Source organism: Anabrus simplex, chromosome 1, assembly GCF_040414725.1.
Source record: "Anabrus simplex isolate iqAnaSimp1 chromosome 1, ASM4041472v1, whole genome shotgun sequence".
Taxonomy (NCBI): Eukaryota; Metazoa; Arthropoda; class Insecta; order Orthoptera; family Tettigoniidae; genus Anabrus; species Anabrus simplex.
In genome coordinates, this window is record NC_090265.1 from 1,503,692,344 (window position 1) to 1,504,269,059 (window position 576,716).

General features: G+C 40.1%; 1 protein-coding gene across 1 annotated transcript; it reads left to right on the top strand.

The window, feature by feature from the left end:
• Positions 1-21,755: 21,755 nt before the first annotated feature.
• Positions 21,756-374,934, top strand: LOC136861459 (uncharacterized). The gene is made up of 4 exons (XM_068226135.1): positions 21,756-21,792; positions 44,195-44,361; positions 215,236-215,397; positions 374,824-374,934. The coding sequence occupies exons 1-4, from the start codon at positions 21,756-21,758 to the stop codon at positions 374,932-374,934; spliced, it is 477 nt and encodes a 158-aa protein (XP_068082236.1).
• Positions 374,935-576,716: the final 201,782 nt, after the last annotated feature.

Consider the following 576,716-nt stretch of genomic DNA (forward strand, 5'->3'; position numbering starts at 1 on the left):
GGATATATAAAAAAATCTCACGATTATCACAAGATTTTTTTTTACCGAGCAACAGGAAAATGTACCCTGATGAGATATCCCCTAGTTTCATGATTTGATTTTGATATGAGAAATACAGATATATTGGAATATTAAATAAATACAGTGTCAGTTTTGTGTGGACGGGAGAATTTCAACATGATCGCGACAGTCCGGCGCCACGGTAAGCTTGTCATTAAGGGGAAGAAGGTTTCCTGGTCAAAAGATAAGAGGATTAAAATCTAGAGCTCACAACAACAGAATAATTACTACAAGGAAGTGAAAGAGTATATATTTCGGACCAAGGTCGAGCAAGATGCATCGCCAATACCGAGAATATGACGTACGGGTTTCGTCCACGCCCGAGGCATTTGGTGTGGCCACGTTTAACAGGGAGAGATTTAAAACTAACCAAAGCGGTGTTGACCAATGAGAAAATTTATCGTAGGCCGCAGATGAACCAACATAAGAAAAACTCAGAGTGAACTCCAGTTAGCTTCTCCGATAACAATAATTAAATTATTCCAACCACATGAGTGAATAGAGGGGATTTTTGTGATATCATTCCCATGTTGATTAATGGTAATCGTAATAAATTAAAGTATTGAATTCGTGGAAATGACCCACGCTATCTCGCCATTGGTCGAGATGGGCACGCCATCAGGGACGCCGAGTTAGCGCGCGAAAGGTGGAGGACAGAAATTAAGTGATATTTCCATGATCACCGAACGATATGAGTTCAGAATACGACACATGAATGTGTATCACCAGTGTATTAAGTAGGATAAAGCAAGAGATCCAACTCCGCCTGCATATGCCGATTTAGGATAACCAACCCCCCTTTCCAAAAGTTGACCGCGGATGACCCCGGCGGGAAATCATATCGTCCATAAAAGTCCAGAAGCGGACCTCACATCACTCAGTTCCTACCAGTACTCAGTCGTTTGAAGTCACCAGTTGTGACCGAGCGGACCTCACATCACTCAGTTCTTACCAGTCACCAGTCGTTATCGGTCACCAGTCGTGTCAGTCGTAATGAAGTAGTTGAGACTCTGACATGTTGACTCTGTAAGTCAGTACCTCGGGACGTATTCGAAGTCAATTAGAGCTGAAAGTACGTGAATTATTAGGAGAATGAATACGAACAGTGAAATTATCCATAGTACCGAGTGTGTATAATCAGTACAATTGTATGTTGAAATTAATGAATGTCATGTGTTTAAATAATAACTAACTAACGGAACGCCGACAGTACCTTTGGAAGGCAGTGTGCGGAGCCTGAAGTAAACACCTCAAGATAGACGGTGAATAACTATCCGAGCAGGGAATTATAGGAGCTAGGCGATGATCAAGACGGCTTGAAAATAAACCAGGAAGTGCCGGTTGAAGACGCGATACGCGCCGGTTCAAATGAACGACATTTCGTCGTAATGTGTCACGACGTGTGTTTCGGGCGTATATGAAGAGTATATTGTGCGAGTGTCAGGGGTCTAGGAGCACCTATAAGTGTTTTTTTTGTTATCAGTATTCTTGTGTAAAATAGTGTAATAAGGTATTAATCATGGGTAGTCACCCAGAAGTGTTTTATTGTGTAAAATTTGTATTGTGCGACATGATGGACGTGTAAATCACCATGGGGCCGTAAGGCCTATATCTCCTCCGCTACGAGACAATGGAATTCTACATAGGAATGAGTACACAATTTTGATATTTAGGGGATGTTATCGCGACTAAACGGGGTTCAGTGTAAATTAATTATGGTTACTTAACATGGTCCGCTTCCCGAGTCCATGATTTTATTTTTTTGTTAGACGGACGAACTAATTTATATTAACGTAATAATGGGTTAGATTAATTAATTTGAGCATTTGTTTGTTGTATATAATGTAAATATGGGATATATTTCTTTCAATTAATGCATGCTGTTTGTAATACTTTGAATTAAGTTCATTTCAAGTGTTAAATTCTTTTTTTGTGCTAACCCATTTATTTGAATTTCATTCACTGCGGTGATCATTTGTATTTTAATTAGGAATAATTTCTATTAGACAGCCAGATTATGAAAGAGCCAGAGTATGGAAGATTTGTGTTGCGTACGGAAGGTCATTAAAATACTAATAATAATCATGTTTGTGAGTCGACAAAGGAAAGTAAAATAATAATAATAATAATAATAATAATATTTGGGCGTGTGCAAGTTAAAGTATAATAATAATAATGACGGTGCTTCGCGAGTTAGCCAGTGCAAATATAATAATCAATGTGGAGATGACATGTAGCGTTAAAGACTTTCATTCGCGTAGTCAGTTTGATTTTACGTAAATTTTTGATTTTACGTTTTTGGACTTTAATTTAACCATTAAAATTTTGTTTAAAAGCGATATAGGCACGTGAATTAGAATGGTCACGATATGTTAAAAGCCCAGAATGATTTGAGCCCATATTTAGAGTTGGAAGTCATGAGGGACGAATATCCGGCGTGAAATAAGTTGAGCCGTATTGTTTGTAATGATGAAATAGATGAATCTCAAGGCCTAAGATGATATAAATGCATATGCCGGTGTTCTTAGTGGTAGAATCCACGCACCGAGGATTATTTTATGAATTAAATGTTTGAAGAGTTCCGATGAAAGGAAATGGACTTCAAATTTGAAGGAATAGTTTAGCAATCGCCGGCATTGGAGGTATTTGCCCAGCCGCGATGTGCCATAGGTTGTGAGATGTGTCTTGGGAGGACAGGTGTCCCCATATAAAATTAACGGCAGTACGAAGTTGAAGGTACGGTCCCGAATACCATGTTGTCCCGACTAATATAAAGCAGATCTTAGTGGTTCATAACGGGATTTAACATATGTGACTAAATTCTAAAGAGTGGATATTAAAATATCATCTTTCCAATTTTAATAATAATAATAACAATAATCATACTCCAAGTGAATCTTGTCTTAAATCGAGTGCTTAGTGCCAAGATAAATCGGAATTGTAAAAGGGGTTATGCGTTAAACATATTAAGAGTGAACTACCGTGTAACAGGCGAATTTAAGTTTTTTTTGAAAATAATAATAATAATAATAATAAAAACTAAGCTACTTTTTTGTTGTTGTTTTTGAAGAATTTACTTTTTTTATATTTTGGACATAATAATGATGTTGGGAGATGAAATGAAAGATTTGAGATTTTTAACTAATAATAATAATAAATAAAATATTTGAAGAAGGAGAAGAAGAATAACCAATGAAGGTACTTTTTTTAATTTTATTTTTTTTTTGATGAAAATAATAAGAGCGAGAAGTTGAAGTATTATAGCAAGGATGATTACGGGTTACGATAATCACGATTTCCACTATTAATAATAATAATAATAATAATAATAATAATAATAATAATAAAAAATATAATAATAAAAATATTTATGAGGAAGCTGATCATTATATTGTGCGGATAATTTAGGAGGAAGAACTAACCTTCGTTTGAAACGTCGGCAAGGGTTGGCATATAATCATCCCGGATGACAAATGATAATAATCAAATACCGGATGATAATTGAAATTAATGATATAATAAAATTAATTGATGGTAGTCAAAGTATATGCTAATGATCAGATAGAGAATGGTAATGATATTATTTGATAATAATAGGAGGATATGCTAGGGACAATCATCCTGTGTCGAACTGCTCTGAACCAGATGTTGGGTTTTCACGGGGAGATAGCGGTAGATCCGTAAATAACCCACGGACGGCACATGTTTGCAGGGTCAGAGCAGAGTAATGAACCTTTCCGTACGTCTTGTCGTATTGACAAGTGTAAATATTAAAGTAGCTTTTGAGTTAATGAACTCTACCTGGTGTGTTTGTGAATCTGGAAATAATAGGCTAGAGTTTGTCCGTATTATAAATTCCCGTTTTTTCGAGGCGATAACATTTTCTACGGTGGGTGTCCGGCTCACCAGAATGTACATACCGGAAGTGTCTCATGTCCAAACGGAACGAGGAGACGACAGTAAAAAGTTACTGTCGTGCCTTCGTCGCCGAAAGAATATCTCCAGCGGTGAAACGTCCAATCATACGGATGTGAATTCGATCCCCAGTAACCAATTGGGACGAATTCACCAGATGTTTTACACTACCAGAGTAGTGAGGTAAAATCCAAATATTATGTCATTTATTTTTCAGGATTAAAAGTGTCCCAATGTAAATTTGTCATCATGTGTAGTATGCAAAATAAGTGAATAAATTGCTCCTCATTGCAATTTCAATAGGAAACAGCTTCCATATCTTTTCATTGTAGTTAGTCCAGTATGCCCATGGAATTTAAGTTGTCACTTCCCAGTCCTATTGTGGAGTCAGAATTTTGTATCCATGAATGAGTCGTCCCCCGTAACCTTAAATTTTCATGCCCCGTTCATCCCTGTGTTCATTTGATGCGCCGATATATATATTTTTTTTTTATATAAAATTTTTTTTATTCGTTTTCGAACTGATCACCCCTGAGATAAATGCTAGTCTGGGACTCAGGAGGTGGGCGGGTGCAGTACCATCCCGGCATTTGCCTGGAGGAGAAGTGGGAAACCACGGGAAACCACTTCCAGGATGGCTGAGGTGGAAATTGAAACCATCTCTACTCAGTTGACCTTCCGAGGTTGAGTGGACCCCGTTCCAACCTTCGTACCACTTTTCAAATTTCGTGGCATTGCCGGGAATCGAACCCCGGCCTCAGGGGGTGGCAGCTAATCGCACTAACCACTACACCACAGAGGCGGACGATTGGAAAAGTAAGGGTGAAAAGTAGCCCAGCACAAGTAGGCCTAAGTGAAATTCATACTTGCCTCACCTAGGGACTTCATGGTCACCACTCCATTCATTCCAAGTTGACAACCCCATGAAAAATAGAACGAAACATTAAAAATGAAATATAGGCCCCCTTGCATAACAAGTAAGCCCAGTATGTGCGGCCCCATGGCTAAATGGTTAGCGTGTTGGCGTTTGGTTCAACGGGGGCCGGATTCGATCCCCGACCTTAATTAGTTATTTCCACTGGCTCGGGGACTAGCCATGTGAGTCGTCCTTAAATATAAAATAAAAGGAAAGCAAGGATGGAATGAGAGAAATGAGAAAAAACACCAGTTCAAAAAGCCAAGTAAACTAGGTAAAGAAGCTAGCAAAATAGGCCTGTTGGTTAAATATGCAATCAGGTGTTGCTTTAATGAAATTATAATACCGACGCCGAAAACCTTCAATGTGTTAGTGCGACGTTAAACCATTAGAAAAAAATATAGGGGCCTAGTCCAAGAATAGTGTCAAACATTGTCAAAGAAACGACCCGGGAAGGCGTGTTAGCTGAGTGGCATAGTCACTGGTTTCACACCAAGACAGTTGCAGTAAGGTTCGAATCCCTGGCTACTGCCTACATGAAATCCGTTCGAGAATCGCTGCCGAAGAAATTCTACTCTCCTCCTTTTTTCACATGGAATTTTTGGACTGAAAAGTCATGTTCTTCTTGTCCCGTGGTCCCGTGGCTATGATCACTATTTCAACAGTCACTTAAATCAATCAATCAATACTGATCTGCATTTAGAGCAGTCGCCCAGGTGGCAGATTCCCTATCTGTTGTTCTCCTAGCCTTTTCTTAAATGATTTCAATGATATTGGAATTTTTATTGAACATCTCCCTTGGTAAGTTATTCCAATCCCTAACTCCCCTTCCTAAAAATTAATATTTGTCCCAATTTGTCCTCTTGAATTACAATATTACCTTCATATTGTGATCTTTCTTACTTTTAACGACGCAACTCAAACTTATTCGTTTACTAACGTCATTCCACGCCATTTCTCCGCTGACAGCTCGGAACATACCACTTAGTCGAGCAGCTCGTCTTCTTTATACCAGTTCTTCCCAGCCCAAACTTTGCAACATTTTTGTAACGCTACTCCTTTGTGGAAATCACCTAGAACAAATCAAGCTGCTTTTCTTTGGATTTTTTTTCCTCTTGAATCAAGTAATCCTGGTGAGGGTCCCATACCCTGGAACAATACTCTAGTTGAGGTCTTACCAGAGACTTATATGCCCTTTCATTTACATCCTTACAACAACCCCTAAATACCCGCATAACCATGTGCAGAGATCTGTATCCTTTATTTACAACCCCATTTATGTGATTACCCCAATGGAGATCTTTCCTTATATTAACACCCAGATACTTACAATGATCCCCAAAAGGAACTTTCACCCCCATCAACGCAGTAATTTAAACTGTGAGGACTTTTCCTATTTGTGAAACTCACAACCTGACTTTTAACCCCGTTTATCATCATACCATTGCCTACTGTCCATCTCACGACATTATCGGGGTCATTTTGCAGTTGCTCACAATCTTGTAACTTACTTATTACTCTATACAGAATAACATCATCCGCAAAAAGCCTTACTTCTGATTCCACTCCTTTACTCATATCATCTATATATATAAGAAACTACAACCTTGCTTGCGTGCTTGCATAAAACGGTGCTGCTTACGTCTAAGCATATTTTACACTACAACGTGACCAACTACAACGTTGAGATGAACGGCAAGTAACACTATAAGTTAAATTTGCAATATTGCTTTGCGTGATCAAGTTATCGTCCTCTGGATCGAATGTGTCAGATAAGAGAAGTGACAGTCGAAAGATCGTTCGTGAAAGAGGCCTGGGATATCATGATCCTCAGCCCCCTTGAATTTGTGTGTGTGTGGGGGGGTATTTGAAACTAAACTGATCTAAGATTGGGAACTAATGGGCCGTGATTTATTCACGTATTTTATTTATTTATTTCTCTATTTATTTATTTATTTATTTATTTATTTATTTATTTATTTATTTATTTATTTATTTATTTGATGAAGTGAATAGATTAAGTGTTTTAACGACCCACTAACACATCGAAGGTTTTTGGCGACGCAATGATGGGAAGGAGCTGGGATTGCGAAGGTAGCGACAGTGGCCTTAATTAAGGGACAGTCTCAGCATGTTCCTAGTGTGAACATGGGAAACCACGGAAAATCATCAACAGGGCTGCCGACCGTTTTCTAAATGCAACCTCACATCTCACTGTATTCACCATGCGAGAGTGCAGATGAGTATGAAGTTGACCTTCATGAAGTACTGAGTGACATCGTATTCAGGGTCAACAGCAAGGATAGGATAGTGATAATGTGTAATTCCAATGCGAGAATTGGAAATAGGACTGAAGGATATGATAAAATGATTGGTAAATGTGGGGAAGATACGGAAGCTGGTAGGAATGGGAAGCAGTTTGGACTATGCCCACTACTTGGTCTTAATAACAGACTATGCAAAAGACTTGCAATCTACTATCTTGGAACTTGGAAATATGCTATGTTTAGTGGGTATGATACGAAAATTAGCATTTCTAAAACTAAAGTCACGTCAGTAGGGAAGAAACCCAAGAGGATTGAATGTCAGGTCGTGAACACAAAGTTTCAACAGGCAGATCACTTCAGTCTAGGACTGTAAATTAAATTCCATCAACGTGCAACAAAGTCGCAGTTGCGATCAATATTAGGCTATTCTGTAAGAAAGAATTCAGCTCCCGAATGAAACTATCTGTAGGCTACACCGGTCTGTTTTCTGCTGTACTTGAATGAAAGGTGGGTGTATCAGGGTAGTAGGCTAGTAACAGATATAAAAGTAGCGAGAATGATTGCAGGTATCAGCAGGGGAACGGTACTCGGAATGAGAGATAAAGGCTAAATGAAGAATGAAATCGATGGGTGAAGCTATACGCATAAACCGGCTACGTAGGAGAATAATGGACTCGGTCGTAGAGGATAAGAGAACTAGAGGGAGACCAAGCTGACAATTGTTATGCTCAGTTTCGAATTATTTAAAGATAAGGGTATGGATATAAACGAAGCCACAGAGCTTGTTTCAAATAGACGGTTGTGGAAGCGTTTAGTTAATTCACAGAGGCTTGCAGGCTGAACGCTAAATGCCGTAGCAGCCTGTAATGATGGTGAATTTATTTATTTATTTATTTATTTATTTATTTATTTATTTATTTATTTATTTATTTATTTATTTATTTGGCATCCAGTATTTTTGTGCAGTTAATGTGCGATACCAATTCTAGGATTGTGTGGACAAGCAGGCCGATATTAGCCTAACCTACTTTCCTATTTAAGTAGCCTAGTCTATGTTACTTGAGTTTGAGCGCAACCCGTTCATTATCCTGAATCTCTCGTTATCAGCCATCTAGTCGTTGTCTTTTCATTCCCTAGAGTGTGTTCGATCTCGGCTGAAGTAAGTTAAATATGACAACTAGGGCCGATATGTAGATCCATATGTCATTTGGTTCCAACGCTTTAAAAGAAATTTCACATTCAAAGTTCTTAAACCCCGATGTGTTTTTAATGCATGGCAAGTGAAGGGTCGTAAAACAAATTACAATAATGTTTTACCCATAAACCAGACTTAAATTCGTGACAGAGCTGGAGCTCGAATCCGACCCATGGTGGTGGACAGTAGGCAAAGTACCCTTCACTTAATTCTTAGGCAAACACTCGTCTTGAGATCAGAGACGAGAGAAGTTGATCTCATGGCAATCGCTATTCAGGGCATCTTGTAGGCAAGGAATAGAGAGGATGTGTGTCTGAAGTCTCCTATTCACCATTCTTGAAATGCCATTTTAACTGGCGTAAAATCCTGGGAAGGTGTCTTTGAATCCTTGCACCAATTAGTAATACAAACACATAAAAAAAATCACAGGTTATAGGACATATCCTGCTGACATAATTATGTTCGAAGCTTTGATCGCCATGCCAGAAAGTCCTAAAGAATAACACCGCGACAAGAATGGATCTATAATCCAGGGTGCAGCCTAGTCGAGAGGTTTAAGTGAGCTAGATTGTGGATGTCAATAAGACTGACCTGGGGTAAATTTATTTAAAAAATAAGGGTGAGTAACCTTACTGTACAGTGACAGTTTTAAAGCACAACGTGGCGCAGATTTTGGGCTGTGTTGTCACCAGGGCTCCTCCCTCTACACCTGGCTGCCCCCTGCGATAGGACGCGGACAGGCGGCATGCGACACTACGACGACTGACACAGCCTGGCTTGCTATTTAGTCACCGCCCCCCACAAGAGCGAGCTTGTCGCTGGTTCGTCGGTGACATTTTGTTGGCTTTGTCCAGTAGTGGGGGTGCTGGAGGGGGAATATAGGGGAAGTGAGAGGACGAGTCGTCTCCGAGACGCTAGTCGCTAGTGTGTGTCGTCGCTGGCAAGCGGACGGCAGGACTTTCATGAGTGTGGCAACATTGCAACACTGCATTTTACGTACGCTGTCAACAGAAAAAGTGATTGATTCTCATATTCAAGTGACAGTTCTGCTGGGATTATTGTGAACTTTCTCTTTCTTTTGGTGAAATGTGTCAATAATTAAACTATCAGGGGTTCGAAGAACAGTTATCTATCGCCATTTCAAGGGATGTAAACAATGATACAGCAAGAACAACAACATTGTGAATTAAATTGTGCAGTATATGTGTGAAGAATTAGTGAGTTAAATTAACATGCTTGTGGCATACTAGGCTCTATCTCACAAATATGGATATAGCGGTGACAGTTTGGTGACAACTTACAGAATCTGTACTCTGTAAACAATATCATTTCTAGTGCTACGGACTGTGCAACAGTGCTGTCTTTATGTGTACCGTTCTAATAACACGTGATGGATCCAATGAAATTACAAGTACTTGAAAGATATTTCCCGTGTCAATTTCAGTGTCGTACATACCAAAACCCTAAGTCACTGCAGAAGAATATGACCCTTCTGTAGTGATAGCAGCAATACAAGCTTCGCATTTATGTTACAATGGGAATAGGCAAGTATACACATAACCTTACAATTTACTATTTATTTATCTTAGTCACTGTAGCCTTTTTTCACATGCGACACATGCGTCTACACATCATTCTGACATAAACATCAGAATATCATATTATTTCAATTCTAAAGAAGACTATTGATATTAATTATTCTCAGGATAACTTGGCACTGCATGTTTTAGAAGCATTTTATTATAGTTAATTTCGTTTTAAAGAGTTAATTATGTGTTACTACGGTGCTGAATTATTGAATAGTAGTGGCAATGAAATCTTGCAAGGTTTTAAAATAACATGGTGATACTGTGTACATGTGTGTATTTTGTTGTTTTGTTTCTCATATTATGTTTATCAGTACATGCCCTAAATACCGCGAAGAAACTTTTAATTCAAAATTGGTTACTGTTGTTACGTTCATATCTTTATCGTTAATTAGGCCTATCTTTAATATATGAACTCTCTTACGAGAAAGACTCGTCACATTGGGTACACTTCACCTAGCCGACACTTCCACTACACAAAATTTCACGTGTTCACTTTATGCTGCTGAAAGCAGTTGAACTGGTCAATAAGCCGTTAAGAATTCCAGCCGTGCTTACGCCTAAAAGAAACTCTCGATTAATATTGTGCGGTAATGTCGATCAAATGCATTCGGTCCAAGCTCGCTGCGTGTTTCTAGCAGCCGCAGACCAGTGCTTCCATCTAGCGAGGAATCCACCAAGCACGCTAGCCTGTTTCTGTAAAGGAGGGAGAGACGGATGAGATATTTAAATGTTTCATTGATTCATTCTCACTGATAAGTCATGGATTGGTATTTTGGAATGCGTCCAAGGAAACTATGTCTATGTTATACCGATATCCCGGATGCCAATCGAAATTGATTTAAAAAGGCAACGTTGCTTCCAATACTTAGCAGAATACTTCTTGCTGTTAATAAACCAATAAACACCAGTCCTTAGAGAAATTGCGCTCAGTAGAAGTCTCTCAACCTCATAAATGCGGATAAACAGATTTAGGGAAGCTTGTTATATACAAACCATTAATCAAAATAATGTACGCTAGGCATAATATATTAAACAGTGTCTGGGACAGGACGTAAAATTATGCTGAGTGCAAGCTGATATAGATCTACTCAAATTTTGGGCTACGTACTCAAAGAATTTACAAGACAAGAAATATCTGCAACAAAAAAATCATGTAAACTTTTATTTTTATAATGCTTGTTTCCTTACAGTGTTTACTATAAACACGTTTTGCGTATGTTTAATTTTAAACTCATCAATTGCTGAAGTGAGCTTCTAACGAATGATGACTCAGAAATCTTAATTGTTGGTTGATACCAACAAAATTGTCCCCACATTTCCTGGATCTCGGGCCAAGTAACTGTGATGTACTAAAGGATCCTAGACACACTATCCTCACTTCGGTGAATAAAAGGCAATACATATTAGATTACACTCTTACCTGTATGAGATCGATAAGTGACAGTTCCCAGGTGTCTTGTTATGGATTTAGAACTTCTACTCTTTGGATGGGATATATTAACTTACTGTGTTTTCCTTTCTTCTAATTATTACGTTCTTTAAAACTTAAACAACTGATCTTTCAGCATTTATCATAATGTTTAGTAAGTCATTCCAGAAGTAGGCTATGCTTTTACGTAGGCATAGACATTATTAGAAAAGTCGTAGTTTAATGAGGAAAAGAAACAAGGTCCTCGCGAAATGTTAAATTTTGTTTCATTTCACACAATGTAACTTAGACCCGTAAGACTATGAATGTCTAGGACTGCACAGATTCAGACCATAAATTAAATCACATTTTATGATACAGAAGTCGTAATTACGATCACTGCCATAGTCGACTTTATATCCTTTCGATCATGGGATTTATGTTCTTAAAATGTAAAGGAAGAAAGATAAATTAAACTTCCCACCATAGGCTATATAAAAACAGAACAGCAGCTAAATAACAATGTGTCACAATGTGTCTGTGTCGGTTCGATGTAAAACAAATAGCATAATAATAATAATAATAATAATAATAATAATAATAATAATAATAATAATAATAATAATAATAATAATAATAATAATAGTCTAATAATAATAATAATAATAATAATAAAAATAATAATAATAATAACACCTAAAGCCCCCGCCTAAATGACTACAGCAAAAGTGAGGACATTTTAGTAATTACAATAATAATAATGGCGTATGGCTTTTAGTGCCGGGATATCCCAGGACGGGTTCGGCTCGCCAGGGGCAGGTCTTTCTAATTGACACCCGTAGGTGACCTGCGCGTCGTGATGAGGATGAAATGATGATGAAGACAACACATACACCCAGCCCCCGTGCCATTGGAATTAACCAATTAAGGTTAAAATCCCCGACCCGGCCGGGAATCGAACCCGGGACCCTCTGAACCGAAGGCCAGTACGCTGACCGTTCAGCCAACGAGTCGGACAGTAATTACAATAATTTTCCTCGTGCTCCATTTGGCAGCACGTTTGCTTATATGCTAGCCTAATAACAAACATGTTGGCTATCATAACTCCGAGCAAAACTCATTCTCGGGATAAAGGAAACACCGAATCTTATATTTCAAATTCTGTTCCTCAAAGGTGTGTAGGGCCTACTATTTTCTCGCAAAATGTGAATGTTCAACAATAGAATTGCAGAGTAAATTAACATAATGTTTAATGGTTAGATCAAGATTTCAAAGGAACCACGTTGAACTAGAAATTGTTAGACTATACTTAGGGTGTTTCTAGTTTGACATAACTTTTCTAACGTAACATATTCACTGAGAACTTCTCACTTATATAATTTTATTTTCTAATCTAAATTATTCAGTTGCGCATTCTTAACTCCACAGTATCCCTTGCTAACAAGGTAGCCGCCGCTATCAAAGAGAAATATCGTTGAGGTTCTAACGACAGAAAAAACCTACTACCAATTAGTGAAATAGTGACTTCTTTATTTCGGAAATATACCAAAAGAAATGTACTTAAAATATCTCTTTTGGTATGCTATAATGTGACGACGTGTGATTGAAAGAGTAGTCTGTGCGCATTTCTCCATTTAACACTGAAGGAATAATAATAATAATAATAATAATAATAATAATAATAATAATAATAATAATAATAATAATAATAATAATAATGACGTGTGGCCTCCGAAGAGGCTTGGTGCAGGTCTTTCAATTTGACTCCCGTAGGCGACCTACGCGTCATGATAAGGATGAAATGATGATGAGGACGGCACATACACCTATTCCCCGTGCCAGAGGAATTAACCAATTATGGTTAAAATTCCCGACGCCATCGAGAATCGAACCTGGGACCCCTGTGAGAAAAGGCCAGCTTGCTAACCATTAAGCCATTGAGCCGGACGAAGGATTAATAACAGACTAATGACGTGTGGTCTCCGAAGAGGGCTGAAGTGGGTCTTTTGATCTGACGCCTTATGGGCGACCTGCGCGTCTATGTGGATAGAGCCCTATCTAAAATGAATTATAAAAAGAAGATACGACACAAACACCCAAGCCCCAAGCCAGATTAATTAATCAACGAATCCCCCACCCGGCCGTGAATCGAAGCCGGACCCCTTGGACAAAAGGCCAGCATGCTAACCAGTTAGCCACAGAGTCGGACACTGCGGGAGTATGCTACATTTTCTAAATTTTCATCTCTACAAAATATTAGCCTATAAAACGAATTACACGTCGAATATTGTTTAAACAAATGGCTATCAGAGGCAACTTTTAACTCGAATGAGAGTTCTAACGATAACACGAAACATTTCATTTTATTCAGCCAAGGATATGGACAACCCAGAATGAATGTTCTTGAAATAAAATTGCTAGAAAAAGTGAGCGTTGGATGTCAGTGAAACTATCGTCTTTCAAGTTTTTAATTTCTTCCCCTTTCATGAAATTCTACCCAAAATTCTTCTCGCATGTGTAGTTCTAAACTATTCGTGAAAATAAGTTTTAAACCACTGACAACTTTCCTGTCCTTTTACATGTTTTTAATTCATCACAATTAGGGGTCTATAGGTCTGACGATTGTCTTTACTCGACATGTAGGCCTATGCTACTGAGGCCTATAGAGCCTAATCATAAATTTTCCGGAACTGGGTATAGACCTAACTGAGTACGATTTAAATAAACAGTTACAGCATATGGCGCGGCGTTTGAATAAATTAATACTGGACTTTGGCTCATAACACGCTTGCTGTAAAAACAGTGTGAAAATACTAGGGGAAATAAATGTCTCTGCTTTGTCCTGGGATGGAGCCGGGCTGAGTGGCTCAGACAGTTGAGGCGCTGGCCTTCTGACTCCATCTTGGCAGATTTGATCATATCTCAGTCCGGTGGTATTTGAAGGTGATCCAAATACGTCAGCCTCGTTTCGGTAGATTTACTGGCACGTAAAAGAAAATTCCGGCACCTTGGCATCTCCGAAAAGCGTAAAAGTAGTTAGTGGGACGTAAAAAACAAATAATAGGTCTACTGGTGGTATTATTTAACTATAGACTAGGCCTATTCATGGGATGGAGATGTAGGCTATATAGGCCCTATTAAAAATGTGACTAAACATTGATAAAACTGCATTTTGAGGTTTATTTATTTATTTATTTATTTATTTACTTATTTATTTATTTATTTATTTATTTATTTATTTATTTATTTATTTATTTATTTATTTATTTATTTATTTATTTATCGTACGACGTTTAGTGCCGGGAGTGTCCGAGGATATGTTCGGCTCTCCTAGTGGAGGTCTTTCTATTTAACGACTATTGGCGACTTGCTCATATGTCGGCTATATAGTGATCAACATGATGATAGTGATGTAGGGATGGGGTAAAACCCAATGTCCGCACATAGCCTATTCTTGTCGAATAACACAAAGGGTTCTGCTCAAGGCTTAACTTCTCCATCCGACGGACGAATCACCATCAACAGCGTCATATGCCCTCACTCCATATGAACAATTGGCACGCAGTGTAGACGGCACTTACTGCATTTACCACCACCTCTCCTACCCTCCCGAACGACATTCTGATGGTGATTTCCTTTTCCATCAACGGGACTTGAGCCGGTTAACCATGGTGCCAGACTATAGAGACTCAACGCCTAAACCAGGGCCTCTCAAACGTCCAAAATCTCACGCGTGCAAATCGAGGCGCAAGAGCTCCGTGCGCTGTGCATCGGTCCCGCTCGGCTCGGCTCAGACCAACGCTTCTTCTCTGGGCTACTCGGCTAAGCTCAGCTCAACTCGGCTCAGATTTGGAGCGCTACGGAGCAAGTGAGGAAGATGGAGACAGGGGAAGCGAGCGAGACAGGCGTGGGGAAAGAGAGAGACAGCGCTATTGCTCCAAATCGAGGAGTGGGGGTCTGCACTCTGGTCAACCATGCGAAGTCGTCTTTTGCACCGTGCACAGTGCATGCACTAGGCGCATGCACCCTGCGAGGTCCTGGCCTAAACGATCATGACAACCAGATGAGCTGCCTTTTTCAGTTTTTCACTTGGGCTCTCGAAGTTGTTTTCAATTAGACTATAGATCTTAGATATGATGATTCCACGGCCTGTTAAACTGTTATTAAGTTCCTTTTCCGGGTTGAACCGTGTTATTATTTTATGTAGGTACACGTTGCCCGCGTTTCGAATGCATTGTAGTATCCTTTGTCTACGCAACCAATGTAGGCCTACCCCTACTCGATCTGAAAGGTACTCTGTCTCAGAGACTTGACAAAGAGTAGGCCTACTGTAGCCTAATATATTCGAAACGTGAGCAGCTTGTACATCAAAACAAAACACGGTTCAAGCCGGAAAAACTCAGTATACTATAGTGCATCCTATTGCGTAGGCATACTCTTCATGAACCTACGGCATTTACTGTCAAATAGGCCTATGTAAGTTAATGCACACAAGGCAAGCAAAACTAACCCAAGTACATATAGGCCGCTCAAGGCCTAGGTCTGCCAAGACGACTGCTGCGCAGTCAGATGGCCTGCAGATAATGGAGTGCTATATGGTTAGCGTATCGACATCTTCAGCTTTACTGAATGGTTTTCTTGGCCGTTACACAATAAACCGACCGTACGAAGTACGCCCACTGTAAATGTGGTCGTGAAAATTTAGTGTTCATCAGTTCCCAAAGCCAACGGCCGTAGCCGTGTTGAAACACCGGATCCCGTGAAATCTCCGAAGTTAAGCACTATTGGGCGTGGTAAAGATTTGGATGGGTTGCTACGCACTGTTGGTGGGGGGTAAGGGAATGTATGAGCGGAAAGGAACTGGCCACCCTACCGTACGTAAACTCCGGCTCAGGCACACCTCTGCGGAGGTTCGGACCTGCCTTCGGACAGCATACATCCTTACCTTAAGTTTCCAAATGTATCACCATAGATGAACATACATTGTTTCTGTTAAATGACACACAACCGGAAAAGCTGACTGGCAAATATAGTTAAGCGCTAACCATCGAACACAATGGTCCCAGGTTCGATCCTGGATCAGGTTGATGTTAGGTCTACTTGAGGTGATGGTGGTCAGAGATTTGGAGATCTTTGAATAATGTATGACAAAACACATCCGGACGACGACTCTAAAGATAATTAAAAGTTTTCCGGACAATAAATTCATATTATTAGGCTATTCATGACAGTCATGTTCTGAATATTTTGAAACCTTTTAATGTAGATATGTTGAACAGAAATCGGGAATCTCTCTTAGATGCAACTTTTGAATACGTGTTCTGTAACTGAAATTCTGAAGTGAGTTTCATATCGCAGGTCCATGATTCATTTGTCAGCCACATGCCGAGAATAATGATCTCTGAGCTGTAAGTGGCCCCAGGTTAATAATGAATTAGCCACCAAGTTGGTACAAGGGGAAAAGGAAACGTGAGAGACGGAAGGGTTGGGACAAGACACGCCTCCGTGTGTCACCAGCGCAGGACGGGGTGACATCGCCGCTCGGCGCAAGTCCCCTGATGTGCCACCGCCCTTCCTATCACCTGCAACGTTTCTACTGACTTCTCGGTGATTCATACGGAGAAAAACTGTTGAAATTAAAGCCGACAACACAGATGGATAGCGTGAATAACACTGTAATCAGTATCTTAATTAAGTAGATCTATAGATGAATATTGAATTTTCACGACCGCATTGTAATCGAAACCGACTTTCAACCTATTAGGTCGTGTTACGTACATTTAGTACGTGTTGAAGAGATGTTAAGTACAGAACAAAATTGGCCAACCAGACACCAGTGGGATCCGAACCCACAACCTCCCGATTTCGCGTCGGTTGCTCATTTTTGGCCATTTTTGTTCTGTACTTAACATCTCTTCAACACGTACTAAATGTACGTAACACGACCTAATAGGTTTCGATTACAATGCGGTCGTGAAAATTCAATATTCACTGACTTGGCCCTCAACGGGCAACTTAAACGCACTCTACAGTGTGATGGTAGTAGTACCAGACCTGTAGCTTAGATCCTTTCCAACAGAGAATAGTTGGGCTAGGCCACCATAGCTCAATTGGCAGAGCAACCGACGCGAAATCAGGAGGTTGTGGGTTCGTGATCCCACTGGTGTCTGGTTGACCATTTTTATTCTGTACTTAACATGTCTTCAACACGTACTAAATGTACGTAACACGATCTAATAGGTTGAAAGTCGGTTTCGATTAGATCTATAGACTTATGAGAGTAAGAAAGGATATCGCTTCATTCATTGTGCAACCTGGTTGCAACGATAGTACAGATTACACTCATAACAGAAATCACAAAAATCGTATGTAGCATACGTAATTTCTTCAGAATGGAAGTAGCCTACCGTAATAATAATAATAAAATAATAATATTTAAAAAAGGGGAGAATAATGTAGGCTACTTGGTCATGGAGGGGAACGGAAGCAGAGGGAGACCAAGATTACGATGGCTAGAATCGGTTTTACTTTATCGATGATGATGATGATGATGATGATGATGATGATGATGATGATGATGCTTGTTGTTTAAAGGGGCCTAACAACGAAGGTGTAAACGTGTGGAAGTACACGACGCCACACAGCTTGTTGCAAATAGAGGCTTGTGGAGGTGCATAGTTAAAATCACAGAAACCTGCAAGCTGAACAGTGAAAGATGTGTTTGTATGCATGTGTAAACATCCAGTTCACGAGCCAGATGAAGTAATCAGAAGCGATTAAAATCCCCGACTCGGCCGGGAATCGAACCCTGAATCCTCTGAACTGAAGGCCTCAACGTTGTGTATCCAGCCAAGGAGTCGGACAGTAATTGCAATAGGTGGAATAACTGGCCTACCTCATTAGGCCTAACTTATAATAATTATATTTATAATAATGATATAGGCTATATGTATAGGCCTAGGCCTATTCATTATAGTCTAATTATAATAGTAGTCATTTATTATTAGCCTATTTTTATTATTATTATATAGGCTAGTTGACATTGTTTCCACTTGCTTGTACTAGACTGCTCCTGCCATTATTCCGTCAGACTGGCTTTCTCTTTCCTTTAAGGAAAAACAGTGTGATTTGTTCAGTATTCCATAGCCTACACTCAGTGAGAATAGTTCGTCATTATGACTGCGAGACTTGGTGTTCTCAGGATACCTCTATGTAATTTTCATTGTCAAGGCGAAGGAAATAATTCTCCTTGCTTAAGAATATCAGAACTGAGAGAGAGGGAGAGCGCAACAGCGACTATGAGAAAAACAGAATCTTGTTTAATGACGATGGTTGGCATGAATATACAATAAGGCAGCGTTGCAACTCAGAATTATTACTTTCCAGCAGGCTATATAAATGATAGAAACATTGCATTGAAATATAGTTACAGACTATTCCAACACGTAGGCCCTACGAGGATGTCGGAGTGTTGAAGACACTGCATGCAGTAAATATTGAATGTTGTTGATAGTTCCTGCATCTAACTTGACATTGCGCATCTGGGAAAGAATAAGCTAACTGTGCTTCGTGCAGGCTGTCATATGCAGTGAAGAGGAAAAATGTAGGCACCCTACCACTTCTATCTTCCAACATAGTATGCCTCTTTTTCACTCTCTTGTATTTAAGGATTTTCTTCTAACCACCTGTTCTACAACGGCGCATCGTGAAGATTGAACTAGCCTTCTGAATTATGACTTAAGAAACAGTGGTAAAGCCTGATAGCTTCTTCGTCACCTGTCAACTCTGTGTTTTCTAGCTAATCGAAATAAACATACGTTACAAAATAACTTTTCCTTGACGTTTCTCATGCTTGGTACGTCATGGCAACGGCTAGTGGTAATAACTGCCTAGCTACCAGGAAGGTTTGTGTTCAAATCCAGAGTAGACGCTACATGTGTTTCTAAGAGTGTAATGGCCAATTAAGCTGGACCGGAGCACTCTATCACACTTGAAATATCGTGTTGTTGAGAGGTGAGAGGAAGTGTAGTAATTTAAATTCAAACAAGGCAGTTGATCCTCAGTTATGCGCTTTTCAGGGGAGATTATTTTTTATGTATGTCAGACTTCTCGGAAATATGAACAGCCATAATGGACAAAGCATACCTATGCCTACCACACATCCTTGAAGTGAGAAAACCATCCGTACGACACGATGTCATGTAGGCTTATTGTAACTTACATGCGGCCAGTATCCAGTATTTGGGAAATGGTAGGTTCGAACCCCACTGTCGGCAGCCCTGAAAATGGTTTTCCGTGGTTTCCCATTTTCACACCAGGCAAAATGCTGGGGGCTGTATCTTAATTAAGGCCTCGGCCGCATCCTTCCCTACTCCCAGACCTTTCCTGTCCAACGTCGCCATAAGACGTATCTGCGTCGGTGCGACGTTAAGCAACTAGCAAAAAAAAAAAAATGTAACTTACATGTAGCCTGTGCAGAATAAAAGTGTACGAACAAAGAGATTCAAGAACGAATGGGGCCCGACCGTACCAAATTCATACATATTTTACATCTATTCCCTAGTTTTACTTATTTGAAGGTTAAACTCTTTAAAACATGTTAGAATAGCCTACGGATTTCCCTAACTCTCCTTGGAGTCTTCGGCCTCTTACTAAGAGAGTTCTTCTGTCTTCTGCTGAACGATTTATCTTTAACCACGTTATTATATGTGGCGCTGGATCCCGTCTCTTAAAGACTGTCCATGTCGTTTCAAAAATGTAAGTGAAAAAATATGTTAAAACAAAAGCCGTTTTCTGGTTGTAGATACAATCAGATGCATGTGCCTGGATCCACGTTCACACTCTGTAGAACTACATGGGATAAGTTATGTGTAATTTATAAGTTCTCTGGAACCCCCTAGAAACTTGTAGGATAATGTCGATAAGCGTTCATTTTGCTTTAGATCTGTGACAAGGCTGTTCAACTTCAGTTTCTAATAAATTGCAGTGCAGGGGGCGCCGCTCTCTATTCTATGAGTAAAGCTCTAGTCTACTCTGGCTCCACTACATCAATGTATGCACACCGAAAATTAACTTCAACTGCTGCTTTCGCTGCTACGTGACAATTAAAACGGGTTATGGCAATATACATAGGTCACTAGATGGCGTCGCTACTAAACAATTATGCAGGCTAGTCAGGGTCATATAAATTATTATTATTATTATTATTATTATTATTATTATTATTATTATTATTATTATTATTATTATTATTATTATTAGGTATAGTGTCTCAACACCTTGGTTGACTTTGTCCAGATACAAATCTTATCTTCCAATTTCTACCGAATGGAAACCACTTCCCTTTGAATCACAATAGCTTTTCATTAAGGGTGAAGAAGATTTCCCAGGTGTGGGAAAGGGAAAAGGGGATGTTTCTAAATAGACTTACGCAGCATCTCCCTCCTTGCCTGAAAAGCAGTGGGGATGTCATTGATATGTCGCCGCCCATTAGCTGAAAGGTCTCCGGCAGTTTCCGGTGTTGGTCGGGGAGGAGTGTCACCGGAGTGTCGTGTCACCGCCTCTTCTCTTCACAGGCTCGGCGCAGTCTTTAGCAATCCTGTCCTTTTCTGCAGCTGGCGCATGTCCAAAAGCTCTCTTCTCTGTGCCAGGTCGGACGGACGGAGAGGGGGTCCCACTCTGTTTTTCTCTCAATTTCCTTCTCTTTTTCCTTCTCCTCTCCTTCGTTTTCTAACGTCGTTTTGCCAGTCCGCCCCTCGCGACACACCCGAGCCAGGAAGACGGGAGAAGAGACGGCACAACCCTTTCGCAATCTTCCAGCCAGTGGACGACGTGAACTCTGCCTTGCTTGGTCGTCGCAAACTCCGCTTCAGTAAAGAATAAATTTAAAAATCTTCTCTCAACGAATCATCTTATCTACTTCAGTAAATCTTGATCAATTAGGCTCAACACGTATTTCATACTAAGCAGCCATCAACATCAACTAGAACCTATTATGAAGACGGGAAGAATAAAACATGTTACTCACACATTATAAATTTGGCAAGCCTGTTATATTCTGTAGGCCTAGTGCTGCCAACAATGACTAAGGCGGGAAATTCAATTACAGGACTTTCGTTGGAGTAGCCTACCGTTCTCTCCCCGTGCCCGACTTTCAAAATAAATTACTAGTTTATTCGAATACTTCTTGTGATATTTTTATTTAGAGAAGGATCTCTTCCGTATTCCTCTCTTCTCTCAGACTCAGTGCGAGTGAAAAATGCGAAAACTCTAAGTGATGTGCTAGATAATAATGTAACAGTATTATTATAGTTCTCAATACAATGGAGTGACTTGGCATTTTATGAACCAGAAATCTTAACAAGGATGCTAATTAACTCACGGTATTAATTACTGTTCGACGGGAATGAGATCTTCAACTATTGCTCAGATCGTGATAAATGGTAAGTTGGTGCTATATTATTTCAGTGCTATATAACACGCAATAGTCCGGCCCCGCGGTGTAGGGGGCAACACGTCCGCCTGTCACCCGGTGGCATCGGGTTCGATTCCCGGCCGTGTCAGAGGTTTTTAATTTTAATGATTTTTTATCCCTGGCCTGGGGACTGGGTGTTTGTGACGTCCTTAATCATCCTTTCCTCACACACAACATTCCACACTACCGCCATTCCAATTACACGCAGGTTCATAAAATATGGTGCCAGTAGCGGCAAAAGATCCACATGCGTCAACGTCCCGAACAAATAGAATTAAAACAAACAGGCAATACCTTTCCGGCGTAGCCTACGTTAACTCAAACTCTCGATCATTAATATGTCTTATCTCCCTAGCGTAACGGTTAGCAATATCAACTGACGTCCTCGGAGGTCCGAGTTCGATTTCCGGTACTGGAGATTTAAGATTGATATGAGGGCTGGTAAGTTATATAGTTAAAATTTACGGGCTGACCAGCTCAGACGGTAGAGCTCGAGTTGATGGGTTCGATCCCGGCTCAGTCCGGTGATATTTGGAGGTGCTAAAATGCGCCAGCCTCGTGTCGATAGATTTACTGGTACGTAAAAGAACTCCAGCGGAACAAAATTCCGGCACGTCGGTGCCTACGAAAACTGTATACATAATTAGTGGGATGTAAAAACAATAGCATTATTCTGTAAAAAGGTACATGAAGCTCACCTCCATTGGGAATGTGTCTGAAAGAAATGCACCATCTCAAGGAATTCAAGAGTACGAGTTAACTTCCATGTCTTCTTTAGCAGAAGGTGTAATTTTGGGTCTAAATGTTTGAAACTGAACTAGTCTATGTCATTGCTGTCAGTTCGAGACTAGCCTCAGATATGGTTTACGCTTCATCATGAGTTACACTTGTCATCTATAATGCAACCGAGGAAATTATTTTAAAATAATCTAATACCAATAAAACCATGCGCTGTTCAACAAAATAAGAAATGTCTAACGGTAACGAAATTTAACACAGTAGGCCTACTTGAATTAGCATGGTATCCCCGCATCAAGGAACGAGACAAAGGTGTAGACATAGGCTACTTGAAGTAGAATGCAGAGTAGTTTGATAATAATAATAATAATAATAATAATAATAATAATAATAATAATAATAATAATAATAATAATAATAATAATAATAATAATAATTTTTCCGTTTCTATAGATTTTTAAGAGATGTCAGGATGTCGGAATTTTGTCTCACAGGAGTTCTTTAACGTCAAGGAATATATCTCCTTTCTCCTTTTTCTTATCCCTATCTCTAGGAAACTGTATATTTTATCATGCTTTCCTAATCGTACACTTAAAATACACAACTGCACTGATCACGAAAAGCACGTTTTGCATTTTACAGAAGTAATAATTCAACGTCTTCCACGATCTGACAGAAGGAACTAGGTAGGCTACATTTGCCTACAACACATACGGTGATAATCTGAAGACTAGTTTACTGGATGTTATTTATGCACATATTAGTGCAGTAATGATCCTTTAAGACTTTTTGTTCATTATTTCTCATGCCCGACTAATTGAATTCATACGTATTAACTTATTAAGAAGCTACCTCTAAAGCATTTTACCGATAACATGCAAGTATATGGCAAGAGCCTTTAAGTTAAAAATATGATATCTATAGATCATTTAACAGCATTTAAATTGTCTAGTCTATGGATTAAGTTTTACATAAATTAACTCTTCATTTATTTATTCCATAACTTGGTGCTTAAATCACGAAGTACGCCATACTGGGCGGGCGACGCGGGATGGTTATCCCAACTGTCACATGAAACTTTAATAACCATGTGGACCCATAAATAAAGCTTTTCAGTCTTGACCCTACACGCTTCTGTATTTATGAATAACAATTGTAGTGTATATATAAGATTCTGGCTTGTTCCTGACTAAGTCTACTCGCCACAATCCTTACCTTCACATTAATGATTTCTCACTTTGACTGTTCGTACACTGCCGTTATTATTGTGGGACACTATTTGTAATGACCGAGCGAGAAATGTTTTACTCTTTTCGAAGATGTTGAAACTCCTTCAGAATTGAGATTCCAATATGACAGGTCGTCGTTGGTCAAATAGCTGACTTCTGAACGCTTGCACAGAGAAGTGACGAACATGATGTTCATGTATACACAGAGCGTTTCAGTAAAAGCTGTTAGGCCCCATTAAAAAGCAAACATCATCATCATCAGTAAAAGCGTATGAAAATTAAACAGGTAGTAGGCCCTAGGTCTAGGGAATGTTCTACTGAACATTTTGAGATAGCGAACCTAGGGTCTGAGAAACCAACTGAAGGAGATGAGCTGAAACATATTTAATTTTTACGCACTTTTAGGTTACTCAAACACTCTGTATATCACTCCTCGTCGTCAGCCACTATCTCCCGGATGCAAGCTCACAGCCGCACGCCTCTAACGCACGGCCAACTCACCCGGTGACTGAGGTATGAACGATGCTAGTAATGCCATTCCTTATGCAGCCAGTCCGTGCTATGAATGGTGTGAAAATGTTGCTCATAGGGTCGGTTGGTGCGTGCATTTCAGTGGGCTTGGCAGACTGATGTGTAATAGCAAATTATGGCTTGGTGAAGAAAGCAACGGGAAACTACAACACTCCCCGTTTCCCTAGTAAATTATGTCTCTTCAGTGATGCCTAGGCCATCTATGACAGCTGATGTGGCGGAGCTGATGAGGATCCAACCAGCCTTAGGGCTGAGGACTGAACATAAATACATACAAATACCTCGAAGATCTGTTATCACCACATGACATATGGGTAACGTGCTTGCCTTTCACCTGGAGGCCCTGGGTTCGATATTTTAATTCTGAACTGACTGTTGGAACAGGGTTCACTCAATCTCGTGATACCAACTGATGAGCTCTAAGGCACGAGAAGCATCGGATCCGGTTAAGAAAAAGAAGTACGGCTGAGGATATCGTTACGCTGACTTACTTCCTCTTAAAACAAAAATCATCACCACCACCACCAACAACAACAACAACAACAACACTATAGGCCATCTGACTGGGCAGCAGGCCTTTAATGCCCTGTTACGCCACAGATTTCATTTACAGATTAGAAAAAATGTGGTCAGAGAGAGAAAACATTCCTTTATAGGTTTCTGTCGAATAAAAAGTAGAAAACCTGACATAAATGGAATCAGTGTGGGACTCGGCTTCGGACATCGTGCTCACCATCTAACTTTCAACAATAGTAAGTTCCTGGGTGAGAAGTAATTTGTATTACAATTAGGAATGCATTGTTTAAGCATAGGCCTGTCACTAAATAGCCAACGGCCGTAGCCGTGTTGAAACACCGGATCCCATGAGATCTCCGAAGTTAAGCAATACTGGGCGTGGTCAAGATTTGGAAGGGTTGCCACGCGCTGTTGGTGGAGGGTGAGGGAATAGAGGAGCGGAAAGGAACTGGCCATGCTATCGTACGTAAACTCCGGCTCAGGCACAGCTCTGCGGAGGTTCGAACCTGCCTTCGGGCAGAATACACCCTTACCTTTTGTCACTAAATAAATGAAGATTTCAAATACTGTTCAGACGAGACAGCGACTCAATGGCTATGGTTTTAAGGGAACTAATAAAATGCAATATTATGGAGCTATTCCCATGTTCTACCAACCCTGGTTAGGGAATTACGTACAGTAGCCTACTTCATAAGAAGGAAGGAAAGGATGAATTTTAAGAATGTGCTCGATAACCACTCTTAGCTCGAGCTGCCATATCTTAGTCGAAAGCTAAGTTGTCGCTTAGTATAAAGTCGAAGAGAGGTTGCACGTGGCTTTGGATAGATCTACTCATTTAGAGACCATCGGTCTTTGCAGGAACTCGTCAGAAAATATGCTTTATAACTTATCATTATACAAATCCGAGTTAGACATCATGTTAGACTACTAAAACATCCTTGTGATGATGCATCAGGGTGGAATGAAACATCACCGAGGCAGGTAAAACTCTTAACTTGGTGTTCGAGCGATTTCTGAAGGATCAGATGGACCAAGCGGCTTACATTCTACTATGAAAGATGGTCAAGTCTTGAAGCAATGTTAAACTCAAGTTTCAGATCTTGTTTCATCATAGACTTCATATCAGACGCAGCAGTTTATTATTATTATTATTATTATTATTATTATTATTATTATTATTATTATTATTATTATTATTATTATTATTGCATTTACATAGATTGAACTCCTGACCAACATCTAATTAACTAGTTATCCTAGTTACAGTACTTACTGGCTAAGTAGAGGCTACATTTTAATTATTGACTGTCTTTAGCGCTCAAATAGCGAACCTCTGGAATTGAGGTGAGCCTGTTCATAATCGCTGACTTGCATTTACAACTCTCACTCCCTCTTAGGTGAGTTCAAATATCATCGTGTCCTTTCTTTCCCTCTGCTTCTCTTACCCTTCGTGGCCGAGAACGTTGATATCTTGGATCATTGATTCTCTCTCATGCGTTATGATTTCACATTACTCCACTTTGAAGGCCGGTCCATACACACAGCTATATCCAACGTCTTCATTCGTAATTTAGTCTTTTTATGTCTTCGTATTGAAATACACACCTACTTTTGTTCCCACCATTTTATAACTACCAACATGTGTCTCGCAGGAGTTCTGGTAAATCTACTTTGGTTCAGAAAGCCCATCTAGCCACTCAATAACAGTCAGTAACAAAATCTAAACCTGGAGAGGCGGTAATTAATAATCCTTTTTTCCCGCGAACTCTGACATTTTCGCACTCTAGCCTAGTTCCATTTCTAATGAGGTGTACTGAAGTACATTGTGTCTGCTGGTATGGGCTAGTACAAGTGTGTTACTTTCAGCGATCTGTCTCAGTGCCATCTTTGGCTCGTAGGACAGGAAACTGGCAAAGGTATAAACAGTGTAACACCCTTTATTATGTAGCCAGTCCCTTGTGGTCAATTACTGTAGGCCTATATAAAAACAGCTTGTTTGGTCGATCTTCTTTTATTTCAGTTGGCTTCGAAAATTGATGTAATAGGATATTCCGTATCAAGTAAGAAAACAATGGTAAGCTACTTCACTCCTTATTTTTCCCAAAACACCTCCTCAGTGGTGTACGGATTTTCTACGTTTTGCTTCATTTTGAGAATATACAATATTTGAAAAAGGTAGCACCAATTTTCCAGGAGGGAAGGAGAAGAAAGATAGCAAAAATAAAGGGAGATAGAAGAAGTGGCCTCTGTGGTACAGTCGGTTAGCCGCTGCCCTTTTTGCTCTCAATAAAGAGGGTTGGATCCCGTCTGGCATCAGTGGCATTTGGAGATGTGTCACATCAACTCCATGTCGTTGACTTCCGGCATGTCAAAGAACTTAGCAGAACTAACTTCGAACACATCGGCGTCTCTCCAAAATTACAGCTATTGAAAGGGCGTTAATCTATTATTATTATTATTATTATTATTATTATTATTATTATTATTATTATTATTATCATCATCTTCATTAACATACGAAAAACGCAGAGCAATCTCGACAGTCACCATGGACTCTGATCGGAACATAGTCAGTATATTCCCATAATATCATTTTTGACCTGTTCGATTATCGTGGTAAGCTTAGGTATCTGAAATGGTAACTGTAAATCAAATATAATTTAGTATTTTAAAAGTCGTTATCAGAAGTAATTAGTCTATTTAGTGGTGTACAGTATTTTGTTCTCAGGGACTAGGATAACAAGTGGACTTAGGCGGGTCTCAGTTAGGTAGCATGGGCGTAGCGTCTTACACGTACAGTATGTTAAACGCCCTTCTAGATGGAAGAAAAGAACTTCTGTTGTCTGAGGATCACAAAGACTTCCTCTGTAATGAGATGTGGTGAATGGACCTAGGCGACGATCAGCCTCTGAGCTCTTCTTAAAGAAATTAGGCCCGTATCATTACTATACATAGCCTAGCTGTTGTCTGTCTGTTAGGTCATCAGCCCACAGGCTGGTTGGATCCTCAAATAGCACCACCAAAGGTTATGCGGTGGTAAGGAAACCGCAAAAACCAATGGCAGCACCAAAATGAGGCGTACTAGGCAAGACGAGGAGTGAGGTAGTTTGGCATTGCTTTTCTCACTGGGTCAGAAAGTGCTATTGCAGCACGACTGACCCTATGAGCAACACCTTTCATAACACTCAGATGCACTAGTCGTGCTCTGAATGTCATTACTCAGCACCACCCATACCCCAGCAGCTTCCATATTGTCACAGCCATGGATGAGACTGGGACTTCGGTGGAAGCTACACTTTACTCTGGCCTGTACCAAGAGACGGATACAAGAGTACTGTCTGTATCAATCAAAAAATGGCAGCAGGCAAACATAGCTGTTATCAATAGAAATAGGACGTCGCTGCGATTTAGACTTATAAACCTTATAAAATGTAATTACTTTTAACTTCCTCAAAGGTCGAGAAAGGTAGTGGAACTAAACCGAAGCTATATGTCAGATCTGAAGTCCTTGGGCCCATTCATTTTTCAATAGATGGCGGAACTATTAGTCTATTGAGAATAAAACAACGATTTCTTCAGATATGGACAGTAATAGCCCCTATCACCTAAACATGCTACTGTGGGAAGATTCTTCTCCTTCTTCTTTATATTATTATCATTATTATTCTCACCCAAGCATTTTATCAAATATTTGGGGTGGGGAAATGTGAATTAAGCCCAATTTTACGACCGGATGCTGACTCCAACCCTATGTAGAGAGATGTGCGATGACATTATTATTGGTCCCAATAACTACGTTTACGATTTGCGGAGACGCCGAGGTGTCGACATTTTATGCTACAAAAGGCTGGCCTATTTGCCTGAGCCGGTATCGAAGCTGCTAATATGGGCTCAGAAGACCAGCTCCTCTAACGACTGAGCCAGTCTGCATTGCAATGGATGCTGGCTATATGTTTCTGTGGTGGTTGATAGTGTGATGTGTTGCATGTGGGGCCCTATGAACAGAAGACCACTACGCTTCATGCAAGGCGGCGTACTAAGGACAGACTCTATTACTTCATAAATAACCTACATACAACATGCGTTTCTTAAACAAAAGTGTTGAAAATGTGACTGACCTGGGACTCGAATTAGAATCCTTTGTTTCCGCACATTTGCATTTACCGATTCTGCAAGAACGATCAATACACTATGTAGAGATATAATATATGCAGTTACTTGACGTTGACATAACTACCTTTGAAGATAGGGTAAGGGTTGGATTACTGTGAAATTACCCAGTGTGCTTTATTGGACTAAACAAAAAGCGACAATATTTAGGAGGATAGGTTCCCTTAATGCGACTGTAATTCTCAGAAGGAGTTTAAATAGTGCCCATTCTCGAATCTCTCGTTCTTCAGAGTTTTATGACAATATTGATTTCGAAGGACGCTTAACATAAGCTTCGAAGTCCAGCTCCTTGACTGAATGATCGGAGTAATCGCCCGGGTTATATTCCTGACCGGCTCGGGATTTTAACCACGTTTGGTTATTTTTCTTGTTGGGAGTGGGGGGTGCTTACGTTCATCTTAATAAGCCTACACATCTGCATTTACAGTGCATAGGCCTATAACACATCAACACATGACACTACCAATCACCACAACTCACATTAAGGACAACCATTAATCAATTTTGTAAGATATTTTTGTTTTTATTTAAAGTTGTCAGAACTTTGCAAGGACATTTTTTGACAGAAGACTTTAATTTAATCAGTCGTTCACAAGTTTTTTTCTGCAAAGATACTGTTTTCTTTTATGTGTATTTCAGTGTTTTTCCAGTTTTGTTATGTCTGTTATTACAGCATGTAGGCCTAATTGTAGTCTATAACATTGTGGATTACTGGCTGCCAGGGTATCCAGTCGTAAAATTTGGCTTAATTCGCATGTAGGATATACAGTGCAAACCCCAAACTAATACGGAAAAGACTAGGAAGACGAAGAAAGTCAAAATAGGTCTACTAGGAGAACACTCTGATGAAGGTGGTGGTAGTTGTAATTGTCGTGCTGATTGATAGGGGGGAAATAAAAACTACTAGGCAACCGTTCCCTAGAAACATTCAGTTCTTCAATGCTGGAATTACTACTTTCGTTGCTGTTGTTATTGCCACATTATTTGTTTTCTTGCTTTTGCTGATGTTTATTGAAACAACGCTTTGCTGTAGTTCTCCCAGGTCATTCTCACCAAGCACTTCTGTGAAAGCAGATTTCAAAAAAATCTACTCATTCCGAAGAGATTTTGCATGTTTTCTTCGATATTCCACTAGGTATGTTTAATTTTTTGACCCAGTTCACAATTTCACAGACGGGAGAAGCAAATTTGGATTTCCCTGGAAATGTAGGCCTATGCGATGAAACTTAGAAATGAGAAGCAATTGCCTCTTGATTGATGGTTGAAATTTTATCCTGTTGCAAATAAACTGATTAGTGGTTGTGATGTTTGAACAGGCTTGGTGAACACATAGCTCCAGGGGATAGTCAGGTTAGCAGCCAGCATTCGATCATTAGCCAATACAATCGATACACTTCATATTTTAACCTCCCCCCGTAAGCAAAAAAACTGGGACATTCACTGCAAATCTTGTCAACGACATCATTAAACGTCAGTGACCAGGACTGCATCAATAAAATGCAATATTGCATTTGGTGCAGTTCTCGAAAGGCAGTTGATTACAGCTCTTCACATGTTGCACTCTTCTCACTAATAGGACCAACCACAGCCAAGAAAGAGTTGTTACCACAGGTAGGCCTATGGATCAAGCCTGGCCTGATCAGTGCGGAAGGATAGATCCAGAGCTTAAATATCAAATAAAATGTTACTCCGTTACTATGCCTAAAATATATTAACTAAAATAATAATAATAATAATAATAATAATAATAATAATAATAATAATAATAATAATAATAATAATAATAATAATAATAATAATAATAACCGAACAAGACGCTGCATGGTTTGGATCACGGGAGTACTGGGTTCGATCCCGACTGTCAGCAGCCCTGAAAATGGTCTTCCATCGGTTCCCATTTTCACACCAGGACTGTAATCAAGACCACGGTCACTTCCTTCCCACTCCCAGCCCTCTCCTACCCCGTCGTCCCCATAAGACCTACATGTGCCGGGCGGCGCAAAACACTATGTAATAATAATAATAATAATAATAATAATAATAATAATAATAATAATAATAATAATAATAATAATCAACGGTATTCTGTAAGAAAGAAGTCACGAAACTGTATTTACATTGCTCTGTTTTTCAGAACGACTTTCCTGTACGGTAGTGAAAGCTAGGTGGACGTAGGCTATCTTATTCTCAAGTTAGAAATAACATACATGAAAGCAGCGTTGAAAAAATGAAATGAAATGTCGTATGGCTTTTAGTGCCGGGATATCCCGGGACGGGTTCGGCTCGCCAGGTGCAGGTCTTTCTGTTTGACTTCCGTAGGCGACCTGCGCTTCGTGATGAGGATGAAATGATGATGAAGGCAACACATACACCCAGCCCCTGTGCCATTGGAATTAACCAATTAAGGTTAAAAATCCCCGACGCCGCCGGGAATCGAACCCGGGACCCTCTGAACCGAAGGCGAGTACGCTGACCGCTCAGCAACGAGTCGCACAGCAGCGTTAATGATCACTCATACAAATAGGTGGTAGCAATGTCAAGAGGGTAGGCTACTCGGAGTGAGCACAAAGGCTAAGTTAGGAATAACTTCTATGGATGTAGTTATAGTCTACGTTTATACACTATCTTCGATTGTGTGGGGCAAATGGAAGAGGATAGGTTACCTAGAGGAATACTGGACTCAAAAACGAGACTAAAGGGAGACAAAAGCGACGATGGTTAGACTCTGTATTTAATGATTTAATGATGCGAGCTGTGGATATGAACGAGGCCACAGAGCTAATTGTAAGTCGAGGACTGTGGAAGTGCTTAGTTAATTCACAGAGGCTTGCTGAAAGACATAACAGTCTATAATGAAGATGTACGAATAGTCTAATAAGAATAAGAATAATTAAAATCCACAACCTCCAGTCATTTGACCGAGTCAGGAATGGAGTGAATTAAGCCCCTATCTAGCGGCGAGGATAGGAATTGTGCCGGCTGCCGAAGCTTGTCGCACCTCTCTGGGGCAATGATTAATGACTGACAGATGAAATGAGATGATATTGGAGTGTGTTGCTGGAATGAAAGATGACAGGGAAAATCGGAGTACCCGGAGAAAACCCTGTCCAAACTCCGCTTTGTCCAGCACAAATCTCTCATGGAGTGACCGGGACTTGAACCACGGAACCCAGCGTTGAGAGGCCGACGTGCTGCCACCTGAGCCACGGAGGCTCCAATAATAATAATAATAATAATAATAATAATAATAATAATAATAATAATAATAATAATAATAATAATAATAATAATAATATGTTGCAGACGTTTCCATTTACCGCCATTTGCGCTGCCTGTGTGACAATATTGACGTTCGGTTTTACTCTGCCAGATGGTATAATAATTAATTTCGTGTGGCAATTTCTAGCTGAGTGCAGCCCTTGAAAAGCAGACCCTCCGATGAGGGTGGGCGACATCTGCCATGTGTAGGTAACTGCGTGTTATTGTGGTGGAGGATAGTGTTATGTGTGGTGTGTGGCTTGCAGGGATTTGGAGACAGCACAAACACCCAGCTCCCGAGCCACTGAAATTAACCAATGAATGTTAAAATCCCCGACCTGGCCGGGAATCGAACCCGGAACCCTCTGAACCGACGGCCAGTACGCTGACCAATTAGCCAACGAGTCCGACTACCAGATGGTAGAGGAAATGGTTCCCCCTTGTGCGACCTATAGCTGAGTTTCTAATTGTTCTTTTCGGGTAAACACTAAATGTGTCACTAGATGGAAAGCCCTTCAGTACTGTAATCTGACTTCTTTGACAGGTTTGAAAGTGTGATCTAGGGATGCGGAAGCCGACTGTCCACACCACTGATTCACAACTGTTATTTAGTATTAATTGCAAATAATAATAACAATTTCATTGGTAATTTTTTACAAGTTGCTTTACGTCGCACCGACACAGATAGGTCTTTTGGCGACGATGTGAAAGGGCTTGGAGTGGGAAGTAGGCGGCCGTGGCCTGAATTAAGGTACAACCCCAGAATTTGCCTGGTGTACAAACGGGAAACCACGGAAAACCATCTTCAGGGCTGTCGAAAGTGGGGTTCGAATCCACTATCTCCCGATTACTGGATACTGGCCGCACTTAAGCGACTGCAGCTATCGAGCTCGCTACTTGGTTGATTAAATGGACGAATTAACTCCTGCACAACGGAAGAATTCTCGAACTATGGATGTGAGGATCCGACGTCGGATTTGACATGGATTATAGCGATAGTGACATCTCCATGTTCGTCGACACTCGTTTCTGGAAAAAACTGGCTAAACATCTGGCTCATTTCAAGTTCCAGAGGTGGATGACTTGATCCCATAAAACAGCAAACATCTACAGTCCTTCTATCTTGCCATCCATATATATGTTATTGTCTTCGTGTAATGATTATGCAGCTCGTTGGACTCTCACCTCTTGTACTGATGGTCGCAGGAGCGAATCCGCTGAACCGACTGGTATAGACGGGTTTTGGAACATACGTGCAAGCTGTGTTGATTTATAGGCCTACTAAGAGCTTGGAGGCAATACTGATCATCAATATTCTCAGTACATATGAGCACAGATATATTCTGATAGTCTCCATTAGAACGATTCTTCTTATTCTTGTGTCTTCTCATCACGTAAGGTTGGCCACTGTCATCTTTTAATATTTAAGAAACATCGAATAGGCTACAGCAGGCTACATCCGAGTTAGAGTGGTGGTGGTGATGATTATTGTTTTAAGAGGAAGTACAATATTGGGCAATTCGTTAATGAACACTTCTCTACAACCATTCCTACAACCCGGTGTCTGCTATGACTGAGTGGTGGTGGTAGTGATTATTGTTTTAAGAAGAAGTACAAGTAGGCAACCATCCTCTATATAAAAATAATCAAAGAGAAATAATGGAAGGGATCCGACACTTCGAAAAATGGAGGTAGGGCCACGAAGAACGTGAAAATTAAAGACTCCCTAGAGCTCGCAACCTAAAATACCGTCGGGGTCGGAAGAGAACAACAGTTGACCAAGGTGGGTCGGATAGGATAGATGAAAGTGAGGAGCCCAGCACAAGTAAATGGAAACAATCCCAGGACTCAGCTTAAGTTCCCCGTGGTCGCCAACCCACGCTCCAAATTTCAGAGCCTATGAGGCCCCTTTTAGTCGCCTCTTTCGACAGGCAGGGGATACCGTGGGTGTTATCCTACCGCCCCCCTCCCAAACGGGGATGCTATGACAGTCGATCTTATGCTGTAGGTGTAGCGTGCCTGACTCTTTTGCGGAGAGGATGGTTGAGGATATCGTAACACTGACCGCTGAGCAATTGTCCTCATGACAAATGAAGGCCGTTCGAATTTGTTTGCTAAACTAGCCCTTACAGTAATCATTTAGTCCTAGAATTTGTAGCCTACACGAGCCCAGTGACTTGAAATGAGGTAGGACCTAGGCATTATACCAGCTTTGTTTCAAAATTGAGTGTCGATGAGTCATGGGGATGTGGCACACAAAGACTTTTGTTGGGCTGTATGAAACACAAAATTTTTATTTATTTCTACTGTACTGAATTATGACCTTAGTTTTCTTTTGACTAGTATAATTAAGTCAGGTGCAGCGCAATTCTTAAGAAGCTGAATCTTCAATCGCAATATTCCATGCATTTTTCTCTCTCTTTAACGTGCAAAGGCATATTAAATAGAATGAAACAATGACCCTTCATTCAAACGATTTTCATTTCAATAGTTATTATATAGTTTAGTCCATTATTATTTATTATGTCTGAAGTTAAATTCTTGAGAACTGAAATACAGCATCAAACAGTTATAGGCCTAAGTGTATCTGGAGCCTCTAGAAGAGTTAAAAGTAAAGGCTTCCAAAGTATCGGCACTATATGGTGGCCGCATTTGTTCCCAAAAATGACCTCAGTATGCATTTCTGAGTAAGTAATGCTGACTGACCTGAGGTCCAGGTATCTCTCCAGAAATGAAACATTAAAAGAAAAAAATTCAACTTATTGACGGGGAAACGAAACCGCGTTCTTCCTAGGGAACACAGTTCTCGCCTTTAATCCCTCTTCTAGGCAGTCCTTGTTATAATACCAAGCCTTCCATTTATCAGAAGAGGCCATTCCGTGGTTCAGATGGATAGGTGTCGGATAGTCACTGCTGTTTGGATACGCGGTATATCGTGTATCTGTACACAATCAATCGAAAGATAGGTGGTTAGAATCCTTCCGTCGGCAGTCCTGCAGATAGTTTCTACTTTTCACAGCCAACAAATACCGGGACCGTATTTTATTAGGGCCATGGATGCTACCTTCATAGCCATAGCCCTTTTCTATGTGAGCTGGGCTGAAACCCTACCCGTATTAGTAGACGTTCAGCAGCTAGTATAAACATGAACAACAAAATCGTAACAATGGGGTTCTTTCATGCCATACACGGAGCGTATCACTGTCAAAACAGAAGTTGAGACAGGTCAGTATGTTATAGGCAGGGCAACAAATCTGAAAAGAACTGAATAAGACAAACTTCTAACTACAGTAAACAAAAAACTAACCCCATGGCACTACAGCCCTTGAAGGGCCTTGGCCTACTAAGTGACCGCTGCTCAGTCCTAAGGCCTGCAGATTACGATGTGTCGTGTGGTCAGCACGATGAATCCTCTCGGCCGTTATTCTTGGCTTTCTAGACGGGGGCCGCTATCTCACCGTCAGATAGCTCCTCAATTCTAATCACGTAGGCTGAGTGAACCTCGAAGCAGCCTTCAGATTCAGGTAAAAATTCCTGACCTGCCGGGAATTGAACCCGGGGCCTCCGGGTAAGAGGTAGGCACGCTACCCCTAGACCACGTGGCCGGCATAAGGCAAAATTCAGCTTAACAAAAGAGAATATTGCCAATCTGAGCTCCATAGTTATACGGTACTACGACATGACTTCGAGGTCTGAGATCAGCAGTGCGAATCTAGGCTACAACAAGATTTTGGAGGCTTTATTCAGAGAGGTTTACCTTCAGAGAGGTTTACCTTCCTTCCATGGATTTTGATTGAATCGTAGCCTACGTGTTCTGAACCTATCGTAATATCTTTAAGAGAACTTAAGAGCCATATTTCGGTGGTTTCGTTAATTATTGATCATCACGATCCTCACTGTGATGTCTGTTAAGTCATAGATAGGTTATAAAGAAATGTTGTAGATCTCTTCATATGGTTATAAGGATATTTAGGAGTTGAAGTAACGATGTGGTCCGCCTCTGTGGTGTAGTGGTTAGTGTGATTAGCTGCCACCCCCGGAGGCCCGGGTTCGATTTCCGGTCCTGCCACGAAATTTGAAAAGTGTTACGAGGGCTGGAACGGGGTCCACTCAGCCTCGGGAGGTCAACTGAGTAGAGGTGGGTTCGATTCCCACCTTAGCCATCCTGGAAGTGGTTTTCCGTGGTTTCCCACTTCTACAGGTAAATGCCAGAATGGTACCTAACTTAAGGCCACGGTCGCTTCCTTTCCCCTTCCATGTCTATCCCTTCCAATCTTCCCATCCCCCAGCAAGGTCCCTGTTAAGCATAGAAGGTGAGGCCACCTGGGCGATGTACTGGTCCTCCTCCCCAGTTGTATCCCCCGACCAAGAGTCTGAAGCTCAAGGATACTGCGCTTGAGGCGATAGAGGTGGGATCCCTCGCCGAGTCCGAGGGAAAACACTGGAGGGCAAACAGATTAAGAAGAAGAAGTAACGATGTGAAGGAGAGGGCGTATAAGTCACTGGTAAGACCCCTATTAGAGTATGGTTTCTGGTTACGGGATCGTCATCAGAATTTCGAGATTAGGAAACGAAGGGAAGCAGCAAGGATTTTCCTGATTAATTTTCAGAAAAAACAGTCTTACGAAAAAAATTGCAAACATTTTTGGGCTCGAGCTGCTGATCTAAGCGGTATAGTCCGAGCTGTCAGTGGAGAGACGGCGTGGAATGACCTTAGGACTAGTAGACGAACCGTAATTAAGTTTTTAAATGTATGCGAGATAATAATATGAAGTGGGAATTCTAGACGACAAAATGCATAAAATATTCGTTCATAGGAAGAGGAATAATTAGAGATTGGAATAAATGATCAATGGAGATGTTGATAAATTTTCAACTTCTTTGAAATCATTTAAGAAGAGCCTAGGTAAACAACTGATAGGAAATCTGCCACCTGGGTGACAACCCTCAATACAGCAGTGGTGATTGATTGATTGATTGATTGATTGATTGATTGTTTGATTGATTGATTGATTGATTGATTGATTGATTGATTGATTGATTGATTGATTGATTGATTGATTGATTGATTGATTGATTGATTGATTGATTGATTGATTGATTGGAGATAGTAATGATTAGGATACGATTGCACATCCACTTGTTGCTATTTATTAATTATTGCGGTCTTTTTTCATCTCTCTTTTGGCACAGACCTGAGTGGAATAGACAATCCAGTGTAGTCCCAGCCTCAATTACGACTGTGACAGAATGGAAGCTGCTGAGGTATGTTTAGTGTTGAGACTTGACATGCGAAACAGGACTAGTGCATCTGAATTACAGTCAGTTGTGCTGCAACAGTAGGTCCTACTCTATAGCCAGATGGGAGCAGTGTAAACTACCCCACTCCTTACCTTGCCTAGTATGTTACGCCTCACTTATGTTACACCATTGATTTTCGAGGTTTCCTTTTAATCACAAAATCATATAATCTATTTGAGGATCCAATCAGTCTACAGGTTGATGACCTAACGAATGCATAGGTATATCTTACTTCTGCTCGAGATATCTATTCAGTTATATCCTGGATAAGGCTGAGGGTTCCCGATTAAGATGCCAGTGTCCAAAGATTGGACATGACACAAAACCAGAACGGCTTCACTCATTAGCTTGACGATAATTGACGAATCGAATTGGTGGGAATCTCAATTTAATTAGCGTGACAGTATTGTTTCAAAGAAACTAAATGTATATTGTCAGTATCCTAAGCTTTTGATGTTTGAATTTAAGGTACCGGTGAATTGCTGAGATATCAAACTTCATCCCATTTTCATCCCACCGAATCCCGTAAGTTGCAGGTTTCTTTCAGTGGGGTCCTCTTACTGATGGCTGGACGTTACATCTGCACAAAAGGTTTTTCTTTGTAGTTAACCTTCTCACAGGATGTGTCTACTCCTCTCGGGCGACATGGGCCGCAGAGCGAACCGAGCACAATGATAATTGAATTACTTAAAGCTATTTAGAGAGGAAGACGGCTTGTATTATATAAAAAGGAATTTCAGACAAGTACGGAGAAATATTTAACCTGCCAGTTTGAGTGGTAATCAGAAATTCAGAAAATAATCTTATGTGATCAACTTGTAAGTATGTTACCTATGCATTCGAAATATCACGAATTCTACTCAAAAATGCCAAATTGCAAAACACACCTCGTGTTGAAATATTTGCTGGTGCACCTATGGTTCCCGTCCTGGGATTATGTCCCCTGGGTGGGTAGGGGGCATAAAAATGTACAAAGGGGAAACTAACAACTTACTAAAGAAAACAGAAGAAACATGTTACCCATCCCATTGATGTTCTGTGTTCTTGTGAGATTATAGTTCAAGAAGTGTTGCTAAGAATGAAAAGAGTTCTTTCGTGTATAGCCTATTAATTCATCATAAGTTAATCTTCACCATCAATATCACGTGGTCTGTTACGGTCACAGTTCATCTTTTCATGGTACTTTCAATGTGGGCAAGTATGGTAGGGTATGTTTCGATAACCACTTCCTGTCCATTATCCAAACCTGTCCCTTCCAGTTTTGTCTCCAAGTGATCATGCATCGAAGCACAGATTCATTGTTAAAGACAAATAAAATGATTCATGTAGGGCCTACAATAAATTAATGTGAGTGGAAACAATTAATTTAGTTATGTACCGGATTATGTTTATTTAATGTTATCTTCAAGTCAGCACTTAGGATTTGAAGCAGCGGCTTGAAATTGACGCTTTGTTGATGTGTCTATGATTTTATTTATATACTTACAGTATTTATTTTACTTTCTTATCATTCCTTATTTGTATTGAAAACTGTGAGTTATTATTTCGAATCACAAGAATCCCACTTCATATAGACCTACGTTGGACCTCTCTCATGTTCAAATAATTGTATTCTCCTCTGTTCTATTCTTCGAACTCAACTGTTCAGTGATATGCTTTTCTAGATGTAGTTGGAAAGAAGACGCTGGCTTTTCGTTGTGTTTGATGACCTTTAAGTTTTAATCTCAACAGTCGTATTCTCAAAATCTATGCATTCCCTTTAATCGCTTCTTAAATCTAAACATAAACTTATGACAAATTGAAGGTAAACAATCACCCCATCTAATAGATATCTACCGGGCGAGTTGGCCGTGCGCGTAGAGGCGCGCGGCTGTGAGCTTGCATCCGGGAGATAGTAGGTTCGAATCCCACTATCGGCAGCCCTGAAAATGGTTTTCCGTGGTTTCCCATTTTCACACCAGGCAAATGCTGGGGCTGTACCTTAATTAAGGCCACGGCCGCTTCCTTCCAACTCCTTGTCCTTTCCTATCCCATCGTCGCCATAAGACCTATCTGTGTCGGTGCGACGTAAAGCCCCTAGCAAAAAAAAAATAGATATCTATCGGTAGGCTACGGGCAAATGTTGTGGATTACGTCTGAGACATCTTTGATCATTCATTTCTGGCACTTTAGGGAGCACCACATACACCAAATAACAGCATTTGTTTGGCAGATTTTTTTTTCTTTAGCCTTCCAATAATTCCTTCACAATGACGCACAATTAGGCTATGTGCATTTTTACATGCGTAATTCACTGAACTCCAGCAGGCAGCTATTTTGTTCTTATTTGTACCCCAGATTAACTATTCTGACTTGGTTGAGTAGTGAAGTTTATGGATAGGCTTTATGGGCGTTCACGCAATTGGGAAGACAATCTCCGTTCGAGATGACCATTTGTTCTTCACCATATCTGAAGAGATTTACATCAAAGTCTGACCATTGGTTGCTGATTACTACCCATATTTAATTTAAATGTAAACCCGCATTTCTGAGGCAAATGGTCTGGAATTCTACGACATGGTATGATATTTTGAGTAAGCAGATACTGCTATTCCAACGGGGTTCGCTTGAAACATATCTGTCGATCATTGTTTGGGTGTGGTACTTGTGGTAGAACAATGTAACTAACACTGTTATTCAAACGAAGAGTATGAAGTCGCGGTTGATAATTTTATTCGGAACAGCTACGATCTAACCAGGAGATTTAACAAAAAAAATATGACTCAATATATTTCACAATAGAGCTAAAATTACGAACACGTTGCAAAATTACCTGTCAAACAATGACGAGGGTAACTTGCAGTAAGTTTAGATAATAATTTGAAATCATTTTTCAATCAAATTGACTCTTCCAGCAATGAAAAATTACAGCCTTCCGGAGTATATTAAATAAATGGAAATACAGCTGCAGGATGGCTTCACTACTGCGATGTATTATTTAGAATTTAATTCCATATAAGCTACTTTCATGCTGACTTGGAGGAGCATATCCTAGCATTTCGATCAAGAAATACTAGTTGACGAGGAAGGAAAATGAGTTTCTTTGAAGAATAATTTTTTTAACATTAAAATATCTTTCTTTTCTGTGATAAGGATGTAGTACTGATATCAAATGCAAGTTGCTACGCGCCGGGTGGATTTCGAAATTTTTATCCCCTTTTCTTAGTCCATACTGAAGTTCAAGTTTCGAAACTCATTTTGCGAGTTTAGAAGTCTTCCTGTTTAATAACACGATCCTATAGTTTTATTTGCACCTAACGATACTTTAGTGTTCTCGAAGGTCTGGCTACGCTCGAAATTACTGATAGGCCTACTGGGCTACAGACTGAGTTGCGCTCTTGGTTCAATATTCCCAACCTGTCCTCAAGGTTGTATAGTCGAATCCCGGCACTGTTGATTGATTTTAAACGTGCTTAAATATCATAGATCTAGACACGTTGATGAACATGTCGACACTTGACATCGTCTTAGATTACAGTTGAAATAACTTTCAGTAGCCTAAGTGACAGATGACCTCGTAGGCGCGGATAGCTGGCCGTCGTTCTTACGTGCGTTCCCAAGATGGTGGTATTGACCTCGTGGTTGAAGCTTAGGTTGTCTGTCTCTAACTCGAGGACCTCGAGTTCGATTCCCAGTCCGTTCATGGATTTTAATAACCTAGGTGAGGGTCTGAATGGATGCGTTTTTCTTCGTGAGATCAACGGTAGACGCGCTCAAAAAAAGAAAACAAGCAACACAGTTCGGGATATCGTCACACTGAACACGCGGAACTCCAGTACCTGTTGGCCGTGTGACTGGTCAGCAGTCATTCTGGCAGGACAAGGCTTATAATGAGATCTGTTAACCATTGGGTTTCTTTCTTAGAGTTAAATCTCGAGTTTGTCTTGCTTTTTAAAACACCCTCGTAGTCGTGTGCCACCATCAGCATAAGCTTCACCCGACTGAGTTCCTGTCGAAATTTCTGTGGACGTGGCGAACGTGGATGACGCCATTCATTCGATTGACGCTTTAATTCAGGCTCGTAGACTCGTGCTCACGTCTCATCAATGGCGACAATACACTGCAGAAATGCGTCTCCGTTCCGCTATCCGTCCAGGTAGATACCAGCTAGAGCATACCGGTGCCATTTCTGTACATCGGTGAGTTGATGTGGAACCCAAAGGGACGCAGTTTTCCACATTTCATCACTATGTGCCACACCTATGCAAACGAGACCACTCACGATGTCAGTCTGATCTTCAGGAATGGACGGTCGATCTCTGCGGTGCAAATCCGCAGTCTCACTTCGAACCGCGCGAAACGCCTTGACCCATCGTGCAACCGTCCTATACGGTAATACATTCTAGTCACAGGCTTTGCGGTATCCTCAATAACATTCTTATTTATTTATTTATTTATTTATTTATTTATTTATTTATTTATTTATTTATTTATTTATTTATTTATTTATTTATTTATATATTTTATATTATATTATTTTATTTATTCAGGATCAGCAACAGCATAACGCCGAATTGCAAAGATCCGAGCTATGTGCAATAGATATGAATCTGCGATTTTAATCAACGAACGCTCATCACCTTTCGAAAAACATGCTTAGGGATGTGAAATCGACACTCTTCGCATCAACGCCACACTGCAACAATACTCCCAACTGGATGCTTGTCAAATGCACACTAAACATCGACAATAGCGCCACCTGACCGCTCCCATATTAAGATACTATTTGCGCATGCCCGATCTCCTGCGAGTGTCTAGACTGCGTTGCCACTACTTTATTTTTACCTGGCGAGTTGGCCGTGCGATTAGGGGTGCACAGCTGTGAGCTTGCATTCGGGAGATAGTGGGTTCAATCCCCACTATCGGCAGCCCTGTAAATAGTTTTCCATGTTTTCCCATTTTTACATCGGGCAAATGCTGAAGCTGTACCTTAATTAAGGCCACGACAGCTTCCTTCCCACTCCTAGGCCTTTCCTATCCCATCGCCGTCATTGGACCTATCTGTATCGGTGCAACGTAAAGCAAATTGTTAAAAATGAACACAACTACTTTATTAACAGCCCTCGTATTTATGATGTAGGTCTTTGGGTAACAAGTAGGCTATTTCACACAAAAGATCATAAAGGGCTGAAATGGATGTTGAATGCTCCCATGTTCAGATGGCTCCAAACAATATCAGGATTATTATTATTGTTATTATTATTATTATTATTATTATTATTAATCGTAGTAGTAGTAGTAGTAGGCTAGTAGTAGTAGTAGTAGTAGTAGTAGTAGTGGTGGTAGTAGTTTAACATCCCATACATGGGCAAGGTTGGGAAAGGCCTATGATTAGGAAGATAGCGGCCGTGTCCTTACTTGAGGTACAGCCCCAGCATTTGCTTGGAAAAAAATGGGGTATCAGGAAAACAGATGAGAATCAATGCAAGCAATGTGTGGATATAAAACAACGCAAATTGTATTTATAACGATATGAACTTGCCTGCTGCCATTTCTTGATGGATACAGTAGTCTACTTTTGTATCCATCTCTTGGCACAGTCTCATCCATGGCTGTGACAATATGGAAGCTGCTGGGGTCTGGGTGGTGCTGAGTAATGACATTCAGAGCACGACTAGTGCATGAGTGTTATGAAAGGTGTTGCTCATAGGGTCAGTCGTGCTGCAATAGCACTTTCTGACCCAGTGAGGAAAGCAATGGCAAACTACCTCACTCCTCGTATTGCCTAGTACGCCTCATTTTGGTGCTGCCATTGGTTTTTGCGGTTTCCTTATAACCGCATAACTTTTGGTGGTGCTATTTGAGGATCCAACCAGCCTCAGGGCTGATGACCTAACAGATAGACAGAACGATATGAATGTGCTTGAAATAAATAAATAAATAAATAAATAAATAAATAAATAAATAAATAAATAAATAAATAAATAAATAAATTTTATAAATGAGTAGGCCTAGGTCTAGTATCCTTCTTCTTAGCCTTTAATTTCTTGAAATCGGAACTTGAGAGTGGATTTGGCCCAATTTTATGGCCTTATGACCTTTCTGATATTACACCTGTGCGGAAGGATGTAGGCCTATTCACTCTTGCTTGTGTACCGGTAGTGGGTAGTTAGTAGTGTGGTGTGTTAATATAGATGGCAAATTTGTGTTAACACGAACACAAATACCCAGTCTCCGAGCCAGAGGAATTAATCCCCGACGCTACTGGAAATTGAATCCGGATCCCTCTGAAGCAAAGGTGACAACGCTGACCAATCAGCCACTGGGCTGCACCGTCAACAAACACCGTATTTATAAATAAATAAATAAATAAATAAATAAATAAATAAATAAATAAATAAATAAATAAATAAATAAATAAATAAATAAATAAATAAATTCCTCTTATTCCTGGCCTTTCCCAATCGTTTAGGGTTACTACATATAAAATCATTACTTAATTTTAGTGAACCATTTCTTAAAATATTACAAATTCGATGAAGTCTGAATTACCTATACTTTTGGCTTTGTATAATGTGTCATAAGTGGATGGCGAGTGACGTTCCAAGCAGCAAATGTAACGTGAAGTGTGTGTGTGTGTGTGTACAGGAGAGGGTCGCGCAAGCAGCAGCAGCAGGACTTCTCCCGGACCTGGTGGAGATAAGAACAACAAGATGCCAACTGCCGCAGCTGTTCCACGCATGCGTACAGCGGACGACCAATCAGGAGCAAGCAAGTTGAAGTTGCCTGGGCCACCTCCAACACTCATGATGGAAGTAGTAAGTACAGACATACTAAAGTAGCATCACCGCTCCCTCCCCTCCATCTGCCTCCTACCACACCGCACTCACCCTCCTGGCCCTCCGCTTCTATCACTCCTATCCCCTCTTATCCTTAAAAACGTATCGACCTCACCTATTCTCAGATTCTCAGCTTGACCCTTCTCTCCCTCTTTCTGTTTTTCCCTCCTTGTCCTTTTCTCCCACACTACTACTGTGGCAGTTATATACTTTCCCAGAGCGGAGCTCCTCTTGGCGTACTACAATATTATAAACTATACAATGATTTTGCAAAATTTAAGAAAAAGATCGCAACGTACATAACCTCAGTCCATGCGGTATATAAAAATAAACACGTTTTTGAAACGCTAAAGATGACAGTCTGTGTGAGCTTCGTGCGTACTCGGTGGCCGTCGTGTAAATCCGTTCCGTTGGCAGGCAGCGCGGCCTGTTGTATTCCCGATCGTCTGCCCCCCTCCCCTGCTTGCTCCAGTATCATGTCCAGGGAATGCTATCTGGCCAGTATGGTTCCATCTGGCTTGCCCGTCTAGCTCCTGGGGCGACCGAGTACAAGAGTGACACATGTGACAACAATGTGCTGTGATGTTTAACGCCAGTTAGCAACCAAGGTCAATGCGACAATGAAATTAGTTCAAAAAGTTAACTGAATTGAAGGGGGGCATATTTTAAAAAGCCGGTGGTATATTTCGAAGAAAGAAGATGATTTTAACAAATGAAATTAATTTTTACTGAAGTGTAAACTATAAACAATTACTCATGGTGAACTTATTTTGAATGTTTTTGGGGGGATACTAAATAACAGTTTTATTCTTCGGGAAACATTGTCATTATCATAATGTGAAACCCAATTTTGACGAGTAGGTTATAAGCAGTGATAAGCCGCTTTTTTACGTGTGATTTGTGAAGCACTTGGAGTGACGAACCGGTGTCCATGCGATTCATTTTCGCCAGTATCAATGATCCTCATGCAGAATAACATAGCTTTGGGTGCTTCGTGCCCGGGGGCAACCACCGCTCAACAATCGCCTCATCATCAGCGCCTGTGTCACCAACAGCAGCGCATCATGTGCGAGAGATTCGCGGCGCCACCTCCACCACCACCACCACCACCGCCTCCGAGCACGGGGACGGCTCACCAAGCGTCGCGTTTGGCGCCGCTCAACGTGAGTTCAAAACAATGGAGATACACGTGACATATTTCAAAGCATGCTCTTTCTTATTAATAATGAGATTTATATCAACATATAATTGTGGGTTTCTTGCGTAGATCCCAAATAGGAAGTGTGGTTAAGATCCAATGGTAATAACAGTGTCATAGTAATCGTTGCCTGTGTTTTCAATTTCGATAACGGTCCTTTGGAATGTAACATTCTCCACGAAAGCTGATAATTTTTGAGGTGTGAGGTTATACACGAAAGCAGATGATGGAATAAAGTGACGAGAAAATTTGGGTGAATTTGAAATTAAAGAAATTACTGCATACGGTAGGTTATTTTATATAATAGGATGCTTGGCGTGGTTTTACACAACAACAAAATTAAAGTTTCGAAAAAATTCGCGATTTATTAAACAGGTGAATGGAACTGTTATAGCACTGTCACGTGTAGCGATCTTCTCACGCACATGCGTAAGTTGCCACTTGTTCATGTTCATACTGGATGTTAATTGAAACAAGTTGCTTAGATGGAACAGTCCCCCTCTATTCCCGGCATTAATAATCACGTAATGCTACTTAAGTATTGAGTGGATCAAACAGAGTAAAGCGTTAACGAATTATCGCCTTTGCTCGAAAATGACGATACTGTCGTTTGATATGTAAGTAGAGTAGCTATGAATATTTATTTAATAGCTTAGACTACCTGTATATGCTAAATCGAAAGTAGACCAAATTTATTTCTATAATTTGACCGATTTAGCTTAAACACCACACAATAAATGATGTTTGCGTATGTTGAGAGGAAAACGAAATGTGGTAGTTAAAATTACGATCGCTTCGCACGGGATTTTCAGCCCACAGCCCCCACATGTTACGCGCTGGTCTATGTTCAGTTCAGTCAGAGCTCTGAAAGCAACACAGGTAGGCCTATTATCTTTCGCGACTCGTGCTTATATCGCGCATGCCTTAAATACATGATGATTTTTTCGTGTTCGTGTTGCCTTGCAAGTGAAGATAGTATGAATGAGCGACGGAAAACATTCTTAAGTTCTTAAATTTAATTTATTGTAAGATGAGTGTCTCTATCGCTAAATAAAATCATCCACTCTCTAAATCTACAACACGTGTTCATAATCACACAGTGAAAATAATATAAAATACACAGAGGTCTTACTTGTCTATCGAGAATGTGTAGTCCAAATTTTTTAACGGTTGAGCAATTTAATTAGTATATATAACCGAAATTCAGAAATTTTAATTTGGATTGAACGTTGATGCCGTATTTTTCTCATTTTATTTCTTACGTGTATTGAGATCGTAGTATCCAGTTCAATAAATGAAATAAACACTTCATTAACTGACCCTATAATTATTTCGGCTATTTTCTATCCGGTACAGGCGGAATTGTTATACCTATTTAGTTGCATATCGTCGCTGTTCGAGCTAAACCTCGCATCTCACAATGTTCTTCCTATTCATTATTTTTCTTAAGAATGGTCACTCCTCCCAGTCACATAATTGTGGATATTCAACCCATGAGAACAATATTCGTGGTGTTCATTTTCCTATGCTGACGTGTAAAGGAAAAACTTACCTTACCGCAATGTAGGAATGTATGTTTACACGACGTACTTACGCATTCCTACACTATAATGTATTTAAGGATATACAGTACATTTGTGAGTTTTATTTTACACCTTCCATATTCACTATTTAAGTTCTATAATTATCGTGACATTATGACGTGTCCTTAGATCTACTCTGTCTAAATCATGTAGCAAATAGTCTAATCGTTTTCAGTTGTTATGGAACATGTCCAAGAGACAATTAGATGCCACTATCTAGAATTCCCTCGCATACAACTTTTGTATCTTGCAAACTGCATTTTCAAAGCATCTTAGGGGATGTCGTATGCAAGACGGCCGCAGGCATAAGTAAATTATAAACCTAATAAATAAATAAATTAATTAAATAATAAATAAATAAAGTATATAAATTACTGAATTCCATCGGAATACGTTGGAAATACAGTGAAAATTAATTAAAAGCAAGTAATCAAAATTGTGCTTGTTGCCCGTAAGTTAATGTTTGAAAGGATGCTTCAGAAATTGTCTTAAATATTCGAAAATATAGGCTATCAGTGTTTGGACGGTTGGACAACTAAATTATTTTGGAAATTCAGAAACCTCAATTGTTATTCCTTTTATGGATACTAATAATAATAATAATAATAATAATAATAATAATAATAATAATAATAATAATAATAGCTTCATTATCATGGTAATAAAATGGAAGCATTTTTTAGTGGTTCGGGATATTTTAAATTTTCTATTCTTATAATAAGCCTAGCCGAAATGCAGTAGGCCTCTAGTTCCCAGACGCAAAGAATCATTATTATAAGTTAAGACAAATATTTAGTATTCATAGGTTAATCATTCTAATAATTGAATCAGTTAGCCTAATCAGGAGGTTATTTATCTTTATCGGTAAAGGCAGTGAGTGACGATCATTTTTAATAATTGAAAATTGCGCTCCAGCGTTCTTGTAGTGGAGTGAGAGATTATACATGTAAGCTACGTCGCACTACACTGTCTGTAAACAGAACTGTGATTACACTGAGATCGTTGCCTAAAAACTCTGGGCTATAATAACTCAAATGCCATTTAACTTCCTTTTTTTATTATGACTATATTCGATAATTTAAACCCAGACTGTACTAACAGTGTTAATATATACCTATTAAAGCGTGTAAGTTGTGTTATTTTACGATAAACAAGTTCTACTCGTCTAAGAAAATAAAACGAAAGAAATCTCCATCTAAAAGATAATTCATTGTATTAAGAAGCAAGGTGAGAAAGAAAGCATGGTTTGTGGTTTATGCTTGCTTGACTTCGAGGAAGACGCTTCGGCTTTCTAATATATCTGCTATCAATGATGGTTATTACGTGATCACCCCGGGGTGAAGTTAAACTCAGCCCGCTTTCGTCGGTAAAAGCCTCTTTTGTTCAGAGGTGGCATTAAACGTACATAATAATATACGTAAGGCAATGAAAATGAAATCTCCGTGACGCCTTGACCGACAATTTTCAACGAAATTTCACACAGTTGTCGTCAGTAAGCTAATGGAAATGTAGTCTATATCTCAATTGGAATCTTCTCTGACTCAAAATGATAATAACAACAGCAAGATTAATTAAAAAAACACCAACAATAATATAATTAAGCTATTGTGTTTGTCTTGTTGCTTTAATTAAAAGTGGTAGAGGGTATTAAATTGCATCTCTTTCACATTTCAAGTTCAAAGAACACCTGTTTCTGCAAATAGACCCTACATTTTCAACAATTCAATTTCCTAAGCTACATCGGATCTTATTCAGTTCAGTACCATAGTTGTAGTTTTAGAAAACAACCATAATAATAATAATAATAATAATAATAATAATAATAATAATAATAATAATAATAATAATAATAATAATAAATAGCTGATGTGGAATTCATGAGTATCACTGTCTATAAATGAAATAAAAAATGAGTTGCTTGCAGTTTTAATATCATTTCGACATCATGTAGAAAACTAAATTAATTAGGCTATATTTTAGCTTGTAATTGTTTAGCAGTGAAGTGCTTGTTAAAAATATCGCGTACTTTCCCTTAAATAATTCGAACCATTACCGTCATCGTCATGCGCATTTTCACGGGAATGAATCATCGCTACATTTTAACTACATTCATTGATAAAACACACCGTTGCTATTAGCATTCGGTGAATCCAACTAGAACATTCGTAGGTCTCTAATTACATAGTTCAGGTTCCCAATAAATTACATGCCATTCACTCTCATTTATCTTGAAATACACAGGACATTATCAGTAAACATAGTTACGGGAATGTTGTTGAATATTTCCGAAATAATCGCTCATTATTTTTAAGAAAAGCGTTCATTACAGTTACCAGAAATATTTGCTATAGGCTTAGCTTTTAATTAATCATCAATGATCTGCATTTAGGGATGCCGCCTAAGTGACAGATTCCCTAAAGTTGTTTACCTAGCTTTCTCTTAAACGTATTCAAAGATAATTGATAATTCATTCTAATCTCTTATTCCTCGTCCTATAAAGGAATATTTTCCTTATTTTTGCCTCATGAATTTCAACATGATATTGTTGTTATAATAGAATTTGCAGAGATAATAATAATAATAATAATAATAATAATAATAATAATAATAATAATAATAATAATAATAATAATAATAATAATAGGCCCTATTGGCTCAGCGAACATGTACATGCATTTTCATTTGATACCGTCTCGGCTGCCTGTGTGTCAATTTCGAGATCATTTTGTATAGGCCTGCTACCAGAGGACAGAAAAAAACACAACTATACAGTATTGGACTATCTATCTCTGAGTTTTAAATCTAATTAGGCCTAATTTGTCATCTGAGATCTTTTACACGTCGATATCGTACGACACAGAGTGCTGTGCCGAATGATGACTACTATTACTGCGGGGTTTGAATATGCGATTTTGGGATTCGGTGGCTCCGCCATTAATCCACAGATGGAGCTTATTAGGCTACATTTCTTAAATAATCAAGATTCTTTGTTAGTAATATATTTAGAGAGGTCCTAATCTAAAAGATATTTCAAGAAGATTTAGGTTTTAACATTTTTGACATTTCAGTAGTTGCGTAGAAGGTAAACTTGCGAATAATAATAATAATAATAATAATAATAATAATAATAATAATAATAATAATAATAATAGTTTAATGTTCCAACAACTACTTTTACTGTTTTGGGAGATGCAGATGTGCTGGTATTTTGCCCGCAGGATTTCTTTTAGTATATGTGCCGGTAATTCTATTGACACGAGGTTGGCGTATTTGAGCACCTTCAAATAGCACTGGACTGAGCCGGGATAGAACCCACCAACTTGAACTATGAAGGACAACGCTCTACCATCTGAGCTACTCATTCCATCGCGAATACTGTAAATCAGAGATCGGCATTAGTAATTTTTTTCATTTTTCTTAGTTGGTGTGTCATATTTGTAGCAACTAACGAAAAATGTGCAGTACCTAGACTTACTCCACATTCATTATCCATTGGATGGAAAATAGCTATAACAAGAAATAACGTATTTGGTGCCTATTTCATTGGTATAGCTTAAACTTATGAAGATGCCAGAGTGCCATAATTCTTCTTTAACGAGCCAGTAACTCATTAACAAACGTGGCATGCACTGAAATTATAAAATTTCAATTAATTGCGCCGGGAGTCGATCCTGTAAATTTGAGCATAGAAAGTGAGCTCCTAAGCAATCAAGCTATGTAACGGTCATTTTTTCAACATTTTGGCTAAATTCGATACATAAAAATAGGTAGGGCCTACTTCTTGCATTAATCTCATATTTTGACAGGCGCTCATAACACATAAGAAATCAGAACGTTTTAAAAATAAGAGCTTTTTTCCATCCATACACTCTATGAAATATTCATTATCACTGTTTAAAACAATGCTTTAGCTAACACAACGTTCTAGACTTGATCCCGAAGGATTTGTGAATCAGGGAGGATTTAATCAAGTAGTCAATAGAATAGCATCCGATGGCTTTCTTTTAAAACCTCGTATGTCCAAATGTTCTTCCTACCCATTATATACCTTAAGACTGGTCACGCCTCCCGGTCATATATTCGTATGCAGTCCATCAGAATAATTTTCGCTGTGTTCATTTTCCTTTGCTAATGTCTAAAGGAAAATGGACCTTACCGTACCGTATTGTAGGGATTTTGATTGCATGGCAAATTTACACACTCCTACAGCATAATGTATTTAAGGTTCATTTTCCTTTACAATTTGGCAGAGGAAAATGATCATAACGAAAATTGTTCTTTTGGACTGCATATAAATATGAGACTGGGAGGCGTGACCAGTCTTAAGCAATATAATGGATAGGAAGAGTATTCGGACTTACGAGGTTTTTAAAGAAAGCCATCAATACGTCTTTACGTCCTCCAAGTTTTTGCCCCACTTTTACCTGAATTTGCTTGTAAGATGTTTTCTGATAAAATTTCTGAGAGGTGGGACTAAAATTCAAATAAAGTTAACTAATTGCCTTGGTCTTACGCGATCATTTTGTAAAGTAATAAATTTTACCTACCTCAATTGATGCAGAGTGTTAGTAGATCGTGAAATCTACACATACTGCAAACTAAATAAAATGAAGACACTCAGTCATTCAGAAGTTTCTTGATAATATCATACATAAATATGCGGATAGCGATGTGTGAGAGGAAGTATCGAGTTGACAAACAAATTGGTCAATGTTCTAAACGTGTTGTTGAAGACAACAATAATGGCATTTACAAGTAAACAGTAAAATGTATAAAAAAAGTGTATGATTGCCGTGTTTGACAAATTTTTACTGAATTTCAAATAATATTACCATAAATTGTATGCTTGAGAGCATAAAACGTACTCCCCCCCCCCCCATAGAGTTAACTATCTTGTTTTCTGTATCTGCGTTATAAGTTATTTTTTGACATAGACCTAGATGATTTTCTGTCAAAGTCAACAGGATGGGAACACTCGGACTTTATTACATACAGTTCTTTGGTGTACTTTTCAATTATTTGAAATAATTTTCTAGTAAGTTCACTGCTTATCTGAATTTAACCGCAAGTTCATAAGAAGAGAACAGAATGCAGGTTTATTTAACAAAATTATGATTGAAATTACACTGGCGGCGATGCATTTAGTTGGATGGATGAGAAACATAAATGCGGTTATTATTTACTGTCGAAATTAGCTTGCGGCAGGCATAACCGAGGAGTACTAGGCCTATATAGATAGCCCACACAGGCTGATATTTCGCTAATTAAAAATGTGGAATTTCGTGTTTTACTTTCAACAAACAAATGCCACGAGAGAGTTATTTTGACATTTTAGTATTTTCATATCAATGATGAGTAAATTAATATTCTGATTCAACATTTGAGACAAATTTATGGCCTTGTTTCTAAGAAAAATTATTCTGTTATCTATAGGGTTTTACATAAAAATAATCTCCCTTCAAAACATTTAGAATAAATCGTCTCTTTTCTTGAACCTCAATTCTCTCCTACATTTAAGATACGAAAAAAGTAATAGATTTCCCTCTTATTACTTTGGTATATACAGTATTTAAAATAGAGGTAGGATTATAAATATGATTATTTCGTCGCAGTTTGGGGAAAAGGATATACCTCACAATTCTCTTCCTATCCATTATTTTCCTTAAGACTGATCACGCCTCCTAGCTACATATGGATTTGCAGTCCATCAGAACAATATTTGTTGTGTTCATTTTCCTATGCTATCAAGTAAAGGTAAATGAACCTTACCGAACCGCACTCCAGGAATGTACGTTGAATGACTTATTTACGCACTCCTACAGTTTAATGTAATTAAGGTTCACTTTCCTTTACACGATAGCATACTAAAATGAACACATCGAAAATTCTTCTGGTGGACTGCATATCCAAATGTGGCTGGTAGACGTGACCAGTCTTAAGGAAAATCATGGACTGGAAGAGCATTGGGAGATATGACCTTTTGCCCAAATGGCGACGATTTTCTCACTTCTACAGTAGGATATTCAATTTGTTTTTCGGATAATTGTTTTATTTTAAAGAATGTAGTTATTTTCAATTCCTACCTGGGGTTTTATATACTGCAGATACAGGATATTTTATCATGTCCTTGTGTGAATAATGAAATATTATTAAACAAACCCAGTTTTCGTTTTTCACTTTTAAGGAAATACTTGACTTGATAATAACTAGGCTACATTAGTTTCTACATCGCTGATGAATGATCAAGACGAGGAATTGCATTACTTTTTTGGCTTTTGTAAGAGCGTATTGGGATATTTCTTTCTAAAATATTGTTATGAGAGAATCTTTAAAAGAACGATTTAATTTCCGAGAAATCTTACATGAACAAATAGAATACGTCACTCTGCTGATATGTTACCTCAGTAAGATCAAAATATTGATCTTAGATTTTTATGCAGGCCTATTTCCTCTTTAGACATTTATCACTACCACTACTTTCTTCACTTCGTTTCAAACCATTAGTACGCTGTGGTTGTAGAAGGCTGCTTAACCCAGACTATCCTAACGTTCTTCCAAATATCAGACTATCCTGATGTTCTTCCAAAAAGAAAAGAAACTTCGAAAGGGTAATTCACTATCTTGGGACATAAGCTAGGTCTATTTCCTAGTCTATTGTTTGCAGCATTTGATTTTTATATTTAAAATGTTCACAAATATATCAGGATAATTTGGGTTAAAATATTATATAATTGAATGTATCTTAATTCAAATTTCTCCTGTTACTATTTTGTTAAGATTACTCTCGAAGGGATGCCTTTTACTATATTTTAATTTGGAGCTTACTTGCGTGATGTGGTTAGATAGGGAGACGCCTCATTTATGTCGAAGGTCGCGGGGTTCATTGCCTGAAGGAACACAGGGTATTTAGCTATATGTTATATACAAGCTACTGAGACTGCGAAGAATCTCTTTCAGGAGAAAATCACGACAACTTACTGTCTCTGTAGGCCATTAACAGGGACGTTAAAATATTTATTTTATTATACGCTACTGTAACGTAATTCTACAACCTCACAAACATTTTGAACTATTTCGTTGTGTTAAATATCTTGGACGTAAACTGATATTTGCACACAAAATTCCTGGTTTTCTTTGTCAGCAGATACATCATTGATTAGCTGTAATTTATTGCGCGTCTAAATCGCGCGAGTTCCTATATTTGATTAAATTCTCTTTCCGTGGGATTTCAAACGTGGATACAGAATTCAACTGTCAGGGCGAGATTTAGCTTGCATTCATACCCAGGACAAGCCTTTCATGTTAGCAATTAAATTATATTATGCTTTTGTTACATTTAATTGAAAATAACCTACGTCACTTGCGTAGTATAAAATTAATTATTTTAAAACTATTTTCGACGGAATAGGATACATTCTTTGATACTAGACTGTTATCTGAATACATGAAAGGATCTGTTTCCGATAAATAAATTAGATTACTATTACTAATAGAATATTATTGATTTCTATATGTCTTGAACGTCTTTCTATGTGTCTTGGAGGCTACATATGATTATACCAGTTTGTAATAAGAATTGGTTTCAAGCCGAAGCGGTTGTTGTTGGTTATAAATAAGAAAGATTTTAACCTTATGTTCATTAATCATGGAGCCTGCACTTGAGGTATGCGAATTTAATTTCAAAATCTCGCATAAACCAACCTCGATTCGAGCGACTATCACGTTTGGGAGACTCTGGAGACGATGATACTGAAATATAACGCTCGTAAATAAGATCAGTTTACATCATTCCATTTTGTCTTGAGGTTTCTTTATTGTGACCAGCCAAAGAGCGTCCTGTAACTTCTTTTCTTGCTCTGTTTTTTGATGATAGATCTATATATTCCGAAAAATATAATATTTCCTTCAAGTCAGGGACTCTCATTTTCTGTTATGCTGTGGCTTCCTCAGCAAGAATTTTTCTGATTTTCTCATTTAAAGAAACAAATACCCCAGCTACATTATTCTGCAGCACTAAAATGGTGCATGAATGATAACAATCTACGAAGCACTTATAAATATGCACAAAAATATAGTGTTATTCAATGTAATTTGTGAACTTAGTCTTCTCTTGCACGGGTTGTAAGTTTGGCAGAATATTTTTCATAATATTCTATCACTGTAATTTTCTTTTAAGTTCCGTCTCTTTATCTTTTACATACTTATGGTAAGATGTCATGACCTTCTGTAAGAGTGTGGAAAAAGAAGGCGTAAGTTTTTCACTCAACTTCTGGCATTGCTGTTTAAATGCCGACAATGACGCTGAAATAAAATTAATTTAGTTTTCAGCCGTGCAGCATAAGTTGGACTGTACATCTGTTCTGGAGTATTTGAAGACGATTGGGGTTATTTAAAACGCCATGGTAGCGAGGAGGTAGGGATGAATAAATGTTTCACTTTTACAAACACGGGCAGTCTGTGTTCAATATTATATAACGTAGACTCTCGGATCATTTTTCCGGTTTGTTTCTTCAATTGCTACAACATTTCTAACTTTGGCGGTCGGTGCCATCCCAACGCGTCACGCCACCCTTTCTCAAAACCATGTTGTCAGCTACTGAGCGTTTTTCTGATAGCAACAATAGCTACTTGGTCATAAGGCTGAACGTTACAACTTTTATAAAACGTACAGAGAGCTCAAACAGTCAAAAAATCAGCCTGAACGACGGGAGTCATGAACATTTTTGTTCTATCAATTTCTACAACTTATAATGTTACTCTCCCTTGCTATCCATCATGAAAAGAGCCAAGTAATAACGATACAAAATCTCCGGTTTTCACACCATTCAAATGCTGGGGCTTTACCTTAATTAAGACTACTGACACTTCCTTCCCAGTCTTAGCCCTTTAGTATCCCATCGTGACCGATAATCTCTGAATTAGCCTAGTGTGACTTTAAACTACCAACAAAAGAAAATTCTCATAGTGAACTTCAGTTTTGAAACTGGAGTGCTTTAAATAATTGTCATTTGGTTTCTTTCGTAGCTGATCGGTTTTTTCGTTACATAAAATTGTTCTTGAAATAACTTTTTATTATAGTTTCATGTGATATTTATTTTGTGGAATCAAATTGTTCATTACGCTACACCTTGTAATAGCCTATTTCACCAATGAAGAACATTCAAAAATAAAAACAATTCGGTTAGATAAAAAAGCAGAACAAGATTATTTTAGAAAAGTGACACGTTTCTTCGTTCAGCTTATCCCAGTTATTTCTGGGGTCGCTGAAGCCACCCAGGTTCATATTGGTTTTGGCTGGGGGTTCGAGGCCGGATTCCCTTCCTGACGCCACGTGACTTTTGAGATGAACATCTTTAGAGTAGTGATAAGGAAGATCATTATTAACATGATGAATATAAAATACTGAAGTCGCTGCGAATCAACTTCGACCAGTCAAAGTAGCACTCTTACGACCTAAGATATGGTCGTGTGGTGGGAGGTGTAGTAATCAGTTATTTTCATCATGCTGCGTATGTATAATATCATCTCCAATTTTTACTTCGGTTTACTATGTAACTCGCATGTGCTACTTCTTGTACATCTTGTATATTGATACTTATCCTCTACTGGCTGCTTTATAGGTCCTACTACCCAGGACCGAAAGGGATTTGTCCTTATCCAATAATATGAAAGGCTAGATTGCTGTTTGTAATTCCTTTTGTCGGATTGATTATACCGCGTCACTGCTGTGCCAAAATTGAAACTGTGACAAAGCACTTCCTATCCATTATTTCCCTTAAGACTGGTCACACCTTCCAGCCACATATTGATAATATGCAGTCCATCAGAACAATTTTCGTCGAGTTCATTTTTCTGTACACTTTTGTAAAGGAAAATAACTCTTACTGTACCGTACTGTAGGAATCTATGTTTGCATGACATATGTACCCATTCCTGGAGTATGATGTATTTATGGTTCATTTTACTGTAGCTACACGCGCGCATAGGAATATTGATCTCAACGAAGATTCTTCTGATAGATTGCATATTAATATGTGGCTGGGAGGCGTGACCAGTCTTAAGGGAAATAATGGATAGGAAGAGCCGTGGTTTTGGCACAACGGCGACGATGTGTGTTTTTTTAATAACAATTGATAGCTATGAGAAGTGACTGAAATGATATGGAATAAGTGTACTAGATTACATAATTATCTATAAATACTTCAAATGTCTTTAAATTTTCCCATAATGCGAACAATGAGAAAACAGATGTGTGTAATATTGAGTGGCCAGACACTGTGAGAACACTATGTTTCAGTAGCACTAGCCAACCGACATTGTAATTGCCACATTGTACCGCAGTTAGCGATTATACTATTTGAAAGCTACTCCGATAATATAAGGTAAAATTATTAGTGAACATATAGGGCATCTCTCTAAATTTGTCCTTATTTTCAATATGCATAATCTCAAATTAGAGGGCAGAATCCATTTAGAAATGATTCCCCAAATATGAAGTTGCTTATTATCCACAGACAGTACAGGTTAATCTAGAAAATATTATCAAATACAAACCCACTATTCCTTACTACAATTCTAAATACCACCTTCAGGAAATCGAAATAATAGGGATAATGGTCGAAGCTCGCGGTACCGTACCTCGTCACTTCGTCGCCACATGGAAGCTGTTTCTTGATGTCACCGTCGTTGTTTGCCACAATTGGTGTTCTTAGCGGTTGGTTTGGAAGCTGTTTTCTTGTTTGTACCTCGAGCTTTTCTGATGGCCCAGTAGTCCTTCATTTTCCGGCTAAATTCAATCTTACATTCCTCAGACCATTTCCTGGTCTCGTCTTTTAGTCTGTGGGTAACTACTGTGAGGGATGTTACAAAGGATTTAGTTTTAAGAGTTGTATGATAGTTACTCCGATCAGCTATGTCATTTTGATTTATATGGAGTTCCAAAAGGTCCTTCTCCACTTGCTTCATCCACACGAATCCAGTAGCTTTGCCCTTGTTAACAACCTTGAAGATCCTATGGGGTAACCTATTTGAGTCCATTCTGGATAGGTGTCCGTAAAAAGCCAGTCACCTTCGTTTGATGGCATCTATGAGATTTTCTTGGTGTTTATATAGCTCACGATTTGGTTGATACCATCGGCTTCCATCTGGTAAAATTCTTGGTCCCACTATCCGTCTCAGGAACTTTCTTTCTTGTACCTCGAGGGCTCTTAGTGGGGTCTTCTTACTTAAATATAGACACTCTGCTGCATAGAGGACTGAAGGTCTGATTACTGCATTGTAGTGTCTTAGTTTGACATTCATCGACAGATAATTTTCTTCAATGAATAGATCTCTACAGAAACTTGATATGTTTTACCTTGCACTTAGTGGCAGCCTGTAAATACAGGAGGTTGTTCCTAAATAAATGGAAATATATGTATATATCAGGATTTGCATCATTGTTTTCTTAGAAAAATGTGAAAGAAATAGCTCTTCAGAATGAAATTGACTAACTAGATCACTATATAATTTGTAAACTTCCTCGCTCCCGACGTGGGACATAGGTATATCCGATGAAAACTCTGAACTAAATTACAGCGACATCCGTAACTGGTCCACGCACACATCTTGAGGACGAAGCGCTCCTTTGTATTCTAGAAGAGCGAGCAAGTCTTTAACACTAGAAGTATTGAAATATGTATTTCAACTTCTTGTGTAGTCATCGTCATTAAGTGGTTATGAGATCATTCTGTGACGTCATGATATAATGTTGTTACACCTAATTTACCAGAAACAGCGTGAAGTCACAAGTCTGGTTGGTCCAAAATGAACAATCAGCCAGTGTCTGGAGTAACGATGTGGCCCCTCTCAGTATTAATCTCAACCAAAATACGTGACTTCAGATTGTGACAATATTACTGAAAACTTTGCATCCATTAACTTATGTTGATAGACTTGGTGCATGACATATAGACCTACTCATTAAAAAATCGTAAAATGACGTAATTTAACGCTCGTAGTTTAAATGCAATAATGGGTCTGATTTTCAGAGTACCGTAATTTTTTAATATTTTAAAAGCACTCACAATATTCTATTACAGAGGGCTGCTCATGTACGGTACTATTTTTCATTGTTCTCAAATATGCGTGCATTAAAATTAAATGTAACATTATGAATTAGACCCCTAAGTTTTATGTAACACAGTAGCATTCATGGTACGAAATTTTACTAACCCATATTATCTAGACATGTTTTATTCAGATTTGTTTTAACAATTTATATTTTTCATTTCTGTACTCATTTTTATATCCATGTTCTAGCATTTTTTTGTTTTAAACTTTTTAACATTATTTGCTTCAGTCTTAAACGTCGATCGTGAATATTGTACTACTACTACTACTACTACTACTCGTTTTGCATTTCGGCTAATCACACATAGCCCAAGTTCAAATTGACTGTGCCAGAATTCGAACCTGCAACCTCATAGCACAGGATGATAACTAGAATATTAGTCTAAAGACGTTTGTTTGAGCGCAATATACATGACAAACATCTTTTTGATTTACAGTAGATTGTCTTATTGTTATAATGCTTTTGTTGTAGGCCCTTTGTATTCTAGTCTATGTAATCTTAATGGTGTATGAGTAGTGCGTTGTTGTCAGAGGCGTACGAAATGAGGAGGCTGTTACTGGGTTTAAACCGTCACTTCCTTGAACATTTGAGTTTCCTTTTTAACTAAAACATAAAGCAATATGTACAATGTATAATAAATATTATTATTTCAATATCTTTGCTAGTTTATCACATTCAAAGTAACACTACGATCAGAAATAATAACAGTAGTAGCAGTAGTAAGTCTAGTTGTAAAAACAATTAAAATACCTGGTAATTATATTTGAATAACTAGTATTAGAAATACCTCCCTATCCACCGTTGATATAAGTAGCCTAAGCCACTGGTTGTACGATATTTTCACGAATCAAGATAATTGTGCATTCTTCTGGACTTCATCTCACTCTACGATGATCTACTTTGTTCTCAAGATTGAATTATCCTTTCAATCGATTAATGTAACAAAGGAACTTGTGTGCACTGTTCTTGGACACATGCTGCGAATAATATGAGCCAAAGCGTGTAGCCTAATCGCCTGTTGATGTAACTGATCCCCCTAAGAATGACAGTCAAATTTGCAAATTTAACCTAGAACTAATTTGAAGGCTTCATAATAACGGTGTTATTGGATATAAATCCCTCTAAAAACTTTCATGGTTTTTCGAGATGTCGAGGTGCCGGATTTAGTACCCCGCAAGAATTCTTTTACGTACTAGTAAACGAACCAACGCGAAACTGTCGTATTTGAACACCATCAAGCACCATTACATCCCAACTACATAGCTACAGTGAAAATCCACAGTCTGTTTCCAGTCATTCGACCGGGTCAGGAATGAAATGAATGAAGCCCCATCTTGTGGCCTAGCCTACAGTACGTAACGAAAAGGAGAAAATTGTTCTTGTACATTTTCCGTAAAGAATATTTAAATTATAATCAAGTTTTAAGTTCATTCGAGGAAACACTGGCCTGTTAAATAATGATCATGTAAATTATTACGTTGCTACTTAGAGGCATAAGGTCGTTGTGTCCGAAGGACTGAAGATCAATCATGAGTATCCTGTAACAAGAGCCGCACCAGTGGAAACCGTTAATAACTCACTATCGGCTTATGAAGCAAATACGTTCAAAATCTAGTACAATACTCCAAACGCTCTAGTCTATAGACCTACTACTAATACTATCGATTGATTTCTGTTATAATATCATAGTATTACGTAAAATTATACGCATCATTTAAAATGAGGTGAAGCCGTTTACGGGTATGATGCTACCATAAAACGTATTTGTAGTCCGTACTGAAGTGAACAAAAATGACACATTAATTGCAAATTAATTTGATAATTAGAAATCTCGACTGAAGTACTTATGATAAAGAACAATTTACTGACGTAGTAGAACACGAGAATTCAGAAATTAGAACAACCGTGATTTATTTTTTTGAAGAAGTGTACAGTAGGCTTCTCGGAACATGAGGCTTTCCTGTTGGTTTGTCTCGTTATAGTTCTGCTCCATATAAAAGCGAAAGTGTACTGACCGATCAAAACACGAATCAAAACATTAGTATTTCTATCACGAAAGATACTCATATCTGGAGCAGAATTATGGAATTTATCATTATGTTGAGTACTGTAAAAAGCAACGTTATCTCCGTACAGGCCATGAACGCCCTTGGAGGGGTGGAAGGTAAATGCTTCCACTATCCGTAACCTCGGCATTTGATGGGGTAGAGCGGTCAGCTCTACGTCCGGCCGCCACCCCCCCCCCCCCAGGAATTAACCTAGTACTCATTTTTGGTTTGAACCTCAAGGCCATGCGCACCTCCAGAATTGGAAATCTTGTTTCTTAAATTTTACGACTTCCTGGCGGGAATTCGAACCCACGTCCTTCCGGGCGAACCGAACTCGCCTTTACTGCCTCGGTCAGGCAGCCCCTTGTTGCGTACTGCAATCCAAATATACAGAGGAAAGATAATATTAGCAATAATACTGAAAAAGCTTGTACACAAAAATAGTTAAACATAATGAATTTTTCATTACCCTACTGTGGATCAGTGGCAGATCTCAAGATATCGGGTTCGGTCCCCCACTGAGGTAGTCGAAGTTTTGAGGCAGGAAAAGTCCATTCGGCATTTCATGTTGTGCAACGACAGCATGTAAAATATATCTGGTGATACATTCAGCGTTTATCTAAAAGTACTTATTACATCTCTGTCAAAGATCATCCAACAGATGACGATATCTAGTCCATCGTTCCGGTTTCTCTGCTATCTGATAATGTAAAATTGAACAGCAAAATTGACATAGATGCAGTCTACGCAGAATCTCACATTAACTTACTTAAGTGTCTGCAACACGGTAGCTGGGACCGTATTATTATTATTATTATTATTATTACTATTATTAAGGTTCGTGATCACTGAAGGTTGGTGTCAGGTGAACATCCGGCCCTAAATCTGGGCCAAATACACGTGTACTATCCACCAAGGCATGTGAAAATTGGCGACATCTGTTGCAGAAGAAGAAGAGAAGAGGAAGAAGAAGAATTGGTAATAAACACTCAATGAAGTGAAAGAAACTAGGCGTTACAAATATTTAACTTTTTTATACCATGTTTATTTGTATAGTCCCTATTGTTTTCTCGATTTTAAATGAAAATCGAGGGCATGATAGTCGACTAACATCGTCAGTGACTTCTAACCAAAGTAGTCGTGGTTCGAAATCCGGCGAAGGCTTGTAGAAATTTTGAGCTAAAAATTCATGTCCATGTGGTTTGGATTCAGAAAAACTGGCGGTCCTATGGCTACGAACATGAGAGTCACAAGGAAATACAAGCTTGCTTAGGCCTACATTTTAATGAAAATCCCTGAATTCCATATTCTTGTTCATTGTATCTATTAAGCGTTGAGCGAAGTGTTGTATCACTGACGGGTCTGCCTGGCATGGATGTGTGATCAGCGGAACTTGCTCTTCTCCCTGTCACTCTCTCCTCATTCAAAGAAAGCCCTCATTCTTTATTTAAGGAGCGCCATTTAAAGTGCCCATTGTGTTTATATAAAAGCGCCGTCTTCAATATATCATACAAAAAATTAAGGCAATATTCTGGGAATAAACGCAAGAAAAAAGAAAAGACATACTGCGTACCTTTAGCAGCCATATGGACATTTCCTTGTTGTGAAACCATATATTTTATGAAAACGTATAGTATTTCTCTGTCACGGCTGGTGTTTTTGGGTGGGGTGAAAGGGATGCGGAGGCAGGCAGCGAGGGGAGGGCCCTTACTCGTCAACAAATATAGGTTATGTAATTGGAGTAGGTTTTCGTGTTTTAGAAACTCTCCTATCTCTGTCTGTAATGTTGGGATGCGCAGACATTTAATTTGCACGTGGTGATGTGCGTGTGGAGGTGCGTGTGTGAGTGTGTTGCGCTGGGGAGTACTCACAAATTACCGGCGAAGGCACAGGACAGTTTGACTCTCCGTAATCACAGTGCTGCATTGCCTACATTATAATTAGAGCCATTACCTTTAACATTAAGTCGGTGACCTAATATTTTGTTTCTATCCGATTTAAGAAACGAAGAATAAATTATGTTCAAACTTTAATAATGTGATAATATATTTTCTACCATTCTACTCTTCGTAATAGTAATCTATAGGCCTACGCCTACTGTATTTTGGTATTCTGTCCAGGTCGTAATGTCAGGCAGTTTTAAAATATTCTGAGAACTTGCTCCGGAACCCATGACGACAGGAATAGTTCACACAGGGAACCATACATAGGCAAGAGAACGGAAAAGGCCACGAAGTGAGTGAAAATGAAACATTCGCTAGACTTTACAAACCCAATATCATGGGGGTCGGAAGACAACAAAAATTGACCAAAGGAGGTCGGATAGGAAAGTTGAACGTGAGGAGTATGATACAAGTAAGTATATATAATTTTTTGCTAGGTGCTTTATGTCGCACCGACACAGATAGGTCTTATGGCGACGATGGGACAGGAAAGGGCTAGGAGTGGGAGGGAAGCGGCCGTGGCCTTACTTAAGGTACAGCTCCAGCATTTTCCTGGTATGAAAATGGGAAACCACGGAAAACCATCTTCAGGGTTGCCGACAGTGGGGTTCGAACCTACTATCCCCCGAATACTGGATACTGGCCGCACCTAAGCGACTGCAGCTATCGAGCTAGGTACCCCGTGATCGCCAACCGAAGCTATCAAGGTTAGATCCCTGGGATCTCCCTTTAGTCGCCTTTTACGACAGGCAATGGATACCGCTAATGTATCCTACCGTCCCTGCCCACAGGAGGTATTAACGAGAAGAGATACAAGAACATCGTCCTGTAACATTGTCTCGCAACAAAACCTATTTGAAGAGCCTCAAACTCCTAGCGCAAGAAATAGCCTATCAGGTGTATTAAGACAAGCACAAACACCAAGACCCCAATGTAAAGAAATTAACCAACCGTGGTTAAAATCCCCAGCCCGGTTGGAAATCCAACTCTCTGAACCGGAGATTATTGTACTGACTGTTCAGCCAAGGAGCTGGACGATGAATCTCATTCTGTACGCAAATTTTATCATAAAAAGTACACTCAGTACTACTGGGATTAAAATTGCAACCGCCAGAGTGCTACCAGAATTCTATGTTTATCAATCATATTTCTTCTGTTCCAGCGAAATTGATACAGGTGTGAGTCGTAAGTGTGGTTTCTTTGACTGTAAACTTTAGAAGACTGAAAAACAATGTTTTGCATCACGTCAGTATTTCTCCGGTTTTGTACCGATTACTAAAAATGATTTAAATCATTTAAATTTCCATTTGGTATTTTACATCTTTAAAGTAATAAATTGTTGTTGAATGAGCGAGGTTATTCTTAGAAAAGTCACATTGTTTTAAATATGAGAAAATCTCTATAACGAGACTGAATCGAATCTGGTTACTTAAGAAGAAAGAGAAGTAGCTAAGCTACTGACCTACCGATCCGTAAAATAAGTAAACTGGTGGGTAGGCCTCTCCCATTGTTCTCCCCTTACATCCCTTTCTTTAATCCTTCAACCCCCTGAAAGGGGGCGTGTACTAGAGTAATATGGACTGTCTGATTCATATTCTACACATACTGTAGGGACATTTTAACTGTAATATCCACGCACGTGGAGCATTAATTATTGCATAGTGGACTTCATTGCTTTGGGGAGAAGGCAGGCAGATTTTCAAGATCACTTGCTACGTAAATGAGAATGCGTGTTATTTCTGGATAGCTGGGTCAGTGACGTCTGAGCCAAAGTTAGCGGGTTCGAGCCCAACTTACTGTAGTCTGGTAGTGTTTGAAGGTTCTCGAATGTGCTAGTCACGTGTTTAGTGATAAAACTAAGGCATCTCGGCGTCTCCAAAAGCCGTAAATGTAGTTAATTAGACGTAAAGCCAATAACACTATTTACTTGCGGATATGTGATATCCTGAATGAAATTTGGTAAAGTTGCTTATAGTTTAGAAAGTCTTTCTTTCCCCGTCTAGATGTAACTAAACACCATTCAATTCGAACAACATCCCTTCCATTTTTTGAATGTCGGAATTTATCACATAGGTTAGTTAGATCACTGAAAGAAATTGAACCGACGTGTCAGATCCGATTTCTTTCATATAATTAGATAAGAGCACAGAGCTGTGACTTAGCATCTATTTTTTCACCTAGACACCTAGACTGCAAGGTGGATACTGAGGTGGAATTTCACCCGAAAATTCACATGCCATCAAGAATTTAATGCCTGCATGTAACCTATATCCTGATACGTTTGTTGTAATCATAAAATTAATATTTGGAGGTAGGAAACAGGTGGAGTAATCTTGGCTTGAATAGGTCAACATTGTAAATATTGTTGTGTCATATCATCACGTTAGACTTCTGAAATAAATTCAAAGTAATTTTCAGTGAGGCAGTCCTAATCTGCATCTTATGCTCTATAAAATGATATTTCTAATTTATTTGTAAATAATAATAATAGACCTAATAATAATAATAATAATAATAATAATAATAATAATAATAATAATAATAATAATAATAATAATAATAATAATAATCCTGCCAGATTCACAAATTGAAAGTAAGAAAACAAAAGGGGCCTGGACGAACTGAACATCGGGGAAGACATCATGAAAAATCACGAAGTTTCAGGTCCTCAGTAAATAAATACACATTTGTGGAGAAAACTAGTAGCAGGCTGGTCAAAGTGGTCAGAAGAACGGAAGAGACAACGCAGTGAGTTTATGAAGAGAATTTGGAAGAATAGGAAGGCGAAAGCCATCAAGCCAATGGACAAGTTCCATCGCTCTCTATGAAAGGGCATAACGAAACAAGAAGAAAAGAATAAAGTGATAATACAGTATTTGTCTTCTCAAATAATGTAAATGAAGAGCATATTTAAATTTATATTTCATAATGCGATGAATTAATGATATTATACAAGTTTGACTAAGAGAAGAGATACAATGATAGGTAGGACACATCTTACGGCGCTCAAGACTTGTTCAGTTGGTTTAGGGAAGTGTAGGTGGTAAGAACCGTAGGGGTAGACCGAGGTATGAATGTGACAAACAGATTAGAGTAGATGTAGGATGCAGTAGTTACGTAGAAATGAAAAGGTTAGCACAGGATAGGGTACAATGGAGAGCTGCATCAAACCAGTCTATGGACTGAGGACGCAAGGGACAACAAGTTTCTAATGATAATATTGGTCGAGTTCTGTCCTATAGAGATTAATGAGCCCATGCAATAGTTCTAGAAGGATTATTGAAAAATTGAAGCGAAACTAGTCGCTTAAAAAATGATGAAAATTGAACAGGGTTCGCACATGGAAAATGTTAACGAATTCTTGACCCGGTCGAATGACGGGAAATAGGCCGTGGATTTTCATTTTTTCAAATTGAAGATCTACTCCTCTACGGAAGAAAACGTTGCCATATCATTCTGACTGGATAAACAGAAACTATTTGAAAGCTTAACATGCTACTCCGCTATATGTTAAATGCTTATCACTTACAATTCCATTAAGTTTACGTACTCATAAACGTCTCTTCATAGACGTCAAGTTCAGTTTTCGTCCATACTGCAGCTGCTGACTAACAAAGGACACTGAAGCAGGGCGTGCGCTATTGAAAGCCCTTTATTCATTTCATATTTCGTATTTCAACTATTGAGAGTCTCTTTACTGGCCAATATTTAAAAAATCGATGTTGATCAGTTTAATAACAAATGTTTAATCTCAGATATAGTATGCAGGCATTTGATTTGATACCATTGAAACACCGGATCCCGTGAGATCTCTGAAGTTAAGCAACATTGGGCGTGGTCAAGATTTGGATGGGTTGCCACACGCTGTTGCTGGAGGTCAAGGGAATGGAGGAGCGGAAAGGAACTGGTCACCCTACCGTACGAAAAGTCCGGCTCAGGCACACCTCTGCGGAGGTTCGGACCAGCCTTTGGGCAGAATACACCCTTACCTTTACCTAAGTTACCTGTGTGTCAGTTTCGACGTTTTGCTACACACCACCAGATGACACAGAAACCATGGCTGATTGACTGCTGAGTTGTAAGCACTGAATATGTCACAAGAGATCTTCTATAAGCCGACATCCTAGGATGTGGAGTGTCGATTGGACAACGCATTGAAAGAGCACGAAGTCCACCAAGGTTGGTCTTTATGAAGTAACAAAAGCGCACCTAAACTTACGAACGAATTGGCCATGCGCGTAGAGGCGCGCGGCTGTGAGCTTGCATCCAGGAGATAGTAGGTTCGAATCCCACTATCGGCAGCCCTGAAAATGGTTTTCCGTGGTTTCCCATTTTCACACCAGGCAAATGCTGGGGCTGTACCTTAATAAATTAAGGCCACGGCCGCTTCCTTCCAACTCCTAGGCCTTTCATATCCCATCGTCGCCATAAGACCTATCTGTGTCGATGCGACGTAAAGCCCCTAGCAAAAAAAAAAAAAAAAAAAAAACCTACGAACGGGAAGTGCACAGTACTTCCGGTAATCGATCCTTCGGATGCCTGCAACGTAGTCTACACATTTCAGATCTTCCTACACGACTCTGTCAGTTGGTCGGAAATGAGTTCGTTAGCGTGAACGATAATTAGTAAAGTAATTAGCAGTATTATCGTTTACTCCAGTAACAAATATAGAAATTTCAGGATCTTAACAGAAAACAGTTCAAGTGGAGGCAGGAGAAAGAAATACATAAATATGTGAAGATGTAAGGAGTATGGCAGATAAATGTATGAGACGATTAGAATTGGCCATAAACTGAAACAACAGCAGACAGAAGTGTGCTTAACGTACATATTTGTTAATTACACTTACTGACAACGCTATACTCTCTTCAACAAGCTAACGTACATCGCCTACTTTTCCAGCTCCATGGCTAAATGGTTAGCGTGCTGGCCTATGGTCACAGGGGTCCCGGGTTCGATTCCCGGCAGGGTCGGGAATTTTAACCATCATTGGTTAATTTCTCTGGCACGGGGGCTGGGTGTAGGTGTTGTCTTCATTATTACTTCATCCTCATCACGACGCGCAGGTCGCCTATGGGTGTCAAATCGAAAGAGCTGCACTTGGCGAGCCGAACATGTCCTCGGACACTCCCGGCACTAAAAGCCATACGCCATTTCATTTCATCGCCTACTTTGAAACCACAGTTTTTCATTCTTTCGTCTGTCTTTAGCAGTAGACAGTCCAAAGTCTGAAAATGTGGGAAGAAAAATTTAGTGCACTTTTCGTTCTTTCCACGGTGCGTTTACAAAGTATTTTCATCGTTATTTTGATGCACTTTTCGTTGAAAAATACGACTGTGTGTGCACTTCCAATGAATATCGATCAATTGGACGTCCTTCTGCCCGCGATCCTGCGATCTAGAGACCGACACTCTATTTAATCAAGTATGCAGGCGTTACCGGTGGTGTGTACTCAACCTCTTGCACACACACATATCGTACACGTAGGGGACTACCTTCAAGTTCTTGAACATCGCTTCGTCCTGTAGAGCCACTTGCATACTGCAATTACGTGCTGGAATGATTGTTTTTGTATTCTCAATCTGCAAGACTTGTTAATGTGTTTTCGTAATCTCTACTCGGAAAAAATGTCATTCGAACAGGATAGAAAATATTAGCATTCGGAAAACTGACTTTGAAAAGTTGTATTTCGAAATTTGGCACACGGTAGAATGATTTCGGAAAAAATGGGCGAAATACCGAGGTTGTGGTTAATAGAGCCTCTATCTTCCACTGCTCCAAGGGCCTTCATAATTGTACGGACGTGGCTTTGTTTTCATTTTGAGTAAGTAAATTATGGAAGAGTTCGCCTCCGTCGTGTAGTGGTTTGTGTGATTAGCTACCACCCCCGGAGGCCCAGGTTCGATTCCCAGTTCTGCTACGATATTTGAAAAGTGGTACGAGGGCTGGAACGCGGTCCACTCAGCCTCGGGAGGTCAAATGAGTAGAAGTGGGTTCGATTCCCACCTCAGCCATCCTGGAAGTGGTTTTCCGTGGTTTGCCACTTATCCTCCAGGCAAATGCCGGGATGGTACCTAACTTAAGGCCACGGCCGCTTCCTTCCCTCTTCCTTGTCTATCCCTTCCAATCTTCCCATCCCTTACCAAGGCCCCTCTTCAACATAGCAGGTGAGGCCGCCTGGACGAGGTACTGGTTATCGTCCTCAGTTGTATCCCCCGACCCAATGTCTCTCGCTCCAGGACACTGCCTTTGAGGCCGTAGAGGTGGGATCCCTCGCTGAGTCCGAGGGAAAAACCAACCCTGGAGGGTAAGCAGATTAAGAAAGAAAGAAAGAAAGAAAGAAAGAAAGAAAGAAAGAAAGAAAGAAATTATGGAAGAAAACGGTTTCTACATATCGTTTTAATATTGTAGAAGACGGAAATAACCAGACTCCGTATTCCGTCGTGGAATACAGATTCAGCCCCCGCAAAACTGAACTTCTATTTAGTGGCTAACGACTGAAAGATTTAACATATCCGATCTTATCGGTTGCGTGTCATACATTGAAGTTAATGCGTAAAATAATGATGAGTAGTGTTAAAAGCTGTGATATATGGTTTGGTGCGGGCCAGATAAGACACTTAGGGCAATAATGAGTTGTTTAGCATGTTAAGCGTGTGCCAGTAATTGCTGACATACTACTGTATTCTGATCCCTACATACACAATGCACATGCTGGTCCCCGCCTTACACAATAGCTTTGTGTGGTAATAGGGTATTGATTATCGGCTGATTGTGGGAATACTATAATAGCTACATCAAGCGTTCAAAGGCAGAGCTAACCCGATACACGGTGGCGTCAAATATTTCAGGATTTCACACCTCGCCAAACGTGGGGCTAAATTTGGGAGAATGTTCTAGAAAAAGTCCCGATAGAAATACTTCAGCTTGAACCCAGTGTTTATAAATAAACGGGAGCTTATTGCTTGTACCTCAACTTACAAAGCCTGATGCATCTTGAGGCGATGGTTTGTTTTTTTACACACGGAAAATGTTAGCTGCTATTTAATAGAGATAGGTTTGTCTTTGGTGACGGGAAGTTTAATGGAATGTAATGAACATTTAACTTTCTTTTTTATTTTAAGTGCAGAAATCCATTAATTGTGTGAAGATCACTCCATTCCCTTATGTCTAGCGAAGAGTTGTGTGAAGTAAGGAGTCAACCACCTACAGGAGTATTACAAATTAAACAGAGGAAATAGAACTGGATATGACATTGTTGAATCCTGACATTCCATTCATTTCACCAACTTAGTGATGTGTGGGAAATTTGTTTGAACCGAATTAATGCGTAACTAACAGACTCAGAGATGAGAACGGCCAAGGAAGACATGGAGACGTACCACTGAAGAAGAATGGAAAGTTAGAAGATCATGTGCAGAAGTGAAAAACATAGACATGAACTGAGGTAGTTTTATGTCGTTCTCGGAGTCACTATGACCCGTATGGAGTACAGTAAATTAAGTCAAGTAAGTTAAGACTACAGTCCCAGAGGTGCCAATTATGTTGTTCCTCAATTATGACATCAATGAGTGTCTCCTTACCTTACTTCACTACACTTTGATTTTACCACAACTCACCCGACAAGCCACCAATGTTTGAATATCTATCGTTATTTTTCATCGGCAAATAAGCGCTCTCTACTTTTCTCTATCTCGGTGGGCATTTTATCACTTCCATACCTTGGAGCTTGCTGATAGACTTATTTCTCCTAGTCTGAGGAATGATTTCAAGTCCCTACAAGTAAGTGGCGCAAAGAATATTTTGGAGAATACTAATTTTGATTTTAATAGAACTTGATCATTCCAGAGGATTTTCTTCACTTACGTGCAAATAAGCTGCCTGGTACGGGTAATGTGCCTATAAGCTCGCATTTAGGAGATGAAGGAAGCGAACACCACATTCAATATCCCTGAAGATGGTTTGGCGCAGAGAGTTATTTCAAATTAACAAATTACTGATACCATGTTTCTGTTCAGTGGTACGAGGGAATAGCACATGATCTAGCAATAATGACAAGTCTGGTAACTCCTGACATAGGAGGATGCTAGTTTCTGCAGTTTATTTTTCGAGGAAAAGTTCATTTACGCTGTTGTGGAATTAACAAAACTTGAATGTTAGTGAATGTTATCTGTCTACACATATTTAACTACGTATGTTTATCGCAAGTTATATGTAAGTTTTCAATTCACCGGAAAAATAATAATAATAATAATAATAATAATAATAATAATAATAATAATAATAATAATAATAATAATAATAATCGTAGTTTTCCAACATTGCAGCAGACATCCCCAAAAGACGTCTGAAATTTTATGGGCACGTCCGCAGACTGCCGGCAAGTAGACTGACACACAATATTTTCACCTACATAGAACATCTAAAATATATTCCATGGGTACTGGAAGTGAAGAAGGACCTGAAAAAAGCCCAGATGAACTCAACTGACACCGCGGACAGAAACCTCTATAGGGAAAAAAATTAATGTTTGGAAAGTGCAACCAGAGAACGAAGTGTAAAAGAAGACTGGAGCAAAGTGGACAGAAGAACGAAAAAGGATCCACGGAGAAAGGGTGAGAGCTGTTTGGCAACTCAGAAAACAGAATCGTTCGAGCTTTGCGTGATCCGTTGGGTCCATACGCACATAATAATAATAATAATAATAATAATAATAATAATAATAATAATAATAATAATAATAATAATAATAATAATAATAATAATAATAATAATAATAATAATAATAATAATAATAATAATAGTAATAATAATAATAATAAGCAGAAGAAGACGAAGAAGAAACTTGTTTGTGAGGAGCTGTGAGCTTGCATTCGGGAGATAGTGGGTTCGAACCCCACTGTTGGCAACCTTGAAGATGGTTTACAGTGTTTTCCCATTTTCACACTAGGCAAATGCTGGGGATGTACCTTAAATAAGGTCACGACCACTCTCTTCCAACTCCTAGACTTTTCCTATCTCATCGTTGCCATAAGACCTATCTGTGTCGGTGCGACATGAAGCGAAATGTAAAATAATAATAATAATAATAATAATAATAATAATAATAATAATAATAATAATAATAATAATGACCGAGCTCGATAGCTGCAGTCGCTTAAGTGCGGCTAGTAATCCAGTAATCGGGAGATAGTGGGTTCGAGCCCCACTGTCGGCAGTCCTGAAGATGGTTTTCCGTAGTTTCCCATTTTCACACCAGGAAAATGCCGGGGATGAACCTTAATTAAGGCCATGACCGCTTCCTTCCAATTCCTAGGCCTTTCCTATCCCATCGTCGCAATAAGACCTATCTGTGTCGGCGCGACGTAAAGCAAATAGCAAAATAATAATAATGGTTTTATGTTCCACTAACCACTTTAATGGTTTTCGGAGGCCTATCTGATAAATAGTACACTAACATACGCTTATTTTTTTCTTTTTTGTGTTTAGGCCTACTGCTTTCTGTAGGAATATAAATTGAACACCTTTCTCAGTCCCTTCATCCATTATTTCTTCCCTTAGTGTTTGTGTCCTTCCAGGCTGGTTTCAAACTCGGACTAGACGATTTATGATTGCTTTTACTGTCTCCTGTCGGCAGAGGAATAACATACGAATCCGGATACAGCTACCGAAGATGATCAGTCTATCCGCCAGGTTGCTTCGTTCGGTATTACTTGTACAACAGGAAATGCATGTTGGAAAGGTGCTATACTAGCATATGACTTGAATAGGAATTATATGAAAATAACTGCATAAGATTAGAGGACAGCTCAGTGTAAGGTTAGATCCAAGTGTAATTAAGGCCACGGCCGCTTCCTTCCAACTCCTAGGCCTTTCCTATCCCATCGTCGCCTTAGGACCTGTCTGTGTCGTTGCGAGGTAAAGACACTAGCAAGGAGGGAAAAAGATCCAAGTGTTTCCCAAATAGATGGAAATCTATTACTTTGCTAGCCGAATAAAATGAGAGAAGTATTTTCTGCCTTCTTCGGGATTCGAATTCAAGTAACCTTGATATATTTAACTTCTTACTTGTTGCTTCACTTAAAACTATTGGTAACTTCTTTAGAATTAGGTCTAAATTTAATTATTGGATAATCAAGCCATATAGAGTCCGTCTACTTGGCAGAATGGTCAGCGTTGAGACCTTCGGTCCAGAGGGTCCGGGTTCGATTTTTGGCCGGGTCAAAGAATGAAAACGTGTCTGATTAATTTTCCTGGTTCGGGTACTGGGTGTTTGTGTTTGTTCCAAGAATGTCTTCTTCACATTCTCACAAAACACCATACTACCAACCACCACAGAAACAAGCAATAGTGATTACATCCACTAGCGTTAGCGTCAGGAAGGGCATCCGGCCCTAAAGCAGGTCCAAATCCACGTGTGCGACACAATTCGTACCGGCAACCCAGCAATTGCGGGAAAAGCGGTAGAAGAAAGAGAAGACTCCAGCTATAGCCTACGGTAAGGACAATGATTTTGAAGATGGCTTCCTATAGTATCCTAGATTCCCCACCAGGTCTCCGTTATTCATTGTGACTTTAAAAGGTATTCTCTTGAGGAAAAATACATCTTAAATAGATTACTATTATTTTTGTTATTTCGTTTCATTCCATTTCATCGTCTTCTTCATCTATTTACCCTCCAGGTTCGGTTTTTCCCTCGGACTCAGCGAGGGATCTCACCTCTACCGATTGAAGGACAGTGTCCTGGAGCTTCAGACTCTGGGTATGGGGATAGAACTGGGGAGGATGACCAGTACCTCGCCCAGCCTGCCTAAGCCGCTATACTGAACAGGGTACTTGCTGGGGGATGATAAGTTTGGAAGGGATAGACAAGGAAGAGGGAAGGATGCGGCCGTGGCCTTAAGTTAGGTACCATCCCGGCATTTGCCTGCAGGAGAAGTGGGAAACCAAGGAAAACCACTTCCAGGATGGCTGAGGAGGGAATTGAACCACCTCTACCCAGTTGACATCCCGAGGCTGAGTGGACCCCGTTCCAGCCCTCGTACCACTTTTCAAATTTCGTGGCAGAGCAGGGAATCGAACCCGGGCCTCCGGGGTGGCAGCTAATCACACTATTCACTACACCATAGAGGCGGACCATTTTATTTCATCCTGTGTTTAACGTCCAGGTTTGGCTTTTCCCGCTGACTCAGCGAGGGATCCCACCTTTACCGCCTCGAGGGCAGTGTCCTGGAGCGCGAGATATTTGGTTGGGGATACTACTGGAGTGGAGGAGATTTATCTCGCTCAGGCGGCCTCCCATGCCATGGGGAGAGGGGCCTTGTGGGGGATGGGATAACATAGCCAAGAAAGAGGAAAGGGAGCGACCGTGACATTAAGTTAGGCATCTGCCTGGAGAAGTGGAAAACCACGGAAAACCACTTCTAAGATGGCTGAGGAATCGAATCCCCTCTACGCAGTTGACTTAGTTGACCTCCCGAGGCTGAATGGATCCTGTTTCAGCCCTCGTATAACTTTTTCAAAAAGTTAGTGGCTGAGTAGGGAATTGAACCCAGTTCTCAGGGGATGGTAGATAATCACACTAACCACTACACAACAGAGACGCCAGGTTGAGTGGCTCAGACGGTTGAGGCACTGGCCGTCTGACCTCTACTTGACAGATTCGATGGTAATTCAGTCCGGTGGTTTTTGGAGGTGCTCAGATATGTCAGCCTTGTGTCGCTAGATTTACTGGCACGTAAGAGAACTCCTACGGGAGTAAATACGGCACTTAGGCGTCTCCGAAAACCGTAAAAATAGTTAGTAGGACGTAAAATCATCATTACTATTATATTATATTATATTATATTATATTATATTATATTATATTATATTATATTATATTATATTATATTATATTATATTATATTATTTATTAATCCATTCACCCTCAAGGGTCAGGTTATCAATCGGACTCAGCGTGGGATCCAACCTGCACCGCCTCAAGGGCAGTAAATGAAATGAAATGGCGTATGGATTTTAGTGCCGGGAGTGTCCAAGGACAAGTTCGACGCCCGTAGGAGACCTGCACGTCTTGATGAGGATGAAATGATGATGACAAATACACGCACTAAGGAAATTAACCAATTATGCTTAAAATTCCCGCCCCTGCCGGGAATAGAACCCGGGACCCCTGTGACCAAAGACCAGCACTCTAACCATTTAGCCATGGAGCCGGACTCAAGGGTAGTGTCCTGGAGCGTGAGAATTTGGGTCTTGGGAATACAATTGGGAGGAGGACCAGACTGCCTCACCTGCTATGCTGAACAGGGGCCTTTTGGGGGTATGGGAAAGATAAGGGATAGACAAGGAAGAGGGAAGGAAGTAGCCCTGGCCTTAAATTAGGTACCATCCCGGCATTTGTCTGGTGGAGAAGTGGGAAAACACGGAAAACCACCCTGAGTAGAGAATTGTGTAACACATGTCATGATTGATTGCATATTTTTCTGTGAGCTTCAGTTTTCAAACCAAACCAAACCAATTCACATTCCATGGTGCTGTAGGCCTAATGAACATTGTCTACGAAGCGACCACAGCTCAATTCGAAGACCTCTAGATTACGAGGCGAAGTGGCTTTGTAGAGCGGAGCTACAAACTCACCGTCAGATAATTCCTCAAATGTAATATCTTAAGCTTAGTGGACCCAACCAGCACTCAGATCAATAATAATAATAATAATAATAATAATAATAATAATAATAATAATAATAATAATAATAATAATAATAATAATCGCTGACCTGGCCGGGAAGTCATGCTACGTTAAGACCGCAACCAGGTAGCTTTCTTCGTTATCCAATAGGCCTACTTGGTACATCATGGTCTTAAGCCTATGCTAGCTTAATGTTTCACTGACTTTCACTAAATTCAAACCCAATTCGATGTTCGACGAATAGGTTTGTTGATGGGGGATTTAATCGAGATACATTCTTCTTATTCTTATGATTATTATTATTTATGGCCTTAATCTCAAATTATCGGAGTCGGTTAAGATGTAGATTTAGTCCAGTTTTGCGTGTGGATGCCAACCTTATGTCGAAGGATGTACTCGCTATTACGTGTTGCCGTGATGTGGTCTGTTGTATTTGAAGAGAAGCGTATTGGGACAACACAAACATCCAGTCTCCGAACCTGAGGAGTTAACCATATGCATTTAAAATTCTCGACCCGGTTGAGAATCGTACCCAGGGTCGTCTGTAGAGAGGAACGAAGACCGGTACGCTGACCATTCAGGAGTCGGATTATTATTATTATTATTATTATTATTATTATTATTATTATTATTATTATTATTATTATTATTATTATTATTATTATTATTATTATTATTATTATTGCCTCCATGGCTCAGGCTGCAGCGCGCTGGCCTCTCACCGTTGGGCTCCGTGGTTCGAATCCCGGTCGCTCCAGGTGAGATTTGTGCTGCACAAAGCGGAGACGGGACAGGTTTTTCTCCGGGCATTCTGGTTTTCCCTGTCATCTTTCATTCCAGCAACACTGCCCCGTATAATTTCATTTCATTTGTCGGTCATTAATCATTGTCCCAGAGGAGTGTAATAGGCTTCGGCAGTCGGCACATTTCCTATCCTCGCCACTGGATCGGGGATTCATTCATTCATTCCATTCCTGACCCGGACGAATGAATGGAAACAGGCTGTGGTTTTCATTATTATTATTATTATTATTATTATTATTATTACTATTATTATGATTATTAAGCTACTGTTATTATTATTACGAGTGTTACAGTAAAACCGGTATTCAAGGGAATCACAAGGGCCAGGGAAAATTTCCTCTAAAGACAGTTTCTCGTTAGCAAAGGTGTAGTGGAAAATTGTATCGGCCTAGATTATCTCTTTATTCGCACTGGACACTTGAACACATGGACACATTATCAGAAAGCATTAAACTGATAATTCCTTCGCCAGTACAATACTTTACATTCTACAACAATCAAATAGAGCTTTATGATTTCAGGTGGACTGTCTCTTGATTGCCTGACTTTAGCCTGAGAAATATCACCTAATGTATTCGAATTATTCCGCCGTAGGGCAAATTCTTGTAGCTCCTGATAAATATTCACTTCTTCTTCGAACGCACTGTCATCTTTCTCCTCCTCCTGTTCTTCTTTTCCCGTAGTGACAACTACTGAACCACAGGTGGTTAATTCCAAATACTGCACAATGTGTATGTTACACAAAGTTAGTCTGTTAGCAAAACCAACAAAGCAGAGTTATGGGATACAGTATGAAAAGTGGATTGCCCGGGCAGTCCAGTCGATTGAAGTAAATACCCAGCAATTACTGTAATTCCAAAGCAGAGAAACTGGGAAAGAACTAATATACTGTGCTATATACAGTACCTGTTAGAATAATTTTGCTAAACGGTTCATTAGGAGGATTGGAAAATTTCCGTTTATGGGCATTTTTTTGGGTTCCATTTCTACTTTTGGCAGTTTCCGCTTAATCCAAGGTGTTTTGCATTACTTTTTCCGCCCTTGTCGAAGTGCTGGGATAATTTTCTATTAAAGGTAAGATTCCGCTCAATAGATGGGCGAGTTGACACCCGGTACGAGACTTGCGTGTCCGTGTGGATGGGCCCTAACTAAAATGATTTTTAATGATGAATACGAGACAATTACCCATTGCCCGGGCCAGAGGAATTAACCAACAAAAGTTAAAAACCACGAACCGACAGGGAATCGAACCCGGGACCCCTTCGACCAAAGGCTAGCGGGCTAACCATTTCACGAAAGAGCCGGACTATAACCACGTTATTTAAATCTGCATATCTGAAGAACACCATTGAGTCTGACATCTTAACACTTGTTATTCTTCTCATTAGGCTATCTTTTTTCCTATCCGACTTGTTTTGGCCGGTTACTGTTCATTTCCTGTTGCCTATTAACTGCGTTAGGTTTGCGATTTCTACAGAGTCTTTTTATTTCATTTGTAGTTGCATTCATTCTTCGAGTGATAGGGTCCCTTCGATTTTCTTAAGAAATTAAGAAATTAAGAAATACAGTGGTCGTAGGGATGGGGAGGCATTAATTTAATTGCTATAGAATGTTATTAAATAATCCTCCAAAGATGGGTTATTTAATTTTATAAAACTTAATCTTGACTTGCGTTTGTGTTACAAGATTTTAAATGGATCTTATAATGCTTGTGATTGTTCTTTCCGTGCAGCAGTGAGTCTTTGTTTCCCGCTTGCTCCCTACTGTTTGACAACTGCACTGCCAGGACGCTCCCAGGTGGCAAGGTTGCGTGCTAGCAGCGACACGGCGACACAGAGGGGTTGCTCATTTGTTTGTTGTGGTCAAGCGAATGCGCGCTCAGACTGCGGTCTCTTTTCTGCGCGCTGTGGTCTAACCACATCTAATTTCACGAAATTAAACCTCCCTCACTTGTCCTCTCTTCACAATGGCAGTTCAGTTTCTCTGCATAGCAAGTAACCGCCATTTGGCGAGCTCATGATCCGATTACCGCGTCTCCTATGGCTTTCAACTACCCATGCTGCGTTCAACAAGCAGTCACAGCCTATTTGTTGTTAAGGAAATAGTTCAGTTATAATGAACGAACAACTTATTAACAGATTATAAACATTAGTTACTCATTGTTTCAGGAAGTACAGTAAATAAACTGATGAATTAATAACATACATCATCATTATAGGCCGTTATGCCTTTCAGCGTTTAGTCTGTAGCCTCTGCGAATTCAAGTCCGAGGCTTGCTTAAAATGTTCTGAGCTCGGTATAAATTCATGAAGCAGGATGCTACCCTACTTACACATAGTCCAAGTGAGTTTCTCTCCTCTAACGGGTTAGGGACCACTGGAGGATTGTATAGTCCTGGCCAACTGTGCACAAGGAGAGACATGACTCAGAATATGTCCGCCTCTGACCGCCAACTCACCCGGTACATCTAGGTTTACTGGTAGGAGGTTGTGACTAACAGAATTTGAGATATGAGTTTGAAAATAAACTGTTTCACTTTAACGATTAGGACTGTAATCAACAAGCATCTTCTTCTCCGACACAAAAGAACGAGGAAACGAATCCCGGTGTAGGTGATCAGAATGGAGATATTTAGTGTGAAATGTCAGTCAGCTGATATATTCTATGTATTTTGGTAGAACAAATAGCACTGTTGACTAGAAATTCACCTCCTGGATCCAAACTGCCCTATAGGACTCCAGTAAAACTGATAGGCTTCCAACTGTTCTTAAATGGGAGAGATCTTCGTCTTTTAATGTAACGGCACAATCTCTTAAGAACGTTTAATGTTACATTTATTATTATTATTTATTATTATTATTATTATTATTATTATTATTATTATTATTATTATTATTATTATTATTATTATTATTATTATTATTATTATTATTATTATTATTTGCTGGTTGGTCATTAGCAGTTTGACAGTTTGTGTTATTTTGGAGTCACTAAATGGCTCGATTCTTTAAATGAACTTTTCTCTCGTTAGAGACTGATGTAATACATTGTCTCAACATGTACCTGAGTATATATACGAAGACCACGGAGAAACTAGAGCCGGATTACGAATTCCTTCTCCAGAATCGAACATCTGATATACAAACTACGCAGCTCTAACCTTCCATATTATTACCAACCTTTAGAGATTTTCCAGTTCTTCTCAGCTCCTTGTTTGAATTCCCAACGTCGAGGCATTCGGTTAAGAGGCCCCCAGGTTCGATTTTCGACCAGGTTGGGTATTTTACCTGCGTGTGGTTAAGTGGTTAATTTGGAGCGAAAACTGATGAGGGATAACATCGACATATGTGGCATAGCTGAGACACACTGGAAGTACCAGTGGCACTTCACCACAGATAACCACATGTTATACATCTCATGAGGGCAGAACACAGGCAGCGACGGAGCGGCGGCCGTGGGGAACAGCAGAACTGACTGACGAAGTGCATTCTGGCATATGAACCCATTAACGGGAGAGTAGTAAAGCTGATGGTGGAAACCAAACCAGAAAACTTTCATTTGCTGCAGATCTACATGCCTACTTCTGACGCATCACTTGACGATGGGGAACAGGTGTATGACAGGATTGGAGAGGAGATTGAAAAACTCTCAATGAAGGAACCCGTCTACATCCTGGGAGGATTCAACGAGAAAGTAGGCTACATCAAGAATGACCCCCGTCTTCTAGATGTTGTACATCATTTTGGACTTGGTGAGAGAAATGAAAGGGTAGCACGCCTGCTGTTGTATGACACGGACAATAACCTGTTGAATGCATACGTGCTATTCCAACAGCACCCAATACAACTGTCGACTTGGACTACTCGCAACAAAAAGTATAAGAACCAGATCAGCATCCTGCTGGTGAGAAGGAGGTGGAGAACACCTGTCATGAAAAACTCCACACCATCAGGAGGACGAAGCGGGCATCAAGGGCCTGTGTCTCGAACCCAGCAGAGCTTCAAATACGTCTCCAAAGCGTGGCAGTACTTCACGCGAGTAAAGACATCAACGAGTCGTGGAGGAAGGTCAAAAGCTAAATCGAAGAGGCAGCTAAGGAATGTGAACCGATTCCAGCTCTGGATGACGAATGATACACTGACACTGGCTGAAGAGAGAAGAATTCTCAGGTCTGAATGAGATGACCATGAAGACAACGAAGCTAGGATGAGCGTGCTGAGCAGAATACTTAAGGAAGCGTCCGAGAGAGACAAGAATACCCACCTTAGAAAAAACTAGGAAGAATCGGAACACCATGCTGGCCAACATGAATCCAGCAAGGTCTGCACAAAAGTGAAGTACTTGTCTAGGACGTTCATGGTGACAACCCAAGTCATCTTTGATGAAAATGCGGAGAAGAAAACGTATCCCGAAAGCATAGCCGAAGTGTGGAGGTGTTACTACGAGAAAAGTTATAAGGATGATACTGATCAAGCTACAACAAATCAAAATACCCAAGCGGGGGAGAGGGAGGAAGCAATCATAGGATGCAAGGTGGAAAATGCAATAATGCACCAGTGTCCAAAAGTTATGCTTAAGTTGCGAGTAAGCACGGCAACATGAAATAGACAGCGAATCGCACGACATATGCACCTACCAGCCTTACGTGTTCGCTCTGTATAGGAAAGGAGTGTTCCCTGCTTTGACTAGCGGCGTAACCGCAAGGTAAACACGGCCAGTGCCTGTGCCCCATATTCTCTCAGTCGTGTTTGCCCTGTTATAGTATGCGAAGTGTAGCCTCGTAGTGAACGTGACAACATAATGGCACAGCGACGCCATTTGGACCCCGTTTTGCAGGGTAGAATACTCGGCCGCCTGGAAGCAGGCCAGACACAGACCGAAGTCGCCGTATCCTTGAATGTGCCACAAAGCGTCATTTCCAGGCTTTGGAGACGATTTCGATACACAGGAGATGTTACTATTCATGAGTTCTATTTTTTGGGCTTATGCCGTGTAAATAATTGTAAACACACTCAACGTTTCGAAAGGAACCTTGCCTTTCTTCATAGGGAGACAACAGAGAAAAGAAACGACGCATTAATGGTTGCTAGGAGAAAGCAACAAGGAAGCTTGAAATGGTGCCCAAAGATGTAAAAGGGACGCCATTTTAGCTCCATGGTAGAGAAAAGGCTACCTATTATCAGAACCATTAGAAAGTAATGCTTTGCTGTTGCCATTCACCATTTCAAGCTTCCTTGTTGCTTTCTCCTAGCAACCATTAATACGTCGTTTCTTTTCTCTGTTGTCTCCTGATTAAGAAAGGCAAGGTTCCTTTCGAAACGTTGAGTGTGTTTACAATTATTTAGACGACATAAGCCCAAAAAGATAGAAATTAATAGTTACACGGGCCGTGAAAGTCTAAACGATAATACAGGAGATGTTAGTCGTAGGGCAGGACCAGGTCGACCAGGGGTAACCACCCCACAGCAGGACCGATATCTGGCCTTAACCGCCCGACGAAATCTGAGTGCACCTGCAAGACAATTGTCGGCAGAGCTTGCAGCCGTCTCAGGTATTGCGGTTTCCTGGCAAACTGTGTACCGGAGGCTCAGAACAGCAGGGCTGTTTGTCCGGCGTCCGGCGGTGTGCGTCCCGCTCACTGCAGCACAGAGACGGGCCCGTTTACTGTGGAGCCGTCAACATTGAAACTGGACCAGGAATGAATGGAGGCGTGTGCTCTCCACAAATGAATCCCGCTTCAGTTTGCAGAACGATTCCCGTTGCACATTTATCTGGAGAGAACTGGGTACCTATACAACCACAGGAACATCGTGGAACGAGACCAATATGGTGGTGGTGGCGTCATGGTGTGGAGTGGCATAATGTTGAATGGCCGTACGGATCTGCACATCTTCATGGGTGGTCCGAGGAACAGTTAACGCTTAGAGATTCAGGGATGGGGTACTGAGATCAAATATTCGACTCTTCAGAGGTGCGGTTGGTCCAGACTTCCTCTTAATGGACGATAACGCTCCACCGCACCGCGCTGCTCTGGTGGATGAATTTCTGACTGGAGAAGACATTCATCGCACGGATCGACCAGCGAGGTCTGAGGATCTGAATCCTATAGAACATGCCTGGGGATGCGACATGAATCCCGTCAGCCTCCACCAAGGACCATCCACGACCTTCGCATTGCTTATTCAGAGGAATGGGATCAACTGCCATAAGAGCTCTTGGACCATCCGATAGAGAGGATGCCACGTCACTGCGAAGCATGTGTGGCCGTTTGTAGTGGAAGACATTGACATAGTCCTGTTCTTGGAGCTGTACAGGAAGGTCTGGAAGACGGCAAAGTGGCCAGACGAGACGCATGGTGCCATCCCCACCCACAAGAAGGGATCACTCGCCGATTGTAGCAGCTACCACACTGTGGGTTTGATCCCGCATGCCAGCAAGGTGCTCCACCACATCGTCAATGAGCAGCTCGAGAAATTTTTGCTACCAGAGATCGCAGAGGAAAACTGAGGCTTTTTCCCAGGGAAGGGCACGCGAGAACAGATCTTGAATGTACGTCAAAAACCCTTTCTTTTGCTTGTCCCAGTTATTTTTAGGGTCGCTGGTGCCTCCCAGGCTCATTTTTGTTTTGGCCGGGGATTTCAGACCGAATGTCCTTCCTGACGTCAGGTGATTCTTGAGATGAAAATCTCGCCCAGGATCTATCAGAATTCGATTTTCGGCCTTCCTTTTGGGAAGCCAGTAGCTATGCCACTGAGTTAATCAAGCCCTCATCTTGCATATACGTAATATTATCGAAAAAGGCACGGACATTTTGTTTGTTTGTTCGACTTCAAGAAAGCCTGCGATGGGACGCACTCTGGAATTTACTGCGGGACATGGGAACTCCAGAACACCTCATAAATCTGTTCAAGGCACTTTACGGTAACAACAGATCCCATGGATCCCATGTTCGCGTCTACGATAATCTCTCAGGACCATTCAAGACCGAGGCTTGCTCCAGGAAGGAGACAGAGACAGGAGACGGGAAAGAGAGACAGCAAGCATGAGAGCAGAGGTGGAAAATGCAATAAGACATATTCGGTCCAACAGGTCGCCTGGGTTGGACAGTATCATGGCAGAAACCTTCAAGGCAATAGGAGAAGCTGAAGAAGTGGTGTTGCTGGACCTGTGCAGGAAGGTCTGGGAGACGGGGAAGTGGCAGACGAGAAGAATGGTACATCCTGTCGCCTCTGCTCTACAGTAAACATCTGTTCAGAGCACAATACCATCAAGGTGCTGGACGACCGGAAAGGAGACATTCGAGTAGGGAGGAAAGACGATCAGCAACTTTAGGTATGCATATGATACCCTCGGAGCACCAGAGACTTGAAGATTACCATGAACAACGGGGAATGTGGGGAGTGTGGTATGTAGATCAACATTGGCAAGGCAAAAGTCATGATTGTGGACCAGGGAAATTTAATCGTGCCACCTGAGACAAATAGGAAGCTTTGAGCTGATGAGCAGATACGTTTATCTCGGTGCCCTGATAACGAACGATGGAGGCTACTCGGATGAGATCAGGAGACGCCTTCGCAAAGGCACGCAATGTGACGGCGAAGATGACGAAAGTCTGGAAAGACAGAGCCATCTCTAAAAACACCAAACTCAGGCTGGAAAATGCTCTGGTTTTCCCCATCGCCACATACACAATGAAACCTGGACGATTCACAAAGCCGACAGAAGGAAATTGAAGCGATGGATATGTGGGTGACCCTCCGAATTCAAAGAGGATCCTAGACCGAGCACTGGATGAATGATTTTGTCCTACGAGACCTCAAGATCAAGGACAGGCTCATGGAGAATATTAACCGGTCCTATTCGAAATACTTTGGCCACATGGAAAGGTTGATCGTAGAGGGTAAAGTGCAAGGAACAAGGACCCAAGGAAAAGCTCCAGAAAGGTGGATTGACCAGATGAAGGAGTTGGTTGGAAGGTCTCTACATCAAGTGACGCACCTAGCGCAGGATAAAAGATCATGGCAAAAACTCTGCAACCGCATATGACAGGCCACACATTCTGTGAAGTGTGCATGAACAGGAGAGAGAGAGAGAGAGAGTGGTTAAATCCTCTGGATGGGGAACTGGGTGTTTGCGTTGGTCCCAATATGCTTCTATTGATACACAACACAACACAACACAACACAACACAACACAACACAACACAACACAACACAACACAACACAACACAACACAACACAACACAACACAACACAACATAACATAACATAACACAACACAACACAACACAACACAACACAACACAGAAGCACACAGTACTGAATACATCCCTTCCACATGGGATAGGCGTCAGGTAGGCATTCGTATATAAAACATTGCCAAATCCATATGTTTAGCGTAGTTCGCATTCGCGACCCGTCCATGGCGTGGGAAAAGTGGTGGAATAGAACGAAGAAGAACAAGTTTTTCACCTCTATCCGTTATGTGGTAATAGAGTTTCCAACCAGTGCTATGCTACCCTCGAATTCCATTGTGAGTGAGTGTATAAAGGCTAAACTGAAGGACTAGCTCTGATGACTCTGTCAGACTTGTACCAAGCATCTCGTGCGCCATGACATTACCAATTTCAAGCATTTCGTGAAGCAAACAATAATGGAGCTGATTCATGCACATTGCGGCTAGGGAAGCAATTCGAATGTCATCAAGAGATTCTGTTATTCATGTTGACTTGCCTATTAGAAGCAGTACTTGTGTGTGCTTCAGCAGAACTCACAGGTTTTCTGCAATTGGCAAACTATGTCGTGCGCAATGTTTCTCAGAGTTTTGGACACATTTCAACATTTATATGATGGAAGATGAGCTGAACTGGTTCATATCATAGAATCAATTTCATACCGCACAAAATAAATAACATCTACGTATATTCGCTTAGTATCGTAATAGGAAATTACAGTTGTTATGGGACTTGCTGTTTAATATACAAAGGTTTTGTAAACTCCATGATGTCTTTTGAGACATTACGATTCTACTACGTAATGGTGGGCTTGGTAAAAACTGTACCTTTGACAGTAATCATGAATGATTCAATAATTACATGAAATAACAGAGGTAGGCCTATCTTTATAATGTAGTGACATCTGCAATACTGCAGACTAACTGGCTAGGCAGCAGTCGCCGTGGAGTACCAAGATCATCAATGCGCAGTATGTGCCAGAATAATAATAATAATAATAATAATAATAATAATAATAATAATAATAATAATAATAATAATAATAATAATAATAATAATAATATACGCCATAGTGATGACAGGATTTTTTCCCGCGCTGCTCTCGAATTGATTCATTAAACACATATCCCAGTACTGTACTTTTGTATCCATCTCTTGGCACAGGCCAGAGTAAAGTGTAGCTTCCACCGAAGTCCCAGTCTCATCCATGGCTGTGACAATATGGAAGCTGCTGGGGTATGGGTGGTACTGAGTAATGACATTTAGAGCACGACTAGTGCATCTGAGTGTTATGAAAGGTGTTACTTATAGGGTCAGTCGTGCTGCAATAGCACTTTCTGACCCAGTGAGGAAAGCAATGGCAAACTACCTCACTCCTCGTCTTGCCTAGAATGCCTCATTTTGGTGCTGCCATTGGTTTTTGCGGTTTCCTTATATCCGCATAACTTTTGGTGGTGCTATTTGAGGATCCAACCAGCCTCTGGGCTGATGACCTAACATACACAGACATGTTTTGAAAAATATGTTGTTGGACAATATCACACTTTTTTATACTAGCTTACTACTTCTACTACTACTAATAATAATAATAACCTATCGCCTTCTGTAGATTTTAAGAGACATTGTGGTGTCTTTATTTTGTCCCGCAGGTATTTCTTAACCTGTCGAAAGCCACCGACGTGGAATTGCCGAAAGTAAATGTTTCTAAATGCTACCGACCGCAACCAAGCTAAAACTCACTATCTTGGGAACAAAAGAACAACGATCATCCGATTGGGCTACTGAGAATTGCGAGGTCATAGACACAGCTTGGGTGGTGGTGGGAATTAATATCAGTTGTTTCTAGGATAGGTGAAACCACCCAGACTCATTTTGAGTTTTAACAGGATGCCTTTTCTGACGTTGCATAATTTTTTACAGATGAACATTTCAACATAGATCCATTGGGATTTGAAATGCGACCGTCAGGTTGGAGAACCATTTGAAAAGCAATTGCACTATTTTTATCATTCAGTGAGATGCTTCAGAAAGTTAGGCCACCTAACATAATTTTGATTTTGTTCTAACAAGAAGCACATTGGAGTTTAGCATTAAACCTCAAAGGGTAATACTGCTTGATATATTTTATGTTTCTCGGAATAGATAGTGTACAGTTCGTTCTTGGTAGAATTTCAACAACACTTTTATCTCTTGTTAACCAGCTCTTATCTGGACTCACATTAAAGGATACAGCGAGCAAGTCATACTATGGTCAGCACTTTCCTCTTAAACAATGTATCTAATTAATAATGCATTTTATCTGTTGCAGTTTTTAAGTATTTTAAGTATGTATTACGAGTTGCTTTACCCACTCTTTTAAAAACACCAGTTATAAATATGATACTATCCGTGTATGATAACATTCACATTTCTCCTTATAACGAGGAATCAGTATAAAAAACAAAAAACAAAAAGCTCACAAGGAGGATCTGAACCTACGCCAGCGACTAATTGCCACGTAGTTCAACCCGCACAGCTAATTATGCGGCTCTCTGACACACTTAATTTCTTTCTGACGTATTCCCATTTGTTTTTATTTGTAAAGACTGAAGTTGTGTTTCAGGGCATATTTTTACTTTCTTTCTTCCTTAGTTGTTGAGCTCAGTATCAAAACTCAAAAGGACTAAACAAGAAAGAAATTTTAAGTTGTGCCTTGAGACTTAACTTCCATAACTACACATGTATAAATAAATAAATAAATAAATAAATAAATAAATAAATAAATAAATAAATAAATAATCAAGGGTAATACTGCTTGATATATTTTATGTTTCTCGGAATAGATAGTGTACAGTTCGTTCTTGGTAGAATTTCAACAACACTTTTATCTCTTGTTAACCAGCTCTTATCTGGACTCACATTAAAGGATAAATAAATAAATAAATAAATAAATAAATAAATAAATAAATAAATATCGGGTCTGCCAACGCTCGGGCTCTAGGACCGCTCGAAGTCGACTGGGCACAGCAGCAGCTAGGGTCTGGAATAACCCTTCCTTGCAATAACATCTTCTCGAAGGTTCAGCGCCATTTTCCACAGCTCTTTCATGCGCTCGGGCAACGATGACTTTCCCGCAGTCTTCTTCATTAGACTCCCAACATTCTCAATTGGGTCAGGACTATTCGGAGGCCAAGTTATCTCTAAGCTGCCTTTCAGGTATGAAATGGGTGATTATCCATTATCCTGTTGAAAACTAACACGCTGTCCTTCGGGATTATTTCCAAAGCTGAAATCAACCAGAGTCTCAAAAAGCTATTCGAAAATCCCAGCGTTTAGAATTCCTGGAATTATCAAAAGCTTCCTGGCAGCGAGTGAGGTAAAACGCTAAAACAATAATTTCTCTAAGAATTGGCAACGTATTTGTCGTCATAGCTTGCAATGGGTTCTCAGTACACGCGGATCTGCCCCACATCTCTACAAGAAAATGTGACTTCTTTTCTGAAGACTACGTCTTCCCATGCGAAGTTTATTATTCCCGGGGAATGTGCGAGGCGATCAGTTATTTGGCCCTCGGTCAAATGGACCTTCATAGCGGCGACGTTATTTCGGAGTCTCGCATCCCTAGTTTTGTGTGCACCGCACCAGGAAAGGAAGACGAAGTCTTCAATGAAATAGATGCGTGGAGGGAGTTCTCGTCTAGTGCTGGCAGGAGGATCGCGTCTTGTCTTGTAGAAATGCGTGGGCAGCGTGTTGAATGCCACTAATCAATCAATCAATCAATCAATCAATCAATGATCAGCATTTAGGGCAGTCGCCCATGTGGCAGATTCCCTTTCTGATGTTTCCCTAGCCTTTTTTTAATGATTGCAACAAAAATTGGAAATTTACTGAACATCTCCCTTGGTAAGTTATTCCAATCCCTAACTCCCCTTGCTATAAACGAATATTTGCCCCAATGTTTCCTCTTGAATTCCAGCTTTATCTTCATATCGTGATCTTTCCTACTTTTAAAGACACCACTCAAACTTATTCGTCTACTGATGTCATTCCACGCCATCTCTCCACTGACAGCTCGGAACATACCACTTAGTCGAGCAGCTCGTCTCTTTTCTCCCAAGTCTCCCCAGCCCAAACTTTGCAACATTTTTATAACGCAACTCTTTTGTCGTAAATCACCCAGAACAAATCGAGCTTCTTTTTGGATTTTTTTCCAATTCTTAAATCAAGTAATCCTGGTGAGCGTCCCATAAACTGGAACTATACTTATATGCTCTCTCCTTTACATCCTTACTACATCCCTTAAATATCCTCATAACAATGTGCAGAGATCTGTATCCTTTATTTACAATCATGTTTATGTGATTGCCCCCATGAAGATGACTACTGTACGCAGAAAAATGTATCCGGATATTCCGTTAGAAATGGCAAGAACGGACAAGAAATTAGAAATACTACGACTTATTAATTATAAGGAATTTCACTAAACTACGACGTCTATGTGATGAATGGTGAAACTGACCTTTAACATCCGAAAATAAATATATCCTGGACGGGAATGGAATTCGCGATGTTTGGTTCTGCTGTAACCTATGTCTTACTATGCTTCAGCCGTCTACGTCAACTGGTACGAAGCAGCTTGCTGTGTTTCATATTACTGAACACTGACGAATACACCAACCGTAATTAATACCGACATGGGTATATCTCAATTTAGCGGATTAATACATAATACATACATAAAGCCACTTTAAATCAGCAATTAACACTTCACTACACTACATTTCATAGTGTGTATCACGTTGGGAAGGAAGGGTACAGAAATGATAACGTGTCCTTGGTGGTGGTGGTGGTGGTGGTGATTATTGTTTTAAGAGGAAGTACAACTAGGCAACCATCCTCTATATAACACTAATCAGAGGGAAAAGAACAAGAGTTCACCAAGGGAGATCGGATAGGGTAGATGAAAGTGAGGAGCCTGGCACAAGTAATTGGCAGCAATGTCAGGACTCAGCTGAGGGCCCCGTGGTCCAAAGTTCAGGGCCCCTGGGGCCCCTTTTAGTCTCCCCTTACGACAGGGAGGGATACCGTGGGTGTTATTCTACCGCCCCCACCCACAGGGGGTAACGTGTCTTTGGCAGGGGAGAAATGTAATCTTCCACCGTTTCCTCTCCGGGCGGAGCTGGGAAGTGCGCTGTTCGAAGAACTCACTGTAGCTCACTACATAGTTCAAGGAGTAAATGTGGATAATGTGAATGAGGGATGGGAGGGTAGTTTGTGAACGAGCAGAATATTACATTCAAGATATATATTATTATTATTATTATTATTATTATTATTATTATTATTATTATTATTATTATTATTATTATTATTATTATTATTATCATTATTAACTTCGGGTCTCGTCATGGTAACATAATGCGTGTTCATAAACACCCTAAGAAGACGGTGCAGTAAGGAGAGTCTACAACTGCTGTAGGTATTACTATCACTGCATAATAACAAAGGTAATGTGGACATGAGATCTAACGTATAAACATGAAGATCACGACGTCCCAAACGTTTACAACCAACTGAATTCAGTCTTCGAAGGACAAGGATATCCACTGTCTATATTGCCTTTCACATTACAAACCAAGACGAACATTTGTATGGAGATACATGAAAGCCGATGGCAGCGCATTTTACAACATTTTTATATTAATGAGAGAAAAATAATAAAACTCTCCATATTTATTTTCTTATAAAATGTGATATATAAAATGATAGAAAGTTGCATACTTTGTGGGTTCTGTCAATTTTTTATGGATGGATGTACTCTACACTTCCTTGTTTTCTGTTCAAATGCAATATTATGGAACTATAATGGGAGAGACTGAAGTAAGGAGGTCATGTATTATCACACTAAGGTAGCTGACACCAACTCAGGAATCCGAGCCAAGAACTTCTAGAAACTGCTGCTCATTATGTCTAATTAACGGCAGTTTGTACAATTAAAAGACAAATAAAGTGAACTGCGGTTTGCGATATGAAGGAGTACAGACTTCCAAGTATATAGTCGCTACTTCTGAAGTTGCACCTGTAAACCGTAAAATAAAAATATCAGAAAAGCCAACCAGATGTATAATTTATGACAGAATTACCAGCAACATTGTTGACACGTTTACGAGGTTGATTCTTTAACAAAAAGTAATAAAAATAAGTTCTATTGAATTTTTATCCTGGTTTTGAATGTATAGAACATAGTGGTAATTAACCCGTGCAGTACTTCCACATATAAGATTAAGAGATCAGTTTCTTATTTACTTCTGGGATAGTTTTCCTCCTCTACTTCAATCATGTTTGATATAAATTTAAATCATGCTTTGCTGCTAAATGTGAGAAAATCTAATATAATTAGATGGTCCATTCGTACAACGATGATCATCAAATATTATAAACTCATGACTAACCGTTTCGCAATCGAACACTGTGGATCTGAGATTTAGTGACTGTCGGATACCATTATCTTGTGGTATTACCGCGCAGTGGCTGTATGGTTTGGGTCACGTAGCTATCGGCTTGCATTCGGGAGATAGTGGGTTCGATCCCAACTATCGGCAGCCCAGAAGTTGGTTTTCCCTTATTTCCCATTTTCACACCAGGCAAATGCTGGGGCTGTACCTAAAATAAGGCCATGGTCGCTTCCTTCCCACTCCTAGCCCTTTCCTATCCCATCGTAAGACCTATCTGTGTCGGTGCGATGTCAAGCAGATTGTAACAAAAAAAACTATTCTTTTGAAGTTAAGTAAACCATATTTTTGGAAAGAAAACACCCTAAGGCGCAGGGAAAATATATTCTTATACAAATTGGAGAGACGAGAAGTACAACAAAATGGTAAAACATTTCAGATATCCTGAGATATCATTTATAGAAAGATTCTTTCATTCTTCTCACAAACAGTGAGGTGTCAGATAGGAGAACCGCTGTACGGTGTTCGATGTAATTAGGTTTGTTTTTAGTTTGGCTTGTTACGAAGGTCTGAAGTGCATCTGAACGTGCTTAAAATGAAGAAATTCCAGTAGTGCTAAAATTATTGCGAATATTGCGATCAAATGTTAATATCACGAACATCACTATATGCCAGGTTTATAGACAACGTGGAGAGGAAGTAAGGAAAGAATAGCTCATTTAAAGATTTTCTTACAGAGCTATTGCATGTAGCTGGGAGACCTACCTTTTTTCTCCTTTAGTATCATCGAACTTAGTTCGTCTGTAGATATTCCACGTCGAGGAAACCTCATTGTGCCATATTTCAGAATAGCTTCCATGAAAATGACTACGGATCTTAATTACACGTATTGTCACCTTTTACGTTTGAAATAATTATAGAAATTTGAGGTCATATATGGATTATGTCTACATATACAGATGATGTAGGACTTACTGAATCTGAATACAAATTATACATCTAAATTTGAAAACTGCTTGATCAATTATTTGAAATAATTGAAAATTATCACATTATTTTCAGTCCAATTTGTTCGGATATTAGATCTGTTTGATTTCTTGGTACTGGGAATAATTTTACTTTTATCCTCCTACTAAATTTCAGAAAGTCCATTTTTGATATGCCAACAACGCTACGTATTCCTTTATACCTACTGCAATATGTCAACGTGAGAAGAATGATCTAACCTACCCAACTTCTTCCAATCTTTTGAACATAAACGCGAGGATTTTATGAGCATTTTTAAAATTGTAGTTTATGTACAGATACTTGTTCATCACAGACTTCATGCGTGTCAATTCATGGGATATGTATATGTAATTTCTATAGCAACATTTATATAAATGAATTACGCAAGGACTACACTAAATCTAATTGCCTTGAGGGGATAACCAAATACGTGAAAAAATTACAATATTATTTTTCCCTGATTAAAGTATATTAAAAATGTCCCTGTAAGGAACACAGTAAACATTTCAAAATACGTTTTAAACATTAAATTGGTAAAATCAAGTAATGTGTTGTAACAATTACAGTTACCATATCAGAGCGTTTGGGCATTATGTGCTTATATATATGTATTGAAATTTGCTTTGTGTGACATGATACGTAATCTTACGGATCCTGTAGCACATTCAGCTCTTTTAGAGACTTAGTCTGCCAAGACTACTGGCTAACCGATGACCTGCAGATACAAAGCTGTCTCGTGGTCAGATTGACGACATCTTCAGTCGTATCGCTTGCGTCAATTGCCCCTCACATGAGTCAGTTCCTCAGTTGACTCACGAGACCGAATGGACCCCACTCGCTCAGGATTAAAATCCTTGGATGACCTCCGGGTAAAAGACGGACTCACCAAGTGGCTGCTACGCCAGCTTTTAACTCATAACTAATGAATTCACCTTTCTGTTATAGCACTGCGATAAATTATAATACTTGAGCATTTTCGTACATACTGTACTACTTGCATTTACCTAACAGGTTTATTTTATTTTGGCAGGTGTGTTTTATGGAATCTGAAGACGTATACTTGTACGGATGAAAATAAAAATAATGAGTATGCCATTTTCTATTTGCAGCTTTTACACATTATCTGGTATTTTAGCTGGTATTTTATAAATGGTCCGCGGATTGTCTCCTTTCGTGCCTTAACGTGAGACAAAAGTAACTAATGAAAACTATGTATCTGTCATCAATGAGATTGCGTAGAGCCAGTGGAGTCACTAATTATTTAATCAATAAATGTATAAATTAATTATTTAATTAGAAACCTAATAATAGAAGGAAGACTTTCGACTGATTCTAAAGGCTAAACCGATATGAGATATTTTAATTGCTCTGATATAATGATTCATTAAATGATTAATGGTGAGAGGGTAATTTTCTGGAATAAAAAGAAAACAAAAACGTATTGATGACCGGAAGAGTGAATATTATATAGCCTACTGTAACTACTTCCCGACTTGCATCATTGTTCGGTAATTATATGCATTCTTGTGCATAACTGAAATAGATAAGTGAGTCGCTCCATGAAATCAATTAAACCGTTTCTTTTGAATTAAGATACCGGAGGCCTACGTATTTAGTCATCAACGCCATGCTTATTTTTCAGTTATGCTTAGCATAGAACTTAAATCTTAATCTTGAAGACCAGCAGTGATGTGTGTCTCTTATAAAGCCTCTGAGAGCTCCGTGGCATTCTCATGATAACTGTCTAGGGTATGATGGTACGTGAGAAACTCAGAACACGCTCAAAAGTCCGGAAGCAAAAGTGACCATATAAGAAAAGGTGGCTTCATAGGGCATGTTCTAGAAGGATGGAACAGTCCCTTTAGTTATAGTACAAATGGTGTGTCCGACAGGAATAAAGCACCCATGATAATTTTGTAAACGGTAATGGGTATGGAATATATACCTAAAAATTACCGGTGTACCGATACTTCAATAACGGATGAACAGGATGCTGCTGATACAGCAACAAAAAGAAATATAATTAGTGTTATCTTAATTTGATGTTGAAATGACACTATCTTAATCTTTTCCTTCCTAAACAATCAAGGGTAATTCTCATAAAGTATAACAGCCAGTAATAATTATCGATTCTGTGATTGGAAACAAGTTCTATTCTGGAACTCTTGTAGAATAGTAATACGGAGCAGTTGTGCTGTGCTTGACTGAGTCCATTTTAATGGGACATTGGACAGAGAACGTTTTGTATTAACACTAACTCCAACGTGAATGCAACCGCCAGATATCTGTTGCAAGATTTGAAAATCTTTGAAAATTCTTTATATTAATAGTTACTAGGTAATTTAGCTTCTCAGATGATGAATTGTTAACGTAGTGGCTCTCGGTTCTGAGGGTCTCGGCCTCGATTCCCGGCCGATCCGAGGAATTTAGCCCCGTCTGGCAATTCCTCTGGCTCCGGGGCTGGCTATTTGTGTTCGTATTAATACACCTGCCCCTCATTCATGAAACACACTACACTAGCATCCAATATGGACACGCATAATAATGAATATATCCCTCCACATTGGGGTGAAGTCAGGATGGACATCCGGCCGTAACCTGGACTTAATCTACTGTACGTGTAATACCGAACTCAAGTAATAGGAAAAGACCAGGAAGAAGAAGGAGAATTTGATTATGTAATTTTATCTTTAGCCAGCCCCGCGGTGTAGGTGTAGCGTGCCTGCCTCTTACCCGGAGGCCCCGGTTCAATTCCCGGCCGGGGCAGGGAATTTTACCTGCATCTGAGGGGTGTTTCGAGGTCCACTCAGCCTACGTGATTACAATTAAGGGGCTATCTGGCGGTGAGATAGCTGCCCCGGTCTAGAAAGCCAAGAATAACGAATAACGACCGAGAGGACCACACGACACTTCGCAATCTGCAGGACTTGGGGCTGAGCAGCGGTCGCTTGATAGGCCATAGCCCTTCGGAGCTGTTGTGCCATGGGAGGGGGTGTAATTTTATCTTTAACATTTGAGGAAGTCGCATGCGAGTACACTACATAGAACTAACTGCCTATCGCTATATATGAGTTCATTTAAGAACAAAGTCAGCTCTGTCAGGCCTTCTTCAGACTTCTGAAATAGTTATTGCGAATGCTAGACGTACTTGGAGCTGTCCTCTCTTAAATTTAACCTTCCGAAACAGCCTCTAACCTGAGGTTGAGGGTGAGCGCTTTATCTGTGAAACCTGTCAGTGACTGGAAGTTCATGGAGCGGATAGAGTATGTTCCCGGCCACCCAGCAGCAAAAGTGTGCGGTTAAGTAATAGGGATGGTGGTGATTGTTATTATAAGTAGAAGTACAACTTGACAACATCGTTATAGGTTGTTCTGTTTTTCGGCAGGTCCAATCATGGATGTGACCTCCATATCTCCCTGTCCTATGCCCTTTTCCTTACCTATGGATATCCTTCCTTGAATTATCTAATAGCTTCCCCTTCCTCGTTTACCTTTTTATCATCCCTTCCAACACTACTCGTAATAAGGAATCATGTCGTAGATTATGTTCGATCCAATTTTGCTTTCTTTTTCGAATCACAACTAGCCTGCTTCTCACACTCTCTTCAGTATTTCCCCGTTCGTTATTTAAACTTCCCAGCTCACTCCTCTTATTCTTCTCGAAATCCACATCTCGAATGCCTCTTTCCTCCCTCTCTCCTTCCCACTTCCTCAGTGTCAATGTTTCTGCACCGTATAGAGCTATACTCCATACATATCAGCGTACCAGTCTATTTCTCAGATCTTTCTCTAGCGGGCCACAAAACAAGTTTTTATTATTTTTGAGCTTTCCTTAGATATGGCAACTCTGTATTTTATATATGTTATAGAATGAAGGTCTTCAGTTATAATACTTCTAGGGTATTTAAACTTATTCATCTGCTAAATAGTTTATCTCTCTATCTTGACCATAGCTTTTTCACCTTTGCCTCCGAGTATCATGAATATGAGTTTTGTATTCTCTTTATGTTTATGCTCATTCCCGTACTGTTTGCGCTTGTTTAGTTTTCTAAGCATTTTGTGTAGGGTCTTGACAATCATGCCCTCTTAATATTAATCACTAGGAAAGAAATGAAGAAGTTCCTATCCTTCGAAGAATTAGGTAACTGTGAAAGAAAGAGTCACAAATGGTGTGAAAATGGAAGTCTTTTTAGGCATGTCAAATCTAATGCCGTTGGGGTAGACAGGTCATATAGGAAATATGAAAGTGATGAGCCTGCTATAAAAGCAATACCAGACCTGTTTAAGGAAACGGAGTCCCCATTCCACACTCGCTAGTTAGTAGAATAATAACAATACTACTACTAATAATAATAGTAATAATAACGGTTTTGCGTCCCACTCAATACACCTAGGTGCCAGAATTTTGTCCCACAGGAATTCTTTTATGTGGTAGAAAATCTACCGACAGGAAACTGACGAACATGATCACCTTCAAATCCCATCGGAATGAGCCTGGATCGAACCTGCCACTTCGGCTCAGAAGACCAGCTCTTCTACCGTCTGAGCTCCTCTTACCAGCTGTCTCAAGTTAGGAGCTCCTTAGGGTACTCCCTTTAGATCTTTCCGACAGGCAGCATGTTCCGCGAATATATTCACTGCCTCCCACCCTCACCCCTCCTACTCCCCACTCAAGTGGTGAAACTCATAATACTAGAGTGACTGTTTAGAAAAATTCTATGCATATACAGTATTTCTTTGCACTTAGAGGGTCATCTCCTTCATGTCGCTTAAGAGGATGCTAGAACTGTTTCCCTTTGTTTTCCATAAGTTTCAAGGATGCGCGTATTATAAAACATTAAGCATTACCTCTATAAGATTCCCTTCAGAATTGAATTAAATTTCTTCAGTTTTTCAGTTCGTTTAAAATGTATGAATTTACCTGCATTTTTCATATTTCAATGATCAGTAGAGGACATGTGTTATATGACAGCTTTTCGAATTCTATGAGTGTCTTTTTAGAGCTTTTCTTATATGTTCTGACATGAATTAAAGACTATAAAGATTCTGATGGGACTATGGCCAAGCTGTTAGGACCCTTTAAACAACAAGCAGGAATTCTGTCGTTGGTAATTTCCGGTAGAGGGTATGGGTTATCAGTAGTCTATATGTAGCGGTGTCTCATCAATACAAAGCGGATAATCGATCTGCAATTAATGTAATCGGTTCCATGTTTGACAAAGATCATTGCGTTTTAAAGTTACCACTTCATTACCCTATAAATGCGTTGTTTATATGGACAACCATATATCACTCTAGTCTGGATAGTAGTCGTTCTGGTTGGACAGGGCTGTATGGATTATGGGACTAGGAGCTCCTGAGGGTACCCCCTTGAGACCTTTCCGACAGGCAGCATGTTACGTGAATATAAAATTGTTAAACCTGTGAAATAACACACGTTATTCTCTACGTATCATTGAAATATTCAGAATGTAGGTAAATTAATACATATTAAACGAACTGAAGAACTCCACCAAGACATTTAATTCAATTCTGAAGGGGATCTAAGAGAAATAATGTTTATGTGATGTAGGGTTTAGCTTTTCAACTTCCAAACCAATCGGCTGAATTGTACTTCAGGCTCTGCTATGAATTTCAGACTTGTTTGAAGGACTGAATGGGGGTGCATTCATCCTCTGTTACGACAAATGATAAAATAAGAGAAGAACATATAAAGGTTTAAAAACGCACTTCCAGTCATCCTAGGAATAGTTTCTCTTAGATTATTTACTTCAAATCCTGGCAAATGTCGTTACTGTACTTCACAGTTATGTTACAGCCGCAACCTTCCCAATCCTATTTCAAATCAATTACAAATACGAATATCAGTAGGCCTACAGCTAGCATATAGATTGGGAACAATAGTGAAAAATGAAGTTATTCTTGGCGTTTAACTCTGATTCGTCTGCTCAAGTGACGCCTTGTGAAAGCATTGTCAGAACTAAAGACAATGAGATATTCTTACGACCTGGAAGAGTGTTTGCTTACCGTTCCTGTATACAGACTGCCTCGTCAAATGATATGGAAGCTATTCTAGGTTCTCGACTTCTGCCACGCAAGAACTGTGATTTATCGAGACTGCACATTATCCTTCCGAGACGTTATTTATGTCAAAGATGAACTGAAGATAATGTAACGTGAAAATCGAATCATTGGACCAGGAAGGGATGAACTCATGGATATTATGGATCTAATTTGTCCATGCCACTCCATTGAACTACAGGGCAAATATCTTGTATAAACGGATCGAGCAAGCAAATTATAGACTCTCATTGTGTACTGCTCCAGTCTTCGTGCAGGATTCGACGACGTCTGCAATGGGCCATTGCTCCAGCTATGTTCACCTCAGACGTATACGCTGAGATCTTACATGTAGAAGTGTGAACTGCATGATATTAGTTTTAAGACGAATCCTCCTTTTGCCAACAACACTATGGTGTTGACAGCCGTACGTGGTGGTACTGGAGTGACAGACTGGCGAATCCTGCATCACGAACGATCAGACCGAGCTAACAATTTGCCTTACTGTACTGCGTGCCTTTCTGTTCACGCTCGTACGGGATTCTGATACACTGAGCAGCCGACATTACATCTCTGAGATTTAGGAGCCTTTTTCTGTTACATTTCTTGCAGATTTTTCTAATGTCATTCACCTATCTCATCTATTCCACGATGGTACAACGACCGACACGCAACAGAAAACCCGTGACTTCAGCAGATAAGCATTGAGAACGTATCGAAACCATTTGGGCAGACATATTTTAAAGATATATTCGTCGTATCTTCCTCTCCTTGTCGTGGTATTAAACGGCATGATGGCTCCCCTCGATGCTGATTTATGTATGTTCCACACTTGAACCGACCTGTCGAAGTAATCACTTCGCCCTTGTACCGTAGTGTTTCTGTATAATAAATATGATCGTAAGTGTTCTTGTCTTCTGCCGTAAGTTATTGGTATTTTAATGTCCAGATTTGTGTTTGTTTTGAGTTAAAAGATGGTATACACACAAGGAAAATATCAACAATGGCTCGCAGTGAAGCCAACTCTTCCAAACATCAATGGGAAATCAGAATGCTGGAACTTTAAAAAATACAGTGACATTTCAAACCACATATTTCAGTGAGTGAGATGGAAGAAGTTGGTCAGTAATAATTGGCTATAAGTTTCTTAAACAATTATAGTCGCGGGTCAATATCTTTTACCTGTGCAAAATGTATTTGATGCACATATATCTTTCTAAAATAGGAAATATCTCTCACTATACTGACGTACTGTAGTAACAAGAGTTCATGTGTTAAAATATTCAGGAAGGATCAGCGATTTAGACAATGTGTTAGGACCACTGTGTCTATTGGTACAATACAGAAATCTAGAACGTATCATATATACATTATAAGCTCTCTGGTTATAATATTCACAACATTTTATATAGGCTTAGTTTTACGCTGTTAATAAAAAACAGAAAACCTGTTTCTCACAAGATTTTCTGGAAGGACAAACAGTCATGCACCTGAGTATAAATAACTCTACTGTGAGACTTACGTAGTTCATACGCGACTGAAATTCGTAATTAATTAATAAAACTTGAACGTCTCTTAAATATCTCGGAGCTAGGGGAATGTCAAGAGAGTTGCAAGATTTGTCGAAGAATTCCGAGAATATTAACTTACAATTTTACTCTTCTGAGAAAATATTTTCATGCGGGCCTGTAGATAATAGTGGGCGTAATGGGACATTCTTTTTGCATTCAGTCAGAATAATTCTGTATCTTGTTTATATTTAGTAACTTTCTTAATGTAGATTGGAATTAATGGAATAATATTTTGAAGTTTGCATAATAGAGTATTCTAAATATATTTATCTGACAGCTTACGTGTATAACAAACTCCTATTTTACACCAAGAACAGACTAAATAATGTAACTGCAATGAAAAATGGATTATACTGATGCGAAAGAGTACCGCAAGCATGAAGAAGTGCCTGACAGTAAACAATTGATCAATCACGTTATTCCCGCACTGAGCGAAGCCAGGGCAGCTTCACCCATCTGGTTAGGACGGTAATATCTCTTCCCTGCTTGGACCAACCAGTTTTGTTCAAGGTTACCGATAATTAATATCCTTCTTTAAGCGGTAAACTGGAAAGTAATTTGATGTCATTTGGACGTCAAATTCTTAATTGATAACCTGTGCTTGACAAGGGAAGACTGGTTCATCACAGGACTGGAGATCCAACCCATGGGAACGAGGACTTTTTCACTTAACATGTATAGGATAACAAATTTTAATTGCGTTCTATAAACTATCTTTTTGTGTTAATTACTACCCTTAAATGAACCGTCGCCGAACATGACTTGACCAGACTATGTCGTTCGTGAAATTCTGTTTTCAGCACACTGATAGGATTTTCCTAACCATGATTAGCATTTGAATCGTTACTAAGGTAACATCGTTGAAAATTTTGTTACACATTTAGCAAAAAAAAAAAAAAAAATTACAAATGCCAGCGCTTGTGGCAAAAGTGGATTTTGGTGGTCAACATTGGTCCTGTTCGAAGTCAGTGATTTTAAAGACGGTAAAACTCCTTGCTCAATATAACATCACGTGAAAATAAGAACAATAAAAAATTAAATTCCCACCCAACACATGTCGTCTCTCGTTTTTACAGACGTCTTGTTTTCTTATATGAGTGTCGACCACAACAATGACAATAGTATTGCGATATGGTGGCGAGAAAGTCAGGTTGAATGAAGCACACTTTCATGTCACCGGCCTCAACATTTTTCAGTCAACAATCAGGCCCGCTCGATAAAAATTTACAAATTAACATAAAGGAGATGAAACAAGACAATTGAGTATTAACATCACTGAAAAATGTTGACAGATATTTTTTTTTGTTAGTTGCTTAACGTCGCACTGACACAGATAGGTCTTATGGCGACGATGGGAGAGGAAATGGCTGGGAGTGGGAAGGAAGCGGCCGTGGCCTTAATTAAGGTATAGTCCCAGCATTTACCTGATGTGAAAATGGGAAACCACGGAAAACCATATTCAGGGCTGCCGACAGTGGGGTTCAAACCTACTATCTCCCGAATACTGGATACCGGCCGCACTTAAGCGACTGCAGCTATCGAGCTCGGTGACAGATATTTTATAACTCCGAGTTAGATGTTTATTCTTCTCAAAAGTCTAACTTAAAACTTTTGATCTCCTTGTTTTGCCATTTTCCCCACGTCCTTGTTGGATTCTGAGTACGAGTGTGTCGTATTTATGGCTTGTCCCTGTCTTACGGCCAGATGGCCTTCCTTACGCCAACCCTATATCTATGACTGCTCATTATACATTATTGCGTGTTTCGGTGGTGATTGGTTGTGTATTGTGTGTGTTCAGTCAAATACAGTATTAGCACACATGCATGGAGCCAGAGGAATTAACCGGATGCTGCTAAAAACCTCAACCCAGCCAGGAACTGTACCCACTCACTCGTTCGTTGGCGCTGACTATTCAGCCAAGCAATCGAACCGCCATTGACTCTGGTGCCGATAAATAATTGGTGATATACTTGGAACATTTCAAACCTTCATTACCAAATATTTTATGATATAATTGACGTACTCAGATGGGCGGAGGCCAGGCATTTCACCAATACCTTGTAAAAGCAGGACGTATTTAATAATAGTGTATATCCCGGAAACCTAAGACTTGTGGGTGTTTGGTAAATTTTTTTTCAGACAACTTGAACGTTAGTCCTCAAATATTCATTTCGTACAGTTTCATGTAATGAATATAAAGAGAAATATTAGTATGTGTCGAAATGGTGCTGTTAAAGAGACACTTTTATAAAGTTTATCATCACACCAATGATTCCACAGACCCTCTCTTCAAATAGCATGTCTGCTCATAAAAACAGCAGAGCAAACGGCTGGTCCATTAAGTAAACACCACACTTGTTTTTTAAAAGCTTAGCCTTTACTTGTCAAGTATATCAATTGAAAACTAAGTGACTTTTTTATCCTCTTGCGTTGTTTTGTTAGACAATGGTTGCGTGCTTTCCACGGCTTCGAGAATATGTCCAAAGGCGAAGCATTGGGGAACAAATCTCTTTTTGTTTCATTGCGTGTCTGTGCATTGTGAAAATTATATTTGACAATCATTGTGTTTATATGTGAATTAAAGAAGAAAATGACAGATTATTACGTTTCATTTCGCCGCGGGGATCAAGGCAGTGGGTAGCAGAGTGATAATGGGTGAGCTCCTCAACCATTTTAATGAAATTATATTTTAAACGCTGGTATAGTTATCAACATATGTCGCTCTCTGACCCAGTTATAAGAAAAGAAAAAGGATGTTAACGATTATAGCCTTGTTCTAACTTGGCATGTGAAGACGGTGAAGCTTGCGGGACTTTTCATAATTTTTCAGTGAGGGGAATTATTATTAACAGCTCGCTGGTGTATCACTGATTCGTCGATCGCGGGATTTCTAACGTTATTCCGTGTTGCCCCTTCCTTTTCTTATTATACACCTAAACACCTATGTTTTTTAAAGTTTCGTTGTAAGCTATGCTATTATAATAGTAAAAGTTCTGGTTTTTCAACTTTCCCTGCCTATTAGCAACTTTCCCTAGACCATAGCAGCTGTCAATGTAAAACTCGACAAGCGTACGTATTACACAAAATAATTTCTTCAAATTGAATTCCACGTAATTTCGTGAATTCATTCGAAGTGATTTTAAGAATTTATTTTCGTTAGGAAGATTGATAGTAGCTTTAAGGGTCAAAGAGTGATATTATCACCCTATTTCAACATTATCGACGGGAAAAATCATTTTAAGAAGAATTTCACACACTCGTTACAAGTGTAACGTGACATTTCATATGATAATCCTAATACACATTAGAAAATTATACACTATAGTATATAGTAACTTTGTTGTGGACTGGAGGTAATCTAGGGAGAGGAGACATGTGATATGCAATCTGGAGAAATCAGCGTTGTTGTTTTTTTGCTAGTGGCTTTACGTCGCACCGACACAAATAGGTCTTATGGCGACGATGGGATAGGAAAGGGCTAGTTGGAATGAAGCGGCCGTGGTCTTAAGTAAGGTTCAGCCCCAGAATTTGCCTGGTGTGAAAAGGGAAACCACAGAAAACCATCTTCAGGGCTGCCGACAGTGAAATTCGAACCCACTATCTCCCGGATGCAAGCTAACAGCTACAGGACCCAAACCGTGCAGCCAACTTGCTTGTTACTTAACCGCCTTGTATCGTATTCTCTTCAATGAATGACAGCACGTTATCTCATTTGAGATCTTCAGTTATCTATTCGAATCGTACATCTAGAATGGGTTAACTCTGGTATTTTAAAAATTTTCATCATCATCATCATCATCATCTGTTTACCCTCCAGGTTCGGTTTTTCCCTCGGACTTAGCGAGGGATCCCACCTCTACCGCCTCAAGGGCAGTGTCCTGGAGCTTCAGACTCTTGGTCGGGGATACAACTGGGGAGTATGACCAGTACCTCGCCCAGGCGGCCTCACCTGCTATGCTGAACAGGGGCCTTGTGGAGGGATGGGGAGATTGGAAGGGATAGGCAAGGAAGAGGGAAGGAAGCGGCCGTGGCCTTAAGTTAGGTACCATCCCGGCATTCGCCTGGAGGAGAAGTGGGAAACCACGGAAAACCACTTCCAGGATGGCTGAGGTGGGAATCGAACCCACCTCTACTCAGTTGACCTCCCGAGGCTGAGTGGACCCCGTGCCGGCCCTCGTACCACTTTTCAAATTTCGTGGCAGAGCCGGGAATCGAACCCGGGCCTCCGGGGGGTGGCAGCTAATCACGCTAACCACTACACCACAGAGGCGGACTAAAATTTTCATTTAAATATTATTTGTTCGGGGCGTCGATCGATGTGGTTCTTTTTCCCCTTAACTTTGGTGTTAGTAGCTGTTTTGTACCAAGTCAGAAAAATGCCACAAAGACACCTCTTCTTCACGTTGTACATATTTACAAAAATCGTGTATCCGATGAGGTTTATGTTAAATCATTAATATACAACTCTGATCTCGTAGTCAGGTTTTATATACAGGATGAAGCGAAATTCGCTCACTCGAGCGTCGCAGAGCGATTCCTCACATGCCAGCAATAAAAAATCTCTCACAAAAGTTCGTCCTGCGAGTATATCCGGGGGGAAAAGGGCGTTGAAGAGTGGCAGTCTGGCAACACTGTAACCACATGTAGGGTTACTACCTCTGTCAGCACGTACTAGTGAGGTTTACAAGTTGGTGCAGTGGATAGAGCTTTGGGTTAGCATGCAGGAGGTCGAGTGGTCGATCCTGGGTTGAGGCGTATGTTTTTTTTATTTCGTATGTGTGGTGAAGGTGGTATGGTATCTGGCATCTTAATCGTCAACAGCGATTGCAAACAGGTCCTCTAGAAACCATTTGCACTTACATACTATGATCCTAGAAATGGAAGAACATTCGTTTCCATTGGTCAGGTTTGAAAGACGCCCTTTCCACGTCGTGGGCGTGAATTTATTCGCACTACTTCATCTACTTCATCTACTAGATGCGTTACAACTTTCAGCGTTACTAAATTTTGTAAATATGACCGACGAAACAGTGTCTTACTGTATTACAGTATGTAATGTCGGATGGAAATTAGCAAATTAAAAAAAGGAATGAAAATATCAAGTATCAGAAGAAATCAGAGATTCGTCAGGCGAGTTGGCTACACGGTACGCGTCACGTAGTAGTAAATTTTCATTCGAAAAATTACGCTATAAATACAGTACCTCAGTACAAAGTCCCACAAATTGTTAGACGTAGACAGTGCTACATCCGGGCATTTTTTATATTCTCGATTATCTTTCTTGGCACATGCCTTTAAACATATTGAGATATAGAAAGGTCAAAAAGTATCGAATATTATTAAACTATGGTATTTTATAACATTTCGTCGATTTTTGAGTTATTTTTAGCATAGGTCGGTAGTAGCCTACTAGGAAATAAGAAGTGAGGACCGTGTAAGAAAATTAGTATCAAAGATAAAGTGTTATGTATGGAAATGCCTCGTTTAACCAGTATTTTCAACACTTCACCATCAAATCCCAATATTACAGTTTCCTACGTCGGTTTTCTCAACAAAATGCAGCCTTCATTGCATGATTATTTTATTCTGTTGTTCTTCTTCTTCCACTTAATCTGCTTATCCTCCAGGTTCGGTTTTTCCCTCGAACTCAGCGAAGGATACCACCTCTACCGCCTCAAGGGCAGTGTCCTGGAGCTTCAGACTCTTGGTCGGGGATACAACTGGGGAGAATGACCAGTACCTCGCTCAGGCGGCCTCACCTGCTATGCTGAACAGGGGCCTTGTGGAGGGATGGGAAGATTGGATGGGACAGGCAAGGAAGAGGGAAGAAAGCAGCCGTGGCCTTAAGATAGGTACCATCCCGGCATTTGCCTGGAGGAGAAGTGGAAAACCGCGGAAAACCACTTCCAGGATGGCTGAGGTGGGAATCGAACCCACCTCTACTCAGTTGACCTCCCGAGGCTGAGTGGACCCCGTTCCAGCCCTCGAACCACTTTTCAAATTTCGTGGCAGAGCCGGGAATCGAACCCGGACCTCCGGGGGTAGCAGCTAATCACGCTAACCACTACACCACAGAGGCGGACATTCTGTTGTTATTGACCATTTAGATCAATGTCTGCTGTTGATTTAGGAAAAATAAGTTTTAACACACGCCCACAATGGGCATTAATACCATTTATAGTTGATAGTTAATTTATAACGTTCAAAATTTAAGAACACAAATCAGATATCGACTTTACATTTCAAGAGCATAGTATGAAAGTTAACAAGTCCTGAGCTGGTGCACCTCTTTCCAGGCACACTCCCCCAGTGGGGGTGCTCTATTCAAGTACAAAATTAACATAATCAACATAATCATCCACAGGACAAAACTAATTGAATAAATCTTAATTCTATTATTCTGTCAATTTTGAATTATCCGACTGCTTGTAACTTTCTAACCAAATACTAGCCTTTCTGTAATTCTTAAATCTCTGACGGTACAGGGATTCGAACCTGAACCTCCGAGAAAGGCAGTTGATAACATTAACCGTTACGCTGTGGACCTGATAATAGTGATGAGAGTGGTGAAAAGATAACAGTCCGTCAATAAGCCATTCCTTGTTGTTTTGGGTAGTTGGTTACACAGTTTCATGGTGGCGTATCTGTAGATTCGAGAATGAATCTAGAACTGTTGATAAACTGTTCTGCATACTGTATTTCCTTGGAACATTTTTGACTTCGTAAATAATATTCGTCCGCCTCTGTGGTGTAGTTAATGTGATTTGCTGCAACCTCCGGAGGTCCGGGGTCGATTCCCGGCTCTGCCATGAAATTTGAAAAGTGGTACGAGGGCTGGAACGGGGTCCACTCAGCCTCTGGAGGTCAACTGAGTAGAGGTGGGTTCGATTCCCACCTCAGCCATTCTGGAAGTGGTTTTCCGTGGTTTCTCACTTCTCATCCAGGCAAATGCTGGGATGGTACCTAACTTAAGGCCACGGCTGCTTCCTTCCCCCTTCCTTGCCTGCCCCATCCAATCTTCCCATCCCACCACAAGGCCCCTGTTCAGCATAGCAGGTGTGGCCGCCTGGGCGAGGTACTGGTCATTCTCCCCAGTTGTATCCCCGATCCAAAATCTGAAGCTCCAGGACACTGCCCCGAGACGGTATAGTTGGGATCCCTCGCTGATTCCGAGGGGAAAACCAACCCTGGAGAGTAAACAGATTAAGAAAGAAAGAAAGAACAAAAGAAAGAAAGAAAGAAAGAAATAAAATAATATTCACTGGCCTGTTATCCAGCACTTTTTTTTTCAAAAATTACTTATTTAAAAAAGAAATTTGGTTTCCAATATCACTTATTTCCCTTCAGGATGCTTTTAATGGTTATGTATTCTAGCTCCATGGCTAAATTGTTAGCGTGCTGACCTTTGGTCCCAGGAGTTCCGGGTTCGATTCTCGGCAGGGTCGCGAATTTTAACCATCATTGGTTAATTCCGCTGTGACGGGGGCTGGGTGTATTTATCTTCTTCATCACATTTAACCACCACCACCACCACCACGACGCGCAGGTCGCCTACGGGGGTGAAATCAAAAAGCCATGCACCTGGCGAGCCGAACATGTCCTCGGACACTCTCAGTACCAAAAGCCCTACGCCATTTCATTTAATGGTTATATATATCTTCTCACGAAGAGAAACAATAGCAAAAAAAAATGAAACATTGATTTGAAAAATTTATAAACTTACAATCCTAATAAAATCTTTTATAGAGACGGGGTATGAACTAACATTGGATGGAGAATTTTTAAAGCAAGCAATCGCGTTTGAAGATTTACGTGACTATTCATATCGTGATTGTAACATCGGGACTTACAGTTTTATGTGGAATCCAAAACACAAGGAAGTGACTTTTCGTTTCAATAATCGCACATCGAATGTGTGGGATATTTGAAAAAAGTAATCCTAAGAATAAATATGAATGGACTAATAACACCCATGCTTTAAAATTGAAGTGAAAGAAATTCATAACGTGTGAAAGTATTTAAAAACATGACTGACTTTGCTAAATATGAATAGTTCATATTTCAGTCTATAGAATTCTTTTCTGTAACATAAGTATATGACACACAATTCATACCACATACCTGCAGATCTTACTCTGAAAAATATCGTTCAAGGAGTATTATGACAGAGAAGATAGTGGAAAAGAAAAAGTATGTGTATATTACCACGGTTACCCTAGTAAGCCTTCTAATTATGTATAGAAGTTATTTAGAAACCTTCAGTTGAGTTTCATTTAATTCTACTGTTCTGTGAATGTGAGTAATGAGACACTTGGGAGTACTACCTGAAGTAAATCCAGAACTCAAGCTGAACTCCCGGGGCACGCGCACTTCCGGTGTGGGGCCAGGTGATGACGAGGGACGATTAATATACATTTGCCGACTCTGACAGTAACAACGTCTTTCCTTTCAGGATGCATTTTTCAATGTTACGGCTTTTGCATGGACTGAGGATATGAAATAAACTATACCCTTTCATAAAAACAAGGACAACATTTAGGAAGGTGTCAAAATTTTGATTTGCGAACTGTGTAAATATAAAGCGCTGAGAAGGATTTTATAATAAGTAAAAATATATTAAATTTATGCTGAGGTTTGCTTTGCAATTTTGCAATTAACTTGTGGAAGTGTTATACCATTACAACTAAATCGAAAAATTATTAACAAGTGTGATAATTTATAGAACTGCGCCATCTACATTTTCCAGTTATTTTCAAGCGTTCTTGAATCCATTTTTCAGAATGTCTTACATGACACCAGTTGATGTTTAGGTGGAATTTTCATCCCCACTCATCGGAATTTAATCGCCGGTAGGGAGGATAGAAAGCCAGGAGTTAAGCCACAGCACTCTCGATTCCCCATCCAATGTAGTCATTGAATTGTGAAAGAAATGTATGAAAATCGTCACAAAAGTACACTTCACTGAACAGAAAAGAAGAATCTTAAGAATGATACAATTAACGGTTTGCAGATTGAATCACGCACTGTTGTATATATTTGAAGTATTATTTCTTTGTATAATATTTGTAAGGCGTAATAGTTTATATAATATACATTACATAGATACTTGTCACAACTAATGTTGATATTTATAAGAAAAATCAGTACATCCATACTAAAATACTTGAAAGTGGAAAACATCTCAGGTTTATTTTATCTTGATATTCCGTGTTTACAGTTCTTCCAGTTTTCTCATAAAAGCTCAGCATATGTTACAACCCCTTATCATCGTTTTCCCCTCAATCTATGTTTATTTTCCACTGCATCTACTTTCTTATGTTATAGATGTTGATTCCCAGGGGAATCTTATATACATCATTCAAGGCCATGCCTTGTGTTCGTTACGACTGTATGATCAGAATGTGTACAGCCTGAAAACAACTTCAAAAAACTAAAACTAGACTTTGGAACTATACACATACCTTTTTGAAAAAACATTCCATACCGAGCTCGATAGCTGCAGTCGCTTAAGTGTGGCCAGTATCCAGTATTCGGGAGATAGTAGGTTCGAACCCTACTGTCGGCAGCCCTGAAGATGGTTTTCCGTGGTTTTCCATTTTCACACCAGGCAAATGCTGGGGCTGTACCTTTATTAAGTCCACGGCCGCTTCCTTCCCACCTAGCCCTTTCTTCTTCCATCGTCGCCATAAGACATATCTGTGTCGATGAGACGTTAAGCCAATAGCAACAAAAAGAAAACATTCTTTACATTCTTACATGTAAAATGGATACAATGAGAGTCTTCAGAAATTACTTGTACACATTGAGTACTGCATATTTAAATAAGTGTAATCTACTTCCTGAAATAAAGAGGACTGAGCTCGATAGCTGCAGTCGCTTAAGCGCGCCCAGTATCCAGTATTCGGGAGATAGTAGGTTCGAACCCCACTGTCAGCAGCCCTGAAGATAATTTTCCGTGGTTTCCTATCTTCACACCAGGCAAATACTTGCGTACGCTTTACTTGAAACTTATAAACGTCATAGCAGTGACAGTTTTTCATACATAGAGAGGTATGAAAATTATTAGATTCTTTGAACAGTGTATTTTCATAGCTTAACTTACATTATTAATATTCCGCAACACAGTGTACAGAGTGCCATTCATGAGTTGTCATATCTCTCTTGCTTTAGATACTCTATCTAAAATAAATCGTTAGATAGGTTGTTTTTAATATATATTTTGTCTATTGTGCAGGCTTATAAATTAAGACTATTCTACACTAGTTGTTTTCTTGTAACCGTTGCCACAAATAGTGTCTTATTTTTCTTGAACTGTGCTAAGATTGTTGTGTTTTGTTCTATTAGTGTCCTAATGATTAGGAAGTGAGTTTAAAAAGGAAGTTAGAAGACCAAGTAAGGATATATGTTTAGCCTAATGTTTCTAATACTTGGTATTTCACAAAATTTGATCAGTTGGAAGATTATTTGACTCAAAGAATGTGAATCTTACGTTACAAATCAGAAAAACAATAATGAGAGAAAATCTCAACAAAAACCCGCTTATTTCTAATTTTCCTTGTCCGGCTCCTTGGATGAATAGTCAGCGTAGTGGCCTTCGGTTCAGAGGGCCTCATGTTCGATTCCCGGCCAGTTAGATAATTTTAACCCAGTCTGCTTAATTTCTATAGCTCGGGGCTATGTATTTTGTGCTCGCCCTATTACATATCTTCATGTGCATACAGCTCATCACATTATAAACCAACTCAGAAACACTCCTCTTAGGGTTGGTGTTAGTAAAGGCATCCAGCCGTAAAACTTGCCTAATTCCATACAAATTGCCGATCCCAGGTAGGTATGAAAGGGTAGAGAAAGTGAAGAGAGGAAATCTAATACTTTTTAACAACTCGGAAAAATACCTGTGCCTTTTTAATAGACAATTAATAATAATAATAATAATAATAATAATAATAATAATAATAATAATAATAATAATAATAATATTTGTTTTGCATTCCACTAACTACTTTAATGGTTTACGGAGACGCCGAGATGCCGGAATTTATTCCCGCAGGAGTTCTTTTAACGTACCAGCAAATCTACCGACACGAGGCTGACGTATTTGAACACCTTCAAATACCACCGGACTGAGCCAGGATCGAACCTGCCAAGTTGGGGTCAGAAGGCCAGCGCCTCAACCGTCTGAGTCAGTCAGACCGGCGTAAGAGACAATTTAACACATCTAAGAAAATTGCGATTCATGGGTTTTGGATATTAATTGTATACAATAGGGGATCTAATCCTTTATTCTTTAAGTAAATATCTTACATTACCGATTATAGACACGAAAAGAAAAGGTTTTTAAAGAGATTCGTCAAATATGGAGATTAATGTTTGTCAACACTTTGAAATCGGAGTTTTGCTTTGCTGTCAACTATATCAATTTGTAATAGAGTATATTGTTATGGCGAACCAGAACAGAAATGGAATATTTAGTTATTAAATAGCACATTCCCCCTCCCGCGCAAGAGATTTGATAACTAATGTATACGTTTATCTTTACGGTGGAAATGTCTCCTTTCTAGCACATAGTATAAAAGTAAAGTGATACGGCTACTAGAAAGAAGAAGTTAAGACATCAGCTTTAAATAAACGAGCTCGCATGGTTGACGCTCTATTGTTTCTGGAGTTTATTAATATGATTACTGTTCCGTATGGGTCCCGCCCGACATTCCGAGCGGGCGGGCCAGGGAGGCGGTGGCGGCTACCGAGTGCTCGCCGCCCGCCAAGCCGACACCAGCCACTCCCGACAGCTTCGACACTTGTTCCTCTATGTGGCCGCATTACGACCAGGTACTGAACTCCAACTAATTGTAGTGTTTAATAGCAGACGGGCACATGGCACTCTCGTCTGTTTGCTTAAGTTGGCATCCCCTTTTAAGCAGCTTTATTCCGGAAGAAATTCTAGGATATTAAATGGATCCTTGATGTTTTTTCTACTTGTAGCCCTTTATTATTATAATTGTTGTTATATTAGCACAATGTCTGATGTACTGCTGGAAAGGAAATTCTACCGTTATAATCACAGATACTCGGTTTTATTTCACTTAATTGCCCCTTGTTTAGACCGAATTCTGCCTGACACCAACTATCATCACTGGTTTACTTAAACGTCAGTTTAAAACTTTGTCATTCTATCGCCTATCAGTTCTACTAATTCTGTTATACATACTGCTTGGCTTTTCGATGTACCTTCTCTGACCAACGAACAGACATCCAGATTCCAGTTCTTATCCCAGAATTTTCAAACTGATCCTTGTTCCCACCCTTACAATTTTGCCATCTTTCGTATTAATTATATGGAGTGCTCAGAAATACTTGCAAGAAACACTAACTAGAAAATAACTTAATAAAACTAGCTCTCTGTCACCGTTTATCCATAGAATTTATAAAGACAAGGAACTCCAACTAGAAAATAACTTAATAAATCTAGTTCTCTGTCACAGTTTATCCACTGAATTTGTGAAGTCAAGATGTGCTTCTGTGTTAATGGTATGAGAAACAAACCCTACAATTGCGTGGACGAACTGAACTTCAAAATAGAGAATAATGGTATATTTGTTTTGATTTGTGCTTTTAGATCCGGAATATCAGATATTTCGATATTTTATTTATAATGAGTGAATCAGGACACAATTACAAAAGAAACTTGTCGCTTCTCAAAAGTGTTTCTCGGCTTCCTCAGAAGTTAACGAGACTGCTCTGATAATTAAAAGCATTATTCGAATATGAATGTTGGTGACCTAGTCAGCTGAACATGGGATGACTAAACATGCAACCTGAGTTGTAAGGTACAGTAAAATCGGTAGGGTGCTCATTTGCTCTCTGCCACTATTCTAGGCAACAGCACGTGAGTTACCCATGCAAGTGTTGGCTGCGCCCAATGTTGCTTACCTTCGGTCATCTCGTTAGTTGCTTTACGTCGCACCGACACAGATGGATCTTATGGCGACTATGGGAGAGGAAAGGCCTAGGAATGGGAAGTAAGCGGCCGTGGGGTTAATTAAGGTACAGCACCAGCATTTGCCTGGTGTGAAAATGGGAAACCACGCAAAACCATCTTCAGGGCTGCCGACAGTGGGGTTCGAACCCACTATCTCCCGGATGCGAGCTCACAGCTGCGCGCTCCTAACCGCGCGGCCAACTCGCCCGGTTTCGATGATTTAACGTGATCAGATCTTTCAATATAGCTGTACTTTTTATGTTCCTTTTTATTTCTTTCCGTCTTCATTGGCCACTTTTCCCATGTCCCAGTGGGGTCGCGGGTTTGATTTGTGTCCCACATGCGGACCCTGCTCAATTTTGCAGCCGTATGTTCCTCCTACTGCCAACCGTTTGTTAAGGATGTATTCAACTATTACGTGCTTCTGTGGTGTTGTGTGTGGAAACAGGTCCCAAGAAGGACATTCCAGGAATTATTCGTGAAGAAAGGGTAGTGTATATTTGAGGATTTACAGAAGGCAGAAGTATTCACTCAGCCATATATACAGATTGGTGGTTAATGTTCCGGCAGAGGACGTGTCTAATGCTAACGAATATTGAAACAAAGACACTTACAATGAGATACTAACGTTGAAAACTAGAAAAATAGCTTGAATTGATAACATTTCTGGGGATATACTAAAAACAATGTCAGGTTGACATGTGTTGCATCTAAGCTTTGTGAAAGCATTCTTTCTGATTATATTCGACATGTCTGCGAAATTACTAACTGGATTCATAAAAGGCAGTTCGGGTTTAGGAAAAGTTATTCCACTGAAACTCAACTTGAAGTATTACAGCAAGATATCGTCGCTGGAACGGTAAAAGGTTGTATTCCACAATACTCTTCCTATCCATTATTCTCCTTAAGACTGGTCACGCCTCCCAGTCACATATGGATACGCAGTCCATCAGAACAATGTCCATTGTGTTCGTTTTCCTATGCCGACGATTAAACGAAAATGAACCTTACATGCATTGTACACTAGAAGTGCGTAAATACGTAATGCAAACGTGCATTCCTACAGTACGGTACTGTAAGGTTCATTTTTCTTTACACATGGGCATAGGAAAATGAACACAACAAAATTTGTTCTGATGGACTGCATATCCATACGTGGCTGGGAGGCGTGGCCAGTCTTAAGGAGAATAATTGATAGGAAGAGCTTTGTGGAATACAACCTTTTACCGTTCCAGCGACGATATATGCCTAGCAGATATTTTAGATTTTGGAGGACAAATTGACTGTATTGCGATTGACGTAAACAAGACGTTTGATAGCGTAGATCAGGGCCTCTCAGGAGGCATGCACTGTGCACGGTGCAAAAGACGACTTCGCTTGGTTGACCACAGTGCAGACCCCCACTCCTCGATTTGGAGCAATAGCGCTGTCTCTATCTTTCCCCACGCCTGTCTCCCTCTTCCTCACTTGCTCCGTAGCGCACCAAATCCGAGCCGAGTTGAGCCGAGTTGAGCCGAGTAGCCCATAGACGAAGCGCTGGTCCGAGCCGAGCCGAGTGGGACCGATGGACTGTGCACAGGAACTCTGCGCCTCAATTGCACGTGTGAGATTTTGGGCGTTTGAGAGGCCCTGGCGTAGATCATCGGAGACTACTGATAATCATGTCCGCCTCCCTTGTGTAACAGTTAGTGTCATAAGCTGTCGTCCTAGGAGGATCGGGTTCGATTACCGATACTGCCAGAGATTTAGGAATGGCAGGAGGACTGGTATGTGATTAGAATGGTACATACAGTTCACCTCCAATCCGGGTGTGCCTGAAAAGAGCTGCAGCACCTCAGGATTAGGACACGAGTTTGCTTACTGGCGAAAATGAGTGCAACTGGACTAGATAAAAGAGTGACTGAATGGGTGGTTATATTTCTAGAAAATAGAACTCAGAGAATTAGAGTATATGAAGCATTGTATGATCCTGTAAGAGGGGAATTCCTGAAGGCAGTACTATTGGGCCTTTATATTTTCTCATATACGGTATATAAATTATAGTCTATGAGTAGAGAACTGGAATCAGAGGTAAGGTTTTTGCGGATAATCTTATACCATATAGAGCAATCAATGTTACATTATTGTGAGCGACTGCAAGAAGACCTGGACAATGTTGTAAAATGGACAGCAGGCAATGGCGTGATGATAAACGTGATGCAAACTCAGGTTGCGGGTTTCGCAAAGAGGAACAATCCTCTGTTTCAATTACTGTGTTCTTCATGGGGATTACTGTAGGTACCTAGGGGTTAAAGTAAGAAAATCTCTTCACTGGATTAAGCACATAAACGGGATTGTATATAAAGGTTACAGATCGCTCCAATGGTTATGGAGGTATTTAGGGGTTGTCGTGAGGATGTACAGGAGAGGGCATATAAGTCTCTGGCAATACCACAGTTAGAGTATGCTTCCAGTGTATGGGTCCCTCATCAGGATTAGTCTACTAGATTCGAGAGCTGGAAAGAACAGGAAAGAATCCGAAAAAATAAAACAGCTCAATTTGTTCTGGGTGATTTCGGATAAAAGAGCAGCGATACGAAAATATTGCAAACTTTGGACTGGGAAGACCTGGGGGAAAGGAGACGAGCTGTTCAACAAAGCGGTATATTCCGAGTGCCAGTGGCTTGGAGTGACATTATTAGTCGAAAAAATCTGAGTGGTGTTTTTAAAAGTAGGAAAGTAGGATAGGTCACAGTATGAAGATAGAGTTGGAATTCAAGAGAACAAATTGAGGCAAATACTCGTTTATAGGATGAGGAGTTAGGAATTGGAATAATTCACCAAGAGAGATGTTCGTTAAATTTCCAAATTCTTTGAAATTATTCAAGAAAATAGTAAGTAAACAACTGATTGTGAATCTGCAACTTGGCTGACTGCCCTAAATACAGATCAGTGGTGAATGATGATGAGCTAGAGAAATAATCAGACGCTGATAAAATTGCCGGCGCGGCCGGAAATTGAACTAGGGTCTCTGAACCGAACGAACTTAACTTTCCTGAACATTCCGTCAAGGAGACGGGCTTGCGTTCAAATAATAATATTAATAAAAACTATACTAACTAATAATAATTAGACAAATTGTGGTTTACTTCTGATAAAGCAGACCAAACGTCCTCGCGATGTTCTACATTTTTCTTTCGGTTCCTATGTCATAAAGAAAGAAACTAGATATGCATTACGTTTCCCTGGGTTGGGCTCTAAATGCGAGCTCGTTTCAGAGTGATATTAGAACTGATTGTGGAATATTGATGGTGGTCTCACTGTCTGTCAACATTGGTCCAGAGCGAGCTGTAATTATGCAAAGCAGAGCGGGAGCACGGCTGTGTCCATAATGGGAGGTGTTCACTTCTCGCGACCACATCACAGCTCTCGCTGGCGGTAACATGAGTCGAGCTCACCTTTGGAACAAACAACAACAAAACATGGTTGTGGTCAAAATACTAGTATTTATTCTTTTTTCTTTGTTACAGAAAATGACGGCCACTACATGGATGTCTGAGAAGCTAGACCATTTTAAGTCCATTTTACTATTAACTGATCTCGAATAGAGGGACGGATAAGAAGGTCTAGGAGAATTTGCAAAAATATCACTTTTGTTGCCAAGTATTTCACTTTCCCACATAGGAGTAACATTGTAAGTTCCCGCCCTGGCGTTTTGATTCGCGTATCTACCATTAAATTTTGGCTCGTTTTGAGGGTCAGAAATGGAGGTGAACTCAAGCCTTAAGTAGCATAACTGAGAGGGTGGATTAAAATGCCCGTCCTAAATTCGACCTAGGTGTTATTTTCCCGCGAATCATTTCTATTATTTCCGAAAATGGGATCAATAAATATATGATCAATGGTCTCAGCTACTCTTTGATTGGACAAAGTTTAGGCTGCCTGCTTGTCAGTTTCTGATTTACTAAAACGGATGGCAGGGAAACTAATATAGTTTGGACGATATATGACCGAGTTTTTACATTAATTTTGTGGAGGACAAACAATTGGAAAACTTACATGCCGACATCGTACGATATGGAGTGCTGAAAAGTCTTTTCTTCTGCCCTACAAAAATATTGCTGCCTCTGCAGGGTTTGAAACCACGATCTTGCGAACTGGAAGCCGACATTCCACCTCTTATCTCGTTAAACGAAACAATCAGGAACGGACATGATATTAATAATAATAATAATAGTATTAATAATAATAATAATAATAATACCGAAGACGTTGGCCATGTGCTTAAGGATATAGTAGGTTCGAACCCCACTTAAGTTGTAAAATTATCATTATATAATTCTTATGCACCTAGAGGAAAATGTTAGCCATCATTTCGTTACACTAACGAACTCAATTTTTTTAAAAAGAGTCATCTCTCCGGCATTCCAGGTGACCACAAAGGCCCAGAAGAAACTGGCACAAATACATATATGTAAATACCTAAAATCCAATGACACATTATTTGACAGGGTGCCATTCGAATGGTAATGCATAATATTCGTAACGTCATCTATCTCATTTTCAGTAATGCCGAGTTCTTTCAGGATGGCTACCACATGCCTGAAAGCTGTTCCCGGAGCTCCAAAAAGAAGACCCTTTACCGTTCATGCTTTTGTGTTCAGTTTATACCTCTCACTGCGTGGGTGGAAGATAGCCTTTAGGCTGCAAGTTTGCAACAGTTATTTCAAAATACTGTTCTATTTGTGGATTAAGATACAGCGTAAGAATCTATTTCCTAGCGTGAATGAAAAATGTATTAAATCAATCTATACTTGACCTACAAATTATTCGATGTAAGAACTGAATCAAGGACTCTCTGGGCCACATCTGGCGTCAGTATGTTGTTTGGACGGTTTAATACAGAGTTGCTCCTAATGCGACTGTTGAAAAGCTTCTTTTATTTTCGACTTTTTGTCTGATATCCCCTTCCTCTCCGCTCTTCATTTTACATTACACTGAAACAAAGCCCATTCTTTATAAAGTGGGACTGACCCATGCTAGGAGGGGGAACACACTGCTGACTCCCGCTGACCAAACTGTTCCGAGAACAAGTAGCACTGTTCTGTTCTACTCACTCAACGGAAATAGTTTCTATTATGTACGCCGAAGAAGAACTGGCTTCGATTCTAGCATGTGTCATGATTTATTCTCGTCCATATTTATATAATTCAAATAATAAATGAAAAAGACTGAAAATGCAAGGATATTTAGAAATGGGTTTAGATCTAATTGTCTATGGCGAATGAGCTGGAAATATCACCACCTTCGGGACTCGAAACCGAATCTCCCGCTCTATGCATGGATGTGTTAACGATTCGTCTCAGACAGTCGACGTACAAGAAAATCATGAAGGATGATCTATTTTCAGGTTGAGTGGAATAATAATAATAATAATAATAATAATAATAATAATAATAATAATAATAATAATAATAATAATAATAATAATGTGCCGACATTTTGATTTACCGCCATTTAGGCTGTCTGCGGGACCACTGTAATGTTTTCTTTTTATTCTGATCAGCGATCTATGCCTGAAATTTAATTAATTTCGTCGGGTAAATATCAGATATGTCACCAGATATATTTTACATGCCAATATCATACGATATAGAGAGCCGAATTGACCTCTTTTCCACCCTCCAAAAATCAGAATACCAGGTGTGTTGGCCGTTCGTTTAGGGTCGCGCAGCTGTGAGCTTGCATCCGAGAGTTAGTGGGTTCGAACCCCACTGTTGGCAGCCCTGAAGATAATTTTCCCTGGTTTCCCATTTTCACACCAGGCAAATGCTAAGGCTGTACCTTAATTAAGGCCACGACCACTTTCTTCCCACTCCTAGGCCTTTCCTATCCCATCGTCGCCATAAGACCTGTCTGTGTCGGTGCGACGTAAAGCAAATAGTTTAAAATATCGGACTACCTCTATCCGGTTTGAACCCAAGATCTTCTTGAATGTTGCATCAGTTGGTATTGCTCTTTTTTTTTTTTTTTTGCAAGTTGCTTTACGTCGCACTGACATAGATAGGTCTTATGGCGACGATAGAACAGGGAAGGGATAGGAGTGGGAAGGAAGCGGCCGTGGCCTTAATTAAGGTACAGCCCCAGCATTTGCCTGGTGTGAAAATGGGAAACCACGGAAAACCATCTTCAGGGCTGCCGGCAGTGGGGTTCGAACCCACTATCTCCCGAATACTGGATACTGGCAACACTTAAGCTACTGCAGCTATCGAGCTCGGTGGTATTGCTCTTTCACGAGACACTGGGATATTAGAATTTCGTTCGGGAGTTCTTAAACATGATGGTAAACAATGATTCGTACTTTTATACATCCGCAAAACCTACCGATGTCAGCCAGAATCGAACTCAGTTCCTTATGAACAGAATGACATAAACTGACTGATTAGACTTCTGTAGTTGGCTCCGAACTTCGCATCTTCGAATGTGCTATTTATCAGCTCTGTTATGGAATAAACGTTGTTGTTGTTTGTTACATGAGGCTTCGTACATTGCTGTCATCGCTTTGTGACCCTTTGTGTCGCTACCCTACTTGTATTTGCATTTTTCGGTTACATCGGCACATCAGTGGTACAACGTACGACTCATCGTCCCAAGTTCACAGGTTCGTTCCTGGTGGCCATGAAGGTGATTTTCTGTGGTTTCTAAATTTTACACCGGCTGGAACTGTGACTTAATTATGGTAATAGTTGCTTCCTTCCCAGTCCTAGTCCAGCCCTGTCCTAATGTCGCATTAAGTGCGATGTAAAGCCAATACAAAAAACATAAATTAGAGCTCGTATATGTAGGCAATGACAGGCAACATTTAAAATGAAATACTTGTTCTAGTTTTCCGTTCCTCTTTCCGAGTTGGAGGAAAGCAACTGCTGCTATAAGGGAGATTCAAAAGTGGAAATTATCATCGTTCACTACTGATCTGCATTTATGGCAGTCGCCCCGGTGGCAGATTCCCTATCTGTTGTTTTCCTAATCTTTTCTTAAATGATTTCAAAGAAATTAGAAATGTATTGAACATCTCCCTTGGTATGTTATTCCAATCCCTAACTCCCCTTCCTATAAACGAATATTTTCCCCCAATTTGTCCTCTTGAATTCCAACTTTTTCTTCATCTTGTGATCTTTCCTACTGTTAAATACACCACTGAAACTTATTCGTCTATTAATGCCACTTCCCGCCATCTCTCCAGTTCGGAACATAGAAAATATACCAGACTTAGCTGTAGAGTTGCAGCGCCTTAATAGCTTCTCAAGTCGTGAGTCCCTAAAACTGAAGAGGTTTTTAAGTTTCCTTGATAAGACTCTGGGAACACTGAAAAGGGGGAGGATCCAGTAAGTTTTAACTTTTCCGAAACAGTTCCTCCTGGAGAACTGTGGAATGCTCGACTTATCCACGCCTACTTGTTCTCCAGAAGTCAACCTCAGCTGCTCATATATCTCGCGTACAATGTCGCCAACCACTACCGACAAACGAACTACTATTAACTAAATTAGCGAATCTGGTTAAAGAGTAACAGCATCTCAGAAATAAATTTTAAACATATCCCTAACAACAAGTTTCTGCTGTGTTTTATTACTCTATAGAGCTTGTTAATTGCTTTTTGTGTTGCGTTGCTCTGCTTCGAGATTAACTGAAGACGAGCGCAGGCAGCAACAAAAAGAATGCGCTGGTAACATCGTAAATTTCTTTCAGTCATATTCTACTGTCCTTGCTTTTACTTTATGGTCTGGAGGTAGCCTAACTTCCACATAGTAAGCCATCATCGGCGCACATTACTGTGTGAGAAACGTTAGCATATTTTTGTTGTTTGCTCACTACAGGCATTTCCACGTTGTGGTAAGGATACATGTCAGGTTATTTCTACAGCATAATTAACAATTTAGACTTCTTTTTACCACAACAACTTATCCTGCCTTTGCATGAGGGAAACATATAAAACCTGTACAAAGAGGGGTACTCGATTATCATGCAGAATAAAACCATTTTCAATAATTAAGAACTCTTAATTGCTACCTAAAACATGTTGATGTTGCTGATCTTGGTTCGATTCTGACAGATCTAACCTAAGAGTGTTCAAGTGACACCTGCTTCTTGGCTTCTTATTGTGGCTGCTTCCTTGTTCATTACCATTTATGTTAACCTTAACACAATACTATTTCATCTCACTCATCTTGTTATTTAATTACTATTACTTTTATTATTAAAATAGACTTGTCGACTAAATACAGTACATGTTCGGCTCTTGGCTATCGGTTCAGAGGGCTCCGTGTTCGATTGCCGGCCAGGTCGAGGATTTTAACTGCGTAGGCTATAGTTAATTCCTCTAGCTCAGGGATGGGTGTTTTGACATACAACACATCACACTACAAACTATCACAGAAACACTCAATGGTTAATATATCCCTTGACATTCGTTTAGCATCGGGAAAGGTATCTGGCCATAAACTGAGCTAAATCCATACAATGTGATGGCCCCAGGAAGTTAGAAAAAGGGCTGGAACAAGAGAATAGAGACCAAATATAAGCTAGTAGCCTACATGCGAAAGAAATGTTAAGTTCAGAACAAAACGCGATCCGGGCACCGGTGGCAACCGAACTCACAGACTTCGGATCGCATCCAGTGCACAACAAATTGAGCTATGGTGATTTTGTCATTTTTCTCTGTTGGCTGGGATCTGAGCTTGAGGTCAGACGCAGTGTTGCCAACTCAGCGTATTTTCCGCCAAATTTGACGGATTTTTAAATAGAACAGCGGATAAATTTTCCATTTAGCGGACAGCGGATTTTTTGACGGATTTTCAAACTTCTTTTAGCGATTTTCAGCGGTAACAATATCACCTGTCATCGCCAGGAGAGAAAAAATATAGAACATAGTACGGATAATAGTTTACTTATTCCTGTTGTATTGAACTTATGCTGCATACTACCACTCGTTTTCTAGACCAGCTCTGGCCCACAGCCTCAGTCAGTATTTGTTACAGTCGTTACTGTGCTCTTGATGAGCCGGGTAGTGTCGTGTTTGATAATGTGTTTCGTTTGACATCAGCTTCTTTTCGGTACGTCAATATGTCGAAAGAAGAGGTTAAAAAGTAGTCAGATATTTCGTAAAGAATGGTTAAATAATTAAACTTTAAGTTGGTTGAGCTTTCCAGTGATCCCAAATACCGACGGTGCGTCTATTGGCAGTACAATATAAATTCGAAATTGTTTGACATTAATTCTCTCCGCACTTATCAACAACAATGAAAACAGTAAAGAAAATGAAAATAACTTTCTAAATAGATTTGAAAATTTCCGTATGGTCTTTGCTGCTGTGAACTGCCAGCATATTCTTTGAAAAAGAACAGTACCATGTGGCTTCATATGAGTGGTGGTGATTATTGTTTTAAGAGGAAGAACAACTAGGCAACCATCCTCTATATAACACTAATCAGAAGGAAAATATGGAAGGGATCCGACACTTCGAAAAATGAAGATATCGGCCAAAGGAAGACAAGGGCCACGAAGGGCGTGAAGATGAAAGACTCCCTAGCCCTCGCAAACCTAATAGCGTCGGGGTCTAAAAAGAACAAGAGTTGACCAAGAGAGGTCGGATAGGATAGATGAAAGTGAGGAGCCTGGCACAAGTAAGTGGAAGCAATGCCAGGTCTCAGATAGGGGCCGCGTGGTCGCCAACCCACACTCCAAAGTTCAGAGCCCCTGAGGCCCTCTTTAGTCGCCTCTTACGACAGGCAGGGGATACCGTGGGTGTTATTCTACCGCCCCCACCCACAGGGGGAGCTTCATATGAATTAACACATCAATTCAGCACATCTGCTTCAGGGCATAGGCCTGTAGTGCGCGGAGGAGAACATGATGAACTCCTGTTCTGAAATATTGGTGAGTGTTGAGTTAATCTCTTTTATTAAAACAGCTGTTATACGCTATTTTTTCTTCAGTTCGAAATTTAGTGGAATTTAGCAGATTTTCAACTAAAATTTGGCGGAGAAAAGATTTATGGGTTGGCAACACTGTTTTCCAGTGATCCCAAATGCGGACGGTGCGTCTATTGGCAGTGGAATATAAATGCGAAACTTTTTGACATTAATTCTTTCCGCACTTATCAACAACAATGAAAACAGTAATGGAAGTGGAAATAACTTTCTAAATAGATTTGAAAATTTCCGTATGGTCTTTGCTGCTGTGAACTGCCAGCATATTCTTTGAAAAATAACAGTACCATGTGGCTTCATATGAATTAACACATCAATTCAGCACATCTGCTTCAGGGCATAGGCCTATAGTGCGTGGAGGAGAACATGATGAACTCCTGTTCTGAAATATTGGTGAGTGTTGAGTTAAATCTCTTTTATTAAAACAGCTGTTATACGCTATTTTTCTTCAGTTCGAAATTTAGCGGAATTTAGCGGATTTTCAACTAAAATTTAGCGGAGAAAATATTTATGGGCGGGCAACGCTGGTCAGACGCTACAGCCAGCACAAGTGTAGAGTGCGCACTTGTCGCCCACTGAGGACCATTCCATTACATGACCGTACTGTACTTGAAATAGACCAGCTACTTTAGTCGTGTCAAGTACAAACCGAAGAGATGTAAAGGACGGAAATAACAGCCACGTCAAGTCAATTGTAGTTTGGACACGAAATCCAATGACCCTGGGTTCAGTTTCATCTGCTGTCGAGCTAGCCGTTTCAGATATAGGCCTACTCTAATAATAATAATAATAATAATAATAATAATAATAATAATAATAATAATATGTTTTATTATATAAAGTAATTCGTTTTATTATTATTATTATTATTATTATTATTATTAGTATTATTATTATTATTATTATTATTATTATTATTATTATTATCTATTTTTCTCTTTCGTTGAAGAACTTTGTCAAAAGTCTGTCTTTAGACAGTCGAGTGCCCTATGAAAACATGGATGTTGACAACCTTGTCTGTGCACCCAGTTAAGTCAGCAGCTTCTGATCAGGTATTTCTTGGGGAGAAGTTTGCTTGTGGCAGAGTGGAGTATTCCTTTCCACTCATCCTCTAGCTAATAGCAGGTGAGATACACATCCACGGGGTTACCACTCCTGATGTTTCTTAACTTCCAAATGTCACTGGATCTGGGGTTTCAACTCCACTTCGAAATCGCCTTATCTTCGGCAAAGTATTATAATTGTGTTCTGATCCTTTTTTTTGTCCGTACGTAGCTATATTTATCTGTGATTTCTATTTGCTGTACTCTCTAACGAAATATTTTGACCTCATTGTTGTCCGTGAGAGCATTCAGGCAGTGTCCATGTATAAACTGGACGCTTGTCAGAATGACATAGCCTATGCATTTGTGGGAACGAAATTCGAGGTAAGAACTTTCGACAAAGAAAGAGGAAGAGTAACAATATAACCCTACCTAGTAATGTGGGATTAGAAACAAATGGAGAAATAGGCGAGGCAGATAAGGTACCAAACCGCGTCTGAAAGCCATTGGAAGTTCAGGAGATTCAGAGTTTTTTAATTTTGTTCTCCCAAGCTACTTGAGATTGGCATCTGGATATTTACGATTCTTTGCCGGCCCCGTGGTGTAGGGGTAGCTTGCCTTCCACTTACCCGGAGGCCCCGGGTTCGATTACCGGCCAGGTCAGAGATTTATACCTGGACCTGAGGGCTGGTTCGAGGTCCACTCAGCCTACGTGATTACAATTGAGGAGCTGTCTGACAGTGAGATAGCGGCCCCGGTCTAGAAAGTCAAGAATAACGGCCTCGAGGATTCGTCGTGCTGATCACATGGCACCTCGTAATCTGCAGGCCTTCGGGCTGAGCAGCGGTTGCTTGGTAGGCAAAGGCCCTTCGAGGGCTGTAGTGCCATGGGATTTGGTTTGGTTTTATACGATTCTTTGCCCGCCTGATGGCCATGGTCGTTAAGGCGTTAGGTCTATATTGTCTGGTACCGTGCTTGGCCAACTTGGTCGAAAAGAATTTCACCATAAGAATATTGTGCGGCAGGTGGTGGTAAGCAATTTCTAACCACTAGATTGTGTGCCAAAGGCCGGGATACAATCTCAAACTTCTCCGCTGTATTCTATGGAGTGAGGGCATATAGAGCTGTTGATGGTATTCATCGGTCAGATGGAGACGTTAAACCTTGAATAGATCCCTTGGTGCTATTCGACAGAAGTAGGCTATGTATGGGCTCTCGGTTTCACCCTCTCCCTTTCTGTTACCATATGTCGCGTCATTCATTTAATTTTATTAACTCTTCCGATGGAGGTTGACATCAGGAAGGGCACCTGGTCATAAAACTCGCTGCTAAGATTCATCTCACTTCATACCCGACCCTGTAGGGAAAGGGGATAAGGGTTCAACATGCATTATTATTATTATTATTATTATTATTATTATTATTATTATTATTATTATTATTATTATTATTATTATTATTATTATTAGTACGCATTCTTACAGTAGTAGGCCTAGAACGACAAAATCAAATTAAAATATAGGTTTAAATTAAAGAACAATAAAAAAACAATGATATGAAAATGAGATTTTGTCAAACAAGAATTGTCATGATAACGAAGTATAAAGTATAAAGGAAAATACATAACAATTGTAAATTACCTACGACTAGTGTAACGTAATAATTAAAATCAATCAAAATCAATCAATTAAAATCATGACAGATGATAGTTACTGAAAATATGTAGACCTACTTGGTGTAATTTTATCCCTGTTACTAGATGCCCTAAGAATCCTAGGAAACAGTATAGATAATTTTATCTAGTACTGAATACCATTAATTCCTATATATTCATTATGGACAGTTAAAGCCCCTCATCATTCAGTGTGCAGTCACCTATGAACGATTCAAAGCTGTCTGATAATGTGTATTAATTTTTCTTACATTGACCAAACCAAGTTCCAAGAATAAAGTTAATTAATGAATGAAACTTTTCGTACAAGCGAGATGTGACTTTTGTAAACTTAGGAGCAAACAATCTTGACACAGTAGAGTTAAGTTTAAAAATCGCTACTGACACTTCGTTTATGGTTGGACTGTTATTTCTTCCTTCTAACAACTCGTGTCTAGAATACATCACGCTTATGTTATAAGGTTTATGTTACTTGGGCTACAATAATATTTGTTATCAGATCTGGAACAATTAGTTTGCATAGTCCGTCCCACCACCCTCGTCCCGCGCTCCATATAATTATAACAAGCGCGTGTTTTGACTGCCCCTGGCAAGTGACACTATGTCTATAGACACAAAGTAAGAAGCGTGGACACCCGGCAGGCCTGTGGTAGAGGGCGCGTCCTTATTCTTCACTGTGTACCGACGCTTACGGAGGAGAACCCTACCTCCACCCAACGATCCACGTCCATGTATTCGAGAGACAGGTGGGCTCGACTCCCAACGTCGACCAGGTTAAAATCCCCAACTCAGCCGGGAATGGGACCCATGACCCACTGGGCCAAAGGCCAGCACGCTAACCATTCATCCATGGAGCCGATTTTTATCATTGGTGATAATGCGAAATATGCCCAAAATTCTATGATTTGCGTGCCTTCGAGTACTTTTTTTTTTTTTTGCTAGAGGCTTTACGTCGCACCGACACAGATAGGTCTTATGGCGACGATGAGATAGGAAAGACCTAGGAGTTGGAAGGAAGCGGCCGTGGCCTTAATTAAGGTACAGCCCCAGCATTTGCCTGGTGTGAAAATGGGAAACCACGGAAAACCATCTTCAGGGCTGCCGATAGTGGGATTCTAACCTACTATCTCCCGGATGCAAGCTCACAGCCGCGGAATCCACTCAGCTTGCGCATACATACATACATACTGAGAAAGTGGCTGCATGGTGTGGGTCACGTAGCTGTCAGCTTGCATTCGGGAGATAGTGGGTTCGAACCCCACTATCCGCAGCTCTGAAGATGATTTTCCGAGGCTTCCCATTTTCACACCAGGAAAATGCTGGGGCTGTGTCTTAATTAAGGCCACGATTGCTATGTTACTGCTCCTAGCCCATCGTTGCCATGAAACCTATCCGTGTCGGTGCGCGTAAAGGAAATTGTAAAAAAAAAAACATACAGACATACATAGCCTACATCTCGACTGAGTGGCTCCGATAGCAGAGCTAAAGCTTTCTGAGTTCAAATTAGTGGTTTCGAACCCGGCTCATTCCTCTGGTAATTGAAGTTTTTGAAATAAACCAGCCTCATTTCGTTAAATTTACCGGCACGTAAGCTGCCTCTGGGGATCAGTGGTAGAGTGTCGGCCTCCGGATCCCAAGATAGCGGGTTCAAACCCGGCAGAGGTAGTCGGATTTTTGAAGGGCGGAAAAAAGTCCATTCGATACTCCATGTCGTACTATGTCGGCATGTACAAGATCTCTGGTGATACATTTAGTATTTACCCGACAAAATTCATTAAATCTCAGCCATAGACGCCCAAGAGAGATCCGGTTTACTCGGTCTGCCATCTAGTGGGCCTAGAGTAAAACGGAACGTCGAAATTGACGAGCAGACAGCCAGATGGCGTCAAATCGAAATGTCTGCACACGGTAGCTGAGGCCATACGATTATTATTATTATTATTATTACCGGCACGTAAACATTTCGTGTGGGACAAAAATTCGGCACGTCGTAATTAGTAGGAAGTAAAACATTAACATGACTATTCCATGCATGAAGGTGGCCAGAAGTCCCGATTTGGCCGTGACAGTTCCAATTTTCCGAGTCATGTCTCCTTGTCCCCGTCAGGTACGGCCGTTACCCTTGGATGTTCCGATTTTCCCAAGTCAGATAAAATGGCCACTCTCATCTAAGAAAATAACGTATTATAATATCTTTACTGCTGCAGAATTCATTTAATGACTTCTTTGTATAAATACGGCAGTCAAACGTGTTTTTTTCTGTAAGAAATGCGGTACGAGCATATGAGAACATTACAGTTAAAGTGGGCTGGCTGTTCTGAAAGGACTTCTGATGGTTAAGATGTACTTGAAATACAGTTGTTTGGAATTTCATGCTTGTTTAATGTATACATATCACTTTTGATAGAGGTATGGCGAAATTTGGGATTTACTTAGGCCTGCTGCAAATCACATAGCGTACGTGCAATTTGCAACTGCAATACAAAAATACAATAAAGTACTGTACTTGAAAAATAGATGTAGGCTGTATTATGATGGTTGTACAAATCTGTATGAAATGAACTGTAGTCGCTCTGGGCTGATATATACGGGTTGTTGAAATGAAACTGAGACTTGAGCAGAAGCGTCCTTATTCGAACAAAGAAAGCATTGCGCAAGCATCGGTGGATATCTATATCGATGGCTTTCTTTAAAAACCTCGTAAGTCAGAATACTCTTCCTATCCATTATATTCCTTAAGACTGGTCACGCCCACAGTCTCATATTTATATGCAGTCCAAAAGAACAATTTTCGTTATGGTCATTTTCCTCTGCCAATTTGTAAAGGAAAATGAACCTTAAATACATTATAATGTAGGAGTGTGTAAATTTGGCATGCAATCAACATCCCTACAATACGGTACGGTAAGGTCCATTTTCCTTTAGGCATTGCCAAAGGAAAATGAACACAGCGAAAATTATTCTGATGGACTGCATACAAATATATGACCGGGAGGCGTGACCAGTCTTAAGGAATATAATGGGTAGGAAGAACATTTGGACATGCGAGGTTTTAAAAGAAAGCCATCGATATACAGTTTGTCAGGAAGAATCGTCGGGAAGTGTTAGCGCGTTGTTTGTACGTACGAAAGCAAGACGGTCATGTACCCAAGTAAAGCTAATGATAACAGGAAGAGTTCAAGGAGTTTTCCACAACTTCTCCAAGAACGTACAAACTTATGAAGTAACTTGCGTCAGTCATTCAGTTTGAGGTGGCAGATGGTATTTTCGGAGCCGGCACTTACTGTCGTATACAGAATGCGTATGGGAATGAGTTTATATCACGCTGTACAGTTTTCAGATTGTGTTGAGTATTTGAAAATGGTCGTGTAAGGACGTGCACAAATCAGGTCAGGAACAGAAGGCAGTCTGATAAAAGAATGAAAATAATCATTAATCAATCAAGGGATACCTGTTCGCAAGCATTGATGAGTCAGAGACGCCGTGGAAGAATGGTTCCAGTGTCGACCACGGACGTTGTTCTCTCCGGGTGTCCGTCATCAAGTGGGCCACTGGGACATGCCGACAATATTTAGGCAGATGTCACCCATATAGCAATCTTTACTTCCTGTGGGTTAACGTATTTCAGACAATAAACCTTTACAAAAGCCAACGAAAATTACAGTTCCATTTGGGCGACCCTTATACTATGACTGTCTACGTTCAAACACTGTTTATTAATTTAATATTCTTACTAGATATGTTGGAATGTTTTGTTCTAATTACTTAGTTTAATTCATTCTGTCATTTTCTTAACGTAAAGAGAGAGAATCTTACGGTAGTTAGACATTTCGTCCCAGCTTTGACTCTCGGCAATGTGGCGATTTTAAAGTTATTTTTGTAAGAATATAAAAGTGATCCGACTTAAACTCACTGTCAACTACATATTCGTCTTCACTAGCGTCGCGCATCGAGGGTTTGCATCTCAAAAGAACGTTCCTAATGTAGAAGAATAACTTGGCTGGAGAGATAGGGCAAGGCCTCTGTACATGATCGTGACGAAACACTGGTGAATTCAATGTTCACATGATATCATCTGTCTTCTAAGGAAGTGACAGGGTGGTCACTTGATGGCACCGACGCATGTGCCCTCCATATGTTGTGATCACGAAGTAGGTCATGTACCCAAGTAAAGCCAAATATAATACTAAAAGTTCAAGTAGTTCTCTACAACTTCTCCAAGAACGTACAAACTTACGAAATAACTTGTCATAAGTTGCGCCCCTCCCACAGCTGGATCTCCCCCGTGTGTGAGTAACACGTACCGGAGATCTCTACGCGTGGAAACGAGGGGAGCAATACCAAATACAATATTTCAAGTAAAGTGCAGAGTATATTTTTCATGTCATATCAGAGTTAATGATTTGATTGAATTAGAGAGATATGTCACTATGGGATTATGCAATAGCAAATATCCTGAGTGTGCGAATATATGTGTTCTTTGCTAATAAGTTAACTGATATCTATAATTTTAAGTAGATAAGTGAATTAATGATTAATTAAACACGTTAACTTATAGAAAAGACGAAGGCTTTTAAAAATAATTTATAAATTAAAACTTTCCCTATCAGTGATTTTTCAGTATACAAAAATATCAAGAATTACAATTTTAATAATAATAATAATAATAATAATAATTTTAATAATAATAATATCTTATAAATAAAGTGTGAAGTATATTTTCCTTGTCATATCAGAGTAATGATTTGAATTAGTTAGAGAGATTTGTCACTATGGGATAATTCAATAGCAAATACCCCAAGTATGCGAAACTGTGTGTGTGTATTGTTGATAAATAAACTGATATCTGTAATTGTAAGTACGTAAGTGAATGAATGATTAATGGAACAAATTAACTTATGGGAAAAACGTTGGCTTTCGAAAAGGAATGTATACATTTTTCGTTTGCCTTATCAGTGCTTCTACAGTATAAAAACATAATTAATGTAAGTTAAGAAGCAAATCAAGTTCTTATTACACTTTTATACTAATAATAATAATTGTTAACACGTCCCTTCATTTCATGTGTTTCAGTGACCTCAGGGATGGAATTTTGTCCCTCAGGAGTTGTTTAACATGGTCGAAATTATTGTATTTGAATTATTACTGGAGAAATTGTTCGTACTTTACTTTGTGCTACATGTCCGAAATGACAGGGCGATAATACTACTAATAGGTACTAATAATAATAATAATGATAATAATAATAATAATAATAAGAAGAAGAAGAATATTAATAATAATAACAAAAATAATAATGACGCGTGGCCTCCGGAGTGGCCTGGTGCAGGTATTTTGATTTGACTCCCGTAGGTGACCTACGCGTCGTGATGAGGATGAAATGATTATGAAGATGGCACATACACACACTCCCCGTGCCAGGGGAATTGAGCAATTATGGTTAAAATTCCCGACGCTGCCGGGAATCGAACCCGGGACCCCTGTGGCCAAAGGCTAAGACGCTAACCATTTAGCAATTGAGCCAGACGGTACTAATCATAATAATAATTTCATAATGTTCTGCTTCAATGTTCGAATAACTAAAAATTGTTTTTCAATAACACAGTTTTTGTACCGAAGGTATTCCTTTGCATTGTGGTTTATCTCTCAAGGTCTGACATCTTACGTAACATGAGATGTTTCAAGATTGAGCGGCAAGGAGGCCGGGCTGAGTAGCTGAGACGGGAGAGCGCTGGCCTTCTGAGTTCAAGTTAGAAGGTTCGATCTCGGCTCCGTCCGGTGGTATTTGATGGTGCTCAAATACGTCCATCTCGTGGGTAGATTTACTGGCACATAAATGAACTCCTGTAGGACAAAATTCCGTTAATTGGGCAGCTTCAAAAACCGTTAAATGAGTTAGCGAGACGTTCAGCCAAAAACACTGATGTTAAAAGTGAGGGTATATTTCACTATTTTATTCATACCGGTGCTATATCTGCTTTAAAGAAATTATAGCCTGTCATAAAAATACTAAATATAGTCCAGCTGTCTCCGACAGTCGCGCTTCTCAGATGACATTTCAGAGCCGCAGATAAATGTCACGTCGATAATCTCTGTTGTTGTGTTTGGTTCGTGAGACGTAAGGAAGAGGCTTGCTCGTTACTTCCTTCACTCTGTCAACCGAGAAGACTTCCGAGAATATATTCTCCTGTCGTTTTTCTGTGGTTTTGCTCAAGTAACATTGTCAGATCCATACAATTTGCTTACTTTTTATATAGCTCTTGTTTCCTGAATCGCTTATTAACAAATTTGTCCATATACAGATGTCCTAGGTGTAATGGTCAATATTAAGGTATATGACAGGAAGCAAAAACACTATTCCGAATGGTTTCAGAGACAGAACACATTTAATGTACGTTTGTTTCTGGGCTAGTGGCGCACACGTCTGTGTATTACCCACCCAACCTCTTTGATGTTTTCCACATGCTATATTCGTCATACACATGTTCGTGGGACACTGATACATGCAGAAAGTCGCCATATTGCTGATAGTAGGACTAAGCTGCAACCATTTCAACAAAGTGTTGCTGTTCCTGCACAGGTTGTTGAACTACATGTTCAGAAGGAAAGTGAGAACTTGGAGAATACCTGATTCACACAATGTGCTGAAAACTTTGATAAACACTCTACTGTCAGGAATTGGACTCTAGAAAAGCACCGACGGCATTCCTCGCTACCATCGCAGAAGCCGTAAACATTAACAATATCTGCGTGTTGTTGTCGTTTGAGTCATCAGTCCATAGACTGGTTTGATGCAGGCCTCCATGCCACCCTATCCCGTGCTAACCTTTTCACTTCTACGTAACTGTCGCATCCTACATCTCCTCTAATCTGCTGGTCATATTCATACCTTGGTCTACCCCTACCGTTCTTACCACCTACACTTCCTTCAAAAACCAAATGAACAATTCCTGGGTGTCTTAAGATGTGTCCTATCCTCTTATCTCTTTTTCTATTCCAATTTAGCCAAATCGATCTCCTCTTACCATTTCGATTCAGTATCTCTTCATTCGTGATTCCTTCTATCTATCTCACCTTCAGCATTTTTCTGTAACACCACGTTTTCCAATCTTCTATTCTCTTTCTTTCTGAGCTAGTTATCGTCGATCTTTCACTTCCATACAATAGCACGCTCCAGATGAAAGTCTTCAGAAACATATTTCTAATTCCTATATCAATGTTTGAAGTGAGCAAATTGATTTTTTTAAGAAAGCTCTTCCTTGCTTGTGCTAGTCTGCATTTTATGTCCTCCTTACTTCTGTCATCGTTAGTTATTTTACTACCCAAGTAACAATATTCATCTACTTCCTTTAATACTTCATTTCCTAATCTAATATTACCTGCACCACCTGCCTTCGTTCGACTGCACTCCATTACTTTTGTTTTGGACTTAATTTTTTTCATCTTGTACTCCTTACCCAAGACTTCATCCATACCATTCAGCAACTTCTCGGGATCTTCAGCAGTCTCAGATAAAATAACAATATCATCCGCAAATCTCAAGGTTTTGATTTCCTCTCCTTGGACTGTGATTCCCTTTCCAAATTTCTCTTTGATTTCCTTTACTGCCTGTTCTATGTAAACATTGAAAAGGAGAGGGGTCAAACTGCAGCCTTGCCTCACTCCTTTCTGGATTGCTGCTTCTTTTTCAAAGCCCTCGATTCTTATCACTGCAGACTGATTTTTATACAGATTGTAGATAATTCTTCGTTCTCGGTATCTGATCCCTGTCATCTTCAGAATCATAAATAGCTTCGTCCAATCAACATTATCGAATGCCTTTTTTAGGTCTACGAACGCCATATACGTGGGCTTGTCCTTCATAATTCGGTCCTCAAAGATCAAACATAAGTCAGGATTTCTTCACGTGTTCCTAAATTTCTTCTGAAGCCAAATTGATCTTCTCCTAACTCAGCTTCAACTTGTCTTTCCATTCTTCTGTAAATAATTCGTGTTACAATTTTGAAAGCATGAGATACTAAAGTATTGGTGCGGTAGTTTTCACACGTGTCAGCACCGGCTTTCTTGGGAATAGGTATAACGACATTCTGCAGAAAATCACACGGCACTTCTTCTGTCTCATACATCTTACACACTAGATGGAATATCATTGCCATAGTGGTTTCTGCTAAGGCAGTCAGTAATTCCTAGGGAATGTCATCGATTCCAGGTGCCTTGTTCCTAGTTAGGCCTCTCAAAGCTCTGTCAAACTTCCCCCTGTGGGTGGGGTTGGTAGAATAACACCCACGGCAATACCTGCCTGTCGTAAGAGGCGACTAAAGGGGGCCTCAGGGGCTCTGAACTTGGGAGCGTGGGTTAGCGACCACGGGGCCATTAGCAGAGTCCTGGCATTGGTTCTACTTACTTATGCCAGGCTCCTCACATTCATCTATCCTATCCGACCTCGCTTGGTCAACTCTTGTTATTTTCCGACCCCGCGCTATTAGGTTTGCGAGGGCTAGGGAGTCTTTAATATTCACGCCTTCGTGGCCCTTGCCTTCCTTCGGCCGATATCTTCATTTTTCGAAGTGTCGGGTCCCTTCCATTTTTTACCTTTGATTAGTGTTATATAGAGGATAGTTGCCAAGTTGTACTTCCTCTTAAAACAATAATTACCACCACCACCAGAAACCGAAACCCCCTGTGGATGGGGGTGGTAGAATAACACGCACGGTATCCCCTGCCTGTCGTAAGAGGCGACTGAAAGGGGATCCAAGGGCTCAGATCTTTGGAGCGTGGGTTGGCGACTACGGGGTCTTTAGCTGAGTCCTGTCATTGTTTCCACTTACATATGCCAAGCTCCTCACTTTCATCTATCCTATCCGACGTCTCTTGGTCAACTCTTGTTCTTTTCCGACCCCGACGGTTATACGTATGGAGGCCTAAGGAGTCTTTTATTTTCACGCCCTTCGTGGCCCTTGTCTTTTTTTGACCGATACCTTCATTTTTCGAAGTGTATGTTCCTTCCATTTTTCTCTCTGATTAGTGTTATGTAGAGGATGGTTGCCCAGTTGTACTTCCTCTTAAAACAATAATCATCACCATCACCTGTCAAACTCTGACCTCAAAATTTGGTCTCTCATTTCATCAGCATCAACAGCCTCTTTTTGTTCCAGAACCAAATCATTAACGTCATTACCTTGATACAACTGTTGGATATGTTCCTGAAATCTTTCTGCCTTGTCTTCCTTCCCTAGAAGTGACTTTTCATCTGAGCTCTTAATATTCATACACTTATATTTCCTTTCCACCAAGGTTTGCTTGATTTTCATGTTTGATTAGTGTTATATAGAGGATAGTTGCCAAGTTGTACTTCCTCTTAAAACAATAATCACCACCACCACCAGAAACCGAAACCCCCTGTGGATGGTGGTTCCTAGGACCATACAACCTTCAACATCCTTGCACTTTTCCTTCAGCCATTTTTCCTTAGCTACCTTGCACTTTCACTTTGGTCAACTCTTGTTCTTTTCTGACCCCGACTGTTATACGTATGGAGGCCTAAGGAGTCTTTTATTTTCACGCCCTTCGTGGCCTGTATTCGTTTCTGCCCTCTTCATTTCTAGCATTTTTGTATTTTAGTCGTTCATCAATCAGGTCTATTATCTCCTGAGTTATCCATGATTCTTACTTGATCTTTTCTTCCTTCGTAACATTTCTTCAGCAGCCATACTGACTTCATTTTTCATGAATATCCACTCTTCCGTTATTGTGTTTTTTTCATATTTTTCATTTAAACCTTGTGCAACATGTTCCTTGAAACAATCCCTCACACTGTTTTCTTTCAACTTGTCTAGATCCCATCTCCTTGCATTCCTTCCTTTCTTCAATTTCTTCAACTGCAGATGGCATTTCATGACCAACAAATTGTGGTCAGAGTCCACGTCTGCTCCTAGGTAAGTTTTGCAATCCAACACCTGGTTTCTGAATCTCTGCCAAATCATAATGAAGTCTATTTGATACCTTCCAGTGTCTCCAGGTCTCGTCCATGTATACAGCCGTCGTTTGTGGTGCTTGAACCAAGTATTATCAAGGACTAAATTACGAACAGTGCAGAATTCAACCATCCGACTTCATCTTTCGTTCCCTTGTCCCAGTCCGAATTCTCCTGCTATATTACCTTCTTTCTCTTGGCCTACTATTGCATTCCACTCTCCCATTACAATTATATTCTCGTCACCTTTTATACATTCTAATAAATCTTCTATTTCTTCACATATTCCTTCGATTTCCTCATCATCCGCTGAGCTAGTAGGCATATAGTGTACCCATAAGATAGCTCTACAAGGGTGCAATAAACCTGCACAATTGTGGTGGGCATTGGATTGGTGTCTATCTTGACGACATAATTATTTCACTATGCTGGTCGTAGTAGCTTATCCGCTGCCCTATTTTCTTGTTCATTATTAAACCAACTCCTGCATTTGCCCTTTAATTTTGTGTTGAAAATTCTGTAGTCGCCTGACCAAAAATCCTGTTCTGCCTGCCAACGTACTTCACTTACACCAACTATATCTAAGTTTTGTCTATCCATCTCCCTTTTCAGATTCTCTAACTTATCGCAACGATTCAAACTTCTAATATTCCACGCTCCGACTTGCAGAATGTCAGTATCCATCTTCCTGATGATTGCCCCCTCTCGTGTAGTCCCCACTCGGAGATCCGAATGGGGGATTATTTTATCTCCGAAATATTTTACCCGGCAGGAAGCCGTCTTCGTACATCATTCATACAGAGAGAGCTGCACGTCCTCGGGAGCTAGTTACGGCTGTAATTTCCCGTTGCTTTCAGCCGTGTTGCAGTATGAACACAGCTAAGCCATGTTGCATATTATTACAAGGCCGTATCAATCAATCATCTAGACTGCTGCTCTTGCAACTGCTGAAAGGCTCCTACTCCCCTTTCAGTGAACCATTCGTTAGTCTTATCTTTCAACAGATACCCATCTGATATGGCTGCACCTGCGGCTCGGCTATCTGCTGCATTTTGACGCGCAAGCCTCCCCAACGCGGCAAAGTCACATGGTTCGCATGGTTCCGCATATTCTTCATTAATGCAAATGTATGGCATTTTAGCCAGACCGCGTGCAAACAGAGTTAACCGATGCTTCACTGTGATACACTCTCAATCCCTCGCACTACTTCACTCGCAACACACAATGAGCAACTGAGCGTTCAACGGGCTAGTTGAAAGGCAGAAAGACATCCCAAGTTTGAAAGCAACGAGGTAGATTGGACTAGAACAAAACGTCAAAGAGGTTTACTGGGTAAGACACATGGGCCTACGTGCGCGCCCCTAGCCCAAAAACAAATATGTTCCATCTCGGAAACCATTGGGAATAGGGTATACCTATACAGGGTGTACCAAAACTCGACGGCAAAAATTTAGGAATGGATTCTTCTCATAGAGAGGAGAAAAAAGTTTATGACAACATGGGTCCGGAGACGTATACTTACATATTTATTCAAACTTTTGTACATTTACGCCGTACGTCTGTAACGGTAGCTGGAACACTTTGAGCATGTATCAGAGGAAATGTTCAAAGTGACGACCTTCAGCTTGAATACAAGCCTCCGCTCGTCGTCGCATGGAGTTATGCAAGCGATCAAAAATGCCTAGTGGTGTGCGTACTGCCTGCAAGGTTGTCACAATGCGCTCATATAAAGTTGCTGAATCAGAAACAGGAGTCGCATACACAAGAGACATAACGTGTCTCCACAGGTAAAAGTCCAGGCTATTCAAGTCATTGAATCGTGGCGGTGGTCAAGCAATCGGTCCTCCTCAACCTATCCAGCGCTCAGGAAAGTGGGTATTCAGGTACCTGCGGGTAGCAGACTGAAATGTGCGGGAGCACTATCTTGCATGAAAAACATTTGTCGACGGGATGCAAGTGGCATGTCTTCCAAGTAATCAGGCAATGCAGTACGCAAGAAATTCGTGTACTTCTGTCCAATAACCCTACTCGGAAGAACGTAGGGTCCCAATAAGGAATCGCCAACAATGCCTGCCCAGATGTTAATTGCGAACCTCTGTTGACGAGACGATTGGATGATTGCATGAGGACATGTAAATTATTACTAAAATTAATTTGTGTCACATAGGTTGAATAAATCTGTAAGTATGCGTTGCTGGACCGATGTTGTCATAACCTCTTTTTTTCTCTCTATATGAGGAATCCATTCCTAAATTATTGCCGTCGAGATTTGGTACATGCTGTATATATAAAATTACATGTCCTGACTGACTGATTCATCATCGCCAAGCCAAAGACATAAAGAAATGGAATTTTGAGGCTACATTTTTATTAGGGTACAGGTATTCACTAAGGGGATTTCTGAATATTTCGGCGCTAAGGGGGTGTAAGGGGGGTGAATTTTTTTAAAATGAGGATATCTATATCTCAAAAACTTTAAAGTTTACAGGCGTAAAATTGGTATTTGGAATCTCCCGTAAAAAGAAAGAAACACGTATTTTTTGTTTTCGGAAAATCCGATTAACGGGGGTGAAAATGGGGGAAAAGGTGGTGAACACCATTTATGAGGAGACTTATTTCTTAAAAACTGAAGATGTTACAGACATGAAAGTTGTTAGTTGGAATCTCCTTTGAAAATAAAGAAACACCTATTTTTTGGGTTTTTGGATAACCCGTTGAATAGGTGGTAAACAGGAGTAACAAACATATTACATATTCGAAAACTGGTATTTGGATTTCCTGTAAAGTAAGGAAACATAAATATTTTTTCGTAAAATCCACTTAAGGGGAACTGAAAAAGGGGGTCAATTTTTATAATTAGCATTTCTACAGTATATCTCAAAAACTTAACATGTTGCAGCCATAAAAATTAGTATTTGGAAACTCCTTTGTAAATAGGGAAAGAAGTATTCTTTTGTTTTCGGAGAAAGGCGTACGGCCTAACCTGGGGTGTGGGGGGGTAAAAAATTGAAAAATTAGTTGGATTATTTGTATGAATGTATATACCAAAATCTAAAGATGTCACAAACGTGAAAACTGGTATTTGGTATCTCCTTTAAAAATAAAGGAACACGCATTTTGGGGGGTTGGGAATCAACTTGGTAGCGGGGATGGAAACGGAGATGAATTCCTTTTACAAGGATACATATATCTCAAAAACTGAAGATGTTACAGTCGTGATAATTCGTATTTGAAAGCTCTTTTAAAGAAACGGGTACCGTACTGTTTATTTTTTGGAAAATTCACTTAGGTCGGGAGTGTGAAAGGAAGTGAAAAAATTGAATTATTTTTCTGGAGAAACTTATATCTCAAAACTGAATGTTACAGACGTGGAAATTGGTATTTGGAATGTCCTTGAAAAATAAAGAAACGCGCATTTTTTGGGTGGGGTGAAGCCAGTTTAAAAAGCGGGGTGGAGTGAAAAAGGAGTTGAATTCTTTTCATGATGATACTTATATCTCAAAAACTGAAGATGCTACAAACATGAAAATTTGTATTAGGAATTTTCTTTCAAAGTAAAGAAACACGTAATCTTGTCTTTGGAAAATCCACTTAAGGATAGTGAATTAATTGAAAAAATAGTTGAATTCTTTACATGAGGATACTCATATCTAAAAAACTAAAAATGTTACACACACGAAAATTTGTATTTTGAATCTCCTTTAAAAGTAAAGAAACACGCATTTTTTGGAGGGGAGGTATCAACTTAACGGGCTGGGGTGATAAACTATTTGAATTCTTTTTATGAGGATACTTATATCTTAAAAACTGCAAATGTTAGAGGCATGAACATTTGTATTTGGAATTTTTTTTCAACGTAAAGAAACACGTGTTCTTTTGTCTTCGGAAAATACACTCAAGGAGGGGGAATGAATTGAAAAATTAGTCGAATTCTTTGTACTTACATCTCAAAAACTAAGGATGTTAAAGACGTGAAAACTGGTATTTGGAATCTCCTTTAAAAGTAAAGAAACACACACTTTTGGGGAGGGCGAATCAGCTTAACTGGTAGGAGGGGCGGGGGTGAAAAAGAGTTGATTTACGTTTATGAGGGTACTTATATCTCAAAAAATGAGGATGTTACAGACGTGAAAATTAATATTTGGAATCTCCTTTAAAAATAAACACGCATTTGTTTTTTTCGGAAAAATCGACGTAAGGTGTGTGGAGTTGGAAATAAAAGGAGTTGAAATATGTTTATGAGGATAATTTACCTTAAACAATGAAGCTGTTACAGACGTGAAAGTTGGTATTTTGAATTTCCTTTCAAAATAAAGAAAGACGTATTTTTTGTTTTTTGGAAAGTCCACTTAAGGCGGGGGAGGGATGGAAAGAAGTGAAGAAGAAGAAGAAGAAGAATAAGTTGAATTATTTTTATGAGTATACATTTATCTCAAAAACTGAAGGTGTTACAGACGTACAGACATGAAAACTGCTATTTGGAATCTCCTTTAATAATAATGAAACACGTATTTTTTTGTTTTCGGAAAATCCAATTAAGTGGCTGAAAGGAATTGGAAAAGTGGGTCAAATTTTTAAATGAGTACCGCTATATCTACGTTATATGTCAAAAACTGAATATGTTAGAGACAAGAAACTTGGTATTTGGAAAGTCCTTTAAATGTGCAGGAACATGTACCTTTTTGTTTTCGGTGATGGCACTTAACGGGGGGGGGGGTGAAAAGAAGTGAAAAATAGTTGAATTATTTTTATGAGGATACTTATATCTTAAAAACTGAAGATGTCACAGACGTGAAAATTGGTATTTGGAATCTCCTTTAAAAATAAAGAAACATATATTTTTGTTTTTGGAAAATGCACCTAGATGGGGATGGGGGTGGGGAAAGGACTGATCAAGGGGTTGAATTCTTTTTATGGGGATACTTATGTATATATCAAAAACTGAAGATGTTCCAGATGTGGAAATAGGTATTTGGAATCCCCTTTAAAAATAAAGAAACATGCATTTAATTTTTCGACTTGAGAGAAGACTGTTTCTCACATGTACAGTTTTATGTCGCATGGTCTTCTTAGCTCCAAAAGGTGACACCACAAACATGGTTTACAAAGAGATTCTGGGCTAAATGAAACTCAATTTTTGGGTGAGTTTTTATACTTTAGGAATTTTCAGATAATTTCTTAGTGCAATGCCGAGGAACGAGAACATTGATCAAAGTACGAAATCCACGCGAGTGAAGCCGCGGGTAATTGCAAGTGCCCATATAAAGGTCTTTCCTTTTTTGCTTCAAATGATCGTTCATGACATATCCCCGAATATTGGCCATTCCTCGCGGGACAGCCTGTATAAGCATAATACAAGTGGCATCAATTTACCACGAAAAATCTGCCAAATGACTTCGATGCCTTCTTACTACTTGCTTCGTCATCAATGATTTTTTTACGTTGGTGCCCTGGTTGTGGAGCCGCTGATCAAGATTCTCCACGGTGAAAATGTTAACGTTGAAATTACTAGGAAAGCTCCATATAGAAATGAATTACATATACATACAAGCGTAATTCATAGATGGCGATTACTTACCCAGTGTTACACTCTGGTGCTGATAGGGTACAGACGTGCCTCTGTACGTCTTGTCAATATCAATATAGGATGGGACTTTTTAATGAAGTGTTCGCGTACAATGCAGCATAACAAATAACACATTTGATAACAGCCACACCACTACACATGCCATTTTCTAAGTTGCGACCAAATGTCATAACATAATGTTACCAACTGCAAATACTTAAAGTACTCGTTTGATCAATTTCGTAACGAAAAACCCTACAGCCGTTTTCAGCGACCATATTTGAGCTTTCCTATCAATGTAATGCTATTTATGGAGTTCAAACACAAATAATTCCCTCGTAAGTGGGCTTCGTGTATATAGCTTATCGTGCCTACACCGGACAAAGAGGTAATCCTCGTTCATGTTCCACATTGAGATTACTGCTTTCCACTAAGTGATGTTTATTAGACAGCAGTGTTGAGAGGCAAGTTAAAACCGCCAATGTTGCGCTAATCGCTGTGTTAGAAAATGTGTTACTTAGAGGCAAATCTGCGATTTAACTTAGGTTGCACCAGGAGATTGACCTATCATCCTCAGATTTAAAGTTGAAATTGTTCCTGTTCACTTATGGTGAGAAGCTGGTAGGCCTGCTTGATTGAACGTTTTATTACTGTAATTCATCCATACAGCATTTAGAATTTTAGAAGAAATAAAACGTTGACATGAGACATGACTGAACTGACCACATCATGTGAAGCTAAAGAAGTGAGTGATTAAAGTTTTCTATGGGATCCATTGAATTATGCAGTAACTAATCTGGTCATGTCCAAATACGATCTGTACTTTAAGTAAACCATATTCTAATCACTTAGAGTTACGCGTAAAGGTGGACGTAGACTAAAACATAACTTACAGTTAATTAGTGGTGTTCTGCTTTACCGGTTGAACGGAACTCTTATACTAATTATAAAGTCGTGTAATTCACAAGCTGGTAGGGGAGTGGCCAATGATTGATAGTACTGTATTCCACCTGTGTGCAAGGCATATATAAGATGTACGTATTGTGACCCACGTCGGCATCACTGACTTGATGTTCGATTGTGTCACTTACGTTCTCTGTAACTCAAGTAACTCCATGGTTTTAGGTCCTTTATTCCTCATAGTATTTACCCTTAGTACCTCAAAAAATGGGACAGTCAATCATTCTCGCTTCGTGTTTGGACTTGTATTTTCTATCTCTATCATTTCAGTGCTTCAAGCCTATTATGGGACGAGAATTGGATGTGGAATCAGCTAGGATGTAACTATTGGCTCATAAACTTCCAGAGTTTCTTCGCATTTAGAAAGCAATCTCATCTTCCTATCTACCATCAGACGTAAATGGCGTCGTTTTTAAAACCACCCGGTTTATATAACACTCCCTGTACTTTTCAAACAATTGCCTGGTTTTAAATTGGTAAAATCAGATAAAAATATTTTTTGGATTGCATCCATATGATTATAAGCCCTAACATTTCCATAGGTAATAACTTCCTCGAAAGAGCTTCAAAGCTCTTAGCTACTTAGATTGTGTCTTTTAACGTTAAAATGCATCAATTAATGATATAGTTAAAAGTCAAGATGATGAGTAAAGCTGTTTGTCTCTGTTGATACGCCGAAATTCCTTGATTGGAACGAAAGCTAGTCTCAAAACATAGGGGATTTTTCTAAAATACCCAAAATCTACAGTAACCAAAAGTTCATATTGCCAGCAAACTGTTCATACAGCAAATCGGAAAGTCAGTTTTCCTTCCAGGGTTTGTTGGAATATCCTATAAAAAGTCATGGTACACAAGGCTTTTTCATTCTCCTCTGAAAAGTATCTGCTTATGTAGAACCAGCAAAATCTGAATACATGAATAGTTTTGGGCAAGAATGATCCTATTTGTAGACTACTGGTAAGTTGGGAGAATATTTGTCTTGAGGTTAGTTTTAATTTGCTTTACATCGCACCGACACAGAAAAGTCTCATGGCGACGATGGGATAGGAAAGGGCTAGGAGCGACCGTGGCCTTATATAAGGTACAGCTCCAGCATTTTCCCTGTGTAGAAATGGGAAACCACGGAAAACCATCTTTAGGGCTGCCGACAGTGGGGTCCGAACCTCTATCTCCAGAATTCAGTCTTATGGCTGCAAGATCCAAACCACGTAGCCACTTGCTTTGTTCATTCTTGTTCTTCTTCTTCTTATTTTTATTATTATACAGACAAAAGGGTATCTTGTTCAGTGAGGTAGAGGAATATTTGTAAGAGGTGGGCATCACACATGATGACATCCAGGAGCGTATCCCACTTACGAAGAAACTTCATGACCACAAGCGTTTCCAAAGCTGAAAACAGGGAAGGCGTGAACCGAATGAAGAAAGGAACAACTCCGATAACAAATGTGGGAGTACTGGGTAAATAATAAATCCCGGGGAAGGAGACATTTTAAATGACGTTGTCCCTAGTTGGTCGAAACGACATGAATGGATTATAGACTAATGTGGCAACGTGTCATTTATATCAAAATGGTGAAATATACTGAATGTTGATGGTCATACAATAATGGTTGACAGGACACAGCCTTTTAAATTATCAAGTAATACGGGATGGGAGATGTTCGAGTGACCTATCTCTGAGCTGGCAGCTGAGAGGCTATTTTAAAACGAGCGTGTTGCTGACCAGACATCGCTGGACCTTATCGCGACTCAAGTAGCTTTGTTTTAGAACTACTTACTAGGCCATCATGTGTATTATTGCTATCCTGGTGTGCACTGGATCAACTTCAAGGAGACAAGTGACAGCGTGTTTCTCTTCTCTTCACGATAATTAAAACAGAACCACGACTCATCTGATGGCCATACATCTGGTGGTGACTGTGATATTTAGGGAATACCCAAAAGATTATCAGACCCTCATAGTGGTAATCACAGGAGGAATTCGGATATCTCGATAAAATCAGAATGTCTGTAAAAATAGTATTGAAAGCCATCACTGTATGAAAATCAGTAAATGCATAGGTCTTGCAAACTTAATACCGTCAGAGTCGGAAGAGAAAATGAGTTGAGGAAGAGAGAGTGGATAGCAAACATCATTTATACGCCTGGAAAAACTAAAGAGAAGCTCTACAAGACTCAACTGAAGGCCTGCACGTCTCACAAGGTATGAGACTATTGTGAGAAGGTATGATACCGATGATAAAAGGGGTTGCACTTTTTATGGTCCTCCAGTTGCCCAGTTAAGAGAACGGCTCATAGTTAGGGTTGTGTAGCAATGAGCTTGCATTCGGAAGATGGTGGTTTGAATTACACGGTCGGCTGCCTTGAAATCGTTTTTCAATGGTTTCTTAATTTTATCAATCCAAGACCTTCACCATCCCTGCGTCGCTGAAGTCCTTCTATAGCCACGGCCGCCAACCCCTCCACCTTCTCCATACATTTACTTCATCGTAACAAATTTCCAGGCCTGAGAGACGGCGTCATCGAATAAGAGGCCCGCCTCCCCCTTCAGGGCAGGAATTAAAACATTTTAGTAGTAGTAGTCCTTCTATAGATTGTTGTGACGTTTAAACGCTAACAAAAAGAAAAGGCACTAGAGCGTCCGAATTTTGTCCCACGTGACTTTTTAAACTTATCGTAAGCCAACGGGCGTGTGGCATTTGAACATTCTCAGGAACCACCGATCTCATCCGGGGTCGAGCGTAATATCTTGGGAACATAAATAATGGCTAGCTGACTGTGCAACTGAGGTCGGCAGAACTCTAACAATGGCGATGATAAAGATGATAATTACAGTGAAATGCTTTTAATTGAAATTACTAGTCCTTCAAATTTTGTCCAAAGAATCATACCTCCGAAGAGGGTGATTGTATACTGTAGAAATACCACACTAATAATAATAATGGCGCTAAAGAGGCCCACTGAGCTACTAAATATTGGTTACCACGAATTGTCAAATGTATACGGCGATATACTTCCTATGACTATCAATGTCGGCATTCAAACATTGGAACTGTCTAGTCCAGGGCCTCTCAGGGTGCATGCGCGTGGTGCATGCACTGTGCACGGTGCAAAAGACGACTTGGCTTGGTTGACCAGAGTGCAAACCCCCCACTCCTCGATTTGGAGCAATAGCGCTTACTCTCTCTTTCCTCACGCTTCTCTCGCTCGCTCCGCCTGTCTCCCTCTGCCCCGCTTGCGCCGTAGCGCTCCAAATCCGGGCTGAGTTGAGCCGAGTATAGCCGAGTAGAGCCGAGGTTAGCCGAGTAGCCAAGAGACGAAGCGTTGATCCGAGCTATACCGAGCGGCACCGATGCACAGTGCACGGAGCTCTTGCGCCTCGCTCTGCACGCGTGAGATTTTGGGCGTTTGAGAGGCCCTGGTCTAGTCTATCATTATGAACGTCGGAACAACAGTCATCCATCATGCCACTTTATCACCATATTGCATCATACACATACTATGGATGTTAAATCATAATTCACCTGGGTAGCAAAGAACGAGTAATTTCATTCGGGGGCACCACGACTAAAATCGGCTATCCGAAATTGTGATATTCCCGTAGATCTTGTTCCTTTTGGCTGTGTAATGCAGCTTGTCAGGTGTTCACATTGAGGATGGGAGGTCGTGGGGCCGAATGGTGATATACAATAATCGGTAGGTATTTTAGGATTCCAGTTATTCGTGCCAAATACATTAATGGACAATTTACCGTGTTCTTTTTGAACGAAAAAATAAACTTCTTCGACATCTCCTAATGCAACGTCCCTACTTCATACGTTTTTTAAAAGCAAGAAAGCAACCATGCATATTTTACATGTCTTGATAGGACAGTCATAGCCATGGGATTTCAAGTATTGACATACGGTATTAGCAAGAAGGACACGATTTTACATTTCAGAAATCCCAGGTCTATTGAACTGGATCAAACCACGGCCGCCTTGACGAGAAACCAGTGGCTATACCACTCGGCTATCGTGGCCTCAACACGGTGATTTATGATGATGATGATGATGATGATTATTATTATTATTATTATTATTATTATTATTATTATTACTATTATTATTATTCATGTTATTGTTTTAACGTCCCACTAACTACTTTTACGTTTTCCAGAAACCGAGGTGCCAGAATTTTGTCCCGAAGGAATTCTTTTACGTACCGTTAAATCTACCGACAGGAGGCTGTTGTAAATGAGCACCTCCAAGTTAGACCGGACTGAGACGGAACTGAAACCGTCAACTACGGCTCGGAAGGCCAGCGCTCTATCGTCTGAGACACTCTGTCAGACGTATCATTATTATTATTATTATTATTATTATTATTATTATTATTATTATTATTATTATTATATTGATCCCAGTTCCTCTATAGCAGTATTTAAAGCCCTAGCATATCCCATGCTCTAACAGTTAACGAAGACGCTCTGGTACAGACCTCTGATTAACATATATTGCTATGCAATTTCACCACACTCAAACATCGAAGTTGTTAGAAGAAGATGCCCTTAGACTTTGAAATGAAGCTTCAGACAAGACAAACAAAAGACTAAGTAAGGGACAACTGTCTTCTATCCTCTAGTCCATCTCCAAATCGTGTGAATGGCTGCTCTGAGTTTATTCCCATGTGATGTGGTTTCAACTTTTAGTTCACCTTACTTTGCCGCATAGTTATAATAAAAATATGCATGAGTATGTATGTATGCATAGCTGGAAAGTATGTGATTATTTTTTCTTTTCTCTTTATAGAGTGACGAGGAGATTTGGCAGGAAGCAGTCGCGGCCTTGTGCGAGGTACAATCCAAACTTCGTATCGTTAACTACCCTCACCTCTAACTACCTCTGCTCCCAAGGTCGCGGGGCTTCTCTTTATTACATTTCTCTGTGTAGAGCTCAGATCCTTGCTGATCCTCATTCTGCCTCCCAACCAATCTTAGACTGCTTTAACTACTCATGATTTGAGGATGCACAGTTGACGATAAAGATATGTCATTAACAGCGGAGAAATAGGAAATAAAGTCCCTTACTTAATCCACGTAACCTTACCTGATGACAAGAGAGTGGGTTTGTAAACAGCAATACAGTAGCTTTTTAACGAGTAGAAAGCTTCCTCAGGCCCGCACAATGCTCCTGCTAATAGAGTTGCATAAACATTAGGGGCATGACCGTTTAAAACGTCTTCTATTTACGCAACTCTTCCTACTGCGGGCTAGAAGAAGCCGCCTAACCGTTGAAATCTAACCTATTACTGGATAGAAATCCTCTCTATGACATCAGTGCCAAATCCGAATTTTGACTCTAATAATGGACCGTCTTGTTGTATTATACCCTTACCCCTTCTACAGGGCTGAGTGGCTCATATAGCAGAAGCGCTGACCTTCTGAATCTAAGGTGGTGGGTTCGAGGTCGGCTCACTCCGGTGGCATCTGAAGGTGCTCAAATACGCCTCGTGTCAGTAAATTTTCCGGCACGTAAAGGAAAGTCTGCGGTACAAAATACCTTCACCTGGAGTCTCCGAAAACTGTAAATGTATTTCGTGGGACGTAAAAACATTATTATTATTATTATTATTATTATTATTATTATTATTATTATTATTATTATTATTGCGCTTCATTTCCACCACTGATGCCGTAAGGCTTCAATATATCTCTCAATGTTTTAGCCTATTATAATTCATTATGAAGTCATGTGTCGTCATGGTAATTTACCTTGTGTTAGGAGATAGCTGGTGACACAGAGCTACTCAGCAAGTGAATCCTAACACTTAGTCAGTTTCAAGACGGAAAGGATCCTGAAGCAAAAGATGACACTCTTCAAACCTCTTAACTGAACTATTGACAGGAATTACTTTATGTCACGTAAGTGAAATAGCTGCAGGACATACCTTGTTTTTCTGGCTCTGCAGTTTTGTTTTTGATATTTTTAGACCTAATATTTGTCCGGTATGATCTTGTATATTTTTTAAAATCTTATTATACCTTCCTTCATCTGTGTTATTCCCTTTGCCTCCACAAGGTTTCCGTAACTATCTCATATCAATAGGGCATATCGATCAAACGATTGTAATTAAAATTCATCTTTCACGGAATTATGCGGAGTTTTAAGACATATACTGAATGTACCTTACTATAATTTCGTGTAGCTATTGGAACAACCCTTCTGTAAGAGTGGGCAGAATCCGCCATGAATGGGAAACTGCGTGTTATTGTCATGGAGGATAGTCATTTTGCGTATGTGCAGGGGTATGAGGGATAGCGTAAATATCTAGTCCCCGAGTCCCCAACCAGCTAGGACTCGAACCCGGGATCCTATGAACTGACCACTCAACCAAGGAGTTGTACAATTTATGTACTCGTCCTGAGGTGATTGAATCGAACCTGAGTCTTCGAGGAAGACAGCTAATAGCGCTAACCGTTGGCAGTACCGGAAATCGAACCTGGGTTTCTGAAGACGACTGTTAATAATGTTAACCGTTACACTACGGAGGTGTACAATATATCTTGTGAAGCCGCATGACGCCATTGAAATTTATTCGTGGGAAGGTCTGAAAATATATATATTTTTTTCAAGATAAAAGATGCACATGTTAGTATTGTCATGGAAGTGTAGCTTTTACCAGCACTCGGAATTTTGACAGGAAAATATCTCAAGATATTTTTTGTTTCATTTACACTAGAGGTCGCTACCAAGCGGTGGAGTTGTTCATCACTCTCCATTTCGATGGCTTTCTTTTAAAACCTCGTATGTCCAAATGTTCTTCCTACCCATTATATACCTTAAGACTGGTCACGCCTCCCGGTCATATATTCGTATGCAGTCCATCAGAATAATTTTCGCTGTGTTCATTTTCTTTTGCTAATGTCTAAAGGAAAATGGACCTTACCGTACCGTATTGTAGGGATGTTGATTGCATGGCAAATTTACACACTCCTACAGTATAATATATTTAATGTTCATTTTCCTTTACAATTTGGCAGAGGAAAATGACCATAACGAAAATTGTTCTTTTGGACTACATATAAATATGAGACTGGGAGGCGTGACCAGTCTTAAGGAATATAATGGATAGGAAAAGTATTCGGACTCACGAGGTTTTTAAAGAAAGCCATCGATTTGATGTTTCTTAAATGGGAAGTAACATCTCTATGGTTCGAATTCCAATTTATACTGCAAGTCTGTTGCTGCGATTAGCATCTCCATGTCTCACTCGGGGAATCGGTGTTCGACTTCCTCGTTGTAAAAATTCTGATATTTACAGGATTCACTCAGCCCTATTAGGGCAGTTAAGGAACTGGCTGATATTAAAGATTACAAATTCAGTTGAAGGAGTATTTAAAGGTTAATATTACTTAATAAATGTGAGGAAGGAAACGTTTTATTAATTTTGGATGATAATATCAGGTAATTCCGGCAACGAAACCACTCCTTATCAAGTAGGTGATAAACTGACACTGGATATTTCCTAGACCAAATAAAGTAATTCTTCTTCTTCTTTTTCTCCTTCCAACCTTTTCCCCCCACACACCTGTGGGGTCGCGGGTGCGAACAGCGTCGCACATATGGATTTGGTTCTGTTTTACTACCGGATGCCCTTACTGACGCTAATTCTATGCGGAGTTATCACTGTTGCATGTTTCTGAGGTGGTTGGTAATGTAGTGTGTTGTCTGAATATGAAGAGAGAAGTGTTAGGACACACAAACGCCCAGTCTCCGAGCCAGAAGAATTAATCACACGAGATTAAAATTCCCGACCCGGTAGGGAGTTGAACACGGGACTTGCTGAACCGAAGGCCTCCAAACTGACCATTCACCCAAGGAGGAGGAAACAAGAAAGTAGTTAAACGAAAATTAAGTTGTCTATCTGACAGTGCATTTCTTTCTTGAAACCACTGTCCTATCTCCGCTTCGTTGTTTGGTGATCCAATTTTTGATTCGGCATTTAGGAAATAGCTTTCCGAAATGTGACCACTCTGGATTATTTTCCTAGCCCTAGTCCCTAAATCACAATAATAATAATAATAATAATAATAATAATAATAATAATAATAATAATAATAATAATAATAATAATAATAAAAACAGAAGCAAACACTTAGATATTTATATGATTTGGACTTATTTATGATAAAAATTACTTTACACATTTGATGAAATTGATGAAATATGTCAGCCATGGACGAACATATTTGATTCTAGATCGAATGCTCGCTTCCCAATTGCTATCTCTCTGTCCGTATCACAAGTTAACAGTCCAGTTATGTTTTATGGACATTATATGGATAATGAAAAATCACTAATGACCATTTTTTGTTCAAGTATTGGAAACAGCAATACACTTTAGGAACGAATTCTGATGGGCAGGCATAAATGCTGCAAGTGCCTCATGGAGACCATAGCTGGAATTGATTTGGTGTTGTTTATAAAGCCTATGCCGATTATCACAATTTCATTTATTTTAACCGAAATCAATGTCTGGCGGGGCGAGGAGAACCTGGCTGTATTGGAGGCCCAGGCTAGCCGGCTTTTAGCTTTAATTGATGAATGCAGTACGCCAACCATTTCCCCTCCATTCAGCCCACATCTCCCTCCTTCCCAACGCACATGTACACTTATCGCTAATATTTTACAGTAACCTGTCCGAAATATAATTTTTCCACCAATATTTGTATCAGAGCACTCACAAAAATAGAGGATTAGTGATGAGCCTAAAATATTATATGCTCTGTATGATTGATACATTATTTTTCGACTCAGAATACAGAACTTTTATTTTACTAAAAGGTATGCTTTGGATTTCCGATTAAATACATGTATTTGAGAGATAATATTTAGATGAGTGTGCTGATGGAGAACTGAAAATTTTGGTGCACATAGCTTACAATTTAGTCTTCCTAGATCTCAGCATGTAGTGTGTTACAAGGTCAGTCATTCCATCGCAGTGATCGGTTTGATATAAACTGGCACTGGTATTGTCTTCACCAGGTTAAGATCATTTTTCTTTAGGATTCTTAATATTTACGTTCTTAAAATTGAAATTTAAGTCAGATTTCTTCTAAGATACTAATTACATGCAATATACTACTGTGGATACCTGCGGACTCTCTAAGCCGAGTAAACAGTAGCGTAGTTTGAGACCCACGCTCTTTAACTCACACTGTAGAAGCACTGGCCTTCTGAACCCCGGATGGTCTCAGTTCAGTTGTATTTCAAGGTGCACAAATATGTCAGACTCTTGACGGTAGATTTACTGATACGTAAAATAACTCCTATGGGACAACATTCCGGTACCTCGGCGTCTCCAAACCCCGGAAATGTAATAATACTACTACTACTACTACTACTACTACTAATAATAATAATAATAATTTTATATTATTATTATTATTATTATTATTATTATTATTATTTACTAAAATTTGCGTTTTTCATAAATTTATATATATTTGATTTACCACGTTGCGAATTCGAAATACATTTCACTAACCATAGTACCAATATTACTGCTGCAAATAAGAGGTATGTTACGCCAAGGATCATGGCAAATCAGTCTTGAACATTGTAAGAATCAGTGAGGCAAATAACGTATTTTGTAAAGTTGAAACTGACAGTATTATATTAAGTAAAAAAATATAATTTCTTCTTCTCCTTCTTCTTCTTCTTCTTCTTCTTATTATTATTATTATTTACTCGTTTGACACTTTCGTTATTGTATGAGGTGTGCTAGTTAGTACAAGCTAACGAAAAAATACGTGGTTATGTAGAGACAGGTTTTAAAATAATTTATCGTCACTATAAGCACCACAGGAAAATTCAAATTCTAAATAAACCATGTTTCAAGTAGGCTAAGAGTAGAAATAACATTACATACGAAATAATAATTTCATGAAATAATCGTAAAGGTATGTTCGTTTCTACGCTAATATTGATAGAAAATACCGGCATTAAGTGCGTTTGCACCATACCTACGTATTATTTTTCCGGAATTGTTACTTCCGTTATGTTCTATTCACATGGAATTATTTTTCTGTCATAGTAATCTAATAAATATGTGTTGTTATGGGTCTGAAGTAGATTGAAAAATGATATATTTTGAAATAGAATTTCAGCTTATTAGATCGTGTCAAGAACACGTAATACAGATATCTACCAACAGAACCAGAATTAACGAGGCCACCGTAGCACAAATGGGCATGAAATACGAAGGTTGTGAGCTCGGTTTCTACCGGCGTCTAGTTGGCCACATTTTTTATCTATTTAACTTTTTACGGCATGTGCTATGGACTATATACCCAACGTGATGTATTAAGCTATTCATGTCCACAATCTACAGGCCCAAAATTGAAACAACACGAAATCCAGAAGAAAAGTAGTCATTTCCGTACAGGCTATTAAGGCCCTTGGATTAGTAGAAGGCACGCTCGGCTGCCTTTGCCACCCGGAATTAATACAGTACTCATTTTAGGTATAGCTACATGTCTATTTGAAGAACAATGGAGTCGCGAAAGCTAAATATTCATTTCGATAGCCAAATTGTGTTATACTTGTTTACGTGACACTAACACGTCGTGTATGCAGGATTAGGAAGTGGCGAGAATGGCCATTACCTTAATTAATGTACAGGCACAACATCTGTCTGGTGTAAAATTGAAAACACTAAGGAACCAATCCACCATCTTTGAATCCAAGCTTACAGCCTCTCTCGCTTGTTCGATCGTTATTTCGGTCTATTACTTTGTACCCCAGTATTATAAATTACTATTCCAACAATTTAGTGGAGAATGTGTGAACGAAATTGGAGAAAATCCACTCGTAATCTGATGTTAACTACAAATTATAAGGCATGCCTTTTTAGTTACGCCATATATCTGTTAATGGTATACAAGAAGATAAAATTCATTTATACTAAGACGATGTCTGTAATCCTACCTATAATTATTTGGTCTGTGAACATAATCAGTAATGGCATGCATTAAGGCAACTGGGAGAACTAAATGAACTTATCTTGTTTGAGGTAAATCAATGGGGAACAAGTTCATTGTCACACGTATAATGGTGTTTAGACAATGCGTCTAATAGACCTCCAACCACCACGACGGCATCCCCAGAGAGAACTCACAACGTTGACGACCTCATCCCCCATAAAGCCATCCCTCGGCTCATAATATTAGTCACTGCTGCCGTGAGCACCGTATACCCGGCCAACAGCGAGCACTGCCTTAATGTCACATTCGACGGAGTTACTCGCTGTCTCGATATGGTGACAGCATATCCCCCAGGTCAGGGGAGAAGGAGTGAGTGTTGGAGCAGCTCTTCATTCATAAGATTTTAGCTAGAGAATATCACCAATAAAAAAAGAATCGCATTATGACAGAAAGAGAACATGGTCATAAATTAAAAGAAAACTCCTTACTCATGAACTGTGCGAATTTTTAGAGTGCGCGGACGGCTCTACAAAGCTACAAGGGTATTATTAGTTTCTAGTAATTTAATGAACGTAAATATTCAGCGTAGGGGCTGCCTAGCCGAGGTGATGCATGCGATCTTGGCTCAGCCGGAAGGACGTGTGTTCTGTTCCCCATCGGGAAGTCGGAAAATTTAGAAAACAATATTTTCATTTCTGGAGAGGCACATGACTTTGACGTTAACTCACCATACGCCTAAAATGAGTACCTGGTTAAAATCGGATGGGAAAGCCTTAATAGCCTGTACGGAAATGACTACTTTTATTTTAGAGTTAGTGTTGTTTCAGTTATGGGTCTGTAGATTGTGGGCATGGACGTCATAATTATACTGTTTTGTAGACATAACTCTGTTGATGCCGAGCGAATTGGGCGCGTAGTAGGGCTAGGGCTCATATAGTTGTAATCTTGAGTGAGCGAGATGGTGGGTTCGAATCCCACTGCCGGAGACCTGATTTCGCTTTTTCGTAGTTTTTATTTTAACATAATGCAAATTCAGAGACTACAACCGGTCCTATTCCATCGTTACTGAAAACCTATAAGAGTTAGTTGAACACACGGGAGATACGTCTGATATTCTGTGTTAATGAACTGATAGGTAGTGAAGGTAGTGAAGAACGTGAGTAATAATTGTCCTGATTGCCATTTATTATGAAATGTATCAAACAAAATGTATCACCGAGAAGTGTTTTTTTCTATGGATTTCGAACATCAGATTAGCGAAATTATCAATATTTCTTTCTTTAATTTCGCTTACTAGATAGGTTTCTTCAAAATATGAATTACTTGAGAGAAAAGGAATATCGAATATCTGCAAATGGTAATGTTGATAGGACATGTGTTATTTAAGGAACGTACCACGGCATTAAATAACACTTGTTCAAACGTAGAGAACTGAAGCAACACACGAATACCTTCGATTTGATTATACAATTATCGTGTGATTTTTATCTGATATTTTCAAATTAATTTAATAACCATGAATTAACAAAGAACTAATGATTAGAAGCAGAAGGATCTGGCGCAGTCAGGTAGTGAACTACCCTCCTGCCTCCGAACGCCATTGTTCGATTTTCAGCATCTTCGGCTAGGAATGCGAAAGGACATTTCCGTAAATCTCCAGATTGATCCCTAGGTTCCTGCCGACCATGTTCGAGTAAGTGGTGCTTTTGCATTATTTATTTAGGTCATAAGTAATGTTTAGCCTCTTGGTAGCCATTCTTGTTGCGACGATCATCCGTCTCCATGTAGAACAACAGTACCTTGAGTGCCAGAGCATAGCGAAATAATAAATCATGGATTCTAGAAACAAAGTCAGTTCACCTTCAGACATTATCTCCAATCCGTAGTCCACTAAAGTGTCACTATATGCTAACTGTAATCATGAAAACGCTATCGAACTAAACGGTGATTTTTAATTTTTTGCATTGGTACTACAGAATTATCGCGACTCTCAAAAAATATCGATCCTGGAACATGTTGCGTTAAAATCCTTCCACAAACCAGGAATGAAATCCGGAGTCTCCTGTTGAAAGGCAGGTTCGCTATTCAGAGGCTTTCACCAGCAATAAAATTATGTCAGTTTTAATTCCTTGAGTATCATCTTCTTCCGCCATGGAGTGATATTCAGCTGTCCAGGATGCAAGTTTAACCAGTTTGCAATTTTCTGTAAATTTTTGTCAGACTGATCAATCAAAATTACTTAATTTAGCTGTAGGATTGTACTAAAGGAGATAAATGACAATATCAGAATTACCATCGATACAAGTATCAAAGCGATATCCCTGGAACGAGTTGAAAAGGCAGGGCTGTCTGTGGCATGTGTGCGGTCGCAACGTGCCCCCCAGATATGTCATGTTGCGCTGAGGCCATGACAGCCACCAATCAACAAGCACCTGGCTGTCCACCACATCCGGGCTAGCCACAGTGCCACCAGAATCTTCAGCGATGGAATAATTGATTTGAGTCATGAAACGCGTCAGAGGTGGTCACACAGCTGTGTATGCCTGCCATTGTCCCCGACAGATGTCACGTCGAGTCCTTGGCAGTGGTTAACCGCTCGTCGTTAAATGTTAACTGCAATTACAAGTTCAGGCTTTGAAACTAATGGGGCGGTCCTCTCACCAGGTTGGCTGAAAGAGAGAAACTCAAAATTACTCAGGTGAAATTATTATTATTATTATTATTATTATTATTATTATTATTATTATTATTATTATTATTATTATTAGTATTTACTGATAAATAACTGAAATGCGAATCTTTGGTGCTTTCATTGAATAACGAACCCGTTCCAACAGAGCAAGATTGGAGTTTAAGTCGCCAGGGCGATAACAAGAATTTTTTACTCTTCTATTTAATGTTATTTCCCAGTTTTATGCGGGACTGGGTTGGTGGAGCAACCAGATCTGGATAGATATTTATAGTTGGATGGCTCTTCTTGTCTCCACACAAGGTCGCTGGGATTCTAAATCAGCAAATTCGGATTTTGAGCACGGTGACGAGCTAACTTACTCAACACATTTAATAATAATAATAATAATAATAATAATAATAATAATAATAATAATAATAATAAGTTCGCAGACTTTCTTCCACTTAACATCTGGCTTCGACGTCTACTGTATAGATTGAGATTATTAGAAAAGTTCATGTCAGCGTTTTCCTAAGCTTAGAATTATTTGGAAATTACATTAAGCCACTTGGAGGAAGACTCGGTTGTTTCATACTTACCAGTCTCCAAATATACAGAGAGTAATTTTGACCATCGTATATCTTCTTTCGAACAAAGTCAAAATTTAAAATTAAAAAAAAAGGGTCGACGATTACTGTAAATCGAGACATGGAGTAAAGGAAGAAATACTAATAAATACTAATAAATACTAATAAAGTCACATTTCCTCTACCTTCATCTCACTAGATGGACCCGCGGTGTAGGGGTAGCCTACCTGCCACCCGGAGGCCCCGGGTTTGATTTACGTCCAGGTCAGGGATTTTTACCTGCATCTGTGGGCTGGTTCGAGGTCTACTCAGCCTACGTGATTACAATTGAGGAGCTATATGACGGTGATATGGCGGCCCCGGTCTAGAGAGCCAAGAATAACGGCTGAGAGGATCCGTCGGGCTGACCACACGCCACCTCGTAATCTGTAGGCCTTCTGGCTGAGCAGCGGTTGCTTGGTAGGCCATGGCCCTTCGGGGCTATTGCGCCATGGGGTTTGGTTTGGTTTTTCTCATCTTACTCTTAGTTGCGACGTCATGTGAACGTCATTTCTTAGAAAATAACAAATCATAGAAAACGAGTGAATGGAAGAGAGAGAGAGAGAGAGAGAGAGAGAATTAGAGGAATGAAGATGGTTAGAGTGACTGATGAAGTAGTGTAAATGTTCTAAATTAGTCGAAGTAAGGTACGTAAGACGGTTTAGTAATGTTAGAATCTCTTTCCTAAGAGATTTTGGTGTCGGAAGTCAATAATTTCACTCTTGACAGAGAGCAGTGAAGAAGAGTAAAGATGAGAAGAAAAGAGGAAGAGAGGAATAACAATTACAAGAAAATTATGACGACGACGATGATGTGACAAAGATGGCCATGTAATCATCGGCATCAACAAACAGATATTGTGGCGTTGTGATAAGCATAGTTTCCTCCACAGTCAAATACTCAGTTCTGGGAAATGTTTTCATTTGATTCAGTGCCTGGATGAACGAAAGTCATCGAGTTCGACATTCCTTCGAAGAGCAGGCAGGATGCAGACGCAACTCGCGACACAGCAGGTGAACGGTACGGGATAGAGTAGTGCAGGTTGCAGCACCGTATGACTACTCAAGCCACTGTGTTCGCAACTCAATTATTGATCAAAGATGGCGTTCGTTAACCCTCTCCCTTCCCCCTCCCCCTTGCCCGACACTCGTAGCCCCTTGCCAGCGGGAGGAGTGATGTGTTAGCGACAAACTCGCCTCAGAACGAGACCAGTCTCCGAAACTAGATTTGATAATATGAACTGTTTATTTATTTATTTATTTATTTATTTATTTATTTATTTATTTATTTATTTATTTATTTATTACGTCACGTGACACCCTAAAATGAAATTAGTTGAATTATCAGATAATATCGTAAATTTTATTAATTTTGATTTAATTTAATGTTTGATCATAATTTGGTATTTCTCATTTCACTTATGATAAGTATTCCTATGTCCAAGGTGGTTAAGTGCACTAATATGACTGATGCTACAAATGGATGGGCAGATACGTGAGTCTGAATTTCGTATTTGACTATTCTTGAAATTGATTTCCTAGGTTTTATTCTTAAACTGTAGGTAAACCAGCGATTGTCTTGAAGGACACAAGTTAACATTCCGTCACAGACAACATAATAACAAATATTAGAAAAATGATTTCACATACCAGTCTGTTGACCAAATTTTCCGACCTACTAGACTGAAACAATAGTAGATTAAAGAATAAGTTTGATTTTGAAACAATATGATAGAAGCAAGTTACGCAGTTTTAAGAAGTAGAAATATGGAAATTATTTCTGCTGCTACTTTGGACAGCGCCTTAATTACAGTAAGATATAGACCCTGTATTTCCTCGATGTGAAGTACAGGCCTCCCTGTAGATGAAGCCACAGAAACCCATGTCTCGGATGGCCAGAAGTGCCATGCCATCCCCCTGTTCGTAGGCTCAATGCGAGAACTCTTTAGCCCGTCAACCGATACCGGTCTTGAGTGCTATGTCTATGATAATCTAACCCCATTGCTGTGGGAAATTCAGCTAACTTATATTCCGATGCTGAATGTATATCGTTCCCAACCTTGCGCGTATTTGTGCCCGAGCCAGGAAACGAACGTGGGACAACGGACTAGTGCAGGCTTAGTTATTGGATTTATATTCCCAAAGCTAATGGTAGAATCTGAGATACTTTTGCGCATAAATTTCATTTGCATACCTTCGTAATATTCGAAACAGATATCAGCCAAATGCCATGAGTAGAACGAAACATCCGAAGAAGTAAGAGATATCGGACACAAATCGGTAAAATAACATTTTTCTGGGAGAGCGGAATGGTAACTTCAGCCTATTTGACCTGGCTTCTTTACGCGATATTTAATTTCTCCTGCTCAGTAACGTATGGTCTCAATATGAATGTCTTTCAAAGCAACCGAAACATCATCCTGTGTCACAGATCAGGGGTTTACGAAGGAAGCATGTTATTCGCGCAGGTGACCAATGAACTCGAATACCATTGACTGAAGGAAAGCATTCACTTGGTGACGGCAACGGCTTTCAGCCTTACATCCCCAGACAAAACTCGTTGCATCAGCGACCGCAAAAACAATTGAGTAATGCTGATGGAACATAATTTATGTCAATGTCAACGTGCGATGTTGTTGTAAATGCCTGGACGGTCTGGACAGTATAAGAACAACACAATACCTATAGCACTTGTTGTTATCAAGTTATAACCTAATTAAATCCTCCATTTACTTATATTACAATATGATTGATGGCTCCTTTCTTGTACCGTCTTGAGTTTATTTGTGAGCATCACTGGGAATTGACAGTGAATGTGTCGTGACGTTATCGCCGGAGGGAATCGTTTATTGGCTTGTTTGCGCTAAGTGCGCGCTGAGGCGTGGTAGAAGCTTGTCGATGTGTGTCCACCTCGGTGACAAGAGAACTGGGTATTTTCTGACAGCTACACGTAGCATTGCCACTCCCAATGTATACAGCTTACATAAACTAACAGTCGCTGCCTCAGCAAGCCTTAGATTCTTGTCACGTGTGCTTTCTTACAATAGAAATATGCTGTCTTTTTTTCTGAATAGGCCTATACTGCTGAATGGTGTACAGCAGTAGGATGGATGTTCTTTAAATTATCAAATTACAATATGTGTTGTACCACATTGAAATAAAATTCATATTACTGGTTGTATTTATGGAAATAATCATCTCAACCCAATCTTTGACTTCTTCTGTGTCGCTCTTCTGCCGAGATGTTCCGTGGATTGGCCAGTGGCTTTTTGGGTGCATTCCTTATTCCTACAACGTTTTTCCTGCTCTGTCCTGTATCTCTCCCTCCTTCATACTTACTTCTGCTAGGTCCTTGTGGACCTGTATAAGCCGCCAAGGCTAAGTTTCCCACTCTTCCTGCAAACTGTCAGCCAACCTCTCTTCATTCATCCTTTTTATGTTTTTTTTTTAAATGCCAGTCTCCTTTTCTTCATAGTCGTCGTCATTTTTATATGGTTTCATAGAGTTACTTCTTCTGCCTCAATCAGAAAGTATGTTTGTCATTTTGCAACCTTTATGGACCCAATACTTTTTAAAGGAGTATTCTTTCCCTTCCTTCAGGGGCTGAATCTGCCACCCTTGCCAGTGTTTGTGCTACCTAAAGACACTCCGTTCCGACCACTGTGCGGTATTTTAATTTGGCTTCATTGGCGATGGACGTGGACTTGTAGCTGTCATCGAATGTTGAATGTAGCCACATTCAGAAACATTCATATTACTTGTTGTAATTATGGAAATATACATCGCAACTTATATAAAAGTTAATGGGATGTAGCCATAGTGTGTTTTACGTCTTAAGATTTTTTAGCACAGAACATTATAGTCATTAGAAGTTCGTAAATATGTAAATCAAAACTCCTAGGAATGTTAAGCAGCACACGTCCAAGTTAAAAATAGTCCATATAACGAAAAGCTGTCAGTCTAAATTTCTTAAGAAACTGAAATGAAATGACATATGGGTTTTAGTGCCGGGAGTGTCCGAGGAGAAGTTCGGCTCGCCAGAAGCAAGTATTTTGATTTGACACCCGTAGGCAACCTGCACTTCGTGATGTGGATGAAATGATGATAAAGACAGCACATACTCCCAGCCCCCGTGACAGCGAAATTAACCAATTAAGGTTAAAATTCCCAACCCTGCCGGGAATCGAACCCGGGACTCTTATGACCAAAGGCCAGCACGCTAACCATTTAGCCATGGGGCCGGACTAAAATTCTTAAAATATGTTGGTAAAGTAGTCTGAAGATTTTCATTCGAAAGGTGTAGCAGTAATAATCCTTGCATATTTAGTCTGTGCTACAAACATTTTTAATACCTGGACAATATATTCTTCTGGACTTGTGTCGTTTCTCAAACAACCAGCTCAATTACAAATGGCACCATTTTCTTTCTAAGCGTATTTTTATTATTTGAAATAAACCAGAGAAACAGGGAATTAGAGCCCTCTTTTAATCGGCTCTCTTTCCCACTAAAGCGCGATTAAATAGAATCCTCTGGTGAGACTAAAGGGGAGAGGTTTTTTCTTCTTTTTTTCAGGAAACAATACCCTGCTGAAAACACATTTTTAAATCTGATCCCAAACACTGTCCCGCCACCTGTTCGTATATTGTATTTACCAGGCAGGCTATCTACAGTTTAACATGGATGTCACCCTGACTCGTGCCCACAGGCGACAGCCAACAATGGAACAATGGCTATGGCGGCGTATCTGGCGTCGTCATGGTTACGCGTCCCCTGGAGCGAAAGATAGGCTGTCCCACAACACACGCTGTCAGACGCAGTCATGTCTAGTACAACTGCTAGCTTAGGCTTAAACAAACATACACTGAATACTTCCCCTTCCATTAAACAGTAAGTATCATATTAGACTTCCAGAACTCCCTGCCAAGAGCCTGGCAGTTTACAGCCATTCGTTCTGAGACAGTGAAAGCTTACACTGATCTTAATGTGCGAGATTTGATAAAACTATAACAACTTTTGCATCGTGCGTTTGCGGTCCCCATGGCCATTATTTGCATAGATTCCCGACCCCGTATCAGGAAGCGGGACTAAATTCATAAATAATTTGTATAACTACGGTGTTAATGCATTTTATAATACTTTTTATAAATTTTTACTTACGGTTTTTGCTTTCCAAAATTCCAGAAAGTATAGAATCACCAGTATAATGCTACCCGTAGAAGAGTATGTATACCGGGCTGAGTAGCTCTGACGGTAGAGCGCTGGCCTTCGAAGCCCAACTTAACATGTTCGATCCTGACTCAGTGCTTAGTATTTGAAGGTGCTCAAATATGACAGCTTTCCGTCAGTACATCTACTTGTACGTAAAGGAACTCCTGCGGGACAACATTCTGGCAACTTTTCGTCTCCAAAAAGCCGTAAAAATAGTTTAGTCGGACTATAACCAATAGCATTATTATTATTATTATTATTATTATTATTATTATTATTATTATTATTATTATTATTAATAATAATTAATAATAATTAATGTTACTTGTTTTACGTCCCACTAACTACTTTTTAAGGTCTTCGGAGACGCCGAGGTGCGGGAATTTAGTCCCACAGGAGTTCTTTTACGTGCCAGTAAATCTACCGACACGGGGCTGTCGTATTTGAGCACCTTCAAATACCACCGGACTGAGCCAGGATCGAACCTGCCAAGTTGGGGTTAGAAGGCCAGCGCCTTAACCGTCCGAGCCACTCAGCCCGGCATTATTATTATTATTATTATTATTATTATTATTATTATTAAAAATGTTTACAATTAATTGAGATTAGGATTCGAACGATCGTATGTTTCAGAGAGGCGCTATAACAGCATTAATGTGGATTGTCTCATGAGAGTATTTAGTTTAAAAGAACGAGAGAGCTCTATTGCATTCTCCTCAAGGAGGTTACAGTTCCAATCAGTGAGGCATTAAGCATAGAAAGTAGGTGCATGTGGAGTGAATTCCGCATAACTATCTAGATCCCATGGTTTGTGATAAAAAGATTGAAAGGCACTTAGATATACGAAACCAAATGGCTAAATAATGAAATTTACTTCCGTTGTAAATAAAGTAGCCTATATTCAGTTCTGTCATACTGAAGGTCATGATTAAATAAGTAGGTTAGTTACTGATTTTCCACACGGGTGACCGAGGTTTGCCATCCTTGTCGTAACCAGGCGTTAAGGATTATTTTTATCCCAAAAACTACGTGCTTCAGGAAGGGAAGTGCACAGGTGCGTGAACCCCTGACCAGCAGCCACAGTAGACCAGGGTGGCCCCCGTGTTCCCAAAAAGTTGGTGCTTTGTATGAAGAAGAGATTACGATTGTTTACGTCGCATTATTAGATGGGTGATATGCAGTGTATGCGCCGGTTAGGAAGTAGGCTTTTTATCAGAATATAATAAACTAATCTCCTGAAACGTTTGGAACGCAACTAACTTTTTCTGCTTGAATTATGCCATTGAATGACATAAGTAAGTAAACTACTGGATAGTTTTTAACACGCTGTAATAACTTTTCAATGTTGAATATTGTCACCTCACAGTACATCATAATCTGTATGAAAATGCAAAATATTTCCATCGGGCGACTTGTAAGAAGCAGATCAGTCACACGAAACAAAGTGTATAATAAACCTAGTGAAAAATTCCACGTTCATAAATTTGCCTACTTTTTAAAAAATGTTTATAATTCTTGGTAATATAAACTTAATGTAAATGATATCAACTTCCGAATAAAGTTCAAATATACGTGAACGTAAATTACGAGTCCTGTCGCGTGTGGTATCCTTCCCTAGCAGGTCATTGTTGTACGTGTATTTCCTTGAAGTATCATGAATATGAATTACTCAACAATTATTCAGTTAAATATGTATACATTTACTGCACGCCACAATGACATTACTGCGGAGGAATGTCTACGGTGTTCTCCCCAATTCACGTGACTGGGAAGTGTTATTATTCTATCAAGTAGTCGAAAGTTTGTCCCCAGTGATTCAGTAGCGTACCGAACGACAATAACACAGAGAGCTATCGGTTTCACTCTCAAATTGCCCCGATTTCAGGCGGAATTGAACTTATATCCTGTAAGTAGATAGACAACGGCTAACTGACTGTGACTTCCAGGTTATTATTATTATTATTATTATTATTATTATTATTATTATTATTATTATTATTATTATTATTGTTGTTGTTGTTGTTGCAGTAATTTTATTCTCATATATTGAGATTATTGAGTTATATCAGGAAATATTCCGTTTGAAGTTATTGCACATTGTAACACGTCGTTTTTCGTTGTAGCTCGCGGTACTTGTACGGATGTGAACATCGATTTGATTATGGCTGTTCAACCCTCGCCATTGGAGTTTCATTATCCTCTGTGTACAGTACGTGATCATATTCACATAGACGTTACCAATTACCTGCCTGACTCCCAATTATCATTCTGCACTCCCACTTAAAACGCTAATTGCCTTTTCTTCTAGTAGTTACAGTGTCCATCCATAGAGATTTATGATTCTATCCTTGTTATAATGATGACAAAACAATTTCAGTTCCTTTATTTACGTACACACAATGGGAAATAATGAGGATTTCCGTAGATATGGAGCAGCACCAGCTGGTGCCTACCATCACATTGCTCTTCCTATCCATTATTTTCCGTAAGAGTTGTCTCAGTCACATATGGATATGCAGTCCATCAGAACAATATTCGTTGTAAAGGAAAGTGAACCTTAAGTACAGCACACTGTAGAAGTGCTTAAATACGTCTCATATATACCTATAGTACGGTTCTGATGGATTATATATACATTTGTAGCTGGAAGGCATGATCAGTCTTAAGGTAGCATTGTGAGATACGAGTTTTTTCTTCAACGAAATATATTTTTGGGAATATTGTAAAATAAATTAGAGAATTTATACATTCCAAGAGTACAGAAACTATGTTTAATAAAAACTAGGATGTGTGGCTGAAACAAGAATGTAAATTAAAGGTATCAAAATAATCACATGTCAACAAAATGTAAATATCAAACTGCTGCTTCAAATCTAAAGTCTTGGCTTGAAGAGAAGTATACGTAAGCATGTACTCACTCACTCACTCACTCACTCACTCACTCACTTACTTACTTACTTACTTACTTACTTACTTACTTACTTCAACTCACATCATTTTATCTCAGAACTAAAACACCTGTCTGGAAACTAAAACTACTACAGAGGTAGCGTGTTACTATCCACTAAATTTATTGAACTTCTATTTACAGTTAATCACATATGCGTTTTCTATTCGACACAGTTTTTACTCACGATCGTAACATAGGCTCTTCACTAATGCGACTACAAGACACACGAACACGAGCGCGTCGAACTCCTGCTCTCCATACATCTCACAGTGCAGTGTTGTTCCAGAACAGTAAGCCTCCTTGAACTTCGTGTAGCGGTCTGACATGCTCACTCCTGATGAATGACTCTTGACGGCTCGCGACCGTTTGGTACGGCTTACACTCAAGACTCACCCTAGACTGACTGGCGTTGGACGGTATAAAGACCCGTTCACACTTCCAGATAATTCTGGACACTTCGTTCATTGATAATCAGCATCTAGGTTCGTTTAGGGTCTTCTTTGTCGCGAACCTCAGCAATTCGCCGGTGCTATTGTTTTCCTCGCTGCTAACACGCCCGCATTGTCACTGCTCTGCCCGTATTATCGCTGTCGCAGGCCACCCCGCAATTAGTTTTTGCACTACCGCGCATTGATATGTCCGCTCATTAACTGACAGTTTAGTTCAAACTCGAAGAAGACTAGATTAATTACCGCGGAATATAATTTGACAGTTATGTTTGTGAAATGCATATCTTAGCATATCTAGGTAGAGATCAATGAAAATGTATTAGGCGTGGCTTCTAACATAACTTGATTTACTCGTGCATCCATTGAAATGTAGCGAAAATTACAAGGAAGGCGACTGGTTCCTGCCTTCGATATATTTTAAATGACCTCTTCCATAATGCCTCGATATCTGAATACGAATGTGTACTTATGAGAACTGCTTTTGGAGTGGATAAAAGTAGAGAGGATATTTAATAAATCAATTAGTTCTCGTGCTGTAAATGTCTCATTTCTGAACAACCTGAGTATTTAATAACGTATCGCAACACTTTATTTTATAATATGCACAGAAAATGTGTACAGGAATCGAATGAACCTTTAACTTGAAGTGTATTGGGGGATAAAATATAGCATTCAGGTTCTGAGGGATAACAATCCTAGTCAGGTTTATGCTCCTGGCTTTTCCACATTAGGAAAAATAGCTCTCTTTTAATGTCATGAGGCACACTTAATATGACACGTACACTATAAAAGTCACGAATTAACCTCGGTTATTGGACAGGTTTAAACAAATGAATGTTCATAACCACTGACAATTTCTAGCCTATAAAATCACTTAAAATAACAACGCAATTACTGCTCTCAACTTACCTAAGTTATTTCCAGGTTCGCTCATTGAGTAGAGGGGGCGTGGTAACATTACCACCGGTTTCGCACCTCAGCGGCCGCATCGCTGTTCCTTTTGAAATAATAATAATAATAATAATAATAATAATAATAATAATAATAATAATAATAATAACGTGTGGCTATTTCCAGCAGAGTGCAGCCCTTGTAAGGCAGACCCTCCGATGAGGGTGGGCGGCATCTGCCATGTGTAGGTAACTGCGTGTTATTGTGGTGGAGGATAGTGTTATGTGTGGTGTGTGAGTTGCAGCGATGTTGAGGACAACAAAAACACCCAGCCCCCGGGCCACTGGGATTAACCAATGAAGGTTAAAATCCCCGACCCAGCCGGGAATTGAACCCGGGACCCTCTGAACCAAAGGCCAGTGCGCTGACCATTCAGCCAACGAGTCGGACCCTTATGAAATGAAAAATGAAAAGTCATATCCTAGTAGTTCGGATTCCACGTAAGACTGCAAGTTTACTTTTGTTTATTTGAGTGAATTTTCCGCGTCTTTAACCTCGGGAACTTTTCCTGACATCACGTGATATTTCACATGAAAAGTTCTCCATTCAGACAACGGAATTTGAAGCTTTATGGCCAAAGTGGAAAGTTATCTGGTAAACTACAGTGTTAATAAAGACAGCAAAACAAGTGATAACATCCTGAACATTTGAAGCAGATCTTAAATCTTCTACATGCTAATATATTCTATTAAGTCACGGGCGTTGTCATAGATCATAGTAGCTCTTACTTAAGGTAGTTGGCCAGGACATCATTCCCAACTAGAGGCGTGATAGCCGAGTGGCTATATCTCTGGTTCTTTCACATTGACGACTGTGGTTCGAATCACGGCCAGTGCATGTCAGTCTCGTCCCTGTGGTTCAAATTCCATATAAAACTGGATGTCCCGTGTCCCGTGGCTATTATCTTGAAATTAACAGTAACGTAAAACTACAAGTTTGCTTTGCTTTATTTCTGACTCTGCCCCAAATTTTGAATGTGGAAATCAAGACCAAGATTGGCATTGCAAGAGGCGTTTTTCTGAAATTAAGAACTTTTGTGTACAATATATCGGTGCTGCTTCACCTTTTCGAAGGACGGATCCTATGAGCTCCGTTAATGGACGACCATAGGCTTCTGAGATGTGGATGTATTGAAGAGTGTTCAAGATCACATGGGAAGAGTAAATCACCAACAAGGCGGTGACCGGAGGCTTAACACTTGGGAAACTAAGGAAAGCCAACTATTTCAGTCACATATTCAGAAATAATACAACTGACCATAGATGGCTAGGTTTAAATGAAACAAACTTCTGTCAACTAGGAGGATAAGGAGAAAATGGAGAAGAAGAAATCAAAAATTTATTACTGGTCTGAAGGATTGTCATATATGTATTTAGGCTATACCATTCTAGAAGGTGTTTATGTGCGATTTACCATTTCAACTACACGTGCATGTTAACAGAAATCTACTAAGGCCGATTCCAACTCAGTTCCTGCTCCATTAATAAAAAAATATACGCATCACTACAGATACCACAGTTAACACAGGTTATCAGATAGGATATACGTTTGCTTACATACACTATACTAACTACGTGTAGCTACTAGCCTCTATCTCTATGGCAACAAAGCAACAGTAAGACTAACAAATTCTCTCAATCATGTTGCATCCTCGCCATTTTCTGTTGGCAGCTTTTTAAAGCGACATTTTGCAGGTATTATACGCTGTGGTTGAGAATGTTAAATCATGCACTCTCACTCAAAGTGTGGGAACTGCTAGAGTGGACCCGTGTGAACTCAAGGAACCGCCTGTGTTCGACCCGACCGTAATAGGGCCGCATCCATCATCCAATCAATTAATATAGACGGACCCTCAATATATTAAATCAGCCTACCAAATTTGGCTCGTCGCCCTGACTGGCTCGGATTACCTTATGCTAAGTAATATAGGCTCCACAAATTTAAAACCTTACTCAGGTGACGAAATATTTGTCGTATTCTAATACGATTAGGAAGCGGTACTTAAAAGAACACGCGTTCCTCAATCTGAAGTTTGATTCAAATGTATTGATAAATTAAACGTTTTGTTAATTAATTTTCCATTCAAGCAGTAAACACTTAATAACAGTTTTACTTTCAAACTCTTCTTACGTCTTATGCAACTCTGTTTTGGGGGTTCGCGAATTTTGAATTGGAAGATACCAAAATCTTTATAATTTGAAACCATATTTCAATCAACTCAGAAAATATAGATAGGTAGGTGTCAGAGTATCATTCCAGTCCAAAACTGTGTGTAGAATGACAATCAATACATCTTACAGATTAGAAAGGTAGGTACGCCTATATAAAATTAATTATCTATGAGGGCGTAAATCGTCCTTATTTTAATCTAATTTAACTAGGATAGAACTCATGGTACTTTGAATGACATCATTTAACGCGTGAAGACTTCATTCATCAAGTACTCAGTGGTAATTGGAATCCCTGACTGAGGAAATGAGCAAGACCACTTGATAATTTACTGTACATGACCGGGTACTTCGCTGGCTGTTTCGTTATTTGCTTATCTAATTATTCGTTCGATTGATTTGTTCGATTTATAATTGATTGATGATTGATTAATTAAGCGATCGAATAGTTGATTATAAGATTGATTATAAGATTGATTGATTGATTGATTGATTGATTGATTGATTGAGGATCGGTGTTTCAGTTGATCAGTCGATCCTTTCATCGATTTACTGGTAGTTCATTGATTGATTGATTGATTGATTGATTGATTGATTGATTGATTGATTGATTGGTTGGTTGGTTGGTTGGTTGGTTGGTTGGTTGGTTGGTTGGTTGGTTGGTTGGTTGGTTGGTTGGTTGGTTGGTTGGTTGGTTGGTTGGTCAAGCATTATGGAAGAACTTGGAAATATTGGATTGATTATACCCTTAACATAACATATTAAAATTGATAAAATAAGTAATTTATTGGGCTCAACTTCTTATCATGCTAATTGAAATAATTAATGAATGTACTTAAGAGTTATCCGAGTTACTGTCAATCATGGCGAGGACTCAATGAAATAGACAAAAATAATTTTCTCATTGCTAGATGTCTGGATGGTACTTGTGATAATGGTGAGATCGCACCGCAATGTGATATGTACTCGAAATCCATTTGCTAGAAATGAGAGCAGAAATAAATAAAGCATAGATGGTTACCACGATATAATCTACCATTTTTGTATATATAAGTATAATTATAACTACATTATTTATGCAATATGTGGTATGTTTTTCCTCCGGAGCAGACGATCATGTAGGTTTATATTCACACCTGGGTCAGGAGTCAAGCAATATATTGAACACCTCTCTTCGTTTGTGTGGTTCATATTTCTTCATTTTTCTCAGGATCATGTCTCCTCCTTAATATAAGTAACATGATTACCTCTACCTGCTAATCCAAGGGATCAGTGAGTGACCTTCCTAAACAAGATATTCTTGTGGTAGGTAGTTGTCCCACTCGCCATTACGAGATCCGTGCACCAAAACAGTCCAGCTTTAGACTTAATACTCTTTATTTAGTTCTATAGCAATCACTAGAACTCCCGTGTATCTAACACGATGATCCAGGTGGCATTCGACCGATAAGCTCCATGTATCCTCTCGGCGGACGAGCTTATTGTTGCCGATGGTGAAATCACGTGTTCATCAGTACAGCTGTTCTCTTGTTCTAGTTGGACTTTTCGATGCAGTGTCATATGCAATTAGTCGTTAGCACCTTAAGAATAAGATAAATAAAAAAAAAAAAAAAATTAGCCGTGTGGAGCCCCTAAGAACTATGGCCTCCTGCAATGCAGGGACAGTGCTCAGTTTGACTCATCAGGTGAGCAGGTCCTGAAGAGCATTGTTATATTGGTTAATCTCTAGTATGTTTCATGATAACGTATTACCGCATATTGTACACTTGTGTAGTCTCATCCCCGAGTGAATGCAATTGTGTTTTTATGGATGAACAATTCGCGAAAACGCACTGTTACATTATTGACACGTGTACACTTTTTTCCCAGGGAGGGTTTAGGTTCCTTCTGGGTGAAAGCGTAAACCTGCACTCTTCGTCCTTCCATAGCTGCTTCTGCGAATGTTGTAGAATTAGATAGTTTTTACATTTTTAAACGAATATTTCATTAAGAAATTTTTCTCACATTGCGTGCATGTTCTTTCGATTAATGTTCTGCTGCAATCACTATTATTGGCCATTAGCTATGATTCGTAGTTGCTTATGTTTTGTTATTCATTGCAGCCAGGAGATCCAGTGAAAAATAACATTCAAATACAAAACTTAATATCCTATATTATGCGAAAAGTTGATCTACGTCCTTTAGATTCCAATTTAATAGGGACCTCCTATGACCTGTTCTAAAATAGACGATATATAATATACTGAAGGGGGTATTTTACGTAGCCAGCCACGTGGTGTAGGGGTAGCGTGCCTGCCTCTTACCCGGAGGTCTGGGGTTCGATTCCCGGCCAGGACAGGGATTTTTACCTAGACCTGAGGGCTGGTTTGAGGTTCACTCAGCCTACGCGATTAGATTTGAGGAACTATCTGACGGTGAGATAGTGGCCCCGGTCTAGAAAGCCAAGAATAACGGACGAGATGATTCGTCGTGCTGACCACACGACACCTCGTAATCTGCAGGCCTTCGGGCTGAGCAGCGATCGCTTGGTAGGCCAAGGCCCTTCAAGGGCTGTAGTGCCATGGGGTTTGGTTTTGGTATTTTACGTTCCCTGAAAATCTCTTTGTATTGCATTTCACTCTTTGGTTTTGTAGTTCGACAAGGGTTTGATAAATTATGAAAGGGAGATATTTTATTGTTATTAACGATGAAATGTGGTTTTCGTGGATTTATGTGATGTAAGATACATTCATTTTAAAATATATATATGATACAGGAGCCTGAAATTGTATCTTTGGTCGTATTTTGCGCACAGCATAGACGGAGTCATTTCAACAGTGTAACCATGACAATGGGCTGCACTGACCATCTGTATAAAAAGATATCTGAAGGACATGTAGAGTTTTCCGTCTGCTCAATCATTCCTTTCTTAGCGCATTTGTTTGATACTTTGAAATAAAAACAAGATATTGCTTGTCTGACATCTTAATCCCAATGATACTGAACTGTGAGTGATACTGGTATCAGAAACTAATGCGACACAGGGCGGAATGGTGCAGTCGGGCGCGAGTCAATCGTACTAAAAGCTCGCCGTACGCGCGGCTGCCGATATGACGCCCCGCGTCGAGACGCGAGAAGACGTCCTCATTCGTCTTGTCGAGTTAATGCCGCTTAGCTGTAAGCAAGTCATCTCACCCTTGTCGTAACCTTGATTGGTTTCGTTTGTGGTGTAACAAGCAGCCAGGAGATGTTCCACTTCAACTGCAGTGGGTATATATGCGGTAATTCACTTCCACTGTTGATGATTTCATTTCTTAAAGGTCTACAGAGTTATCGAACGGGGTCAATGAATCCTCTCTGCGTCCTTCTTACATTCAATGAAGCAATTTGTCCCCGGAATTAAATACTGAACACGGCTACATAACTACGATGTATAAGGACTAGGTGGTGATCCAGGTTTCAAATTCTACACTGACAGGCAAACTTGTGTTGTACAGTATTTCGTAAGTATTTGAATATAGTATAAGGAAAAACATTGATATTGCCTTAATACCATCATGATTCTGAGGTTTAAAAAATTAGGTTATATGTGTACATTATCACTGACCTCACATAACATACCCTATCAGGCAAATTTCATACTCAAATGTCTCAACCCAAACAACATTTTTCGAACAACTCTGAAGGGTGTTCAATATTAATAACCGCCCATGATTTGTAATCGGCAGCTTAAAGAGAAAAACATCAAACCCTCTAACGCATACAGTTTATTGTGTTCCTTGGCATTCCAAGAGAACGTTTGCCCTGATAGATAACCAGCAGACTTTGGAGAGGCATTGATCGGTGTGATGGCATCTTCAAGCCTATTGCTTGGCGATTGTGACAATATCTGTTTTTCTTCATATCAGATAGCTTTCCAGCTCCGTGAGACTTAAATGAACCCCGGCCCAACACTCAGTAAGTATTAAAACCGTTGAAAGGGACAGGAATCAAAAGCGGGCCGTGAGATGAGAAGTAGGTATTCTACGGTGGTGCTGGCTAATTATGTAAATCCTCAAGATTTTTAGGTTTGTTATTGTCTGTTAGTGCTATTTCATTTCAAGGATAATGCTGCCCTTTTCTTACCTCTGTCACTGCAAATCTAGTGACAGGATAAATGATACACGTATTCAGGCTCTTTTGCTGGAAGAAGTGAAAATGTTTTCTCGAAGCTATCAGTGGTAAAAATGGCAACCGTCAATCCGTGAATAAATTAACACGTTGGACGAGGGTTATCTACTTATGTGGTTGCGCTATATATAGATACAAATAAATTAATAGGTGCTGTTTAGAAATTGCTGTATTTCTCAAAAGAGGGAGGAGAAGTCAGGAGGAGGATACGTATCAGTTTTACGTCAAATTTTCGAGATTTGCAGCCTTTATGGTGACAACAAATATGCGATTATGTATGTATGTATGTATTCTAAAAGCTAATATTCACGAGAGGTTTGAGTGTGAACACTATCGGTAAATCTCTGTCTTCTGAGAAGAAGTGTCAGTTCCTTGAGGCACGTTTTAACAGGTATTGCTCGGTGTTTCTTACTGGAAGTGTTGACCTTGTGTTAGTGAGTACGTCTGCTGTTGAGTGTACCTTGCTAATTGAGGTAATTTGTACACAAAGGTTCCGTGACTGTATCTTGTTGTCAACAAAGCTCTCTCTTAGTGAGATAAGTTGTGTCCCCGTCTAATTACTGCACTTATATGCACGTCAGCCAAGGTGTAGAATCCGTCTTCATGCTTGACGACTTCTTGTCGCCAAAACACTTGCTTGTTGCGTGTGCAAGAAGGGTTAATTCGTAATGTTAACAACAGCCATTCTTCTTTCTTGTACATCCCCACCTCGTATTCACACGAGTGAAAGACAAAGAAGCCGCGGCGCTCTCCCTGTGAAATTATTTCCAATTTTAGCTGCAAAGGACGTCTTATTTTCCATACATACTCTGTTTATTCATATAAGTCCACTGTATATCGGAAATCACGGATCACTTTATAAAACGATTTTAAACCAAATGCTATAATAACAATAACAAGAAGAATGATACATGCCTCAGCATCGTTTAAAGATTATGGAAGAAAATAATTGATTTATGTGGTCCATACCTGGTGCAATCGAAGGAAAGGAGGATACAGAGAAAAATGAATAGATACTCTCTTGGAAATTTGAATGTACATTTCGACGTTTCTTTCTTCCTACCGGGCCGGACGTGAGCGACGTTCCGGCCAAGGAATATTTTACATTATTCCTTATATAGCGATTTGGTTATATGCAAGCATCATTTGTTCAAGGTTTGAAGCCCGTCGCTATCCGTTGGCCGTTAAGATTGATCAAATGCGAGAGATTCGTGTTAGTAGGTTTACTGACGCGTTAAATGACTCCTTTCTGGGGAGAAATTCCGGCACTCCGGCGACAGATCTTAAGACCTATAGTTGTTGAAAGTATTTCCGTCATTAATGGACCTTTTCTGATAATATTACTGTTGTTCCTGTACAGTAACTATTACGACCAATGCTCGTAGCAAAGAATGTGGAACTAATTTAACGATATATATGAGTTTGTATTAGAAACCACCTGTCTCCTTACTAAACAGTTTGGTGAAACAGATTGCAATATTACACAGTATAATAGATGTTCGGCTTATTTGGACTGATTATGTAGATACTATTTCTACATTAAATTCACTCCTAAATAATAAATTTAAGAGGATTTCATTGACAAAACGAAAATGATTTAATAATTCTAATATAATATAGACTTTCAATTGACAGACGAAATTATTATTATTGCGGCTTGGTCAACTACAGTAATAATAATATGGAAAGTGATGGTAATCCTAAAGACAAGCCAGATATAGATTAGCCAAGAGATGCACGTTCATGTCACACCGACACTCGAAAATGTGTTACTATACTTAGAAGAGCAACGCACCGACTGAACTCATGATGGTGGAGCATTTACAAGACCAGGCTGCACGTAACCGCCACTCAAAGCTGAAACGAAAGAAACTCACAGACTTTCATGATTAATTTATTCCCTAGTAGTTGTTGAATTTATAAAATGAGTACTGTATTTGCGTTTATTAAATTAAGGTACGTATTTTCCATTGTGCTGTTAAGAGTTAAAAATGTGTATAAATATATGCAATAAACTGTGCTACTTATGTCGTTAGAGCATTTTCCGGATTATCTGAATTTTCGGTAATCAATATCTGACCCGGTACCGTTTAAGCCGGGTAAACTGCATTTTACTGTATATTTATTTTCGGCAAACAATTCTGGAATCTCAGTGACTCTAAAGGAAACATTCTAGGCTCTGCGCTTCACGTGAAATAGCTGAATACTGAAGTATGATAGGATTCCCGTTTCATTGCAATATATCGTCGCTCGACCGGTAAAAAGTTGTATTCCACAAAGCTCTTCCTACCAATTATTCTCCTTAAGACTGGTCACACCTCCCAGCCACGTATGGATATGCAGTCCATCAGAACAAATTTTGTTGTGTTTATTTTCCTATGCCCATGTGTAAAGGAAAATGAACCTTACAGTACCGTACTGTAGGAATGTACGTTTGCATTACGTATTTACGCACTCCTAGTGTACAATGCATGTAAGGTTCATTTTCGTTTAATCGCCGACATAGGAAAACGAACACAACGGACATTGTTCTGATGGACTGCGTATCCATATGTGGCTGGGAGGCGTGACCAGTCTTAAGGAGAATAATGGATAGGAAGAGTATTGTGGGATACAACGTTTTACCGGTGAAGCGACGATATTATGACTCAACGTTCAGGGGACATCCCACGCGACATACTAAATTACTTGAGAATTCAGTATACTTGATGATTCTTAATAAATTTTATCATTTTAATGGCCTGTAATCCAGCCCGTCTCCTAACCTGACCCTAATGTTATGACCAATTCGGTCCAATACGATGAAGAAAGCATTTAGCGAGTCTAATATTGACATTCAAATTAGTACACATTTCGATGGTATAATCTCATGCCTAGTAATTCGTTTTGTGTATCATGCAGGCAATGCTAAACTCCAGACATGTTGAATGCTGTTTTGATTGGTCGAGCCTAATTTGCTCCGCAATGTAAATTGGGTAATTGCTCCGTCTACTTATATAGTGACGAATGATAACACTTGAGGGAAGGTTGGCTATTATAATTAATTCGCCAATAATAGCGTATCAGGGAGCAGGGAAAACAGAGGAGGGGGGTAGATTAATAAGGCTTTATGTCTTTGAGCCAGGTTTAGTGAGAACGTGCACGAAAGTGCAGACACGATGAAGCATGCTGCTAGCTGTTCCTAGAACAATACTTCAACAAAAGCAGGCTTTGCGCATCGGTACCAATAGCTTCCCGATTGTACATCATGAAAGCATAACATGCCCGTATTCAGTCCATGGAATTTATGATAAAAGATTAGACTTTCAAATATCAGTTGAGTCTAAGCACTGCGAAAGAAAATAACTTATTGGAAATCTTCAAACTCGTCGTATAATTTCTACATGTACAGAATATGGGTTTAATAAATCTTTCGGACTGAAATTAGACACTGACTAAAGAACTATAATATTTAGTAAATTTCTTCTTCTTCTCAACCATTGGGTTAGCTGACAACATATAGGGTGTCTGAAAATAAGTTACGGGAAATGTATGAGCATGATAAATATTTCCTGCGACGTAGTGCACTGAGTTCGATATGGAAAGTTAGTAGTGAAGAGTATTAATATTAGCATTCAAAATTCTTAAGGAAAATACATGGGGTGTGCAGAAATTATCAGAAGCTTTAGCAGTGAACGGAGCACAGAAATGAGCGTGTGACTGAGGACAGCACGGTATCAGCTATTTACATGTGCTGTGCAGTTTGCAAGCAATACAGTAGAGTGCATTGCGTGGCTCAACCCATGTAGGGGAGGGGAGTGGACAAGCGGGGCATCGGGAAGGAGACATTTAAAGCATCATTTCCTTCAAGTTTTCATGTCCGTGCCCTGCGCCGGGTGAAGCACACTACAGAAATGAAATAAATATGTTAATGTTCACAATATGTATAATACGTAATCGGTTAGCAGACATCACACTAAACATAACGTATTTCCTCAATGCCCTAAGGATTCTAAAGTCGATCTGTAAAGGTCCGTCCTGTTACATCAGAAGATCTAAATAACGTAAAGATTTATGCCATTAACAATGTATATTTCTGGTTAACACCTATGAAATCACAATAATGACGTAGGGAGCTACATTAGCCTATATTCTGGGATACTTTGTTCTAAACTCAGCCTTGTCAATACCATAGAACGTGCTTACAATGTTTACTTTTATTACATAATTTATGTTACGTGGGTATGTTATTTCAGTAATTATGTTGGACTGATAGACTGGCAAACTTTGACATGCACGAAATATTTTGTGATTACCGATATGCTTCATAAAACAAATGTATTGTGCTCACGCGAACCGGGAGGAGTTTTACTATACTAGGATTTAAGTTTCGTAAGTCGGTTCAGGATAAAGACTGCATTATCCGGGATGATGATCAGATGCTGCTGTATGTTACGCCGCCGCCGAAGGCTATCAAACAAGAGATTTGGCTGGCTACACGATGCATACGTTGACACGGAAGTTGCTCATGATTGAACACACATTTATCGTCGATTTTCTGGTGAGCATTCCCTAGGAGGAACTAAAATACGCTAGAAATCTATTTTTGTTACAGAACACTATGTCCTCTTACAGTAATTCCCGTAGTTTATTTTCATTCACGCTGTATGTATATTCCTTCTATGGCCTCGTTTTTAATTTGTTAAAATATGCTTTCTTTTAATGCTGTTCACGAATTCTGCTCATGTTTACTATTTCTTTTTCAACTTCCTAATTTACCAAGCGAGTGGCTATACCGTTTGTTTACGTAGCTGTCAACTCGCATTCGAGAGACAGTGGGTTCAAACCCCACTGTCAGTGGACCTGAAGGTGGGTTCCCAGTTTAAAACTATGCAAATTCTTGGGTTGTACCTTATATAAGTTCACAGCCGATCCTTTCCCAGTCCTGTACGTTTTCTTTAGCATCGTCGCCTAAGACCTGTCTGTGTCGGTGCGACACAAAACAAAACAAAACAAAACAAAACAAAACAAAACAAAACAAAACAAAACAAAACAAAACAAAACAAAACAAAACAAAACAAAACAAAACAAAACAAAACAAAACAAAACAAAACAAAACAAAACAAAACAAAACAAAACAAAACAAAACAAAACAAAACAAAACAAAACAAAACAAAACAAAACAAAACAAAACAAAACAAAACAAAACAAAACAAAACAAAACAAAACAAAACAAAACAAAACAAAACAAAACAAAACAAAACAAAACAAAACTAAACTAAACTAAACTAAACTAAACTAAACTAAACTAAACTAAACTAAACTAAACTAAACTAAACTAAACTAAACTAAACTAAACTAAACTAAACTAAACTAAACTAAACTAAACTAAACTAAACTAAACTAAACTAAACTAAACTAAACTAAACTAAACTAAACTAAACTAAACTAAACTAAACTAAACTAAACTAAACTAAACTAAACTAAACTAAACTAAACTAAACTAAACTAAACTAAACTAAACTAAACTAAACTAAACTAAACTAAACTAAACTAAACTAAACTAAACTAAACTAAACTAAACTAAACTAAACTAAACTAAACTAAACTAAACAAAACAAAACAAAACAAAACATGAAGTAAACTCGGTCCATTCTGACACCCCACTTCGTACGATCGGAAATAATCCTCCAAGATAAACACCATCTTCTCTAGTGTGAGAAGCAGCAGAAATCAATACAACTTCTTCTTCTTCTTCTTCTTCTTCTTCATGTCCTCGCAGAACGTTGTCGATAAGTAGCATGATCTGTTGTTTGTTCATAGGTGTTCTGAACAGAGTGAACTTTGACACCCCAAACCACTGACTCAAGTTGCCAAGCCATGCTGTCCTACTTCTCCCCGGACCACGTTTACCATTAATTTTCCCTTGGAGTATTACTTGCAGAAGGTGGTATTTACAGTTCCGCAGCATTTGACCAAAGTATTCTAGGTTCCTTCTCTTGATGGTAGTGAGAATTTCTGGTTCTTTGTTCATACAGTGGAAAACGTCTATACTGGTCATTTTAGCTGTCCAAGGTATCTTCAGCATTCTTCGGTACGTCCACATTTCAAATGCTTGCAATCTCTTGCACATGGTCTCAGTTAGTGTCCATGCCTCAATGCCGTATAACAGAATGCTGAAAACGTAGCACCGTAGTAGTCGTGTCCGTAGTGAAATGGAAAAGTCACGGCTTGTCAAAAGTTTTCTCTGAAAAGAAGTTCTGGCCTGCTCACTTCTGCATCGGGTCTAGTGAGTAAGGTCCCAGTCATCAGTGATGTGACATCCCAGGTATCCAGGTATTTAAATGTTGCCACTCTCGCGATCTGTTCCTTTGCTGTTGTGAGATTACCTCGAATGCCATCTTCTTTCCTACTTATAATCATCTACTTATAATGGCCGTGCGGTCAGGGTCGTGCAGCTGTGAGCTTGCATCCGGGAGATAGTGGGTTCGAACCCCACTCTCGGCAGCCCTGAAGATGGTTTTCCGTGGTTTCCCATTTAACACCAGGTAAATGCTGCGGCTGTACATTAATTAAGGCCACGGCCGCTTCCTTCCCACTTCTAGGCCTTTCCTGTCTCATCGTCGCCATAAGACCTATCTGTGTCGGTGCGACGTAAAGCGAATAGCTCAGCCTCAACGAATGATTTAATAAGGAGGCACTAAATAACGAATTAGTGTTAGCAATCGTTAACACGTTCCTTTATACGGGATTAGTCTTATATCAACGATTGGGGACAAAACTTCGCCCAAGAACCGTCACCACAGACGACAATCATGTACTACTTCTCCAGCAGCTGTTAGAATCCCCAAACCGTATTTTGCGACGAACATAGCTGAAATTGGGTTTGAGCCATATGTCTGTTCTGCGGATTTGCATACCGCATTCAAGTTGCTCAGCGTCTAACAGAGTGGAATAAGGATCCAGAATTCTTCTGCGTCATAATCATAATTCACTTTTATGTTTACATCAACTCGTTTTTATAGGGTTTGAAGGGCCTGTTGTCGTTATACAGAAGCCGCTACACGCGCCCTGACAGATAATGGAATATTGGGCCCTTATTTCGTCGAGGAATCTGCACGGAATCCAATAACAGTGGACCAGAGATGTCATTATTATCCCCATTCGTGTGTTTTATGTTACGTAACTTCCCAACGGCAATGGATGCAGCAAGATGGAGCTACAGCCTACACCGCGGAGGAGCCACTTACCCTTCTGCAACGACACTTTGGAGATTGACTGATTTCTCGTGGTACTCCATTCCAATACCTTTCTATTCCTAGGATCTCACGGCCTAAGATGCCTTCATATGGGACATGTTAAATAATCATTTACCAAGACAGATGACTCACCTACAAATGTTCCAGAATTACTCCAGAAAATAACGTCCAACAGCAACCTTTATTCATCAACAAGATCTGTAAACTTCAGAAATTTTATGAAATATGTATGGCACGTGATGTTGCATATTTTGAACACATACTGTACCAACACAGTTGAATATATAATTTCAGTTTCGTTCGTTTATCTGCATGCGGTATTTGTCAATTATCAATATTTATATTTCTTCCATAACACTAAGCGATATGCGAGATACAACTCACTTCTTACAACCTATAATGTATGTGAATAATGCTTGGAGTTACTACTGAATACATTCAAAATAAATTCCTTCTAACAATTCGTACGATACCAGAACATCAACATGGAGTAATGGTTCTTAACCTTTGAGGTACAGATTTTACTCATACATTCTTGAAAAGTTTCAGAAAAGGGATTGTCACAATGGCTGCTTTTGATAATGTGATTCTCAAAGCTACAATAAAAGCCAATATACGGCCACTCGTGCGTACATGTTTAACATGGCTCCACTCCCATAATTGTATGTCCAATCATTGTCCTCTTTTTACAAACCACAGTGGTCCGTCGCGGCGCGGTGAACAAGCTGAAGACACCGTGTCGCAATTGTCACTCTTTGTTCTAAACGAGCTTCACTGCCTCAGAAGAAATAACATTTTCTGTGCACATCACGGACATTGTTAAATTTGACCGTGAATACCAGAGCATTTGAATGGAACGATGTCACTTTGTGGTTATAGTTAATTCAAGCTCACCGCGAGTAGAATGCTGCAAAAAGTAGTACAGAGTACTAGTTGTCCCCAAGCATGCTTATAACTTAAAGCAGGTGAAAGATAAATGATAAGCAATAAAATAAAATAAAATAAAATAAAATAAAATAAAATAAAATAAAATAAAATGAAATAAAATAAAATAAATAATAATTTCGTGTGGCTATTTCTAGGCGAGTGCAGCCCTTGTAAGGCAGACCCTCCGATGAGGGTGGGCGGCATCTGCCATGTGTAGGTAACTGCGTGTTATTGTGGTGGAGGATAGTGTTATGTGTGGTGTGTGAGTTGCAGGGATGTTGGGGACAGCACAAACAACCAGCCCTCGGGCCATTGGATTTAACCAATGAAGGTTAAAATCCCCGACGCGGCCGGGAATCGAACCCGGGACCCTCTGAACCGAAGGCCAGTACGCTGACCATTCAGCCAACGAGTCGGACAATAAAATAAAATATAATATAAATAAAATAAAATAAAAGGATCATTCGTGATAAACACCGTTAATCAAGATATTACGATGATTTTGGTGTCTCATTGTTAGAATATGGTAGTAAGGTGTGGATTCCTAAAAAGAACGCGAAGCCATCTTCGTACAGGGCAGGGGTGAAAAGTAAAAGCTTCCGTTATCCTTAACCGCTGCTCTGTGGCTATTTGCGTCCCCAGAGATTAACCTGGTGCCCGTTTTGGTAAAGACTGAGTGAACCTCAGGGGCATGACCCGCTCCAGAAGAGGTAATACCGTTTCTTACATTCTCCGTTCTCCTTACGGCGAATCGAACTCAGTCCTTCCGCGTAAGTCGAGCACTCTCCTAATTATTGATTCCACTGCAATTTTTTTTAGTAGAGGGAAACCAGGGTTTTGGTTATCTGTTTCCATAGTTTTATCTATTTCCATAGTGTAACGGTTAGTGGGGGGTGACATCGCCACTTGCTTCTGCCTGCCGTGGCGTCTAATCAAATGTAATAAAATTCCACGTCAAGTTACATAGCCTGAAGATTTCATGACAATATGAACAGTCTCGTAAAACAGCAATATTGCTTGCTGAGAATGGTTAGCGCTACTAGCTTCCATTCGTGTAGACACAGGTTCGATTCCCAGTCCTGTCTGGGATTTAAGATTGTCAGGAGGCTATTGTGTGCTACACTGGAGATGTGATTAAAAAGTGCTGCACGAAACCGCGGTCTGCGAATGGAGACATGTACAGTATGCTACCCCAACACCACGATTCTGAGAGCTGCGCTGTCTACCGAGAAACATTGGCTGTGTGTTTGTCTGGTTACTTAGAGGTATTACGGTAATATTACTGATGACGTAAACCACAGCATTGAGTCCTGCATGGAGTGAAAATAGGGAACCACTTGCTGAAAACGGGACCTCTAAATTAATCTACAAGTCTCCAATAATGTGTTATGTCAGAATTATAACTTTATTATTATTATACAGAGTGATCAGATATACTTTACTCCGGCGTGGTGGTATGCCATCACCAGTCCCCGGCCTTTGGTGTGCGCTCGCATCCCTGCTATAGTTCTTACAATTTCCCTGTTAACGACCGGCAAGCTCTTGTAGCCTACCTGTGTTTAAATTCCTTGTCCGCGGGGTGCTAGGATTTCCTTAACTCTAGACATAGCGTTTTCAACTCTCCGTTTTAACTATAATCACTGAGAGTGAGCAGCGAGTTGGGTCAGAACTGCGTGCAGCTGTGCAACCCTGGAGACCTGACAAGCAAGTCGCCTTCAGGACAGGCACGCTTCCGACGTACTCCACGTGGACTGTCACTGACAAAGCAAGCATGCTATTGGTCAAGAACCATCTGCTATTGGTGACAACAGAGGTGACATTAGATAATCATAAATCTGGTTACTGTCGGGGTGTGGTACCGCTTAACGTCTGAGTCACCGGGCTTTATGGAGGAAATTGAGAGAACTTAACTGACCTTATACTCGAGTCTGATGTAGTCGTATTTCAGCTGTTACAAGTGTTTTCTTCTTTTCTTAATTCTGCATTTAGTCATAAGGGACATTATGGATCGTGAGTTTTCAACGGCTTAGTGTGTCTTTATATTCGATTCATATGTGTCAACTCAGCTCGTGAAGATCAAAGACGATTTGAAGAAATATTCCCGGTTGTAAACGTTCCTAGTCGAAAAACAGTCCATAATCACCTTGAAACAAATTTCAGGACACTAGAAGTACCCAGCCTAAGAAACCAAAAATTACATCGTCGCCATGCACAACAATTGGGAATTTCATATGGGTCTGTGTGAAATTCTGCTAAATTATTGCACGTCAAGACGTAAAAAATAACTGTGGCACATGCTATTCAACCAGGTGATCCTGTACGAAAGCGTTAACTTTGTGAGTGGAGTCTGGAAAATATATACGATAGACAAATAGGTCCACAGTTTAGTAGTTTTCTCGAACGAGGCCCTGTTTCACCTGAGCATAAAACGATCGTAACGAGAGTTCCCATATGAAGTGCCGCTCCATGAAAGAAGATCAGTTTTTCGTAAGAATACGGTTGAGAGTGTTCCTAATCTGAATGCAATACTAAACACCTTTTTCATAAATTTAACAACACGGAGCGTGATTTTGCATTTTTCCATGAGAGATATTCACGAAGTGTTTCAACAGAAGAGTAAGAGTTTGTAGTCCCCTCGGCCCCCTGAAATAGACGCATGCGTTTATTATCTCTGGGGTAAATTAAAAAATGCTGTGTACAAGACGAACTCGCACACCATACAGGAATTGAATCATAATATTCGCCAGAAAAGTGTCGGTATTCCTCAACGTGAACTACAATGAAATGAATGATGAATAATTTCCGAACGAGGTGGCAAGTGTGGAGAATTGAAGCGGGCATTTTCAACAACTCATGGCATAATTTTATAAGGGATGAACTTTAAGCTGTTTGTTTTACTCTCTATAGTTTATTTTCCGACTATTGACCTCGACTTGCAAACGAGCGTGCAATCGCCCACATTCAAAAACTTCACATCGGAGTAAAGCATATCTGTTCACCCTGTTTTAATAATATGTTACTTAAGTAAGGTATTATTTTACTCCTACATGAGATATTTTAGTTGATATGGAGGCGCACAGGTATAATGTAGCCGCTTTAATCCCAGTCCGAGTGCCCCTTCTTCGAATTCCATCAACCTATTAAATTTTCACTAAGACCATCCCATAACTTATTCGTAGGAAGGTCATTTGGCATTAAACTCTCGGTCAAGTACCGAATTTTGTATCATTGCTACAACGAGACTCAGTATAAACGTGGGAGGTGAAAATTCAACAATTATCATTGATCATAATTTTCAGACCTTTATGGCCATTAGATACCACAATAAGCAGCATTTACACATTTTTAGAAGCTTTCTTTGTAGCTCAGCATCGTTGAATTCTCTCTCTGGGAGCTTGTCAACTTTCTGCTCTCCACCCGCTGTTCCGCTGATCTTCTTCATGAAAGACCTTGAAGTTATTGATCAGGTGTCGGTACCTGGATCTGTTAACAATGTCTTCACGATTTAGTCCAATTTTTTTTTCAAATACTTCCTGACCTCCCAGAAGCACTTATTACATGTCTTAGGTCTAGTATCGAGTGTGGTAAAAATTTCCTTCGTCATCCGCTTGTCATCCATTTTAAATAGGTGGCCATAAAACTTGAGCCATCGCTTCTTGACGGATCTCAATCGTTCGGTTTTCTGATATCGTTCCTCTCCTCATCAAAACCTGTTTTGTCCAGGAAAGATCTTTGGTCCCATTATCTTTCGAAGGATTTTCCTCTCAAACGTCTCAGCTTCTCTTGGACCAGCTTTTCCAGTAAATCGGAGGCATTCACTTCCATAGAGACATTCCGGTTTAATCGCCGTGTTGTAATGTCTGAATTTGGCTTCCATTGACATTGCCTTTTCCTTATACAGGTCGTGCGTTCTGCGAAACGCTGCGACCTTCTTTCTCGCCTAGTGATGTTAGCTTCTATTTCATTAGATCCCATCTGCACAATCTCACCGAGATATTTGACACTGTAAACTCTTTCAATCTTACCATACCTTGTCTTTAGTTGTTGGGGAGCTGTGGGAATATTAGTCAAGTACTTTGTTTTCTCAAAGGAGATCCTAAGTCCAGGTATTATTATTATTATTATTATTATTATTATTATTATTATTATTATTATTATTATTATTATTATTATTATTATAATACCCCGTAGAATAGAATTAGTCTATTTAATTTGTGGTGTCACTGTGACTAGAGCTACATATTTAATGAAATATTATGATACTTCTTTGTCTCACTTCCTTGGTACGCTTCCCTTGTCTTAACGCTATTTAATTACGAGTGTATTCACAAATATAGGCTACACAATACTTCGGATTATCATAAAGAACTATCATACCGAACTCAGAGAACTTAGCTCATTATTATAATGACTCAAATTTACTGAGTTTGAAAATTAGTTGGTTGTTTTCTACCTCCATAAACCAGCTACAAAGTTTGTCACTACCAGATATGTTATTCACTGAAATGGAGAACTATTTTGTAAATTAGCATCAGGAATGTGTTCATTGCACTTTGATCAATTAAAGTAAAATTGTTCCCATACTCTCTTGAGGTGTTAAACGCTGCTCGGCTTGATAAGCGCATTCGGACAATAATATAATTAGAGCGCATTGAAGATGGTAGACAATGGTCCAATCAAACATCACTTCTCCCATTGAAGTGACAACACAAAGCCACAGTGTTCAAACCCAGAGCCTCGGGCTAATTCACCGCCCAACACAATACGGGCAAATGTCAGCGAGATTGCATGGCAAGCAAGTCGCTACATTAACGACAGTCTATACATGCATTACCAAACAAGGAAATTCCATCACTAGCAGAAATATAACAGGGAATAAGGACATTTCTTCAAGAAATCATCGTTTTCTTATAGTATAATTGAATACGTTTTACCCCATAATCTTGTAACAAAGCAAACAAACTCATTTAGGCAAAGCCATCTGCTTACAGGCTATACAGCCCGATGGAGGAGTGGAAGGTAAGGGCTTCCACTATCGGCCACCTCGGCACTAATTGGGATGCCCGGCCACCTTTGCGCCCAGGAGTCGACTTGGTACTCATTTTCGTGTAGGTTGAGTGAACCTCAGATTCATGCGACTCTCTAGTCGTGGAAATGTCGTTTCGAGATTTACGACTTCCTGACGGGGTGTCGAACCCTTGCCCTTCCGGGTGAACCGAGCACGCATTTACAGTACTGCCTCAACTAATGAATCCCAACTTTACGTAATCTGTTTGAACAATCTCAAACAAGAGCCGTATACGAAGTATTTTCTGGTAACCTGTGGCAATGCCCTGTCCGAATTAGCGTGTGATTGCCATTATATGAAACTAGAAATAGGAAGGGAGAAGTTGTATACTAAATGCTTGGTATCATCCTGTAGTTCGTCTGGTGTTGAAGTTAGAAACACATAAAGCTATTTGTAGGATTCCCGAGTGTAACAATGAGTCGCAATTCTTCGCTCAATCATGTTATCCAAGGCTGTCTCAAACTAAACTTAAATTCGTGGCAGAAATGAAAATTAAACTCGGATGAACTGAGTCGAAAGTTGGAATACTGGAAAGCTACCAAACCAAATTCGGAGACGTAACACTCAAGAATTCTTGCGTATGTTTACAGGGATTCGAACTTGGGTCTAAACTAAACTAACCCCGAGACCGATACAGAGGCCTGCCAAGACGACTGCTGTCCAGCCAGATGTTCTGCAAGTCGTTAGCGTGATATCATAATTATATTTATAGGGTTTCATGACCATTTACACTATCACTCTTTTCAAGCAGGTGTTTAAATGACCTAACAACGCTGAGTAAATTCCGTTCATAGTCCAGAATTAAAATTGTTGGACGATCTTGGAGTCGAACCCGAAACCTCTGGATAAGTCAAATGCTACCACTTCACTTCGATCACCTTGATGATAAACACATGAAGAAATAATTGATCCACCAGATCTACAACTCACATATCCACCGGACACTAAAACGAGCAACTCAAGAAGACACCTAATGATAGAAAGGAATTATTGATTTGTGTTTCACGGTGACAAGGATGGATATAGTTCTGTTACAACATCATAACTTAAATAACGTCACGACAAAATTTCAAAAACTTATGCGTTTTTGTTAGCAATATATCCAGAATAATTGGTAAGTTAATAATGCTAAATGTACGTGAATAGTATACAACATAACAATATGGATCGAATTAGTAGGTACGATTCTAAAGGACGTGGAAATTAAATGAAGATTATACAGAAAGGTTTCCTTTACACATATATGGAGATGAAACACAATAGCATCGATTGCACGTAACCGTTACGGTTTAAAGCGCAGAGAAAGGGAAACGGAGATAATTGAATTGAGTTGCAATGAATTGTTTTATTTATATGGCACTGAGACTATAAATATTCTTCATTTAATTTTTGTGCAAGAACAAAAAGGGCCTATTTTACGGTCTTTCAACTACTACTTGTTATAAGAGAACTTGCACTGCCGGGGTTTTGTTTCGAAAACGGATCTGTAAACTTACCAATACAGGTCTCTCGCATTTAAATATACTCATATTTCGAATGTCTGCATCGGAATGCGACTCCATAGCCTTGACTTCAGGAGGTACACTCTATGTATCCAACCAATCAAACTGTTGTGATGTACGTATTAGTGAGAGTTTTAGTGTTAGAAAATGTTATTGTATTGTATCCAGAAAGACGTCGGTTCGATTTCCCACAAGGAAGTTGAAAGATGTAGAAACAAGTTTTCCACTTCTAAAGAGGCACATAGCCCGGAGGTTCACTTGGCCTAAACCAAAAATAAGTATTATGATAATTCCTGGGAGTAAAGGCGGCTAAGGATAGAGCTAACAACTCTATTCCACTGACTAGCCGCGGTTACGGATGGTGAAAGCCTTCATCTTCTTTTTCTCAACGACCCTTCCAGACCTATACGAAGATGGTATTGCTTTGGCTTTATTATATTGTACAGTAACAACGAAAAATACCTGCAAATATCAGAATTAGTACCTTGGACATCTAACTTTCTTTCTTTCTTTCTTTCTTTCTTTCTTTCTTTCTTTCTTTCCTTCTTTCTTTATTTTTAGTGGTGGAACATCACAGCAATGGTGACGGAAGAATAGGAATGGACTGGAATTGGGGAGGTAGTAACCGTGGCTTTAGTTAAGGTACAATTCTGGCATTTGCCTGGTGTGAAAATGGGTAACCACGGTAGACTGTCTTCAGGGCAGTCGCTGTTTGAATTTAGAACCAATCACCTCCTGAATGGAACTCAAAGCTACGAGACCCGAATCGCTTTACCAACTTGCTCGGTTCTGGATATTAGATCAAATGTCTTGTTATTAATTCGTGAGTGTATGCAAGCAATTTTGTTTTAACTTTTTAATATTGCGATAAAGCTATCCAGATCTCCGATCATTTATAGAGAATCCTAATTAAATGAACGTGAATTTTCATTTCAAAAATCCATCATGCATTGTCTAGCAAGCTTATAGATTTACGTGGCTCTTAACATCGTTCTTAGCCACAGGTCATTCAGTTTTACTTGGAATCCGTACCATAGAGATATAACTTTCCATTTCAAAAATCTCACCCAGAGCGGTGGATGTACGAGTATTCAACTTGACTCGTAAACCAGTCACTATGTATTAATCATCATGTCCACGACTGTTACGTTAACCAGCGTTTTACCACCCGGCCTACACTTGAGAAAGCAATTATTCCAGCAGCTCACGAAACGAAGGAGTGTTGATGCCTTACAGTCGGTTGTTCAGCGCCGGGGGTTTAATGGAATTACAACTTCACTTGCGTACCAACGTGTACCTTGCATGTCTGTCTGTAATCTCCCCTCAAAACCACAGGAGACAAGTCTGAGACTTGTACACCCAATGACATCGATAAGCAGCTGGGCTGGTGCCAATAACTAGTCAAAATACAACTCAGTAAATTATTATCCTTGCTTTAATAACGAGGCAGAGAAGCCTGCAAACCAAATAATGTAAATGCAGTGCTGAGACATAGCAGGTTATTCATAAACACGGCAATGGCATATTGAAACCACATTAATGAGAGTCATAGTGCAATAATTGTTCTTGTTAGCAAGGCTGTGCATTCAAACTATTTGCTCAATTGCTTTCAAGTAGGAAAGAGTGGCACGGCCTCTGCAAAACTGAATCGTACCACATGCTGCGCATTATTTACCTCGGTAGGAATTTCCGTCTTCGAATTACCCACAAATTAACTGAACGTTAGCCCACATTGAAACTATTTAGTCGGGAATGTATATGGGACCTAGACTTAACATGTTTTGCGCGAATAGTAAGTTCATAATATACATAGTATGGAGTATTTGGTTAGATGCCCCAAAATATTAATATAATAATAATAATAATAATAATAATAATAATAATAATAATAATAATAATAATAATAATAATAATAATAATAATGATAATAATAATAATAATAATAATAATAATAATAATAATAATAATGGAGGAGGAGGTTCGTGTGGCTATCTCTAGCCGAGTGCAGCCCTTACAAAGCAGACCCTCCGATGAGGGTGGGCGGCATCTGCCGTGTGTAGGTAACTGCGTGTTATTGTGGTGGAGGATAGTGTTATGTGTGGTGTGTGAGTTGCAGTGATGTTGGGGACAGCACAAACATCCAGCCCCCGGGCCACTGGAATTAACCAATGAAGATTAAAATCCCCGACCCGGCCGGGAATCGAACCCGGGACCCTCTGAACCGAAGGCCAGTACGCTGACCATTCAGCCAACGAGTCGGACATAATAATAATAATAATAATAATAATAATAACAATAATAATAATAATAATAATAATAATAATAATAATAATAATAATAGTAATACATTAGGTAGTGGTTTAACGTCGCCACATTCGCTCGAGAAACTCACAGTCGCCAACGATGCTCACAAAGTGTGAGTTCTATGGAAGTTGTTGTAGGGGAAAATGTCCTGGAATAGAACGAATTTCAAAGGGACATCTCGTATGATAGAAAAGACTTAGAACGATTGTCTTGTATTCTAAATGAGTAACATTTCGAGTTCCTTTGGACCTGTTACTCCTGTTCTTGCAGTTATTAGGTGAATAACACTGTTCTACAGCGTCATACAGAACTTTGCACTCACTCCGGAAATCTTTCTCCATGATGTTCACCATCATTTTTCAATTCCCTTAAAATTCATCATTCTTGTTTGACAGAAAGAAATGATAATTATTATTTTAATTGTAGATAATATATTACATTGTATGTTTCTCGGACATGTTGTCTAATATTCAATTAACGTTCAAGAGCAGAAGCACGGCTATCTTACAAGTTTTTACCCCGCCTACTTCACTGTGTAAAGGTAAAAGAAGGACATAAGGTATTGACTTTTATTTTCTCCGTTCCAACGCTGGGGTGATAAATTATATTACATTTTACTTCATTAGTTATTTCAATAAACTCACTTGTTGCCAATCGGTAAATCGTTTGTCGATGTCCGTCCGCTGCTACGTGAGTATGGTAGAGATTCTTGTGGTAAAAATACCTCCATCGGGTGAGTGACACATTATCAATACACGCAAATACACCGAGTTGTTCTGAACTAATTTTGTCTTCGTTTAAAATATCTTGGTCTGGACTACTACGGCGCTATTATTATATGATCACTGGAGTCGCCTGGTCCTGGTTCAGACAATGAAGTATTTCAGTGTAAATTACTTATTTTTTTAGTATATGGTGCGCTATATGAATTACTAATAAAACCTTTCCCTTGCGAGGCCTTGTTAAAAACCAAATCCATCTGCGAAGACAAATGAGTCATTGACCATTAAACGCGTTGATTATCATCACCATGAAGATAAAGAAATGCATTTGGTCCCTCAAGGTTATTGTTGTTGTTGTTGTTGTTGAACCTAACCACTGTATGGCGGTGTTGCTTGTTTCAGGTACACTATTTACCATAAGAACATTGATTTTTGATTTCACTAATAACTTTAAAATGATTTTAGAGACGCCTATAAATTAGGTACTGTAAGTTTAACAAATAGGAGTTCTTTTACAATTAGGTACATTTACCGGCAAGCACCTGACTTAATTGCGTAATCTTCAAATACCACCGTATTGGTCCAGGATCGAAACCACCAATTTGGGGGCAGAAGGCTAGTACTCTACCAACAAATCATTCAGCCCAGCTTGAAGTCTGAATGGCAAGAAGTTATCCTAAGCCCGCTGAGTTCTAAGAATAAATAAAACTGACCGATTTTTTTCTTTGAGAGAGATCAAAGAATATCGCCCCTGTTTTGCCAAAAGGGCGAATGTGACAATGCTCTTCCTATCCATTATTTCCCTAAGACTGGTCACATTCTTATACGCATTTGTAAATGAAAATGAACCTTACATACATCACACTCTAGCAGTGGGCAAATGTCATGCAAACATACATTCCTTCAGTATGGTACAGTAAAGTTCATTTTCCTTTACAGACGCGCATAGGAAAATGAACTCAACGAAAACTGTTCTGATGGACCGCATATCAATATATGGCTGGAAGGCGTGAGCAGTCTTAAGGGAAATAATGGATAGGAAGGGCATTGTCACATTCGCCGTTTTGGCAAAACGGGGACGATATCATTGAAAAATAATTATTAGTTCTTGAGAGAACTTAGACCAAAAAATGATAGCTTATAGCTCATAACTTTTTTCTTCATTTTCAGTATAACATGTCCGGCTCCATGGCTAAATGGTTAGCGTGCTGGCCTTTGGTCACCGGGGTCCCGGGTTCGATTCCCGGCAGGGTCGGGAATTTTAACCATCATTGGTTAATTTCCCTGGCACGGGGGCATGGTGTATGTGTTGTCTTCATCATCATTTCATCCTCATCATGACGCGCAGGTCGCCTATGGGAGTCAAATCAAAAGACCTGCACCTGGCGAGCCGAACCCGTCCTGGGATCTCCCGGCACTAAAAGCCATACCCCATTCCATTTCATTTTCATTTTAACATCACGCCCCTGCGACACTGAGATGGGAAAGATATTAGATTAGCTGGGAAGCACATTGACCGTTGTTCGGACGGCCCTGGCATTACTTTGATGATAAAATTGGCAACAGTCTAAAACCATATTAAGAGCTATCAACGTTGTGATTTCAACTTGTTACCATCTTTAGAATGGAAATTCGTAGCTACAAGACTCATACCGTGTAGACAAATCGCTCTGACGCTATTTTTTAGAATTATTCTATTTTTTTGGCGAAGTTGCATTTTTCGTGTCACTGTATCAGTTTTCCTATTGATGCTCCACATTGCAATCACAGAAATTCTAATCTCGATCGCCAGACTGGAAAATCATCAGCTTCATCACTAAGTGCAGTTAAATCACTTGTTTGCAATTTGTAGTCTATGGATATTTACTTGTAATTATTTAGGAATAAAATTATAGGGTTTTCCTCCAGTATTGCAAACGCAAGAACATTGTAATTCTACACAGAGAGATGTACATTCCGTTCAGCAGAAACGCGACTTTCCATTTTTTTAATCCCTCACGCATTGGCCTGGATTCAAACTGCGATCACCTTGGTGTTAAACTAGTGATGGTGTCATTCAGGTATTACGCCCCTGGACACTTGAATATAAGATTTTTGATTTGAAGCCAGTGTAGATAAAAAACCATCACATGATACTGCCGTTAGTTCGAGTATGGGAACTACCAACATCCATGTCTTCAGTTCCTATAGTACGAGCCGTAATAGGAGCACAACTTCGTTAGCAAATGAGGGAGGAATTGTCAGAATGCTCTTATTTTGGAGTTGCTTTGTTGTTATATTTGAAATAATGCTGTCATAAAAGTGGGGAGAATTTAGGAAATAACCCCTCAACTGCTTTATTGTGTGTGAAGCGTGAGGGAGATTGTCTCCGAGCTCACGTAACATATTCCATTTTGTGCGGACAGTCGAAGAACGGAGGAGACATTTTTATACCTCATGCGACTGCCATGTATCATAGTCTACCCTCCCCATGTCATGCGATATGGCAGGGAAGATCACCTTTCCTCTCTTATTACATATTTATGTTCTGTAATAGAGCAGCGAGTCAATCATATGTCCCTTTTGTCAACTAACGCTACTTAGAGAGACAGTTACGAATTCATGAGGAAATATCATATCGAATACTCGACTGGTTTAATAGTCTAGGAGGTAAGGCATAAACAAATTATTTTTATGATATTGAAAATTCCAGATGAAATATCGGATGGCTTTTAGTGCCGGGATATCCCAGGACGGGTTCAGCTCGCCAGGTGCAGGTCTTTCTATTTGTCACCCGTAGGTGACCTGCGCGTCGTGATGAGGATGAAATGATGATGAAGACAACACATACACCCAGCCCCCTTGCCATTGGAATTAACCAATTAAGGTTAAAATCCCCGACCCGGCCGGGAATCGAACCCGGGACCCTCTGAACCGAAGGCCAGTACGCTGACCGTTCAGCCAACGAGTCGGACAATTCCAGATGGAACCTCTTGAATTGAGTGTATCGGAGAACGACGGGAACACCCCATTGCTAGTGGAGGACAATTCCAAGTCGTGTCTGCGGAATTTCATGAATTAGACCTAATGTCCACCCCTGAGGAAGAATTGTTGTGAATGTGGACTGTTGGTGCGGATACATTTCAAAATTAAGTCATTGAAGAAAACTGCCTTCATTTTTGTGTCTTTTCCGGTCGCTGAGTGGACTGCTTCTTTCTGATATGCTTTAAAAAATACAGGATAAGTCAGCTTAACCCTTTTGTGGCTTGCAGTTGCTTAGAGTGACAATGATATTTTTATTATATACAAATAATCTTAACTTGCGTACTTTAATGTTTGGTCAAATATTGAAATGAAATATAGCCTATAATATTTGGGGATCGGTAAAGCATAAACACCTTCAAATTTTTTAAAAGTATCTCTTAATTTATAACATCAATATTATAGTTCATTTTGGTGAAGGAATTGTTTAAATATCTTCACTAGTTTAGGAGTTACCATTTAAAAGCTAGACATGGCATAGGCTATTTAAAAAGTTTTTCGACACACGCGGCTCATTTTCTCAAAACGGTATTTTTCAAAACCGTTTTCCTAGTAACTCCAAAATTATACGGTGTATTAATTTCTCTCGTGTTCTTTGTGATAGAGCCTACAAAAGTGACGAAAATTATGAGCCTAGGATTGATAATTGTTTGAAAAACTCCAAATGCATAGATTGACAAAAATTTGCAATATTTAAATAACACAAAATTAAAAGTACCTACTAATTTTGCAAATATAATTCTGGAAGTGGTCAGTTTTGTAGCTGTGACTTTAAGCAGTACAATTAAAGAAACAGAACACTAAATAGTGTTAAATGGCCCAGGTATGAAGGAAAGAGTGAACGCCAACATGAAATTTTGAATAATTAATTAGCTAGTCTGATAATGTCAAACTCAATTTTGAGGTATGTGCTTGGATTGCAAACATTTAGTCTGCTTCATTTGAATATTTCATTGCTCCAAATACGGCAGGAGCTGAGGTATAAAATTCTAAAATTTTGAAGGTTGTTTACTCTACCAATCCCATAGCCGATCTATGATGCGCTGGAAAAATCGAAACAGTTTTAAAGCAAATCAAATCTATTTATTCTCTTTATTTCAATTTGTGTGTGTTAATTGTATTTTTATTAAATTTCTTTTTTTCCAGACAACGTTATGTGAACAGGATGTGAAGTTCCATAAAGCATACAACTGTTCCATTTTTATACGTATTTATTCAGTGTTGTTATTTGGAAGGATTAATCACGAGTCATATCTACTATAATGTAGATTGTAAGTTGAACTTAAGTTTCTTTTTAAATAACACGTTTGTCTTTCTGAGAGAATTCTGCCATTGTATTCAATTTAGCCGATGAAGACACTGCAGTTAAAATCTTAATGTGTGTCTGTACATGTACCGGTATGTAGTTCGTTGAAACTAGTGTTTGGAAAGGTCTTGAGTAAGTTAACATCTCGGCATTTGCATTCAACTGAGATAGAAGATTATTATAAGTAACACTTAAGGATCTCTGCCAATGGTATTCGAGGTCAATACTGAACTTCCCCAGACCATGAATTCTTGGCACACTGGTTAACGATGAGGTTCTTTGTCAGTGCTACCGTCCTTCATGTCTTACTGTTCACGTGTACTGGTAAACACTGGATGTTGTGGTGGTCATTTCAGAAGTATCGCTTCCTTATAATTAAATGTGTTTTCTGAAATCGTTCAGCCACCCGTGTCGAAGCTAACAAAATCACATTAGTTGAAGTGGCGACACTTTGTCCACCGCCCTACACGAGTTGGTCCCACTTAATTTCGAGATAAGAAAAAAATGTTGCGGTTACATGGTCTGTTTTCAAATCTTACTTTACATGTGACAAGTTATCGTGTCACGCAACCGTCCCTTGCGGTGAGCTGAGTTTCTTATATTATTGTACACGTCCTTTGCATTATGGATGAAATGAACGAGTAGCATGCACTTTACGTTGCCACCTGCGGCGTACACACCCTTAGATTTATTCATTGTAGTCGGGATTCATTTGTACGTGCTATGGTTTCTGAAAACTGGTTGGTAGAGAATGGAGCCACTCTTAGATGATGGTTGTCTGAACCCGAACTGAGAAGTTTATGAAATTAATAATGTCGTATGGTTTTTAGTGCCGAGATATCCCAGGACGGGTTTGGCTCGCCAGGTGCAGGTCTTTCTATTTGACACCCGTAGGCGACCTGCGCGTCGTGATGAGGATGAAATAATGATGAATACAACACGTACACCCAGCCCCCGTCTCATTGGAATTAACCAATTAAGGTTAAAATCCCCGACGCGGCCGGGAATCGAACCCTCTGAATCGAAGGCCAGTACGCTGACCGTTCAGCCAACGAGTCGGACGTGAAGTTTATTTATATTATCCGAAATTTTCCTAGTACCTGTAGAAAATTATACCCTAGTGATATCACCACTGACTTGCCGCCAGAGTGGCCACGGTTCGAATTTCGATCAATGAATGGGAGATTCTTCTGTAAGAAGTACCAGATCTCTTTTCTACGGATCTATCGTATAGCTGTTGTCGACGGTGTAGCCTTTTTCAAACATCGGATCAACGTTAAGCAACATTGGGCGTTGTCACCATTTGGATGGTAGCCCACATGCTGCTGGCTAGAGCAGAAGTGGAAAGGAACTGGCCACCCACCGCAGGTAAACATTGGTTCAGGTTGCTGATCAGTAACCTCCGGTAGCTGGAGACAATGACTATATCGCCAACGTCCAGGTTTGGATAGGGCACTCGGTTATATGATAAAGCTGCAGTTCCCGTGGTTTGTATTTACAACACTAGGAAAGCTACTATCAACTCTAAAGATCTCCACAGTATAGTGATATGCATATCGACGGTGTCAATGCAATACCTTGTATCTGACAATGCACTTTCTGTCTCATATTTTCCTTAAGACTGGTCAGGCCTCCCATCTACATATGGATATGCAGACCATCAGTACAATTTTTATTGGGTTCATTTTTCTATGCTGCTCTATAAACGAAAATGAACCTTGAATATACTGCAGGAGTGCATGAATACATCATGCAGTCATGCATTTCTATAACGCGGTACGGTAAGGATCTTTTTCCTTTACCGGTAACCATAGGAAAATGAGCCAATGGACTGCATATCCATATGTGGCTGGGAGGCGTGGACTGTCTTAAGAATAATGGATAGGAAGAGCATTGTCAGATACGAGGTATTGACCGTCAAAGTGTTAAACTCCAAGAACCTGAAGGTACTTATAGAATTTCGTTTTCTTCTTACACCAGCCCCGTGATGTAAGAGTTGCGTATTTGTCTAACCTCCGGAGGTTCCAAGTTCGGTTCCCTGCCAGTCTGAGGATTTTGATCCGGACGAAAGGCTGGAAAAAGTTTCACTCCGACTTTTGAGTTAAATAGAGGAGTTAACTGATCCGACAGGCAGCGGACTCGGTCGGTCGATATCTGCAAAGCATCTTGACAGGGAAAGAGTAGACTTGGCAGGCCAAATTACCTGTCTGTATGTGTCACGGGTTAGTTAGTTTATTTATTTGATTGACTGATTGCGTGATTCGTTTCTTTCATTGATTTATTTATTTGATTTACTTGATTTATTTATTTATTTATTTATTTATTTATTTATTTATTTATTAATTTATTTATTTATTTATTTATTTATATATTTTTCTTTTTTGCTAGTTGCTTTACGTCGCAACGACACAGATAGGTCTTATGGTGACGATGAGATAGGAAAGGTCTAGGGGTGGGAAGGAAGTGGCCGTGGCCTTAATTAAGGTACAGCCCTTGTGTGAAAATGGGAATCCAAGGAAAACCATTTTCAGGGCTGCCGATAGTGGAATTCGAACAATTTATTCTTCTTAGGTTATTTCCTTATTTTGTTGTTTCGTAATATAACTTCTGTTAGGTCTCCATTCTTAATCGATCTTATCTGCCATTACATTCAAATGGCCATATCGACACTGCGCGAGCAATATCGTGTATCCATTAGGCATTATATTCCTTAAGATGGTCACACCTCTCAGCCACATATGGATATGCAGTCCATCAGAACAACTTTCGTTGTGTTTATTTTCCTATGGTAAATTGTAAAGGAATATGAACCTTACCATACCGCACTGTTCGAATGTGTTTGCATGACGTATTTACGCACTCCTACAGTATTATGTGTAGAGGCTTCATTTTACTTCACACACAAGTATAGGAAAATCAACAAAACGAAAATATGTTCTGAAGGTCTGCATATCCATATGTGGCTGGGAGGCGTGACAAGTTTTAAGCAATATAATGCGTAGGCAGGGCATTGTCAGATACGCGGTATTGCACGCGCAGCGACGATGTCATCCTGCGTCTGATTTATTGTCGGCTTTACATTACTATAAAATAATGGCAGTTCAGGATATGGATCGAGTATGGTTTTTGGGATGTTACATACGTCGTAATGTTTGTAAACTTGTGTAGAAGTATTGCAGAAGTGCTGTTCTTAAGCAAGCGTTTCATATTTATTTGTCAATTAACTTACAATGAGTTTACATGAGATTACATTGTACAGAAGTATTTCGAAATGAAAATAATCGATACACATGCGGTTAGAAATATCAATGACATAGAATACGATAAGAGAGAGAGAGAAAACCCCAAATTATTGCTATGGGCTACATATTAACTTCTCTAAATTCCTGTTTCTCCTGTTTTGTCTTCCTTTTACCTTTATTACACTCTCCGTATACTCTCTCTCTTTCTCTCTCTCTCTCCCTGACTCACGAAGAGGTGAGTTCTTTAACATTTACTTGGGCAGTCACATTTTAAAGCGTTGTTCGTGAGAAAACCCGTTTATAAAAGGAAGAATGTAAGAATAAAACAAAGACAAACAAAAATCCTGTAATCTAGCGAGATCGATATACAACATACTTCACAGGACTACGTCATCGATATCAAGATTGCACATGCAACAAACTATTAAAGAAAACATTCGACACACGATGCTCCTCAAGTCTCGTACTTTCATATGTACGAAGGGTCCTCAAACTTGCAAATATTTTTTCTTAAGATTTTAAATGTTAAATTTCGGAGTTTCGTTGTTGTTCGATATAAGGATCTATGAACATATCGTCGTTGCCGGGACAAAACCTCCTATGTGAAGTATGTTACCTTAGAACTTTGGCCGGTAAGGTTCTGTCATCTAAGGTGCAATATTGTGTGCGTATTGTCAAGGCATTCTCGCTCTTCATAATGTATGTGCTGCGGGTCAGTATATCTCCAAAAATATTAACACATAGGAGGTTTCGTCCCGGCAGCGACGATATAACCCCCTGTTCATGTAAATATGGAAACTGTGTTATTGTGTAGTTTGTTAGCTGTTCCGCAATTCTCAATATCTAATAGCGCGATAGGTGCCAGACTTGACACCAGGAATTAACTAAATGGTTCCCATGACTGAATGTGGATAAACTAAAACTCAAGTTCTGTATAGCCATTGAAAGTGTCGGAATTCCTAGCTTGGGTATATACACTGACTGACAGAGCAAATGCAACACCAAGAAGGAGTGGTCAGAACTTTATGCCAATTGCAAGGTAGACTGACGTCACTGAGGTATGCTCATGATGTGAAATGCGCCGCTGTGCTGCGCACGTAGCGAACTATAAATGGGACACAGCGTTGGCGAATGGCCCACTTCGTACCGTGATTTCTCAGCCGACAGTAATTGTAGAACGTGTTGTCGTGTGCCACAGGACACGTGTATAGCTAAGAATGCCAGGCCGCCGTCAACGGAGGCATTTCCAGCAGACAGACGACTTTACGAGGGGTATGGTGATCGGGCTGAGAAGGGCAGGTTGGTCGCTTCGTCAAATCGCAGCCGATACCCATAGGGATGTGTCCACGGTGCAGCGCCTGTGGCGAAGATGGTTGGCGCAGGGACATGTGGCACGTGCGAGGGGTCCAGGCGCAGCCCGAGTGACGTCAGCACGCGAGGATCGGCGCATCCGCCGCCAAGCGGTAGCAGCCCCGCACGCCACGTCAACCGCCATTCTTCAGCATGTGCAAGACACCCTGGCTGTTCCAATATCGACCAGAACAATTTCCCGTCGATTGGTTGAAGGAGGCCTGCACTCCCGGCGTCCGCTCAGAAGACTACCATTGACTCCACAGCATAGACGTGCACGCCTGGCATGGTACCGGGCTAGAGCGACTTGGATGAAGGAATGGCGGAACGTCGTGTTCTCCGATGAGTCACGCTTCTGTTCTGTCAGTGATAGTCACCGCAGACGAGTGTGGCGTCGGCGTGGAGAAATGTCAAATCCGGCAGTAACTGTGGAGTGCCCTACCGCTAGACAACGCGGCATCATGGTTTGGGGCGCTATTGCGTATGATTCCACGTCACCTCTAGTGCGTATTCAAGGCACGTTAAATGCCCACCGCTACGTGCAGCATGTGCTGCGGCCGGTGGCACTCCCGCACCTTCAGGGGCTGCCCAATGCTCTGTTTCAGCAGGATAATGCCCGCCCACACACTGCTCGCATCTCCCAACAGGCTCTACGAGGTGTACAGATGCTTCCGTTGCCAGCGTACTCTCCGGATCTCTCACCAATCGAACACGTGTGGGATCTCATTGGACGCCGTTTGCAAACTCTGCCCCAGCCTCGTACGGACGACCAACTGTGGCAAATGGTTGACAGAGAATGGAGAACCATCCCTCAGGACACCATCCGCACTCTTATTGACTCTGTACCTCGACGTGTTTCTGCGTGCATCGCCGCTCGCGGTGGTCCTACATCCTACTGAGTCGATGCCGTGCGCATTGTGTAACCTGCATATCGGTTTGAAATAAACATCAATTATTCGTCCGTGCCGTCTCTGTTTTTTTCCCCAACTTTCATCCCTTTCGAACCACTCCTTCTTGGTGTTGCATTTGCTCTGTCAGTCAGTGTATATAATTCAGAGCACATAGATCTTCATGATGCGAGACAATTTTTAGGCTATGGTAGATTATTTTATTTGTGGTTCAAACTGCGCGGCAGTAAGAGGTCAATAATAATTGCGAAATGAACACGAGATATTCGGTGAAGCCTTTACGCACCTTCGGGGCACATAAATACACGAGGATTTAATCCAGAATTCAGTGGAGAAAGTCTGATGTGTAAACGCCTGAACAAATGCGTGTCAGTAATAATAATAATATTAATAATAATAATAATAATAATAATAATAATAATAATAATAATAATAATAATATTAATATTAATAACACGACTTGGGTCACATGTTGTCAGTTTAGATTCGTGAGATACTGGGTTCGAACCCCACAGTCGACAGCTCTGAAGATGGTTCCCTGTGATTTCCCATTTCCACAACAGGGACTGTACCATTCAACAATTCAGGTCGCGGTCGCTTCCTTTGCAATCCTAATCCTGTCCTATCACATCATCGCCGTTGGCCTGTATGTGTCGGTGTGATGTAAAGCAAATAATAATAATAATAATAATAATAATAATAATAATAATAATAATAATAATAATAATAATAATAATAATAATAATAATAAATTTTTTGCTAGGGACTTTACGTCGCACAGACACAGATAGGTCTTATACGCCTATGGGATAGGAAAGGCCTAGGAGTTGGAAGGAAGCGGCCGTGGCCTTCATTAAGGTACAGCCCCAGCATTTGCCTGGTGTGAAAATGGGAAACCACGGAAAACCATCTTCAGGGCTGCCGACAGTGGGATTCGAACCCCCTATCTCACGGATGCGAGCTCACAGCCGCGCGCCTCTAAGCGCACGGCCAACTCGCCCGGTAATAATAATAATAATAATAATAATAATAATAATAATAATAATAATAATAATAATAATAATAATAATCATAATAATTATAATTATAATAATATAATATATTATATATAATATATAATATATAATATATAATTATATAATAATAATAATAATAATAATAATATTATTATTATTATTATTATTATTATTATTATTATTATTATTATTATTATTATTATTATTATTATTAGGTTCAATCTTTCGTCAGTGGAATACATTAGTTTTATGCATCCATGGCATCGGAGAAACAGCAAAGGTCGCGAAACTTTCTTGAGAAGATTGAAGGAAATCACGATGAAAATCGCCATTCAGATAGCCCATATACTGACACGCTGTGCTTTTGTTTCCAGCCAAGTGCTACTGATTCATCTCAAGCGTATTATCCTCTGAATACTTAACAGAGTGCTATGTAATAGAATTGTCGTACACGCTACGCATATCGTCGATCCTATGCCAAAACCGCTAATGTGACAATGCTCTTCCTATCCATTAATTTCCCTTAAGACTGGTCACGCCTCCCAGCAATATATTGATATGCAGGCCATCAGAACAAATGTCGTTGAGTTCATTTCCTATGCTGATGTGCAAAGGAAAATAAACCTTACTGTACCATACTGCAGGACTGTATGTTTGCTCCTAGAGTATGATGTATTTAAAGTTCATTTTCCTTTAGACACGCCCTTAAGTAAATGAATACAACGAAAATTGTTGTGATGGACTGTACATTAATACGTGACCAGTCCTAAGGGGAATAATAATGTTATTTGCTTTACGTCCCAGTAACTACTCTTTTACGGTTTTCGGAGACGCCGATGTGCCGGAATTTAGTCCCGCAGGAGTTCTTTTACGTGGCAGTAAATCTACCGACATGAGGCTGACGTATTTGAGCACCTTCAAATACCACCGGACTGAGCCAGGATCGAACCTGCCAAGTTGGGTGCAGAAGGCCAGCGCCTCAACCGTCTGAGCCACTCAGCCCGGCTCTAAGAGAAATGATGTATAGGAAGGGCATTGTCACAGTCGCAGTTTTGGTATAGGAGCGAAAATATTTCCGTGCGGGTGTAATGTTTTCTAGAAGTTTTGTACGTCCTTGGCTAGCATCCGAACTAGACAAGGAATATCGGAAGTTAATATTTTATACACGGTGAACACATACACTACTGACCACTGAAAATTACGTTTTAAGGCTTGAAATAATTGCAGTTCTGTGACACAGTACAGTGTACCCGGTATTATCCGCCTATAAAAATGACGTGTTTATACGAAGGGTGCATATTTAATGTGGCTGTTCGGTGTATTTCTGTTTAGACGAGACCATGATCTCACCGCGCTGTCTCTTTCATTTGTCGCGTCATGATTGAAGATTGCTAGCAGGTTTGGAACCACATTACATCATCTTCATTGTACTCGGTACGGATTAAGTTCACTGCTGACACCAACAAGAATTAAGAAATGCTTTAAAAGGTATGCTGAAAACCAACTCGCTTAAAGAATTCTCCCATTGATCAATATCCAAGAAATACGTCTACGAGCTTAAGAACACAACCAATGATTTGACAGTATCACGATATTGAGGTTATATTTCAGTAGGTAGAGAAATACTTTTATTTATTTTATTTATTTATTTATTTATTTATTTATTTATTTATTTATTTATTTATTTATTTATTTATTTATTTATTTAATGTCACATTAAAACTTTCCGGGTTTCGGTAACGCTAGTATTGGAAGGATTCACAAGAGGCTGTGGCCTGTGGTGTAATCCCAGCATTTGCGTACTATGAAAGTGGAGAAACATAGAAAACCATCTTCAGAGCTGCCGACGTTGTGGTACCAACTCCACCATTTCCCGAATGCAAGCTTACGGTTACACGGCTATTACTGCGCAGTCAACTCGTTCAGTATTCTGATATTTAAATTCCACAGAACTGAGTCCGAAACCTCAGAAAGTGAATCTCATCACCTACTAATAAGATAGTGGGTCATTGGCGATTTTCATAGAATACAACTATTTCCATGATAGTTAACGCTTTTTGTGAACATTCCTGGTTTATTCAGAATGATTCATATAAAACGGATGGATTTTAACACTGTCTCATTCCAGTTTTGTGATAACTACAAACTTGTAATAATTATAAATATTCAGTATCTCTTTGAAAATTTCTTTCCCTCACAATTGATATAGAAAGTGACTGCCTTCTTCCTAGACACATCCGTACCCGTGCATATTTCTGGTGCCCCACTGCGCTAACTCTGGGTAAGTATTGTTGATTTAGATGACAGTATGCTTCTCCAAATCGTCGGTTGTTCTTGGTCAATTACGCTAAACTCTATCTCTAAGGTAACCCATGAAGTAAAGACCTTGTGGTGTGAGATCGGGCGATCTGGGAGGCCATCCTGTCTGTGAAGTTAGATTGCATCAAATAAATTTTCGATTAGGACAAGAGTCTGATTTGACATTTGGTACATTTGGAAACTACAAACGAATGAATGATTTAGCTGAAACTTGAACTGTTCTAATCGGGCCCGGTTATCTTCATTGCTTATTGTAGATGGGATAAGCGATGCTTGCCAGTACCTCTTACCAATTAACCTGATGTTTCCAACTGCTAACTTCGGCCAGGATTGTGCCACTCTTCGGAGGAATGAGTGTACAAGATATTTTTCGAAATGTCCTTTGTGTAGCAATGATGAAGTTCGATATCGAAATGAAGGGAAAACCATGTAACGTATGAACTATGGTGACATCCCTCTGATACTTCACAGAACTAAATTCCCATGTCGTTTAAGGGGTTTCATACACCGGAGATTGTACATTTCACAGAATATTCAATGAATCATCAACAATTCAGGGGATATCTTGACTGATGTTTAACCCGTATATATACCGGCGGAAAAAATATCCAAATACCAAGAAGGGGTTTTGCTAGATTAACGAACGTTGATAGGCGTGTTTATACATCTGAAATATGACGTTGATTCAAATGTCCGCCAAATCTCATTAGCGTGGCGTTAGAAGCAGCCCCATGATGTTGCACATCAGGTTTGCTTTAAATATTGGCTGTAGTGTGCAAGAGCGTTAGTTACTTGTGAGATTGGACGGAGTGACAGTGGAGTCAAGAATGCCTTTACGATGACGAAGGGGCCAGTATCAACAGCTCACTGCCGTTGAATGACGACGTATAATAGGATTACGTAAAGGTGGATTTTCCTTCCGCGCTATTGCAGAACAACTTGGCGGGAATGTCTCCACTGTGCATGCGTGCTGGAAGCAGTGGTCTAGAGAAGGTACACTCGTAAGAAGACCGGGCTCCGGACGTACCCGTGGCACCACTGAGAGGGAGGACCGTCGTATTCGGCGTATGGTTGTGGTGCAGCGGACTGCGTCTGCAGCAGCAATTCGAGCGGCAGTTGGCACCACTGTGACACAACGACCTGTTCGAAATCGGTTACTTGAAGAACAGCTCCGAGCCAAACGTCCTGCGGCGTGCATTCCACATACCGCAAACGACCGCCGTCTGCGACTTCAGTGGTGTCAAGCGAGATCACATTGGAGAATAGAGTGGAGGTCCGTTGCGTTTTCCGATGAAATCCGGTTCTGGCTTGATGCCGGTGATAGCCGTGTGTTGGTTAGAAGGAGGCAAGGTAAACGCCTGCATTCCACCTGTTTGCGGCGTCGACAAACTGGACCTACATCGGGAGTTCTGAGCTGGGGAGCAATTTCCTATGACAGCACGAGCACTCTCGTGGTTATCCCACGCACTGATGTGTACGCCCGTCTGGTGATTCCACCTGCTGTGCATGAACAGCATTCCTGGTGGGGAGATTATTTCGTATGATGCGATTGGTTACTGAAAGCATTTCAATACTTTATCCTACATTGTTGAAGAAACACAATGTTCCCAACGTCAAGCAAAAACGGAAATTTTTCGAATTAGATTTTATTTTGTAGAGGGTGAACCACCTGAGATTAACTTATATACTTTAGAAAATTTAGATAATGCACGTCCCCATGCCGCTGTAGCAACCCAACGTGTTCTACAGAGTGTCGACATGCTGCCTTGGCCTGCTCGAACCCCCGATCTGTCCCCAATCGAGCACGTGTGGGAAATCATTGGACGACAAATTCAGCGTCATTCACAAGCGACATTAACCGTCCTGATGGACCAAGTGCAACAGACATGGAACTACATCCCACAAGCTGACATCCGGCACCTCTAGGTCACAATGCATGAACGTCTGCATGCCTGCATTCAACAGTCAGGTAATTACACAGGTTATTAATGGACCAGCATGGCACATTTGCGATTGCTCTTCTTGCGCGGATATTAACCTGTAGTCTTCCACCTTTAATCAATTAAATATCGTCGCTGGAACGGTAAAAGGTTGTATTCCACAAAGCTCTTCCTATCAATTATTCTCCTTAAGACTGGCCACGCCTCCCAGCCACGTATGGATATGCAGTCCATCAGAACAAATTTTGTTGTGTTCATTTTCCTATGTCCATGTGTAAAGGAAAATGAACCTTACAGTACTGTACTGTAGGAATGCACGTTTTCATTACGTATTTACGCACTCCTAGTGTACAATGCATGTAAGGTTCATTTTCGTTTAATCGTCGGCATAGGAAAACGAACACAACGGACATTGTTCTGATGGACTGCGTATCCATATGTGGCTGGGAGGCGTGACCAGTCTTAAGGAGAATAATGGATAGGAAGAGTATTGTGGAATGCAACCTTTTACCGTTCCAGCGACGATATGTTACCTCGACAAATATATTGCCAAAATTTCCGTATTCTACATTCCTTATTTTATGGCGTTTGGATATTTTTTCCTTCAATGTGTATATATATATATGTATGCTTCATGTAAAGTCCGGAAATAAATTATTTCGTATGACGCGATTGGTAATTGAAAGCATTTCAATAATTTATCCTATATATTAAAATATTAATTCTTGGAAGTGCATTGTAGGCTTTTTTTATGGTTATTCACCTATAGCACTTTCGCTTATTAATGAAATGTAATCATTTTGGTTCTTCCTAGAGAATTTTGCACAATTTTACGAGGAGCATTCATTTAAATGATGAAATATGAGGTCACGATAGTTTGATTCATTGTCCAAGAGAGTAAATAACACAACAAACGCCATGCGAGGTACGAAGTAGTATTGTGTTCATACGCTAAGCCCACCGTTCTGAATGGAGTATCCAAATTTTCAATGAAATGCAAATATCTATGGAAACACTACAGGGATTTTTGCATGGCAATTGGTATAGAGACGAAAGGTATTGTGATCTATCAGATGAATCTAATAAAACGAAAAGTGAAGACCTTTTTAATGTGTAAATCCAGTTCAATACTGTCAGGATCCGTGCAGTGTGAACAAAGGTATGCTATTTTTAAAACCACTCCTTTTATATGGGACACTCTGTACCATCACTGCTTCACACTTGTATTACCGAAATTTATTGTTCAGCACAATCTACAATGAATAACATATCGTCACTCCTATGCCAAAACCACGAATGTAACAATGCTCTTACTATCTGTTATTTCCCTTAAGAGTGGTCACGCCTCCCAGCCATATATTGATCATAACAATTTTCGTTGAGTTTATTTTCCTATGCGCATGTTTAAAGGAAAATGAACCTTAAATACATCATGCTCTAGGAGCGGGTAAATATGTCATGCAAACATAGATTCCTACAGTACGGTTATGTGAGGTTCATTTTCCTCTACGAATCAGGGTAGGAAAATGAACTCAACCAAATTTGTTCTGATGATCTTCATACCAATATGTGGCTGGAGGCGTGACCAGTCTTAAGGGAAGTAACAGATAGAGAAAGCAGTGTCACATTCGCGGTTTTGACATAGGAGCGACGATATGTCATGGAGAAAATATTTGATATATTTTTGTCATTGTTGTTCGGATGTAGCTGTCCTGTGTGTAAAACTGTTAATTTACACGTAAATATAGCATACTTTATACTAATATACTTGTCACATACATATCTTGGTTGCCATGAACTCTTCGAATCTGCCGTGTTTTCCTCAAAATCCAGCTGAACAGGCTTTGGGTATTTCGAAATGTATGAAGCAGGCATACTAGCCCTATACCTTGGGACTGGGTTTCAGAAATCTTACTTTGTTAGATATTAGTTCGTTCTCCTGTAACTTGTCGTGAGTAGCCAAGGATACTTCTTTGTGTTACGGTTAGCCAAGGTGGGAGATAACGCGTAGGTGTTGCAAATAAGATGAGTGGAGAGCGCAGTTAAACCAGTTATCTTAAATCAAATGGCTGTCATCGTCTCTAAATTACGGTTAATAATGCTACCTTATCTAGTGTCCCTTTCAGGACGTCGTACGTTTAAAAATGTGTGCTTTATTTTGTCTTCTCCTGTACAAAGTGTGGAGCAACCACGATACCAGTGCCGAGTCTGTTATTTTTTCTAGGCTCGTACCATTACCTTCTTCTCAGATCTCTCTTCGTCATATGCCGTTCTTTTCTAACTAGGCTACATCGCTGTTAGGTTCATGAGATTCGAAGAGTGTTTCTTTTTCCACATATCATGTACCTCCCTCTCCTCCATCCTTTCTCATCTCATTCTTATCTTCCTTCTTCCTCTTTGATAAATGCTTAACCTAGTATAATAATAATGGTGTGTGGCCTCCGGAGAGGCCTGGTGCAGGTCTTTTGATTTGATGCCCTAAGGCGACCTGCCCGTCTTGATGAGGGTGAAATGATGATGAAAACGACACACACACACACACACACACACACACACACACACCGTGCCAGCGGAATTAACCAATGATGGTTAAAATTCTCGACCCTGCTGGGAATCGAACACGGGACCCCTGTGACTAAAGGCCAACACGCTAACCATCTAGCCATGGAGCCGGAGAAAATCCTTTAAAACACGTGTTCTTCCAATAAGTAACACTCCACGTCTAATATATTTTAAACAATTCAACAACCATTTCACGCACAGGTGTGAATAAGTTCTGGACAACAGTGGAAAAAAAAAAAAAAAAAAAAAAAAAAAAACAATTCGGCTAGATATTGCTTAAAACTTTATGCAGCAAAATAATCCACAAATGGGTATCATGGTATTTCATGGGTTAGTTTTTGCTGCTAAAAGGTGAATACACTATGTATACTATATTTCAGTGAGTAGCCTATTTTAAATGATTATTTCGCTGAAATGATGTGAAGGCTGTGTTTAGAGGAGACAGAATAAAGGCTGTTTCCACAACAAAGTCTGGAGTTTTTGAAACATTCCTTCAAAACATATTCGCTAATTATTACTTTCGATATTAACGGCTCGCCCCGTGACTAACTAGTTATCATGCTAGCCTTCCGACTAGGGAGTCTTGCGTTTCATCCCTACCCAGGTTGGGGATATTAACCTTCTTTGGTTATTTTATCCACTGGATGTCTGTGCCGTCTTCAACATCAAATTTCATCCTAGGTAGAGTCCCATCCTCATAGACGCGCAGGTCACCCATTAGTGTCAGATGGAAGAAACCTGTACCAGGTCCCTCCGGAGGACACGCGCCATTATTATTATTATTATTATTATTATTATTATTATTATTATTATTATTATTATTATTATTATATCAATTTTCTTGCAGCAGTATTTTAAAAAGTCTAATTAGTTGCATCAAAGATGAGAATCTAGACCATGATGTTCATATAAGTGATATAGGTATATGTATACCGTAAAAAATCTCACGCAAAAACGTTTTTAAAATAATTTTTGAATTACAATGAAAACTATGTGTGCAAATGAAAATTCTGGAAAACGTGAAAAAGTGGAATGCAGCAAGTGGCTTATGGTCGCTGTTCGAACAAAGCCTCGTATCTCACAATGCTCTTCCTACCCATTATTTCCCCTAAAACTGGTCACGCCTCCCAGCCACATATGGTATGCAGTCCATCAGAATTCGTTTTTTACATTTTTCTACGCTGAAGTGTAAAGGGCATGAACCTTAAATACATTACACCGTAAGAGTGCGTAAATACGCCATGCAAACACACATTCCTACAGTGCGGTACAGCAAGGTTCATTTTCCTTTACTCTCGCATAGGAAAATGAACACAACGGGCATTGTGCTGATGGACTGAATATTCATATATGGCTGGGAGAAGTGACCATTCTTAAGGAAAATAATGGATAGGAAGTTATGGCTAGAACAGCGACGAAGTATGGATATTTACAAACATATTTGAGGTGGTGAAGGAAATTTTGAAAGATCATTACAGTAAAGAGGAAGACATATAGGCTATCATAAAAGGAAAATAAGAACTGCATTTGTTTAGTCCATAAAAATACTCCTCCCCCTTAATACTTTGTGAAAGTCATATTCCATATTTGTCCATCTCTATGGCTAATCCGCTAAGCTCCTAAATATAAACAATCCATTTCACAAATTCTTATCATAAGAATGGAGTCTCTGCCTGCTGACATTTCTTGATGGATGCAGTACTTTTGCATCCATCTCTTGGCACAGGCTAGAAGAAAGTGTAGCTTCTACTGAAGTCCCAGTCTCATCCATGGCTGAGACAATATGGAAGCTGTTGGGGTACGGGTTGTGCTGAGTAATGACTTTCAGAGCACATCCAGTGCATCTGAGGGTTATGAAAGGTGTTGCTCATAGGGTTAGTCTTGCTACAATAGCACTGTCTGGCCCAGTGAGGAAAGCAATGGCAAACTACCTCACACCTCGTCTTGCCTAGTACGCCTCATTTTGGTGCTGTCATTGGTTTTTGTGGTTTTCCTATAGCTGCATAACCTTTGGTGGCGCTGTTTGAGGATCCAACCAGCCTCTGGACTGATGACTTGACAGAGAGAAGAATGGAATCCAGTGAAATAAAATTGAACCTCCTCAGGTTTTGTTTTATTTATCATATATCATTACAATCTCCATGCTTCGGGATTAGGGACAACAAGCTACTGTCCGGTACACTGCGTATTCACATTCCGCTCTTTTATGAAATTAAGGCGAATTTGAGGGAGTGATGCGCAGTGTTCTCAACGTCGCTTGCCGGGCTAAGTGGCTCACACGGTCGAGGCGCTGGCCATCTGACCCCAACTTGGCAAGTTCGATCCCGGCTTAGTCCGGTGGTATTTGAAGGAGATCAAATACGCCAGCCTGGTGTCGATAGATTTACTGGCACGGAAAAGAACTCCTGCGGGACTAAATCCGGTATCTCGGAGTCTCCGAAAACCGTCAAAGTAGTTAGTAGGACGTAAAGTCAATAACATTATTATCAACGTTGTTAGGACAACTGAGGTACCATCTGATAACGAGAGATAGCGTGATTACCTCTCTAGTAAATAAGACATTAGGGAGGAGAGATGCAACACACTGACCATGTAGCAGCTATTCCTATCATGAGAAGGGTCGCCGTTAGTTCGTGTGTTCTGTAACTCCAGAATAAATTAGCTTATGATAGCGTCGCTGCTGTATCAAAATCGCGAATGTGACAATGTGACCAATCTTAAGGATGAGCATTGTTACATTCACGATTTAGGCGCAGCAGTGACCTACTAGACAAAGTTCGTAGTTTCGGCACCGAGTGGAATAGTGTTTAGTTCTGTGGCTAGCCGTGCTTTGTCGCCGGGGATTAACGTGAAGCTCATTTTAAATGAGTGAAGCTCATGGCTGTATGCATCTCTAGTAAAGGAAGTCCCACTTCTAAATTTTTATATTTCCCAACTGAGAAACGAACCTGTGTCCTTCCAAGTGAACAGAGCTCGCCTATATTGCCTCGGTTTGTCAGCGTCTAATTAGCTTGCTTACAACTTATTCGTAGTCTGTAATAATCGCTCGTGTGAGATTCCAATGCCTCCTGTCTCTCGATATTTCCCTTCGCCATATTTCTTTTATGTATATGAATTATGACAACCCACCCATGCTCTTTATTTTATAGCCTGTTTTTTAAATAGGACTATATTTCACAGACGGTAGTCATGAATTTCTTCAAAAACAAGAAAATACTTTTCCATCCCTATAAAAAGTTTGAGCATGAGGAGGTTGTACATTACTCAGTAAAAACTTTGATTGCCTTTGTAACAGTGCTGTGGCGCTCGGGGGCGTGGAACTTCTCTTCGTATCGACGTATATTGGCTAAATCAACTGCTATAAAGGAAATTGACTTCACTACGCATCTGGGTAGAGGGAAGAAAAATCAAATATTGCTGCAGGTGCAATGTCTTGCTTTTATATAAAGAACTCAAGGTAGTTAAAATAAAATTCTTCCGTTGCATCTGGTACTTAGGCTGATCATAACGTGGTTGTTGATATAGGTTCAAATCTGATAACATCTCTTTATTGATTTCTTCTTTATTTGGCCCCACACGTCCAAAGCAATGTTTCCGCTTCCTCTCCCTACTCTGTTTGCCGTATGCCATGATCATTAACATAATGTTAGAACAATTCATATTCAAAGTTATAGTTGAGCCTAAGTGGTTCATAAACTGTCAAGCATTATGAATAATTCTCTTCGTAAACCTGTACTCGCATTACTGTCAGCATACTGGCCACCAGCGAGCTCGTTCAGCAACATTAAGCTACAACTCTTCCTGGGATAATAATAATAATAATAATAATAATAATAATAATAATAATAATAATAATAATAATAATAATAATAATAATAATAATAATATTTTCTGGTCTTTCTCCCAATTGTTTGACTTCATCACTGGGATGGAATAACCCCATTTTGTTCACAGTTGAGTGCCCTTTCTCACACCAATCCTATGTGGAAAGATGCGTTCATTATTGTTTGTTTATGCCGTGGTTAGTAGTGTGATATGTTGTTTGTAAATGAAATGAAAACCTACAACCTGTTTTCCAGTCATTGACCGGGTCAGGGATGTAATGAATGAATCATATATAGGCTGTTAGTACGATGGGGTCGCCACTCCCAAAGTGATTTTATTAATGACTGATAGATGCTATGAAATGAGAATGGAGAGTGTTGCTGGAATGAAAGATGACAGGGAAAACCGGAGTACCCGGAGAAAACCCTGTCCTGCCTCCACTTTGTCCAGCACACATCTCACATACAGTGACCGGGATTTGAACCACGGTATCCAGCGATGAGAGGCCGACGCGCTGCGGTCTGCGCCACGGAGGCTCCGTTGTTTGTAAATAAAGATTTTTTATTAAGATGAACACAAACACCCAATCCCCGACCCTGACGACTTGGCCAAACGCGGCAAAAATCTCCTGTCTGACCAAGAATTGAAACGCGTATTTGAGGCCAGATGCTCTTTCTGACATCGCGCTTCTTTTCGATATATATACAATAAGTAATACTATTCTTTTTACGATTCGATGTGTTACCAGTTTTAATTTCAAAATCAACCTACTTCACTGCCTTAGCATACGTTCTCCCTTTTATTATAAATTGCGGCGACATGTTTCCAAATGGTTAAACACTCCATAACATTAGGCGATCAATTGTTATGCTACCACTTGTATGAAACTGTCTCAGCAAAACACATTTAAATGTGGTTTAAAGGAATTCATGAGCGCTGGTACGAACGCACAGTCTGTGAAGAGAAGTGTTTTTCTTTCGTTCCTTGACTACCAATCATGGTTAAACCACGGCAATCAAGAAATACTCTTGTAAAGTACCCATTAGGGCGATATGAAGCATCACAAAATAAATTATGAAATGGCCTGCGGTTACTTCAGTCTGGATGGGTGTAACAGTGTGAAACACAGACGGTAAAAACACATTCCTAGTGTGTAAGGCCCGGAGACACGAGTTGGGTAATTTAGCAGTGCCACCCCGGCTATTAACATGTTAATATCACCTGTTCCCTGTTATTTGTCCGCGTTAAATGACCCTTCATGGCCTACCTCCATAGTGAGGATCACTAACAGCCTTCCAGATATCAACTTCTTTAGGCCTTACGATTACCTGCTCGTATGATCTAATCCACATTATTCCTAAATTTGCAAATTTGAGTTATTGTTGTCATTCAGGTATTCTTTGATTTCCCCATTGTTCAGTTACATTAATCAGGATTACTGTGCATGTCTAATGATTAACCATTGGCTTTCGGATTTTCTTTCGATTTGGGTCTTTCAAATTCCTATTCAGCACTTCTTCCCTCATAATTCTGATGACTCCCGTCCACTGTCTTCTGCAGATCAGTACAGATGTTCTTGAAGTTTACCTGGAGCAATAAATAATACAGTTGGTGAGAAATATTTCCTCTTTTCACATTTATAACAATATGATGAAACTGCTGATCTCAGGCGCAGAATTATAATATATTTGACTCAGTGAATTGGCTTATCAGTAAGGACGTGCTGCTATGAGCTTGCATTAGGAAGATTGTGAGTTCAAACTCTCACTGTCGACAACACTGATGATGGTTTTCTGTGATAACTTGAATTAAGTCCACTGTTGTTATCATCCCAGTTCTAATCCTTTCTTATCTCAGCGTTTTTCCCACCATTATTCGCATTACAGCAATTCTATCCTCATGCTAGATGCCCCATACTTCATTAGCTAGGAGCGGTTTCTTCTGGAACTTCGCACTTACTTATTATGAATGCTATCCTAAAATAGACCGTGGGTATTTTAATCTAAATTCTGGTTACAGTTACTTACCTACAAGTCCAATCTCCAACTTTAAGATGATTACCACTTTACGCAGAAGCAGGCCACAGGGTGGTTCATAACGATACCTCTACCTCCTTCACAATAAAAACAATACCCTACCACACTACAAGATTCAAAATATCATTAAATTGCGAGTTATGAAAAGCTAGATGACTAAAGAGATTGATAGAACGTCTTAAAGGACTTACGTTCTTAATTTTGGCATGTTTTGTCTAAAAGGACTTGAGTTGTTAATATACTTTGATAATCGTGAAAAAATTCTTCATCAAATTTTTCATATAACTTACCCAACATAAATCACTCAGCAAGAAGAAATCGCGAGACAAGCACGGCATTGGAAGAATTATAAATTAATTATCATAGTAGTACTTTGGACAGGACATACCTGAATGTCCTAAGATATACTCCTCAAGAGAACCTAGAAACCAGAGCGTACAAAAGGTTCTATACTACGCAACAGCAATTTTAACTACGTTCTTAACCTATCTAGGAACAGTTTGAAGCCCAAAATTACCGACATTTTACAATGTGCTTCATGGATGAATCACAATGTACTTAGCTAGATCCCGGAGGGAGCGAGCTAGTTTTTAAAATCTAATTGGAGTACGGTATGTCGGTTGATCTGAAGTGGAGCATTAGTATATCATTGACTCAGCAGCTTGACTGGGTTGTGTATGTAGGAGTATGCGTTCGGAAATTGGTAGTTTCAAACTTCACCGTTGACAGCTATTATGGTAATTTTCCATCATTTTTCATTCTCATTTCAGAAAAATACCACTACTGTACTTTTATTAAGGCTACAGCTGCAACTTTTCCATTCCTAATTCGTTTCCTTTGCCGGAAATTCATGTGTTGACTGAAGTTAAACTCCTAGTAAGCGGAAAATGCCTTGCACTCCTTCAAAAAAGTATGTAGCCTAAATATTCTGTAACTTTTAAAGTTCGTAAACCTTAGTTATTGTACTGTATTAGCAGATGAACAATACTTAAGAATGTATATACACAAGCGTCTTGTTATGGGACGTTTTAGTAATAGTGTGCTTCAGATCTATAGTAATTTGAATAACAGTGTATGTATCTACCAATGAAACATATCCCAGCAGCTGTGTGGAAGTATGTGGCCTAAGAATGGAATAGAAAGTAATTCAGTTGTGGATCACTCCGAAAGGTGGCCAGTTTTAGACTTCGACAGCTATAAATTCTGTGACAGCTTTTGAGAAATACCATCATGTCCTTTTAAAACCTTCAACGCATTTATTAAATAACCAAATTATTTTATCGTGAATGCAACGCAATTTGAAACAGATTTCTTTCACAATTCCGAAGTGAGGGATTTCATCACATTGCTACTTTGTGAGGAATAGACACTTTACATACTTCTGCGTTGACTGTTCCTTTCCTAATCATCATCCATATTAAAATTTGTGAATGCCTCTGAGATCTTCCTAGCTCTCCTGTCAGTGTTTGGACGCTCTTAACACGACCATGCACGCTTCTCTCTGCATGATCTTCTCCATTCTCTTCTTCTCACTTCTTTCTGCCTTCTTCTAGCTCTCTATCTCTTGTCTCTCTGTATTGTTGCAGTGGGCTTCGGTGGCTTCGTGGTTTTTCCGTCCTGATTCTTCACCACTCACCTGCACCAGTACCAACACCAACACTACTACAACCACCGGTAGCACCAGGACTACCAACACTAGCGGTAGCAACAGTGACCGACAGTTCAGCTTAGCGCCCACCATTTGCACGGTAATGAATGACTTATTCTTTATAATCCATCTTAACTAACCATTCCGCTGTGATGACATGCTATAGAATACCCTCTGCAACAAGTATACTGTAGTATTGTAATAGAAGACTGTCTTGGTAAAGAATTAGATTTGAAAAGACGAAGTTTACATTATTTACTGGCAGTCCAATAAAATTGCTGCTGAAAGGTCAGACAGTCAATGTCCCACTCCCATCACAAATGTTATATTAGACGGTGATTTCTTCCTACTGTCTGCATGGTTCGGTTCTCACCAGTCAACGGGGAATAAAATGAAATAGAACGAATTTTAAAACTACTCATCATCATTTACCAGTGAACTCTAATCAGTGAGTACATTAAACCAAAATATTTTTACCCTGCGTCTCTGTTTCCGAATGAGGTCAAATTATCTTTTCTCATAAACGTACAGAATTAAAATCTGGTTTGCAAATTCTCGCTCTGTATTATGTGCTGACTGTAAAGTTTTCGAAATCTATAGAACCATCTTCAAGCCAATATTTAAATTTCATCCAGATTATAATTTCTTGATAAATAGCTGCGTTACCACGTCTTCAAAGTGATAATATTGCACTTCTAAGTCTATTAATTACCGTAAGATATTAAGTCTCTTTACACTAGAGAACTACAGTATGTGATGAGTTGCACAATTCTGACTGATTGATTAACATGGGAGTAAACTAATATTGATTATCATTTATTTTTACGTCCCACCAGCTCAGGCAGGTCTTATGGCCATGATGGAATAATACAGAGCTAGGACTGAGAAGGAAGTTACCGCGGCATTAATTCATGTGAAAATAGGAAATGACAGTAAACCATCTTTAGGGCTGTTCAAAGTGGGGTTCAAACCCACTATCTCTCGAATGCAAGCTAACACCTACCGGACTCAGACGGCGAAGTTCATTCTCTCGGTAAAATAATATCGACACAATTGGCTATATAATTTCATTTGAAAATTTTCCAATTAGGAAATATGACAGGACTTGTGAGCAATTATCAACCTGAAGACTTAATGATAACTTTTTAATGTTGGTATATCAGAATAGATATTTGTGAATATAATCCTATTTCCTTGTTAAGTAATCAGACACGTGAAGTAGCAAGAGTTTCGATTTTGCCAAAGAGGCTGGGAATTGTTCATACCTGTTCCCTGATTCCTGAAGGTAGTGTAAGTCCAAAATTATTATTATTATTATTATTATTATTATTATTATTATTATTATTATTATTATCATTATTATTATTATTATTATTATTTATGTATACATCTTCTTTATAAAACTGTTATGCCTTCGGTTGTTCAGTCTTCAAGCCCCTGCGAATTTACTAACGGCCGCCACAATCCTCTATCTGAAACTAGTTATGTGATACCGTTTAGTTCTATACCTCTTATATTTAAATCGTTAGAAACTGAGTCTAATCATCGTCGTCTTGGTCTCCCTTTACTTTTCTTACTCTCCATAAGAGAGTCCGTTATATCCTCTATTCGCCTCACATGAGCCCCAAACCGAACCCGGCTTATGTGTAAAGCTTTATCCATAGAGTTCATTCCTAACTTCGCTTTTATCTCCTCGTTCCGAGTACCCTCCTGCTATTGTTCCGCCTGTTTGTACCAATAATCAGTCTCGCTACTTTCATGTCTGTTACTTGTAAGATGAATAAGATATCCTGAGCTCACCCAGCTTTCACTCCTGTAAAGCAAAGTTCACCTGAAAATAGACCTATGTAATTTTAGTTTCATTCGGGAGCTAATTTCCTTTTACGGAATACTATTGATCGCAGCTGCGAGCTCATTGCATTAGCTTTACTGCATTTTGATCCAATCTCACTTACTATATTTCCATCCTGGGAGAACACACATTCTAAATAATTGAAATTATCAACCTGTTCCAGGTTTGTATCCCCAATCCGACATTCATTTCTCTAAGATTTCTTACCTACTAACATTAATTTCGTCTTGGAAAAACTAATTTTCATACCATACCCACTGCACCTATTTTCAACTTCCAATATATTAGACTGAAGGCTTTCGGCACAATCTGCCATTAAGACCGATTCGTCAGCATAGGCCAGACTGCTTACTACATTTTCACCTAACTGAATCCCTCCTTGCCACTAAATACCTTTCAGCAGATGATCCATGTAAACTACAAACAACAAAGTTTTGTCTAACCCCTGTAAATACCTTGAACCAAGAATTCATCATACCATGGTATTATTATTATTATTATTATTATTATTATTATTATTATTATTATTATTATTATTATTAGTATTAGTATTATTACCTATCTTCTAGGACTCAAAAAGGAGATCTCACCTCATAACTGCCGCCATACAGTGCCCTAGAGCTAGACATACATACTCCTGGCTACAACTGGGGAGGAAGGTCCGCCCTTCGGTTAGTCGCGTGTCTATTAAATCGAACTGGGGTCGTCAGGAATAGGAATTAGGAGAGGATGGACTAGAATTTGGAACGAGGTTGCAGTTGGCTTAATTACGATCCAACTCTTATATTTGTCTGATATTGAAGTGGCATACCACATGATACAACTCTGACTATGCCCGAGGACTGGAATTTAAACAGACCCAATTATCCCCATGTGGCTGAGTCCACCCAGACAGAACACTAAATCGAACCCGGAAACTTCAGTCCCGAAACCTCAATAACGTTTCCCGAGACAATACATGTTATATAATAATAATTTTTCTTCTACTGTTTTTCCCACACATGTGTCGTCGCGGGTGCGAACTGCGTCACACATGTGTATTTGGCCCTGTTTTATGACCGGATGCTCTTCCTGACGCCAACCCTATGTGAAGGGATGTAGCCCCTATCGCACGTTTATGTGATGGTTGGTAGTGAGTTGTGTGAGTGAATATGAAGAGGAGAGTGTTGGGAGAGACACAAACACCCAGTCCCCGAGCCAGAAGGATTAATCAGAAGGGATTAAAATCTACGATTTGGCCGGGAATCTTTTACTGAATTATTTTCATTTCAAATAAATATGAATGGTGTGTGTGTGTGTAAACGAAATTGCATTCATTCACGGTGCACTTATATTTTCATCCCCTCATAATTGCAATCGTTCTTCATTTTTTCTACATTACTTTGCTGAGACATTTGATACCCATAGTCGTGGCGTAATTTGTACTCGTATTGATTGATAATACGAAGAGTGTTTAAAAATGATGATATTAATTGCCGCGTGCTCTTCATGGTATCATGTGCAATCCGGAACTGTGACCATTAAAACGAAAAGCCATCCTTGTGGTAATATAAAACCAACCCCCTGTTGGAAAGTTCGTAATTAAGGGTAATTTTTCCCTTATTTATTCATTTATTTACTAACAATGGCTTTACCAAATATAAAGCATATATTGTGTCTTAAAATCTTCAGTAAGGCTTGACTCAACAGAATACTACTACTACTACTACTACTACTACTACTACTACTACTACTACTACTACTACTACTACTACTAATAATAATAATAATAATAATAATAATAGGTCTAATAATAATTGTTTGATGTGTTTAATGTACCATCAATCACTAATAGATTTTAAGAGACCCTGGAGTGTCGTTATTTTGTCCTGCTGGAGTTTTTTATCATGCCGGAAGAAGACACAAAGTTGTCGTACTTTACTGTAATACAATCTCAGCAAGTCGAAACCGCTTGTCCTAAGAAGGTTACTGATTGAACTAACAAGACTTTCCCTCTCATGCCATTGATTACTATTCACAGTAGGTAAGGGTCACCAAACGTTATTTGACAAATCTGTGCGGTGGTGGTTAGGCTGTTCGGAGAGGTCATGTGGCTATTTCTTTCGCATCGTTGCTTCCTACTGTGCCTCTGGACATCACAAATTTCTAATCCTTTATTGGCAATAGCCAGTATAAGATACTGGTCATCTGCAGGAGTGGTCCAAAGAGAAGGTACGTCCGGTAGAGTTCTGAAAATCGAAAGCTGGTTGGCACCGAAGGCTGCAAACGTATAAAACGAGCGTTGATTCTCTATGACAACATTTGCCAATACACTGTCACTGCCACTCAGAAACTCTTGAATCACTTCCGGTGGGGGACTTTGAAGTATTTGGCGAATAGTACCAAGTAATTCCACCTCTTAACGGATATCTTGATGATGGCAAGTCAGAGATAAGACATTGGCTGAACTAAGAAGACTCCGAAATCTATGCGAAAGAGGTAAGGAATGGAATCTGTTGGTCGAAAATTTGAAGTGATCGAATTTAATTTTACATTTTATTAAGTTCTTTGAACTTAAGATGTGAACCATATGTATTTTATTAAGCTTCAAGTTCATATACTTAACAAACAGAGTTCTTCAGATCTCGATGAAAAACACAGTCTCTTCCATGTATATATTATAATTCATGAGTATCACGTGAAGTGTGATTATGTGAAACGTCTCTGACTAGGGAATCAGTTCCTGTGTGCGGTTGTCTTTAGTCAATCGACTGGCTCTTCTCAGCGACTTCTTTGTCGCGTGATCTGAATGTATCCTGATCGCACCTACACAAAGTACCAGAAGTGATTTATGGAGTGCTCGCATTGCCTGTTAACAAACAGTCTACTTAAAGGTAGATTCAGGCCCTTCACAAGATGTCGTGTTCATTAACATTAGCAAAGGCCCAACAAGAAAACAACACCTTCGCTTTGTCCACACAAGATGCAGGGGAAGGCTGCATTTGAATATAGATTGAAAAATGTTTATGGCTGTGGAGTTTTTCCCCCGCTGAGGAACCAATCAACTCCGGCCGGACATTTGTTTCTTGAGTGGCGAGTCACAATAATTACAGGGCCCTGGTCCCAGCGGACATATGGCGGGCGATCACCAGGATTGTTCCCCGCAGGGATGCCCAGGTAGCTCTGTTGGCGGCAAGTGTTTATGCTACTACAGAAGTAACACGTCATGGTGGTGTAAGCATTTAGAAATAGTCATAGAAACTCTATCTTCCTGTACAATTCATAGTATACCTGAACATAACACTTCAACTTCAAAGCATTGGGACGATATTTGGGATTTGGCAAACAAGTTTACTTCCATTTACGTCCCATGGAAGAAAACCACGATTAGTGCGTGAATGACTTACAGTACGGTGATGATGATGATAATAATAATAATAATAATAATAATAATAATAATAATAATAATAATAATAATAATAATAATAATAATAATAATAATTGTTGTGTCAACTGACATGTCCATCATGCTAACAAGTTGAAGATAGTGGGGAGATCGATCAAAGTCGGTCTCAGGGATACAACTAAGGTATTCAGCCTTAGAAGTTGCCTCAAGATGTTTCCTGGCTCTTATTTTACGGCTTTATGCCAACCCTCCTCCTTTATCCGGGCTTGGGACCGGCAACAGCAATCGCAATCACAGGAAATCTATCAAGTAACAGAAAAAATCACACACACCATTAGATCAGGATAGATAACAATAGGCTAAGAAAGAAAATACTAAATCTCACAATATCTCTAAAAATTCACAACTGGTTTACAGAAATAAAGATCTTCAGGAAATTGGTATAAATCATGCAAGACAGAAAAAATCAGAAATATCATAAACAAATACAAATTCGCTGATCAACCTAGAAGAGAAGCTACAGGAGGGACGAAAGAACACAGAAATAAGTACAGCGAAAGGATGAAGAGATTTTGGGAAGACAATAAGAAACGTTGTGCTAAATAAGTTCACTCGCACTCCTTAGTTGTGCATAATGGATCTAATAATAATAATAATAATAATAATAATAATAATAATAATAATAATAATAATAATGACCATCCATCTCATATCTGTGTGAGAGTCATAAAATTCGCCCAGAAAACTGGTCCGTGACGGGTTCTGCTATTCGGAAGCACAGGCAATGTACCCAAGCGTATGTGGAAAATCCTGAAAAAAGCTTGGAAACCAGCACAGGACACTGGAAAAATTATAGTGGACAAAATCTCGGCAATAGAACCAGTTTTTGGGTGGTTATGCCACGTGCGGTTGCAGAGTTTCGCCCAGACGTGCCATTTGGGCTCATCAGTTAGATTGGCATGCCCCCAGAAGACTCTGAACTTATAGTGGATATTTTAAAATATTCAGTGACTATTTAAAATCATCACTTATACTACTTCCAAACGATAATCGTTTATACTACTTCCAAACGATAATCGTTTAGTGTTTTCTTTCTGTACAGTATTTATCATATTTTCGGTTATCATCGTCTAAATTGTATAAATTCAGGAACCTTGTGGTCATTCGCGGGCTTTGAACTGATGTCTTTTGAAATACCACCTAATAATAATATACCGAACGAGTGGCTGCGTGGTTTGGAACACGTAGTCGTCAATTTACATACGGTGGATAGTGGGTTCGAGCCCCACTGTCGGCAGCCCTGAGGATGGTTTTCCGTGGTTTCCAATTTTCACATAAAACAAATTCTGAGACTATGCCTTAATTAAAGCCACGTCGCTTCCTTCCAGCTCCTAGCCCTTTCAAATCCCATCCTCGCCGTAATACTTATCTCTATCGGTGCAATGTACTACTACTACTACTACTACTACTACTACTACTACTGCTACTACTACTACTACTACTACTAATAATAATAATAATAATAATAATAATAATAATAATAATTAAAAATTATAACATTTCTTATCCTCTTTTAGGACTGATTGGACGGACTTCCACGGGAAGTATCCCAGAACATTAACGGAAAAATGAAGGCACTGAGCTTTTATGGTGGCGTTTCATGAGATTGTTGTTTTCAGGGGTCTGTCCGATCGATATCATATCGATTACTCTGGAGAATTTCTTCATGAAAATATTGTTAACAATTTCAAACGTAAACATTCTTCTTAGATGACAATTCACACTGTAATGATGCATAACCAAGAGAAAAATTAATTTGAACCCAAGGAAATCTTAATATTTTTCCTTTGACATAAAAGTCACACTGGCAGTGATACTGGATAAAGGTAATCCGGTGGTGCACTAAGTTAACAAACATTGAGTTAAGCACTAATTAATTTGTATTAGTTTGCGTTTGCTAGCTATTTTTTTCTTTTTTTCCTTTTGCTTTACGTCGCACCGACACAGATAGGTCTTATGGCGACGATGGGACGGGAAAGGGCTAGGGGTTGGAAGGAAGCGGCCGTGGCCTTAATTAAAGTACAGCCCCAGCATTTGCCTGGTGTGAAAATGGGAAACCACTGAAAACCATTTTCAGGGCTGCCGACAGTGGGGTTCGAACCTACTATCTTCCAAATACTGGAAACTGGCTGCACTTAAGCGACTGCAGCTATCGAGCTCGGTGTAGTAGTTTGCTTGTAGTCATGAACATGAATTGGAAATTTGTATTTGAGATAATGAATGGAATAATTTTCAGTTGTTAAGTATATATTCATCCCGATCTAGGGAGCCAAGAATAACGGCTGAGATGATTCGTCGTGCTTACCACACGACACCTCATAATCTGTAGGCCTTCGGGCTGAGCAGCGGTCGCTTGGTTGGCCATGACACTTCGAGGCTGTAGCCATAGTGTTTGAGATTTTTGTTTGTTTGTTTGGTAAGTATGTATTCATGCAAAGGTAGTGGGACAGGTGTTAAGTACAGTATCACCTCAAATGGACTCTTATCTCTTTATCCTCAAATTATTTATCCCTCTAGGATTATAGATACTTTGAATTTTACAAATGATTGCGCTTACAATTACATAATGTTCAGGACTCGAACCAGAAACCATCTGGTTGATAGACATGATCCTGTTTACAGGGCGATATTATATCCTAATAATACCAATATTTCTTGCAAATGGAAGTAGGGCTGGACTGTCACAAAACTATGATACCGTATGTTTCGAAGTTATGTTGGAATTCGCTGCTGGGGACGATTGTCGTAAGTGTATGACTTACTTAAAACTAATATACATTGTCGCCGAACGTTCAATTAGGAAGTCTCAATTCCCAACAGCACCCCATTACAACCAAGAAACCATGCATTAACTGATCTTCATTGCTAAACAAACGTACAGGTGGAGAGCAAAATGCATGCAACATTTAAGAATAGCATACAATATTCCCATACCCTAGTTCAGGATCGCCTGGAACTGAGGAGAGAGTAATCGCTTGTTGCAATCCAAATTATGCTCGATACGCTCATGCTTTTCTTGTTACAATTAAATTATCTACTGCTACATTAAACATTGCAATTACTCCTAATCACTATTTACATCCAATCTCTAAAATTATAGTTCTCAAAATTGTATTCACTTTTTCCTAGACATTGACAGTGGTGTACAGTCTAGGACAACATGTATCTTACCCTTATTATTATATTAGTGCAGGTACTTATTCTTGTAACGTGTCCGAACAGATTTATCCTTAGCCTGCAGTATATATCTAGTGACACTGCCCAGCCACTTATTGATATGCAGTCCATCAGGACAATTTTCGTTGGGTTCATTTTCCTATGCGCATCTGTAAAGGAAAATGAACCTTAAATACATCACTTCTCTAGCAGTAGGTAAATGTCATGCAAACATACATTCCTTCAGTATGGTACAGTAAAGTTCATTTTCCTTTACACACGCGCATAGGAAAATGAACTCAACGAAAACTGTTCTGATGGACCGCATATCAATATACTGTATGGCTGGAAGGCGTGAGCAGTCTTAAGGGAAACAATGGATAGGAAGAGCATTGTCACATTCGCCGTTTTGGCAAAACAGGGACGATATTATGAATTAACTGAATGACTGTATGAATGAATGGATAGATGGTTGTATATCTGGGTGAGTATGCAACATTTAACTCTGCCATTGCGAATGTTTCACCCAGAAAGGCTATGTTTTCAGGGCGTGGAATCTCGCCGCCGTTCGGAGGGTAATGTGCTGGTTATATAGACCTGGGTATTAGTCTAGCACGTCCCAGCTACGATGGGATTGGGGTCAAAAGGGTGCATAATGTAACCACTAACAACCCCTAGTCATGTGACATTAATGTCCCTCACATTATGGGCTGATGCATTTGGACCATTGAATGTTCGCGCCTGCCAACGCCATACTCTTTACGTATTCATAGACGGGCACAGTTCCTTCTGCAGTACGAATAAATCTTCTTTCACACTCACAGTGCGGCGACACTATAAATCAAGTCAAGATAACGCCTGTTATTGTTCATGAATAGCGTGGAGGATTTGGCACATCATACCAATAAAAATTAAATATATGGAGATGTGTCTATGTCAGCAAAACATTTCCTTTAAAACCAAAACAGAGAGATTTGCACTAATATATCGTCGATGAATAAGCAAAACCTGGCATGTCACAATTTTCTTAAAAAATGAAAAACTACACCCTGTTTCGTCATTCGACCTGGTCAGCAATAGAATGAATGAAGCCCCATCTAGCGGCTAGGATAAAAATTGTGCCGGCTGCCGAAGTCTGTCACATTCCTCCGGCGCAGTGATTAATGACTGAGAGATGAAATGATATTGGAGAGTGTTGCTGGAATGAATGATGACAGGGAAAGCCGGAGTACTCGGAGAAAAACTTTCTTTGGCCCATATCTTCATTTTTCGAAGTGTCGGATCCTTCCATTTTGTCCCTCTGATTAGTGATACAAAGAGGATTGTTGCCTAGTTGCACTTCCTCTTAAAGCAATAATCACCACCACCACCACCACCACCACCACCACCGAATGAATGTATGTTTGCGTGACATATTGACGCACTTTTATAGTATACTGTATTTACACGCATACATAGGAAAATTAACGCAATGAAAATTGTTCCAATGGACTACATAATCCACACGTGGCTGGGAGGCGTGACAAATCTTAAGGAAAATAAAGAATACGAATAGAATTTTGACATACAACGTTTCCTTCCTTCAACGACAATACAGAAACTTTGTAGTCAGCACAAACTAGATCTTAAAGGGAACATCGCAAGGTTCAGTGCCAGTCTATAAAAGTAAATCTTCAAACTTGTCTGTACATTTCAAATTTTTGCCTTCTTATACTGTATTTGAGCTATGGTAACGGGGATATTAAAGATTTTTACTGGCAAGTCAATCAGCCAGCATCCCAGGTATAGAAATATTGTTTAGTTATCGTAGTATCGAGTTAACTAGAAGCATGAGAGGAAAATGGAATCTTGGATTAGGTACTCAACAATCGAAAGTGAGTTCCCTTCCAGTTTTGTATGTCTGCGTGTCTTGCTATTTGTTTGTTTGTTTGTTTGTTGTTTATTGTTTGTTTGTTTGTTACGACATCACGGGAATATGGCTAAACAGAATTTCTCAAAATTTGGTAATCAAGTTCAGGGATAAAAAGTTTGTGTGCTAGGGCATATATAATTTCATTAATGTATATATTGAGGGGGTCCGACTCCTTGGCTGAATGATCAGCGTTGAGGCCTTTGGTTTAGAGAGCGCCGGATTCGATTTCGATCCGGGTCGGGGATTTTAATTGCGTTTGATTAATTTTCCTGGCTTGGGGACTGGCTGTTTATGTTTGCCCCAACTCTCTTCTCTTCATATACAACACTGCACGGATAAAATGTCTAATATCTCCATTAATATTGATTACATCCAAAAACTTTTCATAACTAACGTTACAGAAAATGCAATTTCTGATCTCTTGTACCCCATACATTTCTACCGCCCGAGCTATTTTTGCTAAGACCATGGCAAGCATCCCCGATATGGAAGTATTCTTCAGTCATTATAGTAACGAGTTAACTAGAAGCATGAGTGAAAATGGCATCAAAAAATAAAATGGCTTGGGAAATCATAGGCTTCCTAGGACTCGGATGCCCTAATAGTCGATCGTTAACACGTAAGGATACCGTGTGATAGCGTACGATCTCCTAACTCTGTAAAACTGAACAACAATGTCATTACACTGACGGACTATTGTTAGTTGAAGTGTACTCAGCCTCTCCCGCTGCCTTCCATTGTCACGTACTGTACTCGTCATTGGCGGTCACGACAGTTAGTATTCGATAGACTACATGTAGTAGGTCTATTACCTGTACTTAGCGGAACCAATCAAACGTTGAAAGGGAATCGCTGCCTCACAGTGCATAACGAATAATCCAGTGGAAAGTGTAACAATGTAGGCTACTAATCCTTCAACGGGAAACCTTTGCACTGTACAACACTGATTGCTTAGAGACTTTCCGCATTTGAGAACTAAACAAGGAGTAAAAGGCATGGAACTTTTACTGTCTAGCTCTCAATGGCTTTGATTTACGAGTCACCAGCTCTGAAGAAGCTAACCATACTTACTGAGGAAATATTAACGAACATATTGCGATTTCAACAAGGCCTAATAACTTGAAGACTCTCTCTAAGGATAACATGCTCACCATAACAGCCTAATTATTACGTCTCCGAAGTTAATATTATTATTAACAAATGCATTGCAATGAGGAGATAATCTGGTGGTACTATCTACTTAAAGTGGTACTTCAGTGAAATTAATGTCCGACTCGTTGGCTGAATGGTCAGCGTACTGGCCTTCGATTCAGAGGGTCCCGGGTTCGATTTCCGGCTGGCTCGGGGATTTTAACCTTAATTGGTTACTTAATTCCAATGGCCCGCGGGCTGGGTGTTTGTGCTGTCCCCCACATCCCTGCAACTCACACACCACACATAACACTATCCTCCACCACAATAACACGCAGTTACCTACATATGGCAGATGATGCCCACCCTCATCGGAGGGTCTGCCTTACAAGGGCTGCACTCGGCTAGAAATAGCCACACGAAATTATTATAATGTAATTAATATCAAACGTAAATTACACAGCAACAAAAATAAAAATATCAAGGATCACGTTCAAAAATAATTACTTTCAATATTATTTACAGGCATTGTTTGAAATCCATGCAAATTTTCCACTGAAGTAAATTCATTTGCAAGGCATTCTTTCTTGATGTTATAATAAAATATGATATGACTATGATAGTCTGGGCGCAACCCTCCGTGCGTGGAGTGTGAGTGGTATCAGCCCTGTGTTGTAGCTGTGGTGGTAAAATATATTGTGTATGAAATGAAAAAAAAAAATATGAGGACAACACAAACCATAGAAATTAACCATTTGTGGTTAATATCTCACAGCCTGGTCAGCAATCGAATCCACCGCGATTCGGATCAAAGGCCAGCGTATTACTACTTAGCTACAGACTCTGATGTCTCTTGTGTTGAAATCAACAGAGTGATGTTTTATCTTCTTGAATCATCTAACCTCCTTGCTGGATAATCTTAATATACCTACATAAGGCTATGAAAACGCACGGCCTGTTTCCAGTCATTCGACCGGGTAAGAGATGGAATGAATGAAGCCCCCATCTAGCGGCTAGGATAGGAATTGTGCCGGCTGACGAAGGCTGTCACACTTCTCTGGGGCAATGATTAATGACTGACAGATGAAATGAAATGATATTGGAGAGTGTTGCTGGAATGAATGATGAATGACAGGGAGAACCGCAGTACCCGGAGAAAGAAGTGTCCCACCTCCGCTTTGTTCAGCAGAAATCTCACATGGAGTGACCGGGATTTGAAACATAGAACCCAGTGGTGAGAAGCCGGCACGCTGCCGCCTGAGCCACGGAGGTTCTATTTAAGTATTATATACTGTTAAAATATTATTGAATCTTTTTTGTGTTGTTTGCAATCAAACTGTAGTGTGCATTCTTATGTAAATATAGTATAGCCTACTCATCCTAAACAGTGTATAAGGAAGATGTCTTTAGATTTTCGTTTGACAAATTCCAAATAGTGTTACTCGATGTAGTTCAGCACTCAGCGTTTGACAACTATGAGAGGCTGTATAAACGATATATCGGTAGATGCAGAGTGCGTCTCTGCCTATAAGTGGCCACGGCTCTACCATGGCTCTATGCCTCTGCATTCGGAAGGCGAGACAGGGCTGGACCTCATGGCTGGCCCCAACCGTCGGCTGTCCTGAGAATGGTTTTCCGTAGTTTTCCATTCTCCTGCACTAAGGCGAATGCCGGGACAGTTCCTAGAATAGGCCATGGCCGCCAACCCCCTCGCCTTCTCCGATCATCTCCTTCACCGTAACAAATCTCCCGGCCTGAGAGACGGCGTCACCGTCTAAGAAGCCCGCCTCTCCCTTCAGGGGAGGAATGAAAACATTTTAGTATTAGTAGTAGTGGTAGTAGTAGTAAAGGAAATCAATTTCACCACCGGTGGTCATTTTGTCTTTCCAGTGTTCTGTTTCTTCCTATTTCATCAGTGTAAATTCATTATATCGTTTATCAGTTGTAGTCGGACTGGCTCTCAGACTGACTAGTCAACATTGCCCTCCAAAAGTACGGGAACAATATCTAGACATCTCAAGATATGTCACGTTAGTAACCTTCTATTCACTGGTAAATTTACATAGTTTTTCTATTCTCGACAATTAAATCCTTTCATATTTTATGCGTTCTGTCTGTCTCTACTCCAATATTCTTAAGCATTATGACATGTTTTATAGGTTTTTGGTACTGTTTTCTTCTGTACAAGGCGGCCTATGACCTAGATGTTAGGCCCTTTAAACAACAAGCAACTTCTTCAGTACAAGTGGTCATTCACGTTTCTTTTTCGTAAAATGTCACGGACCGGAGAACCCTCTTCTGAAAGGATATTCTCATATGCCTTATATCTTTGTCCCAAATCAGTAAAAAAGACATTGCTATGTAAACAGAACCTGGATGGTAAAAGAATTATTTAGGTAACGTTAGTCAGCCAATCAACCTGTGGACAGCCCTGAATTACCAGAATTGAGAAAGTGGTTTCTTCCTATTCGTTGGGTTTGAACACCAGGTGTTTTCTAATCTTTATGTGGCCACAGATCTTTTTTTTTTCCCGGTCAAGGCCATCACTGACCTTTGGTCAGGCAGGATTCCCCTTCTCTCTCTGTTTTGTTTATTACATAAGAAGGTTGCACTACCATATAATTTGTTAAAAAACAAGTTATTATACTAATTTAAAGTACGTAATAACCGTAACAGAATATTCTTCCCCATAATTGAACTACTAATTCCTGTCACCTTAATTTGTTCAAGAATGGTCGAATTAGCCAGATAATCGTAATGCGCTCAGAACAGGTATTAACTGGACAGGAAATAACCACAGAATTAAGGAAGCCTAATGAGAAATGAACTTCTTCTCGTTTATTTCATACATTTATGCCACCTAATAATCGTTTCAAAGGACCACTTTTTCAGGTTAAGGTCACGTCTTGACCTACGGTGGCTACTTAAACAAATGCACAATGCGTAAAGTATAAATTTTAACTTCTAGGCGAATATAACATACCATGATTTGTAATAATAAAATACTTGGAAATTACTCTTAGGACAATAACAGTTTGAAAGACATTCATTCACAGCTTTGCTTTCTGTTGTAAAATCTCAATAAAATTTGATCCATCTATGAGACCAGTGGTAAGTCTCAGGTAGTATTTTTACTATCGCTTTAACACGCTTTTCAGCCTACGGCCTGGATTTTTGTGCGATCTGCCAGTGAAATTAAAAAGTAGGTAAAAGGTGTTTCTTTTCACACACATTTTGACTGGATACAGAATTACAATTTTGTCTAAAACTAGCGAACTACCAAACTAAAAAATATTATCATGGATTCAATATTGGAATCAATTATGGGATCCTAAGCGGCATATGCGATTGTACAAGTATGTGATGAACTATTTGTCTACACAATAAAAACAATATTCTGAACATACTACTACATTTTATTTCTGTTGTCAAAAATGACTGCACATAATTGATGCAAATTTTATTTACAAAATGTTGTCATATTAAATTATGTGGAAAGCCGCCCATTTGTCATAAACATCTTCTACTTTGTATTTTTTTAGAAAATACTGTTATAGGAATATATAGTCACTTTATGGATGCATATCTATTCTTCCTTATTATTATCTTTAAATAATTATACGATCTCCCTATAACGATTTTTGTAAAATATCCCACTATCTAGCTATAACGAATTTTGAAGTTCATTCAGTTAGTGACTGTTCAAATTTAATCGCTCTCTCTTTATAAAATAATCAATCCATCGTTTTTCTGAAATAATTTTTAAAGAAGAATGCACATAAACGCTTAGGTAATTTCCTTCACATCATACAAAAATACTTTGAGTCACAGTTACGAGTATCTACTGCTGAATTGTGTGAGGAATAGAGGAAATTGTACACCTTTAGTGTAACGTAACTATAAGGCTTCTCAGTCTGTCAAAAGCACTTATTATAACACACATAACACTATAACATACCTATAAAAAGTACACAATATTAGTTTGTAACATTTGTCCCATAACCTGTGTAGTTGTGTTGCCTGTACCTGTGAATACTTTCCCTACTGTTTACCCGAACAGGCACATGCTTGAGGAACACAAAATTGTTCACCTTGGCCTTTTAGCGATATAATTTCTTTCCAGTCCCTTTGTTCGTGTATTGATCAAGTCTGTAGGCCAGGTAACACAAGAGAGCAATGAGTGTTTGTCCCCAGTCACACCTCAGCTAGTCAACTGTGTGTTAGCTTTGCTTAGTTCGGAACAGTGTGAGAAAAACTTGCCGAAATACAGGGAACTTTCAGCGTAATATTAAATTCAAGGTAAGTACTGAATGTCAGTTCAGAGTTGTAAATTGGTGACACTAGTCGAAGTTCAAGGATATCGTAGAACTCTTTGGTCGATAACAATTAACATAGGTTTCAATAATGTTGTGCAAATTAATGTTTCGACTTTGTTGGAATTGTCGGTGAAGATTTACGTTGAATAAACTTGAGGGCACTTTGATTTTAACCGAGGCTTTAATGTCAGGTAGTTAAATTTAGCCTTACTCGGAACAAATGTGTACATAAAATAAAATGTAGTAGATCTACCTGATTTCTTACCCTCGATTTTTGCATGTAACATGAAAATAACTGTGCAAAGGATGTATCATTCGACTCTTAACTATGATATTGCTGAAAGCTCTGAGTCGCTATTCTGAGTCAAAAACATAACATCTCTGTATACTTTTGACCGATAACGGCTGTAGTTTGCAGCGCCCGGAGTTCAGTTTTTTACGTCCTTAAAATCTTTGCATTTCAGTCATTGAATTTAAAGCATTGTACTTCAGATCATGGAATATTCACTAAAAATGTTTAATTTAATTTTCTATCCCATAATTTTTAAGAAATACTTCTGATAGTTCTATGTTTTCAACAGTCTCAAATTTAATGATAGGGATCTTGTATTTCCGTATCTTATAAATATGTTTTTAATGCACTAATTCCGAATCCTTGTCATAAACCCCTTTCTGGGGATGGACAGTTTATTTTAATAAATTATTCTTTATTCAAATTTAAAAATATTTATATCAACGTTTAAGTCGCACAAAAACCGTACATCATGCACACAGTGGTGAAATTGCTATATACTGTAGATATTATTCCAAGTTACTCCGTTTTATTCAACATTCGTATGTCACTCTGGTATCCTGAGTTTAAAAAAATAAAACACTATTTGGGCATTTCAATTGAGAATGTTAGAGAAAATTTATCTGGATTTTGTGACGACATTATGTCATTATAATCCTCACATATCCATAGAAATGAAGATAATGGTTATGCTGTTTTACAGTCGTCGATTACAAAATAATAGTTATTATAAGCATTTCTATGAAATGAAATTGAAATGGCGTATGGCTTTTAGTGCCGTGAGAGACCGAGGACAATTGCGGCTCGCCTGGTGCAGGTCTTTTGATTTGACTCCTGTAGGCCGCCTGCGCGTCGTAATGAGGATGAAATGAAGATGAAGACGAAACATACACCCATCCCCAGTGCCAGCGAAATTAACCATTGATGGTTAAAATTCCTTGCCGTGAATGGAATCCGGGACCCCTGTGACCAAAGGCCAGCACGCTAACCATTTAGCCATGGAGCTGGACAGCATTTCTATATTATTCCTGGATAAGAAGGCCGCATGAAAAACAAAATGATCAATTGAATCGCTTGTAGTTCTGCACAGACTTTCACCACTTGCTCATATTCGAGTTCGTTAATTGGTTCTAGAGTTAAACATTATAGTGTTAGACCAACTTCATTACTTGGAATCGTGTGTCACAAAATCATCTGATTTGTCTTTAGTGTTATTAAGTGAGATACCAATGTATGTCATTAGTTTAGAAACCGACAGTGTACTATTATTCCAAAATGACCTGTTTTCCACTATTAGCTGCAGAATGCTGTTACAGTCTTCGCTCTTTCGTAAACCTTGCACACATTCAAACTATAAACATTATGAATTCAGTTTTCTTTTACCTTTCAATTTATAAGTTACACACGAATCATTACTAGGCCTTATTATTATTATTATTATTATTATTATTATTATTATTATTATTATTATTATTATTATTATTATTATTATTATTATTATTATTATTATTATTATTTCGAATAACCCATTTGGAGGGTACGATGAACCAACTTTGGTTACTTTTCATTGTGCTCGATTTCCTTTGCTTCCAAATTTCTTTCATCCTTCGAGAGTGTAGTTCATTCTCTTCTTGAGTCCACTTTCTTCTAGTTGTTGGTTTCTTCCGCTCCTGAAACGCTGCCTTTTGAACTGCTTCTCTAAAAAGTGTTCTGTTTTTTATTGTATCTGTTTTAATTCCAGCATTTTTCGGGTCTTTCTCTATTTCATTGTACCATATGGGTTTAGATTTGTAACTATTCAGAAGGTTGGTTAGTCTGTTGTCATCCATTCTGTAAACGTGTCCAAAAATGTAGTCTTCTGTCCCTCATTACGTCAGTTAGTTTTTCAATTTTCAAATATAGCTCTCTGTTTCGTCTTATCCTGTATTCTGCATTATTATTTCGTTTAACTCCCAGTACTTTTCTTAAAATTCTTCTTTCAACCTTCTCTAGTTTTTCGAGATCTCCAGTTATTATTATTATTATTATTATTATTATTATTATTATTATTATTATTATTATTATTATTATTATTATTTATGAAGAAGGTGTAATAAAGAGACTGTCTATTTGTGCCTATTATGGCGACATAATATCGCGACGTCATACCGAATTGGAGAATTAGTGTTCAGTCCTGGTTCCTTGCAGGACTACAAATCAAGAAAAGCACAAAATTTTGTTTGCTACGCTAAATGCTGTTTACCATCAATGCTTTCCACACATAGGCTTTCAATTCCGATAGACTGTCTTGTTCCACACCCTAGAATACTATATTCAAGACTAGGACGATGTAATTAAAACAATACAGCAGGAATCACAATCAGACTTGTTGCTGAAATCCTGTTACACCGGGTTGAGAACCAAAGGTATTCTTAGCCGCTAAATAGTATCAATAAAGAGAACATTGAGGTCCCATGCTACATGGAAGTAGAATTAAGATCACGTATCCGTACTGTCTACCCAGGACGGTAACCTGTTTTACAGTTTACTGTGCCAACAAATGGCAGTGCTGTTTGACAGCCAGGTAACTTTGATGACCAGGAGCTTTTAACAGCTTGCTTATTTACATTTTTTAATTGTTCGTGTGAGGTGTTTTCGTAACGCAGTGAGGACGATGGTCTCACCCTACGTCTATTCGTCCCGGTTTATGACGTGGTCTGTTTTAAACACATTCCTGTAATAACCTTCTGCTCCTAAAAGCTTTCCGTGAGACGCCAAGATTCTGTCATGTTAACTTGTCTGTCCAAATAGCCATTGCTGATTCTTAAAGAAAGGTTTTAATAGGTGTTAAATAACATCAGTTAAAAGATAGACATAAAAATATATTACAGGTACTTTTATTACACTGTATATTCTCTATCGTCAATGATTTCAGCATAAAGGGCAATACAATTGGGTGATCTTCAAACAATTAGTTTTTTATTTTTGTCGAATAGATTGACGTTAGAACACTAGTAAGGGCAGTGTCCTGCAGCGTGAGACATGTGGTCGGAGATAAAACTGGGGAGGAGGATCAGTACCTCGCTTAGGCGGCCTCACCTGCTACGCTGAACTGAGGCCTTTTGGGGATCGGAAGCTTCCAATTTATAGGCAAGAAAGAGGGAAGAAAGTGGTCGTGGCCTTAAGTTAGCTACTATCCTAGCATTTTCCTAAAGAATAAGTGAGAAACCACGGAAAACCACTTTAGGGATGGTTGAGGTGGGAATCGAACCTCCTCTACTCAGTTGACCTCCATAGGCTGAGTAGATCCCGTTACACTCCTCGTATCACTTTTCAGATTTCGTGACATAGACGGGAATCGAATCCAGGCCTCCGGGTGTGGCAGCTAATCACACTAACCACTACACCACAGAGGCGGACTTGGACATTTAATATAAAATTATTTTCATTTCAGGCACATTTAAAGCTACGTTACGATCTCGAGAATTTTCACTGCAATAAAATAATGATTCAAAAGATGTTACACCAAGTAGCATCGCATATTGACTTCTCACTAAGGCGCCCGTGGATGGATTCTCGGTTAATGCACGCAGGTTTTTTAAAAGGAAGAATCGCATCCTTCTACAGCTCATTGGATGAATAGCCAGCGTACTGGCCTTCGGTTAAGAACGACCCGAGTTCGAGTCCCGACCACGTCAAGGATTTTAACTGTGTACGGATAAATCCTCTGGATAGGGCTGACTGTGTCCTTTGTAATGCACCTCTCTTCATCTACACACCTACAAGACAGTACACTACTAACCACCACAGAAACACGCCTTTGTGGATACATCCCTCCACACAGGATTGGCGTCAGGAAAGGCATCAGGCAGTAAAATTGGGACAACCCCCTCCAAAAATTGGGGAAAGGCTAGAAAAAGGACAATCGCGTCACTATTTCCCGGATTGTACTTACATGTGGAGATCTTGTGTTACTGACCCCGATATCACCAGAAATGGAACATTCTCTCCTTAATTATATCGGTCACATCAAAAGAATCAGTGTAGGTTTATGCTACCTTATGTGCTGGTAAATGACAAGTGATTAGGTCTTAGGCAAGCTTCTTATCAACTGCGCTGCATACTCGGTCTAGATGTTGCCAGTCTTGTGAACGGTCTCTGCCTTCAGTCACACAAATCGTGCTGTTCTATGGAATGACTGAGTGCTCTTCGTCTATAAAGGTAGATCACTTGCCGGAAGGCTGGGTGTGTCGCACGTTTACTTGTCTCACCTCATTGTCATAATGAAATTAAATACTCCTAAACAAGAAGTCCTGTCCAGGGTGTGGAAGCATTTTCTTGACTGAAGATTTTCCGAATGCATCATTGTAAATCATGTGCCCTATTCCAGGGCGTAGTCTTTGCGTGATCTATGTACGCCCTGTCAGATCATTACGATATAGGTAGGAGGGGATAAACCGCTCCTGGAACAATAGTTCCTTCAGTTTATAGTATAATTCTGATACTTTGTTAAGTCCCTAGCCCCGTCACACGAAGGTTATTGCTTTATTTCAAGGCTTGGAAAATTCCATACATCAGTCACATATCCGACATGTAACATAGACCTAATTTAACATACCTGGTTACCGATTTTCTTGGCTAAAATATAACCTCACTGGAGTGGTTTCTGTCTGAAGTATGGTCATTCTCAAAGAAAGCAAAGCAAAGCAAAAGCAAAGTCACCTCCGTACAGGCCAAGAAGGCCCTTGGAGGGGTGGAAGGTAAAGGCTTCCACTATCCGTAACCTCGGCACTTGATGGGGTAGAGTAGTTAGCTCTACGCCCGGCCACTTTTGACCAAAGGAATTAACGTGGTACCCATTTTTGGTGTAGGGTGAGTGAACCTCAGGGCCATATGCACCTCCGGAAGTGGAAATCTCATTTCTTAAATTTTACGATTTCCTGACAGAGATTCGAACCCACGTCCTTCCGGGCGAACCGAGCACGCCCTTACTGCTTCGGCCAGCCAGTCCTCTCATTCTCAACGAAACACTTCCGAATTTATGTGAATATGAATATTTTACGGTTTCTTAAACAGCTTACAAAGAAAAATTAAAAAAACGCAATATGAAACAATATCGTAATTAACCATCACAAATTACGACCAATCGAGTACCTTCTTCGGATTCATAGAAGTGTACAAGTACCTAAAATAACAGAAGCACCTTGAAGATATGTACGGATTTCATATGGAATGGAATAAAATAGAATTTATTCAGCCATTTTACACTGACTGACAGAGCAAATGCAACACCAAGAAGGAGTGGTCAGAACTTTATGCCAATTGCAGGGTAGACTGACGTCACTGAGGTATGCTCATGATGTGAAATGCGCCGCTGTGCTGCGCACGTAGCGAACGATAAATGGGACACGGCGTTGGCGAATGGCCCACTTCGTACCGTGATTTCTCAGCCGACAGTCATTGTAGAACGTGTTGTCGTGTGCCACAGGACACGTGTATAGCTAAGAATGCCAGGCCGCCGTCAACGGAGGCATTTCCAGCAGACAGACGACTTTACGAGGGGTATGGTGATCGGGCTGAGAAGGGCAGGTTGGTCGCTTCCTCAAATCGCAGCCGATACCCATAGGGATGTGTCCACGGTGCAGCGCCTGTGTCGAAGATGGTTGGCGCAGGGACATGTGGCACGTGCGAGGGGTCCAGGCGCAGCCCGAGTGACGTCAGCACGCGAGGATCGGCGCATCCGCCGCCAAGCGGTGGCAGCCCCGCACGCCACGTCAACCGCCATTCTTCAGCATGTGCAAGACACCCTGGCTGTTCCAATATCGACCAGAACAATTTCCCGTCGATTGGTTGAAGGAGGCCTGCACTCTCGGCGTCCGCTCAGAAGACTACCATTGACTCCACAGCATAGACGTGCACGCCTGGCACGGTACCGGGCTAGAGCGACTTGGATGAGGGAATGGCGGAATGTCGTGTTCTCCGATGAGTCACGCTTCTGATCTGTCAGTGATAGTCACCGCAGACGAGTGTGGCGTCGGCGTGGAGAAAGGTCAAATCCGGCAGTAACTGTGGAGCGTCCTACCGCTAGACAACGCGGCATCATGGTTTGGGGCACTATTGCGTATGATTCCACGTCACCTCTAGTGCGTATTCAAGGCACGTTAAATGCCCACCGCTACGTGCAGCATGTGCTGCGGCCGGTGGCACTCCCGTACCTTCAGGGGCTGCCCAATGCTCTGTTTCAGCAGGATAATGCCCGCCCACACACTGCTCGCATCTCCCAACAGGCTCTACGAGGCGTACAGATGCTTCAGTGGCCAGCGTACTCTCCGGATCTCTCACCAATCGAACACGTGTGGGATCTCATTGGACGCCGTTTGCAAACTCTGCCCCAGCCTCGTACGGACGACCAACTGTGGCAAATGGTTGACAGTGAATGGAGAACCATCCCTCAGGATACCATCCGCACTCTTATTGACTCTGTACCTCGACGTGTTTCTGCGTGCATCGCCGCTCACGGTGGTCCTATATCCTACTGAGTCGATGCCGTGCGCATTGTGTAACCTGCATGTCGGTTTGAAATAAACATCAATTATTCGTCCGTGCCGTCTCTGTTTTTTCCCCAACTTTCATCCCTTTCGAACGACTCCTTGGTGTTCCATTTGCTCTGTCAGTCAGTGTATTACATACAGGTATCTATTAGCGAAAATCAAAGTCCACGTTGTCGAAAAGGATAAACTTGACTGATAGTGCCTTCAATTTATAGTTAGGTCTCCAACCCCGTTACACGATGGAGATGGCTTTAATTCAAGACTTTGAAAATACCAGACATCAGTCGGATATCCAATATGTAACATTCACCTCATTTAGCACATCTCAGTTCACATTTTCTAGAGGCTTGTAAGGTGGTTTGCGTTATTACTGGAGTTAAAATTATTAGAAAGTTGGACTCCTCTCTACATAGATGTTTTTTAAATGGGCCTCACTTACTGTCTCCTTTTTTTTTTTCATAACGTCAACTGTGTAGTATTTTTTTCAGCAGCTGAGATCATGCGATTGTTATTATTATTATTATTATTATTATTATTATTATTATTAAAACATGTTGTAAATATTAAGAAAGAGCAAAGAAAATTAAAGTAATGAGAAACACCATCAAATGTCTGTCGTGATATATCGGATGAATCAGCTGCCCCTGTTACTTCGGAGTTATGCTACTCTCAGTTTATAACCTAATCTAAAAATATCTCCCCGGTCGTCTGATTAGAGATTGTGTAAGTATATAACTGGAAATATATGTATTTGCTGCTGGTAAACCAGCAATAAGGAGGTAATAGTGACTGAATTAATGAACTCATGGAACCGTGTTACACTTAGCCTATATATAAGGAATGTTCCGTGCTGATCAGAAACAAAGTTGACACTGAAATGGTACGGTAAACGAGTAGTCGCATCAGATTTGTTTTCAGAAGTTCAAACCCGGTACTGATAGAATATTTTATGCATTTGTTTCAGTTCCGTGGGCGCCATAACTGTAAAAATCAATTGTAATTTTGATCACATACAACATTCGATGTACTCTTCTTTGTTAGCTTGTTCAAATGATGTACAATGGCTTGTAAGGGGGTATGCGGATTGCTGTTCTCTTCCAACGGACATCGCTCAACTCTGACGTCTTTTAGTCTTTCGAAACGTATCCACAGTTGGTAGCCTTCGTCCAGGAAACAATTTTTCGTATTAGTATCATACTTCCCAAGCATTGCGTATTGGTTCTACGTGGAGTCATATCATATCCACGAACTCACCACTCGAATACATAGTGATTGTCTATATAAAAATTATGACTATAATGTGCAGATAGGTTTGTCTTGCTGGAAACACCAAATTGTGCTGAAGAATCATATGTCTCTTAAGCCCAGATATTAACAACCATTCCCTACATGTTGAGTATGTACCTATTTCTGGGTTAAGTGACTCCAGAATAATGATGAGAATAGTATTCACAATGCGTTTGTAGGTAGTCATGCTTGCTCTACGTTACTTAATATGTTTACTTTATTTATTATAACTTCCTTGTGAGGATACCGTAGATTTCAGAAAAGTCAAATCTTTGTAAGGGATGCCTACCCAAGTACGAAAAAAGGCATGAGTAAAGGAGAGTGTGAATGGTCACTGCTCCGAGTAGCTAGGTACATCCAGCTACTGCAAATGTGCAAGTTTAAGCACTGAAGCTTTGTATTAAAGAAGAGAGCGAATGTTTTCACTTCTAAAATTAATGATGCGTTACAGCCATTTGACCATATTTATGTCAATATCGATGTGATGAGACTTTGTAAAACAGCGGGGTATTGCCATGTCTGTAACTGGTCATAACCTGTCACGTACAATCTTCTTTTGACAAGACCTCACGCCGCATCCAGGCTCACGTCTTTGTAGGATATTTTCTGATAATATATGCGGATAGTTATCCATACTTAGATGCGGTAAGAAGTTTTGTGATCAGTAGCTTACCTGACGTCAATCCTTCTTCTTTCTCATCCGGGCTTAAGACTGACAATAGTGAAATGATGGCGTTGGCACATTGAAATTCTAGAATTTATCGTATGGAATTTTTTTGCAACATTTTCGTGATTTATTTGCGCGTGGTTTAACTTGTGCATTATTTTTGTTTTATGTGTATAGACGGAAGCAATGCTTTTCAGTGTCGACTTAGTTAATTTTACGAAATAAAATGTTTCATTCCATAACAACAGTTGACAAGTTGACACAGCGTGAACTAAATACATTAGATGAACACAGGATATATAAAAACTAGACCCACAAACTTACAGATGTTGTATAGGGCTCAAAAACGAACAATATTTTCTAAAGCGATATTTTTGTAAAAGCTACTGTTTTGCCACTAGAGGGCTACACGTTTGTCAGTAGTTTGTTGAACCTCTCTTTCTCTTCTCTGATATTCATTCCTGCATTAAGGATCATCCCTGTCAAATGTATGTTTGAACATTTCAAGACCGTTGGATTGGGGAAGGATGTCCTGCTCCATGGCCTACCCGATCGCATGATTTATCAGCTTTAGACTTTTTCATTGGGGTCGGATGTGGGCCCTTGTGTATGGGACTCCTGTCGATAGCACAGAGGAGATTATGATGGTAGCCAGGATATATGCAGCAGCTGGGAAAATTCTGAAATCTTTATTCCTACTCGACAGTCCATTTTTCGGCGATGTGAGCTTTGTGCGCAGATCTATGGAGGTGTTATTGAACCATTTCTGTGAAGTGCTCTGAAGTATGTAACTTATGTGGCACTGTTCTTCAGAGGAATATTAAAGGTTATGTATTGTAGTGAAGTAAGTCTCGCAGGGCAAAATGGAATTAGGAAAGTTGTTTTGTGTACTATACAACGTCTGTAAGTTTGTTGATTTATTTTTACACACACTTTATAGGCTAATGCATGCGAACAAAACATTTGAAAGAATCTGAGGGTGTTCTAATAGAATGAAACATGTCATTCTATTATTTGTAAATTGTATTTTTTCAGGTATGTACTAGTGTGTGTACTTTGTTCTTTCATTAGAAGAAAGTATTTTATCTCTTTCAGTACAACGCAGTTCGTGAAGCATCTCTTCCTAGTGGTGATATAGTACTTGAGGTCATCAGAGTTTCTCTGACGGAACAATTAGACCATATCTGTGTTATGTGCTGGTCACTACAATCTTAATTACACTGAGCTCCAGTCCGTGACCAAGGGAACGTTAATTGGACCCGTCACAGTGACACAGGAAGAATACTTACAAAGTGTGAAATTTATCACAGACGAACGGCGAGGATCGAGTGTTTAATCAAGTTCCATAAGAACACCCATATGATAACCAGTAACGATCTTCTTGTACTTACCAGATCAGCCGTCCGTCATGGCCCGGGAGGTGTATGCGGCGTGGAGGGAGAGGGCTTCTATGGTCGTCACGCAGACGCTTCTGAATATCTTTTTCTCTGTGCATTACACTAAAACTTACCTAATCTCAGTGAATTTTGAATGAACTGCTCGTTAAGTCAGACAAGAAAAAGTCCGTTGCACAAACAACCTATTAAGTGTCTATGGTTGTCAAAATGACTGCTGCCTAAGTAGATGGCCTACAGGCAGTAGAGTGGCCTTTTTCAGTGGCATTTCATGGCTTTATTGACAACGATTGCTGTCTTTCATATCACTAGCTCCTCATGGGTTCATGCGAAGACTGTTCCAATTCACATACCCTTCAACGAGACAGAAATTGAACTCAGATCTTATGGTTAAGAGGAAGCGTAAGAATGCAAGATAATAATAATATTAATAACAATAAGTAATTACACAAATGCACATACATGCATAAGACAAAGAAACAGACAGACAGACAGACAGACAGACAGACAGACAGACAGACAGACAGACAGACAGACAGACAGACAGACAGACAGACAGACAGACAGACAGACAGACAGACAGACAGACAGACAGACAGAGATCTTCGCTTCCGCGTTCAATTTGCAAGCTTCCCTTAGAGAACTAAGCACCACTAGCTCTAATTAGTTCTGTGCCCCGGTTAGTTCCACACTTAACTTCAAGTCAGCAAGTCTTTCCATCGTAACCAGGGTGCCCCTCTGCTACTCTTACCCTTAATTCGAGTCACATGACCAAACCATCAAAACTTGTTTATACGCTCAGCTTTATCCAACGAATTCAATACTAATTTAGCCTTTATCTCGTGTACCTTCCTGCAACTGTTCCGACCTGTTTGTACCAGACATTATTCTCTTTACTTTCATATCCGTTAACTTCCAATTTATGAACACGATATCCTGAAATAATAATAATAATAATAATAATAATAATAATAATAATAATAATAATAATAATAATAATAATAATAATAATAATAGGATTGAGATTCATGTTACATTTGAGTGTACGAAATATTTAGCGAGATCTGAAAATAAGTATACTACCTGTAGATAACAAACTTTTGATACGGTTGGTTGCCAATAAGACCAGCTGTGTAGCAAGGTTTTGTGCTTTTGTTCTAAGATCAAGATGGGTAAATCAAATACTAGCAGAGTCAATTGGTATTAAGTATTTAACTACGAGAGACACATTTCACTAGACTGACTTACACATTAATGAATGTGTCTTTCAGGTAAAATTCGTCCACGCTCCATATTTTAAAGTTTGACGGCGGTGGTGTTTAATAGTATTAATTGTGAGCATGAGAGAAACATGATTACTCCTGCAATGTTCAGTAGGGGTGGTCCTCTAAGGCCCGACACCACAAACGAACTGTAATATTTCTGTTACTTTCTACTATGTGAACTCGTGGCTACTTGACATCTGCTCACATACGTTGTCACGAATGACGTCTTGAGCAGAAATTCGAAACATTTTTTTGTACACTCTTTGTTGAAAAATAGTTATTAGTGACGTGTTATATGAGTTATTCATTGGAGTATTATAGGCTATCAGAATTATATTAGCTTCGATCCCTTAACCTTCCCGTCCTAAGATGCAGCCACAGCGCAGCATTATTATATTTCGATGGCTTTTTTTAAAAACCTCGTAAGTCCGAATACTCTTCCTATCCATTATATTCCTTAAGACTGGTCACGCCTCCCAGTCTCATATTTATATGCAGTCCAAAAGAACAATTTTCGTTATGGTCATTTTCCTCTGCCAATTTGTAAAGGAAAGTGAACCTTAAATACATTATACTGTAGGAGTGTGTAAATTTGCCATGCATCCCTACAATACGGTACGGTAAGGTCCATTTTCCTTTAGGCATTAGCAAAGGAAAATGAACACAGCGAAAATTATTCTGATGGAATGCATACAAATATATGACCGGGAGGCGTGACCAGTCTTAAGGTATATAATGGGTAGGAAGAACATTTGGACATACGAGGTTTTAAAAGAAAGCCATCGATTTTCAATAGCAAGTGATGGTCACATCAATTAAGGTGATGCATACCGCTGAGTCTGTGTCACTGACCACAGCTGCAAATAAACCTCTATAAACAGAAACCCAATGTAAATAATAGGATAGAAGTGTCTGGTTCCAGTCGCTCATGGACTTGATGAGGCCGGCCATAGTCCAGAACACAACCAGAAGCTTACAGTCAAAATTTCAAAATAAACAGTACGGTACGTTCCAAAGTTAGCGCGCGTCATAGCTCACTTTTACACTTTTTATTCTGCTTCCTTTACTTTCTGTATATATCCTTCTCTCTCTCTGTCTTCTCGTCTCATTTCTTTTTCCTGTTGACGAGAGCTGGTGAGGATGGAGGCAACGCCTTCTGGAAGCTAACGAGGCAGTCAAACAATGTGCTACCTTGTGAACGCCGGCCGCCATCTTGGATATCGGGAGTCTCAACACTTTCAGTTGATCTTGTTCATCTTAAATCAGAAGGCTCATTGTTCAGATAACGACCGAAAGTCAGGTGGTGCTTGAGGAGAGCATCTTTAACTCCAAGTAAACAATTTTTCGAAGCTCTCTTTACCGCGAATCTTGTATGTTAAGGTGGACGACAGAATTTATAGGTCCAGGCTGAGACGGTAGAGCCTTCTGAGCTCAAGTTGGTGGGTTCGATCCCAGCTCAATGCGGTGGTATTGGAAGGTGTGCGAGTTCGCTACCATCGTTGTAAGATTTACTGGCACATTAAAGATTTCCTGCGGGATCGAATTCCGGCATATCGGCGTCTTCGAAAATCGTAATAATAATAATAATAATAATAATAATAATAATAATAATAATAATAATAATAATAATATGATGGATCCGCCTCTGTGGTGTAGGGGTTAGTGTAATTAGATGTCACCCCCGGAGGCCCGGGTTAGATTCCCGGCTTTGCCACGAAATGTGTAAATTGGTACGAGGGACGGAACGGGGTCCACTCAGCCTCGGGAAGTCAACTGAGTATAGGTGGGTTCGATTCCCACCTCAGCCATCCAGGAAGTGGTTTTCCGTGGTTTCCCACTTCTCCTCCAGGCAAATGCCTCGATAGTACCTAACTTAAGGCCACGGCCGCTTCCTTCCCTCCTCCTTGTCTATCCCTTCCAATCTTCCCATCCCCACGCAAGGCCCCTGTTCAGCATAGCAGGTGAGGCCGTCTGAGCGAGGTACTAGTCATCCTCCCCAGTCGTATCCCCCGACCCAGAGTCTGAAGCTCCAGGACACTGCCCTTCAGGCGGTAGAGGTGGGATCCCTCGCTGAGTCCGAGGGAAAAGCCAACCCTTGAGGATAATCAGATTAAGAATAAGATGCGGGTGGGACAGGTTTTTCTCCGGGTACTCCGGTTTTCCCTATCATATTTCATTTCAGCGACACTCTCCATTCTCGTTTCATAGCATCTATCAGTCATTAATAAATCACTTTGGGAGTGGTGACCCCATTGTTCTAATAGCCTATATATGATTCATTCAATACATCCCTGAGCCGTCAATGACTGGAAAACAGGTTTTAGGTTTTCAATAATATGATGAACAAGTTTGTAAGTTTGTGAAGTACCAGTAACCATCAAAATGTGATAGAGAGGAATGGCTAGATAAAGACGAAAGTGAATTAACTCTCCAAGTCCTGCCCGCCAATATTCAGACAGGGACCGTTTCATCCGGTGAGATTACTCCCCTATATCATACGTTACGCTCACAGCCCACGTTAGGACTGACAATACATGGAAACATAGGGATCGGTAACTTTTCTGCTAGGGTAAAATGTATGAGATATGAAAGATCATAACTTACTTCTCCTTCCTTCTTTGTTCCAAAGGATATTTTTGTACGATTAACATTAACAACGGTAGGACACCATAATTTTAAAACAATAAATAACAGTAATAAATGTTTCCGTTAGTATTCACCATAAAGCCTCCGTGGGTCAGGCGGCAGCGTGCCCACCTCTCAGCACTGGATTCCGTGGTTCAAATCCCGGCCACTTCATGTGAGATTTGTGCTGGACAAAGCTGAGGTGGGACAGGTTTTTCTCCTGGTAGTCCGGTTCTCCCTGTCATATTTCATTCCAGAAACACTCTCCATTAATATTTCATTCATCTGTCAGTTATTTATCATTGCCTCAGAGGAGTGCGATAGGGTTCGGCAGCTTGCACATTTTCTATCCTAGGCCGCTGGATGGGGGCTTCATTCATTCCATTCCTGACCTGGTCGAATGACTGGAAACAGACTGTAGATTTTCATTTTCATTTCATTCACCATAGGATTAATTTGTACTCCACGTAAATATCGTAGATTTGATATTTATGCAATATTTATTGATAGAACCGATATCATTGATGATGTGGAGAATTAATTTTTAGGCAATGTCCTAAATTACTGTTTCACCCACCGGGACGAAATATATATCGTAGTGCTTTCACCTTACATACTGATTTTCATTAAATGTTTTTCAGCTCTTTTCTCGTGATAAGCGCACATACAAACATGCATACTTATATACCGCACTTGCATACGAAATCCTAAGCGAAGGTCAGGCCAAAGTTTAAAGATAGATTGTACAAGCTAGTCTAGTAAGGAAGTGGAGGTGTGGTGGGGAGATTTTGAAGATTTGCTGCACATAAATAATGAATGGAATATCGTGTTCAAAAATATTGAGGAAGATGGACAATTTAATGTTGAAGTACGAGGTTCGTCCAAACGGGGGTGTTTTTAAAGGCAGTGATTACCTGTGCATTCCGGTACGCGAGGTCCTTCTCTCTCAAACTTGGCGTGTTCGCGTGGTGTCGTTCAGGTGACAGCGCGGGCTGCATGTTGCGGGAAATTGGCCCGCTTCTATATTCCGCTGCTCACGGCAATGCACGTGACAGCACGAAGACACAACTGTGGAATTACAAACGAAATGAATTGCCTGTCGTCATCACAAAATAATCAGAGTAAGACCAAGACAGAATGAAGGAGCGAAACAAAATGAATAAAAAGGAGAGAAAAAGTTTAACATTCTCTTCTTCTACAACTGCTTTGAATGTCTCTTGGGGTAAACCGTGACAAGGGAAAAGTTTGACTTACTCCAAACTTGAGAAAATACTTTGATATATCACTTTAAACTTGACATAAAACGATGGATGACGCGTTTAAATTAAAGATTTTAAACTTCTTGTTAGAAGTAATCAAAAGTACGGTGCTGAGCGTTGTTAGCCAGAAGAACAGATCTTGGGCTAAGGACGAGTTCTCGAACTTCTTGAAGGCAATATTGAAACGCCGGTAAGTAAAAATACTCAAGGTAGTTAAGAATTGTTTGTAAGAAAATATAGAATATTTGAAGGAGCTTCTGGAAAAAGAGGCTTAAAAGTTGCTCGTCTTCACTTGGCTTTCCTTGAATAGAAAACTCTAATCTTAATATTAATGGCTCCTTGTTTCTACCTGTCCTGTGACCTCATCCTGCATTCTGGGCTGATTTTCTCTCTGAAAACATATTTTAAACTCAGAAACAGTTAAGTTCATGTATCCTATGACGAACTTAATATAAGATAACTATGACTGCAATCTCTTTAAAACGTGTTCATCACTGGGCTTTTATTTCAAGTGAAAAATATACATGCGATACGCAATGATATCATCCCACATGTTTAGAATGACGCACTTACAGCGAAGAATAATACACGTGGTATTTTCACGAGCACTTTGCTCCACCTCCCAAAAATGTGAACCACGACCGACTGCAACATTTCAGCATTAACAAGAAACAGTATCTTGTCTTTTTTCATTACCTTTCACTTGCTGCCAGACTGTGGTGTAGTGTAAGCTTCTCTGCCTCTTTCCTGGAGGTCCTGGGTTCGATCACGTACTAGTTCTAGAATTTTAATCCTGCACTTACTGTAGAATTGGAACGGAATTCACTCGATATCATGCGACCACCTGAGGGATTTCCAATATGAGCAGTGGCCTCAGTCAAGAGAGCCAAGCAATACGGCTGAAGATACCGTTACGCTGACCACGACACACTCCATTATCTAGAAGACACCTTGCAGGGTATCAGTTGTCTGATAGATCAAGGCCCTTAATAGATTGTATGGGACATGGGTTTGTTTGTTGCTGAACAATCAACAAAATAAACAGACCAAAGTGTGTGTGTGTGTGTGTGTGTGTGTGTGTGTGTGTGTGTGTGTGTGTGTGTGTGTGTGTGTGTGTGTGCGTGCGACAGTTTCCATCATATTTTACAAGAACTTCCTATGTTTTAACTGTAGGAAAATTTTGAACTTCTTTGAGCAATATGAACTGGTTATTCCCATCCATTAGACAACTTAGAACTCAATTGGATTTTTTGTGAACTGAGATGGCAAATCATTTATATTTTGGATCTGGATAAGGTAGACGCATTCCTCTTTAGAGTGGACAATGTAAGGTTATTGACAACTGATAATCACTAACGATTTTAATAAATTCGAACACTCGTACTACTAATTGCCAGTCATGTTTCACGACATTTGACTACCTCAAACGTAACTTAAAACAACTTAAATCCGGTCATGGCTAGATAGGCTCGCGAAATCATATCGACTGATCCATAAAATAATGTTCAATTTTCATTTTTACAAAATACAGCCTATTGGAATTAATTGTCGTACCTAGCCTGAGTTAGAACCTTCAGATAAGTCTTAAATTCATGGCACACCCGGAGATTGAACTCCCGGGCCTCCTGCACAGCAGATGCAATAGAGGAGGTTGTGAATGACGACTGTTTCAAATGTATAATACACAGGGCTACTTAATTCTAGTACATGGTCACGTTTTAGTCTTCTTGGTCTTTAGCCCTATTACCTGGGGTCAGCACGACAGTGGGTTAAGCCCAGTTTTACGACTGTGAAACCTAAGTGGAGAGATTGATTCATTATTGTGTGCTTGTGTTGTGGTTGGCAGTGTTATGTGTCGTATATAAATGAATTTATGTATTAATACAATAAATGAACACTCTGCCTCCGAGCATAAGGAATTAGCTATCTTAGAAACGGTTGAAACTTCCGGTCCGGCTGAGAATCGAACCTGTGGTCCTATGAACCGAAGGCCGGTATGGTGATATTCAGTCAAGGTGCTAGACTTGTGCAAGATCTTATATTTAAGTACGTTATAAATGATAAACACAATTAGTGAATTATTTTTTGCAATTAGTATATTCAGGGGCTGCCTGGCCGAAGCGGTAAAGGCATGCTCGGTTCGCCCGGAAGGACGTAGGTTAGAATCCCCGTCAGGAAGCCGTAAAATTTAAGAAACGAGATTTCCACTTCCGGAGGTGCACATAGCCCTGAGGTTCATTCAGCCTACACCAAAAATGAGTACCAGGTTAATTCCTGGAGGCAAAGGCGGCCGGGCGTAGAGCTAACCACTCCACCCCATCAAATGCCGCGGTTACGGATAGTGGAAGCCTTTACCTTCCACTCCTCCAAGGGCCTTCACGGCCTGTACGGAGATGACTGCTTTGCTTTTAATTAGTGTATTCAAGATCTGTTCAACATCTTGTTTCGTGAGTAGCTCGTCTCCAAGTTGCAAACTCTTTGTCTGGTAATGGGTTACAAAAAACCCAGCCTTTCTAATTTGTGGAATTTCAATCACCCACTCAGTGCTCAGAAATAGTGATATCCCTTGTAGGAACGAAGTCTTATTTGAGTGACATACTCTTACTAAATAAATGCATAATAATACACTGTGATCCATTTAATTCCCCTCCTTTTAAAATTACCATAATAAACATAAACAATGTTCTACAATTTCACATCACTCATCTTCCCCACCCCTTGATACTTCTCTACTTCCTTATCCTCTAGACGTTTCCCTCCTTCTCTGAGATTCTCATTGACCCATTTTTATCGGGCCGCTTCTCCCTCCCCCACATCACATCCCCTATGCATCCTATTTCTAACCAGTACTTTGGTCTCTCGAGTTGGAAACACTACGAAACCTTGTATTAGCTGTTATAAGTCAAGCAGAGACGCGGTCATCAATCTATATTCCCTATCAAGACAACGGCACCCCCTTCTTCCTCCCTAGCCGCCCCGAAAATCATTAGTTGTGTCAGGCCAGGAGATGGGTTCTGTGATCAGTTATGCTGAGCCGTAAAGGGCGAGAGGGGGAGGGGGAGTTTTTTGTGAGATTGGATTGGCTCGGTACCACCTTGTGTCACCTCCTCACACAGTCCTCCTAACAACACTACCACAACCTGCTGCATACATTCTATTCTCAGACAATGAGGAATGGCGACATGCTTCTGCTAACTATGCGTTCGCAATGTTCCACTCTCTCTCTCTCTCTCTCTCTCTCTCTTCCTTTCGTCTTCTTTTGACAAAAAATATCGATACACAAGGATAGGCAACGCACACATAAAGAGGGTGAACTAGAAAATTGAATAGCTACCTACCTGTCAATAACTAGGCTTTAACATATGACCGTCATTAAAAATATACTAGAAGCTACGTGGAAGGCTTTTTTTCATTTCCTCGTTAAGCTTAAAAGAACCTTGTAGACTTTCAGATTAAACACAAAATAATATTTCCTCGAGACACCTTTTAAACAAAAGACAGTCTTCTTCTTCTTCTCCTCCTCCTTTTTCCTCTTCTTGTTATTATGTCGTACATGTTTGAATAAATTCACTGAATACTTTCAAGACTCGAACTTGAAGCTTTGTGGTATGTAGAAGTTTGTATTAGCTATTTCACTCACATGACGAACAACTAATTCAGACTGACGTTTGCAATGTAATCACTTACAGTAATTTTGTTCTTTTTTCCGTAAGGTAGTGAGTTCAGTTCGGGTGGTAATTGAAAGTCCTTATTAACAATGTGGCTGTACTGTGTGTAGTCTGTTTCGGACGCATTCCACACTTTCCTTGAAACTGCTGTGATATTACTTCATTTCAAGCCGCGGGACATCTGCCTAATTCATAGTCCTAACAATCACAGTTGTAATACACGCGCTACTACAAGCACCACAGTAGCACAAGTTATGAGATACGTTCCGACACACTCAAGTAAACAATCTTGACGTCATTCATTGTCCTGCTCCTCTAAAGTCGCAGATACACTATTGTTACTTGAGGTGTACTCTGTCTCTTCTGCTTCTATCTTTGCTGCTGCATTACTGCAGCAATTGTATAAAACCCACTAGAGAGAGGTACAACAGGTATTTAAAATTCAGGAAGCTTGAGAATGGAATTTTAATCAAAGTTTTCTTTCCGGATCCTTGCAAGTGACACTCATCCTTGAAGCAAATATTGATCAGAGTGAAACAAGTTATTGAAATGTTTTTTGTAAATTACGTGTGTATGTTAGGTTTATTGATTTCTTTTTAACCTCAATTTACGATAGCTAAGATACCAAGAGCACATATGATCCAAGAAATGCAAAACATCCTCTAAAGTTTAAACACTTCAAGGAACCGCATTTTAGTATCACATTTAGAAATGAAACGGATAGCATAACCGAATAGGCTATAAACAAACAAGACATTTGGAAGAGTTTGCACTAGTAAGGCTACTGCCAACTTCTTCCGCAAACAAGCAAATATGAAACCGAAGGATAAATTGATCCCTAACACTCCTTATCCCAGATGCTTAAAAATAAGTATTAAATGAACAATAAAATATTCAGACAGAAACATTCTCGTATGAGTCTAATAATTTATACACGCTCGCGGCTACGTAGGCCTACGTATTACCATAATCTTCAGTATATCGTCGTTGATGGGGACAAAACCTCCTCTGTGATAATATTCTTGGAGATATACAGATCCGCAGCACATGGCTTTCTTTTAAAACCTCGTATGTCCAAATGTTCTTCCTACCCATTATATACCTTAAGACTGGTCACGCCTCCCGGTCATATATTTGTATGCATTCCATCAGAATAATTTTCGCTGTGTTCATTTTCCTTTGCTAACGCCTAAAGGAAAATGGACCTTACCGTACCGTATTGTAGGGATGTTGATTGCATGGCAAATTTACACACTCCTACAGTATAATGTATTTAAGGTTCATTTTCCTTTACAAATTGGCAGAGGAAAATGACCATAACGAAAATTGTTCTTTTGGACTGCATATAAATATGAGACTGGGAGGCGTGACCAGTCTTAAGGAATATAATGGATAGGAAGAGTATTCTGACTTACGAGGTTTTTAAAGAAAGCCATCGATATATTATGACGAGCAAGAATGCCTTGACGATATTCACACAATACTGCACCTTAGATGACAGAACATTACCGACCAATGTTCTAAGCTAAAATATTTCACATAGGAGGTTTTGTCCCGGCAGCGACGATACATTAATGATAAGAGCCATCAACATTTAAAGCTGAAATCTCAAACTTAATGTGAAATCCATTTGCATAACGATAGAAGTGATCGAAAAGTTACAAAGGAAAAGAATGTTGAGCCCGTTGAGAAAAATTGATTTAACAATCTAAAGTAAGCATGTATAGTAATTGTTCTCTGTCACTCATTACCTTCCACAACCACTAATAATGAAGACGTAGATCATATACCCTGTAAAGAAACGGTAAAGAAGAGGAAACCCTCGCTCAGTTTCTCATGGTTTTTTGCTCTTTGTCTCTGCCGTTGTTAGCCGTGTAAGAACAATTTTCTTGACACCAAATGGACTTACAATTTAAGTAGACTTCCCCTCTGGTGTAAAGGGTATGAATTCAGCAGTAAACTAAGTAATTCTATAAAATGATGAGGTATCATTTGGATAGAAAGATAATAATCTACTTCATTGAAAGGCAGGATTTAGCAGGAGATCCCTCGTTTAGGTATTAATACTCAAGAAAACATTAAGCTAGACTATATTTTCTTGTTAGTTATAAACAAATATTTCAAGAACGGCTCTTCCTTTGTTCTAGTGTCATTGTTTTCGTATTATTCTTCCACATAAACCTATTTTTTTGTGTAAAACATTTTAAGAAATTCGACTTCGAAATTCCCTCTAATGATAATAATGTTATTGGCTTTACGTTCCACTAAATACTTTTTCGGTTTTCGGAGACGCCGAGGTGCCGAATTTTTTTCCGGAAGGAGTTCTTTTACGTGCCAGTAGATCTACCGACACGGAACTGACGTATTTTAGCGATTTCAAATACCACCGGACTAAGCCAGGATCGAACCTGCCAAGTTGGGGTCAGAAGGCCAGCGCCTCAACCGTCTGAGACACTCAGCCCGGCTCCTCTAATGAAAGATACTGTTGCAACAATATGGAATATAAAGTACTCCAAAATTGGAATATTGAAGAATGGTGTATCGGAATGTTAAATAATTCCTTGGCCTGCATTAAGAATTAATTTGTTAAATACGTTATTTGAATGGTCGTAATAGTAGCTGTTATGATCATGTTGACTTTCAGAAAATAGTCTAATCTGCTTTGGTAACATTCCGTACATACGGCAAAAATTAATTTATAATTAAGATAATAATCAATTATGCAGCTACAGTATATTTATTATATATTAATTAATTTATAATCAATACTGGTATTACTATGTCAAGCCACATTATTAACCTTTACAAAGATAGTTGTAAATTATAATGAAGTAAATGGCACAAATCGTCGCTCCTATGCCAAAACCACGAATGTGACAATGATCTTCCTATCCTTTTTTTTCCCTTATGACCGGTCACGCCTCCCAGCCACGGAAAATGAACCTTGCTGTACCGTACTGTAAATGAAATGAAATGTCGTATGGCTTTTAGTTCCGGGATATCCCAGGAAGGGTTCGGCTCGCCAGGTGCAGGTCTTTCTATTCGACACCCGTAGGCGACCTGCGCGTCGTGATGAGGATGAAATGATGATGAAGACAACACATACACCCAGCCCCCATGCCACTGGAATTAACCAATTAAGGTTAAAATCCCCGACCCGGCCGTGAATCGAACCCGGGACCCTCTGAACCGAAGGCCAGTATGCTGACCGTTCAGCCAACGTACTGTAGAAATGTATGTTTGCAAGACATATTTCGCCACTCCTAGAGTATGATGTACTTAAGGTTTATTTTCCTTTACACATGCGCATAGGAAAATTAACTCATCGAAAATTGTTCTGATGCACTGCATATCAATATATGACTAGGGGGCATGGCCAGACTTTAGAGAAGTAATGGATTGGAAGAGCATTGTCACATTCGTGGTTTTGACATAGGAGCGACGATATGTAGTTGTCACACCTGCAAATATTAAGCAAACCAACAAACTCCTTGGCACTACTGCCCTGATGGGCCTTGTCCTAGCAGGCGACCGCTACTCAACTCCAAGGCCGTTACATTACGAGGTGACACATGGTCAGTGCGATGACTACTCTCGGCCGTTTTTCTTGGTTTTCCTCAGCAGGCCTGTAAATATTGCTGCGTCAAATACAGTACATTGTATCGGAATGGTATATACCTGTCATAGTTTTCTTATTGTTCGGAATCCTTAATTTTCTGGTCATACAATAGGCTGAGATGTCATCACACTGTCGACTTAGCATTCCAGTATCCGCAGGCCATCTTTCTGAGTAGCAGTCGTCTTGGTAGGTCTGTGCCCGAATGGGCTTCTGCACCACGCGTGTGGGGTTTGTTAATTTTCTGAATTGCTAAGATAATTGGAGCTTTCCACCCTGTCAACACATAATGAAGTTCCAAATTAACCGTAGGGGTAATTAAATAAAAAACAGTAAAACACACGTTGTATAGACATATAAAATTAGCTAAATAAATAAATAAATAAATAAATAAATAAATAAATAAATAAAATAAAAAGAAACCGAAATGAAATGTTAATCTCCTAGGTAAGAAGGACACTTAGGTCATGTACTTCACTGGAGTTTGTAAAACACCAAGTAATCCTTTAATTGTATGATTTTATTATACTTGTAATGTTTATATGCTGGATGTTGTTTCTGGGTTAAACGAAGTAATATATTACAATCTTACATTTTATAATTCTGTTAGTCCATCGACACTTTTCCCATACTCGCTTAGGCTTACACATTTCCTATTAATTCCACACTCTTGTATTAAACAATTCAGGAATTTATTATCCGCTTCTGTTAGTTCCAAGCGTACTGGCCTTCGGTTCAGAGGATCCCGGGTTCGATACCCGGCCGGGTCGGGGATTTTTAACCTTAATTGGTTAATTCCATTGGCACGGGGGCTGGGTGTATGTGTTGTCTTCATCACTATTTCATCCTCATCACTACGCTCAGGTCGCCTACAGGCGTTAAATAGAAAGGCCTGCACCTGGCGAGCCGAACCCGTCCTGGGATATCCTGGCACTAAAAGCCATACGACATTTCAATAATAATAATAATAATAATAATAATAATAATAATAATAATAATAATAATAATAATAATAATAATAATAATAATAATAATAATAATAATACTGTGATGCGCATTCTCTGAAGTGATGTCATCTAGCAGTCTGCCTACCAACTTCTACGTTCCGATTGTGCTGCCATCTAGCAACGAAAGCGGCTGAGTTAATTTAATTTTGTCGGTTGTAACTGAGATCGCTACCAGCGATCATTAACATGCCAACAACAATGACGTGGAGTGTCAAAATGTTTGCCCATCATTCAGAAATCGACTACTGGGATCTAACCCCCAAACTTGGAATCATGAGTTGATACACCGAAGCGACTACGAAGGTAAATATCGGACAATTATGAAGGTATATCTACGTGTAATAGCGAGAACACCAGTGAGGTTTCAAAAATCATATCTGCATACCGGGATGTAAAAGTATGGGAGTAAATTGACCTTCCTTGTAAATTGATCAAAGCCAAAAAACATGGAGCCCGCCCATTACAGAGGTTAGGGCTGTGATGAATTAGGTTACAACAAGGCCCCGACCACCCTCAACCTCCTGCAGACCAATTTTGTCTTCACGCCCTCATCCTCCCTTTATCTTATACACTGACAGAATATCTCTTCTAAAATCGCTTTGAACGATAAATCTACAGGAAATAACTGGAGCCTGAAACCAAGGAGCATGCCGCAATGTGATAGAACCTACTACAGTAACCCCGGAAATTTAATCTCAGTGGGGTTATTTCTCACTCTGTAATACAGAGTCTGTCTTACCTTACATCTGAAACACAATCTCTGATTCAGGGGACTCTGGACATTCCAGATGTGAATTAAATTTACGGAACGTAGTTGCCACAGTTTAGAATAATTTTTTTGGATGACTTTTATGCAAAGTCACTTACATATGAACTAATTAATCTGTCACAAACATTGGCGATTTACATTATTATTATTCTTATTCTTATTCTTATTATTATTATTATTATTATTATTATTATTATTATTATTATTATTAAGAAGAAGAAGACCATTCTTATAACAAGTGGCCGCATGTACAAACGCGCTATCCTTGCAAATGCCGGGACAGATTCTATTCAATGGCCACAGCTGATTCATCCCATATTCTTACCCAGTTTATTTCACCATCAATCATTTCATGTTCATTAGCTCCTCAACTTAGGTTGGCGTCAGGAATGCCGTACAGCATGGCGTATAATTTCATCTCACCTCATCTTCGACCTCGTAAATGGTAGAGATACAGTACGAGTATAATTTTAACACTACAACTTTATTCAGCTTATCCAGATATTTCTCGGGTCGTTGGAGACAGACAAGCTCATTTTGGTTTCGGCCAGGGGTTTAAGGCCATATGTCCTTCCTGACACCACGTGACTTTCCAGGGGAAATTTCAACAAGGATTCAACCCTCGGCCTTCCGGGACGTAACCCGGCAGCTGGACCATTCCCCAAATCACGCCCTAAGTAATGATGATAATGATGATTATGATGATGATAAAACTCTGTGATGTTGTTTATTAAGGAATGCAATAAAGGGAATTAAATTTCAATTTATCCCCCTCTGTATAGCAGAAGTAGAGTTCAGCCTCCGGATTCCAGGATCACAGTTTCAAATCCGGCAGAAGTGGTCGTATTGTTGGAGGGCGGATATAAGCCCATTCTACACTTCATGTTGTACAAAGTTGGTACATAAACGATCTCTGGTCACATGTTAGGTGTTTACTCGACAAAATGAATTAAAACTCAGCAATAGATAGCCCAACAGAAATCAGATTTACTCTGCAATCTGGTAGAGTGAAACAGAACATAGAAATTGACGCGCAATCACCCTAACTGGCACGAAATCGAAACATGCATTTGCACGCTAGCTGAGTCCATAGAAGTATTATTAACTTGAATTCGTTGATGTTGATACAGTTTGTCATCGATTTGTGAACCAAATACTTGAATACTTTGTTTTAATGATAGCTAACCTCTCCTATTAATTACATTTATAAAATAATAGTTATAGGTATTCCGTTGAAATGAGGTATTCAAGTTCACATCTAATCCGACAACATACACAAATAATACATGTTTCTGGGGAGTGAGGAAAGCCACAAACGGGTTGGCTTGTCGAACGGTGGTATTTGCACTAAATGTAGTGGTGCACATATTGCAAATGGTTGACCACATTATTATACAAGTATGCTAACATCCTTGCGGTATATACACCACTTCATTAAGTCCCCATTATGTCGGAATGTTCGACATTGTGGTGTATGTGATTGTGGCGTTTGTTTACTCTGATTCAATCGAAGGCATTTTAGATATGCCTGTCGACATGGGATTTGATTTACGCTGGTGTCATTATGTAGTATTACTCTACCACTATCCTGCTGTTTTGTTTCTCGTCTCACTGCCGCTGCCTCTCGCCGCGACGGCTGAGTGACAGAACGTGCTTCGCCCTGCCCCTCCGGTTCTTCTCAGACATATTCGTGACGTGCCAATCTCTCTCTAGAAAGTACAGGGGTATGCAGACTAGCCTGCATGACGGGTCTAACTATTCAGGGGTCAAAACTAACAAAGAGCTGCGACTTATACATACCCGCAACGCACCACTGTATGGCATGTTTTCTCCTATACACTCGGAGAACAAACGGTGAATACTAAAGTTCGGATTCCTCGAATTGTATCGAAATATATATGGAGTACTTTATCTGTTAAAGATACTTCTGAATATAGCGGAGTATCGATAAATCAAAAATATCTGTGAGTCTGAGGCAAAATTGTACCCTTGCAGAAACAAAAGAGATCTAAATATTTTGTTTGACAAATGTAAATAAACATCTACAAACGGAATCCATAGCAGTCCTACTTCTATATTAAAAAGTTATTTAGTAAAAATGATATAGATTTCCAACAAAGTAAAATTACAGATATTTCTACATTCAGGCGAAATTGGAACACTACTGTGGTAAGGAATATTTTTCTTAAGTTACAATTTCCATTTTCCGTTTAAACAAATATTTACTATGTACGGTAATGTGTTTCTCTTAAATTTGATTTAATTTCTTCTATATACAGAAATTGTTAGAGCATTACCCTATTTTATCGTATTTTTCACTTGTTTCCAAAAGTATGTTACTCATTAAAAGATATTTCTCTAATTTTTATGTTTTTCATTTAATAACAAACAAAAACCAGCAGAGTGAATTATTTTTTCAAAAGCGGCATAAATTACAATTTAATAGATTTTTGTATTTAATCTCTGTAACTCTGAACTCTTTATAAGACGAAAATTGGAGATATCAAATAATTTGAACCTATCCTTCACCTTCAAGTTCTGGAGGCTCTTGTGTACTGATAAATAGAAAATGAATTGTCTGTTGTGAATTGTCACTATGGTGTGACGACTTTGAACATTTCATAATACGTCAGTTCTCATTGTTACTATATCCCAATTTCATAATCCAGGTAATACTATTTACCTGTAATGCAGTCTAAACGTCTTTGTTATCGTGCAGTGTAGGCCTACTTCATTTTATGCCTTTTACTGCTAAAGTATCTCCCAGCAAGTACTTACTGGTGAATAGAGATACTCAGACATAGGTGTGGAATTCTTAACTTTCACGTATCTAGGTGAAACTACACTTCTCTGAAATGTGACAATTATAAATCCTTTGGCGTTATTAACACATTGGTAGCATCTGAGGAGGATACCATGTCAAGTTGTTCTGCAGGATATTTAAGATGCACGGACTGTTTGCTATTTCTTTATACTGAATTACATGTCCACTATTTCAAATCATTTGAAACCTAAATAATTGTGATCATTGTTGGAGAACCTTGACTCTAATCTATGGGTCACATACACTACAAATGCTAGGCAACTAGTACTAAATAATAATTTCAGGTGGGCACGTGTTATTTTTTTGAAGTCAAACGAAATATTTTTAAGGTCATTGAGGTTAAATATATTTTAAAAATGTCCAGTTTACTCGAAAGAACGACGTCAAGATTGAGGTGAATATTACCATGAAAACGAATAATGTAAAAATTTAAAAGAAATCTGTAGACAAAAAGCATTCTCGATGTGATCGTTATTTCATTCATTGTCTGTATGCATCCCTGGGCGATTAACGTACTGAGAAATACGAGGAGCGCCAATGGTCCCGTCTGAAAAGAAATTGAAAATCCTTTCTGTCTTCTGGTATCGTTATTGAGAACTGTGCAAGCTACACACAAGACAGACCTCAGCTATTCATTTATGCGACCCTTCTAAACTTAACCAGTCAATCAAAGTGGAAACAACTATCTCTATAGCTGAAGAGACTGGTCCAACCGACTGACCAACACCCTTATCACAAAAAGGGATGTATGCTAAATGACCAAGCTCAATATCCTTCGTAACAGATATCCCTGCAGTTGCCTAAAGTTATTAAAGTTGCTAGAAATCAAATTATTTCACTTATAGGCTCCCTAGTTTTTAGTCTCAAGTTCTTAATCTCTGTGTATTAAACTTGGCGTTTACCGTGGCTCTTGAGAAAGGAATCATCCTAGTACCCGTCTTGTTCTGAAGACTGGAAACAAACTTCTAGTTCAGTAAACTGTGGTATTCGAACTTACCAGTTTGTGGACATCGAGACTCACTACGCTGGGCATTAATTTGGCGAGATATTACTTGGGAATCTACGTCAATAGCACTCGCTAATATATTCTTGAAATAATAGAAATACTCCCTCTTTCTTGCTCCAGAGAAACTGCCGAGAGTGCAGGAAATATATTGTTGAGGTATTCGTGTCTCCCTTTTCCAGACGAAACAAACGGCTCGGTCTATCATTATTCAGAACTATAATGACGCCGTGTACACACACGTATGTTTGGCAACGTAACCTAGCATTATACTTTTCTAAATTATACAATTATTAGTTGGGATATTTCTCTGGTAAACATCTTCGTGACGTGTCAATCGTTCGTCACGCTGAACTGCTATAGCGTAATGAAGACTATCCTGTACCATAGTCTGCATGTCGCATCATTATTTAAAAATTTTCAGAAGAGTAAACATTGAGAAATATATCGATTGATTTCTTTATAAATTACCATAAGTGCTGAAGTCAGTAGAGTTAAGGAGATGTCGTTTTGACCCCTAGAAGAGTGATGATGTCAGTGAACGAATGTGATGGACCACGAAAGAGAAAGCAGTGATCTTGTAGCTCTAGGTATTCTTAAAAGCGTTGAGTGGAAATAGTAACGGTAGAGTAAAAGAGGCCAGGCAACAAAAATACCAAACCTAGGCTCCTTGTGTGAAATGTGGGAAGAAAGAGCAGATGCAGTTTGTGATACGTGACCTCTCAAATCTCTTAGTTGTTTTATCCGTGGGAGTTTCCTACAGGGAATGAAAGGAAGAAGGAAGGAAGGGAGGAAGGACGGAAGGAAAGAAAGGAAAATGTAAAAGTAAAAGACAGGGTAGAGGAGAAACCATTGACAAGAATGAGGGCTATTGAACCAGACAAAAGAGTGATTAAACGGGTAGCTAAATTTCTAGAAAATTGAACTCAGAGAGTAAATTAGTAAGAAGAGGAATCAGGAATAGGAAAAAAATATCAAGGGAGATGTTTGATAAATGTCCAATTACCTGTAATGAGTAAGAGTAGGTCGCTCAAGGCAATATAATTAGATCTCTGTGTTTATGTATATGACATGGATAAAATGGAATCAAGTTATACATAAGCTACAGGATTATAAGCGAATGTAAAAGTTCTTAAAAGTATTGTAAGATGGACATCAGACAATGTTATAATGGAAATAGTGATGAAAAGTTTCACCAAGAGAGAACAAACCCCCAAACCCTATGGTACTACAACCCTTGAATGGCCTTGGCCTACCAAGCGACCGCTGCTCAGCCCGAAGGCCTGCAGATTACGAGGTTTCCTGTGATCAGCACGGCGAATCCTCTCGGCCGTTATTCTTAGCTTTCTAGACCGGGGCCGCTATCTCACCGTCAGATAGCTCCTCAATTCTAATCACGTAGGCTGAGTGGACCTCGAATCAGCCCTCAGGTCCAGGTAGAAAAAACCCTGATCTGGCCGGAAACGAAACCGGGGCCTCCGGGTAAGAGGCAGGCACGCTACCCCTACACCACGGGGCCAGCACCAAGAGAGAAAGTCCTCTCATATTTAATTAGTAACTCATGGGGAGCACTGTAAGTACCTTGGTGTTAATATATGGAAAGATCTCCATTGGGATTATCTCACAAACGGGATTGCAAATAAAGGTTACATATGTCTTCATTTGGTTATCAGGGTATTTACAGGTTGTGGTAAGGATGTAATGAAGAGGGCGCATACGTCATTGGTGATTCCAGTATATGGGTTCCTCACCATCTCGAATAGTTTACGGCATTCCCAAGTTTTATTATTGGAGAACCAGGAGATATAAAATATATTTTTCCTGTTTTGCTTTGTACAGGTTTCTGGCACCCTTCTCCTAAGCTCTAACAGCGTTGGACAAACCCACAGTATAAACCTTAGCTAAGGTATAAATGCACCATCGTCATTCGTGAAATCTCGAGCACTATACTGGTAGCATATCAGGATTTATTCTGAAATGTTCTTCCACTCGTTGTTTACTGAAGCCTTCTTTCCTACTCTATCATATACGCTGTGTCCTTTTTGTTCACCTAATGTCAAATATTTCGGTTGATAATCAATCTGAGAGGCATTGTATTAGCCAATCAAGTCGTGGCTGTGGTTGACAATGCGAGTTAGCAAGTATCGATTCTATCGAACATGTGCTGGATGGACGCTAACGAGGCGGGCGCGATAAAGCGGGAGGCTGATGAGCGGGCGACAGAGAAAATAAGTCCAGTAATAGAAGATGAGTGACAAGGAGGTGTGTGGGGATGTCTTTTACAAGAGCGGCCGGCGACTGGCAGATTAAAAAGCAGAGAAGACTGACTCTATTTTTCAAAAAGAGGGAACTTGTTTTATTTTCCAGACGACACACCGACAATAGATTGGTCGAGTCACCATGTTGATTGGTGTCTATGAAGATACGACCCCCCTCCCCTTTCCTTCCACGTTAATGATGCCACCACAATACAACAGCTATTTAGCCACTACACTGCTTCAACCTACCCCCTTCCTCATCATCATCGCCTTCTTCTGTTTCCCCTTCACTCTTTTCTCCTTTTCAGACAACAATCGGGGAAGAAATTTCACGCTCAATATTCTTGCCTACTTGCGGCCCCTTCCTTTAGGAGACACTCCACCAAATCTTGACTATACTAACATTATAACTTGACTACTCTTCTTTCGTCCTCTCTTTCCCTCCTATCCTCTTAGAAATCCTCCTTCTCCAGTGCCAGCCTCTCAGTGTCGCTTTGCTATTCATAAGGACAATAAGATTTGGAAGTATGAAGACCCTTATTTTTTTTGCTGTTGTTATATTAAGGACCTTTCCCTATTACCTTTGCTCATCATTGTCGAGGACAGGTGGTTGGAACACAATACCTGGGCTCCACGGTATCGTAATTATAATCTATTGAGAGGCCGCTGATGGTGACAAGACTACGCCGACCAGGGAGGTTTCACAAGTCATCTCAGGAGAGTTCCGGTGAGTGGGGGCTTACTACAATAACAGACTTCTAGTTATGATGTGCTGCTTTGAGCATAGTGATACAGCATAAGTCGGAATAGCTGCCTGCTTCACTGATGCTCACTGTTGCTGTGTAATATGGAGCAGAAAAACTTTTAAATTTTAGTTTACCCAGGACACGCTATTCTCAGAGTCATAAAAGTGAAAGATTACTAAGTGATACTTTTAAATTTGATATTTTTTTGTATTTGTTATACATCGCACCTAAAGCCGGCCCCGTGGTGTAGGGGTAGCGTGCCTTACTTTTACCCTGAGGCCCCGGGTTCGATTCACGGCCAGGTCAGGGATTTTTACCTGGACCTGAGGTCTGGTTCGAGGTCTACTCAGCCTACGTGATTAGAACTGAGGAGCTATCTGACGGTGAGATGGCGGCCCCGGTCTAGAAAGCCAAGAATAACGGCCGAGAGGATTCGTCGTCCTGACCACACGACACCTCGTAATCTGCTGGCGTTTGGGCTGAGCAGCGGTCGGTTGGTAGCCCAAGGCCCTTCAAGGGCTGTAGTGCCATGGGGGGTATACATCGCACCGACACATGCAGCCCGAGAATTCGGCTGGTATGAAAATTGGAAATCTCGGAAAAACCATCTTCAGTGCTGCCGTCAGTTGGTTCAAACCCACCATCTTCCGAATGCAAACTTACAACTACGTGACCGAAACTGCTTAGCCAACTCGCTCAGTGATATTGTCTATTCCTCTTACTGTAGTACTATAAGACAGACTGTAGCGTACTAGGTTAGATACCCAGCTGCCATCCTCAATGTGCGGGATCAAATCCAGATAAAGTTGGTAACCATTTGAATGTACTTAAATAGAAGAGATGTATGCCAATAGATTTACTGGTTGGTTAATCTACTAAAAGAACTCTGGTACTGTGATGCCTTTTAAAGCCGAAAACAGTTCAACGGAAGGCAGACATACTGTATAGCCTAATACTGATAATCGAGAGAGCAGCCCACATTCCTGCTAAGACGTTGTATTTGGTGGTATGGATAAGAACAAATCTGCTATTTCATTGACCAGTCTCAGTCTTATCCCTGGCCTTCAGAATATGAAAGTGGCGAAATATGAGCCATGCCAGTAATGTCGTATCATATGCAGCCAGTCGTTGTTATGATTGGCACGAAAATGTCCACCATAAGATCGGTGGATGTGAGAATTTCAGTGGGCTTTGCAGATTTTACATTCTGGCTCAGTGAAGAAAGCAGCGGGAAGCTATCTCACTCCTCATTTCCCTAGGATGCCACGTCAGTGACGCCTAGGCCACCTATGACAGCTAACATAGGAGCTTTTGGTGATCTAACCGGTCTTCGGACTGAAAACTTACAAAAAAAAAAAAAAAAAAAAAAAAGAACACATGACGTACATTGTTAATTCGAGGGATGAATTTTGTTATTAACTATCTGTCGGACCCATCGTTGACGGGGTAGAATTTGTATAGTACTACAGTAGTGCTACCCAGCGGAGATGAGTGGCAGCAGAGGACACAATCACATATCAGCTAAAAATAGTCAGACAGTATAATGTTATTGTTGATAAATTTCAGGCCGGGCTGAGTGGCTCAGACGGTTTGGGTGCTGGCCCTTCTGACCCCAACTTGGCAGGTTCGATGCTGGTTCAGTCTTGTGGTACTTGAAGGTGCTCAAATACATCGGTCTCGTGTCGGTGGCTTTACTGGAACGTGAAAGAACTCTTCTGGGACAAAATTGCGGCACATCGGCGTCTCCAAAAATCGTCAAAAATTAGTTATTGGAACGTAAAATCAATCATTATTATTATTATTGATAAATTTCAGGAACTTAAGACACTGTAGGCCGTCACACATTGCCTCGGTTTCCAACCACTCTTTCATGATTCTTTTTCCCCCTCATTCTTCGAGTTATCGTTCATTCGTTGTTTCCTATCATTTCAGTCGTCTTTTTTATTATCTTCCTAACCAGTAATTGATGACGGCCACTCAGTTTTTCAACTTTTAAAACACAATCACCAGCAGCTCGTTATTATGACATCTGGACAATATTTCGATGTTAGCGATGCTCACCTTCGATGGACTTGGCAAAAAAACGAAAATATCTCCACCAGGCTATTAATATGGATCAGGCGTAAAAGATGAAGATTTTCCATTATTGTTGTTATGTGCACTTTTTAAAATAAAACTAATAGGCTAATTTACGGAGATATTTTTAATTTTGTAAAAAATACAATTGCGAATATCTCCGTTTGTGAGGCAAAAGTGAACAAAACATAAAAAATCGGGAATTTGATTTTACACAAATTTATAATGCACATTTTTTCGATATCTTCTTCTTCTTCATGTGCCATGTCCTCGTTGGCGATCAGTAGCATGATCTGTTGTTTGTTCATAGCTGTTCTGAACAGAGTAAGCTTGGTCACCCCAAACCACTGGCTCAAGTTGCCGAGCCATGATGTCCTACTTCACCCCGGACTACGCTTTCCACTAATTTTCGCTTGGATTATTACTTGCAGAAGGTGGTATTTACTGTTCCACATCATATGTCCAAAGTTTTATAGCTTCCTTCTCTTGATGGTAGTGAGAATTTCTGGTTCTTTGTTCATACGGTGCAAAACGTCTATATTTGTCATTTTAGCTGTCCAAGGTATCTTCAGCATAATGCTTGCAACTTGACATTTCGTGTTTGTATAATACGACACTGTATAATAATCAAATAATATATAGCATAAGGCACTCTCTAGATACCCCTAAAGCTAAATACCAAATTTTAAGAAATTATGTCTATACGTTTTCTTCCAATGGTCAGGAAAACAAACAGACAGACAAAAATTAAACTGAACATATTGTCGAATTTGCATATCTAATTTGAGAAAAATATGAAGTTTGAGGCCAAAATTTGAAGTTTAAATATGAAATTATTATTTTATTTACATACATCAGGTACTATTCTACAACTGCGGCCACCTAATTAGTTAAGTGGTAAGTGTAGCAAGCTGCTGTTTTCAAGATACTCCGAATTGTCTTGGGTTTGACAGGGTCTTTATTGCTTTCATAATTGTGAAGATGATTACGAAGCTAGCGAGGTACTGACATTCATTACAATGGGATCGTCATGACGATCTGACAAGCCATAGTCATGTCGTTCAGAGGAATGATTAGCGGTATACATTAAACGTCCCCTCTGCTACTGTCGAAGTTAAGAGACGCCTAGCACCGAAGTTGCAAAATATTCACCTGTAAACATGCTTATTAACTTGAGAAAATTCTTCTGATTTAGTATTCCCTCATTGAAGCATTTGTATTATCAAACCATCTGTACCGGTATTCGGTTCATGCGGAGGGGGCAGTAAAATCTAAACACCATAACTCTTCTCACTTTATGGAAAACCGAGCTCGATAGCTGCAGTAGCTTAAGTGCGGCCAGTATCCAGTAATCGGGAGATAGTGGGTTCGAACCCCACTGTCGGCAGCCCTGAAGATGGTTTTCCGTAATTTCCCATTTTCACACCAGGCAAATGCCGGGGCTGTACCTTAATTAAGGCCACGGCCGCTTCCTTCCAATTCCTAGGCCTTTCCTATCCCATCATCGCCATAAGACATATATGTGTCGGTGCGACGTAAAGCAAACAGCAAAAAAAAAAAAAAAAAACAGAACTTAATGAAACATAAGAAATTTTCACCTCTTAAAATTATCAATCTCTGAAAAAGAATCGAGGATAAGTAATTCCCTGAGATTTTTAACTTGCAGGACAAAGAGAAGAGGAGATTCAGTCAGTGTGTAAGCTATTTTACACTCCAGGTAAGTTTCAGGAACAGAATGTATGGCTACTCCAGGAGCTTCAACACTACATGCAAAATGCTGGAAGTGGCCAGGACTTGAAATGTACTGCTCCTCCTCATATTTCATTAAGCACAGAACAGCCGACTCGCCTTCCTCAATACGCTGAGGAAGGAAAGTGGAATGGGGGGGTTGGAGGGAATAATACAGTACACGGAGTTCATTTAGATTTCTGTAACTCTAAGTAGGATTATAGGACGGACGGAGAAGCTGCAGACTTTTCAGCAACAAGTAGGCTTAACTTGAGTGGCACAGTGTGCACAGTATTCTCCTCTGGATGCCAATTATTTGTCACTTGAACCTGCCTGCTTCATGCTGAACCTTATTAAAGCAGAACCTGATGCGAGGGTCGCCGTGGAAACGCAGTAATTACAGAGGGTCATCATTCAGTCCAACTACAGTTCTCTCTATCTTGAGTTCAAGTAATTTGATAACCGTATATTGCATTTCTACGCTAGCGTGACAATCACGAAGTTCTTCCTTGGGAGGTTGGCGAAACAAAATAAAACAAGCGTATGAATTCGGCCTTCCATTCCTTTTTGCTTCCTTGTTTAAAAATAAACAACATACTTGCACACTTATGGATTATATTTTCTTCCATTTCATGTTATTGGCCTTGAAGCACGTGTATTATACAAACAGAATTATCCAAGGCTCGCATGTGATGTGTAAAAAAATTCATTTTGCGCTTGCGTGCTTCCCTTTATAACACTTTTTTTGACACACAAGATTGTCCTTATTAAAAACAACTCCATACAATTGTGCTACTTCTTGTTAAAACTCCTTCACTCTTCCTTATTCCATTACAGGAACTTTCACACACAATTATGCCCATGTGTTTATTACTCTCATATTTCGAACCACTACAGTGAAACAACAACGACAGAAACGAACATCTATACTTTTCTCATAACTATATTCAAAAATGTGGCCAAACTCACTGACACAGTCCGTTAGTCGTTAGTTATCTTTCTGTTACCAAGATAGTAGGATCGATTCCGGGTGAGATAGGGGAAATTTGAAGACATTTGTATATATCTCTGTGTGGTTGGCTTGTAGCACATCTACACTGACTGACAGAGCAAATGCAACACCATGAAGGAGTGGTCAGAACTTTATGCCAATTGCAGGGTAGACTGACGTCACTGAGGTATGCTCATGATGTGAAATGCGCCGCTGTGCTGCGCACGTAGCGAACGATAAATGGGACACGGCGTTGGCGAATGGCCCACTTCGTACCGTGATTTCTCAGCCGACAGTCATTGTAGAACGTGTTGTCGTGTGCCACAGGACACGTGTATAGCTAAGAATGCCAGGCCGCCGTCAACGGAGGCGTTTCCAGCAGACAGACGACTTTACGAGGGGTATGGTGATCGGGCTGAGAAGGGCAGGTTGGTCGCTTCGTCAAATCGCAGCCGATACCCATAGGGATGTGTCCACGGTGCAGCGTTTGTGGCGAAGATGGTTGGCGCAGGGACATGTGGCACGTGCGAGGGGTCCAGGCGCAGCCCGAGTGACGTCAGCACGCGAGGATCGGCGCATCCGCCGCCAAGCGGTGGCAGCCCCGCACGCCACGTCAACCGCCATTCTTCAGCATGTGCAAGACACCCTGGCTGTTCCAATATCGACCAGAACAATTTCCCGTCGATTGGTTGAAGGAGGCCTGCACTCCCGGCGTCCGTTCAGAAGACTACCATTGACTCCACAGCATAGACGTGCACGCCTGGCATGGTGCCGGGCTAGAGCGACTTGGATGAGGGAATGGCGGAACGTCGTGTTCTCCGATGAGTCACGCTTCTGTTCTGTCAGTGATAGTCACCGCAGACGAGTGTGGCGTCGGCGTGGAGAAAGGTCAAATCCGGCAGTAACTGTGGAGCGCCCTACCGCTAGACAACGCGGCATCATGGTTTGGGGCGCTATTGCGTATGATTCCACGTCACCTCTAGTGCGTATTCAAGGCACGTTAAATGCCCACCGCTACGTGCAGCATGTGCTGCGGCCGGTGGCACTCCCGTACCTTCAGGGGCTGCCCAATGTTCTGTTTCAGCAGGATAATGCCCGCCCACACACTGCTCGCATCTCCCAACATGCTCTACGAGGTGTACAGATGCTTCCGTGGCCAACGTACTCTCCGGATCTCTCACCAATCGAACACGTGTGGGATCTCATTGGACGCCGTTTGCAAACTCTGCCCCAGCCTCGTACGGACGACCAACTGTGGCAAATGGTTGACAGAGAATGGAGAACCATCCCTCAGGACACCATCCGCACTCTTATTGACTCTGTACCTCGACGTGTTTCTGCGTGCATCGCCGCTCGCGGTGGTTCTACATCCTACTGAGTCGATGCCGTGCGCATTGTGTAACCTGCATATCGGTTTGAAATAAACATCAATTATTCGTCCGTGCCGTCTCTGTTTTTTCCCCAACTTTCATCCCTTTCGAACCACTCCTTCTTGGTGTTGCATTTGCTCTGTCAGTCAGTGTATGTACTTTGGCACTCCAGTATCTCTTAAAATATATAAAGAAACAATTATTATTAATAATAATTTCGTGCTTTCCTATTTTCCATTTTCCGTACCAGACTTGCCGTATCGTGGACGTCGAACCAGTGTCGGAGGTTCAACGTCCAGGAGAATTTTCTCCACCCACGTTCATGTTTTCGATCTTGTCCTCTGTGACAGGGTGTATCAGGCTGTATTTGTCATTTCAGAGGAAGTGAACGAAACGAGCTGCTCTCTCGAGTTTTGTGAGGGTTAAGACTTCGCATGATTTCCCAGCACGGTGAAGTACCTCCTGATTAGTGACATGGTATGCCCATGGGATCTTAAGCATTCTGCCATGCATGTACATTGCAGGAGCCTACAGTTGATTCGTTGACGAAGGTAGTAGTGCCCTATTATTATTATTATTATTATTATTATTATTATTATTATTATTATTATTATTATTATTAGTATTATTATACTTCTAAAAGAACGTTCCTTATCTATTTGCATAACTCAATATTTAGAGTTGTTTATTCGCTCAGTTTCATCCAAAGTGTAAATTCATAATTGCTTCTCGATCAGAAATACCCTCATTCTGACCTCACCAAGAGTCATTCTTACTAATTTTCTGCCTGTTCATTGATTTCTTCGAATGGAGTATCATGGAGTATTGTCGGTTCCGTGGAATAAAATGGGTAGCATGGGGATGATTGGCTGTTAAGTTATTTTGTACTTTTGGAAAATTAATTTTGATATGTGGCCTATAGAGTACATATAGAGGTGAAAATGGCGTCATCTATAACAATGATGTCATTGCCTACTTATACCCATTAACTATATATCTCTCTACGGGGGACACTTCAGACTACAAGAATTTGAAGCTTTTAACTGTTTGCAACAGCTGGGATACGTGAACGAAGCATCGCCATTGTCCCCGATAAACCTACGTTCATAACATGTCGATTGCGCAGGGTGTAACCTGTAATTATGTTTTCAGATCAAACTGTTCACTCACTTCCTTTTCCTGGGTATCTTTCGCGACCTACACAGGACTATCACACTTGAATGACACTTCCGTTCAGAAAATTGAAAACCTATACTTAAGCTGTTGGCTGCGCAGGGACACTCCTTTGTTTAACAGAACGTAGCTGACACTATCGAGACGGATGACATCTCTCATCCGTTAGTCTACGAGCTAGTGTCAGCGTAATGCATTAATGTTGGTCAGGAAAAGACCATTGATTAGCTAACCTCTTTCTCCTTAACTACGGTGAATTTCAACTGAGATACGTTGATTTGGCATGGAATAAGGGTGATAACTCAGAGGGAAATCGGAGGGAAAATGGAAGAGGTATGACAATTCGAAGAATGAAGGTATCGGCAAAATAAAGAGAAAGGTCTTTATAGAGGTTGCAAGAGAACACGAATTGATCAAGGGAGTTCGGATGGTAAGGATGAAAGCTTGGTGTCTGGTAGAAGTAAGACTAGCATATATATATATTTGTGCTAGTTGCTTTTGCGTCGCACTGACACAGATAGGTCTTATGACGATGATGGGACAGGAAAGGGCTATGAGTGGGAAGGAAGCGGCCGTGGCCTTAATTAAGGCACAGCTCCATCATTTGCCTGGTGTGAAAATGGGAAACCACAGAAAACCATTTTCAGGGCTGCCGACAGTGGGGTTCGAACTTACTATCTCCCGAATACTGGATACTGGCCGCACTTAAGCGACTGCAGCTATTGAGCTCGGTGGGCTAGAAGAATAGGAGAATCATTGCTATGATTTAATTTAACTCTCACAGCTATGAGGTAGGTACCGAACTTAATGGTCCAATTTATTTGTTAATCCTCGTTCCTTGAATAGAACTAAGAAGATACATTATTCGATGTTCCTGGAATTCGATATTCATTGTTGACATGTGGTCGTCATCAATATAGAAATTCTGGGTTCAGATAGTTGCATTTTAACACGCAACAAACGCCGGCACTAGAGGAAATCTATATTAGTATTTATTGCATTGGTAGTATATTCCCCTATTGTTAGAATATTTCTCAAACTAGCACCGTAAGAAATAACATATTCAACTTGCGGGCTATCGGGCCTTGTATTCTTCCTCCTTAGCAATCTACCTGTCATATGTTGCTGCAAACGTTTCACAAGGTATTGGAAACAGATTGAGAAGATGTTTCTTTCATTTGGGAAAGGAAGAAGAAATCTCCGATGACAGATCCGGAATAGTTGCAATTTTCCATTTAAAATGAGTGTAGTGGAATGGCAGTCATTTAACTGGCCTAGAGAATCCATAGCCCATATAAGTTATATACATTGAACTCAACTGGTTTCTTTAAAAGTAAACATTTCTATAATTTCTTGTATGCATTTCCGTCAGGTAGGGACAGCATGCTTTTATGAATTTATTCCAATACACAGGATTCAATTGCCGATTCATCCAAGGATTTCAGTCCTTAACCGTGGTCTCAAACGAGGGTCACTCAGCTTTGTGACGTCAACTTAGTAGCTATTTGCAATGAGAGGCAGTATATCTGGTCAAGATTGTCAAATAAATTAATAACGTTCATTGGTGGTCTCATAAGTAAGAAATAGATTGAATACATCACCTTGGAGAGCAATATACACGACCGCAGCATGTAATAATAATAATAATAATAATAATAATAATAATAATAATACCGAGCGAGTTAGCCGTGCGTTTAGGGGGGCGCAGTTGTGAGCTTGCATCCGGGAGATAGTGGGTTCGAGCCCCACTGTCGACAGCCCTGAAGATGTTTTGCAGTATTTTCCCATGTTCACGCCAGGCAAAAGCTGGGGCTGTACCTTCATTAAGGCCACGGCCGCTTCCTTCCCATTGCTAGGCCTTTCCTATCCCATCGCCGCCATAAAACCTCTCTGTGTCGGTGCGACGTAAAGCAAATTCTAAAAATAAAATAATAATAATAATAATAATAATAATAATAATAATAATAATAATAATAATAATAATAATAACTTCGTCCAACAGTTACGTGCCATTCAGCAGACTACATAGTATTATAAATTACGTAAAGACAGTCTATTCAATTTACGGTCTTCACAGACATCGTGAAAGTTATAGCTTGCCATGACTTCAGAATCTGATCTTTGAACTTCAAATGTTCAAATGTTACAAGAAAAACAACTCCTGAAGACAACTGGCTTTGGTATTTAATAATATGTGTTTGTTCTTTGTTTGCCTGTTTGCTAGTTAGTCAGTTAGTTAGTTAGTTAGTTAGTTAGTTAGTTAGTTAGTTTGTACCTCAAATCAGGAACTAAGCTGAGCTAAATGGCCTTCAGCACCCTATGAGATGGCGACGGTGTTTATTGTTTTAAGATTGAGTACAAATAGGCAACCATCATTTATACAGCATCTATTAGAGAGATGAGATGGAAGGGATCCGAGACTTCGAAGAATGAAGATATCGGCCAAAGGAAGAAAAGGTTCACGAAGGGAATGAAAATGAAGACTATCTAGGATTCGCAACCTGATACCGTCGTTGAAAAGAACAAGAGTTACCAAGTGAGGTCGGATAGGATAGATGAAAGTGAGAAGTCTGGCACAAAGCACCCTCTGGCTCAAAAATTGCGGACTTAAATTTCAGCATATGCAGTTGGAATTTAAGAATGTTTGAATCAGGAAACCTCGTCAGTAGATTTTCTGACATGTTTGAGAAATTATGTAATTAGTGTCTGACTCAAGATATCAAGTCTAGGGGTTCTATCCCAGCTGAGTCGATATTTAAAATGTGCACTACATACATTTTCCTTTTAAGTTAAGGATCTCTGCTCGGGCACTCAGAGTCACCCGTCAAAATTAAATTGAGTCATACGTACCGTCCAGTAATGGTCCGCTTTCACAGATTGACAGTAACTTAATATGAATGTCGAAATTGGCAGACAGGACACTTAGACTGCACCAGGTCAGGAGATCTGGAACTCAGTAGCTGAGAGCAAATTTTTTAAAATAATTATTCTGGACAAAACATAGGCACTGCAACTTCTCATAGGATGGATGTTAATCGAAGTGAGGTTAAACATGTATTTTAATTACTATCATTACCTGAACTACGAAGATATCTCAGCTTGGTTTGAGAAATATGATTACGGTCATCCTACTAGTAAACTATGGGATTTCAATCTAGTGGAGTCATCTAGTTTAATGTTGTGATACCACGCCGCTGTCCTCCTCTTAAATTAATTCACGTGTTTTCTGGAAGACTATCACTTGGCTTGACACGCCTCGCCAGTGACAGAGGAGAAAAGCTTAATACGTACCTGGCCGTGCTTCGCATTACACGCGAACACGCCCAAAATGTGACATGGATAAACAGCATACCGGTAGAGAAAATGTTCTACATCTAACATAACAAGTCTCTGAGATAATGGACCCTCTTCGTAGGGTCTGCCTTACAAGGGCTGCACTCGGCTAGAAATAGCCACAATTATTATTATTATTATTATTATTATTATTATTATTATTATTATATCTTAATCTGTTTACCCTCCAAGGTAGGTTTTTCCCTCGGACTCAGCGAGGGATCCCAACTCTGCCGCCTCAAGGGCAGTGTCCTGGAGCGTGAGGCATTGGGTGGGGGATGAGACTGGGGAGGAGGACCGGTACCTCGCCCGGGCGGCCTCAACTGCTATGCTGAACAGGGGCCTTGGTGGGGGATGGGAAGATTGGAAGGGTTAGACAAGGAAGAGGAAAAGAAGCGGACGTGGCCTTAAGTTAGGTACCATCCCGGCATTTGCCTGAAGGAGAAGTGGGAAACCACGGGAAACCACTTCCAGGATGGTTGAAGTGGGAATCAAACACACCTCTATTCAGTTGACCTCCCGAGGCTGTGTGGACCCCGTTCCGGGTCTCGTACCACTCTTCAAATATCGTGGCAGAGTCGGGATTCGAATCCTGACCTCCGGAGATGCCAGCTAATTACACTAACTAGTACACCACTGAGGCGGATATTATTATTATTATTATTATTATTATTATTATTATTATTATTATTATTATTATTATTATTATTATTATTAGTATGCGGTATTGTCTCAGCTAGTTCAAGTATTTGACTCATTTCACTACAGCAACGCGTGTGTCATCTTCAAGTCTTGCTACAAGATTGCGTCACTCTTGTTACCTGCAATGAACCCTTCTGGCAGCCGAAACGAGAACCCTATGTATACATATCAGTGTCAAAATAATTAAGCTGGATGTATTCACTAGGATTCTTTTTACGTGTTATCATGGATGACATATTTCATAATCTGCATCATTTCGCTGATAATTTAGATTTAATTGAACTGACAACTTATAATTCACTTTTGACTGAGATTGTGTTGTATCTCGAAATAACATTTAGTTGGAGCGCAAGAAATAAATATGATTTGAGAACTGATTTCGTTCCTTTGTAAGCGTACCAGTTTACTGATGTGGTTGAAATGTGGAGATTTTTAAATAATTTGTGACAAGAATTGTGTTATATCCTGGGAATTGAACTAAGTACGTCAGTTGGAGATCGTGGAAAAAAAACGACTTGAAAACCAAGCTCATTATTCTATAAATATATATAATAATCTGTATCACTTCACTAATAATTTGGACTGAACTGTGAATGAAATATGGTAACTTTTAGTTAATTTGCGACTAGGATTGTGTTGAATCGTGAGACTTGAACCAAGCAACAGTCAGGTGGGGCTAGAGGAAAGGGAGCGAGTTGAAGACCACGTTCATTCTTCTAGAAACACATTTTATAATCTGTATCATTTCACTGATATTTTGGACTTAACTCTATATGGAATCTGGAGTCTTATATAAAAAAAGTAGCTTCTCTGTGAAGTAGGTTGAATGTAAAGTAAACTGCACCCTCCAGTCGGAAACGAGCCAGCTTGGTTAGCTGAAGGAGTTACTGTAGAAGAGTGAGTGGACCGGATGTTACAAAATCCGCAAGGAGGATTAAACATTTCTCCCTCGTGTCTGACCCTCAGCGATTAAAATATTTTATTGAAGTTCTAACCTGTCTTCTTATTCTAAACCCAGTGGCACTGAGCACAATGTGGAGAGCTCTTTCCAGGCAGCGGGTGTTTTAGTGAACAGAGGTAATGCGAATGTGAACATTTTGTTTCAAAATCCACAGTATTACATCCAGCAGTACTATAGAGGGAAGCGAAAAATATGGTGGGTATAGATAAGAGCTACCAATAGGAGTACCATATCGAGTGTTGTTTCAGACAAGTTGTGACACTCATAATGAAGACATTCTTAATAGAGCGTTCCAATCTTCTCAACAATTTTAAGAAAATAATTGCTAAGACTGAAATATATCAGCGTTTGTAAAACCCACGCAAACTAGCGTACACATCCACGAACAAGCCATGAAGGACTCTTGAAGGTAACTGTGACACCGGTGAGACACTGGCAACAACCAACACTGGTGCCATACCAGTCTGACTACCGAAATTCGCGGCTAGACTCTTTTTTACAGCTCGAGTGATGAGTATCAGAATATTGGCGGTGTGGCTAGACGGGAAATATTCCCATTCCAGAAAGCGCACGAGGAAACCAGAAGAAGAGAAAAATACAGTGTGAGTCCAGCCATGCCCCGCAGGCTGGGAGCTCCTAGGTGAAACACTAGTTCTTTCCAGGAAATATCGAAGGGAGCTACGACAGGGCTGACACGTAAAAATATGGATTAATTCTGACCCATTTTCCCACGTTAAAAATATTTTGTAATTCACTACGGTTTTCTCTTCAAAGAGGAGACGAACTGAATTTACAATGACAGCCTTCCTTTAATTGTATGGAAATTAACTTATTTCTTCAGTTTTCGAAATTCGTGTCTGAAATTTGCGCAACCCTACACGAATTGCCATCTGTTTACTTCAGCTGAACACGCACAGCTTTGCCAACCGTTTGCTGTCAATCTACGTGCTCCTTATGAGAGTTCAATCTCAACATAATTGTTTAAATGTTATTCGTTTATCATTCAAGGCCCCATAATATGTTCAACTACCGAAATGAAAGCATTCATGGATTCAAATATTTTTTTATTTTGGAATAAAAACAATACATTTTAATGATCATCTGAATAATATCGTGAACAACCCGAATTATTTACATATAATTAAAATGATAGTCCTATGTGTGAAAATAAAACCTCATTGAGAATGACTGATGTATGGACTTCGGAATTCGCGAAAAATAATATTATACCTTAAATTTAACTACGTTCTCAGTGAATATTGTTATCGTTTAGAAACTATTTTTTCATGATTTTGATTCTGAAGATCTACTATATCGATTTTTATATTTTCGTAATTTTAGGAAATTCTTCTTATTCTTATTCTCTTTTTCCCAGAATTTTGTCCTCTTTGGAGTGGAATGTGCCATATATGAGCACTGTGTTGTTTCTGACATCATAAACATACACCTGTAATATGCGTATAAACACCACTAAATCAGCAAAACTTGACCTGTAGCGGTATCCCCACAACGGAGCAATGTTGTGAGTCCCACGCCCCCGATAATGTCTCTCATGTACGGGCGGGTCTCAGCAGTTAAATGAGAACGAGCTGAGTTTACCAGCACGCGAGACACGCGGGACGCAAGGGACTTATAATTCCCTGTTCCGTGTCATAAAGCTCGGGTACTGTAAATACCAGGTGTTTGTCAACTTGCTATGCTGACTGAGTGTACTTCACGAGCTCATAGTTTCAGTACTGCTTGTTCTCATGATTTTACCAGACACATACTGTACATACATGCAAACATACAAGTCTCCATGTATTCTTCTTCTTCTTCTTCTTCTTCTTGCTAGTGATTTAACGTCGCACTCAGACAGGTGTTCAGTGACAATGGGAGGGGAATTAGCCGCGACTGGGAGGAGACAGTTCGATGACTTTATGACATTCTGAGATAACCTATTGATTTAACTTCCTTCTATTCACCGCAAGATCGGAAGTAGAGCACTAAGTTTACACACCAGTTGAATAAATAATTAAGTTCTCCTTGACAGTCATTCAACGACAATTAAGTGTGTTTTAATTGTGTGTATCTCATTAAAGTATTAGCTATTTTTATCTCCTCATCCCATAACAAGACATTGTGAATATCTTGTATCACTTGCTCATTACTTAGGTATTTGGTTTCCTTCAGTTACTCTACCTCTTTATACAATAATAAGTATAGTGTACCTTACTTTATTGTCCCCACAGGGAAACGAGCTGGTGGTCTCCCACTGAGGTAAACTAATAGCTTCATTTAACTCGTGACGTGGGGGAGAGGAAAGACCGCCCTCCCCTTAGTGTGCATTTCTCGTCAGGAGTCGCGTTGAATTACATTTTCCGCGTGCGTGTGTGTATTTTTTAATCCAAACATCAAGTCTGTATAATGTTGAAAGTGAGTTTTAATTAAAAAGGCATTGCCAATTGCAGATCATTATGAGCTTTCTCTCCGTGCCGTAAGAGGTCGCAGAGGGAGGGGGTGAAACATTTCTACACGAGTTCTAATTCCCAGAGGTAGAGAGAGAGAGAGAGAGAGAGAGAGAGAGAGAATTAAAAAGTATATATATTTTTAAAAAAAGGTCAAGCATCACATGACTAGGCTGTGGATTTTAATTTTCCACAAACTACGTGGGAGAAAAATGGGAACGGGTTGTTGTCCAGGGTTGACCAATATAATGCGATTTACAGGGAGCAAATGCATTGCCCAAGTAATTAAATTTACGTGCTGCTATGTTTTACAAGAGCAAAGGCCTCATTTCTTTCGCTTTACAGTGCTCTCTACCACGCGTTTGTGGAGGGTTGAGAGGATCCCTCATTTTTTAAATCGTCATGAGACTGTAATAGCAATAAAATCAAGTTACGTGAGACAAGACAACGTGTGTAGGTACCACATAACTTTATTCGATGGCGATAAACTTGTTAATAGCAATAATAAAAATGGGAAGAAATGCTTGTCATTCATACTGTACTGGCCTGCTTCATCTGGTAGATTGGGGGCTACTGAACTATGATTATCACATTAGCGACGGCGTGTCCCACTCGTGGTATACATACACGTCGATCCCAGAGATAGTAATGTGCCACCCGTGGTACACGCCTTCATACTGATTCATACATCTCTGCTTTCTTAGCAGATTTAACGGGGAGTTATATTCTTATCACATAGCTCAAGAAGCAATCAGAGTACATGCCTAACTCTGTCGGTCGGGTCTGGAGGCTACAGTATGGGATGTACTACGAAGAGAAATACCCTCCGAAACCATTAATTACGATGGAAAAAATTGACGTGTGCACAAATCGTTGCAATCTTACCAACTGTGTTAATGATTATCAGATAATAATAATAATAATAATAATAATAATAATAATAATAATAATAATAATAATAATAATAATAATAATAATAATAATAATAATAAACTACATTTGATGGTTTTCGGTGATGCGAATGTGCGGCAAATTTGTTTTGCAGGAGTTCCTTTATGTACCACTAAATCTATCGACACGATGCTGACGTATTTGAGAACCGTTAAATACTACCGTATTAAGCCAGTATCGAACTTGCCAAGTTGAGGTCAGAAGGCCAGCTGGAAAATACTGTGGGTGTTAAACATCCTTAACATCACTATGGGAGGGTATGCCATGTAAAAATAACCGATCGTTCCGTAGAGATCACGAAGCAAAATACCTAACACAATTACTTAAAAAGAACCTACACCACAATCTCGCATCTCATATAATATGACACTTGTGTACAGATAACTCGTACGTACAAGATGAAATCTTAAAAAACAAAATATTGTTGTACTAATCAAATTTATTATAATAAATTTAATTCATAATTTATAGTGGCACGATTGTGTACTCGATTTTCGACCATAGGAAAATTCTTCGCTCTCTAAACTCCGATTTTTGTTTATTTTTAAGTGACGATATTCCCTATTACTGTACATGTATTTCTAAAGGGTATGATGGCATGCCTATTTCACTGATAAAAGTTTTATTAGGCACTGTTCTGCCTACGTATATTCGTATATTTAACTACTGCCTCAAAAATGGATTGTTTCCAGAGGTTTCGCAAGATGATTTAAATAGATCCATCCCGAAGTGTTAGATTGTCCTTCAGATTATCGTCTAGTATCTATCCTACCATTCTTGTCCAAATTGTTTACACTCTAGTTCGCACAGAAGTAACTGAATACCATACTAAGTATTCCTTCCTCAACCCCTTTCAATCCGATTTCAGAAAAAGACAAAGCACTGCGACACCTTAACAACGAGTGAAAGATTATATCAGACGTCCAATGGACCAAAGGAACCATACTGTGCCGACATTATTAGATCTAATTAGCGCCTTCAACACCATCAACCCTCAGACACTACAGAAAAACTTCTAGAACTAAATTTGATAGAGGGTCACATGGGTTGTTTTCCTCTTATCCTGAAAATCGTTGGCAACGTGTGACAGTGGGAAATGTAAGTTCATAATGGCAAAGTAAGTCCATCGGTGTCCTTCAGTTATCGGTTCTCGGACCGCTATGACTTATCATCCAGATTAATGACATATCGAGAGCTCTTAAATTTTGCAAATCCCAAGTAAATGCGTATGATATACAGATTTTCTTACCACTCAAAACATAGTGATATAGATACACCAATTATTAGAATAAATTCTGATCTGCAACATCTTAGTGACTATGTGAATATAAAGATTTTATTAACAAACCCAAATCAGACTCAAATTACTCTTATCCGTACCACTAAAAATCTATATTCCCTCAAGCAACGCAACATCCCTCCAATATTTTTAAATAATAAAATCATACCGTACTCTACTTCAGTGAGTAACTTGGAGATTATTATAAGTGAGACCCTGAATGGGATTCAACAGATAATAGTCTAAGCATATATAATGAAATTCAGAAATGCTTATACCGATTGAAACTGTTCAGCAAGGAATTCTCGGTTCGAATTAAAGTACAACTAATTCACTCCTTGATATTACCTATGTTTTTCATTATTGTGGCACTATATGTGTTGTGAGCTTACTTACGGGAGATAGTGGGTTTGAACTACATTGTCGACAGCCCTGAAGATGATTTTCTGTAGTTTTTCATTTTCACACTAGGCAAAAGCTGGAGCTGTATCTTAATTAAGGCCACGGCCACTTCCTTCCCACTCCTAGCCCTTTCCTATCCCATTGTCGCCAAAATGTCGACCTATCTGCGTCGATGTGACGTAAAGCAAAAACTGTAAACTGTGCTGTCTGAAATAATCTACGACAGTAACAAGAAACTGGACCGGAGGCTGAACACCTCTTAAATTTTGCAAATTAGAAGTGTATGTAGATGATGTACAGACTTATTACCATTCAAAGCCGAATGATACAGATACAGTAATCATTAGAATAAATTCTGACCTACTACAACTTAGTGACTGTACGAATAAAAATCAAGTTATTATTATCGGTACCACTAAAAACCTATCTGCAATGTGATGCTCTCATATATCACCTTATTATTAAGAGCTGTCGTGGCTTCCAATGCAACAATGCAACTTCAGTTGCTATCATTTCTACAGAAAATACTTCCCACTAGTACCCACAACTGTCTTTCTTTTCCTTTTTCTTACCTTTCGTCCTATCATAACCACAATACAAGATATCGCCCCTCTCCTCCCGCCAGTTATAATTTTTAATAATTATTATACCGGGCGAGTTGGCCGTGCGGTTAGGAGCGCGTGGCTGTAAGCTTGCATCCGGGAGATAGTGGGTTCGAGTCCCACTGTCGGCAACTCTGAAGATGGTTTTCCGTGGTATCCTATTTTCACACCAGTCAAATGCTGGGGCTGTACCTTAATTTAGGCCACGGAAGCTTCCTTCCAATTCCTAGGCCTTTCCTTTCCCATCGTCGCCATAAGAACTATCTGTGTTGGTGCGACGTAAAACCACTAGCAAAAAAATTATAATTATTATTATTTGTTTTATTTTTAATATAGATAGATAGATAGATAGATAGATAGATAGATAGATAGATAGATAGATAGATAGATAGATAGATAGATAGATAGATAGATAGATAGATAGATAGATAGATAGATAGATAGATAGATAGATTGTTCTGTTGGTTTAGTATAGGAGGGGCACAAGAGTTCTAACCATTATTTGCCGGGCTGAGTGGCTCAAGGGTTGAGCCGCTGGCCTTCTGATCCCAACTTGGCATGTTCGATCCTGGCTTATTCTGGTGGTATTTGAAGGTGCTGATATAATTCAGCCTCCTGTCGGTAGATTTACTGACACGTAAAAGAACTCCTGCGTAACAAAGTAGTTTGTGGGACGGGAAAATTATTATTATTGTTATTATTATTATTATTATTATTATTATTATTATTATTATTATTATTATTATTATTATTATTGTCAAAGTAAAGTAATCCCAGAGCTGAATGTCATCGAGCTGAGTACATTTTTGTGGATGTACTTCAACTGTAGGCCTATACAGTGTCGACAAGGGTGCGCTGACAGTCTGACGGGCAATATTGTTTTTGTGAAGCGGAGTGGAATCTCTGGGCCACCCCTGTGCTGTATGCAACCCGTAGATGCTCGTGACAGCTTTGCTCTGGCAGGCGGGCTTGCGGACCCGGCTCCTTTTTTTATTGAACTGGCACAAAAAAATAATTAAAGAGCAAACCTAGGCTGTACATACGGAGCAGTCACTCGGAAAATATAACGGATTAATTGTTTGGGAGTTCACTTGGACTTGTGCTGCTTGCAGGCGGTGTCGAATGCCGCTACTAACCATTAATTAGTTATTTGTCTGCGGGACTAACTCGTTTTTTTTTCATTCGCTCTTTTTTTATACACACAAAGTATCAAACCTTCCTTGTTATAGCATAGCCTAAAACAAGAAGTGGTTTGTGGAAAGAGAGGGAAGAGTCAAATTAGACCCATTACAAATGAGTTTTTGATTTCTCAACCGCTAAATTATTTTACAGTTTAATTTTGTTATTTGCACAATCAACCGTGAATGACGTTGTAGTCTTTCAGGTTCGTTCATAATGTCAGGTAGGTCGATACCCACTAATTCGTTCACACAGTTCTGGTGACCTCTCTCACTTGTGTGGATGCCTGAAATACGTCCTACAATCAGCTGTGCACATAGACGACAGACGACAGATAAAGCCACCGAATGAGAGAATCAGTGTTAGAAGTGAATATAAGTTTGTGTTTAGAGTTTAAGATGTGGAGCTGCTACATTCCTTAAGTTCGCAAGAATAAGTGAAATCACTCTCGAAGGAGTTGACATTCAATGGAAGTGGTTCGGTGATATAAATTTCATACGGAGCGGTCTTGACAGTAACAGTAGAATACATTTAAAAGAAAATATATTTTTACGTGATTGTTGATGCTATGGTAATTGCCACAGAACTTCAGTTTTACATGGAATCCGAAACAAAAGGACGTGACTTTTCACTTCGAGAATCCCACATTTATTAACTTTGATTCGAACAATTACCGCTTTGGTGAGAAGTTAGTGACTATGCCACTCGCCTGTTACGACCAGTCATTTCAACTTGGATAGCAGCAAGCTTAGACAGACGATAATAATAATAATAATAATAATAATAATAATAATAATAATAATAATAATAATAATAATAATAATAATAATGTCCGCCTCTGTGGTGTAGTGGTTAGCGTGATTAGCTGCCACCCCCGGAGGCCCGGGTTCGATTCCCGGCTCTGCCACGAAATTTGAAAAGTGGTACGAGGGCTGGAACGGGGTCCACTCAGCCTCGGGAGGTCAACTGAGTAGAGGTGGGTTCGATTCCCACCTCAGCCATCCTGGAAGTGGTTTTCCGTGGTTTCCCAATTCTCCTCCAGGCGAATGCCGGGATGGTACCTAACTTAAGGCCACGGCCGCTTCCTTCCCTCTTCCTTGCCTATCCTTTCCAATCTTCCCATCCCCCCACAAGGCCCCTGTTCAGCATAGAAGGTGAGGCAGCCTGGGCGTGGTACTGGTCATACTCCCCAGTTGTATCCCCCGACCAAGAGTCTGAAGCTCCAGGACACTGCCCTTGAGGCGGTAGAGGCGGGATCGCTCGCTAAGTCCGAGGGAAAAACCGAACCTGGAGGGTAAACAGATGATGATGATGATGATGAATAATATAATATAATATAATATAATATAATATAATATAATATAATATAATATAATATAATATAATATAATATAATATCTTGTTCTTGATAGATCTATTTGGCCATACGGTTAGGCCCGCATAACTGTGAGCTTGCATTCGGGAGTTTGTGGGTTCGAATCCCACCGTCCGCAAGCAAATTGTTCTGATGATAGGAAGATCATTGTCATACTCGCAGTTTTGGCACAGCAGCGACGATATACAGGATGAAGCGAAATTCGCGCACTCGGGCGTCGCAGCGCGACTCCTCACATGCCAGCAATAAAACAATGTCTCTCACAAAACGTTCTGCGAGAACATCCGGCAGAAATAGAACCTTGTAAAGTGGCAATCTGGCAACACTGTAACCACATGTACGGTAACTACCTCTGTAAGCACATGCTAATCGTCCTGTACAGTTGGTCCAGTGGATAGCGTTTTGGGCTGGCACGCAGGAGGTCGAGGGCTCGATCCTGGATTGAGGCGCAATTTTTTATTTGCTAATTTCCATCGGACATTACATACTGTAATACAGTAAGGCACCGTGTACATTTATCCTACATTTACAAAATTTAGTAACGCTGAACACGTTGTAACGCCTCTAGTAGATGAAGTGCTGCGAATAAAAACACGCCAACGACGTGGAAAGGGCGTCTTTCGAAGGTGACCGATGAAAACGAATGTTCGTGCATTTCTAGGATGGTAGTATGTAAGTGGAAATGGTTTCTAGAGGACGCGCTGCAATCGCTGTTGACGATTAATATGCCAGATACCACACCACCTGGACTACATTTACGAAATAAAAAACATACGTCTCAAACCAAAATATACCCCCTCGACCTCCTCCATGCTAACCCAAACCTCTTTCCACTGCACCAACTGTACAGCAAGGCTATGATGTGCTGGCAGAGGTAGTTACCCTACATGTGGTTACAGTGTTGTCAGATTGCCACTCTTCACCGTCCTTTTTCTCCCGGATATACTCGCAGGACGAACTTTTGTGAGATACATTTTTTATTGCTGGCATGTGAGGAGTCGTGCTGCGACGCCCGAGTGCGCGAATTTCACTTCACCCTGAATTTTCCGAAGGATAGTGATAAATTTTATATAAGGCTGCTCAGTAGGTATGTAATAATAATAATAATAATAATAATAATAATAATAATAATAATAATAATAATAATAATAATAATAATAATGTTATTAGCTTTACGCCCCAGTAACTACTTTTTAAGGTTTTCGGAGACGCCGAGGTGCCGGAATTTAGTCCCGCAGGAGTTCTTTTACGTGCCAGTAAATCTACCGACACGGGGCTGTCGTATTTGAGCACCTTCAAATACCAACGGACTGAGCCAGGATCGAACCTGCCAAGTTGGGTTAGAAGGCTAGCGCCTTAACCGTCTGAGCCACTCAGCCCGGCAGTAAGTATGTCAGAGATAATAACACAGTTTCAGATCGAAATATAAAGAGTGGTACTTGTTTTTTTTTTTTTTTTTTTTTTTTGCTATTTGCTTTACGTCGCACCGACACAAATATGTCTTACGGCGACGATGGGATAGGAAAGGGCTAGGAATTGGAAGGAAGCGGCCGTGGCCTTAATTAAGGTACAGCCCCGTCATTTGCCTGGTGTGAAAATGGGAAACCACGGAAAACCATCTTCAGGGCTACCGACAGTGGGGCTCGAACCCACTATCTCCCGATTACTGGATACTGGTCGCACTTAAGCGACTTCAGCTATCGAGCTCGGTTGTGGTACTTGTTAGCGGACTGATATTCCCTATGGATTTTCATCAGGGTGGTCATTTTTTTCACTATCGGCTAATGCATGTATAATATTTGAAATGAAAGGTTACAATCCTCTTGTTCAAATTCTACATAAAGCTGAAGTTTCCGTGGTTTTAATCATGAAAGCAACAGTCATGTAAAACTACAAGTTTGCTTTCTTGAAATATCAAGTACTCTACGTACAGTTCTAGTTGGTGCCTCTGCAATTTGTCTTTGGGTTGATGTACGGAGAGGCACAGTACATTTGCGTGATTTGACGCTATGTGGTACTGAGAGAGCTAATTACCATGTTATGATAATAGACCTATTGATGGAGCAATCATAACTGCGATTTTAGCCATTCCTAATGAGAAGACTTCTTACTCGGATGACTGTCACTCCGTGGTATGCTTGTACGACTATTTGTCGCTCGTTTTAGCCTTATCTTAATGTGCTGTAACTTCCACACAGTTTTAACATACAGGGACATTATTTTCCACATATATTGGAAATCCATTTTCACACTTTATTTTAACCTACTAATTAACATCAAATGGGGTAGTTTAGAAGGTGATTGACCAATAGGTTTTATAAATTGAGCCTTTATCTAAGTCAAACAAAAATAATTTATAGTGGAAAATGAAATTATATTTTCTGAAAACACAATTAATCAATTTTTTTGAGAAATAAAGAAATGTCAAGTGTTTAATTGTTTCAGTGTTATATACTATTGTAACTTATTTATTAATCAGAAATAGGTCGTAGCTGTTAATTAGTATAACAATATTTCTCGACGATATTCTAATTATCCAGATAGTTATACTTCTTGAAACTGTAAAGTTTCACCATCTATATATATAAAATAACTTGTCCTGACTGACTGACTGACTGACTGACTGATTCATCATCGCCGAGCCAAAACCACTGGACATAAAGAAATGAAACTTTGGGGATACATTTATATTAAAACGTAGGTGCTCGCTAAGAGAGGATTTTTGGATATTCCGTCGCTAAGGGGGTGAAAAAGGGGGGTGAAATTGTAAACTGAGTGTACCTATATCTCAAAACTTTAAAAGTTTACAGATGTAAAAATTGGTATTTAGGATCTTCTTTAAAAATAAGGAAATACGTATATTTTTGTTTTCGGAAAATCCCAATAGGAGGGGTGAAAAAGGGTGAAAAAGTGGTTGAATGCCTTTAATCAGGATACCGGTACGTATATCTCAGAAACTGAAGATATTACAGACCTGAAAATTGGTACTTTTGATCCCTCTTAAAAATAAAGAAACACGTATTTTTTGTTTTTGGAAAATCCAATTAATGGGAGGGTAAAAAGGGGGGTGAATTTTTAAAATGAGTGCATCTATATCTCAAAACTTTTAAAGTTTACAGATGTAAAAATTGGTATTTAGAATCTTCATTAAAAATAAAAAATCATTTATTTTTTTGTTTTCGGAAAATCCCAATAGGAGGGGTGAAAAGGGGTGAACAATGGGTTGAATGCCTTTAATGAGGATACTTATATCTCAGAAACTGAAGATATTACAGACGTGAATTTTAGTGTTTGGTATCTCCTTCAAAAATAAGGAAACAGGCATTTTTTTGTTTTTGGAAAATCCAGTTAATGGGGGGTGAAAGGGGGGTGAATTTTTAAATTGAGTGTACCTATATCTCAAAACTTTTAAAGTTTATATATGTAAAATATGGTATTTAGAATCACCTTTAAATATAAAGAAACACGTCTTTTTTGTTTTCAGAAAATCCCGATAGGAAGGGTGGAAGAGGGTGAAAAATGGGTTGAATGCCTTTAATGAGGCTACTTATATTTCAGAACCTGAATATATTTCAGACCTGAAAATTGGTATTGGGGATCCACTTTAAAAATAAGGAAATACGTATTTTTTCGTTCTTGGAAAATCCAAATAATGGGGGGTGAAAAGGGGGGTGAATTTTTAAAATGAGTGTGTCTATATCTTAAAACTTTAAAAGTTTACAGATGTAAAAATTGGTATTTAGAATATGCTTTAAAAAGAAAGGAACACTAATTTTTTTTCGGAAAATCCCAATAGGAGGGGTGAAACAGGGGTTGAATGCCTTTAATGAGGATACTTAAATCTCAGAAACTGAAGATATTACAGACCTGAAAATTGGTATTTGGGATCTCCTTTCAAAATAAAGAAACATTTTTTTTTCTTTTGGAAAATCCAATTAATGGGGGATGACAAGGGGGGGGGTTAATTTTTATACAGTACATCTCAAAAACTTAACATGTTACAGAAGTAAAAAATGGTATTTTTATATCTGTTAAAAATAAAGAAACGTGTATTTTTAGTTTTCGGAAATACCACTTGGGTGGTGAGGGGGGGGGGTAAAAGGGACTGAAAATGGTGTTGAATTATTTTAATTAGACTACTGTTATCTCAAAAATGAAGTTGTTACAGACGTGAAATTTGATATTTGGAATCTGCTTTAAAAGTAAAGAAACACCTATTGTCGGAAAATCCAATGAATGCGGGGGGGGGGGGGGATGTGAAAGAATTTAAAATTAATTGACATAATTGTATGAGAATACTAACATATAATAATAACTAAAGTTGTTAGGACCTACAGACGTGAAAATTGGTATTTGGTTCTCCTTTAAAAACAAAGAAAAACCCGTTTAGGGGGGGGGTATCATCTTGGGGGGCAGGAGTGAAAAGGAATTGAATTCCTTTCATGAGGACACATAAATCAAAAACTGAAGAAGTTGGAGTCGTGATGATTGGTATTTAGACGATCCTTTTCTATTAAAGAAACAAGTATTTTTTGCCGGAAAATTCACTTGGAGGGGAGGAGGAGTGTGAAAGTGAAAAATGTGAATTATTTTTATCTCAAAACTAAAGGTAATAGACGTGAACATTGGTGTTTGAAATCTCCCTTAAACATAAAGAAACACGCCTTCTTTTAGTTCTTTGGGGGGGGGGTGTAAATAAACTTAACGGCGGTGGGGTGTAAACGGAGGTGAGACCACTTGATTTTACTGTTCATAATGTATATATAAGGAGCCTCCGTTGCTCAGGCGGCATCGCGCCGGCCTCTCACAGCTGGGTTCCCTGGTTGAAATCCTGGTCTCTACATGTGACATTCGTGCTGGACAAAACGGAAGCGGGACAGGTTTTCCCTGTCACCATTCATTCCAGCAACACTGTCCAATATCATTTCATTTCATTTATCATTCATTAATCATTGCCCCAGAGGAGTGCGACAGGTTTCGGCAGCTGGCACAATTCCTGTTGTCGTCGCTAGATGGAGGCTTTATTCATTCCTTCCCTGACCCTGTGGAATGACTGGAAACAGGCTGTAGATTTTCTATGTACTTATTCTGATCATAAACCGATCATTATTAATGTTTCCTGGGTTCGTTTTCAAGAGCCATCTTTTCCTTCGGAGAACGTTCTTAGATTACAGTAGATTCTCCTGGCATATAAATAAAAATTTAAACACATTTGAAATAAACGATAGGAATGAGATTGACCGTCCTATTTTTCACCTCTATAATAAGGTGAATAATGCACGGAAGTATGTCATTCGTATCGCCAGAAATCCCGCCCGCTTGCCTACGCGCGACAATGGTGCCGGTCATATTCTCAACAATGACAATGGCAGCACATGTAATTTACCGCCAAGTAGCGGTCTTAATAATAATAATAATAATAATAATAATAATAATAATAATAATAATAATAATAATAATAATATTCTGGACCGTCGTCAAATGTGCGGACCGTGGTGGAAACGGGTCCTGGACGGGTAATGACTAAGAATGCAGTCCGACCGCGGGTTCAGTACCGGCAAGGCACCCAAGACGACACCACCCCGGATCTGCTGAAGGATTTGATATAATTATATCAAATATGCTCATAGGAAAATATGGCAAAGATTTAGGGACCCAACTGGCCGGGTGGAATACCTGGACCTAGCCCGGGAAGTACGAAATCGGTTGCTGGAAAGAAAGATTGAAGGATGGGAGGAAACTTGCCGTAATCTATTAGAAAACGAGTCAGATCGCGAATTTTGGCGGATTCTCTCAGAGAACGAGTCAGATCGCGAATTTCGGCGGATTATATATAAAACAATAAGCATTCAATTATAAATTTCAGTATAATACCGTAGCGAAGCACGGGTATCTTGCTAGTATGATATAAACTTTTATTAACTTTTAATTTGGATCTCGCACGGAAAAATGTATTTGAGATGTATACACCATGAATGACGTTGTAGTCTTTCAGGTTCATTCATTATGTCAGATAGGTCGATACCCACTAATTAATTCATGTAACAATAAATAAAATTACAGCTTACATTCAATATAGCCTGAGAGTCCATTAAAAATTGAAACACTCTTCAATGGGCATCCAGTCTTAAGGATAATACTACACTAATCCTTCACTATAGATTAAATGATGTTTTGTCTGCTGGGGATGTAGCTTAGTCGATGAGATTCTCAGGTCGTGTGTTCAAGTTTGAGAGGTCGAATCCTCGATCTGTTGGCATGTAAGCCTACTAAAATACAGGACACTAGGAGATGCAATAGTCTTTGGAGGCGACAGTCCATTTTCGGCGTTGTGAGCTAAGACACATTGAAACAGACTTTCAACGTATTAGGTCGTGTTACGTACATGTAGTACGTGTTGAAGAGAAGTACAGAACAAAAATGGCCAGCCGGACACCAGTGGGATCCGAACCCACAACCTCCCGATTTCGCGTCGGTTGCTCTACCAATTGAGCTATGGTGGCCTAGGCCATCTTTGTTCTGTTTGAAAGGATCTGAGCTACAGGTCTGGCACTGCTGCTAGCACAATGTAGAGTGCGTTTAAGTCACCCGTTGTGGGGCATGTCAATGAAATCGGGAGGTTGTGGGTTCGGATCCCACTGGTGTCCGGCTGGCCATTTTTGTTCTGTACTTAACATCTCTTCAACACGTACTACATGTACGTAACACGACCTAATACGTTGAAAGTCTGTTTCGATTACAATGCGGTCGTGAAAATTCAATATTCATAAGACACATTGTTAGAAATCAACTGTAGAACAACGGCTGCTAGACAGCCGGTTTCAGTTTTGTTTCCTTCAAGTAAACTAAGACTAAGCGCGTTATCAACTAATACGTGCCTGTCGAAAGATACCCGCACTACTTCCAGACAGCTGATTATTTTACACTAGGCTATAACACTGGGATGGTTTTCTGAGACGGTAAAGGCGTTTTTGGTTTACCCGCAAGGATGTGGTTTCGATTCCCCGATAGGACGTCGTAAAACGAGACTTCCACATCTAGAGAGGCACATGACCATGAGATTCATTCAGATTTCACCAAAATAGAGTACCAGGGGGGCAAAGGCGTCCAGACATAGAGCTAGCCGTTCTATTCTACTTAGGGCTGAGGTTATAAATCGTGGAAGCCTTTAATGGAGATGGCCTTGACTGGACAAATAGCATAACAACATTCCTCCATAGCCCTCCTCCCTCACTAAACTACTCCCATCTTTAAGCTGCGAATTACGTTGTATTGCTATAAACCTAATGCTATGCCGTATTTTAAAGATTCGGACCTTCAAGATGACGTGTAAACATAGAGAGGCAAGGGGAATTCGTCAATTAGATGGTATCTATAAATAAAACTAAAAGCAAAAGTTGATTTTTCAGAATAAAATTTTTAAAGGTGGCTGGGAACCCATGTTGAATAAACAGGACCGGAGCGCACGTGCTCCGTGAGCGTGTACATCTCATGTTCACGCAGGTCCTGCATGTTAATTGTACATACCGGGGGTAGATATCTGAACTAATCACCTGTTCAGGCGCGCGCCCAGTTCTCACAGTCGTGGGAATGGACGTCTGACGCCCCGGGACACAGTACCACGCATTACCACACTCGACTTATGTCGCGCACTCACAGAATCCCTCATACACTCAGCCAACACTGCTGACGCTCAGTGGTACGAGTTACGTCACAAACCTCATCTCAACCAGAGTGCGTTACTTCTTCTTCTTCTTCTCATTATTATTATTATTATTATTATTATTATTATTATTATTATTATTATTACTACCACCTCCTTGACTTCCTGCATTTTCAACAGTGAGCATAGGTTTGATCATACGAATTTAAAAACTAGTTCAGGAACAGAATTCATTCAGTCTCAAGATAACTGAGAATTAGCTATTGGCTTTACGTCGCACCGACACAGATAGGTCTTATAGCGACGATGGGACAGAAAAGGGCTAGGACTGGGAAGGAAGCGGTAGTGGCCTTAATTAAGGTATAGCCCCAGCATTTTCCTGGTGTGAAAATGGTAAACCACGGAAAACCACCTTCAGGGCTGCCGACAGTGGGGTTCGAACCCACTATCTCCCAATTACTGGATACTGGCCGGACTTAAGCGACTGCAGCTATCGAGCTCGGTAACTGAGAATCAATCAGACCCCGAAAGGTGGTGACGCGTCCAATGAAGTCATCTTTAATAATGTTGTTGTCCTTCTTATTGATGGTGATGATGATGATGGCGATGATGATGATGATGGTGATAAGATAATGGCAATGAACTTCAATGTAATCCGACATGTTATTTGACATCGAGGCCTACTCCTAAGCAGGCAGCCTTACTAAAATATTACTATTACCGAGCGAGTTGGCCGTGCGGTTAGAGCCGCGTGGCTGTGAGCTTGCAACCGGGAGATAGTGGGTTCGAATCCCACTGTCGACAGCCCTGAAGATGATTTTCCTTGGTCTCCCGTTTCCACACCAGGCAAATGCTGTGGCTGTACCTTAATTAAGGCCACGGCTGCTTCCTACGAACTCCTAGGACTTTCCTATCCCATCGTCACCATAAGACCTATCTGTGTCGGTGCAACGTAAAACCACAAGCAAACAAAATATTACCATTTGCCGAAATGGGTTGTACATGGATATTAAATGGAATGGAACTCGCAGTATCGATTAAGCCTTAACTTGACGTATAATGATTATCATTTAAGGAATCTTACATGCACATTTACTGATTTTAAAATAAGCTATAGATACCGGGTTGTAACTTTCAATTGTAAGTAAAATAATGTCCATGTTTAAATGCAGATGAGTGTATGTTCGATCATAAAAGATACCTGAAGAACAATAAACTAATATTGTTTTCAGTTTTACGACTTACGGTTTTGGAGGACGCCCAGGTGTCGGAATGTTGCCGAAGATCGTTCACGTGCCTGTAAATCTACCGACCCGAATGTGGCGTATTTAAGCATCTTCTAAAACTACCGAACTAAATCTGGTTCGAAATCGTCATCTTGGACTCAGAAGGCCAGCGCCCTTTGCAGCCTGTTCCACAATGTAAAACAAGATATTTAATATATAACGATTTCTGAAATAATAATGATTATAGAGACGTGTGAAACTTTGATTTATTTGTAACGGGTGTCCTTGTTTAGTACAATCGTCGCTTCATATGATTATTCCGCATAGTTAATATTAATAATGCAGATTCATAGACACGTAATTGGTTAAAGTAAACTGTATGTCGTGACAATTCTGCTCCATTTTCCATAGAGCACTGGGAAGTTGTTAAACTCTGACTGGAGACGAATTTGTGTAGGTCATTTAACCGTGTTCATTATCAGCAGAGAGTACACGAAAACGGGAAGGGTTACACTTTACAGTGGCATTAGCCATTACCATTACGAGATCTAATAATGAGGGTATATATCTGCAACGAGGTAGCATTATTGCAGCAACACAGAACACATTCAACACAAAAAGTTTAATAACACTAATTGGCTTTACGACTTAAAACACCTGGCACATCAGATACAACCTGCGTGATACATACAGCCGCGCAAATTAAAGTTGTATTTTTAACATCGTTCTGTACTGTGTAATTACTATAGATAATTATCAGGCATTTGGTAACATTCATTGATGTTCTCTGTTCGAAGTAAATTACGTCGAAGAATACAATAGCTGGCCGCAGTTCCCGCTTTCATTGTCTTATTTATAACTTCTCTCCGCGTCTTGACAGATCATTTACGTGTTGTAACCTCTACTAAAGGAGAACACGTATCATTGAACTCTGTCTCTTAAGAATAATTTGCAATATTTGTTGACGTAGAATACATGTATATTTTGTGAATTGTACTTGGGTTGATGAGTGTTTTATAAACCAAATAATTTCTAGATAATCATTTGACAATAACTCATAGCAAAGAGGAAGGACCAATGTATGGTATGACGTATTGGTATGAAGTTCTCGAGGATGCAATAACGGAGCCATCTTCAGGTATAACATCGCCGTGCCTTGCGGCTAGCAATTAGTATAGCTCTACACTCCGACGTGGTTGGCTGTCATATGAGGTGTCGCTTGATATATACGTCAATGAGTTCTTTAAGTAAAGGATGGAGAAAATCTAGTAGTAACAGTTTTAAGAACGTAGCTGTGCGAGAAAATGTGAACAACTTATTTCACAAAACGTCACGACATATCGGCAATAATTAGTTTCAAAATTGTCGAAAAAATATTCGAGAGGATAGAGAGGCTTGTAATAAAATGTCGGAAATAAACAATGCCTAGCGTTGAAAGGGTTATTGGGAGCGTCTCGAAGTCGAGGTGGACGAATGTCGCGAGGGTAGTTTCGAGCTACTGGATCCCGTAGAGCTCATCTACAGTAAATGCCCCAGTGATATAAAGTAATTTAGAACTCATGGATGTGGATTCTAATCATCCTGGTGTGATCTACTTTGTTTTGGAAATGTATTAATTGGTTTATAATTAACAAATAAAATGTTCGACATTAAGATTACAAACCCATGCCGACTAATTATTTAATTTCAACACTATCTATCATTTGGTAAATATTCTATCAAATCATGCCGCCGTGATACGATGCAGCACTATTCAATACCTTATTTACCATTTGCGGGAATTTAATGCCTACAAAAAACAGGATTAATATAACAAAGTTATAAACAGCCACTTACAAAGCCTGTACACAGAATGTACAAGTTAAGAGGTATTAAGATCACAAGGCATTCACACGATCCGATCGTCTGATAAGGACCTTCTGAAGATTTTCTTGGCTTTCCTCGACCAGGAGTTCTTTTCAGACATTATATTTTCATCTACAAAGGTACTCTCAAATGTATGTAGTATTCGCGGTAAGTTCACACTTAATGAAATTCACACGCAATTTAATAACATTCCAACAAAACTGGTGTTCCTAATACGTTTATACCTATCCTTTGGCACTGAAAAATGAAATGTCGTATGGCTTTTAGTGCCGGGATATCCCAGGACGGGTTCGGCTCGCCAGATACAGGTCTTTCTATTTGACACCCGTAGGCGATCTGCGCGTCGTACCTTTGGCACTTATTTAGTATTATAATTATGATGACAGTAGCTAACTCTTGATGTCACCCAAGTGCCTAATAATATTTTCATGTGATGACCACAAAACACTTCTAGGCACAGTAAGTTTGATATTTTCCAGAAATGAGTAATTTATCGTATATGTGGTATTAATTATAATGTGGTTATGTTATACACCGATATATTAGCGTATTAGGTTTCCTTTGTCTTCACGCCTTCCTCTGTCCTCCTTCCCTTGCATCCCATGTTCACACAACGGAAATGCTGGGGCTGTACCTTAATTAGGGCCCCGGCCGCTTCCTTCCAACTCCTAGACTTCTCCTATATCATCGTAGCCATAAGACCTATCAGTGTCGATGCGACGTAAAGCCTTTTCTTCCACACGGATCTCAAAATTTCAGTGTGAAAAAAACAAGTATCAAGTTAATATGAAAGAAATACGATCACATGCAAGTTTAAAACATGGCGAGAATGAGCTCCAAAGTAACTATCCATAGAGTCAGCTATCAGCTCTTGGATTTAAACTTTCAGAAGACTGACACTGATATTTCCTTTATTTTTAACCGCACAGAAAAAGACAGTTTATAAATGTTTTTCCAAAAAAATGTTATCACGAGCAATTTTCCTGTAAAACCAACATTAAGAGTGGTACATCGAGTTTTATGTTTTAGGCTCTCTCTGGTGAATTTTTAACAACATATAACTAAGACTCTACTCCCCTACTCGCTCTTATCGTTAATTTAAATATAAATTGCCGGGCTGAGTGGCTCAGAAGGTTGATGCGCTTGTCTTCTGACCCCAACTCGGCATGTTCGATCCGGTCTCACTCCGGTGGTATCTGAAGGTGCTCAAATACGTCATCGTCTTGCGGTAGATTTACTGGCACGTACAAGAACTCCTGCGGGACTTGATTTCCGCATCTAGGCGTCTTCGAAAGCAATAAAAGTAGTTAGTGGGAAGTAAAAGACCAAGAACATTATTATAGATTTCAAATTTCATGAAAATACATTTGATCATTTTCCCATGGTGCTGTAACAGAGGGACAAACAGAAAGAAATGGAACTGAACCAGTCATACGCCATTATTTGCCCTATCCAATATAAAATTCAAGTATCAGATTAATATTTAAAAAGTACAGGCAAAAAGATGATTATATACATAGGATGACCCAAAAGTAATTTAACATTTAACGAGGTAATACTTCACGGAATGTTGGATATAGAGAGGTTATAATTGACACACATTATTGGCATGATATAATGTTTTATTAACACCAAAACGTACACAAGAAGACGCAAGTCTATCGCGATCATCCAACCTCTTTTTGGGTGCTAAAAGATAACATCCGACGACAATTTCTCATCATACCTACGGATATGCTCTACAGTGCTGTTCACAATATTGTCCCTCGAATTGAAGTATTATTGATGAAAGACGGCCGGCATGTTGACCATGTGTTATAAAGAACATCTAAACCTCGATTGTTATTCTAATTATTGTATATCGTATGAATCGCCATCTATTGCCCATTTTGTGTACTGTATTTTGGTGTCAATAAAATCCCATGTCATTCCAATCACGTGCCAATAATTAATTTATTACCTCTCTACCTCCAATATTCCGTGAAGTATTGCCTCGTCAAATGTTAATGGACTTTTGGGTCACCCTGTGCTCTATATGTGCATCCTGAAGCGTAAGGTGAATGTCGGAACTCGAGGTCTGCTGTTGGACTCACTTGTCAGTACAGTACTGTTGAGCTAAGCTATCAGGGAGCAATGTAACCTGCTGTGGCTTCATCCCTGCTAACGACTATTATTGTAGCGGACCAAGTACAGTTCCTTGTGGCTATTTGCATACCCGCAGCCGTGATGTAAGAGCTCAAGCGTGCTTAAAAAAAAGCACTTTAAAATAATAGATTATGTACTTCAAAACTTACTTTCTAGTTTCGAAATCCATGTTATTTATACACAATTTTAACGTTACTTGTATTTTTATTTCCGCCTCAACAACCTCACTCTCTCAAACACTTTGCTCATTCCTCTCTTCGTATAGAAATACTAGAACATGTGCCTTAGTAAAATATTGAGCTTTAAGATTCAACCAGGCTTATGGAATTATTTTAAAATGAAATTCTTCGACAAACTGTACTTCTCTTTCTTTAACGAACCCATTATTATACATCTTCAGTCTGTTAATTGCTATAACTGATGTCAGTGCGCCATTAAAATTATCGTTAATAATTTAGGCCTATATCAAAATTGTAAGAGCCTCTATGGCTCAGACAGCAGCGCGTCGGCCTCTCACCGCTGGATACCGTGGTTCAAATCCCGGTCACTCCATGTGAGATTTGAGCTGGACAAAGCGGACGCAGGACAGGTTTTTCTCCGGGTACTCCGGTTTTCCCTGTCATCTTTCATTCTAGCAACACTCTCCATTCTCATTTCATTGCATATATTCATTAATAAATCACTTTGGGAGTGGCGACCCCATCATACTAACAGCCTATATCTGCTTCATTCATTACATCCCTGACCCGGTCAATGACTGTCAAACAGGTTGTAGGTTTTCATTTTCATTTCATCAAACTTGTAAAACAATTGACGACGTACATGGGATGGAGATACAGGCCTACGTTTCATATGTTTTAATCCTTTATTCACATTTAAATACATGTGCAATTCACCGTATTATGCGTAATATGAAAGACGAGAGAGAATAGTTATCAAAATATCGCTCATTCACAACATTATCTTAAGCCAGAGAAGATCCATGATTCAGAGATTATTGTTTCCCAATAAAAATTCCAATAGAGTATTTTACGTTTCTTCGGAAAACATTTAGTCGTCTAAGGTTTATTTCACACAAAGAGTAATCAGTAATTGTACTGCTCTAGTTAAATTCTCAAAATGTTCAAATATTTTATGGCATATGTCACCATTTCCAATGGGAAGCTTATAAAATAATGGGGTATACCGTAAGTCTAATTTACTGTTTCTATTCCATGGCTGTAACGTAAAACAATGAAATATTTCAGTTATTAATGTTAGGGACTTAAACAGAACTCTCTACCATTGACACACTTCGAAATTATCAAGAAATTGTTTATCTTACCCAATTTTAGAGAACTATTCGCCCACTTATTGGCTTATAATAAGTCGTTAATTGCCTTCAAGAGGACTTAAAATCAGAGAAGGCACTAAAGGAACACTTTAAATTATAATTTATGATTTTACACAGCATAACGTTGTTGCAACAATTTTAATACATAATGTATGTAAATTTATACGGCAACTGATGTTTTAATTAATTTAGAAATCGCTCTCCTTTTTTAAACAAAAGTTGAGAAACACATTTGATATTATGCTGATGAGCTGGAGTATGAAATTTTAAAAACACACGCCTGCGAGTGCCGCGGAAACTTGCACTGGAGTTTGTGTTGTGAAGAAGAGGGGCGGGGAGAAGAGGAGAGAAAGAAGAATGTGAACAAAGTTTATTATGAGACCTTAAAGGGTTGAAAGGAGGAAAGAGGAAACTATATCGAGCAACGTTTCGTATAGCAGAATACTAGGAAAGAAAGTTGAGAGATAGAAAATGCACAGATGGCGATACAGTTTCAAAATCACGCCAGCGGGACACTAGCAACTACCAGAGATACAAGCAACCATTCCATTTTTCTCAATGGTCAGATGTCAGATGTGGGAGGTACATTAATGGTTACAGACAATTATTAGCAGGAAACTTACAAAAGTAACCGGAGGTCTCAGAGATATCAGATTTTCCCTGTTCTCATTACTAATTTCGCATGAAGTAACCGAGGTTAAACCCGCGTTCAGCAGCGAAAATTATTGTCCCATCTTCACTTTGCTCATTAGGCTACAAATTACCGGGATTTTTAATAACTTGCTTTACGTCGCACCGACACAGCTAGGTCGTATGACGACGTTGGGGCAGGAAAGGGCTAGGAGTGAGAAGGAAGATTATTTAAGGTACAGCCCCAGCATTTTCTTGGTGTGAAAATGGGAAACCATGAAAAACTATCTTCAGGGCTGCCGACAGTGGTGTTAAAACCAATATCTCCCGAATACTGGATACTGGCCGCACTTAAGTGACTGCAGCTATCCAGCTCGGTACCAGGATTTTAACCAGGATTTGAGAATGATTTTCCTATATTCTGATGGTTCATTACCCATTTTACATTAAATCACACAGATATCAACCTGGACTCAAGTGTGATTTTGGTGCCATCTTCTGACAGTCGAGTTCACATATCACATGAAGTCACGGACATGTTAACCTAGATTTCAGGGAAATTTTCCTCCCATCTTCTGATTTCCAATGCGAATTTCACATGAAGATACGAAGATTTTAACCTGGATTTAAGGTTGATTTTCCCCTCATCTAATGAGTTGTCAGTACAAATTTTACAGATTCGAATGTCGATTCATAGGCGGAAATTTGTCTCACCCTCTGCTTATCCAGTACAAAATTTGCATGATGTCACTTAGAACTGAACTCGGATTAAGTGGTAAAAAATTACATCCCACATTCCATTCGTTCAGTACAAATTTCACATTAAGTTACCGAGATGCGAATGCTAATTCAACTGTGACGAATCACATTTTCCTTGTCCAGTAACAATTTCATTGGAAGTCACCAAGATTGTAACCTAGATTCAACAGCAATGAAACTTGTTCCATCATCTTTATGCAGAAAAAAATTATGCTAGAAGTCATCGAGGTATGAACCCACATTCAGCGATGGAGAAATTTTCTCTAACTTCTCTTTGTCCAGGAAAAATTGATGATGATGATTGTTGTTTAAAGGGGCCTAAGATCTAAGGACATCGGCCCCTCCAGTACAAATTAGACATCAAGTTTACGAGATTCGAATCCAGATTCAGTGGTGAAAATTCATCATATAACCATCTGACCGACTTCGATACCAAGTTGAAACAATGTGATCTGTTTGGTAATGGAAGTTGATGGTAAAAATAACTGCTATTTTAATTTAATTTAGCCTTCATTAATCTCAATTTCCGTCTCTATGGTTCATGTGCAATGCTCGTCGAGAGAAACGGCGATAAAGGCTTGATAAATGACCATATTAGTCTACATATGAATAGTTTTCTCACGTTAGCTTGCACATGTGTGTGAATTAAATAATATCCTTAGTACTGAGAAGGAATTTCACTAGAAGGTACTGTGTGTGACACATGCACAAGAGCATCAAGAAGACGAATCTGAGTTATACGGCCACAAATAAGATGGACTTTCAACGGCTTCGTGGATGTGATTTGTCGTATATTCCACTATTATTAACCGAAGATAAGAGATCATATCGTATTTGAAACTCTTAATTGTCTTCTCAAACCCGGGATTATAGTTATGTATACTAATACAGCCAGGCTGAGTGATGAGTTCGACCCTGCTTCGGACTGATAGTATTCGAAGGTGTTCGAATACGCCAATCACTTGTCGATTGATTTACTAGGGAGTAAAAGCTGCATTCGGTCAAATTCCAGCATCTCGCCATCTCCATAAACCGTAAAATTAGTTAGTATGACAGGTAAAAATAAAATTATTATTATTATTGGCATAATACAGGCACTGCACTAACACGGCATAGAAAAGATTTGTGCACGCACTTACGGCATCACGGCAAGAATTATTGTTGCACCAGGTAACATAATTGATTCTACGCTGGAAAAAGCGACTGAGTGCCTTCCAACAATACTGAGATTTTCAGATATTGGACTAAGAAAGTACAAGTAAATTGAATATTATCGTATGTAAGAAGTAATATCTCGTTAGTAAACATCCATTCTCGTTACATTTCAGTGGTTACTAGGAGGAAGTGAAAGAAAATAAAGAATAGTCTTACTGCTAAGAGCCATTTGCATGGTTCCCTCTCCTCCTTCTTCTTCCTGGCTTTTTCTCAGTTACTTATGGTGACTTCATGAAGATTTGGCCCAGGATCTTCTTCCCGAAGCCAATCTTACGTGGAGGGATGTATTCTCTATTTCATGTCTGTATTGGTTCGTAGTATGATGTGTTGCGTGGTTTTCAGGAGGTGTACATTATAAGAAACCAAATATCCAGTTCTTGGGCCATATGAATTAATCAAACACGACTGGGGATTGAACCCACGACTCTTTTAAATTTCGCCATTCGGACAATGAGCCAGACAAAATCATTTCTCGCCGGGCTGAGTATTCAGGCGATAGAGAGCTGGCCTTCTGAACCTAAGGTGGTGGGTTAAGTATCAGCTCTGTCCGGTGGTACTTGACGGTATGTCAGCCTCGTATCGGTATATTTACTGGCACTTAAAGGAACTTCTGTAGGACAAACTTCCAGTACATCAGCGTCCCCGAAAACCGAAAAAGTAGTTATTGGGACTTAAAACCAATACCATTATTTTTCTAAAGTTCCCTCAGGCTTATCCCAGGTATTTCTGGTGTCGTGGGTAGCACTCTGACTCATTTTGGATTTGTTCGGATACGTACGACTGCATGTTGTTTCTATCACCACATAGTTTTCTGGAGAAAATTACAACCTGGAATAGACCAGGTTTCTTTCGAACATTGCACGGCCGCGTAGAACCCAACAGCTAAGCTAATCAAGAGCATCACGACATGTGCAGTCTCCTGTTCTTATGGTGGACCAATATTTTCCTCCATTGTACCATATATCGTATGCTATTCGTTTCAGTCTCGACTACATGTGAGAGATCTGTTTAACAGCATATGCAAGGCAGAATGCATATATGATGAAACAATCTGTATGTTGATACGCTTTACTTTTTTTTTTCTACTTGCTTTACGTCGCATCGACACAGATAGGTCTTATGGCGACGATGGGACAGGGAAGGGCTAGGAGTGGGAAGGAAGCGGCCGTGGCCTTAATTAAGATACAGCCCCAGCATTTGCCTGGTGTGAAAATGGGAAACCACGGAAGATACGCTTTACTATACTTTGTCAATTGTGGCAACCCGTAATTACGGGAAGTCGTTTATTCGTTCAATATATATATGACTTCCTTGGTGGAGGCCAAGGTTATTTCAACTACTCGATGAAACAGAAGGCTTGCGTGGAATTCAGACAGGTACTCTTCCTGCATTAGCATAGAATGTAATTGAGTAAACCATAGACAACTTCTTCTATTACAACATTTTTTCTCTGCGTAGTTAATTGTTCCTACATGGTTTTTGAAACCATTTTTATACTTTCAAATTGCTCCTCTGGAAATTGTTAATTTCCTGGTAAAATTCAGATAACTGTAATATGTTTTTGCTGGGCTGAGTGGCTCAGTTGGCAGGTTCGATCCTGGCTCAGTCCGGTGGCGTTTAAAGGTGCTCAAATACGTCAGCCCCGTCTCGAAAGAATTACTGGCAAGTAAAAGAACTCCTGCGGGACAAAATTCCGGCAACTCGAACGTCTCCGAAAACCATAAAAGTAGTTAGTGGGACGTAACAACAATACGTATTATTATTATTATTATTATTATTATTATTATTATTATTATTATTATTATTATTATTATTATTATTATTATTATTATTATTATACGTTGTTGATTATAATTCTCCTTTTCTAAAATGTAATATCACAGAAATCATATAAACTACTCAAATTTAGACTTGTCTGTTTAGTAAACTGCCAGCCCCGTGGTGTAGGGGTAGCGTACATTTCTCTTACCCGGAGGCCCCGGGTTCCATTCCCGGCCAGTTCAGGGATTTTACCTGGACCTCACGCCTGGTTCGAGGCCCACTCAGCCTACGTGATTAGAATTGAGGAGCTACCTGACGGTGAGATAGTGGCGCCCATCTCGAAAGCCAAGAATAACGGCCGAGAGGATTCGTCGTGCTGACCACACGACACCTCGTAATCTGCAGGCCTTCGGGCTGAACAGCGGTCGCTTGGTAGGCCAAGGCCCTTCGAGGGCTGTAGTGCCACGGGGTTTGGTTTGATGTGTTTAGTAAATTATTATAATGTTTACTATGATATGCGCGATTAAATCAATATAGAATTCAACAAGGGATGTTTCTTTTACATACTGTCTATATAAAAAGTGAGAGTAACAGGAAAAAGCAATAAAACCTTTAGTTCTACATACCTCCAGTTTTACTTCGAATCAAAACCACAGAGACGTGAAATAACATTTAAAAATATATCATGCATTGACTACCATTAAAACCAGGCCACGTTGGTGATTTAATCCAATAACGATGTCGAGAAAGTTCGAATCCATCATCTCCCGAATGTAACTTTAGAGCTACACTAACTAAATTAAACCAATAGTCATATAAACCAATGAGAATTGTACTGGAAGGTCACTGGTCTATTAAAATGGACCAATATGTCGCTAGAACTGTAAAATTTATTCGTACTATCAGCTGGCAATATATATCCTTATCCGTTCTTTTAAAAACATGTTATAGAAACTACTCTTTGGATTAAGACGTGGGTTAAAAAGCCGATATAGCTGCAGCCAGTGACAACCTTGGGTATTGGCCTTTCCGGTGTCTAATCTGATGCCACATTAATGAAATACACATCCGGTGGTCGCTGATAATTATACTGAGAGCCCTCCTATGATGAGACATTGCTGGTACAAGACAAATCCATTGGGTAATTAATAGCCCCAGCTTTTGAATTTGCGGTATCCTAGACTTATTATAAATGGTGAAAACTAAAGAATTAGATCTTCAGTTTGACATTCATTTTGTCTCTAGTGTAGACTGTGGGGCATTATCCAGTCTCCGGGTAGTGTTTTGCAAGTACCAGAGGGTCTAGAGTTTCTGTAGATTTGAGACTTGAACCATCGTACACATCTGACCTGTACCTACACTATGAAGGAAATATGCCTGAAAACCTACGTTATTACAGTATTCGTTCTAGTAAATTTGTAACTAATTAAGATATAGATTGGAAATGAAATAAAAACCATCTTCATAAGTTGTTGCTGTTGGATAATTTTGAAAACTAATTTTATTCCCAGTCCTTGACTGACGTTAAAGTTCTTAATGCCATTACTCATTACCACCCATTTCTCAACAGCTTCCGTACACGAGTGCATCTGTATGTTATGAAATGTGTTTCTCATCGTTAGTCATGCTGTAATAGCACTTTCTGGACTAAATAATAAAGCAATGTTAAAACTCATCATGCCTTTACATCACATTATGGTACCGTATGGCGATTTCCATATAACTGCTTAACCTTTGGTGGTGTTTTTTCATGATTCCAGCAGCCTCCAGATTTAAGACTAGACAGACTGAAAGAAAACCAATCGTACATTCTTCTAGGTAAATCTATGAATTTCAAAATGAAAAACAAACTCAAAAATGGTCAATAATGAGTTTTAGTGCTTTCTATCTAATTAGTTCGTACTGTACCCTTGGAGCTGGCCTAAGGCAATTTGGGTGCAGCATACACCTCCACTTCTCGTGGCACATTAATAGAATAAAAATAGCAATCTATTTATTGAAAGTTAATTACAAGTAGGGCCAGAGGTCCCTTTGTCTGTAACAACTGCCACTGTAACTTAAATGTATCAATTAATATACAAAATCTAATAAAAATAATTCAGAAAAAAGTGTAAAATACATTTTCCAACTGAGGTTTAAAAAGAACATCCAGGAGATTAAGCGCCTTGTCAGCGAAGAGTTTGCTGCCAAGCCGAGTGGTCATCAGATATTGTATTTCAAATTGTCAGCGTGACTACATCTTCAACCGTACTCCTTGGCTTTCATGACCAAACATACCATAGATCCTAATGTGTGCCAAACTGCTCTAATGGGCAATCAATTGTTTACTTTGCATCCAGGAACAGATAATTAATTATTCAAATAATGTTAATCTGTTTAATTCTTCACTGTATTGGTTACAACTAACAGTAGAACAGCATTATCGAGTATCCGGGAAGAAGTAGAATGTCAGGTATGTAGTTTCTACCCAATAAAAGAGCAATTAACACATTTCGAGATGTTCGTGCTTTACAATGAACGACGCCTGTGTACTATGCAGATGTGAAACTGGAATGTAGGTATGGTTGCATTATAATTTACCACGCGAGATGTGCAAGTAATACTGGATTTTTCTAACTCTACTCATGTCTAAATAGCTCTTACACATGTTAGGATAAAGGACGTGAAAAGAATCCTTTAGATGTCTACGAAGAGCAAGCGCGCCTGTCTGTCGCTGTTGGTCTCCTGTTAGCACCTCGTCGGGGGATGTCGGCGGCACTGGCGGTAGTCACGGACAATATTGACACAGACTGACTATTAGCCGCGCGGGCGGCGCACCCCTTCAAAAAGTGGCCCATAAAATCGAGTGGCGAGAGGGGAAGCTTGTGTCAACAATCACACACAAAAACTAGTAACAAACAAATACAAACTATTGAACGGAAAAGGACATTCTCCACTGTAAAGAAACGTTATGCGTTAGCTTATACCGCAGTTATGACAGAAAGTCAACGGATTCTTCACTATTCCATTTATCAAATTAATTTGTAAATATAAGCCAACCACGAGGGCAGATTGCCGTTCTCCATAGATTTGGAAGGCTGGATGATTAAAATCATACTGTCAAATTTTCTAGAAATTACAAGGTAGCTTAAAATATTAAGTAACAAGAGATCGCCCGGAGAAACTTCATTTTACAGGAAGATATGAGGATACAAGACAACAATAGAAGACAACAATACGCATTTCTATTCAACATAGTCGCCCTTCTTGTCCAAGCACGTGTTCCAATGGTACATCAGGGCATCAAAGCCGACATGGAAGAAATCTGCATCTAGTGCCTGAAACCACATCATGACGAATGGCTGAATTGCTGTATCATCGTTGAATCGCTTACCACCCAGATGCTACTTCAACGGTCCGAATAGATGGAAATTACTAGGTGCTAGGTCGCGGCTGTAGGGAGGATTTCTTGTGACCTTATCTTTTGAAGCGGCTTTATATTTTCAATGGTTTCCATTTCATCCCTAAAATGTGCTGAGGTGCTTCCTTTTCCCTAGGGCATAAATTCTTACCTGCATAAGTACTACGTTCTAACTTTCTATTTCCATTCTAAAAGCTATGGAAAATCTGTTTCGTCCTGTTTATTTTGATCTCTTATCATATAATCATTGAATAAGGACGAAAGTAACTTTCGCATGTTGTTTCACTGCCAACGAGCATAGCTCGATGAAACTTAAACTGTACATAGGAAGACCTGCTACAGTATGGTACGGTGGGCAGCTGAAAGGAATATGCGATGAGAGGAACAGAAATGACACTTTTATACAGAGACAATAAATTGCAGGTAAGTCACTGCGATTTATAATGGTCCCCTGGACATCATAAAAGAAGGGACATGGTTCTTGAAAGTGTGTGTGATCACCACGGACAGCGATGCATGCTGGCCACAAGATTGGTAAATAGTTCTTGTGGTAGGGCGTTCCATTCCTTCACCAGCGCGGTTGAAAACTGCTGGATGGACGTTAGTGCATGTGGACGTGCTGCAATTTGTCTATCCAACATATCCCACACGTGTTCGGTGGGATTTAAGTCGGGGGACGGACAGGCCAGTCCATTCTCCGAATATCCTCTCGTTCCAAGAGCTCGTCCGCCTGTGCTGTTCGATGCCGTCGTGCTTTGTCATCTATGAAAATGAAGTCAGCTCTGCACCCCTGCAAAGACGCACATGGGGAAGTAGTGCACTGTCACAATAACTTTTAAAGATGAGTGAACCTCGTCCAAAGATTTGGAAGTCAGTACGCTCATGCAACATTGTACCTCCCCACTCCATAACACTTGGACCACCAAAATGATCATGTTCGACAATGTTCCTGGGTGCATTACGCGTTCCCACCTCTCGCCTGGTGAGGGTCAGTTTTGAGTCACTACTCAGACTGAATCTTCTCTCACTTGAGAAGAGCACGCGACCCCACTCTTCGTCGGTCTAGACCTGATGCTCTTGGCACGTTTCCGCCGATGTCAGGGTGTCAATGGAACACAACGGATTGGTCGTCGGACAAGCAGACCAACCCCATGTAGTCCTGTTAAATGTGGTTGCAATTGCACAACGCTGTTGTTACGTGAGTCTATTCTTGCCTGTTGCACATTATGGCGGCCATCTGCTGATGTAGTTGACGTGGTCGAAACCCTCCTCTCTTTCGGACAGCAGTGCTTGTGATTCGGAATGCTCTCCATGCACATGAAACAATGCTGTAAGTAATACAAAACTCCTGGGCTACATTTGTCACACCTCGTCCTTCTTCCAGTTTCCCGATGATTCTTCCCCGTGCGAAGTCACCCAAATGTTGTCTCCGGGCCACGTTGTAATGAATAACACCACCACAGTGGACCTTAACAGTTAGCTGATTGACTCACACTGTCTTGTCCCATTCCTCCGACTGCCTCGTTTTGTGGGGCCAGACCCATTTGGCGATACAGTCACGCTGAACTCACGCCAGCTTTCTATGAACGTGTGGGAGACCTCTGGCAACATGTTACCGCATTGTCATACATTTTCACCGAGTAGATGATATGTTATATTGCTTTATCTATCTCGTCCTTAAGTTTTGCACAGCAGAGTGTGTGTGTGTGTATATATATAATATGTTATTTCCCTATTCTTTCGATGATTGATGGAAGCAGTATCTGGAAAATATTTGACCCAATAGTTCGTTTCGAGACGTCAGCTACGCAACCAGAAAATGAAGAACATTAAAGAATCAATAACCCCTGATATATAGATAAGTTTTCTGATCAACATTTTTAAGGTGACTGATCTACTTTTCAGTTCGAGGGAAAGAGTTCACTAGAGAACTTCATATTATATATAGAATTTAGTACTAGATGTAACCACAGTTAGAATATATTAGGTAACTACTCTCAGAATGATTAGTTTTTTATTAGGATTAACTCTGTTAATGGTTGTAATTTCTTTTAATGTTACTAGTCATAAGCCTACAGGACAGATTTGGTAACCCATTTTCAGTCAAAGATCAGTAGAAAACTAGGACCATTCTTGCATTAATTCTAAATAAAATCTAAAAATAGAATTAAAACCCAGAAGGTTTGTATATATGGCTGTAGATATAGTGATCATAGCAACGGGACTTCCTACTTTACGAGGAATACGAACCTCTGGAACCAGACTTTTCATTTTATTAATTCCGGCTAACAGCCGCTGGCTGGAATTCGAACAGCGACCGTCTTGTTGAGAAGTCTGTGGATTTGCAATGAAAATGGAAGCAATATACAACTTACGTTTTATTTGTAACTCAAACTCTTTTACCATAACCTCAAGGAGTACATATCCTTCATATTGACTGTCCCGTATAGAAACATTGTCTAGATTACTGGAATGGATGGAACGGAATTCATATACCTCTTGGAATATATTCCTGTTCGACTTTGTCTTTCACCGGCAGAAACTTGAACCCTGTATGCATTCTAGGCAAATCATTTTACCTTTTGAATGAGAGCAATGGAATGGGAAGGTAAGCTATACAATAAAGCAATATTCAGTGAAGCAAAAACGCGTATTGTTCTGAAGGATTACTCGTGTAGTTTTTTCTTACGATGAGGTGTACTTTGATAGTGTCATGCTTGCTCCAATGGTCCTCTTTTCCCATCCAATCCATCTTGCACGCAGCCTGCTCTCATTAGGAACAGATCAGACCACGCCTCTCACCGTCTTGTACACTCGAAGTATTTACTGATGCTCCAGGGCAAGAGAATTATATCTGGAAACCAGTTCTCATAGTTTACAAGCATATCGAATCTGCGTGAGGCCGTTTTAAAGGAAATCTCCCTGGACGTCATTAAGCTTGTCTGTACTGTACAGTCACTGCTGCAAACAATGGACGCTCGTGTATTTATTTACTACCTGCGAGAAAGATGAGTAAAGGTTGACTCTCGATTACACTCTATGGCTCCACCAGTTGCCTTATCACTTTCCTTCACAATTATCTTCTGCAAATGTCGGGGTGACAAATGTATAAAAACATAGTTTTTTGAGTAGTGAACTACCTCCGAGGCAATGCCTGGTAAACCTTCCTTTCCTTTACAATCTGTCCTGCGGGTTGCATACTGGAGGTGCAATCGTGGTAAGTAAGATCGAGGGCACTGCTCTTCTAGAACCTAGATAAAACTTCAGAATTATTCATCACTGAAGTCCCTTGTATTTATCGTACCTCCTAAAAGAAAACATCTTATTTCATTGACTTAGATCAAAACGAAAATTACGGGTCATCCAATAAAATGTACTCCATTCTCAGTTTTACGTGCTCTCTCACAGGGACTTGGAACTCTGGGAACAGAGCTGAAAGATATCTTCCTTCGCCGACGTAACCAAAACTAATCAATGAAAAGATAGGCTATTATCCGTCACAAAAGTATACACAAACGCTAACTAATACTGCCGCGAAAGGTGCGTAACTTAGACTTGAAACTTTGAAGCTGTTGTAATGTACTATACAGTATTACTTTATGTATCCGAGTTGGACCATGCCTTTTATTTCTATGTACTTTATGTATAGGTTGCCAACGTTTCGAATACATTACAGTATTTTTTTGTCAGAATCGTGGTGAGTGGGGGAGTGATTAGTTCAGTGGCTTAGCTCTTGGCTTCCCACCCGGAAGGCTGAGGTTCGAATACCGGTCTACCCTGGGTCGTGATTTTCATCTCAATATTCACGTGGCGTCAGAAGGGAATACGGTCCTAAATCACCAGCCAAACCCAAATTGAGCATGGGTGGCTACAGCGACTCCAGAAATAATTGGGATAAGCTTAAGAAAGGTTTATTTTTTATCAAAATGACTTGCGTACCATTTCTAGATCCGAAGTCTCTCAAGTCAGCCAGATGGTTAACTTCAGTTCATAAAAATTCACGAAGAACATGAATTTGGTCCAAACCTGACGAATAACATAAGCACAGACAAGATTCATGTTCATATCAGCAGTGCAGTCCTCCCCTTCTTTGCAGTGTCTTCCCTTAATGAGGAGTAACTCATCCTTCGAATCCAAAAAAGTACATTTTCGTCCAACAAGCTGAGACGCACTGATAAATGATTAAATTACACAATAGACAGTAATCGAGTTTAAAGAAAATTCTCTTATTAGCAGCTTGGCATGAATCTCAGAGTTTATGATCACTGTCATCTTCAGCCGTTTGATATGTAAACTGATGTCAGTTAAGAAGAAATATAATACAATTTTCTGTCACATAGGGAACAGGAAACTGGAGTAGGTTGATCATATCAAGTATGTAGGATACATATTCTCCCAGGATGATAGTATAGTAAGTGAAATCGAATCCTCGTGTAACAAAGTTAACGCAGGAGTTCTAGTTGCGGTCAAAAGTGCTATCAAGAAGTAAAAGTTTCCAAGTTTGTTTATAGTTTTATGTAACTGTTGACATCGTGTTCGTAGCTACGGGATCTCCAATTTTACGTGGAATCCGAACCACAGGAACGAAAATTTTCCTTTCGAAAATTCCACATGCAAGGGTCGGGATTTGAGTCATAGTCACCTTGGTGAGAAGTCAGTGTTGATGTCACTCAGCTACCACACCTCCACCCTCAAAAAAAGAGTGTTAAAAGAGAAGGCAGGGAAGAATCTAACGCAAGTAAATTACACTAAGCTGAGATCGAGTGGTTCCCATACATGTCTCGTAAACTATGAATGGGTAAATGATTATGATATAAATCAGAAAATACCATAGCCTATTTGAAAGTGAAAACAAAGACATTATGTCAACGGTCGGACAACTAGCGCCCCAGGTATTCGCGAAGTGTCAATATGTCACTCTTGTACAGGAAGTTGTGCCACCCCTGTGCCGTGTTATGAGAGGGAACCGAGACCAGTTCCCGTTTGGAACACATGAACTATACATGAACTGGATCGGCTGCGTCACTTGAAGCAAACATGTTTCAGTGCAAGCTACTCTTTAGTGGAATCATTTGTCAGGTTCGACTTCACGAGTGTGGGAGGTGGGCCGGGCGGTCCACTCCGCGCCGTGGTTGGTTGGAGCGAGCACGAGATGAACGTGAAGCCATCATTTCTTGTAAGGATAGAGACTGACCAGATCTCGTTCCCAGGCCACTGAAAAGTTTTCACCTGTGTTTACCGCTACTCGCCACCACTTCCCTGAACACTAAGCTTTACGATTAACCCTTTTATTCACGAATTAATTTGCACCAATTTAAAAAAATAAATCCGATGGTTCACGTCTGAATACGTAATTCCATTGAGAACGTTGCTTGTATGGCTTTTGGCAGATGAAATATAATGTAGGCCAATTTTTCTTCCTCTTCTTCTTAATCTGTTTACTCTCCAGGGTCGGTTTTTCCCTCGGACTCAGCGAGGGATCCCACTCTACCGCCTCAAGGGCAGTGTCTTGGAGCTTCAGACTCTGGGTCTGGGGATACAACAGAGGAGGATGACCAGTACCTCGCCCAGGCGGCCTCACCTGCTATGCTGAACAGGGGCCTTGCGGGAGGATGGGAAGATTGGAAGGGATAGACAAGGAAGAGGGATGGAAGCGGCCGTAGCCTTAAGTTAGGTACCATCCCGGCATATGCCTGGAGGAGAAGTGGGAAACCACGGAATACCACTTCCAGGATGGCTGAGGTTGAAATCGAACCCACCTCTACTCAGTTGACCTCCCGAGGCTGAGTGGACCCCATTTCAGCCCTCGTACCACTTTTCAAGATTGGTGGCAGAGCCGGGAATCGAACCCGAGCCTCTGGGGAAGGCAGCTAATCACACTAACCACTACACCACAGAGGCGGACGTAGGCCAATTTAATTTTTATATTCATGTGAACATAGTACCATAAGTATGTAAACATGTTTGTAACTGTGGTATGAAAATAAACACTATGGTATGATATGACACAACCACTGAGTAACAACAATACAGATATGAAAAATGAGCAATCAGAATTTTTTACTTCATTTCAATAATCCTGATAGAGGTTATTGGCACAAATTAGTTCACGACTGAAGGCCAGACTGTTATCCTACTACTGTATGTTTATTTAACGGATAAGCTTGGACTTGAGACCAGATCAGTATTGATTGATTGATTGATTGATATTACCGGTTTTTGTGATTACAAACGCGGGGATTTGACTTCTAAATTTTAAATATCACTTGCAATATTGGAGTTTCGAATCATGGTCGTCTTAGTGAGAATATAACGCCAGAGTCATTGAGTCATAACGTCCTTCTTGCAGGATGCACTAGTAGAATCCCTTGTCAATATACAAAACTTTTTCACAAATTCCTCCAAAAACTTACTTTTTTCCACACCTTTGACGATTATGTCAGAATTTGTAACACATAAACAGTTATTTTTTTTTTTAGAAATGGGTTAGTTGTATAGACTACGAAGAGTGGATCAAACATGAACGAGATTTAAACTAGCATGATATACTAAAACGTTGGTTAATGCTGCAACAGCACGCCGTCGGTAGGAGAGCTTAGCAACACTTTTCACTGGAAGCTTGATTCTACAGTCGCTTCTCTTACTGTTATCACGATAATTGTACAGGAGATGCATTTATCTATTCCGCAAAGCATTGTAATTTAAGGCTACGGATATCGTGCGTATATTGTGTAGATCGTTCCGTACTGATACACTTTCTATGTCTCAGTTCCGCAAGCGGAATAAGTTCTTTCGTGAACTTTGAGCATTAACTTCTAACCTCACTCACGCACGTTGTCCGAGAACCAGTGTTAGCAGCAGAATATTTTCGGAAGCTTAAGGTACCATATAGGCCTACATTGATTGTCTACTTGACCTACGAACTGACAATGCTTCATGCTACTGTGAACTACTAGGGAAGGATTGAGTGACCTGGTAACGTCGTGCTTCTTCAAGATAATGCTAGGACGTACCCTGCCGCTGCTGCTATGAAACTCAAATTCTCTGCAAATTCTCTGTTACAGCCCAGATTTTCAGATGTAACTACCATTTATTTAGATCCCTGAAAAAAAAGACGTTGGTGGAATGAGCACGTAATATTGTATTTTACTGTTTTAACAGAATTTTAATTATTATCAAAATATAATTTACCTCCCATTTAGAGATAAATCCTATGGATACAAATATGATTACATCTATAGGTTCATTTTTTTCTGATGAAAGTGTACGTGAGAGAAACTTGCGCAATACTATGAGCTATTCTTTTTGTTGTGATTTACCACTACTTACCCGTACAGTACTGTTTAAGAAAAAGAATCAAAAAACTTCGAATGCGATGAAAAAGTATGCAGACATTAGCGGAGGCTATGCAGAAAATTAGCTTTGTGTCTGTTTTGATGTATATTAATACAATGACAAGTTATACAATAGCTGGCACCTTTCCTATCTTAGCCCTTTCCTAACCCCATCTCCATTGAAATTGTATCAGTTCGAGTGATGCCGGGAATAAATTTTAGAGTTTACGTAATTGTCATGGGGAATAATTTTCCCCTCTACTACATATGTTAACTTCAAAGATTCTCCTTCAATCTACGAATAACTGTGCCTTTAAAATGGTTCTCGTAAATTTATATATACTTGTTTTACACATCTTCACCGGAGGATTCCAACACAATAGCCAGTGTAGGGCGATTCGTTATGTACTGTGTCATAGAAGGAGAAGCTGTCGATGTAGAGCCAGTGTACTGTACGATGACAAGTGGGAACAACCCTCTCCTGGGTTATATACGGCTAAGGAAATTGGAGCAACTGCCATTTAATTAACTCGTCCGATGACCGCACAGGATCGATATTAACAGGCGAAGCTAAGCATGGAGGGGAAAGGTAAAGAGTTCTCAGTGATCTGTGTTTAAAAAAAGCTCCCTCGAAAAATCTGGATCCTCAAACCTTCCTATAACTGAAATACCTGTGCAAATTTTTCTGGGGATTGACCTGTAGTTAGTCACATGTCAGTGAATGTGTTCAATTGATGATTACTAACACCTAGTTGTCCTGTTGTCCTCCTAGTTTGTGGTAGATACATTGAGAGTAACATTTTTTACATTTTTATCCTTTATCCGAGCAACTGTCTGGGATGTTATCCGGACAAAATGACTCTTTTCTTTGCTATTATATAAAACTCATTAGCACGTCGTATACAGCACAGTGAATTAAAAGGAACAGTGACAGTTGTAGCTCCTACTTTTACCGTTACATTCTTGGATCAAATATCGGCGATTGTAAGTGAAATTTCTTTTTAGAATTATTGAAGTAGGAGGAGTTTCTATAGAATCACAGGTTTACGCTGCATGTTTCACTACAGTAATGCTCCACGCTCTTCCAATTGTCATTTTCCTGGACGTGTACGCCAGTCTTCTCTAGCTGTTATAGTATATTCATGTCTATTGACGCTAGTTGAGGCTTCCTATCTTGTTTCAAACCATATAAAATAGATTAGAACACTGCACGTGAGCAATTGTTGCAGCGATGAAGGTAGCCCAGCGTATTGAGGTCAAAAGGAGTTATAATCAAAATCTCCCATCACTCATCTTTGAAGAGAGCGTCTATTGTAATTGTAGGCATAGTTGCTGGTAAATAATTATAGATAGTCGTTTTCTTTTCAATTTTTTTTTTTTTTTTTGCTAGGTGGTTTACGTCGCACCGACACAGATAGGTCTTATGGCGACAATGGGATAGGAAAAGCCTAGGAGTTGGAAGGAAGCGGCCGTGGCCTTAATTAAGGTACAGCCCCAGCATTTGCCTGGTGTGAAAATGGGAAACCACGGAAAACCATCTTCAGGGCTGCCGATAGTGGGATTCGAACCTACTATCTCCCGGATGCAAGCTCACAGCCGCGCGCCTCTACGCGCACGGCCAACTCGCCCGGTTTTCTTTTCAGTTAATTGCCAAGTAATTACCATTGAAATCGCTAGTAAAATACCAAATTAACAGTGGAAGTCCTACTCATATAGTGATTAAACAATAATTTCAGCACCTAAATATTGCCCGAAATATTCGGAAAGAAAGTTTTGTGTAATTGATGACGTCGTCATCATAGTCAGGAGACAACTTGTTTCATTTGGAATCCCAAAAACACGGGCGTGAGATACGAATTTCATGTAATCATCCATAGTACATTCGTTTCAAGCTGTTCGCAGAAACGAGGGTAGGGGAATTAGACATAACAACTTTATTATTGGCACGGATACGGGATCTACCAGACCAATGGAAACACACAGATGGGAGCTGACAGCGTATGGTTCAGAGGAATACCGAGTAGGTTTGACCAGGTATAGGATACAAAGCGACGAAAGTGCGAATCAGAAAATCCTGGTGCTCCATAATGTTCATTCTCAGTCATCTTTACGGTAAATCATCATAGTACTCCCCTATATTATCCACAACTCATGCGGGAGACGTTGGAGGCCAGTCACCTCGCTATGTGTTAATTTTGCAATCTCATGTTTCACAGAGTTGTCAATGTTCTCTCGTGTCTCAAACCGTCTCCTACGCAATGGTTCTTTCACTTTGACGATGAGTCCGAAATCGCATGGAGATAAGTCCGGTAAGCATGGCGGGAGTTCCATTATTTCCCACGCTATCCTTGCCCCGTCACATTCATCCTGCACGGAGCCTGATTCACTACTGCTGTCCCATCACCCTGTGCGTGGTAGACTACCTTTCCAACGCACCTCCATCTCGTGCTGTGCCCATGCACTTTAAATGTCGTGCTTTCAAGGACAAATGACCATTGTATGATAGCACGGTGTAAATGTGAGGAAAAATAGTTGCTATTACTTATGCTCCAACCCTCGTATCACAAAGTGCGGTTCTGTGATAAAGCCTAAATTTAAGGTATAAGATCCCTTCCTAACTCCCTCTTCGGTATTATCACAGGTTCACACATGCACGATAACACTAACCTGTGATATACAATACATTATTTTTTTTAAATATCACCGTTGAGCCTACGAAAAGCACTGCGTGAGGAGTCGGAGAAAAAATACTGACCCGCAGCACGTATATCGTTAAGAACGAGAAATGTTTGAGGTAACTCGTACAATATTGAACCTTAGGTGACAGAACCATACGGGCCAAAGTTCCAAGGTGAAATATTTTACGTAGTAGTTTTTGCAGGCGCAACGACGGTATACTTGCACATGTCGAGGCAACAATCTAGTCTTACAGAGAAGTCAGTCCTTTTGAACCACCCTGAAGTCATACGTGAAATATTTGAAGTTACTCAAGCCGGACTGATGGCTTAAACGGTAGAAATCTGGCTCTCGGAGCTCAAGTTTGTGGGTTCGATTCCAGGTCACTCGAATTGAATTTGGAGTTACTCAAATACGACAGCGCTGTGACGGTAAATGTACTGGCATTCAAACGAACAGCTACGAGACAAAACTCCTGTACATCGGCGTCTCCATAAACCATAAATGTAGTCAGTGGGCGTTAAAAATCTGGTATTATTATTCGGTTCACTCTTTACAAACTTTCCTCTAATTAATTATAACTGCATATACACTATAGTCACCATAGTTACACAGGTTATAAAACTCACACAGAGAGAATAGATACATACATTATCATTATATCATTACAGACCGTTACGCCTTTCATCGTTCAGTCTGCAAGCCTCTGTGAATTTAGTAAACGTCGCCACAATCCTCTGTTTGCAACTAGTGCTATGGGCTCATTTTGCTCTATATCTTTTTATATCGTTAGAAACAGAGTCTAACCATCGTCGTATTGGTCTACCTCCACTTCTCTTACACTCCATAACAGAGTCCATTATTCTCCTAGGTAACCTATCCTTCTCCATTCGCCTCAGGTGACCACACCACCGAAGCCAGTTTATGCGTACAGCTTCATCCATCGATTTCATTCCTAACTTAGCCTTTATCTCCTCATTCCGAATACCCTCCTGCCATTGTTCTCACCTGTTTGTACCAGCAAGTTTTCTCGTTACATTCATGTATGTTACTTCTAACTTATGAATAAGATATCCTGAGTCCACCCAGCTTTCGCTTCCGTAAAGAAAAGTTGGTCTGAAAACAGACCGATGTAAAGATAGTTTCGTCCGAGAGTTGACCTTCTTACAGAACACTGTTGATCGCAACTGCGAGCTCACTGCATTAGCTTTACTACATTTTGATTCAATCTCACTTACTATACTACCATCCTGGGAGAACACACAACTCAAATACTTAAAATTATCTACCTTTTCCAGCTTTGTATCACCAGTCTGACATTCAGTTCTGTTGAATTTCCTACCTACTGACATCACTTTAGTCTTTAAAAGGCTAATTTTCATACCATACTCACTGCACCTATTTTCAAGTTCCAAGATATTAGACTGCAGGCTTTCGGCACAGTCTGTCATTAAGACCAGGTCTTCAGCATAGGCCAGACTGCTTACTACATTTCCACCTAACTGAATCCCTCCCTGCCACTTTATACCTTTCAGCAGATGATCCATATAAACTACGAACAACAAAGGTGAAAGATTACAGCCTTGTCTAACCCTGAACCAAGAACTCTTTCTACCATCAATTCTCACTGCATCTCAAGTGTCAACATAAATGCCTTTGATTGATTTGAATAATCTACCTTTAATTCCATAGTCCCACAGTATGGCGAACATCTTTACCCTCGGTGCCCTGCCATATGCTTTCTCTAGATCTACGAAACATAAATACAACTGTCTATTCCTCTCGTGACATTTTTCACTTACCTGGCGCAAACTGAAAATCTGATCCTGACAGCCCCTCTGTGGTCTGAAACCACAATGGTTTTCATCCAACTTCCTCTCAACCACTGATCGCACCCTCCCTTTCACGATGCCAGTGAATAATGTGCCTGGTATACTAATCAATGAGATACATCGATAGTTGTTGCAATCCTTCCTGTTCCCTTGCTTGTAGATAGGTGCAATTACTCATTTTGTCCAATTTGAAGGTACCTTACCAATACTCCATGCTAATCTTACTACTCTATGAAGCCATTTCATCCCTGCCTTCCCAATACACTTCACCATTTCAGGTCTAATTTCATTTATTCCTGCTGGTTTATGACAGTGTCGTTTATTTACCATCCTTTCCACTTTCTCAAGCGTAATTTCACCAACATAATTTTCCTCCTCCCCCTGAGCATGGTTGTTTGCTACACCACCAGGAAGATTTTCAAATTATTCCCTCCACCTCTCCAGTGATTCTCTGGTATCTATTATGAGTTCACCTGAATTACCCAAAACACTGTTCATTTCCTTTTTCCCTCCCTTCCTAAGATTCTTTATTACTGTCCAGAAAGGTTTCCCTGCTGCTTGACCCAGACTTTCCAGGTTATTACCAAAATCTTCCCAGGAATTCTTTTTGAATTTGGCAACTATTTGTTTCGCTCTGTTTATTTCATCTACGTACAAGTCCCTGTCTGCATCGGCCCTTGTTTGGAGCCATTTCTGATAAGCCTTCTTTTTACGTTTGCAGTCCGACTCGTTGGATGAACGGTCAGCGTACTGCCCTTCGGTTCAGAGGGTTCCGGGTTCGATTCCCGGCCGGGTCGGAAATTTTAACCTTAATTGGTTAATTCCAATGGCACGGGGGCTGGGTGTATGTGCTGTCTTCATCATCATTTCATCCTCATCACGACGCGCAGGTCACCTATGGGTGTCAAATAGAAGGACCTGCACCTGGCGAGCCGAACCCGTCCTGGGATATCCCGGCACGAGAAGCCATACGACATTTCATTTCATTTACGTTTGCTTCATCATTTCACCAAGATGTTTGCTTTTTCCCATCATTACACACATCGTTCCTAGGCATTCCCTTGCTGTTTCTACTACAGCATCCCTGTATGCCACACATTCTCTTTCTATATTCTAAACCTGCTTACTGCCCACGGTTCAGAACTTCCTACTAAGTATAACCATGTACTTCTCTCTAATATCCTCGTCCTGAAAATTTTCTTCCTTTATTCGTTTGCAGACAGATTTCACTTTCTCTATCCTAGAATTAGAGATACTTAGTTCACTACAGATCAGATAGTTTTCTGTATCATCGAAAATTTCCCGAAAAAACCGTACATTCCTAACAGACTTCCTGAATTCGAAGTCGGTTAAGATATAGGCCTAGTCTATTATGGATATGGTACCCCTAGCTTTCCATGTGGTGACTAGCCTTATGCTTGAAGAATGTATTCGTCACTGCTAAACCCATACTAGCACAGAAGTCCAACAAACGCTTCCCACTGCCATTAGCTTCCATTTCTTACCCTCATTTACCAATCACCCTTTCGTATCCTTCAGTTCTATTTCCAAATCTCGCATTGAAATTGCCCATTAGCACTATGCTATACTTTCTGGTGACCCTGACTACGATATCACTCAATGCTTCATAAAACTTGTCAGCTTCGTCCTCATCTACACCCTCACTTGGTGAATAAACTGAGACAATTCTCGTCCTTATTCCTCCAATTCCAAATCTACGCACATCATTCGCTCTTTTATGTGCCTGACCGAAACTACGTTGCGTGAAATAATATTCTGATAAACAGCCCTAACCCACACTCTGTTCTTCCCTTTTTAACACCCGTCAAGTACACTTTATAATCTCCTATCTCTTCCTCGTTATCTCCCCTTACCCTAATATCACTTACTCCTAGCACATCCAGATTCATCTTCTTTGCTGACTCAGCCAGTTCTACTTTCTTTCTTCCATAAGCCCCAATTATATTGATAGCTCCCCTTCGAATTCCATTTCGTTCGCCAAGTTGTTTCCATGGGGTTCCTCGCCTGTCAAATGCGAGTAGTACTCCGTTACTCACATAGGTCCGAGGCTTGCTTAAAATGGTCTGAGCTCGGTACATTCATGAAGCAGGATGCTACCCTACTTACACATAGTCCTAGTGAGGATCTCTCCTCTAACGGGTTAGGGAACATCGGCGGATTGTATAGTCCTAGCCGCCTGAGCACAAGAAGGGCCATGACTCAGAGTTATGTCCAAGATGACCACTACCATTCCATAACAACTGGTATCCCGACTCTCAGAACCATTTACTAGGCCACTCAGCCGTTGCCCATGGTTCACACTAGGATGTGACTACAGTTACTCACACCATGAACCATGCAGATGGAATTATTATTATTATAACCATAATAATAATAATAATAATAATAATAATAATAATAATAATAATAATAATAATAATAATAATAATAATAATAATAATAATAATAATAATTATTATTATTATTATTATTATTATTATTATTATTATTACTTTTAAAATGATAATAATCAATCATCACATTCACTAGACTTCATACACACAACAAGGAATGCAGTCAAGTTACTTCCATGTCCCTGATCCAAACTGAAATAATACATTGAGAATAAATTTGAAGAGTAGTGCACATTATGCATTGTGGACTGTAAATATTTTAATAAGCTTCTTGTTTGTAATAAACAACGCAAAATAATGGACTTTTATATTTTTATTGCATTCGAAAGTATGTCACTATGGTTGGATGATTTTTATTACTCGTCATCACACGATGAAGGTGGACTTCTAGAAACTTCACTATCAAAGACACGTGAAAAGAGCAAGAAACAGCTACTTGTTGAGATAAATTCCTATCATGAACCAGACTGACTCACATTATGTGTGGACTCTAGTATTGATGAATCAGTGTCGAACCTTGTATATATTACTCCGTGTTATGGTCTTTAGTAATCAAATATAATCGTCGCTGTTGTGCCTACGTTGTCGGAGAAATACTGACCCGCATCACGCGATAATTATTTGTTACAATAATTCATACAGTATTGAACCTCGGATAAGAGAAGCTTACTGACCAGACTGCTAAGGTGAAGTAAATCACATTAAAGGTGTTCCTTGCACAACGAAGAATTAGCTAGTCTTACTCATTAATGTATATTTGTCCGATCTCCATAAGGAATAAAAATAGTTAGGGGGACACTGAAAAATCTTGTATACATCGGTTATGCCTGGAGCATTATTTTAGCGAACATTAGCATTTAAACTTATCCTATAAGCTTTGACGAGCAATTTTGCCTTTGGAAAAATTTTGATAAACCTCTGCGTATTACCTATCCATGAAACATCTGCCGTAATGCATTTCTTCCCTTCAGTTGTGTTGAACTCGGAAACATTAAGGAGGTACTGAATGCCTTTTTGTGAGCAAGTGCAGTAAAATGTGGAGAAGTGCCAAGAAAAAAGATTATATCGGGTTTATTCTTTATGGCAAGATTAGGTCCAATCAGCCCACTATTCCATCTAACACGATTAGTACATAAAAAAATAAACATTAATTAATTACAGTTATTAACTTAATGGAATACCAATACAGATAATGATAGTGAAGAAGTAATAGATGATGATTATGTATCTATGGGATGTTCATGGATAAGATTGGGCCTGATTTGGATCACGATCGAAAATTGTGGTCGGTTGACAACCAGTTAAGCTGAGAACTAATGCAAGGTGGAGAGGATATAGAGAGAATTGTGTGAAGAAAAAGCCCACGGTTATGGCACTGTTTTAGCCTTAATCAGCCGAGTTCATAATAGGCCGAGGTGATATGGTCATAGATTAAGGGAGTGTGGTTAACTCAAAAGAATGTGGACAAGAAAGTGAAAGAATTAGGGACACAAGTGGCACCCTGAAGAGGCACATCCCTACAACAGGGTTAATGCCTAAGGACAAAGGCGTTCGGACACAGAGTTAAGCATTCTATCCCATTCATTGCGAAGGTTACGACCGACTCCTCCAGGGACCTTCATCTTCTGGACAGAGAGCACTAGTATATCATCGATCCGATGACAAAACCACGACGGTGAAAATGCTTTTCTTATCCATTATTTCCCTTAAGGCTGGTCACGCCTCCCACTCACACATTGATATGCAGTCCATCGGAACAAATTTAGTTGAGTTCATGCTAGCGTGTAAAAGAAAATAAACTTTACTGTACCGTACTGCAGGAGTGTATGTTTGCATGATATTATCCACTCGTAGAGTATGATGTATTTAAGGTTCATTTTTCTTTATACATCCGCATAGGAAAGTGAACTCAACGAAAATTGTTCTGATGGACTTTACATCAATATGTGGCTGGGAGGGGTGACTAGTCTTAAGAGAAATAATGGATAGGAAGAACATTGTCACATTCGCTGTTTTGGTACAGGAATGACGATCTCTTAGCAGTTAATCTTCAACATCGATATCATTAGGACTAGGAACACAAGCTACATACCTAAATTCATACGACCACTCCTGCCTGTTGTGAGTTCCAAAGGCCCTAGTTCAAGGATTATTAATGAGGCATAATAATAATAATAATAATAATAATAATAATAATAATAATAATAATAATAATAATAATAATAATAATAATAGCTGCCTCTGTGGATCCGTGGTAGAGTGTCGGTCTCCGGATCCCAAGATAGCGGGTTCAAACCCGGCAGAGGTAGTCGGATTTTTGAAGGGCAGAAAAAAGTCCACTCGACACTCCATGTCGTACAATGTCGGCATGTAAAAAATCTCTGGTGATACATTTGGTATTTACCCGACAAAATTAATTAAATCTCAGCCATAGACGCCCATGAGAGATCCAATTTACTCTGTCTGCCATCTAGTGGAGCTAGAGTAAAACGGAACGTCGAAATTGACGAGCAGACAGCCAGATGGCGTCAAATCGAAATATCTGCACACGGTAGCTGAGGCCGTACGATAATAATAATAATAATAATAATAATAATAATAATAATAATAATAATAATGTAACGAAACATGTTCCTTAACGTGCCAGTAAATCTATTGTAACAGTTCCCTTAAAGTTAACACCCTTCGATAATGATTGACTCTCCCAGTAGTCGATTGCACGATCTTCGGCACGCAAAATCAATTCATCTCTAATTGCAATTCTGAATGGTTCTGGCAGGAGAAATTCTCACCATTCTCCTTGTACTCAAACTACTAGAACCACTAATCAAATCGTCCGCTTGATTCACGAACATTAGAGACACTCAGTTAAAATAAGTCTATCAACTTGGTGTGAATGTTGACAAAGTATGAACACGAACATTTCGCGGTAAAAGAGCAACCAAGTTTTACATGGCTCTTGAAATCGTTATCATAAGCCCGAAGTCTCTAACTTAGTTGAAATCCGTAATACAGTGAAGTGACATTTCTGTCCAAAAAAAATCCCACATTTATTACCCAAGATTCGAACCATGACTGCCTTTCCTGTCCCGTCACCGCCATAAGACCTGTCTGTGTCAGTGCGACGTAAAGAAACTAGCAAAATAATAAAATAAAAAATAATAATAATAACATGAAGAAGAGAGTCTAATAAAATCGATGTCCTTAAGTAAAGGGAGCTCTTACCACGATTAACTTTACGAGAACTTGTAACCATCCATTAAATGATTTTTTGATAATTTCTCTGTTCATTGTTACACGATGTAGTCGTCATAAAATAGATCTGATTCCCTCTTTTTTCCCGGCAGGCTTTCTTATTATCGCGGACGCAGTGATTTTTATTGTAACTTTCCTCATTTATCGATATTAATGAATAGTGCCGCAGTGAAGAAGAAGTACTTTCTTTTTCAAATAACAGACAATAAAACTCAGATTCCTATTGAGCTATGTCTATTTATATTTGTACTTTCCTTTTAACGATTAAGTAGGTATAACTAATTTATTTGGTAATTACAGTCTTAATGGTTGCACTACCACTCACTACCAACACCTTTCCAAGTGATCAAACAGAATAAAGAGCACTGCAGTTACGAAGCGTATCCTTAATGTAAATTTCATTTCTGAAAGAGGGAAATATTCGAAAACATTTTTTCAAGTATTCTAATTTCTACGTTGCTTAAAATATCTTCATTAGAATCCTCAGTAACAGTAATCCTATGCCATACATTTGTTACTTGTGTTAGAGGGGCAACTTGTGTTAACACTTAAATCATGTTTAATATCCAATTATTCAGACCATTTGCTAGAGGAATGGGAGCAAAGGTGACAACTGTAAAATGAGTAATATGCTTACATAACTATAACAATTCCTTTTTTAACATTTGGACGTAACCATGTTTCCGCCGTCCGTAACCTCCGCCCGAAGTTAGCCCTATACCTAGTCGCTTTTTCCCCTAAGGATTAACAAAGTAGGCTACAAATTTCTAGTGTAGGCTGCATTAACTTGATATCTACGTGTCTCCGTAGGACGGCAAACCAGTTTTCTAAACATTTAGACTTACTGGCAGGGAATCGAAACCACTTCCTACCAGGTGAACAAAGCACGTCTTTAGCTTTCGTCTACGTACCCCATATAACCGAAAGGAACGTAAAATACTCCTTCAGACTAAGTTTGAATAGAAACGAAGGACTATTATAAACACACCCGTGATGTACACATATTTTGTCTTTACAAAATTTTCATGAAAACTCGTGTTAATATAATGTCAGGAGTGTCCGTCTTGAATTAAATGCTTCTAAAATAATGAAATAACTGCCTATGTCACCTTATAAATATGGATTTTCATATCCAAGACAGTAATGGTCCGCTTAGTTCACCTGGAAATCGTGGGTTCAGTTCCCCGTCACGAAGTGGAGACATTTAGAAATATTACTTTTGTACCTACAAGGGCTTCTGTGCCCTATCACGGAGATGGTTTTGCATTGCTTGTTTCTTGAGAAAGTACCATTCCAGCATTTTCCAGAAATGGTCACAAAAACCGTGGATATCCACCTAAAGGAAGGTCATAAAGTAATAAACCCAGTAGTCTCCCGAAATCTTTGAAAATATCAATAAAATATACCATACAACTGACCTATGCTGATAGATAAAGGACATTTAATGATCTAATAAATCAATAATGAAATAAATCGCTTAATTAACATACAAGGTGTCAGATAAGTCAATCCTTGCTTTAAGTAATCATAATTTTATTTACATAAAGATTCTATCTACACTAGTATTATTAAACATTATATTCCTTGAACATCTGTTTTACTCGGTCTGCCATCTAGTGGGCCTAGAGTAAAACGGAACGTCGAAATTGACGATCAGAGAGCCAGATGGCGTCAAATTGAAATGTCTGCACACGGTAGCTGAGGCCATACGATTATTATTATTATTATTATTATTATTATTATTATTATTATTATTATTATTATTATTATTATTACACACACCATATTTTAACCAAGTGAATATGAGGCATATCATATACATCTCTGGACACAGAGTGTATAATAATACTACTTTAAACAAAAGCGGTAAGAAAGTAGTTTTAATATTATTATTATTATTATTATTATTATTATTATTTTACCAGTGATTTAACGTCACACTAAGACATGGACGGTCTTTGGCGACGAAAGGATGGGAAAGGCCTGGGATAACGGGCCGTGGTTTTAATTAAGTTATAGTCCCGCCATTTCCAGGTATGAAAATACGAAACCACAGATATCCATCTTCAGGGCTACCCTGACGGTGAAATTCAAAACACTATCTCCTGAATGCAAAATCACAGCTTCGTGAACCGAACCGAACCGAACCGAACCGAACCGAACCGAACCGAACCGAACCGAACCGAACTGTGCAGTCAACTAGCTCGGTATAACAAATTGAATATTGGTAGTAAATTATTAGAAACTGTGTATATTTGAGCTCATTCGAAGATTCTTGTTATAGCATGGACTTCTCCGCACTGTTCTTCCCCTCAGATTGTCAAGAGTAAGTTTTACACCAAGTTATCTTTTATTGCTGACCAACAGATCTATGAAGCTTAATTCTATTACGGAATCACGAGGACTTCAAGGGAAAGACGAATTGAATCAGGAAAGAAGACAGTGCCGGGGCAACTTCTGATGTACGTACTTCTGTAGCTTTTTTACGAGAGCCTGTTCCCCTGTGGGAAGTCTGTCTTTTATGGCCTATTATTTTCTCGCCGATGTATTTTGTGCCAAGCTCGGCAGTAAGAGAGAGAGCCCTCTTGCATCACAACTGAGCGATATTGCTCCAAGTGACAGCAATATTATTATTATTTTATCAACTTTGAAAGGCGTTATAAAATTTACTGCTTAGAAACAGCTGGGACTTCAAGGTACTGTCTTTAATGTTTGTTATTCGTACAGAGAAGAATGACGTAAGACATAAGCTTCGGCTATTAGAGGAACTCAAATGACCTGATAAAGTACTCAAGTCAGAATAACCTGGCTTTTTCTTTCATTCAGGGTGTAGAAACATTGACATCATCGCCTCCGTATATACAACTTGTCTAGTTCGATATCGGAGGACATACCAAGGAATATCTAGTACAGTGAGGTTTATACTAGGTTGTAAGTTGCTGGTCTGAGATGTAATTGATGCAGAAAAGATATCGTCGTTGCCGGGACAAAACCTCCTATGTGAAATATTTTAGTTTAGAACTTTGGCCGGTAAGGTTCTGTCATCTAAGGTGCAATATTGTGTGACTTTTGTCAAGGCATTCCCGCTCTTCATAACGTATGTGCTGCGGGTCAGTATATCTCTAAAAATATTAACACATAGGAGGTTTCGTCCCGGCAACGACGATATTCTGATGTAAATTTTAGGTTCATCCAGCAAGTTGTCTAACATTCCAGTCTCATCATTGACAGCCTTCAAGATGGTTAACAGAACCGAATTTAGACGACGCGAACTGCCACACCGGACGTATTTACTGATGAGTAAAATTGTTCAAGTGAAACTAATTGAGTGGACGCAAAGACAGGCCGTTTACATGAACTGAAGGAAAACGTATGAACAGATGAGCTCCACTTTGATGTGGTGAAGACGTACGTGAAATTTGTCAACTGGACGCTCTACATTCCTATTTGTCGTGCTCGTTCTGGTTACTGTATAACCATTCATGAGTCACAAATCGCTCTATCGAACATTTTACATGACATTTTTGGCTTGTTCCCGGATTGTTTGTGTTTGTCAAAACGGCTGACTTGAGGCAATGTTCAAGGGAGTGTTTAACTGATTTCTTTTGAAGTGTGTAGTAGTCATGTTTGTGGAAAGTGAAAAGCAAGGAATGCACGGACGGGTAAAAGAAGAATGACGCCTTCGAAACCTTTCGTAAAGAACTGGCAGCAGTTTAATGCGACGACAAACAAAGATCTAGTTGTGAAAAGGATATGTTCACGCAACGTAAAGCAAAGTCAAAGTAAATCCATGAAGCCGAGAAGGAGTGTAAAATAAATACTACAAGTTATTATAAGTGTCGAAGTATCATTTATTGGAAGTTTTTTTTTGTTAGTTGCTTTACGTCGCGCCGACACAGATAGGTCCTATGGCGACGATGAGACAGGGAAGGGCTGGGAGTGGGAAGGAAGCGGCCGTGGCCTTAATTAAGGTACAGCCCCAGCATTTGCTTGGTGTGAAAATGGGAAACCACGGAAAACCATTTTCAGGGCTACCGACCTACTATCTCCCGAAGTAGGTTCGAACCCCACTTCTTGTGGCTACTTCAAGCTGGGTGCAGCCCTTGTAAGGCAGACCCTGCGATGAGCGTAGGCAACTGCGTGTTGTTGTGGTGGAGGATAGTGTTTTGTGTAATGTGTGAGTTGCTGTGATGTTGGAGACAGCACCAACACCCAGCCCCCGAGCCATTGGGATTAACCAATGAAGGTTAAAATCCCCGACCTGGTGGGAATTGAACTCGAGACTCTCTGGACCAAAGGCCAGCACGCTAACCCTTTAGCCATGGATCTGGACACTTCGACACTGAGTTAGATAGTGTAGGTAGTCCTATGCTCGACTTCAGTTGTCCTCAGGAATTAACCTAGTACTTATTTTTGCTGTAAGCTGTGTAATCTGAAGGCTAAGTGCCTCTCGAGCAGTGGAAACTCCTTTCTAAATTTACAACTTCCTGATGAGAAATCGAAACCACGTCCGTTCTTGTGTACGAGCACGCCTTCGCCGGCAAGGTTAAGCAGCCTCTGCGCTTCATGTAGCCTAGTGGAATTTAAGAAGATCGAAGTAAAAGATAAATATACGATAATAATAATTTCGTGTGGCTATTTCTAGCCGAGTGCAGCCCTTGTAAGGCAGATCCTCCGACGAGGGTGGGCGGCATCTGCCATGTCTAGGTAACTGCGTGTAATTGTGGTGGAGGATAGTGTTATGTGTGGTGTGTGAGCTGCAGGGATGTTGGGGACAGCACAAACACCCAGCCCCCGGGCCATTGGAATTAACCAATGAAGATTAAAATCCCCGACCCGGCCGGGAATCGAACCCGGGACCCTCTGAACCGAAGGCCAGTACGCTGACCATTCAGCCAACGAGCAAATATACGATAAAATCATAAAAGTGGATTAAATGTATGAGGCACACTGAAGTTGAACCAATAAACACTGCAACTAGACTGGAGGTGGAAAAGTGGGAAATGTCAGGTAGGATGGATGCATGTGGACGCTCGAAATGTTCTGTGTTTTAACTTGACAGTCTTCATGTCAGGTAACACGGATAAGGTATGATGGTTCCCATATACCCTGATTTAGTCCCAATGGCCGAAAACGTAAACTGTCTACATTATATGAGAGTGAAGTATTTTTCAGCTAGGTCATAAGTGAAGATAAATAAGATTAAGAGCGGTCAGGTGTGGTGAGATTTTAATTTATTGGCGAGTAACCATTTTTTTAAAATTCTGCATTGACGTTGCCTGATTCATTTTTAAGGTTAACCTAGCCGAGTGAAACAAAGAGAAAATGTGACGTTTTGCAATGTCCTTGTGAGTGTGAAAGGCAAAGCCGTGTCATTCTCCACCCTGCATGAAGGACCGCACGATTGTTGTCCGCGTCTGCCCTCTGCCCCCGACCTGCACGAGACTGGCTGCCCATTTGATTCAGTTCCCTCAGGGGCTGTGCGGTCGGGGTTCTCTGCTCTCTTGGGAGTTGACCCCTCAAGGAGACGACTTTCACTGATCAGCTGATTGCTAACGTCACTAACTCGCTTATTAACTGATAGTAACTCCGGGGAGGTGGATTTCTCATAAAAATATCGAGAACTGTGTAAATGCCACGACTTTGTGAAAATTAACACGTATTTCTAGCATGTAATGTCTAATAATTCTGCTCAGTAATACATATAAGTGGCAATATACTGGAACATTAAATGGATAATACTGTAATTACAAATTCAGTGGCTGCCTAAGCTGACGGAGCAGGATACTGTAGAAACGAAACAATGGAATATGATATAATTTGTTTGGACGCGATTCCACGCTAGAAAATAAGTAATTTAGAAACGGGACTACCACTTATAGTTAGTTATAGTGGGAGCCATTTTATTTTCTTAAAATCTGCTTTTGAAGTTTGTATCATAACAATATCATAACAATACCTAGGGAGAAAGGAAGAAAAAAGCAATTCATCGCACTTATCGCCGATGATATGGATAGTTAAAGTGGCATATTTTAATAAAACTGGAAGATTTTTAATTACCTAGTGACTGGTAATTCAAACACCACTTACGGTTTGTCCCAAGACTGTTCCTCGCTCAGTTCCACATATAATGGCAAAGACTCATCATTCGTGTTCACATAGATGGTTTTTATAACAAACTCACTTTTTCTTCTTGCAAAATAGGCTACAAATCAGTTTCAATCAGTTTCTGCAACAGATTATGTAACACAGTAGCCACGCAACTGTTTTTATTCCGTTTCTGAAAATCTGTCTAATTCTCAAAAGCAATTATTTTCCACTAGAGAGCACTTGAAGGAAACGTTTTCACCTTAATTCATTATAATATTATAATGGGGTGCGGTGCACGTCTTTCGATTGTTGCCATATGGCTTCATGGATTTACTTTGGCTTTGCTTTACGTGGAGTGAAAGTATTCTTTTCACAACTAGATCTTTATTGGTCGTCGCATTAAACTGCTGCCAGTTCTTTACGAAAGGTTTCGAAGGCGTCATTCTTCTTTTACCTGTTCGTGTATTCCTTGTTTTTCACTTTCCACAAACATGACTACTACACACTTCAAAAGAAATCAGTTAAACACTCCCTTGAATATTGTCTCAAGTCAGCCGTTTCGACAAACACAAACAATCCGGGAACAAGCCAAAAATCTCATGTAAAATGTTCGATAGAGCGATTTGTGACTCATGAATGGTTATAGAGTAACCAGAACGAGCACGACAAATAGGGATGTACAGCGTCCAGTTGACAAATTTCACGTACGTCTTCACCACATCAAAGTGGAGCTCATCTGTCCGTAGCTTTTCCTTCAGTTCAAGTAAAAGGGCCTGTCTTTCCATCCACTCAATTAGTTTCACTTGATCAATTTTACTCATCAGTAAATACGTACGGTATGACAGTTAAGGTCAATGAATGCTAACGTTGAAGACGGCACAAACACCCAGACACCGAGCTAGATGAATTAACCAATGAAAATTAGAATCCACAACACAACTGGGAATGGAAACCAGAACCTCTTCAACCAAAGGTCAGCATGCTAACCATATAGCAATGTAGCCGGACGATTCACTGTAGAAACCATAGTAAGGGACAGTATACTGGACATCTCTGCAGAACAGACCTGGTGGTCATCATCGTCATCATTATCATCATCATCATTATAAATAGCTTTCTCTGAAATAAGATAAAACTTATTTTTAAAGCAGATAATGTCAATCTCTCTTGAATATTATTTATCCATTTTTATGTATTTAATTATAGGCTATATTCTGTCTTACCTTAAAACCACTAACATTCAGAGGAAGTGAAAAAAAAATTCCTAAGGATCACAATCAACATAAGCTGTTAACCCCGAAGATAACCTGTAGTACTTTTAGATTTACTTCGGGTGAACTAAAAGGGCGAGGTTGACGGTTGAATACTCACGGTTCAGATTGATTGCTGTGCACTGAAGTGGTAGGACTACACTACTTTGACGAATCTCTGGCGGTCGGATTCCTAGCTGCGCACCATCGTGATGACTCGCAGAAAAGGATCCTGGCGGTCGGATTTTCAACTGCCCATTTGAGTATTATATTACTTTGACAGCTCATAGACGGGAAGTGGTGATCGAATTGCCAGCTACGCGCTGTAGTATTGATGACTCTCTTACGTTCCGATTGCTAGCTGCGTATTCTACCTCATGAACCAATTTAGCAATGTAGCCGGACGATTCATTATAGAAACTATAGCACGGGACCACATCAATCCCTTCGCGGACTGTATACTGGGCATCTCTGCAGAACAGACCTGATGTCTTACTTCTACAACTCTCTGACGGAAAGCTGCGGTCACTATCTTGACTCACTGGTGGGTCACTGATGCCTAAGCTAAACGCGCTGATGCTCTTCTCAAGGTTCTTTTTGCCGCCGAGTGACAGATTAAGGGTGTTCCAAAATCACAATTTAAAAAAATTTAACATAATTTAAAAATCATCTTATAATAAAATACGTTACTGAAGTAGGTATCTCTTACGGAGGATTGTGAAATTATTGACCCTCCTGTTTCCGATTATATTTAACACCTTAATTATCATCCGGTATAATTTGGACCGAATTCTTCTTTTCCTACCACTTTTTCCCACACCTTTGGGGTCGCGGGTGCGAACTGCGTCACACACACACACACACACACACACACACACACACACACACACACACACACACACGTGGATTTGGCCCTGTTTTACGGCCGGATGCCCTTCCTGAGGGATTTAATCACTATTGCGCGTTTCTGTGGTAGTTGGTAGTATGGTATGTCGTCTGAATATGATGAGGAGAGTGTTGGGACGGACACATCTTACACCCAGTTTCCGAGCCAGAAGAATTAATCAGAAGCGATAAAATCCCCGTCCCGGCCGGGAATCGAAATCGGGACCCTGTGAACCGAAGGCCAGCACGCTGACCATTCAGCCAACGAGTCGAACAATTTGGACAGAATTATTAATGCTTTATTCTCTGTTATTCCCGTTTAACTCTTCCAGTCTTTGGGAGTTTGTTCCATTCATATTATTAACACCGGATAATGACTCTAGCACATTCAGCACAGCTTGAAAGTATCAGTTTAATGAACATCAATATGAAATGAAATGTCGTATGGCTTTTAGTGCCGGGATATCCCAGGACGGGTTCGGCTCGCCAGGTGCAGGTCTTTCTATTTGATCCCGTAGGCGACCTGCGCGTCGTGATGAGGATGAAATGATGATGAACACAACACATACACCCAGCCCCCGTGCCATTGGAATTAACCAATTAAGGTTAAAATCCCCGGCCGGGAATCGAACCCGGGACCCTCTGAACCGAAGGCCAGTACGCTGACCGTTCAGCCAACGAGTCGGACTAACATCAATATAATACCAAACGTTCATATATTATATTTACAGATCTCTAGATCCTTCGTAATGAATGTAAATCCTGTTTATATAGTGATTTACATTATGTCGTTTATGTTCGAGAGATTTCCCTTAAAGAAGAACCTATTTTACGATAACTTTTTACTTCTGGTAGATAGGCTGGCTACAACACGATCAACCTCCTGTAATAATGTAATGTTTCATCAACACATATCCACCTTTCTAAATTAATTCCTCAATCCCGTGTTGCAAAAATATCTCGTTCTTACGTTGCATGATGTTTCTTTGTTATTATTTCATTAAGGTATTCATCAATGTGTACTTACAACGTGAAACAGGTTGTGTAAAATCACTTTTGTTTTATAAGCAACGTTCCACCATTTCATTCTCTCTTAGAAGAAATCATTGCAAAGATGTTCTATGGTGAGAGCTGAACCTTCTCAACTCCAAAACCCGCGGTGTAGTCATATTAATCCATTGAATATATTTCTTAACTTTATTTTATATTGATTTTATTTCCCACCCAGATCGGGCAGGTTTTATGGGTAGATGAGGAAGGTTACAGCTAGGAATGGGAAGAAAGCCATCGTTGCCTCAATTTAAGGTGCAGACACAGTATTTGTCTCATGTAAAAATGAGAAGCCATGGAAAACCGTCCTTAGTGCTGCTGACACGAGTTCGAACCATCTACCGAATGCAAGCTAACAACTACAAGGCCTGAACCGCTCAGTCAACTTTCTCGGCATATTCCTGATTTATACTGGGTAATAATACTTATTCCACTCCCCAGAAGTCCGAATACATTTCTATATGTCATATCATTTACATATCCACAGTATATCTAAGCAATTCTGAATTCTAAGTCCGGCTCCATGGCTAAATGGTTAGCGCGCTGGCCTTTGGTCACAGGGGTCCCGGGTTCGATTCCCGGCAGGGTCGGGAATTTTAAACTTAATTGGTTAATTTCTCTGGCACGGGTGCTGGGTGTATGTGTCGTCTTCATCATCATTTCCTCCTCATCACGACGCGCAGGTCGCCTACGGGTGTCAGATCAAAAGACCTGCATCTGGCGAGCCGAACATGTCCTCGGACACTCCCGGCACTAAAAGCCATACGCCATTTCATTTCTGAATTCCAAACTGCTAAGCTACGTTTCATATTTGGGCGCTACTGTGGATAGTAGAAGGGCATGTTTTGCCACACAGGTAACTGTTTGAATGACGTGGTTCAAATTGGATGTTGAGAAATTTACAAATGAGACTTCAGTTTCTGGAGAGAAAGCCAACGAAAATTGCTCTGATGGACTGCATATTCATGTGTGCCTAGGAGGCGTGATCAGACTTAAGAGAAATAATGGCTAGGAAGAGCATTGGGAGATACGAGTTTTTCTTAGTAAGCCAACGATATGGACTTGGTGTTCACTCAGCCTAACCCAAATATGAATATCAGGAAAACGCGGCCTAGTAAATAGTGTAAACCTTTAAATATTACACTTTATTCACCTTATAAATAGCCTACTGCATATATTCTCTACTTTCCATTAGGCACTATTCTTATGTACACTTCTGCTTTTCATTAGCATTTCTATCATATGTGACGGTGCGTATTTCCCCATTTTAATCCCAAAGTTCATCTTCTTATTGCTTACGACTGTGACTTATAGAAAGACAAATGGTCCTGTAACAATATACTTCGCTGTATGTAGAAATCGCGATAGTTTTAAGAAAATTGTGCGATAAATGCTTGCCACCAATATAATTGACCATGTTACGTAATAATATGAATAAAGAGGGGACGCCGTAGATAGCGTTTTCCAAATTGTATGTCCAAAATATCTTCAGAAAGATACAGTAGAACTTGGTAATAATGACATCCAAGGCACCTGATAAATTGTGTCGTTATAAACGAGTGTCATTGTTACCGAGGGTTATGCGATCAGTGGAGTGGAGTGGAAAATGATGAAAAATGAATACCTACAACCTGTTTTCCAGTCATTGACCGGGTCAGGGATGTAATGAATGAAGCAGATATAGGCCTAGGCTATTAGTATGATGGGGTCGCCACTCCCAAAGTGATTTATTAATGACTGATATATGCTATGAAATGAGAACGGAGAGTGTTGCTGGAATGAAAGATGACAGGGTAAACCGGAGTACCCGGAGAAAAACCTGTCCCGCCTCCGCTTTGTCCAGCACAAATCGCACATGGAGTGACCGGGATTCGAACCACGGTGTCCGGACGTGAGAGGCCGACGCGCTGCCGTCTGAGCCACGGAGGCTCTACCAGTGGAAAATGATACAGAACAAAATTTAGTTAGGATTATTTTACGTATGTATACTTTTACTTTTAAGCGTGATTAAAATGAAGAATTCAGGTTCGTTCCATTTAATAAAAGGGTGAGAATATTTAGAGCGGTTACCGAAGGTCAGTGACAGATGGGCGATCAAGGAAAGTGACTGGACACCAACCCCCAACATTAACTTGACATGTGATAAAAGAGATCTGAAAGTATTTATGTTCTTAGAACATCCTAATCCAAACTCAGACGTAATATAGCGTTATATATAAGGTAGATGCATATGCACTTATGAGCAACTGAACTATAGATAGCTGCCGTTTTTGCAAAATAGCACTGTTGTCGGTCTGGCGAATGTGGCCTAATAGTTCAGCGTAGTAGTATACATGACTGCGATATCGTCAGACCTCGTACTGGCCGTTTGGGTAACAGGTGACCACAAGACGGGTAAGACACGAGATCTCGGCGCATTTGATCGCGACCAGATTTGCCTCCATAGTCGTGGAGGCAATGGGCCTTCCATGGGCCACCTTGTCCAGAGTGTAGCAGAAAAACGTAGATTGGGGAAAACCTATCATCGCTAGAGTCAACTGCCGTGGAGAATCAAGTGTTGGTGACAGGGGTCACCTTCGACTGAGTTCGGAGGCATGATTAGAGAGATGAATTACAGTGCAACAGATCACTCGCTGATTCAGAGTTGGGTAACAAAGAAGTGTGAGCAGGTATACCATGCAGGACCACCTCCTCACAGTAAGGTACAGAAACCACCGTCCCTCTCGGTCACCACTGCTCATCACACGTCACAATGCACGTGTGACATCGGCACAGAAACACCACCATTGAACTCTCAAAGCGCAAAGAAAGATCGCCTGGACAAATGAGTCGTGGTACCAGTCTGTACCAGGATACGAGTGCGTCATCAAGCACTCGAAGCGATGGATTCTCTTGTCCGCCGGGTACAGTTCAGGCTGGAGGTGGTTGCATCGTCGTATGTGAACTACTCTCTGGGATGAAATGTGACTTCTGGTGCATCTGACAACATCGCTCACCGGCGAACGTTACCGGAATCTGCTTTCAGATCATTTCCACCAGCACAAGAGCTGTATGTACAGTAAGAAAATCCTCCGTCCAGTGGCTCCCAAATTATAGTTGACTGGATTGATGAATGCTTCATGGACATTACGATACTTACATGGTCGCTGAGATCATCCGAACCCAGTTCTATTCAGCACACTTAGGATGCTATCGGAAGAAATGTTCATGCCGCTACTCCGAACAAACTCTGTGCATTACACGGGGCTGTGCCGTGGTCAAGGAACAGTAGGACTTACTATGTTTCCTATATTCTGAGGAGTCACGGCACATTGCCATTGTCATCAGGGTGAAAAGGGGGTGCTACGCACAACTAGCAAGTATCTCTCATTCAATTGTCCATCAGTGTATATTTGTCGGAGGGGCTGACTGGCCAAGCTGGTAACGGCGTGCTCGGTTCACTCGAAATGAAGTGGATTTGATTCCCCATCAGGAAATCGAAAAGATACGAGATTTCCACTTCCGGAGGTGCACATGGCCCTGAGGACCACACCAAAATTCATTACCAGATTAATTTCTGGAGGCCAAGATCGCCAGGCGTAGGCTAACCACTCTACCCACCATGTGCCGAGGTTACGGAAAGTGAAGGCCTTTACCTTCCATCCCTTCCAGGGCCTTCATGGCCTCTACGGAGATGATCGGCTTTGCATTGTATATTTGTCGGATTCCTTATGAAAAATCCGCTGGTACCTCAGAATACATCTCACGAGTGTTGCTGAGAACGATGTCGCTATAAAGAGTTCTACTGTAGGGCTATTAATACACATTATTTCCCTCCCAAAGATTATTCTTCTAAATGCCAGTATACAGTAGGTCTACATGCCTTGTTCCTAATCACGTGTTTTCAGTACCTTATACCATGTGCCCAGAGTTTTTAGTTAATCCTGGCACGTAGTGATCCGGAAGCAACGACCTCCAATTAATTCAGATGTTTTACTGTATAGCCCTACTTTACTGCAGGCTTGCTGTATTTATGACAGACCCTCTCGCCTACTACCATACAATGGGGTGACTCCAATGGAGTTTCCTTCCTTAATATTTCTAAACCTTTCCTCGCCACATTATCGCGGTTTGATAGTAAACAATAATTTGGACTTTCAGGAAACTCTTCAGTCAACAAACATTATACATCATCGCTCTGGAAATAGATTTTAATACTGGGTGAAGAAATACCTATTCTAGCGCAGCCCATTTACGCTCTTTTGCTTCTCCCTCCCTCCTCCTTCCCCTTCCAGCTTTGCTCCCTGAGACAGATTTATACATTTTTTTTATTTTTCCAGCTTTCTTTTGGAGGGGGGCAGCTGACAGATTTTCTGGTGTCAAGTTATAGGTTTCCATGGTGCCTTGGAAGTGTCTCACTCAAGACTATGTTCAGTTTGTGTCTGTTGGGCTTCTTAGCTGAATAGTCAGTGTAGTGGTCTTCGGTTCAGGAGGCCTCGGGTTTGATTTCTGTATATCACAGTCATAAAACGCAGTAATTTGATAGACTTTAGGATGAAAACTACCGTTGCATTTCATATGTCACTTATGAATCATTTCCCCAGGGGAGTGCGACAGGCTTTGGCAGCCGGCACGATCCCTATCTTCGCCGCATTAATTCCATTTATAACTCTGGCGAATGATTGGATACGCTCTGTGGATTCTCATGTAAGCTTATACAAAAACAACCTATATAAATAAATTATTTATTTCCTATAGTGCTACATGTATTTTAACATAAGTGTATACTGCTTTGATTATTTCCTAAGTACATGCTTTCATTGTATCTTATACCATCTGCCTAGGTTGTTTATTTTCTGTTATTACGTAGGCTATTTCCACTTCACATCAATATATCCATCGCGGGTGATAATGAGTCGTACCCAGTTTTCATCCTGAAATCTATCAAATTACTGATTTTTTTGACTGATGTACAGAAATACGAGCCGTACCTGACTCAATACCTGGTATAATTTTAATACCAGCGTTATTCTGGGAAAATATCATGAAGAAGGAGAAAATTAAATATTATATTAATGCATCGCTACCCTTTGATTTCCTTTAATTAGTATAGCCGGGATGTCAGTCCCTGAAATATGTGATAACAGTGAAGTGAACCGAGCTATGTAGGGACATAGAGAGAGATTTAGGAACACCTTCAGCTGGAGTTAATCTGCGAACATCGGAGTAGTTGATGGCTGCTCTAAGCAGTCTTGAGACGCAAGTCGTGACATTATCATTATTTAAGCTTCTTCCAGCAATATTAAGGACCTTAATTTAGTCCACCTCTCCCTCATTTAAGGGTAATGTTAATGTTGACATCCACAAAGATGGCGAGTGAGGCAAGCGAATATTACCCCTTGCATCCCTCCTATTAGCACTTAATTGGCGCGGAAGCCAGCCGTTTGGAAGACGTAGGACCCTGTTCTACATATTAGCAGAGACGAGACCATCAGAGGGAACATAGTTTATACATTATGAACTCTTGTTTGCAATATGGCGGCTGGTGTGGCTGTGATTGGACATCAGGAGGGAGGGGATACGAAGAGGGAGGCAGAGCAGAGGGGGTTAGTTCCGGCCTTTCTGGTGCGTGTTGACAGGTTGCAGGTCAATACGTGCATTAATCCATTAAGTAATTCCCCTCCCCTGCCACCCACCTCTACCACCCCCGTTCTCCACTCGCGTTAATTCTCGTCTGTGTGCCGAGCTCACACACCCACACTATTATTATCACTGGTATTTATTAGTCTACTATAATTAAATGCATATCACAGCATAACATACCTGACGTGCTCCGGTCTTCTCAGCTGCAAAACTCAAGTGGCTTTCCGTCATGGAGTGCTACTCCTAAGGTGGATCATCAGATATCACGAATATTTACCAATTGAAGGGAATTAAGTCGTCAGAGAGCTATGTAGTGTGTGTGTGGGAGAGAGCAATGACCTAGAGGTTGAAAACCAAGAGGTGAAGGATGCAAGTAGAGAGTATTTTTTTAGTTAATGCACTCTGAATTTTTCATGACAATTGTATGAAATAAGTTTAGATTTATAGTAGACGGGGATCTGTCATACCTCAATTCTGCAATTAGTGTAAGTGACTATTATATCAATTGCGGATTCGGTTTAAGATCCCATACAGGAATAACACTATAACTTACAAATAAATAACATAAAGCGCTATGAGCTTTCGAATGATGAAAATATCGGGTGTAGGCAAGGAAGAAAATCGTCAAAATTAGAAAACAAATATTTGAGATTTCGCCCACTTAAGGATTAGAAATGCAAGGTTGCCAAGTTTCTTGGTCCCTCCAGTAAGTTCTCGCTTTCTTTCATTTTTCCTTCCTTTCTAAGGTGAATCAGAGAATGTGATAAAATCCTGTGTAATGAAGATAGTTTAAGATTGCGTAAGCGTCATTGGGGCGTTACACAGAAATACACAGAGACATTTGAAAGGATGTACTTTACAATGACAGCTTTCAAAACTAAAAGCATAATCCACGGTTTGAATGTGATACAGATAAAATCTTCTACGTTTGGAAACGTTTTTTTTTAATTTGCTTTACGTCGCACCGACACAGATAGGTCTTATGGCGACGATGGAACAGGAAAGACCTAGGAGTGGGAAGGAAGCGGCCGTGGCCTTAATTAAGGTACAACCCCTGGTTTGAAAACGGGAAACCACGGAAAACCATCTTCAGGGCTGCCGACAGTGGAATTCGAACCCACTATCTCCCGGATGCAAGCACACAGCTGCACGACCTTAACCGCACGGCCAACTTGCCCGATGGAAACGTATTTACCAGTAGTATTCGACGTACAAGCAAAACTAAGAGGTTGGGGGTGAGGGTTTGACATTGCTATTCCTACACCCGAGACTCAAGAAAAAAGCTTGATATTTGTTTGAGTTTCTTGTCTTAGGAGTATGAGGCAGTGCAGTATTCAAATCTTTTGTCGTGTCAGTGTTGCCTGATCGGCTGTAATAAATTCATTTCGTTATTTTAAAAATCGAAATTGTTCCTTTCACGTCCAGGAAAGTATAATATTCCATCCATCAATTTCTTGATTCAGTGAGTACGATGAGTGCTCGGTGACTGAAGTGGGAACCATTCTGAAGTTCATTATTGTCACCGTCGGTTATAAATTTCAGAGTCTGACGCTATGGCAGTTGCTGGAAAAGGAAGTGGATTGGAAAGAAGCGCTTTTTAAGACACTACAACTTACAGCGGATATCTTCAGTACGACTTCACACCAGGATTTTTCCCACTTTCATTTCAAGAAATTACTCACTTTGGGGGCCTACATTTAAAATTAGAGCACTGGGACACGATACCCTCTTTCTGTCTTAATTGATTGTAAATCTGTACATAATCAAGCACTACGATAACAAGTTTTCGGGAAATAACCACAAAATACCATACAATATAGAAGGTTTCCCCTCGGTGAATAAAGTAGAAAGTCTCCCTTATATTCAAGGCATGTTAATATCGCTAAAATTATTCTATCCTGAATGCAGAGGGGGAGTTTATATTTGAAACATGTTAGCACTACAGTGCATTCGAAAGCTTTATTTCCCCTCCTAGGAGGATGTGGTCGTTTGATGATAACCTCGGAGTGAAGGAGGTTAGTGGAATATACAGTCCATCCTTCGTAATTATAGGAAGCTCCAACCCTCCACAGAGTTTCTAAATAAAATCAGTAATGATATGGATGATAGGAATTTCTAGAAAATGTCATATTTTGATATGAAAACTGGATACATTGATTACCATGTCATTATTGTATCATATATTTCTATTCATAGAAATTAATTCTTAACATTTTGGATGGTGAACTGAATACCAACATAGTTGGTCCGTTATTGTACATTATAAATTTTCCAGCTAACTCATTCCTGCTTGCCAGCGTTTCGCCCCCTTGTGCTACGTTTGGGCCCATCAGTTGGTAAATAGCACATCTACCAAGAAGCATGGCTAGTGCGTACCGGGCAGGCATCTGTGTAGGCTACTGGGAGCTAGCGGCAGTGTCAATACACTGTGAGGGACTGTTTCATTTTCAAAAATCGCTACGCAATGACCTCTACGGTATGCACTAGCCGTGCGTCATGGTAGGTGTGCTATTTACCAACTGATGGGCCCAACTTAGCACACTGGGGAGAAACGCTGGCAACCAAGAATGAGTTAGCTGGGAAATGTATAATGTCCAATAACGGACCAACTACATTGGTATTATAAATTTACTTATTCGGGACAAATATTTCATGTTCCCTACGGGAATCAACATCTATATCATGTTGAACTGAAGGAGAGAAAAGTACTTAAGAGAAAAAGATGTAGGTTTTGTGTGCGACAATCGGAGCTCTATGAGGGATATTCCTAACAGCTTGAGATCATTTCTATGTCAGGGAAATTCAAATATGTGTATGTGAAAGGTAGTACTCGACACCATTTTGCAGTTAGTAGCTCATAAGACTGTAGTCTTGAAAACAGTACTGAATTATTTTCAATTGATATATTACTACTTAAAAAGTGTTTCGAAAGATAAAATACTTTAATTCTTTAGCAACAAGTCTTTGGAGGACTAAGTGGATATCTCTATTACAAAATGTAGAGAGCGTCAGAGAGCGTCGTGTGAGTTGTGAATATATTATCATGTGAGTTAGACCCCGAGAAGGAAAGTTCAAAATAATAGTACGTTGAGGAGTAGTTCAATAGATACTAGTATGGTGAGAAGAAGGCTATGGAGAGGATAAAACAGATAATGCAGGTATCTCAACATTATTGCATTATTTACCTTTCATATTGCTGATTGTTATTGTATATACTGGGGTTATCTTGGTGTTTAGACCAGTCACTCCTTAAATACACCGCAGAATTTGTTTGGGTTTGAAGTGCAAATGGGAGGAAGTCTAACAGTCTGTGGCGAATTTTGGACTCGTCTGTCCTCTAAAGACATAGGTAATGTTATGGGATTCTCTAGCAACAGGACGAAACTGAAGAGCGATGAATCTGCACAAGTTAGGAAACCTTGTTTATAATGCAATGAGGGACATGTTGTTTGTGAGGATTAGGAATGATTAACAGTGAGGATGTTAGTTCTAACAGATAAATGTTTCACAGAGTAATTTTCCCGACTATTCTAAAAATTCAAGTTTAAAATATCAGTATTACTGTACAGGATTGGAAAAAGTGAAAACTTCTAGTATGTCATGTTCCTAATCTTGATTATTCTTCATGATATCAGTGGGTACTGTCAGCCCTTAAACACACTGGCTGATGTCATGTGATGCTGATCAAGACATTAGAGGTACAGCTTAGTCGTTGAGAAACAAAGAAAGTAACTGTTCTCAGAACCCGAGGTGATGGTTTACAAGATGCAAGGTTCAGTGTCGTAGTTTGATAGCGGCATGGCGTGCCAGTTGCATTAGGTGAGTGTAATGAAATTAATTCCGAGTCGTGAGGGAAGATGATGCTATCATCTGACTCGCCGAGGGTTTCATACTCTGCTCACAAGATTCAGCAACAATACGTCGATAAATTTACCACGAGAGATTTGTAGAACCTTTCACTTTCCGTATACATTGAGATGTAGATTAATTACGATCACCAATGTTTTTCTATAGTGATTCGTTTGTTATTTCTATCTATACTTGTCGTAAATTAAACGTGATCAGAGGATAACTAACACGGTTATTGCACTGGAGTTCGATTTTTCAACCCTGAGCATAGGTGGTGAATGCAAAGCCAACTATACTACGTAACCAATCTGAGTAACGGTCACCGTAACGATAGAACACACAGTGGTTTACATATAATAATAAAGCAGTCATATTTAAACTACTTAATGCATCTATGCCTGTCCTTTCACTGTTCTTTCATTACCTTTTCCACATTCTTCAAATAATAATTTCGAAATCCTGATCCTTTCCCTTGGGAGTTCTACTCTCAGCTTAGTACCAACTGTAAGAGTCTAGTTTACTTTGAATGTTAAAAATATATTCTATACCGGTATTTATCAAATATCCCGTGCCTCTTCACCGTCTTTTAGTAGTCTAGTACTGACTTAATTATTTTTAACTGCGTAAAGCAAACAGTTTTCCTTATTTCACAAGGCTGAGTAGCAGAGATAAGAGAGTATTGGCTTTCTGAGCCCAAATTGATGGGTTCAATCCCTGATCAGTCTGGTGGTATTTAAAGATGTTCAAGTACATTCTCGTACCGCGAGATTTATCGCCACGCAAAATATCGCCTGCAAGCTTCGTCTAGGTAGATTCACTGGCACGTAAAAGAACTAAATTTCGACATCTCGGCTTCTCCGCAAATCTTTTAATAGTTAGCGGGACGTAAAACCAATATTATTATTATTATTATTATTATTATTATTATTATTATTATTATCATCATGTCAGGCTCTATGGATAAATGGTTAGCGTGCTGGCCTTTGGTCACAGGGGTCCCGGGTTTGATTCCTGGCAAGGTTGGGAATTTTAACCTTAATTGGTGAATTTCGCTGGCACTGGGGCTGGGTGTTATGTGTCGTCCTCATCATCATTTCACCCTCATCACAACGCGCGGGTCACCTACGGGTGTCAAATCAAAAGACCTGCACCTGGCGAGCCGAACTTGTTCTCGGACATTCCCGGCATTAAAAGCCATACGCCATTTCATTTCAATTATTATTATTATTATTATTATTATTATTATTATTATTATTATTATTATTATTATTATTATTATTATTATTATTATTATTATTATTTCCTTAGAGTGTTATTCTCATCTACTCGGAAGAAAATTAACAATCACAGTACTTAAATTCCCACTTCCTCCATTTAACCATAATTTTAATAGATAGTTCCTGAATGACCGAGAACTTACATTAAATCGAAGGATCACATTTGTATAATAGGCTAACAAAAGTAATTTCAACCAACGTGAGTCACTAATAAAGTTTCTTGTCGGTAACCAGATATTCTTAAATTACTGAAAAACTATCCTCTGTTTCGTAAATGTAGCTCTGGTTTGATAACGACTAACTGAGGGAGTTTTGAGCAGATGTTCCTGCCAATGAGTTGTCATTCTTGTAGCTCTTACAGCAGCAATTACTCGACTGTGCTGTAATAAAAGCTTAGCCGTCAGCTTCAAAATGGGGCAGATTCCGAGTCCGCATTTGCAATTGGGCGTCCAAATAATTAATCTTGCCGGCGGTGAGCTAAGATCCATCCATCTATCCATCCATCTCACCTATTTGCATTTGAACAACTGTCAGCAGTGCTGATAATAAATCAGCGGTCGCTGAGTGGGTGAGGACAGCGATCCATTTTCCTCCTCGTGCCGGCAGCCGGGCGGAGGATTCAGATTGTTGGGATATTGATGGCTAGGGCTGCTCCTTCACGGAGACACGGCGCGCTACCATTGTGAACTGAATTTCAGTTCACTTTCTTTACATAATGTTCACATTATTCTGTGTTTAATAGGAGGCACTAGTACATAATGGATTTATATAACTTTTAGTTTCTGTAGAATTAGCAGGGCCTACATGCATTCAAAAATACCGTAATGATATTATTATTATTATTATTATTATTATTATTATTATTATTATTATTATTATTATTTAGAGCTTATTGGTTTTGCCATTAAAATAATTTATTGAAATACTCCTTTTTCAGCTTTGTCTGTGGTCTTCCATCCTTTGAATAGTTTTATTCGTAGTCTCGTTTCTAATGCTGAACGGGAGAAAAATATGTAAAAGGAAAACTGTATATATAGGCCCACGTCGACACATTGCTGGCTTCGTTTAAACGGAGTCAAAATGTACTTCAAAGTAGGGGAATTTTGTTGTTTCAGATTTTCTATCATGGATACATGTAGATTTATTAAAAATTACGACAAGCACTTGAATATATGTTGAATTTATATTACTAATTAAATATTAAAATAGAAATGGCCCAGAAATGTGTCTCAAAAACATTTGGATCTTAATGTGAGTATGACGCAGAATAATAATAATAATAATAATAATAATAATAATAATAATAATAATAATAATAATAATAATAATAATAATAATAATAATGTTATTTGCATTACGTCCTACTAACAAATTTTTAAGGTTTTCGGAGATTTCGAGGTGCCGGAATTTTGTTCTTTTAATTGCCAATGAATCTACCGACACGAGGCTGACGTATTTAAGCACCTTCAAATACCACCGGACTGAGCCAGGATCGAACGTGCCAAGTTGCGGTAAGAAGGCCAGTGCTCCAACCGTCCGAGCCACTCAGCCCGGCACGTCAAAAAGAGTAGTCATCTATTTATTTACCATGAAAGACCACCGAAAGATGTGGTGTACTTCAGAGAATGAGATGCAAACCTGAGTAAATTAGTAGGCCTACGTCTGGAGTAGGTGATACGAGCTAACCGGAAATACCGCCTGCTACAAGTAACAATCCAGGGAAAAATTGGAGAGGACCTGGCAGAGGACGAACCTCTTCGATTCAGAATTTAATAACAAGGTTCCATCTATCCTGTCCGCACTGCATACCGAACTCACGATAACGTTGTTAGTAGCCAGCATCTGGATCGCATAAAGCAGAACAAGAAGAAGAAACAAAGTGTGGGACAATTAAAGTGCAGAACAAACAACAATTTTATACAGATACAAGCAGTAACCACCCGATTTGACGGGTTCGTCAGAATGAAGGTGCAGTTACACTAAGCGGTATATTCGAAAAATGAATGTTAGTTTTGCTTACTACTGCAGAGGCTAAAGGCAACATGGTTATCACTCACTGCCTGAAACAATGTAACATTAGAGACTGTTATACACAAAGGATACGTAACTTTCTAGTTTATGACATACTGAATTCTAGGCGCTTAAATATGACAACAATTATATATTCGAGATACTTGTGTCCGCCTCTGTAGTGTAGTGGTTAGTGTGATTAGCTGCCACCCCCGGAGGCCTGGTTTCGATTCCCGGCTCTGCCATGAAATTTGAAAAGTAGTACGAGAGCTGGAACGGGGTCCACTCAGCCTCGGGAGGTCAACTGAGTAGAGGTGGGTTTGATTCCCACCTCAGCCATCCTGGAAGTGGTTTTCCGTGATTTCCCACTTCTCCGCCAGGCAAATGCCGGAATGTTACCTAACTCAAGGTCACAACCACTTCTTTCCCTCTTCCTTGTCTATCCCTTCCAATCTTCCCATACCCCCGCAAGGCCCCTGTTCAGTGTAGCCGGTGAAGCTGTCTGAGCGAGGTACTGGTCATCTTCCCCAGCTGTATCCCCCGACCCAGAGTCTGAAGCTCCAGGACACTGCCTTTGAAGTGGTAGAGTTGGGATCCCTCGCTGAGTTCGAGGGAAAAACCGACCCTGGAGAGTAAACAGATAAAGAAGAAGAAGAGATACTTGGAGCCGGTCTAATGCTTCCTTGTGCAGCACATTTGTCGTTCGCTGATGAACTATATATTATGCCGCTTTAAACAACAAGCAGAACATTCGTCGTTCTGTTGCCATAATCACAAACGAAAAGTGATTTACTGCTGCTAAGACGAGTGCACTGGGCGTTCAGTTGGCCGTGGGATCGCGAAGCACGGACTGATGGGGAACTGCAAACGCTTGAACTAGAATGGGTAGTTCGTAGGAAACAGCGAAATTCTTGGTATGAACAAGGATTTTCCTTTGCCAGTGAGTCCAATTGCCTCGATCAAGTGCCTGTGCAAAGCCGTTAATTGTAGCCTAGTGCCAGTGCAGAGTTTTGGAGAAAACAGGTTCCTGAGAAGTATGATGTATGGTCCTATTTTCAGAGATATAATATGCACCCGCAGTCCAGGGGCTGTGACAGAGTTGAGGAATTCAACAAGATAGTGCGCCGCGTTATCGTGATTGACGACTCGGTTCACCAACGTATACACCACCGCCTGTGCTTGAAGTATATTAATGATGTACCCATTGATAACTCTGGCTTCGTTGTTGGTCGGAATTAGTGTAGTTCGCTCCCAGTCGATTTCAGGTTGTTTTGTGTGTGTGTCTCTTGCAAGTTGCTTTACGTCCCATCGACACAGAAAGTTCTTACGGCGACGATATGATAGGAAAGGGCTAGAAGTGGAAAGGAATTGGTCGTGGCTTTAATTAATGTACAGCCCATCATTTGCCTGGTGTAAAAATAGGAAACCACGGAAAACCATCTTCAGAGCTGCCGACAGTGGGGCTCGAACGCACTACCTCACGAATGCAAGCTCACAGCTGCGCGCTCCTAACCGCACGGCCAACTCACTCTGTTCATTTTTATTTCTTTGAATACTGGAGTATAGGCCTACTTTGTTGATGTCTTCGATACTCCGAAGCAATGCAAACATTCAATCTGATAGGATACTTATTCCGTTACATCCTCCCATCTTCCGATCGTAAATAAATAGGATGATGCTGATGATGATGCTTGTTGTTTTAAGGGGCCTAACATCAAAGGTCATCGGCCCCTAGATAAATAGGAATATCTGGGAAAATCATGTGCTGTCGAGATTGCCTCCAAGGTCAACTCACATATTTCGAGTGAGAGAGCGTTTATCAATGAATGTCCATAGAAATGATCTTTTCATAGAGACATAAATTTCACCTGCTCTTGGCGACAACAGGCAAAGTCTGTCGAATGTCACCAGAGTAGAGGACTGTAACTCCACCAAAAATTCTGTTGCAATTGCGAATATCTCGGAGCGGCCTGTCAACTGCTTCTGTATATTTTCTGTGTGCCATTGTGCACTCCTTCCATACAATCAGTACATAGCCCGCCATAACCTTCGTTGTATTGCTGGTTTTCGACGTATTGCACCCTGGTTCCTCCGTGTTGTCGAAGTCAGTGGGGACTTTAAACTTGGGATGCCCTATCTTAGCTCCCGGTAGAAGAGTTGCGGCGATTTCGGAGGATGAAACCGCTATAGCAATCTTGTCATCTCCTCTGAGTTTAGCAAGTAACAAATTGATTAGCAACGTCTTGCTCGCACCGCCAGGGTCATAAATGAAAAATTTGATACTGGTTTCTTCGGCACAGCGTGATACCTCTCAATAAGCTGAACACTTCTCATCGGTCAGCTTCTGCATTACAGAGAAAGGTGTTCGCCATGTTATTCCTGCAGTAGGTCGTTTTTCTGCGATAGCCTATTCTAAATGCAAGTGTACCACATTATCAGGAGCAGGAAGTCTGTAGTTAATAAGTTGCTGACCTCTTATTAATAAGGTCTTTCAATGGTCGAAGACATTCATTCCATTAATAGCATCCCCCTATCATACTATCGTCTTATCGAAAAACTGTACATAAGTTAGAAATAGGCAGAGCTGAGTGGCTCAGACGGTTGAGGCGCTGGCCTTCTGACCCCAGATCGGCAGGTTCGATCCTGACAAAGTCCGGTGGTATTTGAAGGTGCTCAGATACGTCAGCCTCGTGTCGGTAGTTTAGCTGGCAGGTAAAAGAACTCCTGCGGGACTAAATTCCACCACCTCGGAGTCTCAGAAAACTATAAAAATAGTAGATAGTGTAACGTAAACACAAATAGCATTATTAGTTTTAGAAATAGATTTTGATTGAGTCTAGTATTTTTCCACCAAGGTTATTCATGGATAATTTGTGGGACAGTAAAGTCAATTTCGGTTACCTATAAATCTCCTGTCAGTTCACGGATTTTGAAATGGTATGGACCCTAAAACCTACCTGCGGATAGGTGGATTAAAAATGTCCAGTAGTTTTTAAGTTATAAGAACACATCTTTACAAGCACTCGCTTTTGTACTATATCTACTATGACTTAGACTGTATAACATTCCGTTGAAAATATCTCCCTTATTTATCCTCCTATAGAACAAGTGCAAATGGTAAGAACTTTCTAAAAATAAACTTCTATTAAGCTTCGCAGATTTACATCAAGGTTGATCTTGGGTACTTTGTGGGAGAGTAAAATCTCTGTATGGTCTTCCTATAAAGGCCCAGTCCATTCAAGGATTACTTGGAGTTGTGAATGATGAAGAAGCCTTGGGACTATAAAGTAAGTACGATACCATTCACGCATTTTTCTGGAAAATATATCGTCGCTGGAAAGGTAAAAGGTTGTATTCCACAAAGCTCTTCCTATCAATTATTCTCCTTAAGACTGGTCACGCCTCCCAGCCACATATGGATACGCAGTCCATCAGAACAATGTCCGTTGTGTTCGTTTTCCTATGTCGACGATTAAACGAAAATGAACCTTACATGCATTGTACACTAGGAGTGCGTGAATACGTGATGCAAACGTACATTCCTACAGTACTGTAAGGTTCATTTTCCTTTACACATGGGCATAGGAAAATGAACACAACAAAATTTGTTCTGATGGACTGCATATCCATACGTGGCTGGGAGGCGTGACCAGTCTTAAGGAGAATAATTGTTAGGAAGAGCTTTGTGGAATACAACCTTTTACCTTTCCAGCGACGATATGGATAAGGCTTGTGGAAAACACTTCTGGATAGCCCTTATTATTGCTGGGATACATTACCTTCACATCTGGCTGAAGAGCCCCTGCTTATATCTGCGTTTATTACCACGGTCAGTTCACAATGCGTTTTTGTTTATCCATCATGATCATGGAAGCTCCATATTAATATAGAAATTACCAGCACTGCGTGTATGTACTGCTGAAGGTCGCTCCATGGACTAGTTTACTTCATATTAATGAAATTAAATGATGCAAATATTTGCAGAGCATAAAACAATTAGCTGTCCCTTGTTACCGCTATGAACAGAGTGAATAGTTTATCATTAGTTGTAAGTATTTTTTTTTTTGATATTCGTTATGGATCGTTCTTTCTCTCTCTCTCTCTCTCTCTCTCTCTCTCTCTCTCTCTCTCTCTCTCTCGCTCGCTCGCTCTCTCTGCATGTCTCCATTTGTGTGAATAATAGCGAGAGATTTAAATTGGTGTTCTGTCACCATTACCTCAAACTTCGAACCATTCTCCAAGTATTTTTTCAAGATACAATCCACCATTATTCAGCACGTACGAACTAACAAATATGTTAAATATCTTTGATGATTTTGTCGAATAAGATATTTTTATTCGCGAGAACCATACTGTTCTCGCAAAGATTCCTCATTTAATCTTTATAATTGAGTAGGGCCTACGTATTATTCTCATTTATTTGTTGGGGAGACGAGGGAGAATAAGGAAGAAGAATGTTTCTAATTCAATCTTTGAGATTCTCGCTTCAGAATTTTTTTTTTTTTTTTTTGCTTTACGTCACACCGACACAGATAGGTCTTAAGGCGACGATGGGTCAGGAAAGGTCTAGGAGTGGGAAGGAAGCAGCCGTGGCCTTAATTAAGGTACAGCTCCAGAATTTGCCTGGTGTGAAAATGGGAAACCACGGAAAACAATTTTCAGGGCTGCCGACAGTGGGGTTCGAACCTACTATCTCCCGAATACTGGATACTGGTCGCACTTAAGCGACTGCAGCTATCGAGCTCGGTCGCTTCAGATTATCACTTCAAGTATATACATTCAAAACCAGCTGTACGTAGTTCTGTTTCGTATATAGTTTACAATTTGTGCCGTCGAAATTACGTACCATTTCTTGCTCCGTTATGGCTGACTGACTAACACGTAGTCCTTCTTCGTACGTAGATCACATCAAACTGTGCATATATTCTCTTTCGCTTATTTTCATTTTCCTCGGCTGATCACATGTTGGGGCGATTCTCGCACATACACAAACGTTAATTTCACTTGTTACCTTCCAGAAAGAGGTATATTCTCTCCATGTGCGAAGTGTAAAATAGACTAAGATATGTGTATGCCTGTACTGTAATGCATGGTGCAACAAGCATGATGAAAATCCTTATGGGACTTGGTACTAAATGTACCTAATTATCACTAATGTATTAGTTTACATATAGCGTGACAGCTAAGTGCCTTTGTCACTACCTTCTCACCAAATCGGTCGCGTTACGGATATGGCCAATGCATGGGTATTTTTTAAATGTCGGATCCACTGCGGTTCGGATTTCACATAAAACTGGTAGGCCCATTACTATGATCATTACTTCCAACATTTACTTTTGCTTTCAAAAATTAAAGTCATTTAAAATATTGTAAAGTAATTCAGAAATTTTCAACTCTTTAATAAGTTAGAGACATCGTGTTTTTCAAAATAGAAAAAGTTACCGCAGTATCGCAAAGGAGAAATTTAAAATACAGATTTTCCTTGTGTTCCTGTTTTTACAGCAGGGAAATGCTGGGGTTATACCTCAATTAGGCTACAGCCGCTACCTTTCTATTCCTAGTCCTTTCACATCCTTGCGTCGCCGAAAACTTCAATGTGTGGGTGCGACGTTAAGCGACTAGCAAAGAAATGCAAATATTTGTCATTAAGATCTAATATCAGTTGAAAATAAGCTCTCAAAAATGTCATTGATTTCGATGTTACATTCTGACTGTAGGGCTGCAGTGAGAATTGATGGTAGAATGACTTCTTCGTTCAAGGTAGTTAGAGGGATGAGACAAGGCTGTAAACTTTCACCGTTGTTATATTCATAGTTTACATGGATCATCAACTGAAAGGTATAAAGTGGTTGGAAGAGATTCATGCAGTATGCAGTTTGGCCTATGCCAACGACTTGGTCTTGATGACAGATTGTGCTGAAATCCTGCAAACTAATATCTTGGAACTTGGAAACAGGTGCAGTGAGTATGTTAGGCCTTTGAAAATTAGCATTGAGACTAAAATGATGTCAGTAGGAAAGAAACCCTGGAGAATTGAACGTCAGGTCGCGAATACAAAACTGGAACAGGTAGATCACTTCAAGTATTTAGGAATTGTGCTCTCCCAGGATGATTATCATTGAAGCAAGGTGCAATAAAGCTAATGAAGTGAGCTCGCAGTTGTGATCAACTATTCTGCAAGAAAGAAGTCGGCTCCTGGATGAAACTCTCTTTACACTGGTCTGTTTTCTGTACGGGTGTGAAAGAACGTTAGACTCAGGATATGATATTCATAAGTTAGAAGTAAGAGACGTGGAATTAGCGGGAATCATCGATTATACAAAACAGGTGGAAACAATGGCAGGAGGTTACACGGATAGAGGAGCTAAAGGCTAAGTTAGTAAGAACTCTATGGATGAAGCTGTATGCAAATACTGTCTTCGATGGTGGGCGAATTGAGGAGCATAGTTTACCTAGGAGAATAATGGATTTGGTCATGGATGGTAAGAGAAGTAAAAGGTGACCAAGACGAAGATTATTAGACTCAATTCCAATGATTTAAGGTATATAAAACTGAACGTGTCCTCAAAGCTAATTACAAGCAGAGGATTGTGTGAGGCGTTTAGTTAATTCACAGAGGCTTGCAGACTGAACGATCAAATGCATAATAGTCTGTAATGAAGATGTATGTCCTGGTTAAAGTAAAAGTAATATTAATCCCTTTCAATTACGCACAAACCCATTTCAACTGTATATTTATAATAACGAAATAAAAAGACTGAAATATATACTGATAAGTAATAAAGTAAAGTTCAGAAGAATGAAAGAGCGAATTTGTGTGCTTTTCAGAAAGAAAGAAAAGGCTCTTTTTTCAGTGGGAATTCTCACCGAGAAGAAAGAGAATCTTATATCCTCTCACTGCCATGTCCGTCTATGGTTGCCCCTTTGCCGCATCCCCTCTGGCATTACGTCACTCCACTTAGCCTTTATGTCAAATATCGGCTCATTGCTTTCAAACTACTTGTCCCCACTTGCTCTCTGGAGATAGAACTGATGATAAAAGGGAGCAAAATGTTTTCAACCACTGAATTCTATTAGAGAGTGATACGTTCTCAAGCGGGTGAAGGGTCCAGATAGGCGATCCAAGTCTTTTTTTTCTTTCATGTCTTGAGTATGTCTCTCTGGCGAGTCGTTGCTTTTATTCAGGTTTTCGGAAATGGATTTTTAATGAAGCACTGGAGCGGGATGCGGCGATGGAATGACAGTAATGGACCAGCATGATGAACGATGGTTCATGAAATATGATCCCGTCAGCCATCGGGCCTCGTCATTCACCAAAAATGCTTGTTTTACTTTTCCTTATCTTTGCATGCTGGTCTGTTTCTGAATGTCATGTAGCAATGTTGTTTCGCCAGCCATGATAGACGTTTCAAGACTATTGGAAAATGTCCTTTGTTCATTTTAATGACCATCAGTTCCCTCTACATGCGCGGAAGGTGTTATTTGGGTGAATGGATGTGTTGAAATACAGACTCCAGGACTTGTGAGGTTAGATACTGTTTTCAAAAAAGAAATTCTAGAGCAGGGATGCCGAACCTATGACATGCGTGCCACTAGGTGACACGGGAACACGACTTTTGTGATACGCCGCACAACATGCTAACATATTTCAATATTTCAATAGCAACATAGCATATTTTAATATTACGTTTTAATTAAATGAAATAGCGTATATATACCGGGCGAGTTGGCCGTGCGGTTAAGGGCGCACAACTGTGATCTTGCATCCGGGAGATCGTGGGTTCGAATCTCACTATCGGCAGCTCTGAAGATGGTTTTCCGTGCTTCCCCATTTTCACACCAGGCACACCTTAATTAAGGCCACGGCCGCTTCCTTCCAACTCCTAGGCCTTCCCTGTCCCATCGCCGCCATAAGACCTATCTGTGTCGATACGACGTAAAGCCACTAGCAAAAAAAAAAAAAGCAAATAACGTATGGCTTTTAGTGCCGGGAATGTCCGAGGACAAGTTCGGCTCGACAGATGCAGGACCCGCGAGTCGTCATGAGGATGAAATGATTATGAAGACGGCACGTACACCTAGCCTTCGTGCCAGAGGAATTAACCAATTATGGTTAAAATTCGTGACACCGATGGAAATCTAACCCGAGACCACTGCGACCAAAGAGCAACACGTTAACCGTTTATCCTTGGAGCCGGGCTACGTTTTAATAAATTAGCATGTAACAATTTTATGGCCATATTTTTACAAATTTTAGTAGGTTAAAACAAAAATATATCATTCTTAAAATTTCTGTATTTTGACATGTAAATATCAGTGATGGTGGCAAAATAAAATCATGATATATTCAGTCGAATGGAATTATGTGCAATATAATACTTAAATTAAATTAAATGAGGGGGTTTCATGATGATTGTAAAGGAAAATAGCCGGTGACCCATTAGAAAGTAAAAAGCTGTAAAAGAGGCCGTAATTGACACGCTAGTTTTAAAAGGTTTGCAATCCCTGTTCTAGAGAATCCGAAAAATCATACAATATGTCGAATCTTCGAACTCTGAACGAATAATGTAGTGGTTGAGACTTATTGATCAACGTGAGTTAATACATAGACTTGTAGTGCTGACTCCAAATAACTGGGAAGAGGTCAATAATAATACTAGTACTAGTAATAATAATAATACTACTACTACTACTAATAATAATAATAATAGCACCGAGAGATATTAATCACGCTGTCATCGGAATGATTGACGTCAGTAGCATTACAATTAGATTGCTCTCACATGCAAGTCACTCTAATAGGTCATTTAATTAGTCAGTGAGTAGCATTTAAGTAAGTACAAGTGGTCTATTTGCAATTAGGTGCCAATCATGTTTCAATTATTATTATGAGCAAGAAGAAGAGATCTGCCACTTTGTGAACGTCACGTCAAAGCATACCGATTGCTCGTTCGTGTTTTGTCTATTCATCCATAAAAAATCTTGACTACTTAGCAAGTCTCGTGCAGTGAGCTATCTGTCTAATACAAAGGTGTGGCTCGTTCGTCCCGGTGTTGTCATTTCCGGACGCTGGTCGTCGTCGCTAACTAAACGCCAATCATTTTTTCCTTCTCGTCGGCAACGATGGGCTTTTAAAGCGATTGCCTGGGAGAGTGCGTGAGCTCCGAGAAAAACCACACTCTAATTACCTGCTCAACTGCTTCAGCAAGCACATCGCATTCCTGCCGTGCATTGCCCACCAAATGGGACATCAGATATTTGGTCACACATTATCTGGACGGTTTCAAAGTGAGGATAGTGTATAATGCCGATATTATAGACTTAGCGTAACCGATTATGGAGAGATTCGCACAAATGAAGTCCGGCTCCATAGCTGAATGGTCAGCAGACCAGCAGTCCCAGGTTCTATTCCGATCTACCCTCAAGATTTTAGGTGTGTCTGGTTAATTCCTCGAGCTCGGTGTTTGCGTTGTATTCATCCTAATACACATTATTTCATTCACATACAACACACTATACTTCCAGCCACAACAGAAATATGCAATAGTAAATACGTCCCTCCACATTCGATTGGCATCGGTAAGGGCATCGGTCCGTAAAACTGGGCCAAATTCACATGTGCTACACCAGAGTGTTGTAAAGAGGAGCGAAAGAAGAATATTCTGAAGAAAGAAACTGGCACGAAGACATGGCAGCAGGATTTGAACTATGCAGGAACAAATAATAAGCGTTTCAAATCTTTTATGGCGTTATGTTAAACTACATTGACAAATCGAACCAGATGCCAACCAATTTTCTATAATCATAATACAAAACTATGTAGCCTATAAGTTTATTTTGCAAGTGTATTAATTAAATACACCACTGAATAAGTAGTCTGACTCCACCCGTTACAATATAGGCAGAAGATACATGGTAGAGAAAGTGACTGAATATATCCGATGACTTTGCCTGAATTAAGATGGTCACCGGCTGGTTACGAAACACAGGCTGCTCTAAACAAACTCATATCCAATTTGCACACACACACACACACACACACACACACACACACACACACACACACACACACACACACACAGAGAGAGAGAGAGAGAGACAGAGAGAGAGAGAGTCTCTGTCATCTCACGGTATCCCACAGCTTAGTTTTTTATTCACTTTGTCTTTTGGTGTACACATGATGTGTAAGGTGAAAACTCTCTTCTTCTTCATTCAGATTATTCCAGCTATTTCTGGCGCCGCTAGAGCTACCCAGGCTCATTTTGGTCTTGGCCGGCGTTTTAAGGCCGGATGCCCCTCCTGACGCCAGGTGATTTTTTGAGATGAAAATCTCAACCAAGGATCGACCATGATTCGAACTTCAGTCTTCCGTGTGAGAAGACAACAGCTAAGCCACGGTGCTAATCACACCCCGTTCGGTGAAGAACTATGTTGATAGTTTAATGAAGACAAGCTGGTTACAGAACGCAGGCTCCTCGAAACAAACATTGTAAGCGTAGGTATTGGAGTGCTGTCGAGTCCCAACACTCGGAGAGCAAGAGTTTGAACAGTCAAACGAGGAACAATATATATTTCAAATATTTCGTACAATAATCTGATTCATTTAGACAGAAGAATTATGTTCTATCTGGACACCAACGTCAAAGAAATACCTCTCGTGCGGAGAGCGAATTCTAAACCTCCTCCTTCACCTTTAAAACTCAGTTTAACGAATGACAAAAACTGTAAAGATATTTACTTTACAACAAGAATCACAATGGCTGTACTTCCAAAGAATTTTATATTTGAACATCTCGCTGTTTGGAATGTTTACCAATTTACAGTCGTTTTTGATTTGACCTATTCATTTCATAGCATCTTATTTTGTTTTACTCCATTTTCAATAGAATTCGACTATTACTTCTGTGAGTCTCTCACGTTCATTCTTTAGATGAATCCGCAAAATTTTAATCTTGGTTTTCTATTACTACTTTGAATGTCTTTGTACTGTTTGTTTTTGAGTCGATACTATTATTATTATTATTATTATTATTATTATTATTATTATTATTATTATTATTATTATTATTATTATTATTATAATTTATAATTTCGTTTGCGGAGGATTCAGGATACTTTCATGTGTTGACTTAAGATCCTCTTCCTTTCTTCCGTCCACATGGTACCTAATCTTTTTGGAACTTCATTCTGTGGAGTAAATTCCCATTTGTCAATTTTCTTTCTATATGTATTTCGATTCAAAATTTCTTCATGTTGAATTTGTGCGTTCTTCACGTCCGCTTTTGTTTATTGTATCGAAGGGAAATTCTTCAGTTTATCAACTCTTTCAAGAACTTGCTGGGATAGTCTGGTTTCTGGAAGCCTCTTAACATGTCCATAAGATTTTAGCCTTCTTTTCCTGATGTCTGCCGCAATATTAGATAATTTTTCTGTGGATTTCCGGCTTTGGAGGCGCCCTTCTTCCGAGTGTCTTGGTCCTAAAGTTTCCCTCATGATTTTTCGCTCTTCTTTTAGGATATTTTCCAGCTCGCCCTTTCTATGAAGCGTAAGAATTTCCCCTGCATATAAAGCCTCAGGTTTGATTACAGTATTGCAATGTTTAATCTTAACGTGGAGAGACATACATTTTGTTGTTGTAGATTGCTCTTGTTCTTTCTCCCATATGCTCTTCTAAATTTTTGGGGCACGGTTGTTTTGGGCTATTTTTTCTTTTCCGGTTGGTTCGAGGATTTCGCCCAGGTATTTATTATTATTATTATTATTATTATTATTATTATTATTATTATTATTATTATTATTATTATTATTATTATTATTATTATTATTATTATTATTATTATATCGACAAGAATGAATAAAATGTGGCATGAAAATTGCCCACGTCATCTGGCCAGTCTGGAAACAAATGCCATTACCATGTTATTTCAATTAGCGAGCGCGTATTAATTTTGTCAACAATAAGTTACAGAGCGTGCAGGGGATGGATGAGCTGCGCCGATTAGCATTATAGAATGATTTTAACAGGTTTCACCACATTACGCCCATAATCCATATTGGAATCAGTGGCGAGTGGATAACAAAACAAAAACATGCACAATATTATGGTCGTTTATTCGCGAATGAAAATAACTTGTAATTGCCAATAGAAACACGAGTTATAAAACAAGAGAGGATGATCAATATGGATTAAATATGTGCCTCCCTCTGGTCCCTCCTCACTGCCAACAACCCTCGTCACTCCAGCCCTCATGGCCTCACTTTGATGGTTCGAAAAATACCCACATACCCTTCTCCACCAGTTACACTGCACAGTTACGATCTGTTCCAGTCAAGGTAGAGATTCGAATCCTCACTCTTAGCAGCTAATATATAGATGCAATTCCTTCGTATTTTTCCTTATTCTCGGGTGAAATATTACATTAGTCAAAACTCTCTCAATCATAACTGTAAATTTATTATAGCATAGGTTTCTATAAACACTGGTAAAATAAAGGTTATTAAGGCAATTTTCGCCCACCTCGTTAGTTTCCTAAACATTTAAGTGGAATGTACTCATTTACGTGTAAAAACTGCAATTCGTAATTTTTCCTTAGTAGAATATTGATTCCTCTTGAATGTGGTAGAGTTTTTTTTTTAAATTATCTTCACTACTTCTGCAGATATGTTTGTAAAATATCTATAGAAAGCTCTTCCTACGTTCCATTATATTTATTTTTCGTTTTTCGTAGTTTTCCTTTTTACATATGGTTTTTATTGTAATTCCTTTTAGAAATGCTTTTGAATCATTGCACCTAAAGAAACATGTAAATATTCGATGACATGCGATATTTATAATGCAAATACCATTTCATTACAAAAGATATGCGTGAATCTGACAAAATTTTAACAGAATATAAAAAAATACGAAAATCTTTTTATGAATGGTAACGAATGCCTACGTTAAACATCGCTAGAGGTAACTGCTAAGGGCAGGTTTCGTTCAATAAATGTATGTTATTTCTGCTTATATCTGCTGGTTACTTGGGTTCGTTACTTAATCTATTTGTATTACGAGTAACTCCACCTTTACCGGTGCAGATCATCGGGGTTCGTTCAGTAAGTTAAAACTTCGGCATTGTGAAATTGCCTATAATGCTTCATTGAAAAGTAGGAAAGAGATAGATGTAATAATAATAATAATAATAATAATAATAATAATAATAATAATAATAATAATAATAATAATAATAATAATAATAATAATAATAATAATAATAATAATAATAATACGGTTTGGGTCACGTAGTTGTCAGTCTGCATACGATAGTACTAACGCCACTGTCGGCAGTCCTGAAGATGTTATCGTGGTCTCTCATTTTCAACCAGGCTGTACAATAACTAAGGTCATGGTCGCTTATTTACCCACTCCTAGCCCTTTCCTAATCCATTGTCGCCGTAAGACCTATCTCTGTCGGAGCTATGAAAAGTAAGTTGTAATATTAAAAATAATAATATATCAGCTATGTCTCCTTCCTTGGCTGAATGGCCATCTTAGCAGCCTACGGTTTAGAAAGCTCTGGGTTTAATTATTGGCCAGGATGGAAATTCCCGTGGCTCGGGCACACTTATTCATACCCACACAACACCGGTCCAAACCAAGGTGTGTTGCCGACCCCCAAGTAATTGGGAAGAAGCCAGGATGAAGAAGATAAGAAGAAGTATATGATCGATAGACTCGTTGATATTAATACAAGGAAACGTATTTCTTCATAATCACTTTCTTTTCGGTTTGATGAAATATTTTGCAGGTTTTTCCGCATTTAGGGGTAAATAACTTACGTTTTCAAGAACATGCAATTCCTACCATGCCTCCTTCATCTTTGTTCATACTGGAACTATTTTTACTTCGATCCCTTAGGTCTTAGTTATCAAATGAGGTACAATTTAGTGCAATTTTTGTTCTGGATTTGGTATACCCACTCCCCATCAAAACTGCCATGACCCATCTTATATATTGCCTCACTTAATCATGTGTTCCCTTTTCTGTTTTAATATTACCGATTGCCGATCGGATTAATTCAAATGAGTGGCACTCCACGTCACGGGGAGGAATCAAATCCTATCTCTACGACTCCATTAGTACTGCACTATCCGTCTCACATTTATCACACCTTGCTCGAAACTCTCCGGCTAATGAGTATTGGCAGGACATTTTACGAGGATATTTCACATTCCATAAATCCACAACATATATTTTCTAGAAATGTTTTACAGGTGGGAGTTATATATCAATTGAAATTATGATACTCCATTTTGATTTTAAAAATTGTATTTGTAGGTCCTAGTATATGATTCACATAGTATAGTTTGCACACATTTTCAGTATAAGTGATGTGAGACAGAGGAACCTCTAAAGGGGGTCAAGAAAATCAGCCCGTATAAGTCACCAGGCTTACCACGTGAAACTCTAGTACTATCACAGATTTGCTTGGGTATTATTATTTTTTTGTGATACGACTAATGACTCTTAGTGAACGGCATTCATCCTTAATTTAAAAATAATCTTAAATATTCGGTTTCCAACAGTATTCAGCAGTACTACACTTTGTTCAATGAGATATGGTCAAAATATTATGATCGAGAAATCGGATGAAGATACAGTCCATTAATGTCTTGCCAGCCTTACTAAGGACACCTTATTTCCTGCTGAGAGGATCCGAGACGATGTAGTTGAAACAATATGTCTGACGTGTAATTTTCTCTGCAGCAGTGAAATAGGAGCCTTTAATATTACCAAAATAGCTCATTATCTCAGGATAACCATATTGGTACGATCAGTAAACCATTGCCCCGATTTTCTAAAATGCTGACTGAGATCGGTAGCTGTAGTCGCTTAACTGCGGTCAGTATCCAGTAATCGGGAGATAGTGGGTTCGAGCCCCACTGTCGGCAGCCCTGAAGATGGTTTTCGTGGTTTCCCATTTTCACACCAGACAAATGCCGGGGCTGTACCTTAATGAAGGCCACGGCCGCTTCCTTCCAATTCCTAGGCCTTTCCTATCCCATCGTCGCCATAAGACATATCCGTGTCGGTGTGACGTAAAGCAAATAGCAAAAAAAAAAAAAAAAAAAAAAAAAAAAGTATTTTAGAGCGCTCAAACGCGATAACTCCGTGTCACTACCTTCCAGGATGTTAATGAATTCATGCCGGGCAGCATGTTTCGACACCTCGGTGTCTCTTAGCATCTACAGTAATGCAGAGGAAGTTAAACTAATGTTAATAATAATAGAGTAATAATAATAATATCTATATATATAAAGTAGCTTGTCCTGACTGACTGACTGACTGACTGACTGACTGACTGACTGACTGACTGACTGACTGACTGACTGACTGACTGACTGACTGACTGACTGACTGACTGACTGACTGACTGACTGATTCATCATCGCCGAGCCAAAACTATTGGACATAAAGAAATGAAATTTTGGGGATATATTCATATTAAGATGTAGGTGCTCGCTAAGAGAGGATTTTTGGATATTCCGTCGCTAAGGGGGTGAAAAGGGGGGTGAAATTTTAAAATGAGTGTGTCTATATCTCAAAACTTTAAAAGTTTACAGATGTGAAAATTGGTATTTAGAATCTTCTTTAAAAATAAGGAAACATGTATTTTTTTTTGTTTTCAGACAATCCCAATAGGAGGGGTGAAAAAGGATGAAAAAGGGGTTGAATGCCTTTAATCAGGATACCGGTACTTATATCTCAGAAACTGAAGATATTACAGACCTCAAAATTGGTACTTTTGATCGCTTTCAAAAATAAAGAAACACATATTTTTTTGTTTTTGGAAAATCCAATTAATGCGAGGGTGAAAAGGGGGGTGAATTTTTAAAACGAGTGCATCCATATCTCAAAAGTGTTAAAGTTTAGAGATGTAAAAATTGGTATTTAGAATCTTCATTAAAAATAAAGGAACACGTATTTTTTTGTTTTCGGAAAATCCCAATAGGAGGGGTGAAAAGGGGTGAAAAATGGTTGAATACCTTTAAAGAGAATACTTATATTTTAGAAACTGAAGATATTACAGACCTGAAAATTGGTGTTTGGGATCTCCTTTAAAAATAAAGAAACGCGCATTTTTTTGTTCTTAGAAAATCCAATTAATGGTGGGGGGTAAAAGGGGGGTGATTTTTAATATGAGTGTATCTATACCTCAAAACTTTTAAAGTTTATAGATGAAAAATTGGTATTTAGGATGTCCTTTAAAAATACAGAAACAAGTATTAGTTTGTTTTCGGAAAATCCTAATACGAAGGGTGGAAAAGGGTGAAAAACAGGATGAATGCCTCTAATGTGGCCACTTATATTTCAGAACCTGAAGATATTACAGACCTGAAAATTGGTATTTGGGATCTACTTTAAAAATAAAGAAACAGGTATTTTTTTCGTTTTGGGAAAATCCAAATAATGAGGGGTGAAAAGGGGGATGAGGTTTTTAAAATGATTGTATCCATATCTCAAAACTTTTAAAGTTTATAGATGTAAAATTTGGTATTTAGAATCTCCTTTAAAAATAAAGAAACACGTATTTTTTGTTTTCGGAAAATCCTAATAGGAAGGGTAGAAAAGGGTGGAAAAATGTTGAATGCCTTTAATAAGGCTACTTATATTTCAGAGCCTGAGGATATTACAGACCTGAAAATTGGTATTTGGGATCTGCTTTAAAAATAAAGAAACAGGTATTTTTTCGTTTTTGGAAAATACAAATAATGGGGGGGGGGGGTTGAAAAGGGGGGTTGAATTTTTAAAATGAGTGTGTCTACATCTTAAAACTTTAACAGTTTACAGATGTAAAAATTGGTGTTTAGAATCTCCCTTACAAATAAAGGAACACGTATTCCTTTGTTTTCTCTAAATCCTAATAGGAGGGATGTAAAAGGGTGAATAATGGGTTGAATGCTTTTATGAGGATACATATATCTCAGAACTCAGAAACTGAAGATATTACAGAACTGAAAATTTGTAAATGGGATCTCCTTTAAAAATAAAGAAACACGTATATTTTTGCTTTTGGAAAATTCAGTTAACGGCGGTTAAACGGAAGTGACAAATTGGGGCGAATTTTTTGAAAGACTATATCTACAGAATATCTGAGAAGCGTAAAACGTTACAGACGTAAAAAGTGGGTATTTAGAATCTCCTGTAAGTGTAAAGAAACATAGGTGATTTGTTTTTTGGAAACTCCAGTTAAGGGGAACTAAAAAGGGGGTAAAATTTTAAAATGAGAATTTCTACAGTATATCTCAAAAACTCAAAATGTTACAGAAGTAAAAGATGGTAATTTTTTATTCTATTAAAAATAAAGAAACATGTATTTTTAGTTTTCGGAAATACCACTTGCGTAGAGGGGGGGACTAAAAGTGACTGAAAATGGTGTTGAATTCTTTTAATTAGGTTACTGATATCTCAAAAATGAAGATGTTACACATGTGAAATTTGATTTTTGGAATCTGCTTTAAAAATAAACAAACACGTATTCTCGGAAAATCCAATGAAGGGGGTTTGGGGGGTTATAGGATTGAAAAAATTAATTGACTTAATTGTATGAGAATACATACATCTAATAAAAACGAAAGTTGTTACAGACGTGAAAATTGGTATTTTGATCTCCTTTAAAAACAAAGAAAAGCGCGTTTTGGGGGGAAACAATCTTGAGGGGGGCGGGAGTGAAAAGGAGTTGAATTCCTTTCTTGAGGACACATAAATCAAAATCAAAAAAGAGGTTAGAGCGGTGATAAATGGTATTTAGAAGATCCTTTACTATTAAAGGAACAAGTATTTTTTGCCTAAATATCATTTTGTGAGGGGGGAGTGTGAAAGGAAGTTAAAAAAGTGACTTATTTTTAAAGGGCTACTTATGTCTCCAAACTGAAGGTAATAGACGTGAACATTGGTGTTTGGAATCTCCTTTAAACATAAAGAAACACGCCTTCTTTTAATTTTTAGGGGGGTGGGGGTAAATAAACTTAACGGCGGTGGGGTGTAAAAGGAGGTGAGACCAATTGATTTTACTGTTCATAATGTACTTATAAGGAGCCTCCATTGCTCAGGCGGCAGCGTGCCGGCCTCTCACAGCTGGGTTCCGTGTTTCAAATCCCGGTCACTCCATGTGACATTCGTGATGGACAAAATGGAGGCGGGACAGGTTTTTCTCCGGATACTCCGGCTTTTCCTGTCATCATTCATTCCAGCAACACTGTCCAATATTTCATTTCATTTGTCACTCATCGATCATTGCCCCAGAAGGGAGCTTCGGCAGCCGGCACAATTCCTATTGTCGCCGCTAGATGGGGCTTTATTCATTCCATCCCTGACCCTGTCGAATGACAGGAAACAGGCTGTAGACTTTCGATGTACTTATTCTGATCATAAACCGATCATTTTTAATCTTTCCTGGGTTCTTTTTCAACAGCCATCTTTTCCTTCGGAGAACGTTCTTAGATTACCGTAGATTCTCCTGGCATATAAATAAAAAATTAAACACATTTGAAATAAACGATAGGAATGAGATTGGCCGTCAAATTGTTCACCTCTATAATAAGGCCAATAATACACGGAGGTATGTCATTCGTATCGCCAGAAATCCCGCACACTTGCCTACGCGCGACAATGGTGCTGGTCACATTGTCAACAATGACAATGGCAGCAGATGCAATTTACCGCCAAGTAGCGGTCTTTCATCTTGCTGTGGGGTCCAGAACATATAATAATAATAATAATAATAATAATAATAATAATAATAATAATAATAATAATAATAATAATAATGTTCTGGACCGCCGTCAAATGTGCGGACCACGCTGGAAACGGGTCCTGGACGGCTAATGACTAAGAATGCAGTCCGGCCGCGGGTTCAGTACCGCCAAGGCACCCAAGACGACACCACGACAGATCCCCTGAAGGATTTGATCCATATTAAAAATGCTTATAGGAAAATATGGCAAAGATTTAGGGACTCAACTGACCGGGTGGAATACCTGGACCTAGCCCGGGAAGTACGAAATCGATTGCTGGAAAGAAAGATTGAAAAATGGGAGGAAACTTGCCGTAATCTATTAGAAAACGAGTCAGATCGCGAATTTTGGCGGATTCTCGCAGAAAACGAGTCAGATCGCGAATTTCGGCGGATTATTATATATCTAAAACAATAAGCATTCAATTTCAGTATATTACCGTAGCGAAGCACGGGTATCTTGCTAGTATATATATATAACAATACCAGAAGGCGCAGTGAAAGAAGCATTATATAGGGTCGGTGACCAAGATGTTACACCTCATAAAAGAAGAATTATGATTATCAGCAACAACATAATCAAGTTATAAATGTCAGTACTCTTCAATGAAAAATGATTAAAATGCCTAGAGTTGGTAAAAAAAAAGACGAAATATTGAGCATTAATTCCAGTAGGTAGAAAATAAAAGTATAATATTATTCGTAGAGCACCTCACAGATCTCAATATGTCATGGCTTGAAATTTACACTTTTAATATATGTGTGGAGACAGTAATTGACAAATGCACAGGAGTGCTATTCTTTAAGTTTCCATTTTCACCCCTCGTGGTCGTGAATCATCATTCCTGCCACAGGATACAGCGGGTGACATCCCATATTGTTTCAGCAAGAATATTAAGCTCATAATGGCCTCCCTGGTGAACTCGTCGCATCGCAGGGAAATGATAAAAAAACAGGAAGGCCGACAAGTTTGGTCCATATAGCTCTCAGACTCTCAGCCACAACATCCTCCATAATACTCATCTGAATCAAGAAAATGAGCCTTTCAAATCTGACCTCAGGTTAACTACTCGTATAAAATAATAATAATAATAATAATAATAATAATAATAATAATAATAATAATAATAATAATAATAATAATAATAATAATAATAATAATAATTGGATGCAAGTGAAAACAGTCTAACGTACCATAGCTGGGAAGAAAAACTGGTTGGAATCCCACTCAGATATTTCTAAGTTGTTTTCTGTAGATTTCTGCTGCAGCTCCAGGTGAATACATTGAGCTGAAAATTGTACTTCAGTTGATGTTATTAGAAGTTAAAATTACAAATAATTTGTGAAACAGATAATCGTATGCATTCAAGTACCTAGGGGTGTATTTTTTGTTCTGTATGTTTGTTCCTACCCAGACCTATTTCTGGTGATATAGGGGCCTACAGAGTGCAGACTATACTAGGTATCCTGGTGTGGGCTAGATCACGTTTGCTATTTTGAATTTTCTGTATCAGTCTCATTCTCGGCTTTGCTAATATGGAAGTGACTAAAGTATGGGCGTTACTAGTAATGCAATTCCTGATGCAGTCAGACCCTATGATGAATTTTGCATAAGTCTTGCCTAAAGGGTCGGTTGGGCACACTGATATGTAACAGTACCTTCTGGTTCGGTGAGGAATATAACGGGAGAAACTATCTCTCTCTTTACTTCCCTAGTAAACCTCTTCAGTAACACCTAGCCTACTGAAGACAGCTGATGGTGGATCTGTTAAGGTTCCAACCAGTCTTCGAGCTGAGGAATAAACATATAGGCTGTACATGTTTGTCCACTGTATAGCAGAAATGCAACATCTGTGTTTTAATAACTGGCACTCTTTCCTTCGTTAGCCTATGTGACCTGAATGAAGTAGCCAGGGTCAGATGAGATCATGAAGTAGATTTTATGTTCGAATGTCGTTCATGTCACCACGGACTGATTCTATTAAACTTCCTCCCCAATTTGGTGAAATTCGATTACGCGACACTCGGGTTGGGAGCCGAGTATTTCAGCTACACCAAAAGCATATACCACCACTTTTTAAATATATATTTATAAATTGTCTCAGAAACAAAAAAAACACGAAAATCATGGGTTTAAGGAACTTTTTTTTAATATTCGGGATCTGTTTGTAGGCCTATGTGAATCGTGTTCTATTTGAGACAAACTATTACTATCAATATTATGGTAAACGCTGAAGACCAGAAATTGTATATGAACGTCGCAATATTAAAACGCGGCGAACACGTTTTGTGATCATCGCGTTAGGCCTATAGACAATATTCAGATGGAGACTTTTCTTTGGTGTCATTTACCACTAAATAAGAATCAAGTCATATGGTGTTGTCTCCATCCTTCTACGTTTGGGGACGCAGATAGGGAGACGCGGTCTTGTCAAAGCTGATTTTAGTAAATGAGGAGATGAAAGGAACCGAAAATCTATTAGAGGAAGCCACAAATAGCAGGATATGGTTTTCGGTCACAGGGTCATCCAGTTATCGTCTATCGAATTCCTGAACGTCTCTCTTCCCTTGCCTTGACAGCTCACTGATACCAGAACAAAGAATCTGTGCCTAATTAACTCGTAAACGGCTGCTGAACGTGTATTAAATGGATGCAATCACCACAGACTTTTTCAGTGAGACAACTGAGACTTTTAAATGTTAATGTGAAGTATCAACGGTCAAAGCTGGTAGGGAGTTGCTTGGAAATATATGTCCTTTAGTTGAGGAACACATCTGCAAGGAAAAATCCAAAACCATTAGCCTGCCAGCCATAAAGACCTGAGCAGTAGCGAAGGGCCGGAACTTATTATTGATTATACCTAAGCACCCTCATATATTCCACTAGTAGTCACTGCTATTGTAAGGTTCGCAAAACCCAGACCCATGTGCGTCTTAAGAGGTGAGAGTCTCGTTTATAGATTTCTCTAACCTATGACGAGGAATCAAACCCTTGTCCTTTATGGTAAACTGAGCCTCGGTTATGCATTCCTCTAGGAGAGAAGAATAAATTAAATTTCCAACAAATATCAAGAAGATAATGGATCTTGAGTAAGTAAATTATAGGTCTCCAAGAACATCAAGATTTACAAGCAATGAGGTCTCGCTTCAGAAGACTCTCCTGCAAGGCTAGTTTATTTGGCTTTTAAAACATCGACAATCACTTCTGGAATCCGGATTTTAAGGTTGAGTGGTTTGCACGGAAGACTTCTATTCGGAGGGCTATGGGTTCGATCCCAGCCCAAACCGGGGAGGTTAGCCACATGTAGTCAACCGTATGGCTAAGGGAATGCGTGTTATGTTTATCTTAACACACACCTCTTCACAGAAAATACCACCATGCCACCCCTATTCCATTAGTTACAGTTCTGTTACCAGTCTAATGATCATGTATTCATTTCATCGCCCACATCATGGTGCTACAGCCCTGATGGGCTTTATCATACCAAGTACACCACTACTCAGCCTGGAAGCTTGGAAATTACGGGATGACGCGTATTCAGCGCGCGAATACTCCCGGTCTTCTTGGTTTTCTGTACCAGGGCCACTACCTCACTGTGAGGTAGAAGCTCAACTGTTATCACGTGGGCTGAGTGGACCATGTATGAGCCGTCAGATCTAGGTAAAAATCCCAGACCTGGTCGGGACTGCGGGGCAAAGCATTATGTTCTTTTCTAATGTCCAGTCCTATGGCTGAACGATCAGCATTGAGGCCTTCAGCTGGAGGGCCTGGGTAGGAATTCCATCCGGATCAGGGATTTTAGCAGCGACTATTTTATTCCACTACCTCGGGACTAGGTGTTGTTCTTAATACATTCAACTTCATTTGTACATTAAACATACCACCCTACCAGCCATCACAGTAATACGCAACAGGAAATACTTCCATCTAAATATGTTTAGCATCAGGAAGAGCATGTGACCTTAAGACTGTGTCAGGTCCATATATGTTACACATATCGCACCCACGACCCCACATAGTTGTGAGAAAAGTGGCGGAAAAGGAAAGAATAAAGTGCATTGATTATGGTTTTTTTCGCATGCTTTCCACATTTTTGTTTTATGTGACAATAAGAATCACATGAAGAGACCTACAGTAGGTCTGATTTTTCTTCAAAAGTGCCTATTGTTGAGAAGGGAAAGTTATAAGGACGATAAAGTCCCCTAAAGGAATCACATAGGGTGGTAGCTTATGGTGTCCCCTGTATATTAGCTGTTAGCATATCGCGCGGAAGGAAGTCCCTTTTGAGAAATGTGTTGAGCGTAGTTGCCGTCACCGCAAAGAAAAGAAGTGTAGCACGTCTCCTCGGCGGGGCCATATTTCACCTCCCTTTTTGATAACAACTTTCCCCCCTCACAGGACTTAAGTCCGTGGCGCGGAAGATTGCTGCCACGTCTTATTGGCTTTCCGACAGTCCTCTGGCCGCGTGATAAATTGGGTTACCTTCAAAACACAGGTGAAAGAGTCACACCCTCCACAACACTTTTATGCATATTTAAGTAAGGAAGTTCTGTCAGCACCTCATGAAAAAGGAATTGCAAGCTTGTCTTTCATTAAGTCCACTGGGACGCAAATCCATGACATTATTTAAACAGCCAATGTATGTCAGTAAATGTCAATAAGTCAATAAGTAAAATAAGTCCATCTAAAAGCTAAATGTTGCTTTTCATCTGACTTGTGTGCCACTGGAGAGTAATTACACGAATATTCTAGTTAACGTTTCACTCACAAGTAACAATTGTCTTGAATATTGTAACAGGTCATCATGGCCTGTTACATAGGCTACACGATGTAAATAAATATGAGAGAAAATTATGCGAAACAAAGTGACTTATAGTTTTATGTGACTCTTAGCTTTTCACGCAGACGTCGGAGGTTTGAATCCGTGATTCCTAGGGCAGAAGGTTCTCCAGTAAATCAAGTAGGATCAGGAAGGGCATCTGGCTTTAATTCTCTCACCAAAACACAAAATGGTGAGGGGCGTATAGCCAAGTAGTAATGTATCTGGATTCTCACCCAGATGGGTACGGTATGAATACCAGGTAATGCATGTGAGATTTTGGAAATGGAACGCCATATCCCGGTAGTTCGGATTGTACGTAAAATTTGAGGTCCCGTTACAATGATCACGATATCAACAGTCACGCAAAACTTTAAAGATTTATTTTCTTTGCTTTAAAACAAAAATGAGCAACAGTACCTCCAGCGGTCCCCAGAAAGATAGGCTGAAGAAAGTACCTTAAGTTAGTTTTATAAAACATTATTATGAATTTATAATCTCAATGATAAGAGAAACTCACAAATATTCCCAAGAATTCCAACCACGGTCACGCAGTAAAAGACAGAAAACTAGTTATTAATCCATGAGCTTAAGCATGTGCAAACTTGAACCCCACAAACGACAAGATAACTAGCCTACTTGAATCCAGTGGTTAGAAACAATAATTACAAGTGTGTGATTCGAGGAGTAATACTGCAAGTCAGCCTAAGAAATACAGTAAACTGTTCAGAAAATCACCTTGCAGGAATTTGATCAACATTCGAGTATCAAGAAGTGTCTGACGCAACCTCCGGGGATACCATTATAAATAAGAATGGAAGTAAATTTGAGGTGTGACAACACAGAGAGGAGTTTACTCAAATAGAAATGCCTTTGAGTTGACACAACGCATAAAGAAATTCATAGAAACCGAAATCAAAACACCTTTGAATTTTTACAACAGAAAAAGGAATTCATAGAAATAGAAATGAAATCACCCAACATGCTGATATTAGGAATGAAAATAATTTTGAGGTTTCATGAAAAATAAGGAGTTTATCCCCCGAATTTTGGGCCAATTAATTTAATTAATTTAATATTTTTCCAACGAAACACTGTACAATTAAAACACTGCTGTGTTCTGGTATTTTGGCCTCAGGGCCTACTTCTTATTCTGTGGCAGGCTGAATGTTACTGAAATATCACTATTTTGTCACAAGATTAAGATGATTTAAACTGCCAATAATAAACTAACCAAATGTATTTCGACAGAAATTAGATTTTTTAATTTTGCTATTTGTTTTACGTCGCACCGATACAGACAGGTCTAATGGCGACATGGGATAGAATATTGGGAAGAATTGACCTGGAAATTAATTAAATTGTAGGGTTCGAACCCACCATATCCTGAATAGCAGCTCTTAGCTACATGACTCAAACCCAGCGGCCAATTTGCTCAGACCAATAATTCATAATCAGACATTATTTCATGATATTGTCCAGTCAGATACTTTGTAGGTCGTTATCCAGTCATTTAAATCTACCCATTCATTGGTGTTAACTACTGGTCTTTAACTGGTTGAGTAGAATTAGTTAATCTGGATTAAAACATTTGAAAAATTACACAGAGTTGAAAGCAGATCTCAAAAAGAAAAAAAAACAGGGATCGCATAAATAGTTAGGTTATTACCTGATTGTGTTTGCACTCTATACCTTCGCATACATTTTTCACTTCGTAATTAAGATCCATTTCTATCGTTCTTTCATTTCTCATCAGTATCATGTATGTTCTTGTACCTGACCTGAGCAGCCGATGGATGACTGTATAAATGGGAACAGCTCAGAAGAATATCCGACAAAGTTCCTACCCTTAACTTATCAATTCAGGCGATTCACACTTAACCTTTCAACGCGGTCAAACATGGGAAACATAAAAGAGATAGATGTTAATATTATACCATCATTTCATATTCGTATAAGAACAATCGCGTTGTCCAACTCTACCTTCCTGTCCCTAGTAAAATATCTGTTTCCAAAATTTATCTTGTCAATGCTGCTTTGAAGGTGGATGGTGGGGGGTGAATATCGTATAGGCCTACGGATGTGGATGCATACTTTAATATTTCTCCTGGACCCTTCCTTTTGAAAATTAGCTTTGAAATTCATATTGGCACCCTGGCGTGAGTATCGATACGGTTAGAGCAGCCTCACTGAGGGAAAGAGAAAGAGAGAAAGGGGAATCCCCCAGGGAGCCCAGCTCAACCCCTCTCTCCTACCCTTCTTCCTTCCACGCTCCAGCTATATCCTTGCGCCATGGCATAACGTGCAGCCCATTGTTTTATGTCCAGGAAATTGGAGTCAACCTCAATGTTTCCACAGGGAACCCTTAACGAGACCAATTTGAATATATTTGACATGGATTTTAAAAGACCCGTGAATTTTTATTACGCGTCATCTGTAAATATAGACCCCTCGGGGCTTTTTGGTTCAAGTAAAAGGGAAGAGAAGGCAAAGAAAAAGGAGCAAGAATTCAGGGAAGTGAGAGAGAAGGAGATAACTCTAAAGAACTCTCTCAATGCAGAAGACTGAGAGCTATTCTCTCCGATCACTCATTTCTGTGGACGAGATGGACAACATCAACACACAAGAAAGTATTCTGAGGGAACTCTATACATTTTGCAAAGAAAATTCATCAAATTCGTAAGCACATAGAAATATATCAAAAATACATGTATAACAGAAATACACTTTACGTATTAGACTGTCATTTCTGAAATCATCTGAAACCTACTTTTCAGTATAGTTAAGTTACTCTAGCAACCAGCTGGTCAATAAGTTGAATTCATACTCCACGAAGGAGCAGCGCGCCACATTTTTGTTTTTCCCCTCTGTTAGGGTAGATAGCATATAATTAAACGCCATGACGGAACAGCCTCGGAGGGCTTTGGCCTACCATGCGACTGCTACTCATACCGAAGGCCTGCAGTTAACAAGGTGTCGTGTGGTTGGCACGACAAATCGTCTCGACCGTTATTCTTGACTTTATACGGTAGAGCTGAGCATATAATTAGCTAATTGCAAATCACACCTTAAACAGTTGTCTAATTCCTTGATGTGATCTTCCTCTGTTCTCAACCAGAAATGCTGTCCTGTGACTTCCTTCCTGTAATTTGTCATCAACTCGACCTTCTAGAAATATGGTCCACTAGTGGAGGGTTTTATCGGCCGGTTGATCCTTTGATTCTCTCTTTCCTTACTGGGAAGAATGAAAGTATAAATCTCCTGTAGTTCAATAAAAATTGTTTTAGTTCTTTATTACATCCTTTCCTACTATATTTTTCAACCGACACCACAATTATTTTTAATGAGGTTACTTATATCACAAAAACTGAACGTGTAACAGACGTGAAAATTGGTATTTGATCTCCTTTAAAAATAAAGAAACATGTATTTTTTTTTTTTGTTTTCGGAAGATCCACTTAGGTCGGGATGGAGTTGGGGAAGGACTGATAAAGTGATTCAATTCTTTTTATGGCGATATTTATATTTCAAAAATTAAAGATGTTACAGACGTGGAAATAGTTATTTGGAATCTACTTTATGAATAAAAAACATGGAATTTTTAATTCTAAATTTTCGACTTGAGAGGAAACATGGAATTTTTAATTTTAAATTTTCTAGTTGAGAGGAGACTGTTTCTCACGTGTACAGTTCTATGTCGCATGGTCATCTTAACCCCAAAAGGCAATACCACTAACGTGGTTTATAAAGAGTTTCTGGGGTAAATGAAACTTAATTTTTCTGTGAGGTTCTGTGAGGTTTTATACTTTAGGGATTTTCAGATGATGTCTTAGTGCAGTACCGAGGAACGATTACTTTGATCAAATTACGAAACCCACGCGAGCGAAGCCACGGGTAACTCACTAGTATAGCATATAATGAAAATAGGTATCAACTGCATAACATTCATGGTCTCATCCGTGTTTATGTTGGTCATCACTGAAAAGAGATTCTGGTAATTATGGTAGGTTCGAAATAATGTGGTCCTTACGAAATGTACAAATTAAAAAGTAATAAAAGAAACCTGGTGCCAAATATAATAATACATGTTCTTCTTCCACCGCTTTTTCCCACACCTGTGTGGTCGCGGGTGCGAACTGCGTCACTCGTTTGCATTTGGCCCTGTTTTACGGCCGGATTTCATTCCTGACGCCAACCCTATGTAGAGGTATGTAAAATACTATTGCGGTTTCTGTGGTAGTTGTTGGTGTCGTGTGTTGTCTGAATTTGAAGAGGAGAGTGTTGGGACAAATACACAGTTCCAGAGCCAGAAGAATTAACCAGATGAGATTAAAATCCCCGACCCGGCCGGGAATCGAACTCGGGCCCTCTGAACTGGAGGGCTCAACGCTGACCACTCAGCCAAGGAGCCGGACAGCTTAATAATTCATGTTGTCTGCAAAAAAAATAGTTGTACGTGAAGCCACGCAGTTACTGAAACAGAGTTCTATTCTGATGATTTCTTCATAAAGATAAAGATTTATTGGTAAAACAATAAAAAAAAATTAAAAACAATTGCCGGGCTGAGTGGTTCAGACGGTTAAGGCGCTGGCGTTCTAACCCCAACTTGGCAGGTTCGATCCTGGCTCAGTCCGGTGGTATTTGAAGGTGCTCAAATACGACAGCCCCATGTCGGTAGATTTACTGGCACGTAAAAGAACTCCTGCGGGACTAAATTCCGGCACCTCAGCATCTCCGAAGACCTTAAAAAGTAGTTAGTGGGACGTAAAGCAAATAACATTATTATTGATTATGTAATATATATAGTATTTTATACACTTAAAATTGATCAATAAAATCTGGAATGAGACTGCATAGTAAACGATTTGTGTTTGCTTTATTGCCTCTGCTAGCAATAGACCATCTGCTTTACCGCGTCCCAGGTGTTCTTGTCTAATGTATTCACCTAGAACAAGCGACTTTCTCATTTAAATAAAGCTTGACAGAGATTCCTTAATCGCTTCCCAGAAGTTGTTGAAGTCGCCGAGGGCTTACGAGCTTGCTGGCTGTCAGTACCTGAACTTGCAAAGACAATGTCTGTAATGGCACCACTTTTATAAATTGCTGCAGGAATAATTAATTGGCTCGAACCCCCCTCGCCCCCGCATCTCTCTCACTCTCTCTCTCTCGTTCTGTATATTCTATATGTATGTGTGTGAGAGAGAGTGATCAATGTTAAGTTAGGGATGGTGGTTTTAAAATGCTGGCCACTTTTTTGTGTGTTTTGTTGGTTAACATACAGAATGCATCATTTGCTTTTTAAATTTCCGGGGGGACGAAACACAATACTGTCGTCGTAGCTGAAATGGATTGAAAGCTTTATATAGACCTTTTATTGTGAGCATTTTTACATAATGAATCTCTGTTTCGTATTTCCGGGTGACATTAAGGGAGGACAAGTAGAGAGCGGAATTGCTTGATTCCTATAGAACCCCATTTCCACATTTTAAAATAATAATTGCACAGATGGAAAATGAAGAACTGGGTCCACCGGAGATATTATGTTCATAATCTCTCATTTAACCTGTATGTCAGTCAGCGGTTGTCCACCTTTAATGGTACTCGAGTTATCCTTTTTATTGTAACTACATTGGGAATAGTTTTATATACACACATTAGCTGCCTTATGGGAGTTACTGATTTGTCTCCAAATATGTCATGAACTATGATATCAATACTGATAGAGAGAAATTCTTAACAGATTATCAGATTTTTGGGTGTTTTATAAGCAATCTAAGAGGAATTGATGATCACAATGCCTTGCTCTTCCTAAAAGAAACATCTTCATCATACGATACCGATGAGGTAGCAGTCAATGTTCAGTGATCAGTTGGTTCTCGACTACCGTGTGGATCAGAATATTCGGGTATATTCCGTCGGATACTGTGGTCTAGAAGTGTTCGCTTTCTGATCCGTTGATCTCAGGATCGATTCCTGGCACTGACCGAGATTTATGTTTGGCAGTAGAGTGAAGTGTCTGAGCCCTGCTTAATGTGAAAATATCAGCCGTAATTATAAGTTAAGGTTAACAATTAGAGGGGTGTCACCCTGGTGACGACAGTGCGTCACTGTAACTTGATCTTTGTCGCAACTGTTATTACACAGGATGCTATAGCTCCAATTGCGATTTTCTTCACAAACATACTTCATTTAATTTTTCGGTATAGTTTCTACTCCCTAGTTTCCTAAGAATATTAATTTATTGTTTTCTAATTCGCCCACACTTACGCTTCTTGAACATATGATGGGGATTTTGTACCACAAGAAATTATATGTTTGATCATTTTCAGAAAGTATCTCTTCGACATATAGGTTTATAACTTACCATTCAATTTGCCTTAAAATATAACAGGACTAATCTGTAGAAAACAGAAAGTAAATAAATTCACAATCAATAATGTACTGAACGTTATTTTTTTTCTAGAAGTTAATGTTGAAGGAAAAGGCAGTAACAAAATCAAAGTTGCAATATTGTTACGCTTTTCGCCTTTCATTCCCTCTTCTACCTCCTTTATAAATTTCCTTTACCCATAGCAGCACACTGCTACATTTGGAAGCACGGCTTTACTATCACCTACAGCACGCAGGGGTTTGTGGATACTGAAGCAACGGAAATGTCTGTACTTTTTCCTTGAATTTCAATTAAATTTAGCACTGGATTTCTACAAATGTTCTTTCCCTGTAATGGATTCATTATTACGGTAACATTTTATTTTCGACTTTAGGTATGTTAATAGTACTTATTTTGTGTGTTTCAGGCTATCCGATGTACTGTCCCCAGCTGTTCCTGTGAATGTTTTACCCCTGGAAAGATGAACATTCGGTACTGCGACACGTGTAGCCACAGCTGGGTCCCTCATGGTAAGTGAAGAGAAATTTTGGCTAATTTTTCGAAACTACTTATGTCGATAACTGTATAATTCTTGTGGTGTATAACGTAATTAAAATCCAAACCTAAGACTGAAATTGTCGAAATATTACACATAGTACTAAACAATTCAACGACAAAGGTGCATACAAAATAAACATGACATACCTAACTTGTCAATGAACATTAACGATCTCCCGCAAGCACAAGTTATCGACGAAGTGTTTAGAACACAAAAAGAACTTGTCAATATGAATGCAGATGAATATCACGGTTGAAGTGAAACATCAAATATTTCTTCTTTTAATGAAGTATGTAGGCAATTGATCCATTCTATTTAACGTAGAAATAAAATGTATGACCATGGTTGCATTCATTTGTTTATACAGGATGTATCCCTGATGATCACGCGTTAGAGATTCCATCAAAATAGGCGAAATACATATGTACAGCTCTAAAGTATTAAAACTTTACGGTAATCGATCAATTCACGTCATCACAATACTTTGCAGGTCTTACTACTTAAGCACGGGGCTAATTGTCGGTAGATTATACAAGAAAGCCCCCATATTTAACAAGTTGCTCAGTTGTGTATTAACTGGACCGGGCAAATCTTATTTCCAGAGGGCAAACTTATCATTGTCTTTCTTGAGGAACTCCACGTCTTCAAAATACATCTACCATTCTTCTTTTTGTTACCCTTGAGTGGTCAATGAATTACCCTTAACAGGTTTCAAATTGATGAAAATCACTCCCGAATACATGAAATCAGGTCTGAAGGACCTATGCATGTCTGACTTCAGTAGGGCTTCTTCAAGTTCCTACTTTGGGTCTCGCATTATCGGATATCATAAAATAACTTCTTGTATGTAAATATTTCATTAACATACTGTTATTTTTGGGTTCATAAATATGTTAATATCAAGTATTGGAGGATATCTCCTCATATAATTATCAATACTTCACAACCGGTAGCTCCTCGACCATAGACGAATTTTGGGGTAACTCGGGTTTTGTTTAATGAGTTAGTTATTCTCATAAGGCACGCATTTCCCAAGTGGCATTAAATGCAGTCGAATTAATCTACTACTTTATGGATTTTCAGCTGTGATATTAAAGCTTATATTACGTAGACGGACCTTATTATGTCTCTGTGCTACTGAGAAATGAGTATATTTGTTTAATTACGTGATCATAGCCCATGTCTAGATCGTTTGTATCTGTGTAAATAACCTTAACAAAGTGCTTTAATTTAAATGAAAGAATCTTCCCTTGAAAAAGATTAACTACTTTGAGGAAATAAAGGAAACATAATTTCAAACCTTCAAGTTCCGTATCTTGGCTTTCGGACATCAGAGCCCTAGGTTCGATACCGACTAGATCGAGGTATTTAAACAGTAAATGTTTAACTCACTTGGCTCGGTAACTGAGTACCTGAACTGTTCTCATCATTCACACACCACATCAATCAATCAATCAATCAATCAATCAATCAATCAATCAATCAATCAATCAATCTATCTATCTATCTATCTATCTATCTATCTATCTATCTATCTATCTATCTATCTATCTATATATCGATCGATAATCAGTCAATGAATCAATCAATCACCACTGCATTGATTGTTGTCTCAGGTGGCAGATTACCTATCAGTTTTTACGCAGTCTTTTCTTAAATAATACAACATTATCCTCCACCGGGGTATGATGCCGCTTTCCGTGCACGACAGCCACCACCCATCAGCATCGGAGGTTCTGACTTACAAGGGTAGCATCCGCCTAGACTAGCCCCATGAAGTTATTATTATATAACTTAAGACTCATCCTTGTTGCTACTCAATGTCCAGCATAGCTCACCGCGCCCCTATCTAAGGGTGTTTTCTTCAAATAGATATTCTGATTGGGTGAAATTGTGATAGCATGTGATTAATAGGTGAGTGTTGAACCGTTTTATATCTAAACACATATATAATGTGACATTCTTAACACGTATGATTTAGTGCTATCATCTAAAACATAGCCTCTCATGGGTTCCGTGGTTCAAATCCCAGTCACTCGATGCGAGGTTTGTGGTTGGCAAAGCGGAGGTGGGACAGGTTTTTCTCCGGGTACACTAGTTTTCATTCCACCAACAGTATCATTAGAGTTCTCTGTCAGACGAGCGCAAAAGACTTCAGCAGCCGGCACAATTCGTATACTCGCCGCTAGATCGGGATTCATTCATTCCATTCCTGACCCACTGAGCGAGTTGGCCGAGCGGTTAGGAGGGCGCAGCTGTGTGCTCGCATCTGGGAGATTAGTGGGTTCGAATCTCACTGTCGGCAGGCCTGAAGATGGTTTTCCGTGATTTCCCATTTTCACACCAGGCAAATCCTGGAGCTGCACCTTCATTAAGGCCACGGCCACTTCCTTCCCATTCCTAGGCCTATCCTCTCCTATCGTCGCCATAAGACCTCTGTAAAATGAAATGGCGTATGGATTTTTAGTGCCGGGAGTGTCTGAAGACAAGTTCGGCTCGCCAGGTGCAGGTCTTTCTATTTGACTCCCGTAGGAGACCTGCGCGTCGTGATGTGGATGAAATAATGATGAAGACGACACATACGCCCAGCCAGAGAAATTAACCAATGATGTTTAAAATTCCCGACCCTGCCGGGAATCGAACCCGAGACCCCCGTGACTAAAGGCCAGCACGCTAACCACTTAGCCATGGAGCCGAACATAAGACAGACGCAAAAAAAAAAAAAAAAAGTCATTCCTGACCCGGTCGAATGAATGGAAACAGGCTGTAGATTTTTCATTACCAGCTGATTGGTATAGTTGGTTCTGCTCAGCTGTTGAACACTGAACATTATAAAACGTTCACAAATTACAAGTGGAGTGCATTTCTTTAATGGAGAGAAGAACGTAAAAACATAGCCCTACAAACCATCAAGACTCTTAGAATAGTGGAAGGTAAGGGCTTCCACTATGTGAGATAATGCCGCGAGGTCATTTTAGGGGTAGGCTAAGTGGACCTCAGAGTCATGCGCTTCTCCAGAATTAGACTTCCTGACGGGAAATAGAACTGAAGTCCTCCAGATGACCAGAGCACGGCTTTTCTGTCTGGACTTGTCAACCCCTAGAGAAAAAGTATGAATATAAAACATTTATTATTTAAGTTTCAGTACCGCAACAGTTCGTTTTCAGCATGATGAAACCTTTGTCGAAAGAAGTTCCAGATTGAAACAGTTACACGCAACTGTTCACACAGAATGTGGTCAAACATGGGCTATTTATTTAACAGACAGTTGCCCCGATCATGACTCGTATTCACATCTTGTAGGTGTCAGTAACATGACCCTTAATGTAGGCTATAACAAGGCACGACGACACACTGCTCTTTTGTTCAAGGGTGTGTTTTACTAAAATCTCCTTTTAATCCACATTCTCCTGATATATCATCATGCTGCTTTCTTTATTATTTACCCAGACTGTAGGAACGTTAAAACATAGGTGACTTAAGGTTATCCATGATTGACAGGATATTATTTTTTCTCACTAACTGCTCTTAATATGAGGATACTCCAAACATTCCAAGTACATTTATATTCTTTTTAGATTAAGTATTATATAAGAGAGCAACGCTTCAAAATAGATCCTCATCTGACAATTATCATCACATTGCACGGATATTTTCCCCTAAGCTTCACTATCCATGGAACTTTGTAATCTGTACCTGGCATGTAGATATATAATACGGCATTGGCATTTTGGCAGAGAAAATTTAATGTATCTTATATTCATTCACACAAGGAGGCAACGTCTTAAGCAATTAAAAACATACCCGGATTCAAATTAACTTCTGTTCTATATATATTTATGGTGGATACTTACACCAAATTCAACCTTATAGCACAAAATCTGTGTCTCTTGGATGGTTTAGAAAGGAGAGAGAAAATAAGTTTTGAAAAATAAGCAGATGAACGTGTTCATGCAAAGTGCCTCATCTAAAACTCTCCTATCCATTTGCGAGTCCTTCTACCAGTGTCTTGTTTTCTTCTCGTGATATCTTATCCATTCTTATCCAATTTTTCCTAGCTATTAAATCTGTAGAGCATCCCTGTTTACTTCTAAATTAATTAGCTCGCTAAACCTCTATACCACCACACGCGAGTAAAAATAAAGTACCGAGCTCGATAGCTGCAGTAGCTTAAGTGCGGCCAGTATCCAGTAATCGGGAGATAGTGGGTTCGAGCCCCACTGTCGGCAGCCCTGAAGATGGTTTTCCGTGGTTTCTCATTTTCACACCAGGCAAATGCCGGGGCTGTACCTTAATTAAGGCCAGGGCCGCTTCCTTCCAATTCCTAGGCCTTTCCTATCCCATCGTCGCCATAAGACCTATCTGTGTCGGTGTGACGTAAAGCAAATAGAAAAAAAAAGTGATTATAACACCAAGTATACAAAACAAGTGCTACCTTCAGGAAATGAATTTTTAGTTAAATTTCAGTCCTGGAAATCATTAAGAAATGCACAAATATACAGAAGGCTACAACGGATGATCTCTTACGTAAATCTATCCTCCAACTCTACTTCGAACCAAAATGCATCACTATGGAGGAATCCAATATTCTACGAAAAACTCGTGGGCTTATTTTCTGCTGAATCAACTACGGTCTTGTTCACCACCAAATACAGAAGGGGGAGAGGCAAGGAGCCATTCTCTTGCTCTACATAGTGTTCGAGAAGTGGCATCGTAAAACAAATACAAAAAAGTAGAGAGAATCGGTGATGTAAATTTATTCATGGGTGCATAAAGAAGATCCAAACCTGTGAAGTTCAAAAGTATCTCAATAACTCATGGTACCATGGCAGTTCATTACGAGAACTGACCTACTTGTATACGGACAGATGTTCAGCAGAATTGACGCACAAATAAAAAAAAGTACGCCAGCTGTCAATATTGTCTTCTGATTACTTAACTAGTATAGTGATTTGTTCCTTATACTAACGATTTTAGCCAACGCTATAACACGTAGGCCTATAGGTTTTCGGCGACGCTGGGATAGGACTGGGAAGGAAACTGTTATAATACAGACCCACCGTTTCTTCTTCTTGTGCCGTCTTCTCACAGAAATTTGGCGACCATCAAAGGATACGTATTCCTATCTTCTGTAGCAGAGTTTATTAACGAGGATGTCGAACCACTTTCGGAGGTTGCACGTCCGGACTAACCTTCTCCAACCACGTCCTCTTTTCTGTTCCACCTCGTCTGCTATTATCCACTGCATCAGGCTGTATTTGTAATTTCGGAATATGTGACCGAAATGAGCCTATTTCCTGTGTTTTGCGAAGGTCACGTAATTTCTCGGCTCGACGGAGTACCGCCTCGTTGGTTATGTAGTCTACCCATGGCACCTAAAACATTCTGCGTGAAATCCAAACTTGTGTGCATTCGGTTCATTGACGAAGCCCTTAGTGTCCATCCTTTGACCGAGTGAATGAGTGGCTGAGCGTTTTAAGTCACGTAGCCGTCAGCTTGCAATCGGGAGATATTGGGTTCGAATCCCACAGTCGGCAGCCCAAAGGATAGTTTTCTCTGGTTTCCCATTTTCACACTAGGCAAATTCCGGGGGTGTAGCTTAATTAAGGCCCCGGCCTCTTTCTTCCTTTTTTTTACTATTTGCTTTACGTCGCACAGACACAGATACGTCTTATGGCGACGATGGGATACAAAAAGGTCTAGGAGTGGAAGGAAGCGGCCGTGGCCTTATTTAAGGTACAGCCTGGTGTGAAAATGGGAAACCACGCAAAACCATCTTCAGCGGGGTGGGTTTCGAACCCACTATCTCTCGGATGCAAGCTCACAGCTGCGCGTCCCTAACCGCACGGCCAACTCGCCCGGTGCTTTCTTCCCATTTCTATCCCTTTCCTATCCCATCGTCACCATAAGACCTATCTGTATCAAGTTGTAGAGAAAAAAAATCCGTACTTCGATATTTTAAAGCAGTACCTGTAAACCACAACATTTCACGACACGCTAGTTTCGAATGGGAATTCACGGTTGCCCAGAAGTTGTTTTAATTTCGGAAGCACACACCTGCGATGCTGATTCTAATGGATCCACGGTCTTACCAACTCATCCTTAACTATTTATTTTTCTGTTCAAATCTCGCATAACTATACGTACATGTGTTCTGTGCGAAAGTAAAAACACACGAAAAACCATTTTCAAGGTTGTCGACGGTGGATTCGAAACCCTCATCTCCTGAATGTGAGTTTACAGCTACACGAACCGTACCGTGCAGCCAGAGTTTCGTTGGTTATTGTCAATAACAGGTACAATAAGCATAAAATGATATCAGGTGCAATCCTCTCTTAAATTGTAGTAAATAATAATAAACTCAGATAATGTGTGCAGATAAAGTGATCTGACGTCATTCAGGTTGTCTGAGAGTCAAATTTGACACTAGGTTTCATTCTACTAAACTGGAATATAGAGCAACCTCTTGCTGAGTTTTAATTATTTGTATTTATTGAGTAATCTCTTGAGTATATTGCTGTTGCGACTTGCGACTGCGAAAACTGCCATCAGAAACAAATCAACTATCACGTGTATCTGTCACCTAAGGGTCGATATTGTGCCAGTTATAACTAAGAATTCTAGCTTTATGATGCACGGTATGTTCTGCGGGTCAGTATTTCTCCGTCAGCGTCGCCACAGCGTGGTTTTCTTAGGTTCATCGACAATATGTATTTCCATGTCCTATATATTCTTATATATTAGGTCAAGGGTACATTAATAATTTGACACACTTTGGTGATTCTAGGCCGTACAAATCCCATCCCCTCTGTTAAGTTAATAGCCTGACAAAGTTACGATTACTGTATAACTAATGGACAACTTTCTTTTTAACCTGGTAGCTAAAACAATGTTAGGGTACCCAACTTAACTCTCAATATTTTTATTCTTATCTGAAAAACAAGAACAGAATGCAGTATCTAACATTTTTTATGAGTGCCATTGAAGTTAGACTCTCTTGGACAAGCACGATATTGAACCAGTTTCATAAATAGCGTAGTTTACAGTTCTAAGATGTAAACATATTTTCTACTGTCTGTTATGGCTGTTTTACTGTCTCACGTTACCTTCTCGAGTGGACACTCGGCTTTTGTAACATGTACCTCCCATCCCATGAGCACCACGGGACCACCATTGACAAAGACACTCCCATACAGTAATGGTTTTATTAGATCCACATGTTCCACACTCTATCTTCATTTTCAAAGATTTGCGTTACAACAGCACTTACGTTTCTAACACTTGTATTCAACGTAGAAATGAGACAACTCAGAATTTACCTTCTAAACAAATTAATAATAACTATATGGCCTCAACTACTGAGTGCAGGCAATTTGATGGGCTACATTTAGGCTGCTTTCGTTTGAGTTTTAACGTCACATGTCATTCTACTGGATGATACAGAATTTGGAACCCTATTACGTGACCTACTGAATGTTTAAATATGTCGGGTAAACAGCGATATGGAATGCGGAAAGAAGTTCTTTCTGCTCTTCCAAAATCCGACTACGCCTACTGAGGGAGGCACTCGTCAATAAAATCTTTTAATATCCAGTATTCTTCATGAGTTAAAGCGTGGCTTTTATCTTCTTTTCAAAGGACTAGTTACAGTACTTCTATAAATCATACATCATACGACGTAATGTTTTCAGGAACTTTCCTCCGATCACATAGAATTCAAATAATAATATCAATATAATAATAATAATAATAATAATAATAATAATAATAATAATAATAATAATAATAATAAATAATAATAATAATAATAATAATAATAATAATAATAATAATAATAATGCTCTTCCTGACATTCTTTAACAATTTCTAGGCGACAGCACGTGTGCAGATTTGGCCCAGTTTTTCGGCCCGTTGCCCTACCTGACGCTAATCTTATATGAAGGAATATAATCAGTTTTGTACATTTCCGTGCTGGTTAGCAGTATTGCTCTATTGTGCATAGATGAACATGTGTGTTGAGATGAATATAAACATCCAGTTCCCGATCCGTGGGAATTAACGATACCCAAAAATAATCGTGAGGCGAGGAAAAGGGAGCAGACCTTCTTAGAGCAGCGTCTGTTGCGTTAGGTACTGCGTGCACCTTCATTTAGAAGACGTCGTGTACGTGAATTAGCGAGAAGAGAGTAGACAGCACAAGCACTCTCCCTGCGAGCCCTAGAAATCAACCATCCAATTTTGAAATTAGCCAGCCCGGCCAGGAGTCGAACTCAGGAACTTTCGGACAAAAGGCCAATATGCACTCACTCAGCTACTGGAGCTACTTAGTTACCAGTGTACAAACCACAACTCTTTTAGGGATTTACTTCTTGAAACTGACACATCCTTCCCGAGATAAGACTAGAAATAATAGGCCTATATCTAGCTTCTCACTCCCTGTAACGATATAGAGCCGCACATAAGAGGGGAATCACGTGACTGTAGCATATGAAATTCACATTTACCCAGAGTTGAAACAGTAAGTCACGAATAACTTATAAAGGGAAAAAACTTTAGTAGGCTACATGTAATGTCCGTGATTTACTTTTCGAATGTCGTATAGAGAAATATGTCAAAAGAATGGTAGAAGTCCAAGATAATATTGTATAATACAATTACACTTTTACGTATATCATCTACTCATAAATAATTCTAGTTGTCATTCATCAAATTTTGGTCATCTCCACGTTAATTGAGGCTCAAGCTCAGCATATACAGTTTCCGCTATTAATTCTGATTAATTCCTAGGTATTATTTTTAAGCCAACCATAAAAGTACCGTGTCAGAGGGACGTAATTTATGTCAGAATGATGGATGACGAAGAAATAAAAGTCGATCAATGATCTTCCGTTAATTGGGCAGCTGTGCGGACACGGACCATTGGTCCCAAAAGGCAATTTATTCAGAACGTTATCGCCGTACTGTATAATTTTGATGTTTTTCAAGCATAACAGGTAACAGGGACACGTCAAAGGTTTATTCCGAAGACTACCCGCATATGAACCAGTACTGCAAGCAATAATCTATTTTCAGCGCGACAAATGACCTGAAAAAGGAAGATACACGTCTGCATTAAGATATATTCTTGATGTAGGCCTACGTACGGTATGTAAGATATGTGATGAAACACGTCTGACGAGTTAATTATCAACCTATAATACATATACTGTATTCTTTGGACTGTCCTGAAAGTTCTCGGTGTTATTTCAGGCGAGATAAAACTCATCCTACCCTTAAAATATCATCAAAGAATATTTTTTAGCATGACTCCACCCGTCTACGTGGCAATTTCAAACTCCCTGTCATTCGAATTTTATATGAACATTGAAATAAATACAGAGAGGACCAAATGTTTCTTTCAAGGAATTTTGAACAGCATAGAATTAAGTGGGTGTATTCTTCTATGCTCAGCCAATATGGAGCATGATATAGTACACCCCAGCCAAGCCACGGAAACATTTCAGTGGCGGATTATCAATACGTGCGAACAGAGCTATGGGATATCCAAAAAATACCAACTCATGGCTCAGGAGCCCTCGTGGACTTTGGTCTAGTAAGCGGCTGCAGTTTAGCATGGGGGCCTGCAGATTATAAGGTGATTAATTCTCTCGAACTTTATATTCTTGACTTTCTCGACCGGGGCTGCTATCTCGTCACGCAGGCTGAGTTGATCTCAAACCACCCCGCAGATCCCTGACATTGACGGGGATGGAATACAGTACCTCCAGGTAGGAGGCAGGCACGTTGTCCCTGACCGTGGGGCAGGCTAGTCGATATCAAGTGTTTCGTTGAATATGAAATACAGGGACGAGATGTTTCATTTCGAAAATCCCATACCCGAAGGCCGGGTTTCGACAGCAGCACTTTGATGACAAGTCAGTGACGATGTCACTCATCTATCACGTCCCCAAAAAACAGTTCACTTCTTCGTACACAGAATAATAATAATAATAATGAGAATAATAATAATAATAATAATAATAATAATAATAATAATAATAATAATAATAATAATAATAATAATAATTTTACATCTCACAAACAACTTTCGGTTTTCTCGACACCGCAGTGTCGGAATGTTGCCCTGACGTATGAGCTCTTTTACATGTTTTAAATCTACCGACGTCCGACTCGTTGGCTGGATGCTCAGCGTACTGGCATTCGGTTCAGATGGTCCTGGGTTCGATTCCCGGCCGGGTCGGAGATTTTAACCTTCATTGGTTCATTCCAGTGGCTCGGGGGCTGGGCTTTTTTGTGCTGTCCCCAACATCCCTGCAACTCACACACCACACATAACACTATCCTCCACCACAACAAAACGCAGTTACATACTCATGGCAGATGGCGCCCACCTTCATCGAAGGGTCTGCCTTACAAGGGCTACACCCGGCTAGAAATAGCAACACGAAATTATATAATCTACCGACATGAGATTAGTGTATATGAGCACTTTCCATGGAATTACAGGAAGATCCTCAGTAGCTTGTAAATGCAGCCTGTCTACTGCTTTAAAGGGGAAACCGTGGTGACTTTCAGCATTACTTGAATGTAGGGATGTCTACGAAATTCATTATGTTAATAAATAACTGAAACCGAATGAGCTGGCAGTGTGGTTAGAGGCGCGCAGCTGTAAGCTTGCATTCGGAAGATAGTGAGTTCAAATTCCACTATCGGCAGTGATAAAGAAGGATTTCCGTGGTTTCCCATTTCCACACCAGGCAAGTGCTGGTGCTGTACCTTAATTAAGGCCACGATCACTTCCTTCCCACTCCTACCCCTTTCCAATCCCCTTGTCGCCATAAAACCCATCTGTTTTGGTGCGACGTAAAGCCAATTGTACAAAAAATTGGTAAAAGAAAATATAGATTACTAAATTTCAATGACAGTTAATACTGTGCTCCATAGCCTATAGTATTATTTCTACAAATGAAAAGAAATGAAGGTCCCATCTTTAACGGTTCGTTCATTGTATTTCTGTCAAACGTTGACTCGTAAAAGTACGAATATACTGCATTCACCATTTCATAAAATGAAGAGGAAGCTAATATTGTGCAGAAATGAATATCTTTTTTTTTTTTTTTCTAGACATCACTTTAAAATTAAAATTAAACCTTTTTTTTGTCCGAAGTCAAATGACTTCAAAATACTCCTCTTGGTCCGCAAATCGTAAAGAGTACATTGTCGTCCAATTAAAATCCTGAACAATGACAACGCTGTAGGAATCTTGTATTGTTCTAAACGCTAATTATCTCAGTTTCACTGTACACTACATTGTTTCCTTAGCGCTCTGAAGTTCACTGCCCTAAAGCCTGAGTTTCGTTACACCTTTTCTCCCCTTTCTTCTTATAATTTCATTTCTTTTACGAGCAATCACCGCCTTCGAGGCGATAAACTTGTCTCACGAGGGGTAGCCCGACAACGGAACGATTGGTCGCGCCACAGGAGGCATTTCCTTAGATTTCCGCCCGTCTGAAGAACATTTAGGAGGACAGATTGTTGTCTTTTTATCACTCGGATAAAGGCTGTCAGCCAGTCAATAAGTGAGTCACTGTGCGATGTTTGTGTGCGGTTTCTTTACAATTCACACGTATTTCGAATCCCACTGTTGGAAGGACTGCAGAGTTAAGAGCGAAACCGAGAACTCTGTTTACAAACACAAAAGAATAGCCCTAAATTGAGGATCAACGCAATGTGCGACTTGATTAGAGAGGATGCTGAAAGCGGACTCATCGAATACAGTAGGTCATGGTGTAGCTTCATAACAATAAGAGATAAAAATTAAACTGGCGAAAACCTGTGAAGCCAACTTATCCACGTTAGAATTTGTAACTGTTGTTGACGGTTAAGATTTTATAAGAATTGCAGCAGTACTGTCATCGAATGAAAATGATTATTTATTTATTTATCTTACTCGTATGTGGCGTGGCTCAGGCTATGAAGCCTGCTGTTATGCCAAACCATGTTATATGTGCTACATTGTACAATTTACAGAATATTAAGATTCCTAATTAATATAATTAATTATAAAATTAAACATAAATAATAGTTATAAACAAAAGATAAATTTCTGAGAGTTACTATACAGAAAACATTAAATACTAATTCCTTAAGTTTATGTACCATTTATAATATATTTTTAAAATACATTTCTACTAAACATCTCTCATTACAGCAGACGAGATTAACAATAGCTACCGTAATGTTATGGTTTACTAATGCTTGAGGCTTAAGGTTTTGTAGATAATAACCGCCTGGCCTTTCCTGCAGTTTTGCAGACTTTCTGCAGTAGTTTTATCTAGCCGGCTTGCCTATCAATTTCTATATTCCTATTGTGGCCATGTCTAACAGCGAAAGCGGAATTCTATTGGAGGGTTCCTACGTCGGGAATCACTGAATTCACCATTAGTCATCTTAAATATGCCAACAGCTATGACCAAGAGGGTCAAAATTTTTGATTTTCCTTCAAAAATCGACTACTTCAACCTCATCATAGGATCATGAAGTTTACAGTCCGCTACAGATCCATCGAGGCAGCTATTGTGAACTGTCATCTGTGTGTATTTGAGCGTGTCGAGATATCATCTAAAATAACTAATTTATGGTATTAAGGTCACTGCGGCAGTGTGTGTATCAGAACGGTAATGCCAGGGAACTTGAAATGTTTATGCCATCATTTTCCTGGAGAGTGTGGGATACCTCAGGGGAAAGCCACGTCATGTGTGCTTAGTCCTGTAGCTGGTTGCATTCCCAATAATTACACCATCTGCTGCCTCATATGGCCAAGACATCATTATTAATAATAATAATAATAATAATAATAATAATAATAATAATAATAATAATAATGTTATTTGTTTTACGTCCCACTAACCAATTTTACGGTCTTCGGAGACGCCGAGGTGCCGAAATTTAGTCCCGCAGGAGTTCTTTTACGTGCCAGTAAATCTACCGACACGAGGCTGTCGTATTTGAGCACCTTCAAATACCATCGGACTGAGCCAGGATCGAACCTGCCAAGTTGGGGTTAGAAGGCCAGCGCCTTAACCGTCTGAGCCACTCAGCCCGGCAAAGACATCATTGAAGAGCTGTTTCAGGGAAATAAGGAATGAGATCGTTTCCTGTTGCTTTCCTCACCGTGCTTTTATCAGTCTGAAATACATACACCAGCCGACTCTGTTAGTGACACCTTCACATCATTCATCACAGGAACTGGCGACAAGAAATGGCGTTGCTTACATCGTTTTCCTTCAGGCACTTACATATCGTCAAAGACAAAAATCAGACTGACAGACCTATGAAAGAAGGATCATTATTATTATTATTATTATTATTATTATTATTATTATTATTATTATTATTATTATTATTATTATTTGTTCTGATTCATGTGAAATATATCATACAAGAATCGTCCTCCCAAAAATTTGAATTGAACGTAAAGTGTTCATAACATATTTTTCCTATGTTATGTACTGGTAAATGTAACCTTAAAGCAGGGCCTCTCAAACGCCCAAAATCTCACGCGTGCAGAGCGAGGCGCAAGAGCTCCGTGCACTGTGCATCGGTGCCGCTCGGTATAGCTCGGATCAACGCTTCGTCTCTTGGCTACTCGGCTAAGCTCGGCTCTACTCGGCTATACTCGGCTCAACTCAGCCCGGATTTGGAGCGCTACGGCGCAAGTGGGGCAGAGGGAGACAGGCGGAGCGAGCGAGAGAGGCGTGAGGAAAGAGAGAGTAAGCGCTATTGCTCCAAATCGAGGAGTGGGAGGTCTGCACTCTGGTCAACCAAGCCAAGTCGTCTTTTGCACCGTGCACAGTGCATGCACCACGCGCATGCACCCTGAGAGGCCCTGCCTTAAAGCTTCCCTTCTGTTGAAAACTCTAATTCCATTACATAACACTGCAACACACCTATAAAACACACACAGTAATAAACAATGATATCTTTCATTCTACAAGGGCATCCTCATATCTATCAAATCACTTTATATCATGCGTATATATGTATAATATTGCTTACATTGCATAAACGTGTCTGTGATTGTAAATTGTAAATTGTAAATTGGTGATGTTATGAACAAGTGAGGAAGTTTTCTGTACTTAACCTAAGCTGCTAATCAAACGTTACCTCCAGCGACTGAGCTTGGACTCTATTTTACACATATACACATAATTTTAAGTTATCTGATCGAATGTGAGTATGTTCCTGCAGACCGAAACATGTCATTAGGGTTTTCGACGGAGTGAAAAGCCGTAAAGTTACATTACCTGAGGAGACACTGAAAAGCCGGGCTTCCTTCTTAAGAATGTGTTATAAGCCCTTGTTTTACAAGGAGTATTCAGTTATCTTACAGATCTCACATCTCTCATATAGGAAGCCAAGGAAATGTGATACCTTCACCTTCTCATTCCCCCAATCAGCACTGGGCCACAGAGTGTACTTTAAACACATTTTTCAACCGTCTTACTTTCCTTCACAATGGAAATCGCACATTTGTGCTTGAGACGAAAGCGATATGTAAATACAGTTGAAACCGTTTATTGCGTCATCGCTTTTAACGACGTACTGCATATAACGGCGAAATCTAACGGTCCCGTCTAAATCCTACATAAACCGTCTATTTTAAAAATCGCTTAGTACGACATCGCTTATTACGACATATCGTATAAAAAACGTATTTTTGTCCGTTAAGTGCGGCCAGTATCCAGTATTCGGGAGATAGTAGGTTCGAACCCCACTGTCGGCAGCCCTGAAAATGGTTTTCCGTGGTTTCCCATTTTCACACCAGGCAAATGTTGGGGCTGTACCTTAATTAAGGCCACGGCCGCTTCCTGCCCACTCCTAGCCCTTTCCCGTCCCATTGTCGCCATAAGACCTATCTGTGCCAGTGCGACGTAAAGCAACTAGCAAAAAAAGCAAAAAAGACGTATTTTTTATCACATTTTCGGATAAATGTATCGGCTATAACGTCCAATGTTGATTTTTGTTTGTTACGTGTTTCGGAATTGCTGACAAAAATGTAAAGCTTATTTATAAAGTCTTGTTTTCAGTAGAGTGTAGATTTCAAATGAGTGTCCGGCTATATGGCTTAATGGTTAGCGTGCTGGCCTTTGGTCACAGGGGTCCCGGGTTCGATTCCCGGCAGGGTCGGGAATTTTAACCTTAATTGGTTAATTTCCCTGGCACGGGGTCTGGGTGTATGTGCTGTCTTCATCATTTCATCCTCATCACGACGCGCAGGTCGCCTACGGGAGTCAAATCAAAAGACCTGCATCTGGCGAGCCGAACTTGTCCTCGGACACTCCCGGCAATAAAAGCCATACGCCATATCATTTCATTTCAAATCAGTCTCTCTTTGAAATAGTCAAGGCAACCATCGCTGTTAAGATGTCACAAAAGAAAGAGAAAGTGTTTAATATTGTAGAAAAAAATCACACAATTCAACTCTGGGGTAAATTTTGACGTAAATAGTCAAATATAGCATAAGTTTCGAACAAATTCAGAGAAAGAATATCGGCTTCGATTTGTAGGCTATCCCTATTAATATGTCAAATACGTCAATTCGAATATGGGTAACCAAACGTCAGTATCGTGAAGGAATTGGACACTCAACGATTTGGAAGGACAAAGACGACATCTCTTTTATTAGCCAAGGTCGTGTGCGACTTTATCGATCAATTTACATCGTTGCTACTCCTTTCCTTACTTACTATTGTATATTTTGCTGGTATATTATTGCTGCACGGACTGTGCGAATATTAGAAGAAATTCCCTCTCATCCCCGGTCCACAAATACTGAATTGCAAACACAGGACTTATTTCACATATGGTTTTTTGAAGTTGTAACTTTATTCTGTTAATTAACCGTGTAAGTGTGTAGCCTAAAATGTACAGATATGACATTTTATTAATAACAAAAAGAGACAAGTTTGTGTTACTTTCGGCTATCTTCTTCTTAATTCTCAATCCTAAGATTGCTTGGCAGCAATTCGTCTTCTCCACTCTTCTCTGTAATCCGCTGTAATCTCTGTAATCTCTTTATTTCCACATACGAGCCTGTTCCTACGTCATCTCTGATCTGTCTTGAATATTGCAGTCTAGGTATTCCTCTTCCTCTTTTACATTGAATCATTCCTACCATGACTTTCGGCTAAAGGCCGTTAATAGGCGGTCATTATTGCCAAAAAGTAAAAAAAGAAAACAAGAACCTAGTGCGGAGAACTGTTTCAGTATTATAAATCACCACTGACTATTTTACTAGTAAAAATTAAATTATACCATATCCAAACGTAAAATCTTGTAATTTTAGGACTGTTGAGCATTCTATTAGCAAAAGGACAGGGTAGATATAATGACTAACGGAAATACCCAATACTGCCAATCAGATGAAAATCGAATCCTCAATACATTCATCAAACTATACTTAAGAATATATCTCCATCATAAAATATCTAAGTAGTATTTAAATATTATTTTATATGCGTTACCAGATAAAACACTCTTAAATAATTGAATTCATCTCTGGGATAAATAAAAGACAAATATAGAATAAGTTTCGAACAAATTTAATGCTCAATATATATAGCATCCGAGAGAGAATATCGGCTTCGATTCGTAAGTTACCCCTATTAAACCAGATGTGTAGCTATAAACAATGTAGCGCTGGACCTAGTGTGTGGCCCTGAGGCTCTCTCAAAGGCGCCGCAGTGCGTGCGGTCGGCTGTCACCACGTGTCACGCACTCCCACGCACCCGCCAGCTAATGCCATTATCCCTCTCTTCAATACACTGTTGTTGTTAATGTTTGGCCTGTATACCCGATAAATGGAAATGCGATTGTCCTGGGGGCTCCATCAACCCTACTACGATACCGCGCACACAGCTAAGCTATCAACAGCTGAATTTCTGTAACTGAGAAAAATTATCTGGAAGGGATTTTGAGTATTTTTATTACATTTAATACAAAATATAATATTTTATTTTGTGTCATGATCAGCTAATTCGATATGCGTACAAACATTAGGGTCCATTGTGCCTTTTAGCGTTCAGTCTGCAAAACTCTCTGAATAAACTAACCCCTCCACAGTTATCTGTTTGCAGCTAATATAATGACCATGATTTCTATGTCCCTGTACTCAATATACTGTAGATGGCATTCATGAAGGAACATTAGTTCTGATTCATAAGCTCTCTATTAACTCAGATGTGTAGTAATGGGCAATGTAGCACTAGAATTATTGTATGCCTCCAGGGCGTTCTCCAAGGTTATACAGTATGTTAGCGCTTCCTAGGCCTCCCCATGCTCTCTTCACACTTCATGAATGACACCGTTGTTTAGTTCTTTTCAGGTAAAGTACCCTCAAGCTAAACAATACTAAATTTTAACTCTTAGAATAGACTATAATTTTATTGTCGTTAAACAACATTTGGAATTAAGAAAGTCGATCACGCAGTAAAATAAATAAATAAATAAATAAAATAAAATAAAATAAATAAATAAATAAATAAATAAATAAATAAATAAATAAATAAATAAATTTAATTACTTAATTAATTAAATCCCCCCTCGGCTCTACAGCCCAGACGCGTCTTGCTCTACAAAGCAACTGCTGCTAGGTCTTACGGCCTGCAAAATTAATAGGTGAAGTGTGATTAGTGTGCCGAATATTCACGGTCGTTGTTCTTGGCTTTCTAGACTGCGGTCACCATCTCAACGTCAGGTAGCTCCTTAATTGTTCTCACCTAGGCTGAGTGGATCTCAGATCCAGTTAAAAATCCCTTCCCTAGTAGCGAATCGAACCCAGCGCCTCTCGGTAAAAGACTAGCTTATTGTCCCAAGGCCGCGGAACCGGCTTAAATAAACAAATACGTAAATGAATAACTAAATTAATTAACTAATTAATTAATTATTTTTAATAATAACAAATTATTTGTTGTACGCAGGCATTTTGATTTGACATTATTCAGGTCACCTACGTGTCAATTTCGACGTTCCATTTTTCTCTATCACATAGAAGACACTAGCGGATTATTGTTACATTTCAAACTCATTTTATTGGGGAAACTCCAAATATGCCAGATGATATCGATTACAGAATAGGCTTTAACCCGCACTTCAAAAATGTAGCTACCTCTGCCGTGCGTAAACCCACAAACTTGGGGTTCGTAGGACAACACACCGTTTAAACATCAATGCTGGAAAGTATTCCCTCCTTTACCATTAATAATGTGATGGATTACACCGTTAAGGACAGCAAAAGGAAATTCTGGGATTGTACACCAATAAACACTATGCTAATTTCCACTGTAATTAGGGTAAAGAATATGACAAAAGTCCACGATCAGGCTTATGCAGTAAATGAGAATTTAGAAGAATGTAGAATGAAAATTGGTGGCGATAAAAGCAAGGCAATTATGATGATGATTATTATTATATCAATTATAATAATTTAATTCTGGGATGATTTGGATGGAAATAGAGTTGAATTAAATTATTATTATTATTATTATTATTATTATTATTATTATTATTATTATTATTATTATTATTATTATTATTATTATTATTAACGCCCTGATTGCAGTTGCCAGTGGAGTGATTGGGACATTTCCAAGTCGTGTGAAGAACAAGAATTCTGTGTGTTATTATGGTGCTCAGCATTCGAGAGAAACGACCATAAAACATAAAATGATTTCTTTTTGTCTACTGATGTGGTGTGGTTCTGTGGAGATTCTAGCTCCAGTATCGAGTAATGGAATGGAATCCGGTACATATTTAGTTGTTCCCGCCACTGATACGGAGGAAATGAACACTTAACCAGATCGTGATAACCGCGATCTGAATCTAATTAGTAGTCTTAAAATTGAGATTGATTGCAGGATTTGGGAAACTAGTTTCTCTTGGTTTGGAATGTGCTGCATTGGGCTAGTACCCCGGCAAGAACAAGTCTGCGTCATTATTGCCACCGGATATGAACGTTTCGCGCAGCCCGTTTCCGGCTCACTACATTGCTCTACCGTCAGGGAGCTTGAGAAAAACTTGAGATCTTCGTGTGCTTAACTTCATGTTCAATTGGAAGTGTACTCGCTACCTTTTCGGGACAAATGCAAAGAATTCGCCAATAAAAGGTACTGTTAGTGTCATTGATAGTATATGGGAATAAGTTCAATTTAATTATTCTGTTCATCTGTCTACATATAGTTGGAGACCCACTGTGGTTCCTCTTGTAAATTACACTGTGGTTGAGTGTCGATCTCTGGATTTTAAGACCGTGGGTTCAAATCCAGCAGATCTAGGCGGATTTTTTGGAGGGTGGAAGAAAGTCACTTTGACGCTCCATGTCATAAAATGTCGGCATGTAAATGATCTATGATGTATTTCCATTTTTTGTTTCCTTTTCACATAAACATATACTTAGCAAAAATAAGGCTTAATTTGGTGTTTACCCGACAAAATTAAGTAAAACTCAGCTAAAGGTGGAGTAAAACAGAACATCGAAATTGATACGTAGGCAGTTTAGATGGCACCATTTGTAGGCCTAAAAATAGATATTTTCGAAAAGAATATTAAACGAAGGGATAAGGAGAGTAGTTCAACGACTTTTATTCACCCTGGCAACTGCGGCTTGAGTGACCTTGGAGAGGAATTGCTTGAGTTCCTTATTCTGTTTTCACCATTATGGCCTGGCTTCGTATAATTGGTCTTTTGCGTCAGCAATGCTATTGACCATATAGAAAAAGTTAGTCTTACAGTGACAAAGTATAACGTTGTACTTCGTCAGACTTAACAATAATAAGGACCAATCCTCCACTCCATCCGCATATTCACAACAAACTACTTGCAGATTCCTCGTACCAGTAATATACAAACATTGATATTAGTGCTTAGTCGCATTTCACCTTTTAGCATTCCCTACATTCATGAGATCAACTCCGTTTTCGTCTTAAGGATGAGTTTTAGACCGAATCCCGTTTCTTGATGTTCTGTATTCCCCTTCATAGCAGGAATATTCGGGGAGGACCCCGGCGACTACCCCCTGCGCTTCCACTTCTCGATCGTTTGACCTCTGTTTATTATGAAAATTATGTAATCCAAAATTTTAATATTGAAAACCAGATTCTTATTCTTATTCTTATTCTTATTCTTATTCTTATTCTTATTCTTATTCTTATTCTTATTCTTATTCTTATTCTTATTCTTATTCTTATTCTTATTCTTATTCTTATTCTTATTCTTATTCTTATTCTTATTCTTATTCTTATTCTTATTCTTATTCACTGTCGCAAATTGATGACGGGTCTACAATACAGTTCACTCATACATTCTTAATGCAGTTAGTGCGTATAAGATATTTTTAAACCACTGGTGGCTACGATTACCTAATTAGATACTCAAATTGAACATGACGATCATTTTCGAGAGTGATGCATGCTTTGTGTACTAACTTTTGAAACTGATGTCCATATTATAAAATTCATATATTCACAATTAGATTAATCATTAATACATTATTCAAATATTAAATCATCATATTCCTGTAAACTTACTCATTAATTTCCATTTTTGGTTTCTTTTTACACATAAACATATATTTAGCAAAAATAAAGCCTAGTATTTTATGATGAACATTTACATGCATTGCTGAGGATATACTGTAGTTTATAACACACCAAAACATGATAAAGACAACTCAAACTCAGAGGATGTCTTCAAAGGAATCATTTAATTTCAGTCTGAAGGTGTGGCTGTTCACTGGAAAAGTCGAGAATACAAGGAAGGCTCATTGTAAGAACTGCTGATTCCCTTCTTGTCTCCAGCTGATGAACTATTCAGCGAGAGGGCGGCGCCTCCAGCTTCAAACTTTGGACACTCGCCAGCGTAGAACGAGCATCGTAAATCCCAACTTAGGCGCCGCTCTGTTTACACCATGGGCCGGGCTAAAAAAAGGAGGAACGTTACGAACCGCGAGGCAAATGTCTTGCTGCAAGGGGATGGCTTCTGTCTTAAACCAGTAAATTGCTCATATAGCCTTCTTCAGTCTTTCTTCTCCGTTCGCGGGAAATTGGATTACACCGTACTAGACACACGTGTCACTTGCAGATCACAACCTAACATTATTTATTTGATGAATGCCTGGTGAAAAGTAATTCCCTTCATAGGCCTTTCGTTTCATGAGTCACAGATCGCGGTTGTATAATATATGCATGTACTGTAATATAATATATGCATACATCAAAAACGTTTTGCATCACCTCAGAACAAAGAGTTCCTGACTCTTTACAAAAAGAAAAGAGAGGGAGACATTCTTAAGTACCATATCAGCGTTATTTATTGTGCAACGAAATAATTTGCATTCTCAGTTTGAGTTATTGAATACAATAGACACCAATACATTTGATACCAGAAACACGTCCCATTGCATTAATGCATGCCTGAATTCGTCTTGGCATAGGCTACTGTCCACTAGTTGATCAAGATAATGTTGATAATGTTGGTCCAAACTGTCTCACTCCTCAATTGTGATTCTGCGTAAACCTCGCACAGTGATTGGTGGGTCGTGATGTCCATAAACGGCCTTCTTTGATTTATCCTAGACATGTCCGATAGGGTTCATGTCCGGGTAACAAGGCGGCCACTCTAGTCGGGTGATAATGTAATCGCGAAAGAAGTCATTAACGAAAACCGAGCGATGGATGTGCGCATTATGGTCCATTAAGAGAAATTCTCCTCCAAAATGCTGGCGATACGGTGTCGCTATGGGTTGGAGGATGTCGTTGCTCTATGACAGGACCTCTCAGGGTGCATGCGCGTGGTGCATGCACTGTGCACGGTGCAAGAGACGACTTGGCTTGGTTGACCAGAGTGCAGACCCCCCACTCCTTGATTTGGAGCAATAGCGCTTACTCTCTCTTTCCTCACGCCTGTCTCGCTCGCTCCGCCTGTCTCCCTCTGCCCCACTTGCGCCGTAGCGCTCCAAATCCAGGCTGACTTGAGCCGAGCATAGGCGAGTTGAGCCGAGCTTAGCCGAGTAGCCCAGAGACGAAGCGTTGATCCGAGCCATGCCGAGCGGCAGCGATGCACAGTGCACGGAGCTCTTGCGCCTCTATCTGCACGCGTGAGATTTTGGGCGTTTGAGAGGCCCTGCTCTATGACATTGCTCTGTGTGTCTAGGTGTAGCATACGGCGTACGGTAGTCCCACGCGATGTCCCCTCAAACATTAGGTAACTACCCACTTGCTGCATGTGCCGGACAGTGTGTCTGATTGTCTCCAAGTTCGTTGCCGACGATCGACTGGAACAAGGCTTTTGCGACACTCAACGGTGACATGTTGGGCCCATCTGTAGCGAATCCCATAATGTCTAGGTTTGAAAGCTGGGCCTCGCCATGGGCACCGCGACTGAAGTTGAGCCTTGTTGAGCCCATTTCTCACAGTTTGAGTTGAAACGCGGTGACCTGTAGCTGCCCGAAGATCATTATTCAGCATGGTGGCATTGCGTTCAGGGTTTCTCCGAGCTGAAATTCGAAAGTAACGATCGTCGACTCGAGTGTAGTCGTTTGACAACCTGTACGGGGCAAGTATCAACAATTTCTGACTTCCTGTACCGCTTCCATGTTCGAACCACACCACTTCAGTTACGACGCACACGTCGAGCAAATGCCCTTGTTGACCATCCTCCATTACAGAATGTGATTATGCGCACACGTTCACCTGTCGAATTTGCTCGTCCTGTCGTCCTAGGCGCTCGCTACACTTCTTAGAACATACATGTTGTGCTTTCACACTAGTACTACAACATGGACTGAAATACTGCCTCCCGTTTGACCCACAGGGGTGATATAAACTTGTTTTGATGTGTGTATTTACAAGGCAGAAAAATATATTCCTTAAGTGAGTAATATAACTACCCTCAACGGAAGTCGTGACTGAATTCACCTCACATTTAATTAAGTTCACTTATTCACATGCCATTGATGAAAATCTTATTGCACTTATTCATCGTGGTTTCCCATTTTCACACCAGGCAAATGCTGAGGCTGTACCTTAATTAAGGCCACGGCCGCTTCCTTCCAACTCCTAGGCCTTTCCTATCCCATCGTCGCCATAAGACCTATCTGTGTCGGTGCGACGTAAATCCCCCAGCACTTATTTATGGCAGGGTTGTATTTCTGTACGTCGGTACTTCAGAGAACAATTAAATGGAAGAGAATTGACACCGTGGTACATGCTGACAATTTTAAAACTCATGGCAATCGGCAAGCAGATTATCATCGACGCTTTTAAGGCCCTGGACAATAACACCATTGAAAGGATGTCGCATTTCAAGTATTTCAGGAAGGGAGTCCGGATATAGAAATCAAACCTCTACTAGCTACTTGCTTTACGTCGCACCGACTCAGATAGGTCTCATGGCGACGGTGGGACAGGGAAGGGCTAGGAGTGGGAAGGAAGCGGCCGTGGCCTTAATTAAGGTACAGCCCCAGCATTTGCCTGGTGTGAAAATGGGAAACCACGGAAAACCATTTTCAGGGCTACCGACAGTGGGGTTCGAACCTACTATCTCCCGAATACTGGATACTGGCCGCACTTAAGCGACTGCAGCTATCGAGCTCGGTAAATCAAACCTCAATCGGCATTTTAAGGTATGTGTTTCTTAAATCAAAGTACAGTCAACTCCGGCTATAAAGAACTTCTACGGACTCAAGTTCACTATAGCCGAAGTTCACAATTGAGGACCAAAGATGGAAAAGGGTGAAAGTGCCAGAAACATGTTTTCGAGTAAACGCCAAAAATAGAGTTCCCGAACGCAATGACACATTCACCCTTCTCTAACAAAGGAGAGCAGGAACTAATGATTACCTACGGCGTTTGAAGTGCAAGTATGCTACATGCAATACATTTTATATTATTACATAAAAATATTTAGCTTCCATGTATTTCATTTCTTTAATTAAGTAGCTCAGAAATTAGAAAATACATGAGTGATAGCTCACGGACACAATGGGCAGCACAGAAGAATTGCAGCGCGAGTCGCTGATACATTCACCCTTCCCCGCCCGACACATCTGGGCACATTGGACTGTGTCTCTGCCTGTTGAACTCCCTACCAGCTAAACTAATGACCTCAGGCACATGCACAAGTTACATGGCATGGCTAATATATCTCCTTGTTACAAATAAACACATTTTTACTATTTCGGCACTTCCAACCTTTTCAATTTTTGGTCCTCAATTCTCTCTTAACCCACACTTTCGACCCACATCAGTTTGGAAAAAACCACGTTCAAAGTCAAAAGTAATGTTCGTTTTGTCTTCCGAAGTAGAAACTTTCCGCTTTAACATCACTATTCACTTCATTGATGTATACTATTGAATTGAACAAGAGAACCACCATCGCTACCTCGGCTAGTGTAGGTGGACTTCGATTTTACCCGAAACTCACTGGCCCTCATCTGCTTAGAGGACAAAGGTGAAGGATAAAGGCGTAAGCGTTCGTTGAACGGCTCTCCTTCTTCCCCACCCGGTGACCCAGATGTGTCCATTATGGTCAATACTATAACAAGCCAAATTAATGATATAGAGGATAGATAAGTTTTGCCTTTTCCCAACTAGAGGTCGTCTTTCTTTCGCCTCGTTTTCTGTTCTTAGTTTTAACAAAAGTAAGAAGTGGAGAACGTTTATCTCTTGTAAGCGAATTTATGTAGGAAGACATGCATTATTTTATAATGCAGTGTTTTTTTTTTAACACCTTTTTCTTTAAATGTTTAAATTTCGTGTCACTATAACAGATGTGGTAGACGTTTCAGTTCACTGTAGCCGAATGTTCATTACAACCAGTTCAGATTTGTCTGTATCTTGTGTGCAACCGCTAACTCCGATACGAAGCTCGTTGGCGTGTCGTGAGGTGGTACTTGTTACCAGTGCTGCTTCGTTACGGTGTCGAGGGATGGACACTAAAGGCTTCGTCAATAAATCGATTGCAGGCTTTTCAGATGTGAGAGTATCACGGAATGTTGAAGATCCCTTGATTCGGCGACGTCACGAACGAAGAGGTACTCCGTCGCGCCAAATCTTAACACTCACAAAACACACCATAGTAGCCTATCTTGGAGACATGTCCCAAAATTACAAAGTCTTAGATGGAAAAGTAGAAGGAAACTTGGACGTGAATGGAGAAGGTTATCCTTGACCCGAAGATCTGAACAGTGTTTTTGACATCCACGATACGAGGAGGACAAGACAGGAAAATTACTCCGTCAATTTCAGTGAAGATATGGCACGAAAACATGAACAGTACTCAAGGTTTTACAGTATAGGAATTGACTTCTCTGTAGATTGTTTAATTGTATGTGAAAAAAATGGCGATGTCATGTGGCACGTGACTGCAAGTCTGTGTAGGGACAGCCCGTTTTTTCTTCTCTCTTGAACGACTAGTATTTTCCCATGTTCTCTGTAACTAAACAGCAGATTTAATCAAACGGTCGTTAAGTACCACATGCAGCTTTTTCCGCTTGGCTGAATGTACAGAAACTCTGGTGCTTTGCTAGAGAGGTATATTTAAGTCAGTATACGGAACGATTCCGTCCGAGAGATTAGGAGAGAGAGGAAGTTGATGTAAATACGTTCTGCAGTCTCCGGTAAATGTCTTGCTGAAACAAGATGTGCACTCACCTTAACGATTTAGCGAGGCATGAAAACTAAATCCTACATTTTATTCTCTTGCTTTCACTGTGTGTGTGTGTGTGTTTGTGTGTGTGTGTGTTTGTGTGTGTGTGTGTGTTTGTGTGTCCGTGCGTTCAGCTGAGCTCTGCGTTTTATAAATGATGTATTGTTTCTCTTCTGGCTGTGTAGGCGAGATATGTACTTACTTCTCAGTCATGGAACTCCTGCGAAAGAGAGTACAGGTTTGAAAGAAGTAAATAACGTATCATTCGTTCATTATTATAATCAGTGGAACGTCTTTACTGTACACTCCAAAAACATCAAGTTACATATAATCTTTAGAGATGAGCCTTATACTTAGAATTTCATGTTTGTCACCCTTAACACTTCGTAGCTTAAAAGTCACCAGAATGAATACTCCCCCTCCTACTATTCCTATCCTATCCCTACCATACACACTCCAGTTCCGTTCAGTTTCCATTTCTTTCTGAAGCTGCTGGCGTCTTCAGAATTCCGACCGACATTTTTAAATACTCTTTGATATTGGTCTTTCTCGCAGAGATCCTCCGTGGTTCAGACGGCAGAGGATCGGACTCCCACCGCTGGGTTCCGTGATTCAAATCCCGGTCAGTCTATGTGCTGGACAAAGCGGAGGCGGGGCAGGATTTTCTCCGGCTACTCCGATTTTCCCTGTCATTTTTCATTCCGGCAAAACTCTCCAATATCATTTCCTTTCATCTGTCATTCATCAATCATTGCCCGGAGGAGTGCGACAAAGCTTCGGCAGCCGGCACAATTCCTATCCTCGTCGCAAGATAGGGGCTTCATTCATTCCATTCCAGTCGAATGACTGGAGAAAGACTTATGGATTTTCATTTTCGTTGGTATTTTTTGTTCACTGAATATTATAGTCGTCGATATTTTTCCATTAAAGACAGAGGCTTAATTTCCTAAAGTATATTTCATTGTAACAACTTAGTTACAGATAATTTGTGAGAGAATGAGACTTGTGCTGTTATTTGTCCAATTAGAAATATTTAATAATAATAATAATAATAATAATAATAATAATAATAATAATAATAATAATAATAATAATAATAACCGCATGGCCTCACTTACTAAGTTGCACACCTGAATTGTTACAATCTAAGTGGCCTGCCTATCAGTTTCGACATTCCGATTGTGCTGCTATCTGCCAGCGAAAGCCGAACTCTAGTGGGTGATTCCACGGCCGACTGGATCCCTCGCTGCGCTCCCTATACCGGCCTTGACAATCGCTTGTGAAGCCCAGCATAATGCAGTAATTGGAAAGTTTCACCATAACGCCGCTGGAGCGCTGGCCTCTTAAGTCAGTGACAGGAAGCCATATATCACAAATTACCGCATTTCCAGTCTTATATTGTTTTGCTGTCGTAAATGTTGGCAATGTGTTCGGAATGAGGTGTTTGTTGTCTTGATATTGATAGTTGGGATATCCAGCATTTTACAGTTGTCCTGGAAGAAGATGGCAACTTTTTCCACAAACGCTGACGAAATATTCAACATTTCAAGACATCAAATATTTCGTTGTCAACCTTCTTTCAACAGGGCAGTGTTGTTTTTTCATATCAAAAGTTTGGTTTTACTCACGAGTCCGAATGAACTTCGTTCTCTCCCGACATCAGGATTTGAATACTTGGACGAACTAGAACTCAAATCCAGAGGTTCTAGATGGGAGGCAGAGTCGTTACGTCTTCACCACGTAATGCTGACGATCGTCGTACAAAACTGTCGCCGAATATTAGCATGACACATTAAGACTACTTATATCCACCTTCAAAGAGCAGATGACGTAGTTTGTAAGTTACCGTGATATTCACGCATACTAGAGAACGATCATTATGTGACAGCGTAAGAAAGTTAATTGACGGAGCAATTAAATGGTGATGTAGTACTACCAGCTGCCCTAAGTTCAGACCATCCATAATTACATTTAATTATTATGCAGAGTTTGCAGTACGGCAACTAATTCCTGTCAACATTTCTGATTTCGTGTGGAGAAACAAAAATAATACACAATTACAAGATGATACGAAGTCAATAACAATTTGGTATTACTGACTGAGTAGCACAATCACGTGTTACCTGTAGGCCATTTGGATGAGCAACAGTCGTCTATTATGTAGCGGCTCTGCGCCTTACAAATACGCTGCTCAGTCAGTCATGTTAACATGTTATAGCGTTCAAGAAATACGTACTTTTACAAGAAACGGTGTCACTTGACAACATTACATTAACTCATTCATAGGAATCACCACAGCCGACTTGATGCGTCGCTCTTGCTAGCTCCTTACCGGCCTTCGCAATCGAGTCCACACACTGTAATCGGAGTAGTTTCATTGCTCGACAGGTGGCGCTGGCGACCTACTGTAAGTTTTTGCGGTAGAAATATATACTCCTGTATGGAATATATATCGACTTTGATTGCGATTTATCGTAATTTAGGGGAACAGAGAATGATACATAGGTTAATACTGTTAAAATGATTAAACCTAAAGGTTACTTTCGTTGATATTTGCGAAAATAATGTTGTTGTTTGTCCGACCCTTGCCCCGTTTCTCTACGGGGTCGGGTATGATGTGAGATTAATCTGTCGTGGTGAGTTTTTATGACCGAATGCCCTTCGTGACGTCAATCTCATGAGAGGAGTTAATGAGATGAATGAAGTGATATATGATAGGAGGGAGAGGGTGAAACCCGGTGCCGGCACATATCCTACTCCTGTCGAATAGCACCAAGGGGTCTGCTCAAGGCTTAACGTCTCCATCCGACGGACGACAGCGTCATATGCCCGCACTCCATATAAGCACTGCGGAGAGGTTTGGAATTTAATCCGAGCTTTTGGCACGCCATCTAGTGATTAGAAATTGTATACCACCACCTCCCCTACCCTGCCGGCCAATATTCTGATGGTGAAAATGTTCTCGACCAACGGGACTCGAACCGGCTAACCACAGAGTTAGACCGTTTAGATTTCAGCACTTTAACGATCACGGCCACCAGGCGGGCTATTTGCGAGAATAATGTAGTGAAATGAAACTGCGGAAAGGAGTAGTCCAGCTGAAGTTCTGATATTGACCATGATTGCCGATTTATCATCATTTAGGGAAAGATGGAGTATGACTAAAACTGTAAAAATGATCAATCCTAAAGGTTACTTTCGTTGACATTTTCCAAAATAACGTCGTGAAATGAAACTGCGGAGAGATGGAGTAGTCCAGCTGACGTTTCATAACTGCGAAGAATGAACGTAATCACGTTTAGCATTTAGATACATAGCAGAACTTACCACAACACTTTTGTATTCTGATGTTAATCTTGAGATTAAGAGTCATGGTTCAATTAGAGTTTTAAAATTCTTCAAGTGCTGCTGTCACGAAAGGGACTGGAAAAATATAAAAGTCTTACTTTTTTCTGTATTCGGTGTTTGGGTAACAAATATTCTGACTCAAACATGTTTAAATTTGAATTTCAATATAGTTTCAGATTACATTTCATTCATACCATACACTATAATTTTAAATACCGGGCGAGTTGGCTATGCGGCTAGGAAAGCGCAGCTGTGAGTTTGCATCCGGGAGATAGTGGGTTCGAATCCCACTGTCGACTCGGCAGCCCTGAAGATGATTTTCCGTGGTTTCACATTTTCACACCAGGCTGTACCCTAATTGAGGCCACGGCCGGTACTTTCCACTCCTAGCCCTTTCCTATTGCACCGTTGCCATTTATCGATGCGATGTAAAATAAATAGCAAAAAAATAGAAGAGGAAAAATAAAAATTCAGTGAGAAAAAATATTTTTAGTAAATACATTTTAAACTGTTCATTGCACACGTAACAGTTCATACGTTGACGCTAGTATCGTAACAGTAATGGTTCCTACTTGTCAGTGTTTAAATGTTAAAGTTCAGATTATCTTGGATAAAAATGTGTTGTGTTGCTGTCATGTGACTCCGCCTAAAGGATTAATCAATGAAAGAAAATTTAGAGGTAATAAATACCCGTTTAGTTTGATTATTTGCCATCCCCGGAGACCGGGTTCGATCCAGTCTCTGCCTCGAAATTTGAAAAGTGGTACGAGGGCTGGAACGAGGTCCACTCAGCATTGAGAGGTCAACTGAGTAGACGGGGGATCTGTTCCCTCCTCAACCATCCCCGAAGTGGTTGTCCATAGTTTCCCACTTCTTCCCCAGCCAAATGCGGGGATGGTACCTAACTTAATGCTATGATTGCTTCCTTCCCTCTTCCTTGTGTATGCCTTCCTATCTTCTCATCCCCAACACAAGGCCCCTGTTCAGCATAGCAGTTGCGGCCGTCTGGGAGAGGTACCGGTCATCCTTCTGAGTTGTATCCACCAATCCGAAGTCTCACGCTCCAGGACTCTGTCCTTGAGGTGGTAGAAGGTGGGATCCCTCGCCGGGTCCGAGGGAAAAACCAACCCTGGAGGGGTAAACAGATTAAGAAAGAAAGAAAGAAAGAAAGTAAGAAAGAAACAAAGAAAGAAGATAAATACCCTAAATAGAAACGGAAAACTAAGATGAAAGTGCTATTTGCTTTGAGCTACTCCGTAGTTTCGTCCCGGTCTACAGAGAATTCGTGACATGATAGCGCCTTTTATCCTTTTTTTTCCTACTCGAAGTACAAAAATGCCCACAGCAATACATATTCTAATATTTCCAAACACAGTTAAAGAAAAGGAAATCACTACACAATTAAAAAACTAATTAGCGCATAAATTAACGATCTTGTTTAGGACGAAGTTACAGCGAGAAATCACTTTGAGCCACTCTTTACGTTTGTACTTGTTTGCAGAAAATTTATCTTCGAAGTACAGAGAGTTGCACAATAATATCACATATTCCAAGATTTGTAAACACCATTAAAAAATCTAATCACCACACTACACAATAAAAAATAAACTGATTAGCGGATAACTATCAGCTATCAATATCAAGACAACAAACACCTCATTCCGAACACATTGCCAACATTTACGACAGCAAAACAATATAAGACTGGAAATGCGGTAATTTGCGATATATGGCTTCCTGTCACTGACTTAGGAGGCCAGCGCTCCAGCGGCGTTATGGTGAAACTTTCTAATTACAGCATTATGCTGGGCTTCACAAGCGATTGTCAAGGCCGGTATAGGGAGCGCAGGGAGGGATCCAGTCGGCCGTGGAATCACCCACTAGAGTTCGGCTTTCGCTGGCAGATAGCAGCTCAATCGGAATGTCGAAACTAATAGGCAGGCCACTTAGAATGTAACAATTCAGGTGTGCAACTTAGTAAGTGAGGCCACGCGGTTATTATTATTATTATTATTATTATTATTATTATTATTATTATTATTATTATTATTATTATTATTATTATTAAATATTTCTAATTAGACAAATAACAGCACAAGTCTCATTCTCTCACAAATTATCTGTAACTAAGCTGTTACAATGAAATATACTTTAGGAAATTAAGCCTCTGTCTTTAATGGAAAAATATCGACGACTATAATATTCAGTGAACAAAAAATACCAATGAAAATGAAAATCCATAAGTCTTTCTCCAGTCATTCGACTGGAATGGAATGAATGAAGCCCCTATCTTGCGACGAGGATAGGAATTGTGCCGGCTGCCGAAGCCTTGTCGCACACCTCCGGGCAATGATTGATGAATGACAGATGAAATGAAATGATATTGGAGAGTGTTGTTGGAATGAAAAATGACAGAGAAAACAGGAGTACCCGGAGAAAATCCCGTCCCGCATCCGCTTTGTCCAGCTTAAATCTCCCATAGAGTGACCGGGATTTGAACCACGGAAGCCAGCGGTGAGAGTCCGATGCACTGCCGTCTGAACCACGGAGGCTCTCTACAAAGAAGTCCAATATCAAGGAGTATTTAAAAAATGTCGGTCTGAATTTTGAAGATGTCAGCAGCTTCAGAAAGAAATGGAAACTGTATACCGCACTGTAGTGGAACAGCGAAATCTATACGACAATAAAAGTGCTGGGAAAGATTGATTGATTGATTGATTGATTGATTGATTGATTGATTGATTGATTGATTGATTGATTGATTGATTGATTGATTGATTGATTGATTGATTGATTGATTGATTGATTGATTGATTGATTGATTGATTGATTGATTGATTGATTGATTGATTGATTGATTGATTGATTGATTGATTGATTGATTGATTGATTGATTGATTGATTGATTGATTGATTGATTGATTGATTGATTGATTGATTGATTGATTGATTGATTGAATCGAGCTATGAAGCTTCATTTAGCGTATATAATCTGCAGTTACATAAATGGTAAGACAGAACAGTATAGCATAATAGCAGGTTCTAGAGTGGAATAAAAATACTGTGGTAGATAGACTCCATAACATGCTCATAACTATAGTACAAAAGAGGGGAATGGGAAGAAATAGTACCATGCAAATAGTGATAGATATAAGTAGTACATAAGGCACTGTCGCGTAGTGTTTAAATATAGGAACACTGATTGTAGGCCTATAACGGTGAAAGAAAACTATGATGAAAATTCACTTTTCATAATTCGGCGATATAAGATATAATTTCCTAACTATAATGGCATATATAGCCACAGATTAAGACGTTAAAGAGTGAGAGAGGAGGGGGGGGGGGGCAGAAAAGCGACATTCATTGTTCAATATTCATCGTTTTGTAATTACTTTTGAATAAAAGAAGATATATTTCTAAATGTGTACATACATGCAATAGTACAAGTACTTCCTCTGTCTCAACACATAATCAACTTTTATTATATTAAAAATGTCACACTGTCCGCCTCTGTGGTGTAGTGGTTAGTGTGATTAGCTGCCACCCCCGGAGGCCCGGGTTCGATTCCCGGCCCTGCCACGAAATTTGAAAAGTGGTACGAGGGCTGGAACGGGGTCCACTCAGCCTCGGGAGGTCAACTGAGTAGAGGTGGGTTCTATTCGCACCTCAGCCATCCTGGAAGTGGTTTTCCGTGGTTTCCCACTTCTCCTCTAGGCACATGCCGGGATGGTACCTAACTTAAGGCCACGGCCGCTTCCTTCCCTCTTCCTTGTCTATCCCTTCCAATCTCCCCATCCACCACCAAGGCCCCTGTTCAGTATAGCAGGTGAGGCCGCCTGGGCGAGGTACTGGTCATTCTCCCCAGTTGTATCCCCCGATCCGATGTCTGAAGCTCCAGGACACTACCCTTGAGGCGCTAGAGGTGGGATCCCTCGCTAAGTCCGAGGGAAAAGCCAACCCTGGACAATAAACAGATTAAGAAAGAAGAAAGAAAGAAAAATGTCACACGCTTACATGCATTGGCATTTTTTTCATATTCTCTTGATGTGCCACGGAATAGACACACTGCACTGACGCACCGTTAATTTGGATATTTCATTATTAATCGGTAGTTCCTACTTTACCATAACTACAATATTAATCCTATTAGTACCAAAATAAATTGCAACTGGAGAATCTATTTCTGTACATTCCATTATTCTTCAGTCTGATTTCACAGTCCCAAAGTTATTTCGATCATCTGGCTCATGAACATTACTGCTTAGTTTTAGCGCTTGCATACTAATTGGCGTGAAGGAAATTGGCCACAGTTACAATTTTTGTTGGCCTCCGTCGTCTGGTCGGTGTTGAATGACCTCTATATTTGAGAGTTCATAATGTAACAAATGGTCAACACAGGGTTGTTCAAGGATTGTTATAAATATTAGCCTTTATCGAGGATATTATTTGTCCTTATCTCGGCAGTCATGGGTATAAGTGTAGGACTAAATCATTAACAAGAGAAACCAATACATTTCATCGCAGTTTTGCAATGTAATGTGCTCATCATTCTGAATTTAATTTGAAATAATTTATAGAAATGATATATCTCCTTCTTCTTCTTCTTCTCCTTCTTCTTCTTGAGCTTCGCCCGATTACTTAATGTCAGCAATAGATGTGGATTAAACCAAGTTTAACGGCCTGATATCTCTCCAGACACCAACCCTATGTGGAGGGATACATTTGCTATTGCGTGTTTGTGTAGTGGTTAGTAGCGTGATGTGCTGTGTGAAAATGAATGTGTGCATTAAGACTAATACAAACACCCAGACACGGCTAAAATCCTCGGCCCAGTCTGGAACTGAAAGCCATAACGCTACCCATTCGGCTAGGAAGCCAGGCAATATAGGCTAATAATATTAAAATAATATACTAATTCTGTCATTAAAAGTTCCAGGCTGAGTAAATATTTCAGAAACTGTTACATCACAATTGTTTCTAGAGAGAGGCTCTTGTCAAGTACTTGCTTTACATACATGGCGGTGGATGTGATTAGTATACGTGACTTCTGGCTATACTGTATGTTTCTTATTGCATGAAAGTATACAACAGCACACTGCTCTGACAGTGGGGAATTTATTGCTAAGCACAAACTGTTATCAATTCCAGGACCTCCGTATTTCCTGACTTGTCACCGTACGATTTCTTCTTCTGTCTTCGTCTGAAAAGAATTAGGAAAGGTGGCATATGTACATTGGAACTATCCGGAAGACTGCAGTGGGTGTGGTAAAATAAAAAGCACACCAGGAGCAAACGTTACAGGACTCTCTAAATGTTCGAATGTTTGAATATCTTATTTCCTCTAGTCTCAGTCCTCGAAATTTGATGACAGATATTTTACAGTAAGATATTATTAAAATTGACGAGTTTAAATTGTTAACGCGCGTATGATAATTGGGTTGGTATATTAAGTGGACAGCGAGAAAACAGCACTTCCAAATGTTAGATTTCTCAAAATGTGATTGTTATTTGAGAAGTAATAGTATATTTCTCTTATGAGTTTCGTATCCATATCATAATACTTCCAAAATTTGCTAAATACTATGAGGAAATTTCACAGTGATTAAACTGGAATACGTGATACGCTTTTTATTTACCACCAAATTGAACGAGATCCTTGGCTAGACGCTTGTTCTTTCTGATTTATAATTCTACAGAATTACAAGTTAGTGTGTACATCTCAGAATAAAGCACAACTTAGACACAAAAAGCCGACCACTCAGTTGGAATTATTATTATTACTGAAAATGAAAACCTACAACCTGTTTTCCAGTCATTGACCGGGTCAGGGATGGAATGAATGAAGCAGATATAGGCTATCGGTCTAGAAAGCCAGGAATAACGGCCGAGAGGATTCGTCGTGCTGACCACACGACACCTCGTAATCTGCAGGCCTTCGGGCTGAGCAGCGGTCGCTTGGTAGGCCAAGGCCCTTCAAGGGCTGTAGTGCCATGGGGTTTGGTTTTGGATATAGGCTATTAGTACGATGGGGTCGCCACTCAGAAGTGATTTATTAATGACTAATAGATGCTATGAAATGAGAATGGAGAGTGTTGCTGGAATGAAAGATGACAGGGAAGACCGGAGTATCCGGAAAAAAACCTGTCCCGCCTCCGCTTTGTCCAGCACAAATCTCACATGGAGTGACCGGGATTTGAACCACGGTATCCAGCGGTGAGAGGCCGACGCGCTGCCGCCTGAGCCATGCAGGCTCCTATTATTATTATTATTATTATTATTATTATTATTATTATTATTATTATTATTATTATTATTTCCATGTCGGTTGGTTTAAGAAACAAAGCCATTTGTAGACTCCAACATGCTTCCATAGTGAGGAAACTGTTGTAAGAGGAATGCAAGTACAAGTTAGAATTACATTCTTAGTCATTTGTACTTACCCGCAATGGCACACCTCGTGGACTTATTAAGGATCTCTGGTTTGTTCTGTCTGATGAGCTATAGGATATCTTCGTTTTAATAATGGAAGAATGAAAACTACGGGAACAGGAATATTATTTCAAGAGTAGATTTCATCAGACTCTTGTAAATTCAGCTTTGCAGATACCGTTACGGACAAACAAAGCAGCAAGCTGATGGCCTGCTTCGACATTGCATGGAGAGACGTGGTCTCAGAGATAGCCCCGACCGGATCGAGCACGCTACAGCCCTATGCTAATGCAAGCTATGCTCATTATTACTAGCCAACGACTTCCTAGAGCGCATATTTTAGTCCGGTTCGTCCGTTTCGACGAGGCACGCTACACTCTGCTTCATCTTTAGACAACGATAATAAGCGGTTCAAGACGATTTACGCGGAATCTACTGGGCCCTGATGGTTCCGTAATACTCCCACGGTCAAGACAATTTCGTCCATGTGTACTTGCATTAGAGGTGTCAGGAAGCAAGTATATACAAAAATCACGGCCTACTTGTATCATGAGTAGGACAGAAACTCTTACATATGCTTTAGCGTGTAACATTTCTAAATCATTATTCCAAAAGCTACAGGGTCAACCATATCTTTATGGAAGTCCGTTTCACATCCATTGCCTTACATTCATTTACACCTCTGTAACGTCGCAGATATTACAAGCAATACGGATGTTTCACCAGCATTTTGTGATGATCTAGACAAACTGTCAGGAAATTAACTGAGAATGTGACATGTCAAATAAGAATTAAATAAAGCAATTGAAACATGTACTGCAGTTTTTAATGAAATTTAGCCTAAGGTTAAATAATAAAAGTATCGATCAGGTGGAAAAGGTTTTATTTAATTCTTATTTGATTACAATATCGATACGGAATGAAGTGGATAGTATGTAATAATGTGAAATGTTAGAGTCTATTGAACGTAATTTACAATGTATGCGAAAAACGTCGTGTTAAAGCTGAAACTAAAACACTGTATACAAAATTAAACAAAAATCAAAATATAAACGCTGAGGAAAAGGTTTCATAAAGGTTTAAAAGAAACATTTTATAAACAATGAAACAGAAATGTACGTAAAAAACTGAAAAAAAGAGATGGTATAAAAGAGGAAGCAGAAACATTACAGTAGGCCTGTATAAAAGCTGAGGAAGAAAAGTTATATATAGAATAGAATAGAATAGAATAGAATAGAACAGAATAGAATAGAATAGAATAGAATGTCAGAAATAATATATAAAAGCGAAAGCGTAAGGTGAAGCAGAAACGTTACAAATATATATAAAATGAAGCAGAAACGTGTCATAAAAGCAGAAATAGATCGTAATATAAAACCTGAAGAAAGACCTTACAAAAAAACTGAAATAAAATTATTAGAAAGTTGAATAAATGTAAAAAAAAAATGCGTTCGATCTACTGATACTATATTTCACATTCTTACCATTAGCAACTGGACACTCAAAAATGTGGATTTTACATAAACAGATGAAGTTAATTAGCACACTGATTGTCTCTCTTTCTCCGTTGTACGTTCCTGAAAGGAGATCGCAGAATAGTCGTAAGGATTTCATACTTCCATATTTCCAAATCCAACTGCCATAAACCCTAGCACAATGACCATAATGTAAGTCCGCCTGGTCACACTGATTCACTATTTCTTCTTCATATCCGTTGTTAGACTAGTTTGAATATACCACACAAATCTCAGAACACCTTATGTATTACTCACAGACAGTCATACTCTCGAAATAACTGGGCTGCTAGGGTATAAATAAAGATCCGTGCGTGGAGGAAGACACTCAAAGGATGCAAGTAACAAGGGGTTTATGGTATTACGGTCAGAAATTAACTTCTAAAGATATGCATTGAAGTGAGATTTCCATCTTGAGTTTTGACTGCTTCATTACCTCGCTGGACCAGAGGGCGTGTGCCTTACCGGGGAAAACATTCAGTTAATGACAACGAATATACGAGACGCTAATAAGTAGGTGTCGACTCGTATATCAGCGCAATAAAGCAGCTTTATCAGGATGTGAAACACTATGATTAACATTGTGCGCAACGCAAGCAGCGACCAACTTAATTAAAACAGGATGGTTATACGTCACAATATCAAGCTAATTTTAATATATACTTTTGATTTACCGTATTTCGCAAGAAGTAACCTGATTAAGTACATTCAAAAATTGTAAAAGATTTCAGTATGTAAACCAGTTCGTCAGATTACGCTATACTGACACAATAGTGTACTGAATGTTGTTCAGCCAGTGGATAAAGTTTGTTTTCACAATACAAAGTGAGGCTTGACTGCCTGAATATACTGATCTCTGCCTTAAATTTTAATAATAATAATAATAATAATAATAATAATAATAATAATAATAATAATAATAATAATAATAATAATAATAATAATAATAATCGTATAGCCTTAGTTACCGCGTGCAGACATTTCGATTTGACGTCATCTAGGCTACATTAACTCCAATTTAGATATTCTATTTAAGGATGCTGGAGCTGTGCATTTTGGTCAGAATCTGTATCAGGATTGCCAGATCCAAAAATAATAATACTGAAGATAGGACTCAAAATTTCGGAAAATGTAGAGAAATGTTTGTCGCTGCTGGGACAAAACTTCCTATTTGAAATATTTTAGCTTAGAACTTTGGCTGGTAAGGTTCTGTCATCTAAGGTGCAATATTGTGTGAATGCGGTCAAGGCATTCTCGCTCTTCATAATGTACGTGCTGCGGGTCAGTATATCTCCAAGAGTATTATCACGTGGGAGGTTTTGTCCCGGCAACGACGATATGTAGAAATATTACAATTTCGATGATTTTGCTGAAAAATTAAATAACCCTTTAATAAACTCAGAGAAAGAATTGCTTTACTTTCATTCACCAGTTTAAGATTTTCTCCGCTTCCCCTCTGCTGAAGATTTCATTCTGCACCACACCACGCCTAGCACGATGTAGATCTTGTATTCATCATCAATAGTCCTTGTATGATATCGCTGAGTAGTCAGCTGCCATTTAAGAGTGCTGACATGCGGAAGCACTTTCCATTTGCAAATTAAAGAATCCATTTCCAGGCCATTTATCTGCAGCCCAGCTTCTCTTAAAAGCAATGATACCTGAAGGGAAGCTAAACACCTATGTTGCACTGATGCACAACTGTGTATGATGTTTTTACCTAGTTGGTTGTATTTAGGCCTATGAAATGGGGATGTAAAAAATCAGTAGATTTCCGCCTAGTCCGCCTCTGTGGTGTACCGGTCAGTGTGATTAGCTGCCACCCCCGGGGGCCTGGGTTCGATTCTCGGCTCTGCCACGAAATTTGAAAAATGGTACGAGAGCTGGAACGGGGTCCACTCAGCCTCGGGTGGTCAACTGAGTCGAGGTGGGTTCGATTCGCACCTCCGCCATCCTGGAAGTGGTTTTCCGTGGTTTCCCACTTCTCCTCCAGGCAAATGCCGGGATGGTACCTAACTTAAGGCCACGGCCGCTTCCTTCCCTCTTCCTTGTCTATCTCTTCCAATCTACCCATCCCCCCCCCCCGCTAGTCCCCTGTTCAGCATAGCAGGTGAGGCAGCCTGGGCGAGGTACTGGTCATCCTCCCCAGTTGTATCCCCGACCCAGAGTCTGAAGCTCCAGGACACTGCCCTTGAGGCGGTAGAGGTGGGATCCCTCGCTGAGTCCGAGGAAAACACCAACCCTGGAGGGTAAGCAGATTAAGAAAGAAAGTTCTCCGCCTAATTTTGTATCTTCGGGAATGTTTTTAAAATGCAAACGAAAAGGATTTTCTCCTTCAAACTTACTTTAAGTAGCGATTTATGCACAAAGATGAAGAACACATCTGAGCTTAGGACCAGCAGTATCACGTGAAAAATATTTCAAAAAATTGGTGGTTAAAATGTTGCTATCATTGTTATATCCCTGAATTTCAAAAATCTAAAATGTAATGTAACCGATTTTTAAAGGATTGATGTAATGGGCATCTCTTCTTAAGTATTGTATTCGGGTTATGTTTTCATTCCCTGCGTTTTGCGATGGTTAAGACTTCGCATGATTTCTCGTGACGACGGAGAACCTGCCCGTAGATGACGTGCTCTACCTATGGGATTTTCAGCATTCTGCGATACATGCATATTTCAAATGGCTGTAGTCTGTTGAGTCCTTTAGAGTCGATCCTTCGGCACAGTGACGCAGGACCGGAAACACAAAATAATTCACGATACGAGTCACGGTTGCACACAAAATGTTTTAATTTCAGATTTTATTTATTCTTTAAGGGTAATTAAGTACGAAAAATCTGTCATCAAATTCCGACAGATTTTAGCTTATGAACATCGAGTGTAGTTGAAGGGAATTAAATAGTTCTTAGGCTACACTATTACGATTTATGATGAGTGACTTGAATAACGTACAGATCTGGTATTCATCTGATGTGAAAGTGGAAAAGTACAGGAAACCATTTTCAGTGCTGCCGACGGTGGGGTTCGAACCTACCACCTCCCCAGTGCAAACATACAGTTACGCTGCCATTCATGCATAGCCATTTCGGTCGGTTGTTCTTTTATTTTCTATAAAATGAGTACCATACGACGACCAATAACCGAACATTCTGTAGGAGGGAAGATTGAGGTGGTACGGTTATGTGTTCAGAAGTGATGATTACGTGGATAGAAACATCATGCAAATGCCAGTGGAGGTTTTGAAAGAAGTGGGTAGTCAAAGACGGGAAGTCGGACTGAATTACTGAGATGGTAGACGTACTGGCTTTCTGATCCCACATGGCATGTTCGATCGTGGTTCAATGAGGTGGTATTTGAAGATATTCTGATACGCCAGTCGTGTGTTGTAGCAATAGCGCGTCTGCTTTTTACATGGACGCCCTGGTCTCGGCCAGTGCAGGGTTATTAATTCTGTACTGAGGGGCGAAACGAATTTTACTAAGACTCGTGAAGTTGGCCGTGCGTGTAGAGGCGCGCGGCTGTGAGCTTGCATCCGGGAGATAGTAGGTTCGAATCCCACTATCGCCATCCCTGAAGATGGTTTTCCGTGGTTTCCCATTTTCACACCAGGCAAATGCTGGGGCTGTACCTTAATTAAGGCCACGACCGCTTCCTTCCAACTCCTAGGCCTTTCCTATCCCATCGTCGCCATAAGACCTATCTGTGTCGGTGCGACGTAAAGCCCCTAGCAAAAAAAAAAAAGACTCGTGAGACAACTGAGGAGCTGTTTTATGAGATGAACAGTGAACCTGGTCAAGAAAGTCAAGCAATACACCTCAGGATGTCGCATCGCTGATCGCGTGGCATTTCATATTCTGCATACAATCTGAATGAGCAGTAATCGTTTTGGAAAGATCCGAATGAGTTGTAGCAACATGTGTGTGTTTGCTTCTTGGTTTGTTTTATTAATAACATATCTATAAGGGCATTGGCGTTGGAAAACGTATCTTCTTATAGTTGACATATTGTAGGAATTATATTGAAATAGCATGAATTAGAGGTGTGTTTCCTCCGTCTCTGAGACTACAGGACGACCTCATGCGATGAAACGATCTTGAAAGAATGTGAATTTGTTATTATTACAACCTGTCTCCCAGCCTTCGAAGTGAGTCATGCGAAACACTGACTATAATTCATAGTTAATGCAAGGTTTGAACCCGCGGTCTCTGAAGCCGAACGGAAAGAAAATTCTAGTGACGAGACAGTGATAATTCCAGAGCTCGATGACCTTTTACAGGCACTCTACTGTTAATCTTGAGTTCGGAGCGAGAGGCCGTTTGGCATTTTGATAATAAATTCCGGTATTGAGCACCTATGTTCACCCACTTACGACTACTACCATATCATACACTGTTGTTTGACTTCATCTCCGTAGCCACCAGCACAAGTGAAATTGCTCATGCATGTCAAGAGGAACAGGGAAGATTTCATTCTAAAAGTGACTTCTGCTCCCAGTTATCGTGCATTTTGATGGTAGACATTATCCAACACTTGAAGCGTTCGCAGGAGACGCGTGTCACTATTACTAGCTGACTGCATCATCCTTCTCCCCGGGAACATCAGGAAAACCCAATATTTTACAGCCTTATTGTGACTAAAACACATTATCCAACATCGGAATTGAGCTGTCGACCAACCAGCTTAGAAGCATAATCGATAGACGGTTGTCTTTAATGATGAAGGTTGTAGAATATTACCCCGGGTGACTCACTGGCATAGCGCATTCTCACATCATCTCCGCAGAATTAGAATTTTAGAATTCCCATTCTGTGATACAGACAAGGGAGAAATCAGATTTCAATCACATAATATTTTACAAATCATCCAGTAAATGTCAGAAGGATATCTTACACATTCATATAACCACACTTACTGCTTCTTATATAAACCCACCTCTTCCCTCGACCCATCATCATCATCATCATCATCATCATCATCATCAATATCATCATCGTCATGAAATTTATCAGGTATTGACATCCTTCTTGGTTGAAAAAAGTACCTTGTGTTAATCATGCATTCATATTTGAGTGAAATACTGTGTCCGGCATCCTGAGTGAGGGCATATGACGCTGTTGATGGCGATTCGTCCGTCGGATGGAGACTTTTAGACTTGAGCAGACCTCTTGCCGCTGTTCGACAGTGGTCTTTGGTTCAGGGAGACCCGGTTTGATTACCGATTACCGGCCGGACATTACATTTAACTGTGTATTTTAATTCATCTGGCTCTGGGACTGAGGTTTTTGCTAGTCTCAATACATATATCTTCATCCGGCCCGCCTGGTGACCATGGTCGTTAAAGCGTTGAGGACAATACAGTCTGACACCGTGATTAGACGGTTCGAGTCCTGTTGGTCGAAACAGTTTTCACCATCAGAATGTTGGCCGGCAGGGTAGGGGAGGTGGTGGTATACCATTTCTGATCACTAGATTGCGTGCCAAAACCCCGGATTATATTCCAAACTTCTCAGCAGTGCTTATATGGAATAAGGGCATATGACGCTGTTCAATCAATCACTACAATCACTACTGATCTGCATTTAGGGCAGTCGCCCAGGTGACAGATTCCCTATTTGTTTTCCTAGCCTTTTCTTAAATGATTGCAAATAAATTGGAAATTTATTGAACATCTCCCTGGTAAGTTATTCCAATCCCTAACTCCCCTTCCTATAAACGAATATTTGCCATAATTTGTCCTCTTGAATTCCAACTTTGTGATCTTTCCTACTTTTAAAGACACCATCCAAACTAATTCGTCCACTGATGTCCTCCCACGCCATCCCAGCCCAAACTTTGCAACATTTTTGTAACGCTACTCTTTTGTCGGAAATCGCTCAGAACAAATCGAGCTGCTTTTCTTTGGATTTTTTCCTGTTCCTGAATCAAATAATCCTGGTAAGGGTCCCATACACTGGAACCATACTCAAGTTGAGGTCTCACCGGAGACAAATATGCTCTCTCCTTTACATCCTTACTACAACCCCTAAATACTCTCATAACCATGTGCAGAGATCTGTACCATTTATTTACATATTTATGTGATTACCCCAATGCAGATCTTTCCTTATATTAATACCTAGGTATTTACAATGATCCCCAAAAGGAACTTTAACCCCATCAACGCAGTAATTAAAAGTGAGAGGACTTTTCCTATTTGTGAAACTCACAACCTGACTTTTATCCCCGTTTATCATCATACCATTGCCTACTGTCCATCTCACAACATTATCGAGGTCATTTTGCAGTTGCTCACAATCTTGTAACTTATTTATTACTCTGTACAGAATAACATCATCTGCGAAAAGCCTTATCTCTGATTCCACTTCTTTACACATATCATTGATAATGGTGATTCGTCCGTCGGATGGAGACTTTAAACCTTGAGCAGACCCCTTGCCGCTATTCGGCTGAAGTAGGCTATGTGCCGGCACCGAGATTCTCCCTCTCTCTTCCTACTATCATATATCACTTAATTTCACTCATCTGAAGCGGTTGACGTCAGGAAGGACTTCTGGTCAAACATACTCGCTACATACAATACACCACACTACCAACCCCCCACAGAAGAACACACATGTGATTCTTCCACACAGGGTTGGCATTATTAAACGCATCTGGGCCAAATCCACTCGAAATGTCAACCCCAAGAAATTGGAGAAAGCGCTGAAGAAGAAGAAGAAGAAGAAGAAGAAGAAGATTTTGATGATGATGATGATGATGATGATGATGATGATGATGATTTGTGTGAAATGCTCTCTATTTCTTCTTCTTCTTCTCCTGTGCAATCACTGTTACAGATTATTTTCCCCCACATCTTCCTCTCTTGGGCCGAATAATCTTTCGTCGGCCGAGTTGGCCGTGCGGTTAGGGGCGCGCAGATGTGAGCTTGCAACCGGGAGATAGTGGGTTCGGATCCCACTGTCGGCAGCCATGAAGATGGTTTTCCGTGGTTTCCCATTTTCACACCAGGCAAATCCTGGGACTGTACCTTAATTAAGGCCACGACCGCTTCCATCCCATTGCTAGTCCTTTCTATCCCATTGTCGCCACAAGACCTATCTGTGTCGGTGCGACGTAAAGCAAGTTCTAAACAATAACTAATCATCTTTCAAATTCTTCTTTTTTCAGTCCTCTTCCTCCAGCTACACCCATCTCATCTTTGGACGCTCACATTTCTTGAATCTCTGCATAGTTGTTTGTATGAAATTTCTTCCAACATAATCACTACCTCTTCTGAGCCGCACATTTCATCTCAATTTTATCTCCTAAGTCGGTGACTTTTGCTTATATAGTCCTCAGGTGCTCCCTCACGTGATCCTACATTACCACCCTACACACCCACCTGAGTATCCTCATGTCCACTTTTTGTATCCTATCTTCAAGCTTACTTACAATTTCAAAATACTAGAGAACTGTAAGTAAATTTACTATTATGTGAAATAATTGCTAGTGTAAAATTATATCTCACTTAAGGCAGATGATAACTCAAGGGACGTTGAAATAACATATATTGTTGTTCATTGAACAAGAGTCAGAAATTCCTCTGGAAGTCAGTATCTTATTTCCCTAAGTAAGACATACATAGTTCTTGTCCGAATTATTACAATTTCAAACCTCATTATTTTCTCCGTAAGACAACTATTATCATCAATCAACACAATTACAAAAATATTCCAACAATTAATCTATATATGGGATACCTAACTGGGGTTGTAAGGACGTACTTGGATCACCTCTAAGGACGTGGGTTCGATTTCTTGTCAGGATATCGAAAAATGTATATGTGAGTCTTTTACTTCTGAAGATGAACTTGGTGCTGGTGCTCCGTCAGTCCACATCAGAAATGGTACTAGTTTAATTTCTGTGGACAAAGAGGCTAATCAGAGAGCTACCCACACTAAGTTATGGGAAAAATAAGCTTTTACATTCCACTCCTCCAGGGTCTTTATAGCCTGTACGGAGAGGACTTTTCTTTGACTTTATTTTTATTTATCTGTTTCGTATCGATGTTTACTCAATGACTCAATTTGAAGAATATATTGCACCCGCTCTTGTAGCGATCAGTGACAAGATTTCCCGGTAGCTCTTGGTTTCTTCTCAGGGTGTCCTTTTTCCGCCCATAAAATCTGAGATTTTATATGTAATTGTTTTACGTGGATTCGAAGAGAAATTAGACGCTGGGATACGCTTCATTGAAATAGCTATACGCCAAAGTAGAGACCTACGACCGATAACTTGAAAGAAATCTCGCATTACGTTTGAAGACATATCAATCGCTTGCATCAAGAAAACTTATAGACTAACTTACAACTAAACCTTACTTGAGTAGAAATTAAAACACAGTCACTTATAAAAGAAAATAAATATAAGAATATTTATTGATTAAAATGATGACGATGTCGGATATAGTGAAATCTGGGTAGTTTTGATTTCCTGATATTTAATCATTTAAAAGACTTGAGTCAGCGCTTCCTCAAATAAAAATAAAATAATTAAAGATATTAACTGTTAACATATTCTCATAACCAATGTTTAAATTGTAAATAATACATAATTAAATATTCGTAGCCATGTTCCGAAAATATTACATTTTTCTCTTAATATTCGAGATCGCTGAGCAAAAATGAATGATTCGTTAACTTGAAAACGAAATGAAATTACATGGGAAAAAAGGTTAAATTATGAACGCAAATCATCTCATATCTTTGCATAATTAAGTCCCAAATATACTCTCTGTGAGTATTAAATTGTGAAAGTGTCCTCCAAGTTTCCATTTATAAGTTATGGTTTCTCATAAGTTTGAACTCTGAATCATTGGTCACGTATTTCGAATACGCAGTGGTAACCACTTACGAGCTAAAGCAATACCACCCTCATGCCTAGGACATTTGGCTCCTAACTAGCGTTTGTAAAATATTTCCTATTTAAATTATTTCAGTCATAATCTTATATGCATGAATAAAAAAAATAAACATCTAACTGCTACTTCAAGTAGTTTCTAATCGGCACACTCCTCTATAATTGGCTCAATGTACTCTTATAATCCGCACTGTCTCAATATTTCGTATTTATATGTGCTACTGAACTCGTATGGTTAGCATAGAATTACATTATTTCATATTATCGTGTTACGTCACCGCATCGTGAAATATTAAATGTATATTCAATCATGAGTCTAACGAATCGTATATTAGAACACTCTCTCATATGCAGTACCTGTTATTCATCAAAGACAGACATAAATATCACTGTCACGACACGCAATTCTACGTAATACATATACATCTTACCTTGACATGGTCATCTGCGCGACAATCTCTCCTTGTCATATATTCTCAATCTTGGCACAGAAACTCACCTCGTATTACCAATATAACATTAATACGTCGTATAGCAATTCTTACACTTCCCGTCGAATATAAACTAATCACTTTACTATAATCATTCATCAATACGCTTATTAAATACTCACTTCTCAACACTATTCCATAGACACTTCAACATAATATCGGCTTTCATATTGCCGTATGCACGTAGCCATAACACCAAAACTATGTGCTAAAATATTCACGAATTGCCTTACAAAAATACATAATCAATAACCTCTTTCTTAACAACTGTAGTACGAGTTCAATGCCCACTTTCACGGATGAAAAGAATACTTAATTTTGACAATCATTATCGTATCGCGCAGGTATTTCGTGACGTAATCTGTACTCAGGTAAACGAGATTAATCGAAATCTTACTGGTAAATTAGACTCATCACTTCTAAGTCTACACAAGTATTACACATTTCTCTTATCCGTTAATAATTTCACTGTTGATATGCTAGTGCGGTAACCTGTATATGTCATATAAGCATTCTAATTCCACACTTCCAACTAATCTTAATCCTTAAGTATTTCACACTTTACTTATATTACACACGCGTTCTTAAATACTTCATAAATCACCATATGTTCAGCACATGCCAAATAGATTGAGGGTGCAGATTATAAGAAACTACTCTACTAAAGAAATGTATGGACTTAGCTCGTCAGTTGCTACATCTGATCTGGTTGTTGTTCCATCCTTCGGCTGCGGCTAGACCCTCAGATCGGATCTGGATCTCTGGTTTGGTTGGACGTTCATGGTCATCAGCTGGTCACATCGCTTGTCGGATCTCTCCTTCTCGTCCGGTCTATTGGCTGGTGGGTGTTCAACCACGTCATCACGTCCACTGGTTGGCCGGTCCAATCCTCCACAGCTGGTCATCTGGCTCGACAGTACATTTCCCCAGTTTAGTCCATCTTGTCAAATTAGCAGACAGTCATCCTCTTGTATCTGAAGACAACGAAAAGAATTCCATATGCGCAGTAATTAATCATGATATTATTCATATTTCTTTTTATCTACGGCAATCGTCGAAGTTTTCCTTTCTGTGAAAATATTTCTCCTTAATAATTATTTGATTTACTGCTACGGTAGTTCCTATTTTCACGAATGAAGATGTTTATTATTATTAAATGGTGAATTCCGTTTCTTCCGATCGCTGAGTTGCTGTTGGGTAAACCAAGTCCGTCGTATTTCACCAAAAATTAATTTTTTATATCTATTTCTCTCGGCTCTACAGTAGCATACGCCGGTGAATAACTTATTCTCACGATGTCTCCGTTATATATAGATAATATTCTTCTTAGTTACTCCGAATATCCTTCAACTCGTAGCTCAGCTCGTATTTTGCGTCTTACTTCCGTAAGTAATTTTTTTAGAGAAATCCCATTAAACAATCCTCCCGCTGCTATATTTTTTTAAAACAATTCAAATGAACCTCTTCTGTTCTGCAGTGTCTTCGAAATTTATCCTTTCCGTGACGTACATAGCCTTCTGTATGCTGCATTGATTTGAAGTTCGTTAACTTAGTAGATCACATGGGCCATACCTTCCTACGCCGCCATTTTGTTATTGGTCTACGAGATGCGAACGGGCACATTTTATCCCCCGGCACAAAGAAAATATATTGGTCACGATATATTTTCTCATTGTTGACTTGAATCTCAAATGTGACTTAGCATCTCGTATATTCTCTGCCATTGCGATGTTTCTATGCGATTATCGAATATCAGCAGATTGGTATCGATACTGTCCTCATCGCATTAGTTTGTTTACAAGTCCCGTAACCATGTATTTAGCTGCTGATTTTTCTTCATTCTAATGGTTCTAATAAAGATATTTATTCCTTCCTCCAGGCGTATTTTACGATGGTAGGTCGTTTATTGGCTTTAGACATTCTTGTCCATAAGTTCTTATTGCATGTGCTAATTCTCTTGATAGTACAACTTAATATTGCATGCATTGTGTATGTTACGATATTTGCCATTTAAACTTGCTATTTCGTAGGCATTGTTCCCAATTACGCGCTCTATTTTGTAGGGACCATTGTATAACGGCAGAAATTTAGCACATATTTTTGCTGGTGCATTTGATATGGGTGCGGTTTTAACTAGTACTAGATCTCCTTGTTTGAAATGCGGGTGGAACTTTTTATTCCGTACCCTTCTTAATCGTTTTTGAGACTGATCCTTGAGTCTCTGCTGGATCTTTAAATTTATTTCTAAAGGATCTAGCTTTTTCTCTAGCTGCATAGTAAAAATGCTGTCCCATGTCCTCTGTGGGTGGACATTCTTATGTGCTACACTAGGAATCTGGGCAATTGATTGATTTATGGTGTTATTTAAACTTTCAGCAATGATATCTAGCATGTCTATCCATTTCCAATGTTGTTGACTACAATATATTCTCCCGAATTTAGCGATCTCCTTCATATATCTTTCTACGGGATTAGCTGCAGGGTGTCGAACTGAACATAACGTATGTTTGATTCCCTCATTTCTTATCCGTTCGCGGAACATAACTGAAGTGAATTGTGTTCCTCTATCAGTAAGGATCCTTTCGGGTTTTCCCATTTCTGGAAATGTTTTATTGATGAGGCCATGTAAAACCTGTTTAGTGTTGGCTCTTTGAATTGCTTGCAATGATATATATTTTGAGAATATGTCAATGACCACTAGTATGTATTTCTTTCCCTTCCTAGCAGTAGGCAATTTTCCAAAAATATCTATTGCATAGATTTCCTGAGCTCTAGATGGTATAATTGGGATCGGTTTGTGTCCACACGTGTAATTGTTATGCTTCACTCTCTGACACACATCGCATGTTTTCGTTATGTTTCTTACTGATCTTCGTAACCCTTTCCATGTGAATTTTTCCATTATTGTTCCAATGACTTTGTCTATACCAGCATGACCAGTCATCTTATGTGTATGCCAGATTAATTCTTTTTGTAGCTCTTCTGGTATTACAATTCTTTTGATGTTACTGACCTTGTCCACTACTTTCAGAAGTATTCCATCTACAATTTCATAGTTCTTTGTGACTTCTGGAGATGATTCCCTGTTAACCAATTTATCGATAATGATTTTCAATTTCTGATCAGATTCCTGATATTCCCTCAGATTTTCTAACTTTCTTAGGAGTTGTTCATCTTGAGTATCCAGTTCGATTGCTAGCACATGTTCTTCACCTTCATGTGGGTTTCTACTTAACGCATCAGCTAAGATGTTTTCCTTTCCACTGCAATGTTCGATTTTTAGGTCAAACTGTTGCGTGAATAACATCCATCGCGTTATCCTTTCACTGATCATGACAGCTTTTAACCCAAAAGTCAACGCCTTGTGGTCTGTCCGTATTGTTACTGGATAGCCATAAATTATACGTCTCCACTGTTGTAATGCATGCACTATTGCTAGTAGTTCAAGCTCAGTAGTGGTATAATGTTGCTCATGTTTTCTAAGTTTTCTACTGGTAAATGCCAAATAAGTTCGTCTTTTGGTTTCGTCATCTTCTTGATATAAGCAAGCTCCTACACCAACGTGCGATGCATCAGCTTGAATTATAAATCTTTGTTGATAATCAGGATATCCCAGTTTAATACTCTTCTTCATAAGCTCCTTCATGTTGATGAAAGCTTGTTCTGCCTCATCATTCCACTTCCATTTATTGTTGACTTTTAACAGGTTCTGTAATGGTGCAGCCGTCTCTGTGTAACCTTCACAATGGTCTGAGAAGAATCCGGTCATCCCAAGAAATTGCCTTATATGCTTTACCTTACTCGGTCTCGGGAAATCACATATTGCCTTTATTTTTACGGGATTTGGTCTTATCCCTTCTCCATCGATCACGTGGCCTACAAAAAGTACTTGGCTTTGGCAAAATTTAGATTTTGATAGATTTATTTTGAAGCCAGTTCTCTGTAAATTACTTAATAGCTTTTCCAATTTTTCACAGTGTTCTTCGAAAGTAGAGCTCGCGAAGACCAGATCATCAACATAACAATTTACAAAGTCCTTTACTTCGGTTGTTAGGCTTCTGTCTAGTGCCCTTATCAATACGGCCGAACTGACTTTTAGCCCGAATGGTAACCGACAATAGGCATATGTCTGGTTATTAAACATAAAACCTGTTAATAACCGTGACTTCTCTTCAAGGACAATATGATGAAATGAAGCTGTGCAGTCCATGCTTGTAAAATATCTCTGACCTCGAAATCTCTTCACAATATCTTTAATTTTAGGGGCCTGACTATACTCTGGAATTAGTCTGGAATTTAGGACTCGCGCGTCAAGGCACAGGCGCAGTTTTCCGTTATTTTTCTTTACAATTACTATAGGATTGAGGAATGGAGTGGTAGTTTTTACGATCAATCCATCAACTAGCATTTCCTCGATAATTTGTTTAACTTCGGTGAAATACTTCTCCGGCACGTCGTATATTTTTCCCTTGTATGGCGTCCAGTCAGTAACTATCAGTTTGTACTTGTAATTAGGAATCTGCCCAGGTTTATCACTAAAAACTTCAATATATTTATTGATGATGTTGTACAATATTCGTTTTTCTTCTGCAGATACTGCGGCTTGAGTAATTGCTTCCCAAATTTCAGTTCTTTCGCAGCTTTCCTCTTCGATTGCAACGATTTCTTCAATTCTCATAATTAATTCTGGCTCTAATTCTGTACTTAGATCTTTTTCTTCTAGTTCATGGCTCTCTTCGTCTAATAGATCAACTTCTTTTCCCTCGATCTTTAACCATTCGTTCTCTTCAAGTGTGCTACTAATTTGTACTCTTTCTACAGTTCTATTTCCATCATTTTCCACTACCGGGAATCGAATTTCACCCTTTTCCATATCAATTGTCATCCTAGAACTTATCATGAAGTCTATTCCAAAAATTATATTGTATTTAATTTTCTTCATGACCATGAATGGATGCTCAAATTCATATTTTCCAATCTTAACACTTAAGTAGGCTTGTATCTTACATTCAACTGCCTTGTCAGGAATTATACCACGGATTTTTACACCAGATACAGGTATGGTTGGTATCTCTATTTTCTGGTTTAGCTCTTGGAACAAGGTATGTGACATTACGCTTATGCTAGCTCCAGAGTCCACTAAACAGTATAACCGGGTATCGAACACTCTCACAACTATTACAGGTAATTTAAATTTTGATTGGGTTTCGTGACAGGTATCTTCTTCAACTAAATCTTCGGGTTGAATGTCCCAGTGATCTATTTGTGCAACTACCCAACTGCGAATTTTGACAATATTTACATTCGGTTTACTATTTACAATTTCATGTCTCATTAATTCGTCATCGGCGTTTTTTTTTTTCGCTCGGATGTTTGGGAATTGTCCGTGTTCCCATGGTTTCCATTTTCTTTCCAGCCTTCTTCATGTTTTCTTCGTTTATAATTCTGAAGTTCGAGACTCTCCGCGCCTTCGAGGTCGCCATTTATGTCTTTATTCTTAATAGCTTCCTCCCATCGGCTCTTATTCTGTCTCTCTTCTCTCAGCTCCTGAAGATATCGCCTGTTCTCTTCATTTTGACTGTATTGTGCAGGTCTTCTCCTCTCATCGTATCGCCTCCTGTTCCTCTGATATGGTCGACTTCTATTATTCCCATATCGTGCATTATTCCTATACTGGAAACTATTTCTATTTCCAACTTGTGCACATCTTCCGTGCTGTTGACCACTATACTGGCAATAGCATTTTCTCGGTTCTTTGCTTTGGGCCCTAATACAATCTTCTGTCCTAATTTCATCACCCTTATTTAGTCCGTGGTTAGTGATTTCAGGACTAAGCGTATTAACCGCTTCTATTTGTCTTATATTCCTGGGGTTCCTCTCTATTAAGCATGATGATGTTAGGTCGATCTGTCTTAATCGTCTCTCCATGTCAATAGCAGTTTGTATGTCAGAGGCCGCTAGTAATCTTTGTATTTCAAGAGGTAATTGCCTCTGAATAGTTTTGATCGCCTCCAGTTCGCTAGGTGGAGAATCTAAGTCCTGAAAACGATGAAATTGTAGGGAGAAGAAATCACTGTAGCATGTTTGGCCTGCGGTCGAAAATTTTCTCGAGTACAGCTCTAATCTTAGTTGTTGTTGGATCTCAGGATCCCAGAACTTCCTCAAGAAAGCAACCTTAAATTCGTCATAATTATGGAAGGTGTACTTAAAAGCCTGGAACCAAATATTTGGGTTCCCGTCCAGATGTTTTTCTATAATTCTCAGTTTCTTTTCTTCCTGAATTTTTCCTTCCCTAAAATATTCCTCCATGTCTCTAAGGAATTGTTTGGGTGAAGTCTTAGCTGATCCGTCAAAATGTTTTGGTCGGTCGTCATAATTTTTAATTATATTGATTATCGTGCTTCCCTCACTATGGTTACTACCGTTCAATATTTCTATATCTCTTCTAGTTGGGTCGCTCATCCCTGAAAGTGTATTCTCTCTATCGTTAATCTGTACTTCTATTGCTCTTTGCCTATCATTAGAGCTTGAAGCCATCGATTTCGCCGTATGTGATTCCAGCTTCATCTCTTGGATTTCTCTTCTAATCTGTTTCATTTCTTCTTCTGTCTTTTCTATCTTTCGTTCCGATTCTTCCTTATTATCTTCTATCTTCTGTTTTAATTCATCAATTTTCTGTGATACTGTGCTTGCAGCCTGATCATATTTTTCATCTAAGTCTTGTTGCCTTAGATTTAGTCCTTGCATACCGGCTGTTATTTCGTTTATTTTCTCTTCCTCCAATTTTCGGATTGTTTCCTGGCTCTCTGTTACCATTTCACTTATTTTATTTATTTCCTCATGCATTTCTCTGTTTCTATTTTCCATGGTTTCAGTCAACCTCGTCTGCATGATTTGGATTTCGTTCTTGACCTCATATACTTCCGACCGTGTTTTCGCTGTTTCTTCAGTCGCTTCTTCTTGTTTCTTGCGTAGCTCATCAATCATCCCTTTATGTTCGTCTTCTATTTTCCTAATGAATTCTTCTAAAGATTCTTTCTGTCCCTGTTGCCATTCTTCTTGTTTCTTATGCAATTCTTGCATCAATTCATAATGCTCTTTCTTTCTTTCTTCGCGTTGTTCTTGTTGCCATTCTTCTTGTTTCTTTTCTTGTTCTTTTTGAAATTCTCTAAACCATTCTTGTTGTTTTCGCTCTTTTTCCGTCCGTCTTCTTTCCTTCTCTTCTTCCAGCTTCCTCTCTTTTTCTTCACGCTCGTGTTTTTCTTTCTGTCTTTCTTCTTCCAGCTTCCTCTCTTTTTCTTCACGCTCCTGCTTTTCTCTCTGTCTTTCTTCTTCCAGCTTCCTCTCTTTTTCTTCACGTTCCTGCTTTTCTTTCTGTCTTTCTTCTTCCTGCTTCCTCTCTTTTTCTTCTTGCTTCTTCTCTTTCTCTTCACGTTCCTGCTTTTCTTTCTGTCTTTCTTTATCAAGCTTCTTCTCTCTTTCTTCTTGCTTTTTCTCTTTCTCTTCTTGCTGCTTCAAATATTCGAGGAACCATAATGGAGCTCCATCTTGTTTCTCCTGTGCTCTTCTCATTTCCTCTTCCTGTTCCCTTCTTGTCTGTACTCTGCCCTGTGTTGCCATTTTATGCCGAGTTCAATATATACGTTCGTTATAATCTTTCAAAATTACTAGTAAACTCTCTATTTTGTAAAAATATTACTCTAGATTGCCTATCAATCCACTAAGTTCACAGAATATCACATAAAAGATCTCACACACCACAATAACTTAGTCTATAGGGTTTGGAATAGTTCAAAGTATGCACTATATGCACTAGTTTCAAGTTTTCTATTCAATGAATAATAATGCAGATGGACCTTCCTGGAGATCGGTACCATCTCACCAGATAGACCATTAACAACCAGATCAAGAGTTCAAACCTATGATTTCGTTCACATTTCGGAACATGTTACGAAATGAAGAAATTAAAATTCCGCTATGCGGCATCCAATATTTATATGCATGGCCATCAGCCTATACCATAATTGAAATCAAGCAAGTTTCATTTTATATTAACTTAAAATCACCTTATCCTAGCTTATTATTATTAAAGAAAAGCAATCATCAAATAAATAACAATGATTCCTAATCAATATATCTTCAGAGGTTCAGCAATGTGGTAATAATTAAATAAATTGCTCAATGCATCGGTGACTCGTTTTCTCTGCCCGATACCTACATTTCGAGCTTCAACACAAAACTGCCGATTGAATAGTGTGATGTGTCGGACAATCTCTTGTTCTCCCGCGATGTCTTTCTCTTCAGTTATCATGTTGAAATTTTTTTATACATTTGGCGGTCCCTAGTTCGATGTTCCCGCGGTGTCTTTCTCTTCAATCGTTCCACTGTTGTGGCGTCATTTAATTACTTTCCCGCGGTGTGTTTCTCTTCAATTGCTCACTGTTGTGCAGCCATTAAATTACTTGTCTTTGGCGGTTCTTTATTTGACGTTCCCGCGGTGTCTTTCTCTTCATGCTACACGTTGGAGCGCCATTTAATTACTTGCACCCGCTCTTGTAGCGATCAGTGACAAGATTTCCCGGTAGCTCTTGGTTTCTTCTCAGGGTGTCCTTTTTCCGCCCATAAAATCTGAGATTTTATATGTAATTGTTTTACGTGGATTCGAAGAGAAATTAGACGCTGGGATACGCTTCATTGAAATAGCTATACGCCAAAGTAGAGACCTACGACCGATAACTTGAAAGAAATCTCGCATTACGTTTGAAGACATATCAATCGCTTGCATCAAGAAAACTTATAGACTAACTTACAACTAAACCTTACTTGAGTAGAAATTAAAACACAGTCACTTATAAAAGAAAATAAATATAAGAATATTTATTGATTAAAATGATGACGATGTCGGATATAGTGAAATCTGGGTAGTTTTGATTTCCTGATATTTAATCATTTAAAAGACTTGAGTCAGCGCTTCCTCAAATAAAAATAAAATAATTAAAGATATTAACTGTTAACATATTCTCATAACCAATGTTTAAATTGTAAATAATACATAATTAAATATTCGTAGCCATGTTCCGAAAATATTACATTTTTCTCTTAATATTCGAGATCGCTGAGCAAAAATGAATGATTCGTTAACTTGAAAACGAAATGAAATTACATGGGAAAAAAGGTTAAATTATGAACGCAAATCATCTCATATCTTTGCATAATTAAGTCCCAAATATACTCTCTGTGAGTATTAAATTGTGAAAGTGTCCTCCAAGTTTCCATTTATAAGTTATGGTTTCTCATAAGTTTGAACTCTGAATCATTGGTCACGTATTTCGAATACGCAGTGGTAACCACTTACGAGCTAAAGCAATACCACCCTCATGCCTAGGACATTTGGCTCCTAACTAGCGTTTGTAAAATATTTCCTATTTAAATTATTTCAGTCATAATCTTATATGCATGAATAAAAAAAATAAACATCTAACTGCTACTTCAAGTAGTTTCTAATCGGCACACTCCTCTATAATTGGCTCAATGTACTCTTATAATCCGCACTGTCTCAATATTTCGTATTTATATGTGCTACTGAACTCGTATGGTTAGCATAGAATTACATTATTTCATATTATCGTGTTACGTCACCGCATCGTGAAATATTAAATGTATATTCAATCATGAGTCTAACGAATCGTATATTAGAACACTCTCTCATATGCAGTACCTGTTATTCATCAAAGACAGACATAAATATCACTGTCACGACACGCAATTCTACGTAATACATATACATCTTACCTTGACATGGTCATCTGCGCGACAATCTCTCCTTGTCATATATTCTCAATCTTGGCACAGAAACTCACCTCGTATTACCAATATAACATTAATACGTCGTATAGCAATTCTTACACTTCCCGTCGAATATAAACTAATCACTTTACTATAATCATTCATCAATACGCTTATTAAATACTCACTTCTCAACACTATTCCATAGACACTTCAACATAATATCGGCTTTCATATTGCCGTATGCACGTAGCCATAACACCAAAACTATGTGCTAAAATATTCACGAATTGCCTTACAAAAATACATAATCAATAACCTCTTTCTTAACAACTGTAGTACGAGTTCAATGCCCACTTTCACGGATGAAAAGAATACTTAATTTTGACAATCATTATCGTATCGCGCAGGTATTTCGTGACGTAATCTGTACTCAGGTAAACGAGATTAATCGAAATCTTACTGGTAAATTAGACTCATCACTTCTAAGTCTACACAAGTATTACACATTTCTCTTATCCGTTAATAATTTCACTGTTGATATGCTAGTGCGGTAACCTGTATATGTCATATAAGCATTCTAATTCCACACTTCCAACTAATCTTAATCCTTAAGTATTTCACACTTTACTTATATTACACACGCGTTCTTAAATACTTCATAAATCACCATATGTTCAGCACATGCCAAATAGATTGAGGGTGCAGATTATAAGAAACTACTCTACTAAAGAAATGTATGGACTTAGCTCGTCAGTTGCTACATCTGATCTGGTTGTTGTTCCATCCTTCGGCTGCGGCTAGACCCTCAGATCGGATCTGGATCTCTGGTTTGGTTGGACGTTCATGGTCATCAGCTGGTCACATCGCTTGTCGGATCTCTCCTTCTCGTCCGGTCTATTGGCTGGTGGGTGTTCAACCACGTCATCACGTCCACTGGTTGGCCGGTCCAATCCTCCACAGCTGGTCATCTGGCTCGACAGTACATTTCCCCAGTTTAGTCCATCTTGTCAAATTAGCAGACAGTCATCCTCTTGTATCTGAAGACAACGAAAAGAATTCCATATGCGCAGTAATTAATCATGATATTATTCATATTTCTTTTTATCTACGGCAATCGTCGAAGTTTTCCTTTCTGTGAAAATATTTCTCCTTAATAATTATTTGATTTACTGCTACGGTAGTTCCTATTTTCACGAATGAAGATGTTTATTATTATTAAATGGTGAATTCCGTTTCTTCCGATCGCTGAGTTGCTGTTGGGTAAACCAAGTCCGTCGTATTTCACCAAAAATTAATTTTTTATATCTATTTCTCTCGGCTCTACAGTAGCATACGCCGGTGAATAACTTATTCTCACGATGTCTCCGTTATATATAGATAATATTCTTCTTAGTTACTCCGAATATCCTTCAACTCGTAGCTCAGCTCGTATTTTGCGTCTTACTTCCGTAAGTAATTTTTTTAGAGAAATCCCATTAAACAATCCTCCCGCTGCTATATTTTTTTAAAACAATTCAAATGAACCTCTTCTGTTCTGCAGTGTCTTCGAAATTTATCCTTTCCGTGACGTACATAGCCTTCTGTATGCTGCATTGATTTGAAGTTCGTTAACTTAGTAGATCACATGGGCCATACCTTCCTACGCCGCCATTTTGTTATTGGTCTACGAGATGCGAACGGGCACAATATGAACTATCCCTTTTCCTTACAGGTCTCATTAATTCGAGGTTCTAAAGCGCAGGTCTCTATCGCGAGTGCCACTGGACTCGGAAAACAGATCACCCAAATTTTGGTCGTCGGCCATCCTAATAATAAGTATTCTCAACAGCAGAGATGTCCGACAGCAATTGTGGGTGACCAATTCACACAAGTAAACGATACAATATTTTCTTATGTACCAAGTACAGCTGTCCGCCTCTGTGGTGTAGTGGTTAGCGTGATTAGCTGCCACCCCCGGAGGCCCGGGTTCGATTCCCGGCTCTGCCACGAAATTTGAAAAGTGGTACGAGGGCTGGAACGGGGTCCACTCAGCCTCGAGAGGTCAACTGAGTAGAGGTGGGTTCGATTCCCACCTCAGCCATCCCGGAAGTGGTTTTCCGTGGTTTCCCACTTCTCCTCCAGGCGAATGCCGGGATGGTACCTAACTTAAGGCCACGGCCGCTTCCTTCCCTCTTCCTTGCCTATCCCTTCCAATCTTCCCATCCCTCCACAAGGCCCCTGTTCAGCATAGCAGGTGAGGCCGCCTGGGCGAGGTACTGGTCATACTCCCCAGTTGTATCCCCCGACCGATAGTCTGAAGCTCCAGGACACTGCCCTTGAGGTGGTAGAGGTGGGATCCCGCGCTAAGTCCGAGGGAAAAACCGAACCTGGAGGGTAAACAGATGATGATGATGATGACCAAGTACAGCTACAGTATTAGAATCCCACCAAGAAAATGCTGGAGATGTGTCTCCTCCTTATCTGAAGAAACTAGGATCTATTCACACAGCCCATTCAAAGATTTAAATCTCGAAACTGAGAGCTGGAACCTGGTTCACTAGCGTAGCTGAGGATCAGTATGATTTAAGAAGTAGCGGATTCGTTCAAGAAAGCCAAGTAATATGGCTGGGAAAGTCGCGATGCTGACCACGTGGCATTCCAGAATTTGTTGGTCATAAGTCACGCTAAGGTCCTTAATGGACTGTAGGCCTATATGTTTGGGTTAAGAACGTACTAAGTGTCCAGGGCATGATCTTTGCCACGAGGCTCGATTACATACACGACATCCTTTTTCAATGCTAGCAGACAACTAAAATGGGATCTTAACTTGATCAGTGACCACTTAGCCCCTAGCTACCTCTTTCTTGTAGGAGCCTCATCTCGTTCACCTTTCTTTCAGGAGGCTGGCCAGCTGTGCTTCCTCTTAAAACAATAATGATCGCCACATCAGATTAATATTTCCCATCCAACTTCAACTGGTTAACTCGTACTCTGTTTAGATAGCACCAGCAAAAGGTGTACAGTTTCTAGAGAACCATTCACTTTACATTGTTCACAACCCTTCCTTCCCTTTGCCAAAATCTTTATTCTTCGGATCAGCACAACCACCACTTCACAACGACGACAAAAACTATCACAACTACCACCACCACCACCACCACCACCACCACCATCACCAGAACAAAGAATTTCTAGAATTGTGTGAAAGTTTCAATCGCATTATTCCACTATTAAGGGGGGAGACCTAGCTTAAGACGGGAAAAATAGGCCAATATTCATTCGATTGTTATATATGCTACAAACGTTGTTGAAAAATGCTGCACATATCACAGTATTGGCATGCTTCAGAGCAATCAGAAGCTACTTCAATAATGTCAAAATTCTAATTATAACATTTTCAAATAAAATGTTCAAAATTTCCCGCCTTTTTAACAATATATCACGGTTTCCTTCATAACCCTCTTACTGATTCACGGATAATTATGATTTTTTCAGAGTTTCCTCCCATAGTGTTGTACTACAATCTGTACCTCGTTCAGATCAATAGGATTTAAATTAGATTTTATATAACATTTTTATTTAAAAAACTATAAATATTTTCTGGTGCTCGGAATAAAAACGCGACAAAAATCCAAATCACAGTCGATGCTAATGATTGAGTTTCATTTTATAGCTGGAGTTTTGATACACACTTTGAAAAAGGAAAAGTACGAAAATTCTTATAAACTTGGAATTTATAAGGGAAACGGTGATATATTGTTAAAAAGGCTGGAAATTTTGAACATTTTATTTTAAAATATTAAAATTCTGACATAATTAAAGTTGCTTCTGGTTGCCAGGAACCATGCCAATACTGGGATATGTGCAACAATTGTCAACAACAATTGTACCATATTTAACAATCGAATGAATATTAACCTATTTTTTTCCTTTGTTAAGCTGGGTCTCCCCCCTTAAATGATTTTCAATTGCACGATAGCGGCTAAAGGGTTCTTTCCCTTCCTCCTCTTCTTTCAACTCATCCTTCTTTCTTCCAGATTCATTAGGGTCGGCACTTGAAGTGAATTTGTCCAGTTTTACCGTCGGATGCCCTTTCTGACGAAAACCTTACATGGAAGGATGTATTCACTCTTACGTGTTTCTGTGGTAGTTGGTAGTGTGTTGTATTGTGTGTATGTGAAGATAAGTGTGTTAAGGTGAACACAAAAACAAATCCCCGAGCCATATGAATTAACTACATACAATTAAAATCCTCGACCCGGCCGGGAATCAAATCCTGGACCCTCTGAACCAAAACTCAGTACTCCGACCATTCAGCCAAGAAGCCGGACGGCTAAAGACGGTCACATACAAATAATACCTTCTTATAAGTGAAAATGTGTTATATTCGTGAGCGATCCCAAGCCAGTTCTCCGATCTTAAAAATGCCGGATTTATTTGTGGTGCAGCTAAGCTTAATTCTGTTTTCATTCGTAGATTCCCACGTAACTCATCTCACGCAAGCGTTCTCGCTTAACCGCATGCTTCACGAGTAATGCGCTTCATTAATTCGTGCAGCCAGTAATATTTATATTAATATATTACACACTTTTAGACATTTATACGCGTCAGTGAGTGCGATTTATATGGCAACTGTGTTAATTAGCTAATTAGTGACACGAAGGTCTGGGGGCGTTGACTCGAAGAGCCGGGTTCGACTACATGTATTAACAGGCTCCCCGCTACGCTAAAAGCAAATTATTATCTGCTTTACTTGTCAGACCTGTCACAAATCGAACACGGATACTATCACCATGACTTCAACTTTTTAGTACTTTACAGCGTGAAGGTGCGCGTTAAGCATGTATGATGTAGTTTTTCATAAAAACAAAAGCCAAAGCCCATCTTTCTCAGTACGAGGCATGGAGACCCTGGAGAATAATTCTGAGAACAGGCTATGATGACCTTCTAGAAATGGAAGATAAAAAAGCTTCTCCAATTAGCAACTTCTGCAGCAGGAAATATTGAGTAGTGAGGGGTTGATTGAGCCTTTCGTGCCCATAAAGCTCCCTGATGTCTCTCTCATCCAATTGCACATTTTAGTACTTTCCTTTAAGAAAGCGTGCAAAATAGTGATTCCACAGTTCATTTCAGACTATACGAGATGTCTTACTGGTTCTTCCTAAATCCAAGAGATCGAACTGGGAAACATTGTGGTGGTCTCTCGTTTTTCACGTGTCACATACGCAAAGTTTCTGAAGAAAATGCCGGGACGTAATCACACAATTGCGTATTTCTCTTGTGGTTGGTAGTGTGGTGTGTTGTATGTAGATGAAGAGATGTGTATTGAGACGAGAACAGACACCCAGTCCCCGAGCAGGAGGAACCCCGGCTAATGCTGTGCATACAACTTATTACCATCATCTGGCACCTTGGTTGAAAAGTCAGTGTACTGGCTTTCGGTTCAGAGGGCCACGGGCTCGATTCCAGACCAGGACGGACGTTTCTCGTGGACGTTCATCTTCATATTCAGACAACACTACACACTAATCACCACAGAAACAGGCAAAAGCGAATACATCCCTTTACATAGTGTTGGATTCAGGAAAGGCATCCGGCCATAACACCGGACCAAGTCTACATGTTACACAGTCCGCACCTGCGACCCTACGAGTCTGGTAAAAGTGGTAGACGTATCAGAAGAAGAAGAAGAAGATGATGAAGATACTATGTTATACCGTAATTTTCTCGAAAAACGTGAAGGTCTTATATGGTAAGGTGAGGGTGTATTCTGCCCGAAGGCAGGTCCAAACCTCCCCAGAGGTGTGCCCGAGCCGGAGTTTACGTACGGTACGGGAGGCCAGTTCCTTTCCTGTTCTCCATTACCTTAACCCCCCGCCCCCCCCCCCCCTCAGCGCGCGTCAACCCATCCAAATCTTGACCACGCTCAATGTAGCTTAACTTCGAAGATCTCACGGGATCCGGTGTTTCAACGTGGCTAGGGCCGTTGGAGGTCTTATACGAAGCCTTTACAATTGTCAAAGGAAAATGAACCTGTAAGTGTTTTCGGAAAATGTACTTTTACTTTGTAAGCTTTCAATGAATAACAAATTGAGAAAAATATTTTCGCCTCGAAAACAAAATGTATGCACGAGAGGGTTAAGTGAAATAAACTTCCAAACAGTTTGGATTTGAATGCCAATCTGAAATTCAGAATTTTTTGTCTTCAACTTTGTTACAGCCTATAGGGCACTTAGAACAGATAAAAAGAGGGAAATAACGGTGACCTTGTTTCAATGCCTTTCAGGAGCTTGTGATACCTAGGTCAATACGCCTATTTACTTAGTAATAAAGTGTGTTGATGTGATGACTGATTTATATGATGCCGCTTTTCCCATACCCTGGTGGGATTGTGAGTATGAACTGTGTCAGCCATTTGGACTTGGCCCTGTCGTACGGCCGGATGCCTCTCCTGATGCTGATACTTTGAATTGCGTGTTTTTGTGATGTTTGGTAGTGTGGTTGCGGAGAGAGATGAACTGAGGAAAACAAACACATACACCCAGTCATCGAGGAATTAGCCAGATGCAGCTAAATAACCTAATGCTGTCGAGAATCTAACCCCGACCCCCCTGAACATAACACCGGGCCACTGATCACTCGGTCAAGAAGATATAAGCCCACCGGACAAAAAATGAGTCACCCCTAGAGAAATAATTACAAGTATAATTTAATACCGTGTGCCTTCGCCTCTGGACTTGATAAGCACCGGGAAGTGGGTCCACAAGGTTATGCAGCTACGTCGCATCCAGGTTAAGCCACTCGCTGAAGATTTGATCACGCAGTTCCACCAAATTACGGGGTCCGGCTCCATAGCTAAACGGTTAGCGTGCTCGCCTTTGGCCACCGGGGTCCCGAGTTTGATTCCCGGCAGGGTCGGTCATTTTAACCATAATTGGTTAATTTCGCTGGCACGGGGGCTGGGTGTCTGTGTCGTCATCATCATTTTATCCCCATCACGACGCGCAGGTCGCCTACGGAAGCCAAATCAAAAGACCTGCATCTGGTGAGCCGAACTTGTCCTCCGACACTCCCGGCACTAAGAGCCATACGCCATTTCATTTACCAAATTTCGGGGATGCTGATGTTGGCGTTTTACCCGCTGTTCCAACATGTACCACAGGTTTTCAATGGGGTTCAAGTCAGGTGATTTTGCAGGCCAATCGAGATGTAATAGGGTGGGGGTATTGTTCATAAAACCAGTCATATATGCGTCCAGCGTCCAACTTTGCTGTTGTGATCTTGAAAAATCGGTGTTTCAGTAGCATAAGCACCATGCAGATATTGACTGAAAGGCAACTCCTGATTATCCAGAGTGTTTAAATAAACATGCTTATTCATGTGCAGACCCAGTCTATGATACGAAAAACACCCCCAAAACATCATAGACCTACCTCCGGCTTCAACCTGACCTTGCACACATCCAGAATGAAATGCTTCATTTGGCCTTCTGTGCACTCGACAACGTGCATCATTGGAATACAGGCAAAAATGTGATTCGTCAGACCACATTATGTTCCGCCAGTCAGCTACTATCCACGTTCGATGATTTCTAGCCCGTTTAAGATGCGCAGGTTTATGTCCCTGTGTGAGCAGTGGCCTCTTGCGAGGTGACCGACTCCAAATATTCATTGCATGCAGTTCCCGTCGTAAGATTCTCTCGCTAACAGGTTGGGATGGACCTTCATTCACTGAGTGCAGCAATTCCTGTCGGGTTTGGATGCGATTTTGATTCACAGGCCGTGACATGAGTCTCCGGTCCTTCTCATGTAGGGTCTTTTCCCGGCCACAATTCTGACGTCGTGATTCGTTGCCACGTGCAGTGCACCACTGCTTGTTGACACTACGAACAGTCCGCTGCGAAACACCAAGAAATCCAGCAACTTCATGCACCGTATGGCCATGGGAGCGACCAATCACGATTGCCCCTCTTTAGCACTCTGTCGTATCCTTACATCTACCCTTCTTGTTCGCTTGAAATATCAATGTCTTACTGATCGCTACTGCCCCATGCTCACGTAGAGGCAGTGCGCGTGCGTTTGAGCAGGAGACGCGTTCGCTATGCCATCTGTACAGGCTTAACGATCCATCTGTGCGTGCCCACTAAGGCGACTAATCGTTTGTCCTGTGAGCTTACTACTAATAATAATACTATTTTTGTCCTGGTTGTTGTCATTTTTGTGTTGTTATTAGCGTTTAACGTATGTTTTATACTACCCCGCAGGATTTTATTATAAACATTGGTAGCAAACATCACGAACTTGTCGCATTCGAACACCCACAAATTACTCCACCTTCAGCCAGGATCAAATCCACTGTTCACAAAGACAACAGAACCGACACTGCCATTGACGCCTGTTATATTTTAGGTACCTTCCTGGCATTAATCAGAATGGAAGTGAAAGACTACGGAAGAGTTCTAGAATGACCAAGAGTGGAATTTTAACTCACGTTTCGTCTCAGTTGTGTTATCTAAGACTCCGTGCACCTTCTCCTAATCCCATAAATTCGCCTTAAATTCATGACAGAGTCAGAAATTGAATCCAGCCAAATGCAGAGTGTAATTTCCATGGTATTCACAGATCTTTACGACATACTAAACGTGTAGATTAATTGCACGTTCGGTGATATGCATACCGATAAAACGTGTATTATATTGTATAATAGCAATTTATAGAAGAGAACGGATTGAATTCTACACGAAAAAATGAAACCTTATAGTTTTATATTCCCCAGACTTAGAGGGAGAATACAATTTGTTTCCCAATGTTGTTAAGATATTGGAGGCATGCTATTGTGCGATCAGGCAGTCCCTGGGGCGGCAGTATACTAGTGTAAGACTGTGATGAGGTCACATCAATCCTTAGCCAGTCGATGGTGCGCCATTTGTCACTCTGTTTTCATTATTCAGGACGCGCTCACGTGGTCAGCGCGAGGCGCACGTGTGTCTAGAATGAAGAGGCTGTGAATTATTGAGCCGTGTTTTATATTCAGCGTCCGGCGCGGACATTCGTCCTCGAGTATAGCTCGGATATAACACCTACTTGTCGTAGTTTGCCGATCCTTATCGTGTGGCACTCTTCATCGGGAGCCTTCCTCAATCATTTTTGCCTATATCACTCCTGGAACTGCAGCCAGTCCCTGCTATGAATGAAGTGAAAATGTTGCTCATAGGGTCGGTTGGTGCATGTATTTCAGTAGGCTTCGCAGACTGATATGTAATAGCAACTTCTGGCTCGGTGAGGAAAGCAACGGGAAACTATCTCACTCCTCATTTTCCTAGTACGCCTCTTCAGTGATGCCTATGCTATTTATGACAGCTGATGTCAGAGCTGTTGAGGATCCAACCAGCCTTAGGGCTGAAGACTGAACAAACACACACTCCTGGAAAATGCTTCGATGGTAACCAGTCAAAAGTCCTGGTCCGCCTAGAGTATTTCTAATCCTAGGTCAGCTACTGCTTGGGTCACTTCCTGCCAGCTGCACGGCCGGTGGATTTTATGTGGATTATGTTCCACGTCTGGCCCGAGAGAGGTGCGTAGTTTTGGCATGACTCTTATACTTTTTAGCTGTTGAGTCTACAGCCAACACGAGGATCTATCTCTCTGAGTTCAACATGGAGTTGAAATACAGTGTTGAACAAAAATATTTGTTCAATATTCTTACGCATTTATAGATTCCGCTGGGCAAGAAGTTAAGAAATTTAAAATTTGCCTATTTTGGAACCCATTCCCACCTCTTTCTCCCAATTAGTTTACTAAGGCTGGAAGAATTTAAAAGGGGCTTTCTAGTCAAGGTAGTATAATTTCGTGGAGCTGTTGCTAGCCCTGAGCAACTCTAGTAAGGCAGACCCTCCGACGATGGTGGAGAGCATCTGCCGTGTACAGGAAAACGTGTTATGGGATAGTTCTTTGTTCCACAATCTGCTTTAGGTAGCACTGATACAGCAAGGTCTATGGCGACGATTGGATAGGAAAGGGCTAAGAGTGTGAAGGACGCGACCGTGGCCTTAATTAAGGTACACCCCCAGCGTTTGCCTGATGTGAAAATGGGAAACCACGGGAAACCATATTCAGGGATACCGTCAGTAGGGTTCAAACCCACTATCTCCCGAATGCAATCTGATAGCTACGCGACCTAAACCGCACAGTCACTTTCTCGGTTGAGGATAGTATTGTCTGTGTTGTCTGAGGTGTATGAGTTGCATGAAGGTTGCAGACAGCAAAAATACCCGGTCTTCGAGCTAAGAGAATTAAGCATTTGAGACTGAAATCCCCGATCTGGCCGAGATTCGAACCCAAGGTCCCTCCGAACAGAAAACCATTACACTGACCATTCACCCAAGGAGTCGGACAGGGTGGTAACCATATGCTCGGTTCACCCAGGGTGGGTTCTATTCCCTGTCAGAAAGTCGAAAATTTTAGAAACGAAATTCCATGTCTGGAGAGGCCCTGAGTTTCACGCCAGAAATGAGTGACCGGTTAATTCCTGTGTAAAGGGCGGCTTCACACAAAGCTAAGCACTCTATCCCATTTAATACTCAGATTACTCGGAGTGGAAGGCTGTATTTTCATCTTCTCCAAGGGCCTTCATGTCCTCTACACAGATCGCAGTAGTTTACTTATTTCGGGAGTGATGAAGACATAACAGCGAAGCAGTCTCACCACGTTCTGACAAAAATAAATATAGTGGCAGACTTCACAATTTCTTAATAATACGAGAACTGTTTCTTCATTGGCGGAAACTATAAAATACAACCGATACAAAAGAGATATCTCTAGTAAACGTCTAAAGTCCTCAGTGTAGTCCCCAGCTTTGAGTAGAACCTTTGTCAGCAATGGGAAGCCGTGATATCTCTGTCGCAGCGCCTTTTCTCTGGATGGTGCGAATGGAGCAGCCTGCAGAAGTTCCTTCATCCTCAATGACAAATCAAAATCGCTGGAGATTATTATTATTTCGTGTGGCTATTTCTAGCCGAGTCCAGCCCTTGTAAGGCAGACCCTCCAATAAGGGTGGGCGGCATCTGCCATGTGAAGGTAGCTGTGTGTTATTGTGGTGAAGGATAGTGTTTTGTGTGGTGTGTGAGTTGCAGGGATGTCGGGAACAGTACAAACACCCAGCCCTCGGCCCAACAGAATTAACCAATGAAGATTAAAATCCCCGACCCGGCCGGGAATTGAACCCGGGATCCTCTGATCCGAAGGCCAGTAGGCCTACGCTGACCATTCAGCCCACGATTCGGACGCTGGAGATTAAGTACGGGAAGTATGAGGAATGATGGAGCACTTCCTAGCCCTATCAAATATATAAATCAGCCACCTGCAAAGTTATGGGGGGCGTCTGCAGAAAGTGTTGTCGTTTCTTGTGCCGTACTGGTCGCGGGTGATGTTCCAAAAATGAACGGTAATGCTGCACATTCACGGTCTATGCTTGGGGTATGGTATGCTTTAAGCTTACACCGTTGGAGTTGTACTCCAGAATCACTATCACCTTCACACTGCTGTGGTTCTGATGCACTTTCGAGGCGACTAACTGTTCAAGCGGTCTCTCACAGACGATGCTATTCGCAGCACAGCACATACGTAGAGATTGTACTGAGAAGTAAGTTTGTAACGTGTGTGTATACGCCAGAAACACTGGGAAGAGCTATGGTTATCCAGGATAATCTGTTATCATCGGAGTCAGAAGACAAAAAAAGAGTTTGCTAAAGGAGGTGTGATAGCAAAGTTGAAAGGGAGGATCCTGGCCCGAGTTTTTTTCTTGCTATTTGCTTTACGTCGCACCGACACAGATAGGTTTTATGGCGACGATGGGCAGGAAAGGTCTAGGAATGGGAAGGAAGTGGCCATGGCCTTAATTAAGGTACAGCCCCAACATTCACCTGGTGTGAAAATGGGAAACCACGGAAAACCACATTGCCGACAGTGGGATTCGAACCCACTATCTCCCGGATGCGATCTCACAGCTGAGCCCCCCAACCGCACGGCCAACTCGCCCGGTACCTGGTCGAAGTAAGCGTAAATAATCCTAGTCTCAGTTGGGGTCCCGTATCCGCTTCTCCACGACAAGTGGGAATTCTCAAAATTATGACACTACAAAACGTCAAAACCGAAACAAGTTGAGCCTATTACTGTTTGAATGCGTCAAATAATACGTTATATGATACACGCATTAATGTAGTAATGCGAACAGTTTATTGAGCCAAAATATGCAGTTATATATTGAATATATTAAAGCAATGAAATGCAGAAAATATTTCATCATCATCATCATCATCATCTTTTGTCTGTCTAACGTCACATTGGTAGGTCTCGACGGCAATGGATTGAGAAAGTACGGAAAATCACCTTCATGGTTACAACATTCCTTAAAGAAAATAGCACCTGTAATATCAATTATTAATTGAGTATCGAAATTACCTGAACGCACCTGAATTGAACTTTAGAGTTTGGTGTAAGCTGCTTTAACCTTGAAGTTACTAGGAGCTGATATCTGATGTCAAGTAGCCAATTAATAACTTCTAGTTTTATTTTGAATGCAATTAAATATGACTATCGTATCCTGAAAAGATCAGTAAGGTCGCACAAATTAATATGTCATTGTTCAAACTGTTTTAAAATAAGTATAGACTAGTTATGTGATCAGTTCCTGAACAAGCGCGTGAATGGTAGGTCATCTCAGAGATCATACTGTAAATTAGTAATCTGAATATGATGATCGTTTAGGTAGAACGAGATAAACAGCAGGACATCTTTATAATTCCCGAAGACTTTGCTCTGCTTTCTCAGAAGTAGGCTACACCACGACTGTTATCATTCTGTGTAACAAAATACTTGATATATCGTTTGATAGAACCGTTAGGCCTATTGACATTTCATAGTCTATATAGTTTAAATAGGCTTGGATTGTGTCTCTTTCCATTGTTCAGTATGCTTTGACTTTGGCAGCCTGTTTAAAGGCCCAGCACAAATAGAGAAGCAGATAGAAAAAATAATTATTGCTTAATCCTCTGATGATGCATATTTGTAACATCGAATAGAAATTAATTGCTTCGCCTCTGTAGGCATCGCATGGGTACGTCGGTGCGTAGGCCTACTTCTCATGTGGTGCAAGATGGTTTTGACATGGTTGCCTTGTGGTTGACTAAAATGCGGATTTCTAGAAGCATCTGTTCACGAACAGCAAGAGGCCTTACAATTTTTTACTAAGCTTAAGTTTGGAATTTTATTTTCATTCTTGAACGCTAATATGTGGAAAGGATAAAGAGCATATAAAGTTAATAATAAGTGCACGGATCAGACATGCTGACTACTAACAACCGGGGTGTGTTAACTGAAAGACAGCAGAGGCAGCAGCAGTTCGAATCCTGGCTGATACACACGGATTATTTAGAATAGGTCTTAATATGCCACGTCCCTGCGGTACATAGTCTATACCATAAAATACAAAATATCCCGGGGCTATCATCGTAGTATTGACAGTCCCGAAAACTAACAGCCTCGTTTGCTTTTTACTCTTGACAACCATACTCCTTACATATATAGTATAAGTCTTTCTCAGTGTCTGTCGTTCCATATACATGAGTAGCGACTGTACTGCGGAGCTCATGATAAATCAGCACAATACAGTAGATTGATGCGAGGGTGAAGGAGGCAACAACGTGAATATTTGAGCGGTTTGTGTTGCCAGACAAGACAAGCTGCGCCCAGATTGAGCGACCCCCTGCCCCTAGGGAGACTCCAGCAGCGTAATCTGCAAGATTGATGGCCGCTGGTCCTTCTTCGGTCCATCGGATGCTTCGAATGGGGCGAGAGCTTGGTGACATTGAGCTTGTGTCACACTGTACGAGCAATAGTCTGTAACTTAGTTCACAATAAAGTACAGTATGTTCCAGCATTCCAGAATCAGGACTATATTTTCTGATCTATTAATTTGAATTTCTTCCAATTATCCTTAATATTAAGTGAATGATAAGGATTAATACGCTTTCCTTCACGCTAGACATTTGTTTCGACATTAAGCCGATTTTATGTTAAAATGCTTATGTACTGTAGCGAAAAGTGCAAGCAAATTATATATCATTGAAACGCAGAATTTTCTATATTCTGATAACTGAGGATCTTAACTGTAGTAAGATCCGTGGAGTGTTCACTTGGTATCATAATCGGTGACACGACAGTCCTTTTGAGCCTCATGAAGCTTTCTCCTTTCTTCCCTATGAAATGAATAGTTCCAACAGTTTTGAATATCAACTATCCCTTAAGTAGTCTATCGAACTCTGGTTTGTCTTCAGAATACCTTAGCTTGTTCTTCTTCTACTTCGTTACCTTGTATTAGCCGTCTTAACAATTCAATTGTCTTTATTACTTATCAGATACCCGGATCGTTCGAAATTTCCATCGTTTTGGTCGTGGACGATATCTGGTTCATTAAATAATAATTTGTAGAGAGAGAACTTGTGCCATCTTCTCATATATCATCTCCCTTCTCTGGACCTAAAATAAAACTGAATTTCATCTTTGAAAAATTATTTGTCTTTCATCAGAGCTTGATAGTGACTAAGTCTCGAAGAGACATGTGATCACCCCAGAAACTTGCACGGTAGGTGCTGTACGTGTTAATGCTACCAGTGCAAAATAACCTACTCATCTTTCTAAACAAAGATTATCCTCTACGCTGTTCTGTAAGGAAGTACGAAATTTGAAGCCCGGATGGACTGGTATTAAATAATGAGTCAAACCTTTAAATGAATCATTAACAGTAGCAAAAGCAGTATAGAGAATACTGATCAAAGAGACATCTCCGAAAACCGGGAAGGTAGTTAGTGCGACGTTTAAACCAATAACATTATTATTAATATTATTATTATTATTATTATTATTATTATTATTATTATTACTGAATAAAGAAAGTCATATAACTTGAATTTGTTTCTTTAATTAGTTTGAGGGCTTGATTGGCGCAGTGGCGTAGCTGCTGCCGTTTCATCCATTCTCCCAGATGGCCGAGATTCGAATTCTGGTCGATCCTAGGCTGGAATTTTCACCTAACGTGGCATCAAGAAGGGCATCCGATCAAATCCAAAATGAGAGTGAGCTGCTCCAGCGACCCAAAGATACCCTACATATGCTGATGAAAGACTGAATTTCTTTATTTGCATTTCAAAGTCCCTTAATTGAAAAGCATCTTTTCTCTGAATTTCTCCCCTTAGTCAATCACCCACGTATTACTGCTTATAAGATCACTGCACAATGCAAAATAGTCTGATATTTTTAAGAAGCATAAGCACATTTTTAAAGAATATACCGTATATATTGACCTACTTATCAGAAATGGAAAATCACATCTTCATTATGTTACTGTTTGTACGCCGCAATAGTGCTGCAAGATAGAGAAGCAGGTGCCACGGTAGCTACTCACGCGGAACAGAGCGACCTTGAGGCTACTGTGACACTCTATCTTCTGATTTATAGCAGCCATAAAAGTGACATTAAAACCACTAGCTGAAGAAATTCATGCGCGTGTTGTAATAACAGTGTATTACCTGGATTGCGGCAGTTGCAGTGACCCAACATGTGACAGCCGTACCGTGACATTTTCCCCCATGGATTATGACAGGTGTGCTTGTTACAGTGTATGAGTGATTTACAGCAAGCATAAAAGTAATACAGTCGGTTTCTCAAGAAGTTGATGTAGTTTACAGTAGTCGTCGTCGACGGAGCAGTTCTGAAGGTGCCGTTATATCGTCATCCCCGCAGCCTAAAATGACCGGCTCAGTTCATGATTCTTCTTCTTCCTCCTGATCTTTCTCTAACTACTTAGGGTCGGTCGGCAGCCTTTCATGACGCCAACCTCTATATGGAGGGATTACTATTGAGTGTTCTATGCTGGTTTGTAGTGTGATATATTGTATATTAATAATGATGTTTATTAAAACCATAGCATCCAGGCTCATTTGGGCCAGAGCAATTAACCAGACGCACTTAATTTTTCTGGACAACCGAAAATCGAACCTGGTATCCCCTGAACCGAAGGTCATTACACTAACAATTCAGCCAATGATCCAGGACTTCTCAAATCATGTATGTAGAACACCAACTGAATTCAATTCGTTTCTCTACTGCAATTTCATTCTGGATGTCGCAATATCGACATAGACGTAGCAAATTCATTCTCGAAATGGAAAATCACATCTTCATTATGTTTTCTTTTTACGTCCCAATAACTACTTTTGTAGTTTTGAGAGACGCCGAGGTGCCAAAATTTTGTTTTGTAGGAGTTCTTTTACGTGCCGCTCAGTCTATTTGAGCACCTTCAAATACCATCGGACTGAGCTGGTTTGGACTCTTCTAGCTACTACCCCTTACGACTGAAGATGAAATAGCTCGAACATTTTCAAGCTCTTTTTATTTGCACATTAATTACCACAGAAGCCTAGTGAAGAATACGGACTGCGTAGCTGTAAGCTTGCATTCGGGAGGCGGAGGGTTCCAGCTCCACCGCCGGTAGCATTGAACATACATTTTTCCACGGTTACTCATTTTCACACCAGACTGTATCTTAACGCCACAGCCACAACATTGCCAATCCTAGCTCATCCCTGCTTGGCGAAAATCTATACGAATTCGTGCGATGTGACGCTGAACACTCAGCAGAAAAGGGAATTTTTAAAAAAAATGGTGTATGGCTTACAGTGCCGGGTGTGTCCGAGGACAAGTTCGGCTTGCCAGGTGCAGGTCTTTTGATTTGACTCCCATAGGCGACCTGGAATTACACATATTTGGTTTAGTGGTATTATTAATATGTATTTTTACCGTATTTTGTTGGTAAAGAGAGGAGGAGGAGAAGAGCAGTAATAGCTACGGCTCATACAAATAAAGGTCTTGATGAGGATGAAATGATGAAGAAGACGGTACATAGACCCAGCCCCCATCCCTGCGAAATTAACCAATTAAGGTTAAAATTCACGACCCTGTCGGGAATCGAACCCGGAACCCCTGTGCCCAGAGGCCAGCTTCTTATGCTTGTGTTCAAAAGAAATTAATACCCCAACAAAACTTCGCCTGCACTAATAAAATTGCCCTTCATCGTTACTAGTACTAATGATGACTGTTTCTGAAGTTCAAAAGCTATCATTGACCGCCGTGCTTCTAACAATAGCAATGCACACCAGTAACTTGCACGCATAGCGCCATCATACGACTACGTAATTGTATTTTAACACTCCACAGCTCGGATAATAAATAGTTAACATATTTTAAGTTAGGGCAATAAAATGAAGGTTTTAGTGGCGATAATATGTCAGTTACTTTAAATGTCAGTACATCACGATGGCAAAACTTTCTATATTTACAATTCATTCTCTATGATATAATTAAAGTAAAATTGGATTTAAGAGCCGTAATAACGACATTCTCGCTGTGTGGCGCAGGATTAGGAAAATTGTGTTATGATGTTTGTGTCCCTCTTACTTTTGATCACTCGTGCAGACTAAATATTTACGCCGGCGTCGCGTGATTGATGTCCTGGCACTAAACAGCCGTGTTTATTGCTGTCATTTGGATCAACAGTGCTGCAATTATTAGACAGGCTTGTTAGTAGCCCACCACTGACAGGGCACTTGCTCTGTAAACATCAGCATAGTGGTGTTCTTATAAAGGAATCCAAGAAAAATATATTTTTAAAGAGAAATACAAGGGGACGGCTTGAGAGTTGATACTAAGCAGTGCTTGCCAGCCTCAGGGCACCAAGACAGTTCGAGATTCACTTGCACCTATGCGAGAGTGGTATTCACGACAAGCTCAGAGCGTGTCTACTTGGGCTCTCTGTGCTAGGATCGAATAGGGTGGCCGACTCTTGAAAACAAAATTACCGGCAGCCCATTCACAAATTCCCTATAATACATACGCCATCAGTTCGTCCCATGGATAATTAAGTACACAAAGTTTGAAGTTCATGTAAAAAAGAATTGTAAATTCACCAGTCAGGATAATAGATAGACCTACATGGTGTCACAAATGAGAAACTATTCAGTATTGAGAATATTATTACTAGACCTGATTCCATTATACATTATTATTCACTCTTTATAGCCCTTAAAATTCTCAAAGTAGATGAAGAATAATTATTGTAATTCATTCCTCCAAATATTGTCGAATACGAAAAGTTAGATTTCAAAAATGAAGGTTAATTCTTCAATGTATACTTTGAAGTAGAGAATGTTGATTTGAGACGTCATTTTTAATTCTCAACATATCTCTAAATGTCCATATAAGTAAATGTTTAATTTTGTCTTATACACTATAAACGATTTCGTCCTTTAATTGTTCGCACACTGTGAAAAACGTTCAACAAACTTCTGAAACATTTGCTTTTACCTGAGTTGAGTTGCCTCATTCACACCTTTCTTGGAAATATTTCACCTGATTTTCGTTACTTGTATGTATACTCTGTTGACAATTTGAAGTCGGAAGTTACGTGTAATTTGTCTTCACAAATACAAGTTTTCATTGTCCATTAAGTGGCAGTAAATGTTCAATAATTTTCTAATTTCTTTGCGATCATTTAAGAAAAGGCTAGGAAAACAACAGATAGGGAATCTGCCACCTGGGCGACTGCCCTAAATGCAGATCAGTAGTGATTGATTTGATTCCCCTGGCTACCTTATCATCAAATAAAAATCGAAATACCGGCCATATAGAGTGCCGTTAAGAATTATGTACCACCAAAATAGCAGTAGGAGCTAATAGTATTCCCGGCCTTGCTGGTAAAATATCATCCTGGCAGCAATCATAGACACGGCTCGAACTAAAATCTTTTTGAAGATCATGGACTAGGGATTGATCTCTACTAGTCCACCGGAGCAGCAATGGTGTGCCTTGTATTCTTTTCAAACTTGTAAATATGTAAAGGGAGTAATATGAGAATACTCCAAAGTACTAATATATCTTGCTTCGTAGACGATTGTGACGGGGGATGTCCGTGGAGTTCCGGGCTGTTTTGCCACGTCCTAGGTTAGAGAATGAGTGATTAGTAAACCTTGGCAAAGCCTGCTTTAATGGAAACGAAACGTTGAAACCCACCAAACTAAGAGTGGATAATTAGTCAGCTTGCACACAGTCTAATGTATGTATAGCGATTCATAGACTACTCAACAACCTAAGAGCGAATACTCAGCTTCGACAGAGCCTACTGCATGTAGCCTATAGCAAGTCGTCGGTCACTCACCAGCCAGAGAGTGAATGATCAGTCTGCCTTGATAAAGCCTACTGTAAGCGAGTGGAGACTTCTCATCAACCTAAGAGTGAATGATCAGTCACCCTTGACTCAGCCTACTGCAAGTATAGCAAGTCGTTGTCTACTCACCAGCCTAAGAGTGAATGATCAGTCTGCCCTGATAAAGCCTACCGTAAGGAAGCGAGTCGTCGGCTATTAACTAATCCAAAATGAGACACAACAGCCTAAATACCAAAGACAAATAGACGTCAGGTCTATTCCTATAGGAATTATTTAAACGTTGCAAAAACGTACCACAGAGGGTAGTGGAATTTAAATACCCTTAAATAAAACTTCAATCGTGTTTGAATCTGTAATCTAATACTGTGTAACAGTTCAAATCCCGTTACAAGATGATATCTGTATTTTTATTATTGTATGATTTTATCTGTATGTTATTATTATTATTATTATTATTATTATTATTATTATTATGTCAGTATTATTATTATGTTATCTGTGATATTGTTACTATTATTGTAATTATCAGTCTTATTCAATTCGATTTTGTAATGCCTGTTGCTTGCAAGATTGTACTTAGATGTATGCATATATACGTATGTGTAGAATAACACTCAATACCTGTACAGTGAGAATTGTTGTATATATCAGAGATTGGAAGTGACGTTGTTATATTGCTATATTGTTGGCGATTCTGCCAAGTCATTGCGACTCCATGGCTACGTCATCGTATTTATTTAGAATATGCGCTCAGAGAGTCAGCCGCCCCGAGCTATTTCACCACGGTATGTAATATCTGTCGCGTAGGTGGGAGTATGTCATTGTTATTTCTGGAGATTACGTAGCTGTGTCAACCAACGTCTATATAAGGTAGCTCCATATTGTAGCGTCAGTCATTAGTTATACGGATGCAGTACAGTGAAGAAGTCTACTAGATCAAGAGGCCTTAGTTAGTCAGTCAACGAGTGTGAACGAGAGATGGTGAAGACTTAGTGAGCCATTACTTATTGGTCATTGAGAGAGTGAGGACAAGGTTGGTCGCTCACTCAGTTGAAGACACGGACGCAAGGGCTTACCATGAAGTCAGAGAGGGCAACCCTGGACCTGCCAAGAGGTCATACCATATTGACTTACAAAGAAGTCAGATGATATGGAGAAGAAGCAGTCACAAGGATGTATCACCAAGTTAGGCGTGACACATCTACAGTAAACACCAGATCAAAGGAATACGTCGTAATTGCACTAAAAGTGTTGAAGGTACAGTCAAGTGAATCAGTGAGGGAAATATTTCGTAAAAATTGTTAAATGTCCGGTCAAGAAGAATTCAAATTCATGCCTAGTTTCTTTCAGTTGCAATGTCATAATTTCATATTCTCATCTGTTTTATCGCAACAAGACTCACTATTTTTTTGATATATTATTTAAAGAATATATATTGTTCTATCAAACGAATTCATGGTTTTATTTCAATGAAAGTAAAATATCTTAACCTCAAAATTAATGGGGAAACCGAACGCCAATCTCCTTTTCCCAGAACTTATATGGTATGTTGTCAAAAGTAAGCTTATTACCCCACACCCTAGAGAAAGTCAAGAGTCTCATTCTATTATTGCTGCACTGAGTGGCAGCTGGCGCCCTTCAAATAACGTATGTGTAAGTAAGCAGGTAACAAGTAAGTGTGAGTATAAGGTCTGACGAGTGTGTATTTTATATAATGAATATTAATTTTAATAATTTTCATTTTAAATGCCGATATTTCAGATTTTGCAATATAAAAGCAGTTTTATATGTTTGTAAATTTAGTCAGACATATTAGGAAACTTACAACTGAGAGCAGGTAGCCAACGAAAACCAGCCGAGGTCAGCAACAGTGTTGGCTCTGATTATACGTTTCGAAGCCGTATATCGATTCACTCAACAGTCCAAGTGAATCGAGTCACAGCAACGGCGAGATCATGGCACACGGGTCAGCTGACTCGCAGCACTCGTGGATCAGTGACGCAACACACAGCACACACACGGTTCATTATCGGAACACTGGACATGGCGAGGAGCCGAACATCCGCTGCAGCTCACTGAAAGAATCGTACGTACTCTCGCTCTCAGCTCATTTGACAATACAATGAATTGCATTTGCTCTAACAGGGCAAAAGCAAAGTCACCTCCGTACAGACCTTGAAGGCCCTTGGAGGAGTGGAAGGTAAAGGCTTCCACCATTGTTAACCTCGGCACGCGATGGGGTAGAGTGGTTGGCTCTACGCCCGGCCGCCTATGCCCCAGGAATTAACCTGGTACTCACTTTTGGTGTAGGCTGAGTGAACCTCAGGGCCATATGCACCTCTGGAAGTGGAAATATCGTTTCTTAAATTTTGCGACTTCCTGACGGGGATTCGAACCCAAGTTCTTCCTAGCGAACCTAGCACGCCTTTACCACCTCGGCCAGGCAGCCCTTGCACTAACAGGAATGTTTAAATAATAGTTGTATTCATTTGCATAGTAGTTAAATGAAAGGCTCTTCTATTTATTTTAATGAATATTGGTGTTATAACTTAGTTGACATTCCACAATTGATTCAACTCGACTCTTTAGCCCTACAGTATGTATGACTATGAGCCATGCTCATGACTGCTCAGAAATATCTGTTTTATATTGGGAAGAACCGCTCAACATTCTCTCAGTTTATTTATCGCATTATTGCACAAAACTTCAATCATCATATCACGAGATCGCCGGTCGCATGTGGACAGATAATTTTTACATCGAATTCTGTATATTTATTTAATGCAGTTGTCACTGTGGGGGCAAGACTTGATGCGAAGAGGTAGCTGCAGGCGAAACATGAATCTGAATGCTGGATAATATGTATAGGAAAGTAGTTCCTATATGATTTTTCACGAGAGTTTAATCCTGATGTAAACAAATAGGCGGAGCACCTTGGCTTTGCACGTGGACACAGACGTAGTTGATTGGAGAAGCAACCGTCGTACTCACTGGACTGTATGCGAGCTCGAAGAAAATTAGTAGGTGGCATTAATTTAATTTTATCTTAGTTTATTACATTTAGATAGTCTGAAAGAGTACGTAATCAAAGTAAAATATGGTTGTCATATATACCGGTGTGTATCTATAATTTTTTTAAATTAAACAGTGATTAAATAACGAGATATGAAGGCAGAAGGCGTGGTGTAATGCAGGAAGTCTTCTCATAGCGAGGGAAAGTCCCAAGCTGTACAGCGTGGAGATAAGGTGTTGCATCTTGCAGCAGCTGTAAAGTGTCAGTATTCACAGTGAGAGAAATGGAGCAAGAGGTGCTCTAGCCTACGATAGCTTTCTTTAATATTCAGAAATGAATAAATAAATAACGTAGGCCCTAATCTTCAGCAGTAGATCTCCCTTTAGACCCCTCTGTTTAGTTTCGCACAGCTCAAAATCTGTTCCTCGTCTATTTTAGGTAATATGCTCAGCACTGTATGTCCGAACACGAGACATTGACGGGGCGGAGGTCGATAGTACACGCTCAGCGAATCACAACTCTTTCTTTGGCTGAGGCGTGGACATGCCTTGTTTACATCAGGATTAAACTCTCGTGAAAAATCATATAGAATGAAGACCAGATGGTAGCAGTGAGCATTGAATGTTGTCGCTGCTACTGTGCTACCAACCAGTACATACAGATGTACTGGGAACGGTGACTCTAATGTGCTGCGAATCGGATCACTGTAGCATTTCAGTAAAGTGAACGGAATGAAATGAATCGATTCAGTAAAATGAATCGAATATTCCATCACTAGTCAGCATATGGTAAAATAAAGTTGCTTATCGTCCGCTCAAAAGGATAGGATCTCTTGAGGCAGTGTGCTATCATACTAGATCTGAAGCGGTGGTGTTGATTGCAACTTAAGGGTGAAAACAATGGGATTATCATCCCTTAGCAATAAATGAAGAAGGGGCCAGAGGTACAATCCCTCAAAGAATGAGGGTGTCAGCTGAAGGGACGAGATACAGGCCTAAGATAGCAAAACGAAAGATTCCCTAGCCTAGTGAACCTAACATAATCAGAGTCGGAAATGTTAGCATTAGTAATCATAATAACGTAACTAAGAAGGAGAATGGTGAGAGATTCATTTTCAGGAGCTGTTCGAACAATTTGTTGTTCTCAGACGGTTAAATAAAAATAATTCAAAACAAAGTTTAGGTTGTTATAGACTCCTTTAACGTGCATTTCGCTGAGTCCGCCTTGAAAATCTTGTAATCTTGTACTGTGCCGACATTTAATATAGGGCTGATAATCTCGTTGTGTTCACTCTTAGAACAACAATCAAAACACCATTATCATCACAACAACTGAGCTGGCCATGCAGACAAGAAGACGAGTATATTTAATATGCAGGAAGTTTGCTGAACAATCTAGCGTGCCTTGAGCGTTTTTTTAAAGGTTTAAGGGGCATATGATTGTGATGATAACATATAGACTACCATGGTCTTACGAGGTGCTAACTTGATGACCAAACCACAAAGTTAGAATTACATACGTCACGAGATAAGACCAGAGAAACATCTGCTTCTTGCCGTCTATGGCCCGTATCTTCACTGGCCATTAATCAGCTTGAACTTGTGACTTGTATCAAAGCCGTAGACCCGCGCACGAAACAAACGTCGTTCACAGACACAGGTCCTTCAGACTGTCCAGAGCATCCACCGCTAAGGTCATTAGCTCAGAGAAATATTCCACACCGTGGATATAAGTCCACGGCTACGAGGTGAAGGTAATGTCGTAGTTCCATTGAAATAATAATAATAATAATAATAATAATAATAATAATAATAATAATAATAATAATAATAATAATAATAATAATAATAATAATAATCGAGCTCGATACCTGTAGTCGCTTAATTGCGGCCAGTATTCAGTATTCGGGAGATAGTGGGTTCGAACCCCACTGTCGACAACCCTGAAGATGGTCCTCCGTGGTTTACCATTTCCACACCACGCAAATGCTGGGGCTGTACCTAAGTTCACGGCCGCTTCCTTCCCACTCCTAGCTCCTTCCTGTCTCATCGTCGCCGTAAGACCTGTCTGTGTCGGTGCGACATAAAACAACTTGCAATAAAATTTGCAATAATAATAATAATAATAGTCCTTCAACCTTAAGAACAGTCGACCACCCGATCAATTACGGCAGCTAGCCGACCTGACTTGGTACTAACTTATTATGAACAGGTGATGGAACTGTTTGGAACTATTCTCTTCGTCTCTGTATGCTGGTCTGTTTAGTAAGTTACACGTTCCATTATTTCATTAGCGCCCTTTTTGTATCAGTGCTTGTGTTCGGCATCCGGATATCAACATTGTGTGTTCAAACATGGCAGAGTTTTTCAAAACTGTAATGGACGGAATTAAGTCCATTTGGCACTCCATTTCGACGATATTGACAAGTAAAATATCTCTACCGGGCGAGTTGGCCGTGCGCGTAGAGGCGCGCGGCTGTGAGCTTGCATCCGGGAGATAGTAGGTTCGAATCCCACTATCGGCAGCCCTGAAAATGGTTTTCCGTGATTTCCCATTTTCACACCAGGCAAATGCTGGGGCTGTACCTTAATTAAGGCCACGGCCGCTTCCTTCCAAATCCTAGGCCTTTCCTATCCCATCGTCGCCATAAGACCTATCTGTGTCGGTGCGACGTAAAGCCCCTAGCAAATAAAAAATATCTCTGGTGGGACATTCGGTATTGATCTGGCCAAATTAACTAAAACTAAGCATTAGGCCACCCAATAGAATTTCAATTTCTCTACCATATATTTTAAAAAATATGGAACGTCGTAATTTGCACGAAGGCAGCCTAATTCCATGCTACATTTTTTCAACTGGCATTCAGACTATAAGACCATGCAGCCAGCTCTGCACGTTTATTAAAGAAGGAAGGACAAGGCACAATATCCTCGCACTATGGGGTCTATCATGGCATTATGATGGTAGGCCACAGTGTAGGATATTGAGCTGGGTGAGGGTAGTTTACAGAGGGTAGAGAAAGTATGTCCCATTGTTAAGTTGGCTTCACTTACAAATTTCGCTGATGCTTGGCATATATGGATTTCACAGCTGCTTAACAACGACGGAACAGACGTGGGAAGGGGAACTTCCTGTTTTATTATGGATTGATGTAAATTGGTTACTTGTGATTTGTATTTAATAAAAAAATATCCCCTGGCACTACAACCGTGAAGGGCCTTGGACTACCAAGGGACCGCTATCTCACCGTCAGATAGCTTCTCAATTCTAATCACGTAGGCTGAGTGGACCTCGAACCAGCTCTCAGATTCAGGTAAAAATCCCTGACCTGGCCGGGAAAGGGAAACGGGGCCTCCGGGTAAGAAGCAGGAACGCTACCCCTACACCATGGGGGATGTGTGCACTGACTGACAGAGCAAATGCAACACCAAGAAGGAGTGGTCAGAACTTTATGCCAATTGCAGGGTAGACTGACGTCACTGAGGTATGCTCATGATGTGAAATGCGCCGCTGTGCTGCGCACGTAGCGAACGATAAATGGGACACGGCGTTGGCGAATGGCCCACTTCGTACCGTGATTTCTCAGCCGACAGTCATTGTAGAACGTGTTGTCGTGTGCCACAGGACACGTGTATAGCTAAGAATGCCAGGCCGCCGTCAACGGAGGCATTTCCAGCAGATAGACGACTTTACGAGGGGTATGGTGATCGGGCTGAGAAGGGCAGGTTGGTCGCTTCGTCAAATCGCAGCCGATACCCATAGGGATGTGTCCACGGTGCAGCGCCTGTGGCGAAGATGGTTGGCGCAGGGACATGTGGCACGTGCGAGGGGTCCAGGCGCAGCCCGAGTGACGTCAGCACGCGAGGATCGGCGCACCGCCGCCAAGCGGTGGCAGCCCCGCACGCCACGTCAACCGCCATTCTTCAGCATGTGCAAGACACCCTGGCTGTTCCAATATCGACCAGAACAATTTCCCGTCGATTGGTTGAAGGAGGCCTGCACTCCCGGCGTCCGCTCAGAAGACTACCATTGACTCCACAGCATAGACGTGCACGCCTGGCATGGTGCCGGGCTAGAGCGACTTGGATGAGGGAATGGCGGAACGTCGTGTTCTCCGATGAGTCACGCTTCTGTTCTGTCAGTGATAGTCACCGCAGACGAGTGTGGCGTCGGCGTGGAGAAAGGTCAAATCCGGCAGTAACTGTGGAGCGCCCTACCGCTAGACAACGCGGCATCCTGGTTTGGGGCGCTATTGCGTATGATTCCACGTCACCTCTAGTGCGTATTTAAGGCACGTTAAATGCCCACCGCTACGCGCAGCATGTGCTGCGGCCGGTGGCACTCCCGTACCTTCAGGGGCTGCCCAATGCTCTGTTTCAGCAGGATAATGCCCGCCCACACACTGCTCGCATCTCCCAACAGGCTCTACGAGGTGTACAGATGCTTCCGTGGCCAGCGTACTCTCCGGATCTCTCACCAATCGAACACGTGTGGGATCTCATTGGACGCCATTTGCAAACTCTGCCCCAGCCTCGTACGGACGACCAACTGTGGCAAATGGTTGACAGAGAATGGAGAACCATCCCTCAGGACACCATCCGCACTCTTATTGACTCTGTACCTCGGCGTGTTTCTGCGTGCATCGCCGCTCGCGGTGGTCCTACATCCTACTGAGTCGATGCCGTGCGCATTGTGTAACCTGCATATCGGTTTGAAATAAACATCAATTATTCGTCCGTGCCGTCTCTGTTTCTTCCCCAACTTTCATCCTTTTCGAACCACTCCTTCTTGGTGTTGCATTTGCTCTGTCAGTCAGTGTATTTAGTGCTTCCTAAAATTGTATTGTTGAGGTGGAATCCGAAGGACAATTTAGGGAGAAGGACGAAACGCAGGCAACCAAGAATGAGTTGGCTGGAAAATTTATAGTGTCCAATAACGGACCATTACATTGGTATCATAAATTTACTCATTCAGGACAAATATTTTAAATTCCCTATGGGAATCAACATCTGTATTAGAAGGACGGAGTAAGATGCATGTCCATGTCTCTTACTGATAATTGAGGTGGTATGTTGGCGACTAAGAGATAAAAGAATGAACCGTGGTTTCTGTGGAATGTGTCTCTGGATAGCGGATTAATGTTCTGATTTGTTCATTCCATGTAAGCGTGTTTCTCGATGTGATGATAGACGTCCATATGCAGTAGGGTACGGTAAGTGTATTCCTTGGAATCGGCCTTCTGTCATAAGACAGCCTAACCGGTATCGAATCGGAGTACGTAAACATGATAGGGATTTGAAGTCGTACGATTATGCCGAGTTGAGTGGCTCAGACAGTTGAGGCGCTGGCCTTCTGACCCCAACTGGCTCAGTCGAGTGGTGTTTAGATAGGTAACGGTTATTCTGCCCGAAGGCAGGTCCGAACCTCCACAGAGGTGTTCCTGAGCCGGAGTTTACATGCGGTAGGGTGGCCAGTTCCTTTCCGCTCCTCCATTCCCTTACCCCCCACCAACCCATCCATCTCCTGACCACGCCCAATGTTGCTTAACTTCGGAGATCTCACGGGATCCGGTGTTTCAACACGGCGACGGCCGTTGGCTGAGTGGTGTTTGAAGGTGCTCAAATACGTCAGCCCCATGATAGTAGATTTACTGGCACATAAAAGAATTCCTGCCAAACTAAATTCCGGCACCTCGGCGTCTCTGAAAATCTTCACAAGTAGTTAGTGGGACGTAAAAACAATAACATTTATTCACATTATTATTATTATTATTATTATTATTATTATTATTAGTTCGTTATGCCCATTCATAGAGAGCGTTGAAAATTCTTCATTGGCTTGATGACTTTCGTCTTCCTATTCTTCCAAAATCTCTTCATGAACGCACTGCGTTGCTTCTTCCCTTCTTCCTGACCACTTCGTACCAGACCTGCTGCTAGTTTTGACAGCAAATGTGTGTTTATTTACTGAGGTCCTGAAAACACGATTTTTCATTATATCTTCCCTGATATTCAGTTCATTCAGGACCCTCTTACTTACTCCAGCCTATTTATTATCCAGGTTTGGAAATTTGAAGATGATGATGATGCTTTTTGTTTAAAGGGGCCTAACATTTAAGGTTATCTATCGGCTCCAATTTTTGGGAATTTATTGCATTGAATAATCTTCTTGTGAGTCTATTATTATCCATCCTAAAAATGTGTCCAAAAATTTCTAAACATCTCTTCCGTGCAGTTTTGATGAAACTCTCTGTGACTAGAGACTTTGATTCAAATTCTATTTTCTTGTTTGGAGCCGAAAATTTTCCTAAGAATTTTACGTTCTTGTTGTTCAATATCTGCCATTTTAGAATGACCTAAAGCTTAGGTTTCTGATGCATATAAAGTATTATTATTATTATTATTATTATTATTATTATTATTATTATTATTATTATTATTATTAGACCTTTATTAGCAAGCGGGTGGCTGCGCGGATTGAGTCGCTGAGCTGTCAGCTTGCATTCTGAAGGTGATGCGTTCGAACCCCACTGTCGGCAGCCCTGAAGATGGTTTTCCGTGGTTTCCCACTTTCACACCGGGAAAATGCTGGGGCTGTACCTTAATTGAGGCCATGGTCGATTCCTTGCCACTCCTAGCCCTTTCTTATCCCATCGTCGACATAAGACCTATCTGTGTCAGTGTGACGCAAAGCTAATTGTACAAAAGTAATTATTATTATTATTATTATTATTATTATTATTATTATTATTATTATTATTATTATTATTATTATTATTATTATTATTATTGTCCACCTCTGTGGTGTAGTGGTTAGCGTGATTAGCTGCCACCCCCGGAGGCCCGGGTTCGATTCCCGGCTCTGCCACGAAATTTGAAAAGTGGTACGAGGGCTGGAACGGGGTCCACTCAGCCTCGGGAGGTCAACTGAGTAGAGGTGGGTTCGATTTCCACCTCAGCCATCCTGGAAGTGGTTTTCCGTGGTTTCTCACTTCTCCTCCAGGCGAATGCCGGGATGGTACCTAACTTGAGGCCACGGCCGCTTCCTTCCCTCTTCCTTGCCTATCCCTTCCAATCTTCCCATCCCTCCACAAGGCCCCTGTTCAGCATAGCAGGTGAGGCCGCTTGGGCTAGGTACTGGTCATACTCCCCAGTTGTATCCCCCGACCAAGAGTCTGAAGCGGTAGAGGTGGGATCCCTCGCTAAGTCCGAGGGAAAAACCGAACCTGGAGGGTAAACAGATGATGATGATGATGATTATTATTATTATTATCATTATTATTATTATTATTATTATTATTATTATTATTATTATTATTATTATTATTATTATTATTATTATTATTATGTTTTTCCAGGCCAATTGAAAGTCAAGATGAATATACTTATGTACATTGAATATGTTAAATTGTATCTCTCTGCGATAAATTATATGTTACAGTTGAATTATTATATTTGTAACAACATCCAGTGCAGTTAATCCAAGCTGGTGAAAGAAAGACATGTTATTAAGTCGGCAGCGGCCGACAAGGACGTTGTATGTGTCGCCACGAGTCATTTAGATAAGGAGTTGTGAAGAACAGTGGGTGATCTGTGAGACTCGGCGGCGGCGGCGTGGACAGGGTCTCGTCAGTTCTTCACAAGATGTTGACTGTTACAGCTCCACCCACATCCAAATGTTTAAATTCTCTCTCTGATTTTGATAACGTGCCACTGTTACGTTTACTGATAGGGAGCCGTATAAACTACTTAGAAAATAAACGGAGGATATTTCTGGACAAACGCTATTTGCCATTTGCTTTACGTCGCACCGACACAGATAGGTCTTATGACGACGATGGGACAAGAAAGGCCTTAATTAAGGTACAGCCCCAGCATTTGCCTCGTGTGAAAATGGGTATGCACGGAAAACCATCTTCAGGGCTGCCGATAGTGGGGTTCGAACCCAGTATCACCCGGATGCGAGCTCACAGCTGCGCGGCCCTAACCGCACGGCTCTGGACGTAGAAGGCAGAGGTAGCCTAATGGTATTTTTTTTTTTTTTTTTGCTATTTGCTTTACCTCGCACCGACACAGTTACGTCTTATGGCGACGATGTGATAGGAAAGGCCTAGAAATGGGAAGGAATTGGCCGTGGCATTAATTAAGGTACAGGCCCAGCATTTGCCTGGTGTGAAAATGGGAAACCACGGAAAACCATCTTCAGGGCTGCCGACAGTGGGGTTCGAAGCCACTATCTCCCGATTACTGGATACTGGCCGCACGCAAGCGACTGCAGCTATCGAGCTCGGTTAATGGTGAAAAGAAGCTCAATATTCTTCTTCTTCTTCTTATCCTCCTTCAATCCTAAGGATTGTAATCTTTGAGGTTATTTCTTTGTAACCGTTTCCACCTTCCGCGGTCTTCTACCAAGCGGGTTGCTTGTACGAGTGATGTCTTGGTTCCATGTTTTATGCAGTCTGTCCAGCGTGCAGGAGCTCGTCCAGGCACATTTCCTAAAATGGTGACCTTTTTAAGACTCCCTTCCCTGCGTCACATGATGTGACCAAATAACTGGAGAAAGCTGGCACACTGGTGATGTCCTAATATTGATGCTCAGCTCTTTTAGGATGGATTTGTTGGTACGAAATTCTGTCCAAGGAATGCGAAGTATTTTCTTCAATACCACTTCTGAAATGAGTTTATCCGTTTCGCATTTTCAGACATCTATCAGCACGGTATAGGTAAAGGTAAGAGTGTAATCTTCCCGAAGGCAGGTCCGAATTTCCGCAGAGGTGTGCCTGAGCCGTAGTTTACGTACGGTAGTGTGGCCAGTTCCTTTCCGCTCCATTCTCTTAGCCCCACTAACAGCGCGTGGCAACCCATCCAAATCTTGACCACGCACAATGTTGCTTAACTTCGGAGATCTCACGGTATCTGGTGTTTCAACACGGCTTCGGACGTTGGCACAGTATAGGAACACAGAGAAAATCAGAGTTCTTGGCCATGGCGATTCTTCTCCAGGTCTCTGTTTCACAGCTGTTGCCTTTTTTAACTGTTTGCCTTTCCCTGGAGGCGTTGATATCAGTCACTTTGCCGGCCCTATCAATTACCACCATTTTGGTTTGTTCCATGTTGATCTGCAGTCGATGCTTTCATATCTGACACGGTCCGGAAGCTCTGTAATTTCTATGTCCTTCTCAGAAATAGTACAATGTCATCCGCATATCGGAGATTCCATATCTTCCAGCCACCGATGGGAAATCCATCAGTCCATCCATTTAGTGCAGGTCTCATCAAATATTTACCATAAATATTAAAGATCCAGATTAACCGTAGAAAAATATTATCTTAAAGATCCACAAATTGTTCAAATTATGTTCCAAATATTGTGTTTGATCCTCTTTTCCTCTCATTCGTCTTTATAAAACATCGAACCGATCACTCGTTGGACGAAATGGAACATTTGACATCTCTAAAATCTCTATAAGTGTTGCGCTGGTCAGTTTCTTTGCGGTTGGATTTTGGCTGCCTTTAAAGAACTCCTTTACGAACACATTCATTATACATAGGGTAACATTATCATTGGCCTTTCACTCAAAGCGACACTTGTCGACGTAGTATGATTATTCTTATATATTTCTATCTACTGATGGGTAAGATAACTTATTATTTATTTAGTATATAAGTACATTTGACTTCCAATCAAAAAGATTGATTCATTCAAAATAAATAATATGAATTATATTTATTGTTTCATCATTCACAATTATTCTTACATCAATCGTCATAACTTTGGCCTCAGTCCTCTCTAAAAAAAAAACCTTTAATGACCGAGAAAAGGCTTCCCCTTATGAATGTGGATTCTATCCTAAAAGTTCAGCCCGACTTCCCTTCTCCTTACGATTCTTCCTAATTGCTGTGATATTCCTCATTTTTGAGGTAGAAATTTACTTCTTCATATTATCATTATTATAAGTTGATCAAATATCCTATCATGATCAGTTATTAGTAGCCGGGGTGGGGCTCAGATGGTTGAGGCGCTGGCCCTCTGACCCCAACTTGGAAGGTTCGATCCTGGCTCGGTCCGGTGGTATTTGAAGGTGCTCAAATACGACAGCCTCGTGTCGGTAGATTTACTGGCCCGTAAAAGAACTCCTGCTGGAGTAAATTCCGGCACCTCGGCGTCTCCGAACACCAGAAACTACTTAGTGGGGTGTAAAGCCAATAACATTGTTATTATTATTATTCACATCCCGCCAATGTATAAAAGCTTTTTGTAATGAAAAGTCATGTCCTTATGGTTGAGATTTCACGTCGAAGTGGGGCCACGTGACAGCAATCTCGCGATTACTATGAAGCGGTAGCTGAGTATTTAGCTTCTATTTCTCCAAGGCGGTTGTGAATTGAATTCCGGTCAATACTAATGGAACTTATGTCCTTGTGGTTCGGATTCAACGGAAAACTGAAGGTCTTCTGGTTATGAACACGGTACCAAAATCAGGTAAAACATAAACTCATGGCCTCATTTAATAATAATAATAATAATAATAATAATAATAATCGATTTAGGATAAAACTGACAAAGATGATCGACTAAACATCTGCGTTGCTATGACAAATAGATTCCTAATGGAGGCGGGAAACTGGAAGTTCATGTTTAAAATGTAAAGATAGCATCCCTATATTTTCCTCGAGTTCAATAAGTTCGGGAAATCATTTCTACTACGATGGTCGATAAAGCACTAAAGCCTATTGTACCTGTTTCCTAAGTCTAATAACTTCCGCCATTCCTGCCGTTTAACAACACTGAACTGTACAATACCAATTTCCTGAGCCACGAGATTACGAAGTAACATTTCTCTTATTTATCATCTTCGTATGGAAACAATTGGATTGCAAATGCTAGACACTTTTTCGGATTAATTTCAGCTAACTAACATCAAACTATTCCAGTATTTGTAGTTCTACCAAATATCTAGTTTAAAAAAATGGTCTGCTCCTTCCTTAAAAAGACTTTCATCACTGCTGAGTAATCTTGATATCTTCGGCATACATTAACAATCTGCCTGCTGTCATTTCTTGATGGATACAGTACTTTTGCATCCATCTCTTGGCACAGGCCAGACTAAAGAGTAGCTTCCACCGAAGTCCCAGTCAACATCTATGGCTGTGACAATATGGAAGTTGCTGGGGTATGGGTAGTGCTGAGTAATGACATTCAGAGCATAACTAGTGCGTCTGAGTGTTACGAAAGGTGCTGCTCATAGGGTCAGTCCTGCTGCAATAGTACTTTCTGACCCAGTGAGGAAAGCAATGGCAAACTACCTCACTCCTCATCTTGCCTACTACGCCTCATTTTGGTGCTGCCATTGGTTTTTGGGGTTTCCTTATAACCGCATAACCTTTGGTGGTGCCATTTGAGGATGCAACCAGCCTCTGGGCTGACGACCTAACAGACAGACAGACTGGCATTAACAATGTAATACCGAGAGGAATGAAATTAAAATGTGCAACATTTATGGAGTTCGAAACTGAACCTACCGATTTTAAACGAGGGGCGAATTTGATCCACAAATCGAACACAACTTCCAGAGATATCAAATAGCCATACTATTTCGGAAAGTCTTATAATTTTCTGTTCCTCACTTGTTATCGCCTAAATCTTCCAGAAGGACACAAATGAAGGCAAACGTCTGTCTGGACAGTGATCCATAACAGACAAGTGTCATCTGTTTAGTGTAGGGGTTGCATGTTGGGAGCGTTTTTTATTTGTATTTATTTGAAACCTCTGAGATGTCGCTGCGCCCGCCTGGCCGAACATAAACAACACCGGACAAAGTGAACCTCTGTTCAGTAAGTCTATGAGTGTGTTGTGTGAAAGTTACTCTGCATAGTGTCGAGCCTTGGGTGACAGGCCACGTCCTGTGTTTATCGTCTAACACTTATAGTTATTATTATTATTATTATTATTATTAATATTATTATTATTATTATTATTATTATTATTATTATTACTATTATTATTATTATTACATTCATTTGCAAACAAATTGCACATATTGAAGGAACCATCGCAGGGGCACATAAGAAGGTAATGGCACAGGGCATGGCAGTATAAACAAAACATCAAAGTATTGTACCATACCGGGTATTCATTGCAGGGTAACAACACTTGCATGATTCACATAGTACGGTATTGGAGAACACGTAGCTTGGAGACAAGTGGCGATACGTTCGCGCATGGTGGCATAATGACGTCAGGAGGAAGATCCTGCCACAGGTGGAGCAACTGACTCTCCATATCTAACGTAGTTGCCACTGGTCGTTGTAATGAGCGAGAGACCTGGGAACTTGCTAGCTAAAGAAGTATGTTGACACCACGAAGGCGGGCCAGAGATACCCGTACTGCGTGAGGACGAGCATTATCGTGTTGGAAAGTGGGGTTGTCGACCTGCACCAGGAAGGGAGGTATTACTGCACCGTCAGAGTTCACCAGTGGGCAGCGGGAATCGTAAAAAATGCCAGACCACATTACGACACGTTCGATGGGCTGGTGTGTCCTTTCCCAAAGAATCATGGATCACTGGGCTGGCCAGGACGTCACCAGACTCGACTTTTGGCTGTCGTCTGTATCCAGAGAGAAGCGTGAATTGTCACTGAACACCACTCATCACCAGTCCGCAAGCTGTCATGCTGCCCCCTCCCGGCAGAAGTTCAATAGTGCTCGGCGATACTCAGGTCGTAATGGTAGACATCATAAGTGTCGCAATGACTACAATCCTGCTCCGGTTATAATAATGATGGACACAGGTGTGTCTCCAGCTGCCGTGACATGTCTCTGCGTGGTGCGCAGCGACGCCAGCGGAATGCTTACAGCCTGTAAATTCTCCTTGCTGGTGTCCGCTGGGTTCAACCAGAGCCTTTTCGACGTGTGTGTCTATCCTCACGCTCTCACTGCGTCCAGTAGTCACGACGGTTTAAGTGGCGAAAAATGCGCCGAAACGTTCAACTTATCGCCCTCTCCGAAACTCATCGGTCTGGTAAAAGGACTGTCGGGACAAACTGCATATTCACTAAAGTTAGCTCTGTGAATCACACTGTTCACACTGCTAATATTATTCGGTGTCTTGTATGATGAATGAGGGAGGGCCATGTACGTCTCCTAGTGGCAGTTTCACGTAAGCAGTCAGCATTAAACCAAAATGGGACGTATGGCTGCCTATGACGATATCATGCGACAGCCTTATTATTATTATTATTATTATTATTATTATTATTATTATTATTATTATTATTATTATTATTATTATTATTATATATTATTATTATTATATATTATTATTATTATTATTATTATTATTATTAATACGTCCCACTACCTAATTTTATGGTTTTCGGAGAGCCAAGGTGCCGAAATTTCAGTCCTGAAGGAGTTCTTTTACGTGCCAGTAAATCTACCGACACGAGGCTGACGTTCAATAGTACCCGGCCTACCACTGCGCTGAGCCAGGGTCGAACCTACCATGTTATTATTATTATTATTATTATTATTATTATTATTATTATTATTATTATTATTATTATTATTATTATTATTATGTTATTTTATTCACAATATTTTACAATATTTAACTTGTTACTGAGTTGCTCTTCGGTACCAAATATCAAAATATCACCCAGTATTTAAATTATATGTAGGTATTCTCTGGAAAATTCCACATACCGTTTCAATCTTGCCTTTAAGGTCCGTCTTCTCTGAATCCATGAATAACGCTTTTCGAAGGAGATCCTTAGGCCTATTTTCAGTAGTAATTAGTTTGGCAGTTGGACCAGGAACTATCTAACATTAGAGGTACAGAAGCCGTTAGATATCATTAACAGTGCCTTCACTATCATGAAGAGTAAGTCAGCTCAAACGGCGTACCGTACAGGAAGTCTGGTGGCTGTTTTGCTGAAGTGGAAGGGACTATACGTGTGAAGCACCCCAGTTTTTATGTAGAGTACTGTGTTCGATGTATTCTCGTATTTTACCTATAAGGCAGCAAATTCATAATCGGTACAGGTGGAGGAACATGCCTTCGATTCCCCGTCAGACACAGGAAAAGTTTAAGGATCGAAAAACGACATTTCCTATTCTTGATAAGCATATGACCCTGAGGTTTAATTATCCTACACCAAACTGAATTCCAGGTTAGTTCTTGACTGCAAAGTCGATAGGATGTACAGGTAACCACTCTGCCGTACTAGAAAAATAAAATGCGTTTGGCTTTTAGTGCCGGGAGTGTCCGAGGATATGTTCGAATCGCCAAGTGCAAGTCTTTTGATTTGACGCTCGTACGACCTGCGCGTCGTGATGAGGATAAAATGATGATGAGGACTACACATACACCCAGCCCCCGTGCGAGCGAAATTAACCAATGATGGTCAAAATTCCCGACCCTGCCGGGAATCGAATACGGAACCCCTCTGACCAAAGCCCAGCACGCTAACCATTTAGCCATGGAGCTCTGTCGCACTCAGTGGCGAGGTTAAGAATACGGAACAGGTCCATGCGTAGCAGCGTCACCATACGCAAATTGTGAACAAATTGTGTATAACAAAATTGCTTAAGCCGGGCTGAGTGGCTCAGACGGTTAAGGCGCTGGCCTTCTGACCCCAACTTAGCAGGTTCGATCCTGGCTCAGTTCGGTGGTATTTGAAGGTGCTCAAATACGACAGCCTCGTGTCGGTAGATTTACTGGCACGTAAAAAACTCCTGCGGGACTAAATTCTGGCACCTCGGCGTCTCCGAAGACCTTAAAAAGTAGTTAGTGGGACGTAAAACAAATAACATTTTTATTATTAACAAAATAGCGGTGTTATATGATCGTTTCAGAAATTCGAAAGAAAGTCCAATACTCTACTGTATATAAGATGAAAAGTGAAAGAACTCAAAACCCAAACGTCGAGCAGTTCGACTATGATCCACGACGACTTTCATGGCACTCCTTGGTGTGGTGTCTATTCTCACTTCGGAAAACATCTGGGGCACCAGCTACAGAACTGCAGATTAGACCATTGTCGCCCGATCACCGCAGTTAAACAACACTGGATGTGGTCAGTACTTGGATGAGTGAACTCTCACTATAGATATGTTTTCGTTTCTGGATGGTCAGCATCTGCTCATACGACCGTGGGAATCGTTCGATTCCCGCAGAGCTGAGAGATTTTTACCGCGTATATTTAATTCCTGTGGGATGGGATTGCAAGCTATTTCTGTTTCAAACATTTCTGGAACATTACACCTCTACCATTAAGTTTAATTCCCACCCTCATGGCAATGTCTGTCTTACAGGAGCTACAATAGCCATGTGAAATTAGAATTGCAGGGATGAGTGCAGTGGTGTTTGAAGGCGCTCAAATGCACCAGCCTCATGTCCAGAGATTTAAACAAAATTCCTGCACCTCGGCATTATTAAGTCATAAAATCAATTACTTCCTTTTTCGCGACAATTTTTACAGTTTCGTGTGGTCGGCACTTCGTGCTAATTTGACCCAGTTTTACAGCGAGATGCCCTTCCTGGTGCCATCTATTTGTTGGGGATGCATACACTACTAAATGTTTCTGTGCAGAGTAGTGCAGTGCGTTGTGTTGTGTAAATATGAAGATATATTAAGACGAAAACTAATCTAGTCCCCGAAGTAGAGGAATTAACCATGTGCAGTTAAAATCCCTGCCGGGGATCGAACACGAGGCCCTCTGAACCAAAGGCCACTAAGATGACCAATGATACAGAAAGCCTGACCGTAAAATCAATAACAGATTTATTGAATTAGAATTAGACTATACATGTCTCGAAATCAAGGTATAGGCCTATCAGATCGCATTCATTGCGCATACACTTTGCTCAGTAAATTGGATCACGACGTGGAGAATTTCTTCTATTATCATCACATGCATTAACGTTAAGTATATTGTACTGATAACCACGATATTTTACTATCAAACGAAGCCACGAAGCGAGTTTGCTATATAGTATGGGCCGTGTAAGGTTGTATTCGGGTGATGGAGTGTTCGAGTCTCTCCATCGATAGCTCTGAAGATGTTTCTCTGTGCTTTCCCATTTTCAAACCATACTGATGCCGAGTCTGTATTTAAATAAAGGCTACGCCCACCACCTTCACTGATCGTCTCCTTTTCCATGTCTTTGAAAACCTTGGGACGTTAGTGTGACTTTAAACTGATAACAAAATACGTCACGATCCATTTTTCCGAAACGAGTTTTCTGACAGTTTTTTCTTGTATTCTTTTTCCGAAACCCATTTATCTTATTCCTTTTTACCGAAGCAATTTTCCGAATATATCCTTTACCCAAAACCCTTCTTTTTTCGAATCCAGTAGCGAAAGTGAAGTGTTCCACTGCACCATCTATTAATTAAATAGAACAATATTACGAGAAGAAGGGAAGGGACTTATAAAATGACAATGAGTTAACAACCCTCGAAAAAGTCTCTGATTTGATTGGATTCAATGTTCGTAAAGTGAGCGAATGATCTCAATGACAACATGCAGGGGGTGAGGGGCGTGGGAGGTGATGAATGAATTCAAGGGAAGGTATACAAGGAGATACAAGTAGAGTAGGAGCTGAGCCAAGTTCATTCAATTACGAGTAAAGCAAATCCACTTATAAAAAGAATTGTTTTCAATGATCAACTCCCATTTAAGACGAAGCAGATTGAACTAATGTTTGGGAGGCGTCACTCAGACCTCTACTCTGCACTGTCAGAATTACAAAATGAACAGGGTGATTCTGAAGCTAAAATGAGTTCAGAATGGAGCAGAGTCAGGGAAAATCCGGGTAACTCTTCCGAGGAGTATAAAATTGTTATGGAGTACACAGGTTACAAGTAAGAAAGACGTCGGTCGGATTTCCATCGCCAGCTAGACAACAGCTTCACATAATGAATATTTTAAATCGATTATTGTTACTCGGCCATTTTTTGTAACTCAGTAGGAAAAATGTTGAATAAAATTAATTTCAAACAAAGGGTTTCGGGAAAAATAACTTTCTGAAAACTTTTATTTAGTGAACTGGACATAGGAAACCTTACTTTGTCAAAATTGAGCTGGAGCTAACACAATTGGGATATATAAACGAAATTGCAATAGGAAATTCACTTGTCGCACTTGTCAATTTGTACAATATCTGTGACTGATGAGTACAAGTAACTGTACAGAATTGGTGTTCATAGTATAATTCCTTTGTGGTTCGAGAGGCATTGTTATATCAGATAACCCGTCGTTATTTAGACTCTCTTAGCAAGAAATACTTGGATACTGCCTGTAGTTTTCGTGTAAATACATAGCTGCGTCTCCTTCTTGTGATGTAGTAGCGAATGCATACTGCCGGAGGGAAGGACGGCTGAGACTGTGTGGGCGTTCTTGAAAAAGCTGAACTTCTTGTCAGCTCTATGCGCGAACAGTGGCGGTCTTGTCTTGCTGAACACTACAACATCCGGGAAGCTGATAGCGATGGATCGTCTCCACTTATTAGGAGCCATCTCAATCGGGTGTACCTGAATGTAGTGTTGATCTAACATGGCACTGAAATGGCTAGACAGAATCTAAATAGCATTTGTATATATCTGAAGATACATCTGGGGGTCGCAGGAGCAACTGTGGCTGATTTTGAGTTTTGGCTGAAGATTTAAGGTGATGCACCTCCTAACGCCACATTCATTTTCAAGTAAGAACCTAATCAGGATCATCCTAGATTCGAACCTCAGTCCAAGATTATTATTAATATTATTGTTAATATTATATGTGGCCATTCACACGGAGCCTTCGTGGCTCAAGAGGCAGCGCACCGGGCTCTCACCGTTGAGTTCCGTGTTTCAAATCCCGGCCAATCCATGTGAGATTTTTGCTGGACAAAGCGGAGGCAGGACAGGTTTTCCTCCGGATACTCCGGCTTTCCTTGTCGTATTTAATTCCAGCAACACTCTCTAACATCAATTCATTGCATATGTCATTCATTAATCATTGCCCCAGAGGAGTGCAACAGGCTTCGGCAGCCGGCACAGTTACCCTCGCCGCTAGATGGGGCTTCATTCATTCCGTTCTTGACCCGGTCGAATGACTGGAAACAGGCTGTGAATTTTCATTTTCACGTGGCTATTGCTAACCAGATTCAGACCCTCTGAAGGGGCTGGGCGGAGTCCGTCACGTATCGGAAAATGCGTATTGCTGTGGTGGAGAATAGTGTTTCGTATGGTGTGTGAATTGCAAGATTATTAGGGACAGTACAAACATTCAGTTCCTGAGCTAAGGATATTAATCACTTAATAAAATTCCTCGACCATCCGGGAATCAAACCCGAGGAACGAGGAGCAAGAGGCTGACCATTCAGTCATGGAGGACAGCTATCGAGGTCACTTCAGTCACTTCAGATCGAACTAATCCAAAGCAAGTTTGTTGCTTTTCGTGACTGTTGATATAAGGACCACAGCCAAGGGATCTCCAGTTTTTCGTGGAATCCGATCTACAGAGACGTGACATCTACAGCAATTTTAAAAATCCTACATGCATTATCTGATATTCGAACCGCGGCCACCTACTTGAGAAGCTAGTAACAATGCCACTCGAAAAACCCCGCCGTAAGCGGAAAATCCATGGGACATGGCTGGAGGGAATGGCATTTGTTATAGCGTTCCATATTCCAAGACCAGAGAACTAAATATTCAAATGCTTTCAAGACACGAATCCGAGTGTACTGCTCTTCAGATAGGCGTGTTAACCGATTCCACTGTCAGCCAATTTTGGACTCGAAACCGCAGTATCCCACTCTGATGGGTGCGATAGGTTTAGAATTGTCCGGTAGATATTTCTGAAGACAGATACGGTACATCAACATTTAATAGCCGAGTGATATTCTGCTTTGTAGTTACCTTTCTATCGGATCGATTATCTTATGTCTGAGGGATATCGATTCGGACATGAGTCCTGAGGTGGTGACATTTTCATCTCCTTACATAGCAGACTAATCTGAACCGCGCGCGGAATGTTATCGGAACTTTTTAGACATCTACGCAGTATTATTTACAACAGCTGTTTTCCAGATTTCCTCGTCAAGAAATGTGTTCAATCACAGATGACAGATAATTTTATTTTTCAAAATTGAATGCACAAATAGGAATGTTTCCCCGTTCAATTTCACCGTTTATAAGGTTTTTTTATAAGGGCCTTTCTTGATAATACATATATTAGAGCCGTTTTTTCTGAACTATGAATAACACATTCTACTCGTATATAACTTCCAAGTTTACATGATGCAATACGTATAAAATTAAATATCAGATTCCAGGATTTCTACTATTCCACGAGGTGCATCTTCGTCTGAGAAGCTTCTTGATTTGTTTTAGCTGATCAGGTGCTGAAGTAACAAACAGTTCTTCGTGTTTCTGCTCTATGATTTGAAATATCTAATTTATATGTTTCTCGCACAAAATAATTGATTGTAAAACTGTTATAATTATGAAGATAATCAATAAAAATATTAATGTTGATCCTACGTAGAGAAACGCAATAACCTGAAGTAAAATGTACCCAGTAGATAAACAGCCTCATCAGAATCAGCGACCTTTCTCTAACGCTCGGAAGACCATGGATTCCACTGGCTTAGAACTTCACGGAACGTGGACAAAAGAAGTAACCTACTGTGACCGTGAGAGTTTTAGAACTGTCGTCAGGGAAAATGTGCTGTACCTGATACATTGTTGTTTCTCAACCAAAATGTGATGTCGGTGGTAAACGTAACCTCGAATGGCTCGGAGGAGGATGAAGCCTATGCGATTCACAAGTGCTGACTTCACCACACCACTTCCTTTCAGCACGCAGTTGCGATAATTGTCGGGCCAACTGACTGTAATTGGCATTGCACTGTGTCCTGATTAGTTCACCAAACACAGAGCATAACCGTCGTTTGGTGAACGTGATCATTATTGATGGTTTGAAAACAAATTGGTGATGGTACTCGACAGGATTCACCACGCATAAACTGACCATAAGCTCCAAAAAATTAAGGAAACTGCTGTGGGTAAATAGCAGCTCAACATGTTAACATTAGGAGAATAAATTAATTTCAGTTCATCAGAAATTACTCGACAACACCTCCATCAGCTTGGGAAACTGTACGAAGTGGGTCGAACGTGAACGGACAGTGAAAATCCGACAGAACATTATCGGCTATCTTTACAATAAGGATGATGAATGTGATAGAGCCTACAGTACTTGCAAACTGGTGCTTACTGGAGCAGTTTCATACAGTTTTTGATTTATCCAAAATCAAGAATGAATTAAACACTCTTTGACGACTACACCCAACTCAAAGCATGAATTTCACTTGCCATCTTAGTACGGGATAACCGCCAACTCCCAATTGCTGATGGTACATCTTTGCAGCTCTTTACTACACTTTTGTAGTGACAGACATTGGAAAGAATCACGTAGGCCGATAAATCTTCGATACGTCTTTCCAATTTGTACCACAATTACATATCTGTTCTCTTTTCTTTCCACTTACAAAACTCAAACATTTTGAACTATATATTTCTTGTAGCTCAAATATTTTGCAGTAATTCATAAAACCAACACTCCACATGTAATTTTCTCCTAAAACAGTATTGCATATGTAAGTTATGGAGGTGCATTTTATTCTTATATTTTGATAGAAAGAATCTATTTCTACACTTTTCCAGAAAAATGTCACAGAATTCATTACGAACTTCCAACGACTGGAGCGGAAATATAATCGGTAATCTGGGACTGTAGCTTTAATGGGAGCTGCCTATCTGAGGGGATAAAGGCGTGCTCTTTTCATTTGGAAGGATGTAGGTTCGATTGCCATTCAAGAATTCGAACAATTTAGAAACACGACTTACGGTAGTGGAAGTCTTTACTTTCCAATCCTCCAAGGGTCTTCATGACCTGTACAGAGATGACTTTCTTTCTTATGCATGGCTCAATACCAGAATGTGCACCAAGGTATGATTTTGTTACTATTTGACATTGATTTTGAAACGGTACTTAGAACAACGTGCGGTCCAGTATATGTTTACAGCAGTGTTCGCTTACTCCATGTTAGGCTCTTGTAATGAATTCCAGGAAAGCTAATCTGACAGAAGGACATATAAGGCTATCTGGCGGCAGCAGTGCACAAAGTGATTTGTCGCAGCGTCACCAAGGGTCATGGACGACGCTGCATTTCGCAACCAACGAAAGCTCTCATGAAATGACTTTCCATAAGCAGATATATCTTGACTATTATCTTTAACAGGTTTCAGTAACTAGAAAATAGCTAGGTATCCACAGTAGCTTGCAATGAGAAGTAAGAACGACAACGTCTTCTTAACAGGATATTATTATCAAGTGATAATGATGATACAACTCGTCGACAGTATCGATAACTGATGTATATCTCGTTTATCTGTGAATGTACTAGTTTAACAATTAATATAACTTCAAGATCTTGTTCGTGTGGCAGATGTCAGATTTTACACTTCGTCTATCAAAATCATGTGTTTGTAAGATGCATACAGTTACGTAACCATACGTATTTATTTTGTCGCAATTCATAAAAAGTTATCAAACTCCTGAGATGTGAGATTTATTCATTTGCCGTGTGAGAACTCAGTAGACAAATCTGAATGATCTGATTTCGAATCATGGATGCTGTTTAAGTGTCTATTATTCCTCAAGTAGTGAAAATCGAAGGTATCGTTGTTGCGCCTAGAAAAACCGCTATGTGATAATATTTCATCGTATAACTCTGACCAGAAATGTTCTGTTATCTAAGGTTCACTGTTGCATATATCAACAAACTGTCGTTTCAAAACTGATATATGTCTTGTGGGTCTGTATTTCTCCCCTCACCGGGCGAGTTGGCCGTGCGCGTAGAGGCGCGCGGCTGTGAGCTTGCATCCGGGAGATAGTAGGTTCGAATCCCACTATCGGCAACCCTGAAAATGGTTTTCCGTGGTTTCCCCTTTTCACACCAGGCAAATGCTGGGGCTGTACCTTAATTAAGGCCACGGCCGCTTCCTTCCAACTCCTAAGCCTTTCCTATCCCATCGTCGCCATAAAACCTATCTGTGTCGGTGCGACGTAAAGCCCCTAGCAAAAAAAAAATTCTCCCCTCAACATTGTCACATAGCGATAGTTCGAGGTGCAGCGAAGCTATTCTATACTGTTACACTGTTACTTCGTTTTTTCACATCGTAGATGGGTGTTCCAGGTAGTAAAATGGATTTAATATAAGTATAATGGGGAGCCAAATAAAAACGAGTCATCTGGCAACATATATAGTAGAACATTTCCTACCACAGAAGTAATCACGGGACTGTTAAGACATTTATTCATCTCCCCAAAGATGTGAAAATTACAGGAGGGATGTCTGGGCACGAGAGACATTGTTGAAGAGTTTTTCACCCAAATCTCTGAAGCGTATTCCTCACCGAGTTGGCAGTGTAGGGGCGGGCGTTGTCATGAAGAAGGATAGCATGTACGGGCGTTTTGACTTATGGCGTGCCTCATTTTCTATAACATGTCTTCACAGCGCTGTGCTTTGATTATTTATCCATGCTTGAAATTAAGAAAGACATTCGTGGACATCGGTTTGCATCGGACGATGACGTGTGTGACTCGGTACAAATTTGGTTCCGTCGACAGCCCGCCAGCTTTTTCAAGAACGGGATTGAACTTCTCATCACCCAGTGGGAAAAATGGTTTAAAAGTCTGGTGATTACTTTTGGGGTACAAGTATTCTACTGTACATTTCGGAATTTGACTCGTTCTCATTTGTGTAACACTTATAAATGCATAATCGAATATTAAGGAAATTTAATGATTTAATTTCATCATCTGCGGCTTCAAGCTGATGGCAAAACTCGTAACAGCCACCGTGAGTGATTCCTCTTCATCAGCGAAGCGGCCTTAAAGCGAAGACAGGACAGATACAAGAGGACACCTGTCGAACATCTGTCAAATATAAATGACTTCCATCCGGAGTTACGGTTGTATTTCTCATACAAAATCCACTCCCATTATAGTTCAAATAATTATATAGCATTACGTTTCAGGGAATCATAAAGATAATAGTTTTAAAAAGTTCATCTGAGACCACAATCTCCACTCAACACTTAAGAATGCTCTGTCTGTGGCGCCCTCGCCGGTTGTGAATGGCGGAGGGGGAGGCGACACGGAGACAGTAATTATTCTCGCCAAGCAAATCGCACGTCACCACCAGCTAATTGCATTGTGTCATTGTCGTCGTCACTGCATGCTATGCCAATTACCACTAATTATGAGCCCTCGCAAGTGGTTTAATGAAAACAAACCCATGTTTTGTCGTCGTAATGCACACAAGTTAAGTGGTTCCTCCTAACTACCGCTAGCTTATTATCTTAATTTGATAATATTATCCCCGACAGCAAAGTACAAATTACCTGCTTTGCTTTAACTACTTTCGAGGTAATTTTATTAAAAGCCATTTTTATGCTCCTGCTCTTGATGTCTTAAGAAGTTTTACAGGTTATTTTCTATCTATTTATAGCCTCTGCCTATCAGCGACCTTGTAGTTTCAGTTCGGATCTCTATTTCCTTGCACTTAATTGAAACTGTTTAACCATGGAGTTAGACGAATGTCTATTCTAGATGGATCTCGAAACTACCCTTTAAACACATTATAATGTATAACTATGAACCAAACGACATGGCTGTGCCCTCAAGGAGGTCTTAGTAGCTGGACAAGTAAATGGTAGGATAGAAGTCATTGCCCCAGAAAGATCTTCTTACTTTCAACCACCTACAATACATATCCTAGAAAGGACATAAGGACAATGTGAGTGAATCTGTTCTGGAATTGGAAATAATGTGTCAATTATGTAAAACGAAATCGGGTCTCCATTTCGAATAAACTTTGTAATGAAATGAACAACCTGAGGTTTTACATATTTTGGGGGAAGCGACTTTCATCCTACCTTGAATGTAAATTTACGAAATTACAAACAGTCAAACCACTTTGGTTCGATACACTACATTTTTAATTCAATCACTTCAAGGTGTTAAGTTTAATAGATGATACACAAATACTCAACTCTGTTTTATAGACAAAATCAATCAATCAATCAATCAATCAATCAATCAATCAATCAATCAATCAATCAATCAATCAATCAATCAATCAATCAATCAATCAATCACGCAAGCAAGCCTTTAGTTTGACGTGATTGTTAATATCAGTATCATAGCTACGAGACTTTTCTTTGTGATTTCTATAAGATTTGAAAGTTTCTTCTTTATAGCCAACTCGGCGTTGTGGCTCAGACGGTAGAGCACTTTCCTTCTAGTCCAAGCGTGCCGGTTAGATCCCAGCTCAGTCAGAGGGTATTTGAAGAGGCCTAAACACGCCAGCCTCTGTAGCACGTGAAGAAACTCCTGTGGGTCAAACTTTCGCCACCTTGACGTCTCCGTAAATCGTAAAGATAGTTTGTGGGAATTAAAAATACCATTACTGCCGAATTTTATTGCGTTAATTACGCCACGTGCATAAATGAATCACGTAAACCTTTCTCAAAAATGAAGAAATTAGTCACTATAAACATGCAGGCACTTTCGTGTAGACCGGGCGAGTTGGCCGTGCGCGTAGAGGCGCGCGGCTGTGAGCTTGCATCCGGGAGATAGTAGGTTCGAATCCCACTATCGGCAGCCCCGAAGATGGTTTTCCGTGGTTTCCCATTTTCACACCAGGCAAATGCTGGGGCTGTACCTTACTTAAGGCCACGGCCACTTCCTTCCAACTCCTAGGCCTTTCCTATCCCATCGTCGCCATAAGACCTATCTGTGTCGGTGCGACGTAAAGCCCCTAAAAAAAAAAAACTTTCGTGTAGGGGTGGTGACCTTGTCTTTTTATTAGAGGCTTCGAAAGATTTAAATTATTGTCTAGTCTGACTCCTTGGCTAAATGGTCAGCGAACTGGCCTTCGGTTCAGAGGGTCCCTGGGTCGATTCCCGGCCGGGCCGGGAATTTTAATCTTCATTGGTTAATTCCAGTGGCCCAGGAGCTGGGTGCCTGTGCTGTCCCCAACCTCCCTGCAACTCACACACCACACATAACACTAACCTCCACCACAATAACACGCAGTTACTTACACATGGCAGATGCCACCCACTCTCATCGGAGGGCCTGCCTTACAAGGGTTTCACTCGGCTAGAAATAGCCACATGAAATTATATATAATTATAATGATTGTCTAAGGTACGAAAGTCGGTTCACTCATCCTCATGAATGCCATTGATAAACTGGCTGAAATAATGAGCAGAGAACCCGGTCGTGAATATCAAGCTGCCCGACTGAGTGACTCAGACGGTTGAGGAGCTGGTCTTCTGACCCCAATTTGGCAGGTTCGATCCTGGCTCAGTCGGGTGGTATCAGAAGGTGATCAAATACGTCAGCTTCGTGTCGGTAGATTTACTGGCACGTAAAAGAACTCCTGCCGGATTACATTCCGGCACCTCGGCGTCTCCGAAAACCGTAAAATATGTAGTTAGTGGGACGTAAAGCCAACAACATTATTAAATTAATTTCAAGCTGTGTGGCTGAATGAGTGTCACCCACGTATTTTCCAATGTCTACCAACTAGGCAGTAGAAGTCGTTCTGGTAGATGAAAGACCTTTCTGAAGTTTATACAAAGCTCGGCTTATATTTACATTTAGGCTAATAATGACCATGAAAACATGAAATTATGAATAATTTCATATTAATCATGATCAAATAAAACTAGTCCAAAATCGATATAGTTTAATAATACAAAATCAAACTTTATCAAACCAGTGAAAATTCTATAAATTTCAACTATTCAGAATTAATGCATTCAGGCTTAACTTTCCAGGTAGTGAAAACTTTTAAAGCCGACACACTTCACGGCTTTAAAACACAGAGGTGTGCTGATAAATGCTTCCATTTTTTGTGCATTAACATTTCTGTGTAGGATTAAAATAAAAAGAGAATGTTGGCTGCAAGATGATGAAACCTTTCATCGGGCACAGATCAGGCGGCGTGCTAGATGACAAGAAGCCAGCTACTTAAGGTAGATTATAGTCTTGGTGCGGCATTGTAAGGTCTACAGCATAATGTGCGGGCCAATTTGTTCTGCACGTCCGTCGTCAGGCTACTATTCCCAGAATCACGTGCACTCACGGGAAAATTTACATCATGAGCAGGCATATTGCTGCCATCTCTATTCATTCTCGTGAGCTGTCATCTGCATTAAACTTCCATGTCACTTGGATTGCTGCTGAAAAGTCTCATTTCATGCATATTTAACCTTAAACCTTTCACAAAACTGCGCACGAATTCTTACAATTCGTGTTTTGGGGGTAACTGCTGTAGATTTGGTGATGCTTACAGTTTATAGGAACCTATGACTACAGAGTTAAACTTTAAAAGACTCCAATATCCTACAAATTTTGTTAACATTTTTATGTGATTGTAAGTGATTAATTCACTCAATCTACAGTAAATCGTAGGGTTAAGTTACTGGAATTATTGAAGTTATCTTTGAACTTATTTGTGATTACATCGTGATTATAACATTATGCTTTTCGTAATAGAATATCTTTTAAAACGTATATTTTTAAAATCATGAATGAATTTCTGAGTAACTGTATAGTAATTATGTTACGCTACACGTAAGGAAATACCGTGAGTTATTTGTTTTTTTTTTTTGTTTGTAAATTGCACATTAATTTCTATGCGAGTGCATTAAATTGTTTTAATTGTTATATTGCACTTTCTATAAATAATTGTTAACTGTCACGTCATGTTTGATTCTTTCAATGCATTTATTTATTATTATCATTCCTCCGTTATAGTGAAATTCTTCTTGTTGATAGGCCTACCGGTACTGTTCGAATAATTGTCTAATTTATTTTAGGTAATATGTGTTTTATCTCCTTTCCGCTGCTGTAAGACTGTAAACAGGTTTTTTTTTCCACCGGGATATCCCTTAAGTGCAGTGTAATGTTAATAATAATAATAATAATAATAATAATAATAATAATAATAATAATAATAATAATAATAATAATAATAATCTACTCAACCTGTTTGACCTGGGTTCGATTACTGGCTCGGTCAGGAATACAAGATTCGTTTCAGAGACTGGGACGAGTCGTTGATCCAATCTTGACATTAGTCTCCTCGTCTGGGTTGTGAATCTATAAAAATTACGATAAGAGGACTCAAAAGATAGTGTTACGTAAGTGTAATAAACGAAGGGATTATACAGATTATTCAAGGCGACTGACTGATGAAAGGTGCAAAGGTGCAAAGACAAGTTTTGAAGGAGAGGGAGAGAGAGAGAGAGAGAGAGAGAGAGAGAGAGAGAGAGATAGTGAGAGAGTTCGTTCCGCGCTACGTAAGTGAGGAGACACATCTTTCGCTAGCTTAAATTTGACCCAATTTGTGTATTTATAGGTCATGGGCCACAAATGCGACTTACAAAAGTTTTCACTCTTCACGAACACTCGCCACTATTCAAGAAAGCCGGCCTAGTAGCTATGGTCTTTATGGACTGACACCGTGGTTGGCTACTTCGAGTCCCATTAAAATGTTGGCCGACAGGGTAGGAGAGGTCGTCCTGTACAATTTCTCATCACTACTTGCGTGTCAAAAGCCTGGATTCAATTTCAAACCTATCCGAAATGTTCTTATGGATTAAGGGCTATGGGCTGTTATTGGTGATCCGTCCGTCGGAGGGACAAGTTGAGCTTTGAGTAGACTATAGTTTTTCGATAGGAGTAGGCTATGTGTCGACACCGGGTTTCACCTTCTCCCTGTATCATCATCATCAGCAGCAGCAGCAGCAGGAGCACGATCACCATCATCACTATTCAAGAAATCAAGTTCAGATTATTTAAACGTCTACCAATTACATGCACAAGTGTTATCAAATATATGTGTACATTTTGTAGTTAAACGGAATTTGCACTTCAAATACTACAGTTCATTGAATATTTACATAATTTTTTGATGAAATGATTTCTATCAGCAATATATCCTAGAAACACTGAGATTTATTTTTGGTCGTCAATTTTCAAATCAATTATCCTAAACTCTGACCTACTCACCTGTCTGTTTGTTTTTGTTTGTTTGTCTATCCCATCAGTCCCTCAGGATGAGGTGGGATGAATTTACATGGCGTGTCTTACGGCTGATTGCCCATCCTAACGCCAACCTCAAGTGAGAAGCTAATGAAGGTTCAATGAATGATTGTGAGTGAAATTGGGTAAGGAAGTGGAAAGAATCGGGTGTGGCCTATGAATTGGAACTGTCCTGGCATTTGCCTGGAAGTGGAAATCAGAAACCACAGAAAACCATTCTCGGGATAGCCGATGGTGAAGTTCGCACCCACGCGTTTTCCGAATGCAGAGCTTGGCTCCATAGGAGTAGCGCGTTAACACGCGTGGCCGATCCGCTGGGTTGAACTCACCATTTTTTATTTTAAATTATTTGTATCAAGCAGAATTATCTACAGTATGGCATTTCCATAAATAAAATACTCCATCATTCAAAATTTAATTCAAATAACTTAAATATACACTGACTGACAGAGCAAATGCAACACCAAGAAGGAGTGGTCAGAACTTTATGCCAATTACAGGGTAGACTGACGTCACTGAGGTATGCTCATGATGTGAAATGCGCCGCTGTGCTGCGCACGTAGCGAACGATAAATGGGACACGGCGTTGGCGAATGGCCCACTTCGTACCGTGATTTCTCAGCCGACAGTCATTGTAGAACGTGTTGTCGTGTGCCACAGGACACGTGTATAGCTAAGAATGCCAGGCCGCCGTCAACGGAGGCATTTCCAGCAGACAGACGACTTTACGAGGGGTATGGTGATCGGGCTGAGAAGGGCAGGTTGGTCGCTTCGTCAAATCGCAGCCGATACCCATAGGGATGTGTCCACGGTGCAGCGCCTGTGGCGAAGATGGTTGGCGCAGGGACATGTGGCACGTGCGAGGGGTCCAGGCGCAGCCCGAGTGACGTCAGCACGCGAGGATCGGCGCATCCGCCGCCAAGCGGTGGCAGCCCCGCACGCCACGTCAACCGCCATTCTTCAGCATGTGCAAGACACCCTGGCTGTTCCAATATCGACCAGAACAATTTCCCATCGATTGGTTGAAGGAGGCCTGCACTCCCGGCGTCCGCTCAGAAGACTACCATTGACTCCACAGCGTAGACGTGCACGCCTGGCATGGTGCCGGGCTAGAGCGACTTGGATGAGGGAATGGCGGAACGTCGTGTTCTCCGATGAGTCACGCTTCTGTTCTGTCAGTGATAGTCACCGCAGACGAGTGTGGCGTCGGCGTGGAGAAAGGTCAAATCCGGCAGTAACTGTGGAGCGCCCTACCGCTAGACAACGCGGCATCCTGGTTTGGGGCGCTATTGCGTATGATTCCACGTCACCTCTAGTGCGTATTCAAGGCACGTTAAATGCCCACCGCTACGTGCAGCATGTGCTGCGGCCGGTGGCACTCCCGTACCTTCAGGGGCTGCCCAATGCTCTGTTTCAGCAGAATAATGCCCGCCCACACACTGCTCGCATCTCCCAACAGGCTCTACGAGGTGTACAGATGCTTCCGTGGCCAGCGTACTCTCCGGATCTCTCACCAATCGAACACGTGTGGGATCTCATTGGACGCCGTTTGCAAACTCTGCCCCAGCCTCGTACGGACGACCAACTGTGGCAAATGGTTGACAGAGAATGGAGAACCATCCCTCAGGACACCATCCGCACTCTTATTGACTCTGTACCTCGACGTGTTTCTGCGTGCATCGCCGCTCGCGGTGGTCCTACATTCTACTGAGTCGATGCCGTGCGCATTGTGTAACCTGCATATCGGTTTGAAATAAACATCAATTATTCGTCCGTGCCGTCTCTGTTTTTCCCCCAACTTTCATTCCTTTCGAACCACTCCTCCTTGGTGTTGCATTGTCACTGTCAGTCAGTGTACGTTTTGTAATGATTAAAACCCTGTGTAAAGTGAAAGTTACGGAAAATGCACAACAAATGAAGTTTTACATACACAGTTCAAAAAAATTAGGCGAATATGTTTTGGAACGTATGCAAAGCTCCACGAAACAATATCTCACACCCAGGTATATTACCAACTAAACCTTTATTCTTCACCATTAAAGTATACAAAAGAACATCGATGGATTCGCGTTCATTTTCAGAACACAAACGGAAAGGTCCAAATAGGGGCGAAAACAAAGTGATAAAAGTCCTCCAGGGTGGATTTTTATCACAGTTGGAGAGTTTCAGTATGGTGTATGTCCTCCACGAGCATTTATCACAGCTTCGTACCTACGTGGCAGGCTCCGTATAAGTCGACGGAGGTCACGTTGCAGTATCAGGTCCCATTTTTCATTGAGAGCCTGTTCCAGGTCTTGGAGAGTCTGTGGTGGAACAGGACACCCACGAACACTTCTGTCAAGCCAATCCCACACATCCTCGATGGGATTAAGGTCGGGACTCACTGATGGCGATTCCATCTCTTGAATGTCCAGTTCTCGCAAGACAGCTCTGGTGATGCGTGCTACATGAGGCCTTGCAACGTCGTGCATGAGTGCGAATCCAGGGCCAACACCGTATGCAGCGAACAACACATGCTGTAGCAGTATCAGCTCCATGTACCCCGTAGCGGTAAGATTACCACGGGCGACGACAAAGTCCGTACGGCCATCAGTATTGATGCCACGCCACATCATCACAGAACCTTGTCCGAATCGGTCGTCGTCCTGGACAACATTTGGCATGCACTTCTCACCATGGCGTCTACATACACGCCGACGTCCATCACGCTATGTGACGGGAAATCTGGACTCGTCTGTGAACAACACAGGTGTCCATTGGCGAAGTTGCCGGTTGCCGTGGGTACGGGAAAAGGCGAGCTGCGCGATGTTGCCGCGTTAAAACGGCACACTCGAACAGGACGTCTGGGTCGTAAGGACACTTCTCTTAACCTGTTACTTACTGTCTGGTCAGACACAGTGACTCCAGTGACCCTCCTGAGGTCTTGCTGCAGTTCTCTGGCAGTTGCTGAACGACGCAACGACGCCGCAACCCACAGATGATCAGATATCGGTCATCCTGTGGGGTTGTCATACGCCTACGACCATGGCCAACCCTCCTTGTGAACGGGCCTGTCTCATTGTAGTGATTCCACAAGCGTTGAATAACTGACGGAGAGACATTGATATCCACAACAACACGGCGAAAAGTCTATCCTTCCTGGATCAAAGTGACGGCCTCTGCGTCTTGAACCTCGTTAAGATGTCTTATGGGATGTGTTGGGTTACGCACAACGTGCTCAAATGACCGCAGTAGTCTGTGTACCTCACGACACACGGACGCACCGCTGTTCACTTTGTTTTGAGGGGTCACCTGACAGTTTAATGCATGGCTACGCCTACAGATGGAGTATAACTTCGGTTTGACGTACTCTGAGCAGCTAAGGTCTCAAGGTATGCTGTACGACCATTGGAACCCCGTCTACCAAATTAACGATCACATACCAGACTTTACAAAACATGTTCCCCTCTTTTTTTAACTATGTATCTATTTTTAACGCACGTGTTTTATTGTCGGGGGTATCAGAGGTCATGTTCGGCTTTTCAGGTACACCCCATAAGATTGAGCTCCATGTACCACTGTGTGAGGCTGTTGTCTCTAGGTGTAGGTGTAATTATATAGGCTATGAATGGAAAGGAAAAGTCTTAGTGGTGGTGACTATTGTTTTAAGAGGGAGGACAACTAGGCAACCATCCTCTATATAACACTAATCAGAGAAAAAATGGAAGGGATCCGACACTTCGAAAAATGAAAGTATCAGCCAAAGAAAGGCAAGGGCCAAGAAGGGCGTGAAAATGAAAGACTCCCTAGGCCTCGTGTGCTCTAATATCGCCGGTGTCGGAAAAGAACAAGAGTTGACCAAGGGAGATCGGATAGGACAGATGAAAGTGAGGAAGTAAGTGGAAGCAGTGCCAGGAATCAACTATGGGCCATGTGACGCTCCAACGGTCAGAGATCTTGGGGCTCCTTTTAGTCGCCTCTTACTACAGGGCATACCGTGGTTGTTATTCTACCGCTCTCACCCACAGAGAGTGGAAAGGAAGAGGCCTTGACCGTGAGAAAGGTACCATCTCGGCATTTGCCAGTAGATGAAACGGGAAACCACGGAAACCATTTCCATGATTCGAATCCACTTGTTTCCCGAGTACAGACGGCCCATGCACAACACACAGAAATGTACGACAAACGGATGACAATGATTTACGTGGACATATGCGAATATATTTGAAGTAGCAGAGATAATTTTTAACTCTCTAGATTAAAAAACGAAGCAGGCCTATGTTCCATTAATGGAGAATTGGATCCCGAGCGAGCTCCTCGCGCGGTTCGCATCACGTAGCAGTGAAACTGCATTCAAGTGATGTTGGGTTCGAAACCTAGCGCCGAGAGCCCTGAAGATTGTTTTCCCTAGTTTACTATCTACACACCAGGCAAAACATACCTTCTTCTTCTTCTCCTTCTTCTCCTTCTACCGCTTTTCTCACACCTGTGAGGTCGCGGGTACGAACTGGGTTGCAATGTGGATTTGGCCCTGTTTTACGGTCGGATGCCCTTACTGACACCAACCTTGTATGAAAGTATGTAATCACTATTACGTGTTCCTGTAGTGGTTGGTAGTGTAGTGTGTTGTCTGAATATGAAGAGGAAAGTATTGGAACAAACACAAACACCCAGTACCCGAGCCAGAAGAATTAATCAAACACGATTAAAACCCCCAGCCGGCCGGGAATCGAACTCGGGACCCTCTGAACCGAAGGCACCAGGAAAAAACACATACTGTACATTAATTAAGGCCAAGGCCACTACCGTCCCATTACTAGCCCTTTCCCGTCCTTGTGTCGCGAAAAACCTTCCATCTGTTACTGCGACGTTAAACCACTAACAAGGAATAATTGAAAAATGTCATTTTTTACCCGTACTCTAACTGTATTAAGGTAAACTAAAGTTACTATTTAAAAGGAAGAAAAGAAAAAAAAGTAGTTTCTGCATTGACGCAGATAGGTCATATGGTGAAGATTCGATGGAACAGGGCTGCGACTTGAAAGGAAGCGACCGTGACCTTAATTAAGGTACCACCCCATCATTTGCCTCATATGAAAATGGGAAACTTCGGAAACCACCTTCAGGGCTACGGACGGTGGAGTCTCGAACCAACCATCTCTCCGATGCAAACCCACAGCCACGTGACCAAACTGCACAGCCAACTCATTCGGTCAGAGGAAGGCCTGGATTAACATATGATGGACATATTGGAGATATGCAGTCATCTTTATGTTGAATAATGTTGTTTGAGTCATCAGTGCATTCGTACAGTGGTTTGATGCAGTCTCCGTGCCATTCTATCCCGTGCTAACCTTTTCATTTCTACGTAACTGCTGCATCTTACATATGTTCTAATCTGCTTGTCATGTCCATACCTTGGTCTTCCCCTACCGTTCTTACCGCCTACACTTCCTTCAAAAAACAACTGCACAAGTCCTGGGTGGCTTAAGATATGTCCTATCATTCTACCCCTTCTTCTGGGCAAATGTTGCTGAATCGATCTCTTCTCACCAACTTAATTCGGTATCTCTTCATTCATGACTCGATCTATCCATCTCACCTCCAGCATTCTATGTAACACCATATTTCAAGATATTCTATTCTATTTCTCTGTGAGCTAGTTATCGTCCATTTTTTGCTTTCACACATTGCCGCACTTCAGAGGAAAATAATAATAATAATAATAATAATAATAATAATAATAATAATAATAATAATAATAATAATAATAATAATAATAATAAATAATAATAATAATAATAATAAATGTTGCTACATCCCACTAATTACTTTTACGGTTTTCAAAATCACAGAGGTGTCAGAATTTTGTCCCTAAGGAGTTATCTTATATGCCAGTACATCTTCCGAGGCTAGGCTGGGTATTTGATCACTTCCCAATACAACCAGAATGAGCCTGGATCAAACCTGCCTCCTTGGGATGAGATTGCCAGCGCTATATCATCAGCTACTCAGTTCGACTATTTATATGTTGTGATGGATTGTAATCTATACAATAGCAGTTACAACAGTCTATATTCTTGGAGATTTAAGCACATTCATTAGCAGAAAAGCAACTTAACTGCTACCGAAGTGTGATTTTTTTTTACAATTTGCTTTACGTCGCACCGACACAGGTAGGTCTTATGGCAACGATAAGATAGGAAAGGCCTAGGAGTGGGAAAGTAGTGACCGTGGCCTTAATTAAGGTACAGCCCCCAGCATTTGCCTGGAGTGAAAATGCGGAAACCACGGAAAACCATCTTCAGGGCTGTCGACAGTGGGATTCGAACCCACTATCCCCCGAATGCAAGTGTAATTTCAATGCTACGATTACAATAAATATTAACAATAAAAGTAATGAAATAAATACATTGGTATCTTATGAATTGCCACTGAGATACTCGCGTATAGAATATGCTACATCTGGTAGAAATTTCTTTACTAGCAGCCCTATGTGCACCCGGCTTGGGCAAGCTTGCGAACAACTCAAGTAGATCTTGCTGGAGGGCTTAATTACCATGCAGCGACGCTCGACAGAGCCCGATCTGCGGTGGACGGTGAAATGGAGGAGCTGGAACAGAACGCCCTAAAGGAGCAGTCAGCGACCATGGGATGATTGTTGTAACCCCTGGGATGACTGAGCTAAATAGGAACAGTCAGGACACGATTATGCGAGATGTTAAGAATTGTGTTACCTAGATTTATATTAGATACCCTGTCTGGTATCGCCGTCGTAGGTCGTTGAAAGGAAATAATGCACGGTACGTTTTTTCAAAACATCTAGTATTAGACGTTTATGCCCTTTTCAATTGCATATATCTTATAGCATGAAAGCATTGATCTAATCATTCAACAATATTGTAGAATTTCAAAGAGAAAAGATACTAAACCAAAGTTCAATCTGGCTGTATTGAACATAGTCACTTCAAGATCAATTAATGATAAAAAGGTTTTAAAATGACGTTAATTAGATACATAATAGTACTGAAATGTATCGTATCTCAAAACGCTTGGGAAAAGAATGACTACATACATTGTTGTTCTTCTGTTTAAAACATTATCACCGAGCTCGATAGCTGCAGTCGCTTAAGTGCGGTCAGTATCCAGTATTCGGGAGAAAGTAGGTTCGAACCCCACTGTCGGCAGCCCTGAAAATGGTTTTCCGTGGTTTCCCATTTTCACACCAGGCAAATGCTCTGGTGTACCTTAATTAAGGCCACGGCCGCCTTCTTCCCAGTCCTAGCCCTTCCCTGTCCCATCGTCGCCATAAGACCTATCTGTGTCGGTGCGACGTAAAGCAACTAGCAAAAAAAGAAAACTAAAACATTATCAGTAAAAGATAAATGCGATGTTAAAGAATATTACATTAGAATGTTGAAATTGATATCCAAGGGACTGAGTCCAATAAAGAGTTCTTCGATTTCCACATTTCGGTGATGTAATGGCTCATAGCTTGCACTGTATTCAAGAGCACTCATCCAGGGAATAATGAAATTTATGTGGTTGATGTGAACTTGGCTGGAAATAAGGATGCCAAGCAGCTGAATTTCCTGCTTTTGACACCATGTTTTGTAGAGTTGAGAATTGTCTTTGCCGTGCGTAGATGAGGGCTTAGTATGTGAAATTCCCCTGACAGCCACAGTTGTTGGGAAGGTACGGATATAGTTAAATGGACAGCCAATTTAGTCCGCATGTCAGTAGTCTGCATATCGTACCAGAACACCGCATAAATCCACTTTTTTAAAAGAGCAAAGAGCTATACTGTATATAAAAGTGAACACAAGTTTCCTGCGTATGTTTTTCACTAGATGGAGTAAAATTGTGTGAGCACTGTGTGCTAAATATTGTTATTCTGTATTTACTCAACCATAGCTTTCATATGTATTACAAAGGTGTTGGTCATCGTGAGCTACGGCGGGAACATAGGACGCATACCCTTGTTAACACCTCTTATGATGCGGCTGTTTTTTGGATGCCTCGGGCACGCTGCATGTAAAGCGACTGCAGCTTGATTGCTCAAAGTGTACGCACGCTGTTGTGAAACTCATAGATACACTCTAACAGGCTATCAAGCATGGTAACTTTGTCGAAAATTCTTTTTGAAATGACAAGTACATGTCTGCCACATTATACAAAGCTTCGGGGAAAATATGTTTGGATGTTTCATTTCTGTGCCTCTGTGATCCATAACTTCTGTGAATATACTGTGTGTATTCAACTCTTCCCGTAATACTCAGTTTGTAGCAACCAGGCATGGTTGATCCTATGGTCATTTTGAAAATATTTATGTCATCACCAAATACATTTACATCATTGCATTCCCTTTTACGAGCAAGCATAAAAGTCAGAAGTAAACATTATTTTTACATTAACTGCTACAACGTCAACAATGATAGGTCAATTTATTGTGTAATATGTATGTTGTAAAGGAAACAAAGAGGTTTCAGAGAAAGTTTTTTTTTTTTGCTAGTTGTTTTACGTCGCACCGACACAGATAGGTCTTATGGTGACTTATGGTGACAATGGGATAGGAAAGGCCTAGGAATGGGAAGGAGGCGGCCGTGGCCTTAATTAAGGAACAGCCCCAGCACATTTGTCTGGTGTGAAAATGGGAAACCACGGAAAACCATCTTCAGGGCTGCTGACAGTGAGGTTCGAACCCACTATCTCCCGGATGCAAGCTCACAGCTGTGCGCTCCTAACCGCACGGCCAACTCGCCCGGTCTCTCAGAGAATGAACGGATGGCAATTATAGAATAATGGATACTATTTGAATTATGCATATATTTTCACTTTTATCTACAATGTTTGACAATTAATTTTAGAAATCTAGTTTCCTACGGTTCTTCACAAATGGAAAGCTAAATTCGGAGAGAAATAAGTGTATGTATCTTCCAGTGGTCGAGTAAATTCTGAAATGTTCCTAATTTGTACTGCTATTTACTATAAAAATGTGCGCTTTAATGACGTTATGACATTCCTCACATTTTTTCCCTGAGTTTGTGGAGAAGAAAAAATTATAAATGTTCCCTTGGCACTCTGTGTTTATATTGTAAATTATATAACGCAAGACTTTTAACCCGATTTGGAGTATGTATCTTAGGGTTATGAGACTTACGTTTGAACGATCTTCTCTGCATTATATAAAACGCTAAAATTGCTGTAAATATATTTTGTATTATGTCCCAAACTGTCTTCGACCGGGCGATATGGCCGTGCAGTAATATTTCATGATATCCGTATACAGTATTTCAAAATTTAAAGGAATACCTTCATATAACTTCATTCTTATTGTATGGGAATTTCTACTAATCCTACAAATTAAAATATTTCATGTTTGACTGTATGCAAACTGTAATTGAATTATAACGTCTCTTGGATCAAATATTATTATTAGTGGTTATACATTAAGTGTCGTCGAGTGTTAGTGCGGAACTGATTAAGTCATTCGCCTACAATTATTCATCATAACTTATGACACTACTGAAAATTGAATGTTTTAATATGAAAAGAGTTCTGAGGTATATGCGTATAATAATATGAATTCCTTTAATTGTTCTTGAGTATTGATGCCGTAAGAACTGTACATCAGCGTTGTTACTTAGATAACTGGTAATAAATAAATTTCATAAAAATATCCATTTTGATATAAACCTAAACACTACAGTAATTAATTTATTACATTACGAAGTAGCACAAAAATAAACTTAACTTTCTTCTATGTTCGATGTTAAATTAGAAATGCTGCAAATATATTTGCTATTACGATATTCGTGAAGAAGTTCCCTTTTATAATATTTCAAAGTCTTATTAAATGCTTTATCTATAATAATAATAATAATAATAATAATAATAATAATAATAATAATAATAATAATAATAATAATAATAATAATAATAATAATAATACCATAGGTGTCAGCAGCTTTCTGTGAAGAAAACGATCCAGAGAGAGAAAAGAAGAAACGAAAACAGTATATTACCTTTCCTATAAACTGGAAGGGAATCCGTAGCATCATAGCATTATATTTTGTGCCCTACTTGTATTCTGAGTTATTATAAGCCTGTATACATAACAGCATCCTCACCCTGTAGTTACCTCATATACACAGAACACCTTATCTAACAACATATTATTTGTTCTTTAAACGCTATTTCCTAGTAGACTGATGACTATGCTCAATCTTGCGCTTAAATAGGGATGCTAGGCAATCAGGTAACATTCTAAAATAATTGCGTATTTTAGACGATCGGTATCTTACTTACGATTGCCATTTGCCTTCCACAGCAGATTTTAAATACACGATTATACCTATAATTTTTGTTAAATGGATGTCGTTTCCGTGCAAGTGTTTTTTATGAAGTAAACACATTTTGGCCTGACACAAATTAGGCTATATTAAACACAGTGGAAATTTCCACGGAGTGCAACACATTGTGTGAATTGGCTGGATATTCTCATTACCCTCTCGAGGCCACTACACATCACATTTGACACAGACTATAGTGCACATATCCCCTTGCATGTTATGAGTAAAATAGAAAACAAGAGTACAGGATTTCCAGATTATCCTATTTATTTCTAGAATGTCCGGCCCATGGCTAAATGGTTACCGTTCTGGCCTTTGGTCACAGGGGTCCACGGCTCGATTCCCGGCAGGGACAGGAATTTTAACCATCATTGGTTAATTTCGCTGGTGCGGGGGCTGGGTGTATGCGTTGTCTTCATCATCATTTCATCCTCATCACGACGCGCAGGTCGCCTACGAACGTCAAATCAAAAGATCAGCACCTGGCGAGCCGAACATGTTCTCGGACACTCCCGGCACTAAAAGCCATGTATTTCATTTCATTTCTAGAATTGATGAAGGCATCCCCACTCATTTGAATTTTTGTTTAGAATGCGGTACAGAATGAAAAACTTGTCATTTTTTAATTTGAATCCCACAACCTGTAAAAGTATTGTAGCACTGTAAACTGGTCTCATTGATTTAAAGCAGAAATCTTTCATTTGTTATTTAAGTACTTTACGGTGTTGCAATAAACATTCAAAATACTTTTTTTTGCTAGTTGCTTTACGTCGCACCGACACAGATAGGTCTTATGGCGACGATGGGACAGGAAAGAGCTAGGAGTGGGAAGGAAGCGGCCGTGGCCTTAATTAAGGTACAGCCCCAGCATTTGCCAGGTGTGGAAATGGGAAACCACGGAAAACCATTTTCAGGGTTGCCGACAGTGGGGTTCGAACCTACTATCTCCCGAATACTGGATACTGGCCGCACTTAAGCGACTGCAGCTATCGAGCTCGGTATTCAAACTACTTATAAATAAATGCGAGGAGATTCCCGATAGTTTTACCTAGGGTATCATTAAACTAGATTTTAAGCCATCTATGTTCAATACTCATATTAACATCGAAGACCTCCATGAAAAGTCCAGAATAAGTCCCCAATTAACTACGGCAGATGCAACAGCGGCTGTTTATTATGAATTTCGGTTTAGAGCATCTAATTAATTAACATTAACATTAATTAACATTAAGCGCATATTATGTAGAATATACTTAGACCAACAAATGTTTTTGAAATTACTCCATTTTTTCCATTTCAGCTGGCAGGTTTATTCCCATAATTTAATACCACTCAACAGACAATCGATCAACAAATCATTTTGATCTCAATAATGTTGTCATTCAGGGTCATTATATCTCATCCACAACATTATTCATCCCCCCATCTCACAAGATACCTGGAACTGCAACTGGTGATAGCACACTGAAAGTCACCCTATGTAGTGGCAGGGGGAGGGGAAGCTTGAATAAAGTAACCTGCATTAAACCTGCTAAATAGATTCAAGGGGCTTCTTGTCTTCATCAACCCTTCTCTGCAGCGAGGGTGGGTCTCCTTGTTGGCAAGGTGACGCCCCCTCCTCTTCCCTGGGATAGGATGGCCGTCCCAGCTTCATACAACGTGAATAATTAGTAAGTTAAAACAACACCCCCTAACCTCCTTCCATTCTCTCTCATCTTCTGTCATTCTCTGACTTTCTCATCCTCTCTCGCCTCGTACGTCAACTGTCTTCTCCTTGCCTTCTCCAACACTGTTATTCAATATGTCTGCGTCGCCTCATGCGTTGGTCCAAACCAGACATACATCTCATCTCCGCAGCCTGCATTTCATCAGCATTTCTCACTCTCAGACAAGAGGCTAATTTTGTAGCTTGTGTTGATTTACATTCCATTTTTTTTTATAAATGTAAATTTCCTAGTAATTGGAATGGAAGGAATGTTAAATGACATACATCATTTAAACTACACAGTTCAAGAAAATTAGGGGAACAAGTTTGAACGTCTGCCATACTCCACAAAACAATACCTCACACCGACGTATATTACCAACAAAACCGTTATTCTTCACCGTTGAAGTATACTAAAGAAAATCGATGGATTCGCTTTCATTTTCTGAACACAAACGGAAATGTCCAAATAGGACTGAAAACAAAGTGATAACAGTCCTCCAGGGTGGATTTTTATCACAGTTGGAGAGCTTCAGTATGGTGTATGTCCTCCACGAACATTTAACACAGCTTGGCAACTACGTAGCATGCTCCGTATAATTCGACGGAGGTCACGTTGCGATATCAGGTCCAATTCTTCAATGAGAGCCTGTTCGAGGTCTTGGAGAGTCTGTGGTGGAACAGGACGTTCACGAACATTTCTGTCAGGCCTATCCCACACATGCTCGATGGGATTAAGGTCGGGACTCACTAATGGCGATTCCATCTCATGAATGTAACTTATAGTTACATGAGCCCTGGCACTGTCGTGCATGAGTACGAATTCAGGGCCAACACCGTATGCAGCAACCAACACATGCTGTAGCAGTATCTGCTCGAAGTACCCCGCAGCGGTAAGATTACCATGGGCGACGACAAGATCCGTAGGCCATCAATACTGATGCCACCCCACATCATCACAGAACCTTGTCCGAATCGGTTGACTTTCTGGACAACATTTGGGATGTACTGCTCACCACGGCGTCTCCATACACGTTGACGTCCATCACGCTGTGTCAGGAGAAATCTGGACTTGTCTGTGAACAACACAGGTCTCCATTGGCGAAGTTGCCAGTTGACTTGCGAACGGGCAAACAGAAGGCGAGATGCTCGATGTTGCTGCATTAAACGGGGCACTCGAACAGGACGTCTGAGTTGTACGGACACTTCTCTTAACCTGTTACTTACTGTCTGGTCAGACACTGTGACTCCAGTGACCCTCCTGAGGTCTTGCTGTAGTTCAATGGCAGTTGCTGAACGATGCCGCAACGCGCAGATGGTCAGATATCGGTCATCCTGTGGGATTGTCATCAGTCTACGACCTTGCCCAACCCTCCCTGTGAACGGGCGTGTCTCACTGTAGCGATTCCACAAGCGGAGAATAACTGACGGAGAGACATTGAGATCCACAGTAACACGACGAAAATTCTACCCTTCTTGGATCAAAGTGACGACCTTTGCGTCTTGAACCTCGTTAAGATGTCTCATGGGATGTGTTGGTTTACGTACAACGTGCTCAGATGGCCGCAATAGTCTGTGTACCTCACAACGACACACGGACGCACCGATATTCACTTTGTTTTGAGGGGTTATCTGATAGTTTACAGTAATTCATGGCTACGCTTACAGGTGGAGCATAACTTCTATTTGACATACCCTGAGTAGCTAAGGTCTCAAGGTATGCTGTACGACCATTGGAACCCCATCTACCAAATTAAAGTTCACATACCAGACGTTACAAGACATGTTCCCCTTATTTTTTGAACTGTCTATTCTTTGATTTAAGAAGTAAATAAAGTCTAATTGACTCGAAATTCTCTCAATGACAAAATGTTACGTCATTAGTCCGATATCTTTCATAGTAATTGTCATAAATGATCTGGTAAATCTCTCAGACGCCGTTGAAAAAAATGATAATCGAATGATGCAATGAAAATAATACCAAAGGACAAAAATGGTAGAATTGTCAGTTCCTTGTGTTGATCCATGACCGAAGCACCATCACAGATATAAATTCATTTGAGGCACCTCGAGATGTTGCATGTTCGTTGTATGTTGGGTGTTTATCCCTTAGAGTGGTTTGATCGTCATCAGCTCTGCCATCAGCTGCCATAGATGGTCTAGGTGTCACTGAAGAACCATGCTGGGGGAATTCGGAGTGAGATAGTTTCCCGTTGCTGTCCCCACCGAGCCAAAAATTGGTACTACATATCACTTTCATACCATTTGTAACAGGAATGGCACTACTAGCATCGCTCACACCTCTATCACTTTCGTATCGTTAAAGCCAAGGAAGTAAAAAAAATAATGTCTAGCCCATACCAGAAATATTAGTGCACTGTAAACACTTGGTCTCGCCAGCAAAGGCACCTGTATTCGTTAGCAAGTGCTTATTAACGAGTTCGTTCTTCATCTGGCCAGGTTTACACATCCTTTTCCTTACACACACACACAGGCTCTATTCTAAAGTTCTGAGTTAGCATTCGGCAGCACAAAATTATATTGCCGAAATTTTTTGTCAAAATAATGTGTTGCCACAGGGGCTTTCAAATACAGATTTATTCATAAAGCTTCCCTCACCTTCAACTATTTGATTATCCCATTGTTTGAAATGATTATTAGTAAAATAACGCGTTTTTTAAGTTTATTATTTCAGTGAATAGAGAGACAAGTTAACTAGAGAGATTAATGTAGTCATTTTATTGACAACGGCATACGCGCCAATATAGGTTATAATTCCGATTTTAGGCTGCGTGCCGTTCATTAATCCTAATCAAACAGAAAACATAAACTATCCAGATTCGTCTCTTAGCGGACTATAATATCGTGGGACTGTCACACCCATCGCCGTGTAAAATGTATAATTTCACCATCCATTCTTCTCTTAGAAATCCTTGATTCAATTAATGCTCGTTTCACTGTTCACTGTTTCCCAATAACACTTACCATTCAGATAATATTCGCGATAATTTATCGTAAACCTAATCTGACACAATATTGAACGTCAGTACTCAGTAACTCTGAATCACGATATCATGTCCAATGTGAGAAGTTAAGTTACGGTCTGCGAATGTCATTGATCATATCGTGTTCACGTAACAGTTGTAATCCTTGACCCCTATGAAAAAAGTCTCTTCGTAATACACTCTGCATTTATTTCAGAAAGGGTAAATAAGCAATAACATTTAAATTCAGTTCTGATTTCATTGTTTCATAAGATAATAGAATCATGATTCTTGCAACTGTAAATGTACGACACGGAAATTTCCGGAACACCTTGAGGAGGTTTCATTAGCAAATAGAATTCCACTCTCGTATCCGACAAGGCCCTTCGCTTCGGGTATAATTGATTAGCAAGATAACTTATATAACTGGTATAGGCCCATAGTGGGCTATTATAGTTAAACATTAAATAAAACAAGTCGGATGTTTTATTGACAGATTTACAAGAATCACAGTGACTCTGAGGGAAAGATTAGAACATTTCTGCAAATTAATTTGGTGTATTGCTGCCGGCCCCGTGGTGTACGGGTATCGTGCCTGCCTGTTACCCGGAGGCCCCCGGCCAGGTTAGGTTTTTTTACCTGGATCTGAGGGCTGGTTCGAGGTCCACTCAGCCTACGCGATTACAATTGGATAACGCTGTGAACAGTATCATCTACTTGTATGTATAGCAAGGACAAACTCGCTGACATTTTACGTAGTTGATAAACATCTTGTGTAATATACAACTCTCATGTACACATTGTGTTTAATAAATGTTGTTAACTGAGGAGCTATCTGACGGCGAGATTGCGACCTCGGTCTAGAAATCCAAGAATAACGGCCGAGAGGATTCTTCGTGCTGACCACACGACACCTCGTAATCTGCAGGCTTTCGGGCTGTGCAGCGGTCGCTTGGTAGGCCAAGGCCCTTGAGGGCTGTAGTGCCATGGGGTTAGGTTTAGTTAGTGTATTGCTAGCCAGCCTCAGATTTAATTTACAAAGAGTTTTGAAAACTACATGTTGCAAATTGTATATTTATCCTATGAATGATTCCTCTTTCGTAACGTCCCGTTTCAAATCCCACACATGCTGGAATGCTACCTTTGTATATCTTAAGGCCATTTCCTCCTCAGTTGTAGTAACAATTTATTGCAAATACGCTCTATAGCAGACACCATTGCAACAAAGATATCAAGTAGAAGTTACGTACACACACGCAAACACTCTCTGCGCTGATATTGGAGTGCTGCATTGTCACATTCACAACACCCGAGATTAGATGCCTCTGCTGTACAAAGTATAGCTGGGTATTCGCACTCTTATCAACCAACTCCTTATTTGGTCTCATCAGACTAATCCCTAATCAGACTAATCAGACTACTCATTTCGTTCACACTTCGTAAATCCCCCACATTTTGTGAATATCGTCTGCTGAACCAACCTATTTCAATTGTTGATAATAAAAAAGAATTGGGAATACATTTTGATTGTAAATTGTTGTGTGTTTCCCACATAAACAGGGTCAACTCACGTTTCTGTGTTAGTCCTTGGATTACTCTACAGGTTTTCTGACATTTCAGATAAAATGCCCTGGGAACAAATTCTGTTTCCTGTGTTTTGCCGGATGTTAAATACGCCCACTCAGCCTGGTCCTTTTCTTCTTTCTTTCTTTCTTTCTTTCTTTCTTTCTTTCTTTCTTTCTTTCTTTCTTTCTTTCTTTCTTTTTCTTCTTCTTGAAATCTCAGCCACCGTGCTCATGTACAATCTTTATTCCGTGAAGTCGTCAGAACCAGGGTCCTTGTCTGTGGCAACTTGAGCACTAATCAAGTGCTTGGAAAATTAAACCTCAGAACTCGTTCATCCTGTAAGAAATCAGCCTACCAAAAGCTACTATACAAAGCAGCTAATGGCGTATTTAGGTCACCTGGACTATTTTCCTTCTTCCCCTTCCACGTTCCTTCTCATAGTGCCAGAAAGAAGACCCTCTTCCGTAGTCCCCACTCCCACCTCCCTTATACCCATCCCTATAGGCTACGTATTCCAGCCAAGTATAATTTCTTATCACTCAACAGGAAGCTAGATATCTTCTTATGATCTCCTTTCTTCCGCCATTGTATTTTTTACATAACTTAGTTTCATTTCTTCCTTCCATTTCTTCCCTGATCATCCATTGTCTTCCTCTTCCGTTATATTTACATTAATTTACCTTTATTTGCGTAGTTGTTTACATAAATACGTAAAATATAGGGCTCTAATTGCACTAGGCTTGTACAGTTTATTTTGTGTATATTTGTCTTCTTTGTAGATGTTAGTATATTTATAATTTTAGATAAATTGTTGTAACTGTTGTACATAAGAGATTTATTACGGATGTTTGTAATTCGGTGCTATACTGTTTCTGATTCGCAATAAATAAATAAAAGTAAGAAAGGGAGAAATAAAAGAAATGAATGAACACCATTCCACACTCCTACCTCGGCTGAAATACTTGAACGAGCCTGGAATCTAACTCAGAACCTCGAGTAAGTGGCAGGCACTTGACCACTACTCCTCGGGGTCAGCAAAAATTCGTGCCTGAGCTTGCATCCGGGAGATAGTACGTTTGAATCCCACTATCGGCAGCCCTGAAGATGGTTTTCCGTGGTTTCCCATTTTCACACCAGGCAAATGCTGGGGCTGTACCTTAATTAAGGCTACGGCCGCTTCCTTCCAACTCCTAGGCCTTTCCTATCCCATCGTCGCCATAAGACCTATCTGTGTCTGTGCAACGTAAAGCCCCTAGCAAAAAAAAAAAAAAAAAGAAAGAAATCGTGCCCTGGTATTCTCTGAGTTGGAGCGGCTCTTTTCCGATACACTTCTAGTGGAGGTGAGCTACGTGTACCATTTCAACCAAATGCCAGCCACCGAACATGTTAGCGGCACGGTGCAGGTTGTATAGCAGTTAGCTTGCATTCGGAAGCTGGTGGATTCGACCTCCACCTTCGGCATCTCTGAAGATGTTTCTCCGCAGTTTTCTATGTTCACACAAGACAAACGCTGCGACTGTAATCTGATTAAGGCCACGGCCGATTTCTTTCCACCCCCAGCTCCTTCTTTCCCATCGACGCAAAAATGAAAAGAAAGCGGTCTAAGTAGGTGTGACGTTAAACCACAAAAGGAAACTTTAATATCTGGCAAAGCGGAGAACCGAACCCAGGCCTCCGAGGTTGAAAAATCCTATGAAACCTTAACATTATCTTATGAATGGCTCAGGCTCTATTTTTCGGTGCACGGACACGTGGGTCAGCTTGAGGATAAGCTCACCGTTAAGGGCCAAGTGTCCTCGTTGAAGACGAGACACGACGGCAAATGGGAGAGGGATTGCACATGTCGTGGATGATGGATGTCTCTGTAAACAAGACAAGGACATTTCCGTCGTTTTATGTGAAGTGGCGTCCTGTTTACATCCTTGATGGGAGAAGTTGTTGTTAACTTGTGTTGCTGTCGACACTACATTCCTACTGCAACATGACTCGTTAAAAAGAAATCGGCCTGCTGTGACAGGAAACATTGCCAAGCGTTCGTAATAGGATTTACAAGTTCTGAAGCTCGATGTATGTAATTAACAGTTAACGTCCGATTCTCACTCTTTGTCATGATAAATAGTTTTTTTGTGGTTTTATACTTTTCATGTTTCGTCATACCTGTGTTTAACTTATTTATTGCAAGTTATCCTCGACTATGGAGTAGGAAAAGGGGTACCACTGAGAATGTAGCAACCATGACTTTAACCCTTTAAGGACTAGTTTTTAAATAACTGGTACGGATCCCTCTCCTGAGATATTTGTAACGTTTTGTGAAACTCATTTCTGTATGCCTAAACATATTGCGATACATTTCGCAGAAATATCTATATTCTAAAAAAATACGGAAAATTAGATTTCCAGTGACACTGTCTGAAATGGCAAAATGTAATTTTCTAACATATTGTCGTAACTTTCATCGACATCTGATTCGGCACTACTTCATGGTAACAGATACATCTTATCCGTCTGATTCACTCAACCCTGATCGTTCCAATGCTAATCCTGACCCATTGTGTTTAGACAGCTCTGAGTTTCTGCCAGTTAGGGAGCGATGCTTCGCGGAATCCAGGGTTGAGGCACATCTGAAGTAAAAAATGATACCGATGGGAAAACAGTAGGCTTACAGTTTCTCTGAATAACAAAGTTCAACATCAAATTACATTTTCTAACTATAAATATTCGTTTTGGTATTCGTTTAATACAAAAACTCTAAATAACGTTGTTGCTGTTGCTAGGAATTGAATCGGCTAGAGCTGAAGAACATTAAGTCAGTTTTAACTACTTTTCAGGAGAGAGAAAACAGAACATAACAAAAACACTATATGAATGTCCTCTATCTTGGGCCAGCTACTCCGATTTTTAATTTAATAAACAATTTCCAGAATCTATTTTGAAAAGTGACTTAATATCTTTCAGCTACGTGATAAGTTTAATATGGCATAAAGCCATCAATCATGAATACTTCACATGATATTTTGTCTAAAAGTGTATTTGTAACATTAAAAGCACTCAAATCCTGTATAAATATAATTTAAAAAACCACTTACCTCATGAAATGGAACGTTACAAGGATTCCCTTTCATTTCCGTATTTGGCCACTTATGGTCAGTTAGATTGTCTTCACTTTTTTTCTTCTCATTGATGTTTCTCCTACAGTAGTTTGTGTCAGGTAAATATTTTCTGATGTTTTTCTGGTGAAAATTGCCTTGCTTTTCTATTTTGGGAGAGACTACCCAAGTAGCACACGCCACCTATAATTAGGTTCTCTAAAGTAAACGATGTGCTACCAGGAAATGACGCGAAATAATGTAACATCCGTAAATCTTGCAGAGTGGCGAACATTAAGTAAGGAATACGGCGATGAAAGGCAGCAAGTCATTGACTTAATGCTTTCCTCCTCCGATCGTGCTACATGTAGCAGTGGTTTCTGGTATAAAGAGAAGGCTGGCTTAATTCTTTCTCATGCCGTTCGAAGACCCTTGTTTCAATATTACAGAACACTGAATGTTTAAAAAATGAATTAATTTCTACCAGGTGGTTCTTCCACGAGATTCAGTGGAAAAAGTAAATGCTGGATGTTTATTTTAAGAGTATCATGCAGAGAGTGACATGACCTGCAGCGACAGCATAGTTCCACCCTCCACCCTTCCCATTAGATGTTTATAACCTGCACAGAGCTTTATCCACCGTACGTAATGCGCGGAGTAAACAATCTAAGCAACCACAAATCTCTGCTCTCTCCATCCCCCGTTACTGCAGTCGAGGGTACTGCAGAACTTCCCTTGTTACATTCCAACTCATGTTCATCTCATATCGTCACTGTTATGCCTAAACCGCGAATGAGGCAATGAATGCTCTTCCTAATCATTATTTCCCTTAATACAGGTCCCCCCCCCCCCCAGTCACATACTGATATGCAGTCTATCAGAGCAATTTTCGTTGAGTTTATTTTCCTATGCGCGTGTATAAAGGAAAATGAACCTTACTATATCGTACTGTAGGAATGTACGACATGACATATTAACCCACTCCTAGAGTATGGTGTATTTAAGGTTCATTTCCCTTTACACTTGCCCATACGAAAATGAACTCTTCGAAAACTGTTCTGATGGACTGCCTATCAATATCTGACTGGGAGGCGTGACCAGTCATAAGGGAAATAACGGATAGGAAGAGCATTGTCACATTCGCGGTTTTGGCACAGCATCGACGATGCATTACCTCATGGTGATAAAGAGTGAAAAATGAACATCCACAGCCTGTGTCCAATCATATTACCGGGTCGCGGATGGAATGAATGAAACCCCCATCTAGCGGCGAGGATAGGAATTGTGCCGGCTGTCGAAGCCTGTCGTACTCCTCTAGAGCAATGATTAATGGCTGACAGATGGAATGAAATGATATTGGAGAGTGTTGCTGGAATGAATGGTGACAGTGAAAACGGGAGTACCCGGAAAAAACCTGTCCCACCTCCACTTTGTCCAGCACAAATCTCCCATTGAATGACTGGGATATGAACCACGGAACCTAGCAGTGAGAGGCAGGCACGCTGCCGCCTTAGCCACGGTGGCTCGTAATAAAGATAGTAAGCACAACATTTCCGATTTCCTTCTCTCGGATGAGGAGTGTTTAAAAACATATCCACTTTCTCCTGGATTTTTTTTTTTTCAAGATTAAAGGGAAATTACGTTGATATTCTCTGAATACCGATATATTCAACTAGAGTAAATAACGAGCCCACAGAGTGGTCATATATTCAGCACTTACACCTTGTGTAGCGATCGCTAGCATCTGTATTTGATAGGATCCATTTTAAAACTCATAATGTGATTAAAAACAATAAAAACATAGACATTACTTATTATGACGTCAACCAACTGTCAGACGAGGGTTTTGAACCTAGATAGAACATGTCAGCTTGTGAAGTCTGTCAAGTACTTTCCGGGACGTTCAAAGAAATTAGTGTGTAAGGAACATTGCTCAAAGGAAAAGCGAAAGTAGTTGTTTATTTTTTTTTGCTATGGGCTTTACGTCGCACCGACACAGATAGGTCTTATGGCGACGATGGGATAGGAAAGGCCTAGGAGTTGGAAGGAAGCGGCCGTGGCCTTAATTAAGGTACAGCCCCAGCATTTGCCTGGTGTGAAAATGGGAAACCACGGAAAACCATTTTCAGGGCTGCCGATAGTGGAATTCGAACCTACTATCTCCCGGATGCAAGCTCACAGCCGCGCGCCTCTACGCGCACGGCCAACTCGCCCGGTAGCGAAAGTAGTGATCCCATAGGAAGTCTGTTTCAGTTCCATTTTTTCCACTTATATTTCACACGAAGTTGTCATTATGAACAATTGTGATTGGCTGACATCCAACCGTCTGAGCCACGAATCGGTCATTGAATTTTAGTGAACTGAAAATATGTTGTATTTTGGGGACCCATCCCGAGACATCCTGGTTACAATTTTCAGTTCTTCACTTAGAATGGTGACAATCCACAAAGTAATAGTTAAGTTCGGAAATAATTTATTCTGGTTTATGTATGAACATTTATTTCGCCCTGCTACAGTGATAATTATTTCCACGGATGACCTTATTGAGAGAACGATGGAAACTTTGAAGACAAAGGTGTTAAAAATACCACTTAGTAGAGTGATCAGCTAGAACAAATTCATTATCTAATTATGTCATTTATGATCATTTTGAATAACGTACGTTTCTTTCTTTCTTTCTTTCTTCCTTTCTTTCTTTCTTTCTTTCTTTCTTTCTTTCTTAATTCCTTTACCCTCCAGGGTTGGTTTCTCCCTCGGACTCAGCGAGGAATCCCACCTCTACCGCCTCAAGGGCAGTGTCCTGGAGCGTGAGACTTTGGGTCGGGGGATATAACAGGGGAGGAGGACCAGTACTTCGCCCAGATGGCCTCACCTGGTATGCTGAACAGGGGCCTTGTGGGATGATGGGAAGATTGGAAGGGATAGACAAGGAAGAGGGTAGGAAGCGGCCGTGGCCGTAAGTTAGGTACCATCCCGTTATTTGCTTGGAGGAGAAGTGGGAAACCACGGAGAAAACACTTCTAGGATGGCTGAGGTGGGAATCGAACCCTCCTCTACTCAGTTGACCTCCCGAAGCTGAGTGGACCCCGTTCCAGCCCTGGTACCACTTTTCAAATTTCGTGGCAGAGCCCGGAATTGAACCCGGGATTTTCGGTAATGACAACTAATCACACTAACCACTACACCACAGAGGTGGACATACCCTATGTTTTCAATTATATTACACATTGTGATAAGAAATTAAAAATGTAAATACACAACACTACTTGCCTTTATTCTAAATTCGGCACTTAGTAAATCGTGGTTTATTCTTGTCATTCACTTTTTCTAACACATTGACAAGTATTCTCCAAACAAGTTCTTGTCTCAGTCGAAGATATCACAACGGTGTAACTACCGTCAACTACAGCACTATACTTCATACAACCCACGTACGATCTCGTAGTTTCAATATAATGCCATTTTTATTGTGCACTACAATGTGCTTGTTAATAATTCACTACGAACTGATAATGAACAAAAACGTTTACTCATTGTCCAAATGTTGCAGTACTTTTAACGTTCTGGTGAATGGGAGTAATTTGAACTGGCATTATTATCCCAGCCAAAAGAGTTGGATTATTATTTCAAACGTATGCTTGATCTGATTTGGAAATATTCTAGCCTGGTGTACTTTATTTCTATTGAAAAAGCACATTGTGGTGTTTCTTCTCTACGTAAAGCTTTAGCAGGGATTCTCAATATTCCTCTTGATGTTTGGATACAAAATTTTACCATAATTTAGGGTTCAACTGTTTTCATTACACTGGTGCTTGTCTGTTTGCTCTTCTCTCTCCCCTACTCTTCACCGGGTTGTCTCTGAGTAAACCTTTGTTAAGTCACATTCTAATGAGAAGAAAGCATACAATTTGCACTTGACTGCACAGCCATATTTCGAGCGATAATTGACGAGCGTCTGCAGTGATTACTGACCCCGCTTCGCCGCACCAAGACACGATCGTAACGTACGGGGTAGTAAAGTGAATTATCCCTTCGCAATCGTGACTTAAGGACTAAGTGAGTATAATCTTGCACGCCTTAAATTCCCTTTCTGGAGAAGTGCATTCAAATGTTAGTTTCCCACGCATGGATACTTGTGAACGATTGTGAAAGGTTAAGGAATGCATATATTCTGCACATACTTATTAAGTTCTCCTATTTGTACTATTCCTAAGAATTATTGACTGTTCCCGTTAAAATTTATCGTACTTTCACGGACTTGCTTTAGTAGAACACTCCAGAGGAGTATAATATGTACCCTGTGTCGCACAATAATGTTTATGTAGTTAATGAATTAATTAATTTATATATATTATTTTTCTGACAGACGTGAAACCACCGCACATTTTTTTAAGTGCAACTGAAGAAAGGATGTCGGCATCTGAGAGGAGGGAAGAAATATTGGAAGTTTAGAAGAGCTACATTTTCTTTGTATAATTGACTGGAGTGGTCCTATGTCTTTTTAATTTTTCCATCTCTTTTTTTGTCTGATATTTTCTTATTTTTCTAACTTTTAACTTGTTTCTCCTTTTAATTTTCTATTTAAGAACGACACATACACCCAGTCCCCGAGCCAGTGAAAACCAATTAATGTTAAAATCCCCGACCCGGGAGAGAATCGAACCCGGAGCCCCTGGAAGCAAAGGCTACCACGCTAACCATTTAGCCATAGCGCCGGACATCATTATCGCACGATATAAAACGCCAAATAAAATATTTTCACCCTAATAATGTCGGCCCCTGTAGCGTAAAGGTTTGCGTAATTAGTTGCCGTATATTGAGCCTGGGTTCAAATGTAAAATTAACAGGAGGGCTGGTATGCGGTTAAAATGGTACGGGCAGTCACCTTCGTTGGGTAGGTCGACTGGTATCAACTTGAAAGACTTGCACGATTATTACTTCCCATATTATAGTACCGATAAAAATTTCAGAACACCATATAAAATGGCAGAAATTGTATTTACAATACCTTACACTATAATTCCTCCATAACTTTCGTTATTGGAAATAGCAGGTGATCTCGTTAAGAAATCACGACAGTGGTTCAATCTCGGCGCGGAATTGTAGCTTGCGGGAGACCTGTGCGAGCATCCTTATTAATACTTGCTTATTGTTCGGCTGCTTGGCTGAATGGTCGATACACTGGCCTTCTGCTCAGAGGGTCCCGAGTTTGATTCCCAGACGGACGGAGGATTTTAACTGCGTATGGTTAATTTCTGTGGCTCGATGACTGGGTGTTTGTGCTGTTCCCTACAATCCTGCAACTCGCATACCACAATATTGTCCTCCAACACACTAACATGCAGTTTTAATACACGGCTGATGCCGCCCACCCTCGTCGGAGGGTCTGCCTTACAAGGGCTGCACAACGCTAGCAAGATCCACACGAAATTAATACATTGTATAAGCTACTTGGTTATTGTGTTGCTAACGCATGATTTATCCGCTGTTGTTATCCCTCTATGAGACTGTTGCACTTCATATTCCCGCCAGTGAGAAAACATTCTCTTTTCAACCAAACGAACTTAAGACTTTCGTGTTGCCGTGCACTGTCGACAGCTGACTACTCTCGAGGATAAATCAAATGCTATCTTGAGAGTAAAATTATAAGTACGTTTAGGGAAGAGGGAAAGAAGCCCATTTAAGCTGAGGTTTGAAATATATACAAAAACACAAACAAATCGGTATCGCAATTTATTTATCTCAAAGTGAGACTTATGCAATTCTACAATTCGTGTTGGTAGCACCGCAGCACAAAATACATTACACAAGAACCTCGTTTATCCGGATCTCCGATTTATCCGGATCGAAAATAATAAAACTTTATTAATACTTGTACAGAAATTATCTTACGGAGTCGATTCTTCTTGAATGTCTTTTTCCGCCAATGATAGTTAAGGACAGCAAATGGAAGTAAGTCGGCCACGGTCTATCAAAGGTACCGTCCCAGCATTCGCCTGTAATGGGGAAACTGTGGACTCTGAGTTCCTTGACACATTTGCACGCATTCCCGGATGCTCGGACGTAGATGTGAACGACGTAAATGACTGGTTGAAAAATGACTGCAATTCAGGCTACGGTATAATGACAGATGAATAAATTATTGCCTCTTGTTCCTCGGCAGAGTGATGGTGAATTCGAAAATGAAACTGGCGCTCCATCAGAAGAAACAAAGACTCATGGAGATGCAACACTGCAGCTGGACAAACTGATGGCCTATTTAGAATCCCAGACCGAAACCATACCGGCAGAACTGATGTTAGTAAGATGTCTTCGTGATCATACTGCGCGCAAACGCTACACAAATTAAAAACAGAAAGAGCTCACACATTATTTTAGTGCATAAAACAGAGTCGCAAATGTAAGAAAAGTGTGCTTATTATTTTTGCACAATTGAAAAAAGGTATTACTGTACAACTTACGTTAATATGTTGTACAGCATGTACTGTATTTCTTTTTTAGTTTTCCGGATTATCCGGATCAGTTCCTGCCCCACTTAATCCGCATAAACGAGGTTCTTGTATACTTTAAAGTGGCGATAGTAAGATGGAGTGATTTTCTGAGCTACAGCGGTAGCTGGAGTATCCACTGAAACGGAATTTTGGAAGATTTGTATTTACTTGTGACGACTCGCTGTTGTCAGTATGATGGATACAGGATACATCAAGATAGAGTAGAGTGTAAAGACGCGTGCCGAATGCACTGAGTGCTTACAGATGTGCTCGCGACAGTTCATGCTCAGTGTCGCACTCAGAATGGAGTCTTTGTGCGGGGCGGCAGCACATGGCAGGGTTAATGGACCTCTGACCTCTGGAACGACATATGGACATGTGTCTCAGCTCGCTTTCAGACGCCGCGCAATCTCGGTCTATCCTACAGAGTGTTGCTTAATAATGCAGATAAAGGACATGAGGTCAGGCTACTACGTTGCGGGTGTGGTAGCGCACTGATTGTTCAACAGTATTGCAATAATAATAATAATAATAATAATAATAATAATAATAATAATAATAATAATAATAATAATAATAATAATAATAATAATAATAATAATAATAATAACCCTTTTCCCACACCTGTGGGGTCATGGGTGGGACTCTGTCATACATGTAGATTTCGCTATTTCTTTACGGCCGAATGTTCTTCCTGACGCTAACCCTCTGTGGAGGGATGTAATCACTATTGCGTGTTTCTGTGGTGGTTGGTAGTGTGTTGTTCGAATATGTAGAGGAGAATGTTGAAAAAAACAGAAATACTCAGTCCCTAAGTCAGAAGAATTAATCAGACGTGATTAAAATCCCCGAACCGAACAGGGATCAAACCCGGGACCCTCTGAAATGAAGGCCTCAACGCTGACAATTCAAATAATAATAATAATAATAATAATAATAATAATAATAATAATAATAATCATTAACTGACGTTGCCATCATGCTAGTAAGTTGAAGATAATGGGGAGATTGATCTTTGTCAATCTCATAGTTACAACTAAGGTATTGAGCCTCAGAGGTTGCCTCAAGATGTTTTCTGAAGAAATTCCGGAGGATTGGAAATGTGCATTGATTCACCCACTTCACAAGAAAGGAGACAAATCAGATATTAACAACTACAGAGGAATTTCTCTCCTCTCACTCGTATATAAAATCTTCTCTAAAGCTCTACTTAATAGATTAGAGAAACAAACAGACCACCTGATCGGAGATTATCAGGCTGGATTCCGAAAAGGGAGATCCTGCGCAGAACAAATCTTAAACCTAAAAACCATACTACAGATTCGCAAAACCAAACAAACAGTAATCACCTTTGTTGACTTCAAAAAAGCGTATGATTCCATAGATCGGCAGACCCTGTTCAACATACTAGAGGAATTTCAAGTCGACAGGAAAACGAGGGAATTGATTAAACAAACTCTGACCAACACAACATCAAAAGTTAAGTTCTTGGGAGAAATTTCTGAACCGTTCGAAATCAGAACTGGCGTCCGACAGGGAGATGGACTATCCCCACTACTATTCAATTTAGTTTTGGAAAAAGTGATTCGTGAATGGAGAAAAGAAACTAAAGGTATAAACATTGGCAGACTTCTTAAAGACAAAATTCACCTTGACTGCTTAGCTTTCGCAGATGACCTTGCGATCCTTTCGAACAACAGACAAGAAGCAATCCAATCCATAGAAAAATTGAATGAAATAGCCGCAAAAACCGGACTTCAAATTTCATTTGAAAAGACGCAGTTTATGGAAGGAACTAAGTCAAGATTCGACAATCAACCATTAATCACCAACTGTGGAATAATTTCCCAAGTAGACAAATTCAAATATCTAGGTGAAATTATTCAGCCAGCAGGGTTAAATCAGGAAGCTAACAAAGAAAGAACTGCAAAACTGCAAAGGGCTTACAAAATCACATGGAACAGATACAACAAAAGATGTATATCAAAAAATGCAAAATTACGACACTACAATACAGTCATCAAACCAGAGGCACTTTATGCATCTGAAACACTGATCATTGGCGGCAGGTCACAAATGAAAAGCATTGAGAAACAAGAGAGGAAAATTCTCAGAAAAATCCTAGGACCAAAGTTCGAAAATGGAATTTGGATGAAAAAGAAACCACACGAAATTTTTCAATTCACAGAAAAAATCACAGATACCATCAGAAAGAGACGACTAAAATTCTACGGACACCTACACAGAATGGATAACAACAGGCTGACTAAGAAAATTCTAAATCTAGCTCTAACCCTGAAAATCCGCAACAATTGGTTAGCAGAAATTCATGAAGATCTACAAGAAATGGGTATTGAGGACGAAACCATTCAAGATAGAATGAAATTTAGAAGCTTAGTAAACAAACATAAATTTGCAGAGAAACCAACAAGAAAAAATACAGGCTGGACAGAAACACGCAGAAAGGAACACAGTGAAAAAATGAAGAGATATTGGGAAGAAAAGAAGAAGAAACATTGTGCAAAATAAGTTCAAACGCGCTCCACAGCTGGGCACAACGAATCAAAAAAAAAAAATAATAATAATAATAATAATTACTAGGCTTACCTATCTTATACCACCATATCAAGAACTCTTGATTTTCCTCAATTTCTCACTCCGTTTGACCACTCTTTTCGTGGTTTTATGTTAAAATCACATGATATACTTTATTACCCGTAGTATTTGAACAAATTTCCGAATTTTAAGGTGAGGTACATTTTATGGATAATTTGGCAGTTCGTACTGCATTGGTATTACCAGTCCTAAAGTTAAGAAGCGTAGAAAAATATTAATATAAAGAGCTGGAGAGTGCTCATATCTATGATTTATATTTATTCTTGAAATGTGAGCTGTATAGTGGGAAATGCTTGGGATATTATTTTACCGCCCCTTCCTGTAATACGGCTCACGTTGGAGTTTTAAGTTTGTCAAATCTCACCGAACATTAAGACCCTCCTCTACGACCTCACAACTGTCTATTAGGTATAACGTATGCATGTACTACTTATATATTTGCATTTATGGTAAGTAAATGATGTATTCATGTAATTAGGCTCTTTGGTGTAATTTTAGTTTCCGCTATTAAATTCAATTCTAAACCGGAGCATGTCTTTAAGGAGGAGGATACACGATAAGATCACAAGGACGGTACCAAACTGAGTGTGCCTTCACGTCACAGAAAATCCTTCCCTTCTGTACGCACCTGCTCTGAATGAAGTCTATCGACAACATAATCATCATCAGGTGTGCTTTAATTATTGTACTTAATTCTGTCTGTAATTGTGGTTTATCAGCGTTCAATCCTGCCTTGAACAATCTGTGGTCCTGCTTCCTATGTCAGTGCTTGTTAGCGATACGTCCATCTGCCAGACACCGCAGGTGGTTCGGTCCATCAGTCCGGTTCTCCTTAATATTGTAGATCATCGTTAGCCTCCGAGGGCAAAGATGTGATTTTGGCACCAATAAAATAGTCTACTTGACATGCATCACAAAGACAAGCTCCTATGTACCTTATGACTTACATGGCATATAATAGGTATTTTTTTAAACCTTAGATGTGTAAGTCGTGTGTTTTTTTTCAGTGTAAGAACTCTTTTGTGATTTACTTTTGACCAGCATTCATACAATGTTGGAACAATATTTCAGCCACCGGTCAATTTCCTCCTATGATTACACTGCTAAAATGGTGGCCTTAATTAACGTTCACCCTAACTTTAGTCTGGTGTGAAAATGGGGAAACTACAGACAATTATCTTCAGGGCTGCTGATGGTGGGGTTCGAACTCACGAGCTTACAGCTACGTAGCCTACTTGAAATAAGAGATTAGGTCTCTATAAATACATTAAGAAACCAAAGCCCATGACGCAACAGCCCCTACGGCCATGGCCTACCAAGCGACCGCTGCTCAGCCCGAAGGCCTGCAGATTATGAGGTGTCGTGTGGTCAGTACGACGACTCCTCTCGGCGGTTAACATATATACATACATACATGCGAACGATGCGGTTCAATACATACATACGTACATAGATCTTGTAAACTTACCAATTTATGTTTGAATGTATTGACTAAAATAATTCCATGAATTTTAAAAGTAGTCCCAACTAGTCACACAGGGCAATCATATATGACCCAACCTTCCAATTATTGGTTCCAAGGTGATTTATTAAATAACATTACGACTTGAAAAAATTGAATGCAGTACGAGTTTTGTTTAAGTAAATGTAATGTAAGCACAAAGATATCGAGTGATATTGTTGGCCTCTTGGATTCTTTCTCCTATTTTTCATTCTTATCATTATTCCCGTCCATCGGTCCAATTATTTCGCAAACGAAGAAGTTTCTCGTCATTTAGTGTGCGCTGGAAACTTCTTGACTTTTACACTCGTCAATTAGTTAGCTGCGTAATAAGCCGTGGATTGATCCAATAATTGAAGCTCAGTAATGACAGTAGGGCGCCTTCCTCCTTATCAGCTCGTAGTAATTGGCTAACCCCCTTCTCCCCAACTTTAAAGTGGCCTATAATCAACATTTCCGTCCGGAACGGTGGACTCAAGCTAACGGAGAGAGAGAGGCAAATCTAAGAAACTTGAAGATTTAATTATTAAATCTAGAAAGCGCACTTGACATTGTTAAGGTTTCTTGGTCTGACATTAGAAAGGGGGACTTAAGCGAAGAAAATATTCAGCATTTTCTAAAATGTTAAGAAACCGTCTGTTTGTTCTTCTATAAACTTCGACAGATGGACAAACATTGATTTGAGTCCGAAAACAGTTTGAGGGAAGAAAATATCATTAGATATTGTATTACCCGTACTAATAAATGAAAGTAGAAGTGTAGATAGGTATGTATGTATGTTTAGTCCTCAGCCCGAAGGCTGGTTGGATCCTCAACAGTTCCGCCATCAGCTGTCATAGATAGCCTAGGCATCACTGAAGAGGCGTACTAGGGAAATGAGGAGTGAGGTAGTTTCCCGTTGCTTTCCTCACCGAGCCAGAAGTTGCTATTACACATCAGTCTGCCAAGCCCACTGAAATGCATGCACCAACTGACCCTATGAGCAATATTTTCACACCATTCATAGCAGGGATTGGCTACAGAAGGAATGGCATTACTATCATCACTCATACCTCAGTCACTTTCATTTTGTCAAAGTCAAGGATAAAGCTGAGACAGATCAATGAAAGTAACAAAATTGCTCTAGCCCATACCAGAAGACATAGCGCACTGTAAACACTAGGTCCCGCCAGCAAAGGCACATGTAGATAGGTATAAAAGGAAAATGTACAGAGACTTCTAACTTGCCTCGAAACTGAAAAATAGGTACCAGGGAACCCGCTGAACACACGTTCTCCAGAATATTAAGAAATTCCGAAATCGCCCCGAAGGGACCGAATTGGCGAAAGGCGGAAGCACAAGAAGCAAATGTACGCAATTATAAGTACCCAGTGTGAAACACTTTTTCCAAATTGATGAACTATAGTTTTTATGGGCTTAATTTTTAACATCACACCTGAAGAATACACTGAATGGCCAAAAGTCATGGGAAAACACTGAATGTGATGTTAATAACGTGTTGCTCCTCCACGAGCTCTCAAAATGGCAGCAATACATCGAGGCATCGAATCTACAAGGTGTTGGAATCGTTCTGGGGGATCTGAACCCACGCCTCTTACACTGCTACCCATATTGGTCTTGTGTAGTTGTGGAGTTCCCTGAGCGTACACCAGCATCGCCAGCATCCCATATGCTCGACTGGATTAAGATCGGGGGATCTGGACGGCCAATCCGTGGTCATAACTTCACTGCAGTGCTCCTCCTACCACCTGCGAGCCACTACAGCGCGGTGAAACGGCGCATTGTCCTGTTGAAACATGGTATCTTCATAAGGGTACTCTAGGACCAGAAAAGGATGCAAATGGTCTGAAAGAATGCCCACATAACGTGAATCTGTCAGCGCTTCCTGAAGTCGGACGATGGGGCTTAATTGCGACTATGAGAACGCCATCCAGACCAAAACAGAGCCACCTCCCGCTTGGACACAACCTTGTTGACAAGCAGAATCCATAGTTTAATGAGGCATACGCCACACTCTCACGCGCCCATCAGCTCGATACAAATCGAACCGGGACTCATCGCACCATACCGCACCCCACTACTGCTCCATAGTCCATTGCCGATGTTCGCTGGCCCATACACGCCGTTGAGCTCTGTGTCGAGGTGTCAGCAAAGGGACACGAATTAGTCGTCGGCCGATTAAGCCTGAGCGGTGCAGTTGCCTCCTTACAGTCCTGGTAGAAATGGGTTCCTGACTCCCAACATTCAACTGGGCAATGATCTGACTCACAGTAGCCCGTCGAGCGCCCAGTGTGACTCTGCGGAGGTGACGTGATTTCCGTTCCTTAAACACCTGTGGTCTTCCTGTGCGGTGGTTTATGCGGATGGTAACATCTCTGAGATATTGAAGATCCACCCATGACAATGTTGACTTCGAAAACCCGAATTCACGTGTAATCTCCGCAATGATATGACCCATGCGCCGTGCGCCGATGATCATGCCACGTTCTAATTCGTTTAACTTGCGACGTGTTACCATCTTCACGACACTGGTGTCTGTGATAGACTGCTTAGCTACGCCACCGCTAGCCGCAAAGCTCAGGGGCCATACACGGCACATTTGCTAATGGGACACCCCTTTCCGTGACTTTCGGTCACTCGGTGTATGTTGAGTGCATTTAGGAGGTGGGAAGATAAAATAATTAACACGTTCATTCCATTGGCAATGCACGAACTCTTTTCTTAAAATCATTGGGATTTGTACGTACAGCGGAGCGTACGGGTACCTGTCCGTCATAAAGAACGATTCCAGTGCACAAGCCATCCATTGCTGCATATTTTATACATTTATATTTTAGTTCTTCGGAGTTTAAGGTTGTGTAACGTAACTGTTATTGCCAGCTGTGATTCTTCAGTTGTCATCTGTTCTTTAGGATGTCTTACGGTAAGTATTGTAAGACAGAAACATTCACACGGTTACTGAAATCAGCTTCCCGATTCTAATCCTCGCTTACAAAAATGATTTCCGTGAGAAATATTGGGCTGTACCTAGGACATGGGAATTTCCAATTTCAGATCACTAAAAATCTGAAGCACAAGGCTGTCACCATTGCGAATATTCGTCTGGTTTAAATGAAAATCTAACATCTTGCAGCTAAAACTGGAGGAATTCAGGCATCTAAGAAACAATGTCACAGACGTTTCATCTGGTTAAAAGAACTAAAACAAGCTCTGTCACTGCACATTCTTCCTGCAGATGGGTCGGGCATGACATTCATAATTCTAGCTTATTTTCGTGCAGTTCAGAGCTACAGCTTCTTGTGTAAGAAGGTACTTAGGAGTAAATTCCTGCCACTGGCTTTTTTATTTTATCGCAGTTGACATAAAGGACGGGGAATTTTGATGCCATGACTTTAAAATTTCATTCAAGTTCCCTTTGTGGAATGCCGACTAGTGTGAGAGCGTCAGTTGTTTGTTCAACTGTACAGGACAGTCGTTTGCTCATTATTTGTCGGACCGCCACCATAAAGCTCGGTGGGCGCGCGCCAAAGCACTTGGGTACCTCACGCAGTCACTTGACCATCGAATGAAGGGTCCTAAAACCCACGCCTCTTGGTAACTTCCTTGATATGAGAAGTTTCTATGGCCAGCAACGACCCGATCTTGCTGTGGATTTCTTTTGTAATTTCCTTCAACAATGCAATGAAAGATCTCGAAATAAAGGACTAAGGTGTGTTGAACAACTGAATAGCAGGATACTAGTAGGTTTTATACTAATAGGTCTTATACTAATATTTCACCAGCACTTTGTCCTCGGACACTCCCGGCACTACCGGGCGAGTTGGCCGTGCGGTTAGGAGAGCGCAGCTGTGAGCTCGCATCCGGGAGATAGTGGGTTCGAGCCCCACTGTCGGCAGCCCTGTAGATGGTTTTCCGTGGTTTCCCATTTTCACACCAGGCAAATGCTGGGGCCGTACCTTAATTAAGGCCACGGCCGCTTCCTTCCCATTCCTAAGCCTTTCCTGTCTCATCGTCGCCATAAGATATATCTGTGTCGGTGCTACGTAAAGCAACTAGCAAGAAAAAAAAAAACTCCCGGCACTAAAATCCATACGCCATTTCATTACCAACACTTTCCTTTTCAATGTTAGTTTCATGAAAGAAGATGAGATTGTTATTGGAAAAGACTTAGAGAATATATCGTAGGGAACGCAATTATACGCCTCATTGGATTTCAGGGGTTACCAGACATTTGCAGTCTACATTATATCATCAACCAGAATCTTGTCCGGCTTATGGCTGAGTGGTCAGCGTCTTGGATTTCAGTCCTAGGAGCCCTTGGTTCGATTCCGTGATGGAATGAAGGATTTTAATCTTAAGTGTTTAATTCCCTTTGCTGGGGAATGGGTGTTTGTGCCGTCTCCAATATTCCTGAAACTCACACACCACGTACAATACTAACCTCCATTCCACTAACTCACAATTTCCCATAGACAGCAGACGCCTCCCACCGTCATCGGAGGGTCTGCCTTATAAGGGATCTACCACACTAAATTATTATCACCCAGGTTTCTCAAAAAAAGCACCACCGTAAATTGTTTGGTCATGGGGAGACGCAAAATGCTAGTGACTAGTTGTGGTAATTGTTGGTTTAATCAATGATACTGAAGATCTAATGTTACAACTTGCTCGGAAATATTAATGGTCGCATGTACTGTACATTGCTCGTAAATTTCACAGACTCCAAAACATCGTTGGCTAAAATATCCAAGCACTGTGATTGTTCCTGGTTTTTCACAGGAATGTTGGTGAAGCCTTGTTTAAGATAATCTTGACATTTACGCATTTTGGTTTCTATTTTGTACTTAACATCACTGGCGAGAGCAGAAGCCGATATGGAAGGTGACGTACTACGATTAAATTCATATCTTGTTCGTTATTTATTTCTTATTTTCAAGAAAGAATTGGCACTCAACCAATCACTTTCATGGGATCGCTTTTTACTACTGTGACACAGTCCGGCTCCATGGCTAAATGGTTAGCGTGCTGGCCTTTGGTCATAGGAGTCCCGGGTTCGATTTCCGGCAGGGTCGGGAATTTTAACCATAATTGGTTAATTCCGCTGACACGGGGACTGGGTGTGTGTGTGTCGTCTTCATCATCATTTCATCCTCATCACGACGCGCAGGTCGTCTACGGAGTCAAATCGAAAGACCTGCATCTGGCAACCCGAACTTGTCCTCGGACACTCCCCGCTCTAAAAGCCATACGCCATTTCATTTTTTACTGTGAAACAGCCACTAATCCATGGCTCTGTCACGTCACTAAGAAGGGTTAACTACCCTCACTAAGTACGCTCAATAATTCCTATGCACTGTATTCTGTTTAGTGCACTTGCACTGATTGACAGACTGAGAAAGAGAACTTTCTACCTGCGTTTACTGTACCAAGAATCTGCAAATAGCAATAAAAGATTAAATATGTAACATTATGGCAATATTTGATCGTAGCCGCATCCCCTTACTCTCTGTGCGCTGCACTTTGCGGACCACTGCCTAAACGACTTTTAGCCAGAGGAAACATTTCATCCGTCCGATGTACAAGAGTAGAAATATAAGCAATATTGTTGCTTCATTTGAATGATTTTTACAATAAATAAGCTATTCATTATTTTTATTTCAACGTATGTAGGCCTACACAGTAATTCTACTATGTTGAAAAAAAAATTGTCAAATATAACTTTGAAAATGTTAAAGTTGTGGCCAAAGGCCCTTAAATATTGGTGGATATATTAATTATTATTATTATTATTATTATTATTATTATTATTATTATTATTATTATTATTATTATTATTATTATTATTATTATTATTATTATTAACAAAATTTGTGACACAAATTATGGATAGCAGTTGAAGAAAGGGTGAGCCCTACTTACACATTTGTCTTTCCAGGTAGTGAGATTGCCCGCTTTGTTCTATGAAGTTACTTAGGATACACACAAATGTTAGAAGTAGCCTACTATTCATTATACTGTGGAAAAATATTGGACATATTTTTTGTGATGAATAGTCCCAATGACATACTTCTCTAGTGAGACGAAATGTCTGTGGTGTGAGATATCAGGCATGAAACGTCCGGAAACGCGTTGTGCTGTACTTCAGTTTAGACTACGGCTGCTACCTTCCTAGTCCTAGTACTTTCCCATCCCGGTACTACATAAAAACCTGTATTTGTTAGTGACGCGTTAAATTGCTTGCAAAAATACACTATTGCTATTGTTTTTAAAAATAAATTAAGTTAAATGCATTGTGTTAACTTAATCAATATTATTTCTATAACATGATTATACTTATCTGAAGTAATTATTATAAAATTAATAATAGTATACTATAAAATATAATTATAGGTATTATTTTATATGTAACAAACGGAGCAATTTCAAATTTTAAAAAATGATCTGCGGAAATAGGCCTGCAATTATCTAGCATAATAATACAAGTTTAAATGAAAATAAATATAAAAATCAATAGCCGATATCTGTCTCTCTGTCTTCTTTTTTTTCAAGTTACCAACTTCCTTGCGGAATAGGTTGCACTACAAAAATTCAGACTGTAACATACAAGTAATTTCTCAACCGAAGCATTCGTGAAACCTGTAATATTTTGCCAAATATAGCCGTATAGGCCTATTGAAGATCATCAGAATTATTATTATTATTATTATTATTATTATTATTATTATTATTATTATTATTATTATTATTATTATTATTATTATTATTATTATTTGCCTGCTGTCATTTCTTGATGGATGCAATACTTTTGCATCCATCTCTTGGCACAGGCCAGATTAAAGTGTAGCTTCCACCGAAGTCCCAGTCAACATCCATGGCTGTGACAATATGGAAGTTGCTGGGGTATGGGTAGTGCTGAGTAATGACATTCAGAGCATGACTAGTGCATCTGACTGTTATGAAAGGTGCTGCTCATAGGATCAGTCGTGCAGCAATAGTACTTTCTGACCCAGTGAGGAAAGCAATGGCAAACTACCTCACTCCTCATCTTGCCTAGTACGCTTCGTTTTGGTGCTGCCATTGGTTTTTGGGGTTTCCTTATAACCGCATAATCTTTGGTGGTGGTATTTGAGGATCCAACCAGCCTCTGGGCTGATGACCTAACAGACAGACAGATTATTATTATTATTATTATTATTATTATTATTATTATTATTATTATTATTATTATTATTATTATTATTACAGCGAAGATGAAAGATATCACTTGTTGTCAATGCGGATGTCGTCACAGAAAGTACTGAGGCTCTTGAGAACGCCGTCACGACAGGGACAACGTGGAGAATACTTCAGCGAACTTCTCTAAAACACGTTCTTCTACAGTGAAGAGGATTTCGCTAGCGTAGGCAGTTAGCACGTTTATTTCAGGTAACTCAGCCCACAGAACGTCGACACCGGAATTACTCTTTCCTGGAATACTGTGGAAACCAGAAGGAAGTTATAAAAATAATGTCCCCTACAGTAATTTACATAGATTGCGTCCCTAGATTTGGAACCGTACTTTTGCCAACGAGCGTTACAAAAGTATGAAAGTTTAAAATCTAAATAACATCTCAATAACAAATGCTACGACAGTGTTTGGTATCCCATTATAACGAGGATGGGCAAATGTACGTAGTATTAAGAGTCTTACCTCAGTATATCATCATCGGGTGATGCAATAGTGCCGTCATCTTAGGGTAGTCTGTGAAAATTGCGTGGGTTGTGGCTAACAATTTGTATAGCTCTGGACTCTGGTGTGGTAGCACGTCGTATGACATGTCATTTGATTCGCCTCAGTGAGTTCTAGAATTATAGCGTGAAAAGGGAAATCAAATAGTGATTGTTTGAGACAATTGCGGTGCGAAGAATTGTAAACATGTACTTTCTTTCGCAAAATTTCCCAAGCGGCTCAAGATGATTAAAATCGCATTCGAGAAGATAGTGTGGCTTGTGCGAATACAGCGAGCGTCAAGAGGCTAGTTGGGAGCATCTCAAAGTTAAGGCGACCAAGCGTCGGGAGGCGAATTACGCACTAGCGCTACTTGAGACCCAGCCGAGCACATCTTCTGCCCCAGTGATGGAAAAATTTCAAACCCAAATTAACTAGTTAGCCTACTTTATTTCAACAATACCTATCACATATTCCACGTCAATACCTGCGGCAATGACTCCGTTACAGTCCGGTTCTAATCTAGCAGAAGTTCTTCAACTTGCCGGAATGCCAACATCACGGGGATGTGTTTAAATACCGTCATGTACCGCCAATCTGTGGTAGTGATTATTGTTCTAGAGGCAATCATTCCCTCTTAACACTAATTAGAAGAGAAAAGTGAAGAGGTCCAACCCGTCAAACAATCAGAAGTGGAAGTGAAAGACTGTTATGCCTACCAAAACTAATACCATCGCGGTTGGAAAAGGGGAAGCATTGACCAAAAGAGTCAGTTAGGAAAGATAGACGTGGAAGGCTAGTACAAGTAAGTGCCAGACTCATCTACGGACTCCGTTACCCGTTTCATCCCCTCTTACAACAGGCATAAAATACTGTGAAAGTATGCTAGGCCCCTTCCCACATGTGAATATGGGACTTCAAATCAATACGATTGTTATTATCTGTAGTGCAACGCTTCGCGCTTTTAGCTGACATCCTCGAGGGTCCGGATTCGATTTCCGGTACTGTCGAAAATTTTAGATTGGAGGGAGGACTGGTATATGGTTAAAAGTTACATGCAGGTACATGTGCCTGAAGAGAGCTGCGCCACCGCGGAAAGAGTACATTAATTTTTCTCGGCTTCGTAGCTCAGTAGTAACCGTATCAATGTTGTGTACTTGGGGCCGTGAGTTCGATTCATGGCCGGGGCAAGGGATTTCAATTTTGCCTGGAGGAGAAGTGGGAAACAACTGAAAACTACTTCCAGGATGGCTGAGGTGGGGATCGAACCCAGCTCTACTCATTTGACCTCCCGAGGCTGAGTGGACCCCGTTCCAGCCCTCGTTCCACTTTTCAAATTTCGTGGCATAGCCGGGAATCGAACCCGGGCCTCCGGGGGTGGCAGGTAATCACACTAACCACTACACCACAGAGGCGGACATTATTATTATTATTATTATTATTATTATTATTATTATTATTATTATTATTATTATTATTAGGCCTATTATTAATAGTATTCACTGCATTCGGTGGAATGAGAGCAACACTGGAAACTCCAAGATTTTGTCCAATTCTTAAGATAGCTTTCTGAACCCAAATCGGCGGGTTCGATACCGACTCCTTTCAGTGATGTTTGAAGGACCTCAAATTCACTTCCTTGTGCGTATTTACTGGTACCTGAAAGAACTACTTCAGGACAACATTCCGGCTCTTGAACTCCTCCGAAAACCAAAAAAAAGTTTTCCGTGGTTTCCCATTTCTCCTCTCGGCAAATGCCGGGAGGTACCTAACTTAAGGACACGGCCGCTTCGCTCCCTCTTCCTTGCCTGTCCCTTCCAATCTTCGCATCCCCCCTTCCCTCACAAGTCCCTGTTCAGCATAAAAGGCGAGGCCGCTTGGGCGAGGTACTGGCCATTGTCCCCAGCTGTATCCCCCGGCCCAATGTCTCAGGCTCCAGTAAACTGCCCTTGTGGCGGTACAGATGAGGTCCCTCGCTGAGTCCGAGGGAAAAACCAACCCTGGAGGGTAAGCAGATTAACGTAATAATAATAATAATAATAATAATAATAATAATAATAATAATAATAATAATAATAATAATAATAATAATAATAATAATAATAATAATAATAATAATAATAATAAAAGTGTCGCAGCTACCGATCTGCTGACCTTCTGAAGTTGTGTGATCTAGGCGACCTGCTTACCACTTTCGACATTTCTAATGTGCTGCTGTCTAACAATGGAAGCAAAATTCTTCTGGGCGATTCTTGCGTCCAGGTTCGTTTATTTTTTTAGTGAAAAAACCTCTACCATACCAACAACAATAACATGGAGTGAATACATACCTCCACATAGAGTTGGTGTCATCAATGGTATCGGAGGGCCCTTCAAAAATCGACTATCTCGGCTGGAATTGAACCCGTCGACAAGGGATCATAAGTCGGGCACCCTACTACTGATCCACCATTGATTCTTTAGAGAAATTTAAAATTATCAATTGTTCTTAAGTTATCAGTTGCTGCTTGGGAAATTGATATTTAGGTTTCAGTTTTGGAATAGTAGTTTATAAAATAGCTATAATATTTTCGTTTGATTCTATATCGTCTTACATTTCCCGTCTATATTTCATCAGAACAAATTTGTTCAATTTAACATCGTTTTCAATTTAATTTCTCCGCCCTCGAGTTGACATAAAATATTATTCGCGGAACATTTCTTCAATCTCCGCGTTGAATTGAAATCCTGCCCCGGGTCGTTTGGTTTGGCTCAGCTTGTTTGCACTTTGACTTTAATTTTCTTCCTGAAGATCTTAATATTCAAGACATTGTAACATCTCTCTCTTTTTGTAGTCTTTGCCACGACGCCGAGAGCTTCCTCTCCCTCACCCCTCTCAGTGTGTACCCTTCAGCTTGTCCTCTCACCAAGTCTGATCACAGGGGTGGCAAGATCGGTTCTCTCTTCTTCCTACAACAGTAATACATCCATGGCGTAGAGGCGCGCGGCTGTGAGCTTGCATCCGGGAGATAGTAGGTTCGAATCCCACTATCGGCAGCCCTGAAAATGGTTTTCCGTGGTTTCTCATTTTCACACCAGGCAAATGCTGGGGCTGTACCTTAATTAAGGCCACGGCCGCTTCCTTCCAACTCCTTGTCCTTTCCTATCCCATCGTTGCCATAAGACCTATCTGTGTCGGTGCGACGTAAAGCCCCTAGCAAAAAACAAAACTAAAAAAAAAAAAAAACAAAGATACATACATGAAATGCCGACCTCACTGTCATACACAAGTTTCCCACCACAGTGGGATTGGAAATAGGAAGGACCGGAAGGGTAGCGTGGCTATAATTGAATTTCCGTGCGCTGAAACGAAGAAGCAAAATTAACATGATTCCGACAAAAACTAAGAAAACTTTAACACTTTAACTTTAACACCTATAGTACGAACTCTTCACTGCACTCCATCTAAGTGGCTACCTGTTCTGATTTATATTGTCCGCCTGTGACGTCGAATAATGAAGAATGACGTTCTCCCAATCCACCATGACGTCAACCAAATCACTACATCCAGGTTGAAATGTCGAATACCAGCATACAAGACGGCAATGAAACTCACTTCAACTCGGTTTGACCCCCAAAATATATGAAAGAATGAGTGGTCTAAATCTCCATCTCGTGGTCTGATTGAAATCCATGACCCCACCATAAAACTAACTGGATTTCATCTTCCTCGGGCTATCTGGTCACGATGTGGCACTGCCCGAACCGGTGCAACATCACATCAGTGGGGCTGGATAGACTCGCCTCGTTGTGACTGTGGATATGTAGTGCAAACCATCAAGCATATCGTACAGGAGCGCCCTCTACATATGTATCCTGCGTCCTTAGCAGATCTTCATGCAGCCTGTCCAGAAGCAATATTGAATGGATTAAACGTGTACCAATCCATATTTAAAGTTATTCTCCTTTTGGTCCTAATGCTGTAAATTATATATAGTGTACATATTCTTGTATGCTTACTGTCCTGTATGCATCATGCGATAATAATAATAATAATAATAATAATAATAATAATAATAATAATAATAATAATAATAATAATAATAATAATCGTAAGGCTGTAGCCTAGTTGTAAAAGAAAGATGTATTTGCCATACCTTTTTCACACACTAGAACTCGTAGAGCACCTTCCTGAGAGTTAAGAGGAAACAAAGTATGATTTTAATTATTTGACCACCGAGCTCGATAGCTGCAGTCGCTTAAGTGTGGCCAGTATCCAGTATTCGGGAGATAGTAGGTTCGAACCCCACTGTCGGCAGCCCTAAAAATGGTTTTGCGTGGTTTCCCATTTTCCCACCAGGCAAATGCTGGGGCTGTACCTTAATCAAGGCCACGGCCGCTTCCTTCCCACTGCTAGCCCTTTCCTCTCCCATCGTCGCCATAAGACCTATCTGTGTCGGTGTGACGTAAAGCAACTAGCAAAAAAAAAAAAAAAATGACCATCAATAACTCACACTCATACTTTGTTATTCAATACGGTAACATAATACTTTCGTGCAGAAAATGTCGTCGATATAGCAACCACAATTTGAATGGGGTCAGGATTTGCAGGCACTAAAAGCAGTTAAAATACGCAGGCATAGAGGCACAAAGCAGCCAAAACAGGCACGTAAATTGGCACCATTGTGTAAAATAGGCAACCAAATAGGCATTATGATTTAATAGTACACTCAATTGAAGGGATTTACACGAACTCGCTGACAGATCACCGTTTCACGGTGCACGAAGAGGTTTCTGGCCTGGTACCGATGGGAGTAACAGGTGTATTGACATGATAGCCTTCCAACTAGCTAGCAAGCAAGGTCTAATCTGAGATCCCACAATATGCTTCGAGTCACACATTGGTCAGGTTGAAGAGGTGGACGGCGAGAAGAAGTCGCGTTACCAGCCAACCGTAAACTACTATCACCTAGGCAACATCTCCTTCCATGGACTCATGACCGGAGCTCGAGGCGCAATCCCTAAATTTCTTGTACAGCTGTAGGAATCTCTCGGTCTCAACTGGACACGACCACACGACATCGCTGTCGCCGCAATACGAGGTTCAATAACCATTCTCCGGAATCACCTACTGTATATAACATTTGAAGAACCATACATCATGCCACATTCCAAATTAACTCCTAAGCCTTGTGATTGTTATTTCTATGTGGCACACTAGCAAACTCACCAATAAATTAGAAGACAAAATACCATGTAGTCGAAATACTTCGTCCTTGTGGCAGCCTCCTCATAGGGGAGGTCGTATTTAATTAATTAATCAATTTTTCCATGTTTTCTGGTAAGAATCGTGTTCATATTTATGTATTGTGAGAAGGATCTCTCAGCATCACAGCACATAAAGTGGTACTTTTACTATCCCTTTCCACCCTGATTTCGTTGCAAGTCCTTGTCAAACATTTTCATGATAGCGGACACCATTCCAGAAGTTTGTTAAAAACTTCCTTTAATTTGTTTCACAATCCTAATGGACTCCATAAGGGGCATAACACTTCTCTCCAACTCTGTGATGGCTTCCGACAGCTTGCTGAAGTTGTCTTCAGGAAAGCCAAATCTGATCGAGCGGATGGGCAGGACTTGACTTTCTTGGCTTCTCTTGTAAAGACAGCATTCTCAAAGGTCCAAATATACACTAGTATTGAAACTCGACACAATACATACATTTATAGGCCTATAAATGCTACAACGGAATGCGATCGTAGTCCTCAATCACGAGAAGTTGGAAGGGACCAGAAGACTACGCTTTCATCGATAGTGAAGTTGGGATTTCCAGTGATCCACTGCTTCAGCCAGTAGGACTTGGAAGATTTTTCTTTAGGTATTGGCAAACACATTTCTTCAAAGGAGCCGATGAGCTAGTTGTTAAGTCCCTTTAAACAAGAATCATAATCATCATCACTTGTTCAAGATAGATGTCAACACGATGTAATGACAAAGTGTCCAACAATTTGCAGCGAGAGGGAGGATAGGGATACGGGTGCGTACAACACATTTATTTCGACGTTGACTGGTTCTCGCTTATCATCTAAGGAAGTGGGAGGGGTGGAAGGATTCGTGGTAAAATTTTTCTTGTTTGTCCCGAAGTAAATTCCTAAGCGCTATTTCTGGAAACTTCCAAGATTCTCCTTATTTGATAGTGAGGTAACCAAATGTCGAGAAAGTAGAATATACGTCTGTTGACCACACCAGCTAGAATATAACGCATTGGAATAAAATCGGATACTTTTAAAGACTGTCAAAAAGGCATTAGATAGGAAATTATACTTCATATAGGTAAGAAACTATGAAATATGCATTTATAGGAAGAATAAAAGCAACAAATTCATGCTAAAAAGAACCTAAAACGGATTTATATCTTAAAAGCCTATGTTTCGGTATACGGGAAAGGCGAACTGGCGAAATCTCATCCCTAGTAATGAAGTATGTAACAGCGCCGCCTTCTCCAGGGTGAGACTCCTTTCCTCTCTTGTGTATTTCTAGCAACTTCTTACCTCCACCTAGTGGATGAGCACTACACACCCCTCCATCTACAAGGTCGAGTCACGAATCTTGTTACATTGGGCACTGCCCAGGCTTAGCAAATTTAAGTAAAAGAGATTATTTTTGATCCCCTAGTCATTTAACACTAAGGCATAACATCGTTTATTGGTTTTTTTTTTAACCTACTATAGTAGGTTAATTACTTTCTTTCTTTCTTAATCTGTTTACCCTCCAGGGTTGGTTTTTCCCTTGGACTCAACGAGGGATCCCACCTCTACCGCCTCAAGGGCAGTGTCCTGGAGCTTCAGACTCTAGGTCGGGATACAACTGGGGAGGATGGCCAGTACCTCGCCCAGGCGGCCTCACCTGCTATGCTGAACAGGGGCCTTGCGGGGGGATGGGAAGATTGGAAGGAATAGACAAGGAAGAGGGAAGGAAGCGGCCGTGGCCTTAAGTTAGGCACCATCCCGGCATTTGCCTGGAGGGGAAGTGGGAAACCACGGAAATCCACTTCCAGGATGGCTGAGGTGGGAATAGAACCTCCCTCTGCTCAGTTAACCTCCCGAGGCTGAGTGGACCCCGTTCCAGCCCTCATACCACTTTTCAAATTTCGTGGCAGAGCCGGGAATCGAACCCGGACCTCCGAGGATGGCAGCTAATCACACTAACCACTACATCACAGAGGCAGGTTAATTACGTGTGACGTGAATGTACCTTAACGACATAGATTTACGTACTGCTATTCAATAAAGTACTATTGTTATTCCAACTAACCATATCCGATATCGATTAATTTTGTAAACGGAACAATCCCGAACTGATAAGGAAAACACAAATAAAACACAAATAAACATTAACCGAACTTCTATAGGGCACTTTCATCTATTGGTGTACAGTTATCTTCAGAATATCCGGTTCCTTGCCTGAATGGTCAGCATAGTCACCTTCGGTTCAGAGGGCCCCGGGTTCGATTCCTGGCTGGGACAGATATTTTAACCTTAAATGTTTATTTCCCCTGACTCGGGGACTGGGATTTTATACTGTCACCAACATTCCTGCATCTCACACCCCACATACAACACTATCCTCCACAACGAAAACACACAGTAGATGCCGCCCGCCCTGCTCGGAGGGTTTGCCTTATAAGGGCTGCACAAGGCGAGCCGAACATGTCCTGGGACACTCCCGGCACTAAAGGCCATACGATAAAAAAAATCCCCAGAATAATAATGTGTTCTGTACTTTCGTTTGGTGTCTTTAGCCCTTTTTTTCTCTTTTTAATGCCACTTGTTTCATCTAATTGAGGACAAATCTATCATTTGTCTGATGTTGCAATTGGAAACGACGGGGATTATCTTCAGGATTGCAGATGATAGGGATCAGAAATTTCATCTCCCGGATGCAAGCTTGAAGCAACCCAATGAACTATGTAGCCAGCTCGCTTGGAAATGAATAATGATGATGGGCTGTTTCTTTAGAATATTTAAATAAATAAAAATATATAATACTTTTTGAGTTTGCAGTAATCTGGACAGAATCTAGTTAAGTACCGGAAATAATTTATCCTGATTTATTGCTCTTCAGCGTCAATGAATGTTCTCCCATCACCATTGTTTTATGTCAAATGACTGATCAGATTCCCAACCTTTCGTTATTTACAAATGCTGGTGAACATTGGAGTAAAACAATGTTTGTCCTGTTAACGACCAGTAACTAAGATAAAATCCGATAAATATATCAGTCGACATTCGGGACCCAAGGCGTTTCTACTGTAGCTCAGGACTTCGTGACCAACACAGATATAGGCCGATATCTTAACAAAGATAAGTTGGAGAGTTTTTAAATTCGTCGACAGAGCTCACAATCAGCCGTTTCTGCAGCGTTTTTCTGATTTCACCAATAACTGAGAGCGATAATATTTATACTCTTCCTGAAGATGACTATCCGGGAGTGTTTCAGAATAGCAAGCGGATTAGAGCTCTTGGTTTATGTAAATTAAACCAGATTGCAACTGTTTACAGCGAGTTGCACATGTTTGTTCCACTCCAACCTCTTGTCCAGTAATCCCGCTACTTGCAGCATATTTAGCTGGAACGATACTCGACGCGATTTAAAGTGTAGGTATTTCATTTGAAGCGGTGTAACCATTCCACTTCAGTTTGTGTACTAATGTCAGTCGGTCGTTAACGCGGATTGGTTACTAGTTGCCATGGAGATGATACTCTGTGGGTACGGACTTCAAAACCCACACAAGAAGGTCCTTGTAACCGTACCTTCCAACTTATGACGACGAGCATCAAACTCACAAATAATCACTGCTTTATTTTCTGCTTCACCTGCATCCGGTGAATAATCACTCATTGCTTATATCTGATCAATTTTGTATTGTAGTGTGCGCGTGACGAAGGGTTCTTTGAATTTCACTTATTATTATTAACATTATTAAAATGATTAATAATTTTGCAGCGTATGGCTATATGAAAAGCGAGCTTTACGTTTAGATTGGCATCCTGAAATAGTGATTTCATCCTTCTCACATAATAAGACAAATATAATTATATCTTAGGACCTTCTTAATTCTTAACTTTCAAGTCCAGAGCCGAGGAATTAGTGCGTTGATGGGGTCAAAGTTCCTATTGGGGATCATTGTAAGTACCTAGGTCTTAATATAAGGAAATATCTTCATTGGGGTAATAATATAAATATTATTGTAAATAAAGTGTACAGATCTCTGCTCATGGATACGAGTGTATTTAGGGATTGTAGTAAGGATGTAAAGTAGAGAGCATTAAGTCTCTGGTAAGACCCCAACTAGGGTACGGTTCCAGTGTATGGGACCCTCGCCAGGATTACTTGATTCAAGAACTGGAAAAATCCAAAGAAAAACAGCTCGATTGTTGTGGATGATTTCCGACAAAAGAGTAGCGTTACAAAAATGTTGCAATGTTTGGGCTGGGAAGACTTGGGAGAAAGGAGACGAGCTGCTCGACTAAGTGGTATGTTCCGAGCTGTCAGTGGAGAGATGGCGTGGAATGACATCGGTAGACGATTTAGTCTGAATGGTGTCTTTAAAAGTAGGAAAGATCACAATATGAAGATAAAGTTGGAATTCAAGAAGACAAATTGAGGCAAATATTCGTTTATAGAAAGGGGAGTTAGGGATTGGAATAACTTAGGCTACCAAGGGAAATGTTCAATAAATCTCCAATTTCTTTGCAATAATTTAAGAAAAGGCTAGGAAAACAACAGATAAGGAATCTGCCGCCGGGACGACTGCCCTAAATGCAGCTCAGTATTGATTGATTGATTGATTGATTGATTGATTGATTGCTTGATTGATTGATTGATTGATTGATTGATTGATTGATTGATTGATTGATTGATTGATTGATTGATTGATTGATTGATTGATTGATTGATTGATTGATTGATTGATTGATTGATTGATTGATTGATTGATTGATTGATCAGAAGTGAGAGTAAAATAAATGAGAGAAATGTGTCATTGCGTTGATTATTCAAATTAACAATTATAAAATATTATTAAACAGAGTGTAATAATATAATAATAAGTTGAAGAGGATGTATTCAAGTTATTAGAGAGAAACCGAAACACTACTGGGCAGACTATTACTGACATTTTAATAGATTTTTTTTTTCAGTAAACATTGAATTGCTTATCAGCCTCGTACTACGTGGAGAGCGCCCTTCAAAAATCTAAGTATCTCTGTCGTTTCGTTCTTTAGAATTGGAAGACCGGTATTCTATTGTTGGTCCATAGAGAGAGCTAAAAAAGACAACGATATTAACTACAGAAATGTTTAGAACAAGTATTGGCACGACACATTTATTTTTTTGAACTGTTTCCTCAGTGGAACTCAAAATGGCACGGCTTGGCGTTATTATGTAACCCGGTCTGCAGTGTTTTTGGAAAGTTAGCGCGGGCCAATTACTGCTCTACTTCTGTATCGTGCATCTTGTTGCACAGACAAAGAAACGACGCCTCGGGGGAGAGAGAACTTTGTAATATTCGTACTTTTCTCGTGCCCTCGTGCGCTGCGGTAGGGGAGGATGACTTGCTATGCGATGTACAAGCCATAATAAATTTCATAATTAGTCTTCAAGGAAGCATTATCTACACTCGTGAATAGGATCAAACAGAAAAATTAACAAAGTCTAAAATTTCCCCAAAGGCCTTGATTATTAAAGCTGTTTTAAGACTCGGCAAGAGGAAGGGGGTAGAGTATGTGGGGAGACGGCCTGTTCTCTGTAAGAAACAAAGAAGGAAGGAATAGGAGATGAGAAAGCAGGGGTGTGAAAATAACCACGGGATAAAAATATGTAAGGAGTAAATTACGACAAAGAAACCCATTGAATGCAATGGAGAAGTCAGTATATCCTATCTGTGTCATTCTTTAAGATTGCTTACTTCGTCATCAAGGACACTGATTTACTTAAAATCCGACACTCAATGGTTTGTTACTTTATATAGGTACAAAGAACATCATCATTGCCATTTCCATGTATTAGATGGATAAACAGTTATTTTCAATTGAGGACTGCAACAGGTCGCTGTAATTTAGTAAACGATTCTCTCTAGGCATTTTCTCCGAGGAAGAGCAAGATGAACGGGTCCGTTCCTTCAAAGAGTGATTGAACGGACTTTAAACACACAGCGTTATTCTTATTGCTATAATAATGATAATTCTATTGGTTTTACGTCCCACTAACTACTTTGTTTTCGGAGACACCGAAGAGCCGGAATTTTGTCGCACAGGAATTCAGTTAATGCCCGTAAATCTATAGACACGAGGCTAAAGCATTTGAACACTTTCAAATACCCCCCCGGTCTGAGTCTGGATCGTACCCGCCAACTTGAGCTCAGAAGGCCAGCGCTCCACGTCTGAGCCACTCAGCCTGGCATAATAATAATAATAATAATAATAATAATAATAATAATAATAATAATAATAATAATAATAATAATAATTCAATTATTAGTTTATTAGTTTGGCGTCCCTATGGAGCGGAGTGGCCGCGCATTGGTTATGGAACCAAGTTTTGCTTTCGAGACCCACCGTCGGCTGTCCTGAGAATGGTTTTCTGTGGCTTCCCATTTTCACTTCCAGTAAAATGTCGGGACAGTTCCTATTCATAGATCACAGCCGATTCCTTCCATCTCCTTTCCAAGTTTCATTCACTACCATTCGTGAGATCTTCAACGGTTCTTCAACTGAGATTGGGGTCAGGAAGGACATAAGGCCGTAAAAAAGGTCGTGTAAATTCATCTCATCCCATCGCTGACCTCGTATCAGGAAACGGAGTAGTGAGGTAGACTTACATTAGTTTCACATCTGTCTAACTAATCTTACGGCTTACAGAGACACCGAGGTGACCGGAAAATCTCTGGACACGAGGCTGGCACATTGCAGCACCTTCAAATACCACCTTAATGTCGGACAGAACCCGCCAATTTGGATTCAAAATACCAGCGTTTGTACCATCTGAACCACTCAGCCCGGCCATTGTTATTCTACTCGATACTGTGCATCTAGCAATGAACTAGCATTCAGGAGATGGTGAGTTTGAATCACACTGTCGCCAGCTCTGGAGATAGTTTTCTGCTTGTTCGACATTTTTTAATTTTTTTATTTTTTATTTTTTGCAACTAAATGCTGGTGCTGTTGGTTTCACATTCATATTTTATACCGCGTAGCAACTTTCATTCCAGACAAATAGTGGAACTCCACCTTAACTAAAGCCTCTGACGTAATCTTCTCAGTCCTGGCCCTTTTTTTAAACCCATTTTCAACGAAAACTTACCGTGTTAATGTGATATTAGACAAATAGCAAATTAAACATCAGACTCCTGAGGAACATTAGCCATGAAGAAGATAGATTGTACTGTAGTAGTATTCTTTGTTATGTAGGCTATGTATTAACACTCAGTATCGTCCAAAGTCTACAGACATCGGCTTCACATAGGGATATTGTGTTCCGTTTAGAAATGTTACAGTGCGGAACTGAGTGGCTCAGATGGTTGAGGCCCTGGCCTTCTGACCCCAACTTGGTAGGTTCGATCCTGGATCAGTCCGATGGTATTTGAAGGTGCTCATATACGTCAGCCTCGTGTCGGTAGATTTACTGCGGGACTAAATTCCGGCACCTTGGCGTCTCCGAAAACCGTAAAAGTAAAAATAACATTATTATTATTAGAAATGTTAGACCAAGCGAGTCAGTTGCGCTGTTCATACTTTGTAGGTGTAAGCTTGTATTTGGGAGATGGTGGGTTCGAAAACCAATCCTGAAGGTGGCCTTCCGATATCTCCCCATTTTCACACCAGTAAAATGCTGGCTGTGGTTGTACTTTAAATAAGGCCACGTTTGCTTCGTTCCTAATTCAAGTATTTTACTACACCGAAAAATTATATCGAGTAATGCGACATTAAACGACAAAAAGAAGTTAATACCAGTATCGATAGAACACAGGAGAAACTATACGGCTCCATGGATGAATGGTCTGAATCTTCGCATTTTGTCTCCAGGGACACACGTTCGATTCCTGGCCGAGTCGAGAGTGTTACTGCAACTCACACCCTGCACATAACTCTATCTTCCACCACATTAACACGCAGTTTCACATACATAACAAACGCCCCTACCCTCGCTGGAGGGTCTACGCATAGGCTAGCAGTAGCCGTATGAAATTATTATTATTATTATTATTATTATTATTATTATTATTATTATTATTATTATTATTATTATTATTATTATTATTATTATTACCGAGTGTAGTGGTCACGCGTGTTAACGCGCATCGGCTATGTAGCCAAGATTTTCATTCGAGAGGCGAGTGTGTTGGAACACCGGCTGTCCTGAAAATTGTTCCTTGTGCTTTCACATTTTCATTCCCAGGCAAATTCCGGGACAGTTCCTATTCATACGTCACAGCCGATTCCTTCTATCTCCTTACACAATTTCATTCACCCTCACTTATAAAATCTCCATTAGCTTCTCAAACAAGGTTGGCGTCAGGAAGAGCATCTGGCCATAAAAACAAGTCATTAATTTCTTATCACTGCATCCCTGATTCCGTAACAGGAAACGGAACTAAGGGGTAGACATGTATTATTATTATTATTATTATTATTATTATTATTATTATTATTATTATTATTATTATTATTATTATTATTTTCATCATTTTAGGAAGGCTCGGCTTGTGCCGGTAACATAATGGGCTGACTCGGCCTAAGCAAGGAGTCACCCTCTTGATTATGCAACTACAGGTACATATATGTACAAATATTTACAACAGAAATAATTACAACATATACATTTATACAATAAATACAAACAACTTCAGACTTCTTATGTCCCCGTTTTGGGAATCTGTTCTTCAGTATTACTGGAACTGCGGTCAGGATCTTCATGCTGTTTGGCGTGAGTCAGAGGAAAAGTCGTTCCTAGGAACTTCCTCACAATGTGGCAAGTGCTCAGGAGGGTGGCATTCTGTAGTTCTACGTATGTGTGATGTTGCAGGTTTAATGCGGCCAGAGAGCTGTGCAAGCATTTTGGAATAACACCGGTACATGATATTACTATTGGAACTGTGGTGACTGATTCTAGTTTCCACAGACGTTGTATTTCTATTGCCAGTTCTGTGTATTTTGATATCTTTGTGGCTATTGTTGTTTGCAGATTGGAGGTATTTGGACAAGCAATTTCTATAAGGGATGCGGATCTTTTTGATTTATCGATTAGAATAATATCTGGCCTATTGTTGCTGAGCGTGACATCGGTTATGACTTCTCGGTCCCATAGTAGTTTATATGAAGAGTTTTCGAGAATGGGTGGAGGTGTATATTTCCAATATGCAGTTGATGACTGAAGAAATCCACATTTTACAGAAAGTTTCAGGTGAATGATTTTTGCTACCTGATCATGTCGGTGCTTATAATCGGTGTTGGCCAAGTGTGGGCAACCAGAGATGATGTGCTGTATGCTCTCTGTAGTTCTGGAATAGCGGCGGCAGTTGTCTGAGACAACTGTTGGATCCTTCATGATAAATCTACGGTAGTTCCGTGTAGCAATTACTTGATCTTGGATGGCCAGAACAAATCCTTCTGTTTCTGGGAAAAGACCGGAGTAGGTCAGCCAAGCGTGCGACGCAGGTTTGTCGATATGAGGCTGATCCAGTTCATGGGGGTATTTCCCGTGAAGAGGTTTTTGCTTCCACGTGGCCATATTCATCTCTTATTATTATTATTATTATTATTATTATTATTATTATTATTATTATTATTATTATTATTATTATTATTATTATTATTATTGGATAAACTGTGAATATTACCATTCGGGTATCTCGAATTCGAATTCAAGTGATTGTGGATGGGAAATTTTATAGGCAACGTTGTTACCATATGACCTTAAGTCTTCAGGCAAGATAGAAATCATGAAAATGGGCCAATGAACCCACAAACTGTAGTAAAGTTTAAAGAATGAGAAAGATTCAAGAGTCTCTAGAAGAAAGGAATGTACAGCACCTGTTTCTTCAGTAAACGACTGTACTGATTTAACGAAGTGAGTCTCACCTCGTTAACAAAAATTAGACCCTGGTGCCTCAAGTTTTACACCGCGCACACAAGTTAATGGGGACCAACATCCTCCTGAGACAACTGTCTCGTCGCCATCTGTAATGGAGCGAGACTGTTTTCTCCGCATTGTTTTACTGTGTGCGACACAGCGTAACGCCCTTGAAAAATTTGTTTTGCGTTACTCGGCCGATTAAACATGGTCATTACTTCGTTTACATGGCGTTGGCTTCGTAGGTGTCACCTCCATTCACAGCATTTTTTTAAGCAGTAGTAGTTCGAAAAAAAACCTACAAATTCTATGCCATTTCAAACGTAAGCTGTTCTTATTTCTTTTTCATTCATATCGAATATTAATGATTAGTTTACTACTGCATCCAGATGAATTCGTGAATGACTAAGATTTTTGGCACTCCTGAAATAATAATAATAATAATAATAATAATAATAATAATAATAATAATAATAATAATAATAATAATAATAATAATAATAATAATACCGGGTGAGTTGGCCGGGCGGTTATGGCGCGCATCCTTCAGTTTGCATCCGGGAGATAGTGGATTCAAATCCCATTGCCGGTAGCCCTGAAGATTGTTTTCCGTGGTTTCCTATTTTCACACCAGGCAAATGCTGGGGCTGTACCTTAATTAATGCTACGGCCGCTTCCTTCCAACTCCTAGACTTTTCCTATCCCATCGTCGCCAGAAGACCTATCTGTGTCGGTGAGACGTAAAGCCGCTAGCAAAATAATAATAATAATAATAATAATAATAATAATAATAATAATAATAATACAGGTACATCCCCATCACAAAAATCGATGATTGATGCTATGATGAGGCGTGACAGAGTTTGTCATTGCTTTCCTCACTGAGTCAGAAGTCCAAAAGCTGCACGATTGCCACTACGAGTACTACCTTCAATAGCGTGAAGAAGCACTAGTCGTATTTCGAAGAACACTTTTCATAACCACTTATATCTCAATAGCTTACATACTCTCACAGCCGTAAATAAAAGTGAGACTTTACTGAAAACTATATTTTGCTAATTTCTGATACCTGATACCTGAAGTTAAATGAACTTCGTTCCAGTTTTTCGCACGAATCTTTAATTCGACGATCCGAAGCTGGGTCAGCCGCGCTTGCAGCTACTACTCTATTCTTTATACAACGGTAAAGTAGTGTTGAGTCAATGTTTGTCTTCAAACATATTTTCTTATTTACAGCATCCTGTTGACATGTTTAGTGACGCCCTTAATGAAATTCGCCGATGTCTCTACCAAAGAGTGATTTGTCCAGAATGCAAGAGTATCACAAAAGAGGAAAGTCTAAGGAAAGTAGACCTAATTATGTCCTCAGTCTAAATGCGTTGTTCCCAGGTACCGGTGCTGAAGGAACTCAACATTCAAAGGGACATAATTACTAAGGAACAGGTGCTCTACAAGAAAGTCGAGTCTTTTGTTCTTAACTTTGAATAGGGTGGTTATAAATTACTCTGGATTCCTTTTTGACATAAGTAACTTACTTGACTTGCCAGGAGACTATCCACCACATGCACAGTATTTTGTCACCCTGCATTATATGAAGAATTTGTATTCAGAAACGCGCCTTCCAAACTTACGTTAAATCGTTGGTTAAATAATAATAATAATAATAATAATAATAATAATAATAATAATAATAATAATAATAATAATAATAATAATAATAATAATAATAATAATAATAATAATAATATAAGAACAGGCGTGAGGCAGGGTGATGGATTATCTCCACTGCTGTTCAATCTTGTACTAGATAAGATCGTTAAAACAAGGGAGAAAGAAGTACACGGGATAAATATGGGAACGAGAGATAAGCGAATCAATATTAAGTGTCTTGCCTTTGCTGACGACCTAGCAATAATCACCCGCACTCCCGAGGAAGCCAAAACCGCTCTTGAGAATCTGCATGAGATTGCTATTAAGACTGGCCTCCAAATATCATATGAGAAAACACAATACATGGACTCCAAGAACACCAGTGTGGAATCACTTGGGACCAAATATGGCAATATCACACGAGTTAAACATTTCAAGTACTTAGGTGAAATTATCGGAAGCACTGGTAACGACAGGATAGCCAACAAAACCCGTGCCGAAAAATTACGTAAAGCCTACACAGTCACCTGGAATATCTACAATAAGAAATCCCTTTCCATCCAAGCCAAGCTGCGTCACTACCATACAGTAGTTCTTCCTGAAGCACTCTACGCGATTGAAACATCAACACTGACCATCAATATCAATGGCATCGAGAAAATGGAACGGCAAATACTTAGGAAAATGTTTGTACCAAAGTTCCAAGATGGAATATGGATGCGAAAAAGCTCGGAAGAACTCTACTCGCTGACCGAAAGATTCACTTCAATCGCCCGGAAAAGACGTGTGCAATTCTACGGACATCTAGCACGAATGGACGACTCGCGACTGACCAAGAAAATCTTCCTCATTATCAGTGGAACCCGACAAAATAAAGTACGGTGGCTTGCTGACACCCAAAAAGATCTCGCAGAAGTCGGTGTTGATCCACTGACAACTACACGGGCTACATTTAGACACAAAATTAACTTGCGCAGATTTACAGCCAGACAATGTACAAGAAACTTGAAACTCCAGGAGGCATGGACTCAAGAAAGACGACAGACTCACAGTGCGAGGATGAAGAAGTTTTGGGAGGATAAGAGAAACAAGAAGAAGAATGCTAACTAATGGTTCTACGTGCTCCTTAGAGGGCCTAACGCATATATTATAATAATAATAATAATAATAATAATAATAATAATAATAATAATAATAATAATAATAATATTCTCCTTGTGTCGTATCGGGGATGTTGAACCAATGTCGGAGCTTCTGCGTCGGGAATAATCTTCTCCGATCATGTCCACGATTCATTTACATCTTGTCTTCTATGATTTGTCTCCTATGTCCGGCTCCATGGTTAAATGGTTAGCGTGCTGGCCTCTGGTCACAGGGGTCCCGGGTTCGATTCCCAGCAGGGTAGGAAATTTTGACCATAATTGGTTAATTTCGCTGGCACGGTGTCTGGGCGTACGTGTCGTCTTCATCATCATTTCATCCTCATCACGACGCGCAGGTCGCCTACAGGAGTCAAATCAAAAGACCTGTATCTGGCGAACCGAACTCCTCCTCGGACACTCCCGGTACTAAAAGCCATACGACATTTCATTTCATTTAATAATAATAATAATAATAATAATAATAATAATTGTTCATAAGGCTAAGAAGACTACATATCTCATAGAGACTGCCTGTCCAACCATAGCTACGAAATTGCCAAAGTACACGGAAATGGATTTTTTTTCTTTTTGCAAGTTGCTTTACGTCGCACCGACACAGATAGGTCTTATTGCGACGATGGGACAGGAAAGGGCTAGGAGTGGGAAGGAAGCGGCCGTGGCCTTAATTAAGGTGCATCCCCAGCATTTGCGTGGTGTGAAAATGGGAAACCACGGAAAACCATCTTCAGGGCTGCCGACGGTGGGGCTCGAACCCACTATCAATCAATACTGATGTGCATTTAGGGCAGTCACCCAGGTGGCAGATTCCCTATCTGTTGCTTTCCACTATTTCCCGAATACTGGATACTGGCCGCACTTAAGCGACTGCAACTATCGAGCTCGGTGGAAATGGAAACAGATGTGCAACAGATATGCAGACTTGACTCTGTAACCCTCCTTCCAATAGGTTTATTATGTGCTGCTGTCATCGCCAAGATTCTGTACAGTAGGCTACATCTATCCACTTACAAAGAGCTTCAAAGGGCTATTCTCCTGACTGCCACATTGAGAGGAAGTTCTCAGGCACAAGTTTTTCTCTTCATCGGATTTTTGTCCGGCTCCATGGCTAAATGGTTAGCATGCTGACCTTTGGTCCAAGGGGTCCTGGGTTTGAATCCCCGTCGGGGCAACTTTCAATAGTTAATCAATATGGCTCGGGAGCTGGATGTTTGTGACGTCTTCAGCATTGGATTTCATCTTAAGTAGGGCCCCATCTTCACAGACGTGCAGGTCGCCAATGTGGTGTCAACTCGAATGACCTGCATCAGGCCTCTCCGGAGGCCACGCGCAATTAGTCTATTATTATCATCGTCAGATTCTTAGCATGGGTATTCAGTGATTAGCGAGGGACAATAGTGAAGAAATCAGTGAAGTCCTAATTCAATATGATGATGTTTATTGTTTAAAGCGGGCCTAACAGCTAGGTTATCGGCCCGAAAAATATAAATATACTGTACTGTAGCTATGTATGTGATACGAATTCAGTTTAAGAAGTGTGAGTCCATGTTCCGGTCGAGTAAATTCACACACTGTATCGCTTTAATCTGTGAAAATAAAATAAATATAATATGGACTGATCACATTTTTTTCAATTTTCTTTATGTCGCACCGACACAGGCGGGTCTTACGACGGTGACGAGGGGATCGGAAAGAGCTAGGAGTGGAAATGAAGCGACCGTGGGGCTCGAAACCACTATCTCACGATTGCAAGCTGGCAGCTACGTGACCAAACCGCGCATCGACTGGTGATCACAATGTAAACATATGTAAATGGCATTTTATTCTTGCCGCTATATTAATATATTTTCTAAGCTTTCCGGTGGTCGTAGTGTGTAAACACAATGAAATAAAATCGTATTCATTTTTAATCACGCAATACCTGTCGCTTCTTTGTCTGAGGTGAACACAAGTGACCGTTAATTAGGACTCCATTGTGTGGGATAGCCTCGAGATTTACTCACAGCCCTCTTAATGAGAGGTTGTCTGAACCTCTTTCCCTATACAAAATGAAATATTTTCCACCTATTTTTTTCGTTCCAGATAATGCTGATAGTTGTCCTGACAGCAGTTGCCTCGTATGAAACCATTTGTTAGTTTCGCTGTTTTTGTGTGCCTAATCACGGGTTGTGTGACGTCACCAGTATGGCGGCACGCGCCCGTGCGCAGACATCTGGCATTTTACAGACACACATCACGGGCCGGGTCGGGAATATAATAATTATAATGCCCACAAAAAGAGGGCGAGCAAGCAAGCAGCATGTTGAAACAAGGAGACACATTCGATCCGCACCATCTGTTGTCCTGCTTCTTCCGGAACGAACTACTTTCTGGGAAGTATTCAACAGTTTTGAAGACCAGCCCTTTTTCCAGTTCTCCACTTAACCAGATTACTTCCTACTAACAAAGCTTAGCCTGGTAGTGAGCACGCTGAAGAACAAACTTCCACATGATCCAAACCTGAAAACTTAACGATGATAAATATTGCAGAAGGAAAAACGACAGAGTTGGGTTATAGGCTATGTTGATGATGATGATGATGATGATGATGATGATGATGATGATAATAATAATAATAACAATAATAATAATAATAATAATCCTGGAAACATACGATGATAAACATTGCAGAAGAAAAAACGACAGAGTTGATTATGATGATGATAATAATAATAATAATAATAATAATAATAATAATAATAATAATAATAATAATACTGAGCAATTGGTTGTGCGGTTTGGGTCACGTAGCTATCAGTCCGCATTCCGGATATAGTGGGTTCGAGCCCGTACTGTCGGCAGTCCTGATATCGTAAATATCGTATGATCTATATTTCGTAAATGCAGGTGTTTAGATCTGAAGCCTCCTGAGTGTCTTGCATCTCAACATGAATGTTTCAAGTTCGCTAAAGGGCAGCGCTACTGTCGTGAAATGCCATCAGCCCCCCAAATTGAACGACTAGAACATCGGAAGATGGTAGCGATACTGGTTGTTGTTTATTACCTCATCGACATTTTGTACCAAGAGAATTTTCGCGCCTGAACAACTAGTGACTTTAACAGGGTTCTTTTACAGCCGGCATACACAATATGGTGCGTGAAAAACATTCCCATCTTTAAAAATCTACCAATCTCGAAGCCAACTAGGCCTACCTGTACTTAGCATCTGTATCTTAAGTGTTAGTAGCACTTGCTTCATCATTATAAAGCCTCGAAGTTCATTAGTTTGCTGTTATGGTTAATTTGATTCACTTATGTATAAAGTAGGCCCTACTTATTTTGCAAGTAGGAGGAACATGAGGCGCGGTGGACGTGATTTCTCGTCGAGATGTTGACCTAGAATTAGCTTTTTTGCCAGCTCTTAACCTTGTAGATTATTCTAAGTGGCCAACACTTAACTTGTAGGGCAAGTTAGCTAAAGCAAACAACCAACACATCAAGTTGCAATATTGATGGAATATTATTGTCCAATATTTCTTATGGCGCATTTGCGGAAGACCATAAATCAACATTGCAAGTCCCCCCAAATGATACTGCACTCTCTCTAAATACGAACTTGTGCCTCGTCATGTGTTATTATCCAGACTGTCATTTGTCACTGCGACCGCTTGACGTCATATGTGGGACGATGACAGCCTGGCTGAGTGGCTAAATGTTGACACCCAAGGAGATGTTGAAGGACAGTGCAATGTGAGAACAATGCTATGTGCACCTAGGCTAGACAGATACACACGCAACCTTTATAGGATCGTGACTTACATGGATGAAGGGGAATTGTCCCGCTATTGTGGTGTTACCAAACACACCACATGATTAATATCAAAGTAGTTTGTCCTGTTACCTTCCTAAAGCGAAGCGACGTGTCTCCACGTCCAATATTAAGCTGTCCTTTCATTTCAAAGCCAGGAAGGTCTTGGGTTATTAACTGTATAATGGTTGTGTGTCTAATGCATAACATGTATTATTACAGTCTTCAGAAGGGTGTAACTTATATATGGACAACTCTGCTCTGCTGTTGGTACTCCGAAAATAAGTCATGTGTCACCTGGCAGTTTGTGTATTTATTGGAATATAATCCTAAACCAAATACAGTAGTGTACCGTACCACAGACCAGTGCAACAGAACGTAGCCACAGCAATTGTGGAAAAATTATACACCTTGTCATTTAAATGGTGGCTACAAATAACGGAGCCTGTAGTTCTCCATCGGCAGAGTGCGTCTCTATAAATAGGATGCGATGTTCTTCTTACAAGTGTGTAAAATCGATCCACAAATTTGTGTGATCAATTATGCAAGACGAAGCTCGATAAGGAATACGCAACAGCAGAATGGATCATTATCATGATTAGCTAACTAATAAGGAAATAATTTGAAAAGTGGGGAGACTTTTTGAACGTTTACTCTAAGCAAATCCTAAGCAGTTTCCTTCTTTAGAGGCGGTTGTATTTGCATTTGCTAAATTAACTCTCGTAGAATTGCCGGGCTGAGTGGCTCAGACGGTTGAGGCCCTAGCCTTCTGATCCCAACTTGGCAGGTTCGATCCTGGCACAGTCCGGTGAAATTTGAGGGTGCTCAAATACGTCAGCCTCCTCTCGGTAGAATTACTGGCACGTGAAAGAACTCCTGCGGGACAAAATTCCGGCACCTCGGCATCTCCGAAAACCGTAAAAGTAGTTGGGGGACGTAAATTAAATAACATCAAATCTCTCGTAGAATTTATTTTATTTCATGACATTGATAAATTTGTCCAGACAAATATACCACCCACTTTGTATTTTCCGAATTTGAGATGTAGGGCCCTACTAGTATGTCTCAGAAAAGGGTGATATTGTACTTATGACTGTTGATGTTCTCAGGTGTAGTCTCCCCGCTGTCCCCTGGAGTGCATTGCTGCCTACAGTTCAACCCTGGGATACCAAGAATATTAAATTAAGGAAAAACATTTTAATATTAATCTAAGTTCCATCTGAAATTCTCCCCCAGACGTGGTTTAAAAGCATCTCCCTTTTACTTTGAATAATAATGCGAGCTAGGTTAAGAGAGATGTACATTTTTACAAGACACATGGTTTCTATACGTTGAACAAATTAAATTAAGTCCCGTGTTGGTCGTGAAGGCGCGCGGCCCTCGGCAGTATGGTCCACAATAATCATGCCTCCTAATCGAATCTGTCCCGACTTGCTCGGGATGGATAGCTTCTTGGCTCATTGCCTATTCACCTGTCTTCTGTGGCCAGCCCATTGTTTCTACCGCACTAACTCCACCTCCTCATCAATATGGAATAACTTTGATTGGTTGCTGGCGGTCGGTATCTCCTTGTCAACATCCTCGCGCTTGTCATTCAATTTCGTGGAATAATACACCGTCTGACTTCCATCACTCATTAGCAGTCTCTGAAAACACAGGACCCATTTTAACACCCCCCTTAAGGCGCTACTATTGTGATTACCTCTGCTTTCTCATTTCCTTTTTACATCGGACTGAGCAGAAACTCGGAGTGGGATGCTGCATGTTCACACTTGATCAACAATCTGAATGTCGGATTTTTCCATGAAGTACCTGAGAGTACTTGAGAGAAGAATTGACTAATAGCTCCTAATAATCACTGACTATGTAGTATTTATCCGGTCAATACAAATGTTATTTTTAAATGGAAAGTCGCATCCAGTGGTTTGAGTATTGTGTAAAAATATAGATCCCATGGCTTAAGACTAATGATAGATAAACTATCTTCAGCTTATTCCAGGTATAACTGGGGTTGCTGGACCTGCCCAAGCTCATTATGGTCTTAAAGGGGTTTAAGGTCAGATGCCAGTCCTGACAGCACGTGAATTTTCTGGTGAAAATTCCGACCCGAGATCGACCGCGATGGAACCTCAGCCATCTGGGTGGAGGGGCAGCAGTTAAGCCTCTGCTGTAATTACATGTAGATTTTTGACGACGCTAGAATAGAAAACGGCTAGAACTAGGACGGTAGCGATCGTGGGATTAACAGGGGTAAATCCCCAGGTTTTGCTTAGTGTGAAACCATGGGAAACCTCTGTCTGTACTGTAGACACTTGGGTTCGAACCCATCATCTCCAATCTAATGATTGTTTCTTTCATATATTTGTTCAGAAATTATTTTCAGTGAAATTAAGACCATCATGCAGACGTGGTCCGGAAACGGAATTCATGGACCGCTATACTGTAACTTATGTGTTCGAAGGTTGTTCATGTATCCTACAGTTCGCATGTCGAAGCAAAATTCGCTGCGCCCTTCACCCCGCAGCCGAATGATCCACCGTTCAGGGAGGATTTCGGGTCTGTGCTGACCTGTATTATGTAGTAATTTGCATTGAAATCAACGACGGGGTGCATACTGGTCCCTATCAGCAACAACTGTGATTGTATGTAACCTCGATGGAATGGTGCAACTTAACAAATGTACGAGGGCAGATCAGAAAATAAGTTGCACTTCCCAGTTATAGCCATTTATTACACCACCTATACAACAGCAACACGACCATAACGACATACACTGTAACGTCACTTTTCCACATAGTTTCCAAGAGACTCCAAACATTTCTGCGAACGCACAACCAACTTGTCGATGCCGGATGCGTAGAAATTTCCTCCAGCGTTCTGCAACCACTCGGAGACAGCGGCCTTCACCTGCTCATCGGTCTGGAAACGTCGACCACCGAGCTCCGTTTTGAGCTTACCGAACAGATGAAAGTCGCATGGCGCTAGGTCGGGACTGTAGGGTGGATGTTGCCAGACCTCCCACTTGAAACGGTGCAGCAGTTCTCTCGTTTGGCTGACACCACTTTACGATACGGTACCTTGCCGGGAAATGGCCCGGTCCCCATACACAGCACTGATTTCACGATGAATGTCCGTGCAATTCTTCCTTTTGGTCCATAGGAATCGGATTGTCGCACGCACCTCATATTTGGAGTGAACGTCCAGTTGACGCGCCATTGCATTTGGCCGCTATTCACACAATACTGCACGAGACACCACAGCGACCTGCCTAACAGACGTGTGAGCAGTCTCTGTACCTTTCTCCGCTGTGCCCACGTTTGCGAGACACAGCGCGCTGCTGCGGCGCGTTAATGCAACTAACTTTTTGATCTACCTACGTATTACTTCGACATAATTCTGCTCCCACTGTAGGTGGGAGCGGTAAGTAAGGCCACAGTATCTCCTGTCTGTCTGAAAAGGTGATTGGAAGGGAACAACCAAGGGATAAACCCTAGCTGAGTCTGGCATTGTTCCCACTTATTCCAGGCTCCTCATTTTCATCTTTCCCATCCAGCTTTCCTTGGTCAACTCTTGTCCTCTTCCGATCCCGACGGTATTAGGTTTGTGAGGTCTCGGTTGTCTTTCATTTTCTCGCCCTTCACTTTCTTTTCTAGACACTTTCATTCTTCCAAGGATCGCACCTCTTTCATTTTCTCCCCTGATTACAGTGATGAGAGGATCACAATCACCACACAGTTCTGCGTGCACCTTCTGTCTCCTCAGTCGTACAGACCAGTGTAGCTGTATGCCATCTAGCAGTGAGACTACGTACTGCTAAACACACAAGTTGTTTCAATCCTGTGCCGTAGTTTTGGAACAAGGTTAACTTCCTTTCTGACTAACTTACGTAGAGTGTGTGAAAAAAGATGCAGTCAATTCATACATCACCTTTACCAGTTATTGAGTCATTGGCATACTATCTGAACTGCATTCGTGGGCAGTCTCAAGGCTGTTTGAATTGCATCGATGACCATTGCCTTAGGCGTCATATTGTTGTTGCTCAATTAAAATAATGTTAATAATCTTACTATGTATTTTAGATGCTAAGAAGAAAACAGCGTTTTTCAAAATCGCATATAATTTATATCTACCTAAGCACCCTTTCTCTATTCGTCCTGCCTGGTGACAAAATACATTGGTCTACGAGGTAACACGTCACGGGTGCATATCGTAGAGCCTCTCGAAGGAAATAGGCGCTGTCTCGTGTTAGAACAAGTATGTAAAAAATTCTGTAAATCTAGTTTAAGTAAAAAGTGTTATCCGGATAGCTTAGTACTTTATTACCTTGTTAATACTGTAATTTTGATCACAGGTACTATAATGGGCATCAGTACTCTTATTCGAGAATACCGTAAGATAATTCACAATCGACAACTTTCATGAAGATATCAGTGGCGTACGTGTTAGCAGGCTATATTCAAGGCACCCTCCACTTCGACTAGCTGAAAACCTAATTGGCAGCAATTTCGTCCTGAACAAACAATGCCGAATATATTCATCTTCGGAAATTCGTGATTTACCTTTCATCCCGAAACCTGTCGCTGCTTTTGATCTACCTAGAAGAGCCTGGTCAACACTTAACCACATACGGAGTAAACATGGAGTATGTGTTGACCTGTTCAAATGGAAGAAAATGTTTTCTCCACGGTGTGAATGAGGGGCTAGCCGGACTCCTTGCCTGAATAGTTCAGGGAGTCCCAGTTTCGATTCCAGACCAGGTCGGTGATTTCAATCGCGTCTGATTAGGTTCGGGGACTGGATGTTTGTGTTTGTCCCAACACTCTCCTCTTCGTATTCAGAAAACATACCACAACGCCAACTACCACAGAAAAACGCAATAGCACTTACATCCCTCCACATAGGGTTGGCGAAAGGAAGGACTTCCGGACGTAAAACAGGGCCAAATCCACCTATGTGATATAGTTCTTACCCGCGACCCCAGAGATGTAAGAAAAGTGGAAGCATAAGAAGTAGTGCGAATTTGGAACTGATAGACGGACTGTTCCGCACATCACTAAGGGATGTTTATGTATGTTTGCGCAGGAGAGCCGAAAGACTTCCTCATTTTAACATAAAGGGTGGTTGCCCAGTTGTATTTACTCTTGAAACAATAATCACCACCACCAGCACCTCATTTTAATACCTCAGGCAACTGAATATATTCAGAGTATAGTTTTAAATTATAGTGTCTTTATTTTATTATGTATTAAAAATCCATGCACTTAATAGTAATATTACCGCAAAGTTGGTGATCGATGCAATCAACGTTTGGGGTCGACGCATTGTGTACACTTCTAAACTCCTCGTACAATCGATAAAACTCAGTATCCATCACTTTATAATAAAAATAATATTAGTTTTATGTCCCACTAACTACTGTTGCGGTCTTCGAGGACGTAGAAGTGCCGAAATTTTGTCTACAGTAGTTATTTAACGAGGTTGAAGTATTTGAGCACCTTCAAATACCACCGGAATGAGCCAGGATCGAGCCCACCAACTTGAGCTCACAAGGCCAGTGCTTTACCGCCTGAGCTACCAATCCCGGCCATTACATTATGTCCGTTTTAGTTCATTCCTATTTGATTCCCGATTGTAGAAAGAGGTGGAGTAAACTTCGCTGGGTGACAAAGTGGTAGAGAACCTAGAACCGGTTTCTTCGTCTCATACGCTATTCCCACCGTACCACTGCATCAATAACGGCAATTACAAGGCCCACTCAAGCATGAACTTAATTTTGCTAATTACCTTTCAGGAGTAGCCCTGGGGCAGCCAGGAACTGTCACTGGACAAATTGAGGCTGTGGAATGTTGGGAGATGTTACCGTATCGATTCGTGCAAAGCTAATAAGGAAACGATACTAAGCTCCATAGTTTAAATGCTCACTGGTTTGAAACCCAGTTCCCAACCGGTTTTCTTCATTATCAAATCCATTTTATCAGAGCCGGATCCGAACTCGCGCCTCTGAGTAGTTTCACGACATGCCACTTGCTGGAAGCCATCTCGAGAGATCCTCTTCGTGCTGCTCGTTTTATTAGTACAGCTGAATAAGATAGCTGCAGGCATGGGTAAACTCGCGTAAGTGACGTCGCCGAAGAACTGGACCTTGAGCTGGACTTACAATACCAGGATTTGTGTATAATTATACAACGTACATCATGTGTTCGTATCACTTGCTGTTGAAACTGTTGTGGAGCTGCAGGCGATAGTGACCAGACTGACAAGCTCTCACAGTGCGTGGGTAAAGCTACAACTCAACATTCACTCTCCTCTACTGGATTTGTAGGTCTGATGGTTTTCTTTATATTTATTGCTTGCTTAAGTGCATCATGCCATACTAGTTGGAAAAGGGTAAAAAAGCACGATATATTTACCAGTGAAACAAGAACTTTTCAGTATAGTTCCACAATGTACAGTTTATCCAAGGTATGTCTGAGTTACGGCTGCAATCGGCTATTGGTAAGTATTAAGAAGACGAAGAATAACAGGAAGGAGAAAAAATTCGTTTTAAGCGCCAATAACTACATTTACGGTTTTCCGGGACGCCGAGGTGCCGTGATTAAGTCTCACGGGAGTTATTTTACGTGTCAGTAAATCTACGGATATGAGGTACTTGAGTAGGCTACCTACAATTACCCCCGGTCAGATTCAGGATCGTACTTACCACCCTACCGTCTGGGTCATTTAGTCTGGGGACACGCATTTACATATATCGCTAAATAAAAATCTCCAGCCTCTTTTCAGTCACTCGACCTTGTCAGGAATCGAATGAATGAAGCCCCCATTGAACGACTTTTAAATGGTTTATTGATGTTGTTCCTTGATCAGAGTCGAAAAATGTTGTTACTAATTAAAATTTATACTGCTGAAGTTATGAGGTTATCATTTACCCATCGAAACGTGTATTTAGTACCCTCATGGATCTAATACCAGAGAAGTACAGGCTGTGATCTAGAATGCATTCATAATGTTTATGATCTAATCTGCTCGTTAAGAAAGCTGTGTAAGCAGGTCGTCACTACGATCAACATCACAGTTGAAATTTAAAATATCGAACATAAATATACTGTAACTCACCGATATCTGATGTAAACTTGGGCTTTCGCAGGATAGACGTTGAATTGGAGCTGCACTTTTTAAAAATCCTGATAAAATATTATTTCTAAAAAATACTCTATATTGTACACTACAGAGGAGTCTGTGCTTCAACTATATCATCGTCCTGCCTCCCAGAGTCATCAGTTTCTAATTGCGCACTTGCATCCTATCGGTTGTCATTAATTAAAGTATTTACACATCGCTGCCCTGATGTGGGCTTATTTATTGCTCAACAGTTTGTAACACACTGTTTCTAGAGGGAACTAACACAGAAACAATTACCAATAAACAGCGCCATGAGTGCCCATACTAAATGGCCTTAATGTAAAAGGAAAAGGTTGGTTTGAACCGGCCATAAATAAAATGCAAGGAGGCGAAGCACTTGCGCTCCTTCTAGCAATACTTAAAACCCTGCGTGGGCTTACGGTTCAATGATACAGAGGCTATGACGATTCTGCACCGGGTGAATAAATATGAAACATTAAGTACCAAAAAAGTGTTAAGAATTTTAAAGGTTTAGAAACTTTAGTCACCCCATGTCAAGTTAGATGGGCATCAACAGAGGCTAATCACTCATTGTTCCCTTACATTACACATTTCCCAGTAGGGAATAGAATAGAGACCTCAGACTTGCCGAAAATTCTACATTTAAAGCACCAACTTTAGAAATTTCCATGAAATAAAAGAGATTGAAACCTTCCTCTCAAGCCAACTGCAGAATCTAGCACATGTTTATAGAAATTCTGCCATTACCTTGCGTTGACTACCGAACGCCGCTCGCGGCCCCTGCCACCCTTAGGACCCGCCGTACACAATTAACTGGAGCAAACAAGACAATACGGTCCTAAATCGCCCAGATTTTATATTATTTTTGAGGAGAAGCTTCCAGAACTCTTTACTGATAGACTGGATTCCTGTACACACCCCCAACTTTGATTGGCTAGAGAAAATATTTACACATTTGTAATATGTTGATCAGGAACCAGCAGAAGTGTAGACATCTTTGATACATTTAAAAAAAAATCCTAAGAACCAGGTTGAAAAACCTCAAACTTACAAATTCCTTTACGGAGTAATTGTAGTTTACCCCGCAAGATGGAGCAATTAAAGCTATGGTTAATATCTTGTATTACATCAGTTCAGGTTAGATTACATAGATGGCCTTGTAGAAGGCGCGCAGTTTAACTGGGCGGAGAAGATTTACCCTCGCTTTAATAATAATAATAATAATAATAATAATAATAATAATAATAATAATAATAATAATATCGTACAATTGACCAAGAATTAACTTCTGGCTAATTTTCCCGCAGAGTAAATTGGGCTCAAATTTTGCACGATCGCAACCGAATAATGGTTAATAATTTAATAATTTCAATCGTTGGATGCCTCTGCTGGACTTTTTAGATTGTAATCTCATGTCGATTTAGGTGCGTGACGAATCAACGTAGGAATGTACTGGAACGAATTATTATCTTTATTCGGATTTGCACGCAATAGTAAATTGGGAACAGTAGGCTAGCCGAGTGTCTTGTAGCGATCACTAGAAGGGAAACGAAGCGCCTGAGTAATACACTTCAAGGTCTCCTGTCCTCATATTTCCTCGCGAGCAATCGGCAATTCATAATAAAGTAATCGTTGGCATTTACGAAAGGAACAGGTTTAATACCGTGCGCAGTTCAATTTCTCAATCTGCGAAGTTGCATGCTTCGTGGGTTCCTTCTGAGTGGCTCCCAATAGGGGTTCAAAGTTAATTGACGGTGTTCATCTGCCACTTTTTATGATGTTATGAACTGTAGAGAATATGACACTTATCTTCTTGGGAACGGGCAAGTTGATGTCTCAAGTGGCCTTTCATTCATAACTGTTGCTTGTATTTTGCTATTATTATCGTCATTGTTGTTAAAGGCCCACTGTTATTGGTTTTATGTCCCATTGAAAACCTGAAGTTATGGCTGTGACATATGGAAGCTGCTGAGGGATCGGACCCAATAACTTGTCCCTACAAGACCAGTGCTATGCCGTCTGCGCCACTTAGCACGGTTATATTAAGAAACACTGTTATAAAACAAACTGTTTTATTGAATAATGATAATGTAATTATCATCATAAAATAGCATTATGGTATATTATTTATAATAATAATAATAATAATAATAATAATAATAATAATAATAATAATAATAATAATAATAATAATCCACATGGTTAGAGAAAATACTGCAAAATAAAAATGAACTTCCCCAAAAATTACATAGAATTAATGTAAGATGTGGCAAACATATTCTGGATGATTCTGGAAAGTACAAGGATTAGATTTTATCTTTGGGTTTTATTTACCCTTTTGGTATACGATCGAAGATACGGAGTTATACAAACTGAGGCAACTAGTGTATTCATTCTCGGTCAATATCTGCAACAACTCAAACACAGCATAGTAAGAAATTATCTTGACCTTGGTGAGTTATTAATCCCACCTGCCTTGCTAGAAGGGATTAGAGCAGATCAGAGAATAGCAGTCCGCTAATAACGTAGTCTCTACTGACTGCGGGGCGACAAGTTGACAGTACATATGAGCAACTCGCCAAGAAGTCAGTCTCGAAACATTAGGTGAAGAGCCCACGGGGAGAGAACCTGTCTTTCTCGACCTCGGCATGTCCTCGTATGTTCATAATGAACTGTGGAACAGAAAGATAAGTACAGTTATAGTGACACCTCCATGCTCTGACTCTTTAGATTAGCTCGCAGCTGGACAAATACACCATTCCAATACTTTAGGTATGAATACCAACGCTAACAGAGACCATTGTAATTGTCTTCTTTCCCAATCCATTTCAACGGCTGCATCCAAAACAGTTCCCATTTTCCCCACTCGGACCTAAGGTGTCTATGTATTTCAAAAAAATATGAAAACTAAAGCCAGTCATTCCGGCCATTCTATCCGGTCGATTTCCTTCATTCGTTTTTTAACTGAAAGGTATTCATGCACAGATTTGTCATCAGGTATTATAAATCACTTAACTTCCACCTTCCTCAAATTATTTTATTTTTTCAATGTTTTGTCTTCTTGAAGCAATAATATCTTTGGTTCTAACTGAGGTACGGAATTCGTTTTGGCCTAAGAACGCTCAGTGGATCGAGCTCTTTTATTTCAACTCATTCTGAGGAAAGTTATGAGTGCAAATTCAATTTGACGTCTCATTTCTTCAACATTTTTTCTCATTGAAGCAATCATCTTTCGTTCTAATTGAGGTACACAGTTCGTTTTGGTCTAAAAACACTCAGTGGATCAATGGCTTTTTTTTTAAAGTAATAACTACTTAAATTGGTAGATTCTGAGAAAAGTTATGTGTACATTTGTCTCCATGACGAAAATCTCTGAAGAACTTTTTTAACAGTTCGGTGCGTAGTGTTGTTCCAAGGAACGTTTAATTTAATTTCTTTGTGTGATTTATTTTCAAGTGTTTTGTTGACATAATATTACATTCTATTACCACAGCAAATCATGTGATTTATTTCATTAACTCGAAATTTTGCAAATACATCCGTGAGGATAATAACGAACAACACCATGGTGTGTACATTGCGGGCGGAGCCAGCGGGAAACTGCTAGTAAAGTTTTAAAACATCCTAGACGGTTTCATTTCTTTAAAACAGCAAATTCCTTCACATTTTTTTTACAGAAGTCAGTAGATAAATTGTTAGATTATCAATTTTCTGGAAAGGACATGGGTTCAATTCCCCATCAGGAATTCGAAAAATAAGAAATGAGATTTCCATTTCCGGAGGTGCGCATGACCCTGAGAGTCACTCAGCCTACACAAAAAAATGAGTACCAGGTTAATTCCTGGAGGCAAAGGTGACCGCCGGGCGTAGAGCCAAACACTCTATTCTACCGAGGGCCGAGGTTACGGATAGTGGACGCCTTTACCTTCCACCCCTCCCAGGACGTCCATGGCCTGTACGGATATAACTTTGCTTTGCTATTTTCTGGAGCTTCTCAAAATCGGTTGGAATTTATAGGTTTAAGAGACGTATTTTAAACAACGTAAGACGATTAGTACTAAACGGATATATCGGGAAATGGCAATCGACTGATTACTTGTAGACCAGATGATCTTGGACGATAATATTAGAATTTAAGATTCCTCAGTTTTCGTTGTTACGCCCGTAACTGACAAGAAATCGACGACACGTCTTAAACAACATTTCTTTGCTTCATTTTACACGGAAAGTTGGGCAAGCCGTAAACCTCAATAGCCTACAGGACACTACAATTTGCCTCTGTTATTAGAATCCTATATTTATCCAGACGCACTAAGGATAAATGATCTTAAGTGAGAAGAACAGTTTGATTTACAACTGGCGCATCAGTCGCCTTGGTGGAAGTCGTCTGGGAAGTGGTGAAAGCGGAAAACGATAGCCATCTGGGATGCGAAAATTAATGACTGGGAACCGAGCAGGTGACAGTAATTTCAACAACTCCTTGTAAATGCTAGAAACATAGCCTGTTCATCGCCGGGGTCCCTTTAACTATTTATCCCCTGTGGGTGGGGGCGGTAGAATATATCCACGGTATCCCATGCATTTTTATTATTTTTTATTATTAATCCCACCTGCCTTGCTAGAAGGGATTAGAGCAGATCAGAGAATAGCAGTCCGCTAATAACGTAGTCTCTGCTGACTGCGCTGCGGGGCGACAAGTTGACAGTACATACGAGCAATTCGGGCTCTTAACTTGGGAGCGTGGTTTGTCGACCGTGGGGCCCTTAGCTGAGTACTTGCATTACTTCCACACTTGTGCCAGGCTCCTAATTTTCTTCTGTTCTATACGACCTCTCTTTATCAACTCTTATTCATTTTCGACCCCAACGTTATTAGAGCATTCAAGACCTAGGGATTCTTTCATGTACACGCCCGTCGTGGCCCTTGTCTTTCCCTGGCCTATACCTTCATTTTTTCGAAGTGTCGGATCCCTTTCATTTTTCCCGTTTGATTAATGTCAATAGAGGATGCTTGTCCAGTTGTACTTCTTCTTAAAGCAATAATCACCAAGCTCGATAGCTGCAGTCGCTTAAATGCGGCCAGTATCCAGTAATCGGGAGATAGTGGGTTCGAGTCCCACTGTCGGCAGCCTTGAAGATGGTTTTCCGTGGTTTCCCAATTTCACACCAGGCAAATGGCGGGGCTGTACCATAATTAACGCCACGGCCGCTTCCTTCCAACTCCTAGGCCTTTCCTGTCCCATCGTCGCCATAAGACCTATCTGTGTCGGTGCGACGTAAAGCAACTAGCAAAAAAAAAAAAAAAAAAAGAAATAATAATAATAAAGCAATAATCACCAACTTCTTTTACTACTTTTTTACCTTTTTGTTACGTCGCAGCACCACAGACAGGTCTAATGGCTACGATGGAATAGGAAAGGTAAGGAAGCGAGCATGGCCTCAATTAAGTTATAGCTCCGGCATTTTCCTGGTTTGAAGAGGGAGAAACCACAGAAAACCACATTGAAGGCTGCCTACCGTGAGGTTCGAAGTCAGTATCTCAAGAATGTAAGCTGAGAGCTTCATGACTCAAACCGAGTAGCCAACTTACTCGTATCCATTTGCCAATTTCAGCTGTAAATTTATTACAATTACACACATTTGTAGGAAACCACGAAAACTCATATCTTCTTCCGTTTAGCATTTTCTCCTTGGTTCCCGGTCTGCTTTGTTACATCACTCATCCCGATCAATTGCATCGCTTTACGATAGCGTGTCACTTTTGTTTGAGCCGTCCATGTGAACTTGTACCCACAGTGTGTCTGCAACAGTGTAAGTACAGCTCTCTGGATATGCCCATCACGAACCTTCTCTATGACTTGTGTCATGTCATTACGCTTCTTCTTCTTCTTCTTCTTCTTCTTCTTCTCTTTTTCTCTTCGTCTTTTCTTCTGCTTCTGCCGTTTTCCCCACATCTTTGTGGGGTTCCGGGCACGACCTGTGTTTCACATTTAGACATGACTCAGTTTTAAGGCCGGGTACTCTTCCTGACGCCAATCCTATGTGAAGGCATATGTTCACTGGAGTATGTTCCTTTGGTGTTTGATAGTAGGGTGTTCTCTATGTGGAAGAAGAGGTGTGTATTAAGACAAATACATCGCATCCCCGAGCGTGAGGAATAAAATCCTCGGCCGTCCTGGAATTGAACCAAGGACCCTCTGACATAATAATAATAATAATAATAATAATAATAATAATAATAATAATAATAATAATAATAATAATAATAATAATAACTATCATTATTGCGTTCCTGTTTTGTGCGTGATTAGCATATAACATTCTTGTGCTCAAAAGTCTGATACCGACTAAATTTGCTAGAATTTTGATGACGGGAACATCCACAGATGAACCTTGCTATTTATACAGACAATTCGAATTGACACAGCAGGCCATAATATGATACCACGTAATTGTATAAGTCTAGATGTTTATGAATTATCATGGTTCATGATTATCATTCAGTACATTTCATTCGGACATTTGTCGAGTTTTTATGAATGAAAATCTCTGCTCTAGTTGAATGATGTTTAAGTACGTAACGTATTATCCTGCACCCGTAACAGTTTCTGCGTGCAGTGTTTAGTGATAGTGGAATTAAGAAGATGCCTCCCGACTGGTCAAATAGTCGTTCACAAGAGGGCGTGGTAGTTAAAGCCGAGGCTCTCAGGTGACAGCTGAAAAATTGAGCCGGGATGTCTGAAGGTCTTATAATAGCTTCTTGTGTATGCTTCAGTGCTTCATCCAGACAGATGCAACCAAGAAACTCACTTTCGTACCGCGCCTCCTGCCGCAAGGACATTCTTTTTTTTTTTTTTTTTTTTTTTGTATAGTATCACTTTAAATGGTGTGCGTAGACTTACTGTCACACTTCCTCGCCTAGTTTTTATTCCAAATCGAAGAACTTAATCATTCTGCAGTGGCAATCTCGGTGTGTTAACAGGGATACGGCTGCACGAGAGCCAAAACTGACCCAGGAGAGCCAAAACTGACCCAGACGTTTATGTTCGCCAAACTCTCGTTAATAATGTTAGTACTTGCCAACAACGACTACGACATTGAGTGGGTGTTGCAGGATAGCTTCTTTTAAACCACCTGTTATGTTTAAGTAGGAAGAGTTGATGATCATCCTTAGGACTGGAACTAGAGTCTCTTGATTATAATGGATCCCTCAATTGGGCATTATTTTTTAAATTTCTTTATATCTTTTCCAGGATAGAGATTTCATAATTATGTCATAATCATATTTTGTCCTCCCGTTTACGTCATAATCTAACGTATTTTCCCCCAAAACTAATCCTTGCTGTTTCGAGGGGTATCCCAACGACTTGCCTAACGTTTTGGTAACTTTCTCCCTGTATGAACAACGTCCCAGTCTTCAGACCGTGGCGTCATGGGTTCATTTCTGAACGAGTGCTAGTGTTTTTCCTGTCTCTAACATTACAGTAATTTACACAATGCACGTTACGCTCTCTTCCGCTGCGCTGATAAGTAGTTTACTTCCCACGGTTCATTGGTGTCTGCCTTATAAGTGCTGCACCAGGCTGTAATAAGAAATTATTTGTTATCATCCATTAAAAGTCTCCAAATTTGTCCTCTTCACTCTGTTAAACGTCTCAAGATTTGCTCTCTTCACCCTTTTTCGATTAAATTACTTTATTTATGCTTCGATAATCTCATTTCAATTTCAGTATTTTTACTAACATCTCATACTCTAGGTTCTCTATCAGTTATTGACCATGTTTCGTTTAAAAACTACTGCAGTCTCGACAGCCACTTTCTGAAATATCCAACATCTATGACAGTGTGTTTTATGTCCTTCAATGTGCTCTATGAAAGACTTGATTGCAGCTTCCCCCAATACTATTGACGCCGCCCAGTACTGAACGAGAATCATCCAGTTCTCGAATTGTTTTATCTATGATTGTATAACAGGTCTGTATATCTGTATATAAAGTTGGTACCTCTGACACGAATAAAGAAAGACTTTCTGAAACGACGTAATGTCTACAGGTGATACGACGAACACAGGTATTTACTGTAAGGAATTTCATCAGCTCTAAAATATAAGAATTTAGGTTCATATAATAGAAATTCTTGGATAATATGTGATTTCAATAAATGCATTTTTCTCTTGCGCACAATCACTTGTTAAGAGCTCCTTGTCTAGGGTTTGGAGTATCATCCTTACCTCGGAGGGTGCTCTGTTGTCTACTACGCGCTTTAAAACTCGGCAGTCAAGTGCACTACAGGACGACATTTTCACTAAACTCGCGTGTATCTTGAAAAGTCGCATCTTTGTGAGTAAACAAGTTTGTAAAGAATATTTCAGTTAACACAAACATCGTCCAGCACGAACTTTCTTAATTACATCCACATTAAATGAGTAATCATTTCTTGAACACAGACGGACCACGCCTTAATAAATAGTCCTAGGAATGTTGTATGGCACTCATACTGCACCGCAATAGAAAGAATGTTCTGAGAGTGGTCTGATCCGTCTCTCACAAAGCTCAAAGAGAGTCGTTCTTTTCCTTTCAAGCCAAGTGTAATATCTTCCTATAACATGAGCTGGATGATGCCATTACTTTCATTGACCTTTTGTTGTTAAACATAATTCTTTTCCCAGTATAATAAATAATAATAATAATAAGAAGAAGAAGAAAAAGAAGAAGAAAAAGAAGAAGAATTGCGTATGGCCTCCGGAGAGGCCTGGTGCAGGTTTTTCGAGTTGACACCAAATAGGCTCCCAGCGCATCTGTGAGGATGGGTCTCTACTTAAGACGAATTCTAATGCTGAAGATGGCACAAATACCTCGCCCCCGATCGAGAGGAATTAACTAATAAAAGATAAAATATCTGACCCATCCGGGAATCTAGGACCTTAGGCCAGCAACCTAACCATTTAGCCATGGAGCCGGACCTAAGGTAATAATAATTGTGTGGTGTTTACTGAGGTGGAGGCCGGTATTTTGTGTGGTGTGTGAACTGCAGGAATGTTGGGAAGAAGGTAAATAGCAAGTCCCCGAGCCAAGGAAATTAAATTTTAAGATTGAAGCCCTTCAAACCTGCCGGAAATCGAACCTGGTAGTGGAAGTCCAAGATGCCGACTACTCATGACTGACTCATATCTTTGACAATATCTGTGACAATATATGATCAATTTTTGTTGGTAGAGTAACCTAATAAGAGACACGACGGAGAAGTGATGGTGGTGTCTATTATGATTCCCTTGGATTACTCCAGAAAAATGCCGTTACGAACACTTGTTATATGTTCTGTGTTTTCACGGTAAACAATTCCAGTGCAAAATAAAGACGTACAACGAAGACTGTACCTAATACTGGGACTGTGCCAAGGTCTATTCCCTTTCCATCCTTGCGTCTGCCAATTTCTTTGTGTTAGTGCGACGTTAAACCAACCAACCAACCAACCAACCAACCAACCAACCAACCAACCAACCAACCAACCAACCAACCAACCAACCAACCAACCAACCAACCAACCAACCAACCAACCAACCAACCAACCAACCAACCAACCAACCAACCAACCAACCAACCAACCAACCAACCAACCAACCAACCAACCAACCAACCAACCAACCAACCAACCAACCAACCAACCAACCAACCAACCAACCAACCAACCAACCAACCAACCAACCAACCAACCAACCAACCAACCAACCAACCAACCAACCAACCAACCAACCAACCAACCAACCAACCAACCAACCAACCAACCAACCAACCAACCAACCAACCAACCAACCAACCAACCAACCAACCAACCAACCAACCAACCAACCAACCAACCAACCAACCAACCAACCAACCAACCAACCGACCGACCGACCGACCGACCGACCGACCGACCGACCGACCGACCGACCGACCGACCGACCGACCGACCGACCGACCGACCGACCGACCGACCGACCGACCGACCGACCGACCGACCGACCGACCGACCGACCGACCGACCAACCAACCAACCAACCAACCAACCAACCAACCAACCAACCAACCAACCAACCAACCAACCAACCAACCAACCAACCAACCAACCAACCAACCAACCAACCAACCAACCAACCAACCAACCAACCAACCAACCAACCAACCAACCAACCAACCAACCAACCAACCAACCAACCAACCAACCAACCAACCAACCAACCAACCAAAGTATCTAATGTACAGAAAACAACAACATGGTTCAACCTGGAAAAAATAACTGAATAAATTTAAGTGGGGTTAGATTGTGTAATTGTACTTCCTTTTAAAATAATGATCATCTCGCCCAGTGTATTTATTTTTCAAGTCACCGACAGTCGAGGTAAGTCGTATAGAAGGTGACACTGGACGATTACTTACTACAATGACGAGATCGTTGCAGTCGTTATGTGTTAACTTCTCTTTCCCGAGACCAGAGAGAGTACGGCTCTGCCCTGCTTGATGTAATGAGCTCTTCGTGTATTGCTCTGAGCTATCGGAACCACATAGAGCAACTCAAATTAAGTACATGATTTACGGACATCATTCGCTAATCCCGTTGGTAACGCCCGATGTCAGATATTACACAGACGTTTGGACTGTGATACATAACTAACACTATGATTCTTAAAGTTTCATTAGGAATCATACTACAGGTCTGCAGATCTGAAGATCTGTAGCACTTAAAAGCCATTAAGTTTAAATAAGAGCAGTTACAGAGGTGGCGAACTCTTACCAAGTAAGAACAAACCCGTTTCGCAACAGTTTACTAGGGCCTTAGCCTGCCAAGACAGTTGGCTTCAGATAGGCCTACTGAAACCATGCGTGGTCATCGTGACGACAAAGTCATATTTATTGTCTTTCTTGTCTGACTCCATTGTCTCTCGTATCAGACAACCCTTCACTTAATCCAGCGCTTACATCAGGATTAAAAACAAACTGGCCGGAAATCGAACCCAGGGTCTCCAGGTACGAGGCACGTTGTCCCTACACCATGGGGATGGCGGAATTTACTGCATGATCACTAGGACCTTTTGATGGATAAATGTTCGTTACATGATATTCTGCATCTTTGAGGATGGCGCTTTTGTAGATTTTCACTCGAATTGAAAACGGTAACCCGCAAAATGATGAACAGTTCTTTGTAAGTTGTTTTGAATGTAGTTTACAGATCATTGTGAGCACTTCTTTTTACTAATGTTGTACTTAAACAGTGTGTGTTTAAACCTAAATCTCGTGGTTAGGTAATTTTGAGATAATGGAACACAAAACTTACTTACCGACTTATTAAAATGCCATTGAAGAATCTGATTGTCGATGTTTACAACAGACTCAGAACCCATGGCGTTGCTCTCAGAGCACTAAAGCGATCCGTCAGGATGCTGAGATAAATTATCATTCACTCGAAATAAACCTTCAGCGTATTAGTTTGTGTTCAGTGCATGTAGTACATATCACCGAGCGAGTGGCCGTGCTGTTAGGGTCGCGTAGCTGAGAGCTTGTATTCAGGAGATAGTGGGTTAGAATCCTACCATCGGCAGCCCTGAAGAGATGGTTTCCCATTTTCACACTAGACAAATCCCGGAACTGTACCTTCATAAGGTCACGGCCGTTACCTTCCCGATCTTCCCGAGAACCCTCGATGTGTTAGCTCTAAGAAAGAAACAAGTAATATATATCGAAGAGATGTTAAATACAAAACAAAAATGGCCTACCAGTGGGGTATCAACCCACAACTTTCCTATTTCGCGTCGAAATTCTTACCAATAAAATTGACCTATTGTGGCCTAGATCATATTTCTTATGTTAGAAAGGATCTAAGCTACAGTCTAGGGCACCTGCCACCACAACTCCAACAAGTCGTCCATTGTGGGTCTGTTCAATGACTACTGTATAGGCTATCATTATGCTCGAAATCGGCTTTCAACGTACTGACCGGGCTAGTTGGCCGTGCGGTTATGGCCGCGCAGCTGTGAGCTTGCATCCAGGACATAGTGCGTTCGAACCCCACTGTCGACAGCCCTAAAGGTGGTTTTCCGTGGTTTCCCATTTTCACACCATGCACCTTAATTAAGGCCATGGCAGCTGTGTCGGTGCAACGTAAAGCAGAATTGTAATTGTGAAATTCAACGTATTGGGTTGTGTTCGGTACACGCAGTACATATGGAAGAGTTGTTACTTGCATTCAAAATGACCAACCGGACATCAGTGCGATCCTAATCCACAACCTTCCAATTTCGCGTTTAGATATCGTTTAGATGTGGTGGACTACTGAAGTAGGTTTTTAAATGTGTTGTAGTGCTCTGGATGATTGTAATTACCTGTAATTTCAAGAAGACTAATAACAAATAGGTATTCTGAGAATGATATATCGAAAACTGTAGATTTCGATCATTGATGAAAAAGTGGCATAAAACTGCAAGCTTGCTTGTTTGATTATATAGCATTAAAATTTACTGAAAGATAGATATGTTGGAGAATATGTCATTTCCATTCCGCTTTGCTAACCTCGAACTTCATGTAGACATCTGATTCAATGTATGGCTGAACATTTCGTGGTAGAGACAAACAGAAAAAATTTGGAAATTTATGTTTTTCAGGTATACAAATTTACCCATTAGTTAAATAAATATTTAAAAGAACAATATGAACATCTAATTTATATTTTAGAAATATCTCACGTAAATGCACACGAGGACACAGGTACTTGTGGCATGGCTACAAAAGTGCAAGAAATATCACAACGCTGAATCTTGTCCTTAGAGGACGAAATCGTCTTTATTATGCAGAAACGAAAACCACGATAGTTCACACAGCAAGTCAATAAAGCTTCATAAGATAACACATGTAGGTCAGTGATAAGTGACTTGTCACTCAATTACATTCTATCGGGTCCCTTTACGCCAAATTGACAGTCAGTGATTACATTTGACCCTGTGAACTTGGCCGATGCTCTAGTAACTTGCAATGTAATTGTTTCGAAATAACTTTGAAGGTTGCTTCGAGTTGCTACCTTAAGAATGCCATCTCAGATCTCAGATATAATTCCAAGATTTTCAAATTTGGGGCGAAAATTACTAAGATAATTCGGTTATAAGAACATTATTTATGATGTCATGTTTCATTAACGACCGGCAGGACCTTTGGTAACAACAAATGACAGGGTTAGGGGAGTTGCATAGACCTTTTTTCCTCACAAATGAAGTACGTTTTGCTCCTTTCTCCAATAGCAGTGATGCAGCTGCATACTTACGTTTACAGGTCTATTCGACGTTGAGTCAGAGTTGAAATAGAGTTTAATAGAGTGTTCGCAACAAGTACTGCTTCTAGTCCATCACATCCTTTTACTGTAGACTTCTGGTATGGTCACACGAGCGTATTAGGAAAATAGGCAACAACGCACTCCTCGAAACTCGGTAGGTGACATGATATGCCGCTCATTAACGAGAATAGTGTGCGAGTAATATTATATGAGTTTGGGCTATAAAATGAACGGTTAGTTCACAAATAAACTTTTCGTACTAAAATGAATATCTAGAGGTAGTCAAGTAGAAGGTTAAGAAAGGGGAAGGTTCGAAACTTAGCTATTAGCGAAATTATGTTTGTTAAAGAGAATATTCGAGATGTAAGGGAACGAAAACAACGAATGGTATGCTCACCTAGAATTAGCCTACCTTGGTAATTTTGGATTTGGAAGTAACCGGAAAGGATGATAGATGATAACATCATCTGCTTCCGTGGCTGAAAGGAGCTTGTTTAGAACTTAGGATAGCGGAGGTTCCAGGATCGATTGTCGTCAAATTTGTTGGATTATAAGTCCTTAAACTCCTGTGGCTCGGAGGATAAGTGTTTGTTTTATATCCTCTTTCATTTCTGCAACTCACACCCTGCAAGTTCATTTTCGGCTACTACACAAAATCAGACTATATCCCCTGGCAGACGCTGTCCTCTCTTGTCGTAAAATCTACCTCACAAGGCCTGCTCCTGAACGGTAATGACCATACGAAATTAATTATTCTAATTACTTAATTACGCTTAATTTAAGTCTTCAAGTCGAAATAATTGGGGTCGCTTTAGCTGATGCATCTTTTGTCATATATCCAGGCTGTTGTGCATGAATACTTTCGCCAATTCCTGATATGTGACATTATTACAACACAAGTAGAACAATCTATGGGCACATATACATCGCGACAAACATTATGTAGGCCTGTATCGATCTTAAGTACAGTATAAGAATATTCTCTTGGTGTGAATGGGGTAAAAGAAAGTAGGATAGGGAGGCCATCCCCTGGCATACATCAGAAGATGAAGTGGGAAATGATGGAAAATCAGTGGTCCAGTGTGAAAATTTAATCCCACTTTTCGTCTTAGTTGTAAGCTAAAGACAGTCCTAAATCCACAGCAGAGCTACGAATTAAATTCAGGCTGATGGGATGGGAATACGCTGTGATGTAAATAGTAATAATAATATGTCTTCAGCTAACGTGTACAAACATTTTGATTTGATAGCTACTTTACCCAGAAAGACGTAGAATCGATATCCCATCAATAAGTCGAAAAATTTAGAAGTGGAATTTATACTCCTACTCAGTCTTCACCAAGCAAAAGTACTAGGTGCCTGGGCATAAAATTAACTACGCTATCCGACTTAGTTTTCTCCGGGTACTCCGGTTTTCCCTGTCATCTTTCATTCCAGCAACACCCTCCATTCTCATTACATAGCATTTATCAGTCATTAATAAATCACTTTGGGAGTGGCAACCCCATCGTACTAATAGCCTATATATGATTCATTCATTCCTTCCCCTACCCGGTCAATGACAGCAAAACAGGCTGTAGGTTTTCATTTATCCGACTTAGTGCCGAATTTACGGATAGTACAAGCCTTCATCTTCCACTTCTCCAAGGGCATTTGTGGCCTGTACAGAAATAGTTTTCCATTGATTTTGCCTAATTGGCAATTCATTACGTGAAGGCTGACTGGCTCAAATTGTTGAGGCGCTGGCCTTCTGACTCCAACCTGACAGGTTCGATTATAGTTCAGTCCGGTGGTATTTGAAGGTGCGTAAAAACGTCAGCCTCGTGTCGGTAGATTTACTGGCACGTAAAACAAAACAACATTTCGACACCTCGGGGTCTCCGAAAATCGCAAAAGTAGTTAGTGGGACGTAAATTAAATAACACTAATTATTAATCCGTTTTATTCTAACGGACGGTAGAAAATCTAGAACTCTTTTGGGCACCATTTTACTAATTTTATTGTGCCGGTCCCGCGGTGTACAGGTAGCGTGGCTGCCTCATACTCGGAGGCCCCAAGTTCGATTTCCGGGCAAATCAGGGATTTTTACGTGGATATGTGAGCTGTTTCGAGGTATACTCATTCTAAATGATTATCATTGAAAAGGTATCTTACGGTGAGCTCCGGTCTAGAAAGACAAGAATACCGGTAACGGCCGAGAGGATTCGTCGCACTGTCGTGCTGACCACACGTCACCTCGTTATCTGCAAGCTTTCGGGATGAGCAGCGGTCACTTGGTAGGCCATGGCCCTTCGGGGCCGTTGTGCCATGGGGTTTGGTTTGGTTTGGGTTAATAATTTATTGGGTAAATGCATAAGATATACATATTGACTTTTTTCCTTAACAATTTGCTTTACGTTGCACCGACACACATAGGTCTTATGGCGACGATGGGATAGGAAAGGCCTAGGAGTGGCAAGGAAGCGGCCGTGGCCTTAATTCAGGTACAGCCCTAGCATTTGCCTGGTGTGAAAATGGGAAACCACGGAAAACCATCTTTAGAGCTGCCGTCAGTGGGGTTCGAACCTACTATCTCCCGAATACTGTGTGTGAGTTGCGGGAATATTCAGGACAGAACAAGAATCCAGCCCCCCCAGGGAAGGGAATTAACCATTTGCGATTAAAATCCCTCGAACCTGGCAGGAATTGAACCCGGGACTTGAGGTATAGAAAGCCAAGGCGCTGACCACTCTGCCATGGGGAAGGACATCGACAACATACTACGTGGAACTTTGAACATAGGCTACTTCCTTCCGTCCTTTAAATATCCGATTATCTTTGCCGGGATAAACGCGCAGTCTTGAGGTCCAGAAGCCAACATTATATCGTTTGCAAACCGGCAACACACTAGGAGAGATTTGGTTAGAAGGTTGCGGAATTGAGAATGAATTTGCATGAATGACGAAGTCTTCAAAGAATTTTTCACTTGCTGTTTGCAGCAGAGTAGTCACCGACCTTCACCCTTACCCGTTGTTATCTCTCGTAGCTGGTGGTTGTGCTGTCAACGATCAATCAGTGGGCATTGGGGTTATGATAACTCACTAATACTAGCAATCAAACTTGTAATATGCCTTACATAACACTGTATTTTTGTGACGTTTAACGTTCGAGAGAGCGCTGCACACACACGTTGACCAGGTGCAAATTGTACTCCCAGTGTTCACGTCATACACGACTCTTAACATCAATTAGTGTGTCAGGATTCTATTTTCAACAGCAGACTATTTCACAGCTCATATATTGACACCTGGAAATATCTGTTGAGCAAATTGTCACACGTTGTCCTAAATGGTTTAGACAAGAATGGATACATTATTGCCTTGATCTAGAAATTACTATATGAGATTCATGTCTAGTTAGTTCTGGTTGGATGAAAAGTAAAAAAGCTTTTACTTTCAGGTACAGTAGTTGTTAAAGCTGTATTCACGAGGCACATAACCTATAGGTTTATGTGGAATCCAAAACACACATCATAATTTTCCATTTCGAAGATCTTACGTATATTGACCAAGAATCGATCCTTAGGCATCTTGATGAGAAGTCCATGGCTACGATCCCTTTTTCTTGTCTGCGAATTCCTCATCCCAAAGAATGGTTGGATCCCCAAATAGCACCGCCAATGGTTAAGCAGCTGGAAGAAAACCGCAAAAACCAATGATGGTGCTGTAACGAGCCGTACAAGGCATAATGAATAAGGTAGTTTTGCATTGATTTTCTCACACCATGTCTTTTAGGATTCGGTAATAAGGGAAAAGAGGGAGAGGGTGCATATTTCGAGGAATGAAATAACTGCATTTGTGAAAATGAAAGACTCTCTAGGCTTTGCAAAATCTGTCACCGTCGGGATTCGAGGAAAAGAAGCGTTGATCAAAGGAGATCGTATAGAAAGTTACCAACCTCGTACAAATAAGTAGGAACAATGACAGACACTGGTGGAGACCCTGTGGTTGCCATTCCACATTCACCAGTTCGAGAGAGCGTTGGGTTTAATGTGGGAACACAAAGGAAGGAAGGAAGGAAGGAAGGAAGGAAGGAAGGAAGGAAGGAAGGAAGGAAGGAAGGAAGGAAGCTGCACACATTCACAAGAGAAGAAACATGAATTTCAATCTCGGCTCTTATAGAACTTACCTATTTCACTCCAGGCCAATGCCAAGATATTAACTGGCAAAGAGCTCACAGATCCCAATTCTATGCTCAAGTTAGTATTAAGTAAAGCGAAACTTCTCCATATGACCGCACCTTTAAGGTAACCGCCCCCATTTCCGATCACTTAGATACGGTAAGGTATTCTTATACGAATGATATATTTCACCCTGTTTAAGATGATCAACCCTTACCCCAAGAAATGACAATGAATTCCGGTCATAAATCAACAACGTATCTCATTTCAGACTGAAGGTATTGTCATCGCAAGATGACGGTCACCAGCAAGAGGGGAGTGCCACATAATCAGTGTAATTATACCCTCAGTAATTTTGCTTGGTTTTCTTGAACGGGCCAGCTGTCAGTTCGCAGTTAGACTCACTGGGCTGACTGAACCACGTTCCAACACTCAGTCAAGGATTAAAACTACTTGGACGAATCGGGAATGTAACGCGAGGCCTCTAGACAGGAGATAAAAAAACGTCATCTCTACACCATGGGAAATATTTTTCAAACTCTGCCTTCCAAATTATACATTGCATGCCAATGTCATAAGTATACCTTTTAGAGGCATTTGACTCGCAATCATTCAGATATGAAACATAGGAAGACTCCACTAAAGAAACTAAATAGTACGGTGAAGATATGAAAGTCCATAAGTCTATATAGGGAAATAACTTTGAAATAAATAGTTTATTCGAAGAAATAAAAACATGTTACATGTCCATCACAAAAATACCAGAAAAACCGAAACAGTTTTCTTTACGATAGAACTAATTCAGATATTCCAACATTTATCTTAACATTGGATTTACACTGAGTGGCCAAAAGTCACGGTAAGGGATGTCCCATTAGAAAATATGCCATGTATGATCCCTGAGCGTTGCGGCTAGCTGCGGCGTAGCTGAGCAGTCTGTCACAGACACCAGTGTCGTGAAGATGGCAACACGTCGCGAGTTAACTTGCATTCAACGTGGGATGATCATCAGCGCACGGTGCATGGGTCAGAGCATTGCGGAGATTACACGCGAATTCGGGTTTCCAAGGTCAACAGTGTCGAGGGTGGATCTACAATATCGCAGAGAGAATGTAATCACTCGCGTAAACCGCCGCACGGGAAGACCACAATTGTTTAACAAACGGACATCACATTGCCTCCGAAGAACCATGCTGGGCACCTGAAGGGCTACTGTGAGTCAGATCACCGCTCAGTTGAATGTTGGGAGTGAGGAACTGATTTCTACCTGGAGTGCAAGGAGGCAACTGCACCGCATAGGCTTCACCAGCCGACGACCAACTCGTGTCCCTTTGCTGAAACCTTGACACAGAGGTCAACGACGTGCATGGGCCCGCGAACAATGGTCAATGGACCATGGAACGATGGCGGCGTGCGGTATGGTCCCATGAATCCCGGTTCCAGTTGTATCGAGCTGATGGGCGCGTGAGAGTCTGGCGTATGCCCCATGAAGCCATGGATCCTGTGTGTCTACAAGGTTGTGTCCAGGTGGGAGGTTGTTCAGTTCTGGTCTGGGTGGCGTTCTCATAGTCGCATTGTCCCGCTGCAGGGAGCGCTGACAGGTGCACGTTATATGGACATTCGTTCAGACAATCCGTTTCTGGCCCTAGATTACCCTGATAGAGATGCCATACTTCAGCAGGACAATGCGCCATGTTATCGCTCTGTGATGACACGCAGGTTGTTGGAGAAGCACTCCAGTGAAGTTACGACCATGGATTGGCCCTCCAGATCTCCGAATCTTAATCCAGTCGAGCATTTATGGGATGGTGTCGATGCTGGTGTAATCTCCACGAATCCCGCACCAACTACACAAGACCAGTTGTGGGTAACAGTGCAAGATGCGTGGATCCAGATCCCTCCAGGACGATTCTAACACCTTGTAGAGTCAATGCCTCGCCGTACTGCTGTCCTTTTGAGGGCTCGCCGATGAGCAACTTACTTACTTTTATTTTTCATCGCAAATGGGAAATATCCCGGTGGCAATGGTCACTTACAGTAATGTAACAATAAAGTAAGGTTAACATAATTACCCAACCACAACAAACAAACAAACACCGAGATCTATAGCTGCAGTTGCTTAAGTGCGTCCAGTATCCAGTATTCGGGAGATAGTGGGTTTGAACCCCACTGTCTTCAGCCCTGAAGATGGTTTTCTGTGGTTTCCCATTTTCACGCCAGGCCTTAATTAAGGCCACGGCCGCTTCCTTGCCAGTCCTAGCCCTTTCCTGTCCCATCGTCGCCATAAAATCTATCTGTGTCGGTACGACGTAAAGCCAATAGCAAAAAACAAACAAACAAAAAACAAACAAATAAGCAAACAAACAAGAGGACAACAAGCAATTTCCATGGAAAGGAAATATTACAAGAAATAGTACTAGTTTAACATTCTAATTTCAGCATCATCATATACAAATTCGCACCCAACTTAAGTATTTCCAGTGCTTAACACTACGGCCTACAATACTATAGGTTGAGCTTACTACTAGCTTAACATTATATGTGATAATAAAGCGAAGTTAAATCATAATTACCCTACAACAACAACAACAACAACAACAAGAGTACAACAAGGAATTCCATGAAAATAAAATATGACAAGAAATACTACAACTCGTTATTAACATCACATTCAGTGTCTTCCCACGAAATTTGGCCACTCAGTGTATTTAGCCTCGCTTCCCAATCAGTCCAACCCGGTAAATATTAAGGGCTTTAAGACACATTCTATTATGCACCGCGTAATATGTACTATCGCCTGACTTTTTTTCTTATCATAACCTATGACTTTTAATGCCAGAAGTGTTCGAGGATATGTTCGGCTCGCTTCGTGCAGGTCTTTCTATTTGATGCCCATAAACAACCTGTGCGTCTGTTGTGAGCTTATGATGATAATAATTTGCTAGGGAGATGGTGAAAGCCGGTGTCTTGCTCAAGGCTTAGGTTCTCCATCCGACGGATGAATCATCATCGACTGTCTCATATGCCCCACTCCATATGCATACTGCGGAGAGGTTTTCTGAATTGAATCCGGGTTTTTGTAATGCAATCTAGTGACTAGAAGTAGTACAGGTACTACCACCTCTCCTACGCTGCCAGTCACTGTGTCAGACCATAGACTATAGAGACCCTGAAAATGTCATGGAATTCATTTGAACTATTTAGACATGATACTGAAATGGGCAACCACATAAGCGCACACATGAATACTACTGACCAGAGAAAATATAGTGGAAACTGAGACAAGGATCTATCATATCTTACTGTAATGAGCAAAAAAGTATTGGGGAAAGCCCAGTGACGTCTTAGGTGTCAAAGAAGAAGTGGAAAACGTGACGCACCATAAACATTATAGCAGGTCGATCCAGCTATAATAATAATAATAATAATAATAATAATAATAATAATAATAATAATAATAATAATGAAATGAAATGGCGTATGGATTTTAGTGCCGGAGTGTCCGAGACATGTTCGGCTCGCCAAATGCAGGTCTTTCGATTTGAAGCCTTTAGGCGACCTGGGTATCGTGATGAAGATGAAATGATGATGAAGACAACACATACACCCAGCCTCCGTGCCAGCGAAATTAACCAATGGTGGTTAAAATTCCCGATCCTGCCGGGAATCAAATCTGGGACCCGTGTGACCAAAGGCCCGCATGCTAACAATTTAGTCATGGAGCAGGACGTAATAATAATAATAATAGTAATTTATGGCTCAGATACACTTTACATGCATTTTAATTTGGCTCCATTTACACCACCCGATGCCAATTTACTCTACTAGATAGAAGAAACCTTTAGTGGGTAATTTATAGTTGGGTTAACACCAAATGTGTTACCAAAGACCTTTTACATGCCGATAAATGTACGTCATAGAGTGCCGAATGGACTTTATGCTGGCTGCCACTGCTGGGTTGGAACCCAATATCTTTGGATCAGGAGCATGGTACTCTTCAACTGTTCTACAATGGGAGCTTCTTGTTCATAAAAAGGCAAACAATTTGGATCGAAAGAAATCTAATGATGAAGTATTTTGGAGGTCCAATTAATGTATTCCCTGTTCGTGGTAATGCTACAACTTAATCCAAGACTTAGAAATATTGAGGCGGAGTGTGTGTGTGTGGCTCATCTACTGTGAGAGGACAAAGGTCACTTGTCCGGCCTCACTACGCAATGCCACGCAAGCCGCGGTGTCCTCGTGTGTCTGAGCAGTCATCCATCACTCGCCTCATACAAGTACTTTCACGAGCAGAGGCGGTGTGTGCCCTTCCCTTTGTGTCAAAACTCCTACATTACTCCTGAGACATTGTAAATACTTCCATGCTGACGTTGCAGTTCCGCACAATATGGGACATTTTATGTCATTATTTATGGCTTTATTTTAAACACTGTTGAAAGAACCATTATGTACAGTACTTATATTTGCACTTATATGTACTTGTATTTGCAAAACAGTTGTTTTGTTGTATGTTTAACTTCGGTTCGCTTGGTCTTAAGAGACGTCGTAGTGTCGAAATTTTGCACTGAAATGAATTCTTTAATATATATCATGAAATAACTTACTATAAGTGCTGGCCAAATAAAACTTAGACTTCAATACGAGCGTCGTTATTCGAAGAAAGAGAACAGTTGAGCATGCGTCAGTGGATGGCTACATATGTCAGGATGAAATCTGATATCGTCGAAAATGTTAGTGTGCTGTTTGTACATGGGGTATGGTTTGCCATGAATTCGTCCATAACTGCATAGCGTCAGTCATTCAGTTTATGGTGGCAGATGGTGTTAGCGGAGCCGACATCTACCGTTGTATGAAGGATGTGTATGAAAATGAGTGCCTCTCACGCGGTGCAGTGTTCAGATCGTATTATTACAACACGGACGAGTAAGGACGTGCCTAAATCAGGTCAGGCACAGTGGGTAGCCTGGTGAAAAAATGAAAATGATCAGTAAATGGATGCCGGTTCACAAGCGATGGTGAGTCAGAGACGCCACGTACGTCGTTTACTAGTAGTATCCATCATTAAGTGAACCGCTGCCATGTTGAGGCAGATGTCATCCATACATCAATCTATACTTACTGTACGTTCACGTATTCCGAACAAAAACCATTACAGAAACAAACAAACAAACGTCTCAGTTTCATCTGGGCAGGTGAATCATCCGCCCTTATAAATATTTTGTTCTGCAGCGCAACGAACGTGTCAAATCGTCGTGAGATCGATATTTCTCTGCTAGCATCCCGTATGGTACTAATGCACTGTAAGCAGGTCCTGAAACGACCCTGAACACTATTATCAATTCCGCCTTGTAACTATACACCCTCCGAAAAATAATTGTGACATCTCAATAACTGAGTCTACCCTGTAACTATGTTAAGATGTCGTTTCAAATGACCGGTTATAGTAAAACGCGAAATTAACGCTTAAAACTATGATACAGTGACGTGAAGAGCGTATGAAACAGCTGACTGGAGGAGTAACGTTCTCTAAACCATTCCTAATACAGGTCTCACTCACAGCTGGGGCGTAGCGCATGTGGTCAAACGCTAGCCTACAAATAACCGAAAGGTGTTACATATCGATAGTTCGAATCCCACATAGTACTTTCGTGAAGGCCATAGAGGTTACACATTAGTGAAATCCCCCATTTTCTTCAACCTAAGTTTATGGCTCACAAGCTTTTGTTGTTACTGTGGTAGTCAGCATTAGGCGCTCCATGGTTAAATGGTTAGCGTGCTCGTCACAGGGTTCCCGGATTCGATTCCCGGCAGGGTCGAGAATTTTAACACTAATTGGTTAATTCCCCTGGCACGGTGACTGGGTGTATGTGTCGTCTTCATCGTCATTTCATCCCCATTACGACGTGCAGGTCGCCCTTCGGGTGTCAAATCAGAAGACCGGCACCTAGCGAGCTGAAGTCCTTGGACACATCGCGGCACTGAAAGCCGTATTCCATTTCATATCATCCTACATTATAAGTGTTTTCATCGTTTTGAAATTATTACCGCTGACATTTACTGTGTAGAAAAGCACCCGCGGCTATATAATAAAAAGAACCGTACTTGGTCAATAAGAAACGTCATCTGATATCAGGAGACTACACTAAACAGTATGTAGCAAAAAGTATGACGCACAAGCTGAGGGACCAGAAGTACGAAGTACTGTATTTCTGCACCTTCCCTATTACGCAGACGTAGCCTCAATCGACTGCAATATGTTTATGCAATTCCTCTAGAAACTTGATGTTCAAAAAGAGAGTGATGCAGAAGGAGCTTTCCAGGATTTCAATTTAACTTCGCAGCCATTAAATGTGCCTTCGTTGACTTCATAGACTATCATTTTTGTTGTTTGTTGTTCGTTTTACGTTTTGCTTTGCACCGACTCAGACAGGTCTTATGGCGATGATGGGGCAGAACAGGACTAGGACTGGGAAGGAAAAGATTAAGGCGCGGCCGCAGCATTTGCCTGGTGTAGAAATGGGGAAACGACCTACCAGCAGTGGTGGTCGAAAGCAAGCAGACAGATATATGCGTAGTCAACTTACGAGATGAAAACTATTTTGAAGTAAGCATATATGTTTTCTCTATTTTAATCTGACAGCTTGCATTCGGGAGATAGTGGGTTCAAACTCCGACGTCGGCAGCCCCCAGGATGCTTTTCCGTGGTTTTCTATTTTCGCACTAGGAAAATGCTGGGGCTGTATCTTCATCAAAGCCACGGTCAATTCCTTCCCATTCCTAGCCCTATCCAGTCCCATCATCGCCATTAAGACCTATCTGTGTGAGTGCAACGTAGAACAAGTAACAGACAATAAAAGTTTTGATCTAGGCTACGAACCCCGTTTTAATCTCAGCAGTAATGTGAGGTAAAATCGATGTTTATTTCCGACCAGTCTGATGTCAGTGATGTCCGGTTCACTGGCTGAATGGTCGGCCTTCAGTTCATAGGGCTCCGGGTTCGATTCCCAACCAGGCGAAGGATTTTAAATGTGTATGGTTAATTTTTCTGACTCGGGGACTAGGTATTTGTGTTCTTCTCATGTGTATAAATTCACATCATCACCTCCGTGTCCTCGGACACTCTCGGCACTAGAAGCCATACACCATTTCATTTCATAACCTCCTATCGCAATTAGTATGCACTATAGAGTTAATACATGTAGGCTTCAGAGCTGATTGCATGATCGAAAAGACCGAATGACAAAAATGGTTTAGTCAAAAGATCAGCCTGAAATTATCATCCTCCTTCAAGTAAAATACCATTTACGATGAATCCACGTCGGCAGAATTCACGTTACTACCAAATAATTGTCTCTAACAGTGGAGCAGGAAACGCTTTCGGGATTCGAACTCATTTTTCTCTGAGGAGCTGGTTTGAACCCGGATATTTAGTAGAGTGTGCCTCGGGCAATATATATACTGCTGCTGTATCGAAGGTTGTTCCCGCCGGCCATGTTCATGTCGCGAGACCGCAACGTGTGTGAGGAATGTTAAAGTGGGAGTGAACCTCTTACAGCTCATCTAGGTTACCTTTAGAAAGGTTATCCGGTACGGCTTCCCTGTACGAAGAAATGGGAACACAAAACTCAATGTGCAAATCCAATATTTTTTTAACATTACCTGCACAAATTCAAAAAGCAAAGCAGTCTTTTTTTAAATTTGTTTTACGTCGTTCCGAGCAGAAATGTATTTCGGGAGAGATGATATAAGATAGGGATAAACGTGACTCTAGCCTTAATTAACGTACAACATTTGCCTGGTTTGAAAATGGAAAACCACGGAAAGTCTTCTTCAGGGTTGCCAACAGTTGGACTCGAATCCAAGCTTAATGCTACGCGTTCGATACATGCTGTCAGCTCGCTCCATACGTCAGTAATTTTCAACATCGTGAAACATGTCTCCAACCCTCTGTGAATTAATTTTATTGTTTCCACAGTCCTCCATTTGCAACTAGTTATGTGGTCATGCATTTTTGCTCATCCCTCGTCATTAAATCATTAAATTGAGTCTTGCCAGCCTCGCCTTGATCTCCCTATACATCTCTTAACCTCCATTACTGAATTCACTATTCCTCTGGGTGTCCCGTCCTCCTCCAGTCACATGACCTCACCATCGAATTCACTTTATGAGTACAGACTCAGCGCGCTCACTCCTAACTTGGCCTTTGTCTTCTTCTTCTTCCCAGAACCCTCCTGCCCATTGTTCCCAACTATGTATTTATATCAGCAGTCATTCTCAGTAATTTTATGCCGGCTATATTACTTCCAGCTTATGAGAAAGGTTTCCTAAGTCCTCCCAGTGTTCACTCCCGAGCAGCAAAGCTGGTCTGAAAACAGACCGATGTCAAGTTTCGTCTCGGAGCTAACTTCTTCTTACAGAAGACCGGTAACAGCAACTCCGAGTTTTCTCCATTAGCTTTGCCGCACATCGATTCTTTTTCACTTACTTTGCTACAATTCTGCGAGAATACACATTCTGAATACTTGAGATGATCTACCTGCTCCAGTTTGTTTTTATTTTCGACCTGACATTCAGTCCTGTGCGGTTTCTTCCCTGCTGATATTATTATTATTATTATTATTATTATTATTATTATTATTATTATTATTATTATTATTATTAAAATGTTTTACTAAGAACAGTTTGTCCACTCCGTCCGTCCGTTCTACTGGATCGACTTGTTTCATTTTTTTTAAATTCTCTCCGGAATTGCCTGCCGGTGAATCATCAGACATAGGTCTCTTAAATTCAGCCAACTTTGAGTACCCTAAAATCAAATCACTGAACGATCACTCCAATAACTGCAGGCGAAGGCTTACCCTAGCCCGCAATACATTCTGTACTTAGCGGACTGTTAAGCGATTAACACGTTCATTAATATTTTGATAATCATATGTGATTTTCATCCTTAATAATGAGATTGCATGCAGCTATGTTCGATTACTACTTACCAAGGCAGAGAGTATACTGTACAGATCCCCTTATCATGGATGAATACTACTCTTTGCTAGATACTCTTTGATTCTCTGACATTCCCCAGCTTCTAAATATAGTCAACAGATGGCAGAAGTTCCACAGACGAAAAGGTATCAATTCGACTAGCCTGCTGTATGACTATTAATAAAGCACGGGGAGAAACTCTTGAAAAAAGTGGGTGCCTGCTTACCCGAACCAGTATTCAATCACGGCCAACTGTACTGTATATTGCTCTATCTCGAGCAAGATCGTTTGAAAATGTTCGAGATACGCCCGAATGGTCGAAGCACAGTGAAAAAAATATGAAAATAAGTATCATATAGTCCATACGAATGATTATTATTTTTCTTTTTTGTCTTAATCCCTTTACGCTCCAGCGTTGGTTTTTCCTTCGGACTAAGCGAGGGATCCATCCTCTACCGCCTCAAGGACAGTGTTCTGGAGCGTAAGACTTTGGGTCAAGGGATACAACTGGGGAGGAGGAGCGGTACCTCGTCCAGGCTGCCTTGCCCGTTATGCTGAACAGGAGCCATGTGGGGGGGGGGGGGGGAGGTGGAAAGGTAGGAAGGGATGGACGAGGAATAGTGAAGGAAGCGGCCGTGGCCTTAAGTTAGGTACCATCTCGGCATTTGCCTGGTGGAGAAGTGGGAAACCACGGAAAACCACTTCGAGGATGGCTGAGGTAGGAATCGAACCCCGCTCTGCTCAGTTGACCAACCGAGGCTGAGTGGACCCCGTCCCAGCTCTCGTACCACTTTTCAAATTTCGTGGCAGAGCCGAGAATCGAACCCGGGCCTCCGGAGGTGGCAGCTAATCACACTAAGCACTACACCACAGAGGTGGACATCAGTTATTATTTACTGATACTAAGCGTTCGTAAAACTATTGAAAATGGCAGGCAAGTAGTTTGACTACGACAGGCATATTAAAACGTGTTATCTGACTTATTTATAACGAACGGTCCACATATTATTTCCGACTCGTTGGCTGAATGGTCAGAGTACTGGCCTTCGGTTCAGAGGGTCCCGGCTTCGATCTCCAGCCGGGATGGGATTTTAACATTCATTGGTTAGTTCTAGTGGTCCGGGGGCTGGGTGTTTGTGCTGTCCCCAACATCCATGCAACTCACACCACACATAACAATAACACGCAGTTACCTACACATGGCAGATGCCGCCCACCCTAAACGGAGGGTCTGCCTTACAAGCGCTGCACTCGGATAGAAATAGCCAAACGAAATTATTATTATTATTATTATTATTATTATTATTATTATTATTATTATTATTATTATTATCACCGGGCGAGTTGGCCGTGCGCGTAGAGGCGCGCGGCTGTGAGCTTGCATCCGGGAGATAGTAGGTTCGAATCCCACTATCGGCAGCCCTGAAAATGGTTTTCCGTGGTTTCCCATTTTCACACCAGGCAAATGCTGGGGCTGTACCTTAATTAAGGCCACGGCCGCTTCCTTCCAACTCCTAGGCCTTTCCTATCCCATCGTCGCCATAAGACCTATCTGTGTCGGCGCGACGTAAAGCCCCTAGAAAAAAAAATATTATTATTATTATTATTATTATTATTATTATTATTATTATTATTATTATTATTATTATTATTACAACATGTACTGGCCTATAGACCAAAGAGAGGAGCCCATGAAGGAATGCAATACTGAATTCAACCTGGGGCTGGAAGAAATTCATATCTCGCTGGTTACGAGCCTATGAGTCTCATAGGTGGAGCTAATGTACTGGAATTATTTTCTGAACATCTCTTTTCCTTCGTGATGCTTTATACTGGCATCTCAAATTGTAGTAGCTTATTCCGGC

Coding starts and splice junctions, on each gene's coding strand:
- LOC136861459 (XM_068226135.1), top strand. CDS start 21,756: ATGAGATCTTCAACTATTGCTCAGATCGTGATAAATG. Junction 44,362..215,235: donor CTCCAACACTCATGATGGAA/GTAGTAAGTACA, acceptor GTATTGTTGCAG/TGGGCTTCGGTGGCTTCGTG. Junction 215,398..374,823: donor TAGCGCCCACCATTTGCACG/GTAATGAATGAC, acceptor TGTGTGTTTCAG/GCTATCCGATGTACTGTCCC.